Raw genomic sequence first — 576716 nt, 5'->3', positions numbered from 1 at the left:
ATACCTATGCTCCAATATTTACGTAATTTTCAAGAATCCTTGTCTTGTTAAGTTGCTTTAGGTTTCCAGATTCTTACTTTGACCATCTAAGACTAAAGCTTCCCAAGCCAGATTCAATACCCAATGTAGGTTGAATGTGTAAGCAAAAATAACCAAAACAAAAACAGACCTCAACCGATCAGCAAGCTTTTTATTAAGCAGTGCTGGAATGGCACATTTTCAGAGGAGAAAATAGCAACTGGTTATAAGAGCGTTCTGTTTTTATAGGCTTTGAAGAGAGTTAATCATAACATTGTTTAGTGTGACTTAATCATTAGAGACTTACATGCTGGGTCAATCAGGAAACTAGTTGTACAGGTTCAAAGTCTAAATCAGGAAAATAGCTGTAGAAGCTGGAAATCCATTATTACTAGGATGAAAGTCCAGAGCCCAGAGCCCATTGTTTGCCTTCTTTCTTCCTGGGGGTTATTATTTCATGTCCTTGGCAGTGAGAGATGGTGAGAGGTTATTTTGGTCTTTTCACTAAGGGTTTTAATGTAAACTAAGACCTAAAACATAGAGCCACAGTATAGTTTTACTTAATGAAGGGATCATGCTCCAGAATGTAGATACTGTCTAATATCAGAAGGAACAGGTTCACTTTTCACTTAATGACCAGTGTTAGTTCCACAGTCAAATAAACACGTAATGTCATATAGTTGATACTTTTAGCAGCCTACCAGTGAAAGGGAGGCTAGCCTCAACACATGGTTGGGAACAGGAGTAGATAGAATACTGACCTCAATAGTGGCTGACAAATAGGGAACAATCCACCAAAAGATTATGGCAATTCAAGTTCCTTTCCAGGAAGACAGAAATTCAGATGAAGCAATCCAAAATGAGAGAGAAGATCATGGGAGCCCTCTTTGGCAAAGGGAACAACGGGAGCTTCATTTGAGGGTCAGACTGTCCAAGAGAATCTATCTAAAAGTAAGAGGAGGAGCTAGCCCAATTCCTTAGATATGAGACGAAATGTCATGAAGCTGGCAAGCAGGCTTCATCTTGCTGGAGGGAGTACATGATGAGCTGAAAATCATTCAGCCACGTGAACATGTGACTGTGCACCAGCATTATTCAAGGAAACATGAAAGTGTTGCCCAGAGAGTTGTGAGAAGAGCCTGGGAACAGAAGAAACATGGTACACAAAGGTACTTTGTTCCTTATTCCAAAAAATAGATGGTATCACTCACAGCTAGCTCGATGCTCAACACAAACAGCTAAGACAGGCCAGGCCAGGGCAGAGACTCACATTTAGCCACATATGACTCATTTGTGCATTGGGTGCATCTTATACTTGTTTTGGTTGTTGTATAATTATGAGAAGGAAATACTTGACTCTGTAATCACATTCTAGAACCTGGAATATTAGACTGCATACTTTAGGTTGACTTATGAGTCTCTTTGGATGCTATTTGGCTCTTCATGTTGGAAAAGAACATTTGAAACCTACAAAGTAAAATGAGGCATAACTCACTATCTTCTAAATATACTAAAAAGGAAAATCATAACATAATTGAGGTCTTCCTTACCAGTGTTAAGCCAGCATGAAGCTATTTGGTAGTTCAAACTAGAAAGAAAAGTGTGTTTGCTTTCATCCAAAGATATCATTCCAACCCTACTATCGTTCCAGAAATATAAGGAAATGTAAGTTGTAGGACTGAATTTTTAAAAACATGTTAAAATTCCTATATCTAAATGAATGTTTTCTTCTCTAAAGCAGCTATTTTGGGACACTCTATAAATAAATTTCATAAAGCTACCTGTATTGATGATGTCAATAATTTCCACCCCATTCACAACATTTCTCTGAAAACCTGTCATTTATAGCCTGGAAAAGTGCAAACCTATTTGCTGTGTAGCTTCACTTGGGTCACTGGTTCTAAGGATCTCAAATGCAAAAGTCTGGCTGGAGTGAGATGAGGCAAAACAAATAAGCTGCTTACTGGGGAACCCAGGCTGTGACATGGAAAGTTGGACAAAGCCAGTTAGGAATGCATACAACTTAGTCACAGTCAATCAAAACCATTTCTTGACAATTTAAAAGGTGACTTTATCTAGATTTGGACCATAAGCTCTTGTGACTGACTTAAAACATTTTGCTATCATAGAACCCAAAAATAGCAAAGAACAATTCTATTAGAAGGAGGGGGAAAAAAGTCTATGAAGTCTTATTCTCATCTCTCAAAATTGTATAGATTTTGCATTATAACATGTTTATTTGTTATAAAATCACTAATTTCAATTTCTTATCTTTTCCCCAAGATTTGCAAGTAAAAGGAGTAGTATCCCCATCCCCAGGAAAACTTAGCCTGTGACCTTTGCATACCTTCTCACCATATGTACTGTCCAGAAAAATTGAAACTTGGGGCAATATTGAAAGTGGAGGTGTAGGGAGAATGGAGAAAATGGGAGGAAGATAGGGAACAATATCACACAATGAAATGATAGTTTCATATTGTAAGACTGGGCCATATAGCCATCACTTTCTGAGATATTCCAGAGGTATGTTGAAATTACCTAAGCCCAAATTACAAGGGAAAGTGTGTCTATCTTTGACCTTTGTTTCTTTCATATTTTTTGTCTGCTATAGGTGGAAGAAAGAGAATAAGGCCACCAATATTGTCAATTTCAGAAAAAAAATACACTTTACTGATCAAAAATCTCAAAGCTTGCTGTTTATATCAAGTCAAATCAATCAACAGTGCCTTACACTCCTATTCATTCTGGGAAGGCTAGCCTAGAAATAAAAGCAACTGAGATAAAACCTATAATGCAAAAGGAAAAAAACTAATCCTAGAGGGAAGGTCATGTCAAGATAAAAAGAAAATCCTAATGATCCTGGCTCTTAGGGGAGAAGGAAACCTCTCAAAGAAGATCAGCCCTTCTGAGGTCAGAATTCTCTTCCCATTTTTCCCTCTAATCTAGTTGGAATGCCTCTTGGGATCTGTTAATTTTGAAATTCCCCAAAGGAATTTTGGGCCTTCAAGTCCCCAGAATAAACCAAATCCTTTGGAAGATTTCCTGATTTTTTAAGGGCATCTTAAAATTCATTTTAGATATATATGGCAATAGAGTGTATTTTGACATATTATACATACATGGCATATAACTTCCCATTCTTGTGGTTGTTCATGATGTGAAGTGACACTGGTCATGTATTCATATATGAACATAGGAAAGCTATGTTCAATTCATTCTACTGTCTTTTCTATTCCCATTCACCCTCCCTTCCCTTCATTCCCCTTGTCTAATCCAAAGGACTTCTGTTCTACATTCCCCTACTCCTTATTCGGACTTTGAGTTTTGGGGACTGGCTTATTTCACTTACCAAGATAGTCTTCATGGTACTAGGAAATGCCATAATTTCATTCTTCTTTAAGGCTGAGTTATATTCTAATGTGTATATATATATCACATTTTCTTTATCCATTCATCTGTTGAAGGGCATCTAGGTTGGTTCCATAGCTTAGCTATTGTGGTTGAGCTGCTGTAAACACTGATGTAGCTGCATCACTGTAGTATGCTCATGTTAAGTCCTTTGGGTATAAACCAAGAAGTGGGCTAACTGGGTCAAATGGTGGTTCCATTTCAAGTTTCCTGAGGAATCTCTATACTGCTTTCCAGAATGGTTGCATTCCCACCAGCAATATATGAGTGAACCCTTTTCCCACATCCTCATCAACATTTATTGTTGCTTATATTCTTGATAATTGCCATTCTGACTAAAGTGAGATGAAATCTGTGTCATTTTAATTTGCATTTCTCTGATTGCTAAAGATGCTTAACATTTTTCATATATTTGTTGACAAATCAGACTTCTTCCTCTGTGAAGTACCTGTTCAGCTAGCATTCCTAATTTTAACAAACAAACTTACTGTATGATATTTCTTATAATGTATTTAGAGAACTTACAAGGTAGAGTTCTAAATACCACACTTGCATGTATGCAGATTGGATTTCTACCTCAACTGTTTTCACAGAAATGTAAGAGAAGGAAAAAGATTATCAGGATCATCCCCCATGGGATTTTCAAAGTGCCATGCTATGAGACCCAAATGCAATGAGTGATACTTGATAGCATCCAGGCATTAAAATAAAAACCATAAAGAATATTTTAGGAATGATTAAGAAAATTTGAATATGAACTATAAATTAGAAAATATAACTATATAAATGTTAAATTTCTTGAGTGTGAAAATGGTATTTTAGTAATGTAGGATAATATCATTTGTAGGTAATACATGCTTAATTATGAGAGGGTATTAAGTTTTCATCTTGTCTGCAATTTGCATTTAAACAATTTTGTTTGTAATTTTTGTTGAAATAAAAATATTTCTGAATGCTCAGGCATTTTGATACTTTAAAAGAAACTGGAATCTGATCAAGAGCAACAGAATATCAGCACAGAAATTTGAGTGAACTATTTAAATAGTTAAAGAGGAAAGCCTTTGCACTAATATTTTGGAAAGATGGTAGAGAGAACAGGATGGAGAGAGAGAAGTCTTGGGAAAATCTCAATAGGACTATTTATGAAAGTCTTAAAATCTACCTTTGGACTTTGATTCTGAAGTATCTAAATTACTCAGGAAAATTGGGCAAGAAGAAGAGACAAAACTCAGTGATTTTTACATTTATGTTCAAAGGAAAAGAGAGTTCAAAGGGGTCTCTGAGACCTTCTTCACAGTGACTAAGAAAGCTGGCCCAAAGTGAAAATAGAAAAGTGTAGTCTCCCCAAATGACCCAGTTCCATTTTTGTTACATTAGCTCCAAATACTTGTGGTTCTTTTATTTATTTTACAGGAAGAAGTGTTTACCTGAAAAGCTTGATGAACATATACCAGGGAGATCATGATGCTGTTCAGATACACAGCAGTATGCCATATGTCACCCCAGATCCTATTTTCTCCCTATTTCTTTCACTCATGTTGAATTATAATAATTACCATGTTATTGTAAACCCACCATGTCAAGCACAGTGCTAGGCGTCTCGTATGCTGTCTATCTTACCAACAATCCAGTAACTATCCCATGAAGTTGGAATTTCTATCCCACATTTTATAGATGAGGAGACAGAAGTTCAGATGAAGCAGTGTGGCTAAGTGTACCCTAGTAAGTGCCAGGTTAGATTCAACCTTAGTCTGTGTCTGCTCACTGAACGCACTGCCTCCGGTGTGACTAGTTAGACTCTCCTACATCCTGGCTGCTCTGGCTCTCAGAAAACAAGTCACTAATTCTGATGAATTCCATTTCATCCCTGGCATTCCCTCCCTTGCCCTATGCCACAGCTGTTCACAGACTATCATTAACAGCACCCTAGAGAAGCTCCCAACTTCTCAGATTTGAGCATTCAGGAAGTTTGAGGGACCCCCATGTCCTCCTCATGCAGGTCAATTCTGTCCTGAGAGGACACAGGCAGCCTCAAGAGTCTGTATCTCAGCATGGGCTGCCCTCTTCCAGAAGACTTTCTCACATCTGCTTCAATTAATCTTCTCCACATAATCATATCTGATACGGTTTTCTGCTCTTTCAATAAAGGAAACTTAATCAATGGTGATTATAATTCTCTAATTAGTTTCTTAATGACATTTTAACAGAACAGTATAACCCTGGGCATACTTCTCAATAGTTAGAGATATTTTCCCCAATAAGCTCTAAATGCCTTATTTGCCCTCATATGTCCCTGAAGGATATTTTTAATGTTAATTGAGTCATCATATAAAGTTAATCTGCATTTTCCACTCATCCTAAATTTCATTAATGTCTTACCTCCTTTTAGCATACGTTTCTTTGCCAACTTCACACACCTGATTAGTTTCAATCATTTATCTCTGAATATTTAACACTACCTCTGTCACTTTGCAGTACTTAGTTTGCTTTTTTTAAATATTATTGACATATTCATGCATGGTCATTGAATGGATCAATTTTCAGTTAGAGTCTTGGAGTTAATTGTATTAGACATGCTTGAGAAACATGCTCAATTCCTGACATTTTCTTTGGATGTTTTCATTACTTGCAACTTCTGCTGGTGGGCTTGAGTGGCTGTTTTGCACAGAGCCTTGTCTTTGGTTATCTATACTTGGATCAAAAATGGACACTTCAACCAGTAAAAACCAAACCACAAACCCATCTGTGGCAGACCAGTTATGAGGGGCAAAACTAATAGGCTTATTAAGGAAGTTAGTAAAGAGAATAAGAATGGTGAAAACAGAGAAGTAAAACTTATAGACCTTGTCATCACAATATCAAAAAGAGGACACCATCACTTCCATGATTTCAAGATGCTTGGTTCTACTTTTAATAGATGGATATATTGTGAGTTTCTTCTGGTCTTTTGATTGCTGCTCCATTTCTGCTCTTACAGATAAGAAAAGTGACTGTCATCTGTACCAGGGATAGAGTATAATAATAGGACTAGGTAGCAAGGATAGAACTAAAGCTGTTCTAAGAATCTGGATATGGTCACAGCCAGATCAATCTGGCTGTAAGGAAAGAAATGTTTTCAGTTTAACCTCAAAAACTGAAACAGAGACTGGGGTTCAAGGAATCAGCATGAATATGAAGAAACAAGTATGTAAAGAAGGGAACAGGTGATGATATATAATGGGGATGGGGGTGGGGGGTAAGAGAAGAGTGAAGGAACTTTGGATTGTGTAGAGGGAAATGAGAGGTGGGAGGGACAGGGATATGAAAGACGGTGGAATGAGACAGACATCATTACCCTATGTACACGTATGATTACATGAATGGTGTGAATCTACAAGGTGCACAACCATAGAAATGAAAAGTTGTACCCATTTATGTACAATGAATCAAAATGCAGTCTCTAAAAAGTTTTTTTTTAATTTTTAAAAGAAGGAAACAGAGTTATGCCAAGAAATACCGGTTAGCAAGAGTTGGGCCCCAGAACAAAAGTTTAAAAAGCACAAAAACACTGAAAAATTCTGTTAGCAGGTGGAAAGCGCAGCAAGGAAGGACTGGCAAAGGGAAGTTATAATGGAAGAAGATGTTTCAGGAAGCTAAATAATTGGTGAAATTCTCTTAAAAATAAGGTAGTATCCATTAAGTTAGGAGAACACAGCTGGAGTGGCAAGATCAGGCCAAAGGTCACAGGTAGGAGTGGTAGTAATGCCTGATAGATATTAGATGGAATTGGAATGAGGAGCCAGGTTGATCTTGAAAGTGTCTGACTTCTTGCTAAACATTATACCTGTGTGATTCAGACCCCAGACGTAACAGGTCATTTGGTCACTGGCAATGAAGTTGGAGTAGAAGGAGTGCAGCTCAAGACAAAATAAAAAACTCAGTCCTTATTCTGGAAGTAAATATTTGTTTCATAGATAATCAGTTGAGCAGGTGAGGTACAGCAGGAAAACACTGGCAATGGCTGTGGTCAGGGGCCAGATGTGTACTGGAATCTTCTAGCGGTCTCTGTGGTGCATGCTAGTTATCAATGGGAAATAACTGGCCAAGTCAAGGCAAGATCCTTTAGCACCAGACAATAGTCAGGGAAGAAGAGGAGAGTTCTATCTGAGGATCACCCATCAGGGTTAATGTTGCAGGGACAGGTGGACCAGTATCATGAACATGAACCACACATGAAAATAGGAAGACGGTAGCATGGTTGACTCAGAGCTTACATGGGAGCCAAGTCTGCTGTCCGTCTGAAGAAATGCATGCCCCCTAGGCTTCCAAGCAGCTGGTTCCCTATTCCCATCTTCTAAGTCTGCTGCAGATAGAAAATACTTGGTTCCCAAGTCAGCTGTGATATCCACCATCCAATCCTGTTCCCACTTCTTCATGTGATTCATATTCAGGCAACAGGCTGGGTTGTTCCAGCAACATTAACTCTGATGGGTTGTCCTGCTTCTAACTACTAGGATGGAGTCGCACTCTGTCCAGACATTTCAGCAGAGAGAAAAGACCTTCCTCTAGACACAGGCAGTTAAGATAAAGCCTCCTACCAGTTTTGACTCACAGACTAGGTTTGTTATGAACCCGCAAGTTAGGGCCATCAGAGTTGGACTTCAAGGAGGTGGAGAAGTTAGAGATGGGGAATGTGGGCAGCACATCACAGCAACTCACTGCCTGTTCACCTCCCCTTACACAGCAGACTAGAAGGTGAGGGTCAGGGGATGAAGTCTGGGAAAAAATTATAGGAGCTGGAAACTTCCTTGTTTACAAATGACAGGCTAATAAGTAGAAAGAACCATAAATTCACTGCACAGTCTTCTCTGAGGTAAACTGTAGCCAACCTGTTTTCTTCAATGATCTTCATGCTGAAGGATAGCCTACTTCTCAAAGCATAAAACACACTACAAGTTCCAGCACTGACATTCCATTTTCCCAGAAGCAGTTCTGACCACCTCTCAGATTTTTAAATGCAAATTAACTCAGATGGATTGAAGATATGCAGTTATTTATGGTAAATGCAAATTGCCCTATTCTTTTCCTATCTAGTAAAGAAGATTGGTCCCTCAGTCTTTCTGTACTTTGTCCTTTTCAATTAACATCAATTTCCTCCATGAAATGATACCTGTAGTCTCTGGCTCAAACTCCTCACCCATATCTCGGACTACCTTGCATTTAGTCTTTCAGATTAGGTTGTATATCCTACAAAGGGAAGCTGTCCTGGGCTCTTTGGAAAAGAGGAAGTATCTTCCTGATCTTCTGATCTCTTCTAGTTTCAAACTGCACACACACACACACACTCCACCACCACCACCATCTCTTTAGAAACCACTCCACCACCACCACCATCTCTTTAGAAACATCCAGTGAGGAATTATCTCTCCTGTACTTCCTCACTATACATTGGTATTCATACTATTGAGTAAGATCTTTTCCTGGATGAAATATTTTATGAGTAGTGACTAAATAGTGACAATGTTATTTATCTTCTTACAGAAATGTGGCATCTTAATATTCCTGTAATGAAGTTCACTCTTGTTAAAGGCTGACAATTGTTTGCATCCATGGTTTCTAAAATGTCCACTGGGGATCCAACATGGCGAACTAGAGAGAGGCTGCATTCCTTGTCACTCCGTAACTCCGGTTTCAAGCAGAGGATATCTGTTACTTGGTGAGGCAGTTTTGCTGCTTATCGATCCACTGCTGTTTAACCCATTTGTCTGCTGTGCTGTGATCATCTGCAGTCTGCCAGCATATCAACACATTTTTTGAGTGCAGATTGCTCACTGTCAGGCTCCTATCATTTGCCATTTGCCTGCCTCTCGCCTGTCCATCGCCTGCTTTACACCTATCCATCACCCAACGCACGAAGTTCACCTTCCAATCGTCCGACAAGAGTCAGCAAACTGATCGCCAACCGCCAGTGGAGCACCAGCTGCCTGCTGTTGCCTGGAAGTTCACTGTTACAGTACCTGCAGGTTTGATTACACGTGGCTGCCGCCATTTTGAGACAATAGCCAGGCCTGGTAGAACCCCTGGCCGGACAGACTGAGCCCCATCTCCAGGATCCCTCAGCCTGACCGATCACTCCCTGACTCTGAGATCTTCACATCGACTGACTACTCCCTGCCGCCAGGACCCCCAGACCAACTGACTGCGCCCTATCACCGGGAACCCAGACCAACTGATTGCAACCGGCCTCCAGGATCCCACAACCACACCAAACACACCCAACCTCCAGGACCCCTGCCTGACCAACCGCATCCCACCTCCAGGACCTCCTGCTGACCACAGCCACACCCTGAGCTGCAGCTCCCCATTTGCCAACACATTTCAAAGCCAGAGCAGCCATCTTGGATAATCCTGAAAGTCCTAGCTCCCATCTTTAGGTGGGGAAAAACCCATCCTGAGATGCCTGCTGAAGGCTTGAAGCTCATTGTCAGGTACCTCTCATGCATCAGGCTACGGAACTCTGGGAGGTTTCATTACTATGTGACTGTTATACAGTAGATTTTCTTTTTTCTCCTTATTGAAAAAATTTAAGTTTTTATTTCTTTACTTTTCTTGCTCTCTTTTCCTTTTGTTTACCTGTTCCCTCAGAGTCTCTTTCTCCCTTTTTTGCATGCTAACATCCAATTTCTTTTGATTACACTCTCACCCTTTCTATTATCTAGAACTTCTGTATATTCTTTTCTTATCCCATTAACAGCCACATTCTACATCCCTCTGCATCCTCTTTGTCCTCCATTTGAAACTGCAGACTTTATTGCAAATTTGTTTGTTTTACTGAAGATAATATTTGAACTCATTCTGTTTATTATGACAATTTTGTTATTGTTCTCATAGGGGCTATTTGGTCTAGGATTGCATAGTGTCTGAATTGGGCACTGCTAATATTGATCTTCCCTTAAAGAAAGGGTTTTGGAAACTTATAGGGCCACTATAAGCATATAGGGGAAATCTGTAATACCCCAGATCTGCACTGCTAGAGGGGAAGATACATGAACAACATGAAAAAGCAAGGGAAGAAAATGATCCAAACAAATCTAGATTCTATATTAATAGAATCCAATGGCAGTATGTTAGAAGAAATGTCAGAAAAGGACTTCAGATTATACGTGATTAGATGATTCGCGAAGCAAAGGATGAGATAAGAGAGCAAATGCAGGCAATGAATGATAATACCAATAAGCTGAAAGAGCAACTGCAGGAAGCAAAAGATCATTTCAACAAAGAGATAAAGATTCTCAAAAAAAAAAAGAAAAAGAAAAAGAAAAAAAAAAACAAATGGAAATCCTTGAAATGAAGGAAACAATAAACCAAATAAAATGTCCACTGTGACTTTTCTCCCAACCTGACACACAATATCCATCCCATCTATTCTGCAGCTACCAAGAAAGTTAGAAAAAGTAAACTCTCCCCTCTCATTCCAGGTTTTGTTTATTAATTATATTTATTTTAACTGGTACATAAAAACTTTAAAATTATATATCTCAATGGGGTACCATGTGATATTTCAATTTGTGGATATATTGTATAGCATTTAAATCAGGTTAAGCATATCTATCTCTTCAAATATTTATCATTTCCTTATGGTAAAACTTTCAAAATCCTTTCCTCCAGCATTTGAAATTCATATCATCCATCATCACCCTATTGTACAAATAGCACACCAAACCTTTACTCCTACATAACTATAACTTACTACTCACTGATCCACCTTTCCCTACCCTCCTCCCACCCCTCTCCAGCCTCTGGTAACCACCATTATACTGTCAACTTTCATAAGATTAAATTTTTTATATACCACATATGAATGAGGTCATATAGTGCTTGTCTATCTATCCCTGGCTTACTTTACTTAATGATCTCCAGTTCATTCATATTGACACACAACAGGATTTAATTCTATTGTGTGACCAAATATTATTCCATTGTGTACATGTACCATGTTTTCTTTATCCATTCACTAGGTGGTCAATGGACACATTCCATTTCTTCATTTTTTGGCTATTGTGAATAGTTCTGCAATGAACTGGGAGTGTAAATGTCTCTCCAACTCACCAATTTCATTTCCTTTGAATATATAGCCAGCAGTGAAGTAGTTCGTTTTTAATATGGTAGTTCTAAAAATAGAAACCTCTCTACTTTTTGAGAAAACCTCAAAAAGAGGTTTTTGAGAAACCTCTCTACTGTTTTCCATAATGACTGTACTAATTTATATTCCCTCCAGAGCATGAAAATATTCACTTTTGGCCACATCCTGGCCAGCAGTTGTTATCTATGGCACAAGGTGTCACACTCCATAGTGAAGAAGAAGTCTCAAAAGTGTAGTGCATAGGGACCTGTGAACCTTGTCCATGGGGAAGAGATTACAAAGAATAATGACATTAGTCTGCTTCTTTAGGGTTTTAAGGAAAACAATAGCATTAATACTAGTAGTCAGTGTCTATTTATCAATAGGAAAGAGGTGAGAAAAAGAATACAAGACAATCTGTGCTTCTTACTGCTTCCAATAAAGAGAAAAATAGGGTAAGAAAAGTTCATGCTAATATGCAATAAAATTATATTCTATAAATAAATTATAAAGATAAATCTAAACAAGGACAATCTGAGGCAACCATCTTGTCACATAATTTTTTTCCAAATTTGAAAAAAAAAAAAAAATGCCCTGACTACCGGATTATTTTCCTAGGAAGTAATTTCAACTATACCCATAGGAAAAAAAAAATCAGAAAAAAAGAGAATTACAAACAATTTGTGAGATTAAGAGCAAGATTGTAGGGATGTTATAATTGTCCATGGGACGATGAGAAATAAAGTGACCTGACAAAAGAACCAATATAAGAAAGAGTAGGTATCTCTATCAATCACTAATTTTATAGAATTAGCCTCTTAACTTTGTGTTCCTGTCATCCTCATCTCTGTCCCCTAACATAACAAGAGATTTACCCTTATTTTTAATCTGAGAAATAAGTTCCTTCGTAATTGTGTGACTCTCAAAAGTTCCTATTCAGTCCGTGGACATCTATGACAGAAGCACAAGTAATGAAGACTCTAAATGAATTCCACCAAATCACAGGCTGAGCCAAAGAGGTCAATGCCTACCACCTCTTAGGCTAGCTCCATAGTAACTGCCAAACATGTAGCGGTTTTGACTAAACCTACAAGTCAACTTATCAGAGCAATCTGACTCAGCTGCCTCATTTTGGTGGGAGTTCAGTGGCACCTACACTCACTCCATAGGCGGTGAAGTCACTTAAATCACACTTCTTGAGACTTTAGAGCCATTCTCACTTCATGAGATGGAGAGATGGGGCTACTCCTCATCACAAAGCTCAGGGTAGCTGAATGATCAAATTAATTCAAATTAGTTCAGATACTGAATACAAAAGACTGCCTGAAGCACTAGGCAAAAAAAAAAAAAAAAAAAAAAAAGTTCTGAAATGGAAACACATTGAGTCACAAAGAGGATTTTAATGTGCTACTGCTGCAATCTTATTTAACAACTTCATTAGAGAACCATAAACAAGAATAAAAACTGAAGCTATGAAATTTGTAGAAGAAAAGGTAAATTTGAATTCACTAAATTTAAACAAAAGTGTATAATGAGAGAAATTTTGGAAAGATCCAGAATCAAGCAATAAAATTAAACAGGGTACTATATAAACATCTGACTGAGAGGAAACAAACTTTCAATACAGTCACATCAAGAACCAATGATAAATTTGCAACAGAATACAATGGTTCCCTCACCCAGTATTGTCTTGGGTTCCTGAGGGGGACATAGCCTATTTTTGCCCAGTTTTAGTAAAAGAGCCATTTATTCATGAGAATATGACAACTTCTTCCTGTCTGTCTGCACCTGTGCTTGCCTGTTTCTTCTTGTTTACTGCCAACCAGCTGGCTTCAGCCACCACTACCCATAGCCTGGAGACAGGGTCCTTTCAGACTAGCTCTCTCAACCTTGGGAGGAAATCAGTGGCAGCTCTGACTTTAAACTTGAGATGGGTTTATATTCTTGTGCTTTCCTTGAAGGGAGTCCTAAGAATATGTTCTGTTTGCTTTTCTTACCCTGTTCTAAGAGAATGGCAATTTTTTCTAAAAAGGAAAATAATACTTGAGACTACAGTGCTTTAAAATAAAGAAAGGTAGTTTTAATCATGGAATTAAAGTAGAATTTCAAATGCTACATACACAGATTCATGAGATTAATACATTTATACAAAGGAGACAATCGACTGTCTTAGAAACTTCCCACAGATTGTCTTCCTTGCCTAAGCAGAAGCCTGCTGCCATTCTCCAAAGCAGATGGTGAGCAATTGATAAGGTGGAAAAATAAAGTTTTGCCCCATTTGTCTTTCTACATTGGTCTATTAGAACCTGTATATCAGCAGTTATGACTATCTACATTCTGTGCAAAACTCACTACTCAAAAGAATCCCCCATCTCTATCACCAACCAAACTGTAATGTGCTTCTTAACAAGATTAGCAGAAGAACTGTGAGGGAAAAAGATGAGAGATGGAAGATTTGGGAGCCTGTAACCCCGGCCTCCAGAGGGACCTCACTGAAAAACTTTGTACCTCAGGAGGAGGATCACAAGACCCAAGTCTCCAGAGGAGGCACCCAGAGGAGCACAGGACTAAATTAAAGGAGATGAGAAACTACTATTGGCAAGTTGATCTCCCCTCCAGCTGTGTTGGAAAGTCCACAGCACCCAGATTCCCCCAGCTTCCTAAGAGTCAACCTTGTCTTCTAGTTATTCTCAATCATAGAAGATACTAAGTTCAAGAATTAAAGAAGAGTTTATTTCTTGTCATGGTCCATGTGCCTAGGCTAACTTAGCTGAAAAATGCTTTTGTTAGTCACTACTCCATTCTATAATTCCAAATAATTTAATTATCACTTCCCAGTTTCCCCCAAAGTACACACATTCTCAAAGGCTATGTAGTATCTTAACTACCTTTAATTTATTTCCATTTTCAATTCCTTACTCTTCTTCTCAATAGGCAATTACTTCCAAGACCATTCAGACAAAGGGAAGATCACCTTACAGTTCACTTGTGCCATTTTGGTGCACTCTATGAGGTCTTTCCAGGCTAGGGACACTTACAGACCCTCTGCCTCTGATCTGAAATTCCTGTTTCATCCTCTTGTTATTTTGTTTTCCTAATCTTCTGACTTTTATCCTTCTCTGGGCTTCTATAACCAATGAGTCTTTGACCTTCAACCAGATCCACATTCCTATGATTATCCACTACTCTATCTTTTCATTAAGTCTATAGACCATTCTGCCAATGACAGAGCCACGGTTTGGTATAGCACCAAGACTGCCCCAAATTGCAATGGCAGAAAGGTCCCCAAAAAGTCAGATACTCTCCCTGGCAGTGAGATATTTACATTATCCATGTGAAAGGTGAGAATCATCTTAGGCAAACACATATACATATACAAAGACACACAAAAGAGGGTCTAAATGCAGTATGGGCACTATATTGAATGTGTGTCATGCCCTGTCAGTCTAGACAGACCTCAGAGCTGTTTACATTGTTATGTATAGTTTATACATTTGTGTTTCTGTGTACCAAGTTAAACAGGACAGGAAGAGAAGGATAAACTAATTTCACCCTGGATTTTCTAATTCTTTCTACTTCCACTTTATTTTCTGGGTGACTACTGTCATAAGGAACTTAATAGACATGTTGTCTTAGCTCTTTGGGCAGCGGTAACAAACTACAGACTGAGTAGCTAGCTTATCATTCACCACTCTAGGCTGGCAAGTCCAAGATGGAGGTGCTGGAAGATTCTGTGTCTGGTGAGGACTTTCTTTCTGCTTCATAGATGTTCATTCTCTCGCTGCAGCTTCTCATGTGGGAAGGAATCAGGGAGCTCTCTCAAGTCCTTTTTTTAACAAGGGCACTTAATCTCATTCATGAGGGCAGAGCCTAATCAGCTCCCATAAGCCATACCTCCAAATGCCATCACCTTGCAGTTAGGATTCAACATGAATTTTGAGGAGCTACAAAAGTTGAGACCACAGCAAATGTCTAGCCCTTACTAAGTACCTGATACTGTATGGCATGGTGGGAGATCCAAAAATGTGTAAAACATGACATTTAACATTAAGAAGATCATTTTCTATTGGAAAAATAATACAAAATAAAAATTTTCTGTCTCTTGGCTTTTACGGCAAGCAAATATTGGATTCTTATTTCAATGAAAAAGTAGAGGTACATGGACAAATGTAAAAAAATAATGGTAGCTTATAGGCTATCAAAGGAAGGTCAACAGAAAGCAGGAGGAGGACCAAAATTCCTTGCCTCAACCTATGAGAAATACTGTAGTTTGACTGCAGGTGGGACCAAACTCCCAAGTTCCCAGGCTCCTTGGTATTGTCAATTTTTACAGGAAAAAAATCAGATCAGTTCCTTTATGGTTTTAGCATTTGATTTCCTCTCAAAATCCAAACAACAGCATATTAGTGTTAAGGGAGAGGGAAAGTAGGCATTAAAACAATTACTGGGACAACAGACTAGCACAACTGTCATTTGAAACAGCAAAGCACACTGAAAATTGTTGCTTTAAACTGTGACAGCATAAACTAAAGCATGAAAAAAAAAGTAAATGCTCCTATTTTTCAGTGATAACATGATATTTTATTTTGCACTGGTGCACACAATTTCTCATCAATAACAGTCTGGAGATATTTATAGCAGAAAAAGCCATGAATCCCTCACTTCTATCATTTCTGCCTTTTATCCTCTTTATGGCCACAGCTTTTGGCTCTGTGTAAGATGGGTCGATAGTGCTATCTCAAAGTTCTGATAGAGTTTTGCCAAGTTTCATGTTCTTGGGGTCAACTCAATTAACACAGCCAGGGACACAAGGCAGATTTTATAACTGGTCCAGATGCTCTGGCCTCATTGAGGAAGGGTCAACTCACATTTATGTTCACCAAAAGTAGATGACTCTGTCCCAAGAACCCTAAGGAGCCAAATCTGCCTTCTCTACCAGCCCACCACAGTATCTCTAATCCCCATCATTAGAGTGACCCATTTTGATTAGTTACACTGCACTTCCAGCATAGTACCTAAAAGAGGTGACACATTTCATCACTCAGATTGGCTTCATAAGTTTACCAGATAGGAGAGGTAGTCAGCCAGGAAAACCCTGATGAAAAGGGACACAGATCTCTCAGGCTGACCTAGTCATAGTATAAGTTCCTTATCTTACTTGTAATTCAATTTCCTTACCTATAAAGAAGAACTTCAAAAGAATTACAGATTTGAAAGCATCTCAAAATGCTTTAAAACTTAACCTGATTAAAAACTAGCAAACCATTAAACTAACAAGCTTCTATTTTTCTTCTCTACTTCAGTTTTCACTTCTTTTTTAATTTATATTTTTCATTGGCGCATTATAATTATACATAATAATGGAATTCATTACATTCTTGTACATACACACAATACAATAATATAACTTTGTCAATTTTTTTTTAATCCCTATATACTACATCATGTTTTCAAACTTTAGGATACATCAGAATCACTTGAAGAGTTTTTTAAAGACAGGTACCTGGGCCTTATGTCCAAAGTACAGTCCAAGAGTCTACATTTCTAACAAGTTCCCAGGAGAATCTGATGCTGCTAATGGGGGTCGCCATCTGAGAACCACCACTCTAAAATATAAGAATGAATTTTCTAGGCCATACTTCACATTATAGCATGGTATAATGAACAATTAATTATTCCAATCATCTGCAACACATCTTAATTCTTACAAAATAAATCTATACTTGCTCATTATCAAAACCCAGAATAATTCATCAGCAGCTCTGGAATTTTTTTAAAAAATCTTCTTTAAGCAACAATTACTCCAAAATCTCACAGTTTAATTTACAATCCTTTGAATTATCCTGCCATTCAGATAGAAGAATTATATAATAATGAGATAGTTTTCAAAACATGTTCATTATTTATTCATATATTCATACATTCCTTCAAGAAAACTTTTTGAACACCTGCTTTGTTCCAAATATGGTAGAGGCCAGGAAAAACTCAAATCTGTTTGTCAAGAAACTTTCAGGCTAATATGAAAAGACAATTGTAATAAAAATAGATATAATGGCTAACATTTGTTTAAATATTAAAGTGTGTAAAAATGCTTTTATATTGTATCGTCTTTGATTCTCTCTGGATATTTGTAAGATACTATGGCTGTCTTTTTAGAAAGTTAGGAACCTGCAGTTCCGAGATAATAAATGACAAGTCCATTGTCATTCCACTGGCAAGTGGTTGGGCCAAGGTGCAACCCAGGCCTTACAATGCCAACACACACGCTCTTTGCAAAGCTCTGCGCTGTGGTTCTCATCCTGCATGGTATATAGAGAGATGTCAAATAACTGAAGATGAAGAGGGCCAGGAGTTAGAGAGCCTGAGGGAGAAATCAAAGCCAATGATCATGAGAATTGATGAAAGAAAGTCACCTTAGCCAGGAAAAAAAAATAAGTTGCAACACTGTTCTCCAAAGTGGGCATGATCAATTCTTATATAAAGTCAGTTGTTATAAATTTCCTATATTGGGCTGGGGATGTAGCCTAGTGGTAGAGACTTTGCCTAGCACGCATAAGGCTCTGGATTCAATCCCCAGTACTGCAAAATAAATAAATAAATAAATAAAGTCTATATTTCAATCTTTTTTTTTTTTTTTAATCCTGCCAGGCATAGTGCAGCACACCTATATTCCAGCTACTTAGAAAGCTGAGGCAGGAAGCCTGGCACAGTGGCCCATGATTGTAATCCCAGTGGCTTGGGAGGCTGAGGTAGGAGGATCATGATTTCAAAATCAACCTCAGCAAAAGAGAGGTGCCAAGCAACTCAGTGAGACCCTGTCTCTAATAAAATACAAAATAAGGCTGAGGATGTGACTCCGTGGTTGAGTGCCTCTGAGTTCAATTCCAGCTACCAAAAAAAAAGAAGTCTGATGCAGGAGGATTGCAAGTTTGAGCCTTGCCTAGACAGCTTAGGGAGCTCCTTTCTCAAAATAAAAAATAAAAGGGCTGGGATATAGTTCAATGGCAGAGCACTACTGGGTTCAAATACCAATAATATAAAGTTTTTTAAAAGTCATATATTTTAGTCCAAAATATTCATTTAACTGCCTCACCAACCTTTTTTTTCAAGTCAATTTTATTGTTTTCAGCATAGTAGGACACAGTATGAATCTACAATCACAGGGGGATTCTGTAAAAAGAAATGTGTTTTCCTATACAATATAAAAGTATATTTAATAGTGCAATTCCCTCCTTCTCTGGTCTTCTTTTCTATGACAAGAATTATTTCACCTAGTTTTTCCTAGGAATGCATTATCTAATTTCCCTAGAAAAGATAACTAATGTTGTCTTTAAGTGACCCCATACCACCCTGTGTTTTGTTGCAAGGCAAGGTCTCCCTGGAGTTCCTAAAAATAATGAGCTAGAATCTTCCTTATGTACCAAACAGAACAAAAATGAGTGTCCTTCTGATGCTGAAGACTCTGTAAGCTTAGGAGGAAGCCTGAGGAAAAAGGCCACTCAGCTGGTTTCATGCTGCTTGAGTAACTTTCCAGAAACAGGAGACTCGTTCTACTCAGGGGATCAGGACCTAGAAGTCCAAGGTTTTTCAAACCTGTGAGGTAGAGTAACCATCTCCTATCAATACCCATGCCCTATTTAAATCCAAAGGTTATAGGATAGTGCAATACCAGAGATGAATGCCTCAGAGATAAGAAATTACGTATTACCCAATAACAAATGAACCAAACAAATAAAACTGACTACTATTGTAAACTCCATTTCATAGCTGAGTAAAATGATTTAGAGAGATTGTTACATGTTTAAATCTTTAATTTAGGAGTGACCTGCAGACTAGAGAGGCTTCAGGTAAGGAGAAGAGGAAGAATGTATGACGAAGTTCAATGATTTTATATGCTACACTCTAAAATATTCCATACCCAAGTGTAAAAAGCAACAACCAAAAAACAACAACCAAAAACTAGAATAACTAAAACTGCTTTCTTTGTGAACATACTTAGTAAAGTCACTTGAATTTATTTAGTATTGATTATACCTTAAAATCAAGTAAGGATTCTCAGAATCTGCTTTCACTGCCCTCTGCCAGCTCATCATCAGATGGATCCTATAGTAAAATGCAGACTTCAAGGAATCAGAAATTAGTAAGTAAAGAGCAAATGTCAATTGTCTTTAGGTCCTTCTTTTTCTTGACATTCTAAAGAATGAAAAGATTTTTTAAAACTTTGTTCTGTTGTTGAATTTGGAATTGTCATCATTCAATAAATTGAAATATTTACAACCTTTATAGAACTACTAAAGATGTTTTCTCATTAAAAGAACATGGTTAAGAACATGTCAGGTATGAAAACAACATTCAACCCAAATTTAAAAGTGTGTGCACCAAAGTAGAAATAGCTGGATTCATCAGTTTTATTTTTATAAAGAACTACCTTGTATTAAGCATGGTTGACTTCTCAGCTCTGTAAAGCAAAGTTGCAACTGAGATCTTTTTAAAAATATATCTGTTCTGTTGTTCATTAGGTAAATATCATTGCCAACACTTATCAGACTCAAACACCAATATTAATTTCTTTCATATCTCCTGTGAGTTAGGAATTTGGGAGTTAAATGGCTGAGTGGCTCTACCCAGGGATTCTGCAGGAGGCTACTATCAGATGGTGTCTGGGACCGGGGTCCTCTGACACATGCCCGGGGCTGGGAAGAGTTGAGCAGAGTCTGGTAGAAACAGACTTCTCAGCATCTCTGTGACTATTTTTGGTCCTTCTTTTGGTCTCTCCACAATGGCAACTTCAAGGTAGCCAGGATTCTTACACAGCAGCTCAGGGATCCGAAGTTTTGTGTCCAAAGAGGGAATCATGGAGAAGCCAAATCACATTCTATAAGCAAACTTCAGAAGTCACAGAGAGACAGGAGGTTTCAAGATGGCGGCCTAGAGGGTGGCTGCATTTCATGTTGCTCCAGGACTCAGGATTAAAAAGAGGAGATATTGAGACACTTGGGACCAACTCAAAGCAGCCGGGTGACTCTCACCCGTTGGGAAGGCGTCCTGGATGGGACGGTGGTCCCGGAACGCAGGAAACTTTGTGAAGAAGAGCTGCCGGCGAGACACCCCTCCCCCCGCTGGAGCGGTGAACTCGGACAACTGGGAGCGCCGTAAAGGAGGCCGCTCAGCACAGCGCTGGGACTCGGAGCAACCACTAGGGCTCCGGTGGCTGCCCAGGGGAGGAGTGGCGAGGAGAGCTGTGTGGACTCAGGACACCGGGGCCTGCCCTGAGGAGGAGGAGGAGGAACGTGGCCGCTTGGATTCGGAGTGACTACACCAGAGCTACAGGCGGTTGCCAGAGGAGGGGCTGCGTGGCGAGCTGTTTGGACTCAGACCACTTCTGAACACCGGGGCCTGCCTGGAGGAGGAAGAGGAGGAGCGCGGCGGGTTGTTTGGACTCGCAGTGACTACATTAGCGCTCCAGGCGGCTGCTCAGAGGAGAAGGCGAGTGGTGAGTTGTTTGGACTTAAAGTGACAGCTCCTGAACACAGGGGGGCTGCCTGGAGGAGAAGCGTGGTGGCTCGCTTGGTCTTGAGTGGCCGCACCAGAGCTCTGGGCAGTTGCCCAGAGGACCCGTGCAGCAGATCACGTGGATTCAGAGCCATTCAGAGCAACCGCTCCTGAACACCCGGGGGGTTATCTGGAGAAGGAGGAGGAACGGGAGGGTCACTTCAACTCGGAGTGATTGATTGCCCAGGGCTACGGGTGGTTGGTGGGAGGTGGAGGCACGCAGTGAGTTTCTTGGACTCCTAGTGACCGCACTGGAATACTGGGCGGCTGTCTGGAGGAAGAGGCGTGTGGCGGGTCTCTGGGACTCAGAGCGATTATACGGGGCCCCAGGTGGCTGCTCAGAGGAGGGGCCGCATAGCCAGGCGATTAGGTGCAGAGCAGGGTCCCAGGATCTAGGAGGCTTCTTGGTGGAAGAGCCACACAGAGACAGGCTTAGGGTGGAGCGAAGGTTCCAGGCCTGCGGGCAGATTCTCTGAGGAGGGGCAGCCTAAGGAGATTCATCTGCGAAGGGTGAGGCTCCCAGGCCCAGGAGGTAGGGCCGGGCCCCTGGGAACTTTGCAGAGGAAGGCAGCCCAGCCCAGGCGGTAGCTGTAAATTGAGGGGAACCTCTAGGAGGGAACTGACCAGCAAGCCCTCCCCACCGGGTGAGTCTTCCCTGCCGGGTGAGGTTTCCCCACAAGGACGGTAAAACCAGAGATTCAGGCCCAAACAGGCCTTGCCTCAGCCCGCAGCCTAGGTCCCCTTTGGATGACCATTGGTCAACAAGTGGAGGCACCTCTGCCCACTAGCAGGGATTATACCCCACCTGAAGGCCACCACTCCTAGAGAGGCAGCTTCCTTGTGCAGTACCACATTATCAACTTCCTCCAAGATTTCAGGCTACTGAAGGCTAAGGGGGGATATATATAGAAATCTTCAGGGACATTGTAAGTCAATAGAGGAAATCTGCAATATCTCAGAGGTCCACTGATACCTGAACAATATGAGAAAACAAGGAAAGAAAATGCTACACACAAATCTAGATGTTACATCAATAAAACCCAATGACAGCATGACAGAAGAAATGACAGAAAAGGAGTTCAGAATGTACATAATTAAAATGATCAGAGAAGCAAATGATGAGATGAAAGAGCAAATGCACGCACTGAATGATGAGATGAAAGAGCAAATGCACGCACTGAATGATGAGATGAAAGAGCAAATGCAAGCATTGAATGATCGCACCAATCGACAATTAAAAGAGCAAATACAGGAAGCAAAAGATCATTTCAATAAAGAGTTAGAGATATTGAAAGAAAAAAACAAACAGAAATCCTTGACATGAAGGAAACAATAAACCAAATTAAGAACTCCATGGAAAGCATATCCAATACGATAGAACACCTGCAAGACAGAACCTCAGACATTGAAGACAAAATATTTAACCTTGAAAACAAAGTTGAACAAACAGAGAAGATGGTAAGAAATCATGAACAGAATCTACAAGAACTATGGGATATCATGAAAAGGCCAAATTTAAGAATTATTGGGATTGAGGAAGGCTTAGAGAAACAAGCCAAAGGAATGAACAATTTATTCAATGAAATAATATCAGAAAATTTCCCAAATCTGAAGAATGAAATGGAAAATCAAGTTCAAGAGGCTTGTAGGACTCCAAATACACAAAATTACAACAGACCCACACCAAGGTACATTATTATGAAAATACCTAACATTCAAAATAAAGACAGAATTTTAAAGGCTGTGAGAGAAAAGAACCAAATTACATTCAGGGGGAAACCAATACGCATATCAGCAGATTTTTCAATCCAGACCCTAAAAGCCAGAAGGGCCTGGAACAACATTTTTCAAGCCCTGAAAGAAAATGGATGCCAACCAAGAATCTTATACCCAGCAAAACTTACCTTCAAATTTGACGATGAAATAAAATCCTTCCATGATAAACAAAAGCTAAAAGAATTTACAAAAAGAAAGCCAGCATTACAGAACATTCTCAGCAAAATATTCCATGAGGAAGAGATGAAAAACAAAGAAGCAAATCAGCAAAGGGAGGAATTATCCTAAAGGAATTGTCAAATAAAGGAGGAAACAAGTTGTGTCAAACAAATAAATAAATAAAATTTTAAAAATGAACCAAATGACCGGGAAACCAAATCATTTCTCTATAATAACCCTGAATGTTAATGGCCTGAATTCATCAATCAAAAGACATAGACTGGCAGACTGGATTAAAAAGAAAGATCTAACAATATGTTGCCTGCAAGAGACTCACCTCATAGAAAAAGATACCCATAGACTAAAGGTGAAAGGATGGGGAAAAACATACCATGCACATGGACTCAGCAAAAAAGCTGGAGTATCCATCCTCATTTCCGATAATGTGGACTTCAAGCCAAAGTTAGTCAGAAGGGATAAAGAAGGTCATTTCATACTACTTAAGGGAAGCATAAATCAGCAAGATATAACAATCATAAACATCTATGCCCCAAACAGTGGCTCATCCATGTATGTCAAACAAATCCTTCTCAATTTCAGAAACCAAATAGACCATAACACAATAATACTAGGTGATTTTAACACGCCTCTCTCACCACTGGACAGATCTTCCAGACAAAAATTGAACAAAGAAACCATAGATCTCAATAACACAATCAATAAATTAGACTTAACGGACATTTATAGAATATACCATCCAACCAAGAGCGAATACATTTTCTTCTCAGCAGCAAATGGATCCTTCTCTAAAATAGACCATATATTATGCCACAAAGCTAATGTTAGCAAATACAAGAAGATAGAGACACTACCATGTATTCTATCAGATCATAATGGATTGAAGTTAGAAATAAATGAAAGAGTAAAACACAGAAACTATTCCAACATCTGGAGATTAAGCAATATGCTATTATATGATGAATGGATAACAAAAGATATTAGGAAAGAAATTTAAAAATTCTTAGAGGTAAATGAGAACAAAGAAACATCATATCAAAATCTCTGGGACACTATGAAAGCAGTACTTAGAGGGAAATTTATTTCATGGAGCGCATTCAATAAAAGAAGTAAAACTCAACAAATAAACGACCTAACACTACAGCTCAAAGCCCTAGAAAAAGAAGAACAGCACCAAAAGTAGTAGAAGACAGGAAATAGTTAAACTCAGAGCGGAAATCAATGAAATTGAAACAAAAGAAACAATACAAAAAATTGACAAAATTAATAGTTGGTTCTTCGAAAAAATAAACAAAATTGATAAACCTTTAGCCACACTAATAAAGAGAAGACGAGAGAAAACCCAAATCACTAAAATTCGGAATGAACAAGGAAATATCACAACAGACAGGATTGAAATACAAAACATAATTAGAAGCTATTTTGAAAATCTATACTCCAACAAAATAGAAAATTTTGAAGGCATCAACAGGTTTCTAGAGACATATGAATTGCCTAAACTGAACGAGGAGGACATAAACAATTTAAATAGACCAATTTCAAGTACTGAAATAGAAGAAGTCATCAAAAGCCTACCAACAAAGAAAAGTCTGGGACCAGATGGATTCTCAGCCGAGTTCTACAAAACCTTTAAAGAAGAGCTCATTCCAATACTTCTCAAAGTATTCCATAAAATAGAAGAGGAGGGAACCCTCCCAAACTCATTCTATGAAGCCAATATCACCCTGATACCTAAACCAGACAGAGACTCATCAAGGAAAGAAAATTTCAGACCAATATCCTTAATGAACATTGACACAAAAATTCTCAACAAAATTTTAGCAAATCACATACAAAAACATATTAAAAAGATAGTGCACCATGATCAAGTGGGTTTCATCCCAGGGATGCAAGGTTAGTTCAACATCAGGAAATCAATAAATGTAATTCACCATATTAATAGACTTAAAGTCAAGAATCACATGATTATTTCAATAGATGCAGAAAAAGCATTTGATAAAATACAGCACCCCTTCATGCTCAAAACACTAGAAAAAATAGGGATAGTGGGAACATTCCTTAACATTGTAAAGGCAATTTATGCTAAGCCCATGGCTAATATCATTCTAAATGGTGAAAAACTGAAAGCATTCTCCCTAAAAACTGGAACAAGGCAGGGATGCCCTCTTTCACCACTTCTATTCAACATCATTCTTGAGACTCTGGCCAGAGCAATTAGACAGACCAAAGAAATTAAAGTGATACGAATTGGAAAAGAAGAACTCAAACTATCCCTGTTCGCTGATAACATGATTATATATTTAGAGGAACCTGGAAATTCCACCAGAAAACTCTTAGAACTCATAAGTGAATTCAGTAAAGTAGCAGGTTACAAGATCAATGCCCATAAATCCAACGCATTTTTATACATAAGTGATGAATCTTCAGAAAGAGAAATTAGGAAAACTACCCCATTCACAATAGCCTCGAAAAAAATGAAATACTTGGGAATCAATCTCACAAAAGAGGTGAAAGACCTCTACAATGAGAACTATACAACACTAAAGAAAGAAATTAAAGAACACCTTAGAAGATGGAAAGATCTTCCATGTTCTTGGATAGGAAGAATTAATATTGTCAAAATGGCCATACTACCTAAAGTGCTATACAAATTCAATGCAATTCCAATTAAAATCCCAATGATGTACCTTACAGAAATAGAGCAAGCAATTATGAAATTCATCTGGAAGAATAAGAAACCCAGAATTGCTAAAGCAATCCTTAGCAGGAAGAGTGAAACAGGGGGTATTGCAATACCAGATCTTCAACTCTACTACAAAGCAATAGTAACAAAAACGGCATGGTATTGGTACCAAAATAGAAAGGTAGATCAATGGTACAGAATAGAGGACACGGACACAAACCCAAATAAATACAATTTTCTCATACTAGACAAAGGGGCCAAAAATATGCAATGGAGAAAAGATAGCCTCTTCAACAAATGGTGCTGGGAGAATTGGAAATCCATATGCAACAGAATGAAACTAAACCCATATCTCTCACCATGCACGAAACTAAACTCAAAATGGATTAAGGACTTCGGAATCAGACCAGAGACCCTGCAGATTATAGAAGAAAAAGTAGGTCCAAATCTTCACCTTGTTGGTCTAGGATCAGACTTCCTTAACAGGACTCCCATAGCACAAGAAATAAAAGCTAGAATCAACCACTGGGATAGATTCAAACTAAAAAGCTTTCTCTCAGCAAAGGAAACTATCAGCAATGCGAAGAAAGAGCCTACAGAGTGGGAGAATATCTTTGCCAATCATACTTCAGATAGAGCACTAATCTCCAGAATCTATAAAGAACTCAAAAAACTCTACTCCAAGAATTCAAATAATCCAGTCGACAAATGGGCTAAGGAAATGAATAGACACTTCACAGAAGAAGATCTACAAGCAATCAACAAACATATGGAAAAATGTTCAACATCTCTAGTAATAAGAGAAATGCAAATCAAAACCACCCTAAGATTCCATCTCACCCCAATTAGAATGGCGATTATCAAGAATACGAGCAACAACAGGTGTTGGCGAGGATGTGGGGAGAAAGGTACACTCATACATTGCTGGTGGGGCTGCAAATTAGTGCAGCCACTCTGGAAAGCAGTGTGGAGATTCCTTAGAAAACTTGGAATGGACCCTCCATTTGACCCAGCTATCCCACTCCTTGGCCTATACCCAAAGGACTTAAAATCAGCATACTACAGAGACACAGCCACATCAATGTTCATAGCTGCTCAATTCACAATAGCCAGACTGTGGAACCAACCTAGATGCCCTTCAATTGATGAGTGGATAAAGAAACTGTGGTATATATATACAATGGAATATTACTCAGCCATAAAGAATGATAAAATTATGGCATTTGCAGGCAAATGGATGAAATTGGAGAATATCATGCTAAGTGAGATAAGCCAATCTCAAAAAGCCAAAGGAGGAATGATATCGCTAATAAGTGGAACATGACACATAATGGGGGGGGAGGGAAGGGTTAGTGTTAGGGTTAGAGTTAGGGTTAGGGAGGGGGGCAAGTATGGAGGAAGGAAGTACTGTATAGAGGGTAAAGAGGGGTGGGAGGGGTGGGGGAAAGGGAAAAAATAACAGAATGAATCAAACAACATTACTCTATGTAAATTTATGATTACACAAATGGTATGCCTTTACGCCATGTACAAACAGAGAAACAACATGTATCCCATTTGTTTACAATAAAAAAAAAAGAAGTCACAGAGAAACTTCCTCCACATTGTAATGATTAAATATGCAAAAACTAATTGCCCAAGGTGAAGGGGTAGGAACATAAAGCCCAAATTCTCAAAAAAGTTGTGTTAACATCACTTTGAAAAAAATAAAAAGTAAGATTTTTCCATCTTCAGAAAATACAATACACCACCTAATGATTTTTGTAACTTTGAATGGACTTGGTTGAAGTTTACAAATCAAATCATTTCCACAGTCTAATTTAGAGAGTTAAACTTGGTCTGCACATCTAACTGTGGAAGCTCTCAGCTTCTGATACACAGCTTCATTCAGAGCATTTCCTTGGCAAGTGTCTATTATCTATGTTCTAGGGGAAAAGGAACTAAGTCACATCTGGGTTCTCTCTAGTTCTTCTCTAATATTAACATGTTGTGTGAATAATTTTGACTCTCCATGTTTTTAACTAATCTGTAAAATGAAGACCATACTAGCTTCAGGCATACAAGAGGATAACTAAAATGATAGAACTATATTCTATCTGTCTCTGATCCCATCTGGAGAATTTCAGAAATTCCAACCCTATTCAAATTATTCTTAACAATATCTGGAAAGTTCTGGGAGCATGATTGGCATTGGCTGTACCAGTTCCTTCTCTACAAATCTTGAACGTGATTTATCAGGATGATGCTACTTTGCTCAAATAACAACACTACTGGCATCTCCATTCATGAAGGAACATAGCCTCGGGTCCCTGTGACTTAGCCTTGGGACTGAGATAAAGAGAAATTGTATAAGCAAATTCCATCCTGTTTTCAAAATCCTTTAACAGCAGCTTTCCCTCCAATGGAGCTCTTGTGTATTGATACCTCTTCCTTCCATTAAGCTCTTCACTCTTCCTTGAGACTAGAAATGCAGCTAGTCTGCCTCACAGGCTGTTGACACATGGACAAACTCTCTCAATCCCCAGATTAATTTCACCTCTCAGGCCAATTCCAGCTCATCACATATACCTAGGTTATTAGAGTGACCTAGGGGAGTCCCTACAGTCAGGAAGAGTGCCTTGATCATTAACCTTGTCTGCTAAAAGTACATGAGGAAGCACCTAGAAACAAGAAATCTCAGTATTATTAAGAGATGAGCATGAGTCAACACTTTCATTTACTTTAAAATAAGACAGTACAAAGAGTGTTACATAAGCTTTGTGAGTTAAACTTAAATCATGACAGATAATGCCTTGTCACTGATATTCTTCTTAGGGTACTGAGCTCTCAGGAGTTGATTCATGTGGTACTGGGAGCTATTTCCCAAATTTTCAAATGTGTTATGGAAATAGCTACAGTAAGGATTCACAGGTAAACTAAAATCATTTTCTTTTTGACCTTTATATTATTTCAGTGAGGTAACACTAATTTTATATTATTTATTAAAAATTGCTATTGGCAATTATACATGTTTTTGAAGAATTAAAAGCAGTGAAACTTTCTTAATAATTATAATTTATTTTATGTATAATATCATCGTATATAGGGTGTGTATAAGATTAAACTATACTACAAAGGGCTGGGTGGTGGTAAGAATGGTAAGAATTACTGATGGGAATCAAAAACGATATTATCAGCAAGATTCTGAACAGTTGCCCTGGAGATTAGAATTACAGATTGTCTTTATTACTACTTACATCTATAAGACCAATATTTAAAGACCATTATTATACTAATAAAAAATCGCATTGCAATAAATAAATACTTTGGTATCTTACAATGGATTACCTCTTAAGAAATCTGTTTGGTTTTGATTTCACTGGGGGGGGGAAATAATAGAAAAAAGTTTGTTCAAAGATATTCAGCTTACTTTGGGCACTTGAATTTTTAGATGATATATTTTCATGGACTGTGGTTGAATCCATTTGTATCCTGTACAGGGGAGGGTATTCATGGAAAGGGATTCATCTGATGTTACTTGCTGCCTTGCCAAGTGACCTTTCTTTTGTCATTAAACTATATATGACTCTGCTAACAAAACCCAACAAGATATGTTCAGATGAGAGCCCACACTTATGCCTTGGAAGACTTACAACTATTTCTTCACCCCAGTTATGCTCTAGTTAGCTTGTTCTCTGGTCCAAACTGAGCACAGTACACACTCTGGTGGAAATGGCACTTGCTGCCTTGGTATACACTGGCTTTAAACTTCCATTTCATCACGGGGCTGCCTTTTATTTGTTAGCCTATTAGTGCTCCCTGATTTGAAGTTCCAGATGTTGTCATGTTCCTTGAGAAGCCACTATAAAACAACTACAAAGCTAGAGCTCTCTTTATATAATCTCATGTCAAAATAGGTAATTAAGCAATCTTTTGAATCACAAGACCCACATAGCCATGTATAATAGAGAACTTGCCTTTGGTTTGGAAGAGGTATGGAAATTTCTTCCTCATAAAAAACTTCTCACTGAAAAAGAGGAAAAAAATAGTTTGTTCTGAAGGACTATGCTAAATTGTGTGAGCAATTTGGAGGTCATAAAGTTTTGACATCAGGATTCACCAGAGACTCCTTGCTGTGTCTTATGGGGGTAGTAGTTGGGGATGACTGGTTATGGTAATATTTGTTTCTTAGTGATACAAACTTGAAATACCAGCAGCTTAGTTAGTGTACTTCTCTCTTGTATTAAGCAAAGAAATAAGATAAGCAGAAAGGACTTTGGATGATGTTACATAAAAATTAGAAACCTGGGTCCTTCTCTTCTGTTGTTTTTCCTTCTGCAATATATGGCTTCTACCTCATGGTCTAAGATGACTGCTTGAATTACAACTATCGGGTCCCCAGTTTAGCCAACAAGAAGAAGAAAGTGACAGATGAGCCTCTTCTTTTTAAAAATACTTATGGGAAAACATATGAATGACATGTTTGCCTCTCTGCTATCACCAGAGTTTAGTCACATGATCTTACCTGAAATACATTGGGGGAAATAAAATCTTTATTCTTTACATACACAGACAAAATCTTAGCTGTGTTCCCAGCTAAGAAATGAAATTTCTATTATTAAGGAATGACAGAAATTCAGTATTAAAAGTCTCAGGAAATGAGAAGGAGGCAGGGTATAAAAAATGGTGGAATGAGACAGACATCACTACCCTATGTACATGTATGATTACAGGAATGGTATGAATCTACATCGTGCACAACCATAGAAATGAAACGATGTACCCCATTTGTGTACAATGAATTAAAATGCAGTCTAACTAATTTAAAAATTATTTTTTTTTAAAAGAGTCTCAGCTACAAGGACTATGTGCTAGGTAACTTTAAGGAGCTGAAAGTACTCAACAGTTAGGAATGTTTAAATGAGTGAAGAAGGACAAAGGTATGTCATTACCTGGTTTGGTCGTTTAAAACCTGAAATCTGAGCTGCTTCTCTGTGATTTGACCATGGCTCTCCTAGATTCTCAAATAGTCTTTTGAAGTTACAAGGCCAATGGAAATGAGGTATACATTCTGAGGTAGCTGCTGTCCTGTTGTGACCTTCCTTGCTTTTAGATTTTTCTGTATTTCTATAAAACCTCTTCTGTTGATCATCCAAATATGCTACACTCTTGGCTCTACTGATAGAAGTTACTCTTTTTTTTTTTTTAATTAGAGCTTTATATTTCTACATAATAGTTTGGGTTCATCCAAACAAAAGTGTGCATTCATGGAACTTAAATTCAGTTCATGATTCCCTCTTATCCCTCCTCCTTTTTCTTCCTTTCAATTGTCTATTTATTTATATCTGATTGGTTCATTCCACCTATGTATAGAGGTGAAGTTCCCTGTGGTACATTTATATATGCACGTAACATGATTTTTTAAAGAATTCATTCTGCATTGCCTCCCCTTACCTATCCCTCCACTCTGCCCCTTGATCTCCTTCTTCTACATTACTGATCTTCCCTTTAACTTTATGATACCCTATCATTTCCTCCACCTTTACTTTATTTTACTCTAGTATAAGCTGCTCTTAATGATTCTTCAAACCATATATTACATTCACATAAATAATATAAGATCAGTAGAATCAAACAGATAGGCTAGAGACAAGTCTTAGGATATGTTAAAATTTAGATAAAGGTGCATCATAAATTCATGAACGAAGGAGAATTTACTAAATTATTTCATATTCAACATAACAAAAATAAATGAGAGAAAATGGGAAAGCTCAACCCTACTGTTATGGTTTGGATATGCGGTGTACCCCAAAAGCTGATGTGTAAGACTGCAAAAATGCAAGAATCAATTATGGAATCCACCAATTAGGACTGAGTGGATTAACTGGGTGGTAACTAAGTAGGGCGCAGCTGGAGGAAGTAGTTTACTGGGAGTGTGCCTTTGGGGCTTATTTTTTGTCTCTGGCGAGTGTAGCTCTCTGCTCTGCTTTCTGGCTCTCACGAACTATGCAGCTTCCTTCCACTATGTCCTTCTTTGTGATGTTCTGCCTTACCTAAGGCCTAGAGTTGTAGAGATGGTCAACCATGGACTGAACCTCTGAAACCATTAGCCTACCTAGTGCTATACACCTAAATAAATACTAGTTGGATTAAAATGTTAAATAACACCATAAGCAAACTAGGAGAAAATATCATCTGTAATCTACTTTAAACTAATATAGCACAGTGTTACATAAAGTATGCAAGTTAAACTTAAACCACAACCTAAGGTCTTGATACCATTTGAAATAATCAGGAGTCTAATAACTTCCAGGACTGGGCAGGTGGCAAGGTCTTCAAATATCGACATCTAAATCTGCACTAGAGGGTTTTGCTAGTACCACAAGAAACCTTAAAATTAAATTAAATTAAAAGTTAGTGATGTTTAAGATAAATGTTTAGCTAGGAAATTTATACAGACACCTCTGTCCTTCACCAATGAGGTCTAGAACCAAATATGATCCATTTCTCTCTATCTCCTCATGTGCATATTTTTAACGATTCCTATAAGTTTTGGTCAGTTTTATTGCTGCTGTGACTAAAAGATCTGATCAGAAAAATAGAAGAGGAGGAAAGGTTTATTTAGGGGCTCAGAGTTTTAGAGATCTCCGTCCATAGAAGGCCAGCTCCATTCCTCCAAGTTTGGAGGTGAGGCTGAACATCATAACGGAAGAGGGTGACAGAGAGAAGCAGCTCACATCATGATCAGAAAGCACAGAGAGTTCGCCACTTGCTAGATACAAATATGTACCCCAAAGCCACACACTAATTCCAACCTCATCCAGCCACACCCTACAACTTCAGTAACTACTCAGTAATTCTGACAGGGATTAATTCACTGATTGGGTCAAGACTCTCACAACCCAATCATTTCTCCTCTGAACCCAATCATTTCTCCTCTGAACCTTCTTGCTTTGTCTCATGTAAGCTTTGGGGGAACACCTCACATCCAAACCATAATACTGTATATAATTAGTGTTTCCCATTTTCAACTACCCACCTTTCATATCTACCAAAAGGATTACACACATCAGAGTCCCTAAGATCTAAGGACACAAACCCGTTAAGCTACCCAGTGCTTCCTTTACAGCTTTACAGTTGTAGTGTAAAACCTGATGTCTTTAAGAACCCTAGAGCACTCACACCCTGTTCCTCTTCCTACCTGGTAAGGAATGAATGTAGGATTACCGAACATTGTCTTGTTTCCCTTTTCTGTTTTCAAATAGGGGATAAGTATATGTTTGGCATTAGGTGTTATTCTCTGATGAATTTAGGGTAACTTTCTTCTCAAAATGCTGTTGAAATATATTAAAGAAGCTAAGTGAATGCAAATATACCCATGTGCTTGAATCAGAAAAATGCAGTGCTTCCCGAATTATTCTACGGATCAAAATCCTAACAGGATTCTTTCAGAAACTGGTAAAATGATCCTAAAGTTCATGTTAAATTTAAGGGATCCAGAATAGCCAAAACAATATTGAAAATGAACAAACTTGGAAGGTTCATATTTCCCAATTTCAAAACTTAACTACAAAGCTACAATAATCAAAATAGGGTGGTATTGGCATAAGAATTACCATATATATCAATGGAATAGAATTGAGAGTCTAGAAACAAATTATTGCAGTTATAGTCAATTGATTTTCAATGAGGGTGCCAAAATGATTTTCTGGGGAAAGAGTACTCCTAATAAATAATGCTGAGACAACTCCATATAGAAATGTACATTTCCATATCCATACGGGAAAAATGAAGTTAGACCCCCACCTCATACCATAAGCAAACATGAACATGGTTTAAAGACCCAAATTTAAAAGTCAAAACAATCAGAAGAAAATATGGGTATAAATCTTCATGATCTTTCAATGATGGAATAGTTTCTTAGATATAACATCAAAAGAACAAGTAACCAACCTAGGTGCCCTTCAACAGATGAATGGATAAAGAAAGTGTGGCATATATACACAATGGAATATTACTGAGCCATAGAAAGAATGACTTTATGACATTTGCCAAAAAATGTATGGATCTGAAGACTATTATGCTAAGTGAAATAAGTCAATCCCAAAATATCAAAGGTCAAATGTTCTCACTGATATGTGGATGCTAACAAAAACAAGAGTGGGAGGGGAAGAATAGAAGTTCAGTAGATTAGACAAAGGGGAATGAAGGGAAGGGAGGGGGAATAGAATAGGAGAGACAGTGGAATGAATCTGACTTAACTTTTGTATGTATATATATAAATATACCACAGTGAATCTCCACAACATGTACAACCACAGAATGGGAATAATTAGAATAAAACATACTCCATGTTTGTATAAATATGTCAAAATATACTCTACTATCATGTATAAAAATAATTTTTTAAAAAAAGATACAATCTAGTGAATTTTGACAGTTTTAGTCACCAAGGACCAAATCTTCACAATCAGATACAGAATATATCTTCCACCCACCAAGATTCCTGAGGTCCCTTTCAGTCAATTCTACCTTCAGTCCTTATCCCAGATAGCATCATAGGTAATTTTTTACAATGAATATAAAAGGGATACAGTTTGTAATCTTTTGTGCTTTGCTTCTTTCAGCATGATAATTTTCAGATTCATCTAAGTTGTTGCATTTCCAGTGTTTTGTTACTTTTTATTCCTGAATAGTATTCCATTATATAACTGTACGACCTTTATTTTATCGATTTTGCTACTGATGGAAGCTTCAGCAGTTTCCAGTTTGGGACCATTGTCGATAAAGTTTGTCATGAACATTCCAAAAAAAAAGCACAAATAAAAAAAGAAAAAAATAGATGAAATTGATCTAAATTTCAAAGTTTGTTTTCAAAGGATCCCATCAAGCAAGTTAAAACACAACGTGTAGAATGGAAGAAAGAATTTGCAAATCATATATTTGATGGGCAAACCTTGAAAATATTATGCTAAGTGCAAGAAATCAATCACAAAAGAACACACAGTATATGATTCCATTTATAAGTAGTATACACAATAGGCAAATCTATATAGAAAGTAGGTTAGTGGTTGCCTAAGGCTGGTGCGGGGGTGGGAGGAGAGGAGAAAGCAATTGGAAAATGAGAATAACTGCTAATGGGTATAATATTGCTTTTGAAGGAAATAAAAATCTTCCAAATTTGACTATGGTATTGTTTGCACAATTCTATAAATATGCTAAAAACCAATAAATTGTACACTTTAAATAGGTTAATTGGATGGTATGTGAATTATGCCTCATAAAAGCTACTATAAAAATTAAGAATACATTGTTAGACATCCCCAAAAATAAAATAAAATGACACGAATTTTAGTCCATTTTACAAGTAAATAAAATTGCATATCATTGCTATTTAAATTAAATTAGAAGAAACAAAGATGCACACATGCAAGTCAACAGGCTAACTTGAAAGAAACACCCCTGGTCTCAAACTGGGTTCCATCCTGTGTCCATTCATCTGACGGTGGATTTTGTTTCCTGAGCCTGGGTTAGCTGATGCTGCTGACAGAATATTGCAGTATTTTCCTCAGAATGAATGAGTCACGCAAGGTCCTTATCAGAACACCTAAAAAGGAGATAAAAGTAGGGGTTTTACCAAGTATACAGGGAATATATTTTAGTGTTTTGTGCGTATGGATGGAGGGCAGGGGAACAGGAGAGTAGGATCATAAGTGTCAGTATGCAGTTCAAGAAACTGATTTCATTTTAACAATTCACGTGATAGCAGTGTTTCAGAGCAAGAGGCATATTTCCTATATTTCTCTAATTGACAGAGAATTCTATTTTGCCAAGGTAATGGACAATTGTGAACAGTCGACTGGCCAACAAGTCAAATATGGAACAAGACTACTGATAAGTACAGTGCAGGAGAGAAGTTCTTTCTCTATTAAGCTGTTAATAAAGTGACAATTTTTACTACATAGGAAACCCATTTACAATAGTTAGCTTGACTTGGCTTGTGATGACTACTTCCAAAATAATATCTTTGGGTGTTCTAAAAATTTACAATTCTCAAGCACCATTACCTCTAAGTTCTTATCATTTTTAATTAAACTATACACCAAATAAAGAAAGGTCTTCGTTTTTCCCCTTTCTGTGCTTGCCATGGGATCTCAGAGAAAAGCAGGTACCCTTCTAAGCTTCAGTCTTCCCATGGCCAGCCTGAGGAATTAAACTAAATGATTACTAAGCTCTGTACCAGTTCCATTAATTCATAAATACATTCGTTCAGTGATCATTTCTGACGACTGGCCCACTTAAGCTCCTGGGCAGAAAGTTAGAACAGATGGGGAAACATAAGACTAAATACAAGCCAGATTAAAGGGCAGAGTCTGGTCTCTAGAAGTCGATGATGTAGCATATGAAGCATCATGAAAGAGTTGTAGCCAGGGTTGGGAAAATAAAGAGCATGCATTGATCCGTTCTACTAAGGACTTTCAAAGATTTAATGAAGAAAAGTGCAGTCAAGCCTGTGATTCAGGAAGAGGTGGATTTTCAAAATAGAGGAAAGATCAGTAGAGTAGACAAGGGGATTGAGAAGGAGTAAGGACTGGAAAAAAGAAAGAGCAGGGGAATGGATCTGACTGAACTTGGATATGTGCATGCACGGATGTGACACAGTGGGTCCCAGCATTGGTGTATCCACAGGACGCTAATTTTTAAAAAAAGTAAACTGTAAATGGATTGAAGAGGTATCGGTGGGGTGGAGGGAAGGGAGTGGGGGTTGGGGAAGTGCCTGGAGCTGAATTGAAGTGGGTCGTGTTCCATGCTTTTGTGATTATGTCAGGACATATCCTGGTATTGTATATAACTAAAAAGAATTTTAAAAAGAAGATTAGGTGGGATTTTGACAGACAGAAATGGAATTAGGAAGAAATGGTTATTAAGCAAATGAAGATAATCAATGAGTATATATAACAAAATAATGTATTTCCCTCCTGATCAATTCTGACCTTTTTCTGGAAATTTGAATTCATGCAACTATTTTAATGTTTACCGATGGAGCATAGATATCTTTCTGTTAATTATCTATTTATTTTTCCCTCTTAAGTCCATCATGGGTGAGACGTACAGCTGCCAATAGCTCTTGTAGTCAATGACTTGAGAAAGTGAAGAGGGAGAAAAGGAGTTGCACCCATTTTGTGTTAATTTCAGCACATGTTTCTCAAAAAGGGAACAAAAAATAAGGAAGAAGAAGAAGGATGCCACTATAGAATACAAATACATACTACATTATATTATGGGTAAACAATGAGTAGAATTCCATGGATTTATTTCTGTATGTGTAGTTGTAAAACCAAGACAGATGCATTTTAAATAAAAGCTTATTAAAGGACTCTATATAGGTACACACATATAATAGGTGCTATTTTAAGCCCTATTAATGTATTAACTCATTTAGTCCTCCCCACAATGTGACTACCATTATCCCCATTTTATTGATGAGAGAATTAACACAATAGAATTAAGTAATTTTCCCAAAGTTACCACCAGTAAACAGCAAAGCCAGTTTTCAAGTCCATAGTGTTTGGACCTAGATATTCTCTTAATCCCTCTCCACCTGACTGCCACTATTTCCCTAATTAACAAAGACAGATGCAGAGTTCTGCACCTGTTCTACCACATGTCTAAAATCAGTATCAAGCAAACCAAAGGATGAGATATCCTCATAATAGCTACTTCTTCTGAGATTCAATATCCCAGGTGCAAATAATCAAAAGGTATATTTACATACCATGAAACCTCAATAAAAGTCTAGGGAACAAGCTGCCTATATAAATTAGATAAAACCTGAAGTTTATAGAGTCATTTAAGAATTTATAAACCCAAAGATGTTAGTTAACGATAGCAATGGGACTGAGACAAATGAGACGGTAATTTAAAACATACCCCAGGGAGATTAAATTATGAAAACTGAAAGCCAGCATTTTGAAAAATATGTATACACACATATTTATCTATTTATATACAAATATATACATATATATATATAGTGAGAGAAGAATTTTAAAGTCTGAGACTATTAAATAAATACAGCTCTCAAAAATTAAATTGGTACTGAAATCTAAGTAAAATAATATGGACAATCAGAAAGTAATAAAAGAAAAATATCTAAAGTGCCTGAAAATTGTCACTGGTTGTGGAATCTTCCAAGTATTCAGCAATTGACGTGAAACTCATAGGAATAGCTAATACAGAGCTGGGGTTGTGGCTCAGTGGTAGAGTGATTGCCTGACAAGTATGAGACTCTGGGTTCAATCCTCAGCAACACACGTAAATAAATAAATAAAACAAAGGTATTGTGTCCCTCTACAACTAAAAAAAGTATACATAAAAGAATAGCTAGTACACTGGACACTATCAGAAGTAATAACATTCTCTACCATTATAAAGTCAGAAGAGTGGGTAAGAATGCTTACTAATTCACTCAAATCATCTGTAAAAACAAAACCGAAAGATTAACAATATTTAGAGGACTAAAATTTTATATGAAAATATATTATAAAGATATAATTGCAATCCAATGATTTCATGACTGTGTGAAAATTATTTTTCTGGTAAATAATGATCAGTGTTAATTCGAATAGCATCCTCAAGGTAAAGAGTTCCAATTTCCACTACTAAAGCTTCTTTAGGTAAAAAAAAAAATTATTATTATAGTAATAATTATGTATATACTTACAAGCATGGTAATTCCAAAAGTTGTTTCAGAACTTTTAGAAAACTGATTGACCATAATATCATTATAAATCATCATTTAATCTGAAATTATGAGACAAACTAGTAACAATGAAAGTTAACATTAAAAAGTGATCTGAAGATAGAAAAAAAATCACCTATATTACACAATAAAAAGAGAAGATAGATGCTCTAAATAAAGTGGACATTTGACGCACTTTTAAAACAGATCGAGGCTGATCCTTAAATATAATGGTGGAAACTGAGAGTGGAGTCTTATAAACCTAAATCAAATCTCTACATTCTCTGCCACAACTCATATGCTTTTCAGCTAGTTACTTAAAACTCCAAATTTCACTTTAGCCATCTATAAGAAGGAGATAATAACATGCTGAAGTAAATTGAATGTAGCTATCAAGGACTTCCCACAGTGCCTGGTACATAGTAGTGCGAAGCCAATATTAGTTGTCTTCCTTTCATACTGTATAACGTTCTCTTCTCTGGAAAATATTTTAAATGGCAAAAGCTATAGCCTTTGAAGAGCTTGTAGCTTTGTTAGAGTGGTAAAACATATACTCAGGGAACAGCTAAAGAATATAAGCGCCATACATTAAACGTGAAGACTACAAATACTAAGTGCTCTCAAAAAAAAGCAGAAATCAAAGAACCGCATAAACTGTGGTCACCTGTAGTACTTCAAGAAGGAGACTGAACCTAATCTAATGCACATGTTCAATTGGAGAAGTGAGTGGGAAGAATGAGCCCTGTCTAAGCCAATTGGAGCAAAATGATCTGAGAACTGGCCCTCTATCTTCATCGCACAGGGAGGTGCCCATTCAGCCAACCCAAAACTTAGCATAGGGGGCAGCAGTGCCAGGCACCATTTCCTTGTCAGAGTTCATTTCCTTCAGAGAACTTTCATCTCATCTCGGTCAGATACCAAATCCTCTTTTCCCACATATTTGCCCACCAGGGTCCTCCCACTCTCCAAAATGATTTTCTGCCCTAATGAGATGTATAAACAAAAAACATCAAAATTGTTTTTTCTGAACCAAGAGGTTAAGGATGTATCAGAATCCCTGGGACAGCAGGGCATGTGGAGAGGATCTGGTATAGGTGGTTCTGATGGCCTATAAGCCATATGAGGACACCTGTCATTATTATGTACCATTCTAAAGAAATCAATAAGAGTCAAACACTTGTAAGACAACAATGGAAATCAGACATCAGACATATGAACAGATTTGAGAAGTAAGACAAAAGAGCAGTATCTAGTAATGTATGTTCACCACAGGCAACTGTGTGTGATATTTGCTAATTGATACACACACCCAGAATAATGAAAACTTATTGAGAACTTTTCCACAGAGCATGGCCTAAATGGCTGAAATTACCAGGTTTCTCTTTCAACATGGGGGGGGGAAAAAAAAAGTGCATTCAATCCATTCCCTTCCCAAACCTGGGTTATAGATGAAAACAGACCTTTCCAAATCATGGCTTCCATTACACAAAGAATAGTTTTATGTATAACATGAAAGTATTTTTGGGTTTGTCTCTGAAATTCAGCCACAGTTACATACAGGTTATCAGAAAAAGTATGTAAAACTGCTAATCACAGCATGTGTTTACAAAATAAGAGTTCCCTCCCCTGCCGGCCACTGTGCCAAGATGAAAGGGAGATGCTATATGTGGCTCACATTTATTGGTATGCATACCAAGTGTAAAGTTTCAGTGCTAAAATGAATGCAAATTGCCCTGAGCATTTTTTAGCCCAAATACACATGCAAAAATATGGTAATAGATGTGCTTTCTTTCATATCTAAACATATTGCTGCTGACCCTGAATTAGTAGGGCACATATTTGAAGTCAGTTTCCTCTATGGTAGGGAAAGATTTGCAGGCTGCCTATTACCAATAGCACAGATCAGAACAAAACAAATCAACCAAAGCAGAAATGGAGCCTCTGCCTCTGATTTATCAGAGCTTTCATTGGTACTTAGGGGTTACAGAGATTCTCTACCAACTCCTTGACCCCTGCCCTCAACTTCATTCTATTGCCACTCCGAGTCAGGGAAATAAGAGCAATAACATTGCCCTTGGAGAGTTCAGCTTGAATATAAACACATAGTTGCACTGAGCAGGGAGATGCTGGGTTACTTTTGTGATAGCATGGCCTCTAGGTCTGCCAGACTTGGGAATGTTCTCAGGCATTGTTTTATAGTGCAGCTCTCCTGTACACTACACAAAGACGTACAAACACACACTACATCCACCCTCTAAGCAAACTCTTGACTTATCCAGACCCATTCTAGGCTGAGGTTAGGATTGTTGTTATAGAAAAGGGAGAATTCAAAGGAAGAACCAGGAATGGAAGACCAAAGAAGGAAAGATTTCCACTTGCTAGAGCAATTCCCAGGGTCTCACCCTGTCCTTCTTGTGGAAAATCTGGGTAATAAATTAAAATATTGTAATCCTCCTCCCCTTTTAAATAAGAAGCAGGAGAAAAAGAGTCAGATCTTTGGAAATGGGCAAATGTCGGACTGGAGGAAGGGTTTGAGGTTTCATGGGACAGTCTCTGGGGAAATGGAAGAATAGTAAATAACTAGGAAAACAAGAGGGTTTTGGAAAAGTGTTTTCTGAGTTTGCTTGGGTCACATTTCCTGTTCTGAGAGAGATGCAGGAAAAGAAGGGAAATCACTCTCAAATTACTTCTTGTATCAGACAGCAAGGTTATTAAAGATGACTATGTGCATAGAATTAGCCATCCAAGGCCAAGAAAATTTTTATAACTAAAAGTTGATAAAATGTACAAAAAAGTAACATAGAAAGACTACTTTTTGATGTAGAATTAATAAAAGGTAGAACCAAAATAAAATGTGGGACTGATCAGTCAGGAACCATAGAAGAATTCTCTGTAACCACCGTTTGCAGAGCTCTATCGGGAATGTCCAAGAGAAGGGAGTCCTGGCCCAAAGACTGCCCTTCTAGTTTGTGGGGCAGGTAGCCTTTTGGCAGCCTAATAATTTATTACAGTCTGATTCATTTGTATTTAAATCCTGTAAGTAACCCCCTGCTTCCGGTTCCATGCTTACCATGTGTATTTTCTATGCTGCCTTGTAGTCTCCATTGCTCCAGCCGTATAGTATTAATTAGGACTCTTCCTGTCAAAAGAAACAAAAGTATTTAAAACAAAAGTATTTAAAGACTAAGAGAGCATACTTAAAATAATAGCTAGAATAAAAAAAATACTGATAACCCAAAATGCAACAAAGATGAAGCAATTACTATCACTAGAAATTTTACTGGTGGGAATCACTAGCATATTACTAGTGAGAATGTGCAACGACGCAGCCAGTCTAAAAAAAAGTTTGAAAATTTCTTTTCAAATTATGTTACATGCATGTATGAATATGCCAAAATGACAACCACTCTTCTCTATACTTAATATGTGTCAATAAAGAAAAACTCAAGAAAAAAATGTGAATTGAAATTTTAAAACTACTAAAAATGAAGTTATGATATGACCAAGCAACTTCTTAGGCATCTAGTCAAGAGAAATGAAAACTTCTGTTCATACAGAAGTTTGTACACAAATATTCATAGCAGTTTATTTGTAATAGCCCTAAATTGGAAATTATCCAAATGCCCTTCAATGACAGAGTGGTTAAATAAATTGTGATGCATGTATATATGAACTACCACTCAAAATATAAAGAATGAATTATATATGCAAAAATTTAGATAAGTCTTAAGGTAATTACACTGAGTGGAAAAAAATGCATTCTCAAGTGGTTATATACCATATGATTCCATTTATTTAACACTTTTGATTTATAAAATTATAGTGATAGACAAGAGATTAGTGGTTGTGAAGAATTAAAGATGAAGGGTCTGGGTGGGGTTGTGGACAATGAGTAAATGAAGCAGCCCTGCAAGGGTAGTACAGCAGTGTATCTTGACTGTAGTGGCAGTTATATAAAATTACCCACGTAATAAAAGTGAAGAAAACTTCACGCACACATGTGAGCACATATATACTTGTAGTAAGTGCATAACAAAATCTGAATGAGTTGTTGGAATATATGTATCAGTTACCTGGTTTTCATATGGTTCAATAGTTACACAAAATGTTAACATCACTGGAGGCTGAGTGAAAGGTACCTGGAATGCTTTCATTCATTTGTTGTGAATCTATAGCTATTTTAAAAGACAGTTTTAAAAATTACCAGATAAACACTTAGGTTAAAAATCAGAGTCACATCCACATGATCACAATTATGAGGAGTATAGTCTACCTGTATTTTCTGCAGAAAGAAAGAATCTAAGAGCATGATGAAACTACTAACAAATGGAAGATAATTGTCATCTCTTCTGAATATAAAACAGAATATTTCAATAATCATAATTATCAGTCTATGAGCCATAATAATAAATACCTTTGATATTGCTTATACAGAATATATGAAGCATTTTCACATATACCATCTGATTTGTATGTCATAACACCACTGCAAGGTAAATTTTATTATCTCATTTTGTAAGTGAGGAAACTAAGGCTAAAAAATTAGGTGGTTCACCTATAGACATAAAACTCTGAAACAAACATAAACAGGACTCAAAACTATACTTTATTTCCAGTTCAGACTTTTTATACCATGCCACTCTGTCTGTTGGTAAAATTATTATTTTATTTAGTTGTTCAAGAAATAGCTGACTGAATACCAATATGTGCCAGGAATTATTTTAAATATGAGTATAAATCAGGTCAAGATAATAGGAAAAAAAAACCCTACTGTCTCATATATTTTGATCATTAATGGGAGATTGTGGTAAGGGGGAGAGAGGCAATATTTTTAAATTAGTTTGTAATGTCTCAGGGAAAGGGAAGTGTTGTCAAAACTGAATCTTAGAGGAAAGAATGTGATAAGAAATCCTATTTCAGAATAAGTTCTCTTGGATGAGGTTGACATTCGAGCAGAGACCTGAATCTGAGGGCTCAAGCTATGCAGACATTAGGGGCAAGAAAATTCCATGAAATGCTTGGAAACCTGCTTTTTAACATCAGTAGCTCTCCTTGCAGGAACATTATTGGCAACCTTGCCTCCCATTAACTTGATAATCAACTCTAGACACAAAGAAAACGCTTTTTGTTTAAATAAATAAGATTCTCATAAAGGAAGGCAAAGATTAAAATGGTGTTATTGACAAAAGAAAAGCAAGACAACAAAAAGTTGCTGGGTTTTCCACATCACATTCACATAGCTGTTCAATACACATGAATTTCTTTGTGGGACAGCATTAAAAAGTTTGGCTTCTTATTTCTTTTTTTTTTAAAGAAAATCTCACAAATCATTCATAGACTCAGAGCTATCAGGCAATATTACCTGGATCTTTTGTATGAGATACTAGAGATCTTTATTATTCAATTATTTGGAGAAACAAAATGAGAAAGAACTATAGTAACTTTGGGAAATACATAAAAATAATTATTTGAGAAAGCACATGAAAAATAGTCAAGAGACATCGAAGTCTTGGTTTTCTTAAATGTATAAATTTCTTTTATGATGTATGACTCATGTCACTGCTGAAATCCACCATAATTTTTATCACTTGTTGAGCTCTTACCGTGGGGCAGGCCATATGCTAAGTACTTTAGGGGCCTCTGGCAAAATCCTCTAACAGTATTTGAAGTAATTATGATTGTAGATCTCATTCTGCTGAAAAGAAGAGACAAAAGTAATCTACCCAAGATAAGTGGTAAATGGCATAGCCAAGATTTCAACTCACTGCAAGCCAGGGTACTTAAAGGACTTACTAGACTAACTCCCTACCAGATTCCATAGTAGTTGGCCCAGGCTCTCTAGTGAGGTTCTAACAACCAAAGATTGTTACAAGCAACATGAGATTTGACAATCATGCACAATCCATTTCCTGCAACTAAAGAAACCTCAAAATTCAAGGATAATTGTCTGGATAGCTCAAGCAGTTCAGCGAGTTCAATGTATGTGAATTAGAAAGAGAGATTAAGGGTCAATCTTTGATTCATAAAAAGCACAGCCCTTCCTTCTTTCTTGACTGAATGCTGTGTGACCAAACACTATGACCTTCACCATGCCTAACATGATGCCTGTGACATAGTCAGCACTTATCTGCTGATGAGAAAAAGGAGGGAGGACAAAAGCTCCTATAGAGAGAACAAAGCCTACAGAGGATGAGTCTTAAATCCCTTATGTGCAAACACATCACCCAGTGTGGAAGTGGCAGAGGGCATCCAGAGGTCCTCCAGCAAAGCTCAGAGGCAGGAATGAGCACCAGCAGGTAATCCCTGACTTTTGAGAGATTCACTAGACCAGTCATGGAATAGCTTTTGCAGCTCCCTGCTTCCCTATCAATGTATGGCCTGACAGGCTCCTGGGAAATGTTCTGACATTATCATCTGTTAATTATTGTCTTTCCCCCAAAGAGAAATATTTTTCTGACAAGTTAAAAACCTCTCTCTGCAATAAAAAAATGCCTTCAGCCTTTCCAAGCCATCACTATAATTTGAAGACTATCTTCTAGAAAGATGCGACAGCAAAGTCTCACAATTGTTTGCCAAACCCTTATCTGCCCATCAAGAGAAGCTGCCATTATTGTTATTACTTAATGCTCAAAGCAGGCTCTAAGTGTAACCCTGGGCAACCATGCATTTTCTCCTGTCCTGGGTTCCTGGTTTGATAAAAAAACAATTCAAGGAAACAAATCCCAGAAGAGACAGGGTCTTGTGTGTGTGTCTATATGGGTATGTCTACACCCGAACTTTTTCCTCCACCTCACATTTTATGAAAAGAATGGCAGGTTTGGTATAAAGTTGGCAAAGTCATATTATCAGGTACTTGAACAATAGTTTTAGATGGCAGTGAATGATGAATGATGATAAAGATTCCAGAGAAGAAACAAAGAGGAGAAAAATCAGTGAGGGTGGTGAGTAAGAGCAAAGGGAAAATATATGGTCTGGAGATGATGAACTTCAAAGAGGATTAATAGAAAATGAACATCTTAAAAAAATAAGCAATCCTCATGAAAAAGAAATCAAACATAAATAACATCTGCATGCAATGAGTGAAATCTAAGAGGCTCCTGAAATTAAAAAAAAAAAAAATTAAGATACTTTTGAGACATTTAGGAGATAATTTCAAAGTATTTCACAATGTTACTAAAGCAAAGAAAACTTTAGATTCAAAATCCAACATAATTCTTTGTGCAGGAAAAAAAATGGGAAAATGCTTTTGGAATTATCCTTAGTGTTATTGTCTGTTTTGCTCTTAGAAATTACTTTTCATAAATAAATAAGGGAGAAAAAGTAAGATAGAAGAAAGGAGAGATAACAGGGAGAGGGAAGAAGGAAGGGAAAGGGGAGGCGGGGAAATGGGGATTGAAATCAAATTTCTTGCATTATTTTGTCAAAATGTATAATTACAATTATACATTTTGTATATGTATAATTACAATGTTCTAAAAAATGAAAAGGATTTTTATTGACATCATAAAGCTTTGCTTTATGCACACCTAATTGAACTCCAAAATTTATTTTAAATAGCAATCCATGCTAATTTTGAAGTTCAGAGAAAATGCCATCCTGAATTTCATTTCGTACTTAGCTACCCAAACTGACATTGAATAAATTTATTAGGGCTCTAAAAAATAATCCCTTTTTAGCCAGTTGCAGTGGCACACACCTATAATCCCAGCAATTTGGGAAGCTGAGATAGGAGATTACCAATTCAAGGTCAGCCTCAGCCACTTAGCAAGACCCTCGGCAACTTAGTGAGACACTGTCTCAAAATAAATTTAAATAAATAAATAGGGCTGGGGATGTAATTCAGTGGTAAAGCACCCCTGAATTAGATCTCCAGTACCAAAAGAAAAGAAACCAGCAGAGCAACTGTTGGCCTACCATGCTCACCCAAGTCTGCCCAAAGCATAGTTCAGCCTAGAGCTAATGTCAGGTGCTTTCACTTGGGGATGGATTTGGAAAAGTGGACTGGAGATCAAATTGAGAATGAGGGATAAATAGAGATCTTCATGACTAGATACACCATAAAAATCACCAAGACAAGTCCAGGAGAAATTATACAGTGTTTGGTTCCCATACAAGAAGCCATGGTCCTCTCAGCTAAATCTATAAAGAATGATTATAACACATCAAATTTTTAAAAATAATTCTATGATTCATAGTGATAAGAGAGAGAAGGAAGTAGTGGGGGGGGGGGAATTAAAGAAAAAATTACTGACATGGAGGAACTGTGCCAATACCCCATGGTCTCTAACCAGGTTGGATCAGAGGGTAGAACTGAGCCTGCAGGGAAAAGGAAATAGGGCACATCTATGTGGAGAAGGAGACGGTGAGAGCAGGGATCCTTAAAAGACCTGAAGCACTGGGGAAGCAGCATCTTCCTATGCTGCCCCTCATCCTTTGATTCTGTCATTACTGTCAGGTACTAAATGTTCTGGTTATCTGCAAGTAGGGGTAGCTGAAAGGAAGGGGTCTTTGCCTCCTTTTATTTCTCAAGTACTTAAAAGGATTTATAAGGATGACTCCCTTCAAAAACAATATTGAACAAAAATAAATTTTAAAAATCTCTACAGTGAACTCATTTCAGGAGACACCATTACCTGAGAGCTGGAAAAAGGAAACATTTCCTATAGAGTCCTATGTATAGTCCTAATTACCACAGTGTTAATGTTGCACACATAAACATCATTAAAGTCAGCAGGAGGGAGACTTCCTCAGGAGCCTCACCAACGAGGGAAGACCAGTAGCAAATATTTTATTTTCCACTGAGGTTGGTATTAAAGGCACACTTGGTCTGTGCCAGAATGAGATTTCTACAGAGTAGATAAGCAACATATAAGATATGTGTAAGACCAAGGCAAAGACCTTACCAGCCTGCAATGATACTGATATGTATGTGATATCATAAGTACTGTCTTAAATGATGGGTTCTGGTTAGTGGCTATTAATTGGACACCTCTATTCTTTCCCAAGCATGTATTCAGTTCTGGACATAGCCTCTGTCCTTGAGAAGCTCCCACTCTTTGTCACAAGTTCTTTTTTATTTCTAAATGTCCCCTTACAGGAAGCAACCTGAGCAAATGAACACTACTGACTGTAAGGCCCCCAAAAAGGAAATGTTTCTGGGTAAGAAAGTGCTTGTGTGATGAAATACATGAGGGTCTAAGTAAGTGCTAAGAAAGTCTGTGTAAGTAAAGGGCAAGTTTCAACAAGTTTGTGTGTAACTAAGTTGGTTATATGTATGTGAGACAGCTAAAACTATTGAAGGTTTTTCCTAAGGTGAAATATTAACGTTCTGATATAAACCAAAGTTTAATCTATATAGTAGAATGACATGGTAAAATGACAAGGATTTGAAACACTAATTTACTCTTAACTTTGTGTCTATTAAGTTTTATTCTTTAGAACAATTAGTCTTAAAAATTGGGGTGTATACAATTATGGTTAAACAACTATTACAGAGTATTGTACTTTGTTACAGAGCCTACATTTCTCTTTAAAAACTCAATTTGGTAAGATAAAAGTGTCAAAGTATTTGTGAAATGGTCACTAGTTGTATATTAAATGTGTTCATATTTTTCAGGACCACAAGTTTTTAAAGCAAGAAATTTATTAAGCTCTGCTATCCTCCAGATTAAACTTGTCAGTAATGGTAATCTTAAACTTATAAAGAGTAAATTTTATTGGGGATTTATTTCTATCATTTAATGTTCTATTATAGGACCTGCTATCAATAGGGTATGTGTAAAATTTGTTACTTTTTACACTGGGATAAAGAATTTCAAATGTAAATGTATTTCTAAACATTAGAGTCTGATTTGTTTAAAGGTTAATATTGTGAAATATGAAAGAAACATGAAAACATTTTGCCATTTAATCACAAAAGGAAAGTTAAAAGCTCTCTCAGTGCAGGCCATTTAGCTCATCTCGTAGAGTTCCTGACTCTCAAGCGGAAGGCCTGGGTTCAAGTCCCAGCACTCTCGGATTGTGGAAATAACAAAAGCTCTTTCAGCCTTTCTTTGATTCATGTTTTAGATACTATGTTAAATTGTGTTAATTATAAAGTTTATATAGCCTCAGGAAACAGTATATGTAAACTACTTAATGATATTTAAGGAAGAAGCAAAGATCAACATCAGAATTAGAACACTTAAGATCTGTAAAGAGCCACGCCTTACCTGAGATAAGGCTCTGCCTCCCACCTCACTGTGTGTAGAATAGCTCCAAAATAAGCCAGACTTCAGCTTATTTAAAGTTATAGTCAAAAGATTGGTTCTTGTTGTAAAAGTACTGTGATCTCAAATAGGGGATAGAATGTAGTTCTCAATCGAATTTCAAGATAGCTATTATACAAGCTGAATATATTTTTACTCTTGCTAATTTCATTTTGTAAAACTGTTACCTGTTAATGTTTTGCAGAAGTAGCTGCTCCAAGAACAAACAACCTAGGTAACTTGTGATAATAAGCCATCACCTATAGAATAGATAGTGGTAACTTCCAGTACTAATGCAGACTCCAGTTAGATAAAAGGGTAAAAAACTGTAAAGTTATGGACATTAAAGTTAAAGCCCATTACTCTTAATTTATGACTGGTGAGACTGGCTTGCTGGATAATTAAGATCAAACTTAGAAATTGGAGTTAAATACAGAGGTCAAGAAAAGTCCATATTTGGGTCTTGCCCTCAACGTTAGCCTGAACCCAGGGAATAAGAGAACTTCTCTAAGGAGCGTTGCAACTCTGGGTCACACAACCTCCTGATCAAGGAGATTGTTGAGACTAGAGGATGAAAAATTATCCAGTGCATCTGCTGCAGAGGAGGGTCATGGAAAAGGGGAAACATCCCTTGATGTTTCTAAAGGAAGTCACCTCATCAAGAGACCCTGCCTAATCAAAGTCACTGGTGGAGCTAAGGAGCCGCTCTTAAGTTCTGTACGAGTGACCCCTGTGGGAACTCAGCTGACTCTTTAACAAGACAGGAACCAGGTCAATTTGACCAACTTGATCATAGATACCCAGCAAAACAGTTAAAACCAAAATATAGCCATTCTTGGGCATTTAAAGGAAATAATAATTAAATGTAACTTAAGATGTACACTTGTATTAGCCCACTAGAATAAAGGCTGGAAGCTACAAATGAAAGAAAGATTCTTCAGCAAATGTGCCTGATAACTATCAAGAGAAACTGCCAGAATCAGAAGTTTTTAGTCAGTTTAAGACCTTCCTAAGCTACACAGGTAGACTTAATCTATGTTTGCTAGTATGATTATCTATTCCTAAGTAACAGAAGTATAGAGATCTCTAGTAAACACAGGTTATACCAATAAAGGGATATTTTACAAAATCAGATGACATTAAGTAGCTTAACTATATTTTCTGGGGACATCTATGACAATGTTAAAGTCCCCAAATAAAGGCCTTGTTCTCTCCAGCCTTTGCTAGGCCTAGTTATGGGAACAATTTCTCAGTTCTTCCACCTCCTGGTGAGAGATTAACTTCTGCCATTTTCATGATACTCAGTGGCATGTTTCAGATGCTGCAACATTTACTTTGTGCTAATCTCATTTCAGTACTCATGTCTTTTTGTTCTTCTATCATAGAAGCAGCCGCCCCCAGATGACTTTACAAACTGCTCTTCCCCAACCAGGCTTCTTCCTGGGACCCCTTGATTGACCCGATTTTTAGAAAAGGAACTCCAAGCTGCTTGCCCCACGCCACCCACTTCCAGCTCGAGGAAGCTAGAGCGGTCATCGACCTCCTTCCCCAGCAGCATGGAGTTCCTGAGATTAGAGGGGGGAATGAAGCCAGAATTGGGAACAGGTAGTTAGTGTAGAAATAGGGGATCGGGTCAAATCGAGGAAATGGCCATAAAATCATCTGCCTCTGGAAGTTGGAGACTGCCCCTGGAAGAATGGAATGTCAAGGATCTCCGGAGCCCATTGATTACCAAATTTACCTGCCTTTATCAAGGACTGTTTATCAAGGACTGCAAACAAGGGGCTGCTAATTGGTGGCCCGCCCCCTGGGCTCTTGCCTGCCTGAAATCACCTAGTCACCTTCATCAGGGAAAGAGTAAGTGCTGTACAGGTACTAATGCTCAGGCAACAATACCAGTCCCTCTGCCAAGGAAATAGCTTTGGAGAAGAGTATATAGAGACAGAAGTTCTATGATTAGAACTTACCAGAAAAGAAAATGGGGAAATGAAAGAATGGACATTTTTTTAAGCTGTCTGTTTTACCTCAACTCCCTAAGGTTTCCCTCCCAGTAATGGGAACAAAGCCCTTAAAGCTGTTCTCTGTTCCCAAACAGAGAGTAAAAGAGTAAATTGAGCCTGATAGCCAGATAGTGCTCAAACAGTAGGATTACCAGAAACTATTGACCAGAATCTACAGCCTGTTGTAAAACATTGTGAAACATGTTGTCAGCAAACCCAGACCCCCTTTGAAATTTCCTGGCAGCTTTGTTCCCCCTTTTCCCCCTTTCATGTGTGACCCCTCCCGATGTGTGGTTTCTGCCTTTATAAACCTACAAGATTTTCTGCTAGGGACTCGACTCCTGGAGTTGGGTCCCAGCGCGCTGGAATAAACACCTCTTGCGGTTTGCATCAAGTGACGCCTCCTGCGGTTGATTGGGGTTGCCATCCATCCATGGGACAGAGTTGGGGTTTCCTTTTTGGGGGGCCTTACACTGACTAGCATGGATTAATGCTCAATAGCCCTACACACACACACACTTATATTTTTTTTAAATCACAGGCCCTCGTTTTCTCCAACATATAATACATACATATAATCCAGCTCCTCCAATCTCTAGGCAAGATGTATAAACTTGATTTTCCTTGCCTGTGGTTGTGAAAAGACACTTGTGATTTCTTAGGGACTGAGCTGAGCACAGTTTGCTTCACTTGGAGATTCCTCTCCCATACACCCTGTTTCTATTCTGTGCTGTGTTCATGTGAAAACATTCTCCTCATGATTTTTAGTACTCACCATATTCTCACAAATCCTTTGAGGTTAAATTATTTTCTAATTATTGGAAAAACATAGATGTTCAAGTTCAAAAATTCACCCTTCTAGAATGTTCCTTCTACTCTCTTCCACACAGAAAATTTCCCCTAATCCTTCACAGCAAGAGAATTCCTACTCTCCACCAGGCATGGTGACACATGCAACTCAGGAGGCTGAGGGAGGATGGCAAGTCTGAGGCCAAACTTAGCAATTTAGCAAGGCCCTAAGCAACTAAATGAGACCCTGTTTCAAACTAAAAATGGGCTAGGGATGTGTTCAGTGGTTAAGTGCTCCTGGGTTCAATCCCTGGTACACCCCACCCTCACACACACAAAATGACAACAACCACTCAAAATTCCCAGTCTCCTACCATTTTGCTAGCTAGCCCCTTTCTTGGCTCCTGAGGTTGTAAACTTTATATGTCAAATTGAATGAGCCACAGAGCATCCAAATATTTAGTAAAGTAGTATTTGAGATATGTCTGTGAGGATGTTTCTGAATGAAATATACATTCAAATTGGTATCAGATGCCCTCCCAATTGGGGCGGACCTCATCCAACCCACTGAGGATCTGAATGGGTCAAAAGAGTGAACAAGAGAGAATTTTCTCTGTCTAAAGGTCTTCAAATTGACCCATTGATCTCCTGCCTTTGGACACAGATTAGAACTCATATCATCAGCTCTCTTGGTTCTTAGGTCATTGGACTGCAGATCTTGGGACTTACCTTCAGTAATCACATGAGCCAACTGCTCCTTAAAACAAAAATGAGTGTGCATGTATATATTGTGTGTATAAATAATTAGATAGGCATAAATACATGTATGTGTGTACATATGTGTATATACATACGCATTTTTCAGATTGATAGAGATAGGTAGGTAGATAGATTGATACCCTATTGGTTGTTTCTCTAGAAAATTCTAATTTATAAAACCCTTCCCTTTCCCTTTTTCTCTCCCCATTGTCCCTCCTTGTTTCTTAGAGCAAAAGAACAATAGAAATCATCCCCACTTTCTCAAGCAAGGCTTAACCATCTGTTTCTGCTGCTCGGGCTCCTTCTATGCCTACCTACCCTCTATCTCCAAGGAGTGTGTCAGGTGTTTTCCCAGCACAAGCAGTTCCTTCACACTTCCTTTCCTCCAAGGAATTCTGCTGTCAGTTGTTGAGAATACTATTTTCACTGTTGAACACATAGAAGGATAAACAGTGAGGTTTTCTCTTTGAGGGAAATGTGGTGAGCCTGCTTCCTCCAGCGGCAGTTCTAACCTGAGCTACCCCTCCTCCAGCTTCTGAGACCGCTCAGCAAACCTGAGAAACCTAGGTAGATCATCAAGTTAGTCTTCTGCCAGAGCAGAGAACAGGTCCTTAGGGGGTTGAGGCACAGAAATAAAGACTGGACAAACATCTGGAAAAAAACAGGTGCCTATGAAGTGAGATAGGGACAGGGCTATCAGGGGAAGCCGGGGGAGCAGAAAACTTCAAGGAACCCTAGGCGAAGTATAGGAAAGGAAAAAAGACCCCAACATTCGCCTGCTGCTGGTCCCCATGCCTGGTGCCGGGCAGAGTAAGTTAAAGGTCTGATCTTTTTAGTCCTCAGACATTACTATTGTGAGACCAAACAGCACTGTCAATCATAGACCTCTCACAAAGCAATTCAGACTACAATGCAAGACGTCTCTGTACATAATAGAAAATGTGGTTGGTAAAATATGTTAAGGTATTTCTTTAATATTTATGTTTTTGTATCCTATTCTACAATCAAAAAATAATTAGGGTGCAAATGGAGTGAAATGGTATGTTAAAGAAAGTCAAAATAGTCTTGGATTTACTGGAGGATTTACTGGAGTTTTGGAGGATTTTGTTTTTATTTTTGTTTTCGTATTTTCCTTCTCCCATTTTTCATAGCATAAGACGGATAAATCTCCTTAATGGATCCTCCCTCCTCAGAGTTCATTGAATCTGAACTATACACTACATTACCATATCAGACTCTTGTTAAAATCTCACATAACTCTACAAACTTCTGGAGGCAGTCTATAGTAGAGGAGGCAACACAGTGAAATGGCTTGGAGAATAGATTTAGGAAACCAAATGCTCGACTTTGATTTCAAGCTTTAACTTACAAGTTATATGACCTTGGACAAGTTACCTATATATATATGTATCTCATCTATACAATAAAGGTAAAAATAATAGCTACCCTGAAAGATTTTATTGATTAAATGAGTTCATGTTAATAAAGTGCTGAAATCAATGTTCAAATAACAGAAAATGGAACATTCATGTTTATGTGCAAGGCATTACATTGATTAGTTAATGGATGATCTTTGTGTTCATGTAGCTATGGCCTGATGGCTTCCAGAGGTCTACAGATAACTATAGGAAGAGCTCTTTCACCAGGACAGTTATTACCTAGAGAGTGGCCCCTTAATGAAGGGAACCAAAACCCACAGAAATTAATACAGTTTTTTAAAGTAAATTTTGGCCTAGATTTAATCTTTTAAAAATAAAAAAAAAGTTTTTATTTTATCTTATATTTAACAAAATACAGGCATTAATTGCAACAAATAAATAACGTAGAACTTTTATGTATAATTTTTTTCTGCCAAATTTACACTATATGACACCTTCACTTCCTATTTAAATTGTTGTAACATTACCATGAAGAGTATCTCCTTTATAAAAGATTTTGCCTGTTTCATCAGTTTTCCTGATGCTTAGATATGCAAATTATTTTCCTTTGATGTTCATGTCATCATTTAGTTCATTCTTCCCATTCTTTTTAATCTTATCAATACTTTTGTGAACAATTCTGGCATTTCCTGGGCATCACAATCTCCCGTACTTTTTTGTGAATTTTGCAATTTCACAGCAATCTATTCACATAATATCAAAATTGTATTATTCTATGTTTACAATATCCAAAGACCAGAGAGAAAAATGTCAAAGATATTGTGGTGATTTATCACTTGTGATAAATGGGGAGAGATGTTAGGGAAATTGAGGTTAATAATGTAAGTTGTTAGCTAATTAGTGATTATGTTCACATTTTGTTATTTTTGTTTCCTCTCATAACTCATAACTTCAGAGATTAATGAGATGATTAATAATCATGTTTTTCATATTAATAATAAATTTAACAGGGAAAAAATCAATGTAATAATCAAATTATATACCACATTCTGTAGGAGTTTGCAAGAGAAGCAGTTTTTTCTGCTTGGAAGAACTGAGCCTGCCTCATGAAAAAACCAATGCGTTTGAGCTAAGACTTACAGTTGAGTTAGGATTTCCACAAGGCAAAGACATTCTCAAATTAATAAAGGCAGAAAAGTCCATGGTGCTTCCAGGAAATAGTGAACAATAGCATAAGGATTGTGAGAGGGTTGGACACATGGATTTGTGATGCACATGAGAGGTTAAGAAATTACATGACCAAAGGAAAAAAATGACTTGAGGGGTTGGGGCTGTAGCTCAGTGACACAGTGCTTGCCTACTATGTGTGAGGCACTGGGTTCAGTCCTTGGCACTACATAAAAATAAATAAAATAAAGGCATTCTGTCCATCTACAACTACAAAAAAAATTTTTTTAAAGAGACTTGGGTTGCAATGTGAAGATTGAAGTAGAAAGATAAGTGACTAGAGACAAGAAGTGGGGAATTATTTTAATATCCTATCATGCCTGACCATGGCCTCCCGAAGAATCCTGTCCTTTCTTTGTTCTTCATTCTTCGACTTGCTCCCCCTCACTCTTTCCCTCTTTATTTCCTTCCCACGCCCATTGTCCCACCTTACTTGTGTATGTATATATATCTGAGTCTTTTAATTCTAACTGTTCACAACACAGGGAGTGGTAGAAAAAAGGAAGAGAGATCACTAATGTGCTCTGGACCATTATTTGCAGGGAGAGGGAAGCAAAGTTTTCAAGGGACTTTTATATACCCAACTGTATGCTGGCACTTCTTTTTTCACTAAATTTTTAAAAAGTCTATAAGTTAGAGACTCTTGGCTTCACTTTCTAAACTGAGGCTTAGTTGGTGAGATAGGACTTCACATTCAGCTCCATTTGACACTACCCACCCATACTTAGACTCAGTGAAGAAAGGATGGGTAAAACAAGGCCTCTATTTTGAGAACAATGGTTTGAAAAAGAAATTTAGACATCAAAAGATACAACATGATATTCTAAGTCACAAGGTACTTCCTAGTTATTTCATTGTTGCTGTTGATTTTTTTTTTTTTTTTTTTTTTTTTTTTTTTTTTTTTTTTTTTTTGCTCAGAGCCACATGGTGGGAGATTGGTCTGGGTCTGGTGAATGAACTCCTTCCATGAATTTCTCAAGAATTCACATCTGAAGTCCAAATATCAATGGTATTCCTTGATTCCTCACTTATCTCAGGCTTACACTATTTTTATACTTACCTGATTTCCTTAACAAATGAAACATCCTGAATTGGGTTGTCAGAGTCAAAATTTTGGAGGGAAATGAGAATAAGAGAAGGAAATGCATTATATTTTGAATATTATCACAGACCTGACACCAGATTAAGCACTAGAAAAAGAATAGTTGTTCTTTCTTTCTTTGTGGCACTTATGTTTTAGGGAAAAACACAAATCTTAAGAAATACAGTAACAAATGATAGTGGGAAGATTTCAGGAGAGGTCAGTATACATGGTAGCGAGATAGGAGGCTATAATAGAGAGAATATCCACACCATCCAGCCTCTCCTTCCAGAAACATCCTCCCCACAGACCTACACATTATAGGAACTGCTTTTGCAACCACCCACATATTTGGTCTACAAATCAAGTGAAGAAGTAGGTCAAGGAGAATTAGGCCATCCACCATATTGAGAATTAAGATAATTCCAGTCTGTGTCATGTAATTTATTGAGTGATCACTATGTGGATGACCTCAAATAAGAAATCAAAATTAAACTAGTCAATTTCATAAGCCCTAAGTCTGATATTTCAGTGGTATGCCAAAAGATTGACAAATAATAGGAATAGAAAAAACTACCCTTGTGGTACTTCCTAAAGGGGAAAGAAAAGTATTCTGCCTTATGGACATGAAAAAAAATGGCAGAGAAGCAAGGAAATTGTAGAGTGTTCAAGAATTCATCTCCATTAGGAAATTTAGACACAACACCAAGTGAACATTAGAATTTGTTTCCATTTAGAGAAAAAAAGCAAGGTATCCCACATTGCTAATGGAAAGAAGTGTGTTCTGGCTCCTGGTGAGCAGGGAACATTCCTAGCATCAGTACTATCGCTTGAAATTGGAAATTGAACTTGTTATTCACCATAGTGTTTCTCCTAGATTAAAAAGGAGACTGAAGCCAGGGGACGGTGGCGCACGCCTGTAATCCCAGCAGCTGAGGAGGCTGAGACAGAGGATCGAGAATTGAAAGCCAGTCTTAGAAAAAGCAAGCTGCTAAGCAACTCAGTGTGACCTTGTCTCTAAATAAAATACTAAATAGTGCTAGGGATGTGGTTCAGTTGTTGAGTGACCCTGAGTTCAATTCCCAGTAACCACCCCCCACAAAAAAGGAGGCTGAACCTACCTACTCTATCTGTCTAGCCCCCATGGTGGCCTTGTCTCCTCCTTTTGTTCCCTTTCTTTGTCCAGAGCCCTGGTCTCATCTTCACTGTTCCTGGGACACATCAGACAGGCTCCTGCCTTTCTTGCTTGCTGTTTCCTCTGCCAGAAATTATTCTCCCATAACTATCCATAAGGTTTTTATGTCACTTTTGTTAAGTCTTTGTGCAAACATCACCTTCTCCAGGGTGGCCTCCCCTGGTCACATTATATAAATTACAACCCTCCCCCAACATTTCCTACCCTTACTGTCCTTCTTAGCTCTTGGTCAGTATCTTCTGTGCTGTTTACTTTGCTCATATCTACTCTCTGCTAAAAATAGGCTTCTTAAAGGCAGGTTTTTTGCCTGTTGTATCCACTGCTGTAGCCTCAGGAACTAGAACAAGTTTGGCACATTATATGCATTCAATAAATTTTTGTTTAGTGAGTGAATAGATAATATAGACACCTACAGCTAGAAAAATCTTAATGGAAGTACTTCCAGCCTGATCTAAAACTGTCCAGAAACAGCGGTTCAAGAACTCCAAATATTTCCTTGAAAAAGGACTATCAACCTCCTCCTTGTTCCTCAAACACCAGGAAGTACTTCTTTTGAAACCTGCCTGGGATGTCAATATGATTATGTCCAATTCACACCACATAACAAAGCCATTATAAGGAAGAGTGCTTGTATGAACACATGTATATTTTGCCCAAGTAGGTCAAAGTAAAACTATACCTCACAGCCCTCGAATTATGACTGTAATGAAATACAAGCTACCCAACTAGTCCAACTCTCTTAAGACTCCTTGAGTTCCAGATAACAGAGTTGTCATTTTTTATGAGTAATTGCAGACAGAAAAATCATATTTACAGTGAAGCATTAAATTGGCCATAAAGCATACTATCAGTACTGCCCAGTAAAATAAGACTATGCAATTTATGATGAGACAGACTTTCATCAACAATGATGGCCATTATTCTAAACATTTTATTTACACTGTTAAGAGCAAGCATCTTAAGGGAAAACATAAATATATTTGACTTTAGGTCACTGTTATGAAATAGTCATTGTTCATGGGAGGTTACTGCTTCATCCATGACTAGATTAGTAATCAAAGCATGAGTCTACAAGGATCCTACACTTAAAGAATATACCCAATCATACCTCCAGTTTATCTGTACTACCTATAGACAGATAAACTCTCTTTTATCTTTCCTCCGGGTTAATGTAAGAGAGGAAAATATAATCGATCTTCCAGGTATTTCCAAAATAACTGCTCAGCATTTTGGTTTGTGTCACAAATTCCATTAATAGAGACAAATTCTTTCTTTCACAATCAAGAATAAGGATTTTCAGAAAATATCCTTGAGAAAAGTGATTTAAATTTAAATTTAAGTAAGTGATGATTGATATCAGATCAACTTCTTAGAACATGTTTTGATAATGAAGAGTATAAAGAAGAAGTCTCCATTCTTCTTACTGTCACTGTCTTTTAATGTCTGGTTTCTGTGATTGTTATTGTTAGTCAAATAAAAATGTAAAAATGCAGGTTTTTTGTTTTTTGTTTTTTGTTTTGCTGAGAGAGAGAGAAACTATTGTGAACTTTTTTTGTGTGTGATCCTAGCTGTTAGTGGAAATAGAATGATAGAAAATACAAGGATAAAATCAAATAAGATAATGCATGAATAAGTACTTTGTAAAGTATAAACAGATGCCTCCTTTCTCCTTCAGCACCCAACCAGCATCCTGTTCTTGATGCTTTCTACAGATATAAAAATCTTTGCAACTGTTTAGATAAAATTGGGAAGAGGAAAAAATAACAATAGGAATTGGGGTAGGGAAGCAAAAAGGACAAGTATAGATTATATAGTTTAGGCAAGTTCAGGATTATTGCAGAAATTCAAATGACTGAGGGAAGAGGCAGGCACCAAGAACAGCACCTAAAGCTAACAATACCTAAATTGGTTTATTATGTTCCCTCCCCACAATGTTCATACAGGAGGGAAAAAGTGTAATTTTATAAGCATCAAAACTAAAACAAATGCACACTGACCTTATAAAATAAGATTCTCAATTTCATCCTTTTTTCCTATAAAATTTACTTTTTTGCTTTGAAAGCTTCTTCATGGTAGATTTACCCTTCCCAGGCAATTTCACTTCCTTTCTTGAATTGGCTGCAGGCTTCTTTGAGGGGTTACCACTAGGTTTCTTGATGACTGAGGGTGAGGGTCTGGCTTTCTTGGCAGGAGTTTTGGCTTTAGGAGGGGCTTTCTTGGGCAGGGGCCTAGCTTTTCCCCTCTGGGCAGCTAGAACTTTAGGTGCAGGCTTGGACCCTCTCTGCTTCACAGATACAGCTTTCCCTGGGGACTTGGCTGGGGTTTTCTTCTGCAACCTTCTCGTAGGAGGTGGCTCTTCATCCTCAGAGTCGTCTTCTGATGATTCATCTTCATCCTCATCCTCGTCTTTAGAATCATCTGGCTCTTTCTTTGGAAACAGAACTCCTGGGCTTGGGTAATATGGAAAACAGAGTTGGAACGTGCCACTGAATCCTTTAACAGAGATCTGCTCCATCCACCCATTCTTTTCACATTTCTGTAGAGTTTTCTTCAGTAAATGCATCTGATAGTTAGAATTGGTCCCTGCTGGAAGAAGAAAGGAGGCAGTGTAGCACCGACTTCATTGTAAAGCCTCCTACTTGGAGATGTCAACTATGGTTATAAAAATTAATTATTTATACAGATCACTCCACTAACCCTTTCTCTCCAACTATAAACACAGAGACAACATAGCTTTGGAAATAAGCCCAAGAGTGTGAACTCATTAGAATCTGAAAATACACGATTTCTTTGGGCCACTTCTCACATTGATCGATTTCTAGGTGTTTTCCACTGGCCCAGAGAGCATTGCATTCTCTTTTAACAACAAGCACAAGTTCTCTGTACCACTTAGTTTTTGACTAAAGGAGAAGTATAGGAATATATTGAATTTAATTTCTGATGTCACCTGTTACCAAAAATTGAAATATATAAAATCTTGATCAAATGTTAAAATATATTTTTGAATATTTGGAGCATAAGTTGTCACTTCCTGTTAGCCTTTTTTATAAGGAAGCGTTGGAGAATTACAGCATTGCAAATGTAGAAATGTTAAGTGGAAAAACATACAATTTCCTCAAATAAACTAGGTTCTAGATTCATCTGTGGGTATTTTCCCCCTCCTTTCTTTCCATAGCACTTTTGATATCAAGCAAGTGGCTTCCTTTTTGAGATATTTTTTAAAAAGAGACTGTTACAGTACCTGCAGGTTTAATTACACGTGGCTGCCGCCATTTTGAGACATCAGCCAGGCCCGGTAGGATCCCTGGCCGGACTGACTGAGCCTCGTCTCCAGGATATCTCAGCCCAACCGATCACTCCCTGCCTCTGGGGCCCTCACATCGACTGACTGCTCCCTGCCGCCAGGACCCCCAGACCAACTGACTGCGCCCTTTCACTGGGACCCCAGACCAACTGATTGCACCTGGCCTCCAGGACCCCACAACCACACCAAACACACCCAATCTCCAGGACCCCTGCCTGACCAACCACATCCCGTCTCCAGGACCTCCTGCTGACCACGTCCATCCCTGAGCTGCAGCTCCCCATTTGCCAACACATTTTGAAGCCAGAGTGGCCATCTTGGATAATCCTGGAAGCCATAGCTCTGATCTTTAGGTGGAGCAAATTCCATCCTGAGATGCCTGCTGGAGGCTTAAAGCTCATTGTCAGGTACCTCCCATGCATCAGGCTACTGAACATTGGAACGTTTCGTTGCTATATGACTGTTATACAGTAGATTTTCTTTTTTCTCCTTATTGAAAAAATTTAAGTTTTTATTTCTTTACTTTTCTTGCTCTCTTTTCCTTTTGTTTACCTGTTCCCTCAGAGTCTCTTTCTCCCTTTTTTGCATGCTAACATCCAATTTCTTTTGATTGCACTCTCACCCTTTCTATTATCTAGAACATTTGTATATTCTTTTCTTATCCCATTAACAGACACATTCTACATCCCTCTGCATCCTCTTTGTCCTCCATTTGAAACTGCAGACCTTATTGCAAATCTGTTTGTTTTATTGAAGATAATATTTAAACTCATTTTGTTTATCATGACAATCTTGTTATTGTCCTCATAGGGGCTATTTGGTCTAGGATTGCATACTGTCTGAATTGGGCACTTCTAATATTGATCTCCCCTTAAAGAAAGGGTTTTGGAAACCTATAGGGCCACTATAAGCCTATAGGGGGAAATCTGTAATACCCCAGATCTGCACTGCTCGTGGGGAAGATACATGAACAACATGAAAAAACAAGGGAAGAAAATGATCCAAACAAATCTAGATTTTATATTAATAAAATCCAATGGCAGTATGTTAGAAGAATGTCAGAAAAGGACTTCAGATTATACATGATTAAGATGATTTGCGAAGCAAGGATGAGATAAGAGAGCAAATGCAGGCAATGAATGATAATACCAAGAAGCTGAAAGAGCACCTGCAGGAAGCAAAAGATCATTTCAACAAACAGATATATATTCTCAAAAAAAGAACCAAACGGAAATCCTTGTAATGAAGGAGACGATAAACCAAATGAAAAACTCAATGGAAATCATCACCAGAAGACTAGACCACTTGGAAGACAGAACCTCAGACAATGAAGACAAAATATTTAATCTTGAAAATAAAGTCACCCAAACAGAGAAGATGGTAAGAAATCATGAACAGAATTTCCAAGAACTATGGGACATCATGAAAAGACCAAATTTAAGAATTAGTGGGATTGAGGAAGGCACAGAGATACAAACAAAGGAATGAACAACTATTCAATGAAAGAATATCAGAAAATTTCCCAAACCTGAAGAATGAAATGGAAAATCAAATACAAGAGGCTTACAGAACACCAAACGCACAAAATCACAACAGATCCACACCAAGGCACATTATAATGAAAATGCCTAACATTCAAAATAAAGACAGGATTTTGAAGGCCGCGAGAGAAAAGCATCAGATTACATATAGGGGGAGACCAATACAGATAACAGTCGACTTCTCAACCCAGACTCTAAAAGCTAGAAGGGCCTGGAACAACATATTTCAAGCTCTGAAAGAACATAGTTGCCAATCAAGAATCCTATACCCAGCAAAACTAACCTTCAGATTTGAAGATGAAATAAAATCCTCTATGATAAACAAAAAGTAAAAGAATTTACAAATAGAAAGCCTGCACTACAGAATGTTCTTGACAAAATATTCCATGAGGAGGAAATGAAAAACAACAATGTAGGTCAGCAAGGGAGGAACTACCTTGAGAAAAACCACTCAAAGGAGAAACCAAGCCAACTTAAAAACCAAAAATAAGCCAAATGCCTGGGAATACAAATCATATCTCAATAATAACCCTGAATGTTAATGGCCTAAACTCATCAATCAAAAGACATAGACTGGCAGAATGGATTAAAAAGAAAGACCCAACAATATGCTGCCTGCAAGAGACTCATCTCATAGACAAAGACATCCACAGACTAAAGGTGAAAGGATGGGAAAAAACCTACCACACACATGGACTCAGAAAAAAAGGAGGGGTTTCCATCCTTATATCAGATAAAGTGGGCTTCAAGCCAAAGTTAGTCAGAAGGGATAAAGAAGGACATTTCATACTGTTTAAGGGAACCATAAATCAGGAAGACATAGCGATAGTAAATATTTATGCCCCAAACAATGGTGCATCCCTATACATCAAACAAATCCTTCTCAATTTCAGGAATCACATAGGCCACAACAACTCCAACCATCAATGAGCGGATTCACTTTCTTCTCAGCAGCACATGGAACCTTCTCGAAAATAGAGCGTATGTTATGCCACAAAGCAGCCTTTAGGAAATGCAAAAACATAGAGATACTGCCTTGTGTCCTATCAGATCATAATGGACTGAGAGTAGAAATCAATGACAAAATAAAAAAGAGAAATTACTCCAACACCTGGAGACTAAATAATATGCTATTGAATGAAACAGATAACAAAAAACATCAGGGAGGAGATTAAAAAATTCTTAGAGGTCAATGAGAACAACGATACAACATATCAAAATCTCTGGGACACTATGAAAGCGGTACTAAGAGGAAAATTCATTGCATGGAGCGCATTCCAGAAAAGAATGAAAAGTCAACAACTAAATGACCTATCATTACAGCTCAAAGCCCTAGAAAAAGAAGAACAGAATAACAGCAAATGTAGTAGAAGACAGGAAATAATTAAAATCAGAGCTGAAATCAATGAAATTGAAACAAAAGAAACTATTCAAAAAATTGACAAAACAAAAAGTTGGTTCTTTGAGAAAGTAAACAAAATAGAAAAACCCTTAGCCACACCAACAAAGAGAAAGAGAGAGAAGGCTCAAATTACTAAAATTCATGATGCAAAAGGAAATATCACGACAGACACCACTGAGATACAGAACATAATGAGAAGCTACTTTGAAAATCTGTATTCCAACAAAATAGAAACTACTGAAGACATTGACAAATTTCTAGAGACATATGCTCCTCCCAAACTGAACCAGGAGGACATACACAATTTAAACAGATCAATATCAAGCAATGAAATAGAAGAAGCCATTAAAAATCTACCATCCAAGAAAAGCCCAGGACCAGATGGATTCTCAACCAAGTTCTACGAGACCTTCAAAGAAGAACTCATTCCAATACTTCTCAAAGTATTCCAGCAAATAGAAAAGAAGGGTACCCTACCAAACTCATTCTATGAAGCTAATATCACCCTCATAACCCAAACCAGGAAAAGACACATCAAGGAAAGAAAATTTTAGACCAATATCCTTGATGAATATAGATGTAAAGATCCTTAACAAAATATTGGCAAACCATATCCAAAAACATATTAAGAAAATTGTTCACCCTGATCAAGTGGGGTTCATCCCTGGAATGCAAGGATGATTCAACATTCGTAAATCAATAAAGATAATCCATCATGTCAATAGACTTAAGGATAAGAATCATATGGTTATTTCAAATAATGCAGAAAAAGCATTTGACAAAATACAACACCCCTTCATGCTCAAAACACTAGAAAAAATAGGGATAGTAGGAACATACCTGAAGCAACCTCATTCTTCATGGAGAAAACTGAAAGCATTCCCATTAAAAACGGGTACAAGACAGGGATGTCCTCTTTCACCACTTCTATTCAACATTGTCCTCGAAACTCTAGCCAGAGCAATTAGGCAGACCAAAGAAATTAAAGGGATACGAATAGGAAAAGAGGAACTTAAGCTGTCACTATTTGCGGATGACATGATTCTACATTTAGAGGATCCAAAAACCTCCTCCAGAAAACTTCTAGACCTCATCAATGAATTCAGCAAAATAGCAGGCTATAAAATCAACACACATAAATCTAAAGCATTTTTATATGCAAGCAACGAAACAGCTGAAAGGGAAATGAGGAAAACAACCCCATTTGCAATAGCCTCAAAAAACAAAAATAAAATACTTGGGAATCAATCTCACAAAAGAGGTAAAAGATCTCTACAATGAAAACTACAAAACATTTAAGAAAGAAATTAGGGAAGACCTTGGAAGATGGAAAGATCTCCCATGTTCTTGGATAGGCAGAATTAATATTGTCAAAATGGCCATACTACCAAAAGTGCCATACATATTCAATGCAATTCCAATTAAAATCCCAATGACGTACCTTACAAAATAGAGCAAGCAATCATGAAATTCATCTGGAAGAATAAGAAACCCAGAATAGCTAAAGCAATCCTTAGCAGGAAGAATGAAACAGGGGGTATCGCAATACCAGATCTTCAACTATACTACAAAGCAATAGTAACAAAAACAGCATGGTATTGGCACCAAAATAGACAGGTAGATCAATGGTACAGAATAGAGGACATAGACACAAACCCAAATAAATGCAATTTTCTCATACTAGACAAAGGGGCCAAAAATACGCAATGGAGAAAAGATAGCCTCTTCAACAAATGGTGCTGGGAAAACTGGATATCCACATGCAGCAGAATGAAACTAAACCTCTATCTCGCACCCTGCACAAAACTCAACTCAAAATGGATCAAGGACCTTGGAATCAGACTAGAGATCCTGCATCTTATAGAAGAAAAAGTAGGTCCAGATCTTCAACATGTTGGCTTAGGATCAGACTTCCTTAACAGGACTCCCATAGCACAAGAAATAAAAGCAAGAATCAATAACTGGGATAGATTCAAACTAAATAGCTTTCTCTCAGCAAAGGAAACTATCAGCAATGCGAAGAGAGAGCCTACAGAGTGGGAGAATATCTTTGCCACTCATACTTCAGATAGAGCACTAATTTGCAGAATACACAAAGAACTCAAAAAAGTCTGCACCAAGAATACAAATAACCCAATCAACCAATGGGCTAAGGATATGAACAGACACTTCACAGAAGAAGTTCTACAAGCAATCAACAAACATATGAAAAAAATGTTCACCATCTTTAGTAATAAGAGAAATGCAAATCCAAACTATGCTAAGATTCCATCTCACCCCAATTAGAATGGTGATTATCAAGAATACAAGCAACAACAGGTGTTGGCGAGGATGTGAGGAAAAAAGTACACTCCTACATTGCTGGTGGGGCTGTAAATTAGTGTAGCCACTCTGGAAAGCAGTGTGGTGATTCCTTAGAAAACTTGGAATGGACCTACCATTTGACCCAGCTATCCCACTCCTCGGCCTATACCCAAAGACTTAAAATCAGCATACTACAGAGATACAGCCACAGCAATGTTCATAGCTGCTCAATTCACAATAGCCAGATTGTGGAACCAACTTAGATGCCATTCAATTGATGAATGGATAAAGAAACTGTGATATATATATATACACACACACACACAATGGAATATTACTCAGCTATAAAGAATAATAAAATTATGGCATTTGCAGGCAAATGGATGAAATTGGAGAATATCATGTTAAGTGAGATAAGCCAATCTCAAAAATCCAAAAGAGGAATGATCTCACTGATAAATGGATGATGACACATAATGGGGGGGGGGGCAAATGGTATGCTGTTACTCCATGTACAAACAGAAACAACATGTATCCCATTTGTTTACAATAAAAATAAATTAACAATAAAAAGAAAAGAAAAGAAAGCATATGAAGCCCTATTACCTAACCCTTTTTTACTTGTATTTGTTTTAGTGTTGTGAAGTTGTGTTAAATAGCACTAGCTTTCTACTTGAGAAATACCAATTTCTGATTATCATTTATCTTCCCTGGGGCACTTGACATTTTAATTGTCTTAAACTTTTTGGTGTTTATCTTCTGGCCCCTTGAGAGCTGACCAGAAGCAAAAGGTGTTTGTTTTATATTCATTCCACTTGCATTGTCTCCTGGGATCCCTTCTGCAGCTTAAGTATGACTGGGAAATGGACTTGAGAAGATTAGCTTGAAACAGATCAGTATCATGTGTGATCCCATCATGCATTCATTGGAATTTGTGTTGCATGTAAGGCAATCTTTCCTGTTGTAAATCTTCCTTTTTTTATGTACATATATTTTGAAAAATATGAATAAATATGAAATTTTTTAAAAAGTATAAACAGATGTGTAAAGAAGTAATATTTTAAACTTAAAAGGAAGACTTGGCAAAGTTAAAGAGAAACTTCATTTACTTCACTTATTCTTTTAATTATTATTGTCATAAAAACCCAACATGAGAGCAATAACAGTTTTTAAGTGTATAATACAGTATTCTCTATAAGCCAACTCTTGTATGGCAGAGCCCTAGAATTTGTTTACCCTGCATGATTGAAATTTTTTACCAACTGATTAGCACTCCCTGTCTCCGCCCCCAACTCCTGGCAATAATATTCTATTCTTAGCTTCTGTGAATTTAACTATTTTAGATACTTCTTACAAGTAGAAGAATGCAGCACTACAAGTGCTTCTGTGACTGGCTTATTTCACTTAGCATAATGTCAATAAGTTACATCCATGTTTTCCCATATTGCAAAATCTGAATATTCCACTGTATGGATATACCATATTTTTTCTAATTCATTAATCTGTCAATAGACATTTAGGTTGTTTAAACTCCTTAGCTATTGTGAATAGCACTACAATGAACAGGGGTATGCTAATATCTCTTTGAGATACTGACTTCAGTTCTTTTGGATAAATGCCCAGAAGTAATTCTGCTGGATCATAAAGTGGTTCCAATTTTAATTTTTTGAGGAACCTGCATATTTTTCTCCTTTTATCAGCTGCATAATTGTGGATTCCCACGAACAGTGTACAAGCATTTCAGTGTCTCCACATCCTTAAAATCACTATCTTGTTTTTGTTTTGGGTGAAGTGATAATTTCACCATGGTTTTTGTTTGCATTTTGCAGATCAGTGATCTTGAGCATTTTTTCATATTCCTATTGGCCAATTTCTTTTTTCTCTTCTTTGGAGAAATACATAGTTTTAGTTCATTTTTAAATCGGGTTGTTAGGGTTTTTTCCTAGTGAGTTGTGGGAGTTCCTTACATAATTTAGATATTAAATTATCAGATATATGATTTACAAACATTTCCTCTTATCCCAATGGATGCTTTTTCCATTCTATTGTTACCTGTGCTGTGCAGAGGCTTTTAATTTGATGTGCTCCTATTTGTCTATTTTTGCTTTTCTTGCCTATGTTTTTGGTATCATATTCAAGAAATCATTGCCACTGGGTGCAGTGGCGCACCCCTGTAATCCCAGTGGTTCGGGAGGCTGAGACAGGAGGATTGTGAGCTCAAAACTAGCCTCAGCAATGGTGAGGTGCTAAGCAACTCAGTGAGACCCTGTCTCTAAATAAAATACAAAATAGGGATGGGGATATGGCTCAGTGGTTAAGTGCCCCTGAGTTCAATCCCTGGTACCAAAAAAAAAAAAAAAAAAAAAAAAAAGAAAGAAAGAAAAGAAAAAGAAATCATTGCCATGATCAATATCATGAATATTTTCCCATGGCTTCTTCTAGGAATTTTATACTTTTATATTTTATGTGCATAATCCATTTTGAGTTGATTTTTGTGCATAGAATAAGGGACCAATTTCTCTCTTCTGCATGTAGGTATCCAGTTTTCCCAAAAGCATTTGTTAAAGAAACCATCCTTCTTATTATATGTTCCTGGCACCCTCGTCAAAGGATGAGTTGACTTATATAAGTGGAGCCCACTCTGTTCCATTGGTTAATTTGTCTTTCTTCATGCCAATATCATACTGTTTTAATTATTGTAAATTTGTAATATATTTAATAAATTTTTTAAATTAGGAAGTATGATGCTTCCAGCTTTGTTATCTTGTCCAAGATTGTTTTGGGCTATTTGAATTCTTTTGTGGTTCCATGTGAATTATTGGGTTTTTTCTATTCCTGTAAAAATTGCCTTTGGAATTGTGATAGGGGTTACACGGAATCTGTAGATTACTTTAGATAGTTGGAGTATTTTAATTGTAATAAATCTTCTACAAAAACTGAAGTCTTTCTATTCACTTATATCATGTTGACTTTCATCAAAGTTTTGTGGTTTTCTAAAAGTCTCACTTCCACAGTGGGTTCTTTTTTTTTTTTTTTTTTTGGTGGGGGGAGGTACCAGGGATTGAAACCAGGGACACTTAATCACTGAGCCACATCCCTGCCCTTTTTGTGTTTTATTTTGAGACAGAATCTTGCTAAGTTGCTTAGAACCTCAATAAGTTGCTGAGGCTGGCTTTGAACTTGCAATTCTCCTGCCTCAGCCTCCTGAGTCACTGGGATTACAGGTATGCACCTACCACACGTGCCTCCATGGTTTATTCTCAAGTATTTTTCTTTTTTGAAGTTACTGGGATTTTTTCTGAATTTCTTTTCAAGTTTGCTATTAAAAAGTTTATTATTAAGAAAGGCAAATGTTATTTATATGTTGATTTTGTAGCCTGCAACTTTATTGGATTCATGTTTTATTTCTAGCAGGTTTTTTGATGGTGTTTCTAGGGTTTTCTACATATAAAACATTTCATCTACAAATAGAGACAATTTTACTTCTTCCTTTCCTTTTGAATGCCTTGTATGTCCTCTTCCTAAATGTTCTGCTTGGACTTCCAGTTCTATCTTGAAGAGAAGCTATGAGAGTGAGCATCCTTGCCTTGTTCTGGTCTCAGAGGAAAAGCTTTTAGTTTGTCACCACTGAGCCACTGAGCATGATGTTACCTGTGGGCTTTTCATATTTGGGGCTTTGTTATGTCAAGGTACTTTTCTTTTATTCCTAGTTTGTTGAGCATTTTTATTATGAAAAGATGTTGAATTTTATCAAATGCTTTTTCTTCAATTATTGAGAAGCTCTTGTGATTTTTATCCTTCATTCTGCTTATGTGATTTATCACATTAATTGATTTGAGTTCATTGAACCACCTTTGTTTCCAATAAATTAATGCCACCTGACAATGTTGTATGATTCTTTGAATGTTCTATTAAATTTTTTGTGCTACTCTTTCATTGAGGATTTTTTTCCACTAGTTTTCATCAGGGATATTGACCTAGAGTTTTCTTGTGATGTCTTTGGTCTTGGTACCAGGGTAATATTGGCTTCATAAAATGAGTTTGGAAGTGTTCCTCCTCTTGATTTTCTGGGAAGAATTTGAGAAGGATTGGAATTAATTCTACTTTGAATGTTTGGTAGAATATGCCAATAAAGCCATCTGGTACTGAGCTTTTCTTTTTCAGGGAGGTTTTTGTTACTGATTCAATCTCATTAGTAGTTATAAGTCTGTTTAGACTTCATATTTCTTCATAATTCATTCTTGGTAGGTTGTATGTTTCTGGGAATTTATTCATTTCTCATAGGTTATCCATTTTTTTGGATTCAGAACTGTTCATAGTAGTCTTTTATGATCCTTTGAATTTTTTTTATATTTTTAGTTATAGATGGACACAATACCTTTATTTTGTTTATTTTTATGTGGTGCTGAGAATGGAACCCAGTGCCTCACACGTGCCAGGCAAGCACTCTACCATTGAGCAACAACCCCAACAACCCCAGCCCAATCCTTTGTATTTCTGTGACATTGTTTATAATGTGTTCTCTTGAATTTCTGATTTTATTTAAACTTCTCTTTTTCTTAGTTGGTCTGGAAAAAGATTTGTCAATCTCATCTTTTCAAAACACCAACTCAATTTTATTGGGTTTTTTGCTGTTATTATCTTGTTTCATTTATTTCATTTATTTCCCATCTTTATTAATTACTTTCTTCTGCTAACTTTGCATTTACTTTTTTTCTGGTTCCTTGAAACAAAGTTAGATTGTTTATTTTGAATCTTTCTTTTTTAATGTAAGTACTTATCTCCATAGAATTCCTTCTTAGTATTGCTTTTGCAGCATACCACAAACTATGGCATATATATTTTCATTTAATTAAAATAAAAATTAAATATTTTTAATATTTGTTATTTTGATATTTTCTTTGACCCATTTTTTTCTTCAAAAGTGTAGGACTGAAAATATAAAACTACTAGGAGAAAACATAAGGGAAATACTTCAAGTCATTGATGTAGGCAAAGGTATGTTGGGTAAGACTCCAAAAACACAAGCAACAAAAATAAAAACAGATAAATGGCATTATATCAAACTAAGAAGCTTCTGCACAGCAAAGGATACCAACAACACAGTAAAGAGACAACCTATAGGATTAGTAAAAATAATTTCAAACTATGAATAAAGAAAATGACATATACATACATAATGGAATGTCATTCAGAAATTAAAAAGAATTAAATTCTTGAAATAGTGGCAATGTGGATGGAACTGGAAGATGTCATGTTAAGTGAAAAGCCAGGCACAGAAACACAGAAAGACGAATACTACACAATCCCAGTCATGTGAAATAATGTTAAAAAATCAATCTCAGGAAGATGGCGGACTAGAGGGTGGCTGCGTTTCGTGTTGCTCCAGGACTCAGGACTCAAGAAGAGGAGATATAGAGAGCCTTGGGACCAACTCAAAGCAGCCGGGCGAGAATCTCCCACTGGGCAGGCGTCCCGGACGGGGCAGGAGTCCTGGACGGGGCGGTAGCCCCAAAAGCAGGGATCTTTGCAAAGTAGAACGGCCGGCGAGGCGCCCCTCCCCCCGCCGGAGCAGTGATCGCAGACAGCAGGGAGCATTGAAGAGGGGGCTGCCCAGAGGAGAAGGAGAAATACGGGCTCGGCACGTCGCTTGGAATTGGATCAGCTGCGCCAGGGCTCTGGGCGGCTATCCGGTGGAACAGCGTGGTGAGTGGTTTGGTCCCAGAGCATCCGCTCCTGAACATAGGGGGGTTGTCTGGAGAAGGAGGAGGAGCGCGGCGGGGTGCTTGGGCTCGAAGTGACTGCACCAGGGCTACGGGAGGCAGTCGGGACAAGAAGGTGCACAGTGAGTTCTTGGGACTCGTGACGCACCAGATCTCTGGGTGACTGCCTGGTGGAGAAAGTGGTGCGTGGTGGGTCACTTGGTCTTAGAGCGACCGCACGGAACAACAGGTGGCTGCCGGAGGAAAAGGCGTGTGGCGGGTCACTGGGACTCGGAGCGATTGTAAGGGGCTCCAGGTGGCTGCTCAGAGGAGGGGCCGCATAGCCAGGCGAAAACTGCAGAGCAGGGTCCTAGACGGCTTCTTGGTGGAAGGGCCCCACAGACAAACTGAGGGGCGGAGCGAAGGCTCCAGGACTGCAGGCAGCTTCTCTGAGGAGAGGCAGCCGAAGGAGATTCGTTTGTGAAGGGTGAGGCTTCCAGGCCCAGGAGGTAGGTCCGGGTCCCTGGGATCATTGCAGAAGAAGGCTGCCCAGCCCAGGCGGTAGTTGTGAATTGAACGGAACCTCTGGGAGGAAAACCGACCAGCGAGACCTCCCCACCGGGTGACTCCTCCCTGTTGGGTGAGGTTCTCCCAAAAGGACCATAAAATCAGAGACACAGGCCCAAACTGGTCTTGCATCAGCCCACAACCTACTTCCCTTCTGGATGACCATTCATCAGCAAGTGAAGGTACCTCTGCCCACTAGCAGGGAATATACCCCACCAGAAGGCCACCACCCCTAGGGAGTCAGCTCCCTTGTGGAGCACTGCATTATCAACTTCCTCCAAGATTTCAGGCTACTGAAGACTAAGAGGGGATATAATAGAAATCTTCAGGGATATTATAAGACAATAGAGGAAATCTGCAATATCACAGCGGTCAACTGATACCTGAACAATATGAGAAAACAAGGAAAGAAAATGCTGCAAACAAATCTAGATGTTACATCAATGAAACCCAACGACAGCATGGCAGAAGAAATGACAGAAAGGGAGTTCAGAATGTATATAATTAAAATGCTCAGGGAAGCAAATGATGAGATGCAAGAGCAAATGCAGGCACTGAATGATCGCACCAATCGACAGTTAAAAGAGCAAATACAGGAAGCAAAAGATCACTTCAATAAAGAGTTAGAGATATTGAAAAAAAAACAAACAGAAATCCTTGAAATGAAGGAAACAATAAACCAAATTAAGAACTCCATAGAAAGCATAACCAATAGAATAGAACACCTGGAAGACAGAACATCAGACAGACATTGAAGATAAAATATTTAACCTTGAAAACAAAGTTGAACAAACAGAGAAGATGGTAAGAAATCATGAACAGAATCTCCAAGAACTATGGGATATCATGAAGAGGCCAAATTTGAGAATTATTGGAATTGAGGAAGGCTTAGAGAAACAGACCAAAGGAATGAACAATCTATTCAATGAAATACTATCAGAAAATTTCCCAAATCTGAAGAATGAAATGGAAGATCAAGTACAAGAGGCTTATAGGACTCCAAATATACAAAATTACAACAGACCCACACCAAGGCACATTATAATGAAAATGCCCAACATACAAAATAGAGACAGAATTTTAAAGGCCGCAAGAGAGAGGAATCAAATTACATTCAGGGGGAAACCAATACGGATATCAGCAGATTTTTCAATCCAGACCCTAAAAGCTAGAAGGGCCTGGAACAACATTTTTCAAGCCCTGAAAGAAAATGGATGCCAACCAAGAATCTTATACCCAGCAAAACTTACCTTCAAATTTGATGATGAAATAAAATCCTTCCATGATAAACAAAAGCTAAAAGAATTTACAAAAAGAAAGCCAGCATTACAGAACATTCTCAGCAAAATATTCCATGAGGAAGAGATGAAAAACAAAGAAACAAATCAGCAATGGGAGGAACCATCCTAAAGGAATTGTCAAATAAAGGAAGAACCAAGTCGTCTCAAAATAAATAAATAAATAAAATGAACCAAATGACCGGGAATACTAATCATATCTGAATAATAACCCTGAATATTAATGGCCTGAACTCATCAATCAAAAGACATAGACTGGCAGATTGGATCAAAAAGAAAGATCCAACAATATGTTGCCTGCAAGAGACTCACCTCGTAGAAAGAGATACACATAGACTAAAGGTGAAAGGATGGGGGAAAACATATCATGCACATGGACTCAGCAAAAAAGCTGGGGTATCCATCCTCATTACAGATAAGGTGGACTTCAAGTCAAAACTAGTCAAAAGGGATAAAGAAGGACATTACATACTGCTTAAGGGAACCATAAATCAGCAAGACATAACAATCATAAACATCTATGCCCCAAACAGTGGCTCATCCATGTATGTCAAACAAATCCTTCTCAATTTCAGAAACCAAATAGACCATAACACAATAATACTAGGTGATTTTAACACGCCTCTCTCACCACTGGACAGATCTTCCAAACAAAAATTGAACAAAGAAACCATAGATCTCAATAACACAATCAATAATTTAGACTTAACGGACATTTATAGAATATACCATCCAACCAAGAGCGAATACACTTTCTTCTCAGCAGCACATGGATCCTTCTCTAAAATAGAGCATATATTATGCCACAAAGCTAATGTAAGCAAATACAAGAAGATAGAGACACTACCTTGTATTCTATCAGATCATAATGGTTTGAGTTAGAAATAAATGAAAGAGTAAAAAACAGAAGCTACTCCAACACCTGGAGATTAAACAATATGCTATTACATGATGAATGGATAACAGAAGATATTAGGAAGGAAATTAAAAAATTCCTAGAGGTAAATGAGAACAAAGAAACATCATATCAAAATCTTTGGGACACTATGAAAGCAGTACTTAGAGGAAAATTTATTTCATGGCGCGCATTCAATAAAAGAAGTAAAAATCAACAAATAAACAACCTAACACTTCAGCTCAAAGCCCTAGAAAAAGAAGAACACACCAACACCAAAAGTAGTAGAAGACAGGAAATAGTTAAACTCAGAGCTGAAATCAACGAAATCGAAACAAAAGAAACTATACAAAAAATTGACAAAATAAATAGTTGGTTCTTTGAAAAAATAAACAAAATTGATAAACCCTTAGCCACTCTAACAAAGAGAAGACGAGAGAAAACCCAAATCACCAAAATTCGGAATGAACAAGGAAATATCACAACAGACACGATTGAAATACAAAACATTATTAGAAGCTATTTTGAAAATCTATATTCTAACCAAATAGAAAATTTCGAAGACATCAACAGGTTTCTAGAGACATATGAATTGCCTAAATTGAACGAGGAGGACATACAAAATTTAAATAGATCAATTTCAAGTAATGAAGTAGAAGAGTCATCAAAAGCCTACCAACAAAGAAAAGTCCAGGACCAGATGGGTTCTCAGCCGAGTTCTACAAAATCTTTAAAGAAGAGCTCATTCCAATACTTCTCAAAGTATTCCATGAAATAGAAGAGGAGGGTACCCTCCCAAACTCATTCTATGAAACCAATATTACCCTGATACCCAAGCCAGACAGAGATAAATCGAGGAAAGAAAATTTCAGACCGATATCATTAATGAACAATAAAATTTTAGCAAATTGCATACAAAAATATATTAAAAAGATAGTGCACCACGATCAAGTGGGTTTTATCCCAGGGATGCAAGGTTGGTTCAACATCCGGAAATCAATAAATGTAATTCACCATATCAATAGACTTAAAGTCAAGAACCACATGATTATTTCAATAGATGCAGAAAAAGCATTTGATAAAATACAACACCCCTTCATGCTCAAAACACTAGAAAAAATAGGGATAGTGGGAACATTCCTTAACATTGTAAAGGTCATCTATGCTAAGCCCATGGCTAATATCATTCCAAACGGTGAAAAACTGAAAGCATTCCCCCTAAAAACTGGAACAAGACAGGGATGCCCTCTTTCACCACTCCTATTCAATATCGTTCTTGAGACTCTAGCCAGAGCAATTAGACAGACCAAGGAAATTAAAGGAATACGAATAGGAAAAGAAGAACTCAAACTATCCCTATTTGCGGATGATATGATTATATACTTAGAGGAACCAGGAAATTCCACCAGAAAACTGTTAGAACTCATAAGTGAATTCAGTAAAGTGGCAGGTTACAAGATCAATGCTCATAAATCCAATGCATTTTTATACATAAGTGAGGAATCCTCAGAAAGAGAAATTATGAAAACCACCCCATTCACCATAGCATCGAAAAAAATAAAATACTTCGGAATCAATCTCACAAAAGAGGTGAAAGACCTCTACAATGAGAACTACAGAACACTAAAGAAAGAAATCGAAGAAAACCTTAGAAGATGGAAAGATCTCCCATGTTCTTGGATAGGCCGAATTAATATTGTCAAAATGGCCATACTACCAAAAGTGCTATACAGATTCAATGCAATCCCAATTAAAATCCCAATGACGTACCTTACAGAAATAGAGCAAGCAATCATGAAATTCATCTGGAAGAATAAGAAACCCAGAATAGCTAAAGCAATCCTTCGCAGGAAAAATGAAGCAGGGGGTATCGCAATACCCGAACTTCAACTTTATTACAAAGCAATAGTAACAAAGACGGCATGGTACTGGTACCAAAATAGACAGGTAGATCAATGGTACAGAATAGAGGACACGGACACAAACCCAAATAAATACAACTTTCTAATACTAGACAAAGGCGCCAAAAATATGCAATGGAGAAAATATAGCCTCTTCAACAAATGGTGCTGGGAGAATTGGAAATCCATATGCAACAGAATGAAACTAAACCCATATCTCTCACCCTGCACAAAACTCAACTCAAAATGGATTAAGGACCTTGGAATCAGACCAGAGACTCTGCAGATTATAGAAGAAAAAGTAGGTCCCGATCTTCAACATGTCGGCCTAGGACCAGACTTCCTCAACAGGACTCCCATAGCACAAGAAATAAAAGCAAGAATCAATAACTGGGATAGATTCAAACTAAAAAGCTTTCTCTCAGCAAAGGAAACTATCAGTAATGTGAAGAAAGAGCCTACAGAGTGGGAGAATATCTTTGCCAATCATACTTCAGATAGAGCACTAATCTCCAGAATCTATAAAGAACTCAAAAAACTCTACACCAAGAATACAAATAATCCAATCGACAAATGGGCTAAGGAAATGAACAGACACTTCACAGAAGAAGATGTACAAGCAATCAATAAACATAGGAAAAAATGTTCAACATCTCTAGTAATAAGAGAAATGCAAATCAAAACCACCCTAAGATTCCATCTCACCCCAATTAGAATGGCGATTATCAAAAATACAAGCAACAGGTGTTGGCGAGGATGTGGGGAGAAAGGTACACTCATACATTGCTGGTGGGGCTGCAAATTAGTGCAGCCACTCTGGAAAGCAGTGTGGAGATTCCTTAGAAAACTTGGAATGGACCCTCCATTTGACCCAGCTATCCCACTCCTTGGCCTATACCCAAAGGATCTAAAATCAGCATACTACAGAGATACAGCCACATCAATGTTCATAGCTGCTCAATTCACAATAGCCAGACTAGTGAACCAACCTAGATGCCCTTCAATTGACGAGTGGATAAAGAAACCGTGGTATATATACACAATGGAATATTACTCAGCCATAAAGAATGACAAAATTATGGCATTTGCAGGCAAATGGATGAAACTGGAGAATATCATGCTAAGTGAGATAAGCCAGTCTCAAAAAGACAAGGGACGAATGATATCGCTAATAAGTGGAGGATGACACATAATGGGGGGGAGGGAAGGGTTAGTGTTAGGGTTAGAGTTAGGGTTAGGGAGGGGGGCAAGTATGGAGGAAGAAAGTACTGTATAGAGGGTAAAGAGGGATGGGAGGGGTGGGGGGAAGGGGAAAAAATAACAGAATGAATCAAACAACATTATTGTATGTGGATTTATGATTACACAAATGGTATGCCTTTGCGCCATGTACAAACAGAGAAACAACATGTATCCCATTTGTTTACAATAAAATAAAAAAAAAAACAATTAAAAAAAATCAATCTCAGGAAAAGATAGTAGAGGGTAGCAGAAAGAAGAAATGGAAAGAAGTAGATAATAAATACAAAATATAATTAAATATGAGGAATTCATTCTGGTATCCATCTGTAGCCCAATAAGAGAACTATTGTCTGCAACAAATTATGATATATTTTAAAATACCTATAAGAGTCCAAAGGTTCCCAACAGAAATGAAAAATATATAAGGACATGGGAATGCTAATTATCCTGATTTTATCATTATACATTGCATACATGAATCAAATTATCATCTTACATCTGATAAATATGTGCAAAATTATATAATAATTAAAAAACTAAAGTAAAAATTTTTTAAAAGTGTATTGTTTAATTCCAAATATTTATAAATTTTCAGATTTCCTTCCAGTGATTTCTAGTTTAATTCCAAATATTTATAAATTTTCCAGTTTTCCTTCCAGTATTGATTTCTGGTTTCATTCTATCATCTTTGGAAAAGATACTTGGAATGATTTTAGTCTTCTTAAATTCATAAAGATTTGTTTTGTGACCCAGATTGTGATCTATTGGAGAATACTGCCTGTGTTCAAAAAGAACGTGAATTCTGCTATCAAATAAAATGTTCTGCGTATGTTTGTTAGGTTTATTTGATGTACAATGTTGTTCTTCTGTTTCCTCAATGATTTTCTATCTTCCTGTTCTATCCATTATTAAATGAAGTTCTAAAGTTCCTTCCTATTATTATTGTTTTATGTGTTTAGGTGCTCTAACTTTGGGTGGATAAATGTTTATATATTTATCATTTTATTATGATATTCCTTGGCTCCTATAACAGTGTTAAGTCTATTGTGTCTGATGCAAGGGCTGCCACCCTTACTCTCTTCTGACTACCATTTCCATGGAATACCTTTTTTTATCCTTGCACTTTCATCCAATATGTGACCTTAAATCTAAACTGAACTCTCTGTAGACAGCATATAGTTGAATCTTATCCATTCACTCCATGTCTTTTGACTGAGGATTTAACCCATTTGCATTTAATGTGATCATTGATGAGTAAAAACTTACTTACTACTTAGTTGTTTTCTGTCTGTTTTGCCATTCTTTTTTCACTCTTCCCCTTTTACTGTTCTCCCTGTGAACTTTTTGAATTTATTGCTTTGATTCCATTCTTTCTTTTTTTTTTAATCTTCTTTAGGTATTTTATTTTAGATATGATGAGGCATGCATTAAATGTAACTAAAGCAGTGTTTTTGAATCTGATAACAACTTCATTTGCGTACAAAAATTCTATACTTTTGTCTCTCTTCCAATACACATTATTGATGTCATTATTTGCATCTGTTTATATTGTGTATCTATTAGTAAATTTTAGTTTTAGTTATTTTAATACATTTGTCTTTTTAAAGTTTCTTTTAGTTGTAGATAGGCACAATACCTTTATTTTATTTGTTTATTTTTATATGGTGCTGAGGATCAAACTCAGTGCCTCACATGTGCTAGGCAAAGCACTCTACCACTGAGATACAACCCCAGCCCAATACATTTGTCTTTTTTTTTTTTTTAATTGAACCCAGGGCTTTGTGGTTAACAGGCAAGCACTCTTTGAACTGAGCTATATCTCCAGCCCTACATTTGTCTTTTATTCTAGCATTAATAAGGATAAATCCACCACTGTGATAGTAATACCATATTCTGTATTTGTCTATGTACTTACCTCTAACAATGTGCTTAATACTTTCTTACACTATCATGTTGCTGTTTAGTATCCTTTTATTTCCCATTGAGGAATTTCCTGTACCATTTCTTGCAAGGAAGTTCTAGAGGTAATGAAATTCATTTTTGTGTATCTTGGAAATTCTTTATCACTCCTTCATTTTTGAAGGGTTTGTCAGATATAGTATTACTGGTTAGCAGGTTTTTTTCCTTCAGTACTTTGAATACACCATTTCCTTCTATCCTGCAAAAAATTCTGTAAAGTCCACTGATAGTATTATGAAGGTTACCTTGAAGTTATTTCTCCCCACTTCTTTCAAAATTTTCTTTTAATTTCTGATGAAATTTTTGCATAGGTTTTAGTGTGAGTTTCTTTGGGAGTTTTTCAGACTCCTAGATCTGTATGCTTATTCCCTTCCCAGAGGTGGGAAGTTTCAGCCATTATTTCTTTGAATAAGTTTTCTGTTCTTTTATATCTTTTTCTAGAACTCTCATAATGCATATATTTGTCTACTTGCAGGTGTTCCATAAGTCCCTTAATCTCAGTTCATTCTTTTTTCTTCTTTTTTTCTTTTTGGTTCTCTGCCTAAATAACATCCAATGACTTGGGTTTTATTTCATTGTTTGCTTCTTATTATTCATCTGGTTCATAGTTGAAAACTTCTAGTGAATTTTCATTTCAATTATTATATTCTTCAATTCCATGTTTTGTTTAATATCTTGTAATAATTTTATCTCTTTATTGAAATGCTTTACTTTGTTCATGAATTTTTCTCCTGAGCTTTGCCAGCATCTTTATGATGACTATTTTGAATTTTCTGTCAGATAAATAATTTATCTCCATTTATTGGTTTTTGTTTCCAGAAATGTATCTTGTTCCTTTGTGTGGGGCATACTTTCCAGATTCTTAGTGTTGGTGTCTGCATATTAGACAAAGCAATCCCCTCTTCCAGTCTTCAGTGACTAGTCTTATCCTGGGTAGAACCCTCACTAATCATTCTGGTCAGAGATGCTAAGTGCTTCTCAAGTGTTTATACTAGGTCAGCCCACTTTCATTGTCCTTAGGAGCCCCCAAGATTCTAAAGTAAGCCAAGTCACCTCAGTGCTCCAAAATAAGTGAGACTGAGCCAGTTCCACGGACAGTCCCCAGAGAAATTGGATCAGTAGACACTCTGCCCAACTCCTTCTCTTCCTGGGGATAAGTTGGGATCTGGGAGGTTTTGCCAGTTAACTTTGTCTTGAGCCAGGGGGAGAAGTTATGATGACTAATTATATGGTAGATCAAAGCACTATCTTTGTCCTTACTGGCTTTCAACTAAGGACTAGAGGCCCCTTAGCACTCCAAGACAAGAAAGACTGAATCTACTCCTTTGGTCAGACCCTGGAAAAGCTGGCGTATTTGGCATGTGGTCCAGTGTTTTCCCTCCTTGGGAAGAGATTGGAGCTAGGTATTGTCACCTGTTCTTTCTGAACTGAGCTGGGAAAAGGAGCATGTCCAGTATTCTCACTCCAGTTCAAGTTTCTGCTACTTCCTGTAAGTTTCTGCTGCTTGCCAGGCCCTGTCACCACTACCAGACAGGCAGGACAGAAGCCAGTCCCTCAGGTAACACCTAGAACAGTTGGGGAACACTAGCTATGTGGTCCAACTCCTTCACTTCTCAGGGAGACAGTGACAACTGGGTTTTCCTTCTCAATTACATGGAGCTGTGCCTGCAGGAGGGATTATGGGGAGGGAATGTCTTTGCTTTCCTATTAATTCTAACTTAGCTTGTTTTGCATTTGCCCGGTGTACAACTTCTTTCAACTGTTTTCTAGATTTTCAAAAATGGAATTGATCTGCATGTAGTTGTTAAATTGATGTGTCTCTAGTGGGAAGGAGAGTCCAGGACTTCATATCCCACCATCTTGTTGCTGTCATGCTCACTTATTCTTAAATATAAGATTGTTCCTTTCTCTTAGTGCCTTGAAACTCTACTTGCTGTTTGGTGAGTATGCTTTCTGAAATAATAAAATTAGACATAATTTCAACGTTGCCAGCTCTTAAGATTCCATTTCTCAAAAATATGTATGCACAAGATAAACACATATGAGAAGAACCATGTTCTTCAAAACGTACATTGTCTAAAACTAATGACTACATCTATCCCTAAATAATTTCTGTGTTCCAGTGTGAAGATGCAGGAAGACTAGCATGCAGATCTGGGTTCCACCCTTATCCCCATAAGGTTAGTCTAAGCAAATTCTTGTCCTTCTGTGGCATCAGTGTTTTATTCATAAAGGAAAAGTTTTGTTTTATCAGAGAAAAAAAAATAATCACCACTCTTTTGGAATAGAAAACTATGAGACTTACCTACTAGCCATGTAAATGAGATTTTTTAAATTTTGCTTTTCAAAAACTTGCTTCATTTTAAATTTTTAAGGCACTCTTAGAAACAAAACAATATAACAAACCAGAGCATTTGAAATGAAAATAAGTATGTACTCATTTATGTGTCTAAATGATTTATTCAGACCATAAAAGGGTAAAACTTTAAGGGTTAATACTTCATTAATTCTTACTAGGAGACCATGACACCAAACAAAAAAGTAATTACAATAAGATAATCATAGGTAGAATGAAATAAACCAGGTTCGTTAACTTTCAATTGGTGACAACAAAATCCACTAGACATGCAATGACTTTCAAGAGGGGTTGAGGAATGAAAGTGCAATTTTGAGGCACTAGGGGAAGATAGAGCATAGAAACTACTGAGAAAGAGCAGCAGAAGAGGAGAAGTGGCAAAAAGGAAGAAAAGCATTTCATGGTACCCCTGAGCCATTGGTTTGATAGAAACCTATGAGTCCCTGCAGAAACAAATTGCATCTCTAACCACTGCTGCCTGCATATTGTCCTGGAAAACCAAACCTAGAGGACCTGAAGGATGTCTACAAGGGGAGTATTGCTTTCAGGCTCAGTGTTGTGGGAAGGGCTGAATGTTGTCCTCCTCCTCAACCTCTCCTCATTAGGATGTTATTTTTCTTGGCTGTAGAGACACTATTAGGCCTAAAGCAGCTTCAGAAAATCATAAGCAGTTAATGAAAATTTAAATCCACTGAAAAAAAAAAAAAACCAATGGAGAAAGAACAAACTAAGATCTAGAATAGGTAAATTCCACTGAAGACATAGGAGAACTTTCATTTTAAAATAAATAAGAACACTCAAAAAGATAATTTAGAACACAAAGACATTCTAAATGTTAAAATTATGATATTTTAGGGCTGGAGTTGTGGCTCAGTGGTAGAACACTTGCCTAGAATGTGTGAGGCACTGGGTTCAAACCTCAGCAACACATAAAAATAAATAAATAGAGGTAGTGTGTCCATCTCCAACTAAAAAAAATTTTTAATTATGATATTTTAATTTTTAAAGTAATTAGACATAAAGAGGATATTCACTAATGAGAAACTGAAGGCCAGAATGTTTTCTCTGATAAGTGCATGACAATATATAATGAGGGAGGGTGATGGGGGAAGAGAAGAATGAAGGAACTTTGGATGGTGTAGAGGAAAGTGGGGTGGGAGGGGTGGGGGATGGAAAGATAGTAGAGTGAAATAGACAGTATTATCCTATGTACATGTATGATTACATGAATGGTGTGAATCTACATTGTGTACAACCATAGAAATGAAAAGGTGTACCCCATTTGTGTACAATGAATCAAAATATGTCTGTAAAAAAGATTTTAATAAAAAAATTAGTACTCTGGAAGACAAAGTGAAAAATAAATCTCTGAAAATAATAAAATATATAAATTATGAAGAAAGATGCAATATAGTGGAAAGATACATGGAAAAAAAAAAGATCCAGAAGGAAAAAGGAAAGTAGATGAGAAAGTAATAATTTTTAAAAAATAAATAAATAAAAATTCTGCAAGCCACAGGTCTCTTAGAACCTGGGGAACCTAATGATTGAGGCCGTGCTGTTGCCTCCCAGTTTTGAGGAGGTGCTTTAGTATGGAGTCCACCTCCAGTTAGGATGGAGTAAGCACACCCCATTCCCTCTCTCCCACTGAGTACAACTAAAACCCTTGGACAAGAAGCATAAAGGGACTAAGTCAAGGCTCTGAAGAGTAAATAAGAGCAAGCATATTTTGGAGAAAAATCCAACACAAAGAATAACTGAGCAGATTTTACTAGCTTCCCACCCCCATGCCTCCAGCAATCAAACTCCTATAACAATACAAAGAATCTGGGCGAAAAATGCTCCCAAAGAAACTCTTCAAGGACAGCAAAGGGGTTAAGGAAAGTCCCTACAAGATTGAGGCTCTAGGAGGAATCTGATTTTCCCATTACCTTTTTACTGTCTGTGACGGTCAATTTTTTTCTGTAGACTTGCCTAGGCTAAGGGATGCTCAGTTAGATGCTAAAAATTTATTTTCAGGTGTGTTTATGAAGCTATTTCTGGAAGAAATTAGCATTTCAATCAGTAGCTCAGTAAAGAACTGCCCTAACCATTATGGGTGAGCATCATCCAATCCACTGAGTGTCCACAGAAAGACAATAAAAAGATGGAGGAAAGGCAGATTTTCTCTCTTCTTGAGCAGAGACACGCCTCTTCTCTTGCCCTCAAACATCAGAACTCCTGGTTCTGGGATTTTTAGACTCCACAAGTTAGGAGGACAGCTCCTCTGGTTCACTAGACTTTGAACTGGGACTCAATTACACCACCAGCTTTCCCAGTTCTCCAGCTGTAGATAGCGTACCAGGGACCTTACAGTCCCCATAATCACATAAGCCAATTCCCATAATAAATCCTTTCTCATATAATCGTGTATCTTATTTGTTCTGTTTCTCTGGACAATCTGATAATTCAGACAAAAGAATACTATAAAACATTGAAAACTGAATGAATTAGAACTACATGTTGATATGAACCAACATCTCAAAATCAATGTTAAACTACAATAACTGCAGAATGATATGTATAGTACAAGACCATGTCCATGACATCCTAAAACATCCAAGACAATTTTATATTTTGATTACATAAATATATGCATAGAAGTTAAAAACATCAACTTCAGGATGGTGATTACCTCTGAAAGAGGTAGGAGAACGTGGTTGATGATATATCAAGAACTTCATTTGAAGGTACATTGATTTATTTTTAAGGTAGGTGGCAGTCATGTGGTTGTTAAATAATTATTTCCTACATTTTTTCAGTATACAAAGTGACACCAATTTCACTTATAAATTTTGATGCAAAAAATTCTAAATAGGAGCGGGGATTGTGGCTCAGTGGTAGAGTACTTGCCTAGCATGTGTGAGACACTGGGTTCAATTCTCAGCACCACATATAAATAAATGAATAAAATAAAGATATATCAACATTGGAAAAGTATTCTAAATAAAATATTATCAAGCCCATGAATATATAAAAGGAATAATAAAACATGAAAATAGTTTTATTATATTCATCAGTATAATTCAAAATATTATGAACACAGTCTCCCTTGAAATTGTTCTTTTTCTCCCCTTACCTTTTGTATTTCCAGCCCTCCCTTTAGAGGAGATAGCCCCTCTATCTTCTTCAGGGCCAGCTTTAAACCTGATTCCTTCCTTCCAACAATCACCCCCTGAATATGAGTACTTGGGCAGTGAGCAGCCAGGACATTTGATTGTAGTAACAACAGCAACATGTAGCTGTGCATTAAAATAAAAATGAGCCACAACCAAGGAGGATTCATTACAGTAATCTGAAGTTGAATCAAGAGCAGGAAACCTAGTAACATAATTCTTTACATCTGCATGATTATATGTTGAAAGGTATTTGATGATATTCAAAGACTAAATAAGATAGAATAACAACTTAAATATATTTCTTTAAAAAAGCTGTTTACTCCTTCAAAAAATTGTTTTGAAATATATATTTACCAAATCCCAAGATGTTAAAAACACAATGTTAAAGAATGAATCAAGTATAACCTCATTGCCACTCTTTTCAACAGTGTTGGTTATTTAAGGCTAAAACAAGAAGACCAAAACTGAAGTAATTTATACAAGAAAGGAAAAAAATAAATGTACATCTATTACAGATGGCACTATAAATGCTATACACGAAAGCACTTCTTATAAACTACTATAATTTTAACAGTTTGATCAGTTAGCCGAATATAAGCTACATAATTAAACAGAAATCTGTAGATTTATTCTATACTAACAGTAACCACTTAAAATTTTAATGCAGTTGATGACAGGCTCAGTCTCTCCTATTCTCAAGCCCTATCTGTAGAGTTGGAGGATGAGACCCCACATTCTCAGGGTTCTCTCTGACATACTTCCTGAGAACAGAATGATGAAACAGGTACAAACAACTGACCAAGGGTTTACAAGATTCTGTTAGCCCTGTGACCCAGAATATAATGGTCAATCACCACCAGGAACAGCTAACCACAGGTAGGGCCTAGGTAGTCTAAGATTTCACAATCAGATCATTGCCCTCAGCCAGCTAGTTATACAGCTTTTAGAATCTTTTTTTTACAAGATTCTGTTAGCCCTGTGACCCAGAATATAATGGTCAATCACCACCAGGAACAGCTAACCACAGGTAGGGCCTAGGTAGTCTAAGATTTCACAATCAGATCATTGCCCTCAGCCAGCTAGCTATACAGCTTTTAGGATCACTGTGAAGGATTATAAAAGCAAAAAATTTCCTGAAATCATTGAGAAATTTATGAAACAGGAGAATAATGAGAAAGGTATTTGCTTTTCTAGATATTAAAACTTAATTCAACTTTTAGAATATACACTTTTAGAATATACACTGGCTAAAATGGTAAATTTCATGTTATGTGTTTTGTTCACAATAAAAAAAAATTTAATATTGTATGTGTCTCTTAGAAATTGTAAGGCAATTTGGGACAGTTGATTTAGAGATCTGCTTTCTCACCTAAAAGATTTACCAAGTAGATGATCCTAAGTTGATATGCTAGCTCCATAACACCCTGAGGAGAGTACAGGACAAAAAGGGACTTCCTCAGCTGTATGTCCCCACTTTAAAGAACTCTATATGTCCTACCCAACAATTTCCATGTGCATTTCATTGACTAAATCTTCGTCATTTGTCTATATCTATCTGAATTGAGATGAAAGAAAATATTTTTATACCTGAGCTCACTGCTAGCCCAGGTAAAACTGGGATTCTGTTGGTAAAAAAAAACAAAAAAAAGGGAACACAAGATGTTGGGTAGGCAACTAGAAATCTGCTTGCTAGTACAAGGTAACAAATATAGCATGGTATTAGCTAGCAACAGAGAAATGGCTGGGTTCAACAGCGAAGGAGTTTTGAAAGATATGTAAGTATATATGGGAAGAAAAGTACAATAAGATATCATATGTCAGTTCAATGGGAAAAGATGTTTTATTTAATATATAAACAGTGTTTCCATAATTACCTCTCAATCTGGAGGAAGAAAAGTTAAATATCCAACTTACAAAACATAAAAATAAATTACTAACAGATTTGAGTTTTAAATGTAAAAATAAACATGAAGAAAATTTAAAAATAAATAACTTCAGGGGGGAAGAACCTCACCAGTCAGAACAGGGAATTTGAGTTCCATGCAATTTGACCACATGAAAATGAAAAGTTTACATGACAAATGAGGCCATAGTCAAACTCCAAAGGTAAGCAATAGATTTGAGAAAAATATCTGTGCACCTGTGAGAACCAAAGGGTTAGTAGTACTCCTAACATACCCAAAGTCCTACAAATAATTTTTAAATCCCAAATAATTCCATATAAAAATAAGCAAAGGATTAAAAACAGGCAATTCATAGATGAGAAAGTCCAAGTAACCAATAAATACATTATAAAAGAAATCCTAACCAAAACTGCATATCAGGAAAATGAAAATTAAAGAGATGACATACATCTTCTATCCCTCCCCCCATATCAAACCTAATTAGAGAGTGGAAAACCATTTAGTATTGTTGAGGCAAGGGCATCCTAAAAATAGTTGGTGGAATGAAAATCTTGTGTCTTTTGGAAAATAACATAGAAAAATCAATCAAAATTTAGCATACATAAACCATTTGACCAAGTATGCCACTTTTGGAAATCTACATGTTAAAAGATAACACACAGCAATAATAGTGTGGTTCATCATGCCAAAAATTGGAAATAATGTGAATGTTAATTGGGAAATTATTAAATAAAATCCATTACTTCCATATTTCATAATACCATGAAAAATATGTATTGGATTGAAAAATAAGTCAGGGTAAGATATAAACTATTGTCATTGTGGTTAAAAACAGTAAGGAAGAAAAAAATCATCCCACTTTCTTTTGGTGTATTTTTAGTTTGTTCTTATTGGTTATGCATTTATATACACTATATAAATAGACTGTATTTTGACATATTATGCATATAAGGAATCTAACTTCCCATTCTTCTGATTGCAATGATGTAGGTTGTACATTCACATACACACATAGGAAAGTAATGTCCAGTTCGTTTTACTTTCTTTCCTGTTCTCATTCTCCTTCCCTTCCCTTCATTCCTCTTTGTTTAATTCAAAATACTTCTAATCTTCTCTGCTCCCGCCTCCTTATTGTGATGTAGCATTTGTATATCAGAGAAAACATTTTACCTTTGGTTCTTTTGGATTGGTTTATTTCACTTAGCATGAGAGTATCCGGTTCCATGCATTTACTGGTAAATAACATAATCTCGTTTCTCTTTATGGCTGAGTAGTACAAATGTGTAAGTGTACTACATTTTCTTTTTTTAAGGCGCTACTCCAATATCCCACATACAAATTCTGGATCCTTCTGAAGCAAAAGACAAAGGATTTATTCTGGCCAGGGCTGGGGGAAGCAGAAGGCAAACAATTCTGCCATCTCTGACACCCACCTGGGGGTCAATTGATGCTTAAAAGCTGAAAAACTACAAGGAAAGGGGGAGAGAGGGTGGCAGTTACAACCACAGGTTACATAAACAGAATTAATCAGTACATGCTCAGAGGGGCAAACTTATATTCTACAAGTTCAGGATATTGTGGTCAGGTTGTGAGTGGGGGAAGGTAGAGGTGTTAGCTGCTATGCAAGTGGGCTCACAAAGAGAAGAGAGACTGATTTTTATACAGGGTGAAATGTCTGAACAAAATGGAGTTAACTTAGCTCAGTCTTTAAATCAGTCATAACACTTCATCCATTCATCTGTTGAAGGGCAACTAGGTGAATTCCATAGTTTAGCTATTGTGAATTTAGCTACTGAGCTGCTACAAATATTGATTTGGCAGTGTCACCATAGTATGCTGATATAAGTCCTTTGGGTGTGAACCGAGGAGTAGAATAACTGGGTCAAATTGTGATTCCATTTCAAGTTTTCTGAGGAATCTCCATACTGCTTTCCACAGTGGTTGCACCAATTTGCAGTCCTACCATCAATGTCTGAGTGTACCTTTTCCCCACATCCTTGCCAGCATTTATTGTTACTTGTAACTTCCCATTCTTCTGATTGCACATGATGTAGAATTACATTGGTTGTATATTCATATAAACACATAGGAAAGTAATTGCCATTCTAGTTGGAGTGAGATGGAATCTCAGTGTAGTTTTAATTTGCATTTCTCTAATTGCTAGAGATGTTGAACATTTTTTCATAGATTTATTGACCGATCATATTTCTTCTGTGAAGTGCCTGTTCAGTTCCTTAGCCTGTTTTTTGATTGGGTTCTTTGATGGTGGTGGTGGTGTTTTTTTGGCTTTTTGTTTTTTGGTTTGGGGTGGGTGGTGCTTTTTGAGTTCTTTATATATCCTGGAGATTAATGCTCTGTCTGAGAAGCAAGTGGCAAAGATTTTTCCCATTCTGTAGCCTCTTTCTTCACATTCTTGATTGTTTCCTTTGCTGTGAAGAAGTTTCTTAGTTTGATTCTGTTCCATTTGTTGATTTTTGATTTTCCTTCTTTTGCTTTAGGGGTCTTGTTAAGGAAGTCAGTTCCTAAGCTGACATGAGGTAGATTTGGGTCTACTTTTTCTTCAATTAGGCACAGGGTCTCTATTCTGGGTCTCTTATTTTCCCAAATGAATTTCATGACTGCTTTTTCTATTTCTATGAAGAATACCATTGGGATTTTAATAGGAATTGCAATAAATGTATATAGCACTTTTGGTCGTATGGCCATTTTGACAATGTTACTTCTGCCTATCCAAGAATATGGAAGATCCTTCCATCTTCTAAGGTCTTCTTCAACTTAATTCTTTAGTGTTCTGTAGTTTTCATTGTAGAATCTTTGACCTCTTTTGTTAGATTGATTCCAATTTTTTTTTAAGCTATCATGAAAGGAGTAGTTTTCTTAATTTCTCTTTCAGTTGATTCATCACTGATGTATAGGATCACAATTAATTTCTGGGTGTTAATTTTATATCCTGCTACTTTGCTGAATTCATTTATGAACTCTAGAAGTTTTGTGGTGGAATTTTTTGGGTCTTCTAAGTATAGAAACATGTCATCTGTGAATAGTAATAGTTTGAGTTCTTTTCCTATTTGTATCCCTTTAATTTCTTTCTTCTGTCTAATTGGTCTGGCTAGAATTTCAAGGACAATGTTATGAAGTGATGAAAGAGGGCATCCTTGTCTTGTTCCAGTTTTTAGAAGGAATGCTTTCCATTTTTCTCCATTTAGAATGATGTTGACCTTAGAGTTAGCATATATAGTTTTTATAATGTTTTACTGAACATGGTGAATGTCGAGGAAGGACCACAGATCACACTGCAGTTAATGCTTCAAAGTAGTGCATCTAGAGATGAGAAACAAGCAGAATTTACTTATGTATACATATTTGAATTGTTTTTACTTCCCTCAATGAGCATATGTTACTTTTGACTTGATTCGAAAATTCTCATTAAGAACTTTACATGAGACATGTGTTCCTAAGCCATCATCTTTCAGCTTATATAAGAAACAGTGATTCTTTATGTTCAGCATCACAAAAATGTTATTATTACTTACGATTAACTTAAAAATTATTATGCTCAGCTGGAGACAACTGTTTAATATGTACCCTTTCTATAGCAGGTACTGTGCTCAAGACTTAACAGTAAACAAGATGTAGTCCTTTTTCTTTCCCTTCAGGAGTTTACAGCCTCGTGAAGAACATAAGCAGTGCTGTGGCAGGGATCAGAATAGAGGCATGCACTGCATACACATTTCAGTCAATGACAGACTACATATACGATGGTGGTCCCACAAGATTAAAATGGAGCTGAATTCTTATTCAGCTAAGAATTCCTATTGCTTAGTATTTTCATTGCACCTTATATACATTTAGATCCACAAATATTTTTGTGTTACAATTGTGTACAATATTCAGTGCAGTAACATGCTGTACAGGTTTGTAGCCTAGGAGCAATGGGCTACACTGTATACCCTAGGCTATACCATCTGTGTTTGTGTAGGTACATGCTATGGTGTCCACAGAAGGAGAAAGGTACCTAAGAATGCATTTCTTGGAATAAATCCTCCATTGTTAAGCCATGAAGGACTGGAGGAGGAGATAGGAGAACAGTCAAGAAACATCTAACCTGAAACTCAAAAATATAGAGAAGATAAGCAAATGAATGGCGATATATTGCAGGGAAGTGTCCTCTGGGAGCAGGGGTCAGCATGTGCAAACTACTGGCGGTTACAAAACATAGCCCAATTGGTCAGTCACAGTGTGGTTGGGAGCATGGAATGTGCTGGAAGAAATGCTAAGTTAAGATTGGAAAGTAATCCGGACTTTGGAAAACTTGTTAAAGATTTTAGACCTTTATCCTAAGGGTGGAATAAAACTTCAAAGAATCTTAAACACAGTAGTGATATAGTCATATTTTTCCTTTCGAAAATTGCCTTGACAACAGTTTTTGGATGGATTAGAGGGATCAAGCCTGAGAACAAAAATTCATTCAAAAGAAGACGGTACCATAACAAGAGAGTACCAGTAAGGACAGAAAATGATTGATGGAGATAGAGTTGGGAAATGATTTAATCATTGGTTTGGTGTGAAAAGGAATGGATAAACCATCCGCTGAGATGAAGCATATGGAGGATATTTTCAAGAGGAGATAGCATGTTCCATTTTGGATGTGGTAGATTTGATTGGTTTATGAAACATTTAAATAAAAATGTCTATAACTCAGGAAGGAAAACTGGACTAGAACTTCAGATTTGGAAACATTCAGTATGCAAATACATAGAAGTAATATTTCCCAAGAAAGATGTATAAAGTACCAGGGTTGGAGGATGAGGTCAGAAAACTCAAAAAAAATAAATAAATAACTCTAAGAGACACCTGGCAGAAAGAGACCTAAAAGACAGGAGGAAGAGAGTGCCAGTGAAAAAAAATGAGGAAAACCTGGAAACATTGCATTTCCCAGTGCAATGCTCTGTGAAAACCAGAGAAGGGTTCCAGTGTTGAATGTTTCCAAGAGAACACGCTAAATAAGGATTGAATAGGGTTCACTGGATTTAGCAAGAAGTTGACCAGTCACTCTGCAGGAGCAGGTTAGTGGAGCTGTAGAGGGAATCAAGCTGCCCTGAGAGGAGTGAAACTGGAGGGAAACCCAGACGCAGGAGGAAACCTGTAAGAGGTGAGGTGTATTTGTAGTGTGCTGGTAGATCCAGTTTGATGGTTCCTTTTATGTGTGAGGAAATCAAGACACGGAAAAATAATTAAAAATATTCACCTCTGAAGAAGCTATAATCGCAGATACTCAGGAAACTGAGACAGGAGGGTCTGAGTTCCAGCCTAGCCTGGGCAGCACAGTGAAAACCTAGCTCAAAAAATAAATGAATAAATAAATGAAATGAAAAGTTCATAACAACTGAAACTTGAATTTTGGTGTTTTCTCTAGGTTTTTAGACTTTGGGGGAGAGCACCAATAAGTCAGTCAAGGTTACTTATTAAGTATATATTTTTTAAAATACATGCTTTTCTTTCTTTCAAAGAGTTCGAATTCTAAGGTAGTTGAGAAGGCAAAATGATGAATACTCAAAAGTAACAGAAGCAGGTCTACAAATTTTGCACAGAGAAGATTACAAAATACTAAACAGCCATGGAAATGAAATGAAGACACTCGGGATTCAGTAACAGCTGGGTGAATGTGTTACCTGCAATCAAGGAAGAATGTCTACAATGAAAACTAATAGTTGTAAAAACAACATGGTGTTTCCTTTCCTTAAAGGCTTTGGGGGGCAATTTCCTGAGGTGCCAGCAGGAGGGGATAATATTACAAAAGAGTCAGATGGAATAGTGGCTTCATCAGCGGCAACGAGAATGACATGAACAGACACGTCACGACCCTCCTCACCTGTTCTTCAGGAAAAAAAAAAAATAGGTTTTCTCTTCCTTGAAATATAAAACACAGTAACTGAGTTGAAATGAATAATTATGAATGTGTTTGGTTTTTTCTCATCTTGATTTTTGAAATGCAATTGCGTAGTTTTTATAATTAGTAAAACAAAAAAGCAAGGTAGAAATACAATGAGGCACACCTCACCCCATCACATTGTACTTCTAGGGATTAGGTAATAATTAAAATACATATAAGGTAAAATTTCATCATGCTGGTATTTCTCATCTGTGGGGTTAGAATTGTTCATAGATAACAGATATATTCCATTTACAAATTCATTGAATACTTAACTCATATTTGGCAAACAACAAAAAGAATTTTCTATTTCAATTGCTGAAACACTGAGTACCATCTATACACTCAAAGCTATTCTGTTTGGTGTTGGATTATGCAAACAACTTGCTTGTATTTTAAAAAAAGTTCTTCTTTGATTTGAACTTTGGAAAAGCATAGAACAAAATTCTTTTTTTTATTGTAAACAAATGGGATACATTTTGATTCTCTGTACATGGAGTAAAGGCATACCATTCATGTAATCATAAATTTACACAGGGCAATGTTGTTTAATTCATTCTGCCATTTTTCCCCCTTCCCCCTACCCCACCCACCCCTCTTTTCCCTCAGTACAGTCCTTCCTTCCTCCATTCTTACCCCTCTCCCTAACCCTAACCCTAAACCTAACCCTAACCCTAACACTAACCCCTCCCACCCCCCATTATACGTCATCATCCGCTTATCAGCGAGATCATTCGTCCTTTGGTTTTTTGAGATTGGCTTATCTCACTTAGCATGATATTCTCCAATTTCATCCATTTGCCTGCAAATGCCATAATTTTATCATTCTTTATGGCGGAGTAATATTCCATTGTATAAACCATATGCAACAGAATGAAATTAAACCCCTATCTCTCACCCTGCACAAAACTCAACTCAAAATGCATCAAGGACCTCAGAATCAGACCAGAGACCCTGCATCTTATAGAAGAAAAAGTAGGTCCAAATCTTCAATATGTCGGCTTAGGATCAGACTTCCTTAACAGGACTTCCATAGCACAAGAAATAAAAGCAAGAATCATCAACTGGGATAGATTCAAACTAAAAAGCTTTCTCTCAGCAAAGGAAACTCTCAGTAATGTGAAGAGAGAGCCTACAGAGTGGGAGAAAATCTTTGCCACTCATACTACAGATAGAGCGCTAATTTTCAGAATATATAAAGAACTCAAAAAACTCTACACCAAGAATACAAATAGTCCAATCAACAAATGGGCTAAGGAAATGAACAGACACTTCACAGAAGAAGATGTACAAGCAATCAACAGATATATGTAAAAATGTTCAACATCTCTAGTAATAAGAGAAATGCAAATCAAACTACCCTAAGAACAAAATTCTTTAGTGGGATTTGTTTAACAGAAATTGTTGTATCTTGCCTTCCTTAAATAGTCCTCATGCTATGAGTATAAGCATATACTTTAAATATTAGGTATAACTACAATTGGTTTTATACAAGTTTGGAAACCTGATTTAAAATTTATTTATTTTCGTTTGTTGCATGGTTGAATGGGTGGATGTATGGAAGTTGGAGGTAGATATTTTCTGAAATCAGCCTCTGGGTTTACAGGGATATTTGGGAATTTGGGATGAGTCAATTTTGTAGAGCTGCCTTCATTGAATGATATAAAGATGTTGCCTGAAATTATTTTATATGCGAAAAATAACACACCAGCAAATTCATCTGAAAAACAATCTCATCCCCAAAAGAGAACATTTTTTAGTTAAAAAAAAAAAAAGTACTCACAATTTTTGTTTTGTTTTGTTTTTATTTTTTGTGTGTGTGTTTTTGTTTTGTTTTGTTTTGCTGATGCTGGATATTGAACCCAGGGATACTTTACCACTGAGTTCATTCTCAGTCCTTTTTATTTTTTATTTTAAGACAGGGTCTCAGTTGCCTAGGCTGACCTTGAACTTGTGATCCTCCTACCTCAGCCTTCCACATCACTGGGATTACAGGTGTGCACCACCACACCCAGCTACTGATAAATATTTTGAAGTTTAGATTGCTTTGGGAAACTAATTTCATTTTTAGGACACAGCAATCACCTCCTGGATAATATTTCTAAACCTAGTTTTCTTGAGAATTACTTTTTTCTATTGTTATAGACCCCAAAACTTTTCACTGGGTGTCCACCCTCAGAAAGTAGTTCTAGGGAAAAATTAAGAGACAAAACATTTTATTCAACTTTATGACCTATTAGAGAAATAAAAAGTTTTTTGAAACTAAATCTTTTCCTTAAAAAAAAAAAAAAAAAGTAATTCCAACTGTGAAAAGGTTCAGTGGTGGAAAGTCTGGTTATCTTGTCTCTTGAAGTCTTTTGTAGAACAGCTTGTCCGATATGGTGTCCAGCTTCAAAAGGTTTGTGACCATACTGTATAGAAAGCCCATATTCTAGGCAGTGGAGGAAAAAAATTGCTTGGGCATTGTGCAAACTTCTCTGTCTAAAACGGGAGCACAGACTAATCTCTGGGCCAGCTGTTGTTCAGCCTTGCTTGATCACACACAGCAATTATGTGGAATTGGGGTAATGAGGCTGCTGCCAACCAACTGGTGGACATTTTATTACATTTAGTTTTCAAAGAAGGTGGAATTTTTATACCAGAGCAAATTAGAGAATGTGGCTTTATTTTTGTCTATTTAAGAAATTATTTTGGCCTTTTAGCCTCCTGTGATTTTTATTCTTAACTGTCTACTTTATAAGCACTGCTCCAGAAATGGTACTTGTGCTTTGTACTGTCGATAGGATGTTTCAACTTTGAAACATTTATGAAAATAGATTCAGACCCAAGACGTGATGTTAGGCTGAGGCCGACTTACTGTCAAAGATAGGTTGAAAATAAGCCATCTTCAACTCTGCAATTTTACCATTTACTTTTCACTCTTTGGCATCTGTCAGTGACTGTCTTCTTCCTGAGGCAGAGGAGTAAAATTCCTTTTAATCCCCTGGTATTCAGTATCATCACCACTGTGGTGTTTGGTTTCTATTTGTCATCTGAAGATAATTCTCTGGTATTTTTGCCCCACCATTTAGCTAAAACATTGGCACTTACACACTGAGTAGATGAAGCCATTTCCTCCAAAATTCAGAAAAACATCATTTTTGTTTGATTTCATCAGATGAATGTTTTGAGCTATGTATTTTGAGGATATTACCACAAAACCATTTTCTAAACCACCTTCTGTTCTGTTTAAATGTGCTTTCAGTGTTATATTCTGTGGAAGCTTAAGATCCCTTGAGGGGAGAGAATAATCAAAGCAGTCTAATTCTATACCATTTGATCAAGGGATTAATTACTTGTATTTAAAATTCTAGATAATTGAATGGAAAGGAAAACTTGCAGCCATTTAGAAGTCAGCTGGCAGGGAAACCACAGATGGGGGATTTGGGGAGTATCAAGAGGTTTCTTGAGTAGAAACAGCTGCAATGCCTTTTAAACAGCAGAACCAAATAATACCGGGAATGTCTCTATGCCATGAGATATCATTTCTGCATTCTGAAATATATTCCATGGCTTGAATATTTGTGTATAGCCACACAGTAGAAACTTACACGAATGGAGCATTAGAAACGACAGTATGAACTATAATAGTAATTTTTTTTAAAACTAAATGTTTTTTAACTGATACATAAAAATTGTACATATTAAAGGATACCTTGTGATGCTTTGACACATGTATACATTGTGCAATGTTTAAATCAGGTTAAACATATCCATCTCCTCAATCATTTATCATTTCTGATTTCAAAATCTTTTCTTCTGACTGTTTGATATATACAGTACATTATTGTCACCTATAGTCACCCTATCTGTGCAAAAGCACAGGGAACTTCTTGCTCCTAAGTGCAACTTAGTACCTATTGCACACATTCCCACTCAGCCAGGCCTCTGCTCACCACCGGTCTTCTCTCCACGACCATGAGGTCAGCTTTTCTAGATTCCAAATAAAAGTGAGATTATGTGGTACTTGACTTTCAGCACCTGACTTATTTCAGTTAACAAAACGACTTCCAGATCAATCTACATCCCAAATGAGAGGATTGCATTTTTCTTATGGCTGGATAGTATTGCCTATTTATGTGGCGCACATGTGTTACACATATATGCCCTACCTATGTGGTACATATCTACATTTTCTTAGTCCTGTAATAGTAATTTCTAAGCCTATACCAAGGATTTGTCAGGCACTATTGTAAACACATATATTTAAAGTGTATATACATAAGTATACATATGTATATTCCATATACATATATACATATATATAAGTTCATTTAATTCCCACTCATAAAATAATTGCTATTGTTATCTTGATTTCTTTCTTTTTTAAATTTGAGGTTGGATGTATTTGCAGAAAAATAAATTTAAATAAGTGACTACAAGACATAGAACAGTTCCTTAGGCTCCTTCCTAGAGACATTCCCGTTCCTGAACCATCTTCAGACATAACCATTGTTCTGATTTCTATCACCAGACTTTGGTTTATCGTTTTTACAGATTCATATAAATAGAACCGTATATCATGTTTTCTTTTGTATCTGTCTCCTTTTACTCAAATTAATTTTTAAGACTAAAATTATATGAATATACCACAATTTGTTTTCCCGTTTTCCTCTTGATGGTTGTGTTATTTCCAGTTTTGAGCTGTCACAAGTTAAACTCATGCCAATATTCTTGCTCAAATATTTTTGTGGGTATATGATTTTATTTCTCTTGATCTAGGATTAAAAACATTCTATCATTGTTCAGGTGTTTGTTTTCTATTCTAGGAAACTAAAACATTTTCCCAAAATGGTCGTGTCATTTAACATTCGCACCAACGATGTGTGAGAATTCTAGTTGCTTCATATCTTCATATCTTCATTGACATTTGGTTTTGTCAGTATTTTAAAATTAATTCATTCTAGAGGGTTTGTAGTGGCATATCACTTCTGTTTTAATTTATATTTCCCTTATGAACAGTGATATTGAGTGTACGTTGATTTGCTTACTGACCATTTGGAGTATTCTTCCATTTGGAAATGTCTGTTAAAGTTCCTTTGTCTATTTATAATTGAGACTGTTGGTTTTATCATTATTATTATTAAATGATGACAATTATTTCTATATTATGGATATAAGTTCTTTGTCAGAATATGTAATGTGAATATTTCCTTCTTAAATGTGGCTCAGATAATCATCACCTTAATGGAATATTTAATGAGTGAAAGTTTTTAATTTTGATAGGGTCCAATTAACCATTTTTTAAATTTTATTTGTTGTTTTTAGATATACATGACAGTAGAGTATATTTTGACATATTATACATACATGGAATACAACCCATTCCAATAAGGTTTCTATTCTTGTTGTCATACATGATGTGGAATTACACTGGTCATGAATTCATGTATGAGCATAGGAAAGTTATGTCTGATTCATCCTGTTTTCTTTCCTATTCCCATCCCCACTCCTTTCCCTCATTCCTCTCTGTCTAATCAAATGAACTTCCATTCTTCCTCTCCGCACCCTCTGTTGTGGGTTAGCATCCACATATCAGACAGAACATTCCACCTTTGGTGTTTTGGGATTAGCTTATTTCACCTAGCATGATATTTTCCAGTTCCATTCATTTACTGGAAAATGCCATAATTTCATTCTTCTTTATGACTGAGTAATATTCCACTGTGTATATATGCCACATTCTCTTTATCCATTCATCTGTTGAAGGGCACCTAAATTGATTCCATGGCCAGGCTATTATGAATTGAGCTACTATAACCATTGATGTGGCTGCATCATTGTACTGTGCTGATTTAAGTCCTTTGGGTATAAACTGAGGAGTGGGATCATTACTTCAAATAGTGGTTTCATTCCAAGTTTTCTGAGGAGTCTCCATAGTGCTTTTCACAGTGTTTGCAACAATTTGCAGTCCCATCATGTATGAGTGTACCTTTTTCCCCACATCCTTGCCAAATTTATTATTAATTGTATTCTTCATAATTGCCATTCTGACTGGAATGAGATGGAATTTCAGTGTAGTTTTAATTTGCACTTTTCTAATTGCTTGAAATGTTGAACATTTTTTGTATATTTGTTAACCAATCATATTTTTTCTTCTGTGAAGTGTCTGTTCAGTTTCTTTACCTATCTATTGATTGATTAACTATTCATTTTTCTTGATGAATGTTTTCAGTATCCTATATAATAAAACTTTGCCTATACCAAAATGATAAGGATATCCTCCTATATTTTGTTTTTTTATAGATTTCACATTTATGTTTTGGATTATGATTAATTGCAACTTATTTTTTTCTTTACTGTGTAGGGTGTCCAGTCAGTGTCAATATTCTTTTCTTATCTACGTAGACATTCAATTGTTCTCGCATCATTCAGGAAAGGAAGAGCTTTCTTTCCTCCATTGAATTGTTTTCATGCCTTTGTCAAAAATAAACTCACAATTTAACTGAGGTGTAAGTCTCCTGGATTTTCTACTCTGTTATTTTAATCTATTTGTATATCTTTATTCTATGATAGTATTATTTTTCTTTAAGGAATTTTAATGATGTAGTTTCACTGTCTTCTGATTTGAATTGTTTTGAGGAGAAGTAGAGCTCATTCTTTTTGTTGTTTTCCAATATGTAACTTTTGCTATAACTTTCTTCAAGTTCTCCCCATTATCTTTGATTTTCAGCATTTTCTATGAGATATGCCTAAGTGGGATTTCCTTATGTTTATCCCACTTGGGATTTATTAAAGTTCTCCTGGATCTGAGGGTTGCTACTTTCCGTCAAATTTGGAGAATTTTAATCATTATTTTAAAGTTTTCTCAGCCTCTATGTCTCTCCTTCTTCTAGGACTCAAATTCCATGTACGTTAGACCACCTAGTTTTTTTTTCCTGTAGGTCTCTTTTCACTTTTTGTCATTTCTTTTGATGTCTTCTGTACTTTAGTTTGAATAGTTTCTATAAAGTTTCCTTATCCTTTCATCTATAATGTCTGGCATATCATTAAAAGTACATTTGGAGAAATTTGGAATTCCCATTTCAAATTTTTCTTTTAGTAAGGGCCATTTGGTTTACTCTATATCTTTTATTTCTCTGATAGATTTCCTATGTATTCTTTCATAGGTACATATTTTCTTTTAAATCATCAAATTTTAATTGCTGTTTTCAAGTCCTGGTATATGAACTTAAAAATATGTGTCATCTCTAGATCTCTTTCACTTGTATCCTTGATGTCACGTATCCTGTTAAAAGGTCTACAAATGAACTTTAGGCATTTTAGTGTTGTCCATTTTGTCAGTCACTTACCCTGGTCTTGTCTAATGCACATAGACTAAAATTATAATATTAAATCTTTTGGCAATCAATTCCCCCACAAACATTAAATTAATTCAAATTCTAGAACATAAAGAACCTTGGAGATACTTTCTAAACTATTTCTAGACTCAGAAAAATTTCTAGTTGCATGATGCACAATACCACTTAATATCCTTTTAATGAAACAACACAAGTAAAACAGGATGTTTCTTCTGTCAAAGGGAATTTAGATGTTAGTTTCATCTTACATTTTTAGATTCTGTGAACTCAGATTTTTGTTGCTAAATTGAAAGTTGTTTCCTTGCTTTACTAGTTATAAATCCATAACTTGAAGACTTGTCTCAGAAGCTACCCTTAGGAAGCAGAAAAAAAACTTCCACACAGTCTTTAAGATATATGCTAAACCCAAGGCCAGCATAATTCTAAACAGAGAAAAATTGAAAGTATTCCCTCTAAAAACTGGAACAAGACAATAATGCCCTCTTTGACCACCTTTATTCGGCATCGTTCTTGAAACTCCAGTCAGAGCAATTAGACAGAAGAAAGAAAGGGATACAAATAGGTAAAGAAGAACTCAAACTATCACTATTTTCTAATGACATATTTCTACATTTAGAACACCCAAAAAATTCCACCAGAAAACTTCAAGAACTAATAAATGAATTCAACACAGATGCAGGATATAAAATCAACACTCATAAATCAAATGTATTCCTACACATCTGTGATGAATCCACTGAAAGGAAAATAAGGAAAACTACCCCATTCACTATTTAGCCTCCAAAAAAAAAAAAAAATACTTGGAAATCAATCTAACAAAAGAGGTGAAAGACCTCTACAATGAAAACTACAGAACACTAAAGGAAGAAATTGAAGAACTTAGAAGATGAAAAGACCTCCCATACTCCTGGAGAGGCAGAATTAATATGGTCAAAATGATCATACTACCAAAAGCATCATATAGATTTATTGCAATTCCTATTAAACTCCCAATGACATTCTTCATATAAATAGAAAAAGCAGTCATGAAATTTATTTGGGAAAATAAGAGATCCAGAATAGCCAAAGCAATTCTTAGCAAGAAAAGTGAAAAGGAGCCATCATAATACCAGACTTTAAACTATACTACAGAACCATAGTAATAAAATAGTATAGTATTGTCACTAAAATAGACATGTAAACCAACAGTACAGAATAGAAAACACAGAGACAAACTTGCACAAATACAATTATCTCATACTAGAGAAACATTGACTGGAGAAAAGAGCCTATTCAACAAATGGCACTGGGAAAAATGGAAAGCCACATGTAACGAAATGAAATTACACATCTATCTCTCACCCTGCATGAAACTCAACTCTAAGTGGATCAAAGACTTAGGCACTAGAACAGAGACTCTGCGCCTAAGAAAAAGTAGACCCAAATCTGTACCATGTTGGCCTAGGATCCGACTTCCTGAACAAGACCCCTAAAGTGTAAGAAGTTTAATCAAGAATCAATCAGTGGGATGAATTCAAACTAAAAGGCTTCTTCTCAGCAAAAGAAACAATCAATAATGTAAATAGAGAACCTATTGAGTGGGAGAAAATCTTTACCACATGCACCTCAGATAAAGCACTAATCTCTTAGGATATATAAAGAACACCAAAAAAGCAAATAACCCAATCTATAAATGGGCTAAGTAACTGAATAGACACTTCCCAGAAGAAGAAATACAATTGATTGACAAATACATTAAAAAAATGTTCAACATCTCTAGCAATTAGAGAATTACAAATCAAAACTACTCCAAGATGTCATCTCACTCCAGTCAGAATGGCAATCATCAAAAATACAGGCAAAAATAAATGCTGGCAAGGATGTGGAGAAAAGGGAACACTCATACATTGCTGGTGGGACTGCAAATTTCCACTATGGAAAGAAGTATGGGGACTCCTTAGCAAACCTGGAATGAAATCACCATTTGCCCCAGCTATCCCACTCCTCAGTTTATACCCAAAAGACTTAAGATCAGCATACTACGGTGACACAGCCATGGCAATGTTTATAGCTGCTCAATTCACAATAGCTAAGCTATGAAAGCAACCTAGATGCCCTTCAACAGATGAATGGATAAAGAAAATGTGAGATACACATACACACACACAATGTAAAATTACTCAGCTTTAAAGAAGATTGAAATTATGGCATTTGCCAGTAAACAGATGGAATTGGAGAATATCATGCTAAGTGAAATAAGCCAAACCCAACAAAACAAAAGGTGGAATGTTTTCTCTGATATGCAGATGCTAATTTCCAATAAGGGGTGGGACTAGGGAAGAATAGAGTTAGTATAGATTAGGTAGACAGGAGTGAAGAGAGGGGAGGGAATACGAGGATAGGAAGGATAGTAGACTCAAAGAGACATTATTACTTTATGTACCCATATGACTATATAACTAATGTGATTCTACAACATGTACAGTCATAAAAATGAGAAATTATACCCCATTTATGTGTGATATATCAAAGTGTATTCAACTGTCATGTATAACTAATTAGAACAAAAGAAATTTTTTAAAAAAAGATAACCCAAGGTAATGCACATTATATCAGTCCTTGCCTAAAGAGAAAAAACTCTGGTGTAATTCCAACTAGGAACACATACTATTCCTAACCTTAATGAGAATGATTGTAGAAAAATTATGACAATAATCTCACAAAGAACACAAATTTTATTGTGTTGAATAATGTTTATGACATATATTACAGACAAGATATTTTGCTCACTTACTTTATTCATTACTTTATGTGAAGAGAGGAAATACATAATGCTTTAATGCTAAATAGTGAAAAACTTGGTCCAAAGTATAAACATAAAACAGAAAATTGATTCAGTCTTTTTTTTTTTTTTTATTCTTATACAGGAAATATTTATTTATTTTTTTTAATTTTTTTATCTTTTTTTATTGTAACAAATGGGATACATGCTGTTTCTCTGTACATGGCGTAAAGGCATACCATTTGTGTAATCATAAATTTACATACAGTAATGTTGTTTGATTCATTCTGTTATTTTTTCCCTTCCCCCCACCCTTCCCACCCCTCTTTACCCTCTATACAGTACTTTCTTCCTCCATACTTGCCCCTCCCTAACCCTAACTCTAACCCTAACATTAACCCTTCCCTCCCCCCCTTTATGTGTCATCCTCCACTTATTAGCGATATCATTCGTCCTTTGGCTTTTTGAGATTGGCTTATCTCACTTAGCATGATATTCTCCAATTTCATCCATTTGCCTGCAAATGCCATAATTTTGTCATTCTTTATGGCTGAGTAATATTCCATTATGTATATATACCACAGTTTCTTTATCCACTCATCAATTGAAGGGCATCTAGGTTGGTTTCACAGTCTGGCTATTGTGAATTGAGCAGCTATGAACATTGATGTGGCTGTATCTCTGTAGTATGCTGATTTTAAGTCCTTTGGGTATAGGCCAAGGAGTGGGATAGCTGGGTCAAATGGAGGGTCCATTCCAAGTTTTCTAAGGAATCTCCACACTGCTTTCCAGAGTGGCTGCACTAATTTGCAGCCCCACCAGCAATGTATGAGTGTACCTTTCTCCCCACATCCTTGCCAACACCTGTTGCTTGTATTTTTGATAATCGCCATTCTAATTGGGGTGAGATGGAATCTTAGGGTGGTTTTGATTTGCATTTCTCTTATTACTAGAGATGTTGAACATTTTTTCATATGTTTATTGATTGCTTGTACATCTTCTTCTGTGAAGTGTCTGTTCATTTCCTTAGCCCATTTGACGATTGGATTATTTGTATTCTTGGTGTAGAGTTTTTTGAGTTCTTTATAGATTCTGGAGATTAGTGCTCTATCTGAAGTATGATTGGCAAAGATATTCTCCCACTCTGTAGGCTCTTTCTTCACATTACTGATAGTTTCCTTTGCTGAGAGAAAGCTTTTTAGTTTGAATCTATCCCAGTTATTGATTCTTGCTTTTATTTCTTGTGCTATGGGAGTCCTGTTGAGGAAGTCTGGTCCTAGGCCGACATGTTGAAGATCGGGACCTACTTTTTCTTCTATAATCTGCAGAGTCTCTGGTCTGATTCCAACGTCCTTAATCCATTTTGAGTTGAGTTTTGTGCAGGGTGAGAGATATGGGTTTAGTTTCATTCTGTTGCATATGGATTTCCAATTCTCCCAGCACCATTTGTTGAAGAGGCTATCTTTTCTCCATTGCATATTTTTGGCACCTTTGCCTAGTATTAGAAAGTTGTATTTATTTGGGTTTGTGTCCGTGTCCTCTATTCTGTACCATTGATCTACCTGTCTATTTTGGTACCAGTACCATGCCGTCTTTGTTACTATTGCTTTGTAATAAAGTTGAAGTTCGGGTATTGCGATACCCCCTGCTTCATTTTTTCTGCGAAGGATTGCTTTAGCTATTCTGGGTTTCTTATTCTTTCGGATGAATTTCATGATTGCTTGCTCTATTTCTGTAAGGTACGTCATTGGGATTTTAATTGGGATTGCATTGAATCTGTATAGCACTTTTGGTAGTATGGCCATTTTGACAATATTAATTCGGCCTATCCAAGAACATGGAAGATCTTTCCATCTTCTAAGGTGTTCTTTTATATCCCTGTTTTTTAAGCTTGTTAAATTGAAGTCATGGAAACTTCTCCCCTCTCCTCTCCTGCTCCTATAGGTGTTCATCATATGACATTATGGTATTATGTGATAACATTCCCTATTGACTAAATTTACTCAGGAAGGAGAAAGAACTCTGTATGAGCTTTGGCAGGCCTGATAGGACCATGAAATGAACAGAGGTTCAGTCAGTTTCCAAGTCACTATAAGAAGATTTTAAGTTAACAAGTTCAACTAGTGATAATTTCTCTTCATTGAACACTCTTGGAAAATGTTTTAAAATTGATTTGCTGGGATCATTGCTTAATTCTCCAAAACAGGAGAAAAAAGAAATCACAGAAAATGGGTGATGAATTCTGGGTTCCAGAGGGGTTTGATTTCATTGGAAACAGATTCACTGTCTTAACAAAGAATTCCCATAAACAAATATATCAATAAAGTCTACCTGAATATTAGTCCCTTGCCTCTAATACATCTTTCTACAAATATCCTCAACATGGTTCTATACCCAGTTGTCCCAGTCCTTACTTTCACACTGTGAAGCACAGCATCACCAGATTCAAACACTGAGGCACCAAGCTCTGAGGCCTGTGATTTCTATTTATATAGGATCATTAGATTCTAGCTGATCATGTGGTTAACCTCCCAGGTGAGAGAATATCATTGTGACTGCATTGTCTTATTACACAAACTAGATCATTCTAGAGTGAAGGGCTAATCCTCTGTCCTTGGAGCTAGGAGCCCAGTGTAATTTGTGGTGAAAATATTTTCAGTTGAATAAGTGAAAAACATGTGACATGATTCAGGGGACATTGATTCAACATAGCTGTGCCCCAGTTGGTTGTGCAAGATGGGGAGACAAAGGCCCTCAGGGCTGGTTTGCTTCTCTGTACACTGAGGGCATTTTCCTACAAGCTCTCAAAGTCCTTTTTTTCCTTTAGTGGCTTCTCTATTCTTCCATGGAACTTGGTCTCTCATAGACATTTGAGAAGCAGATGGACAGTAGGTCAGTGTGTAAAGATGTGACTGCTCAGCCTAGTACTGCCCAACTGCCTGGGGACACTGTGCAAACCTGGTTTCTTCTTTCTAGAGCACTTTATAAACAATAATCACAGAATAGTTAAGTTGGGAGTTATGACATGACTCAATTATCAGGAAAGAATTTGCTGGAAAGAACCATGACCCCTGAATTAGATTGCATCTAAAAGGGTATGTGGTTGAAAACTAAGTATGCAGTGACCAGGAACCTGGTTTTGAAGTATGTGGACTTGACCACATTTGGGGTAGGATATCTTCCTGGCCTCCTGGCTGAGGGAAATTGGGACATCCCTCACCTTTCTCTCATAGTGCAATGGAGATTGAAGGAGTGTCTGGATAACTGCATTTGGCAGAAGAGCACAGGGATCTTGTGTTCTTGTGTAACCCAGTAGCTCCATTTCTCCAAGCTGAGTCTGGAGACCCTGCCTCAGATGAATGATTTTGAATAGTGCACATATGACTGGTAATTAATTGAGTTCTATGGGATTTTGAAGTCATTGTTATTTGGGGCAAATGATACTCAATTTTATTGAATTTGCCTTAATGTACCAAGGTTCTAAATACGTTTTTGTAAGTGTAGAAGGCAAGGTGACCTAAGAAAAATAAGCAAACAAACAAACAAAAAAAAAAAAACTCAAGTGCAAAAATTAAAAAGACAATGCAATGTGGAAACAAATGTGTGGAAACAATTAGATGATATGAGCAGACAGAAAGTTTTCCAAACTCAGCCTCAAACTGACAGGTGCGGGGCCTCTGTGAGGTGATATCAGGGAGTCTTCATCCTTTCTGATTCCCCTCTTCCTTCTCAAGGTCTATGATAATTTTTTATACCTCAGGGAGACTATTAGTGAACTGTTAGACCAAGAATGATTTAAAACACACCTTTGGAGACTGGATTTGTCTTTATGTTCTGGCTCTACCACTTTCAAGACCAGTGGCCTTGGGAAGGAATTTTAATATCCTCTGAGTCCTGATTTTCTCAACTGTGAAGTGGGGATGTCCTGACACCTGGGTTCTTCAACAGTGCCATGAGCTGATATAGTCTTCCCAGGTCAATGTTGTAGTCAGCTACTCCCCTGAAGATCAGAGGGGAGTGTAGAAAGCAGTGGCAGAGAATGGGATAGCAGTGACTGAGATTGGGGGGTCTCCGATGACCTCCTGAATGTGGCATTCCTGGTGACTTGGAATATTTCTGTACAAGGGCACAGGACGCCAGACTGCTGCACTGGCAATGCCCTGCCTGTGGAGGCTCTGTGTAAGAGTCCTATCAACTCTAATCTTGATCTCAGGCTTATAGATCCTGGGAAGGAAGAAATTTTTATGCTAGAAAACCATAACATTTCACCAGTTTCACTCCTCCTGTGTGTGCCCACTTTAGAATAACTTTTAACAATAGACTTTCATGAAAGCTACACAAAGCTCCTAACATTAAACTTTGCATCTGTGGATTGCAACTGTGGAAAAGCTACTCAGATGTCCTAGTTTCTGGACTTACCTGAAAACAGAGAATAATGATTTCCTAGTCATTAACCTGATAATGAGGCATATATATATAAGGATTGCTGGTATAAATTTTACATCTTCATCAGAGAGCAGAGCTCCACTTTATCCCAGTGTAATCTTCAAAATCTGTGTGAATCTTGATTTCCTAATTCCCTTTTGTCCCTTACTTGACCTGAAATTTGTCCACACTGATCAAAGGAGGGGAATATGCTCAGAATGTTTTTATCTGTCTCCAGTGTCTGTTTTTTTCCTCTTCCAGAAGTACCTCCTGATTTTTCCTGGGATACTTCCTCTGCATTTCACCAGATGTTGGGTGAGGTGGTAAGACGAGCAATCTTCCAGCTGGGTGCAGTGGCACATGACTTTAATCCCAGTGGCTCGGGAAACTGAGGCAGGCAATCACAAGTTCTATGGCAATCTCAGCAATGATGAGGCACTATGCAATCAGTGAGATCCTGCCCTGCTGAGGATAATCATTAAGAATGTTATCTCATGTTGAATACAGTGAAAGGATATTCAAAAGTGCATAGCTGAATATCGTCAAGGATCTCAAAGTCTAGCTACGTGCCAGCTCGGGTGCGCGGCGCGGGCGTCTAGGACGGGCTGCCTCAGTTGCATGACAACTAGCGTGACTGGGGCCAGGGGAGCTCCGCGGTTCCGAGACCGCAGGATTGCGGTAGCAGTTCGGCTCCCGCAGGAGCGGCTCAGGACGTGGCCCGGTGGCGCTCTGGCTCAGGCGGCAGGGCTGATTCAGTCTTTAGGGGAAAGGAATTAAATCTTTAAGTATGAATAAATAAAAGAGGTATGTTCTAAAGGGGTCTGTTTCCTCATAGCCCTCTTCTCTGGGAACTGTCTGTTGAAATCTGTACCTTATAACCACAACTGTACAGCTAATTAAATTAAAGGTATGCATTGAACTGAAAGCATGCAGTGCTTTTCCCAACTAGTAATCAATCATGTTTTCTACCCTGAATTTAAGCTTAGAGTCACTGGTATGGCAGGAGTGAGGGGCATGAAATGTACAATTCAATGTACATGTAAGAGGCCTAAAATATTTGTAACTGCATCCACCAAATAAGTATGTGGTCTGTGGTGAGATGCAGGAAGATGGAGCAAGCACTTACAAATGAGCAAAAAAGAGAAGACCAAACGCTCCATAAAAGGTGGACAAGAAAACCTTCATCTCTGGTTTTTGGTTCCTAATTTCATAAGCCCAAAGGTATTTCCATTTTTATACTCTTGACTGCCTGTTGAATTCTTAAAATGAATCTCCCTTCCCTGGAACTAGCTTGAAGAACTCCCTTGCAATAAATATTTCCTAAGATGCATATAACTACCTAATTCTTGTTGTCCTTTAACCAAAACACAAAACTAAAAAAAAAAAAAAAAAAAAAAAAAAAAAAAAAAAAAAAAAAAAAGCCAAACAAATCCTCAGAACAAACTGACCTAAATCTTAAGTAATATTATCCAACATAACTGATCATGAGCAAGACATGAGCAGGTATTTTGCATTGCTTCACTGATTAGGAAACAGGGACCAACAAATATATGAAAAAATGTTCAACATCTTTAGCAATTAGGAAAATGCAAATCAAAATTAGACTAAGATTGCATCTCACTCCAATTAGAATAGCATCCATCAAGAATACAAACAATAACAAATGCTGGAAAGGATGTGAGGGAAAAGGAACATGTTTACACAGTTTGTGGTATTGCAGATTAATACAGTCACTATGAAAATCAGTATAGATTAGAACCACCATATGACTCAGTTATAACACTCCTCTGTTTTTGTCCTAAAGAATTAAAGTCAGCGTGCTATACATGCATACCCATTTTTATAGCAGCACAGTTCACAATAACCAAATTATGAGACCATCCTAGGTGCCTGCCAATGGATGAATGGATAAATAAAATGTGGCAATATGTACACAATGGAGTTTTATTTGAGCCATAAAGAAAAATGAAATTATGTCATTTGAAGAAAAATTGATAGAACCTGTGAACATTATGTTAAGCAAAATAAGCCAAACTCAAAAGTCAAGGATCATGTTTTCTTGTACATGTGGAAGCTAGAGAGGAAATAAGAAAAAGGAAGGTGGGCGGGGAGGTGAGTCATGCAAAGCCAAGAAAGATCAGTAAGTAGAGGAAATGGCCCAGGAGGAGGGAGGAGGGAAGGGAAAGGGAAAATACTGGGATAGGATACTGACTAAATTATTTTACTATATCATGCACACGTATGAATCTGTAACAACTATCATGCATATAATGCACCAGTAAAAAATATGAAAAAAAAAAAAAAAAGGAAATTGAACCCGGAGTCTGGTAATATGAAGTAGCTATTGGTACTTAAAAATCTGCATACCAAATCAAACTCAGTAAACTAAAATAAAGGGGAATCTGCTGTTTGGTTCTTGAGTAGCACATTAATTAACTTTTCTTTATGTTGGGCCAAGAGTTAATATTAAAATAACAATGGCTCTGTTTTGCTGTCTTGTAGTCCTAGTGTGAAAAGTATATAATCTTCACTAAGGGGGACTACTACGTTTACTCTTGTGACTTCATTAGGCCTAGATATTGTCAAATGTTAATGTACAAAAAGAGAATTTGAAGTAATTTATTTTTGTTTCCTTATTGCATTTCCAAGCACTGGATATAAGGAGTGTTAATTGGTTATTTGCACCTACAAGACCTCCCCTAGGACTACCACATCAACTGATTCTAAATCTATTATCTTAACTGTTCACTCAGCACTTTGAAGTATTCCAGCCACTGTCTCATGTAGCATCTCATTCTGTCTTCAGTAGGAGAGGGAGAAAGCATTATCCCTATTTGCAGAGCAAGAGATAAAGGTCAGAATAAAGCAGTGAACTGTTATCTATCAACTGCAGTAATGAATTACCACAGTGTTTGTGGTCAAAGAATGTATTATATTGCATTTGTGCAGGCCACAAGTCCAACATGGTCTCACCAGGCTAAAATTAAACTGTTGGCAAGGCTGTGTTCCCTTTGGGAGGGTCAAAGGCAAAACTTGTTTTCTTACTCACCCAGAGTGTCAGGAGTGACTTGTCCAACTATGATCCTCATTTTCTTGCTAACTGTCATCAGAGGAATTATACCTGGCTCCTAGAAGCCAATCTCACTCCTTGGCTAATGATCCCTTCCTCCTTGTTCAAAGCCAGCAATAGGATTTATCCTATCACAATCTAAATCCCTCCTCCTTCTTCTACCCTCTCATCTCTATAACCACAGTTAGGAAACATTTTCTGCTTTTAAGGGCCCATGTTATTAGACTGGACCCATCTGGATAATAGGGACTACTCTCCTCATCTCAATGCCTTTAACCTTAATCACAACTCCAAATTCCCTTCTGCCGTGTAATATAACATAGTCACAGATTCTGGGGATTAGGGCATGGACTTTTTTGGAGGAACCATTATTCTGACTACTACATTGAATAAAGGCTAATTCAGTTCTCCACATTTTCCTTCCAGGGCCCAAAATTACAAGAGTTAGAAAAGATTATAAAGTAAGATTTTTAAATCTCCTCTTCAATACCACTCAAATAACTAAGAATATGGTAACATTTTTTTAAGTATCCTATGAATTTGGAAACCAGAAAAATCAACCTAAATATCTCTTGAGGTCTTCTGTCATGTTAGCAAAATGAAAAATATAATTATAATTTTTTTTTCCAAGCCATACTCCAATTTAGTGTTTAAAATAATAAAACTCATAGTACTTAATTTCACTGTTTTAACCAAAATAAAACTGTTTTCTTGTCTCTGCATCCTAATTGCTGCACCTAATATTTTTATTTTTCCCACTGCATTCTCTAAATATACATATCTATCAAAATAGTTTAGACATTGAATGTACAGACCCTTTATTTTTCAAAAAGAAACTCATTTTTTTAAAGCTAACCTGCCTAAGTAGAGTTTTACTGTCACTTCTGGAGTAGATTCTCTCTGGTATGCATATGAAAATCTTCATACATTGTGCCCGTGCTCATATGTCTATGCAAACAGCTCTTTTCTTTATTTCCTTACCCCTAATATTCCAATCTTGTTCCTTCCAGGCCCCTGCCAGCCAATCCGTTTGCCATTTTCTGTATATCTCACCTTCGGTTTCTCTTTCTTCATGGAGATGATGATGTTCACTAACTGAAAATCAACCCTTTGGGAATGTTTGTCCTGGGCCATCCCTGAATGCAACTATAGCTCAGAATCAGTCAGTTTTTTACTTACACCACCATAACAAGTCAACTGATCCCTGAACCAAGGCTCTGTTTTTGCTTGTTTGTTTGTAGTTTGTTAGTTTTTAACTCCTCAGTGCACAGGCCTTAGGGAATGTCCATCCTAAGTCATAGGTTTGACTTAAGGGATAAGCACCTGAGCAATTTAGATAATAGTGGGAGTCCACCACTTCTGCATTCAGCTTGATTATGCCTCTTGACTTGTTCAAGACTCTCAAAAGTACCGCTTTCATGTTAAAATGACTCTTAATAGATTGATTCTGGGCTGGACTAATTTTGTGATTAGGAGGGCTTGACAATCTCCCAAGGGAGATGGGCCACTTTGACCACACGGTCACTCGATGTCCCCATGCTGAGCTGCTCAGTCTTGCCTCTAACTCAGGAGCATTCTGAGTGTCCTAGAAATGGTATACAGTTCTTCACAGAAGATTGAAGGGCCTCATGTCAGAATTCTAGGGTTCTGCCTTGCCACTCTCCTATTGGGTTTTTTCCTAGTGGCATCTTTTTCTATCCCATGTATTTCTACATGTGACCTAAGTGGCAGAACTGCTTATACTGTATCTTGGACCTGTACACAATATTTGCTTGCTCTGAATCTTACTCAAAACCAGCAGATATTTACCTTACCCAACAGTTATAGCAGTACTCGCAAGTGTTTCTTCAAAACACCAAAGAAGACTACCAAATAGTTTTTCTTCTCTCTTAATGATAGGAGGCATAACGTACAACATCATGCTCTGTGCTTGTTTTTTTTTTTTCTGTCTCTTCAAACATTTCTCATTTCTTTAATGATGAACTTTTTTTTTGTTTTTTTTAACTACAAACTTATTTAATATTATAAGTGAATTTTAAAACAATGTTGGAAGACAAAATTTACAATCAAAAGCATTATAAACTGTATAAATTCATACCGTCATACATATTTGCGTACATATCTAACAAGAAAAGTTATCCATAATCTAATTAAATAATGGTGAAAGTTTTGAACATCTTTTCCTTTACTTTGAAATATACAATACATAATTGTTATCTATAGTCAATTTGCTGTGCAATAGACCCTGAGTTCCTTCACTTGCAGCACTAGAAGATTCTATATTTACATTACTTTATTACTTATAAGACATTCACTGATTTTTTTTCCTTCCATCAACAAGTTTAAATTTACCCTCAAAAATACATGACATTGCTAATGCTTTGCATTGATTCTAAATTTGGTTTTCTATGTTCTTTTTAAATGTCTTCTGCTTTTGACAATGGTGTTCAGTAACCAGATAATTCAACTTGAACAATATTATCAAGTCCAAGATACAGCATTTGCATATGAGTGGATGTCTTTGCATGCTTCAACTCACTGGACCTCTAACATTGCCACTAATGTGACAACTCCCTGAATTTTTGTAGGATTTATCTCCCACCTTCTGTGTACAAAAGTTTACCAGTGCATTCTGAGGATGTCCAGCTTATTTTTTATCAGGTCTGTTTAACATAGTTCCAACAATATATTTGAAGAAAGTATTGTTCAAAAGAACTACCAACCTCTCCAGTCCCCTTCAAATTATGTTGTGCAGCCTGTGAAAGAGTTAATATTGACCTGGAGACAAACTTAACAAATCACTTATTCTTCCTTGGTATGGAAAGAATGCATTCACAAGATAAGTAGTTACAAACTATGGATTAGAGAAGAAAAGAATGTACACTGTTTCATTATTCAACCCCTTGTTGGTTAGCTGTTAGTACTTCACCACAATATGTCATAACCCAAGCAAGTTTTCAGACCATTAAATTAAATAGAGATATGATGGAGACCACCATTCCTGCATCTTTTAAGTTTGGGGTATGGGACTAATTTCTCATTTTTCCTAGGGTACATTATAATTTCACTTACTGAATTCATAGTGATAGGAAGAGGACAACTTTGAGGATTCTACTTGGTCTTTTCTGCTAGACTTTATTTGAGACCATATCTATTTCCAGAAGAAATCGAACATAGGAAGTGTAGGTTTGGCCTCACTCATGTAACTGTGGAGACTCATTAAACAAGAAATGCCCAATAGAAATATAATGTGAGCCACCCATCTAAAATAAACAGGTAATTGTTTTCTATATATTTTATTCAACCCTAAAATAGGTAAAATATTGTCATGGCAACCTATAATCAATATTTTTAAATGATTAATGAAACATTTTACATTCTTCTTAGTAAGTCTTCAAGTTGATGTATATTATAAGTTTTAGCACATCTCAGTTCAGACTAGCCAAAGACTCAGTAGCCATATGTGGCTAACACAATTAGACAACACAATGTAGGGTGCAAATTGCACTGCAGAATGTCCCACTTTTAGTCAAGGATGCTTCAGCACTTCCATATCATTCAGTCAGAGTCTACTCTTAGAGAGGAAGTTGGGTGTGAAACTTTCAAGACATCTCTAGGAGAGCAGCTCTTACCAGTCAAAGCTGATTATTTTTTTATATGTCTAATTTTTATTCTGAAATGTGCATGCCTCTCTCATAGACAACATAATAAAGAGCATGATACCCTGGGAGAAAGACTAGATTTAAAAACAGGCTAATAAACTCCACTGCTTCTATCCAGGCACTTAATACTTCATAGCCTCAATGTCATTATCTATAAAAAGAGGAATGTGTCTCAAAGAAATGCTGTAAAGATTGGGCTTTACAATGTCAATAAGCCACTATCAACAGCACTTTCCGCTATTAGGAAGTAAATGCATTCGGCTGGAGAAGGGATCCGAGTGGAAACCCCACAGCATCTGCTGTGCTAAGTTAGCTTAATCACTTCTGTTGCATACATCCACAAACTTTTATGTGTAACAGAACAGCTGAAATGTGACTTTATCTCATACCCTTATTTTTAAGAAGGTTTCCTAAAGCTATTCCCTAAAGCAGCACTGAGCTCTTGATTATGGGACTCTCAAAACCTGATCCCAGAATCAGCAACATCAGCAATATCTAGAAACCTGTTAGAAATACAAATGTTAAAGAAAATGTGGTATATATACATGATGGAATATTACTCAACCATAAAGAAGAATGAAATTATGTCATTTTCTGGTAAATGAATGGAACTGGAGACTATCAGGTTAAGGGAAATAAACCAATCCCAAAAAACCAAAGGCTGAATGTTTTCTCTGATTTGTGGATGCTAACCCAAAACAAGGGAGACTGGGGAGGGCAATAATAGAAATACATTGAATTATACAAAGGGAAACAAAAGGAAGGGAGTGGGAGAGGAATAGGAAAGGCAGCAGAATTAATTGGTCATAACTTTCCTAGCCTTGTATTATACGCAAGCAGGGTAACTCCACATCATTTATAACCACAAGAGTGGGATCTTAAGTAGAATAAGTTATACTCTGTGTATGTATTATCTGCCAAAATTCATTCTACTGTCATGTATAACTTTTAAAAATTTTTAAAAAGAAATACAAATGTGTAAACTCTGGGGTTTGGGCTTGGCAGTTCCTGCAATAACCAGTTTCCAAGTGATTCTGATGTACAGACAAGATGGAGAACCAGTGAATTAAATGCATGTCCCTTGGGAAGGCAATCTCAACCCTAGCACAGCAATGGGAAACTCATTAAATACCTATATCCCTGACCCCTTTAAAGAAGACAGACCAGCTACCTATACCTACAACCCTAATACTATGTGCACTTTCCATGAGAGACTGAGAAGGTGGGGGAAAGGGCTTCATATCTGATGCATTTGTAATTAAGATGGTGCGACTTACCACCTTTGTATAGTAGAATGCTTGAGGCTAGTGTTCTATTTTCTGAGTTTATGAAACAGGAAAGGATTCTGAATTTTTACCTGATGTATTTCTGCGGAAAAGTGCAGTCCAGTATGACACCTGCTGGTGCAACAGACCTAACATAATGTGACAGAGAAATAGAAATGACAGCCAGAGCCAGGCCTAATCCTCTGCCAACCTGCCCTAGATTTACTAAAATTCACGGCCAGGTAGATCTGGGAAATTTGCAAAGTGCTGACTGACTAGTTTTCCTCCCTGAGGTTGAAAGTCTCCCAGGAAAGTCACAAAGAATCACCTAGTAGTGATCACGAGATAAAATTAGCTCAGTTAAAGAGCAAACACATAAAACTATCAATACAGAACCAAGGAACTCCAATTACACAGAAATCTGTCCCTATTTTCAAATAAAGAACATTTTATTTCGCCAGAATTTAAAGATTAATGATTAGAACATTACTTGTTTATAATGAACAGGGCAGAATCATGGCAGAATGTTTAGATATTGAACTTAATTTATGTAATGTCAATTTCTATTTCCACAGTTGTCACCTATTACTATTTTGCTCCAATTTCAATCCATTGTGAAACTGTACAAAAGCTGTTGCAAACGTGTACAGCTATTTTTACTCTCAATGTTTGCAAAAATGTTAAATAATCAATGAAATATTAAAATGCACTTTTCTATATACAACAGCTCTGTTATTCATCATTTTGACCCTATTCAGTCAGGAGGTGGAGGGGAATAGGAAAGACAGTAGGATTGATTGGTGGTAACGTTCCTAGCCTTGTATTTGTATACATGACCAGAGTAACTCCATATCATGTACAACCACGAGAGTGGAATCCTAAATAGAATAAATTATACTCTATGTACCTTAGCTTGTTATGCAATTTTTCAAACATTCTAAAATGTATAACATTGAAAAGTTGGGAAGCAGACAGATGTATATTGGAGAAAGAGAGGAAAGAGAGAGGATTTTAGATATTGGCTATATTTCTGGGTTATAATCATGACCATTGCCTATGATTGTTCTGTTCATGTGTGGTGGTACCCATTAGTAGGCAATGCATGAAGATAGATCTGAATCCCATTACCTTAATTTGCCAGTTGCACCGCCCTAAGCAAGAGAGTTTTACTTTCTAGGTGCCTCAGTTTCCTTCTCTGTGAAATAGGATTAAGACAATTTCCCACTGGGAAATTGACTTACAATGGGAAGAAAGGGAAATGGATTCAGGGCAGGCAAAATTGAGATGATTGCATACATAATATCTGTCTTCAGATATTTTAACATTTAACAAATTAAAATAAACCCAGCTTATTTTGTAAAATCTCAATGACAAAACAGGAATTAATGTGTAGAAGTTACTGGGTAGCATTCCTGATCAATGCTAGGATGAATATCATAACCATTCAAATGGCCAATTATAAATAGGCTGTATCAGAAAGTAAAGATATCCTATCTTGAAGTTTACAGGGTCAGGTGGCCACTTGCCAGTGTATAACAGAGGATTTCTTTAATTATGCAGGAAGTACTAGATGAAACCTAAGGCCCTTTCCAAATGTGATACATAGATAAACAGTCCAGCAGAAAATCATCTGTTGCTATTGTTCCTTTAAAGTTACTGATATCTCTGAAAGGCCTCTGTCTGGCATATAAGGAGAATTGGTATGAATTTCTGACCAGCTCTTCAGTTGTTATGGTAACCAGAGAAAGGGACATAGCAGAACAGATTGGCTAGTGATTAGAGAGTTCTTAAATAGCGATTGCTGCAAATGAGGAGAAAGCTGATAGCATGTAATAACAGTATCAGAAGATCAGTGGTTCTGACCCATCACTTTAAGAGGAAACATCAGGATGGGATATATAAACACAAAATATGACTGAAATTTCAAATATAAATGCCTACCTAAACAAAAGGAGGGAAAATGCAAAGTACTATGAATAGGTATTAGTGCAAGATTATGGTTCAGGTTGTTAAAGGAAGTTGCTTTGAATCAATAAACATGATTTTTTAAACATACTGATTCACAAACAGCATCTTTAATTTCCAATAAAATATGTATTTAAATGAGTTGAATATATTCTCAGGAATGATTCAGAAATGCAAATATGATGTCCTGGAAGATACTGTATGAATGGAAGTTTACTCCCTCCCATCCATACAATCACCTATCCAGCTGGCGATTGGGCAGTCTAGCTTAGCCAAGCACAGATATTGACCAAGATAAAACACGACTAAATCTAATCAATTGTCTAAATGGGTCAATGGACCTAGGTCTATAAATTTTAGGGGAGAAAAATAAAATAATGTGTTCTCTCCATTTTTTTATCTTATTTACCTCTCTTTGCATTTTTTCTTATCCCAATATTAATTATATATTTTTGTATTCTGATGAAAATGTCACACAACTTCTTGAAATGTCCTCCTATACTTCATGATAGGTAGCAGGGAGGCAAGTGTGCTAGACATGAGATGTGAAGAACAAGGGGTTGATTCTATAGACAAGAGCAAGGCCACAGGAAGGGAGAGGGAAATTAGGGGTGAACTGAGGGGAGGGGTCCCAAGACTGAGTGACAGGAAGACCATGCCCAGCTACAGTTAGAACTGAGGGTTCTATCTAGAGACAGCATACCCATTTAGTCAAACCTGTCCCCTAGGCAAGCAGCTTGTGCAGTTAGCTGCAATGTCTGAAGGTAACTTTTGGCCAATTACGATACTGTTGTAATAATCATTAGAATTGTGGTTTTGACTCACACAGCCCCACCTTTGTGGGCTTTCCCAGGCAAAGCTAGGACAGTTCAGAACCTTTACCCAGAAATAGACAACACCACCTATCAATCATGTCAGCCAATTTTGTGGTTCAGGGACAGAAAAGAAACTAAACTCAAAGCAAATCAGGACATACAAACAAAATGAACTCAAACACCAGGGCTCTCCTCTCTCTTGCGACAGCCAACTCCCTATTCTTGGAGTGGACTTTTGTTTCATTAAATAAACCTGTTGCACTTGCTTACTATATCTGCTTGTGTCTCCTGACTGAAATCCAGAGTTTCTCCTATTCAGGACCATCAGATCTCACATCTTAGGAGTGTACTTTCACTTCTTGTACACACATACACTACTTCTGTGACTCCACAGAAATCTTTTCTTTGAGAACATAAGAACTGAGGAAGCCTCTACTCACTAATACTTTGGTGTAGATCATTTTCAGTGGAACTTCTTCCAGATCCTATTATTCAACTCGTACAAGAAAATTTCTGTTTATATGTAATGTTTTTTCACAGATCTCTGATATTAGCCTGTTCTCTGTCTACTCAGGAGATGTTTCATTCCTCTTCTCACACACAGCTGGAGAGCAGACTGGTGAGTGCCTCTTTCAAATGATCTCCCAGGTTCTTGAAGTCTCTTTGTTCACCTTTGCTCTCCTGAAGCAGCAATTTATCTCTATTTCCTGGAGCTGTGTTACTCTGAACCTCAACTTCAAAAAAGACTCTCCTGTCTCAAAGCATTATAATTTTTAGTATCATACTCCTTACATTCAGCACCACAGATTCTTGACCACTTTTCTTTCTAATTCTGGTCCAGGCACATTCTTATGGAAATATCCTTGATAGGAGTAGTAACTTGGTGTTACAGTTTGGATGTGAGGTGTCCCCCACATTAGGATACGATGCAAAAAGATTCAGAGAAGAAATGGTTGGGTTGTTAGAGTCTTAATCCAATCAGAGAATTAATCCCCTGATAGGGATTAGCTGAGTGATAACTGAAGATGAGTAGGGTGGCTGGAGGAGGTGGGCATTGGGGTGCGACTTTGGGTATATATTTGTATCTGGCAAGTGGAGAGCATATGTGAGCTGCTTCCCTCTGCCACACTCTTCTGCCATATTGTTCCTGCCTCACCTGGAGCCCTGAGGAAAGAAGCCGGCTGTCTGTGGATGGAGATCACTGAAACCGTGAACCCCCAAAAAAACTGTTCCTCCTCTGATTGTTTTGGTCAGGTCTTTTACTCATAGCAGCAAAATAGCTAATCAAAATATTGTTGAAGAGGAATAGTATTTTAAGGTTGAGGATAGGCCAGGAAGGCAAGCAATTCAGCACCTTTGGAGTAGAGAGACAGCTGCCTAATTATCTTCGTGAGAGATCCTGGGCCTCTGGGTCCAGAAATGGACAATAGTAGTAATAGGAACAGTATTCCAATTTACTTCCTTTTTTTTTTTTTTTTTTTTTTTTGGTGGGGGTTATACCAGGGATTGAACTCAGGGGCACTTGACCACTGAGCCACATTCCCAGCCCTATTTTGTACTTTATTTAGAGACAGGGTCTCACTGAGTTGCTTAGTACCTTGCTGTTAGCAAGGCTGGCTTTGAACTCCAGATCTTTCTGCCTCAGCCTCCCAAGTCACTGGGATTACAGACATGCGCCACCATGCCCCACTCCAATTTACTTTTTTAGATGTATTCTGTTTCATAAATCAGAGCCTAGACATGCCATGAAAAGAACTCTTGACATTATATTGTTCATTGGTCTTCATTTTTAGAGGCAATGTAAATATACCCTTCCTCTTGTTTCTTTTAATGGAAAGTTAGGAGAAATGGAGAAGGACTGTAATTGGGAAGAAAAGTATCTTATCTTCTCAAAGGGTCTTTAAATTTTAATCCTTTTTCTCAAGCACAGGCAATTTTTCTAAATTTGGTGTCATTCACAGACCTGATTATTATATACAGAGATTATAGTTTCCAAAGATGACAAAAAAAATCTCATATGCTCTTCTACAACTTGACCTTGATATTTCCTCATCAAGAAATGGAGGAGTCAATTTCTCCAACCCTTTGAATTTGGGCCAGATGTGTATTCCTTGACCAATAAAGCACAGTAGAGTGACTCTGTTATGACACTGGCACTTTCCCTTCCTTTTATCTATTTTTTTTAATTAAAAATCATAAATTTACATAGGGCAATGTTGTTTGATTCATTCTGTTATTATTTTTTTCCCTTTCCCCCACACCCCTCCCACCCCTCTTTTCCCTCTATACAGTCCTTCCTTCCTCCATTCTTACCACCCTCCTTATCCCTAACCCTAAACCTAACCCTAACCCTAATGCTAACCCCTCCTACCACCCATTATATGTCCTCATCCGCTTATCAGCGAGATCATTCGTCCTTTAGTTTTTTGAGATTGGCTTATCTCACTTAGCATGATATTCTCCAATTTCATCCATTTGCCTGCAAATGCCATAATTTTATCATTCTTCATGGCAGAATAATATTCCATTGTATATATATATTCCACAGTTTCTTTATCCATTCATCAACTGAAGGGCATCCAGGTTGGTTCCACAATCTGGATATGGGGAATTGAGCAGCTATGAACATTGATGTGGCTATATCTCTGTAGTATGCTGATTTTAAGTCCTTTGGGTATAGGCCAAGAGTGGGATAGCTGGGTCAAATGGTGGTTCCATTCCAAGCTTTCTGAGGAATCTCCATACTGCTTTCCAGAGTGGCTGCACTAATTCGCAACCCCACCAGAAATGTATGAGTATACCCTTTTACCCACCCCTCGCCAACACCTATTGTTGCTTGTGTTCTTGATAATCGCCATTCTAATTGGGGTGAGATGAAATCTTAGGGTAGTTTTGATTTGCATTTCTCTTATTACTAGAGATGTTGAACATTTTTTCATATATCTGTTGATTGCTTGTACATCTTCTTCTGTGAAGTGTCTGTTCATTTCCTTAGCCCATTTGTTGATTGGATTATTTTTATTCTTGGTGTAGAGTTTACTGAGTTCTTTACAGATTCTGGAAATTAGCGCTCTATCTGAAGTATGAGTGGCAAAGATATTCTCCCACTCTGTAGGCTCTCTCTTCAGGTTGCTGATAGTTTCCTTTGCTGAGAGAAAGCTTTTTAGTTTCAATCTATCCCAGTGGTTGATTCTAGCTTTTATTTCTTGTGCTATGGGAGTCCTGTTAAGGAAGTCTGCTCCTAAGCCAACAAGTTGAAGGCTTGGACCTACTTTTTCTTCTATAAGATGCAGGGTCTCTGGTCTGATTCCGAGGTCCTTGATCCATTTTAAGTTGAGTTTTGTGCAGGGTGAGAGATAGGGGTTTAATTTCATTCTATTGCATATGGTTTTCCAGTTTTCCCAGCACAATTTGTTGAAGAGGCTATCTTGTGTCCATTGCATATGTTTGGCCCCTTTGTCTAGTATGAGAAAATTGTATTTATTTGGGTTTGTGTCCATGTCCTCTATTCTGTACCATTGATCTATCTGTCTATTTTGGTACCAATACCATGCCGTTTTTGTTAACTATAGCTTTGTAATAGAGTTGAAGATCTGGTATTGCGATACCCCCTGCTTTGCTCTTTCTACTCAGGATTGCTTTAGCTATTCAGGGTTTCTTATTCTTCCAGATGAATTTCATAATTGCTTGCTCTTTTTCTGTAAGGAACATCATTGGGATTTTATTTGGAATTGCATTGAATCTGTATACTACTTTTGGTAGTATGGCCATTTTGACAATATTAATTCTGCCTATCCAAGAACATGGAAGATCTTTCCATCTTCTAAGGTTTTCTTCAATTTCTTTCTTTAGTGTTCTCTAGTTCTCATTGTAGAGGTCTTTCACCTCTTTTGTGAGATTGATTCCCAAGTATTTTATTTTTTTTGATGCTATTGTGAATGGGGTAGTTTTCCTAATTTCTCTTTCTGAAGATTCATCACTTATGTATAAAAATGTGTTGGATTTAAGAGCATTGATCTGGTAACCTGCTACTTTACTGAATTCACTTATGAGTTCTAAGAGTTTTCTGGTGGAATTTCCAGGTTCCTCTAAATATATAATCATGTCATCAGCGAACAGGGATAGTTTGAGTTCTTCTTTTCCAATTCGTATCCCTTTAATTTCTTTGGTTTGTCTAATTGCTCTGGCCAGAGTCTCAAGAACAATGTTGAACAGAAGTGATGAAAGAGGGCATTCCTGTCTTGTTCCAGTTTTTATGGGGGAATGCTTTCAGTTTTTCACCATTTAGAATGATATTGGCCATGGGCTTAGCATAGATGGCCTTTACAATGTTAAGGAATGTTCCCACTACCCCAATTTTCTCTAGTGTTTTGAGCATGAAGGGGTGCTGTATTTTATCAAATGCTTTTTCTGCATCTATTGAAATAATCATGTGATTCTTAACTTTTAGTCTGTTGATATGGTGAATGACATTTATTGATTTACTGATGTTGAACCAACCTTGCATCCCTGGGATAAAACCCACTTGATCGTGGTGCACTATCTTTTTAATATATTTTTGTATGCGATTTGCTAAAATTTTGTTGAGAATTTTTGCGTCAATGTTCATTAAGGATATTGGTCTGAAATTTTCTTTCCTCGATATGTGTCTGTCTGATTTAGGTATCAGGGTGATATTGGCTTCATAGAATGAGTTTGGGAGGGTTCCCTCCTCTTCTATTTCATGGAATACTTTGAGAAGTATTGGAATGAGCTCTTCTTTGAAGGTTTTGTAGAACTCGGCAGAGAACCCATCTGGTCCTGAACTTTTCTTTGTTGGTAGGCTTTTGATGACCTCTTCTATTTCATTGCTTGAAATTGATTTATTTAAGTTGTGTATGTCCTCCTCGTTCAGTTGAGGTAATTCATATGTCTCTAGAAACTTGTTGATGTCTTCGAGGTTTTCTGTTTTGTTGGAGTATAGATTTTCAAAATAGCTTCTAATTATGTTCTGTATTTCACTTGTGTCTGTTGTGATATTTCCTTGTTCATTCCGAATTTCAGTAATTTGAGTTTTCTCCCTCTTTCTCTTTGTTAGTGTGGCTAAGGGTTTATCAATTTTGTTTACTTTTTCAAAGAACCAACTATTTATTTTGTTAATTTTTCCAATTGTTTCTTTTGTTTCAATTTCATTGATTTCGGCTCTGATTTTAACTATTTCCTGTCTTCTACTACTTTTGGTGTTGGTCTGCTTTTCTTTTTCTAGAGCTTTGAGCTGTAGTGTTAACTCATTTGTTGATTTCTACTTCTTTTGTTGAATGTGCCCCATGAAATAAATCTTCCTCTAAGTACTGCTTTCATAGTGTCCCAGAGATTTTGATATGATGTGTCTTTGTTCTCGTTTACTTCTAAAAAATTTTTTATTTCCATCCTGATGTCTTCTGTTATCCATTCATCATATAATAGTGTATTATTTAATCTCCAGGTATTGGAGAAGTTTCTGTTTTTTATTCTGTCATTTATTTCTAATTTCAATCCATTATGATCTGATAGAGTACAGGTAGTATCTCTATCTTCTTGTATTTGCTAACAGTAGCTTTGTGGCATAAAACATGGTCTATTTTAGAGAAGGATCCATGTGCTGCTGAGAAGAAAGTGTATTCGTTCTTTGTTGGATGGTATATTCTATATAAGTCGGTTAAGTCTAAATTGTTGATTGTGTTATTGAGATCTATGGTTTCTTTATTCAATTTTTGTTTGGACGATCTATCCAGTGGTGAGAGAGGTGTGTTAAAATCGCCTAGTATTATTGTGTTGTGGTCTATTTGATTTCTGGAATTGAGAAGGATTTGTTTGACGTACATGGATGAGCCAATGTTCCGGGCATAGATATTTATGATTGTTATGTCTTGCTGATTTATGCTTCCCTTAAGCAGTATGTAATGTCCTTCTAATCCCTTCTGAGTAGTTTTGGCTTGAAGTCCACATTATCTGAAATGAGGATGGATACTTCAGCTTTTTTGCTGTGTCCATGTGCATGGTATGTTTTTTCCCATCCTTTCACCTTTAGTCTATGGGTATCTCTTTCTATGAGATGAGTCTCTTGCAGGCAGCATATTGTTGGATTTTTCTTTTGAATCCAATCTGCCAGTCTATGTCTTTTGATTGATGAATTCAGGCCATTAACATTCAGGGTTATTATTGTGATATGATTTGTATTCCCAGTCATTTGACTCATTTTTGTTTTTTGACATGATTTGGTTTCCCCTTTATTTGGCTATTCCTTTAGGCTAGTTCCTCCCGTTGCTGATTTGCATCGTTGTTTTTCATCTCTTCCTCATGGAATATTTTGCTGAGAATGTTCTGCAATGCTGGCTTTCTTTTTGTAAATCCCTTTAGCTTTTGTTTATCACGGAAGGATCTTATTTCATAGTCAAATCTGAAAGTAAGTTTAGCTGGGTATAAGATTCTTGGTTGGCATCCATTTTCTTTCAGGGCTTGTTAAATGTTGTTCCAGGCCCTTCTAGCTTTTAGGGTCTGGATTGAAAAATCTGCTGATATTCTTATTGGTTTCCCCCTGAATGTAATTTGATTCTTTTCTCTTGCGGCCTTTAATATTCTGTCTTTATTTTGTATGTTAGGTATTTTCATAATAATGTGCCTTGGTGTGAGTCTGTTGTAATTTTGTATATTTGGTGTCCTATAAGCCTCTTGTACTTGGTTTTCCATTTCATTCTTCAGATTTGGGAAATTTTCTGGTATTATTTCATTGAGTAGATTGTTCATTCCTTTGGTTTGTTTCTCTAAGCCTTCCTCAATCCCAATAATTTTTAAATTTGGACTTTTCATGATATCCCATCATTCTTGTAGATTCTGTTCATGATTTCTTACCATCTTTTCTGTTTGGTCAACTTTGTTTTCAAGATTAAATATTTTGTCTTCAATATCTGAGGTTCTGTCTTCCAGGTGTTCTATCCTATTGGTTATGCTTTCTATGGAGTTTTTAACTTGGTTTATTGTTTCCTTCATTTCAAGGATTTCTGTTTGGTTTTTTTTTTCAGTATCTCTTTATTGAAATGATCTCTTGCTTCCCGTATTTGGTCTTTTAACTGTTGATTGGTGTGATCATTTAATGCCTGCATTTCCTCTTTCATCTCCTCGTTTGCTTCCCTGATTGTTTTAATTATGTACCCTCTGCACTCCCTTTCTGACATATCTTCTGCTGTGCTGTCATTGAGTTTTATTGATATAGTATCTAGGTTTGTTTGGGACATTTTCTTCCCTTGTTTTCTCATATTGGTCAGATGTCAGTGGTACTCTGTGATATTGCAGATTTCCTCTATTGGCTTATAGTGTCCCTGTAGATTTCCAGTGTATCACCTCCCAGCCTTCAGTAGCCTGAAGTCTTGGAGTAACTTGATAATGCAGTACTTCTAAAGAAAGCTGTCCCTAGCCCGCTACTGGTTCCAGGGCTTGGAGCTGGCTCTGTGTGGAAAGGCTCTCACTGGGGGGGCCTGCTCCAAGAAGCTGGCTATGTGGGAGGAGCCCACCACTGGAGTGTGCAGGGCTGCCTGGAGAAGACTCTAGCTGCCCTGCCCTACTCTAATAAGCCGCCCAAATTCGGGACTGTCCCCCGGGCCGAGCTTCACCGGGTGGGGGCGACTCACCCCGTGGTTCTATTTTAATCCGAGTTTCTCAATGCCTCCCCTTCTTGAATCCTGGGTTCTGGAGTGACTGGAGATGCAGTCACCCTCTAGTCCGGTCTTGGATCGCCCTATTGAAAAAGCCTGTGGGCCGGAGGGGGGCAGGGCCGCCTGGAGAGGTCTCTGGCTCTCCTGCTCTGGTCCCAGAGGCTGCTTATGGGTCCAAGGTCTCCGCTGGCTTGGGGACTTGTGGCTGGCTCTATGTAGAAATGCTCTCCCTGGGTGGTCTGCTCCAAGAAGCTAGCCTGAAAAGGCATTTCCCACCAGAGGGAGCCGGGCTGCTTGGGGAAGTCCCTGGCTGCCCTGTCCTGGTCTCTGAAGCAGCGTGTGGGCGGGCCGAAGCTCGAAGCACGCTGGATCAGGGACTTGGAGCTGGTTGTGTGCAGAAAGGCTCTCACTGGGGGACCTGCTCCGAGAAGCTGGAGTATCTGGCCCTGTGGGAGGAGCCCACCACCGGAGTGCTCAGGGCTGCCTGGGGGAGACTCTAGCTGCCCTGCCCTACTCTAATAAGCTGCCGGAATCCAGGCCTGTTGCCCAGGCTGAGCTTCACCAGTGGGGAAGACTCACCCCGTGGTTCTATTTTAGTCCCAGTTTCTCAATGCCTCCCCTTCTTGAATCCTGGGTTCTAGAGCGACTGGAGATGCAGTCACCCTCTATTCCGCCATCTTGGATCGTCTTTCCCTTCCTTTTAACTGGAGAGTTTTCTCTTGGGATACTGACTCTGAGAACCTAGATGTCACCCTACAAAAACGCAAGTTACCAGAAGAGTCAACGTATAGGTGTCCCAAGGCAAAAGCCCCAGTTGAGCTTTCAGAGTATAGATAGAATTGACCATTGACCATGGGAGTGAATATAAAATATTCAGCCCAGTAAAACTTTCAGATCACTCATGCCCCCAGAGTCATGTGACTCCAATTATAAAAAAGACCAAAGTAAGAACAACCCAGTTGAGCTCAGTCAACCCACAAAACCACAAAAGAACATAATTTTGTTTTCAGCCACTAAGGTTTGAGGTAATTTGTTAAACAAGAGGTAAGAAGAATACTATGAAATATAAAACCAGATCCTGTGATACTAACTTCAAGGCATTTCAATGGTAACTTGGGAAAACATACAAGAAAGTCCAAATAACTTTAAGAGTAAAGGTAAATTGAGTTCATAATACTGGTCCAAATAGTTCATATATAAAAGTGTGTGTGTGTGTGTGTGTGTTGACAAATGGGTCAATTCCCTGAGGCTATTGTAATGAATTACTACAAACCTGGTGGTTTCAAACAATAGAAATTTATTGTCTCACAGTTCTGTAGTCCATAAGTCTGAAGTTGAGATGTGCATTAACAGGGCCATGCTTCCTCCAAAGTTTATAAGGAAGCTCCTTGCCTCCTTGCCTCTTCCAGATTCTGGTGACTATCTGAATTTTTTTACTTCCTTGACCTGTGGCTTCACCACTCTGATCTCTGCTTCAGTCTTTGTGTTGCCTTCTCTTCTCTATGTCTTCTCCTCTCCCTCTTTTTCTCTCCCTCTCCCACCTGCCCCCCACCCACAGAATCCAGATTACTTCCTCATCTCAAGATCCTTCACTCACACACATCTGCAAAGACCCTGTTTCCAAGTAAGGTGACATCCTTAGCTCCAGAGATTTGACATAGATGTTTTTTGTGGGGAGAGGTGCATATTTTTGCCTTCCACAATTGGTGTGAGAAAAGGAGCAGGCAAATGGAGACCCTGTCATCCCAAGACAGAAGAGGTAAATAAAGCTGATCATTATAAAGTAAGTAGGTCAGTACACTACAGAGAATTTAAAAACAGATGGCATTTTGTATTACAGGGTGAGTTCTTTCCATTGGATTAATGATCAAGTTTGAGATACTCTTTGGCTACATATGAACATGAGAGATATGTAGGTTGAATGAGTATTTGCAAATGAATTCTAATCAAGTTCAATTAAGGATTGCATGTATATTGATTGGGTTAACTTTGTCTAACAATGAAGGGTGACAATTACACTGTTTGGAATTCTCTGGCAAATTGCTTATACTGACTACATGTTAATTTTCAGCCATTTTCTGGCTTTATCAACCTCATACAATTACCATAAATATATTGCATATTTCCTTCACTTGAATTTTGAATTTTTTCTCTGCATTGTTTCAGTACTATCTAGTATGAAAAGAAATCAAAACTTCTTTACTCACCTTACAGTATCTAAAGGAGAAGATTCACAGCTCAAAATCTCTCACTAAGAAGTGTAAGAACTAGTCTAGTGAGACACCAACTAAATATGCCAATAGTATTGGCAGGTGGTGTGATGTCTGCTGGAAAATATACTGAGACATCCAAGTCAGTTAATTTTGGCAATTGTATTGCTATCAGATATTTATGACTTATAGATTCAGTCACCATTGATTTAAATCATACAATATCTGAGCCAAGAATAAACAGATAATGAACTCCCTCTGCTGAGGCATCCATAAAATCTATTAATACTTCCACTGGTCAAAAGTGTTGCATTTAAAATTCTAACATTTAAATTTTCTCTCCTTCCTTCACATGTTCTCTCTTTCTCTCTCTCTCTCTCTCACACACACACACACACACACACGCACGCACACATGCTTACAGAGAGAGAGAGAGTAGCTATAGTCTTTTTTTTTTTTAATGCACCACAGAAAGTAAGACATGTCAGAATTTAGAAAATCCTGCCCTTATCTAGACTTGGAGAAAAAGGAAAAATATAAATATAGACAATATTTCTTATACTACTGCCATGGACTAAATATTTGTGCCCCTCCTCCAAAAAAATATTCTTTTAAAATGCTAAAGTCCAGTTTGATGGTATTTGGAGGCAAGATCTCTGGGACATGATTAGGTTCTGAGTAGAACTAGTGCCCTTATAAGAAAAGTCAAGAGAGCTTGCTCTCTGCTCTGCTTTCTGCCATTTGAGGACATAATGAGAAGATAGCTCTGCAAACCAGAAAAAGTATACTCCTCAGAATTCAATTCACCATGGCCTTGAACTTGGACTTCCCAATCACTGAAACTGTGAGAAATAAATTTCTGTTATTTAAACCACCCAGTCTACGGTAATCTGTTACAACTGTTAGAGCAGACACCTAAGATAACTATAGTCTTCCACTAATCCATAAATCTGATTATTGAGAAACGTATTCTGAGTCAAAACTAAACACTTAAGAAGATACTAAAATGATGGGGATAGGAATAGGAAAGACAGTAGAATGAATCAGATATAACTTTCCTATATTCATATATGAATATATGACCAATGAAACTCCAAATCATGTACCACCACAAGAATGGGATCCTAATTAGAATAAGTTACACTCCATGTATGTATAATATGTCAAAATACACTCTACTGTCATATATATCTAAAATTAATTTTTTAATTTTTTAAAAAATACTAAAGACATAAAACAACCGCCCACCTGTATTAGAGCAAATTCAGTGAGATTGCTGACACCTGTAGACATTTGTAATGCACAGGGTCCAAGTTTTACATGTGTCACACATTCATTGAATAATTCGAACAAGAAAGGTTGATGTTCCACCAACTGCTCCTTACAAACAAGGTCTATGAGATCTACCTTTCATATTTACTTAAGACACTGGAAGTATATTCTCATATTAATAGGGACAATTCAGCTTTAGGTATTTAAAAAAAATTATCGGTCAAAATCAAACCAACTACATATGGTCTCTAATTTCAGATATACTAAAAAACTTACAGGAACTTAAGATGTCAGTCTCACCTAACAGTTATTTACAATCCTGAGAGGGGTGTTTTGGAACTTCTTTGGATTGGTACAATTCTAGGAAAACCTGTATTAGTTTGCCAGCATTGCTATAACAAAATTCCACAGACTGGGTGGGATAAACAACAGAAATTTATTTTCTCACAATTTGGGAGGCTTAAGTCCAAGATCAAGGTGGTGACACACTTGATTTCTTTCATCTTTGGCTTACAGATGACTGCATTTTCCACCATGTCATCACATGGACTTTTCTCTGTGGAAATGCATCCCTGAGTCTCTGCAGCTTTTCTTAAAAGGACACAAAGCCTGTTGGATTAGAGCCCCACCCTTATGACCCCATTTAACTTTTATTTCCTCTCTAAATGCCCTATCTCCACATGTACTCATGTTTTGAGAGGACATAATTTAGTTCATAACTCCTTCTTTTATCTTATTCTTAGTGAGGAAAAGAAATTTTCACGTCACCACCAAGTGGGTACAAGAAATAAGGGTCTCAGTTCCAGTTTGGCCAACTCTTGGCAATCCATAGTTCCTGTTTACTCCTTACCATTTTCTTTAGAATCTTTGTGTCTATTTCCTACTCAGGAGATTTTCACTGAAATTCAGAGAGAACGAGAAAACCTAATCTAACATTCAGTTTCTAGAATTCTCTCTTTCCCTTGAGATCTTGATTCTGCAAGTGAATTCACTCTCTCCTTCCCCTGGATTTCAATGGCATTTGGTTTGTGCCTCATGCCCAATACTTACAATTCTGTCATTTGAGAAAAGACTCTTCTACTTGGTCCTGGCTTTCTTGTAAGCAGGGACCACACTTTCTGCAGCTCTGTGTATCTCCCACAAGTAGCTCACACAGCACCCAACTGTAGTGGCCAGGAAAGCTATATCTAATTAACTGAAGGTTTGAGAGAAAAGAAGCCATAAAGCTAGTGACTGGGAATTGAGGTCAGGAAGCACCCTGTAGCTGACAAAGGAAAGAGATGTCATGCTCTTTAATTCTTTGCCCTTAAAAATTTTTTGTCAGTAATAATTTCTGTGACCTACGGAAACTGTCACCAAGAAATAAAAATTGTTCTTTCATTCTATCTCAAGGCTTTCCTTGGAACATGTCCAAGCCAGTTGCCATTGTTAACTTCTCTGGTTTGCCAACAGCCTCAGCAAGGAAGGCAAAAGAGAGGGCGCCAGCATCAATACCCTCTTTCCTGTTGTCTGCCCCAGGGACTCCTCCAGCAACAAAGACTTTACTTTTAGATTTGGACCATGAAAATCCCAGCCCCTCCCTACCCCTGAGTGAGCACAGCTTCAACATACAATATGTCACTTTTGTAAAATGTGCAATAAGCAAATCAAATTTGAGGTAAGTACTATGTCATTCCCATTTTATAAGTAAGAAAAGAAAGTGGTAACTAGGATTAGTTAGATACTAAATAATGATGTATACAAATGTGAAAGCGAAGCAGGTTATTGAGAGACTGGGTTAACGATTTCCATCATAACATCAATTTGTTGCTTCTGCATAGTCAGTACTTCACTGCCCCATGGTGATGCTTTGCACTAGTTCCATTGAAGTTCTAAATCATCTTTTAACTCCCAATCTTTCAGATCAATTAAAGCCATAAATACCAGCGCTTATGTACTATCGTATATGTATGCCTTTCTCTTTGCAGGCCTGTATCTGTTTTTATTTTATTTTTGCTTTTGGTGCCGGTGTTTGAATCCAGAGACTTAAGCACATATTCTACCACTGACCTACACCTCCAGCCCTTCTACCTATTTTTTTTTTTTTTTTTCGGTGCTGGGGATTGAACCCAGGACCTTGTGCTTACAAGGCAAGCACTCTACCAATTGAGCTGTATCTCCAGCCCCTACCTATTTTTAAATAAGGATGAGCCAGGCATGGTGGCACATGCCTATAATCCCAGCAGCTTGGGAGGCTGAGGCAGGAGGATCCAAGTTCAAAGTCAGCCTCAGCAATGGCAATAGGCACTAAGCAACTCAGTGAGACCCTATCTCTAAATAAAACACAAAATAGAGCTGGGGATGTGGCTCAGTGGTTGAGTGACCCTGCGTTCAATCCCCAGTAACCAAAAATAAAAAAAAGATTGAATACCACTTTATGGTTCCTTGATCTAGTCATGGGGTAAAATATTGGGTTACGTAAAATGCCATGGTAAGTCCACTACCTGTCTCCGTTTCCAGCATTGTCCTTGGAATTGATACTCTGGGCATTTGAATGCTCTTGGGTCACAACTTGCAGACTACCTCTGGATGGCATGTCTTCCTTTGGGGTCTTTTGTTATTATGTGAAATAGCAATTGGTAACTTACATAAAATGACAAGGAAAAAGTTAACTGTCTTCTGAATTACCCTGTGAAATAACTAAAACCTGAAAGTGTAAAGAAGGGTAGGCTAAATCCATTTAATATGAAGTAATGAAAAGAAAACTGCTGTCAGCATCTTCACTTAATTTTTCAAACTCCTACAAATGAAATAAATGCACTGTCACTTCCAGTTTTGTAATAATGAATTTCCATTAGTTACTGAGGAAAGAAAAAGGACTTCTCTGCATATTCCTTAACTGAAAGCACTTATGGATCAAGCTTGAAAACTTTTCTTCCTTAATTGTTTAAAAGTCAAGCACATTTAGCCTAAAAAGAAAGAAAGAAAAAAAAAAAAAAGAAGAACATAATAGCAGTCAGCAAAAGACCTAAGTTTTGTCTGGTTTCATGAAGGAAAGGCTATTTTGAGGATGACCTCAAAAAGGAGAATGATTCCAGAGGAAAGACTGCATTATTCTTCTATTTTATGTGCAGAAAGTATCACAAAATATTCTCATGTCAAAAGGCAACCAGTGAGTATGCAAATAGAAAAAGAATTATTTTAATGATCAACAAATACATGAAAAATGTTTTCAACACCTCTAGCAATTAAAGAAAATTGAGATTCCATCTCATTCCAGTCAGAATAGCAATTATCAAGAATACAAGTAAAAATAAATGTTGACCAGGATGTGGAGAAAAAGGTATACTCATAATTGCTGGTGGGAATGTAAATTGGTACAACCACTCTGGAAAGCAGTGTGGAGATTCCTCAGAAGACTTAGGACCCAGTTATCCCACTTCTCAGTATATACCCAAAGGACTTAAAATCAGCATACTACAATAACTCAGCCACATCAATATTTATAGCAGCTCAACTCACAATTGCAAAGCTAAGGAACAAACCTATTTGCGGGTAAATGGATGGATCTGGAGACTGAAATAAACCAATCCCCCAAAAAAACAAAGGTCAAATGTTCTTTTTGATATGCAGATACTACACAATGGGGAGGGGGATAATAGAAGTTCAGTGGATTAGCAAAAGGGGAATGAAGGGAAAGGGAGGGGATAAAAATAGGTAAGACAGTGGAATGAATCTGACATAACTTTCCTGTGTTCACGTATGAATACACAGCCAGTGAAATTACACATTGTGTACAACCGCAAGAATGGGATTCTAATTTGAGTAAGTTGTATACGTATAAAGTGTCAAAATATACTCTACTGTCATGTATATCCACAAAGAACAAATAAAAATAAACTAAAAGAAAAAGAATTACTACAGAGATTTATTGGGCCATTTCTTAATTTCAAAATCATTTTACTTTTTCTATCCTTTGGTAATTGTTACCATTTAAAACTATTTCATACTCTTGAAACTTATCATTCTAGATTAATGTTCTCTTTTATGCCTAAAAATTTTTGTCCAAATTGTTCGTTTATTGAATCATTTGGGCTTTATAATTCATTTTAGGTTTTAAAGAATAAAAATCATAATACCGAAAGGCCAATACCAAAGTACTCATTATATCTCAATTATATGAAGAAATAATTTTCTTTTTTCTTCTTTTTTTTATTTATTTGTACGTTTATTTATTTTTGGTACTGAAGATTTAACCCAGGAGTGCTCAACCACAGAGCCGCATCCCCCAGCCCTTTTTGTTTTTTCCTTTTGAGACAGGGCCACGCTACATTGCTGAGGGCCTCGCTGAGTCGCTGAGGCTGGTCTTGAGCTTGCACTCCTCCTCAGTTGCTGGGATGAAAGTTTTATTTTTTATTAACATACATATATTAATGAGATTCAGTGTGATATTTTTCTACATGCACACACTGTGCGCTGACCAAATCCAAATTACTTTATCACTGCTCCTTCCATGTACTCTTCCCAATCTCTATTAATCACTATTCTACTTTCAGGTCACCTTTTTTTAGCTCCCATATGAGAGAGAACAGGTAGTACTTGTCTTTTTTGATTCTGATTATTTCACTTCACATACTGTCCTCAGTTCCATCTATTTTGCTGAAAAATGACATGATATTGTTTTTGATATTTTCTTCCCCATTCATCTGTTGATGGACACCTAGGTTGATTACATATCTTAGTTATTGTGAATAGTGCCACAATAAACATGGGCATGCAGGTATTTCTTTGGTATGATGACTTCATTTCCTTTGAATATATACCCAGAAGTGGGACAGCTGGATCATAATGTGATAGGTCTATTTTGAGTTTTTGATGAAATTCCATTTGTCTTCCATAGTGGCTGAACTAACTTGCATTTCCTTTTTCTCACCAATATTTGTTCTTTTCTCCTTTGTTTTGTCTTATTTTTGATAATGGTCATTATAACTGGGGTGAAATGCTGTCTCACTGTGGTTTTGATTTGCACTTCCTCTGATGGCTAATGATATTGAACATTTTTTCATATATTTGTTGGTCATTTGTGTTTCTTCTTTTGAGAAATGCCAGTTCAGTTTATTTACCCATCTAATTGGATTACTTATATTTTAAGGTTTTAATCCTCTGTCAGATGAATAGTTGGCCAATATTTTCTTCCACTCTGTAGGTTGTCTCTTCCTTCTATTTCCTATGCTCTGAAGAAGGTTTTTAGTTTGATGTAATCCCTATTTGTCACTTTTTGTTTTGGTGCCCATGTATTTGTCTCCTATCCAGAAAGCCATTGCCTGAACCAATGTCTTGAAATGTTTCTCCTATGTTCTCTTCTAGTGGTTTCAGAGTTTTAGGTCTTACATTTAGGTCTTTGACCCATTTTGAGTTTATATTTGTACAGAATGAGAGAAGGGAGTCAAGTTTCACTCTTATACATGTGGATATCTGGTTTTCCCAGCACCATTTGTTGAAGGGGCTGTCCTTTCCCCAGATGTATATTTTTGGCACTTTTGTAAAGAACCAGTTGACTATAGATGCATGGAATTATTTCTGGGATTTCTATTCTGTTCCATTGGTTTGAGCATCTGTTTTTATGCCAGTAACTCACTGTTTTGGTTACTAAGGTCCTGTAGTATGTTGTGAGATCAGGTATCTGCCTCTAGATTTGTTCTTTTTGCTCAAGATTCCTTTGGCTATTTGGGATATTTTGTGCTTCCATATGAATGTTAAGCGAGTTTTTTTTTTTTTTTTTTTAAATTCTGTGAGGAAGATCCTTGGCATATTCATGAGGATTATATTGAATCTTAAAATCATTTGGGGCAAATGATATAAACACTTTAATCATTAATTCTGCCAGTTTGTACCTCCTTTTCTTGTGTCTTCTATAGTTTCTTTCATCAGTGTTTTATAACTTCCAGTTTAGAGGACTTTTACTTTCTTGGTTGAATTTATTAAAATAATTTGTTTTGCTTTGTTTTTTGTAGCTATCATGAATAGAATGACCTTCATGATTTCTTTCTCAGAAAATTTGTTATTAAAATTGTTATGGTTTGAGTCAGGAATATCCATCAAAGGAATGTGTTGGAAGACTTGGTCCCTGCTGCGAGGTATTTGGGGTGAGGCCTTTGGAAGGTGATTGGATTGTGATTTCATGAGTGGATTAATCCATGTATGGATTTATAACTTAACATGTTACCTGGGTGATGAAGATGTTAGGAAGTAGGGGCCTAGTTGAAAGAAGTAAGTCACTGGGGGAGTATCCTTAAAAAGTAGATTTTTGTCTGTGGCCCTTTCTACCCCCACTTTTCTCTCCTGGCTATCATAAAGTAAACAGCTTTGCTCCACCATTTGCTCCCTACCATGATGTTCTGCCTCAACACAGGCCCAGAAAAAATGGAACTGAGTGACCATGGTCTGAAACCTCTGAAGCTGCAAATCAAAATTAATATTTCCTCCTTTAAGTTGATTTTCTCAGGTATTTTTGTCACAGTGATAGAAAGCTGACTAACACCAGTGTCTAAAAAGGCTACTTATTTTTGTATGTTGAGTTTGTATGTCACAGTTTTACTGAGTTCATCTATCAGTTTTAATTTTTCTTTGGTAGAGTATTTAGATTTTTCTACATATAAAAACAGGGATAATTTGACTTCCTCTATTCCTATTTGCCTGCCTTTTATTTATTTCTCTTGCTAAAAGTTATAGCACTATATTGAATATAAGCAGTGTGAGTGGATACCCTTATCTTATTTCTGATCTTAGAGGAAATGTTTTCAGCTTTTACCCATTCAGTATGGTGTTGGCTGTGGGTTTGTCATAGACAGTCTTTATTATATTGAGGTATAAAATCCTTCTATGTCTAATTTGTTCAGGGCTTTCATGAAGGGATGTTGAATTTTATCCAATACTTTTCCTGCCTCTTGCTATGATTATATTCTTTCCTTTTATTCTGTTGCTGTTATATATTACTTTTATCAATTTGCATACTTTGTAACTATGGTGAATGGTCTTTTTAATGTGCTATGCAACTCAATTTGCTGGCATTTTTTGAGTTTTTCAATGTGTGTTCATCAGGGATATTGGTCTGTAGTTTTCATTTTTGTTGTGCCCTTGTGAACTTTTAGTTACAATGAATGCTGACCACAACAAATGAGTTTAGAAGGGTTCCCTCCCTCTCAATTCTTTGAAATTGTTTGAGAAGAATTGGCATTAGTTCTTCTTTAAAAGTTTAGTAAAATTCAGTAGTGAAGCCATCTGGTCCTGAATTTTTTCTTGTTAGGAGACATTTTATTACTGATTCACTCTCATTACTTCTTACTAATCTTCTCAAAACTTTTATGTCCTCACATTTCAATTTTGGTAGGTTATAGGGGTCCAGAAATTTATCCACTTCTAGTATTTCCAAATTGTTGAAGTTTATCATGATAATCCCTAATGAACCTTTGTATTTCTTTGGTATCAGTTTTAATGTCTCATTTTTCATCTCTAATTTTAATTATTTGGGTCTTTTCCCTTTTTTCCTTGATTAACTGGCAAAAGGTGTGTTGATTTTATCTTTTCAAAAAAATCAATTCTTTGTTTCATTGACCTTTTGTAAGTTTTGCTAGTTGATATTTTATTTCTGCTTTGATCATTAGTTTTTTCCTTCTAATTTGGGATTCAGTTTGTTCTTGCTTTCTTAGATTTTTGAGATCATCATTAGATTGTTTAAAACTCTTGTTTTTTAATGTAGGCATGTTTTAAGGCTTATTGGTAGAGACAAACATCTCAGTACTGCTTTTACTGCATCCTGTAAGTTTTGGTATGCTATTTCTATTTTCATTTATTTTGATAAATCTTTAAATTTATCTTTTGTCTTTTCCAGTGACTCATTGTTCATTCAAAACTATAATGTTCATTTTCTGCTTATTTTTATAATTTCTAAAGTCTTTTTCATTGTTGACTTCTAGTTTTATTCCATTGTGCTCAGAAAAGATACTACATATGATTTCAATTGTTCTGAATTTGTTAAGACTTCTTTTGTGGCCTACTATATAGTTTGTTCTAAAGAAAGTTCCATGTGCTAAGGAATGGAATTTCTATAGCTGTTGGAAAAAATGTTCCAAATGCCTGTTGAGTCCATTTTATCTTTCATATAGTTTAACTCTGGTGTTCCTTTTTTAATATTTTGTTTGGATGATCAATCCAATGATGAAAGAGGACCATTAACATCCTGTTATTATATTGGAGGCTGTTTTTCCCTTTAGTTCCAATAGTGTTTATTTTATAAATTTGGATGCTCCAACATTGGGTGCATATAATTGTACAATTATATCTTCATGTTGATTTGATTGCTTGATCATTTTATAGTGATCTTCTTTGTTTCTTCTTACTATTTTTGCCCTAATATCTGTTTTTTTCAGATATAAGTAAGCTATTTTTACTTGATTTAGGCTTCCATTTGCTGGGAATATTTTTTTCCATTCTTTCACTTTTAGTCTATGTGCATCTTTACTAGTGAAGTGAGTTTCTTGGTTACAGTGCTTTGTTGAGTATTATTTTATTTAATCCATTCAGTCAGTCTGTATCTGTTAATTGGAGATTTCAGTCTGCTTAAATTCAAGGTCATTTCTGGGTAAGATCTTACCCTTATCATTTGGTTGATTTTATTTTAAGTGTTTTGGATATTCTTTGTTCTTCTTTTTTCTCTTTACCTTATCTTTGTGGTTTGATGTAGCATTCAATTCTTTTCTCTATTGTGTATGTGCTCTTCTAGTTGGATTTATACTTTCACATCCTTTTGTGATGATAGTTTTCTTCTTTCCACTTCTTTATGTAGGATTTCCTTAAGCATTTTTTAAGGTGGAATTGGTGGTCATGAATTCCCTCAGTTTTATTTATTCTCTATGTTAGGAGGATAGCCTTGCTGGACATAGCATTCTTGACTGAAGTTGCTTTATTTCAGGACTGGAAATATATCATTCCAATCATTCCTTGCCTGTAGGAGTTCTTCTAAAAAAAAAAAAACAAAACTGTAGTTAGTATAATAACATTTAATATGACTAAACATTTTTTTCTTTTGCAGATTGTAGAATTCTGTTTATTGCATTTTGACTGTTTGATTGCAATATGCCATGGTGAAGATCTTTTACGGCCACTTATATTTGGATCCTAAAGGTCTCCTACACATGGATATTCATATCTTTCCCAAGGTTGAAGAAGTTTTCACTATTAATTTTATCAAATAAATTTCCTATCTTTTTACCTTTTCTCTCTTCTTCAGATTCTCTTAAAATGTGGATATTTGTTTATCCCAAAAGTCTTGAATGCTCTCTTCATTCATTCTTTTTTTGTTTTGTTTTTCTGTTTTGTTTTGTTTTGTTTTGTTTTTCGATATTTCAAAAGGCTTGTTTTCAAGTTCAAGCTCAGATATTATTTCATTTAGCTCTCAACTTCCAAGATTTCTGTTTGGTTATTTTTCAAAATTTCTATCCCTTTGCTGAATTTCTCACTTATATCTTGTATTCTTCTTGATTTCATTTAACCATTTATCTGTATTCTATTTGATCTCATTGCCTTTGTATAATTATTCTAAATTCTTTATCAGGCATTTCATCCACACCAATTTCTTTGTGATCTATTGCTAGCAAGTTGTCATGTTCTTCTGGAGGTATCATGTTGCCTTGTGATTTTCATGTTTCTTGTGCTTCTACATTGAGATTTGCACGTCTGGTAGATCAGTTATCTTGACTACTTTTATAAGGTATTCTTCTTAATAGGTAGCTTTCTTCTGAAGATGGGTCCTAGGGTATCTGGTTGTTATGCAATGTTGATTTTGTTACTATCTGGGTACCATAGAATAGTCTCTTTATTTCTTCCTTGATGGTGATTAATGACAGAGCACAGTGCATACTGGAGTAGACTTGAAGAGATCCACTGCCTGTGCAAGTGTGGTAATACTCTACTGGCTCAGGAAAGTATGGTACAGATAGCAGTAAATGTGGGGTGTTTACTGAGTGACTACCGCAATGGGAGTGGTGGCTCCAATCAGGTGGATTTCCTCAGACACTGTTGATGCTAGCTCTGCTACTAACAAGCAGTTCTGGTACTGGTAATCCAAGCAGTGGTAAGATGTCTGGAGCACTTCTTCTCTAGGCAGGCAGTGGTACAGTCCTAGATACTACATGGAAAGGGGCAATGGCGGGAACCACAGCACACCCTCCATGACACTGACACCCAGCATCAGTTGTGGTGTAGGGGCAGGGCAGAAGATAACGCAGGTGTGGATAAAGCAGGAACCAGGGTGTTCTACTCTGCTGCATTTGTAGTTATGCATGCCTTGAAGTGGGGCAGCAGTTCAAACCAAGTCTTTTCTCGTAACCCCTTCAGCTAAAGTGAGCACACACATGGGAATGGAGTGGAATCTGGAGCCACAGCAACATTCTTTTCATCTCCTTGGAACAAGAAAATAGTTGTAGCTACAGAGTTTCTCAAAACCACTCCTCAGTGCATCTCCAAAGGCAAGGAAGCAGCTCAAATAAAGGCTTCTCTCCCAGACCTGTTAGTAGATGGTGCCTAAGCATGATGCAGGAGTAAGGTTAGCAGGAACTACATGGGTACCTGCCTTCAGTCCTGGAACTAGCACAAGATCATATGCCATTTTCCACATCCTTGATCTCAGAAGACAGGCACCCTGAACTCCTGGTTCTCCAGACCAGTTCCCTCCAGTTCTCTGTATCACAATACCTGTCCCTTATAGTACACAACACCTAGTAGACTTTTGTCACAGTTACTCTGCTGGGTTGAGTTTTCAAGGCAGTTATGCCCCAATTCAGTGCAGTGGAATGTCTGTGAGTTTTCTGAAATGGCAATAATCAGGGTTTTCTGATCCCTACAGAAGCTCAAAACCAGGAGATATTTTACTTCTCAAAATGGCTCTTAGCTTCAGCAGCTTGGAGGTTCACTGGTAGATATTGTGAGATCCTTTTGCAAAGCAACAGTACCTTGAAGATTTCAGGTTGCTTGTCTAACTGGGCAGCAAGCCCCAGAGTACTGTGAAACTTTCTGGTAGCTAGACTTGCTGGCATCTGTGCTAATAGTTTGCTGGAGCTCTCCCTTTCACTCTTACCCTTCAAAAGGGAGTTACGGGCTTCCTCCAGCTGGGAAGCCAGGGTAGTAGTTGCCAGGCTGTGTGTTTATCTTTCTATATGTCATCCCATGACTCAGGCTCCAGTCTCTCTCACTGGCTTTCAGTGTTCTCCTATGATCACTCACCTCAGAATGTTGCTGTACACCTGCTACTTAGTTCCTTGTAGTGGAGGAGGTGAATGCTGAATGTGAAGGCAGTGACAGAGAATGGGAGAGTATTGACTGAGATTGGGGGTCTCTGATGACCTCATGTTTCTCTACAAGGGCACAGGATGCTCAGTTGCTGTGGCAATGCCCTGCATAAGGAGGCTCTGTGCAAGAGTCCTATCAGCTCTGACCTCAATCTCAGGCACATACATAGCTCCTAGAAATAGAGGAATTCTTATGCTAGACAACCACAATGCTTCACCAGTTCCATTTCTGTTCCTGCCAGATTAACAGTAACTTTTAACAATGGGCTTTCTTGAGAGCTACACAAAGCTCCTAACATTGCACTTTGCAACTGTGGATTGCGACTGTGGAAACGCTATTTCTAACTTTCCTGAATACAAAGAATAATGCTTGCATAGTCTTTAACCTCATAATAAGATATATACAAATAAAGATTGCTGGCTTAACTCTTTAGATCTGCATCTCCATCACAGAGCAGAGTTCCACCTGATCCCAGCTTAATCGTCAAAAATCTGTGTTTGTGAGTCCTTACTTTTCTAATCCTCCTTTGCCCCTTGCTGGAACTGTGAGTTTGGCTGTGCTGGTCCTGGCAGCTGGGGACCTCTATTCAGCCATCTTGAATCCCTCTGAACAAACAATTCTAACAATTTCTAACAATTCATGTTAAGTCGAATCCATTTCCAAAAAGAAAGACATAAGACACCAAAGAGGAAGACAATCTAACACGTAATCTAACATGAATAAACCATTCAGATATTTAATAGATTTTTAGAAGGAAATAAATATACCCCACACCAAGAATAAGCTTTGCATTTGTATTTCACAAGATCCAGTCCTTCATTCAATGAAAAATTATTGATTCCCTTTAAAACAGGGTTTCATTATGTAGCTATGAAGCTATATGATTTTTAAAAAAATACATTGTATTTTATTTACTATCTCAGTACATTATAGTGATGGGAAACCAATTTAAACTAGTCAGTGTAAAAAATATACTGGTTACCATACTAGGAAAAGCATGCAAGTTTAAGATAACTTCAGATATTTGATACTATACAGATTGTTCTCTCTGTATCTGTTGATTTTCTCTTTAGGTTGATTTTATTTTTACACAGGTTCTACCATTACCTCTGTTGCATGGTCACTACTTTTCCAACTAGAAATCTTAGTGGGAAAGGAGTAATTTTCCCACAGTTCCAGCTGAAGTCCCAGAGCTGGTATTCATCAGCTTTGATTAACTCAATCTGTATCATGTGACCATCCCTGAATCAATCACTGTGAACTGAGAGAGACAATATGCTGAATTTTCAAATGTATAACTGACCCTGGAATCAAGAAACCAAGATAGAATAAGGCCTTATTCAAATAACCAGGACTGAAATTGTGGACCAATGGTTCACTAGTTAAAAAGAAGAAATGAATATGTACAATGAAATATTACACTTACCCTCCATATTTACACTCAAGAAACGGCAGATTATAATAAAACAAATATGTAAACAAGTACTCCCTCTCTCTTTTTCTTTCTCATATGACAGGTGTGACATTAAATGTTTAACTTGCTTTCTGGAAAGTAAAAAATCCTGATTTGTGGTGTTTCAACTTTCCATGGTGTAAGTACTCACAAAATAGCTGATTTCAGTCTAGCACTGTGGTGTCCCTGAATGAAAAATCAGGAATAGATGCACTACACATCGAGCTATTATGAATCAGTATAATTATCTGTAGTACATACTATAATAATGAAAGATAAGGTGGGAGTAGTTACTTCCATTTGAGGTGCTCAGAAGTGGTGTATGATCTGGTGTTTAAAGGATAGATAGAATATTTGCAAATTGTTTTATGCATAGTAGAATAAAAAAGTAAACAGAGGCAGATCAAAGAATCAGAGTTAGAAAAATGAGAGCTATTTTAGGTATAAAATTAAGCCCCATCAGGGTAGTTTGACATGGAGGAGGGTGGTTATAGTGGTGAAGAAGATTTCTTTATTCTTAGGATCTCATAGATAAAAGAATTTAGAATTCTAGTCTAATGCTCTATTTCCCCCAAAAAATTTTGTTTTACTCTTTCAACTTCTCTAATGTTAGACCTAATCTGTGTGTAACTATGAACAATGGCCATTTCGATTTTTTAAAACAAATAATCCTATTGCCTTGGATGAATTAGGAGAAATAGCTAGAAGGTACGCCAATGGAAACATCAAAGAAGTTTATGTAAATAAGTAACACAGACCTCCAGTTTCATTACAACATGAATGTGTTATCCACAGTCTAGTTGTGCCAGGGCAGCAGGATTGGTTCAGACAGGCCAAAGAAAGTGCCCAAAGACAGCATGGGAGACATATGGTTTACGGGAAAGCTTTCAAGAGATCAGTGACTGCTCCAAGAGTTCAGTGATGAGAGGCTGACAGAGAGCACCTGTCACTCATGGTGCTTTGCCAAGTAGTGTCTCCTCTCCCTCAGTGTTTTGTCCAGTGGAGGCTGGGCAACTGACACTTATCCTTTTCACAGGGCTCCCACTATCCACATCTGGTCTCACTGAAAGGAGTTTTATATCTTAGACTGTACAAGCAATGACATCATCAACATTAGCTTGCTTAGTTTTCTTAGAACAACCAGTACCACAGGGAGAAATGTTCTGGTGTACATGCAAGCAAGTAGCTTTCCTCAGATAACATTATCCTGCCCTGGTTCCCAGTGTGTATAGAGAAGTCTGTGGCCTGCAAGATAATGGGTATCTGGACTTTCCAGCTCATTGTTCCCCTAACTTGGCTAGGTTTGGGGGAACAAAAGGGGACATTCAGGGACATGGTGTTTTCCTGTCCCCTTTTTCTTTAGGGACTATGCAATGGAAAAGTTGAACAAACAAAATCAAACTTTTCCTGGGCACATCAGAGATCCAGGATTACAAGGTCAACTACAAGCCAAAATCTAGGGACAAAGAGATGAACCCAAAATGCCACCACAAACATCTACTCACCTAGAGAAGAAGCTACTGGCATCATAAACAGGTTGGAACACTTTAACGATTAATTTTGATGACTTTCTGGGAGCTGAATATAGACAGAGTCAGAAACTGCTCGAGGTCATAGTGTTTAAGCAGATCCACACTTTTATGGTTTACTTTTGTAAGGTAATACACTCAACAGATTCTCACAGTAAAGATCTGAGAAAGATATGCACTTGGGGAGGGAAAGAGTAGCAAAATGTGGAAAGGGCCCAGAGTGTTGTCCATAACAAAGGAAAAGGTACTAGAGCCTTTTCCCGACTGAGGGAAGAACATTCCTTCCCTTCCTGCCCCTGTAGCCTTCCTGTCTCATCCAATGGGAGAAATAAAATCTATAATATAGAAAAATAATTGAGAAGGTCACAGATGAGACACAGGCCCACTAATTATATTACAGGTTGCTTTCCTCTTCCCCATCTCTTACTACCACATCAAAAGGGCTCCCCAATATAACAACAGATTATTACCACAGAAGAGCTGCAGAACAGACATTTTCTCAGGAAAAGTACACAAAGTCAAGAAGGAGACAATATGAGAACACCAGAGGAATTTGAAGATCCTAAAACCTGTAGCAACAGCAAATGTTAAACACAGCCTACTTCCTAGCCAGATTGTCATAAACCCTCATAGTAAAGGCCTGTTTACCTCAGCTCCTATTCCCTACAGGAACTTCAATCTTTCAACAAAAGGTACATGGCATGCTAGAAAGCAGGGGAGAAGCACAATCTGAAGAGATAAAGCAAACATGGAAATCCAGCTCAGATAGGAGATGTGGAATGATGAGAAAGGGAACTTAATGACTCCGAGGTACATGTTAAGGGTTCTACTGGAAAAACTAGACAATCTGCAAGAACAGATGAGTAATGTAAGTAAATAGGCAAAAACTCTTAAAATCAAAAGGAAATGATAGAAATTAAAATTATCGTAATAGCAGTGAAGAAGACCTTTGATAGGATGGGTAGACCAGATAAGACCAGGAAAAGAATCAGTGAGCTCAAAGATTAATCAAGAGGTAACACACTCAAGCCTAGGTATCAGTAATGCATAGTTCAACTCTTATTGAAAGAGTTAACCCCTAGGCAGGTACTAAAAGTGCAAAATTCAAGACTTAGAGGGGTGGGGTGGGGCTACTTCCCCATCTAAATAACTGTTAACATGCCTTCAAACCTTCCAAATTTTGTCGGGGAGGGTGTTTGGTTTCATTTATTTGTTTGTTTATTTTTGGTCTCAGAGAAGGCCATCTAGAAAAACTTACAAGCAATCCATCAAAATCACCAATTCACTCTGACTCACTCCTTTTAATGACCCTAGAATAAACTATTTGCATTATGATACTAAATTCTTTTCCCAGAAAGCGTTTCTGGCTACCATTTTTGCATGTGGAAGTATTATATCAAACTGGGCATGCTCAGGAATGTGCCTACCTCTACACGTGATGATGAGTCTTTCCTATATAATCAAATTTCTCCAAAAAAAAGTCCCTGCTGCTTTCTTTGTCCAATGGGAACAGTACCTTGAGTTCTCTGGAGTTCTCCTTACTTACTGTAAGTAATAAAACTTTCTTCTTTAGACTTGCTTGTCCCTTTGGGCTTTGTACTTGCCAAGGGGTGAACTCACAGCATTGGGTTTCTCTATCTCTCTTTTTTTTTTTAACCTGTTCTTTTTTGATATATATGACAGTTGAGTGTATTTTGATATATTATACATATATAGAGTATAATTTATTCTAATTAAGAACCCATTCTTTCAATTAAGAAACATCTCTTCAGTACCAAGTACTTTCAGGGACCATTACCACTTCTAATAAAAAGTGATAGTGGGGTGAAATAAGCAAAGTCAAATTTGGCACTTTGTCTTTTGCTATTGTACTCCATCAGTGTCTTCATACTTCTTCATATTATGTAGCATAATTTCTGGGACTTATATTACATATTTATAATTTTATTTATTACACAAATAAAGTTAAATTGTTTTATTATCTCTTGTGGAGTATATTTGCATTACAAGTTTTATCTAATTTTGGATGTAAGCCTTTGGGGATGTAAGGAAGAACAAACTCCAGGGAGGAGGTGGACATTGAGAGGGCTTCTTGTTAACCCTGGAATCACATCTCTGCCCCACTCACATGGCAGCCCCGCTGGGAACAGTTAGGTACATTGCTTTCCATGTGTGTGAGAACAGAGCTAAGAGAACAGCAGTGTTAGGAAGTTGAGCAGTAGGAAGCTGAGGGACAAGGGGCAGCCAGGGCTCTTGCAGTTTAGGGACAACCTCATTAAGTTATTACATCCAAGGACAGGAAGAACCTGAAGAGAGTTTCAGGAAGATCATTAGGTAAAGCCAGGGGTGAGAAAATCAAGTCCTGTGTGAAAAGGTTATATAAATTTGGTGGATCTGCTGAGAAGAGAAATGGTAATAAGGATTTTAACATCAATAAGTAAAAAGAAAACAGCAACCAGCTGATTCTTTTCCAGAGGACAGGATTCTGAAGGCAGCTTTAGAGCATAATAGGATTGATTGATCAAGGTTTGCTACATGTTTAAATGAGCTATCTGAAGGATGGTAGAAAATAGGGGATTCTTATCAACTATGGATGTTCATCATTTCTGAATGCCTAAGGAGGTACTTAAACCAGATCCCACACATCAATGAGATTTGACCTCGCTGACATTCTGCTAACAGTATGGTTTTATTGTCATTGTTTTTCTTTTCACATCAAGAAATTCACTGGCAAATAATTTGTTCAACTGTCAAATGCAAACAGAGTGAAACCTGTGTCTGAAATCATTTACTACTGAAACATTTTCAGTAAGAAGCCAATCTGTCTTATATCCTATCCAAAGAGTGCTTGATTATTGACAGGTCAAAAATATTACAGTGTAATAGGTTCTTATATATAAAGTAATCTCAGTATGCAACTGGAGGTCAATGCCACAGTGATCCTGCTCAGAACCATCCTACGGATGCAAATGGACTCACTACTAGAAAGTACAACCAAGCACTTTGGAAAGAGAAAATGGTTCTGATCAACAGACTCACTTTCTTGACAAGTTTGAACTATAATATCTCATTTAGTTTGTTCAGAGGATCACTAGACATACATCCAGTAATTCTTGAGAGTTACTGTATTTTCTTATTCTAATAAAATGGAATATTATAGACTTCCTCAGGTTTCATTCAATGGCTTAATTTTATAAAAATTTGTTTTTTTCTTTCTGTCAATTTTCTAAAATTGTTGAAATTGGAGAACATATTTTAGTTTACTAAAATTTCCAAGAATTTTTTCAAATTTAATATTTTATTTTTCTATCCTATCCCCACAATAAAAAATTATTGACTTCAAATCAATATCTATCTTGTAAATACATCTCTCAAAGCTCTTAGCCTGTTTTTTGTTTGTTTGTTTTTGTTATAATTATTCTGTCATAATAATTGTAAATATTAAAGGGTTCCACTGCAGTATTTCCATAATTGCTTATATCTGTGCTGTGATCATATCCACCTTCCTGACTCTTCTTCCTTCCTATCTACTCAATTACATCTCCCCTTCATTCCATCTTTTTTATTTGCTTTAATAAAGGAGAAAAATTATGTGATATTTATCTGTGTCTAATTTCACTGAACATTAGAACTTCCAGTTCTTTCCATTTTCCAAACTGACATGATTTTGTTCTTGTTTATTGTACCCAGATTTTACAAATCACAAATTCTGAAAAAGTAGAAAATTTTAGAAGTTTTAGAAATCAATTAGAGTTAGTTCAAAAAAAATCTATTAAACTCTATCCTTCCACTCTAAAGAGAATAACATATCAAAGAAACAGTAAAGAAAAAAGGGTCTCATGACCCTCAAAATAAAGCAAACAATAGGAATAGGAATATTCATAAGCAGAACAGAGAGTATTGATGGGAAAAGAAGATGATAAGGATGATGTTCAAATCAGAAGTTGCAGAAATGATCCAGGAGAACTAATTGAATGGTTGCTCTCCATTGCTGTGGGTGAATATATAGTGGAAAGTAAAGGAGATTAACAGTTATATCTGGTTTTATTGATCATCCTCTTAAAGACAATCTTAAAGAGGTACCCAAATATTCAATGTCCATAATAAACTTGTTATGCTTCAGTAGTACATAAGGATTGAGATACACATTTCCCTTATTTAATAGTGTACATCTTACAGGTATAAGTAATAGAGCCAATATATTCGGTTACTAGACATGGACTTAAAACCTACACTCACCCAGAATAAAATAAAACATGCATGTTTATTATAAATTATTCTGATTCCTGTTTTGAAAATATGCATGACAAAAAATAATAACAAGGAAAGGTTGGAAAAACATGACAAAAATAACTACATAATCTAGTTCTTCCAAGAGCTACACTGAACAACATGAAATAATAAAAAAATACATATAGTGGATGGAATCATTAGTTTCCATACTAAACCTGCCGCCCTGGGCCCCAGTATCCCCAAACCCATTATCAGAGGATTGTTGTTCGGCTAGGAATCCATAAAGGAACTTCAAGTTTAAAAATCCGCAACCCCAGACCCTGTTATTCTAAAATAACTAACATTTGTGCAGTTTGCAATTATTCCTTCCAACAATCCTGTGAGGTTAAGAACTGTCTTCTTTGATTTATTAGTGAGAAAACACAACTGAGTTAGATAAGATTGAGGAAGCTGATCAAGATCCAGGAGTTCTTAAGGGCAGAGATGAGATTCAAATTCAAATTCACTGAGGAAAAATCCCATGTTCACACTGCATCGTTCACTGCCCTAGGCATCTCTTCATAATATAGGGAACTAATCTGAAGCCCCCTGGTGACCCCTGTAATGCAGAATGGAGGTTTGCAAGGCCTTCAGCATCAGCAGATGTTTGAGCCTTTAACTTTACAAAGAGCCTATACACTTCCGGAAAGGAACTCAATCAACACAACTCTTTGATTACCAAATTTGCTAAACCTCCCCAAGTGGTGTGGTAATAAACAGAGGTGCTGTCCCAACTTCTACTTGAAGTTAATTCCTTTGTGTAGCTCTGGATTCCATCCCTATCTGCTCTTTCCAGAACCTTACTGCCAGTCATCACTATCCTGTATACACCTTCCTCCTTTCCCCATCCTTATCAGTTTCTGCACTCCTCATTCCAGCAACTCCCCTACCTTTCACATTCTCATGTCTTAAGACTCTTAACAAATCTTAACAAATCTTTCTCTTTCTACTTCCTCACTTTTATCTCACCACTCATTACAAAGTGTCTTTCATCCCTACTAATCCAGCAAAACCTGACTCATCAAGATCACCTTTGAATGATGACTCCCAGTTTTTATGTTCATCCCTGATTTCCCTGTGAGTTTGACCGCCTCTCTTGACATTGTCTCAAATTTCTGATGTCCATAACCTTTCTCCCCAAAACCGATCTTCCGCTACCCACCATCTAAGAGACTGAACACACTAGTTATGCAAACAAGTTTTGGGGTCACCCTTAACACTTCCTTCTCTCTCACCACCCCCCATCCAGCCATCAACAAGCCCTAAAACTCTTGTAAATTCATCCCTTCTCTGTTTCCACTACCACCAAGAGAAGTCCCAGCTACCATCATCTGTTCCCTAAATTACCCCCAAATTTCCTAACTGGTTACCTAACATCTGCTCTTGGAAACCTCTGAGAGCACTCCAAGTAATTGTCTTAAAATGAAAATCTTATTACATTCTCATTTTTCTTTATATAAATTCATATTTTCATAAGCATCTGTGTTGTTCATATCAAATTGACATCTAGGTTGTAAACAAGTGATATTAACTTTATCACAGCTCTAAAATTGTGAGAAATTAGTAATGGGTGGGGGGTATGGTTGGGGGACAAAGGATGGGTAGCAGTGACTCAAAAAATGAAGCATTAAAATTGAGACTAAAAACTCACATCTTCAGAAAGCATCCATTTCTCTGACAGTGAAAAAAGACATGGGAATTGATTTTTTTATGTTTATGGTTTAAACGTGCCTTTAATTTGTCCCCTTTATTTAACAAGAAGTCTTTGTTATTTTCTAGGACTTCCCTCAGTGTTCCCTTATTATTTTCCCTTTGGCCCACATATGACTGCCCTTTTCAAACTCACATACTCTTGAGGATATCTGATGATGAGGGTGAAATTTAATCTTTTTGTGAAGGTTCCTACAGATTACAAGTAACAAAATCTTAGCTCAACCTAGGTTATACAGAATAGAACAATTTATTGAAAGGATAGTAAGATAGCTCTCAGAAATGAAGCAAGAGCTGAAGGACCCAGAGAAGTAAGAACTAGGTGACTGGAACCAGAGACACAAGCTCCTGCAGTTCTCTCCTCCTTCCTCTCCTCCCTGGGATCCTCTGTGCAGCTTCATTCTTTCATGCTGCAGAACTTTTTCTATACTATGGGAAGACTACTATGGGAAGACTATAAGCAAAAGTGGTTTTTTCCTCCAGTGCTAAATTAATAACCTTCCAGGAATGGACCCATAGTGGCCCTCGTTGGGACATGTGTCATACCCTTGACCAAGTACTTCAGCAAAAGGGACACAGTATTATCATCAACCTAATCTAGGTTGTGGTTGAGGTATCCAAACAGGAAGTGCCTTGGTTGGTGGCTTCCTGGTTATGCTGGCAGAAAAGTCAAAGAAAAGGGATATTTTCCCAAGCAAACAAAACAATGTGCCCATTATTATTCTACTTACTATTACAGGGTAACAAACCAACCTAAATTTAGTGGTATAAAATTGCCATTACATTTTCTTGACCCAAACTTAGCACATGTGGTATATTTCTAGAAGAATATACTAGAAACTAATACCAGAACATTTTTTAAAATTATATATCTTGGGGTTGGGGTTGTAGCTCAGTGTTGGGGTGTTCATCTAGCATTTGTGAGGCCCTGGGTTCTATCCTTAGCACCACATAAAGATAAATAATAAAATGAAGGTATCGTGTTCATCTACAACTACAAAAAATATATATAAAAATAAAATAAAATTATATACCTCTTAATATGAAAGCAATATTAATAAAGATGGTGGGTAGTAATATACATACAGCTATATTATATGTGTATTCGTATATATGTATATGTATAGTTTGATGTCTCCACTGACAGCCAAAGTTTTATCTTTAAATCAGAACTGCAAAAGTTATCTTGCTGCTATTGATAAAAATAATAAAAACAAGAGGAGGAAAACACTGAGAAAATTGATGGCTACCTAGGAGGTGTTGACAAAATATGGTGACCACAAGGACAGTGCAGGCCAACTGCACATTCATTACATTGACATGTTCAACAAATAAGGTCAGATAGTCAAGAACTAATGGTAGCACTGAGACCAAGGGTCGTAAAATGTCTTCTCCATTATTAAATTTCATTTGGTGTTCTGTTTTCCCAAATTGCTTTTGTGTTGCTTGCTATGACCTTCCTATTACTATTTTGGGAATGCTAAATATTCAAGCATTTCTAAAGAATTATTTTCTGATCAACAGAATGGAGGAAACTTTAATCAGGTACTCGTAAGACCATGATTTTCTTTATAGTTTACAAAATAATCTTAAAAAATTGATCATCCTAGCAAAAGAAAAATTCCAACCCACCTTTTAATAACCTAATATGAAGAATTGTATATTTGACTGCTTAAAGACTCACTTCCTGTTCACTAGTATTTTATTGATATTAATCAGATGAAGTCATTTATGTCCTATAATAATATAATAGCACACTGTCACTAAGTTTTTTTCCTTTTGAAAAGCACATCTTAACCTTTATTCTTTACTGCTCAGCATATTTCATACCTTAATAAAACCACAAACGTTGTTCTGATATTTTATTTTTACCATTGCTTGGTACTATTTCCTTCACAAGAAATGCATTGGGACAATGGAAAGTGAACTGGCCCAAATAAGAGCTGCCTGTTATTCAGTTCTTGACTTAGACATCTACTAGCTATATGCCCTAAGGTAGAGATTAGCACTATGTCAGTGGTTTCCAAGTTGGCTGCACCTTTCAATCACTTGAGGAGTTTGTATAAGTCCCATTGACAAGGTCATATTCATGTCAATTAAATGAGAAAATCTCAGAATGAGAATCAACTTGAACCAATATTTGGGAAACATTGGGGCCACTTTACAATTTGATCTCTGAGGTTCTTTTAACTAGAATTCTGTGATTCTGTGGCTTATCACAAGAGGTAAAGCATTTGATTTTAAAAACATTCAATGAGAAGGAAGTAGGGACTTATGTGATAAATTAAAATGTGTTTAGAAACTGAAATAAACAGAAGGCTTCACATGAGACTGAAGAACAGGATGAAGTCTCTTAATAAGTAAATCACTAGAGTAGATTTTTTTACCTACATCCAACCCCGGCCACAATACACTGAGAACAGATACTTCATGAACAAAGTCACACTGTAGATGATGGTCGTCTAATAGAAGAGAAATGGATCATAGTATGTAAACTCTATGTGCAACTATATAAGGAGGAAATCTGTGAGACTCCATTGTTTTATTCTCTTCTCACCATTAGCCCCTGTAATTCTCTCCTCTCCTCTCTTCTCTTCCCACAGAAGTCATGAAAGATGGTTATCCAGGGTTTACATAGACAATACCTCTGTTTGTGGCTATTATGTTCAGGACTTTGTCTCTTTAATCGATAGAGGTAAGAGACTGGTTATTTAGTCTTGCTTAGGATAATCAGGGAACTATTTTATATATCTGTAGGGTGGAACAAGAAATAGTAATAGTGTTAAGAGGGCTTAATTAAAAAGCATAACAAACTCCTTCTGATATAGGTTGGTAGGACACATAATATTGTTGGGAGCACAGTACACATACCTTCATATATATTTTGGCAGATGGGTCAATAGACCACCATAATGAATTAAGCTATGCATTCTCCTAAGTTCTGACTGAGGATTAATACTTTGCAATCATGTGACCTTTCCCTATGAAGACAATCCCAGGAATGTGGATTCACTCATGGTGGATGTTCTCATAAAATTCTTGGAAAGTATAATTGGGCCCAAGAAGAGTTTTCTAGTATAACCCATCTCAAAGCAGGATATAGCTGAAATAACTTAGCTAGTATTACTTTTAGAATACTTACCAATTTGCTTTATATTGTGGATTTCAAGATGGCAATTTCAATTTAATTACAAGTGAGATGTAACAGCAAAATAAAGATTTTTAACTAAAAAAAAAAAAAAACAAATAAATAGACTGAATATATTCACATAAGTTTTCCTTCTCCAGAAGGAAGAGCCCAATGATGCTACCATGGAAAATGAGTCTCATGATGCTAATATAGAACAAAATTGTTCGTTCAATTTGGGAGCTAATAAGAAGAGAAAGTTCTAGATGTGTAGAAAAAGGAATTTCTCAGGTAAGAACAGATAGGAGAGACGTGTCTTTTTTTCTAGTCTAGGGTGCAGGTTCTCTGACAGGAGGAGCACAGAAGGCAGCATCTGCTCCTGAGAATGAACATAGAGATAGAGGTTTCTGTCCTCTCTGTCCTCCTGCCAGAGGACTCATCCACTGTGTCTGTTTTTTTTTTTTTTTTTTCCCATCCCGCTGTGCTGGGGATTTGAATCGTAGTCTTTCCACCTGCAAAGCAAGCGCCTACAAGATGGGCTCACTGTGTCTTTTTTTTTTTTTTTTTTTTTTATTCACTGTGTCTTAATTATAAGTCTTCCAGTACGAATAAACATAAAGAACTCAAGGAACCCCTTTCTAAGTTTTGCCACATCAGGAAGGATAAAAAATGTTGAGATAGAAGTTAAGACTTCTTCTCAAGATAATATAAGAATTTAAGGAATCTGAAAATTCCAAATAACATTAATAGATTAATTGCAATAATTCATCATAAAATTATTATAAAAATTAATTTAATTTATTAAAATCAGAATTGATAATAATAAGTATCAACTAACACTTTTGAGCAGTGCCAGATTGTTTTAAATACTTTATGTACTTAGATTCTCCTCTTTAAGCCCCACTTAACAAGTATAAGTGTTATTGTTTTTCCCATTTTTCAGGTACACGAACTAGGACTCCAAGAGATTTGTTAACTTATCCAAAAACACACCTGGCAAGTGATGCAGACAATGAGGAGGACAAGAAAATGTTAAGAAAATAAAGGAAGAAGAAAATCTGAGCAATCAGGTATCAGCTTTGGTTTTTATGACAGGTGGCAAATGAAGATTTTATGGAATAGAAGTATTATCACTCATGACCATAAAATAATAATATCTAGCAAACAAAAGAAATGAGGACTCCTGTTGCTAACAAATAGTGGTCATTTATTGACATCTTCTATTATGTACATAGCTATGTACATATGCACATACCTTTAGTTACCCACAGTCCTCTGACAAAGAGAATATGAAGGAAATTTAGTTCAGAGTTACTGAGAAATCATTGAGAATATGCTGAGCCTCATTCCTCTTTTGAGTCTCCATAGAGATATTTTACTCCCATGGAAACAAACTGGAAATCTTCTCTAGGGATTATGAAGCCCTTGTGGTTTGAGGCATTGATGGACTTCAATCTAGTCTTCCAGCTAAAGATTGGTATTTTAGAAGAAAATATAATCTACGGGTAAGTTACTGACTACATACATAAGTGATATCAAAGAATGGGGTTTGAATCCGTAGAACATAGTTTAAGGTTCTTTAATGATGGATTGTTAGAAACATGATTTATCAAGGAATATATGTGTCAAATGACTTGATCTGACCAAAAATGTTTAAAGTTGAAAGAAAAGATTCCTATTATGAAACGTGAAAACATTTGGCTTATCCAATCTTGGAATATTCAGCAACTAGTGGGGAAAAGTTGCTTTTTCATATAGAAAATCCGTCCTAGAATTTCTTGAATCTCAGAATTTATAGATTAACAAAATGAAAAAGAAAGTGTTATGCTCTCTTTCAAGAATTAAATCTTAGGATTCAACATAGAGACACCACTGGTTAGAAAGCATCCACTTAAGTCAAAAGCATAAGCAGGAAATGCTGATATGCATAGCCCAAATGTATCCAGGAAATCAGGAAGAAACACAGAGGAAAAAGCAGTCATGATCTAATCAATCTTGATGTAGTTGTTGTGTTAGAGGTGTATAATTATCATTCTGTATGCTACAAATGAAATGAATATTAATAGATATACAACCATATAGACATTATAAAATCCTAATAGCAGTGTTCCAACAAATAAATTTGGAAGCAAATAAGTCTTAAAATTGCAATTTTGGCATTCAGTTCTGTGTAGAGCTATTAATTTTGCTAGGAAATCCAAAATTTTAATTATTCAATTGCTAAGCAATATTTGTTGGTATATTTCTGAAAATATGAATATTCATAATTAGAACCATATCTTTGTAAATGCCATAAACTTAATGTTTCTTATTCATTAATCCACATTTTTAGGTGTCTATAATAATGAACAAACAGTACAAAGATATACTTTAAAAATAATTGTGATTTTAAAAATTTGTAAGAATTCTGAAATATTTTTCTCAAATATTGAAAACAAATATCTATGTAAATTTGAAAACACTAGTGCAAAAGATCTAGAATGGCAGTAAAAGTAATATTGAATGTCACAAGTGCACTACCATGTAGCATGTAATAACTCACTTCTATGGCTTGTTTCTATTTGAACAGGTGGCCCATTTTATTTGTATAATGGTCTTTATTAGGGGCTTAATAAATGGTTTCATTCAGGCATGATAATCTGTTCCCATAGTCCTACTACTCAGGAGGCTGAGACAGGAGGATCACTTGAGTCCCAGAGTTTGAGACCAGCCTGGGAAACATAGCAAGACCATCTCAAGCAGGTGCATTGGTGCACACCTATAATCCTAGCAGCTTGGGAGGCCGAGGCAGAAGGATCGTGAGTTCAAAGCCAACCTCAGCAAAAGTGAGGTGCTAAGCAACTCAGTGAGACCCTGTCTCTAAATAAAATACAAAATAGGGCTGGGAATGTGGCTCAGTGGTCCAGTGTCCCTGAATTCAATCCCCAGTATGACACCACCACCCCCCCGCCAAAAAAAAAGACTGTCTCAAAAACAAAAGCACTTTTTAAAATGACTTCAGTTTATAGAATATATGTCAATTCTCACATTCAGTTGGAATTTAATCAAAACATAACTATAAATTTTTATCATCACATAATTTGTGGATTGTTCTTATGTTTAGAATATGATATACATTGTACAATTGAAATGATCTTATTAGAAAGGGGGCAAAATTTTTTAAATGTTCTCACTCCAAAGAAAGGATAAAGATGGGCTATTATTTTCAAAAGACATGTGTTAAGATTTGGTCTTCAGCCTGTGATGCTATTGAAAAACGACTAGACCTTTAGGAGGTGGAGCCAAGTAAGAGAAAGTTAGGTCACTGGGGGAGATTCCTTCACAGGGATAATAGAACTCCAGTCCCTTCCTCTCTCACTTTTTGCTTTCCAGCTGCCATGAGGTTAGCAACTTTGTTCTACCATGCATTCCTCACCGTGATGTTCTGCCTCCCCAGTGACCCAAAAGCACAGACTAAAACCTTTGAATATGGACTGAAATACTTCAAACTGTGAGTCAAAGTAAATCTTTCTTTTAAGTTGTTTATCTCAAGTACATTGTTATAGTAGCAGAAAGCTGACTAGCACAGTGAGATCAGATATGTTAATTAGCCTAATTTTATCATTATAGAATGTATACATATATCAAAAATCATTATACTTCATAAATATATAATTACTATTTGTTCATTTAAAAATGAACTATAATTTTTAATTATAAAGGGATTTAAAAGCATTTTTATCAGAAGATCATACACTTGACAGAAAAACAATAAACTCCTAAGTACAAACATAATAAAAGACATTTTTGGAAAACCAACAGAATAAACACAAACCAAATGTTGTGGGAGCACCCAACTGATATGGAAATAAATTCTATCTTTGGGAGTTTATAAAAATGATACAAAGATAGAATAAAATAATTGCCTTCATTTGGAAATTCCTTCAAAGTTCCTCATGTCTTAAAGGACAATATATTGTAATGATAAATTCTTGTTAAATAAAAAAGTGAAATAATTGAATTTTGTGTGTGTGTTTTTCTGAGAATTGAACCCAGAACCCCACATATCCTAGGAAAGGGCTCTACCACTGAGTACATCCTCAGTTCTTTTATTTTATTTTATTTTTCTCAACCTGCCAAGAAGCTGGAATTGTAGGTATTTAACAAAAAGTTTAGGAGCTTTTGCACTGAGCTCCTAAACTTTTTATATATATTTTTTAAAAACTAAATTCAGTCATTAGAACTTTGCTATACTAACTCCTATTTTTCTAACTCAAGAGGAAACATTCTAGGAAATGGATCTATACTATCCTTTAAGTTTAGATACTTTAAAACTCTTTAGATATAATTAACATACAATAAGTTACACTTATATATTGTATAAATAATCATGTTCTGTATGAATCAAAACAGTTTTGCTGCTTCTTTTGATTTTTCTTACATCATACTTCTGGAAATTCTGGTACAATGCTAAATGAAAGTAAAGAGAAAATATCCTCGTCATTTCTAATCTTAGAGGGAAAACATTCAATAATTTATTATTATATATGAGATAAGCTGCATTTTTCATAGATGTCCTTTATTATGTTGAGGAAGTCCCTTCAGTTCTAGCTTGCTGAATGTTTTTATGAAGAATGGATATTGGACTTTGTCAAATATATTTTCTTGGTCTATTGAGATGATCGCTATTTTTTCTTTTTTGGTTTGTTATTATAGTGAATTACATTGACTTTAGAATTTAAAAATAAGCCTGTATTCCTAGGATAAACCCCACTTGGAGTTAATATGTTGTTGAATTCAAGTAACTAAAATTCCGTTCTGAATTTTTCAACTGTATTAATAAGAGATATTGGTCTGGGGTTTTATTTTTTGTAGTACCTCTAATTTGGGTCTGAGGATAAAGCTGATGTCATAGATGGCATGAGATATAAATGTTTAGTATAAATCATTAATGAGGCCATTCAGACCTATGTTTTTGTTGTTGATGTTGTTCTAATGTTTTTAAATACAGATTCCACTCCTTTAATAAACATTAAAGGTTATTAGGTTATAGGTTATTAGGGCTATATATGTGTATTTGTGTGTACACTTTGTGTCCAGTTCACCAGTTCATTGTGTCAAATTTATTAACACAAAATTGTTTATAACTTTCCTTTAACATCCTTTTTATACCTATAGAAACTAGTGGTATAATTTCCTTATTCCAGATATTAGTAGCTTCTGTCTTATCTCTTATTTTGTCTGTCTGATCAGTCTGGCTACAAATTTATCAATTTTAATTTTTCATAAAGGAATCAGCTTCTAGTTTCATTGGATTTTCAATACTGTTTTGCTGTTTTCTATTTCATCAATCTCTGCTGTAATCTATTATTTCTCTTCCTTGGTTTAATTTGCTCTCATTTTTATGCCTTAAGGTAGTAGGTGAGATCATTAACTTGAGAACTTTCTTTTCTAATATAGGATTTATTAGTGCTATAAACTTTTTCCTAGTAGTATACCATTTTCATAGTTAGTAGCATACCATGAATCTGTTATGTTGTGCGGGGGCGCCTGGCTCTCCTTGCAGTGCTTGAGAGAGTTCCACTTGAAGGATGATTGCAGAGATTCATCCTAAAAGGATTGCATGCCAGATGTATGCCTCCCTAGCTTGGATGTTATTCTGTGGAGTTTTCCTAATAATATATTACTCACTTCAGTCTGGGGATCTTGCTAGAGGTGATGGGAATAATTCTACAAATTTCCAGAAAAACATCATGGAGACAAAACACATGTAGAAACTCTGTGATGTTAACCTCACTACAGAAGAATGTTTTTATTATGTTAAAAATCAAACACTGCATTTACTGGCACAGCCAGAACCTGTTGGGGCACAGAAACTTATAGATAACAATGTTTCCCCAAGTTCTAAGCACAAAGCACCTCCCACAGTAGCTACCAGATATGGACCAGCTTATTTTATCAATGGCAAGCCCTGGTACCCCCCTAAAGGCAAGCCCTTAGAGAAGGTAGATATAGATCTCCCCCTGTCTTCTACAGGGTGGTTTAATCCAGATGATGGTTGTGTTTATGTGTGGTGGTAAGGTAAAAGAATAAGGTTTCATAACATTCCTTCCTTCCTACAAAGAATAGGTCACCCCTATAATAAACATTGGTACACAATGCCCTGTTCTGGGAAAAAGAGCTACATAAGACAATGTAATTTATTCAGTAAAAAAACTTGGCCACGAGAACCACTGCGACCGCTGCCCTCCTGTAGTCCTTAACTCAGCAATTTAGATATTAACCAGATGGACCTAGTAGAGATGGTCACATGACATTATTTGTCTATCGCTTTACCACAAAAATAATAAGAATAGTCTTAGTTCATACAGAGTTTAGATATTAAGGAAATAAACATTGTATTAACTCATTGACATAGTTAGATATTCTTAAAACAATTGTGATTAGGTAAGGATAATCTGTAAGGTTACTGTTTTCTCATAATCTTTCGGTAAAAACAATTTCTGCCTATTCTTTGGAAACTTCTTTGATTTTATTAATCATAAGCCTATCATCAAACCCTGAAGAAAAATGTATATAAACCCAGCCTTCCCCAGAATAAAGTGGGATTGATTGCACCAGAACTAGAGTCTGTGTCTTTCATTCTCCATCTATCGCCTACGCTGTCTCCCCGCGCCCCGTTTACCTGAGTGGAATCCATGGACTCCTCCTAGGGCTGGACCCCGGCAATGTTGTGTTTTCATATTCATTCAATTCAAAATGCTTTCAAATTTCTGATTTGATTTATTTTTGACTCATAGACAATTTAGAGGTATTTTTAGTTTCCAAGTAGGTTGGTCATTTTTTCCAGAGATTTTTTTTTTTGTGTTGATTTGTAATTTAATCCTATTTTGGGGGGAAAACCCATAATTGATATGACATGAATTATTTTTAATTTGTTGAGACTTTTTTATGAATCAGATTAGGGTGCATCTCAGTAAGTATTTTATGCACTTAAAAGAGGATGTATTTTTCTGTTTGGGAAAATGCTCTCTCATGTCATTTAGGTCAAGTTGGTGAATACTGTTGCTCAAATCTTACATAACTTTACTGGTTTTGTCTCCTCATCTTACTTGTCATGAAGAGAAGTAAGAAATGTCTACAACTGGGGCTGGGGATATAGCTTAGTTGGTAGAGGGCTTGCCTGGCATGTACAAGGCCCTGGGTTCAATCCCCAGCACTACCACCAGAAAAAAACAAGAAAGAAAGAAATGTCTATGATTATGCATTACTATTTGTCACTGCAGTTCTTCAGTTTTTGCTTTATATATTTTAAACACATACTGTTAGTTACATGAATATTCAGAATTGTCCTATGCTTTCTTCATTAACTGACCCCTTAATCATTTTGAAATAATCATTGTTATTCCTGGTAATAGTCTGTGATCTGAAATATGCTTTTTCTAAAAATGCTGTAGAAAACCAGCTTTCATTTTATTAGTTTTCTATAATATGTGTTTTATTATTCCCTTACTTTCTATCCTATTTGTTTTTGTATATTAAAGCACATTTCTCATAGTTATCATATGTGTGACTATAGTATGGTAATTTCTGCCTTTCAAATGCAGTATTTATACCATTTATATTTAATATGATTATTGATGTAATTAGATTTAAATTTATTCTCTTGCTGTATGTTTTTACTTGTCCCATCTGGTCTTTGTTTTCCTTTCTCTATTTTTCTGCCTATTTTTGTATTATTGAGTTTATTTCATGATTCTATTTTATTTCTCTTGCAAGCTTTTTTCTTTCTTGCTTCTTTCTTTCCTTTTTTCTTGTTTTTTTTTTTTTTTTTTTTCTTCCTTTCTTGTAGTACTGGTAGAACCCCTTGCGGGTAGAACTACATCCTCAGCCCTTTATATTTTTTGTTTTGATTAAATTGAGAACCTTACTCAAGCTAGGCAAGGGCTCTACTCATTGAGCTGCATCCTCAGCTTTTTTGTTTTGTTTTGTTTTGTTTTGAGGCAGGATCTTGCTAAGTTGCCAAGGTCGACCTCAAACTTGCAATCCTCCTGCCTCAGCGTCACAAGTTGTTGAGATTACAGGCATGTACCACTGATCCCATTTAGCTTTGGTTTACTCTGGTTACTTTTTAAATTGTCTCTTTATTATTGGCTCTAAACAATTTATGATATTTTTTGGTTTAGTTTCTTCATAAGTTTTGTGCTTGGAACTTATTGACTTTCTTGGATCGGTGACTGTGATTCTTTGTCTTATTATTTAAGTACATGAGAGCTTATACTGCACATATTTAACTGGCTATAGTCTGCTTTCAATTGCTATTATTATATTTCATATAAACTATAAGAATGTTACAGTAGTATACTTCCATTTCTTCCTCCTTGCTCTTTGTACTATTTTGTTGCTTTCATTTAGATGTGCTATGAATCTACATGTTAATATTTTGCTATGTCACTTATATTTTTTAAATTTTTAATATTAAGAAAAACAAATGTAGTTACCAATTGTTAAAGCCTTCATTTGTTATGTACATCTAAATTTCTATCTGTTATCATTCTTTTGCTGGATTCTTTTTATGTGTAAAAAAAAAAATAAAGGAACTTGCAAAAAACCTGACTTGAAGTCAGTAGTGCATTCTAATACTTAGGATTATCACAAATGAAGTAGATTATCTTTCAAGGTAGTATATATGATAATATCTCACAAACTAAAAATATTATGGCAAAACTGAAAAACAATTCCTTGAAGATTTTGTGGTAGAAATTAATTTTATTACTTCAAACATCTTGATATTGTTAGATTACTTTTAGATTCTTTGACATCAGAGAATAAATTTTTCATAGCCATAGAAATGAGCTAGAGTTTAAAATAGTTGAAGATAAAAAATATAAATTAGACAAACTCTCACCCTACAATGTAAATCATGTTGTAAATATACTTTCAGCACTTCAAGTTATAGTAAAATTCATAGTTAAAAATTGGTAAGCTTCTATTTCCTTCACAAAATATTAATCCTCTATTCAATAGGAAGAGATGTATAGTCTTTTGAAGTATAAGCCTTTGAATTTAGTTGTTGCAGTGTCATCTGAAGAAATGTTATGCATAGCAACATGGTAGGATTATGAGCCCAAATTATACTTAAAACCAATCTTTAAGTAGGGATGAGGTCTCATTTTCCAAAGGTACTGGGGCCCTCAGAATAGATCTTTCTAGCTAGTTTTCATCATTTGTAACAAATATATGTAAGTACCACTAAAGTGTAAGATTTAGGAATAAAATATTTGGGGAATTGTTTCATTCATAGAAATGGATACAGGGAGGATCTACATATGTAGGTGATTATTCTTTAACTCCCTACTGTGTCATCCATGGTCTTGATAGGAAGCAGAAGGCATGCCCCAAAGCATTAAAGAGAATTAGGTGAAGGTCTTATTTATAGAAAAGTGTGCAGTGTGATTATTATAGCCTAAAGCTGTTACCACCTTTAGGCTTGAAGGGGCAATGAAATGATCAGAGATGGCAAGAGCTGGACTCACAGAAAATGTGCCAGAATCATGGAGTTGTGTCCACAGAGTAATGCAGGACTGCCAGAATCATGCTGCTTATCACAGAGGGAGAGATGGAATACATATCTTAGACTCTTTTTCCTTCCACCCTCTGATCATCAGCCAATGCTTACAACACACAACTAAAAACCATAAGACAGGAAACACAGATAATGGTCTCTGGAAGTCAGCCTCGCAGGATATGATACCAAAAAGAGAATGAATTCAGGGATAGTATAATAGTAACCAGAGAAGAATTAAAACACTAGGATCTCAGAGAAGGAACCAACCAACAGTTGGTGACAGTTGCCTGTGCTGGCTCATTAAGTATGCACAATGCTTCATACCCACACACTCAGTTACAAGTTACCCTCTCATACCCGTCACATTTCATAGCATGTCATTACCTGAAATTATTGTACTTGTTTATTTGTTATCACCTATCATCTGTCCATTAGAATGGAGCAAGGGACTTTGTCTATCTCACTTGCTGCTGTGTCTCCAGCACTCAAAACAATTCCTGGCACATAGGTAGTATTCCATAGAGATTTCTTTAAAGATTGTTTGCCTGAGTACAAGTTTGAATCTGAATTTCTTGGAATAGGGAGGCTTTAAAGTACTTTCTTATGTGGAAAATAATTTAATGTCTAGGTAACTGCTTGCCAAAAAAAATAGCTAATGGGAGTAATATTTAAACTGGATTAGAACAAAACATACAAAGGACCAAATTCCTGGGCTAGTGTTTGCCTAGAAACAGGCATGGGGTTAAGCCAAGGAAAATCACTGCTATGATTCTTAATAAAAAGATTCCACCAACACCAGGGAGCCACACAGTTAATCTCCCAAATGTATTTTCATCCCAAACTAGCATGAGGAGCCAGAAAACCTCAACATGAATAAACTTCCAACCAGCCCTTTGATGTGAGTCTTGCCAAAGAGCAGTGGTGAAGAATGAAGTCTGACAGCTCTTCAGATAGAATCTGCTTTGGCCAACTGAAATAATGTCAAATGAAATAAAAGCCCAGGCAGCTATTTTATAATCCCAAAAGGAATAAAGAACACTTTTCCTCTTTTATTTGAAGGTTCCTAAACATTAAATAGCATAAGAAATTATACAGTTTTAATTTATTCAACATAAAAGTGGCCCAAATGACAAACTCATCCCCGTGTTTAGCATAAATGGTATTTATTCACTGAATATTTATTGAGCACTTACTATGTGCCAGTAACTGTGTCACCAAGCATATAAAAATGAGTAAAGTTAATCCCTGACCTCTAGGATATGACAGTCACAGGGCAGAAAGGATATGGGAGTTAGTTTCATGACAAGGGCTGTTACAAAGATATAAACAAGGTATTATGGGAACACAGAAGAAGGAACCATAGGCCTTGCTCAGAGACATCAAGAAGAGCTTCTCAGATGAGATGATATTTACAGTGTCTTAAAGAATGTATAGAAGCTTTTCAGTTGAACCTGAGGATGGGGAATGGGGAAGACAAGGCAAGCATTCAATAACACTGCTGGTATTTGCACTTGTGTTCATAATTCTGTGGATGATAGCAGCTATTTTAGTTGTAAACTCAGGAGGAAAGACAGAGATGGAATTAATCTAAAGGATACAGTCATTCCATGTAAACTATAGTTCAAGTAGATAAAAGTAGTCATCACATATCACAGGGCAAAATGGGCCAGTAAAGTTAGAACCAAGTTCATATTGCAAGTCATAATTCAATTTTAGTCACAACTTTTGCCATATTGAATTAATGGTCTTAATTTGATCTTACCCAGTTTTATGATCTAAATACCATCTATAAGATATGTCACCCAAAATTTCATCACTATCCTAGATTTCTCTTCTGATCACTTCTTTGGTGTTTGTTCAATATACATCTCAAAGTAAATATTCCAAAATAAAAACTGTTGTTCTCCTATCTTCCAACCTGCCCTTCCCACAGACTTCTCCATCTCAATAAATGGGAACTCCAGCTGTCCAGGTTGGCCAACCAATCTTCCTTTAGCCCTCTTTTTTATGCTTCTCATTCAATTCATTGCAAATCTTTTGCCCTCAAAATATACCCAGAACTCAACTATTCTAGTTCCATTCTACCATGCTGATTCAAGTCACAACTATTCCTTGCCTCCTACGAAGTCTCTGCTGTCCCTTGCCACCCTACAATTTATTATTTGTGCAATCCTCAAAGAAATCTATTTAAATATGTCATCTATGCAAAACTCTCTAATAGCTTCCAATCTGATAGAGGTGTATATATCTATGTGTGTGTGTATCAGATTGCCTTGTAAGTTTCTGTGCGATTTTTTCCTTCTCCCCTTCCACATTTAGTCTCTGACCTATGTCCCACTGTCCCTCTTAGCTATAATTTGGATCTGAAATGACCCCTAAAGTCCCATGCATTAAAGACTTGGTTGCCAGACTGTGATGCTATTGAGAAGTGGTGGAAACTTTAGGAGGTGGGGCCTAATAAAAGGAAGTTAGGATGCTGAGGATGTGCACTTAAAGTGGTACCAGGACCCCGACCCCTTTCCCTTTCTCTCTTTGATTCCCAGTCACCATAAGGTGGGCAGCTTCCTCCACTCCATGTTCCTGCTATGATAAATTGCTCAGCCACAGGTCCAAAAGCAACAGGGTCAAGTAACCATGAACTGAAACTTCTCAAACTATGAGCCCAAATAAACCTGTCCTCCTTATAAGTTGATTTGTCTCAGGTATTTGGTACAATGACAAAAAGCTGACTAACACTCTCAGTCACTCTGCTTCAGTGCTTCAGCCACTCTGGCCTCCTTGATGTTCTTTTCTCAAGCATACTAAAAAGCCATCTGCCTTCACTGTTGTCATTGCTGTTTCCTTCTTGCCCTTTAAGTCTTTAGAAGATCTTCCTGAATCTTATCTAAAATTTAAATGCTTCTCTGGCTGCCTATTTCCATTACACACTTTATTTTTCCTAAAACCCCTGATTTTTCACATTTTCTTATGTATTTCTTGTCTGTTTCTTTCTATTTCAAAAGGGAGCATGCCTGTAATTCCAGTGGCTGGGGAGGCTGGGGCAGGAGGAGCACAAGTTCAAAGTCAGCCTCAGCAACTTAGCAAGGCCCGAAGCAACTTAGTGAGATTCTATCTCAAATTTTTAAAAAAGGTGGAGGAGGGTACCTGAGGAGGTGGCTCCGTAATAAAGCACCTCTGGGTTCAATTCCTGGTACCCAAAAAAAGAAGACGGCACAGATTTTTGTCTGTTGCCCTCACTGCTTTGTCTGCAGGGCCTAGTATCTCTGGCACACAGAATCTGCTCAGTACATAGTTTTTTTTTTTTTTTTTTAAACACAGTTTTTCTTTACATTCTAACATCTGGAAAGGTATACCATTGTAGTGTATTTACAAAACTCATTAAACAAATATTCGTTGAACATTTAAGCCAGAAGGGGGCAGCAAAGTTCCAGCAGCCATCATGCTAGGCCAAGGATTCAGAGGGGCAGCTAAGGGAAGATTAGGGCAATCAAGTTGAGTGAGTCTGAACTGAAAGAAGTGAGGCCAGAGAGCCCTTGAGGACTACAGAACCAGGACTGCCTTGAGACCAGAAGCAGAGAGGAGAAAGTGACAAGGTTTGTCCCAGGAGCCAGAGACCCACAGGAGGGATTCACAAAATGAACAGGTGGGTTGTCAGGGAACCTAATCAGATGCCAGAGAATTTGGCAAATTACCTCCATTAGTCACGGCTACCCGTTGATCTCCTTCTCAGATAACAAGACTATTTATCATTGTAGTCAGAATCTGGGAGTCAAAATGTACCTACCTTTAAGACAGGTAGGGAATTATGTAGGTCCCAATAAGTGGTTCCTCTTCCCTGAAAGCCATGTGTCTTTTAATCATTGAAATGTTCCACATCTCAAAATTGTTAAGTGAAAATAAAGTGACTAGTGTTTAGGTCGAGGTTGTTGCAGAATGAAAACAAATATCGGTACCTTTGAATCATCAAGACTAGTTCAAATAATTTTGTTATTCATTCAGATTTTGTCATTTACTCCCTAAGAAATCATCATTCCCTAAATTAAAATATTAATATAAATTTAAAAATATAACAATTACACCATAGTTTTTTCAACCCTGTTTTTTATTTCTCTAAGCTACTTCCCAGGTTCCTTTTTCCTCATGTTCCAAGTATCTGTCTTGCTGTTCTTATGTGATTTAGAGCTGCTCTGTTTACGATGGTAGTCATTGGCCATATGTGGTTCCTGGGCATTGCAGATGTTGGCTAGTATATGTGACAGGATTTGAATTTTAAATTTGATTTAATTTTAATAATTTACATTTAAAAGTTCATACCTGAGTCAGTTACTGGAAAACTTAAATATTTGGGGGAAAACTTAAAAATTTTAGAAAAAACTTGGGTACAAGAATGTACTTTCAACTTAATTATGAAATATTATATATATATATCTCCAATGAAAAATTAACATCTGAATTGGGATATTCTTTAAGAGTTCAAAACAGTGGATATTGAAGACTTGGTATATGGGAAGAATATAAATATCTTATTAATAATGTTTATATTGATTATATGCTCAAATTGTAAGATTTGGGATAATTGGTTAGAACAAATTATATTATACAATTAATTTTGGGGGGTGGTACCAGGGATTGATTTCAGGGGCACTTGACCACTGAGCAACTTCCCTAGCACTATTTTGTGTTTTATTTAGAGACAGGATCTCACTGAGTTGCTTAGTGCCTTGCTTTTGCTGAGACTGACTTTGAACTCATGATCCCCCTAATTCAGCCACCTGAGCCACTAGGATTACAGGTGTGTACCACTGCACTCTGCATACAATTAATTTTAAATTTTAACTTTTTAATGTGACTGGATAGAAAATTTAGGACTACGCAAATCTTACATATCATTTCTATTGTACCATTCTGGCCCACAGCCTTAATATCCAAACTGTGGTCTGTGCATCAGCAGGATAAGGGTCACCCGGAAATTTCTTAGAGATGACTAAGAATCTACATTTTTAATGTAGGTGATTTGTTTACCTATTACAGTTTGAGATGCAATCGAAACTGCAACCAATAATCATGACTTACCCATTCTCTGTATCTCTAGCACAACAGTAGTAATTAATTTTAAAACAATTTTTCAGTTTCTCATTACACACTTGCCACCACCCTACAATGACTAGCTTTCTTGACCCTGACCAAGCTATTTGCTCAACAGCGTTGGTCTAAAGAAATGCCTGCCACTGTCTCAGGCTTTTCTTCCCCTTTAGATATCCATAACCTAGTCCTGATTGCCTTTCCTCCACATATGACAATCATAGACTCATAGAATGCCAGAACTAGACAGTGGCTCTCTTAGCCTCGTTTTCCTAGAAGCAGAGCCTGAAATGGATATATATTCAAGTGGATTTATTCTAGGAGTGATCTCAGAAAAAGATGAGTGTAGGAGTCAAAATAGTTTAAGGAGAACAATGCACTAAGCAAAGATATGGGCTCTTTTGGAGACCAGCTTTATCCTCATTCTGCAGGGGTCATTTGGAGCCCAATTTCACTAGTGTTGTTCACACCTAAAGACCTTAAGACAGGGTGGCTCCTTGATACCTTCACACTAGTCAGTTGTTATTTGAAGCTGGAGGCCAATGCACAGCCTACATGCAAGGTGGCTTCCTGTCAGCTGAGAGAAGCTCTCTGTAGAAGAGGGAAGTTGTGAGCTATTAACAACAAACTCAGCAGCTGAATGAAGGATACACCTGCCGCTAAAGGGAATTGGGTGAGCATAATAGCATCAACTATAGTCAAACCCACTGCACCTCCTATATTCACTTTCTTTTTATGTGAAGTTTATTCCATCCAAATATAGCTTCTCCCAGGTTCTAACTGAACACAACATCTAGAAAATCTTACAAAATGAGGATTAGTGAATAAAACAGTCTCAGCTGCTGTTTGGGCTTGAGGCTATGCAGATGCTTCAAATGAGGCAAGTAACTTACAGACCAATGTCTACCTTCCTCAGAATCTGTCCCACTTCCCATCTTGGCCACCTGAAAATCAAATATCAGCCTATTCTGACTAGAATAGCACTGGGTGTTCTAAACAGGGGAAGGGAACTGTGTGTCAGAATTGTTGCAGGTCATAAATGACATATACTAATCAAAACTGAGAGTTGTCATGAGAATGGCCTAACTCCAGAAACTCATCCTTACAACAGCACCCTAAAACCACTTCCCAGACTCATGCAATGTTAGGTATCAAAGATGCATGTCTTATTTCATTTCCCTGGAGGCACTACATGAGACAGGCAGTCTTGTCAAGTGATTTCTTGTGAGTGCTCTGAGAAGCAAGGGAGAGAGGAGAACAGGATAATGCTGGGAGAAAAAAAACCTCCTCCAGAATATAGCCTCCACTAATGACTCACATTAATTGATACCATAGGGAAGTTCTGGAAGTCAAATAGCAACACAGAATTGTTCTCACCTTGAGACAAGGGGCTTAGCCTTTTGTGTCATATGACAATCAGTCTCCTCTGCCCTGGACTGGGGAATGGGAAATGGAGTGTATGTGCTTAGCCTTCCAGGAAGGTGGAGGATCCTGTTTTGCTGATGGTTCTCCTCTAGAGAAGAGGGCAGATGTCAACTCGGGCTGCCATTACTGACAACAGTTTAGGGATGAGAACACCTGTAAATACAGGGAACTGGGTAGGCACCAACAGCATGTATTACAAGGCCTTAAAGATTATCTAACTCAGTAAATTTTAAACTATTTTTCCCTTTTGTATTATTTCTTTGAACAGTCATTCAAAATTGTGAACTCTCTCCATATAAAAGTAGACGTGCATACGAATTTTTGCATATAATCAAAGGAGGTTGACAGATTAGTTAAGACCCAAATAATTTATGAGATTTGTCCAAAGTATATATGGTAAGTTGGAACAGAATGAGATGGTCAGACAACCCAAAGTTTTAAACACCAAAATTTTGGGTGAAATTTTTCATGATATTTTATGTGCACATGAGGTATTGAAGCAACAAGATTTCTCTGAGAGCTCCCAGTTGCATAAGTTCACAGATATATTAAAGTCATAGCCAGATTATTCTCTTTTCTCTATCAAATATACATATGTGTGTGTTTGTGTGCATATACACACATACATACATATATTAATTCATTTATTGTTTTAGTCAGTGTTTTTTACTGCTGTAACTAGACAACCTGACAAGAACAACTTTAGAGGAGGAAAAGATTATTTGAGGGCTCATGGTTTCAGAGGTCTCAATCCGTAATCATTCTTTGGGGCTTAAGGTAAGGCCAAACATCATGGTGGAAGAGGGTGGTGGAGGGAAGCAGTTCACATGATGATCCAAAAGCAGAGAAGGAGACTCCACTCACCAAATACAAAATATATACCCCAAAGGCATGCCCCAGTACCCACCTCCTCCAGCCACACCCTACCTACCTACAGTTACCACTCAGTTAATCCCTTCAATGGATTGATTCACTGATTGGGTTAAGACTCTCATAACTTGATAATTTCTCCTCTAAAACTTCTTGCATCGTCTTGCACATGAGCTTTAGGGGGAGATTTCACATCCAAACCATAATTTTTATTTTTTTATTTATTTGTTTGTTTGATTTTGGCCAGGTGTGGTAGCATGTACTTGACTTGAGATGCTGAGGCAGGAGAATCTTAAATTGGAATTTAGCAAGACCTTTCTCAAAATAATTTTTTTTTAAAAAAGGCCGGGGATGTGGCTCAGTGGTAGAGTGCTCCTTAAATTTTTTAAGTTAAAAAATTTTAACTTTAATACTACTGCTTACAATTTTAAAATAACCATGAAGTTACATTTAGAAGGAAGGTGTTATGCTACTGAGATTAGATGAAAGAATAAACATTAAAATCTAATTAGGGGCTGGTATTATAGCTCAGTGGTAGAGTATTTGCTTAGTATGCTTACCACACTGGGTTTGATTCTCAGCACCACATATAAATAAGTAAATGGTTCATTGACAGAAAAAAAAAAAAAAAAAAAAAAAAATTTTAAATTAAAAAATCTAATCAGGGCTTGGAAATGCCATTTTTTTTTTTTTTTAAACTAATGGTACAAACTTTAAGATTTTTTGCTTTTTTTCTTAGGGGTCTCTAAAGTATGAATTAAAGTTCACAAGTTTAGAATCTTTTTTTTTTTTTTTTTTTTGGGGGGGTGTTGCTGGGGATTTGAACCCAGGGCCTTGTGCTTGTGAGGCAAGCCCTCCACCAACTGAGCTATATCCCCAGCCCCTAGAATGTTTTAAGAATGCCTAAAAGTTTAAATCCCTGTGTTCTCATTATTAGTGCTCTCTGTAATATAATAATGTAGGTACTGACATAAGACAAGGAGGCTTTGGGTTTTAGAAAGTTGTTCAGATTTTACTCTGTGTTGATTATTTTTGTAATGAAAGGATACTGACTAGTCTTTTTAAATGGGCTTTGGGTGTTAACTTTATGTTTGGAAATCAGTAGGGAAAGACAGAAAGAAAACAATATAATTTAAAAATATCATTATCTTCACTGACAACTGAGTCCTCTGGCATCTAATCTGATATTTGACCCCAAGCTTCTAATTTGACATTTGACCTCAAAGTAAACAACTAAGTTAGTTTTTTGTCTCTGTGACCAAAATACCTGACAAGAACAACATAAAGGAGGACAATTTTATTTTGTTTCATGGTTTTAGAGGTTAAATTCATGGTTGGCCCACTCCATTGCTCTGGGCCCGAACTGAGGCAGAACATCATGGCAAAAGGGTGTGGCAGAAGAGCACTGATCAGCTCATGGCAGCCAGGAAGCAGAGAAGAGGGAAGGGACCCCAGAGAAGAAACACCCCTAGGGACCCACCTCCTCCAGCCACACCCCACCTGCCTACCAGCACCTAAGTAGTCATTCAAATTAGGATAGACTAATTAAGTTACAGCTCTTGCAATCTAATCATTTCACCTCTCAATATTCCTACATTAACACAGGAGTTTTGAGGGGACATCTCATATCCAAACCATAATAACAACTATCCATTTTTAACAGACATTGTGGAGTTGGGAATGGTATCAGCAGTACTTTGAGAATGATGATTCGAGGTCCAGGAAAAATTGCTTTAGTTCTGGCATAATAAGCTTTGATTATCTAAAAATAACACATAGTCAGGAAGCACACATAATATCAAATACCAAATTAGAAACTTTAAGTGCCCAAAGGGCTCAATTGTTGGTAAAGATAATCCTATTTTAAAATAATATGCACACATACTTGCATAGTGATTTTGCATACATATTATTATACAATTTCCTTCTATTATTTTCTGTATCCTTATATTAGACCTGACCCTGAGGTCATTTAAAGTCCTTTGATTTTGCTAGTTTATGACAGAGGTTCTGTTTTCTCTAGTGCATTATAGAAATGACCTCAAACAACATCCTATCCTGCTGAGGATGCTCTTGGAAAACTGATCTTCACATTATTTGCAACAAATACATAGGAACTTGTTTTGGTTGTTTTCCACCAGTTACCTCCTCTTGATAAGTCTGGAACAAAGACTAGTTTTCACACCTGGAGGAATCCTTACTGTACACAGTGACATCACCTACAGCTAAAATCTCCATGGGAGATACCCACAAGCTCTCTTTGGGTATATGGGAAGCTGTTGCTCCATCAAGGTGGACTCTTATGTTAGTTCCTATTTTCCCTCTCTCCTTTGCCACTAGAGAAAATCTATGTTCCCTAATTGTGCTTATTTTTTTTCTGTGAGTCACAATATCATTCCATGATGACCCTCATGCATAAAAATCAAGTTATTCTACCTTAACGTTGAGCTAAAATTAAGGAGTTAAAGAATAAGATACCATTTGTTGACAGGGTATATGGTAATGCTTGGTAAATACAATCATTATATTTTAGTTTACCTTCCATTTAGTAAATGTATTAACTTAAATCATTTAATTTCCCTTTTCAAAATTACATTTTTTATGCTTACACACCAGATATAGACCACATTGAACACTAATTTATCAGTCTGGTTTTGATAATTTTCTTTTGTCTCCAATTCCTATTATGTTTGCTTCCTTTTGGCAAAATTCTCTATATGATTTCTTTTAACTCCTTGTCTCTTTGTTCTCCTTGAGTCCTCCTTGGTTCTTTCTCAATTGCAATGCTAATGCAGAAATGTAAAGTTTCTGTCATAGGGGAACATCATAACATGCCCAGGATTTATAAGGGAATATCTCCTTTGTAGCCTGTGCCTTAAGCTATGAGAACTACTGTAAAAAATTGATTTGAAAACCAGAAAGTCTTTATCAGTCAGGTTCCTAAGAAGCTGAATTTTAATTCTGAAGTCATTTAGGAATCAAAACTCAAGCTCTACAGAATTATTTAGAACTACTTTATTTGATAAAAGGCCTTCAAATGAAAGAACAAAACCAATAATTAAATAATTAAGCATTCTATCATACTAAAAATTTGCTTACTTTTAACATAAAACAATTGCTCACGAAATGTGAGCATATTTTATTTTTCAGAGTATTGGTTTATAATTCTAGATTTAATAAATTCTTAAAGATGATGATGACAAAGATGATAAACCAGATGTTAATAATGAGTCATTCATAATTATTAGATACTTTTTGGTAAACGGCACTCTCCTGGTTCAAAACAGGCACATGAGGGCTATAGGTCTCTTCTCACAAGTTTTAATAGTAGAAGGAATATTATAGCGAAGGTCAGATTCATACCAAAATCTACCACCTTTATCCATAGAGAGAAAAAATAGGTGGGAAAAAATATTGACTAACCTATGCTGTAAATTCAATAACATCTGTGTTCTTTGTTCTTTGAAGCACTTTATAAGAAATATTTATTTAAGGCAGATGAAACAATATTCTAGTTTCAGGATTCTGCCAACCTTCTTATAATTCGAGACAACAGACACCAACAATGTCTAGACGTGGAACCTGATGGAGTGTTTAGGCCTAGGGCATGCTACTCTCAAGAGCACAGCCTTCTGGAATTGTTAGGTTCTCATTACCTATTCATGCAGAGAACTGTGCAGTGCCTTTTGCCAATCTGCATAGTTTGAACACCAGTGCTAACACCAGTGAAGAATTGTTGCTAACATTCATATACTAATTGTCAAATCCTTCAGTGTTGATCAGTAGCTAGTCATTCTAGATGATATTTCTAACTAAACACTTCTGGGATATAGATTACTTATTAATTATTTCAACTATTAACCAACTGTCCTAGGATATAGATAAAAAGTAATTGCTAAGGTTCACGTGTTCCCCAACTTTCATATGTTGGAAACTTAATCTCCAGTCATGTGTTAATGATATTTGAAAAGTGGTATCTATGAAAGGTAAATAGGTCCAAAGGCTCAGCCCTTGTGACTAGATTAACCCATTCATGGATTAGTGGTTTATTGCAGGAGTGGCTTTGTTATAAAATCAAGTTCTCTCTGGCATGCTTGTTCTGTCTCATGATGTGATTATGCCCCTTTACTCTGTCATGACCAACACCAGAACGCCCTCACCAGATGCTGAGTATATGCCAGCACAATGCTCTTGGACCTACCAGCTTTCAGAATCATTAACTACATAAACTTCATCTTTATGAATTATCCAATCTGTGGTATTCAGTTATAGCAACAGAAAACACACTAAAACATATAAATATACATAATTAATATACTATTTCTCTCCTTGCAGATTAATAGCTCTTACTTAGTTACTGAATTGCTCTTCACTTACCCTTTTCTCATACTTGGTTGTTATGAAATTAAATATCTTCAAGACAGAACATGTCTACTCATAGCTTCTAAAACTAATTCCTCTTCTCCACCTCTCTTGATTTACCAGCTTTCTTATCCCATTCCCTACTCCTACCTAATCTTTGAATGTTTTAGGAAATAGCTTCTCTGGAAACCAAATTTTATGTACACCTCTATACTATTCTCTTCCCAGGCGCGGCACTGCGATGCTGAGAAAATGACTTGATTTTTCTTCTATTTGGAAGGAATAAGAAAATGTAAATATTGCAGAGTAGAAGTATTTCTTGTGATTTACAGTCTCCCACTCTCCTAGGAGAACAGGCCCTGCCCAACACCTGGAGAGTTCTTTGTTGGTGAACAATATAAGGTGTGAAAGTTTCAAATAGAAACTAGAAAAACACTATATTGCTCTACAGAAAGAAAATAAAGATAGAAAAGATTGGAAGACCATAGGAAGAATGGGCTAGGAACACAACTAGAGATGCTGGGATGAGGCCTATGAGAGGGAGGGCAGAAAGAGAAATACAGTGATATGTGGCCAGAAGTAAAGACTTGAGAAGAGACAACAATTTTTGAAAACCTTATATCGTGTGAGAGGCAATGTGATTATTCTTGGATACTAAAACTACAAAGATAGCAATATGCTTGATGTAGTTGATGTCTTTTGGAAATAGAGAAAAGGGCTAAATGAGGAGAAAAAGGATAGCTGACCTCTGGGTTGGTATGTACATGCATCCAGCTCTGAGTGGGAAGGTGAGACTTGAAACATGGTGTAGGAAAATGGAGGAGATGGAGCCATATCTGTATATGCTAAGGGTTGTGCAGCTCGCTCTTCCTGCTAACTTCATACTATGTACGAGAGCAGGCACGTAACATACAATAGCAGGAGCTACCTAGTTTCACTCTTTTGCAGGAGTTACCTAGTTTTGCCAAAGAGCAATGAGAACACGCAGTTGGTACAAAATCTTCTTCCTTAAGTCATTTTGAAAGTAAGCATTTAAAGCATTTGGTGCCTTAAAAAATGTGTTATTTCTTTGTTTTCCCCTACATTTTCAGCTCTCAAATTTCATCTTACAGTTCTGTCACAATAAAAGTGCACAGAAGAAATAAGAAAGACATATATACCAATATAAAGTAAAGAAGGCACAAAAAGGGTGGCCAAAAACATGAAATGTCCTAACAGCCCAGAGAATAGTTACAACTTGGAAAGTTCTGTTTCAAATCCCATGGGTACCTACTTATTACTCAAGACTTCCAAACCCAACTCTTGATTAGAGTTTATTACTGTCTACCAATTGAGATAAATACATGGGAAGCATGTTATCGAATTTCAGAGAGCACAGATGTAGTAGCTACCAGTGAAACTGGTAGGTAGCTAATACTCCAAATAATAGAATTTATATTTTCAAATATTGACAGATTGTATAAAATACAAAACACTATGATTGTTACTAGCTAATTAGATTGTCAGTTAAGTAAAAACCTGTCTTTGAACTCCAGACCTACATTACCATCAGCTTATTTAAACTCATTTGGATATCTTCTTTGAATACTTGATCTTCCTTTCTAAAACATAGTTCTTTCAGTGTCATTGTGTACTTTGAGTGTTAATACCATCTAGTCAATTATGCAAACCAGAAACAGCATAGACATCACAGGCACCAATTTCCCTTTATCTTCTATTTCTGTTCTTAGGTCTCTCAAATATGAGACTTACTCCTGTTACTCCTTTCTGCCAACACCCAAACATTTTCTCTACTACTATAGTAGCCACCTAGTTGGTGTTCTTGGATCTATTCTTAACTCTAACTTATTCTCCACATAAGCCTGACAGAATCCACCCAGTTGCTTAAACAACTCAATTGATTCTTACTACTTTAGGGATAGAAAACAAAATATTTAGCATAGCCAGTGAAGACCTGCATGATCTAACCCTTTCTTACCTTGCCAATCTCATGTTATATTACAAACTCACTTTTGTCTGTGAATGAATCCTAGGGACTTCTTTTTACTTTATTGAACTTATGATTTGTGATACAAATCCAGGATCTTTGCACAGACTTTTTTAAAAAATATTTTTTACTTGTAGGTGGACATAATACCTTTATTTTGTTTTTATGTGGTGCTGAGGATTGAACCCAGGGTCTCACGTGTGCTAGGCAAGCACACTACCTCTGAGCCACAACCCCAGCCCCATTGCATAGATTTCTCTGTAACACTTTTTTAAAAGACTCTCTCATTTGACCAAACTGCCCATACAACTTTTCAGGTACATCTTAACCATTATTTCCTCAAGGAGCCTCCCCTAGTCAAATCTTCCAAGTGCATTCTCTCCTACTACCTTGTACCTTGCTTATGCTGCTCCTATGACTTTAATTTTACTTTTATTTGTGTGATTATTTGCCTCCTACCTTACACTGAAATCTTCATTTGGGTAGAAAATATTCTTGTTTTATTTACCACTGGATTTCCAAAATCTAGCACAATTTTTGACATAAAGTAGTTGTCTATTAAACATTTAATGACAAAAGGATAAATGTTAATGGGGATTAATGTAAAATGTCATTTTGCTCCCAGCTCTTAGCAATTCAGAAGAATTGAATTTGAGTTGATAATAAGCCTGTATGTACAAAGATGATACCTGTTATGAGAAAGCTTCTGGAGTCTTTGATTATGTTAATGGATATGCAGGTAATGGTCAAGGGAGGTGAACATTCCTTTGTACTTTGCATTGCCAAACTGTCTGCAGCAATGTAGCTTAGTACTTGCTGCTCCTGGACTGTTCACGCCTCCATGTTTCCACATGGCTTATCCCTACTTGGTATTGGTGATGGATGCAATTTTGCTGATGATCCCAAACACCAAAGCTTCAAACCCTGACTGAACAGATTTTTTTCAGACTTAATATGGTACCCCTCCATTTTTTTTGCATTGTTTATTTCCTTCACTGTCACAGTCCATTCCAATCCATTCATCGTTCATATCTTCACGTGGTCATTTTAGAGAATTTTTTTCCCTTAAGCCTTGGATCTAGAAATATAATTAGATAGTAATATAATTTGTTTTCAAAATAAAAATGATAATAATAACACACTAGGGTCTTGGCCCTTTAAGAAGCTAAAATTGAACACATGAACAGTCTTCAGTCTATAGATGCTGGCTGGATAAGTTAGAGTTAAATTTCTGTGCATACTTCTTTCTAGAGTTCCTTCCTGCACTAAAATTCTACGATTCTGTTATTTTACAAATAAGGAAACTAGGGTTCATGCAGGGTAAGTGATTTGTCCCAAACGGCACAGGTAGTTAGTGAGAGAATTAGTCTGAGGTTGTTGGTCAGGGTAGATTCATTGTCCATATTCCCTAGATATCACTGTTAAATAGATAAATGTTCAATTTCATGGATGCAACATATCCAGAACTTTGCCATGCAAGAGGTACTCTGTCAAATCCACTCTCAGACCCTAACTTTTTTTTTTTTTTTTTAATAATTACTAATATAGATTTCTTTTCTTACTGAGGAGCTAACAGTGAAGTTAGCAAGTGAAACTATTGGAATGAAAACGTGATTTTTTTAAAATAGCCACTCATAAGATTAAAGAATTTGGGCAGAGAGCTATGTGAAACAATATGCACCACTGTAAATGCTATTTTGGTAAATTTGTAAATTTCATTCTCATGATGCCCAAGATTATAAGCTTTAAATATTAGGGCACACTGCAGGTTTAGTCTTCTGCAGTGAAAGCAATACCTTACCTGGGAGATTCAGACTTCACCGCTGCCAGAGAGTAAGCTAGAAAGAGAAGTATCACAATATTTGATGGTATTTGCTCAGATATATGTGCTTTGGAAAGACAGCACATATAAATCACATTGTGTTGTTTTGTTTTCCTCTCCCCTCCCTTTTTCTGATTTTCTGATAAAACAATTCCTTCTACAAGCCAGTATCTTTTAATTCTGAAACTAACCAACCAACATTTGGAAAGAAGCCCATAACATTTTAAGATGAAAGGGATATGTGACCTGTTTGAAACTAGCAATATTCTCAGCATTAGATAAATGAACTGGTTGTACAAGATTGCTTTGAATTACTAACTTAGTAAGCACATATCTAAATTTAGAGATAGCAGACTCAGACTAATCTTTGGGAAATTATCTGAGAAAAACTACTTAAGTAAAAAGTTTGTGCTAAAAATTTATAGCCTTAGCCAGACCTGGTGGTATATGTTAGGTGGGAATTTAGGCGACTGTAGGGGGCAGAGCAGAACAGCTGAGACAAAGGCCAGCCCGCCAAATGGTGACCAATCAAGTGGGCTAGAAAATTCCACTGACACTTAACATCTATCTGTCACTGAGCAGGAACCCCTACCATTCCGGCCTATAAAAACCCTGGGCAGCCTGGGCCACACGAAATTTTCTCCTGGTCCCTACTTGAGCTGTACCCCAGGGGTCTGGGAATTTCGCCTGAGAGCCAAATTCCAATAAAGATTGCTTCAGTCACTTTCTGTCCGATTTTATTTGGCCACTAACCCTGCCCCTGAACTCACAGTACACACCTATACTCCAGCTACTTGGGAGGCTGAAGCAGGAGGATCATAAATTCAAGGCCAGCCTCAGCAACTTGGTGAGACCCTGTCTCAAAAAAAAAAATTGAAAACAGTTGGGGATGTAGCTCAGTATTAGCACCCTTGCCTATCATGTGCAAGCCCTGGCTTAATCCCCAGTATTGCCAGATAAAGAAAAAAATGTATGTCCTTTAAAAGTATATTAGCTAACTAATATTAATTCAACCTAATAATTATTATAGTAAAATAATCATCATATTATAATAATCAATAGTTGTTAATAGAAAATAACATTTAAAAATGATTTTGTTGCTTAAAAACCACTTTCACATACTGTGCCCATTTAATCATAGCAACTGATTAAAACATACCATTAAGATCAACAATTTTTATAGCTAAGGAAACTTAGGGTCAAAGTTATGTAATTTACCCAAAATTGTGTGACTGGAAAATCATGAATCTCAAGTCTTGTTTGGTAGTTTTACAGTATAATGATTTTCTTTTTTTTTTTTTTTTTCCATGTTATGTCTTAAGGATTGAAGAATGATGATTCCTGGTAAAAATTTCATAATTTTAGAATTTTATTAATACTAATATCAATTATTATTAAAACATTATATTAATTATATATAATTATACTACATGATTGTTTTACATATAATACATTAATAAACTTCTTATTTACTGTCATTAGAATATTTTGAATAGAATTTTATTTGTTCCAGTAGTAATGAAATAAAAATTTGCACATTTTGGTTTACTGCAAATACAACATCAGAACTTTTCTTCTTTTTCCGATGTTATGTGACTTCAGTTCAATTTGGCATATGTCCACTTAGTTTTACACTTACTGAAAAGAGTAAGAAGGAATAAACTACCTGCCTCCTGTGGATCACACCATTGTACTTTCTCTGTTTCTCTTGTTGGGCTGCTGAATACTTTAAGAAAGTCTTAAAGCCTACATACAAATTTCTGTCATTGTTTAAACCTCTCTGATGTTTAGTAATCTTTTACTTTGAGCTTGGCTGACTACACATATACTCGGCATGTTTTATTTTTGCCTGCCCAAATATCCATTTGTTTGTTCTGATAATAGAACCCCATTATTACTTTGGGGAGCTATACCTTTCTCGCTTTCAACTTATATGATCTAAGTACACACACACACACACACACACACACACACACACACACACACACACGCAGTTTTATAGATGAGCAAACAATACTCATCTGGGCGACTTACTAGTTCTCTCCCTCCAGGGCAGTGAGCATGTGATCCAAGTCAGATTCAGTTCCAGAACTTTACTGGCAATATTGAGAAAGAGACATTCTTTCTTCACTGGATGTGCTAGACTGGTTGAACTTAAGCCTGTGGCTAAGTGGCCAATTTGGCCATTACATTGACTAAAGAAGAAGCTGTCTAAAAAAGAAGCTGACAAAGAAAAATATGGTCAAAGATACAAAATGTACTTGTATTATTTAAGCACCTAGATCCAAATATTTCTGAAACTATCATAGACATACTCCTATAAATTAATAATATTTTCCCTGGGTTTCTATCACTTACTGAAATGGTCCCAAGTAATGCACTACTCTAAATAAGTGTTTTAAAGGTTGTCATTACTACCCAGTAATAACTGATATTTATTGAGTGCTTACTATATGCCAGATATAATTTTCAGCACTTTCTTGGATAAAATCATTAACATTTCACAGTAACCCTATTAATCCTACTATGATTTTCTATTTACAGATGAAAAAACTGAGGCATAGAGAGAGGAAGAAACTTGCTGTAAGGTCATACGCTTGTAAATGGTAGAGCTGGGATTCAAGCAAAGGCACTCTGGCCCTAGAGACCTTATACTGCTGTATGCTGCCTCAGGAGTGAGCAATTCCTGGGGCCTTTTCTCTTTCTCATTAGCCTCTTAGATACATTAGACACTATTTGTTCTTCAAACTCACAGAAAGTTTTGCGTTCCAATCATTCTAACAGGAATGTTTTTAGCCTTTCTTTTTCCCTACCTTCTAAATCTAGAATTTTCCTAAAGACTCTCTACTCTTTCCCTTGATAATCTCATCATTTCAAATATTACCTCTGTACAGACGGTACTGAGGGAAACAAAAATATTTTCCCCCAAAATGTAACAGTGGTCCACTTTACATTTTGAATATAGCCCTGAGGCTTATTTTTTAAAAGGACATGTGTTCCTTTTCCTCTTCTCCCTCTCCCCCTCCCTAACCTGGAGTCGGGGAACAAGATGATCCTGAGTTATCTGTGCTCCACAGGGAGAAGATATCTGCCTGGGGGTCTAGGAAGTGAGTATCTCCCCAATTAACAAGTGAATGTTAACACACCATCAGGGTGCCCTGGGACCCCCTGTGAGGGCACACCTGGAATGTAGCCTCTGAAGAGCTCCTTTAAAAGCCCCCTTTTCCTCCTGATGGGCAGAATCACAGCCTTTGGGACAGGAGTCCCCTGTGTTTCTCCTTTGCTAGCAAAGCAATAAAACTTATTTTTCCTTTTCTCAAAACCGTGTCCTCCTTAATAAAAAGTATTGTTGAATCGAAGACAATCGTAAGGGTGGAACTCCTCATCCGCTCTCCACAATCAGGACTGAGATTCCTTTCTAACCCCCTAAAAACAGGATGCAGATTCTTCTTTACAATGCCTATTTATCAGCTCAGAGATGGCAGCATCAGAGGAATCTGCCAGCAGACTTTCTTCCCATAGATTTACCTTTCCATTCTTTTGCCACCTTTTAAGTCTGGGACTGCTTTTCCCATGTTGATACCGCCGTTTACCGGTGACTAGTTCTGCTCCTTCTAATGTTGAAGATTGAACACTAGAGAAGCACGCCAATGCAAGCATATTAAGCAGGTTTTATCTAAAGGTAATAATGCAGACTTCTCCCAAGAGGAAGAAGGGGGCTATGGCTGATGTTCTAAAGTTCCCAGAAGTGAGCGCACCCTACATCTTTTATAGGTTAAAGTCTCTTTTGTTCTCCAGTTCTCTCCCCACTTATCTCTCCTTCCTGCCTATGTGACTAGGCCTGGTTTTGCATTAAGTGAGAAGCCATGGGCAGGGGGAGGGCCAAGGTGATTCAGGCAGATAAGGGCTCAGGGGGTATTAATTAGCAGCTCCGAGCTTGCAGTCCTTGATAAAGGCAGGTAAATTTGGTAATCAATGAGCTCCGGAGATCCTTGACATTCCATTCTTCCTGGAACAATCTCCAACTTCCAGAGGCAGATGGCTTCATGGCTTCATTTCCTCAATTTGACCTGATCCCCTATTTCTACACTAACTACCTGTCCTTAATTCTGGCTTCAAAGTCACTTCTTTAAAATATATTGTTCTTTATTGAATGCAGATTACTGACTCAGGAGGTTGAGGCAGGAGGATCCTAAGTTTGAGGCCAGCTGCGGCAATTTAGCAAGACCCTGTATCAAAAGAAAAAACCAAAAAGGTTTGGGATAGAGTTAAGTGGTAGAGCACCACTGCCTTCAATCCCCAGTACCACAAAACAATGACAAAGAAAACCCACACTTAAGCCAATGCCCTTGAATTGCTTTTCTCCTTTGTGATGTGCACTGCACCCATTAATGATCTTGCTTCTTTCTTCTCTTGTTAATCTATTTTTTGTTGTATTGTATTGTATTCACATCAATTCTATTAAATCAAACTTTTTATTTTGAATTGCTTGCTCTCCCCAAATCACCTAAATGTCCTGTTGAGGCCTCAGATGGCAGGAATTGTGGCATAAAACAGTGTTTATAGAAAATATATTTTTTATATTATTTAGTTCTGTCTGGCTTTAAGAAGCCTTTTTTCTTGTCATTATTCCCTAAAAAAAAAAAAAAAAAAAAAAAAAAAAACAGAACAAATGACAACTAATAATAACAACAATTCACATTGCATTTACATTGCATTAGGCACTGTAAATAATCTAGAGATTATTTAAAGTATATAGGAGGATGCATGTAGAGTATATGCAGACACAACACAATTTTATTTAAGGGACTTGAGCACCCACAGATTTTGAGGTCTGAGAAGGGTCCTGGAACTAATCCCTTATAGATATGGATGACAGCTATACAAAGATTGTTGACATGAATGCTTTGCAATGATAAGACTTTAGATAGGCATTATGTCTGATGAGACGAGTGATAATGTTAATAAATATTTAGATAATAATTTCCTAGTAGGTAAACAAAAAGGTACTTATTTTGAATATTATCATAAAGTTGAGTTCAGGCCTGTCTAATAAAAAGTGAAATATTTCCCCTGAAATACTGAAAATTAGACTTTTCATTTGTGACTTTATTAAGATGTTTATTGAAAACAAAACAAAACAAATACCTGTGTTTCTGCACTTCAGTTTGTAAACTGACCAGAGAAGCTGCTTTAGTTCATTAGTTCACTAGATAAGTACCAATTAACTCCTCTCCAGGGCTAGTTCTCAAACTTGACCATTAACTGGAGTCCCTTTGTAACAAGGGCTCCTTTAAAATTGAAAAACTTAAAAAGACCTAACCATTATCCTAATTCATTTCGTTCATCTAACTTGTTCTTTTAAGTTATTTCTCTGTTCCAGCTTCCTATAGGCAATCAGCTCAAGCGAAGAATGGAAGCTGAAAGGAAACTGCCCCCCTCCCTCAGCTGGGGCCCCAAGCCCTGGCACCAGGAGGACACAAACAGAACCTGCAAAACCTGATTTGCAAACCCCACAGGGCCTGAGCAGACAGCAAATGCATATGCATGTCTCTTGGCTCTCCACTTTCTTTCTTCCCCTATAGAATCTTGAAACTGTTGTCAGTACAGAAAAGGATAAATTTCCAGATTAGCTGTCTTCCTTGTTTTGGCCAAACCAAGAGTGAATTCATTGGCATTTTCACAAGAACTCCATATAATTCCTGTATGTTTCCAAAATTAAAATCCAAGATTGAAAACAATTGTTCAGAGGATACAGTTTCTAGGGTTGCTAGATAAATACGGCACAAATTTTAATTTTAATTTCTAACAACCAAGTATTTTTTAGTATAAGTATGTTTACTCTAAAATTATGTTCCCTTTTTATCAAACCACCAGCACAGTGCTAGTGTTACTAGAATCAAATGCCCACAATGTCTATCTCTTGGAAGTCAAAGTGGTGAAAGGAATCAGGCTTCAGCCAAAGTCAACCCTGAAGAAGATAGAAGGGTTTGTTCCCAAATCCCTATCTTAAAGGGTTTCAGAGTGCAAAGGACTTTTTTTTTTTTTTTTTAATTGTTTGTTCTATTTAGTTAAACATGACAGCAGAATGTATTTTGATTCATTGTACACAAATGGAGTACAACTTCTCATTTCTCTGGTTGTACACCATGTAGAGTCACACCATTCTCAGACATGTACATGGGGTAATGATGTTTGTCTCATTCCACTGTCTTTCCCTACTCCCCCACCTGCTCCCACCCAGCAAAGGTCTTTTATAGGAGAAAAAGGGACACAGTGAAATGGAAGGCTAAGAGTTAGGCAGGTCTTTATCATCCAGGTGTGTGTCCCTGTTCCTCTTGAGTGGGGAACACCACTGTGGGCTTCTTTTAAAATTAAAAAAAAAAAAAGGATTAGGAAGGGCAGAAGGAAAAAGGGAGGGGAGGAATGAGCAAAGGGCAGTCTCAAATGAGCATCTGTGATATTGGAATAGAAATGGGGCTTGCACATGCCCTGTTAAGCTCTGTACCTACTAAGCCATATATCCCTAGCCCCCCAAATTCAATTTTAACTGGGCATTTTGTGTTTTTATTTGCCACACTTGTCAACATATCACTTATCTGACTATTCTGTGACTTCATAGGAAATAAAAGTTTCAATTATATTCCTTAATCAGAAAGCATCAAGACTTTTTGTCTTGCCCCTCTTCTTTCAGGCCTGTTTGTGAGAAACCTTATACCTCTAGAGGTTCTTTTTTTCTATCTTTCTTTTCTAAAGAAAGCACTGTGAGATGGCTGATCTTTCCCTCTAGAAGTTGATCATACCCTCCCTCCTGTTTTCCATGAGGTTGCTTCCATCAGTGGAAAGTAAAGTCCCTTTCAGGCTTCAAATCTCTCTGACATCTCCTTCTGTCTCATCTTTCTGATACCAGCTGGAAAATGTTTTCTGCTTTTAAAGGCACATGTGATTGGATTGGGCCTACTAGATAATCCTAGATAATCTTCCTATTTGGGTTCTTAACCTTGATTAAATCAGCAAAGTCTCTTTCACTTTATGATGTAACATAAAGGTTTCAGGTTCCAGGACTTTAATTTTGGAGGGGTGCTCTGCCTGCCACAATTATCTTCAGTGTAATTTATACTACTTTCCCCATCAGAACCATCTCCCACCCGTTACTTTGTTATAGTAGAATGCATCCTCCAACTGGATTCCTGAGAAAGGAGGCATGAAAAGAATACTTAAAACTTTACATATTTGAAAAAGTCTTCTTTTTTTTTAACCTCATACTTCACCAATTTCAAGATTGGAAATCATTTTATCTCAGAATGTCTTTTTTAAATTTGTTTCTTTTCAGAAGTTCAATGTTGATTGCTGAATCTTCATAAATGAACTATTTTCTCTCTCTCTCTCTCTCCCTCTCTGAAAGCAGTTCAGGACATTTTGGCCCATATTATTTGATATTTCACAAAATACACTTTGGTTTGGTTATTTTTTAGCCGTTGGATGGAAAACTTATGTGATATTGTCCTTCAGTTCTGAGACCTATTGCCCAGGTTTTCTTTGATACTTCTTTGCTTTGTTTGCTTTATTAGCTGTTAGATATTCAAACTTGATTTGCCTAATTGCCCTGGCTAGAACCTACAGTATGATATTGAATGGCAGTGCAAGAACTGACCCCCTTATATTATTCCTAGTTGTAGTTGAAAATGTTCATTCTTTCATGATTAAGTATGATGTTAACTATGGGTTTTCATAGACGCCTTTTATTAGGTACTGGAAGTTACTCTGCCAAGTTTAAGTGTGTGTGTGTTATCATGAAAGGTGTTGGTTTTTGTCAAATGCTTTTCTGCATCTGTTGAGAAAATCATGTAGTTTTTGTCCTTTAATCTATTAAAATGGAATGTTATGTTGATAAATTTTGTGTGTTACACCAACCTTGCATTCCTAAAATAAATCCCACTTGGTCATGTTGCATAATCTTTTTTCTATGTTGATGGATTTGGTGTGTTGAGGAATTTTGCTTTAATATTCATAAGGTATATTGATCTGTAGTTTTTTTTTTTTTTTTTTTTTTGGTGATGTCTTTGTTATCCTTTTCATTGTTTTATTGGGGGTCGGGGGATCATCCCATACAGTCCCAGTCTTGGGAAAGACTCCAAATAAAGCCACCTCAGGCCAATGAAAATTTCTTTTATCTAGCAGAGAGAGAAAGCTATATAATCCTTTGGGGGTTCCCTTGTAGCTTTACTCCCCATTCCTCAAGCCAAATAATAAAACTTTTTTTTTTCATATTCTAAATCTCATTTATAGTGTTTTGATCATCTATTTCCATTGCACTGCATCAAGTTTTATGACTCTCTGGCAAGTCAACATTTACGCCAAGCGGCACTCACTCCTTGAACAGGCACTTTTGACTCCAGTCACCAACTCACTTCACAATTGTAATTTGCCAGGAGTGGAGTCAGGTATCTTCGGTGATTATTCTCGGTTATGCTTGGGTGCAGCCTTAGGCACAAGAAGGTAAGCTACGTATGTAGTGATATCAGAAGCTAAGACTAAACCCAGATAGTGTGCCACTTTTGGATCTTGGGTATGGGGATGGGTGGCTGGGAGGCCGGCTCAGCCGGGAATGGACCCAGCAGGTGGGCCTGGAGCTCGGAACTCCCCTAAGCTGGCTGAAGACACAGGAGACGGCGCAGACTTTCCTTCTCCGGTAAGGCGGTGAGGAAAGGGGAACTTTCCCACGGTTCCGCTTGGCCCAGCGCGGCCCGCGCCTCTCGTGGGTCCAGGCAGAGTCAGGGCCCGGCGCCGCCCACGCAGGGCTTGGGTGGGAACCCGCAGAGGTGGGGTGAACCGGGCAGGCGGCCCAGGGGCGCGGAGTCCGAGGCCGCGGGGTCGAGCTGCCTGCACAGCCCGCGCGCTTTCCGCGGGGTTTGGCTCCTGTCGCTTCCCGTCTCCCCGAACCGGCATCGCCGCCGCCCGAGCTGCCGCGGCCGCCACCGGGAGTCAAGCCGGACTGCGGGCGAGCCTGAGGGGGCGCGGAGCCGGAGGCTCCGGGAAGAGGACGCAGGTAAGGGCCGGTGTCTGGGAGCCGGGCGGGGCGCGGCGGCAGCGCCTCCCGAGGGGCTCGGCCTCGGCGCTGCCCGGCGGCTCGGGCCCCCAGGCTGGCCCAGGTGAGGACGCGCCGAAGGACTGGGCTGGGACGGGTCGGGGCTGGCCCGGCCTCGCGCCCCGACCTCGCGCCCCGACCTCAGGTGGCGCGGCGCGGTTTAACTTTCACACCTGAGGCGTCGAGGCGGCCTCCGGCGCGCCCCGCCTGCAGGCTGGAATTACATGGGGTCTGAAACCCGAGCCCTGGCGGCGGGGTGCCGGGGGCGTGGTGAGGAGGCCCGGAGGGTAGGGTAGTGAGAGCGGGCTGCGTGGAGCGCCCTTCAGGTCCGAGCTGAGGAGCGTCCTGCCTAAGGTCAGAGCTCTTTGGAGAGCCGGCATCCACCCCTCCAGGTCCGGTGCCCTGTGCTCAGATCCACTTTCTTTTGTGTGGTCCATTTCAGTATTGGTGTTTCAGCTGCTTTTGTTGCAGCCTTGGGTCCAGAGTGTGCAGACTTTCTGCTGGGCAGCAGTCTTAAGGAAGCCCTGACAGCATCGGGACGGAGGTGGAAGAGGGGCCCTTTGGGGGATAATGCCGTCCTAACGCGTGGATATAACCGTGTTCTTTCCTAGATACTACTCAGTATTTTTGTAGCATCTAATAGTTTTAAGTGCATTCATGAGAGCATTTATTAGTTAACTTCAAAGGAGCATTGTGTAGGCAGGTTACTTATTACCCCATTTTATAGACCAGACAGCTGGGGCACCCAGGTAGAAAAGTGATTATATCAAAACTAAGGAGGAAGCTGTGATTGGCACTTGTCTGACTGAGAGTTGTCCTTAGTCCAGTGGCTTTCTCAGCCTCAAGCAAAATTTAACCCTCAAAAAGTGTCAGTCAGGTACCCATTCTATTCAAGTTTACTCATTAATTATTAAAATTTTTCTTTAAAAAATGGAGTTGAATGTTTTCAGACTCCTGCCATAGTAGCGCTAAAGTGATACTTAATAGATCAGAATCATTTTCAGTTATTGAATAGTATCACTAGAGTTGAAATAGGGAGTAAAACTCCTTTATTTCTTTTGTTAAATCTTTTATTTCCTGAATAAATATAGAGCCACTGGAAGCCCAAAGATTCTTGATGGCAATCACAGCGGAGATACTAAATATTCATAAATAAGTAGAATGGAAGAAATGAGCTGCTAAGTATCTCTGAATATTAAGCAAGTTCACTTTTCTCATAAAGAATTGAACATATAGGAGAATAGTCATTTTAGTTATTTTAGTGAAAATTAAATTGTACAGTAATTGCATGCATATTATGCTGTTGTGCTTTTTTATTCCCCTAGAGATATTAGCAATTTACCAGTTTCCCTAGGGTTTGCACTTAAATAGTTTTGCCAATGGATCTTTTATAGTCCCATTTTTCTTCCACTCTTACACTTTTATGTATTTAGCTTTTCATGGTAAAGAGTCTTATTCTAAAATTAAAAGTTTTTTTTTTTTTTTTGTAAAATACAGTTACACTTATGAGTGTATTTGAAGACAGACCCCAGTCTCTTTAATAAGTAATTTTCATACATCAAACAGGAATTCTTCCAGGCAAGTATGCAGTGAATTAATAATCATTTTAATAGACCACCGTACTATTTTATGACACACCTACCTGAATAATAGTAGCAGTTTGTACATATATATGCCTTTTTATCAAAGAGCTAAAATTTTTCACTTTAATTTTGCTAACTACCCTACCACAAATTTTAGGGGACAGTGTGCTTAGACTTTGTTGTTGCCTCATGGAATAAACAGTTATTTTTCCCTTATATCACTTCTACTTGGCCATCTGAAAAATGAATGATACCTATCTTTTCCTTCATAGGGATATGTGGAGAATTAATGTCTAGAAAATAGTTTGAACTCCATGGAAGAAAGCTGCTTTGTGTCTTCAAAGTGTGACCATATAGTCATGAAATGCTTTACCTCCCTAAATATGTCATTTATGTTTTTAAAGAGATGGTCATTCTGGGGACTGGGGCTGTGACTCATTGATAGTGCACTTGCCTACACGTTTGAGGTGCTGGGTTCAATCCTCATCACCACATAAAATAAATAAATAAAATAATGGTATTGTGTCTATCTATAACTAGGAGAGAGAGAGACAGACATTTCAAGTAGTTACCATAGGAAGCTAAAAACCTACTCCAGTAGTCATAATTATTTTGAATCTTTTGAAAATACAAATCAATTTACAAGCAACTTGAAAACATTGTAATTACTTTTATAAGCACTTGTTTGTATTTTTTTTTTTAAATTAAAGAACTATATAACTTCGAGCTAAGCTTTTGCTAAGCTTGGCAGAGTGATTCTGCATGGTTGCCAAACTTAGTTCTATCTTTAAAATTCTACCACTATTAAGGATATTTAAAAGATTATCATGACAACTGAAGGCAATTTCAAAAGGGCAGTTTAAAATTAGTTTAGAATGATAACATTTTTAAAATGTGTTTGTAACTTTCCCATGGAACTACTCTGAAAAGGGTACTATTTATTTGTATGCTGAAGTTCTATGCCTATGTGTAGTTGACATGTTAGACATTTTGAAACGAATAATTTGTATTCTAATCTATCAGTTATCACTTTTTATCCTTTTTTTTTTTTTTTTTTTTTTTTGTACTGGTCATATTGAATCCAGGGATACTTTACCACTGAACTACATCCCCAAGTTTTTAAAGTTAAAACTAATTTTTTTTTTTTTTTTTGAGACCTGGTATTGCTATGTTGTTGAGTGTCTTGCTAACTTTCCTAGGCTGGCCTTAAACTTGCCATTCCCTGTCTCAGCCTCTGAAGTCACTGGGATTACAAGCATGTACCACCATTCCTAGCCTCACATTTATTTTTTAATAATTAGATATTTCACATATTTGTAACATAGAATACATTAAGTAAATCACCTATCTTACTGGTACAGTATTAGGTTGGTAGTATGTTTGTACAGAAGTTTGAACTTCACATAAATGCAAGTATAAATCTTTGTAATAATTTTGAGTCATAAAATTTGGTTCTATATTATATGTTTTGAGTGTAATACAGCTGAGGCCTCATCAATTTATGGAATTGTCATTTCAAAACATAATTATTAACAAGCTGTGTATGCAACAGATTTTCCTGATCACACCATTGTAAAAAGACAAAATTTCAATAAATATAGTTTAAAGATTTAATTCACTCTTATTAGTGATTCTAGAAATCAGTCAGCCTCTCATTCTATAAAACACAATGAGTTTTTCTCTGGCATGGCAGAAGAGTAGGTTTTTAAAGGTGAGAAGAAGGAAACAATAATTTTTAAAAGTCAATCACCTTATTTTTCTTGTAAGAGTTAAGGTAGAGGGGACTTCCTTATCATGCCAACTCAGGTTGATGGGACTCTTTTGTATTTATTGCTATACATCTCTGTTTTCAGGCAAAACTGATCTGTTTGGGTTTTACCTACTTCTAGAAATTTTTCTTTTGATTATGTGGCACTTAGCCTAACTGTCTTCATTTTGGTTTGATCTGTCGAGGCCTTGTTCAGCAACTCAGTCCAAAGCAGTGGTGCCTATAAATTGTATTTAATACCACTTACCAGAGACACTAGTTTTCTTTATTCATTTTTGTACCTAAAAAACAACATATTTTGCATATATATCGTTTTTGTCTATTTTTGGTACTACAACAAAATACCTGAGACTGAATAATTTATAAAGAATAAGAATTCATTACTTCTAGTTCTGGAGACTGGAAAGTTCGTGATAAAGGTGTTGGCAGGTTTAATGTCTGGTAAGAGCCCTGGTTTCTGCTTCCCAGATGAATAGTGTATCCTCACATAGAAGGGTATAAAAGAACCTAAACTAGTTACCTCTAGCCTTTTTAGAAAATACTCATCTCTTCATGAAGTGAGAACACTTGTGATAATCACTTCCCCAAAGTCTTCACTCTTCAGTATCACCACAATGAAAATGATGCTTCTCCCACAGAACAGAAATAAGAGAAAGTGTGGTGGTAAATATTTTCTAGTCACATAAATGGTTTGCCTCCTGGGTAGTCTCCCCCACCATCTCATCCCATTCATCAAATATGCTTCTTTGCCATGTTTGGAGGTGAAGTAAGGCCCAGAGAGGGGGTGTGGATATATGTTTTACATATAATGTCAATTTTTTTCTCAATCTAGAAATTTAATACTACATTTGTAAAATGTTCTCAAAATTTTCCCTCATCACAACAGCCCATAAAATTGTCTACATTAAAATGTTTTGTTTTGGACTAAGTATGCAATACAGTACACAAAAATAGAATCATATTAATCAAAAGGATCCTTACTTTTATAAACATTAGCCATATTAATTACCAAGGTAACTTACTTTCTTGATTTTAGAAAATTTTTGAGAAATGAATGATTGAATCCCTTTAAAAAGCTAGCTGAGGAAACTGGAGCTGTTTTGTTGTTGTTGTTATTGTTTTTTTTGTTTGTTTGTTTTTTGGTCTTGACAAAATTTCTCTGTAACAAGCAGAAATATTAGGGAATATTCTTTTAGTATTAGAACCACCCTCCTGTTCTATAATCCCTTTACTTGATTAGTTCACTAATAGACCATTAACACTGATGTTAAAAGCAGCTTCAAAACATTCTTCATAAATTACATGATACTAATTCTGAATGAGAGTTGCATGGCCTATTCAGAAACCTGTGGGAAAAATATTATCTGAGGCGCCAAAACTGATATATGGATACCAATTTAAGACAGTTTTAAATGGATAATACAGACATTTGGGTCAACAATATGGGTAAATTGGGGACTGTGCTTTCAATGGACATTGAAATTAAAACTAAAGTATATCTTTTTAACCAAATTCTGCTCAAATTTTTGGTTTTGAGATAGAATCTATTGTTTCCCAAACCATTTGTCTTCTGGGAAATACATAGCTGAACCTCTTGGACTTAGAACTCATGAAATTGTAGTCAGAGATAAAGCTTCCCCTGCTGAAGTCAAGAATTATACTTATTGCTAACCAAGCAACCATCTAAGTGTTTTGGTTTATTTTCCTTTCTCAAAATACCCTTTCTTCTCTACTCTACCTGACTAGTGTTATCTGAATCATCTTTATCTTTTGCAACCTCGCTGAAAGTACCATGTCTCCACAAAGCCTTCCCTATCTCCCTACTTCTAGTTTTCAATTTACCCAGTAGTTCTATTTGTATTTACTTTATGTGATCTTGATTATTTCATTTATTTTGAACTTGTTCTCTACACACATTTTCCCCACGAAAACCACAAATCATGCCCCCTCATATTTCCTCCCTGTATCACATACAGCCTAGAATGGTAGATATATCAGCTGTACTTATCAGCTTATACAGTTAGATCTACAGAAGAAATTTGGTACTCAGATTATCATGTATGAAGTGTAATTTATACTTCAAAATTATTTCAGTCTGTTCAGATAGAAAACTAGATGGCATGCTCAAGTGAGGTACTTGAGATGAGTTTAATTTAAAAAGGTCTATATAGATGAAAATAAACCAACAGTGGATGGTGAAGCCCCTGAGTCTAGAAATCATGGGAACAATTTTATCTCTAGGCCTGAAGGGGCAAGAGATGGGAATCCTTATTGAAACCCAGAAAAGGTAGCTCTGTGTAGAACATTGCCTCCCTAGAATTCTGGCCTGTGTTCTGGCAGTTTTGCTTTCTTCTGATTTACTGCAGGTGTTTCCCACTGGCAAATCGAATTTGGAACCTGAAGGCAAATGTGTTAGTCAACTTTTCATGACTGTGACCAAAATACCTGAGAAAAATAACTTAGAGGAGGAAATGTTTATTTTCTTTCATGGTTCAGAAGTTTAGCCTATGGTTGGCAAGTCCATTGCTCTAAACCCATGATGGGGCTGCACATTCCTGGAGAAAGGGCATGATGGAGGGAAGCTGCTCTGGACATGGCAGCCAGGAAGCAGGGATGGGAGGTACTCTGAAGATGCACCTTTCCAGGACATGCTCCAAGTGACCCACCTCAAGTGACCTCCAGCTACATCCCACCTGCCTACACTTACTATTCAGTCCATTCAAACTAAAACAGACTGATTAGGTAAAAGTTTTCACAATCCAAATATTTCATCTTCTCATTCATTCCTGCATTAAAACAGGAGCTTTGGTAGTGGTATAGGGGAGGGACACCACATATCCAAACCATAACAGCAAGGGAGCCCTATTATTGCCTTCCAAAACTCAGTCTCCTGGAAATTAGGGCAAGGTAGAAGATCTGGACAGTATTTTCAGCCAAGAAAAAAATAATATCCAGCACTGTTATCACATCATCCAGAATGTGTGTTGATTATAGTTATGTAAACTTTTTGGTGCTCTTTTTATTTTGTAAAAGGTAAGCCTGTTTTTTTCCTCTAGCATAATTTCATTACTAACATCCAAGAACACTTTATTTTATGACTGATTCTTGTCATATGAACTGCAACTACTATCCCCATTTTTTTGTGACAGTAGCTGGTACAGTATTATTAAATGTTTTCTCAGAGATTTTTTTTTTTTTCCCACCTATCACTTGTACTGTTTATTGGTAGGCTACATAGAACTTAGAATGAGCCACATGGACCCTAACAAAACTATCCCTTTGGTATTCCAACTACATGATTTGTCTGAATCATTCGGAGTTGCTCACTTTTCTCTTTGTGCCATTTTTATAGTCTTGGTGTGTGCTGTCTCAATGCAGAATTCTAATTCAAGCAGGCTTAGGATAAATTCTGAGCATCTGGACTTTCTTTTAAAAACTTTCAGGTGTTGCAGTGTACAATGAAAACTCCTTACACAGGTAGTTATTTTGAACAGGGTGTTCTGGTGGCAACTCCTTACCTTCACTGTATCTGTTATTCTTTAGCATTTCAGAATTAAATGGAAATCTAAGGCTGCTTTATTACTCTTTTTTGCCTTTATTTTATTTATTTATTAATTTTTTATTTCTGTGGTACTGAGGATGGAATCCAGTGCCTCACCACCCGGTAGGCAAGTGCTCTACCCATGAGCTATGACTTCAGCCCCTGCTTTATTACTCTTGAAAGCAAAATAAATATTTTATATTTTTCACATGAACAAATGCCTTAGTTAAACAACAAATGTCGGAGAACGTTGGATTATCTTCTGCAAAGCCACAAAAAGATATACAACATAGTTTCTATATTTCCAATAGGATAAATTTTAAGTTTTTAAAATAAATTATAAACTATTTCAAATATATGTACAGCGTGATATACTAAATACTCATATCTGCCGCTTAGCTTTAAAATCATTAACATTTTACAATTTATTCTGACTTTTTAAGAGAAAAAGATCAAGTGAAAGTCCCCTCAGGTCCCTTCTTCCCATGCATGTTTTTATATTTTTACTACATATGCATGTATCACTGAACAAAATATGACATTGTTTCACATACTTTAAAATGTTGATAACTGTTGCTATACTGTATTCAAGCTTTAGGTGTATGTTTCTGCATCTTTTTTTACTTGCTCAAAATAATTTCAGGTATTTTATAGATACTCATGACTTTATTAATTTTTATTGCTGTATTTATTACATTTTATGGATGAACAAAAATAACCTATCAAACATATTGATGCCCATTTTCATTGTTTCCAGTTCTTTGCTATTACTGCAAAGTTGCTAAAATGAACATTCCTATATGATACATTGTTTCCTTATGTTCCTACACACCTAGAAGTAGAACCGCAAATCCCTTCTCTTAACAAATCTGTACAAACTGTTTTATAAAATACTCAGGCTTAGTTATAACCTTTCAGTGTGAAGTATTATCTTGTTTTAATTTTCATTTTCTTGATTTCTGGAGAGGGTCAGTGCCTTTCATGTGTTTGTTGGCCATTGCATTTTCATATCCTTTATTCATTTTCTTGTTGGATATTTGTGTATTAAAACAATTTATGTTGCAGGATTAATTGCACATCTTAACCATTTGCTCATATGCACAAATTTCTTCCAGTTTTTGAGTGATCTCTTAGTTTTGTCTCTTCTTATACTGAAGTTAAAAATATTATGAATGTTTCAGTTTATCAATCATTCTGTTTTTTGAAACAGTTTTATGACCCAGCATGCAGTCACAACCTTGGTCTTCCCTAGGTTTGCAGTTTTCTACCTTTCAAAACTTCTTTCTAGATAAAGTAGAGCATAAATGAGTAAGTAAAGAAATAAAAATGCCACCTACTTTCTCTTGGGAATACATAAAGTTATTAATTTTTAAAAATATATATATAAGTCTCTCAGTTACCAATTTAAAACAAAAAAAAAATCTCCCAGTTCAAACCTGGCTTTTAACTAGTATAGTCTTTTCTCATTTTTAATTAAATTCTTATACAGATGTAGAATAAAATGAAAACTCATCATTATATTTGTAAAGTGTTTTATGAGTAATATAAAAATATATACTTATATATAAAATATATATTTATGTAATTGTGTCTTAGAAGATATATGTATCTTCTGAATAGATATACACAAATATATGCATAAATATATACACATATGTAGATATACATTACATATACATTTATCTTCTGAATATATATATATGAATATATATATTCTGAATATATATATATATTCTGAATATATATATGAATATATATATGAATATATATATATGAATATATATGAATATATATGAATATTCTGAATATATATATATATATGAATATATATATATATTCATTGGTGAATTTATATATTCAGAAGGAAATGATCTTAATTAAGAAGCAGATGGCCCTAGGTTGAAAGGAATTTCTCTGTATCAGTGCATCTGCATAGCCCATCCTTTCCTTGTGATGCAGACTACTTGATAAATATTGGCTAAGAGGCTTAATTCAGTCACTGTAGTCAGTTCCCTCATGCATAGGACCTCTACCAACCAGCAAATTGGATAGACATTCCTTTCTACCTCTCAGATAACTACTCTGTAAGGCAGGAACTGGTGGATTATCTTTTACTTCCTGTAAGTCCAGAAAATTCCAGGATGCCACTAGCAGTAGGGGCATTTGTGGTGTGTACTGCAGACCATCTGGAGACCTGAGTGATGATACATGAACAATTACAATTAGCTTTTTATCATGTGTTATATCAGTTTCTCTCTCAGGGAAACAGGTAGGCAATAAATGAAGTACAAGATGCCGCTCTGAAGAATAAAGAAGAGAGAGAAAATCAGGTCATGATGACCTGTTAGGGGAAGTAGACTAAAGCCTCTCTATCTAAGCAGGTCTTGACATCATAGTTCTAACCAGGTGGACAGAAAAGTGACATGGGTAATTTCCTCAACCTGTCCAGCAGCAAGTCTGGGTAGATCTCCCTGTGATTAAACTTGTATAGGAAGAAAAAGAAGTAAGGGGATGTCAAATGAAACTTCTGTAATGCTGTAGAACAAAGGAAGATTTATTATTGAAAGGAATTATAATATTACATTAATTTCATAACCTGATTTGTAGTAGTTTCATGAATAATTCATGTCTGCTTCAGAGTTTCTGCAAATAATGGAGTATTTAACCACTCCATTGCTTTTTTTCTGGTGGACATTTTGGGGTTCCTTATAAGATTTTATGTGAGGGAAGTACAATTTCTTCTTTGTTAAAGAATGTGATTTTCAAAAAAGTGACTTTAAAGAAATTTCACAGAATAATTTTTATGAGGGGATCTTCACCAATCACCTTAAAAAGTTTTATTGTAAAACTTTGGGTGTTAGATTTACAGAGTCATGACTAACTGTTCACAATGTAGAAAACTTTAATGTCTAGAAACATTTAAAGAAGGCAAGCTGAGCCCTACGTACTTCAGTGATCTCTGAGGGCTTCACTTAATGAGAAGACAGAAGAAACAACCAGTACAGATGACATGTTTTATATGTAAGCCAAATTTTTATCTTTCAGTAACCATCTAATGATATTTACTGAGTTTCAGGGAGATCTATGCTAAAGGACTCTTTAGAGTAGCTATTTGCAGAGGCAGTTTCTGGCAAACAGTGAGAAATTTATAAAAACAAAGAAAAAATGACAGAATATTGTATATGTCTTGATATGGATTTCAAAAGAAAAGAGGAAAAGTACAGAAAAGCAAAACAAAGGTTAAAAGTGAAAAAGGCCACCACTATTCATATGATAAGATAGCATTGTATGCAGTTTTGTGAACTCTGAATTTATTGGACACTTTTATTTTTAGAATGGCTAAAGGAGAGTACTTCTGCTATTATATGAAAGCTGATCAAGGCTGAATATAGATCATGAAGTTTCACCTTGGAACTATTTGCTGCTTCCATATTCTGCTTTTCTTATTGTGGCCAGCTAGAATACCAGCAGGTAGGGGAGAACAGACAATGATGTTGGTCACCTCCTCTATTCCATTGAGTGACTTAAGAAACAGTGCTTCCCATGCCAACTTAGAACTCTGTCAGAACTTCAACCCACCTCACCCCTCTCATTCTTGGAAATCTCAAGACTCCAGAATGTAATAACATTCTCCTCAAAAAATGTTGGGGATAATTCAAGAAGTTCATTAATCTTTGTAAGCCTCAGTTTTTTCATTTATAAAATGGAGTTAGCAATCTCTACCTCATAGGAATGTCCTGATGATTAAAGAAGCTAATGCCAACTAATAAGTACTGTACTCAAAAATAGTAGTTTGTTTAAATAATAATATCAACCTCTTGGCTTCATGTTTATATGTGGAGATTTTACTTTAAAAATATGGAAGGTTCACTGCTAGTTAAAAAAGGGGAAAAGTTTGTATTTTTTCATGGATAGTTTAATAAGAAGAATTATAAATAATTTTAATACATCCAGTAACATCTAGTCATTAAAACATTTGATGTCATGAAACCCAGACTCTGTTTTGTAATGGTATCTCTGAAAAGTCAGTCTCTGATAGCTTATGAGACTAATGAGAAAAACATCATTTGGTGGTGTTTACTCAAACAAATATCTTGGTGATGCCAATAATTTGTGCCCTGATTTTAAGCAGGTAAGATAGCATGCCTTTTTTTTTTTTTTCCTTTGCCTTGCTTATTCACCCATTCACTCTGCTGATAATTGTCCAGCACTATACTAGCTAGCACTATAGTACCATCAGTCTTCTGCATCTGTGGGTTCTGTTCCCACAGATTCAATCAACCTTGCTTTACAAGTATTGGAGAAAAAAAATTGTGTCTCTACTGAACATATCCAAACTTTTTTCTTGTCATTATTCCCTGAACACTATAGTATGATGACTATTTATAATAGGATTTACATTGTTGCAGTATTATAAGTAAACTACAGATTAAAAAATATAGGAGGATATGTGTATATTATATGCAAATATGATGATATGTTATGTAAGGGACTTGAACATCTGAGTATTTTGGTGCCTGCTGGAGGCCCTGGAACCAATCTCCTGTGGATTCGAGATTATCAAGGAATAAAATTGTTAAGGAGTTTGCAATTCAGCAAAAAAAAGCAGATGTGAAAGAAGTAATGAATAGTGTGATGAATGTTCTGAAAGAAAACTAAAAAAGACCTCTGGAAGGAAATAAGAGGTTAAGGTTACCCAGGTTAAGGAAGACCCCCCCCCCCGCCCCCCCCCCCACACACACACATACCACCACTGGAAAGGGGCATCTAAACTGAGACCCAGAGGATATAGCTGTACTCCCTAGAGGCTAGAGACAAGCTTTCCAGAGATCCATGCAGGAGGTGGGAGCTGGTGGGATGAAGGAAGTGAAAGAAGTCTGGATTGTTGAATTGTAGAATAGATTGGGGCAGATCATGGGCAACTGCCTAGTCAGCAGAGGACAGTAAGCTCCTGAAGGGAGCAGGGGAAAATATGATCTATTTTACATTTTCAAGGTTTGTACCTTCAGTGTAGGGAATAAAATGCTTCAAATTTTCATAAAGTAATACCTTGATGACCAGACCCACAATTTCTGACCTATAATTTTTGAAGTCTCATATTTGCTTATTGTTTATAATATATATAATAGAAATTTTGTAACAGAAATTCTCCTATATTTTACCTTTTTGAAAAAGCTGAGAAGGAAGTACTTATCCTTTAAAAAAAAAAAAAAAGTCTCATACTACACTTATGGTATAGATGAGTTCATATCCAAAATTATAAAATCCATGAGGAAATGATTGAGTGTGATGAATGACACAACTGAGAAGAAATTTATATCCTTAGAAAATTTATGTGAACTTCTCTGTCTGTACTTACAATTTTATAAATTGGATCCATTTGCATGTCTTTAGCAAGCTATCCCATATTTAAATCCCCTGATCAGATATTTCAAACTTTAATACATCTAAAAACTAAACTCTTGATCTGCCCCTTCTGTTCTACCCACAGCTTTCTCTGTATCAGTCAATGGCTATTCCATCCTTTCAGTTGGTTCATGATTAAAAAAAAAAAAAAAAAAAAAAAAAAAAAATAGTGCCCTCTTTTGACTTCTTTTAGATTCCACATCCCCTTGATCTAGAAATCCTGTTTGATATACCTTTTATATATATCCAGAATTTGACTGATATTTACCACCTTCACTACTATCACCCTGTTCAAAGCCTTGTCTTGGTTGTTTTTCTGCAGCAATGATTTTCCATTGTAGTGGAGTGTGTCTGATGAAATAGTTTTCATTACCATTTTATTCAGCATTTTATTTGAAAAAAATCTAGTAATCCATTTGGGAAGTGTTACCATATTCCATTTTCCTTTCTAATATTAAGTAATAATGAGTAAGTGAAGGGTTGACTAGGGAGGGGCCAGAATCTTTAAAAGCACACAGTAACTAGGACAAGCATTTTGATTACACCAGAATTATATGACAATATAAACCATAATTTAATCTCTGAATTGGACCTTTTCCTTATGTAATTCAGCTTGATGTACTTCCATTTGACTCATAGTTGAATTTAAATGAAATGGAGAAAGTGGTTTATACCTGATATGCTTGAGATTCCTTTCAGTGCCCAAAGAAAGAATGGTAGCTGTAGTTACCTCTAATTCAATTCAGCAACATGTATAGTCACATACAAGGCATCCTGTGGTATTGCAAGGGATCATAAAGACTTGAGATACTCCCTTTTCTGGGAGTATACAAGTAGAGGAAGAAATAGATATACATTGGTTTGGTACATAGTGGCTCAATGACATGAGTACTAAAGGAAGCTTAGATAACAGATGAACTCAAAGGTAAAGACCATTGAGGAAAAACAGAACAAACAGTAAAAGTGCTAGGAGCTTTAAGCTCTCTTTTGGGGAGGTTGGTAGGATAAATGAGTAAACTGGACCAAGTCTCTTGTTTCATAGTCATTGCTTTTTGTATTGGGAGATACCTGTCTCTTTTTTATCTCTATTATTTAGCAATATTTTGAGAGCCAAAAATCTTTTTGCCATACCTAGCATAACTGCTCTATATTCAAAAAGAATCACTCTGTGTAATTATTCCTTTGCCCTGAAGAAAAAAACATTTTGAAGCCAAGTCATTGTGCTTATTTCTGCTATTATCTGATCTGCATCTTTTCTGATTCTGCATCTTCTTTTGACACATCAAAAACAATATATCCATGTAATAAAAGTAAGACAGTACTTATTAGCCTTTGTTTAAAATCATGTTTCCTATTGTATTATTTCACTTCAATAATATTAATAATATTTACTTAAACAAATTTCACTTAAATATGTTTTAGCCCTTATGTTCCCTTCAAAGCAGTCAACTTGAGAAGTAGTTGTGGAAAAAAAGGCTTCTTTTGGCCCCAGGCTCAAGTCTTCTCTTAGATGTTTCCCTTTGATTGCCCTGACAGTTTTCTCCTACTCTTTTCTACCCAACTGTCTTAGAACCTTCCTTATCCACTTATGTGCTTTCACAATACATATCTATATTGTTCTTTGCATTCACTGACAAAATAGTAGTTGCTTAGAAAATTTACTGGCTGAATCAATATTTGTAAACTTAAAACACAATTTAAACTAAACTGGAAAGGTGGGGTTGTGGCTCAGTGATAGAGCCCTTGCCTAGCACATGTGAGGCACTGGGTTCAATCCTTAGCATCACATAAAAATGAAATAAAATAAAGTCATTGTGTCCATCTATAACTAAAAACATTTTTAAAAAATTAACTGGAAAAAAATCACCTGATTTGATTTTCCTTATTCTCTAGTCTTATGTGTTTGGTCTAATCAGAAATATTATTGACATCTTTATTAAAGTGATATTTAGATGTGTCCTAGATGCTTAAGAATTTCCAAAAATAGCGAGGCATGGTGGGTGCATTCCTGTTGTCTCAGCTACTTTGGAGGCTGAAGTGGGAGTATTTAAGAAGTGGTACTCATTCCAGGGGCTCAGGAGTCTGAGGGAGGATTTTAAGTTCACACCCAGCCTCAGTAACTTAAGTATCTGATGATTACTACAATGTCAGAGTCATTTATTAATTTTTCTTTTCTGGGTATCAGTTGCATAATGCCTAAGAACTTATCAATACCAGGGAAGGTGGACATAGAAGTAAGAATGGTGAGAGGTATCTAGATGGGGATAAAGTAGTTCTGATATTGAATTTTTTTTAATCTACAAAAAATTGGGTACTTTAAAGAACAATGATTATGAATGTGAACACCAAAATATGTGAACCTATTTAAACATCGAAGTAGACTTTATCATTTTCAAACTCAGAACTATATAACTGCAACTATTATTGAAGGTTGAGGTCTTTGTAATTCATAACTTATTTTTAGGGTTAGTAAATTAGAGACTTCCAATGTGATTTTACTTATGGCAGCTGCTAAGACTAGTATTATAGAACTTAAATTTTGGAAATAACCTAATACAATCTCCTATTTGTACACAAAGTATCTTATATCCTTGACAAAGATTGAAAGCTAATATAAAAGGAACCCTGGATTACAAGCTAGCTTTCCCTAAATAATACATGTACTAGAAATATCTATTGAACTTAGGAAGGCACGTAAATTCCACAGGAATCTAGTTTTAACTCTAAAAATCTATTTTCGTTTCTACTTAACATAAGATTACTTTTTTTGTCCTGATGCATTATTAAATAATTCAAAAACAAATCTATGAGATTGTCATTTTTAAAACTCAGTCATTTATATCTGCTTCACAGAACCCTGATTGCAAAGTTGTTAGTACTTGCTTGGATTTGGGTGCTTTTTATTTCAGTTCTTCTGTGTTCACAATAGATATCAGGAGGATTCAACATTAGCAAGGGATACTGACATATTGTCAATTTTGCAAAATAATCAATGTCTGTGCAGCTCATTCCCAGCAGTTATGTATGATCTTATGTCCATGTGAACAGTCACTGGTTCCTAAGTCCACTTCTACAAAGCAGTTATGGATTACTTCAGAGGTTCCTGTGTACTATATAATAATAAGATTTCTCTTACATTAAGAAAATGCTATTTGCCGATGTTTACAAAAGGATATTTCTTCTCATTTCATGGAGACAACTTACTGAAGCACTTCCAGTAATACAACCTCTGCGTGACTGAATATGCCACAGTCTAATGCCTACAATATATAATGGTGCTTATAAGTAAAAAAAAAAAGTAGATACACAATTTTAATTTAAGATGGTATGGGCAGTCTAAAAGAAAAAAAGAATGAAGCTGGACACAGTGGTGTGCATAATGACTCAAGAGGGTGAGGCAGGAGGATCACAAATTCAAAGCCAGCTTGAGGAACTTAGTGAGACATTGTCTCAAAAATAAAAAAGGTAGTGGGGAATGTAGCTCAGTGGTGGAGTGCTTGCCTGGCACATGTAAGACCCTGGGTTTAATCCCCTGCACTGAAAAAGAAAAAGAAAAACACCAAAATTTAGAAATAACATTGCTCTGAGATGGTCTGAATTGGCCAAATCATTTAAGCATTTTATTTTCCATAAGATATGCATTGCTTTTTTCATACATTTACTACTTTCATCTCAGTTGGCTTTTTATCTTATCCCAATTTTAAAGAAATATACTGATAAGTGATGAGGGAATTCCAAATTCTTTGGTCATTTCATTTCATGTTTTGATTTTTTTTTTTTTTTGGTCATTTTTCACAGGTGACTTTTACCTTTTGAGAAATTCCAAATTTAATATTTTTATCTTTTCTGACCTGACTTTATTTTTTACACTAAGTTTAACAGAAAAGACACACGACAAAACTCTAATAATATTATAATTGAGAGGACTGGTGTGGGTTCTGCATGTACCATTATGGATTGAATTGTGCGCGCGCACACACACACACACAAATCCATATGTTAAAGTCCTAACACCCAATGTTATTGTATTTGAAGATAAAGCCTTTAAAGGGATAATTAAAGTTAAATTGAGTTTTTAAAAATGGACTATTATCCAGCAGGACTAGCATCATAATAATAAGATGATAATGTGCCAGAAGTACAGATGTACAAGGAAAAGCCATGTGCGGTCTCACCCAACAAGAAGGCAGCCAATTCCAGGGCAGGAGGAGATACCTCATCAGAAATAAATCCTGTCAGTAGCTTGATCTTGAACTTTCATACTTCAGACTGTGAGAATTTTTTTTTTTTTTTTAAATAATCATCTCAGTCTGTGGTTTTGGGTTATTGCAGCCTGAGCACAATAAAACAGATTTTGGTACTGTGAACTGGGATTCTGCTGTAACAAGGTACATAAAAATGTGGAAATGTCTTTAGAATTAACTGAAGTGTGGAGGCTGGAAGAATTTTGACATGTTTGTTAAGAAAAAATTTAGATTGCTTTGAGGGAATGTTTTGGTAGAAATAAGGATGTTAAAGGTGATTCTGGTCAAGTCTTCAGATGAAATGAAGAATGTGCTATGGAAATTTGGAAAAAAGACAGTACTTGTTATAAACTGCCAAAATATTTGGCAGAATGGTGTTCTAGTGTTTTGTGTAAGGTAGAACTTGTGAGTAATGACCTTGGATTGTTAGCAGGTTCTTTTTGTTGTTTTTGTTTGTTTGTGTATGTGGTACAGATTGAACCCAGGGGTACTCTACCACTGAGCTACATCCCCAGACTTTTTTATTTTTTATTTCAGATAGGGTCTCACTATGTTTCCCAGGCTGGATTCAAACTTGTGATCCTGCTTTGGCCTCCTGAGTTGCTAGAATTATAGGTGTATGCCACTAGTCCCAACTTTAGCAGACAATTCTAAGCCAAGTGTTGAAGTTATGACATGATTTCTTTCACTGTGCATGGTGAAATGTGAGAAGATGAAGATGAATTGTAGAAGGAATTAAACAGAAAATAATTCAAAATTAGGATTTAGAAAATTCTCTGTAAAATATTGGAAAACTTGTTCTGTAAAGAACACAGTGTGTGGTTGGGCAATCCCTCCAAGAAGAGATGACACATAGTTTAATCAGCCTTATCAGCAGAAACCAGGAATAGAGATGATATTATACTAACAGAGCTACTAATCAGTTTGGATTAAAGAGGACACATGAAACAAAATAAAGAAAGGCTTTCAGACTTCTGAGGTTCTACAGAATAGGACAGTAGACCTATCTAGCTGCAAACATGTCATATCCTTCAAGAAAAGGAAAGAACAATCCTGAGGATGATTCAGAGATTGGCAGAACTACCACTGCTTCCACAGGCTCAGAGGGCTGTCTCCTCAGTTTCAGTGTGGGTCCACCTCCTCATTTTCAGGAGACCAGTTTGCATCTATCTGTGACCATACCACAAAGCAGCTGCCTGGAGCTAAGAAATCTGGGCTGCCATCCTAGTATGTGCAGATGCAAGGCTGTCACAGTGTGCTCATAGGGCAGAGCATTATTGAGCCTTAAGATCTTATGAAATTTTCCTTGCTGGATTTTGGACTTGCCTAAGATGTGTCACCCCTTTATTCTTTTTGATTCCTTCCTTCCTTCCTTCTTTCCTTTTTGGAATAGGCTATATAATGCATGTATAACTTGTATTTTAGAAGCACTTGACTAGTATGTTTTTCAGAGTTTTATAGCTAGAGAGGAATTTTGCCTCAGAATTAATCATACCGCAAGTCTCACTCATACCTAATTTAGATATTTAGATGAGACTTTGGGCTTGGAGTTGATGCTGGCGTAGGTTAAGACTTATGGGGCTATTGGGATGTGGTGAATGTTTTTGTACGTGAAAAGGACATGAATTTTGGAGACCAGAGGAAAGAATGTGATTGATTACCCTCCCTCTTTCATATGTTGCCGTCCTAACCCTCAATTCGACTGTATTTGGAGATAGACCCTTAAGGAGGTAATTAAGGTTAAATGGGGTCAAAAGGAGAGGTTTTAATATGATAGGACTCCTGTTATAAGAAGAAAAATAAACATTAGAAGTTTACATGCACAGAGAAAAAAAAGACTGTGTGAGGAAACGGTGGAAATGTGACTGTCTACAAGAGAGGCCTCACCAGAAAACAGCCTTGCTGACATTTTGATTTTGGACTTTCAGCCTTCAGAACTGTGAGAAAAAAAATATATCTCTAATGTTTAAACCACCTAGTTTGTGGTGTTCCATTAATATTGCAGCCCAACCAGACTAGTACAGATACTATACTTGGCAAGATAGAAAATTTCTTACATTTAGAAAACCAATGTTGATATCAAAATTTCAAAGGAAGCTATTTTGAATTATTTAAGTATCCAAAATAAAAGTAACTTCCCCTTTTTTGTTCATAATAGTAATAACTTTGAGCACATGATGCAATCATTACACAATTAAATAATTAGATTTCTAAGTTTCTAAGACTATTTTTAGAAGTTTCAGGATAACAGAAAAATTGAGCATAAAAATCTCCCATTTTTACTCTGTACAGAAAGTACAGAACCCTCCCTCAGCCCCTGTAGAATTTCTGTTATTAACATTTTGTATTAGTGTGATACCCTTGTTATATTTGATGAATGATTATTGAGTCATTATTATGAACCAAAGTTCATATTTTACTTTAGGATTTACTTTGTGTTGTAAAAGTTCTTTGGGCTTTGACAAATGTACAATGTCATGTATCCATCATTACAGTGTTTTACAGTATAGTTTCATTGATTAAACATTCTCCCATCTTCTACAAATCAGATGTTAATATAAAAAAGTAATGCAATACTAGGAGGGACTAATTTGGAATTTCTTTCTTTACTATTTTACTAGAACATTTATAATACTTCACAAGTTTTTTTTTTTTTTTGACTGTGTACATGTTCTTTATTTGACACTCCTAAAGATAATTTTAAATCTGTTAAACTTACTTTACTTACTTTAGACCATTTTTAGTTGAGTTACATGTGGAAATAAACCCTGAATAAAATTCTAAACCATTTTATAGATATCATTTTGCCACTAACCAATGACGTACTTTTAATTAGTTTTACTCATTCTTTCCCACTCTAGAATTTTTATTATATGATCCTGTGAAAGAAATTATCCATGACTCCACTTTTTTTTCACCAGAGCTTAAGCCTCAATAAAGCAAAAAAAAGTGGTCCCTTTCTATTTCTTTTTTTAAAAGAAATGCAGAAATTCGTAACATTTGCTCCACAAAGAACTGCCACTGTTAAATTTTTTATATTCACTTTAAAAAAAAATTTTGATGCATTGTATTTACACATAATCGTGGGATACATTGTAATACATTTGTACATGCACATAACATAATTTGGTCAGTTTCATTCCCAAGATCCTCCTCTATGTTCATTCCTTTTTTTTTTTTTTTCTTTTTTTTATTGTAAACAAATGGGATACATTTTGTTTCTCTGTACATGGAGTAAAGGCATACCATTTGTGTAATCATAAATTTACATAGGGTAATGTTATTTGATTCATTCTGTTATTTTTTCCCTTCCCCCCACCCCTCCCACCCCTCTTTTCTCTCTATACAGTCCTTCCTCCATTCTTGCCCCCCTCCCTAACCCTAACTCCAACCCTAACATTAACCCCTCCCACCTCCCATTATGTGACATCATCCGCTTATCAGCGATATCATTCGTCCTTTGGTTTTTTGAGATTGGCTTATCTCACTTAGCATGATATTCTCCAATTTCATCCATTTGATACTTCACAAGTTTTATGTGTAAAATAAAAAAATATCTTCTGTTATCTTCATTAAAAATATGTCAGGTTCTAATGGGTTTTTTATTCAAATTGAGTTTTAGGAAATTGTTCTATATTTTTACTAACTCTTTTTTCATATAGATGGCTTGTAAATATTTTTTCCCATTATGTAATTTTTAAAATATTACTGTAAGGATTGTTTGCTGTGCAGAACTTTTTAATTTAATGTATTCTGGCATGTCTATTTTTGTTTGTTTTTACTTGGGAGTTTAGTGTTGAATCCAAAAATTCCTTGCCAAAATTAATGTTCAGAAGGAATTTTTCCAGTTTTCTTCTATGAGTTTTATAGTTTCAGGTCTTATATTTAAATGTTTTATCCATTCAAGTTGATTTTTGTATGTGGCGTAAGATAGGGGTCCAATTTCATTCTTTTGCATATTGGTATCCAATTTTCTCCAGCACCATTTATTGAAGAGGCAGTCCTTTCCCTGTTGTATGTTCTTGACACTTTTGTTGAGATCAGTTGACTGTATATATCTGACTGAATTTCTGGTTAGGAAAAAAATCCAAGCTTATTAAAAATGGGTATGTGTCTTGAATAGACATTTTTCCAAAGAAGATATACAAATAGCCGTCGGGTATGAAAGGTTCTTGACATCACTCATCATCAAGGAAATGCAGATTAAAACCATAATGGGGATAATCTCATACCTGTTAGGAAAAACAAACAAAAAATGATGAGTAACGTTAAGAGTATGGAGAAATAAGAACCTTTCTATGCTGTTGGTGGTAATGTGGAATGGGCAGCTATGAAAAACAGTGTGGAGATTCCTTGAAAACAGTATCTTATCTTGGTCCATTGCCATTTGTTCAGGATTAAAGTCTTCTTTAGCATTCAACCAATTCTCTCGGGGTGAAATGGACTGGGATTATTCATCTGTATAAACTAATCTCTGTCATATACTGCATCACTTTTATAACAAGAGCAGCCTGGACACGTTTACATATGTCCTCATTCTCCAGTTCTTTTCTTGATGATAGGTAAGTAATCTTCATATGGGCAGGGATAGGAAAATACATAGGTATTCCATTTCCCATCAGAAGTACTTAACTTCCACCTATAATAAAACACAGATATTTTATACGGTCGAGTTGTCTTCACAGATATTTGTCCGTATTGAATTCTTTATCCACTGGTCACAGAGGCAAGCATGAGACTGCATTATTGGAAGGGGAAGAGGGAGAGGAGGAGTGACCTACTTTAAAGTTACTATAAACTTTTAAGTCACTTATGGTGGTCCATGCCTGTAATCCTAGTCTCTGGAGAGGCTAAGGCAGGAAGATCAAGAGTTCAAAGCCAGCCTCTGCAACTTAGCAAGGCCCTAAGCAATTTAGCAAAACCTTGTCTCTAAATAAAGTATTCAAAAAGGGCTGGGGATATGTCTCAGTAGATCAGCACCCCTGGGTTCAATCCCGGAACCATAAAAGAAAAAAATATATTTTAAAGTAAAATTTTCTTTATTTTTGTGCTTTTACCTTTTCTTCTTCCTCTTTCCTCTCTTTTTCCCCCTCCTCCTTACCCTCCTCCACAGAGGACCTTTCCCATGCTAGGCAAGCAATCTACTACTGAGTTACACCCCAGCACCTGACGTAATTTTCATATTGAACTGTATATATGTATGTGTGTGTGTGTGTGTATGTACACATATATATATAGAAAAATAAGCAGATCATAAATATATGGCACAATGAATTTTCAGTGAACACACCCATATAACCATAACCCAGAACAAAAAACTAATAGTATGTTAGAAATTAGGGTATTTCTAACTGGGTACTGTTGCACACACCTGTAATCCCAGCTACTCCAGTGGCTGAGAATTAGGGTATTTCTAGTACCACAGAATCTTATCATATTTACTTTTTAATTTAACATTGTTTGCTGGCAGATTTCTAGGAGCAGGACAATTTCTTCCTCAGCTAAGGAGATCCACATAGGAATGTTTTCTTTGATTTTAATTAATTAATTAATTAATTAATTTATTTATTTTTGCCGTGCTGGGGATCGAACCCAGGGCCTTGTGCTTGCAACGCAACACTCTGCCGACTGAGCTATCTCCCCAGCCCCTCTTTGATTTTATTTTTACCATATAATCTAGTAGGAGATTACATTAAGGGTGGGTGTCTTTTGGCTGATTAGTGATACTGAAAGTATTGAATGTAAGCCCCAAAGTTGAATTTAAGCATTTTATACCATGCATATTTTTAATGTAGGAAAATAACGTAATTGAAATAAAAATCATCATAATGATCAAATGGTTATTAATTATCTTCTATGTAGTAAGGGAAAAATAAATTCTACATCAAAAGGGTGTGTGTGTGTGTGTGGTTTGTGCATGTGCACGCTCAGTATTATGTAAGTATCGTTTATCCATTTTCTCACCAGTGCCTCAGCATGGGGGAACAGACTTGTTAACCATTATGATTTATAACAAGATGGAAGCATCAGCAGCTAAAGAAAGAAAAATGGTGTCATGTTATAACAGGCTCTTAGTTTGTTTTCCATTGAATAACCTTTCCAGTCCTTATACCTCTTACTTACTTTTCTTCTATTACATTAGCTAGGAGTTCTGACACAATTAGATAATAGGGCAGAAATACTAAGCATCATTGTTTCTTCCTGATTTTCATGGAATGCTTTCAGAGTTTCACCATTCAGTATTACAGTTGCTAGAGTTTTTGATAAACTCCCTCTTTATCAGGTTAAGAACATTTCCTTCTTTTCTAGAGTATTTAAATGTTCTTGTGTTTTACTCACGATTAAGTGTAGAATATTACCATTGCATCTTTAAGGATGAGCATGAGTTTTTATAGTGTGTGAATATATTAAATAGATTTCTTTTCCATTTTTGAATCATCTTTGAATTCCTGAATATCATTTTCTTGTTCAAAATGCACTATTATTTTAATTCATTGATAGAGTCTGATGGCTAATATATTATTTAAGATTTTAGCATCTATGTTGATAAACAGGTCTATAATTTTTTATATTCCCTTGTCTGGTTTTATATTTGCTTGTCAAGTTATATGTTTTTATGTATTTGCTATGTCAAAGTCATATTCACTTTATAAAATTATTTCAGGAGCAGTTAATTCTTGGCAAAATTTTCCATTATACCATTTGTGCCCATATGTCTTCCCATTTTGGGCAGGAGTGTGAAGAAATTATTTGAGTTGTATTTTAGTTTTTTAAATTGTTTTGGTTTAGTTGGGTGCATTGGTGCATGCCTGTAATCCCAGTGATTGAGGAAGCTGAGGCAGGAAGATCACAAATTTGAGGCCAGCCTCAGCAATTTAGTGAGACCCTATCTCAAAATCAAAAAACTGATGTAGCTCGGTTTTAAAGCATCCCTGGGTTCAACCACCAGTACCAAAAAATTTGTTTTTTTAATTTATGTTTTCTAACTTTAGGTTAATTTTAATAAATTATAATTTTCTCCACTTCATCTTAAGTCCATGAATGAAAATAAAAACAACAAAGATTGAGGATCCAGGAGTATGGAGTTATACCCATGCCAAATGCTGGTATTTTACTGTCAAGAGTTGCAAAGAGTGAAAGGTACAAAGGAATGCAGCTTCTTATGGAGATTGTAAGTCCATGGCTTAGTGTTATAAAAAATTTCAACTTAGTCTATTATAAATATGTTTCTTCAGATGGATCATCTGTCCTTAAATATTTTAAAGGATGTTATTTAGCAATAAGACTTGCATAGGTAACACTTTTTTGCAATAAGTAACTGTTCTCAAAATGTGGTTTGTGGATCCTGGTATTTCCAAGACACTTTCAAAAATCAGGACTATTCTTGTGGTAATACCAGGATAATATTTGTCTTTTTCATTGTGGTGACATTTTCACTAATAATATTAAAACAGTAATGGGAGAAGCTGCTGGTTCCCTTAGCTAAATCAAGAGAGTGGCAATTAACTACACTACTAATCATTTTATTCTTTAGTGCTATACACATTCAGTTAAGAAATTGTTGAAACAGGAGTTTTTCAAGATGGCGGCCTAGAGGGTGGCTGCATTACGTGTTGCTCCAGAACTCAGGATTCAAGAGAGGAGATATTGAGACGCTTGGGACCAACTCAAAGTAGCCGGGTGACTCTCACCCCCTGGGGGGGCATCCCGGATGGGACGGGGGTCCGGAACGCAGGAAACTTTGTGAAGTAGAACTGCCGGCGAGACGCCCCTCCCCCCGCTGGAGCGCCATAGAGGAGGCCGCTGGGCACAGCGCTGGGACTCGGAGCAGCCACTGGGGCTCCGGCGGCTGCCCGGGGGAGGAGTGGCGGGGAGAACTGTGTGGACTCAGGACACCGGGGCCTGCCCTGAGGAGGAGGAGAGGAGCGTGGCCACTTGGATTCGGAGAGACTGCGCCAGAGCTGCAGGCGGTTGCCAGAGGAGAAGCCGCGCGGCGAGCTGTTTGGAATCAGAACGACGCTTCTGAACCCCGGGGCCTGCCCTGAGGACAAGGAGGAAGAGGAGCGGCCGCTTGGATTCGGGTGACTATACGGGAACTACAGGCGGTTGCCAGAGAAGGGGCTGCGTGGCGAGCTGTTTGGACCCTGACCACTTCTGAACCCCGGGGCCTGCCCGGAGGAGTAGGAGAAGGAGGAGAAGGAGCGCGGCGGGTCCTTTGGACTCGCAGTGACTGCATTAGCGCTCCAGGCGGCTGCTCAGAGGAGAAGGCGAGTGGTGAGTTGTTTGGTCTTAAAGTGACAGCTCCTGAACACAGGGGGGCTGCCTGGAGGAGAAGCGTGGTGGGACGCTTGGTCTTGAGGGACCACACCAGAGCTCCGGGCGGTTGCCCAGAGGACCCGTGCAGCGGGTCACGTGGATTCAGAGCCACTCAGAGGGACTGCTCCTGAACACCCAGGGGGTTATCTGGAGAAGGAGGAGGAACGGGCAGGGTCACTTCGACTCGGAGTGATTGATTGCCCCGGGCTACGGGTGGTTGGTGGGAGGAGGAGGCACGAAGTGAGTTTCTTGGACTCCTAGTGACCGCACCGGCATACTGGGCGGCTGTCTGGAGGAAGAGGCCAGTGGCGGGTCTCTGGGACTCAGAGCGATTGTTCGGGGCCACAGGTGGCTGCTCAGAGGAGGGGCCACGCAGCCAGGCGATTAGGTGCAGAACAGGGTCCCAGGATCTAGGAGGCTTCTGGGTGGAAGAGCCGCACAGAGACAGGCTTAGGGCGGAGCGAAGGTTCCAGGCCTATGGGCAAATTCTCTGAGGAGGGGCAGCCTAAGGAGATTCATCTGCGAAGGGTGAGGCTCCCAGGCCCAGGAGGTAGGGCCGGGCCCCTGGAAACTTTGCAGAGGAAGGCAGCCCAGCCCAGGCAGTAGCTGTAAATTGAGGGGAACCTCTAGGAGGAAACTGACCAGCGAGACCTCCCCACCGGGTGAGTCTTCCCTGCTGGGTGAGGTTTCCCACAAGGACGGTAAAACCAGAGGCTCAGGCCCAAACAGGCCTTGCCTCAGCCCACAGCCTAGGTCCCCTTTGGATGACCATTGGTCAACAAGTGGAGGCACCTCTGCCCACTAGCAGGGAATATACCCCACCTGAAGGCCACCACTCCTAGAGAGGCAGCTTCCTTGTGCAGCACCGCATTATCAACCTCCTCCAAGACTTCAGCCTACTGAAGGCTAAGAGGGGATATATATAGAAATCTTCAGGGTCATTGTAAATCAACAGAGGAAATCTGCAATATCTCAGCGGTCCACTGATATCTGAACAACATGAGAAAACAAGGAAAGAAAATGCTGCAAACAAATCTAGATGTTACATCAATAAAACCCAATGACAGCATGGCAGAAGAAATGACAGAAAAGGAGTTCAGAATGTACATAATTAAAATGATCAGAGAAGCAAACGAGGAGATGAAAGAGCAAATGCAAGCATTGAATGATGAGATGAAAGAGCAAATGCAAGCATTGATTGATCGCACCAATCGACAGTTAAAAGAGCAAATACAGGAAGCAAAAGATCATTTCAATAAAGAGTTAGAGATATTGAAAAAAAACCAAACAGAAATCCTTGACAGGAAGGAAACAATAAACCAAATTAAGAACTCCATAGAAAGCATATCCAATAGGATAGAACACCTGGAAGACAGAACCTCAGACATTGAAGACAAAATATTTAACCTTGAAAACAAAGCTGAACAAACAGAGAAGATGGTAAGAAATCATGAACAGAATCTACAAGAACTATGGGATATCATGAAAAGGCCAAATTTAAGAATTATTGGGATTGAGGAAGGCCTAGAGAAACAAGCCAAAGGAATGAACAACCTATTCAATGAAATAATATCAGAAAATTTCCCAAATCTGAAGAATGAAATGGAAAATCAAGTTCAAGAGGCTTACAGGACTCCAAATACACAAAATTACAACAGACCCACACCAAGGCACATTATAATGAAAATACCTAACATACAAAATAAAGACAGAATTTTAAAGGCTGTGAGAGAAAAGAACCAAATTACATTCAGGGGGAAACCAATACGCATATCAGCAGATTTTTCAATCCAGACCCTAAAAGCTAGAAGGTCCTGGAACAACATTTTTCAAGCCCTGAAAGAAAATGGATGCCAACCAAGAATCTTATACCCAGCAAAACTTACCTTCAAATTTGACGATGAAATCAAATCCTTCCATGATAAACAAAAGCTAAAAGAATTTACAAAAAGAAAGCCAGCATTACAGAACATTCTCAACAAAATATTCCATGAGGAAGAGATGAAAAACAAAGAAGCAAATCAGCAAAGGGAGGAATTATCCTAAAGGAATTGTCAAATAAAGGAGGAAACAAGTTGTGTCAAACAAATAAATAAACAAAATTTAAAAAATGAACCAAATGACCGGGAAACCAAATCATTTCTCTATAATAACCCTGAACGTTAATGGCCTGAATTCATCAATCAAAAGACATAGACTGGCAGACTGGATTAAAAAGAAAGATCCAACAATATGTTGCCTGCAAGAGACTCACCTCATAGAAAAAGATACCCATAGATTAAAGGTGAAAGGATGGGGAAAAACATACCATGCACATGGACTCAGCAAAAAAGCTGGAGTATCCATCCTCATTTCCGATAATGTGGACTTCAAGCCAAAGTTAGTCAGAAGGGATAAAGAAGGTCATTTCATACTGCTTAAGGGAAGCATAAATCAGCAAGATATAACAATCATAAACATCTATGCCCCAAACAGTGGCTCATCTATGTATGTCAAACAAATCCTTCTCAATTTCAGAAACCAAATAGACCACAACACAATAATACTAGGTGATTTTAACACGCCGCTCTCACCACTGGACAGATCTTCCAGACAAAAATTGAGCAAAGAAACCATAGATCTCAACAACACAATCAATAATTTAGACTTAACGGACATTTATAGAATATTCCATCCAACCAAGAGTGAATACACTTTCTTCTCAGCAGCACATGGATCCTTCTCTAAAATAGACCATATATTATGCCACAAAGCTAATGTTAGCAAATACAAGAAGATAGAGACACTAGCATGTATTCTATCAGATCATAATGGATTGAAGTTAGAAATAAATGAAAGAGTAAAACACAGAAACTATTCCAACATCTGGAGATTAAACAATATGCTATTATATGATGAATGGATAACAGAAGATATTAGGAAGGAAATTAAAAAATTCTTAGAGGTAAATGAGAACAAAGAAACATCATATCAAAACCTCTGGGACACTATGAAAGCAGTACTTAGAGGGAAATTTATTTCATGGAGCGCATTTAATAAAAGAAGTAAAACTCAACAAATAAACAACCTAACACTACAGCTCAAAGCCTTAGAAAAAGAAGAACAGAACAGCACCAAAAGTAGTAGAAGACAGGAAATTGTTAAACTCAGAGCTGAAATCAATGAAATTGAAACAAAAGAAACAATACAAAAAATTGACAAAATAAATAGTTGGTTCTTCGAAAAAATAAACAAAATTGATAAACCTTTAGCCACACTAACAAAGAGAAGACGAGAGAAAACCCAAATCACTAAAATTCGGAATGAACAAGGAAATATCACTACAGACAGGATGGAGATACAAAACATAATTAGAAGCTATTTTGAAAATCTATACTCCAACAAAATAGAAAATTTCGAAGACATCAACAGGTTTCTAGAGACATATGAATTGCCTAAACTGAATGAGGAGGACATAAACAATTTAAATAGACCAATTTCAAGTACTGAAATAGAAGAAGTCATCAAAAGCCTACCAACAAAGAAAAGTCCGGGACCAGATGGGTTCTCAGCCGAGTTCTACAAAACCTTTAAGGAAGAGCTCATTCCAATACTTCTCAAAGTATTCCATAAAATAGAAGAGGAGGGAACCCTCCCAAACTCATTCTATGAAGCCAATATCACACTGATACCTAAACCAGACAGAGACTCATCAAGGAAAGAAAATTTCAGACCAATATCCTTAATGAACATTGACGCAAAAATTCTCAACAAAATTTTGCAAATCGCATACAAAAACATATTAAAAAGATAGTGCACCATGATCAAGTGGGTTTCATCCCAGGGATGCAAGGTTGGTTCAACATCAGGAAATCAATAAACGTAATTCACCATATTAATAGACTTAAAGTCAAGAATCACATGATTATTTCAATAGATGCAGAAAAAGCATTTGATAAAATACAGCACCCCTTCATGCTCAAAACACTAGAAAAAATAGGGATAATGGGAACATTCCTTAATATTGTAAAGGCCATTTATGCTAAGCCCATGGCTAATATCATTCTAAATGGTGAAAAACTGAAAGCATTCCCCCTAAAAACTGGAACAAGGCAGGGATGCCCTCTTTCACCACTTCTATTCAACATCGTTCTTGAGACTCTGGCCAGAGCAATTAGACAAACCAAAGAAATTAAAGGGATACGAATTGGAAAAGAAGAACTCAAACTATCCCTGTTCGCTGATGACATGATTATATATTTAGAGGAACCTGGAAATTCCACCAGAAAACTCTTAGAACTCATAAGTGATTTCAGTAAAGTAGCAGGTTACAAGATCAATGCCCATAAATCCAACGCATTTTTATACATAAGTGATGAATCTTCAGAAAGAGAAATTAGGAAAACTACCCCATTCACAATAGCCTCGAAAAAAATAAAATACTTGGGAATCAATCTCACAAAAGAGGTGAAAGACCTCTACAATGAGAACTATACAACACTAAAGAAAGAAATTAAAGAACACCTTAGAAGATGGAAAGATCTTCCATGTTCTTGGATAGGAAGAATTAATATTGTCAAAATGGCCATACTACCTAAAGTGCTATACAGTTTCAATGCAATTCAAATTAAAATCCCAATGACGTACCTTACAGAAATAGAGCAGGCAATTATGAAATTCATCTGGAAGAATAAGAAACCCAGAATAGCTAAAGCAATCCTTAGCAGGAAGAGTGAAACAGGGGGTATTGCAATACCAGATCTTCAACTCTACTACAAAGCAATAGTAACAAAAACGGCATGGTATTGGTACCAAAATAGAAAGGTAGATCAATGGTACAGAATAGAGGACACGGACACAAACCCAAATAAATACAATTTTCTCATACTAGACAAAGGGGCCAAAAATATGCAATGGAGAAAAGATAGCCTCTTCAACAAATGGTGCTGGGAGAATTGGAAATCCATATGCAACAGAATGAAACTAAACCCATATCTCTCACCATGCACGAAACTAAACTCAAAATGGATTAAAGACCTCGGAATCAGACCAGAGACCCTGCAGATTATAGAAGAAAAAGTAGGTCCAAATCTTCATCTTGTTGGTCTAGGACCAGACTTCCTTAACAGGACTCCCATAGCACAAGAAATAAAAGCTAGAATCAACCACTGGGATAGATTCAAACTAAAAAGCTTTCTCTCAGCAAAGGAAACTATCAGCAATGCGAAGAAAGAGCCTACAGAGTGGGAGAATATCTTTGCCAATCATACTTCAGATAGAGCACTAATCTCCAGAATCTATAAAGAACTCAAAAAACTCTACTCCAAGAATTCAAACAGTCCAGTCAACAAATGGGCTAAGGAAATGAATAGACACTTCACAGAAGAAGATCTACAAGCAATCAACAAACATATGGAAAAATGTTCAACATCTCTAGTAATAAGAGAAATGCAAATCAAAACCACCCTAAGGTTCCATCTCACCCCAATTAGAATGGCGATTATCAAGAATACGAGCAACAACAGGTGTTGGCGAGGATGTGGGGAGAAAGGTACACTCATACACTGCTGGTGGGGCTGCAAATTAGTGCAGCCGCTATGGAAAGCAGTGTGGAGATTCCTTAGAAAACTTGGAATGGAACCACCATTTGACCCAGCTATCCCACTCCTTGGCCTATACCCAAAGGACTTAAAATCTGCATACTACAGAAATACAGCCACATCAATGTTCATAGCTGCTCAATTCACAATAGCCAGACTGTGGAACCAACCTAGATGCCCTTCAATTGATGAGTGGATAAAGAAACTGTGGTATATATATACTATGGAATATTGCTCAGCCATAAAGAATGATAAAATTATGACATTTGCAGGCAAATGGATGAAATTGGAGAATATCATGCTAAGTGAGATAAGCCAATCTCAAAAAGCCAAAGGACGAATGATATCGCTAATAAGTGGAGGTTGACACATAATGGGGGGGAGGGAAGGGTTAGAGTTAGGGTTAGGGAGAGGGGCAAGTATGGAGGAAGGAACTACTGTATAGAGGGTAAAGAGGGGTGGGAGGGGTGGGGGGAAGGGAAAAAAATAACAGAATGAATCAAACAACATTGCTCTATGTAAATTTATGATTACACAAATGGTATGCCTTTACGCCATGTACAAACAGAGAAACAACATGTATCCCATTTGTTTACAATAAAAAAATAAAAAAAAAAAAAAAAAAAGAAATTGTTGAAACAACATTTATTGAAACAAATATTATAGATTTTGTTAAATCTTACTTCTTCAATATATGTCTTTTAGTGTTTTTTTTTTTTTTAATGGCAGGAACATATAAAGTACCTCTACAATATGCCAAAGGCTGATGAGTCTTGAGGAAAAGCCCTGTTCAGTTGTTTCAGTTGAGAGCTGAAGTACTGTGGCAACTTTCTGTTGCAAGTCATTTTTACTTGAAAGATTGACAAATGATAGTATTCCTACATGGATATTTCATAGTACTTTTACAAGTGATAAAATTTGAATTTTAAATGAAAATTAGATTGGTTCAACATCTGGAAATCAATAAATGTAATTCACCATATCAATAGACTTAAAGTCAAGAATCACATGATTATTGCAATAAATGCAGAAAAAGCATTTGATAAAATACAGCATCCCTTCATGCTCAAAACACTAGAAAAAATTGGAGTAGTGGGAACATTCCTTAACATTGTAAAGGCCATCTATGCCAAGCCCATGGCCAATATCATTCTAAATGGTGAAAAACTGAAAGCATTCCCCCTAAAAACTGGAACAAGCCAGGGATGCCCTCTTCCACCACTTCTATTCAACATTGTCCTCGAAACTCTGGCCAGAGCAATTAGACAAACCAAAGAAATTAAAGGGATACGAATAGGAAAAGAAGAACTCAAACTATCCCTATTTGCTGATGACATGATTATATATTTAGGAGAACCGGGAAATTCCACCAGAAAACTTTTAGAACTCATAAGTGAATTCAGTAAAGCAGCAGGATGTAAGATCAATGCTCATAAATCTAATGCATTTTTATACATAAGTGATGAATCTTCAGAAAGAGAAGTTAGAAAAACTACCCCATTCACAATAGCCTTGGAAAAAATAAAGTACTTGGGAATCAATCTCACAAAAGAGGTGAAAGACCTCTATAATGAGAACTACAGAACACTAAAGAAAGAAATTTTAAAAACCTTAGAGGATGGAAAGATCTCCCATGTTCTTGGATAGGCAGAACTAATATTGTCAAAATGGCCATATTACCAAAAGTGCTATACAGATTCAGTGCAATTCCAGTTAAAATCCCAATGACATACTTCACAGAAATAGAGCAAGCAATCGTGAAATTCATCTGGAAGAACAAGCAACCCAGAATAGCTAAAGCAATCCTTAGGAAGAGTGAAGCAGGGGGTATCGCAATACCAGAACTTTACCTACGCTACAAAGCAATAGTAACAAAAACGGCATGGTATTGGTACCAAAACAGACAGATAGATGAATGGTACAGAATAGAGGACATGGACACAAACCCAAATAAATGCAATTTTCTCATACTAGACAAAGGTGCCAAAAATATGCAATGGAGAAAAGATAGCCTCTTCAACAAATGGTGCTGGGAAAACTGGATATCCATATGCAGCAGAATGAAACTAAACCTCTGTCTCTCACTCTGCACAAAACTCAACTCAAAATGGATCAAGGACCTTGGAATCAGACTAGAGACCCTGCATCTTATAGAAGAAAAAGTAGGTCCAAATCTTCAACATGTCGGCTTAGGATCAGACTTCCTTAAGGACTCCCAAAGCACAAGAAATAAAAACAAGGATCAATAACTGGGATAGATGCAAACTAAAAAGCTTTCTCTTCACCAAGGAGACTATCAGCAACGTGAAGAGAGAGCCTACAGAATGGGAGAAAATCTTTGCCACTCATACTTCAGATAGAGCACTAATTTCCACAATCTATAAAGAACTCAAAAAACTCTACACCAAGAATACTAATAATCCAATCAACAAATGGGCTAAGGAAATGAACAGACACTTCACAGAAGAAGATCTATGAGCAATCAACAGACATGAAAAACATGTTCAACTTCTCTAGTAATAAGAGAAATGCAAATCAAAACTACCCTAAGGTTCCATCTCACCCCAATTAGAATGGTGATTATCAAGAATACTAGCAACAGTAGGTGTTGGCGAGGATGTGGGGAAAAAGGTACACTCATACTTTGCTGGTGGGTTGCAGATTAGTGCAGCCCCTCTGGAAAGCAATGTGGAGATTCCTTAGAAAACTTGGAATGGAACCACCATTTGACCCAGCTATCCCACTCCTTGGCCTGTACCCAAAGGACTTAAAATCAGCATACTACAGAGATACAGCCACATCAATGTTCATAGCTGCTCAATTCACAATAGCCAGATTGTGGAACCAACTTAGATGCCAACTTCAATTGATGACTGGATAAAGAAAGTGTGGTACATATACACAATGGAATATTACTCAGCCATGAAGAATAATAAAATTATGGCATTTGCAAGCAAATGGGTGAAATTGGAGAATATCATGTTAAGTGAGACAAGCCAATCTCAGAAAAACCAAAGGGCGAATGATCTTGCTGATAATTGGATGATGACACATAATGGGGGGTAGGAGGGGGCCAAGAATGAAGAATGGAGGAAAGAGGGACTGTATAGAGGGAAAAGAGGGGTGAGAGGGGTGGGAGGAAGGAAAAAAACAACAGAATGAATCAAACACCATTACCCTATGTAAATGTATGATTATACAAAGGGTATGCTTCTACTTCATGTACAGAGAAACAAGATGTATCCCATTTGTTTACAATATAAATAAATTATAAAAGAAAATTAATGTTTTGGGAACCTTGTATTCACCACTTTGACCTTGGCTATTGTTCAATAATTAAAGAACTTTTCTGAGGTTGGTAGTAATATTTACAAATGTGATTTTTTTTCTAATCTTCCCCAGATTTTTTATTGGTGCTTTGTAAGTGTATATAATGGGAAGTTTTGTTGTTACATATTCATAAATGGACACAATTTAACAATATAATCTGGCCAGTTAATTTTCCAGTATTTTCTATTTTCTCTTTTTTTCTTTCCCCTGGTCTCTTTTCTTTATTCCGAAGGTATCATGAGATTCACTAACCCTACCTTGCTTTTCCTTTTTCCTCTCTAGCTTCCACATATGAGAGAAAACATGTGACTCTAGACTTTGAGAGTTTGACTTATTTCACTTAACAAAATGTTCTCAAGTTCTATCCATTTTCTGCAAATAGCATAATTTCATTCTTTTTTATTGCTTGGAGTCATTGTGTATATACACCACATTTTCTTTAACCATTCATCCATTGACACTCCTAAACTGCTCCCATAGTTTGACTATTGTGAATTGTTCTGCTATATACATGGGCATGCATGTATTGTTATATAGTATGCTAGTTTTAATTCTCTAGGATAAGTGCCAAGGAATGACATAGTTGAGCCATATGGCGGTTCCATCCCTAGTCTTATGAGGATACTATATACTGATTTCCATAGTGGTTATACTAATTAACAATCCCACCAACAGTATAAAAGTGTTCCTTTTCCACCACTTTCTCTCCAGCGTTTATTATTGTTTGTATTCTCAATGGGTGCCATTCTAGTTAGTGAGATGAAATCTCAGTGTAGTTTTGAGTTTCCTTTCTCTAATTGCTAAGGATGTTCAACATTTTTTCATCTATTTTTTGGCCTTTTGTATTTTTTTTTTTTCTTTTGAGAAGTATCTTTAGTTCATTTGCCCACTTATTAATTGGGGAATTTAGCTTTTTTTTAATGTGTGTTTTTTGAGTTCTTTGTATATTCTGAATCTTAATCCTCTGTCAGAAGAGTGGCTAGCAAAGATTTTTTTTTCCATTTGGTACACTCTTGCTTCATATTCTTAATTGTTTCCTAGGTTTTGCAGAAGTCTTTAAATTTGATACCATTCTAGTTATTCCTTCTTGGTATTTCCTGAACCTTAGGGGTCCTATTGAGAAAGTCATTACCTGCACCTGTGTTAACCCTACATTTTCTTCCAGGATTTGCATGATCTAATTTCTAGGTCTTTGATCCATTTTAAGTTGGCTTTTGTTCAGGGCAAGAATCTGATCTCTTTCTTCTATATATGGATAACCTGTTTTCCCAGTACCATTTGTTAAAAAGATTATCATTTTGTCAGTGTATTTTTTTGGCATCTTTGTCAAGGTTCATATGATTTTATCTGTGTGTTTTTGTCTCTGTGTCTTTTCTGTTTCAATGGGCCATGTATCTGATTTTATTCCAGCACCATGCTCTTTTTGTAGTATAATTTGAAGTCAGGTATTATGACTCTAGTATTGCTTTTTTGGCTGTTCTGGGTTTTTTATTCTTCCAGATGAAATTTGGGATTGTCTTTTCTACTTTTGTGAAGAATGTCATTGGTATTTTGAAGGGGATTGTATTGAATGCGTATATTACTTTTAGTAATATGGCCATTTTGACTATTATTCTGCCTATCCATGAACATGGAAGGTTTTTCCATCCTTTTGTATCTTCATAAATTTTCTTCAGTGTTCTGTAGTTTTTATTGTATACATCCTTCATTACCTTGGTTAGATTTATTCCTAGGTATTTTATTTTATATGAGGCTATTGTGAATGGGATTGTCTCCTAATTTCTTTCTCAGCAGATTCATTATTGGTGTATTGGAAAGCTATTGATTTTCGTGTATTGATTTTGTAACCTGCTACTTTGCCTAATGTGTACATCTCTTGGATTGGATTTCTCTTCCACTCTTTTAAGTGTGAGACTTTCTAGGGCACAATATTCTCTTGCCACAGTGTTCAGGGCTATCAGGTTTTTGTGAATTTTTCAATATATTTCCAAGTTGGGTTTGTAGTATAGTTCTCCTGCTAGTTCTTTGGTGTTGATAAATGTATTTTGATACAGTGTATGTTGTGTCAGAGCTTGAGGAATTCTGCTTTTCCTGTAGGTCTCGAAAGAGTGGGATTCATCTAGTAGATCTGGCAGTTATATTGAATACAGTAGGTTGTGTGGGGTTTACCTTCCATTGCTCTTCTTAACAGCTCTGTAATGCTCAAGTGGTATGAGGGTGATCTAGATTAAGACCCCTCCTAGTTGTGGTATTCATAGCTTTTGTATTAATTGTTTTTGCTGTAGGAGTGGATGCCCATTAGTGGGACCTTAAAGACCCCTCTTAACCTTTCCTTCTTGAGACCTTGTCATTATTTTGGGGTTTGTCTTTTCTATTATTTGTATTAATTATTGCTGAAGTTTAAGTGTGGTTAATTTGTGTCTGGAGCAAGGTCTGGAGCAAGTCATGTAGAGACTCAGCAGTGGTCTCTACCCAGTGAACTTACAGTATCCCAGTAGATTTCCAGCTCCTTACTGAGAAGCAGTATTTGCAGTGATTGAATCCTGAGTCATGGAGCAACTGGAAGTGCATCCTTCCTCTAATCTGCCATCTTAAATCTCATTTTTCTTCAAAATTATACTAATGGCATGTTTTAGTGTTTGAGAGATATATCTCAGCAAAACATGGTTTTCCAAACTCTCAGTACATACAGGAAATGAAATGCCAGAAAGTAACAGGAACATCGGGATTGGTAGGTAGGGAAGTACAGTATGAGGAAATATATATGCAAGCAAGATTAAGAAAATTAAATGGTTATTTGCAGATCACTTGGTTAAAGTATGGAACATGTGATAAAGAAGGTCAGGTTTTTCATGATAAAGACTATGACATAGGTAGGAAGAGCTCACCTCTAAGGATTGAGGTGGGGGCTATCTTAGAAAAATAACTTGTATCCAGCTTGATGATCAGTACTGCAATAAGAGATGAGTCAAAAGATCTGGGAGGATTGCACACTAGGGTGCCTGAATTTCTTAGGCCTTTTCATTCTGTATGTTCTGTTGTAGTTGTATGAACATGAATATCAGTCTCACTGTTTGTTATCCTCATCTGTTGACTAAAAAGCCAGAGGTCCTGCAAATAGGTTCAAGTATGTCTGAGCATTGTGTGGCATCTCAAATGTGTTCAGTAATAAGTTCATTTTTATATTGTATTGTTTTCCAAGATTACCTTGTTTTTGCTACTTCTCTGTTTTCTTCAATAGTTCTTTTGTTCCTGATTAAACTCATCATATCATTGAAACCATGTGGCATATGCTATCTAAACTTTGTTAAATCCTGTATATCACAGAGTTAAAAAAATAGTTTCAGTTGTTTTCTTGTGTAGTTCCCTCTCTTCCTTAGACCAATACTATTGTCTAAGGTGCTGAGTAGGGGATGGATTTCAGTTTGCAGTCCACAAACATGCTGTTCAAAGACTGCCATTTTGTTAATAGGTTGGATTACCGTGTTTGACTTCTTCTTTCAGCATAAATTCTCTGACAGAGCTATTTCAGTCCTCATAGAAGTAGATCACTATTGGATAGCATCCAATTCTTCTTTCTTGCTTAAATATGTATAAAGACAGCTCTATGCCTTTTTCAGTAGTCTTCTCTTGTCTTCTGCCAAAGGTTTCCTGTTTTTTTCATCTCAGTAATTGGCCAGACATAATTAACATTTGGTATTGGAAAGTTAATGCCTAGTAATTAACAATTAATATTACCATATCTTGTTCATTTGACTGTAGTAAACATTTGTAGTGGGTCTTTTTTGGTTCCAGGTATCATGTTTGATAGAATATTGAATGAACAGATCATGTCACTTTTTAGGAACTCACAACTGAATTGATAATACAGGCATACAGAGGGAAATATGACACAGCGTGACTAGTGCTACTGTGGAGGTGCGTGCAAAGTGTTCAGGGAACAAAGGAAAAAGTAAATTGGATTTTCCTGGGAAGTAATTGCAAAAGAACAATTTGACCTCAGTCTTAAAGGATGAGAACTATTGGTTAACAGAAATTCAGGGGAAAGGAAAATGATAAGAAGAGAGACCAACAAACTTGAAGATAAAAAAGCAGAAAAGGTTATTTTTTGGGAATTATGCAAAGATTTACATGTTAAATATTCTTGGAGGTGCACCAAGTCTCAAGAATCAGACTTTAAAGGCTGCAGTGGGTTTTTTAAAATTTTTGTTTTCCAAAGAAGAAATGCTAAATACCAAATTATCTTTATTCTCTTCAGAAAATATTATAATGTTATTTTATGAAGAGGTAATAAAAAATCATGCAATCACAAAAGCAGGAAAAAAGTAAGAGGATTATATACATACGTTAGGAGAATTAATTGGTAAAATTTTTATGACTTTATAATTTTGAATTTGTAATATATTTATAGCTTTTTAAACATTTTAAGATAATTTTAGATTCAAGTATTAATTGTGAACTATAGATTTATAGACAGTTCCTGTATACCTTTCATTTTTTTCTTCATTTGAATTGCCCCAGTTATATGCATTTACTTGCGTGTGTATTTCATTCTCTGTAATGTATTGATAAATGTGACCTTTGTCACAATCAGATATGGAACAGTTGTATCACAAGGATCCCTCCTACTTTTTTTTTTTGGCATAGTAAGGAGCTTAGATTGTATTCAGCATGTAGTCATTAGATCACCTTTAACAGAATCACCTAGTGTGCTTCTTAAATATGCATATTTCTGAGTCTTACCTTAGAAACATTGAATTAGAATCTCTTGGATTGTGTCCCAGTCACTTGCATTTAAATAAACTCACCAGGAGCTTCTTGTACTCTATCTTTGAGGTAGTGACATTGACCTGAGATCTCAGTGATGAGAAAGGAGCTCATAATACAAGGACCTGGGACAAGTAGGTCTTAAATAGAGCTGCCTACCTGGTATATAATGCAACCCATATCTGTAAAGCCACATTAAAAAAGCAAAAAGAAGCAGGTGAAATTAATTTTATAATTTATTTTGCTAGAATATTAAATGTTATTTCAAAATGTATTTAATATAAAAATTATTGTGCTATTTTGCATTCTTTTTCTTCAGAATCCAGTGTATGTTTTATACTTACTATACATTCTTATTTAAGATTAGCTATATTTCAGGCATTCATTATTCACATCTGGCTAGTGGTCACCTATAGATTTGTATAAATCTGTACTGAATGACTAGCCAGTTCAAAACCCTGAAAGAGATTCATGCAGAGATGTGCATTTGGTATTTGGAAGTGGACCATATTGATCTATATCTTTGGAACAATATCAAAACTAGAAATATAGATTTAAAAATCATTGACATGGCTGGGTCTGGTTGTATACACAATCAAAAAATATAGATTTAAAAATCATTGACATGGCTGAGTCTGCCTGTAATCCCAGCAGCTCAGGAGGCTGAGGCAGGAGGAGTTCAAAGCCAGCCTCAGCAACTTAGCGAGTCTCTAAGCAACTCGGCAAGACCCTGTCTCTAAATAAAATATAAAAAGGACTGTGGATGTGGCTCAGTGGTTAAGTACTCCTGGTTTTAATCCCTGGTATCACCACCCCTCCCCCCCCAAAAAAAAAACATTGATATGGAAGAGGTGTCAGACAGAGTGTAGTTTTCAGTAAAGATATAATGGAATCACCTATAGGTTTTTTTTTTTTTTTTTTTTTTTTTTTCCTCTTTTTCCTTATACATAGTTGTACATAAGAGAGCATGGAAGAATCTCAGGGGCCAGGTATCTTGATGTTGGGGGAGCTAGGCAGATATGAAGTTTTTCATAGTGAATTCTGACATGATAGATCACTCCTTTCAGTCTCCTTTTTGGCTGAGAACCACTGGTTAAAAGGGAACTGAGGATAAAAGAGGCTAAGAAGGATGAAAGAAAAATAAAGGAGGAATGCTTAAGAAGTTAAGTAAAGGGAGAAGGTGCTTTAATGACCACAGGAGAAGAGGGCAGGATATTTGCAGGTTAAAATTTTTGATAAACATTGAGATTGTAATTTAAATAGAGAGGTCAACTGGGCTAATATGGGTTCTGAAATTGGGTCAATGAAGACAGAACTGCAGCTTAGCTGCTGGAAGATCAAAGCTAAATTGACTACAAGAGGGACTTGTTGTGCCCTCCCAGCCAGAGATTCTTAAATTCTTTAAACTTGGTTATGGGTTATGTTCCTTCACAGTCCTGGTAGCTATTGTATTTTAATTAACTGTGTATATCACTTCCATCTTTGTCCTAACCACACTATAGATTTACTTATGGAGGTTTTTGTTGTTTGTTTTTAAAGTGCTTATTCCTACCCACTTTCCTATCTCAAAATAAATCAAAATTTCTAGGAGTAGGATCTAGATATCACTATTTTTTAAAGTTTCTGAAGAGATTCTGGTGTTCTAGGGTACTTATACATAGTATAGTGAACACCTCTAAGGCACAAGGTTTAATCATCTTTATTTTTCCTGAGTTTGACTCATTGTCCAGCATATAGTCAGCTTTCAGTAAATGTATAAAGAAAAATGAAAGGGTAAACAAATGAGGAAATTTGACCAGCGAAATAGTTGGGCCCTGATGGGTACCCTCATAAATTAACAATGCTACCTACCTATTGCCTTGAATAATTACCAGGTAAGTTATTAAATACACTACACCTATTTTGAAATTCTTATATAGTAGTGTGCAACTATTAACTCAGTTGGTCTAAATGAAAGTACTGATATAAGATTTCAGGTATAAAACTAGATCAAAAAATGGTGAAGCTATTCTGAATCTTATTGTTTGACTTTATACATCACCAGATGTATTAAACTCTTCCACTGAGTACAATATAAACGAGAAGTTATTAAGGAGCAAGGATTTTTTAACATCAATTTAAATTTAGTACTTCCAGTTTTCACAGAATTAACTAAATATTTTTATATTTAAATTCAATGCTGTAGCTATTCAAAACACCTTGTTTACTAGAATATTTATAGTTCTTTGTCATGACTCTTTTAAAACAACTAAAGCAACATTTTGAAGGGACTCCTCAACAGTTGCTTTTCACTAGTTTCAGTGAGAGGTGAATGGAAAGCAACATGCATGAAATATTCTACAAAAAGAAAAGGTGGTAATGACTAATATCTGTCATCATCATTATAATTAAATGGCATTTGTAATCTCAGACATAGTTTATAGAGTATCCCTAGCCTAAGACCTGGTAACTGGTAGGTATCTCTTTCATCTTACCAAACCTGGTGCTGGAGTTGCCCCCAAAGTGGTAGCAGAACCAGATGTGGTGATCCCAGTGACTTGAGAGGTTGAAAGTTTGAGGCCAGTCCCAGCAACTTAGACACTGTCTCAAAATAAAAAATAAAAAGCGCTGGGGATATACCTCTGTGGTAAAGTATTCCTGGTTCAATCCACAGCACCAAAACAAAATAAAACAACAACAACAAAAAAATGTGGTGGCAGAGGAGTTCTCCGAGGGATGAGTATCCAGAGATAGGGCCAGTTGAGATTCTAAAGAAAAACACTGAACTCCAGGGTGATAGGTCTAAGATATTTATAAGAGAACTTATTAACTACTGTAGCTTGTCCTCACAGTGGACAATGACAGAAAAGGGATAGTTTACCTAGGTATGTCCACAACAAGGGGTCAAAGTATGGAGTTTATTTTAGGGTTTAAGGAATTTTTACTCAGAGCCAGTTTCTTTCAGTATGTTTCAACACCTTTATCAGTGCTTGGAAGTATTCAGAGCCCTTGCTTAGGTTCAAGCCTACTGGGAAAAATCTGTTACAAAGCAATCAAGGTGCTCAGTGAGTTTTTGCTCAGGACACAGAAAGTGAAAGAAACTGGGGGACTCTATAGCCCTTCAATAAATGATAGTTGTTTTTATTGTACTTGTAACCATTGCTGTATTATTCGAAGAGCAAGTTGATGTGACACAGTTTAACATTCTAAAATTGTTTTAATGTCCCTACAGATGAAAAAAAGTGACGAATTGATAACTAAAAATCATAATCAAGAAGAAATAAGTATTCTTCGTTGTTGGAAATGTAGAAAATGTATAGCAAATTCTGGTTGCTTCATGAATTATCTTGAAAATCAAGAGATTAAGGTGAGTATTGCTGACTTTGGTCTTTGAACATTTTTCTAGTATAGGAATGTTGTGAGCATAGCATGAAACATATTCTTACCTCTCCATACTTGACTTAACTTTTACCTGTTTTTTTTCTGACCCAGTGAAAGCATTCCAGAGTCTTATTCAAAGGCGGGCTAGGTTGTGGCTCAGTGGTATAGTGCTTGCCTAGCATGTGTAAGGGACAGGGTTCAATTCTCAGCACCACATTAAAAAAAGAATAAATAAATAAAATAAAGATATTGTGTCCACCTATAACTAATAAAAATATTTTTTAAAAAGGCAAAAGACATCCTTTATATTCCATAGTTACAAATAGTTTTAGCATTAGCTACTAATGTTACATGCCCTTGAAATTCCTTGACCTTCTCTTAGAGTAATAGAGGCAATACTAAATAGGTACAAACTAGGAAGTAATTTGTGGACTTTATGGGGAATTCTAAATTCAAAAGAGCATGACTGGTATCACCTATCATATTTTCTTGCTTGCTTTAAGAGACACACTCAATTTTTTTGTCTTCTTATTGTTTGTTTTGTTTTTTTTGTCTCAGCCATACTTGAACATGATTATTTCTTCTCTACTTTAACAGATTAACCAACCTGAACTCTGAGAAGAATAGATAACTGACCATAGTTACTGTATGCCACATGCTTTTTAAAAACAGAACATTTTTTTATTGGACTAAAAACCCCCAAATTTTCATCTTATGTTAACTTATCTCTTTGGTGCTGTGACAAAATACCTAAGAAAATCATCTTAAAAGAGGAAAGATTTATTTGGGCTCATGATTTTAGAGGTTTTAGACCTTGGTTACCTGTCTCCATTGCTTAGGGCCTGAAGCAAGGCATAACATCATGGTGGAAGAACATGGTGGAAAAAAGCTGCTCACATCATGGTAGTTGGGAAACAAAGAGGGAGAGAGAGCAAAGGCCAGGGACAAGATATATTCTTCAAAGGCATACCCTCAGGGAATACTTCCACCAACTTGGCTCCACTTCCTAATAACCCATTTAGCAATTAACTTATTAATAGGTTGATCCACTGATTATATTAGCACTCTTACAGTCCAATCATTTCCCAGCAGCACTGCCTCTGAACATTGCTGCATTGGGGATGAAGGCTTCAAGACATGAAGCTGGGCTGGGGTTGTGACTCAGTGGTAGAGCGCTTGCCTAGCATGTGTGGGGCACTGCGTTCAATTTTCAGCACCACATAAAAATAAATAAATAAATAAATGTCCATTGACAACTAAAAAAATATTAAAAAAGAAAAAGACATGAAGCTGTGGGGGCTACTTCATATCCAAACCATAACACATGCTAAGATTTTTTTATTGGATATAATTTACATAGAGCAAAAAATTGTGCACAGCTTGCTGAATTTCATCAGTCTGATATGAATCAGATCAAGATATAAGCATTTCCATAACCCCATAAATTTGTCTTGCCCTTTTCCAGGCAATACTCCCTCTTACAAGATAGCTATTATGCTTATATCTAACACCATAGACTTGTTTTGCCTATTCTTGCCCTTCATTCAAATAGAATAATATAGTATGCGTCCTTTGTGTCTGACTTATTTTCAACATAATGTTCCAGAGATTCATTTATGTGTTGAGTGTATCAGTAATTTGCTGACTAGTCTACCATTTATGAGTATATCACAATTAACATTTTTTCTGCCAATGGCCATTTGTGCTCATTCCAGTTTTAGATTATATGGACTTATTCCAGTTTTAGGCTCTAAAATTCTCACAGATGTCTTTCTGTGGTTATAGTTTGTTATTTCTTTTTGATACGTATATGAATTTGGGGTCACAGTGTAGATGTATTATTTGTTTTAGAAATTGATAATAGCTTTCCAGTGTGAACACTCATTCCAGTAGCAGTGTATGAGAATTCCAGTTGCTTTATATCCTTGTCAACACTTGGTATTTTCAGTCTTTATAAGTGTAACCATTCTGATAAGAGGAATAGTGGCATACAACTATAGTTTTAATTTGCATTTCCCTGATTACTAATGAGGTACTTCTTATGTGCTTATTGGTTAAGCACTGTTTTATATGCTGTACTTATATATAATTTATTCCCTATAGTAGCTCTTAGAGGAAGATAATATATCATTTCCACATGACAGATAAGGAAACTGAGACACAGAAAGCTAGATAATTTGCCCAGATCACACTGCTACTAGGTAATACATCTGCAATGGGACTGGGCATTGAGGCTTAAGGTCCAGTCCCCTTAACCTCAACACAATTTTTGTTGCCTTTGGCCTTCCATAAGTATATCATGGAATTTCATATCCTCTCCATAGAGTGGCTGGTCCTATTTACTTGAAGAATTCTTATTCATTCATTAAACAAGTATTTAATGAGCAATAGCAGTTCAAGCACTGCTTTAGGATGGGTAGTAAAAGAGGGTAATACAGAATAAAAAACATAATCCAGTCCTGTAGGAGCTTTACACTTTAGCAGAAAATAGGCCAACCTAGTATAACCTAATTTGTTGAGTACTGTAGCAGGAATGCAAACAAACTTTGCTTGGACTAGTCACAGAATGCATCCCAAAAGATGAAATATGTGAACATACACACACATACATACTTACACACATATGCAAATTCATGTGCATATATGTTTTACAGCTTTTAAAATTTAATTCATAAAATTAAAAATTTAATTTGTAAAATTTACTTTGATAAAATCTATCCATTGTAGAAATATAATTCAATGATTTTTACCTGTGCAACTATCACAACAATACATTTTAGAAACATTTTCATTACCCTAAAAAATTTCCTTAGTACCCATTTGTTCTGTTCTTGTCCCTAGACAACCACGGTTTTGATGTCTTTATAGATTTGTACATACAATTTTATATTATAAAATGTATGTAAACTATTTAAACTATCTTATGAAAGTATTTATACAAATTATATATATATATAATAAAATGTATATAAAAACAGAAAGTCAAAGTAGTAATTCATTGTCATGGTTAAGTCTGGAGAAGCAATAGTATATAATCAGAGAAGGACTAAGGTGGCCTTCTAAAATAATGTTTGTTTTCTTTTCCTAATTTTTTTTTGTGGTGCTGGCCTAATGCCTTAATGCATGCCAGGCTACATCCAGAGTCCCTGTGTTGTATTTCTTAATCAGGGTAGTGGGTATGTTGGTGTTTGCTTTCCCTTAAGTCCTTCTTTAAATTATAAAAATGTGTTTTACATTTTGTAAGCATATATATTATAAAAATATGAAAGATAAACATAAAAAGATGTATTCTAATTATAGAAAATCATAGAATAAATTTTTGCAATCTAAAAGTAAGTTTGTCAGAAGTTATACTGAAAAGATACTAAATTAGTGACCTAAATATTTACATTTATTATCTACTAACCTATACAATTAAATACATAAAATAAGGGTTTTATTTCTGAATTTTCTATAAATGAAATCACACTGTGGGTAGATGTTCTTCTGGAACTTACTATTAACTCAGTATCACCATGTTGAAATGTGTCTTTAGTTTATTTTCACATTTGTATAGTATTCCAGGATATTATATATGTTACTTTATAATTCATTCTACTATTCGTAGATATTTGAGATATTTGAGTTATCTAGTTGTTTTGTGCTTAAAACCAGTGCTACTCTGAGCTTTCTAGTACATACCATGGCACACATGGCAGGACTATATTACTAGAAGTGGAGTTGTGGCATCATAGGCCATGTGCATGTTGAGCTTTACCAGGTCATATGTGGAAATTGAGCTATAAAGGTATCTGGGACATTTGAGCTTCAACTTTCCAACCCCTGGCATGCAGTAAGGCATGAGACAGGGGATTTCGAATGGAATTTTGGGTAATCTACAATGTTACAATGTCCATAGAGAGAAAAGGGGACTTCTACTCTGTCTTTAGGCCTGAGTTACACAAAGTGTGGGCAAGAAGCAAAAGCAAAAGCAAAATCACAGCAAAATTCCTAAAAAAATTTAAAAATAAAATGATAGAAATTATCTCCATTTGTTCCATCAGTGATGGTGCCCTCAGTTTTAGTTTTGTTTTAGTTCGGACTTGTCAAGTTAATGTGGCCTGTAAAACATTCAGATATGTTAGAAATATGAAATAAGAGTAGATCTGGGAGTCTTCAGCATGTAAGAAGTGAGGGAAGCTGTGAAAGTAGATGAGATCACCAAGCAGTATGTGAATGGACTGAGAGAGAAGGCCTAGGAACATTTGTAGGATAGACAGAAAAATAGAACATCACAAAGAAGGAAAAGAGCAGTGAACAAAACACAGAATGAAGTTTCATGGAAGTCAAGGGATGAACATCTTCCAGAAACAAGGATTGGTTATTAGTGTTGAATGTCATTGGGAGATCTAGAAGATGATACACTGCCTTCAGTGTGGACTCTAGACGATGCCAGTCTGCGAAATGTTCCCCCTATGTTAATGCAGAGGTGGCATACAAACTGTATAGCCATGCAAAAAGACCATGAATGAGAGTTAAAAGTGGGCATTGGTTTTAGAAAAAGAGATCACTGGTCAAAGCTTATTGTAGTTGTAAGAATTGTAGGGGCAAGAACCAAATTCCAGTGGGATGAGGAAACTAAGAACTGAGGAATAGTCCAACACTTACTGTAAAGCACTATAATTATTGGGTTATGACTCTTGAAATGATTTACTTCATCAGGCTATGAAGTGCTTCATCCTTATAAGAACCATTGCTAATGCATTGGTTGCCATGAATATAATCAAAGAATATTGAATTGATTATGAAATTAATATACCTCCTTTACTGTTTTTTTAGGTATTTGCTTATTTTCTCTTTGGCTTTATTATTCTGGTAGTAGTTTTTCTTCATTGGCTATGATCTCAAAGTAAATTTTTTTTTTTTTTTTTGGGTGCTGGGGATCGAACCCAGGGCCTCATGCTTACAAGGCAAGCACTCTACCAACTGAGCTACCTTCCCAGCCCCTCAAAGTAAATATTTTATTGCTATTACATTTTTAATATTCTGTGTTTATCAGTTTCATAGTTAGTCTTATGACATGCTATGGGCTGATTTGTATGCCCCTACAAATGCATATGTTGAAGCAGCAGTACAGTTGTATTTGGAGATACGGTTTTTAGGAAGTAATTAAGGTTAAATGAGTCATAAAGATAAGGCTATAATCCAATAATACCGTGGCCCTATAAGAAGTAGAGTGAGATCATGTGAGGACATAATGAGAAAGTAGCTATCTATAAGATACAAAGAACCTGAATATGCCAGTGCTCTGATTGCAGAGTTAGCCTCTAGAAGAGTGAAAAAATAAATTTCTACTGTTCAAGTTCTTCGGTCTATGGAATTTTATTTTGGCAGCCTGAGCAAACTACACCACCACCATGTGTTCCATTATAGGCACAGAAAATTCAGAGAGAGCAAAAGAGAAATTATCTGTCCTTGTATTTTCAGTTTACATATAGTTTAATATTAATATTATATTATTATATTAACATAAGTAAACCTCCATTAATAATTGATAATTAATATCACATTAATATTTAATATTAAATTTCAGATTTGATATTTAAATTTTAATATTTATAATATTGACTAATCATATAATTATATCTGCTCTTCACATAAATGTTAGATATTGGTCAATTATATAAATTATTAACTGTATAAATGGCATAAAGAAAAGCTTAGGGAGCCATAAGACTGGAATATAGACAGGATGCTGGGTCTAGCTGTGAGGGGAAGGTTTTTCTGAAAAAGTGACTTGTGTGGAGATAGAATAGTTAAGTGAGGGCAGTACAGGAAGTAAATCATTCCAAGCTTTAAGACAAGCATGTTCAAAGTTCCTGTGATAGATTCATAGAACTAAAGGAGATTGCTGTGATTGGGGTTCAGAGATCAAAAGGAATCTGGCAATATATGAGGCTAGAAAGATGGATATTAGATCATTTGTGGTCATATAAATCCAATAAAGAACTTTGTTCTTTATTCTAAGAGCTGAGAACATGAAGAATAAATTAGAAAGGTGAAAGAGTGGATGCAAGGATCCTGTGTATTCTTTTTTTTTTTTTTTTTTTAATCTAAGAGTCTGTAATTTATTTTATTTATTTTTTTATTGTTTGTTCTATTTAGTTATACATGATAGCAGAATGCATTTTGATTCATTGTACACAAATGGGGCACAACTTTTCATTTCTTTGGATGTACACAAGGTAGAGTCACATTATTCATGATATCATACATGTACATAGGGTAAGGATGTTTGTCTCATTCCACCATCTTTCCTTCCCCCCTCTCCGCTCCCCTCATTTCCCTCTACACAATCCAACATTCCTCCATTTTTCACTTACCTCCCCCCCAACCCCCACCCCCTGTTATGTATCAGCATCCACCTATCAGAGAAAACATTTGGTCTTTGTTTTTTGGGGATTGACTTATTTACTCATAAGTGAGGATTGATTTCTTTCTTTCCTAAATTCATTCTGAGCTTTTGATTTAAAAAAAAATTTTACCCTTGAAGTAACTTCTCGGAGAACAAATAGAAAAATCAGGTAGTTCAATAGAATTTTAGTTTCTTTACACTTTAAAGATTTAATTAAAAATAATTAATTAACACCACCAGACACAGTGATACATGCTTTTAATCCCAGCAACTCAGAAAAGCCGAGGTAAAAAAAATTTGCAAATTTAAGGCTAGTCTGGGCAACTTAGTGAGACCCTGTCTGAAAAAGGCCTAGGATGTGGCTCAATATAAAGCACCCTGAGTTTAATCCCTCAATACCAAAAAAAAAAAAAAAAAAAAAAAAAAAAAATTGCTAAACTGAATGACATTCTTGTTATATAAGATTTTTCCCTGTGGTATATGTAGCTGTAGTAGTTAAATAATATAGTTGGCTCACTTTTAATGAATTAGCTAAGGAAATATTATTGTTTTCTTGGAAATTCCAAGTGTTAAATATCTTTTAAAATGTTATTGTTTTAATCAACTTTTTCATCACTGTGACCAAATACACCTTATATTCCTATAAGGAAAGTTTATTTTGGCTCATGGTTTGAAAGGTTCAGTTCATGATCAGCTGACTTCATAGCTCTGGGCCTGAGGTGAGGCAGGATATCATGGAAGAAGGGCATGGCAGAAAAAGGCAGCTCAGGATACAGCAATCAGGAAGCAGAGAGAGCTCTTCTCACTAGAGACAAAGCATAAAACCCAAAGTCACGCCACCAGTGACCTACTTCCTCCAGGCACACCCTACCTACAGTTACCATCCAGTTAATCCATCGTGGATTGATGTACTTAATTGCAGTTCTCATAATCTGAAAACTTCACCTCTGAACCTTCTTGCTTTGTGTCACATGAGCTTTTAAAGCATAAGTTATTATTGCTTCAACCTTTTAACCTGTCTCATTTAAAATCTTAAAGATCACATAATGATAAAAAACAAAGCATCAAATTTATATTTTTAAAATTAATATTCTGATTTTACTCAGCAACTGAAGATATTCCCTACCCTTAAAGAAAAAGTGATATAGTTATACATTAGCACCCCCTGCTGCTTGAACAAATTATTTCGTTTACAAACATTTTGGCAGCATTTTCCGGGCAGCATCATGTGAATTGGCTATTACTTTCTTTCTCCTCTTTTCCCCACATAATAAATTTGAGATGTGAAAATCTATTAATTTTTTTTAACTCCTCGTGACATATTCCAAAGTTCATTTAAATTTTGCCACTACTTTAAACACTTTCAATTTCTCAAATTAGGTTGTTTCCAGTTTCATCATTCATCTTAAAACATTTTCATTAAGGGCTGGGGTTGTAGCTCAGTGGTAGAGTGCTTGCCTAGCTTGTGTGAGGCACTGGGTTCAATCCTCAGCACCACATGGAAACAACTAAATAAAATAAAGAATATTTGGAGCATGATATTCCCTTTAAAAAATATTTCCATTTAAACTTGGTTTCGGTATTGGGTATAGCTCAGTTGTAGCAGTTGCCTAGTATGTACAAGGCAGTGGATTCAATCCTCAACACCACATTTGTGTGATTTTTTAAAAATTAAGTGACTTAAGACTTATAAACTGTATTTATAATGGTTACCATGTGTCATTTTACCTGAAAAATTATATTGGAAGTAAATATCACAAGTATAATACATACTTTTTTTCTAAGAAGGTGTATATGTAAATATTGATGAAGTACTATAAGTTTCATTTATAATTGAGGCCTCCGTGTTTACCCTGTTTTTTCTTTTCGCCCACTGTATCTCAATTTTCAGAAAAGGAAACAGAATACTATATATTCAACCCAGCCTTTTATGCTTCTCTTATCTCTATCAATTGCTGAAACTGATTTCTCTCCTTTTAAATCTTATTTATTTTTGGGGGGATGGAAGGGCATTTGACTTTTAACTGTTCAGAGAACATTGGGGTTCTCTCTCTATGTTAATAGTTCTCAAATGAAGGTCAGGTCAGGATGTCAAGTATAGCTGTGGGATTTTTTTTTTTTTTTCTTGAACTATCTTTCCCAGCTCAAGTAAATGCATTATTTTTGTTTAATTTACAAATAAATTATGCCTCAGTTTTAGAGTTTTTTTTTAACCTTAGGGAAAAATAGCCGTATCATGCCTTAAGACATACTAAGGCCAGAGATATAAGAAAGTTTTTTGCTCTAAAAACTATATTTATTTGGTATAGGAGGTAACAATGGAAACTTATTGGGTGAGATCATGAATTCTGAAGCCAGACTAATTGAGTGAAAATCTTTGCTGTGTTTCTTACTTTGTGATCTTGAAAAGTTATCTAAAAGTTGAATTTCTTTTGTATCAATGCCCCTATTTGTAAGATAGAAAAAAATGTTAAGGCATTGCATGGGGCATAGTTAAGACAATATAAAAACTTGTTATTTAGCAAAAAATCAAAAGAAGTATTGTCAAACTTTCCATGTCTACAACTGTGACTATAATGTTTATTCACATAGGAATGTTTATGAAGCATTTCAAGAATTTATGGTATATAGTGGCTTCTTACTGTTTTGATCAATGTTATATGATTAAATATTGTGTTAGCTTTTCATCACTGTGACAAAATACTTGAACAAATCAACTTAGAGGAAAGATATTTTGGTTCATAGTTTCAGTTCATGGTCATCTAGCTTCACTGCTGTGTGCCTTTGATGACTATCATACATAGCACAGGGAGAGTGGTGGCACAGAACTGCTCATCTAATGACTGCTGAGAAGCAAGCAGAGGGCCAGGAGGTAGGAGGGAGAGGAAGAAAGAGGCCAGGAAGATATACTACTCTTCAAGAACATGTCCCCAGTGACCTTCTTCCTCCAACTAGACCCCATCTTCTACAGTTTCTACCCCACCCAGTAATGCCATCAAATCATGAATCCATCAATGGATTAATCTACTGAAGAAGTTAGATCCCTCATGAACCAATCACTTCCCAAAAGCCCCACTTTGAAACTTTTTTTACTGGGGACCAAGCCTTCTATACATGAGTTTTTGGGGGATAGTCCAGATCCAAACCATAATAAATATCATTATCAACTTACATGATTAAATAATTAAATGTGCATAGTAAAATAATACATATAAGGTATCCATCATAGCCCCTGGCATATTAATAAGGTTCTTTACTTGCTTTGTATTGTTAACACTGTCTCTAGTCATCTCTCAATAAATATTGTTAGGTTGACTACCATTAACTTATTTTCCCATTACTATCTATTCTTTTTGCCAATGTGGAAATTTTTCTTTTCTTTGTTCCCTCCTTTGCTTTTCATTCTTCCTGCTCATATTTAGCCATTCTTGAAAAGCCAGAAAAAATTCTGGACCTAATAATGAAGAGATGGCTTTATATGTCAATTCCAGTTTGTATTATCTATAAGAGCCCTTTTAAGAATTTATTAGAGTTGTACTAATTTGTATAACTGTCACCTTGTAATGGAAGGAGTCAATATATAATATGGATGTTTCACAAGATTAATTCTATTCTTCACAAACTTTATCCATATATTCATTTGTTTCTCAGACAACCTATTGAGGTAAAGCTACACTGTTTATTTTTATTGAGTCACTTCCAATAAGTTTTCCAAGGTTCTTTAAAATATAGATTTGTATAACCCATTTGAATTTTTAAAAATATTTTTAGTTGTAGATGGACACAGTACCTTTATTTTATTTATTTATTTCTATCTGGTGCTGAGGATTAAATTCAGTGCCTCACATGTGCTAGGCAAGTGCTCTACCACCAAGCTGCAACCCCAGATCCCATTGAATTTTTTTTTTTTTTTTTTTTTTCCCAGTCCTGGGGATCGAACCCAGGGCCTTGTGCTTGCAAGGCAAGCACTCTACCAACTAAGCTGTATCCCCAGCCCCCCATTGAATTTTTAATTAGGGATCTTGGCTCATGTAGAACCAAATTGTTGAAAATTCATATTTTTAAATAAAAAATTCTAACAATATAAAAAGTAAAAACAGGCATACTGTTACCAATGCACATTTTGATAGTCTTTAATAGTTAGAAAACAGTACTTTAAAAACAAAAGGATTAAGGAAGACAAAGATTACAGTGAAGAATTTAAAAAATTGTATACAGAATAGGCATCCAGCATTTGTTAAATGCTTATCATATTTCAGGTACTGTCTTAAGAGATGAGGGTAAAAAGAGGGCTAAATGCATGCTCCATGAAGCTTACCAACTAATGGGGTTTGCACCCGGGAATGAAACAAAAAAGGCCTCTACTATTAAGTTATTTTCAGGAGATAAAATAATTATTCTCAGCATGAAAATCTGAGTCATATGTTATAAAAATAACCAAAACAATTATGTTTTAATTGTTAGGGTATGTAGAAAGTTAAATTACAGTCATTCCTTAGTATCTGTCGGGGACTGGTTGAAGATCCCCTACAGACACCAAAATCTGTAGATGCTTAGGTCCCTTACTTTAAAAATGATATATTTTCATGTAACTTACGTATATCCTCCTGTATACTTTAAGTCATCTCTAGATTACTTATAATACCTATTAAAATTTAAATACTATGAAAGTAGTTATCAGGTTGTATTGTTTAGGCATAATGACAAGAAAAAATGTTTATATGTGTTCATTACAGATAGTTGTTTTTCCTGATTACTGATAGTTTTTTCTTCATCTGTAGTAGGATAAATCTATGAATGTGGAACTCACAGATGCAGAGAATAATGTATTTGGAAAATAATTTTTCTCCCTGAAAGAATGTATTGGTAACCATAATAATCCTAAAAATAGTAACATGAAATATAGTGAAAGTATTCAAAATCTGGAGCAACATGAAGCATTTAGAAAAAATATTTAAATATGACACATAATATAATATATAAAATATATAGAAATATAATTTAATATATAAATATATAATTTAATACATTGTTATATAATTTAATGTTAGAAATATATAGTATAAATATATAAAATCTATTTAAATATATTTTTAAATTAGATGGCTGCAGATTCTTCCATCTTTTGCCTATGTACTCTACCTTTCTCAAACTATTTGATAAAGTAGATTGGAGTTAGGATCTTCAGTTTAGTGTTTTTTCTAAGTTACCCAAATATAATTTATGAGTACCAGAGATAGGCTGGTAATGATTGAACTGTCATTGCAGATTAATCAGTACTAGAATTTAATATTTTAGAAAAAGCAGATGGTAAAAGCACAGAAAATCAAACTTAAAGATGTCTCAAGGTTCTTAACTTTTTATGAGAATCATAAGTAGTTTATATAGAGTGCAGTCACTCTGGGTGTGTATTGAGTATAAACTTTTACTAAGTGTCTCTGGGGACTACATTTTGGGACACACTGTTCTAAGATGGTGCTTTACAGAGCTTGTGATCTTGATCTGGATGACTTTTCTTTAGTGCTAATCAAAGGAGTCTTGCCAGAATATTGCTGCTCATATGAAACTCTGTAGAAATCGGCATCCACAGATGTCTTAGAATAAAGTTCAGAGCCCTAGAATTACCAGGGACTAAACAATGCAAGGTTTCTCCCTGTAAGGGGCAAGCCCAGTAACATCTCTAAACATTTGTATTATGTTGTAGATTTAAGGAAAAGGATCCAAGGGAGTTTCCTTGTTTTCATGTTATTTTCTTACTGCGGAATGAGCACATGGAGACCTATTGTAGCTTGAAGTTCTTCTTTTCTTGATAAAATTGAAAGATACATTTTCTTGAGATATTTGAAAGAGGTTAGAGGGCTTTCTGACCAGAATAATTTCAGCTTATGACTGGAGTCTGGTGATGGAAGGACAGGGTACTCCTCTAGAGTACCCATGTGAACTTGCCACCTGTCAGCTATCAACTGAATTGTCTCCCTTAGGCTCCAATTTTCTATTTTGTCAGACTGGGTTAGTAATATTAACTACCTCATGAGGTTATGGTGACCAAATCAGGAAATACATCTAAAACAATCACAACCACTGCTGGCAAAAAAAACAAAAAAACAAAAAAACTTGCTTTTCCATTTCGTTCCACAGCTCACATTGGTCCTTGGCTCCAGTTTCATTACTTTGTAGTTTCCCCCCTCTTTATTAGTCTAATGCTCAGTTACTTGGAAACTTTTTAATTTTATCCATCATTTTTTTCAAATTAAAAGGAACTTTTAAAATCTAAAACCTCTAGTTTAGGTCAAGTCATTAGTGGGTATACTTTTCAAAAGATCTGTTATTCTGTCATGTGCTTATCTATGAATAGACCTGTACTGATGTGCACTACCTCCTATCCAGTTTAAAGTACAGTTTTGATTAAAATATTACTTAGAGATCCAGCTTAAAGTGCAATTTTGATAAAATTCCCCAAAGAACTAAAATTCTGCGAATATTAGGAAAAAATAAACAATTTTTAAAAAGTCTGTTTATTATTTAATTTAATCTGGATAATTAATATTGTACCATGATTCTCCAAGGTGAGTATACAGAAATGAGATGATCCTTTGCTAACATAATTATTCGTTGTACATGTGAAGTAGTCAGTTTACTTTTTGCTAATGGAGGAGGAGAGAACAAAATTTTATGATTATTCCAGTTTTTCTTAACCAGCTTTCATTAAGTATATTTTTACCTATTATTTTTGATTTTGATAAGTTTTATTGGAGTACAGTTTACATATAACAAAATACGCATTGTAATGAGTTTTGACCAATGTATATATAATTATATAACCTTCATCTTTATAAGCTTATAGCCTTCTGCGTTTCAACTGCACTTTTTTCTTTTCAAATCATTATTCTGTTTATTCCTTTTTTTCTAATTTATTTTTATTGTAAACAAATGGTACATCTTGTTTCTCTGTACATGAAGTAGAAGCATACCCTTTGTATAATCATACATTTACATAGGGTAATGGTGTTTGATTCATTCTGTTGTTTTTTCCTTCCTCCCACCCCTCTCACCCCTCTTTTCCCTCTATACAGTCCCTCTTTCCTCCATTCTTGCATTCTTGTCCCCCTCCCACCCCCCATTATGTGTCATCATCCAATTATCAGCAAGATCATTCCCCTTTGGTTTTTTGAGATTGGCTTGTCTCACTTAACATGATATTCTCCAATTTCACCCATTTGCTTGCAAATGCCATAATTTTATTATTCTTCATGGCTGAGTAATATTCCATTGTGTATATATACCACAGTTTCTTTATCCAGTCATCAATTGAAGGGCATCTAAGTTGGTTCCACAATCTGGCTATTGTGAATTGAGCAGCTATGAACATTGATGTGGCTGTATCTCTGTAGTATGCTGATTTTAAGTCCTTTGGGTACAGGCCAAGGAGTGGGATAGCTGGGTCAAATGGTGGTTCCATTCCAAGTTTTCTAAGGAATCTCCACATTGCTTTCCAGAGGGGCTGCACTAATCTGCAACCCCACCAGCAAAGTATGAGTGTACCTTTTTTCCCACATCCTCGCCAACACCTACTGTTGCTAGTATTCTTGATAATCACCATTCTAATTAGGGTGAGATGGACTCTTAGGGTAGTTTTGATTTGCATTTCTCCTATTACTAGAGAAGTTGAACATGTTTTTCATATGTCTGTTGATTGCTCATAGATCTTCTTCTGTGAAGTGTCTGTTCATTTCCTTAGCCCATTTGTTGATTGGATTATTAGTATTCTTGGTGTAGAGTTTTTTGAGTTCTTTATAGATTGTGGAAATTAGTGCTCTATCTGAAGTATGAGTGGCAAAGATTTTCTCCCATTCTGTAGGCTCTCTCTTCACGTTGCTGATAGTCTCCTTGGTGGAGAGAAAGCTTTTTAGTTTGCATCTATCCCAGTTATTGATCCTTGTTTTTATTTCTTGTGCTTTGGGAGTCCTTAAGGAAGTCTGATCCTAAGCCGACATGTTGAAGATTTGGACCTACTTTTTCTTCTATAAGATGCAGGGTCTCTAGTCTGATTCCAAGGTCCTTGATCCATTTTGAGTTGAGTTTTGTGCAGGGTGAGAGACAGAGGTTTAGTTTCATTCTGCTGCATATGGATATCCAGTTTTCCCAGCACCATTTGTTGAAGAGGCTATCTTTTCTCCATTGCATATTTTTGGCACCTTTGTCTAGTATGAGAAAATTGCATTTATTTGGGTTTGTGTCCATGTCCTCTATTCTGTACCATTCATCTATCTGTCTGTTTTGGTACCAATATCATGCCGTTTTTGTTACTATTGCTTTGTAGCGTAGGTAAAGTTCTGGTATTGCGATACCCCCTGCTTCACTCTTCCTAAGGATTGCTTTAGCTATTCTGGGTTGCTTGTTCTTCCAGATGAATTTCACGATTGCTTGCTCTATTTCTGTGAAGTATGTCATTGGGATTTTAACTGGAATTGCACTGAATCTGTATAGCACTTTTGGTAATATGGCCCTTTTGACAATATTAGTTCTGCCTATCCAAGAACATGGGAGATCTTTCCATCCTCTAAGGTTTTTAAAATTTCTTTCTTTAGTGTTCTGTAGTTCTCATTGTAGAGGTCTTTCACCTCTTTTGTTAGATTGATTCCCAAGTACTTTATTTTTTCCAAGGCTATTGTGAATGGGGTAGTTTTTCTAACTTCTCTTTCTGAAGATTCGTCACTTATGTATAAAAATGCATTAGATTTATGAGCATTGATCTTACATCCTGCTGCTTTACTGAATTCACTTATGAGTTCTAAAAGTTTTCTGGTGGAATTTCCCGGTTCCCCTAAATATATAATCATGTCATCAGCAAATAGGGATAGTTTGAGTTCTTCTTTTCCTATTCGTATCCCTTTAATTTCTTTGGTTTGTCTAATTGCTCTGGCCAGAGTTTCGAGGACAATGTTGAATAGAAGTGGTGGAAGAGGGCATCCCTGGCTTGTTCCAGTTTTTAGGGGGAATGCTTTCAGTTTTTCACCATTTAGAATGATATTGGCCATGGGCTTGGCATAGATGGCCTTTACAATGTTAAGGAATGTTCCCACTACTCCAATTTTTTCTAGTGTTTTGAGCATGAAGGGATGCTGTATTTTATCAAATGCTTTTTCTGCATCTATTGCAATAATCATGTGATTCTTGACTTTAAGTCTATTGATATGGTGAATTACATTTATTGATTTCCAGGTGTTGTACCAACCTTGCATCCCTGGGATAAAACCCACTTGATCATGGTGCACTATCTTTTTATATATTTTTGTATGCGATTTCCTAAAATTTTGTTGAGAATTTTTGCGTCAATGTTCATTAAGGATATTGGTCTGAAATTTTCTTTCCTCGATATGTGTCTGTCTGATTTAGGTATCAGGGAGATATTGGCTTCATAGAATGAGTTTGGGAGGGTTCCCTCCTCTTCTACTTCATGGAATACTTTGAGAAGTATTGGAATGAGCTCTTTTTTAAAGGTTTTGTAGAACTCGGCTGAGAATCCATCTAGTCCCAGACTTTTCTTTGTTGGTAGGGTTTTGATGACTTCTTCTATTTCATTACTTGAAATTGATCTATTTAAATTGTGTATGTCCTCCTTCTGGTTCAGTTTAGGTAATTCATATGTCTCTAGAAACCCATTGATGTCTTCGTGATTTTCTATTTTGGTGGAGTATAGATTTTCACAATAGCTTCTAATTATGTTTTGTATTTCACTCGTGTCTGTTGTGATATTTCCTTGTTCTTTCTGAATTTTAGTAATTTGAGTTTTCTCTCTCCTTCTCTTTGTTAGTGTGTCTAAGGGTTTATCAATTTTGTTTATTTTTTCAAAGAACCAACTATTTATTTTGTCAATTATTTTATTGTTTCCTTTTTTAAAATTTCATTGATTTCAGCTCTGATTTTAACTGTTTTCTATCTTCTACTACTTTTGGTGTTGATCTGTTCTTCTTTTTCTAGGGCTTTGAGCTGTAGTGTTAGGTCATTTATTTGTTGATTTTTTTCTTCTTTTATTGAGTGTGCTCCATGAAATAAATTTTCCTCTAAGTACTGCTTTCATAGTGTCTCAGAGATTTGATCTGATGTATCTTTGTTCTCATTTACCTCTAAGAATTTTTTTATTTCCCCCCGATGTCTTCTGTTACCCATTCATAGTTCAATAGCGTATTATTTAATCTCAGGTATTAGAGTAGTTTCTGTTTTTTATTCTGTCATTCATTTCTAATTTCAATCCATTATGATCTGATAGAGTACAAGGTAGTATCTCTATCTTCTTGTATTTGCTAACAGTAGCTTTGTGGCATAATACATGGTCTATTTTAGAGAAGAATCCATGTGTTGCTGAGAAGAAAGTTTATTTGCTCTTTGTTGGATGGTATGTTCTATAAATGTCTGGTAAGTCTAAATTATTGATTGTGTTATTAAGATCTATGGTTTCTTTGTTCAATTTTTGTTTGGAAGATCTGCTCAGTTGGGAGAGAGGTGTGTTAAAGTCACCTAGTATTTTTGTGTTGTGGTCTATTTAGTTCCTGGAATTGAGAAGGATTTGTTTGACATACATGGATGAGCCACTGTTTGGGGCATAGATATTTATGATATGTCTTGCTGATTTGTGCTTCCCTTAAGCAGTATGAAATGTCCTTCTTTATGCCTTCTGACTAGTTTTGGCTTGAAGTCCACATTATGTGATATGAGGATGGATACTCCGGCTTTTTTGCTGAGTCTATGTGTATGGTATATTTTTTCCCATCCTTTCACCTTTAGTCTGTGGGTATCTCTTTCTGTGAGATGAGTCTCTTCAGGCAGCATATTTTTGGATTTTTCTTTTTAATCCAATCTGCCAATGTATGTCTTTGTATTGATGAATTCAGGCCATTAACATTCAGGGTTATTATGCGATATGATTTGTATTCCTGGTTATTTGGCTCAGTTTTGTTTTTTAACATGATTTGGTTTCTCCTTTATTTGGCTGTTCCTTTAGGGTAGTTCTTCCCTTTGCTGATTTACTTCGTTGTTTTTCATCTCTTCCTCATGGAATATTTTGCTGAGAATGTTCTTTAGTGCCGGCTTTCTTTTTGTAAATTCTTTTAGCTTTTGTTTATCATGGAAGGATTGGAAGGATTTTATTTCATCATCAAATCTGAATGTAAGTTTTGCTGGGTATAAGATTCTTGGTTGGCATCGATTTTGTTTCAGAGCTTGTAAAATGTTGTTCCAGGCCCTTCTAGCTTTTAGGGTCTCGGTTGAAAAATCTGCTGATATCCGTATTGCTTTCCCCCTGAACGTCATTTGATTTTTTTGTGTCACAGCCTTTAAGATTCTATTTTTATTTTGTAAGTTGTGTATTTTTATTATAATGTGCCTTGGTGTGGGTCTGTTATAATTTTGCATATTTGGAGTCCTATAAGCCTCTTGTACTTGATTTTCCATTTCATTCTTCAGAGTTGGGAAATTTTCTGATATTATTTCATTGAATAGATTGTTCATTCCTTTGGTTTGTTACTGTGAGCCTTCCTCAATCCCAATAATTCTTAAATTTGGCCTTTTCATGATATCCCATAATTCTTGTAGATTTTGTTCATGATTTCTTACCATCTTTTCTGTTTGGTCAAGTTTATTTTCAAGATTAAATATTTTCTCTTCAAGTCTGAGGTTCTATATTCCATGTGCTCTATCCTGTTGGTCATGTTTTCTGTGGGGTTTTTAATTTGGCTTATTGTTTCCTTCATTTCAAAGAGTTCTGTTTGTTTTTTTTCAGTGTTTCTCTTTATTGAAATGATCTTTTGCTTCCCACATTTGCTCTTTTAACTGTTGATTGGTGTGATCATTCAAAGCCTGCATTTGCTCTTTTATCTCATCATTTGCTTCTCTCATCATTTTAATTATGTACACTCTGAACTCCCTTTCTGACATTTCTTCTGCCATGCTGTCATTGGGTTTTATTGATGTAGCATCTAGGTTTGTTTGGGACATTTTCTTCCCCTGTTTTCTCATATTGCTCAGGTATCTACCCCTCTAGTATGAAACTCTGAGATATTGAAGATTTCCTCTTTTGACTAATGTTGTCCCTATAGATTTCTAATAATTCACCTCCTAGCCTTCAGTAGCCTGAAGTCTTGGAGGAACTTGATAATGCAGTGTTCCACAAGGAAGCAGTCCTGCTAGGGGTGGTGGCCTTCAGGTGGGGTATATTCCCTGCTAGTGGGCAGAGGCACCTCCACTTATTGACCAATGGTCAGTCAAAAGGGGGACTAGACTGCAAGCTGGGGCATGGCTGGTCTGGGCCTGTGTCTCTGGTTCTACTGTCCTGGTGGGAAAGCCTCGCCTGGTGGGGAAGACTCACCCAATGGGGAGTCTCGCTGGGCAACTCTCCTCCGAGAAGTTTCCTTAGGTGCAGAACTACCACCTGGGCTGGGCAGCCCTCCTCTGAGATGTTCCCTGGGGTCCGGATTCCCCGCCTAGGCTGTGGAGCCTAGCCCTGCGTGGAAGCCTCTTGCTGGGCGGCCCCTCCTCCGAGAAGCTTTCTGCGGTCAGGTCCTGCCACCAGGTCGTGGGACCCTCACTCTGCGCTGAGACGTCTCGCTGGGTGACTCCTCTTCTGAGAAGCTCTCACTTTCTTTTAAGCAAACAACATTAGACACATTTTATTGGCAGTAACAAATCTACTTCATTCTCATTTGTTGCTGTGGTACTGTTTTCAGTGAGAGCAGTTTGGTCCTCAGCAGCTCATCTCTAAACTTCACTACAGGTATTCTCCATTTCTTCTAGGCATTTCTAGCCACCCTAGCTTGTTACCCTATTTCTTTCTGATCCATGTACTACTCTTGCCTAGAGACAGACAAACTTCAGGTGAATTCCTAATAGTTTCCCCAGGACCCCCATTTGCTTCTAGTTACTACCACTGTGGCATATAGCATTTTTTGTGATTTTTCATCTATTGTGTACTTGAATATACTGTGCTAGGGCTTTTGTTTTTGTTTTTGTTTGTCCCCTCATTAATCTCTTAGAAGTTCCTCCCAATTTCTGGTCCATTGGAAGTTGCCCATTTATATTTTCTACTTCAGCTTTAGTTCCTTTTTTTAAAAAAATACATTTTCTATAGAGTCTGGCCTAAGAGGATCTACCAGAACTTCTTGCTCATATCCAAGTGTGACTTGGTATGCATTGATCAGGTATTAGCACTGATAATTTTTCATCGTATATGAAATATTATTGTGTACTATATTCAAAATAATGAAATATGGGTCAACATGTTACAATAGCTGAAGTCCCCTTTCCCTTTTAATTTATATTACGATTTGGGGGTGGGGCTAAAGGAATTTAGATTAAGATACCTTCTTTATAAATATTACCAAAATGTAAATAAATCACACTGAAACTTTTTGTCTATATCTGGTCCCCTTTTAGCAAGTAAAAGTAATGATGGAAGAGAAAAATAGCTTAGGAGGGACCAGCCTGGGAAATTAAACCTAGAAGTTTTAGATGATCTTGGCTCCAAGTCATAGCCTAAGATAGATTATTCAGTGAAGGATTCTTAAAATCAGCCCTGCTCCTTTTATATCACTGTGAACACAGACTTAAAAGGTATCTCCAGAAATGTCCCTGTTGTTTGTTATTTTGTTTTACTGATTATAGTACATCTGCTTGGGATCTGAGAAGGTATTGTGCTTTTGTAACTTGTAGAGCTATTCATCGTAGAATCTGATTCTTAAAAATACAATGTGGAGGGGGCCTGGGGATCTAGCTCCGTTGGTAGAGTGCTTGCCTAGCAAGTACAAGGCCCAGGGTTCAATCCCCAGGACCCTTTTTCTTTGCGTATTCCTCTCAACAACACTTTCATGTCATTTCATAAAGTGAAACTTTGTCATCCCAGCATGGACCTTAACAATTAATGTAGCAGTAATTTACAGGTGGAGAAACTGGGACCCAGAGAGGTAAATTAGCTGATATAAGGTGACATACATACATACATAGCAATCTTGAATCAGGTTTTGAACCCACGGCTGCTTTCCCACTGAGCCACATCCCCAGCCCTTTTTTTATTTTTATCTAGAGGCAGGATCTTGCTAAATTGCTCAGAGCCTTGCTAACTTACTGACACTGGCTTTGAACTTGGAATCCTCCTGCTTTAGCCTCCTGAGCAGCTGGGATTACAGGTGTGTACCACCTGCCCCAGCATTGCCCAGCACTTTTCTGACATGTTGGGAAGCCATTTTGTCTCAATTATATACCATTTACTCTAAAAATCTACTTTAGAAAGTCAAACACCTCTCTCTTTACATCTTTGTTGGTCTTGTACAGCTGAAGTTTAGTCTGGACTTTTTGGGCTACCTATACAATTGTTCCTACAGGGGAGGGAAATTATTTTTTCTCTCCCAATCTAGGTTCCTGGCCAAAGCTATTGTAACAGAAGACATGAAGAACTGAAGGAATAAATGGGTATTTTTATGTTTATGTTAGAGGGAAGACTACAGAGTCATGGAGAAATAGATTAGGGCAAAGAGATATGATCTAATGGTAACAAATTAGGGAAAGAGCATGACCTGTTTGTTTATATTCTTCTCTGGATCCTTCATGTTCAATGATAAGGATGTTTCTTTCCCTCTTATATAGGAAGGTACTTCTCAATTGAGAGTTGGTAAGACCTACTGCAGAGGAGGTCAGAAAATCCTTAAGTTGTTTACCACTTCAGGGGAAATGGGGAGGAGGAAACAGAGAAATCTTTTTGCTTCTGCTGTATGTTACGGTGGCATGTTTGGGGGTAGTATGTCCTGAACCCTATCATTCCTCTCCCCTAATCCTCCCAAATGCTTGTTGAGCATCCTGATAGAGAATATAACATCTTTATTATGTCAGTAGTAGAAACAAAATAGAATCAGAGATTGAAGGCTGGAGGAAAGGTACCATGAGTTGTATTATTTTATTTCACCCACAGGGAAAAACATTAAGATACTAGATTTGTCCATTCCATAATTTATGACCGAATTTTAAATTTTATTTGATGAATTCAATAAAATGGAGGGGGTTTTGATTTTGTCTTAAATTATTTCCTGAAAAAATATTTTTTTTCTCTTTGTAGATTTATTTCTGATGATGGGAGCAAAAGGAGGAGGACAGTATATATCTGTTCTCTAACTGAAGTTGAATTTATACTTTTGAATTTTATTTAAATATGAAATTTGTGAAATAAATTCCAAACTGGTAATTACTAATATTGTTCATTTTTATACAACAGGATAGACATGATTCAGTTGATGCTCCAAGTATTTGCCATGTGTGGCACATGAATATAGAAGCCCTTCCAGAATGGATAAACTGCCTAATACAAAAAGTAAGTTTCTTAGTTTCTGAATAAAACCTTCAGAATATTATTGTCATACTTTTAGAACTGTTTTTCTTAGCTGCATTGTTTTAAGACATGTGAAATGTTGTATTACTCTTTTCTTTATTTTGAAAATTCTTTTTAGATATACATGACAGTAAAATGTATTTTGACATATTATACATACATGGAGTATAGCTTATTCTAATTAGGATCCCATTCTTGTGGTTGTACATGATGTGGAGTTTCACTGGTTGTCTATTAATATATGAATATAGGAAAGTTATGTCTGATTCATTGCACTGTCTTTCCTACTTCTATCCCCCCTCCCTTCTCTTCATTCTCCTTTGTCTAATCTATTGGACTTCTATTCTTCCCCTCCCCCACCCCTTTGTGGTACCATCTGTATATCAGAGAGAACATTCAACCTTTGTTTGTTGGGGATAAATTTATTTCATTTAGCATCATAGTCTCCAGATCCATCCATTTACCAACAAAAGTCATAGTCATTCTTTTTTGTGCCTGAATAATATTCCATTTTCTTATATATCCTACAATTTCTTTATCTGTTCATTTGTTGAAAGGTGTGGAAGGGCACTTATGTTTGTTCCATATTTCACTTATGGTTCTCCTCATTATTATTGGAGTGCTCCAGGTGCTTCTCTGTTTTGGACTTTACCCTTGATATTTCCCCTTCTTTGAATGTTCTCACAAATACTCAGAAAAACTGCGCGGTTTGTTCCCACATTTCCATAGTTCTTTATTTTCAATGAGAAATTGTTTAGCCAACCTGTCAGTTTACAGTTATCCCTTCCCCTCATTACCCTTCTTCACATCGCCGTTCTCCTTTGTCTGCTTTATGTACCTACCTACATTTTATGGACTCATGCACACTATAAGTTATATAAATATATTGAAGTGTATATGTAACATGTGTAATCCTATATATACATATATACACATTTGCCCATACACATATAGAATATTTAGCTTGTTAATTGCCTAACCTATCCCATTAGAGTATAAGCTCCATGAAGTCAGGGATTTTTACATTTTGGTCATTGCTACATCCTAAGCACCTAAAATAGAACCTGTTAAATGAATGAAATATCTTGTGTGTATCATTTATGTATTTATACACATGCATATATACATATGTATAAAATAAGCTGGATAATTAATGACTCTTAAAAATGGTATAATCAAAATAAAAATGCTGGATTTTAAAGAATCCTTAATAAAATATTATGATCAACTACTCACCTTGTGAATAGCATGCTAATTTTTCACAATGTAAAATACCTGTCTTAGTAAAGCATAAGTAATATGATTTTTGGAAAAATACAATTGCATTTTTCCATTGAGAAGTTTACTTTTTTGTTGTTGTTAAAAAAAAAAAAAATAACATTTGGTAGACATCTCTTGAATCTTCTTAGCATTGTAATGATTTCATGGGAGAATGCCAGTGTAAGCGGCATTGTAAGTGTCCTGAACTTTACAAAATATATTAGGACACTACAGATGTTCCACTATCTTTGTTGAAATGATCATTTTAACCCAGTTTATTATTAATTTCTAAACTGAGTATAGAAAATGCATTTTCTAAAATAAGCAATCAGTATCTTTTGGTTGAACGTAAAAAGCCAGGAAAAGCTTTATTCTGTTGGTTGGGTAAAATTCCCTCCCCTGGTGCTTAGTATGCAAGAAGTGTATCAAAACAGACACTTTTCTGTGAGATTTTACTTGCAAATTAAGCTCTGTAGACTGATTTGCTTCCTGGTTCCATAGAATATTTTTCTTTTCATTAGTTCACACTGTATCCATATTCAACCTATTGTTTAAGAGACTCTCTTTTGGGATTCTTAGATGTATTGTTTGGATGGGCATGATTTGCAATATGTTATCATTCTAGAACTTTGTAGCTGCTTATCTCTATTTATTGGAAGGCTTGTTTCCATTTGCTGTTCTGTCTACTAATCAGAAAAGAGAAAGCTAGCCTTTTCTGTAGCATAGAAAACTTTCATGTGGTTGACTTTTTTCTTTCTTTAAAAAAAAAAAAAAACAAACTTACGTTCTCTTCAGTTACTTTACAATGAAAGCATTGTTTTTATTTTCTTTTATTACCTGTAGGCCCAGTGGACAGTTGGAAAACTGAATTGCCCTTTCTGTGGGGCCCGTTTAGGGGGCTTTAATTTTGTCAGCACTCCAAAATGTTCCTGTGGCCAGCTTGCAGCTGTACATCTCTCCAAGAGCCGGACTGATTATCAACCAACAGAGGCAGGCAGACTAATGAGACCATCGCTGAAATACTTGTCACATCCTAGAGTTCAGTCAGGTTGTGACAAGGAAACTCTGCTGACAGGTGGTGGCTCCAAAAACAGAAATCACAGGCTTTTAAACATGGCCCAAAATAATAATGGCCTTGGAAGATTAACAGAAGCACTCTGCCTGGAGGTGCGACCAACATATTTTGAGATGAAGAATGAAAAATTGCTCTTCAAAACATCAGATCCAAAATACCAGCTTTTTGTTCCCCAGCTTATGTCTGGCAGGTGCACTTCAAGAGCTGTTCATAGAAAATCACATAGTTTGGATCTGAACATCAATGAGAAGCTGACTTTATTACCCACTTTATATGAAATACGTAGTAAGACTACTGCCTATCCCAGGCTAAATGAAACACGGCCTGTTGCCCTTGCAGGCTTGCCTTTACAGTCCAATAAAAATAGCTGTTCTTTTCAGAATCCATCCAGTTTTGATCCTGATATGCTGCTGCAAAGATTTTCAGTGACTCCCCGTGAGACCCAGACACAAAGAGGAGGAGAATTTCAGTGTGGTCTAGAAGCTTCTTCAGTGTATTCTGATCACACTAACACTAACAACCTGTCTTTCCTGATGGACCTGCCCTCAGCCAGCAGGAGCATGCTGGAGGCCTCAGACCAAGAAGAACACCTTTCCCCTCTGGATTTCCTGCGCTCAGCCAGTTTTTCACTGGGCACCATTAATCAGAGGCTGAATAAGAGAGAAAGGAGCAAATTGAGGAACCTAAGAAGGAAACAACGAAGGCATGAAAGATGGCTACAGAAGCAGGTAATTTTTAAAATAAGAGTCTACTAAAAATCCTGAATTTCCAAGTATTGGAATTTGGGGAGTAAAGCTAACTTTGAATATTTGTATTACAAACACTGAGTTTTTATTTATTTTTGTAGATGGACAGAATACTTTTATTTTATTTATTTTTATGTGGTGCTGCTGAGGATCGAACCCAGTGCCTCACATGTGCTAGGGAAGTGCTCTGCCACTGAGCTATAGCCCCAGCCCACAAAAACTGAGTTTTAATTTTTGAAATGACATTTCTCTGTTGGTATACTTAATAATTATGTAGCCCTATTATAATTGAAATGTAAATCATGTTTCTGTGTTTTACCTATGTTTAGGAAAAGCTGCTTCTGTGCACTTTTTCCCAGTTCTAGCTAATATTTTAAAGGAGGATTAATTTCATTATATTGAAACTGAATTGTTAATCACAAACATTTTAAATTTATTATGTGTTAGGATTGTTTTGCAATAATTCTATTTCAGGTTAAGTTGAAAGAAATTTTCCCTAAATCCAAATTAGGTAATGAATTTATTTACTTTTCATCACATCATTTAAATTTTCTAAAAACCTTAATTATGTGCTCACTTGATCCATATATGATTAATTGTGCTAACTGGTGAACATTATCTAAATGTTATCTAAATGGTAATTTTCCTTACTATCATTTTGTAGGATAGTTTGCTTCTCTGTGATTTGAACTTCTTGTGTGCCCCATAATAATATGCTCCAGGGTGAGGTTTGTAAAAGGACTGCACAATAATAAATGTTAGGTGCTGTGAAAACCATTTAAAGCCAATTAATGAGGTGCTATGAAAATTTAGAGGTTTGATAACTGATATATTTCTCTATGAACTTTTATTGTAAATTGCCTGTATTATTTGCTCAGTAGTATGGTTATTAGTTCTAATTAATTAATCTGTTAAATATTAACACTGTCCACAGAACCAAAGTATAGAAAGCTACAACTTCATATAATAGTTCATTCTTTTAAAGACAGTTAAGTGAGCCCAGTATGGCTTGTTATGCTAGTCACAGACTCAATAAAAGTCCAATGAGTGCTTCAACCAGATTAGGTGATTTTTTTCATCTTTCAGTTACATAATATAATTATAATTATAGATAATTATTTTTGGACTGGTTGCTAATAAGAACATTGGTTTATTAGCAAATGATGATATGATATCAAAATATACTTAATAGAATGTAAAAAATTAATATATTTATCATTATTATAATATACTTCATAGCATAATTTACTGAAGCTGCAAGATGCAAAATGTTTATTGAGAAATTTGACTTATGCTTAGATAAATTGGAGATGATCCTATGTTAAGTTTTTATTCAGAAAGAATACTTTAAAAACAATGTGAAAATCTCTGAAATAATTTTCTAGCAAATAGAAATTTAAAAGAAGTATGAAGATTATATTTACTTCATTCTGTTAATAAATATTTGCAATTCTTTGTAAGTGTTTAGTTTTGGGGGTAGGCACTTCTGAAAACATCAGTGATATTATTAATCATTTTCCAGCATAGAAATGCTCTATTTTAATACAGTTTAGAGCAAAACAAGGGCAAAGTTTGTTTTTTGTGTTTGTTTTTATATAGATGAAGTTACTTTTTTTTTCATCGACACACATATATTTGACCGATTTGCTTATCTAATTAATCAGAATTAGTGAATATTAGACCTGTGACAAGGACAGTGTAGGGAACAGCACAGCAGAATTCTAGTAGGTTTGATTGGTTGCACAAGAGCTACAAGCAAACAAATGCCCAATGTCTCTGGAGCAGAAAATTTAAAAGGGTAGAGCAACACAGAAATTTTGTGAGTTGGCAATATAAATATACTCCATTGTTAAAGCCAGAAAAAAATTTTTTAAAGTCAATCATGTTAATTCAAGCAAAAATACAAATTCTAGCAGATTAATATCTGGTATAAATTAATGGCACACTTATTTAGCTCATTACATGTTTAATAAGGATTAACTCTGTAAACATTCACCAAATGCTCATTTTGTATACCATGCTTTTGGGTAATGACTTTGGTCCAGATACTGTCCTTTTTTATATGAGGAAGGTAAACATAAAAGATATAAAAGCACTAGTTACTATTGTTAATATTTTCTTAAAATGTTTTATATGTTTTTTATTTGAAGTGAAATTTTCCACATTTATGGGGTACCATGTGATGTTTTGATACATGTATACATTGTATAATATTTAAATAAGGGTAAGCATGTCTGTCTTTAGTTATTTATGATGAAAGCATTCAAAATCCCTCTTCTGAACTGGGAATATAGATCAGTGATAGAATGTTTGCCTAGCATGTGTGAGGTCCTGGGTTTAATCCTGACTAATATACACACACAGACCAAAAATAAAAAGGATTCAAAATTCCTCTTCTGCCTTTTTTGAAATATATAGTACATTATCATTATCTATTGCCATCCTATTGTGCAATAGAACACTGAACTTATTTCTCTGGTTAGTACCCATTAGTCAACTTTTATCACTCCCCTCTTTCCCTTCCCAGCCTCCAGTTAAAACTCTTCTACTCTCAACTTCTGAGATCAGTTTTTTTTTGTGTGTGTGTGTGTGTGTGTGTGTGTTTAGTACTTTATTTTATTTTAAATTTATTTTTATTGTAAGCAAATGGGATACATGTTGTTTCTGTTTGTACATGGAGTAACAGCATACCATTTGCGTAATCATACATTTACATAGGGTAATGATGTTTGATTCGTTCTGTTATTTTTTCCTTCCCCCCACCCCTCCCACCCCTCTTTTCTCTCTATACAGTCCCTCCTTCCTCTATTCTTGCCCCCCACCCCCCATTATGTGTCATCATCTGCTTATCAGCAAGACTGAGATCAGTTTTTAATATTCTGTATATAAGTGGAATCATATGGTATTTTCTTTCTCTACCTGACTATTTCACTTAATATAATGACTGCTAGTTTCATCCCTGTTGTCCTACATGACAGAATTTTATCCTTTTGTTGATTCAATAATATTCCATCACGTATATTTTTACATGACATTTTCTTTATTCATTCATCTGTTGATGGACACTCAGCTTGTTTCCATTTTGGCTATTGTGAATAGTGCCTTAATAAATGTGGAAGTACAGATGTCTCTTCAACACACTGGTTCTATCTCCTTTGGATATAGACCAATTAGTGAGATTGCTGGATAGTATGGTGGTTCTATTTTTAAGTTTCTGAGAAATCTCCATACTGTTTTCCATAATGACTACTAATTTATATTTTCATTAGTGGTATGTAAGGGTTCCCTTTTCTCCATTTCCTTGCCAACACTTATCTTTTGTTTGTTTGATAATAGCCATTCTAGTAGATGTCTTACTGTTGTTTTGATTTGCTTTTCCCTAATGATTAGGGATGCTGAATGCTGTTTTCATATACCTGTTTGCCATGTGTTTGTCTTCTTTTGAGGAATGTCTGTTTAAATTGATTGCCAGGGTTTTTAAATGGGTTATTTATTTATTTTTGCAATTGAGCTTTTGGAGTTCCTTATATATTCTGTATATTGACCCCTTGTTAGATGTATGGTTTGCAAATACTTTCTTCCATTCTGTAGGTCCTCCCTTTATTCTGTTTCTTTATTCTTTTTTTTTTTTTTTTTTTCTTTGCAGATGCTTTCTAGTTTGATGTAATTCTACTTTTGCTTTTGTTTTCTGTGCTTTTGGGGTCTTAACCAAAACACATTTGCCCATTCGAATGTTCTGAAATATTTACCCCATCTTTTCTTCTAGTAGTTTCTATGTTTTAGTCTTACTTTAAAAGTCTTTAATTTCTTTTTAGTTTATTATTGTATATGGTAAGAAAGAGGGGTCTAGTTTCATTCTTCTTCATATGGATATCCAATTTTTCTAGCACCATTTATTGGAGGGACTGATCTTTCCTCAGTGTATGTTTTTAGCATGTTTATTGAATATTAGTTGGGTGTAGATGCATGGATATACTTCTTGACCTTGTTCTTTTGTACATTTATCTATGTGTCTGTTTTTATACCAATACCAATCTGTTTTGATTACTATAACTTTATAGTATATTTTGAAGTCAGGTAGCATAATGCCTCCCATTTTGTTCTTTTTGCTAAAGATTGCTTTGTTATTTTATTTTTTGTGGTTCTATACACATTTTAGGATTTTCTTTTTCTGTGAAGAAAGTCATTGGTACTTTGATAGGGATTGCATTGTGTTTGTGTGATAGGGACATTTTAATAATGTTTATCCTTCCAATTCATGAACATAGGATGTCTTTCTGTTGTGTGTGTGTTCTTCAGTTTTTTAAATCAGTGTCTCGTAGTTTTTATTGAAGAGATCTTATTTACATATTTTTAAAATTTTTAATTGACAAGGAAATCTGTATTTCTGACTATCATTTGACATTTTTAATGTATTATTTTTTAAGTTGGAAATCTTTCAGTGGCATATACCATGATATAAAGTGTTCATTTCACTACAAAATCATTTAAACATTTAAAGCTTAGAAATAGGAATGAGATTGATGTTGAAGCAGAAACTATAGCCAGTTTTGTTTTTCTTCAGCAAAAGTTAACTGAGCATCAATTTTGGGGAAAGACATAGTGCTGAGCTGTATTTAAACCACAAAACTTCTTTTATATCCAGCATAGTTCTTCTTTTCATAATTACCATATGGTAAAATTTATTCCAAGTATACAGCTGTAGGTTTATATAAAGATAATCCCAATGGGGATACAGAACTGTGCATCATCCCCAGAACTACTTTGTGTTAATCACCTTTAAAATCATACCTTCATTTATCCTTAATCCCTGAAAACAATTGCTCTGTTCTCTGTTACTATAGTTTTGTCAAACTGATAGTTATAAAATAACATAATGTTATCATAGAACCGTATAGTAATTTTGAGATTGACTTCATTTACTAAGCAAAATTCATGCAAGTTTTTGCATATGTCTACAGTTTGTTCTTTTTCATTGCTCATTAGTATTGCATTGTATGAATGAACCACAATTTTTTATTATTCAGCTATAGAAGGACAGGTAGGTTGTTCAGGTTTTGACAATTACGAAAAGAGACATTATAAACATTTATGGGCATATTTTTTTGTGAACCTAATTTTTTATTTTTCTAGGGTAAATTCTCAGGAGTGGGATTACTGGATCATATGGTAAGTGTCTATTTAAATATATAAAAAAAACTCTCAAATTGTTTTCCAGAATGGTTATTTTCTTTCTAAACAGTTTTGAAAGTTCTTTATATATTTTGGATACAAGTTCCGCATTGGATATATGATTTGTAAATATTTCTTCTCAATCTATAGCTTGTGTTTCATTCTCTTAACAGTTTTTTTCCTGCATAGCAAACATGTTTAATTTTGATTATGTCCACTTTTTCAAAAAATTGTTTAATAGATCATGTTTCTAAAAGCATGTCATATTGAAGAACTCTGCCTTACCCTAGGTTATAGATTTTCTCCTATGGTTTTCTTCTAAAAGTTTTATAATGTTATGTTTTACATTGAAAATTGTGTACCTTGTATTGATTTTTTTAAATAAAGCGTGAAGTTTAAGTCAAATCCTGTTGTTTTGCACAGAGGTCCAAAGTTTCAAATACATTTTGTTGAAAACTGTGTCCTTTCTCTATTGAAATACTTTTGCAGTTTTGTCAAAAATTAATTGGATATTTATCTGTGGATCTAGTTTTGAATCTTTTGTTCAGTTCATCTTCATTTCTGCTCTTTTACCATTAGCTCTTTTTCTTGTTGGAGTTTTATAGTAAATCATAAAATAGGATACTGTGAATTCTCTAACTTTTTATTGTCATTTTTCAAAATTGTTTTATCTATTGTAGTTTTGATTTTCCATATAAAATTTAGAATTAACCTGTTTGTGTTTACAAAAATTCTATTGGGATTTTGATTGGAACCATGTTAAATCTATAGATACTTGGAAGGAATTGAAAACTTTACTATGCTAATTTTTCCAAACTATAAACATGGAGTATCTTTCCTTTTATTTAGGTCTTTGATTTCTCATTAGTGTTTTGCAGATTTGACATTCAAAACATGTATGTTTATTTAGATTTCTACCTAAGTATTTTTTCTTTTGGGGGAGAAGTTATTGTTGTTTTGAACATCTTTACTTAAAATCTTACATTGTTAGTGTTTAAAAGTACTATTTTCATTTTGATTTTGTATCTTGTGGTGTTGGCAGTACAAATCATTGATATCTTTTGTCATTTTATCCCTATGTATTTATGTTTTCAATATAATTGATTTTTGTATGATCTTACGTGCTTACAATCGTTACTGTCATCTACTAGTAATACTACTAATAGTTTTTTTTTGTAGTTGTCACTGAATTTTCTACTGAGATGGTCATTTTATCTGCAAATAAAACAGTCTTCCTTTTTAATCTGGATATTTTTCTTTTTCTGCTTCTTATATTGCATGGGTTAGCAGAAAAGCATTGTATGATGATAGTGGTAGCATTTTTATTGAGGAATTTTCCATTTATTTCTAATTTGTTGAATTTTATCAAATGCTTTTTCTGCATTAGTTGATATGATCATGTGTTTTAAATGTTTAGTATCAACTGATTATCAGTTATTGAACCAATCCTGTAGATCCACAGTAAACCTCACTTTGTTATGTTGTATTATTCTTCCTATTGCTGGATACTACTGGATATGATTTGATAATAGTTTCTGAGATTTCTTCTTTCTCTTTTTTTCTTTTTTCTTTCCTTCCTTTCTTCTTTCCTTCCTTCCTCTCTCTCTCTCTCTTTCTTCTTTCTGCCTCTGCTCATGAAGAATATTGGCCTGAAATTTTCTTTTGTTCTTCTATTATTGTCTCTTTTTGGTATTAGAGTAGCATTTAATGCTAGCCTATTAATGTCTCTCCTCTTCTGTTTTCTGGAAAATATTGTAGAGAATTAATATTATTTTTACTTAAATATTTAGTAGTAAAACTTCCTGGACCTAGAGATTTCTTTGTTGGAAGGCATTTAACTATAAATTCATTTTTTTAATATTTATAGGACAATTCAGGTTATATTGGTAGCAAATTGTTTTCAAGGAATTAGATCTAATTGACAAGATTATGTTTGTGGCACCGATATAGTATTTCTTATTTATCCTTTTAATGTCTTTTGGGTCTGTAATAATAAGCCCTTTTCAGTCTTGTAATAGCAATCTATGCCCCACCCTTTTACCTCTTTCATCTAGTTTGATATTTATCAGTTTAATTGATCTTTTCAAAGAAACAGCTCTAGGTTTTTTTTTTTTTTTTTTTTTTTGGGTTTTAATATTTTTTTATTGTAAACAGATGGGATACATGTTGTTTCTCTGTTTGTACATGGAGTAAGGTGTACCATTTGTGTAGTCAAATTTACATAGGGTAATGTTGTTTGATTCATTCTGTTATTTTTTCCCTTCCCCCCACCCCTTCCACCCCTCTTTTCCTTCTATACAGTCCTTCCTCCATTCTTGCCCCTGTCCCTAACCCTAACTCCAACCCTAACACTAACCCCTCCCACCCCCCATTAGGTGTCATCATCCACTTATCAGCGAGATCATTTTTCCTTTGGTTTTTTGAGATTGGCTTATCTCACTTAGCATGATATTCTCTAGTTTCATCCATTTGCCTGCAAATGCCATAATTTTCTCTTGCAGCAACATATTGTTGGATCTTTCTTTTTAATCCAATCTGCCAGTCTATGTCTTGGTTGATGAGTTCAGGCCATTAACATTCAGGGTTATTATTGAGATATGATTTGTATTCCCGCTCATTTGGTTCATTTTTTCAATTTTATTTATTTATTTATTTTGACACGACTTGGTTCCTCCTTTATTTAACAATTCCTTAAGGTAATTCCTCCCTTTGCTGATTTGCTTCTTTGTTTTTCATCTCTTCCTCATGGAATATTTTGCTGAGAATGTTCTTAATGCTGGCTTTTTTTTTGTAAATTCTTTTAGCTTTTGTTTATCATGGAAGGATTTTATTTCATCGTCAAATTTGAAGGTAAGTTTTGCTGGGTATAAGATTCTTGGTTGGCATCCATTTTCTTTCAGGGCTTGAAAAATGTTGTTCCAGGCCCTTCTAGCTTTTAGGGTCTGGATTGAAAAATCTGCTGCTATCCGTATTGGTTTCCCCCTGAATATAATTTGGTTCTTTTCTCTCACAGCCTTTAAAATTCTGTCTTTATTTTGTATGTTAGGTATTTTCATTATAATGTGCCTTGGTGTGGGTCTGTTGTAATTTTGTGTATTTGGAGTCCTATAAGCCTCTAGAACTTGATTTTCCATTTCATTTTTCAGAGTTGGGAAATTTTCTGATATTATTTCATTGAATAGATTGTTCATTCCTTTGGTTTGTTACTGTGAGCCTTCCTCAATCCAAATAATCCTTAAATTTGGCCTTTTCATGATATCCCATAGTTCTTGGAGATTCTGTTCATGATTTCTTACCATCTTCTCTGTTTGGTCAACTTTGTTTTCAAGGTTAAATATTTTGTCTTCGATATCTGAGGTTCTGTGTTCCAGATGTTCTATCCTATTGGTTGTGCTTGCTATGGAGTTCTTAATTTGGTTTATTGTTTTCTTCATTTCAAGGATTTCTGTTTGTTTTTTTTTTCAACATTCCTAACTCTTTATTTTTGCTTCCTGTATTTGCTCTTTTAACTGTCGATTGGTGTGATCATTCAATGCCTGCATTTGCTCTTTCATCTCATCATTCAATGCCTGCATTTGCTCTTTCATCTCATCGTTTGCTTCCCTTATCATTTTAATTGTGTACATTCTGAACTCCCTTTCTGTCATTTCTTCTGCCATGGTGTCATTGGGTTTTATTGATGTAACATCTAGATTTGTTTGGGGCATTTTTCTTCCCTTGTTTTCTCATATTGTTCAGGTATCAGTGGACCGCTGAGATATTGCAGATTTCCTCTATTGACTTATAATGTCCCTGAAGATTTCTAGTATGTCTCCTCTTAGCCTTCAGTAGCCTGAAGTCTTGGAGGAAGTTGATAATGTGGTGCTCCACAAGGAAGCTGCCTTTCTAGGGGTAGTGGCCTTCAGGTGGGGTATATTCCCTGCTAGTGGGCAGAGGTGCCTCCCCTTGTTGACCAGTGATCATCCAAAGGGGAAAAAGGCTGCGGGCTGAGGCAAGGCCTGTTTGGGCCTGTGTCTCTGGTTTTACCCTCCTTATGGGAAAACCTCACCCAGCAGGGAAGACTCACCCGGTGGGGAGGTCTCACCAGTCAGTTCCCCTCCTAGAGGTTCCCCTCAATCCACAACTACTGCCTGGGCTGGGCTGCCTTCCTCTGCAAGGTTCCTAGGGGCCCGGACCTACCTCCTGGGCCTGGGAGCCTCACCCTTCGCAGATGAGTCTCCTTAGGCTGCCTCTCCTCAGAGAATCTGCCCGCAGTCCTGGAACCTTTGCTCCACCCCTCAGCTTGTCTCTGTGCGACTCTTCCACCAAGAAGCCTCCTAGGTCCTGGGACCCTGCTCTGCACCTAATCGCCTGGCTATGCGGCCCCTCCTCTGAGCAGCCACCTGGAGCCCTGTACAGTCACTCCGAGTCCCGGTGACCCACCGCACTCCTCTTCCTCCAGGCAGCCACCCGGTGTTCCAGTGCGTTCGCTAGGAGTTCAAGCAACTCACTGTGCACCCCCTCCTCCCAACAACTGCCCATAGCCCTGGGGTAGTCACTCCGAGTCCAAGTGACCTGTCGCGCTCCTCCTCCTCCTCTGGGCAGCCCCCTGGGTGTTCAGGAGCAGTCGCTCTGAATCCAAGCGGCCCGCCGCACACCTCCTCCTCCGGGCAGCCGCCTGGAGCTCTGGTATGGCCACTCGGAGACCAAGCGACCCACGCGCTTCTCCTCCTCCTCCAGGCAGCCCCCTGGGTGTTCAGGAGCGGTCGTTCTGAGTCCAAACAGCTCGCCGTGCAGCTCCTCCTCTGGACAGCTGCCCGTAGCCCTGATGCGTTCACTCCGAGTCCAAGCGACCCGACACGCTTCTCCTCCTCCTCCGGGCAGTCCCCCGGTGTTCAGAGTGGTCACTCTGAGTCCAAACAGCTCGCTGCGCAGCTCCTCCTCTGGACAGCTGCGCAGAGCCCCAGGGGGTTGCTCCAAGTTCAAGCGCTGTGCTTAGCGGCCTCCTCTACGATGCTCCCAGTTGTCTGAGTTCACTGCTCCAGTGGGGGGAGGTGTGTCTTGTTGGGCAACTCTATTTCACAAAGTTCCCTGTGTTCTCTGTGATGCCTCCCCAACGGGAGAGACTTACCCGGTGGCTTTGAGTTGTTCCCAAGTCTCTCAATATCTCCTCTAATTGAATCCTGAGTCCTGGAGCAACATGAAATGCAGCCACCCTCTAGTCCACCATCTTGAAACACCCCAGTTATGGTCTTGATTTCATCAATTCCACCCTCCTCAGCAATGGCCGGATCCTCAGCTGAAGAGGCCGCAGCGCCAGCCTCCAAATCCATGTCGCAGTTGAACAGAGCCTGGCTGGGCTCTGTACCGCTGCCGTTCAGCGCTGCCATCTTATATCCGAGAGCCCGCCGAGAGCCTGCCGCTGGGCGGGGAGGTGGAGGGTGGGAAGAGGCGGGGGTGGAGGCGCAGGGGGTCATGGAAGGGGCAGCCAGGCAGCACCACTGGCTGGAGGGCTCAGCTCTAGGTTTTAATTGTTTTTATTTATCATTTTACTGTTTCTAAGTCATTCATGGCTGCTCTTTATTATTTACTTTCTTTTGTTTTGAAGTTTTTCTTTTCTAAGTTGCTAAATGATAGAAACTAGTGTTGTTGGTTTGAGATCCTTTTTTCTCACCTAAGCATCTAATGCTATAAATATCATTTTAATTACTTTATCTTGGTTTTATTTTTAATTCAGTTCAAATTACTTTCTAATTTTCTTTGTGATTTCCTTGGCCCACCTACTTTGCCTAAGTTGTTAGTATAAATATTAAAAAGCTAAACTATCAGCAGTTTGAGGAAATCAAGCAAAGCCTTAATCCTTAGGCAAAATATTTTCTTTTCTACATTGAGAGAAATTAAAGGTGCCACTTGTATGGTAGCATAATATTTCTAAATAATTCTATTTAAACAGTATTTCCTTCTATTATGCTTGTATTCTTAACATGGGCCTATTTAATATGAATAAAAGAAAATATCTCTTTAAAGACTATAGGAAGCAATTGTGAAAAGTGCCTTATGTTTCTTTGAAATATTGTACATGAAAATTATAAATAACTGATCATACACATATAATAGTTTCTAATAAATCATTGAATCCCTATAATAATTGTAATACTTTTTTAGAGAAATAAATGAGTCAAGGCAACTTGTATTATCAATAGGATATGATTTAGACTGGGGAGAATAGAAGTCAGTAAATCATATTCAAGACCATTTTAATCAGGTTTATCTATAAAAGATACATATCTTCCACAAAGACACTGAGTTTCATTTTTATAGATTTGGACATAGGAATCATTTCAAACTTTTCTCAGTTTTTAAAAGAGGTCATTTAGTCTTTTATCACTCAATTCATCGTATTCAAATCACATATAAATTGTACTAGGTATATATTTGATTATTTGGGCCTCATAATTAAAATAGTCAAATATTGCGCAGTTATTTCCTATTCATTTTCCTTCACCTCAAACAGACAGTTAATGGTTTACTGAAGTAAACAGCTTCAGTAATGAAAATGTGACAGTTCTAATTAGATAATACAGATTTTTGATGGTTTCATTAAAGACAAATATAATCTTGAAATAGTTTTTTGGAAAACTGCAATTAATAAATTGGAAGAACATCATGACCTTCATCACGTGTTGAGACCGTCTACATTTGTTACTTACTGTACTTTGTAACTAATTATTATTTCAGTGTATGTTTGTGGGTATCCTCATTTATGAATGCAGGAATATTTAGAGATTGCTCTTTAGGTTGATACTGTTAATTTGCTTCAACTTTTCAGGAAGTCACCATCTAGTGTATAGATACCAATAAAGTATAAATTTATTTAATACATAAATGTCTTAATTTTGCCTTCCTGCTATTTCAAGTCATTTCAAAATGAATGGATGAATTGGTGTGGAGTAAAGTTACATAGAATCGATGCCTTTAATTACATTGATCTAAATCTTCTAATGCTTAGCATAGTGCCATCTGTAATAATACTCAAATTTTAAAAATAATTTAAAAAATATTTTGGGGCTGGGGAGATAGCTCAGTTGGTAGAGTGCCTTGCAAGCATGAGGCCCTGGGTTCAATCCCCAGCACCGCCAAAAAAAATTAAAAAATTTGAATGGTTTTAGGTTGATAGAAATGTTTTGAAGATAATGCAAAAAGTTACCATATGCCCCACACATACTCTCCCCTACATTAATTAATATCAAACATTAATAGGGTTCATTTGTCACAACTAATGAGCCAATATTGATATGTTATTATAATTTATTATTAATTATTCAGATTTTCTTAGGTTTTACCTAATGTTGTCTTTTTGTTTGATTCAGGATCTCATTCAGGATATCATGTTACGTTTAAGTTGTCATGTCCCTTTAGTTTTTTCTTGACTTTTACAATTTTTCAGACTTTTCTTGTTTTTGATGATCTTAACAGTTTTGAGACATACTGGTATTTTATAGAATGCCCCTTACCTGGGATTTGTCGGAGGATTTTTCTCTATTTAGATTGGGGTAATTGTTTGTGTCATTGGTTCCCCACACCATCCCACATTTGGTGTTTTGCCAAGAGGATCAGCATATAGTCACACAGTTGTGTTTTATTGAAGGATATAGACTATTATCAGCTAAAGGAAAAAGTACATGGGGCAAAATCTGCAGAAAAGCAAGCACAAGATTTCACAAGTCCTCTCCCTGTGGAGTCACAAAGAAATGTGCTTAAGTACTCCAGCAATAAATTGGTATTTCACCTGTGTGAAATACCAGGAAGTTCATAGATTTAGCACCTGAGGTTTTTATTGACGGCTGGTTCTGTAGGCCCTTCTGCCTAGCTAATACAAAAATTCAGATTCTTGAAAGGAAAATAGGTATTCAGTATAAACTGCATTGAACCTCTCTTATCATTTAGGACGGTGGCAACCCTCCCCAAATTTAAGGTCCTGAATTAAGGGCTAACCTGATAAGTGCAGAAAGGCCTGCTATATTAACTCCTCTCTGAATATAGAATTTTGGGAGGAAGACCACTGAGATAAAATGCGGTTGTCATTATATTTCAAGAACTCATACTTCAACATGACTTAGCACTGTTGATGTTAACTCAGAAATGTTTTATAACCGGAAAAATGCTAATTAGTTTCCTATTGCTGCAGTAACAAATTACCATAAACATAGTAACTAAAACAACATATTTTATCATATTATAGTTGGGAGGTCACAAGTCTGAAAATGGACTGTTCAGAACTAAAATTGAGGTGTTGGCAGGGCTGTGTTCCTTCTGGAGGCTGTAGGGTAGAATCTGTTCCTTGCTTTTTCCAACTTCTAAACTCTGTCCTCATTCCTTGGCTTGTGACCTCCTTTTAGCCATGGCATTACTCTTACTCCAACTCCTGATTTCTTTTGTCAAATCTTCTTTCTGACATTTAAGGACCTTTATCATGACATTGGACCCACCTGGATAATCCAAAGTAATCTCCTGATTTGAGGCCCTTTATTTAACCCTGACTGTCAAGTTCCATTGGCCATTGTAAGGTAACATTATTACAGGTTCCAAGAATTAGGATGTAGACATCTAAGCAATGGTAGCTAGAGTCATGATTCTGTTTACCTCACCTTATTATATGCCAGATATTTTTCTGAGTGCTTTATTTTATTTAATCCTGACACTATTTTATGAGATAACTTCTGCTATTATCTCCATCTTATAAATGGAGAAATTGAGGCCCAGAGAGGTTGAATAATTTGAATAATGTGATAACACATCTAGGTCCCAAGGTTTATGCTCTTAACCATTAATCTGATCCCTCTTAAGAAATTTCTTTCCCCATTTCATTATTCTTTGATGTTTCAGAAAACATATTCTGCCATGTACCTTTATTCTTTTTCACCCTTTCATTTAACTAATTCTCATTTGGTAGTTTACTCTTTGTTAGAAACTGTGCATAGTGTTGAGGATACCTCAGTGAATGAAATAGTCTTCCCTTCACACACCTTTGAATTAAGGAGGATGACACATATGAATTTCAGTGATCATTTTCTTGTGCATTTGCATAAATGTGATATTTCAGAGAATTTTGACTGATGTTTACTTAATATTGGATTACTTTGACCAAGACCTTGGGGTGTAACTGAGAGTTTTATAGCAGTCACAAAAGATTAAGATTGTTTGGGAGAGGAGAGAGAGAAAACATACAGAAATGGGAAAACTGATTACAGAGAAGGAGAGGGAAATGGTCAGCTTAGAAAGAATTATGATGCAGTGGTTAGAAATTCATGTTTGATTTTGAGGATGCTGTGTAGCTTCTGGAGAGTTCTGAGAAGAAACAAGCCCAGAACACAGTTGGAGGTCAGTAAACAAATAAATGATGGAGTCAGTGCTTCAGGCATGGTGAATGATTTAAGAGCAAAGCCTAAAAGTAGTTCTTAAACCTGATTGCAAGTAGAAATCCCCTTAGGAGCTTTAAAAAAATCCAGTTCTCTGAGCCATATGAGATTATGCTGTAGTTAGTCTAGGTTGTGTGTATGTATGTATATACACATATAGCAAATATACACATACAGCAATACACAATTTATACATATACACATACAATAGAGATAGTATGACATTTTTGTTTGTTCTATTTAGTTATACATGACAGCAGACTGCAATTTGATTCATTGTACACAAATGGAGTACAACTTTTCATGTCTGGTTGTACATAATGTAGAGTTGTACCATTCATGTAATCATACATGTACCTAGGGTAATATTTGTCTCATTCCACCATCTTTCCTTCCCTCCACCCCCTTCCCTTCCCTCATTTCCTTCTATACAATCCAACATTCCTCCATTCTCCCCTAACCCTCCTCTCCCCCTTTATGTGTCAGCATCCACTTATCAGAGAACACTTTTAGCCTTTGGTTTTTTGGAATTGGCTTATTTCACTTAGCATGATATTCTCCAGCTCCATCCACTTACCTGCAAATGCCAGAATTTTATTCTTCTTTATGGTTGAGTAATATTCCATTGTGTATATATACCACAGTTTCTTTATTTATTCATCTATTGAAGGGCATCTAGGTTGGTTCCACAATCTAGCTATTGTGAGTTGAGCTGCTATAAAAATTGATGTGGCTGCATCACTGTAGTATGCTGATTTTAAATTCTTTGGGTCTAAACCAAGGAGTACAGCTGGGTCAAATGATGGTTCCATTCCAAGTTTTCTAAAGAATCTCCATACTGCTTTCCAGAGTGGCTGCACCAATTTGCAATCCCACCAGCAATGCATGAGTGTACCTTTTTTCCCACACCTATTATTGCTTGTATTCTTTTTTTATTTTGTTTTAAATTTTTTTTATTGTAAACAAATGGGATACATGTTGTTTCTCTGTATATGGAGTAAAGGCATACCATTTGTGAAATCATACATTTACATAGGGTAATGTTGGTTGATTCATTCTGGTATTTTTCCCTTCCCCCCATCCCTCCCACCCCTCTTTTCCCTCTATACTGCTTGTATTCTTGATGATAACCATTCTGATTGGAGTGAGATGTAATATTAGAGTAGTTTTGATTTGCATTTTTCTAATTAGAGATGTTGAACCCTTTTCATAAATTTGTTGAGTGAATGTATGTCTTATTATGTGAAGTTCTGCTCAGTTCCTTAACCCATTTATTGATTATTTGTATTTTTTGTCATAAGTTTTTTGAGTTCTTTATATATCCTAGAGATTAATGTTTATCTGAGGTACATGTGGTAAAGAATTTCTCTCTGTAGGCTCTCTCTTCACATTATTGATTGTTTCCTTTGCTGAGAAAAAACTTTTTAGTTTGAATCCATTCTTGCTTTTATTTCTTGTGCTTTGGGAGTCTTATTAAGGAAGTCTGGTCCTACGCCAGCATGATGAAGATTTAGGCCTACTTGTTTTATTTGGTGCAGAGTCTCTGGTCTAATTCCTAGGTCCTTGATCCACTTTGAGTTGAGTTTTGTGCAGGGTAAGAGACGGGTTTAATTTCATTTTGCTGCATATGGATTTCCAGTTTTCCCAGCACCATTTGTTGAAGAGGCTATCTTTTCTACAATTATGTTTCTGGTGCCTTTTTCTAGTATGAGATAACTATTTATGTGGGTTTGTCTCTGTGTCTTCTATATTGTACCATTGTTCTGCCTGTATACTTTGGTGCCAATACCATGCCATTTTTGTTACTATTGCTCTGTAGTATAGTTTAACGTCCAATATTGTGATACCTCCTGCTTTGCTCTTCCTGCTAAGGATTGTTTTGGCTATTCTGGGTCTCTTATTCTTCCAAATGAATTTCATGACTACTTTCAGTATTTTTATGAGGCACATCATTGGAATTTTAATCGAAATTGCATTGAATCTGTATAGTGCTTTTGGTGGTATGGCCATTTTGACTTTTAATTATGCCTACCTAACAACATGGGAATCTTTCCATCTTCTAAGGTTTTCTTTTATTTCTTTCTTTAGTGTTCTGTAGTTTTCTGTAGTTATAGAGGTCTTTTACCTCTTTTGTTAGATTGATTCTCAAGCACTTTATCTTTTTGAGGCTAGTGTGAATGGGGTAGTTTTTCTCATTTCTCTTTAAGAGAATTCATCACTTATGAATAGAAATGCATTAGATTTATGAATGTTGATTTTATATCTTGCTACTTTGTTGAATTCATTTATTAGTCCTAGAAGCTATCTGGTGGGTTTTTTTTTTTTTTTTTTTTTTTTGATCTTCTAAATATAGAATCATGTTGTCAGCAAATAGTGATAGTTCGAGTTCTTTTCCTATTCCTATCCCCTTTCATTTCTTTGGTCTGTCTAATTGCTGTGGCTAGAGTTTCAAGGACAGTGTTGAACATAAGTGGTGAAAAGAGGGCATCCCTGTTGTATTCCAGTTTTTAGAGGGAATGCTTTCAGTTTTTCTCCATTTAGAATGATGTTGGCCTTGGGCTTAGCATAGATAGCCTTTACAATGTTGAGGTATGTTCCTAATATCCCTATTTTTTCAAATGTATTGAGCATGAAGGGGTGCTGTATTTTATCAAATGCTTTTTCTGTATCTATTAAAATAATCATATGATTCTTAACTTTAAGTCTATTGATGTGATGAATTATGTTTATTAATTTCTATATGTTGAACCAACCTTGCATCCCTGGGATCCAACTTGATCATGGTGCACTAATATGTTTTTGTATGTGATTTACCAGAATTTTGTTAAGAATTTTTGCATCAGTGTTCATCAGGGATATTTGTCTAAAGTTTTCTTTCCTTGATGTGTCTTTGTCTGATTTTGGTATCAGGGTGATAATAGCTCCTAGAATGAGTTTGGGAGGTTTCCCTTCTCTTCTATTTTGTAAAATACTTTAAGGTGTATTAGTATTAGTTCTTCTTTGAAGGTCCTGTAGAACTCAGCTAAGGATCCATCTGGTCCTGGGCTTTTCTTGATTGGTAGACTTTTGATGACATCTTCTATTTCATTGCTTAAAATTGATCTGTTTAAGTTGTGTATGTCCTCCTGATTCAGTTTGGGTAAATCACATGTCTCTACAAATTTGTCGACATCTTCAAGATTTTCTATTTTGTTGGATTATTGATTTTCAAAATAGCTTTTAATTATATTTTGTATTTCAGTAGTATCTGTTATGATTTTTCCTTTCTCATCACAAATTTTAGTAATTTGAGTTTTCTCTCTCCTTTTTGTTAGTGTGATTAAGAGTTTATCAATTTTGTCTGTTTTTTCAAAGAATGAACTTTCTGTTATGTCACTTTTTTCAATTTTCTTTTGTTTCAGTTTCATTGATTTCAACCCAGATTTCAATTATTTCCTGTCTTCTACTACTTTTGATGTTGATCTGTTCTTTTTTCTTGAACTTTGAGATATAATGTTAGGTCTTTTATTTGTTGACTTTTTATTCTTTTAATGAATGAGCTCTATGCAATGAACTTTCCTCTTAGTACTGCTTTCATCGTGTCTCAGAGATTTTGATATGTTGTATCCATGTTCTTATTTACCTCTAAGAATTGTTTTATATCCTCCCTGATGTCTTCTGCTATCCATGCATCATCATTCAGTAGGGTATTATTTAGTCTCTAGGTGTTGGAGTAGTTCCTATTTTTTTATTTTATCATTGATTTCTAATTTCATTCCATTATGATCTAATAGGATGCAAGGTAATATCTCTATTTTTTTGTATATGCTAAGAGTTGCTTTGTAGTATAACATATGGTCTATTTTAGAGAAGGATGCATATACTGATGAGAAAAAAGTATATTTGCTTGTTGGTGGATGAAATATTCTATATATGTCTGTTAAGTCTAAATTATTGATTGTATTATTGAGTTCTGTGGTTTCTTTTTTCATTTTTGTTTGGAAGATTCATCTAGTGTTGGGAGATGTGTGTTAAAGTTACCCAGTATTATTGTTATGGTCTGATTGATTCCTGAAATTGAGAAGGATTCGTTTGACATACGTAGATGCTCCATTGTTTGGGGCATACATATTTATGATTGTTATGTCTTGCTGCTTTGTGGTTCCCTTAAGCAGTATGAAATGTCCTTCCTATCTCTTCTGATTAACTTTGTCTTTAAGTTCACTTTGTCTGACGTGGGGATGGAAACCCCTGCTCTTTTTCCTAGTCCGTGTGTGTAATGTTTTTTTCCCCATCCTTTCATCTTCATTCTGTGGATGTCTTTTCCTATGAGATGAGTCTTTTGATGGCAGCATATTGCTGGTTCTTTTTTTTTTTTTTTTTTTTTTTAATCCAATCTGCCAGTCTATGTCTTTCGATTGGTAAGTTTAGGTCATTAACATTCAGGGTTATTATTGAGACATGTTTTATATTTCTGGACATTTTGGTTTATTTTTGGTTTCTGAGTTGACTTGATTTCTCCTTCGATTGGCTTTTCCTTTAGTGTAGTTCCTCCCTTTGCTGACTTTCATTGTTGTTTTTCATTTCTCCTCATGGAATATTTTACTGAGAATGTTTTGCAGTGCAGGGGTTCTATTTGTAAATTCTTTTAACTTTGGTTATTATGGAAGGATTTTATTTCATCATTAAATCTGAAAGTTAGTTTTGCTGGGTATAAGATTTTTGGTTGGCATCCATGTTCTTTCAGAGCTTGAAATATGTTGTTCTAGGCCCTCCTAGTTTTTAGGATATGGGCTGAGAAATCTGATATCTGTATTGGTTTCCCCCCATATATAATCTGATACTTTTCTCTCATGACTTTTAAAATTCTATCTTTTTTTTAGTTTGTTAGGCATCTTCATTATAATGTGCCTTGGTGTAAATTTATTGTAATTTTGTACTTTTGGTGTCCTCTAAGCTTCCTTTATTTGATTTTCCATTTCATTTTTCAGGTTTGGGAAATTTTCTGGTATTTCATTGAATAGATTGTTTATTCCTTTGGTTGTATTTCTGAGACTTTCTCAATTCCAGTAATTCTTAAATTTGGTCTTTTCATGTTATCCCTTAATTCTTGAAGTTCTGTTCATGATTTCTTATCATCTTCTCTGTGTGGTCTACTTTATTTTCAAGATTAAATATTTTGTCTTATCTCAGGTCTGTCTTCCAAGTGATCTAGTCTGTTGGTGATTCTTTCTATTGAGTTTTTAATTTGTTTTATTGTTTCCTTCATTTTAAGGATTTTTTTTTTTTCAGAATCTCTCTTTATTGAAGTGATCTTTTGTTGCCTGCATTTGGTTTCTTATATCATCCTTTATTTTGTGGATCATTTTAATTATGTACATTCTGAACTCTTTTTCTGACATTTCTTCTGCTGTGCTGTCAATACAGTCTATTAATATAGACTTTATTTGGGGCACTTTATTCCCTTGTTTTTTTTCATGTTGTTCATGTATCTTCCCTCTAGCAGGGCAGATCCAAGGTATTACAGTTTCCATCCTATAGGTTTATAGTTTTCCTGCAGGTTTGCAATACTTCACTTTTAAGGGGGATATCAATATTAACCACCCAATGCAAGCAATATGCAGCCTTAAACCTGATAGCCCCTATTAAGATATTAATAGTATTGTTGTAAGAAGCAGAGATGATGAGTTTGACTATTATCTATAGCATAAACAATAGGTTTGCAGTGAGGTCTACAATTTCTTTTCTTTTTTTTTTTTTTTTTTTTTTAAATAAGGGAATTTATTAAGCAAACAGTGTCTCCCTGCAGGGTAAGAGAGAAAATGAGAGGAAAAGAGAAAGGAAAAGAAAGGGTGCGTTCTAGAGAGAGTGGAAAGCCAGGAGGATAGAGAAAAATGAGTAGGACAGACAGAAGAATGGAAAAAGATCAAGGTCTACAATTTCTAATGGTAGACAGAGAGGATGGGGGAGGGGTATAGGATGCAATGTTAATGAAGTAAGAAGTGAGAATATAGAGGTACTAGATCATAGGAAGAGTGAAAGTGGCATTAAAAGAAGTTGGTTTTAGCATGAGAAAAGGGAGAAAGTGACTGAGGAAACATAAATAAGAGGAAAATAGAGAAAGTGAGAAAAATAAAATAAATCTACAACAATATACTATTCAGTCCTCCCATTCTTCAGTAGCCTGATGCATGAAAGGTACTTGATTTCAAAGATGATGGGGATGTGAGAGCCAGAAATGAAAAAAGAAAAAAGAAAAAACTAATGGAGAAAATTTAAAAAAAAAAAAAAGGCTTGAAGGAAAATTGAACAATTGTTTCCGTTGGAATTCAGTATCTTCTCTGACTCCCTTCTCTCCTGATAGTTGGGGTTGTCTGGTGTTTGCTGGCAACTCCACCCTCAGGATGATGACAGTTACTAAGGTGGGAGGATTAGACTTGGAGATGGACTCCTGGAGGCAGGACTGCATCCTAGGACTCTCCTTTAGGGTCCACTCATGTGACACAGGAGCCTGGTCTTAGCCAGTTTCCTCACTTGTGGGCCCTATAATTTCTGGTCTATAATTTAGTGTCTGAATTTTTTTCTTCCTGTCCTTGTTCTTTCGATGTCATAATCAGGAACCTCTCCCCTGAAGGACCTGAGGGCTGAGTACCAGTACCTGTGCACCTATTTTGGACAGTTGTTCTGTATTGGTCAAATCAGCACCAGGTGTTGAAAGCTGTGTGCCAGCCACGTAGCTCCAGGCACTGGACCGGTTGGTGACCAGGGGTGGTTGGGAGACTGCAGATTGAGGAGCCAGAGGGCCCTGTTGGTTGTCAAACCAGTGGGACCAGGTGCTTGGTAGAGTCGTGGACCGTCCTGATGTTGGGTTTCAAAAAGTGCTCCCAAGTTGTTTCTGGGATTCTGGTGGGTGCCAGGCTGATTTCCTGGATGAGCTGGGATCAAGATACTCTCACACTGTTTTCCCACCTACCAACCCCTTGCAAGGCTCCCTCTTGCTTTTGCAATATGGTGGCTATTAGCACACCTGACAAGGATACCTTAGATGCAACCAAGTGCAGGCCCTTGATGATCATCTTTCAGGCCCTGGCTGATATCCCTGGATGTAAGTGGCCACATCCCAAGTTGGTGGCAGCAGCAGTGACTAATCTGTAGGTAACTTGATAATGAGCTTCTAGTCTCTTGCAGGTGTCCCAGGATGGAAGCTGCCCCAATTAAAGATGGTGGTAACATCCACCATCTTGGGGGATAATCCAAGATGGTGGCAGAAGTGTCCCAACATGTTGGTAGATGGGGAGCCACAGCTTGGCAGCGGCACTCTGAGGTGCACTGGTATCTGTGTGGGACTTGGGCTAGTACTGGACATCCTCTTAGTGCTTCGGCCAGCACTGGAGATAGTATGAATATTTATGTCCAAGTAACATTTTATATATTCAGATAACTTTCCTTAGCATGGAATTGAGAGAATGAGAATTTTAATTAGGAGCAACAGAAGGGAGAAGGTCTGGCGGTAAGTGATGATAGCGAGTGAGCTTTGATGAGCTTTACTGTATTTTAGGTCCAATATGAAGTATTTTACTGATATTACCTGATTTACATGAGATATTAGGTCACTAAAACATACAGAAGCTTTGAGAAGGGCAAGCTTTGTGAGAGGAGAGGCATTGTGATTTCCTGAGTCCCTGGGGTGGAATGGGAGAACAACAAAGAAACACAATATCTTCCCCATGTGCTGTGGTTTGAACGTGTTGCCTTCAAACTTCAGCTGTTCCTAATGAGATATTTTTAAGAAGTGGGGTGATTAGGCCAGGAGGGCTCCTTCCTCCTTTATGGGAATAAGGTCTTTATAAAAAGACTTCTTGCAACATTTGACTTGCTTTCCCCTTGACCTTCCACCATCTGCTATGTGAAGCAACAGAAGGAAGGCCTTATCAGACTAAATGCCGGTGTCTTGCTCTTGTACTTCCCAGCCTCCAGAACTGTGAGAAAAATGAATTTTTATTCTTTATAAGTAACAGTTTCAGATATTCTGGTAGAGTAGCACAAATGGACTAAGACACCAAGTTTTGTGTAAGGATAACTTGTTTGGGAATTGGAAAAATATCAGAATTGTCAGTGAGCTAATCCCAGAATGATACAGAAAGCTGAAACTTATCCTTATAGGACAGATCTTAGTGCTAGCTGTGTTTGATGAGCAGAACTAGGTGATAACTTCAGCACTTTTGACCTTGTGTGCACCAAGAAGACTGTTTTCTTGTTTTATTCAAAATCTCCACATTTAGCTTCATTTACAAATCAAACAAGTAAAAAAAAATTTCTTTTTCTCCCTCATTGCTGTTTCTGTTCTTGTATATTTTTTAAACCATTTACTTACTGACAAGCACCTCCTCTTCCTGTTCAAATCTCCTTAAAGTCCCACCTATTGTTTTCACACATGGCAGTCTGACAATATCAGCTTCTGAAAGAATGGACATTTTTTTAAGCTGTCTGAGGTCACCCTCCCAGTTATCTTAACTCCCTAAGGTCACCCTCCCAGTCATCTCAACTCCCTAAGGTCACCCTCCCAGGAATGGGAACAAAGCCCTTAAAGCTGTTCCAAGAAACAGCCCCAAACAGAGAATAAAAGGGTAAATTGAGCCAGATAGCCAGATAGTGATCAAACAGAATGATTACCAGAAACTATTGACCAGAATCTACGCCCTATTGTAAAACATTGTGAAACATGTTGTATGTTATCAGCAAACCCAGACCCCCCTTTGAAATTCCCTTTCATGTGCGACCCCTCCCGATGTGTGGTTTCTGCCTTTATAAACCTACAAGATTTTCTGCAGGGGACTCGACTCCTTGAGTTGGGTCCCAGCGCGCTGGAATAAACACCTCTTGCGGTTTGCATCAAGTGACACCTCCTGCGGTTGATTGGGGTTGCCGTCCATCCATGGGACAGAGTTGGGGTTTCCTTTTTGGGGGCCTTACACTTCCATGTGCCCCCAAAATGGGTAGTGCCTGGAATCCTGTATTTTTAAAAAAAATTTTTAAATTTTTTTTAGTTGTAGATGGGCAGAATGCCTTTATTTGTTTATTTTTAATGTGGTGCTAAAGATTGAATCCAGTGCCTCATGCATGCTAGGCAAGTGCTCTGCCACTGAGCTACATTTAGCCTCAGCCCCAAATCCTGTGTTTGATGTGATCAACTGTAATTGGTATTGCCTGGGCTTCCTTTTGCAAACTAATATTTTAAAGTTAATTTTCAATTTTAGAAGCAATATGACAGACAATGTGGCAGTGTTACAGACTCTGCAGAAAACTGAAAAAATATCTTAAAATCAACCATTTAAATGCCAATTTTAAGAGAGAGTGATTACTTATTAAGGAGAAAAGGAATGTGATCTGGGGTGCTATATGGAAAGCTACAGTACTGACATGTTTTATTTCTTAAACTGGGCAATGTTATCACAGATGTTATTGTCCCATTTTGTATGTCTCTAGTAGGTAATAAAACATTGAAGAATCAGTTATAAATTATACCACTCTAATAACATCATGCATGACCTTTTTATCCATTACTTTGCCACAGAATCTTAGATGGTTCACTATTGTTCTCCTTTGCATAAAGCTAGAGGGGAAATATAAATAATATAGGCAAGTATTTTACCTAAGAAATTTAACTTTTAAATAATGTTTTTCTAATGTGCCATCAGAATAAAAAATGAATATTTAATAAAGTGTGAACACAGATTTCCACTAAACAATGATTATGTGTGCTAAGCTAAAAGTGCTAATCATAATCAGCTCTTAAATTCTGTGCTTTTATGATCTGCGAAGTGCTTGTTTGTAAAGGTTAAACGAATCATCTTATATTCCAACACCAGAGGGCACCAAATTTCCTCTAGGACCAAAATAATCACAACCATTTCTTTCCATCAGAGAAATTCATATACAGGGGTAGAATATAGAATGGTGTATTTTGAGTTTCTTGACAGATTACAAAAGAGATTCTGTGCCTTGTGAGAAGAAGTTTACCGAATTATAGTAAGGCTTGCTCTTCCTTCCATCAGCTAAGAATCCGTTAGCACTTTTGCTACACTGTTTCTCAGGGATATTTGTTTTGTGTTTGTTTTGAGAAAATGAAACAGCTCCCTTGGTTAATACTTGAGATAACATTTTTATGGGTCTGTAAATATGTTATTCATTCTGTTTTTAAGTTTCAAGTGTCATGTGTAACTTTCTAGAAATAGACATGTTCCTGAAATTCAGGATAAAATCAGTGACAAGTATTGTTTCATTGTAGAGTACTGAGAGTGTAATGGTGTAGTCAGTAAGTCACAGAGAACCACTCATACATTGATGTTTAGCAGAGCTTATTAACTTGCATTTGATAAACCATTCTTCCTCCTTTCTTGAATAAAAGGCTGGTTAGATCAGTCACCAGTATACCAGTCAATGATTTCTTTTCATTTACTATACTTTTTTGTCCAATTAAACATTCAAAGATATTTTTACATTGTACATTAAATTATTTCTGATTGTTGGATCTCCCTTTTATTTCCAGCCACAACAATTTGTAATCTTTTTAGATTACACTAGCACATACAAATGAGGCAACTTCTACTGTAAAGCAGCAGCATAATCTAGTAGGACAAATATCAAGTGTATGTTTTAAGAAAACGAAGGTCCTAGCTTCCTCTGTATGTGTAGATGGTGTACTTGTTTCCTGATGCTGCTGTAACAAATTTAATTGCTTAAAACATTAATTTATTCTGACTGTGGAGGTCAGCAATGGGCTCAAAATTGGTATCACTGGGTTAAAATCAGGTTTATTTAGGCTGCATTCCTTTCCTGGAGGCTTTGGGGAGAATCTGTTTTCTTGCCTTTTCTACATTCTAGAGTTGGTCCACCCTTCACCCTTCCATCTTCACAGCCAGCAATTGTTGCTGGAGTCTTCCTCATGACACCATTTTCAGGTTCTGACTCTTCTACCTACCTCTTCCTTATTCAAGGACCCTGTGATTACATTAGACCCACCCAATTAATCCATGAAAATCTCTTCAAGGTCAGCTAATTATCAACCTTGTTTCTGTCTTAAATCTTAATTCCCCACTCCCATTGAACATGATCACAGGTTTCATTTATTAGGATATGAGCATTTTGGGGGAGGGCATTATTCTGCTTACCACAGATGATTTTGTTAGCATCTTTGAATCAGGCCAGCATTGAAATAGAAGAGGTAACTATCTATGGGTCTTAATGACTTCTAGAAAAATGTTTTTTTTTTTGTTGTTGTTGTTTTTTTTCATTACTCACAGTCTTGCAGTGGTTAAGTTTGAATGGGGGAGCTGGATCAGGAAAAGTGAGAGGCAGGGACATTGTTTGAAAAGCTTTATTGGGCCCCGAACAGAAAAATCCCATGAAAGCCAAAGCTGCTTAGGTAAAAGGTATGGCCACGATTAACCTACCTTTCAGTGTTGCCTGGAGTGAAGTCAGAGTGAAGACGCTTTAGACAATAAACCACTTCTTATTGGTACATAAATAACTCCTAAGTAAACAAGAATGTACTGAGACCTTCAGACTAGTAGGGTCCATTTCATTCCATAGAAATGATAACAGCCATAGACCAGAATTATATTAATGGTAAGGATGATAGCTTTCACCTGTGCTGCCTGTATGTTTCATTCTTTGTACTTGTTTATGAGCCAAGTATCCTAAAAGTCCAGTTTTCCTTGTATTCTTTGAGTCAACTAAGAGCAGTAGGAAAGATACTGTTTCTTCTCAGATGTTATAAAGTTCATGAGAAATAGATACCATACATTTGCCTGAGTTTGATAACAGTTGAGTCCTCATTCAGTTATAGTCATTAGTTTTATAGGTCCTAAAGTCATATGCTAAGTATAGAGACTATAATTTTGAGTTATCCTTTAATCAGTAATAGTTTGGAGGGGAATAGTGTATATTGTAATATGTTCAAGAGTTTCTGCTTACTCAGGATTGAATTGCCGAATTCTAGTCTACCAGCAGACTCTGGAGCATTTTTTATAGTTCCTTACCTTCATGCAGTACCATAATCTATCCTAGATTAGATGAATATGTTCATTATTTGAGTTAAATCTAAAGAGGAAAGAAAATAAAATATGTCTCAGCTACCAAGAGAACAAAAGCCTTTACAACTGAAGGAATACCTCATTTTATTGCACTTTGCTCTATTGCACTTTATAGATACTACATCTTTATGTGTTAAAGGGTTTGTGGTTGCCCTGCATGTGTAAGTCTGTCTGTGTCATGTTATCCAACCATGGACCTGCTTGTGTCTCTGTCATATTTTGGTAATTCTTGCAATATGTCAAGAGTTTTTCATTATCATTATGTCTGTTATTGTGATCTGTGCTCTTTGCTATTACTGTCATAATTCTTTGGGGATATCATAAACTATGTCCATATAAAACAGTGAACTTAATAATTAGTGTGTTCTGACTTCTCTACTGACCATTCCCCCATCACTCTCCCTGTCCTTGGACTTCTGTATTTCCCGAGACACAAACATACTGAAATTAGGTCTATTGGGAACCCTACAATGGCCTCTAACTATTCAGGTGAAGGGAAGAGTTGTACATCTCTCACTGTAAATCAAAAGCTAGAAATGATCAAGCCTAGGGAGCATATTTAAAGCTTAGGCCAAAAACTAGACCTGTCTTGGTGTTGATTTATTCTTTTTCTAGGGCTTTGAGATGTAAAGTTAGGTCATTTATTTTTTGCCTTTTTATTCTTTTAATGAATGAACTCAGTGCAATGAACTTTCCTCTTAGCACTGCCTTCATAGCATCCCAGAGATTTTTATATGTTGTATCAGTGTTCTCATTTACCTCTAAGAATTTTATTACCTTCTTCCTGATATCTTCTGCTGTCTATTGTTCATTCAATAGCATATTATTTAGTCTCCAGGTATTGGAGTAGCTTCTATTTTTTAATTTTATCATTATTTCTAATTTCATTTCATTATGATCTATAGAATGCAGAGTAGTATATCTCTTGTTTTGTATTTGCAAAGAGTTGCTTTGTGACATAACATGAACATTTTAGAGAAGGATCCATGTGCAACTGAGAAGAAGGTTATTTGCTTGTTGATGGATGAAATATTCTATGTATGTCTGTTAAGTCTAAATTATTGATTGTATTATTGAGTTCTGTAGTTTCTTTGTTCAGTTTCTGTTTGGAAAATCCAATGGTGAGAGAGGTATGTTAAAGTCACCCATTATTACTGTGTTTTGGTCTATTTGATTCTTGAAATTGAGAAGAGTTTATTTGATGTATGTAGATGCTCCATTGTTTGGGGCATATATATTTATGATTGTTATATCTTGTTGATGTGTGATTCCTTTAAGCAGTATGAAATGGTCTTCTTTATCCCTTCTGACTAACTTTGGTTTGAAGTCCACTTTATGTGATATGAAGATAGAAACCCCTGCTTTTTTACTGAGTCCATGTGTGTGGTATATTTTTTCCCAACCTTTCACCTTTAGTCTGTGGATGTCTTTTCCTATGAGATGAGTCTCTTGAAGGCAGCATATTGTTGGGTCTTTTTCTTTAATCCAATTTGCCAGTATATGTCTTTTTTTTCTTCTTTTTTAAATTTTTTTTTTATTTTACAGACTGCATTTTGATTCATTGTACACAAATGGGGTATAACTTCATTTCTATGGTTGTACACAATGTAGATTCATACCATTCATGTAATCATACATGTACATAGGGTAATACTGCCTGTCTCATCCTACTATATTACCTTCCCGCACCCCCATCCACTCCATTTTCCTTTACACCATCCAAAGTTCCTTCATTCTTCTCTTTTCCCCTGCCACCAACCCCCTCCTTACATATCGTCATCTACTTATCAGAGAAAATGTTTGGCCTTTGGTTTTTTTGGGCTTGGCCTAGTTCACTTAGCATGATATTCTCTAATTCCATCCATTTACCAGCAAATGCCATAATTTAATCTTTTTTATGGCTGAATAATAGTGCATTGTGTATATATACCACAGTTGTCAATGTCCATAGCTGCTCAATTCGTAATAGCTAGATTGTGGAACCAACTGAGTCTATGTCTTTTGATTAATGAGTTTAGGCCATTAACATTCAGGGTTATTATTGAGACATGATTTGTACTACCCATCATTTTGGTTTATTTTTGTTTTTTGACTTGACTTGGTTTCTTCTTTGATTGGCCTTTCCTTTAGTGTAGTTCCTCCCTTTGCTAACTTTGATTGTTGTTTTTCATCTGCTCCTCATGGAGTACTGAACTGAGAAGGTTCTGTAGTGCAGGGTTTCTATTTGTAAAATCTTTTAACTTTTGTTTATCATGGAAGGTTTTTATTTCATCTTCAAATCTGAAGCTTAATTTTGCTTTACATAAGATTCTTGGTTGGCGTACATTTTCTTTCAGAGAGCTTTGTATATGTTGTTCCCCATTTAGGATTTTCATAACCAGAGAATTTCACAGCCTAGCTTCAAATGACTGACTGATTCTACAATGCACCTCGTGAGTTTAGGTTGACCGTTCCAAAAATGCTAGGGCCCTTAAGAATTATACTATGTTCACTCTGCCTGTGGTCTAAAATTGGAACAATAAAGCCTAGATGACAACACATCTGTTTATAGCTTGATTTTTGAAATATTTTAAACCCACTGTGGAGACTTACTTAGAAAAAAATATATTCCTTTCAAAATATTACTGCTCTTTAACAGTGTGTCTGGTCACAAGAGCTTAAGCTCTGATGGAGCTATATAGAAAAAATTGTGTTGTTTTCATGCCTGCTACTACTACATCCTTTCTGTAGCCCATGGATCAGGGAGTAATTTGACTTTCATATCTTCTTTAAGAAATGTGTTTTGTAAGACTATAACTGCCATAGTAGTGATTTCTGTGATGGATCTTGGAAAAGTAAATTGAAAACTTTCCTAAAAGGATTTGCCATTCTATATTCCATTAAGAACATTCCATGATTCATGGGAGGATATAAAGAAAATCAACATTAATAGGAGTTTGAAAGAAGTTAATTTCAACCCTCATAGATGACCTTGAAGCCATCAGGATGAAATTGGACGAAGTAATGTCAGGTGTAGTAGAGAAATAGCAAGAGAATGAGACTTAGAAGTAAAGCCTGAAGGTGTAAATGAATTAGTGAAATCTCATGATAAGACTTTAATGGATAAGGAGTTGCATCTTATGGATGAGCAAGAAGGTCATTTTTTTGTCATGGAATCTACTTCCACTGTGTACTGACAGCAAAGAATTTAGTCTTATCACATAAACTTAGTTGATAAAGCAGTGGCAGGGTTTGAGAGGATTGACTCAATTATGTAAGGAATTGCATGGCATCACATGCTACTGAGAAATCTTTTGAGAAAGAAATGTCAATAGATGTGGAAAACTTGTTTTCTTTTTTTAAGAAATGACTACAGCCAACCATACCTTCAGTAACCACTACCCTGATCAGTTAGCAGGCATCAACATTGAGGCAAGATCCTCCATCAGCAAAAAGATTATGATTTACTGAAGGCTCACATGATCATAAGCATTAGCATTAAGTATTTTTTAATTAAGGTGTTGTGATATTAGGATGTATATTTTTTGGTTTTTATCTATGGTTCCTGCCTCATAACTTTCATGGTCATTATTTCTTAAATGAGCTTGTCTTTTATATGCCTTTTGTTCTTGGTTCCTGAAGCAGCTTTGAAACAGTTTCAGAGAAGTAAAGGTAAAAGGTAGTCCTTTGATATTGTTATGGTTTGGATGTGAGATGTCCCCCAAAAGCTCATGTGTGAGACAACACAAGAACATTTACAGGTGGAATGATTGGATTATGACAGCCTTAACCCAATCCGTGAATTAATCCCCTAATAGGGATTAACTGAGTGTTAACTGTAGGCAAGTAGGGTGTGGCTGAAGCACTTGGGTCCCTGGGGGTATGCCTTTGGGATAAATATTTTATCTTTGTTGAGCAGATCTCTCTCCCAACTTCCTGGGTGCCATGCCCCCAGTTGCTTTCCTCTGCCACACTATTCTGCCATGATGTTCTGCCTCACCTCAAACCCAGAGGAATGGAGCTGGCTTACTATGGACTGGGAACTCTGAAAGTATGAGCTCCCAAATAAACTTTTCCTCCTCTAAAACAGTTCTTGCAGGTCTTTTGGTCACAGCAACGAAAAAAGCTGACTAAAACAGCTTTTAGCACATTAGACCTCAGAAAGCAAAGTCTTTCTCTGACCTTCTCCTACCCTGTTTTCATATAATTTTTTTTTCTCTCCAAGGCAGGCCATAGAAACTAGAATTTTGCTTAACTAAGGCAGGTCATATAAAATAAAAATATGCAAGTACCGATGTACTGTCTCTGTCTTGGAGCTTACCATAAATAAATTTTCTGACCTGTCTTACCTGATAGTATATTCTCCATTTTAGAAGTGGTCCTGCTTGTACCTAGGAGAAAGGAATTCTGTACAGAGGCTAAGAAGAATCTGAACAGATATCCCTTGCTTGGTTTCCCCATTCAGTCCATTAGCATTATATCATTACCCTTTTTGTCCAATTGCATTTTGACACAGTTTTCTAATCTTTAATCACACTTATGCCATAAAGTCTCTTTAAAAATAATGAAAAAGATTTTGGGGAGCTTCTGGACAGATGATAAATGGAGACTTATAGGAAGGTGAAAGAGAACTCACCTACATGCTGGAAGGGTGGTGCATTCTGGCTTTGTTGGCATAGAAGTGCCATTGCTGAGGGCTTTTCAGACCTCGCCCTATGTATCTATTATTATTATTATTTATTATTATTATCTATTATTGTTTATTTGAATGCTTAAAATATCCTTTATAATATACCAGCAAACACTGTTTTCCTGCATTCTGTGAGCTATTGTAGCAAATTAATCTAACCCCTGCAATAGAGGTCAGAAGATTCAGAGGCCTGGACTTTGTAAGTGGCATCTGAAGTGGGTGGGACCGAGTTCTCAATCTGTGGGATCTGACACTATTTCTAGGTAGATAGTGTGAGAATTTAATTTGAGAATGCCCAAGTGGTATTCATTGCAGAATTGCTTGCTTCCTTCCTGGTGGAAGAAATACTTAAACAATTTGAGATCACAGAAGTGATCTGTGTTGTGATGATATACAAAGAGAAACTGAGGTGAGTTTGTTTTTCCTTAATATCCTCAGAGGTGGATATGTTGTTTTTTCAGACATAATGCTGTTGTGCATATAATAGACTATAGTTAAGCAAAATTTTATATGCAGTAAGAAACCAAAACAAAATTCATTTGACTAGCTTTATTGTTGTTTTTATTGTGGTAGTCTGAAACCAAACTGGCAGTCTCCAAGGTGTTCCTATATTCTGGGTATGTAAGGTCAAAGAGCAGTATTTATTTTAGCATCCTTAAAATTGTATGAGAATGTTCCTTTATAAGATTCATCTGTTAGGATATTTTGCTTTTCAATGATAGATTTTTATCAAAGTTTAGAGTTACATACTTGAGAAGTAAAAAATCTTTGTGCATGCTTATATGCTGCTTGATATGCCCCTAATAGGTAATTGTTGTCATACTGAATGCCTGAGATTTCCTGTCTGTTGGATGGTAATAAATACTGAGAATGTAATGGCTTCCTCTTCGTAAGCATCCCAGAGGCAAGAGGTTTATATTTGTAGCCCTTGTTTTCCTTTTTTTGTACAGGGGATTGAACCTAGGGCACCTCTGAGCTATATCCCCAGCCCTTTTTTTTTTTATTTTGAGACAAGGTCTCGCTATGTTGCTGAGGCTGGCTTTGAACTTGGGACCCTCCTGTCTCAGACTCCCAAGCTGCTGGGATTACAGGCATGTGCCACTGTGCCTGACTATTTCTAGCCTTTTGATATAACTTGACCTCTGAAACATGTTTAAGGAAGATATGGGGATTTTATCCTGTTTGAATTGGTTTATTCATGCCTTAAATAATCTCAAATGCTTATCTGTACAGCAGCTGCATCAGAATCATCAAGGGGACTTTTTATAACATACCCAGTGATTGTGCTGTTATAAGTCTGGGACGAACACTAAACAATTTTTGAAAGCACCGGAGTTGTTTCTAATGTGCATCCAGGATTATTAACTTTGAGAAGTTCTAAAGTCAATTGGATTTAAAGCTTAAGAGATCATTTAGTCCTTGATATTAATAGACTATATCAGCCAAAGGTTATAAGATAAAAAAAAAAATTTTATGATAGCATTTTTATAAAGCACATACACTGAAATAACCCAACATCCAACTTCAGAAGGGTTTCATAAGTGGTCCAAACTCAGATATATTTTGTTGCTACTAAAGTGTTGTATTGCTGAGGTTACATATGAAAGTCACATATGTACATATATGTGTATATATATGCATGAATACATTATATATGTGAATACAGTGAAATAAAAGTGAACAAGAAAATCACTGATGGCATGAAACCAAATGATAACATGTATAGTCATAAAATTATGGGCAAAAGAGTGATTTTAAATTATTCTTGGTACTTTTTACTAAATTTCTCACCTTATAGTGTATGTAGGCACACATTTAATAAAGAAATAAAATAGGTCCTATAGGATTTAGCAGAAAGAGTTCTATGGATGATTTTATAAGAACAAGATTAAGAGAAGAAAAAATTTAAACATAGTATATTGGATTAGTAGGATATTTTAGTTTGTGTTTTTCTAAATGTTCCCTGATAAGATCAAAATTGATGAATGAAACTTAATAAACTTAAGTGGTATGCTATACTTAAAAATTGACTTGAGCTAGTTCTTTTACTCTGGAGTCAAAGAATGTCAATAATAATAATGATGATGATAAATGTTATCCTTTGAAAAACAGTGTCCCCCAAAGGCTCATGTGTTGAAGCCCTGGTTCCCAGTGTGGCACTATTGGGAGGTGGTGTAAACTTGAGTAGGTAGGGCTTAGTTGGAGAAAATAGGTCACTGGGGTGTGTCCTGGAAAGTTTGTATCTTGTTCTCATCACTTTCTACTCTCTCACTCTTGGTCTTTGCTTCCTGGATGCCTAGAGGAGAGCAATCTCCCTTGCTCTTACCACCATGATATTCTGCCTTGCCTTAGGTCCAAAGCAATGTATCTTTAGTCTTTACCTTGGAATAAAACCTCTGAAACTGTGAAAAATAAATCTTTATTCCTTTAAGTTCATTTTCTTAGGTATATTGTCATAGAGATGGGAATCTAATTAATACAGTGAACAATAATAGCAAATGCTAGCCCAAATTTCTCACTAACAGAATTGGGAACAAGTAAAACTGATGTTGTTTTAAATACATAAGTTTTGGTTTAACATATACTAATAGATAACTAATGTGGTAGTCTTCATGGATACAGTATATATTAAAGTAATAGTTTTTTCCTACTATGTTTTCCATTTACGGGGTTGTTCATATTTCAAGACTCAGTTCAGATATTAAACTCTGATCAATTTACACAAATTAGCTATTTCCTTTTCTCCTTTTAAGTACCCTTGATTATAACATGTAACATATTGTAAAATTTGTGTTGAGCCTCACAGGCTCAGGGCCTTTCATCTTAACATTTAATAGACCCATCTACAAAATAAGTAGTAAATAATCATTTGTTGGGTGGGATACAAAGTAGTTTCTAATCCTCTTTTCCTTCTCTCTTTCAAAACTGAGTTCCAGGATTTTGTTAAAGATCACTCTGAATCTTAAATCCTCAAGTAATAAAAATAACAATTCAGAACAAGTTGAAGGTATGTGTGTTGGGGTATGGGGCAGAATCTTCTCAAATGGAATTATTTACTCTTGTTGATCCAAAAAAATCACACATAATAAAGTTTTTTATTTCAAAGCTAGTACTAAAGATAAGAAAAATTTTAATGAACTATAAAAGAATAATTTTGTTAAATATGTTTCCCCAAGAATGTAAAAAAAAAAAAAAAAAAAAAGATGAGTTCCTAGTGCTAATACTGCAAAGGTTACTTGTGCTACTTTTTAAAAATATTTTTATTTGTTCTAATTCTTTTTACATGATAGTAGAATGTATTCATACATTTTGATATACATAAATGGAGTGTACTTTCTCATTTTTCTGATTGTACATATTGTAGGATTACATTGTTCATGCAGTCATGTATGTACATGAGGTACTACTGTCTGTTTTACTCTATTTTCCTACCCCCATGCCCCTTCCCCTTCCCCTCCCTTCACTTCCCTCTACCTAATATAAAGTAACTCTATTCTTCCCTACCTGACCCTTATTGTGAATTAGCATCTGCATATCAGAGAAAACATTTGGTCTTTGGTTTTTTGGGATTGACTTATTTCACTTAGCATGATATTCTCCAGCTCCATCCATTTACCTGCAAATGCCAGAATTTCATTCTTCTTTAAAACTGAGTAATATTCCATCATACGTATACACATTTTCTTTATCCATTCATCTGTTCAAGGGCATCTAGGTTGGTTCCATATTTAGCAATTGTGAGTCGGGCTGCTATAAACATTGATGTGGCTGTATCACTATAATATTTTGATTTTAAGTCCTTTGGGTATAAACTGAGGTGTGGGTCAAATGGCGGTTCCATTCCAAGTTTTCTGAGGAATCTCCATACTACACTAATTATATATATATATATATATATATATATATATATATATATCATTGTAAAATTATATATTGAACTACATATAAATATATATATGTAATTGTTTTACTAAGTCCCACATCCTAAATTATGAACCTGCTGTTTATTAGTGGTGTGATTAAAGACAGAAAAGTGCAAGACCTTTTACATACATTATTTCTTTTTTTTTAATTTAATTTTATTTTTTTTTATTGTAAACAAATGGGATACATGTTGTTTCTCTGTTTGTACATGGCGTAAAGGCATACCATTTGTGTAATCATAAATTTACATAGAGTAATGTTGTTTGATTCATTCTGTTATTTTTTCCCTTCCCCCCACCCCTCCCACCCCTCTTTACCCTCTATACAGTACTTCCTTCCTCCATACTTGCCCCCCTCCCTAACCCTAACTCTAACCCTAACACTAACCCTTCCCTCCCCCCCATTATGTGTCATGTTCCACTTATTAGCGATATCATTCGTCCTTTGGCTTTTTGAGATTGGCTTATCTCACTTAGCATGATATTCTCCAATTTCATCCATTTGCCTGCAAATGCCATAATTTTATCATTCTTTATGGCTGAGTAATATTCCATTGTATATATATACCACAGTTTCTTTATCCACTCATCAATTGAAGGGCATCTAGGTTGGTTCCACAGTCTGGCTATTGTGAATTGAGCAGCTATGAACATTGATGTGGCTGTATCTCTGTAGTATGCTGATTTTAAGTCCTTTGGGTATAGGCCAAGGAGTGGGATAGCTGGGTCAAATGGAGGGTCCATTCCAAGTTTTCTAAGGAATCTCCACACTGCTTTCCAGAGTGGCTGCACTAATTTGCAGCCCCACCAGCAATGTATGAGTGTACCTTTCTCCCCACATCCTCGCCAACACCTGTTGTTGCTCGTATTCTTGATAATCGCCATTCTAATTGGGGTGAGATGGAATCTTAGGGTGGTTTTGATTTGCATTTCTCTTATTACTAGAGATGTTGAACATTTTTCCATATGTTTGTTGATTGCTTGTAGATCTTCTTCTGTGAAGTGTCTATTCATTTCCGTAGCCCATTTGTCGACTGGATTATTTGAATTCTTGGAGTAGAGTTTTTTGAGTTCTTTATAGATTCTGGAGATTAGTGCTCTATCTGAAGAATGATTGGCAAAGATATTCTCCCACTCTGTAGGCTCTTTCTTCGCATTGCTGATAGTTTCCTTTGCTGAGATAAAGCTTTTTCGTTTGAATCTATCCCAGTTATTGATTCTTGCTTTTATTTCTTGTGCTATGGGAGTCTTGTTAAGGAAGTCTGGTCCTAAGCCGACATGTTGAAGATCTGGACCTATTTTTTCTTCTATCATCTGCAGGGTCTCTGGTCTGATTCCGAGGTCCTTAATCCATTTTGAGTTTAGTTTCGTGCATGGTGAGAGATATGGGTTTAGTTTCATTCTGTTGCATATGGATTTCCAATTCTCCCAGCACCATTTGTTGAAGAGGCTATCTTTTCTCCATTGCATATTTTTGGCACCTTCGTCTAGTATGAGAAAATTGTATTTATTTGGGTTTGTGTCCGTGTCCTCTATTCTGTACCATTGATCTATCTGTCTATTTTGGTACCAATAACATGCTGTTTTTGTTACTATTGCTTTGTAGTAGAGTTGAAGATCTGGTATTGCAATACCCCCTGTTTCACTCTTCTTGCTAAGGATTGCTTTAGCTATTTTAGGTTTCTTATTATTCCAGATGAATTTCATAATTGCTTGCTCTATTTCTGTAAGGTACATCATTGGGATTTTAATTGGAATTGGATTGAATTTGTATAGCACTTTAGGTAGTATGGCCATTTTGACAATATTAATTCTTCCTACCCAAGAACATGGAAGATCTTTCCATCTTCTAAGGTGTTCTTTAATTTCTTTCTTTAGTGTTGTATAGTTCTCATTGTAGAGGTCTTTCACCTCTTTTGTGAGATTGATTCCCAAGTATTTTATTTTTTTCGAGGCTATTTTGAATGGGGTAGTTTTCCTAATTTCTCTTTCTGAAGATTCATAACTTATGTATAAAAATGCGTTGGATTTATGGGCATTGATCTTGTAACCTGCTACTTTACTGAATTCACTTATGAGTTCTAAGAGTTTTCTGGTGGAATTTCCAGGTTCCTCTAAATATGTAATCATGTCATCAGCGAACAGGGATAGTTTGAGTTCTTCTTTTCCAATTCGTATCCCTTTAATTTCTTTGGTTTGTCTATTTGCTCTGGCCAGAGTCTCGAGAACGATGTTGAATAGAAGTGGTGAAAGAGGGCATCCCTGCCTTGTTCCAGTTTTTAGGGGGAATGCTTTCAGTTTTTCACCATTTAGAATGATATTAGCCATGGGCTTAGCATAAATGGCCTTTACAATGTTAAGGAATGTTCCCACTATCCCTATTTTTTCTAGTGTTTTGAGCATGAAGGGGTGCTGTATTTTATCAAATGCTTTTTCTGCATCTGTTGGAATAATCATGTGATTCTTGACTTTAAGTCTATTAATGTGGTGAATTACGTTTATTGATTTCCTGATGTTGAACCAACCTTGCATCCCTGGGATGAAACCCACTGGATCATGGTGCACTATCTTTTTAATATGTTTTTGTATGCGATTTGCTAAAATTTTGTTGAGAATTTTTGCGTTGATGTTCATTAAGGATATTGGTCTGAAATTTTCTTTCCTTGATGAGTCTCTGTCTGGTTTAGGTATCAGGGTGATATTGGCTTCATAGAATGAGTTTGGGAGGGTTCCCTCCTCTTCTATTTTATGGAATACTTTGAGAAGTATTGGAATGAGCTCTTCTTTAAAGGTTTTGTAGAACTCGGCTGAGATCCCATCTGGTCCCGGACTTTTCTTTGTTGGTAGGCTTTTGATGACTTCTTCTATTTCAGTACTTGAAATTGGTCTATTTAAATTGTGTATGTCCTCCTCGTTCAGTTTAGGCAATTCATATGTCTCTAGAAACCTGTTGATGTCTTCGAAATTTTCTATTTTGTTGGAGTATAGATTTTCAAAATAGCTTCTAATTATGTTTTGTATTTCAATCCTGTCTGTTGTGATATTTCCTTGTTCATTCCGAATTTTAGTGATTTGGGTTTTCTCTCGTCTTCTCTTTGTTAGCGTGGCTAAAGGTTTATCAATTTCGTTTATTTTTTCAAAGAACCAACTATTTATTTTGTCAATTTTTTGTATTGTTTCTTTTGTTTCAATTTCATTGATTTCAGCTCTGAGTTTAACTATTTCCTGTCTTCTTCTACTTTTGGTGCTGTTCTGTTCTTCTTTTTCTAGGGCTTTGAGCTGTAGTGTTAGGTCGTTTATTTGTTGAGTTTTACTTCTTTTATTAAATGCGCTCCATGAAATAAATTTCCCTCTAAGTACTGCTTTCATATTGTCCCAGAGATTTTGATATGATGTTTCTTTGTTCTCATTTACCTCTAAGAATTTTTTAATTTCCTTCCTAATATCTTCTGTTATCCATTCATCATATAATAGCATATTGTTTAATCTCCAGATGTTGGAATAGTTTCTCTGTTTTACTCTTTCATTTATTTCTAACTTCAATCCATTATGATCTGATAGAATACATGCTAGTGTCTCTATCTTCTTGTATTTGCTAACATTAGCTTTGTGGCATAATATATGGTCTATTTTCGAGAAGGATCCATGTGCTGCTGAGAAGAAAGTGTATTCGCTCTTGGTTGGATGGTATATTCTATAAATGTCCATTAATTCCTAAATTATTGATTGTGTTATTGAGATCTATGGTTTCTTTGTTCAATTTTTGTCTGGAAGATCTGTCCAGTGGTGAGAGAGGCGTGTTAAAATCACCTAGTATTATTGTGTTGTGGTCTATTTGGTTTCTGGACTTGAGAAGGATTTGTTTGACGTACATGGATGAGCCAATGTTCGGGGCATAGATATTTATGATTGTTATATCTTGCTGATTTATGCTTCCCTTAAGCAGTATGAAATGTCCTTCTTTATCCCTTCTGACTGATTTAGGTTTGAAGTCCACTTTATCTGAGGATGGAGACCCCTGCTTTTTGACTGGGTCCATGTGCATGGTATGTTTTTCCCCATCCTTTCATCTTTAGTCTATGGGTATCTTTTTCTCTGAGGTGAGTCTCTTGTAGGCAACATATTGTTGGATCCTTCTTTTTAATCCAATCTGCCAGTCTATGTCTTTTGATTGATGAATTCAGGCCATTAACATTCAGGGTTATTATTGAGATATGATTTGGTTTCCCGGTCATATGGTTCATTTTTTAAATTTTATTTATTTATTTATTTGACACTACTTGGTTCTTCCTTTATTTGACCATTCCTTTAGGATAATTCCTCCCTTTGCTGATTTGCTTCTTTGTTTTTCATCTCTTCCTCATGAAGTATTTTGCTGAGAATGTTCTGTAATGCTGGCTTTCTTTTTGTAAATTCTTTTAGCTTTTGTTTATCATGGAAGGATTTTATTTCATCGTCAAATTTGAAGGTAAGTTTTGCTGGGTATAAGATTCTTGGTTGGCATCCATTTTCTTTCAGGGCTTGAAAAATGTTGTTCCAGGCCCTTCTAGCTTTTAGGGTCTGGATTGAAAAATCTGCTGATATCCGTATTGGTTTCTCCCTGAATGTAATTTGGTTCTTTTCTCTCACAGCCTTTAAAATTCTGTCTTTATTTTGTATGTTAGGTATTTTCATTATAATGTGCCTTGGTGTGGGTCTGTTGTAATTTTGTGTATTTGGAGTCCTATAAGCCTCTTGAACTTGATTTTCCATTTCATTCTTCAGATTTGGAAAATTTTCTGATATTATTTCATTGAATAAATTGTTCATTCCTTTGGCTTGTTTCTCTAGGCCTTCCTCCATCCCAATAATTCTTACATTTGGCCTTTTCATGATATCCCATAGTTCTTGTAGATTCTGTTCATGATTTCTTACCATCTTCTCTGTTTGTTCAACTTTGTTTTCAAGGTTAAATATTTTGTCTTCAATGGCTGAGGTTCTGTCTTCCAGGTGTTCTATCCTATTGGATATGCTTTCTATGGAGTTCTTAATTTGGTTTATTGTTTCCTTCCTGTCAAGGATTTCTGTTTGGTTTTTTTTCAATATCTCTAACTCTTTATTGAAATGATCTTTTGCCTCCTGTATTTGCTCTTTTAACTGTTGATTGGTGCGATCAATCAATGCTTGCATTTGCTCTTTCATCTCATCATTCAGTGCGTGCATTTGCTCTTTCATCTCATCGTTTGCTTCTCTGATCATTTTAATTATGTAAATTCTGAACTCCTTTTCTGTCATTTCTTCTGCCATGCTGTCATTGGGTTTTATTGATGTAACATCTAGATTTGTTTGCAGCATTTTCTTTCCTTGTTTTCTCATATTGTTCAGGTATCAGTGTACCGCTGAGATATTGCAGATTTCCTCTATTGACTTACAATGTCCCTGAAGATTTCTATATATATATCCCCCCTTAGCCTTCAGTAGGCTGAAGTCTTGGAGGAAGTTGATAATGCGGTGCTCCACAAGGAAGCTGCCTCTCTAGGAGTGGTGGCCTTCAGGTGGGGTATAATCCCTGCTAGTGGGCAGAGGTGCCTCCACTTGTTGACCAGTGGTCATCCAAAGGGGACCTAGGCTGCGGGCTGAGGCAAGGCCTGTTTGGGCCTGAGTCTCTGGTTTTACTGTCCTTGTGGGGAAACCTCACCCAGCAGGGAAGACTCACCCGGTGGGGAGGTCTCGCTGGTCAGTTCCCTCCTAGAGGTTCCCCTCAATTTACAGCTACCGCCTGGGCTGGGCTGCCTTCCTCTGCAAGGTTCCCAGGGGCCCGGCCCTACCTCCTGGGCCTGGGAGCCTCACCCTTTGCAGATGAATCTCCTTAGGCTGCCCTTCCTCAGAGAATCTGCCCGCAGGCCTGGAACCTTCGCTCTGCCCTAAGCCTATCTCTGTGCGGCTCTTCCACCAAGACGCCTCCTAGATCTTGGGACCCTGCTCTGCACCTAATCGCTTGGCTATGCGGCTCCTCCTCTGAGCAGCCACCTGGGGCCCCGTACAATCGCTCTGAGTCCCAGAGACCCGCCACACGCCTCTTCCTCTAGACAGCCGCCCAGTATTCCGGTGCGGTCACTAGGAGTCCACAAAACTCACTGCGTGCCTCCACCTCCCACCAACCACCCATAGCCCTGGGCAATCAATCACTCCGAGTCGACGTGACCCTCCCCGTTCCTCCTCCTTCTCCAGATAACCCCCCGGGTGTTCAGGATCGGTTGCTCTGAGTGGCTCTGAATCCACGTGACCCGCTGCACGGGTCCTCTGGGCAACCGCCCGGAGCTCTGGTGCGGCCACTCAAGACCAAGCGACCCACCACACTTCTCCTCCAGGCAGCCCCCCTGTGTTCAGGAGCTGTCACTTTAAGTCCAAACAACTCACCACTCGCCTTCTCCTCTGAGCAGCCGCCTGGAGCGCTAATGCAGTCACTGCAAGTCCAAACGACCCGCCGCGCTCCTCCTCCTCCTCCTCCTAGTCCTCTGGGCAGGCCCCGGTGTTCAGAAGTGGTCTGAGTCCGAATAGCTCGCCACGCAGCCCCTCCTCTGGCAACCGCCCGTAGCTCTGGTGCAGTCACTCTGAATCCAAGCGGCCGCGCTCCTCTTCTCGTCCTCAGGGCAGGCCCCGGCGTTCAGAAGCGGTCGCTTAGAGTCCAAACTGCTCGCCGCGCGGCTTCTCCTCTGGCAGCCGCCTGTAGCTCTGGTGCAGTCACTCCGAATCCAAGCGGCCGCGTTCCTCCTCCTCCTCCTCCTCAGGGCAGGCCCCGGTGTTCTGAGTCCACACAGCTGTCCTCGCCACTCCTCCCCTGGGCAGCCGCCAGAGCCCCAGTGGTTGCTCCGAGTCCCAGCGCTGTGCCGAGCGGCCTCCTTTTCGGCGCTCCCAGTTGTCCAAGTTTACTGCTCCAGCGGGGGGAGGGGTGTCTCGCCGGCAGCTCTACTTCACAAACTTCCCTGTGTTCCGGGACCACTGTCCCATCCGGGATGCCTTCCCAACGGGTGAGAGTCACCCGGCTGCTTTGAGTTGGTCCCAAGTGTCTCAATATCTCCTCTTTTGAATCCTGAGTCCTGGAGCAACATGCAATGCAGCCACCCTCTAGGCCACCATCTTGAATCCCCTACATACATTATTTCTAACTTGTAAAATAACTATCATATAGTGATGCTTATTTTATAGATGAGAAAACTAAGACCTTGCGAGATAAACTACTCTAATCCAAGCCATGGTAGGAAGTCAAGTGGTAGTTTTGACATGCAAAGAAACATTTTTTAATATTTCAAAATCATGTAGCTAATACTATGTTGCACTTGAATAATATTTTAACTTTGACATATTCAAAAGATTATTGTTGAGTCATGATCTACAAATGAGCTTTCTGAAGCAGTGAAGACCTTTTGATCATAAATTAAAAGTGTATAAATGATTTTCATCTGTAAATACATTATCATGTCCTTTTTAATCCAGTCACCACTCTGCTCACATAAAAATTGATGCTTACCAATGCAACTCTTTAGATTAGTGCCAATCTGCCTCATTTAGCGAAATCTGTCTTCCATCTATGTATTGCTTGTATGTGTCTTCTTTTGAGTCTGTCTCATGGAAGATGCTTATGTGTTGTTGCTTTGTTTTTCTTTACAAGGTTACTCTTTCATTTACATTTCTTTATATATGGATCAGTGCATAAATGTTAAGAGTTTCTGAATGTCTTCCCACATGTTTCTAATGTTCTAATTTTGTAAAATGTTTACTTTTTAGGTATTGTGTAAATCATAATTTGTATTGTTCAGTTTTCATCAAGCATGTTTTTTTATTACTGCTAAGGAAGCAAATATTGAAAAGCAAGTACTATTAAATTTTTACTTTAAAATAAAATTTCTTTAGTATATCTCTGACTTTTATTAAGATATGAACAAACTTTTTAAGGGTTTTTTTCATTTATTATCATTATCTCAGGACTGAATCTATTCTTTCTGAAACGTGGCTATAGAAAGACTGTTAAAACTTCAAGGTGGCTTCAGATATTAAAGGTCATATTTAGATAACAGAATGATATAAGTTGTTTATTACTGTTAAACTGACAAAGAGTACTTCTGCTCAATGAAATAAAAATATTCAGTGATGTTGTATAATATTAAACCTGACTCAGAAAGATAAAATCTGCATAAAAATTAAATGAAGCTTGTAAGTACTATTAAGAGACAGTTAATTATTATGGAGTTAAAGATACACACACACACACACACATATTAATATGTATGTGTCTCTGTACATAAGCTATTTTTATGCAAAAGAGTATTTTCCATGAGTTGTATTTAGTAATACTTGAAATTTGAACTATTGTCCACCCCTGAGCTTTATAAAGAAAAATCAGCTTCATTGTGGTTTTTAAAGTGCAACTTTATTCTATGTAGCTGTTAACTTAGTTATAAATTTGAAACAGTTATATATCTTTTGATAGTTCCAGAGGACCAAAATTAACAAATACCTTTGTCCTTCACATTTATGGAATTTAATAGTCTAGATTTAAAACACACTTGATGAAAAGTGCTTCCAAATCCTAATTAGAATAAATTATACTCCATGTATGTATAATATGTCAAAATACACTCTACTGTCATTTATATCTAAAAAGAACAAAAGAAGAAAGGTACATCCAAGGAGTAGGTTGGCATACCTCAATATCACACTGTTGCTGGGATATCACACCAAGCAGGGAACAGAAGAATCGGTTTGGAATTGCCAGGCTGTATAGACCATCTCTTTGGTAGGTAATACTAAGTTGAAGGCCAGCTATAGGCCAAGCCATTATGTGCTCATTGTGAAAAAGATCTAGAAAGAAAATAATAAAATGGTTAAGGAGGGTGGATAGTAGTAATGAGGAATGTGTGGGCTAATAAACCTGGTTGCTCAATGGTTAGGCAGGTTAGGGTCAGGGAAGGAACCAGAGACGTATAAGAGGGACCCTGGTTTTTAGTATTCCATATTCTGAGAATATTGTGGAGAACAATGTGCCAAAGGAGCATATTAGGGAATCTGGCCATATGGTAGTGGGAGAGGAACAGATTACGGCCCTATTATAGTTGGAGCGTATGTGAGGACCCAGTATGTTGATCTCATTCACTTTTTGCTGCAAAGTCATAAAATGTCATTGCTCTGACCTTGGGGTGTGAATGTGGTAGTACATTCTGTGTGTAGAAGACTGGCAAAAATGAAAGGGATAGTCTTATTTGCCTTGAGAATGCATGGTCACTCTCAGAGTTTTTTATTTTTAATTTTTGTTGCTTTTTAATATAAAGCTTTCCAAACTCTTTTAACACACTAAACTTATTTCTTGACTCCCTTATGTGTCATAAGCCACAGTTCAAGGAACACTCTTCAGAAGCTGTTGATGGATTGTCAGTGTCTCTTCAATTTGGCACCCCCAACTCATGTCTGTGCTCAAAATTAGTCAGTTTGTAGGTATTAAAAGGCATTTGGTTTGTATGCTGCTGGCACATTTATCCCAGCATTGTATAGTGCTTTTGAGTAGAATCATCACAAAGAGCTAGGCAGAGAAAAATGGATAGTTCTGGTGAGGAATTCAGTTGAACTCAATGCAGATTTGTTGATCAAGCCCTTGCCAGTGTCAAGCACTTTGCTAGATTGTATGTGGGAATTAATTATGTATGACCTTTTTAATTACAAAATCTAGACTCATGAAGGAAGGCAATTGTAAAGCAGAATTTAAATGAAGTGTAATAGTGAACATCTTATCAGATGCAGTAAGGGTACAAAAGAGGAAGTAATCAGTTCCATCTGCTAAGAACTTAAAATGTTACAGGAGACCTAATGTTTGAACTGCCTAATAAGATGTAGATATTTTCCTGGAAGGTAAATAGGTTGTTGCTGCTTGGATAAAGTAGGGAAGAGCAATCCAGGTAGTGAAAGTAATGTGAGGAAAAATAGAGCAGCATGAATAGTCTGGTTCTTTCTGGGAACTTCACATAGTTCAATATGAGTAGACTAAAGAGTAAGAAAGAGGTGTGGGGGTGGGGAGGACAACTCAATGTCAGATTTGTAGGCTATGCTGAAGAGATTTTTAGGCAACAGGGAGGCACATTGTAGAGATAGACAGTTGTCTGGAGACCAGGAAACCAGAAAGTAGAATATCAGAGTAATCTGGTGAGAGTTTTAAATAATATAATATCTAAAGGGAAAAAAGGAAACCTAAGAGGAATGGCAGAGGAGCTATACCCAGGTAGAATTTAAGCAATGTCCTAACAAAGACACTTTTTTCAAACCTGAATTATCTAAAGTATACTAATTAAATTTACTAGGAAATGGAAGTAGTTGGTCATCCTTTCTAGAATTGTTTGAGCCACAGGTTATTCTAATTTTAAATTAGTTCAATATTATTTACTAATCATCTGTTTACACCTTCTGGTTTATTCCTAGAAAAATTTGAGGCATACAAATAGAAATATGCTCTTGATGCCATCCTTTTCCTGTACTATCATTCTTTCATCAAAAATTGACATGCCTTTTAGCTGGCCCTCTCCAGTTTTTGGCCACAGAGGTTAGCATTTCCCAAATAAGGGATCCTGATATTCTTCTGTTTTGTTTTCTTTTCATTTTTTCTTTGACCTTTATGTCCTTTTAAACAGTTTTTATTTTGCTAAGAACACTTAACATGAGATCTGTTCTCTTAAAATTTTAAGTGTACAATACATTATTGACTTAAAAGTACAACATTGTACAGTGAAACTTTAGAGCTTATTCATCTTACGTAACTGAAAATTTATAGGCATAAAATAGATTAGTATCACCACATTTTCCTCTCCTCCAAGCTCCTAGAAATTACCATTCCATTCTGATTCCTTGAATTTAATTTCATATATGTGGAATCATGCTGTATTTGACGGGCTTATTTCATTTTAGCATAATGTCCTTAAGGTTTATACACTTGTTGTATATAGCAAAATTTTCTTCTTAAAAGCTGTGTGATATTCTATCTGTATACCAACTTCTCTTTATCCATTCATCTATTGATGGAGATTTCTGTTATTTCCATAATTGGCTAATGTGAATGGTGCTGCAGTGAACATAGTAATGTTAATATCACTGTGAGATCCTGATTTTAATTCTTTCAAAAATATAAACACCTAGAAGTAGGATATTGTAAGTCCTATGTTTAAGATTTTGAAGGCCTCTGTATTGCTTTCTTATTCTTTTTATTTATCTTTTAATTTTTTACACACGGCATTTTGATTCATTGTACACAAATGGGGTACATCGTTTCATTTCTATAATTGTACACGATGTAGATTCATACCATTCGTGTAATCATACATGTAAATAGGGTCATTATGTCTGTCTCATTCCACCATTTTTAAACCCCCCCCTCATTTCCTTCTACACAATCTAAAATTCCCCATTCTTCTCTCCCTCCCCTCCACCCCCATTATATATCATTCTCCACTTATCAGGGAAAACATTCAACCTTTGGTTTTTTTGGGCTTGGCTTATTTCACTTAGCATGATATTCTCCAATTCCATCCATTTATTTGCAAATGCTATAATATTATTATTCTTTACGACTGAATAATATCCCACAGCGTATATATACCACAGTTTCTTTATCCATTCATCTGTTGAAGAGCATCTAGTTTGGTTCCACAATCTAGCTATTGTGAACTGACCTGCTATAAACATTAATGTGGCTGTGTTACTGTAGTTTGCAAATTTTAAGTCATTTGGGTATAAACCAAAGACTGGGAAAACTGGGTCAAAAGGTGGGTCCATTCCAAGTTTTCTGAGGATTCTCCACAGTGCTTTCCAGAGTGGCTGCACCAATTTGCAACTCCACCAGCAATGTAAAAGTGTGCCTTTTTCCCCACATCCACGCCAAAATCTTTTATTGTTTGTGTTCTTGATAATATAGCCATTCTAATTGGAGTAAGATGAAATCTTAGCATTGTTTTAATTTGCTTTTCTCTAATTACTAGAGATATTGAACACTTTTTCATATATTTATTAATTGCCTGTATGTCTTCTTTTGTAAAGTGTCTGTCCAGTTCCTTGGCCCATTTATTGGTTGGGTTCTTGTATTTTTGGTGTAAAGTTTTGTAAGTTCTTTATAAATTTTGGAGATAAGTGCTCTATCTGAAGTGTGTGTGGAAAAGATTTTCTCCCACTCTGTAGGCTCTCTCTTCACATTCTTGATTGTATCCTTTGCTGAGAAAAATCTTTTTTGTTTGAGTCCATCCCATTGATTGACTCTTGCTTTGATTTCTTGTGCTTTGGGAGTCTTGTTGAGGAAGTTTGATCCTACGCCAACTTGATGAAGATTCGGGCCTACTTTGTCTTCTATTAGGTGCAGGGTCTCTGGTCTAATTCTTATGTCCTTGATCCATTTTGAGTCGAGTTTTGTGCAGGATGAGAGATAGAGATTTAATTTCATTTTACTGCATATGGATTTTCAGTTTTGCCAGTACCATTTGTTGAAGAGGCTATCTTTTCTCCATTGTATGTTTTTGACTTCTTTGTCTAGTATGAGGTGAGTATATTTATGTGGTTTTGTCTTTGTGTCTTCTCTTCTGTACCATTAGTCTGCCTGTCTATTTTGGTGCCAATACCATGCTGTTTTTGTTACTATTGCTCTGTGTAGTATAATGTCTGGTATTGTGATACCTCCTGTTTCACTTTTTCTACTTAGGATTGTTTTGGCTATTCGAGGTCTCTTGTTCTTCCAGAGAATTCATGATTGCTTTCTCTATTTCTATGAGGAATGTCATTGGGATTTTAATTGGAATTGCATTGAATCTGTATAGCACTTTTGGTAGAATGACCATCTTGACAGTGTTTATTCTGCCTATCCAAGAACATGGGAGATCTTTCCATCTCCGAAGGTTTTCTTCAATTTCTTTCTTTAATGTTCTGGTAGTTTTCATTGTAGAGGTCTTTCACCTCTTTTGTTAGATTAATTCTGAAGTATTTTATTTTTTTTTTTTTGAGGCTACTGTGAATGGAGTAGTTTTCCTAATTTCTCTTTCAGAGGATTCATCATTTATGAATAGAAATGCATTAGATGTACGCGTATTGATTTTATATCCTGCTACTTTGCTGAATTCATTTATTAGTTCTAGAAGTTTTGTAGTGGAGTTTTTTTTTGGATCTTTAAATAGAGGATCATGTCATCAGCAAATAGTGACAGCTTTAGTTCTTCTTTTCCTATTTGTATCCCTTTAATTTCTTTGGTCTGTCTAATTGCTCTGGCAAGTGTTTCAAGGACCATGTTGAATAGAAGTGAAAGAGGGCATCCCTGTCTTGTTCCAGTTTTTAGAGGGAATGCTTTCAGTTTTTCTCTATTAAGAATGATGTTGGCTGTGGGCTTAGCATAGATAGCCTTTATAATGTTGAGGTATGTTCCTACTATTCCTATTTTTTCTAGTGTTTTAAACATGAAGGGGTGCTGTATTTTATCAAACACTTTCTCAGCATCTATTGAAATAATCATTTGATTCTTAACTTGAAGCCTTTTGATGTGATGAAGTACATTTATTGATTTCTGGATGTTGAACTGACCTTGCATCCCTGGGATAAGCCCCACTTGCATGCTGCACTATCTTTAATATATTTTTGTATGCGATTTGCCGGTATTTTGTTAAGGATTTTTGCATCTATGTTCATCAGGGATATTAGTTTAAAGTTTTCTTTCACTGATGTGTCTTTGGTTTTGGTATACGAGTGATACTGGCCTCATAGAATGAATTTGGAAGGGTTCACTCCTTTTCTATTTCCTGGAATACTTTGAGGAATATTGGTATCAGTTCTTCTTTAAAGGTCTTCTGGAATTCAGCTGAGAATCTATCTGGTCTTGGGCTTTTCTGGGTTGGTAGGCTTTTTATGGCATCTTCTATTTTGGTACTTGAAATTGATCTGTTTAGGTTGTGTATACATTCCTGATTCAGTTTGGGAAGATCATCTGTCTCTAAAAATTTGTCAGTGTCTTTGATATTTTCTATTTTGTTGGAGTATAGATTTTCAAAGTAGCTTCTAATTATGTTATGTATTTCAATGGTGTCTGTCGTTATCTTTCCTTTTTCATCACAAATTCTAGTAATTTGAGTTTTCTCTCTTCTTCTTTTCATTATTATGGCTAGGGGTTTATCATTTTTGTTTACTTTTTCAAAGAACCAACTTTTTGTTTTGTCAATTTTTTGAATTGTTTCTCGTTTCAATTTCATTGATTTCAACTCTGATTTTAATTATTTCCTGTCTTCTCCTATTTTTAGTGTTGATCTGTTCTTCTTTTTCTAGGGCTTTGAGATGTAATGTTAGGTAATTTAGTTGTTGACTTTTTATTTTTTTAATGTATGAGCTCAATGCAATGAACTTTCCTCTTAGTACTGCTTTCAGAGTGTTCCGGAGGTTTTGATGTTGTGTCATTGTTCTCATGTATCTCTAAGAATATTTTTATTTCTTCCCTGATGTCTTCTGTTATCATTGCATCATTCAATAGCATATTATTTAGTCTCCAGGTGTAGGAGTAGTGTTTGTTTGTTATTTTATTGTTGATTTCTAATTGCATTCCTTTATGTTTGATAGGATACAGGGTAGGATCTCTATTTTTTTGTATTTACTAATGGCTTTTTTGTGGCATAGCATATAGTCTATTTTGGAAAAGGATCCATGAGCTGCTGAGAAGAAAGTATGTTTGCTCGATGATGTGTGAAATACTCCGTAAATATCCATTAGGTCTATATCATTGATTGTATTATTTAGTTCTCTAGTTTCTTTGTTCAGTTTTTGTTTTGGAGGATCTATGCAGTGGTGAGAGCGGTGTGTTGAAGTCCCCCACTATTAGTGTGTTTTGGTCTATTTGATTCTTAAAATTGAGAAGGATTTGTTTGATACACATAGATGCTCCATTGTTTGGGGCATAAATATTTAAAAGTGTTATATCTTGCTGTTTTATGCTTCCCTTAAGCAGTATGAAATGTCCTTCTTTATCCCTTCTGACCAACTTTGGTTTGAAGTCCACTTTATCTGATATGAGGATGGAGACCCCTGCTTTTTTAATGTGTTCATGTGCTTGGTATGTTTTTCCCCATCCTTTCACCTTTTGTCTGTGGATGTCTTTTTCTATGAGATGAGTCACTTGAAGGCAGCATATTGTTGGATCCTTCTTTTTAATCCATTCTGCCAGTCTATGTCTTTTGATTGATGAGTTTAGGCCAATGACATTCAGGGTTATTATTGTGATATGATTTGTATTCCTGGTCATTTTGACTTAATTTTGTTTTTTAACTTGACTTGGCTTTCTCCTTTGATTGGCTTTTCCTTTAGGGTAGTTCCTCCCTTTGCTGACTTGTATTGTTGATTTTCACTTTCTCCTCATGAAATATTTTGCTGAGAATGTTCTGTGGGGCAGGCTTTCTATTTGTAAATTCTTTTAACTTTTGTTTATCGTGGAAAGATTTTATTTCATCATCAAATCTGTAGGTTAGTTTTGCTGGGTATAGGATTCTTTGTTGGCATCCGTGTTCTTTCAGATCTTGAAATATATTGTTCCAGGCCCTTCTTGCTTTTAGAGTCTGGGCTGAGAAATCTGTTGATATCCCTATCGGTTTCCCCTTATATGTAAAATGATGCTTTTCTCTCTCAGCTTTTAAAATCCTCTTTATTTTGTATGTGAGGTATTTTCTTTATAATGTGTCTTGGTGTGGATCTGTTGTAATTTTGTGCACCTGGTGTTCTGTAAGCCTCTTATATTTGATTTTCCATTTCATTTTTAGTTTGGGAAATTTTCTGATATTATTTCATTGAATAGGTTGTTCATGCCTTTGGTTTGTGTCTCTGTGCCTTCCTCAATCCCAATAATTCTTAAATTCGGTCCTTTCATGATATCCCATAATTCTTGGAGGTTCCATTCATGACTTCTTAACATCTTCTCAGTTTGTTCAACTTTATTTTCAGTATTAAATATTTTGTCTTTCATTGTCTGAGATTCTGTCTTCCACAAGATCTATTATGTTGGTGATGATTTCTATTGAGTTTTTAATTTGGTTTATCATTTCTTTCATTTCAAGTATTTGTTTTTGTTTTTGTTTTCAGAATCTCTCTTTATTGAAGTATTCGTTTGCTTCCTGCATTTGCTCTTTTAAGTATTTACTGGAATGGTCATGCATTGCCTGCATTTGCTCTCTTATCTCGTCTTTCGCTTCACAGATCATTAAAGTATGCAGATTTTAAACTCTTTTTCTGTCACTTCTACTGCAGTGCTGTCATTTGATTCTATCACAGTAGCATCTTGGTTTGTTAGGGACACTTTCTTTCCCTGGGTTTTTTTTTTCATATTTTTTCTATATATTCCCCTCTAGCAGTGAAGATTAGAGATACTGAAGTTCCCTCCTTGCAGGCTTATTATGATCCTGCAGTTTTCCACTAACTCTCCTTTGAAGGGGAGATCAATACCAGTAGCACTCAATACAGAGAAAATGCAGCTCTGAACCAGATAGCCCCTATAAAGTGTTTAACATTATTATAATGAATAGGATCAGTTTGATTACTATTTACAGTATTTCTAGTTGTGAACAAGCGGATAGTAAAGGGTGTAGGATGTACGTGGGTAAATAGAGGTACCTGTCAAAGGGCCTCCAGTCTCCTGGAGGTCTCTCAGGAAGAGAGCCACCCTTCCAATGATGATGGCCACGCCCTCAGGAATAATTCAAAATGCCTGCACCAGCCTCCAAAGAAGCTGGGAAGCCCCAGAAAGGGTGTGCTGAGTCAGCATGGAGGCAGGCACAGTGTCCCTCAGCAGTAGGGGGGCAGGCAGGCAGTTGGCTCAGCTACTGGCCTCTGTCCTCGGTGTGGGGGCGGGCTCAGTGCTGTTCTCCCTGTACTGCTTTCTATAGAAGCTATGTCATTTTGCTTTCCCTCTGACAATGTGCAAGGGTTCCATTTCCTCCACGTCATCACTAACACTAGTCTTTTTAGTTTTTTGGTAATAGCCATGCCAATAGCCATGAGATAAAATCTCATTGTGGTTTTCATTTACATTTCCTTGATAATTACTGACATTGAGCATCCTTTTGGTACTTGTTAGTCTTTTTATTTTTCTACGGAGAAATGTCTCTTTAGTACTGTTTAATTGGTTTACTCATTTTTCACTGTTGAGTTGTAGGAGTTTTTAATATACTTTGGCAATCACCCCCTTATCAGGTATATGGTTTGCAAATATTTTCTCCTAATCTGTAGGTTGTGCCTTTTCTCAATGTTGACTCTTTCACTTGTTCTGGAGAAGTTTTTTAGTTTGATAAATTCCAGTTACTTGTTTCTGTTTTTATTACCTGTGCTTTTACTGTTACATTCATCAAATCATTATCAAGGAGACCCTGATGTTCCAATTATTCAAATTAGTCTTTTTCCCCCATTCTTGGCTAGTTGAAATTTTTAAAGTTTTGGAGATTAATTTTACAATGAGGATTAGTACTTTACAGGGATTTTATTTGTTTGATTTTGTTTTTGGAAAGCTCACCATTACTACTTCTATCAAACATAATTTTTTTTTTAAGGAAAGTGAGTATAATTTTGACCCATGTAGTATAATTCTCCCAACAGCATCCCAGTTGTAGAGTCTTTTTAATTGTATACCTTATGACTTGTTACTCAAAGTGGAGTTCATAGATAAGTGTCATCAACATTATTTAACAACTTGTTAAAAGTATACTATCTTGGGTTCCCTTCTGACTATGGAATCAGAATCTGCACCTTAATACATTCTCCAGGTGATTTCTATGTTCTTTAATACTTGAGAATCATTACTTTTGTTCCCTGGTGTTACAACTTTATTGATAACTTTCTTTGTTCTTGATAGTAATTGCTTAGTTTTGCTGTATATTACATTTTCCTGTGAGTAAATACTGCCCTTTCTTTGCAAAGTTTGGTTTTTTTCTTTTTAATGTGTCTGATTCGAAGCAAGAATGGAGTAGTCTATAGTATGAGGCAATTGTCTTTTAAAATATTTTTCCTCAGTTGAGTTAAAAGCTGTTGTATTGATTATGGCATTTTAGAGCTATCTGAATTATTAATTTGGCTTCATTTGGCAAATAGAGTATTTTTAAATTAGTGATCTTATAAATATGGTGCTCCGTCATACATCTGGTATCTTGCTCTTAAAGATGTGCTAATACTAATGAATATTATATAAAGTACCTGCCCGGATATGAATAAGTAACTATAATCTTAATAATCTTATAATCTTATAAGTAACTATAATCTTAATCTTCATTTGAAAATGCTTACGTTTAAATTCCTCATTTTTTAAAAATTCCTCATTTTAAGTAGAGCAAATCTGCATTTCAAATGAGAAACATGATAAAAGTTCCACTTAGATTATAATTGTGGACTATAATACAATATATTCTTAAATATTACCTTTTCAAATCTTAGATGAAATGGTTATGGTACAGCTCATCCATATACAGGTATCCTTCAATATTGAAATCTGTAAACTAAAAAGATTTGAATGCACTTTCGGAAATACATATTTCCTCTGTGTATTCTTGCTCCTCACTATCTACTCAGGAACCAAGTAGATTTGAGTAGAAGGAGATACTTGTATTCTTTTCCATATTAATTTTCAGCACAATAAATACACATAGAACTATATAATATTTAGCAACATTTCCAAGTTTACTTTCTACAGAATGTTAATCAGTTTTTTCATAGTATGATGAATATAGAAGTACTCAACACTCTTATTTTTTGAGACTTAAAATACACATCAGAATAACAAAGGCTCTGGTGGATCCTCTATGAAGTAAAACTCATAATTTTTGCTTTATCCAGCATTTCTAACAAATTATATGATAAGTACCATGAGGCCATATGCTTTAATAATAATCAGGACACACTGTATTTATGATAGAAACTCTAAGAGCCTTAACTAGTATGAATTTCAGATTCCTCATTTCTAAACTGAGTTAACAGAGTCAAACATATTAACATGTACTGGAATACCTGATAGTCATCAGTTTTAACTTCACAGAAGAAACGTTATGACAAAGCTACTTTAGAACTTTTAACCAGTGATTATTCCTAAAAGTGATGTGTATTATATCTTTCCTCAATATTTTGCCTTCTCTGATGGTATTATTTATTCACTCACCCCTTCATTCACTCTGCTGAACTACAGAGTGGCCTACTACTGGCCTCTTCTCCATTTCTTGAGTACCCTAAGCACTTATTGTTCCTTCTGCCCTCAGTGCTCTGTCCAGATATCTGCATGAGTCACCTCATTCACATCTCTACTCAAATGTTACTTCCTTAAAGAGACATTACTGGACGACCTTGTCTAAAACAGTGACCTGCCTACACTCACATACATTCTCTGTTTCCTTATTTATTTAGTTTTCATAGTCCTTAATGCTAACTAATAAATATATGTTTATTTTATTATTTCTCTATCCCCACTAGATTGTAAACTTCACAAGAAAAAATAAAAAAAGGGTTTTTGGGTTGTGATTAATACTCTACAAATAGGAGTTTTGTAAAAATGAATGATATTTTATAAATAGATATAAATTAGATTTCTATTTGTGCTTCTTTCCATTGTGGTTTTTTTTTTTTAACATATACATAGTTTTGAACCTATATCAAATCAATTGTGGCAGATGTTGTATTGAGGCAGATACCATTTGCTAACTTAACACTTCTTTGCAGCATCATTCTATCTTGCTTGCCTCTACTATAGAGGACCTGCCCCCACAAAAGACAAATAAGCCTTAAATTTTTACTCACTTTATCTCTCTCCCCTTATAGCTATAACTGGCTGTATGGCATCATTCAGGTCAATGAGAAATTAGATATATCTCAGGCCCTTTTGGGAAAGTTTTTCCTTGTATGCAAAAGGAACAAATGTTCTTGGTTGGCTCTTCTTCCTGTCTTAAACAACACAATGCCTAAATCTATGCTAGCCATCTTGCAGCCTATGAGTTCAGAATTCTTTTAGTGCATGAGAAAATAAATCTCCACTTGTTTAGGCATCAAGTAGTCAATAATTCCATTTATTGCATTTGAAAGCTTAACGCACAACTCAGAGCTTGGCACACGGAAGAAATTTCTTTTCTATTGTAGTAACTATTATATTAATTATGCCTTTGAATGTTAAAACAGTAAGAAGTAGTCACATTCTAGTTTTTTAACAACCCAAGCAACCTAATGAATTTCTAATTAACTTTTCATTTTAATTACCATTTTAATTTTTAGTGCTTTTTATTTTTTGCTTGATTGTTTTGTTCTTATTGATGATGGTATTTTTAATTCTCTGCAATAACAATATTCTTAAAAGCAAAAACTTTTGTTAATTATAACATTATGGTTATATGTAGTATTTGGATTCATACTGACAAAATCACACATGCATGGAATTTGATTTCAGTCTCTCCTTCTATTCCACTGTTCTTCCCTATATATTTAAAAGCAAAAGCTTTTGATTTATAAGAACTGAGATTTTTGAGAGAAGAAAAATTGGGAGAATGAAATACAAAGATTAAACCCTGAAGAAGTTAGATGAGAACTTTATGCCAAAAGCAATGGAAAAGACCTGTTGGTTGATGTAGAAACTCATTTTCCTTGCATTTAGAGGACAGATAAGAATAATCTTTATATAGAGTAAATAGATCAATTCCACATCTCCCTTTACCTTGAGATTTGGAAGAAAAAAGCCAAATCTATGAGTAATGGCATAGTGGGTCCTTCTGAAAAAGATCCCATACCTTTGTCACTCTGGGCATTGATATTAAGAATGGAACAGAGTAGAAGAATAATAGAACATTCAGAAAGGTCAATGAGAATTGTTGAAAGCAGAACTCTGTCTCTTCTGAATCTGGGATACTCTTCATATCTTGCCCTTGGACATCCAGAACTCTGCATTCTATGGCTTTTAGACTCTGAGACTTGTGTAAGTAGCTTTTGGACTTTCAGCCTCATACTGATGGTTCCATCATCAGCTTCCTTGGTTCTACGACTTTTGGACTTGAACTGAGCCAGACTGCCAGCTACCATGTTTCTCTGCCTTGCATATGACCTATTGTGGGATTACTCAGTCTCTATAATTGATGAGAGTAAGAAAGAAAATACAGTTAAACAATAGGATGGTTAGATACTAATGAATTTCCCTTCACATCTCCCTCATTCCATCATAAGAAGTAATTTTAAGTATACTAATAAGAGACAATTTAAACATGAATTAGGGTAATTTGCTTTACCTTATTACAAAGCAAAAGAGGAGAACAGTTTGGAAATTGCTAAAGCAAAGGCTCAAACATTAAGCACATGAATTACAAAGATTAAGTTTGCTTATATCATGTAACGAGTTCAGTTTCAAAGGAACTTAAATTTATGTCATTGACAGTCCAGGGTTCATTATGTATGTATATAGAAAAAGATCACTTTAAATAAAGATGTTAGAAGAGAAATTGAGCAAGATTGCGGAGTAGAATACCCCAGTAATCTTCATCTCCCCCACAGAAACATCATTTTTTACAACTACCCTCACACAAAATTACCTTCACAAGAGCTAAAGAAATTAGGTGAGCAATCACACTACTTGATAGTAGCACAATAAAAAGAAAAGATTCATTGAAGATACAAAGGATCATTTTACATTACCTGTATTATTGCATATTTTCAAATAACTTGTCTTTGAGTTCAGATTCTTCCTTCTTTATTAATTCTGCGGTCAATGCTTGCTTTCTGTTATATCTGTGCCCACCCTCCCCCAGCTCTAGGCAGCATAGCATGGAGAGACAGAACATTTGCTTTCAGGAAACAGAAGAAAGTGAGTATAACACATTACATTAGATCTCTGGACACTGGACCTATTGGGGTGATACCAAGAGCTAGTCAGATATCCATGGCTGTATATTCCAGACTGGTACCCACAGAGCCTCTAGACCCTGCTGGTGCAGGTGGGAGCATACAACTGTAGTTATAACAGACTCAATCTCGAGCCAACACCCTGCCCCCGAGGCCAACTTAATTGATCTTGGCTCTGGACTCCCCTCAGTAATCCCAGTACTATGTAGGCCATGTCTTAACTTGGTTTTTGTCCCAACCTAGTGCTACACCTACCACAGGGCTTTCCCAGAAGATGTTAGTGTGTGAAGACTGGGATAAATGCAAGCCATTTCAAAAGTGCAGATCACATTTATTTTAACCTCAAATAGCCTGTTATATTTGGAAGATGTTCAGATAGTTATGATGTCAGCTTCATGGTAACTGTGAAGCAACAACCTATGGTAGATACACAAAAAATAATAGGGATCAAAATATACCACTAGGAATAATGAGTAACAAAGGAAGATACCTAGAGAAGAAGAAAGGGACAAGGGATCTATGAAACTGCTAGACGGCCATATTGTTTTTAATCAATAATTGCCTTATGTAAATGGGTTAAGTGGGTTAAATGAGTTAAATTTTCCATCAAAAGATATTGAGTAGAAGAATGGATTAAAAAAAAAAACTGTTGCTTACAGGAGACTCACTTCACATGTAAAGATAAACATAGGCTGAAAGTAAAAAGATGGAAATGATATTTCATGAAAAGGGAAACCAAAAGAGAATAGGAATAGCTATACTTAATATCAGATCTAAAATACACTTTAAGTCAAAAACTAAAAAAAGACAAAGTCATTATATAATGACAAAGGGGTCTATTCAGCAAGAGAATATAATAATGATAAATATATATACATCCATCATCAGAGCACCTAAATATATAGGGCAAGTATGAATAGATCTGAATAGAGAGGTGGACTATAATACAAGAACAGCAGGAAGTTTCAACACTCCACATTCAGAATGAAATTCAATAAGGAAACATTAGGAGGTTTGCAAGATTGCAGAAATAGAGGGGGTCACTTTCCTGGCTGCTCCATGGAGTGAAACCAAGAAAGCAGATGGGAAGCTTCTCAGCAAGTGGTGAACAACAAAAAGCAGGGCAGCTTTACTGGAATTTGAAACTGGACATTCAAAGCAGACTGGGGACTCAGGGGGTTGGATATAATAAAATAAGGAAGAGGCACAGCCTCTGCTGTGGCTGGTTGGGAAACACCAGCCAGAGTGGTCCCTCCATGAGCATAGTAGAGGGATAAGGGAATTAAAGGAACTTACATTTTGGAGGTCCAAGGCATGTCTTGGTACACAGCATATAGAGATCAAGGACATGACCCAGCAAACCTGAAAGACATGCTGCACAATATCCATGTGCAGGGAAAGAAGCCATCGTATTTCCAGGTGATATGTGGAGGACAAAGGAAGGAATAATTTTGCATCTGTTGCACTGGGGCCAGCAACTGACGGGGCTGATTCCTGACAAACCTGAGTTTCACCCAAAATATAGGTCAAATAAACACATACTGCATGACATAGCATGTGCTTAAGTGACCATTAGAAAATCAGATGAGGAGAGAAGTTTAAACAGGGACAACTGGTCATGGAAACCCCCTCTACCAGCTCTACCCCTTCTACCAGCTCTACCCCTTCCTTCCAGTCTGGCAGCTTGCAGTACTGTCTGGGAGAGACTCAACTGGAGGGGAATGCAGAAGGGCGGGACAGGAGAGATTGGAGACTGAACCCAAGACTAGCAAAAATGGGGTCTGAAGGTAACGTAGGGGACTAAGAATTGGGTCCCTCACCACACAAGTGAAACCCAGGGGAGATCCCTAGGATACAGTCTTCCAGTGTGGACCAGGAAATACTGGGCACTGAGGTGCGCTGATTTAAAATCTCCAGACCAATTATCATTCAGTGAAGAGCCTGGAGCCCACCTAAGCCTAAACACTGCCTCCAGGAATTCCACCTACGGGATTACTTCTCTCATTCCAGCAGTCCAGAGGCTGGAGCATCACACTCCAGATGACCCCACTGAAAACTGCTAAGAAGAGAAACAGAATCTTTTGAACTCCAAGGGAAAGAATTCTTTGACTTTTCATCAAGATCTTTTTTAAACTTAAATTCTTTTTCTGTTTAATTGTGACCTTAATGGTACATGGACATTTGTATATATTCATATTTGTTTTTTTCCTAATTTCTAGCAGTTTTGAAGCCAGTTATTTTTCATTGATTACTATTTTTGTGAACTAAGCTGTTTGAATAGTATATTTTAATTTTTTGGTATTCTTTAGAAATCAATCACCTAAAGATATATGGAACACCTCCCCCACATGTCAATTATTTCAAAATTAAATGGCACACTTATAAATATCTCAAAGGTCAGGGAAGAAAGTACAAGGAAGTAAATAAAAAAGTGCTTTGAACTGAGTGGTTATAAAAGCTTAATATTTATTATATATATATATTTTTTCCCTCCAGTTTCCCTTGATTCTCCCTTTTCTTCTGCTAACAGCTAATCTCTATTATTCTCCAGTGACATTTTTCATGGAAATAGATAAAATATGGAACCACAGAAGACTCCATATAACTAAAGCAATCATGAGCAAAGGAACAAAGCTAGAGGCTTGATATTACCTGACTTCAAATATACTATAGCAACGGATTGTACTGCCATCAAAACAGACACATAAATCAATGTGATAAAATAGCCCTGAAATCTATGCATTTATAATTATAACTGATTTTCAGCACAGGTACCAAGAACATACAGTGCAGAAAGGACAATTTTTCCATAAATAGTGTTGGGAAAACTGGATATCCATTTGCAGAAGAATGAAATTAGACTTTTATATGACATCATATACCAAAATAAACTCAAAATGAATTAAAGTCCTAAATATAGAACCTGAAAGTATGAAAATGCTGAAAGAAAATGTGGGAGAAAACACAAAAAATATTGCATGAATTTTCGAATACAGCCTTCCCCAAAAGCATACAGCAAAAGCAAAAGCAAACAGATAGAATTACATCAAACTAAAGAACTTTCTGCACCACAAGGAAACAGTTCACAAACTGAACAGACATTCTTCATAATGGGAGGAAATATTTGCAGACTATACTTCTGATAAGGAGTTCATATCCAAAATATATAAGAAACTTTCACAAGTAAATATTAAAGTATAAGTAACCCAGTTTAAAAATGGGCAAAATGAACATTTCTCAAAGACACACAAATGGCCAACAGGCACATGAAAAAATGTTCAATGTTACTATCAGGGAGATACAAATTAAACCATGGAAATATAGAATGGCTGTTATTAAATACATGAAAAATATTAAATGTTGGTGAGGATGTGGACGAAAGGAAACCCTTACATATTGCTGGTGGGAATTAATTTACACAGCTATTATAATAGTGTTCAGGTTCCTTGAAAAATTAAAAATAGAAATACAATATGATCCAGCAATCCCCCTACTGGGTATATATCCAAGGGAAATGAAATAATATTCACACTCATCAAGATAGGGAATCACTCTAAATATTCATCGGTAGATGAATGGATAAATAAAATAGGTTGCATATACACAGTGAAATACTGTTCAGCCATAAAAGAAGGAAATCCTAGTATTTGCAACAATGTGGATGAGACTTGATGTTATTAGGGTAATTGAAATAAGCCAGGAAGAGAAAGGCAAATATTGCATGATTTCAATCATGTGTAATCCAAAAAGGTTGATCTCATAGAGAATAGAATGGTTACTTGAAGCTGGGTTGTTTTGGGAGACTGATGTAGAGTATATGTTTGACAAAGGATACAGAATTTAGGAGAATTAAGTTTAAGAGATCCATTGTACTATGTTGTGACTATAGTTAATAATATGCTATATTATTTAAAAATGCTGAGTTCTCAAGAATTCTCACCACAAAAATGATAACTGTGAATCAATGCAACCATTAATTAACTACATTTAGTCATTAAATATATTAAATATATAGACTTTTTAAAAAGTAGGACCTGGGGAGGTTACTTTTTATAGAAAAGCAGTCTATTGCAGTGACCACTATTGAATTAGGTATAGAAATGAATGGGCATGAGGACATATGCCTACAGTTGATTAGTCCTAATGATGGAAAACTTGCAAGTTTTCTGTGCCTCAAAGATGACAAAGACATATCTGAGAAGAGGATGGTGGCTCTAAAGGGGCTTCATAATATAGTTAACTGATGGGCATGGTAGCTAGAGGACTTGTGAGTACACAGACTTTGTTTAGCACTAGCTCCTGGGGTATATTAATGATTACAATGAAGAGCAAGTTCTCAGCAGAGCCAATACTGACAGAAGTCATATAAGAACCTACTCAGTCCTCCCCACTTCACCCACACACACCCCTCAGATGACCTCATTCATAAATGTTCTGTACCTCCCCAAGGCCTCTGAGGAATCAGGATGGGAGAAGGAAAAGGATGAGATTCAAAGAATTCTCAAACTGACTCCCACAAAGAAACTGAGCTTTAAACTGGAAGAGAATATTTTACCTTGAAGGTTGCCCTTTAGTCTACAGAGAGGAAAAGAGAGCTAAAGAGGCAAGTTAGATTCACTTGTTGAGAGATCATTATATTTTTCCACATCCAAGTTTGATAACTTTGAAATTCATACTTGTTAGATTATAAACTCTTATGAAATTATAAACATTCTATAAGTTTTTCCTTAATGCCCAAAATACATGATAGAGTTTATATCTTCTATAGAATATTTTATGAGAAATAGGTTAACTCAGCTTTTCATTTCTATGTCACATCATTTATATCCCTTTTGTCATTTAACCATCACAATTAATGTAGAATTATCTGTGAACTAGAATTCTAATACCTCTTTTTCTTCAAAGACCAAAAATAAATAAATAGATTAATTTAACACTTGACATTCTCACAGCTATCTCTTCTAGTTTAGAAGAAATGAGTTAAGATTAAAATCATATTCCCTAGGTTTTAATATTATATTACCAAAATATTATTAAGGTAACTTTTTAGACTAGGAAAATAATATCTGATTGGAGACCCTAGATCTACATTTTTTACCTTATTTTGTCTGTGAGCCTGGTAAAGTCAGTGGGGTGCTGGGTGTTTTATGCATAAGTAAAAACTGAAGATCTATAAGAGCTTAGGGTAAATAATGTAATTAGTACTAGAATAGCTTTCACATTTCTCTCAAGTCTTTATCCTGAAAGTGCTTTTAATAAGTGGAGTGCCCTTATAACTTCTGTATTCTTATAGCATAAAAGTAGGAAAAAATCCTGCATTAAAATAAGGTAGGTATATTATTCTTTTAAACAAACCTGATATGTCAGAATCTGAATTTATATTATGGCTGAAATAAAGATTAATTATTATTTCCAAGTAGTTGTCATAAGCATTCTTGAAATAGCAAATTCCTATGATCTGACAAAAATATACATTTTTATGTCAACCAAATATAGTTGATTGTAGCTTCAAAATGATGTCCTGAATCCATTTGTTTTTCTTGATCATCTTCTATTTATCAAGTCACCGTTAGTCACTTGCCTATACCACTGCACTAGCTCAATTTATTTTCTTATTGTTTTTTCCCCATCACATTCCACTCCCCACTTCAATCCCATAGTAACCAGGATAGTTTTAAAGCAGTAAATTATATCAGTTTATCCCCTCTATCTAAATGTCATTGGAACACAATCCCAAGGAAGTCTTTCAAAATCAGATGGACCTTAACTCAGGCTGCAAGGGTGCTTGACATCATCACAGAAAGGAATTTTAGGGTCAGTGTGAGGCACAGATTAATTTTATTGAGAGAAAGAAACATACTCAAAGTGTGGGTGTATTTATTCATGTAAAATTTATCATGAATATGATCTAAGATGGTATTTTTCTTTCTACTTTATATTGGAGTTATGACATGTTGATCATTACTGGGACAGTATGAATTTTCTTTTTGTTTTTGATGCATTCTGCTTTGTGAATTTAAACAGTACTATTTTGGTGTACCCATGAATAAGAGCTATCAGTTGATTTAATAGTGCTGTTTGTGATCAATCAGCACTATTAATGTGAAAGCAATCTTTAACTCTGGACTTTAAACCATGGCCACTTATGTTTTGTCCCAAATGCTCCTTTCTACCTATCCTTCTGCCTTGTATCCTACCTCAAATATATCCTATGACTTTCCATTGCCATGTAAAGTATGTGTCATAGAATAATAAAAAATTCCTTAATATGTCTCGAAACTGTAATTATCTGCGCAGTAACCTTTGCTATCTGTCTCCTTGAACATTTTGCACCATTCTTCACTAGCTTATTTAATTCTGAGTATTCTATCCCTCTCACTATTTCCTAGTTATATTCAAATGTAAATTCTACCTTTAGTCCTTTGGCTCTGCTCCTCTCCCAATCTCTGCATAGGTAACTTTTTAAGTTTTACTTTATTTTTTTGGTCCAGGAATCGAACTTGGGGCACTTGACCACTGATCTACATCCCCAGTCTAATTTTGTATTTTATGTAGAGACAGGGTCTCACTGAGTTGCTTAACGCCTCGCTTTTGCTGAGACTGGCTTTGAACTTGTGATCCTCCTGTCTCAGCCTCCTGAGCCACTGGCATTACAGGCATGCGCGATCGTGCCCCATAACTTTCTTGATTTTAATCAAATGCTGTCTTCTGAGACTTTTTGATTCCTCATTAGCTTTCGCCTATCCCTATTTTATTGTTTTTCATAGTGCTTATCTTGAAATTATCCTAGAAGGTAAGGTGCACAGGAGTTTTTCCTGTAACTCTAGTACTTAGAACCATGCCTGGTCTGTGGGGGTTCTCTCTGCCACGTCTTGCGTGGAGGAGGAAAGAGTTAACTGCTGGAGGAGGATGTCGGTGATTAATCTATTACCCCAAAAAACTTATCTACTCAATGAACACACTAGAGCCAATACTCTTTTTATGAGAGAGGAGGTGTGATGGGTCTGACCTTACCAGTTCTGGCCTCTTCCAACAACATGGAGTCGCCCAACTCTCCTTTATTTATAATATACAAGTAAAGGGGGCAAGGACTGGGAGGAGCTTCTTCTGTGATGAACAGGATAGGGTGGAGTTAGGGGAGCCATCCTCTTAGGGGGAAAATTTCAGAAGGAGACAAGGAACCAATCCCACGCAGTGCCACCTGCTTCCCAGCAGTTCCTAGAAGCCAGGCCTCTGCCTCACATGGCTCAACCTAGTCTCATTTGGCTAAATAAGGATGGCTTACCACACTGGTCCATTAAAGTGCCTGGTTTAATAAATACTGGTTGACTGAGTAAGTTGTATTGACTGTGAGTTTTATTCATATACCTATATATGAATAAAAAGAAAAATTTATGTAAATGACTTCATATAAATTAAATCATTTCAAAAGCAGTAAGCAAAAACAAATGTTCATTTTTGAAGTGTTATTTATCTACTTTATAAATCTCAATATGCTATAAATTAGTTATCAAATGGTTAGTAATCTAAGAGGTCAAGCACTTTAGCCTAGCAACTGAGAACCTGGACTCTAAAATCAGACCAATTCTGTTGAGTCCTGGCTCTTTCAGTTACTAGTTGTCAGTTAATTCAGTGCCTCGGGTATCTATGTCTTGATCTGTAAATTAGAGATGGTAGTGTCCCCCACCAGGGTTATTTAGGAATTAAATGAGATTACACTTTTTAATTTTAGGATAGTTCCTTATCTATAGTAGCATTTGATAAATTCAAGTGATTATTATCAAAGTTAAAATTATTTTTATATTGAATTTATCCTTATTTCTAGGGGTGGGCCTTCTATTCCCAGAACCTCACATGTGGTTAATGATTATACTAATATTACCCTATGGGTAAAGTTGGATTATTGGGTATTCTGAGCTTGAAAACTAGGCCCAAATGCTACAACTTAATGGTATATATTTGTAAATGTTGTTCAGTTATATAAAAGGTTGAAAAATCAAGATTAAGAAGGCAAGTTGTTTTTAAGTTTAAAGAGACCAAGTACCGTAGAGAACCAGACCTTTCAAGATCACCTATCCATTTTCAAGGAAGTTGCTATTTAAGAAGAGATATTGGAATGATGATGAGTAAGGCCTGATGACAAGATGAAGATGAAAGAAAATTATGGAAGTGATGTGTCATCTAATAATACCTTCTCCTTAGAGACTGGCAGAACCATATTGGTGCCCTGTTTCTGGTAACATATGGATCTTCATACAAGAATTGTTAACAATTTACTTAAGTGCCAAAATGTATTTTATGCCTTGGGGAAATCAGAAAACCTCTGGCATTTTGCAATATGCTTTTTATAATGTGTTTTGTTAAAAAGGCATTTAGGAGAGTTGAGCTGGAGAAAATGAATTTTTAAATTGGTTTATCAAATTGACTTTTGAAATGACAGTATTAAAGCAATGTATAGTAAAATTACAGGGACATTCTCTTAAGATTATCACTTCTTTTTATGTAATCTTTTCATATGGATATTGTATACTCCAATGGACTTTTATAGAGTATGGCAAGCTTAAAGCAACTTGCATAAATTGAAGTAACTAAGAAAATGTAAAGAACAGGACTGTGGTATATTTCAGTGCTTAGCATGTGCTGGGCCCTTGACCCCCAGGACCTCCTGCTCCCCACTGTGTGCAGATAGGTAAGTAAATAGATATCTGTGTATGTATAAATGCATATGTATACACATGCATATATAAATACATATGTATATCTGTGTGTATAGAGAGAGAGAGGGAAAAAGAACAACAGTAAAGAAAACTTTAATTTGTATATTTTTCTCTAGCCATTAATAATTAAATGTAATTTCACGAATTTAAAGTTCATATAGGAGACCCTTAGAAAGTCATTTGATCAACATATCTGAACCATTTAAAATTATATCTAAATTCTTAATCTTTAGGAAAGGAGGACCCACAATCTCAAAAGTCAGCTCCAAAATGTACCTTTCTACATTTTTCCTATAATTCATGTTCTCTGAATTTCTAGAGAAAGATCACAATTTTTTTAAACTGTTTTCTGAAAATATCTTTCCCATATTAATAAGCTATAAGGTGAATTATGGATCTTTAATTTTTTAAATATCCTTAAACCTTATTCATCTAAAAAGCAAAAGAGTATTGAGTATTTTATGTAATTCGGCATTTTCTGAACACTTACTATGTATAAGTTACTCTTGTGGTTTAGATATATCCTCTGAGATGAATTAACTGTATGGTTACCTATAGGCAAGTAGGACCTGGCTGTAATTAGTAGGTCACCTGGGGTGTGCTTTGGGGGTTTATATTTTGTCTTTGGTGAGTGGAGTTCTCTCTTCTTTCTGGTTTTGATGTCCTGAGCTACCTTCCTCCACCACACCCTTCTATGATGTCCTGCATCACCTTGAGTCCAGAGCTATAGACTCAGACAACCATGAATTTAATCTCTGAAACCTCTAAGTTTTTCCATCTCTAAGTTGTTCTTTTCAGGTATATTGATCACTGTGAACAAGGGTTTGGGAGAAAATAAGAAAATAATACTTGGGAGCTCACAGTCTGATAGCTGAGATGTGAGTAAAGGCAGTAGTGATATCACAATTTGGCCTTGGAGAAAAAGTAGGGATAGAAGGAATGTACCTTAATATTTTAGAAGCTATTCATGACATACCCAAGGCCACTATCATTCTAAATAAAGGAAATTTGAAAGCATTCCTTTTAAAAACAGGAATAAGACAAGGATGCCCTGTTTCACTTCTGTTCAACATAGTCCTGGAAACTATAGCCAGAGCAATTAGGCAAAAGAAAGAAATTAAAGAGATACAAATAGAAAAAGAAGAGCTCAAACTATCTGCTGACAATGTGATCCTATATTTAGAAGACCCAAAACGCTCCATGGGAAATCTTCTAGAACTTACAAATGAATTCAGCAAAGGAGCAGGATACAAAATTAACATCCAGAAATGAATTGTATTCCTGTACTTCAATGACTAATCAGCTAAAAGAGAAATTAGAAAAAACATTCCATTCACAATAGCCTCAAAAAAAAAATTGGGGGGGAATCAATCTAACAAAAGAGGTGAAGGACCTCTATAGTGAAGACTACAGAACACTGAAGAAAGAAATAGAGGAAGAACTTAGAAGATGGAAAGACTTCCCATGTTCTTTGATAGGCAGAATTAATATTGTCAAAACAGCCATACTACAAAAAGTGCTATACAAATTTAATGCAATTCCTATTAAAATTCCAGTGATGTTCTTCTTAGAAATAGAAAAAGCAGTCATGAAATTCATCTGGAAAAACAAGAGGCCCAGAATAACCAAAGCAATCATTTGCAAGAAAAGTGAAACAGGAGGCATCTCAATACCAGACCTTAAATTATACTCCAAAGCCATAGTAACAAAATTGGCATGGTATAGGCCCCCAAACAAATATGAAGACTAATGGTGCAGAATAGAAGACACAGAGACAAACCCACCTAAATACAGTTTTCTCATACTTGACAAAGGCACCAAAGACATATATTGGAGAAAAGATAGTCTCTTAAATAAATGATGCTGGGAAAACTGGAAATCTATATGTAGCAACATGAAATTAAATCCCTATCTCTCACCCTAATCAAAGAACTAGGCATTAGACCAGAGACCCTATGCCTACTAGAAGAAAAAGTAGGGCCAAATCTCCATCATGTTGAATTAGGAACTGACTTCATCAACAAGACTTCTAAAGCTCAAGAATTAAAATCAAGAAAAAATAAATGGGATGATATCAAACTAAAAAGCTTTTTCACAGCAAAGGAAACAAGAATGTGAAGAGAGAGTCTACAAAATGGGAAAAAACATTTGCCACCTGCACCTCATATGGAGCATTAATCTCCAGGATATATAAAGAACTCAAAAAAACTTAATACTGAGACAAACAAAAGCCAAATAACCCAATTAATAAATGGACAAATGAACTGAACAGGTACTTCTCAGAAGAAGAAATACAAATGGTCAACAAATAACGTGAAAATGTGTTCAACATTTCTAGTGATTAGAGAAATGCAGATTAAAACTACACTGAGGCAGGCTGGGGATATAGCTCAGTTGGTAGAGTGCTTGCCTAGCATGCACAAGGTCTTGGATTCAATTCCCAGCATCACCAAAAACAAAGCAAAACAAAACAAAACTACACTGAGATTTCATCTTACTCCATTCAGAATAGTAAGTATCAAGAATACAAGTAACAATAAATGTTGGTGTGGATGTGGGGAAAAAAGGTACTCTTAAATATTGCTGGTGGGACTACAAATTGGTGCACACACTCTGGAAGGCAATGTGGAGATTCCTCAAAAAACTAGGAATGGAACCACCATTTAACCCAGCTATTCCACTCCTTAGTTTACATCCAAAAGATTTAAAATGAGGGGCTGGGGAGATAGCTCAGTCGGTAGAGTGCTTGCCTTGCAAGCATGAGGCTCTGGGTTCAATCCTCAGCACCACCAAAAAAAAAAAAAAGATTTAAAATGAGCATGCTACAGTAACACAGCCACATCAATGTTTATAGAAGCTCAATACACAATAGCTAAGCTATGGTTTCAACCTACGTGCCCTTCGATAGGGCACGAATGGGTAAAGAAAATGTGGTATATATACCCAATGAAATATTTTTCAGACATAAAGAATGACTTTATGACATTTGCAAGTACGGTGGACCTTGAGTTTATGATGCTAGGTGAAATAAAGTCAGTCCCCCCAAAACCAAAGGTCGAATGTTTTTGCTGATATGTGGAAGCTAACTCACAATAAGCAGGGTGAAGGGAAGAGTAGAACTTCAGTAGATTAGACAAAGGGGAATGAAGGGAGGGGAGCAGGGATAGGAAAAGGAAAGACAGTGGAATGAACCCAAAATAATTTTCCTGTGTACTTAATGTGAATACACCTTTATGAATCCCATCATCATCTACATCTATATGAATGCAGTACTGACTAGAATAAGATATATTCAATACTTCTATAATTATATAAAATGAGTACAACAGTCATGTACAATTAAGAGGAACCAATTTAGAAAAAAACAATTTGGTCAATAGTATCAAAGAAGGATATTGGAGGAACAGCAAATTCTACAGGAGAAAAAGGGTCAGAAGGAATTTTTCTCATGGGAATCCTAGCATGAAATATTTTGGGGGCAGTCAAGAGTTGACTAAGCAGGTGAGGCAGAAAAGAATAGCTCCAGCAAGAGTACCTTCCTGTGAAGAGTATGTAAAAAAAAAAAAAAAAAAAAAAAAAAAAGTATAGTAAGGCAACCCAGATTGAAAAGAACTGACCTATGCCAAAGGGACTTAAAATGAAAATAAATGTTCTATGCCAAAGGGACTTAAGGACTTGATCCTGAAGAGAAATTGAAGGGCCCCACTTAAGGTGCTGAAAATAAGGAAGAAATCTGATTCTTGGGAATTATGCTGACCTCATAAGTGTATTAGAAAACAAATTGGATGAAACTTTTTAAATTCCTGAGGGATTGGGGAGACAAAAACCCAATAGAGAAGTCTTTTATGGTGGATGCAGATGTCGATCAGAAAAAAAAACTATGTAAAAGATCTTAGAAACAGCGATGATGGAGATTTGACATTAGTGAGGAGGTGGTTCCTAATTAGATTGGTGAATTGCCTGAGGAAGGCAAATGCCTGTATCACCATAAGTGATCTGAAAGCAGGACAGAGAGATAGGGGCAACATTGCAAAGGTCAAGTGTAGGAAAGGGCAAAAAGGAATTAAAATCACCTTTTATAGGTATTATCTACCAGAAGGAAATCCTGAGGTTTACTTGGGGTTAATTGAGATTTGAAAATAGACAAGATTCTACCCAGGGAAAAGGCATATGAATGAGGCAGGTGAGTGACTTCTCTGATATGAGCATTCACCAAGGGAAAGCAAGTAAGTTTGGCAGTGAGAAAAAGGCAAGGGGGATAACGTAAAGAAATCTTGACAGTCATAAGCCCAAAGTTGCTTAATCAAAGAGTAGAAAAACCGTTGTTTTACCTTATTATTTATTTGAGTCATGGCAGCAAGAAGATTATAGCAGAAATGAAATTTTACCTTAGATAATACACCACTGGATTGTGTTGTGTTCTGGATTTTTGTGTTCTTATATAAGAGAATTTCAAGCAAAAGAAGAAAGGAGAAAAAATACTCTCAAGGGAAAGAGGAGTCCCTCTTAGAGGGGAGAGTTACAGTTCTTTTCTTCGTGGCCCAGCTTTTATTGAGATAGGAGGAAGATTGTTAGACGATCCTACCCAAATATTACCTCTGGGCTCTGAATTGACAGACTACATAAGATAACAATCCTGTTCATCTTGGCCCTTAGTGACAGGTCTTAATTGGGACTGGTTTTACAGAATTCATGTAGGTAGACGGCGATCTTAATCATCCAGCTTTCCTAGGTCTGGGAATCCTGGTCTGTGTTGTTTATATGGGTTCTTGCCTGAGATATTTTAGCAATTAGGCCCTTTTGAGCAAATATATACTTGCCATTTGATTCTTTTTTTTTAAGTCATTTTTATTGTAAGCAAATGGGATATATCTTGTTTCTCAGTCTGTACATGAAGTAGAGGCATACCATTTGTGTAATCATACATTTATGTAGGTAATAGTTTTTGATTCATTCTGTTATTTTTTTCTTCCCCCCACCCCTCCCACCCCTCTTATCCCTCTATACAGTCCCTTCTTCCTCCATTCTTGCCCCTCCCCCCCTTTATGTATCAACATCCGCTTATCAGCAAGATCATTCGTCCTTTAGTTTTTTGAGATTGGCTTATCTCACTTAGCATGATATTCTCCAATTTCATCCATTTGACTGCAATGACATAATTTTATTATTTTTATGACTGAGTAATATTCCATTATATATCACAGTTTCTTTATCCATTCATCCATTGAAGGGCATCTAGGTTGGTTCCACAATCTGGCTATTGTGAATTTAGCAGCTATGAACATTGTTGTGGCTGTATCTCTGTAGTATGCTGATTTTAAGTCCTTTGGGAATTGGCCAAGGAGTGGGATAGCTGGGTCAAATAGTGATTCCTTTCCAAGTTTTCTAAGGAATCTCCACAGTGCTTTCCAGAATGGCTGCACTAATTTGCAGCCCCACCAGCAATGTATGAGTGTACCTTTCTCCCCACATCCTCGCCAACACCTATTGTTGCTCTTGATAATCACCATTCTAATTGGGGTGAGATGGAACCTTAGGGTAGTTTTGATTTGCATTTCTCTTATTACTAAAGATGTTGAACATTTTTTCATATATCTGTTGATTGCTTGTACATCTTCTTCTGTGAAGTGTCTGTTCATTTCCTTAGCCCATTTGTTGATTGGGTTATTTGTATTCTTGGTGTAGAGTTTTTTGAGTTCTTTATAGATTCTGGAAATTAGCGCTCTGAGTGGCAAAGATTTTCTCCCACTCTGTAGGCTCTCTCTTTGCATTGCTGATAGTTTCCTTTGCTGAGAGAAATCTTTTTAGTTTTAATCTATTCCAGTTATTGATTCTTGTTTTTATTTCTTGTGCTATGGGAGTCCTGTTTAGAAGTCTCATCCTAAGCCGACATGTTGAAGATTTGGACCTACTTTTTCTTCTATAAGATGCAGGGTGTCTGGTCTGATTTCAAGGTCCTTGATCCATTTTGAGTTGAGTTTTGTGCAGGGTGAGTGATAGGGGTTTAGTTTCATTCTGTTGCATATGGATTTCCAGTTTTCCCAGCACCATTTGTTGAAGAGGCTATCTTTTCTCCATTGAATATTTTTGGCCCCTTTGTCTAGTATGAGAAAATTGTATTTATTTGGGTTTGTGTCCGTGTCCTCTATTCTGTATCATTGATCAACCTATTTTGGTGCCAATACTGTGCTATTTTTGTTACTATGCAAGAATTCTATACAAAATCTTAGCAAATCGCATACAAAAATATATTTAAAAGATAGTGCACCACGATCAAGTGGGGTTTATCCCAGGGATGCAAGGTTGGTTCAACATCCGGAAATCAATAAATGTCATTCACCATATCAACAGATTTAAAGTCAAGAATCACATGATTATTGCGATAGATGCAGAAAAAGCATTTGATAAAATACAGTATCCCTTCATGCTGAAAACACTAGAAAAAATAGGGGTAGTGGGAACATTCCTTAACATTGTAAAGGCCATCTATGCCAAGCCCATGGCCAATATCATTCTAAATAGTGAAAAACTGAAAGCATTCCCCCTAAAAACTGGAACAAGCCAGGGATGTCCTTTTTCACCACGTCTATTCAACATTGTCCTCGAAACTCTGGCCAGAGCAATTAGACAGACCAAAGAAATTAAAGGGATACAAATAGGAAAAGAATAACTCAAACTACCCCTATTTGTTGATGACATGATTGTATATTTAGAGGAACCTGGAAATTCCACTAGAAAACTTTTAGAACTCGTAAGTGAATTCAGTAAAGTAGCAGGATATAAGATCAGTGCTCATAAATCCAATGTATTTTTATACATAAGTGATGAATCCTCAGAAAGAGAAATTAGGAAAACTACCCCATTCACGATAGCATCGAAAAAAATAAAATGCTTGGGAATCAATCTAACAAAAGAGGTGAAAGACCTCTACAATGAGAACTACAGAACACTAAAGAAAGAAATTAAAGAAAACCTTAAAAGATGGAAAGATCTCCCATGTTCTTGGATGGGCAGAATTAATATTGTCAAAATGGACATACTACCAAAAGTGGTATACAGATTCAATGTAATTCCAATTAAAATACCACTGACGTACTTTACAGGAATAGAGCAAGCAATCATGAAATTCATCTGGAAGAATAAGAAACCCAGATTAGCTAAAGCAATCCTTAGCAGGAATAGTGAATCAGGAGGTATCGCAATACCAGATCTTCAACTATACTACAAAGCCCTTTGATTCCTAACTTCTGTCTTCTTGTTGTAAAAGGAATAGTTTTTAGGGCTGAGGCAAGGATTCTGAAATAACTATCTTGTCAGACTTTAGGGTGTCACTGAGAAAGAGATGTTGATTAACTAATTTCTTCTGTACTAAGAATTATCTTAAATTCCTGACACTGCCCATGTCTAACTGCTACCTAATATTAGCACTTGGGAGGTTGAGGTGGGTGGTCACTTGAACCCAGTAGTCCTCAGAAAATAACCAACCCATCATTTTTATTCATTGTTGACCCTGTTTTATCATATGGACTTGCCTGTTTCCCCTCGCTGATGGCTACTTCTTTCTTTTTAATTTTATTTTAGTTATAGATGGACAACATGCTTTATTTGTTTATTTTTGCATGTGGTGCTAAGGATTGAACATGGTACCTCACATGTGGTAGGCAAGAGCTCTGCCACTGAGCCCCAGCCCCAGCCCGTGAACTACTTCTAGGGGAGTAGTTCAATATATTGTTACAGAGCAAAGGCTTTGGAATCAGATCAGTTTAAGATTGAATCCTGGTCCACAAATAACTGGGTGTATGACTAGGTCAGGTTTATGTAACATCTCATCTCTGAGCTTCAGTTTCCTCATAGTAAAATGTGATGGGTGTAAGGTATATATTCAATTCTTTTAGCACAATGATTTCCATGTAGCAAGCATTGTTGTTTGTATCACTGTATATGTCTTCCCTCATGATCAAATTATTTAGATTGGTTTAGTCTCCTCTGTATTACTGTATTATGGGTTGAGTTTAATTCAGTAGTCATGCTCATTCTGAATGCATACTGAATGCAAATAAGTATTCTAAAGTTCCAAACAGGAAAGAACACAAAGTAGATATATTTAATTGATATCATACAGATTTATTTAAGCACATGTATGAAATAGCAGATTTAACCGTTTTGAATTTCTAGTTGTTCTAAGATCAAAAATCATTTCAGAGATCTCTTAGCATACCATATTTCTGACCACAACAGCAACCTTGGGCAGAAGTCACTTTGTTTGTCAATTGTGTTCTTCTACAGACCTCTTATACCAGTATTTTTTGTTAATTTGGTTTTAGAATATTTTTAATATATTCTGTGAGATAATAGAATGTTTCCCCTTCCCCCTAAAATAAGCCTCATAATCAGACACAACAAACCCATTGATGTCCCTGTCCCTTCAGTCCTGTTGCTGAAAATATTATGATCTGATTGAATATTTTGTAAATATATGGTATAAGTACCAATTTCTTTTTAATCTCTTATAGGTGAATACTATATAGAAATAAACAAAGACCATCCAAATGAGAACAAACAAAGTTAATTTATTCTGAATTTGCTGTGGCTAGGGAGTCAGCCATCATCTCTAGTGTTTGGCAGACCCTTAAAGGTAGGTAGATAGATGGGAAATCATTACAGTGGAAAAAAGGAAAGGTTGCAGGTATGTCTTGATTGAAATCTGTTGCTATGGGGAAACTCTAGGAGGGCTAACTAGAAACAGAGCAGCCTATGTGATTGATCACAAGGGTGTATATCCGCCTGTTGTAGGTTGACCCTAAGTTGGAAGTGGGAACAAAAGATAGAAAAACTGTCTGTTTTTAGTCAAGTCATGACCATTGGGGGGGCAGTTGTTATAGGAATTATTGTTTGACTTCCTAGGCTGGTTGCTACAGGCTGTGGTCAGAGTTCTATTTTTATATGTAGTCTGGTCATTGTCTACTTATATGTTTGATCTCAGTTATTATTCCCTTCCAGTCATGAAAGTACTACAGACTTATGCCACAGCAACATAACTAAAGAAAAGAAATCATCTTAAGTCATGAATTATGTTAATAAATTCTTGATATTTTATACTAGAAATTGTACTTTTAAATGTATTTTAGAATCAACTAATGTAATAAAATATAAATTAGCAAAGTATATATTCCATCATTGATATTGAAAAAGATACTTCTGTTTTTCCTGTTTTATAGATGAGGGAACCCAAACAGTTAAGTCATTTGTCCCAGGTTGTTCAACCAGTGATAGAACAAACCTGTGAACACAGGAAGCTTGGCTCTGGAACCTAAACTGAGGTGAAAGAAAGTTAAAATGAAAATAGAAGTAGAGTTGTTGCATAAGGCATCATGTGTAGTTAAAGCAACTTGAGAATCTTTTTCCCCTTGTTCTGGGGATGGAACCCAGGACCTTTCACCTGCTAGGCAGCTTAAGCTCTCTACCACAGAGCTAGGTCCCCAGCCCAACTTGCGACCCTTACTGACTAGAAAACAAAGCTATATTATTCTTGACCTTGGCCAATATTATTCCTGTTTCCAAGAACATGTCTTGAGAATTCGATTTGCCATTTTATTATTATACTTACCAAATGATTTTCTATGTTTAGGTTACCTTTGGCATATTTTACATCTGAAGTAGTATTCCTCCATTATCTTCCTTACTAAGTGGTAACTTACTAAAGGAATACAAATTATTTTAATCAAATAAGTAGGAAAAGGGAAAAATAATATATGTATCTTAAACACTCAATATGAAGTTGTTGAATTATTTACTCTTTAAGATTATTGTCTTCCCTTTGTTACATACATTGATAAGTAAAAGCAGGAGAATGACAGAACCATCAATTATAAGTGTCAGCTGTGTAGGGGGTACTGTTCTGGATGCTGTAAATATTCCCATTTACCTGTACGTTATTCTTCTCATGTTTAAAAATTGAACAGCCAGAATTAACACCTCTCCCTCACCCTTTGAAACCTGTTACGGGGAAATTGATCATTCCCATTACCCATCACAAAGTCCAAACAACCAGTAAACATGAATTCAAAATATATTGTTTACTAGGAACAGATCTTTAAATCATGAACATAGCCTCAATTGTTTCATATTGAAAAGTAGGAAAATATATAGGCAGTATTAGTTTTCAGAAACAGTGATATTGATGAATGAGAAACATGCACTTTTAAGAGACCTTTCCATGAATTGCAGAGGATTTTTATTTTCTAGCTTTCATGCAGAAAGTTTACTTTAGCCTTCATTTAAGAATTAAAGCCGAAAAATGGCGACCAGGCCTGCTGTTGCAGCATCAGGCCGGTGGCTGGATGGTATTTGCAAATGGTATTATAATGCTGCAGGATTCAATAAACTAGGGTTAATGCGAGATGATACAATATATGAGGATGAAGATGTAAAAGAAGCCATAAGAAGGCTTCCCGAGAACCTTTATAATGACAGGATGTTCCGCATTAAGAGAGCCCTGATCCTGACCACGAGGCCACAGATCTTGCCTAAAGAGCAGTGGACAAAATACGAGGAGGATAAATTCTATCTTGAACTGTATCTCAAAGAGGTTATTTGGGAAAGAAAAGAAAGAGAAGAATGGGAAAGAAGTAATCATGTAATTGAAATCTGTGGATATAATTGTCCTCATAGATTTCTATGAAGTTGGTTAAACTTGAAACATACAATTTAAAAAATTATTTCGTCTGCATATATATTACTTTAAATAAATGTCTATCAATAAAAAAAAAAGAATTAAAGTCTTTAAAAGGAGTCCTCTAACATTTTTGTGAGCACCAAATACTTCTTTATTTTTCTTCTAATGCTCTCTAGGTTCTCCAAAGGTATCTTCATGGTATACAAAGATGTCTGTGCCCAACAAAAAAACCAGCAAAATATGTGCCTCTGGAGAGGCAGCTAATTCAAAAATCCACATACAAAATTCAATAGTTTTCCTATATTCTAATAATTAATCTGCTGAGAAAGAAAGAAATAATCACTTTCACAATGGCAGAAAAAAAAAAAAAAAAAAATCCTAGGCATAAATCAAGGCAATGAAAACACCTCTATAGTGAAAACTATAGAACACTGAAGAAGGAAATTGAAGACACAAGAAGATGGAAGACTTTCCATGTTCATGGATAAGCAAAATTAATATTATTAAAATAGCCATACTGTCAAAAGCAATATACAGAATCGATACAATCCCCACCAAAATATCAATGACATTCTTCATACAACTAGAAAAAAATAGTCCTAAAATGTATTTGAAAGAATACCCAGAACAGTCCAAGCAATTCTAAGACAATTAAAGGAATGCTGGAGGCATCACAATACCTGACTTCAAATTGTACTGCAGAGCTGTGGTATGAATTGCATGCTAGTGGCATAAAAACAGACACATAGACCAGGGGTATACACAATAGAAGACTCAAAATTAGTAGAAGGAAGGAAATAGTTAAGATTAGAGATGAAAGTAAGATTTAATACAAAGAATCAATGAAATGAAGAGCTTGTTCTTTGAAAATATAAATAAGATTGATAAAATCCTTAGCCAACCTAACCAAAAGTAAAAAAGACTCAGATTATTCAAATTAGATGTGAAAAAGAGAAATCACTACAAATATCAGAGAAATCCAGAGGAACACTAGGGACTATTTTGAAAACTTGTGCTCCAATAAATTAGAAAACAGAAGAAATAATCACATTTCTAGACACATATGACCTGCCAAAAAGGAATTGAGAACGTAGTTCACCTAAACAGACCATTAACTAGCAATGAGATGGAAGCAGTAATAAAAAACCTCCCCCGCCCAAAAAAAAATTCCAGGATCAAATAGATTCTCAGCTAAATTGTACAGACCTTTAAAGAAGATCTAATGCCAGTTTTCCTCAAATTATTCCATGAAATAAAAAGGGAGGGAACACTTCCAAATTCTTTATATAAAGCCAGTATTATCCTCATACTAAAACCAAATAAGAACACATCAAGGACAGACCAATATCTCTGATCAACTTAGATGCAAAAATTCCTAATAAAATATTAGCAAATTATATTCAACAACATACTAAGATTGTACATCATGACCAAGTTTGTTTTATACCTGGGATGCAAGGATGGTTTAATCTATGCAAATCACTTTATAAATATAATTCACCACATAAGTAGAATAAAATAAAATTTAAAAATCACAGTCATCTCAATAGATGCAAAGAAAGCCTTCAACAAAATTCAGCACCCATTAATGATAAAACTATGGATAGAAGAAACCTATGTTAACATCATAAAGGCTGTATATGAAAAACCCAAAGCCAACATCACAGTGAATATAGAAAACTAAAAGCATTTCCTTTAAAATCTGAACAAGATAAGGGTGTCCTCTCACACCACCCTTATTTAATTCAGTACTAGAAGTTTTAGCTAGAGCCATTTGTCAAGGAAAGGAAATAAAAGGATAAAAATAGGAAATAGTCAAATTATCACTGTTTGCAAATGACATGATCCTATACTTAGAAGATCCAAAATGCTCCACCATAAAAATGCTTGAGTTAATAAACAAATTTAGTAAAGTAGCGGTTTACAATATCAATACACAAAAATTGATTGCTTTCCCATCCATAAATAATGAATCTGCTGAGAAAGAAGTCAGGAAAACAATTCCATTCGTAATAGCCTAAAAATAATGCCTAAGAATAAACCTAACCAAGAAGGTGAAAGACCTCTACAGTGAAAATTATAGAACATTAAATAAAGAAATTGAAGAAGACACAAGGAGATGGAATACCTCTCACATTCATGATAAACAATTAATATTGTTAAAATTACCATATTACCAAAAGCAATGTACAAGTCCAATGCAGTTCCCTTAAATATACTAATGACATTCTTTGCAGAACTAGAAAAGCAGTCCAAATATTCATTTGGAAGAATAAAGTATCCAGAATAGCCAAAACAATTCTAAGCTAAAAACGCAAAGCTGGAGACATCCTAATACCTGACTTCAAATTATGTACTAAAGAGGATTAGTAACAAAAAATTCATGGTACTGGCGTAAAAACACTCATAGACCAGTGGTACAGAATAGAAGACACAGAGACAAACCCACACACATGCAGTCATCTGATCTTTGACAACGATGTAAAAAACATACACTGGAGAAAAGGCAGCCTTTTTAACAAACAGTGCTGGGAAAACTCGTTAGCCATATATAGAAGAAGACTAGATCCTTGTCTCTCACCTTGCACAAAAATCAACTGAAAATGGATCAAAGACCTAGGAATTAGACCAGAAACTATGCAACTCCTTGAAGAAAATATAGGGTCAACTCTCCAATATATAGGCTCAGGCAACAACTTTCTCAATAGGACCCCTAAAGCTCAGGAAATAATGCCAAGAGTTATTAAGTGGGATGGCATCAAGTTAAAAGGCTTCTGCACAGCAAAGGAAATCATTTAAAATGTGAATAGAGAGCCTACAGAATGGGAAAAAAACCATTTCTAGCTACTTTTCTGAGAGAAGATAAAGATCCAGTATAAAGAGCTCAAAAAAACTTGAACACCAAAAATGAAAGAAAAAGGATAGAAACCCAAATAACCCAATTAATAAGTGGGCAAATGAACTAAACAGACACTTGTCAAAAGAAGAAATACAAATGGCCAACAAGTATATGAAAAACATTGAACATTGTTAGCAATTAGGGAAATGAAAATAAAAACTACACTGAGATTTTATGTCATTCCAGTTAGAATGACAGTCATCAAGAATATAAACAATAATTGGGGCTGGAGAGATAGCTCAGTTGGTAGAGTGCTTGCCTCGCAAGCACAAGGCACTGGGTTCAATCCCCAGCACCACACACACACACACATACACACACACACACACACACACACACACACACAAAGAAAAAAAGAAGAAAAAAATTAACGCTGGAAAGGATATGGTTAAGAAGGAACATTTACATTTTTGGGATTGTAAATTAGTAAAACTGCAATGGAAATCAGTAGGGAGATTCCTCAGAACACTAGGAATGGGCCAGCTATACCATTCCTTAGCATTTATTCAAAAGAATTAAAATCAGCATACTATATCAAAACATGCATACCCATGTTATGCAGCATAATTCACAACAGCCAACCTATGGAACCAGCCTAGATGTCTGTTAACAGATGAATGAATAAAGAAAATGTGATGTATCTATATACATTAGGGTTTTATTCAGTTATGAAGAATGAAGTTATGTAATTTTCAGGAAAATTGATGGATCTTGAGAACATTATGTTAAACAAACTAAGTCAAACTCAGAAAATCAAGGGTCATTTGTCTCTGAGATAAAGAGGAAAAAGGAAAAGAAGATAGTGGGGAATCTCATGAAAATCAAAGTGAGATCAGTGGAATAGAGGAAAGGACCAGGGTGAGGAATGAAATGAGAGGAAGAAGAAATGGGAATGATATTAGCCAAATTATATTGTTTAATAGTACACTTGTACAAATATGTAACAACAAATCCCACCATTATGTACAACTATAATGCCCTAATAAAAAATATAGGGGCAAAACAAAATTCAAAAACTGAAAATGAACTTAATTTTCTTTTCATAATTCATTGGATCTCAGAATTTGCCATGATCTGAATGTCTTTGGCAGCAAAACCTGACTTAAGCTAGTGGAAAGCTGTATATTGATCTCATTTTTTTAAAAACTTGATATGCATTTTCATATTTTTCCTAAATAGTTGTTAAAATGTTAAATTCTACACTACTATTCTAGATTGTGTTGAGGTGTTACAGTATTCCACTTCTCCAGCTGTCTAAAAATTTTTAAATTCTGAATTCTGATACACTACTCACCCTAAGAGCCTATTTAAAAGATTATGAACTATAGCAAATAAATGTTTGCCTAAACATGTGTTCTTGACCATTTTGTGCCGTTGTTCTCTTTGGTAGACTGGTAAGCCTATTAGCACTTATTTCTAAAAAGGTTTTAAAAGCATAAAATAAAACACAATGATAAGGAAGTAATTACATGAAAAATGGATCGAAACATTAAAATTTATTATAGATAATATAGGTAGTATATAATATATTATTGCTATAGTATGTGCTCATTTTGTGTGTGTGTGTGTGTTTAATTTATTTTTATTGTAAACAAATGGGATACATATTGATTCTCTGTATATACATGGAGTAAAGGCGTACCATTTGTGTAATCATACATTTACATAGGGTAATGTTGTTTGATTCATTCTGTTATTTTTTTTCCTACCCTCCCACCCTTCCCATGCCTCTTTTCCCTCTATACACTCCCTCCTTTCTCCATTCTTGCCCCCCCCATTATGTGTCATCAACCGCTTATCAGTGAGATCATTCGTCCTTCAGTTTTTTGAGATTGGCTTATCTCACTTAGCATGATATTCTCCAGTTTCATCCATTTGCCTGAAAATGACATGATTTTATTATTCTTTATGACTGAGTAATATTACATTGTATAAATATACCACAGATTCTTTATCCATTCATCAATTGAAGGGTATCTAGGTTGGTTCCACAGTCTGGCTATTGTGAATTGAGCAGCTATGAACATTGATGTGGCTGCATCTCTGTAGTATGCTGATTTTAAGTCCTTTGGGTATAGGCCAAGGAGTGGGATAGCTGGGTCAAATGTGGTTCCATTCCAAGCTTTCTGAGGAATCTCGACACTGCTTTCCAGAGTGGCTGCACTAATTTGTATGTATGAGTGTATCTTTTTCCCCACATCCTCGCCAACACCTATTGTTGCTAGTATTCTTGAAAATCACCATTCTAATTGGGGTGAGATGGAACCTTAGGGTAGATTTGATTTGCATTTCTCTTATTACTAGAGAAGTTGAACATGTTTTTCATATGTCTGTTGATTGCTCATAGATCTTCTGTGAAGTGTCTGTTCATTTCTTTAGCCCATTTGTTGATTGGATTATTTATATTCTTGGTGTAGAGTTTTTTGAGCTCTTTATAGATTGTGGAAATTAGTGGTCTATCTGAAGTATGAGTGGCAAAGATTTTCTCCCACTCTGTAGGCTCTCTCTTCACGTTGCTGATAGTTTCCTTTGCTGAGAGAAAGCTTTTTAGTTTGAATCTATCCTAGTTGTTGATTCTTGCTTTTATTTCTTGTGCTATGGGAGTCCTGTTAAGGAAGTCTGATCCTGGGCCAACATGTTGAAGATTTGGACCTACTTTTTCTTCTATAATATGAAGCGTCCCTGGTCTGATTCCGAGGTTCTTGATCCACTGCGAGTTGAGTTTTGTGCAGGGTGAGAGATAGGGGTTTAGTTTCATTCTGTTGCCAATGGATTTTCAGTTTTCCCAGCACCATTTGTTGAAGAGGCTATCTTTTCTCCATTGCATATTTTTGGCCCCTTTGTCTAGTATGAGAAAATTGTATTTATTTGGGTTTGTGTCTGTGCCCTCTATTATGTACCATTGATCTACCTGTATTTTTTGGTACCAATACCATGCCATTTTTGTTACTATTGCTTTGTAGTATAGTTGAAGATCTGGTATTGTGATACCCCCTGCTTCACTCTTCCTGCTAAGGATTTTTTTAGCTATTCTGGGTTTCTTATGCTTGCAGATGAATTTCATGGTTTTTTGTTCTATTTCTGTAAGGTACGTTTTTGGGATTTTAACTGGAATTGCACTGAATCTGTATAGCACTTTGGGTAGTATGGCCATTTTGACAATATTAATTCTGCCTATCCAAAAACATGGAAGATTTTTCCATCTTCTAAAGTTTTTTTTTTTAAATTTCTTTCTTTAGTGCTGTGTAATTCTCATTGTAGAGATCTTTCACCTCTTTTGATAGATTGATTCCCAAGCATTTTATTTTTTTCGATGCTATTCTGAATGGGGTAGTTTTCCTAATTTCTCTTTCTGAGGATTCATCACTTATGTATAAAAATGCATTGGATTTATGAGCATTGATCTTGTATCCTGCTACTTTACTGAATTCACTTATGAGTTCTAAAAGTTTTCTAGTGGAATTTCCAGGTTCATCTAAATATATAATCATGTCATCAACAAATAGGGGTAGTTTGAGTTATTCTTTTCCTATTTGTATCCCTTTAATTTCTTTGGTCTGTCTAATTGCTCTGGCTAGAGTTTCGAGGACAATGTTGAATAGAAGTGGTGAAAAAGGATATCCCTGACTTGTTCCAGTTTTTAGGGTGAATTCTTTCAGTTTTTCACCATTTAGAATGATATTGGCCATGGGCTTGGCATAGATGGCCTTTACAATGTTAAGGAATGTTCCCACTACCCCTATTTTTTCTAGTGTTTTCAGCATGAAGGGATGCTGTATTTTATCAAATGCTTTTTCTGCATCTATTGCAATAATCATGTGATTCTTGACTTTAAGTCTGTTGATATGATGAACTACATTTATTGATTTCCGGATGTTAAACCAACCTTGCATCCCTGGGATAAACCCCTCTTGATCGTGGTGCACTATCTTTTAAATATATTTTTGTATGTGATTTGCTGAAATTTTGTTGAGAATTTTTGCGTCAACGTTCATTAGGGATATTGGTCTGAAATTTTCTTTCCTCGATGTGTCTCTGTCTGGTTTAGGTATCAGGGTGATATTGGCTTCATAGAATGAGTTCTATTTCATAGAATACTTTGAGGAGTATTGGAATGAGCTCTTTTTTAAAGGTTTTGTAGAACTCGGCTGAGAATCCATTTGGTCCCGGACTTTTCTTTGTTGGTCGGCTTTTGATGACCTCTTCTATTTCATTACCTGAAATTGATCTATTTAAGTTGTATATGTCCTCCTGGTTCAGTTTAGGTAATTCATATGTCTCTGGAAACCTGTTGATGTCTTCGAGATTTTCTATTTTGTTGGAGTATAGATTTTCAAAATAGCTTCTAATTATGTTTTGTATTTCACTCGTGTATGTTGTGATATTTCCTTGTCCATTCTGAATTTTAGTAATTTGAGTTTTCTCTCTTCTTCTGTTTGTTAGTGTAGCTAAGGGTTTATCAATTTTGTTTATTTTTTCGAAGAAACAAGTATTTATTTTGTTAATTTTTTCTATTGTTTCTTTCGTTTTAATTTCATTGATTTCAGATTGATTTTAACTATTTCCTGTCTTCTACTACTTTTGGCGTTGATCTTTTCTTCCTTTTCTAGGGCTTTAAGCTGTATTGATCAGTCGTTTATTTGTTGATTTTTACTTCTTTTATTGAATATGCTCCATGAAATAAATCTTCCTCTAAGTACTGCTTTCATAGTGTCCCAGAGATTTTGATATGATGTCTTTGTTCTCGTTTACTTCTAAGAATTTTTTTATTTCCCTCTTGATGTCTTCTGTTATCCAGTCATCATATAATAGCGTATTATTTAATCTCCAGGTGTTGGAGTATTTTCTGTTTTGTATTCTGTCATTTATTTCTAATTTCAATCCATTATGTTCTGATAGAACACAAGGTAGATTATCTATCTTCTTGTATTTGCTAACATTAGCTTTATGGCATAAAATATGGTGTATTTTAGAGAATGATCCATGTGTTGCTGAGAAGAAGGTATATTTGCTCTTTGTTGGATGGTATTTTCTATATGTGTCTGTTAAGTCTAAATTATTTATTGTGTTATTGAGATCTATGGTTTCTTTATTCAGTTTTTGTTTGGAAGATCTATCCAGCGGTGATAGAGGTGTGTTAAAATCACCTACTATTATTGTGTGTGGTCTATTTGATTTCTGGAATTGAGAAGGATTTGTTTGACGTACATGGATGAGCCAATGTTTGGGGCATAGATATTTATGATTGTTATGTCTTGCTGATTTATGCTTCCCTTAAGCAGTATGTAATGTCCTTCTTTATCCCTTCTGAGTAGTTTTGGCTTGAAGTCCACATTATCTGAAATAAGGATGGATACTCCAGGGTTCTTGCTGTGTCCATGTGAATGGTCTGTTTTTTCCCATCCTTTCACCTTTAGTGTGTGTGTGTGTGTCTTTCTATGAGATGAGTCTCTTGCAGGCAGCATATTGTTGGATTTTCTTTTGAATCCAATCTGCCAGTTTATGTATGTTTTGATTGATGAATTCAGGCCGTTAACATTCAGGGTTATTATTGTGATATGATTTGTATTCCCAGTCATTTGAATCATTTTTGTTTTTTGACATGATTTGGTTTCTCCTTTATTTGGCTATTCCTTTACACTAGTTCTTCCTTTTGCAGATTTGCTTCATTGTTTTTCATCTCTTCCTCATGGAATATTTTGCTGAGAATGTTCTGTAGTGCCGGGTTTCATTTCGTAAATTCCTTTAGCTTTTGTTTATCATGGAAGGATCTTATTTCATTGTCAAATCTGAAAGTAAGTTTTGCTGGGCACAAGATTCTTGGTTGGCATCCATTTTCTTTCAGGGCTTAAAAATGTTGTTCCAGGCCCTTCTAGCTTTTAGGGACTGGATTGAAAAATGTGCTGATATCCTTATTGGTTTCCCCCTGAATGTAATTTGATTCTTTTCTCTTGCGGCCTTTAAAATTCTATCTTTATTTTGTATGTTATGTATTTTCATGATAATGTGCCTTGGTGTAGGTCTGTTGTAATTTTGTATATTTGGAGTCCTATAAGCCTCTTGTACTTGGTTTTCCATTTCATTCTTCAGATTTGGGAAATTTTCTGAAATTATTTCATTGAATAGATTGTTCATTCCTTTTGTTTGTTTCTCTAAGCCTTCCTCAATCCCAATAATTCTTAAATTTGGCCTTCTCATGATATCCCATAATTCTTGTAGATTCTGTTCATGATTTCTTACCATTTTCTCTGTTTGGTCAACTTTGTTTTCAAGGTTAAATATTTTGTCTTCAATGTCTGACGGTTCTGTATTCCAGGTGTTCTATCCTATTTGTTATGCTTTCTATGGAGTTTTTAACTTGGTTTATTGTTTCCTTCATTTTAAGGATTTCTGTTTGTTTGTTTGTTTGTTTTTCAGTATCTCTAACTCTTTATTGAAATGATTCTTGCTTCCCGTATTTGCTCTTTTAACTGTTGATTGGTGTGATCATTTAATGCCTGCATTTGCTTTTTCATCTCCTCGTTTGCTTCCTTTATTGTTTTAATTATGTATGTTCTGTGAACTCCCTTTCTGACATTTCTTCTGCTGTGCTGTCATTTGGTTTTATTGATATAGTATCTAGGTTTCTTTGGGACATTTTCTTCCCTTGTTTTCTCATATTGGTCAGATGTCAGTGGGCCTCTGAGATATTGCAGATTTCCTCTATTGGCTTATAGTGTCCCTATAGATTCCCAGTATATCACCTCCCAGCCTTCAGTAGCCTGAAGTCTTGGAGGAATTCGATAATGCAATGCTTCCAAAGAAAGCTGCCCCTAGCCCGCTAATGGTTCAAGGCTTGGAGCTAGCTCTGTCCAGAAAGGCTCTCACTGGGGCCCCTGCTTGGAGAAGCTGGCCGTGAAAGGAGCCTGCCACTGAAGGGAGCAGGGCTGCTTGGGGAAGTTCCTGGCTGCCCTGTCCTGGTCTCTGAAGCTGCCTGCGGGCACGAGCTCTCCGCTGGCTCCGGGACTTGGAGCTGGTTTTGTGCAGAAAGTCTCTTACTAGGGGGCCTGCTCTGAGAATCTGGCCGTGTGGTAGGAGCCCACTGCCAGAGGGAGCTGGGCTACCTTGGAAAGACTCTAGCTGCCCTGCCCTGCTCTGAGAAGCAGCCCCTATCCGGGCCTGCCCCCCAGGCTGAGCTTCACCCAGTGGGGGAGACTCACCCCGTGGCTCTATTTTAGTCCGAGTCTCTCAATGCCTCCCATTCTTGAATCCTGGGTTCTGGAGTGACAGTAGATGCAGTCACCCTCTAGTCTGCCATCTTGGATCACCCCGTGGAAAGAGCCTCGAGTCTTTAATTTTTTTAAAAGAAATTTTTAGTTGTAGATGAACAGAATATCTTTATTTTATTTATTTATTTTAATGTGGTTCTGAGGATCAAACCATGTGCCTCATACATGTGAGGCAAACTCTCTACTACTGAATCTTTAATTTTTAAAATAAAAATATCTCTTATGCACGAAAAAGAAGAACAGAGTGTAAGCTCAAGGGTGAGGGCTAAACAGGAACAAAAGCGTCCAAAGCAACCTTTATTGGAATTTGGCTCTAGGCGAAATTGCCAGCCTTCTGGGTACAGGTGAAGGTGGAGAGCCGGAGAAAATCGCATGTGGCTGGGGCTGCCCAGGGTCTTTACAGGCCAGAAAAGGTAGGGGAAAGTTGAGGGTTTAGTGTCCCCCTGTGGCTGGCTGAGGACTCCTCCGTTGATTGATGGTGGGTTGCAAGATGCTGCTAAGGTTTATCTGCCTGCATCTGATTGGTTGTTCTTTGCCCCCCGGGGACTGCATGAAGTCCCCAGATCTCCATGCTTGCAGTGGGTTGCTGTTTGTTTTGGTCTGTCCCATGCAGCTGCTCAAATCCTGACCTAACACACTGCAAAAGTAAGGTTTTGAAAATTCAGCTTCTAGGAACCATGTGATTAATTTCAAACCAACCAATGCATTCTAATTTCCTTCTAAGCAAAATTTGCTGTTGCTTTTGCTCATTTCTTTACATCACTGTAGTCAAAAAGTTGGCCCAGCCCCTTGTCATTTTATATTTGGACTATAGCAAAAGCCTCAGCGTGCTGCATTTAGTCCCTTTTAACTTCTGTCAATTATGTGCAGTTACCAGCTCTTCCTTAAACATTCTTACTCAAACACTTCTTTCAATTACAGGAACCTTTCCCAGAAACCTACACTGATTCATAACAACATAAAATTTTCTATTGGGGAACTGCCAACTCACATTTTATCTATTATTACTTTCTCTAATATTTCTACTATATGATCGATACCTGTATGCAGATTGCCACTGCCCACGTCCACAGTCTTACTCTACCATTCTTCCCCATTTTCCTCCCCCAGTACTAGGGATTGAACCCAGGGCCTCTCCCTTTTGCTCATGCCATTGTTGTCTCTGTTGTGTTCTTTCTGTTCCTTTTTTAGTAGCCTCATCCATCACTTCCTTTGAGGAATGATTTCAAACAGACTACCCAATGACAAATTGTCAAATTAACTCTATCCTACTGTAGTCATTTTTTAAAACATGTTTTTACTGTTTTTTTATGCTTTCTTCATCTATATAGCCCCCATTGAAAATTATCACACCTCTGTGTCATAATTTTAAAGAGGAAATGTGTGATGGTTTTGTTCTTTCTAAAATTTCCCTTGTGATGGGATGTCATTGGTAGCAGCAGCCCACATGCAGTAATTTAAGATACTTCTGTGTTTTCATGTGTATCAGAGAGCTCTGCAGTCTCTTCTTTACTCTTTCTGTGTGCCCAGGTAAAAACCTGAAAATTTGTTTGCCTGTTTTTTAGTAGAAGTAGAAATAATTCTCAAAATACCATACTGAAAACCTTGATATGTTTGAGACAAGTTGCTCTTCAAATAAACCACTGTCCAGCTAAGGTGTGAAACATCAGAGTAAATCACATGTGTCTTTGGAAATTTTGATTAGTACCACAGTTGTTCACCTCTGCCTTTATTTTCAAACTTCAAGTTAAGTTTTGAAAAAGGACTGAGTTTTCCAATGAAACACTAGAGGTTTTGGTATGTATAGGAAGTGTTGACCTACTTATAAACGTTTTGTTTGGAACTTAAAGTTAGCCATCCATTTTTAGTTATTACAGACATTTGCTACACCAAACAATGCAGGCCTTCATTTTCTGGCTAAAATCCATGTGTAAGTAAATCCTACGTATTACAATCTTTTGCTAAGTTACCTCTTCTCTCCCACTTCTTCCCAGTACAACCATACAAACAAAAATAAGAAGTAAATCTACTTTTCAAAGGAGGATTATAAAGAATTAGTGTATTTCACAGTGATTTATGAGAAGATCTCTTTCTAATAAATGGGTAAAACCACTGTAATTGTATTTTTAGAGAGGAGTGTTGTTATTGATAACCAGCCCTGCCCAAGTAGGGCAAAATTAAATAGTGGGCTTCAGTGGTACCAAATTTTACACTGTCAAAACAAGGTTCATCTAGATTCTTCTCTTTTCAGTTAGACAATAAATAACTGGGCTGGGAAAAGGGATCTTAATTGAGTAATGTCACTGTTCACTTTCCTCTGTAGCCATCTAACCAGTAATCATACTATTGCAAAGCATATTCTTCTGGATCAGATTTGCTAAATATGCCCATAACCTTAAAGGAGTCATTTAATGTGGTCTTGTGTCAGGGTGTTTATACATGTGGTATCATTTGATTTCTTGCAGCTTTTATGAGGTAGGTAGTATTATTCCCCCAAACAGATTTAGATTAAATAATTTAAGATCAAAAAAGAATTTAAATTTTTTGTTTCTACAACTTTCTTGTAATTTACTTGTTAGCTATTTGTCTGCTTCTTCCAATTAAGTTTTGAGTTACTAAGAAACGGATATAATTTCAACTTCCTTTGCTCATACTAAAAATTTATCTGAAGGAAAATTCAGATACTTTTGATGAAAATAAAGAAATGCTTGAGTTATGACCACAAGATAACTCTGATGGCATTTTTGTTTACTTCTTGCCATTGAGATATCAGCTTATAGTCTTATAACTACTTCTGAATTCTTTAAATATAATTCTTATCCATTAATGCTACTAATGCTAAAAGAGACAAAGCAGGGTTGGGCAATAAAACACTTAATTTGAAAGAATGAGATATTTCATGTGGATCAAATCATCAATCTGTACCTTTGAACTAAGTGAATTAGTGCTTATAGATATTACAAAAAACCACTACTGGCTTTGAACCCGGATTATTGTATTAAATTATTTTTTCTTAAATCACAATGGTTAAGCTGTATGAATATTCATTTTAACTATGCTGAACCCTCCTTTTAATGTTGAATAGATGATACAATATATGTAGATGTTGATTTTTGAATATTAAACACAATACACATTATCACTTTTCATTTTATTTATACTTTTATTTTTGTGACCAAAATTTGAAAAGTAATTATGTTATTGCATCAGTTACTAATGTTATTCAGTCATTCATTTAATAAATAATTTAAGTGCTTATGTGCATAAGGCCTGTGCTAGGAAACAAAGATGACAAAAGATGAACATAATTGTTGACCTTGTAGAAGTTATAATTTAGTGAAGGAGACACATGAATCAACAGAAAATTGCATTGTAATAAATTCTAGGAAGAAGATATTCACAGTGTTATAAAAGTTTGGAATACTAAGTTAAGAATTTACACTTTCACAACTGAACTTTTAGGGATTCAGTGTCAGGATTTTTCATTTTTTTTCAGAAGCTACTCAATAGGAATAAATCACAGAGTTTTAGGACTATTAAAAGAGACTCATTCTACTCTCCTTCTTAACCCTATACCCCCTCCCCTCCCTTCACACCCCTCTGCCTAATCCGGAAGTACCTCTGTTCTTCCCTAGCCAAACCCCTATTGTGAATTAGCATCTGCATATCAGAGAAAACATTTGGCCTTTGGTTTTTTGATCTTCTCCAGCTCCATCCATTTACCTGCAAATGCAATGATTTCATTCTTCTTTAAGGCTGGGTAATATTCCATTGTGTATATATACCACATTTTCTTTATCCATTCATCTGTTGAAGGGCATCTAGGAAAATTTAGAATATTATATACTGCATCATTCTTGAAAGATTGAAGTAAATATATATGTGAATTTATTTTTTATTGATTTCCATCAAACTAGAATAATGTATGTGTCTAATGTTCTTTTTTATATAACTCTCAATATTAGGAATAGAATATCTCCTGAACTTGAAGAATTATTTTGGAAAACTGGATTGTTCTACTTTCTGCCTGTTACAATTACTTACCAAAAAAAATCTTGCTTATTCCTGGAGAGGAGATTAAAACTGGGACACCACATAGAGGATACAATAGAGGGAATACCACATGACTTTGCTCAGTCACATGTTGCTGAGTATCCTAGAATCTTAATTTGTCTCAAGATTATTCCTACTTGCTTAGAAGTTCAGTTTGATAAAAGAAAAACAAAAACTAAGCTATTAGTTGACAATCTAAAGCAGCAGTTATTATTTTGTTGTATTCTCACTGTAACTCTAATAAAGGAGGATTTCACACATTTTTCAGGAATATCTCCAGGTTTTTGCATAGTTCCCAACTCCCTTACTATAACTCCCTCATCAAGAAAAATCGGAATACGAGTAGATTTAAATATGTAAAAATAATAGACTAAAAATAAGGAATTTAAAAAGTCAAATAATTTGTAAACCTTGGTGACTATTAAAAATATATTACTGTAATCCATTCAACAAATGTTGAGTGGCCACTACATAAGTGGAAATGTATTAGGCATGGAGCTTTGAGACCAATGAGAGTGGACACATTAATCATGCTGTCATATACAAATAGGTAAAAGTCAAACTGTGATTGAGCACTGTGAAAGAGAAGCACATGTTGCTATGAGAATATAAATAGGGGACGTATTTTAGATTGAGGAATCAAGTAAGTCTTGAAAAATTGTCTTGTTTGTCAAGATATAATAGAATAGTAGGAGTTAACTAGGGAGAGTTATGAGGATCAACTTTTTAGATAAACAGACCACACATGTCCTAGTCTGTTTCCTAAGGGAAAATGGCATAATTAAGGAAGTAAAAGAATGATATGTTGGAGTTTAGAGGGCAATGGTATAGGTGGTGTGAGGAGAAGTTGGTGAGGTTGGGGTGGTAGAAAAACCATGGTACAAATGTTGATTTTAGCCTGAGGGCAGTAGAAGGTGGTGGAGACTTTTAAATCACAGAGTGGCATTATAAAAAATAACAGTTTGAAAAACATATTTTGGCAGGTATGCAAAAATAATTAGAATGGTGCAAGAAGGGAGTTAAGGACCAGTTAGCAGCTCATTTATATAATTCAGGTGAGAGAGAAAGTGGTGATTGTAAAGACATAACAACAGAAATGGACTCAAAAAATTCAGGGACTAAAATGAGCAGTGTTTACTGATGAATTTGGAAGATATATCAGGAATGACACCGAGGGCAATAGCTTGTGGAGCTGGATAGATTTAATAAATTAAAGAGAATTGGAAGTATCTCAGTTATGGAGAGAAATAATGAACTCAGTATGGGCATATTGAATTAAGGTGCCTTTAAGACACCACAATAAAACTGTCTTCAGTATATAATTTTAGAGGTCAAAAAGAGGGATCATGGGTCTGGGAGTATACCTCAGTAGAAAGCACATGCCTACCCATGCCTACCATGCACAGGCCCTGAGTTTGATACCCAGCATTCCCCGCCTACCTCCTGCCACACCTCACCACACCCACACACTGAGAGAGAGAGAGAGAGAGAGAGAGAGACAGAGGCAGAGACAGAGAGAGAGAATGTCCTATCAGTACCAGAGCCCTAAATCCGAAGATCATCTGTTCACAGGTTCTAATAGAAACTGTATAGGTCCATGACCTGAGGAAATTACAGATTGAGAAGAAAGGTGTGGGGAACGGCAGCTTAAAGCCAAGCATTAAGGGACTTCAACTTTATGGGAAGATAGAGGAAAATGTGCTTGGGGAATAAGCAGAAAGGTAGAGAAAAGAGATATTTTATCATGAAGACAAAGAGATGTTACACATATTTAGGCATTTAAAAATGTTTCAGAAGGGACCTATCAATAGGGAATGCCACCAAGAGATCAAGAAAGGTTAAGATTGAAAATTATCTGTTGGGTCTACTAACACCAGGAAAAGAGTTAAAGAATGTTTGCAAAAGGAAGAAAATTGAAAGTATGGAGGGTTCTTTTAAGAAGTTTGTGACAGGAAGGAGGAAGAGGGAGATAGCTGGGAGAAGAAAAGACAAGACTAGGAATCCTATTTTGTTTTCTGTTTTGTTTGAGAAGTCATTAGAGAGAGAGAGAGAGAAACTATAGATCTAGGAAGAATTTGAAAGAAGTGGGAATGGTTTCATAAGAGTTCATATCAGAGAGACAGTGAATTAATAGGGGGTCAGAGAAACATTAGAATCTTCCCATAGATTGACACTAGAGTTATGAACTTCCAATCTATAAGAGTACAATACAGTTTATTGGAAAAATATGCAGAAAAAGATTTTCAGAGAAGCCATGATTTTAGTTCTGAATTAAGAGATTTTATAAAAATCTTTATAGTCCTATATCATGCTTAGGAGATTAAAAGAAACTCCTATCTGTCTCTCTAAGCTAAGAATTTTAAGGTCATTTTTTCCATGTTTTCTTTATTTTCCAATTTACCAATCCTGTCATCTTTAACTTTACTTTTCATATTTAAAGTCTGTGTTCAGGTATTTAATCAACTCCACTTTCGTCTTTTTTCTCTTATATTCTTTTCTTGCCTGATTGACTATATTCCTCTTTTAAATTCTCATTTAACCATCTGTTTTAAATTTATATATATATATTTCTGTTATATGTAGTTCTTCAAAAGTGAATTCTATTCAGACATCTTATACTTTTTCATTGGCAGTTTGTTTTCTGGCATACTTCAAAACTTTTAATTATTAACTTAAAGATAAGTTAACTTATCTTTAGTGGAAGTTGTTTCTGTGTGAATCTTAGAAGCTCTGAACTGAGTCAATCCATGAGGACCAGTTTTGTGTTTGACTCACCGACTTATTTTAATATTGTTTTTTTCTGTTCAGAATTTCCAAGTCTCTTTAGCAGTGCCAAGCCAGCTTCACACTCCTGAGTAGTGTAGGGCTGGAGGCTGGCATTCTTTTGTTGACTGCTATTCTATCTTTTATTCAAAGTAACCAGCTATTATGCCATCTTCCTGAGTCAACAACAACCTTACTAGCTTGGAACTATACATGGATCTTAGAGTTTTGACTCCCAACCTATTTCTGCAACATTATATCACATTTTTAAATCGTTCATCTAGCATTTTTATTTAATTATCACTAGCGGGTGACTTCCTGCATTGACTTGGTTCTCTATATTGATTAAAGGGGGTTTTTTTTGCTATATAAAAAATTTTCTGTTTCTTAAAATATATATATTTTGATGATTGATATGGAAGGCTAGCATATGTTAGAAATCCCAAACTGTCAACGTTGGAATATGTATTTATGCAAATTTGAAACTATATTCTGAAACTAGAAATACAAATTCTTATGACACAACAATGACATTTATGATAATTTACATTTAAGAACTAGAAATTAAAAGGATTCTGTAATATATACATTTGTATATTTAAAATAACTTCCATATGCCATTTTGTAATCATCGTTATTTTGGGGTAACTTTAATATCTAAGCTTTTTCTGTGATAGTATGAACTTTGTGTCAGGCATATGAAAAATGCAATAGAAAATGACTTAGAGAAAAGTAGATGTAGTTCAAGTTTATGTGAATAGGATAAATAATAAAATGAAAAAAAGAGGAAAGAATTTGAGAATGAATTATAGTCCACAATGTTAAATGTTTAGGAATTGTATTTTTTCCTTATTTTAAAATAAAAATGATTCATATTTAATACAGTGGACATAATGGATATTTGTTGAATTCTTTTAACTTCTGTTTGAGCTCTTTTTTATTGGGGACTAGCAACTAAATCTTGTTACAGGGTTTTCTTCTCTCCTATTCCCATAGATCTGTTTTCTTAATTTCTAGGGCATTTTCAAGTGTCAGGATTTTGGAATGGGGTGAATATTTGGCCTGGCTGATGCCTATTGAGCTGTCAGACTTTCTCCATAGACTGTATTCAGGAGATGGCAGCATGGGCTTCCCTTACTGACAAAGCTCTAAACTTAATGAAATGTTCTATCCTCACCATCATCCTCCCACCTGCTCTAGGCAAATGAATGTTTTGGAATATTTTCCCAAAGATACACCAGCATCTTGTCCCTACCCCAGAACATTTTTATCTAGTATACGTTGAGCATGAGCAGATGGGGATAGGAGGAGCAGTAAAAATCTATATCTATCATTTGTGCTAGGCTTTTGAAAATCACATACCAAAAATTTAGTTATTTAATTTCTTTGTTATCTACATACTGTTGTGTTATTCTTTCCTTTAAGTAGTAAAACATTATCTACTTTTGCCTGAATGGAGAAGTAGGATAATGAATAAACAAAAAATACATTGGTTAATATATTAATGTTTTTCTGCTATAAATAAAAAAAATAAAGGGGAAATTAATAGGGCAGAAAAAGAGGACCTCAAAATTTAATACAGAAGAGAAGACCAACAGACCTTTTTACCATTTGTGAATAATGTGTGACTTGCCATGATTTAGGAATAGTTGTACTTAGTGGATCTGGAACCAGCTTACAGGTGTAAGGATTTTTGGAGGTCGAAAAATAACTTGTTATGGAGTAGTGTTCTTTCTCAGTGGAAATCCCAATGGGACTTTTTATCTGCCTGAAAGTGAGAAATTGAGATCTTTGACTTCTTTTTTAAAATCTTCAAAAGAAATAGGGTAATGTAAATTAAAATAAAACTGTGAACTCAGGAGATATGATTAAGACTTAAAAGAAAAAAATCAAAATTGCTCATTATAAAACCTATGTATCCTCATTTGCTGAAGTGAAAATTAGATTCTGCTGATTTTGCTTTCAAAATATCTTAAATTCCCAATGCAACCACTCTAGTTCAGGTTCTCAATATCTTTTTCTGCCACTTAGCACTCACGTTCTTCAAAATGTCTCTCTGTTTTTTTCTCCTTTTTTAAAAGAATTAGTTGATAAGTATTACTCACTAGATATTTTCATTACAGCCTTCTACCAGCATTTTTTTCTATGGAGTGGATTTTATCTCCCCGATGTTCATATGTTTAAGCTCCAAACCCCAGTGTTACTATTTGTAGGTAAGATGTGTAGAAGTTAAAAGTTCAGTGAGGGTAGGATCCAAGTTCATTAGGTTTGGTGGCTTTGTAAGATGAGACGAGGGCAATCTTGTCTCTTTCTCTTTCACGCCCCTTGCATGCACATATGAACACAGAAAGTGACCATCTGCCTATCAGGAAGAGAGCCCTTACCAGAGTCTGACCATACTGTCATCTTGATCTGACTTACAATATCCACAACTGTGTGAAATACATTTCTGTTGTTTAAACCACCCAGTCTATGCTATCTTGTTATGGCAGCCTGATCAAATAAGAATAATTCCCAAGGTCTGCAATAATGCTTAACTTCTCAATAAATATTTGTGGAAATTAGCATGGCTCTTGGGTACATGATGAGACTCCTCAGACTGACAAGTAATGGCCTCTTCTGTAGGCTTTGTAGATCACAGTATCAAATGATCATGGCAAACAAATGAACATGGCAGTGTTCCAGTGAAATTATATTTACAAAACAGGTGGCAGACTGGATTTGGAACACAGGTTACAGTTTGCCAACCCCTGGCCACTAGCCACTGACTCATCTTAGCTCTCCAAGAACTGACTCATCTTTTCCCTCCACTTCTATAGAAAAGTGCTCATCCACACACTTCATGTTTTTCCTTTTGTCTCAAGTTTCTTCTCCATTTCTCGCCTTCTTTCCAACTTCTATTTATTCCTCCAGGTTCAGAAATTAAGGAAGAATAAATAAAACACAGTTCATGCCTATGTCTTATAAATGTAATAGAAGAGAACATGTGTAATAAACATAATGCACTGTAGATGTGCAAAAAGAATAGTAGAGTCATTAAGGATGAGTGGAATGTTTTTCCAAAGAGTAGAGTAGTAAAAGGAGAGTGATCAGAAATGAAAAGGTGAAAGATGGAATACTATAAGGAATAAGACAAGAGAGAGCAGGAGAAGTAACACCAAGAGAGCAGGGAAGGGAAAAGCCAGCAAAAAGAAAAGAAAAGATGAAATATAAAAAATAGATATGCAATAATTGTATGTGTACAAAATATATGTGTGTATATAGGTTAAAAGTAAGGGAAAATAGGTCAGTATATATTAAATTATATGATATATTGGTAAGGGTGAAAAGTAGCAGCAGAATTTTGTTATATTTTGTACGAGTCAGAAAAAGGCATGAAAGATTCACCAGTGTTGCCTCAAGGATGGTTCCCTCTGGGAAGGTAGGATGGAGATGGTTAATGTGATTTTGCTGGAAGTAACAAGAGACATGATTGACAGGAACTTGGCAAGTCAATGTTTATTTTTCTCATCTAATAAGTCTGAGATAGTGTCTGTCTAGGATAGTCAAGGATACAGACTCTACCTTCATGTCTACTTTCCTTCTGTTCTCATGCCTCATGTTGCAAGGTGGCTGACACAGATTCTGATGTCAGAACAGGTCATGTTCAAGGATGGGAAAGGAATAGTGTCAAGAATTTCTTCCCTTTCATCAGGAAATTGAATTCTCTCTCAGGGACTTCCAGTGTAGTTTTCCTTTGGTCTTATTAACCAACAATGGGCCAACCTTAACTGTAGGAAAGCCTAACTAATTATTTAGACTTTCTGGGTCCTGAAATGGAGAATGGTTCTATAAAGGAGGAGATGATTACGAAAGGTATTAGGTTAATCAACCAATAGTATCTGCAACGGTTTTCTTTGCCATTGCAAAGAAATTTATGATGTGTTGTTTCATTTGTTGCCATAATTACTTGACTTTTGTAGTTAGAAAATAAAGTTCCAATATCAATAGTGCTATCAGCTAACCAGCTGACCTCTCAGCCTTAAAATGTGAGATTTCTGAGCATCAGTGTCACCTGCAAAAAAAGAAAAGAAAAGAAAAAAAGGAGGAGATGGTTACTGTGCCTACACTTTTAACATAGTGAATTCATCCACCAGTTGATGACTTGTGAACTGATTTATCTGACTTGTAAATTCTTTATCTGAGGCTAAATGGAAGTTTCTCTGGATTAGGAGAAAAGGGTAAAAGTTTCCCTTCCCTCTAACAGACATAGATAGCAATGTGTTCCAGATTCCACTTTGAAAGATTTGCAGTGATCTTGAGTACAGATTGTACATATTGCGAAAGAGGAGGAGCTGTGGTATCCAGACAAGAGACTTTAAGGGCTGACCTGAGGGAGTTATAATGCTAAGAGAGAAAGGTAGTAAAATATAGGAGCTTTTAAATGAGTGGAATTTATTTATGGGTTGATAGCTGATGATATGAGAAGTGAGGATAAAGGAAAATATAAAACAGTTGCTCACTTTCTTTCTTTGGTGTGTAATAGTTGGATTGTGGTTGACAGTCACTAAGATTTTAGGTGATGTTCAAGTTTAAAGGAAAAGTTAATTTACCTTTGAACATGTTATGCTTTTCTGTGTGGCAAAATCCACAAAGAAGTAACTGTCTGATGGACTAATTGTTTAAGGAGTTCAGGAAAGTGATCTGGGCCAAGCTAGAGATTACTGAGTCGTTTGCATAAGTGGTAGTGATTGAAACCATGGAATCAAAGATAAGATTTTCAAGAACAACACATTGTTGGAAGAGGTCTAAGGTTGAATACCAACATTTAATGGCTGGCCAAAGGAAGAAGAGACAGAAAACACAGTGTGAAATTATGAAGATTTATATTAGGGATATCCATGAGTTGAACAATCTTAAGATTGGCCAATAATGTTAAATCCTGCAGAATTATCAAGAATTATTAATGAGAACTAAAAATAGTCCATTATATGGCAATTGGATCAGAGATATTTGGCTAGAGTAATTTTATTTTAATAATGGGTAGTGGGAAAGAATAGACAGAAATGAGTCAGAGCTTGAATGATGGAAAGGAAATGATTGTGCCTAGATGGAAATACAGCATTCAAGGAAAGGTTTTTCTTTTTTATCCCCCAGTAGTTTGGTTGTTTTTAAGAAAGAGATTTACATATGGTGTATCTTCTTATTAAGAAAAGTACATGTCAAGAAAGATAATCCTAATTTTAAAAAAATTATTTAAATATTATGTTTATACATGGGAGAATACTAGGAAGATGGTGGCTGGGAGGTATTGTACATGGTTTGTGGTTATTTAAACTCCTAGTGGTTTTGTTGCTTTGTAGATTTTAGCAGTCTGTGTTATGTTATGACATTTAAAAGGTTGGTTTTTAAGTCCTTTGGGTATAAACCAAGGAGTTGGATGACTGGGTCAAATGGTGGTTCCATTTCAGATTTTCTGAGGAATCTCCATAGTGCTTTCCATAATGGTTGCACCAGTTTGATTCTCACCAACAATGTGTGAGTGTACCTTTTTCCCCACATTCTCGACAACATTTATTGGTACTTGTATTCTTGATAATTGCCATTCTGATCGGAGTGGGATAAAACCTTAGTAGTTTTGATCTGCATTTCTCTAATTGCTACAGATGTTGAACATGTTTTCATATATTTGTTGATCAATTGTGTGTGTGTGTGTGTGTGTGTGTGTGTGTAATGGAATATTACTCAACTTTAAAGAAGAATGAAATTCTGGCATTTGCTGGTAAATGGATGGACTTAGAGAATATCATGCTAAGTGAAATAAGCCAAACCCAAAAACCCAAAGGCTAACTGTTTTCTCTGATATGCAGAAGCTAATCCACATTAGGGGGTGGAGATAGGGAAGAATAGAGTTACTTTATATAAGGTAGAAGGGAGTAATGGGAGGGGATGGGGTATGGGGAAGGAATGACGGTAAAGTGAAACAGACATTATTACCTCATGTACATGTATGACTGCATGACCAATGTGATCCTGCAATATGTATAATCAGAAAAATGTGAGATACACTGTATTTATGTATGATCTATCAAAATGTATAAATGCACTCTACTTTCATGTACAACTAAAAATAAAATTTTTTAAAAAATCCCGCTAATTTGTATGCTAAGGATAGCCTGTAGAGAAAATGGAGGGAAGAAAGAATGTGAGTAATAGGTAGAAGCAGGGAGTCCTGTTAGGAGGCTCTTACAGTGATCTAGCAATAGGTGATTGTGCCTTGGGCCAGAATTATGAATTTAGGTTGTATATAGAAAAAGGTGATAGAGAAAAAATATGTCATTGAAAACTTAGTACTAATTTCATGGATTTATTATGGAGAAGTGGTTTAGAGTTTAAGCTTTGAAGTCAGAGCTGTGGTTTAGATAAGGTATTTTGATCTTATCCTTAATCAATCAATTTGGGTCTCAATTTCCCAATCTGTAAAATAGAGATTGTCAGTCTGCTTGGGTGGCTATAATAAAATATCATACACTAAGTCGGTTTAAATAACTGGTATTTATTTCTCATAGTTGAGGAGACTGGGAAGTTTAAGCTCAAGGTACCAACAGATAGGTCTTGAAGAGGTCTGACTTATAGACAACTGCCTTTTCACTATTTGCTCACATGATCTTTCCTTGATATATTTCTGTGGAGACTAAGAGGGATATCTTTCTTCCTCTTCTTATAAGGACACTAATCCCATCATACATACCTACCTTCGTAACCTAACATAAACCTAATTACCTCCCAGAGGCCTCACTTCCAGGTATCATCACATTGGGGCTTACAACTTTAACTTAAGACTTTTGAGGAAACATTTAGCCCATAACAGGAATAATAGTAGTTTTCATGAAAATGAAACTTGATACTATACATAAAATCATTTAACACTATGCCTAATACATAGTAGGTACTAAATAAATGTTATTATACAGTAACTGCTTGTTCTTTTGGCTAAGTGACAAATTTATCATATTTCCTGCACTTTAAAGATACCACAAATTGATACCATCAATCTAAGCATTAAAGCCTTTGGGGATAGGGGAGCGGAAGGAAGATTTTCAGATGAAAGACACATATCTGGTGCTATGGTTTGAAAGTGGTGTCATCTCCAAAATTTATGTTGAAGCTTAATCCTCATTGTGATGTTACATTAAGAGATTAACTATTTTAGGAGTGATTTTACAGTATGAGGGATCTTCCTTCATGAAGTAATACCTTTTTAAAAAGGCTTTAGAGAGTTTGCCCCTCTTGCCTGTCTACTTTCTACCATGTGAGGATGTAACACCTAAGTACTATCTTAGAAGCAGAGGGAAGTTCTCACCAGACACCAAGACTGCACCTTGATCTTGGATCTGCCACCTCTAGATCTGTAAGAAATTAATTCCTCTTCTTTATAAATTACCCCATAGTATTTTGATAAAGCAGGACAAAAGACTAAGACATCTGGTTAAAATTATTTTCCAGTTTCAACAATGGTAAAATTCTGGGAGAAACTGAATCATGAAAATGTAGTTAGACTTTTTTGCTTTGGAATTCTATTTGGTGTAAATGTAGGTAATTTAAATCATTGCCTGTACCAGCCTTGCTCCGCATTTTAACTATGAGGTGCTTAATCTCTGTTAGAGGAGGGGTGAGAAATGATTCTACCAGGTATGATCCATGCCATCAGGCACATGGAATCCCTGAAATGCCATAATAGTCATCACTGCCATGGAACCTTTGTTGCCACTCATCTGGCCTTTGAACATTGATACCAGCCTAGAATGAATTAAAACCATTTGTCCCTGGCTATTGATTTGGATAACCAGCCATTCTCAGGGGATAATTGAACAAATGAGATTACTTTCCACTTGCTGAATGAAGTATTATACTTCATCTTCCATGGAATCCCCAGGAGACAAAAGAATATATGTTTGAGTAATTTTTATTAATGTTCAAAATGTTTTATTATTTACTAAGATGATAGGTGGGAAATCTCTCATTGCTTTACAATCTTTACTTCTTTTTTTTCTTCCATAGCTTTATTGAGGTAAAATTGAAGTACAATAAAATGCACATATTTGAAGTATGCAATTTGAAGTATGCAGCCAATACAATTAGTATAAAAAGAATTTCTTTTTTTGAATTTGAAATCATGCAGACTGTGTTTCCTGCATGATTAATTACATTAGAAATCAATCTCCTTAAGATATATGGAACCCCATCCCCACATGTCAAGTGTTTCAAAATTAAATAGCACACTTACAAATATCTCAAAGGTCAGGGAAGAAAGTACAAGAGAAGTAAATAAAAAGTGCTTTGAATTAAGTAGTTATAAAAGCTTAAAATATCAGGATCTCTGGCATGAAACAGTACTCAGATGAACAAATAAAACTTAAGGTACTTGTATCAGAAAGAAGTTACAACTACAAATTATTTTCAAACTATGTAGTATGAAGGGAAAGTAAGAGTAGGAGCAGAAGTATATGAAACAGAAGAAATAATACAGCTAAAATTTGATAAAAATAAAACAAGTCTAATCAAGAAAAAAGCAAGAAATTAATATCAGTGGAAAGGAAGTAATCAAAATAACCCTACTGACGCTAAAAATATATGAAGGTCATATTACAACTGTATTCAAACATGTGATAGCTTACATAACATGGTCTCCATTAGAGAAGGATCCGTGTGCTGCTGAGAAGAAAGTGTATTCAGTCATTGATGGATAAAATGTTCTATATATGTCTGTTAAATCTAAATTATCAATTGTATTTTTTACTTCTGTAGTTTATTTAGTTTTTGTTTGGAGGATCTATTCAGAGTGGTGACAGAGGCATGTTAAAGTTATCCAGGATTATTGTGTTGTGGTCTATTTGATTCTCAAAATTGAGAAGGGTTTGTTTGATGTATATAGATGCTCCGTTGTTTGGGACATAAATATTTAAAATTGCTATGTCTTGTTGATGTGTAATTCCCTTAAGCAGTATGAAATGGCCTTCTTTGTCTCTTCTGATTAACTTTGGCTTAATGTCTACTTTATCTGATATGAGAAAAGAAACTCCTGCTTGTTTATGAGATCCATAGGAGTGATAGGTTTTTTCCCATCCTTTTACCTTCAGTCATGGATGTCTCTGCCTATGAGGTGAGTCTCTTGGAGAAAGCATATTGTTGAGTCTTGTTTTTAATCCAGTCTGTCTTTTGATTGATGAGTTTAAGCCATTAATGTTCAAGGTGATTATTGAGATATGGTTTGTGTTCCTGGTCATTTGGGTTTATTTCTAGTTTTTAATTTGAATTCGTTTCTCCTTTGGCTTCATTTCTTATACTGTCCTTTACTTCACAGATCAGTTTAACTATGTACATTCTAAACTCTTTCTCTGACATTTCTTCCATTGTATTGTAGATAGATTCTGTAATTGGAGTATCTTGGGCAATTTGTTCCCTTGATTTCTCATGTTGTTTTTTTGTCTCCCCATCTAACAGTGTGGATCTGAGGCAGTACAGTTTCTACCCTGTGGCCTTATAGTATTCCTGAAGGTTTCCAGTACCTTGTTGTTTAGGGGGAGACAAATAAGAACAATAACTGATGCAAACAATATACAGCATTAAACCAAATAGTTCCTACAATGATGTCTACAGTGATATTTGTCACAACAAACAGAAATGATATGATGGGTTATTGCCTACAATAAAAACAGCAAGTTTGCAAAGGGGTTTATAATTACAAAAGGTGGACAAAGACAGTACAGAAATATATAGTATGTGATGATTATGAGAGAGGAGGAGAGAAGAGGAAGTATAAAATTAAAGAAGAGTGAAAGAGAGAATAATAGAGATTAGCTGTTAGCAGAAGAAAAGGGAGAATCAAGGGACACAGGAGAAATATATATGTGTGTGTGTGTGTGTATACACACACACACACATAAAAGAATACGAAGAAACTAACATATACTAATCAAACATCATAGTTCACAAAAAAGTAATCCATGAAAAATAACTGGATTCAAAAATGCTAGAAATTAGAAAAAAAAAAAAGTGAATATATTGAAATGTCCATGTACCATTAAGGTCATAATTAAACAGAAAAAAAAGAATTTAAGAAAAAAAAAAGATCTTGATGAAAAGTCAAAGAATTCTTTCCTTTGGAGTTAAAAAGATTCTCAGTTTCTCCTCTCAGCAGTTTTATATGGGGTCATCTGGAGTGTGATGCTCTAGCCTCTGGACTGCTGGAATGAGAGAAGTAATCCCATAGGTGGAATTCCTGAGGCAGGATTTAGTCTTAGGTGGGCTCCAGGCTCTTCACTGAATGATAATTGGTTTGGAGATTTTAAATCAGCGCACCTCCAGCACCCAGTACTTCCTGGTCCACACTGGAAGACTATCCCAGGGATCTCCCCTGGGTCCCACTTGTGTGGTGGGGGACCCAATTATTAGTCCCCTAAGTCATCCTAGGACCCCATGTCTCCTGATCTCTAGTTAGTCTTCAATCTTTCCATCCCCACCCTCTGAATTCCTGGCCAGAGGTGTCTCTGCCAGCCTGTCCTAAGCAGCCTGATTGGAGGGGGAGGGGTAGAGCCGGTGGGTTTCCATGACCAGTTGTTCCCTGTATAAACCTCTCTCCATGTTTGATTTTCTCCTGGTTGCTTAAGCACATTCTGTGTTGTGCAGTGTGTTTTTACCGGGCCTGTATTTCAGGCCGAACTCAGGTTTGCCAGGAGTCAGCCCCCTTAGCTGCTGTTCCCCACATAGCAGCTGCAAAATATTTCCTTCCTTTGTCTTCCACAAACCACCTGATGATAATGGCAGTGATACCCCATACGTGGTATTGTGCAGCATGTCTTTCAGGTTTGCCGGGCCACGTCCTTGATCTCTATACACTCCATACCCAGACATGCCTTGGGCCTTCCCAAAATGTGAGTTCCTTTAATTCTCTATCCTCTACTGTGTTCATGGAGGGACCACTGTGGTTGGTGCTTCCCATGCAACCACAACAGTGGCTTATTATATCCAACCTTCTGGGTCCCTGATATGCTTTGAATGTCCAGTTTTAAATTCTAGTGAAATTTCCCCACTTTTTTTGTTCATCCACCTTGCTGAGAAGCTGCCTGCATTCTTGGTTTCACTCCATAGAGCTGCCAGGAAAGTGACCTCCTCTATTCCGCCATCTTGAAAAATCTTGAGTAATTTTTTAACATTATGAATAATACCTATCAAGTTTTGTTTAAACATTTTATTTTTCAAGTAATTTCATTTGAACATCGTAAAATGGAAAAGCCAATTCATAGAACAGATAGATAGTAACCTAGTCCACTTTTATTCTGATATCATAAAACACATTCAGTATTTTTTAAGTGATACTATTATTGCCATGATAATGTTTTCTGTAGGGCTATGTAAGTTTTATTTAATGCCCTTTTTCCTTCAAAACTTAGACATTTAGAAGATTTTGATATCAAGACATTATAGGTATAAATTTTGGAAATTTTTATAATATCTATTCATGTAATTTCTAGTTCCCACAAAGTATGATACATAACCTCTATGTTTTAAACAGGCAGTCCAATTAAAGGTAGTTAAAATTTCCATTCCATTGCAATGAATAATTGGAGATGGAAATAAGGGAGTTGTAAGTGCATAATTCCTCCTGTACATACTCATTAATTAGAGAAATGTTTTATATCTGTATAATGTGGAACATTTCTAAACAAAAGGAAACTGGTAACAAATTTTGCAAGACAAGCTCACAAACAGAAACAGCTAGAAAATTACTCATTTTCATCAAATTCTATAAAATAGTAAAATAAATATAAATGTGCTGTTAATTGTTTTTTAAAATGTTGAATTATCTTCATAAACATAATTTTATATGAATTAACAACCAGACCATTAAGTCATTAGGTATAAGAACTTGTGAGTTGCTTAAATGTCATTTTGTTCTTCTTCAATATTTTGCAAATGAAGGTAGTTGGTGAAGTAACTTAACATCAAGACATAGTTATTAATGACAAGATTATTAAGAAATTCTGTAATGCATAAAGTTTTCAACAATGACATATAGCCTCAAAAATGTGTTTTTTAGCAATACGATGTCATTTTGATTAGCAAGTATGTATTTAGGAAGGCATCACTTCTTGAGGTCCTGATAACCAGAATTGTGGAGAACCCTACAGATCCCAGGCTAAAGGCAGTAGAGCCACTGCTCTATGATATGAGCTATACAAAGACTAGTTTTCCAAACAGATAACACACAGTAGCCAGAAAACATGAAGATTAAACCTGTATAATTCATGAACTCATAGGCTATACAAACCTGAGCCTTTACTTCCAATATACTAACCATAAATTAAAAAACAGGGTATTCATCAGATTAGAGAAAGATACGAATAGTTACAGAATGGTCAAAAGGCAAAAAGCCCAAGAAACAGAATGAGAACTGAAAAATTCAGGTTTGAATCACTCCTCAATTATTAAATCTTTTCACTTTCTTATGTGGCACATTGAATCATTCAAATTATCAAATTGCTGACAATGTTCATCTTTCCCATTTAAGCTGTATTTGACTTATTCATTCAGTAACCATCAACTCCTGTTATGTGCAAAGCACTCTCTTCTACAGGCTTAAAGATAATACAGAAGAAAACCTCACCCACTTCTCAGTGTACAACCCAGTAAAGGGACTTATTACATATCTGAGAAGCTAAGTGTGAATTTCACAAACCATACAGCAAAGAGTCATGGGGTTTCTGAAGGAGGATCAGGGGTGGCAAGGAAAGTTACAGAGTTCTGAAAACATAGGACCTGTGACTTACGGAGCCAATCACCTGTAGAAGAATAATAAAGGAAGCACTGGAAATGGAAATTAGGGCAAGAAAATAGAAAGCCTCAAAGGCTAATCTAAAAAATGTCTAGATTTATTTTTATATTAGTAAATCTAATAATTGAAAATCAGGTTCTACAGTCATAAGAAGGGAAACCTAGTGCAAATAGTGTGGTAGTTATTAGTGGCTTACTAAATTCCTCTACTTTGGGTAATTTTTTACAATGAGCTCATATCTAGTCAACTTCTAGAATATTTAGTTAACCAACTGTGTCAAATGGAGGATTCTCTATTGTTTCTGAGTTATCAAAGAACACAGATGTTCTCTGGTGAGTTTGCCTACCTGTCAGTATCTACAATTAACTTAGTGTCTATAATAACATGATAAAAATATTAATACCTTGAAAACTACATATCCTTATTCAGAATAACCAGAAAAATATGATTTAAACTGCCTAGCAAATTTGGGGGCGGGGGTCGCACACAGTCAGGGTACTTCTTTTTTTTTTTTTAATTTATTTTTATTGTAAACAAATGGGATACATATTATTTCTGTTTGTACATGGAGTAACAGCATACCATTTGCATATTCATAAATTTATATAGAGTAATGATGTTTAATTCATTCCCTTATTTTTTTCCTTCCCCCCTACCCTTCCCACCTCTCTTTTCCCTCCATACAGTCCCTCCTTCCTCCATTCTTGTCCCACTCGACCCCCCATTAAGTGTTATCATCCGCTTATCAGTGAGATCATTCCTCTTTTGGATTTTTGAGATTGGCTTATCTCACTTAACATGATATTCTCCAATTTCATCCATTTCACTCCAAATGCCATAATTTTATTATTCTTTATAGCTGAGTAATATTCCATTGTATATATATACCACAGTTTCTTTATCCATTCATCAATGGAAGGGCATCTAGGTTGGTTCCATAGTCTGGCTATTGTGAATTGAGCCACTATGAACATTGATGTGGCTGTATCTCTGTAGTGTGCTGATCTTAATTCCTTTGGGTATAGGAGTGGGATAGCTGGGTCAAATGGTAGGTCCATTCCAAGTTTTCTAAGGAATCTCCACACTGCTTTCCAGAGTGGCTGCACTAATTTGCAGTCCCACCAGCAATGTATGAGTGTACCTTTTTCCCCACATCCTCTCCAACACCTATTGTTGCTTGTGTTCTTGATAATCGCCATTCTAATTGGGGTGAGATGGAATCTTAGTATAGTTTTGATTTGCATTTCTCTTATTACTAGAGATGTTGAACATTTTTTCATATATCTGTTGATTGCTTGTACATCTTCTTCTGTGAAGTGTCTGTTCATTTGTTTAGCCCATTTGTTGATTGGGTTATTTGTATTCTTAGTGTAGAGTTTTTTGAGTTCTTTATATATTTTGGAAATTAGTGCTCTATCTTAAGTATGAGAGGCAAAGATATTCTCCCACTCTGTAGGCTCTCTCTTCGCATTGCTGATAGTTTCCTTTGCTGAGAGAAAGCTATTTAGTTTGAATCTATCCCAGTTATTGATTCTTGCTTTTATTTCTTGTGCTATGGGAGTCCTGTTAAGGAAGTCTGATCCTAAGCCAAAAAGGTGAAGATTTGGACCTACTTTTTCTTCTATAAGATGCAGGGTCTCTGGTCTGATTTCAAGGTCCTTGATCCATTGTGAGTTGAGTTTTGTGCAGGGTGAGAGATAAGGGTTTAGTTTCATTCTGTTGCATATGGTTTTCCAGTTTTCCCAGCACCATTTGTTGAAGAGGCTATCTTATCTCCATTGCAGATTTTGGCACCTTTGTCTAGTATTAGAAAACTGTATTTATTTGGGTTTGTGTCCATGTCCTCTATTCTGTACCATTGACCTACCTGTCTGTTTTGGTGCCAATACCATGCTGTTTTTGTTACTATTGCTTTGTAGTATAGTTGAAGTTCTGGTATTGCGATACCCCCTGTTTCATTCTTCCTGCTGAGGATTGCTTTTCCTATTCTGGGTTTCTTATTCTTCCAGATGAATTTCATGATTGCTTGCTCTATTTCTGTGAGGTACATCATTGGGATTTTGATTAGAATTGCATTGAATCTGTATAGCACTTTTGGTAGTATGGCCATTTTGACAATATTAATTCTGCCTATCCAAGAACATGGGAGATCTTTCCATCTTCTAAGGTCTTCCTTAATTTCTTTCTTCAGTGTTTTGTAGTTTTCATTGTAGAGATCTTTTACCTCTTTGGTTAGATTGATACCCAAATATTTTATTTTTTTTGAGGCTATTGCAAATGGAGTTGTTTTCCTCATTTCCATTTCAGCTGTTTCATCGCTTGCATATAAAAATGCTGTAGATTTATGTGTGTTGATTTTATAGCCTGATATTTTGCTGAATTCATTGATGAGGTCTAGTTGTTTTCTGGAGAAGGTTTTTGGATCCTCTAAATATAGAATCATGTCATCCGCAAATAGTGACAGCTTAAGTTCCTCTTTTCCTATTTGTATCCCTTTAATTTCTTTAGTCTGCCTAATTGCTCTGGCTAGAGTTTCGAGGACAATGTTGAATAGAAGTGGTGAAAGAGGACATCCATGTCTTGTTCCCGTTTTTAAAGGGAATGGTTTCAGTTTTTCTCCATTAAGAATGATGTTGGCCATGGGCTTAGCATAAATAGCCTTTACAATGTTCAGGTATGTTCCTACTATCCCTATTTTTTCTAGTGTTTTCAGCATGAAGGGGTGTTGTATATTGTCAAATGCTTTTTCTGCATCAATTGAAATAACCATATGATTCTTATCCTTAAGTCTATTGACATGATGGATTATGTTTATTGATTTATGGATGTTAAACCATCCTTGCATTCCAGGAATGAACCCCACTTGATCGTGGTGCACAATTTTCTTAATATGTTTTGCCAATATTTTGTTAAGGATCTTAGCATCTACATTCATCAAGGATATTGGTCTAAAATTTTCTTTCCTTGATGTGTCTTTTCCTGGTTTGGGTACGAGGGTGATATTAGCTTCATAGAATGAGTTCGGATGGGTACCCTCCTTTTCTATTTCCTGGAATACTTTGAGAAGTATTGGAATGAGTTCTTCTTTGAAGGTCTTGTAGAACTCGGCTGAGAATCCGTCTGGTCCTGGGCTTTTCTTGGATGGTAGATTTTTAATGGCTTCTTCTATTTCATTGCTTGATATTGATCTGTTTAAATCCTGTATGTCCTCCTGGTTCAGTTTGGGATGAGCATATGTCTCTAGAAATTCGTCAATGTCTTCAGTACTTTCTATTTTGTCGGAATACAGATTTTCAAAGTAGCTTCTCATTATGTTCTGTATCTCAGTGGTGTCTGTTGTGATATTTCCTTTTGCATCATGTATTTTAGTAATTTGAGTCTTCTCTCTCCTTCTCTTTGTTAGTGTGGCTAAGGGTTTATCTATTTTGTTTACTTTCTCAAAGAACCAACTTTTTGTTTTGTCAATTTTTTGAATAGTTTCATTTGTTTCAATTTCATTGATTTCAGCTCTGATTTTAATTATTTCCTGTCTTCTACTACTTTTGCTGTTATTCTGTTCTTCTTTTTCTAGGACTTTGAGCTGTAATGTTAGGTCATTTAGTTGTTGACTTCTCATTCTTTTCTGGAATGCGCTCCATGCAATGAATTTTCCTCTTAATACCGCTTTCATAGTGTCCCAGAGATTTTGATATGTTGTATCATCATTCTCATTGACCTCTAAGATTTTTTAAATCTCCTCCCTGATGTTTTTTGTTATCCATGTTTCATTCAATAACATATTATTTAGTCTCCAAGTGTTGGAGTAATTTCCTTTTTTACTTTGTCATTGATTTTTACTCTCAGTCCATTATGATCTGATAGAACACAAGGCAGTATCTCTATTTTTTTGCATTTCCTAAGGGCTGCTTTGTGGCATAACATTTGGTCTATTTTCGAGAAGGTTCCATGTGCTGCTGAGAAGAAAGTGTATCCACTCGTTGATGGATGGAATATTCTATATATGTCTATTAAGTCTAGGTTATTGTGTTATTGAGTTCGATGGTTTCTTTGGTTGGATTTTGTTTGGAAGATCTATCTAGTGGTGACAGCGGTGCATTAAAGTTGCCCAGAATTATTGTGTTGTGGTCTATGTGATTCTTGAAATTGAGAAGGATTTGTTTGATGTATAGGGATGCACCATTGTTTGGGGCATAAATATTTACTATCATTATGTCTTCCTGATTTATGGTTCCCTTAAGCAGTATGAAATGTCCTTCTTTATCCCTTCTGACTAACTTTGGCTTGAAGTCCACTTTATCTGATATAAGGATGGAAACCCCCGCTTTTTTACTGAGTCCATGTGCGTGGTAGGTTTTTTCCCATCCTTTCACCTTTAGTCTGTGGTTGTCTTTTTCTATGAGATGAGTCTCTGCAGGCAGCATATTGTTGGGTCTTTCTTTTTAATCCATTCTGCCAGTCTATGTCTTTTGATTGATGAGTTTAGGCCATTAACGTTCAGGGTTATTATTGAGAAATGATTTGTATTCCCAGGCATTTGGCTTATTTTTGGTTTTTAAGTTGGCTTGGTTTCTCCTTTGAGTGGTTTTTCTCTAAGGTAGTTCTTCCCTTTGCTGACCTACATTGTTGTTTTTCATTTCCTCCTCATGGAATATTTTGTTAAGAACATTCTGTAGTACAGGCTTTCTATTTGTAAATTCTTTTAACTTTTGTTTATCATGGAAGGATTTTATTTCATCTTCAAATCTGAAGGTTAGTTTTGCTGGGTATAGGATTCTTGGTTGGCAACCATGTTCTTTCAGAGCTTGAAATATGTTGGTCCACTCCCTTCTAGCTTTTAGAGTCTGGGTTGAGAAGTCGGCTGCTATCCATATTGGTCTCCCCCTATATGTAATCTGATGCTTTTCTCTCGTGGCCTTCAAAATCCTATCTTTATTTTGAATATTAGGCATTTTCATTATAATGTGCCTTGGTGTGGATCTGTTGTGATTCTGTGCATTTGGTGTTCTGTAAGCCTCTTGTATTTGATTTTCCATTTCATTCTTCAGGTTTGGGAAATTTTCTGATATTATTTCATTGAATAGGTTGTTCATTCCTTTGGTTTGTATCTCTGTGCCTTCCTCAATCCCAATAATTCTTAAATTTGGTCTTTTCATGATGTCCCATAGTTCTTGGAGATTCTGTTCATGATTTCTTACCATCTTCTCTGTTTGGGCCACTTTATTTTCGAGATTAAATATTTTGTCTTCATTGTCTGAGGTTCTGTCTTCCATGTGGTCTAGTCTGTTGGCGATGCTTTCCATTGAGTTTTTTATTTGGTTTATTGTTTCCTTCATTTCAAGGATTTCCATTTGGTTTTTTTTTTTTTTTGAGAATCTCTATCTCTTTGTTGAAATGATTTTTTGCTTCCTGCAGGTGCTCTTTCAGCTTCTTGGTATTATCATTCATTGCCTGCATTTGCTCTCTTATCACATCCTTTTTTTCACGAATCATCTTAATCATGTATAATCTGAAGTCTTTTTCTGACATTTCTTCTAACATACTGTACTATATTACTATAGAATCTAGATTTGTTTGGATCATTTTCTTCCCTTGTTTTTTCATGTTGTTCATGTATCTTCCCCTCTAGTGCTGCAGATCTGGGGTATTGCAGATTTCCCCCTATAGGCTTATAGTGGCCCTATAGGTGTCCAAAGCCCTTTCTTTAAAGGGAGATCAATATTAGCAGTACTCAAATCAGACACTATGCAATCCTAGACCAAATAGCCCCTATGGGGACAATAACATCATGTAAATAAGGGAGAAAGCGACTCTGAGGGAACTGGTAAACAGAAGGAAAAGAAAGCAAGAAACATAAAGAAATAAAAACATATATTTTTTTAAAAAAAAGGAGAAAAAAGAAAATGTACTGTATAATAGTCATATACTAATGAAACCTCCCAGTGTTCAGTAGCCTGATGTATAAGAGGTACCTGACAATGAGCTTCAAGCCTCCAGCAGGTGTCTCAAGATGGGATTTGCCCCACCTGAAGATCGGCGGCTTCCAGGATTATCCAAGATGGCTGCTCTGGCTTCCAAATGTGTTGGCAAATGGGGAGCTGCACCTCAGGGGTGGACGTGATCAGCTGGAGGTCCTGGAGACAGGATGCAGTTGGTCCGGCAGTGGTCCTGGAGGTTGGGTGTGTTTGGTGAGGTTGTGGGATCCAGGAGGCCGGGTGCAATCAGTTGGTCTGGGTTCCCCATGATAGGGCACAGTCAGTTGGTCTGGGGGTCCTGGCGGCAGGGAGCAGTCAGTTGATGTGAGGGTCCCAGAGGCAGGGAGGTTGGGCTGAGGGATCCTGGAGACCGGACTCAGTCAGTCCGGCCAGGGGTCCTACAGGGCCTGGCTGTTGTCTCAAAATGGCAGCAGCCACGTGTAATCAAACCTGCTGGTACTGTAACAGTGAACTTCCAGGCAGCAGCAGGCAGCTGGTGCTCCACTGGCGGTCTGCAGTCAATCTTCTGGCAGCTGTCAGACGATCGAGAGGTGAACCTTGAGCGTTGGGTGATGGATAGGGGTAAGGAAGGCGATCGACAGGCGAGAGGCAGGCAAATGGCGAATGATAAACGCCTGACAGTGAGCAATCTGCACTCAAAAAAGGCGTCGATATGCTGGTAGATTGCAGGTGATCACAGCAGACAAATGGGGTAAAGAGCAGGGGATCGATAAGCAGCAAAAACTGCCTCACCGAGAAACCCAGGGTACTTCTTGAATGCTCCTGGGCAAACAGGGGGGTAACTTTCTCACACTTACTTTTTTTTTTTTCAAACCAACCACAACTTTGGATGTTTATGTCATTATTTTATAAGCTCACAGTTTCTATTGACTCTTTTTAAATTTTTAAATTTTATTTGTTCTAATTAGTTGTACATGACAGTAGAATGCATTTATACATTTTGCTAGATCATACATAAATACAGTGTAACTTCTCATTTTTCTGATTATACATATTGCAGGATCACATTGGTCATGCAGTCATACATGTACATGAGGTAATAATGTCTGTTTCACTCTACCGTCATTCCTTCCCCCATATCCCTTCTTCTCCTTTTACTCCCCTCTACCTAATATAAAGTAACTCTTTTCTTCGCTATCTCCACCCCCTATTGTGAATTAGCTTTGAAATATCAGAGATGACATTTGGCCTTTGTTTTTTGGGTTTGGCTCATTTCACTTAGCATGATATTCTGTATCTCTGTCCATTTACCAGTAAATGCCAGAATTTCATTCGTCTTTAAAGCTGAGTAATATTCCATCAGATATATATACCACATTTTCTCTATCCATTCATCTGTTGAAGGGCATGTAGGTTGGTTCCATAGGTTAGCTATTGCGAATTGAGCTGCTATAAACATTATGTGGCTGTGTCATTCCACCAAAGATGCTGTCTTCGCCTGAGGTCTTCCCTGGGGAGCAGGGCACAGCTCCCCTGAGGATGCTGCCACAGATGCCCGGAGCTGTATTCTCCAGGCCCAGGCACCCCAGATGCCTCCTTCTCACTGAACTTTTTCTCATTCCAGGTGCAAGATGATTCTAGGTCCTGTTCAGGTGTTCTGAGATTACACTCTGAATCTTTATGTTTTCCAAATGTTTTTTGTTTGTTTTGTGCTTTTCTTTTAACTTTAAGTTATAACTTAAGTATAGTTAATATGATAGTACTTCACCAAATAAACTTTATCAAATGAATCAAAGTAAAAGTTAGCATCTACACCGAGAAGCACACAATTATTTATACTGGATGTGCTTCCTTTCTGGGAAACAAATTCATAATCAGGACAAAGTCTTCAGGATGACAGGAAGTGCTAAATCTAGACCATCAATGAACATAATAAGGTGGAGAAGATAAAGTTATACTTTTATGCAGATATAATTGTAGGTTTTAGAAGCCAACTTTCTCAGGAAACTCAGTGTTTTGTTTTGAATAAGCATATTGTGTAATCTACTTTTGCCTCAAACATTTTATTGCTATTTATATTAACTTGAAATGACAGAAAAAGACTTGGTGGAAATTCTCTTTACATCCCGTTAAAACCTACTCCCTGCTGGGTGCTGTGGTGCACACCTGTAATTCCATCTACTTGGGAGACTGAGGTAGACAGATCACGACTTCAGGGTCAGCCTGAGCACCTTAGTGAGGCCCTTTTTCAAAATAAAAAATAAAAAGTGTTGGGAATGTAGCTCAGTAGTAAAGTGCTCTGGGTTTGATTCCCAGTACTTAAAAAAAAAAAAAAATACCCCCTGCTTTTTCTTTCTTTCTCATGAGAATATTATTCTGATTATATCATTCACCCATTATTTTTCAGAAATTTTGTCATTAAGCAAATTAGAAAGTAGGTATAATTTTAGAAATCATATGAACACTGGATCTTAATGTTATATTTAAATTGTAATTTAGTGGGCTATGAAATTTACAACCCTCCCCTAATGCCAACCAAACTATTGAATACATGAAATAGATTTCTAAATTTAATACAAGTGTTTCCTTGTTGGTATAAACTTTTCTGTTGAGCTAAAGCCTATGCCAATCATACCTTCATTGTTGTAATCATACTATCCTCTTCATGGTGAAATTTCTGGATATTTTGATTGCAACAGCAGAAATTTATCCACAGATGCTGAAGTCAAAAAGAACCAGAAAACTTAGTTTGGGTTAGAGGTATTCTTGTCCTTAGCCTGTTGGGCAAACGGTGTATGTGTGTGTTTTACCTGTAATAGAAAAATCATAGCATATTATATTGATGTAGCAACTTTAGATCATAAAACATTTTTACATATTATGTGGGGTTCTAATAGCCATGAGAATATTGCAAAGTAGATTAGAAAAAAAACATCATCACTTACTTACATTCAGGAAAGATGGAACTTAAGTAGATCAAGTGACTTGCTTATTGTTTTCTACCCTCAGAGACAGTTAATTTGATATGTGGCTATTTGGGTAGAGAGGCAGGAGATGCTGCTTTAATTTAGGCAGGGCCTTCCAGAAAGGACTCTTAAAGGTAATGATATTTGAGATGAGACCTAAAGGGTGAGAAATCAGCGAGCCATTCATAGAAACAGAGGAAGAGTATTTGAGACAGAAGAAATAACAGGTACAAAGTTATATGGAATACTTATAAAGATAAAAGACAAGTACTCTGAATAACTAATAAGTGCTAATATTAAGCAAACCATAGCAAATCTAAAATTGCATTATACAACCATGATATATATTATTTATTGTGGTGGGTATTTCTTAATGTACCACAGTTCATGAGAATATAGAATCTTAAATTTAAATGCCTTATAATTGCATGTATTTTAAATTAAAAGAAAAAATGACAGAGCATCAAAATATTCACATAGCTGAGCACTGGTGGCACATGCCTGTAATAGCAGCAGCCCTGGAGGCTGAGGCAACAGGATTGCAAATTCATAGCCAGTCTCAGCAAAGTAGTGAGGCACTAAGCAACTTAGTGAGACCCTGTCTCAAAGTAAAAATACAAGGCTCAGTGGTTAAGTGCCCCTGGGTTCAATGCCCAGTACCAAAAATACATATATATTATTTTTCATGGTATTTTTTCTGGGAAATGGGGGCTAGGTGCTTTATTAGTCATCTACTTACTATGACTTTCTACATTTTCTGCACTTTAGTGTCAACTTCATTTCAAAGAAAGTTCTCAAACATCTTTTGCTAGAAACAGCATTATTCCACATACTAATATTCAGTTAAATGTGTGTACTGAGTTTTTTTTTTTGAAAGGTGATATGTAGTAGAAAGTTGAAGTAAAATATTGCTACTAAATAATTATCAGTGCATTCTTTGAACTTTATAATACAAATATATTTTTAAATGTGTATTTGTAACTATGTGTGCATGCTGCATGGACCTGTGTACTTAGACATAACCTAGAGGAATTGAGAAAAAAAAAAAAACTTCAAAGATTATAGACTTCTCTCTTCTAACCAGTTGCCAGTTTTGATTTTAGTTTTGGTTTTTTAACCAGTGACTTTGTCTTTTTCTATGCTTCAGACAGAGAAGAAAAAATTATCTGAGAGGATGGAGTCAATTACTACATACTAAATGCATTTAAATCTATTTACATATTAAGATAAATAATAAAATTTCTATGGAAACCATGTGTTTTATTTTTGTTTTTAAATGATTGTTAATATAATTTTTTTAAATTAGAATTTTTCACGAGGATTTGTTGATTTTTTTTTTACTTTTATTTTTTGATTCACTATACACAAATGGGGTCCAGCTTTTCATTTCTCTGTACACAATGTACAGTCACACTGTTTGTGTAATCATACATGTACCTAGGGTAATGATGTTTGTCTCATTCCATTATCTTTCCTTCCCTCCACTTCCCCACCCCTCCACACAATCCAACATTCCTCCATTCATTATGTATCATCATCCACTTATCAGAGAAAAATTCGGCCTTTGGTTTTTTGGAATTGGCTTATTTCACTTAGCATGATAGTCTCCAACTACATCCACTTACCTGCAAATGCCATAATTTTATTCTTCTTTTGGTTGAATAATATTCCATTGTGTGTATACACCACAGTGTTTTTTATACATTCATCTATTGAAGGGCATCAACGTTGGTTCCACAATCTAGCTATTGTGAATTGAGCTGCTATGAACATTGATGTGGCTTCATCACTGTAGTATGCTGATTTTAAGTCATTTGGGTATAAACAGAGGAGTGTGATAACTGGATCAAATAGTGGGTCCATTCTATGTTTTCTGAGGAATCTCCATGCTACTTTCCAGAGTGGCTACACCAATTTGCAACTCCACTAGCAATGTATGAGTGTGCCTTTTTCTCCATATCCATGCCAACACTTATTGCTTGTATTCTTGATAAAGAACTTAAAAAATTTATACCAAAAATACAAAGAACCCAATCAATAAATGGGCTAAGGAACTGGGCAGACATTTCACAGAAGAATATAAACAAGCAATCAACAAATATATGAAAAAGTATTCAACATCTCTAGTAATTAGAGAAATGCAGATCAAAACCACCCTATGATTTCATCTCACTCCAGTTAGAACGGCTGTTATCTAGAATGTTATTTTTAAAACTTTTAAAAAGTTAAAGACCAGTTAACCAATACTTTCAATCTATATCCTTTCCTACTTCCCATTAAAGGAATTGCCAAAATTTTCACCTTTTGACTTTCTAAATAAAAAAAATTTCTTCTCATATAAAATATATATCTTGTTTTTTCTGCATAATTTTACAAAAAAAAAACATGTTAATTGTGCTGTCATAGTTCGTTTCTGATAAATCATTCCATGTATGAATGTGTTACCTTTTCATTTATATTTTTCTTTTGGTATAAATTTTGCCTATCATGAAATACAGAAATCTTAGATGTTCATTCAATGAATTGTAGCACACGTACATGCCTATGTAACCTAGTTCCCATCAAGACATAAAGTATTACCCTCACTTCAGAACATTTATTTTCCTTCCCATTGTTTTTGTTCCATCTCTTATAAGCAACCATTATTCTGATCTTTTAAACTGTAAATTAATCTGACTTACAGAATTTTACAGAAATAGAATGTATTCCTTTCATTAAGTGTTATGTTTTTGATATTTATCCATAATGGTGGGTATACACATAACTTCTTTTCATGGTTGAATAGTAGTTCATTATGTAACTATGCCACTGTATATTTATTTGTGCTTCTAAAAATTCTAGTCTCAACTGTCTGTAGGCCTGTGGCCACTTGTTCTAGAAACTTCCTTGGAATACCTTTCAGGTGGGCTCTGTATAACTACTCCTCTAGAAATTAAAGTAACAGCACTCACCTCCCAGGGCTTCTCTTTTGCCACTGAAGTGTGAGGTGCCGTGAGACCCACCCACTTGGTTCTCAGTATGTAATGAGGTATTAATGCTCTGTGAGGAAATCTTGAACCAATAACAGATAAACACCTAGAGATAGGTTGTTCTCCCTTCATCCCTCAACACACTGTAGGTCATACATTACATTGGTACATAGTAGTTCATAGGCCCTTCCAGACTGTACTTGATACCATTTAAAGGCCTACTCCAAAATCCACATCCTCATGTTCCTCTTCCTTTTTCCACCCATAAATCCCCCAATAAAGTAGTATCAGATAAAATTTTGCCTCTGCCTCTACTTCCTGGGGATCCCCAACTAACACATCATATATGTAGACATTACTTACCTGAAGTATTCCTCTAGGGTCTTGCCAGGTATTTGGTTTTGTTTTGTTTTCTTTTTGCTTCCTGGGAATGGGACTCAGGGCCTCACACATGCTTGGCAAGTGCTTTCATATTTACTGTGCATCTTCTGTGTGCCAAGTGTTCTTCTAAATTATAGGAATATACTGGTTAAATATGGTATTCAAGGTTTTTGATTCATGGGCAAAAGTTTCATAGAAATTATAGCAGGGCTATTAGTAACCATTTCTAGTTACTTCTCTTCCCTTGCTTCCATTGCTTGACTCTTCCTGAAATACGACCACTTCTAGAACTATGAATATTGGTGTATTTGTAGTAGATTTAGAATGAAATACCTTTACTCCTAATATGACCACAAGCTATTTAAGACAGCTATAGAGAGAATGTGGAGGGCACTTACATTCAGACAGGTCAGTTTCTAAAATAGGGCAACTGACATATCAGAACTGGCCTCCTATTATTCATTGTTGTTACTTGTGACCTGTTGGGTTGCTTAAAGAAGTAGACAACAGGGAGTGGAAAATAGTTTTAGTTCAAAATACCGTATAGTATATGGGTAAGTTGGAGGTGTCTTTTTAAATAATTTTTTGGGGGTGTACTGGGGATCGAACTCTGGGTCACTCAACCACTGAACCATATCCCCAGACCTATTTTGTGTTTTATTTAGAGACAGAGTCTTGCAGAGTTGCTTAGCACCTAGCCTTTGCTGAGGCTGGCTTTGAACTCACAGATCCTACTACCTCAGTCTACCAAGCCACTGGAATTACAGAAATGTGCTACCATGCCCAGCTTTTTAAAACAATTTTATGGTACATTATAATTATACCTAATAGTGGGATTCATACATGCACATAACTTGATCAATCTCATATTCACTACTTTCCTTTTTTCTTCCTTTCTTCTTCTCCCTGATACACTTGCTCTACTCTACTCATCTATTTTTTAGTATTATTAGTAGCAATAGTAGAAGTTATAGTAGAGCATTATAATATATATATATATACACATACATGTGTGTGTGTGTGTGTGTGTGTATATATATATATATATATATACATATGTATACATATACATATATTTGATCCCTTGTGGTATATTTGCACATGGACATAGCATGATTTGGTAGATTTAATTCCATAATACTTCTGCATGCCCTTTCCTTCCTTTAATCTATTGGTTTCTATTTTCATAAAATCCCTTTTTTACTTTTTTCTACCCCTCTCTCTACCTTTCACATATGACAGAAAACATTCAGCCATTAACTTTCAGTGACTTATTTCTGTTAACATGATGTTCTCCATTTCCATCCTTTTATCAGCAGATGACACAACTTAATTTGTCTTTGTGACTGAGTATACAACATTTTATTTATGCAGTCATCTAGGCTGGTTCTATAACTTTGCTATGTAAATTGCATGCTATAAATATTGGTGTGTATTTATCACTATAAGATGTTAACTTTAGTTCTTTTGGATAAATACCAGGAGTGGGGAATAGCTGGGTCATATCATGGCTACATTCCTACTCTTTTGCAGAATCCCAAACTACTTTTTAAAGTGGTTATACTAATTAGTCCCACCAACAATGTATGATTGTACCTTTTCCTCCACATTCTTGACAACAATTATCATTATTTGTATTTTTGGGGGGATGGGTACCGGGGATTGAACCCAGGGGCACTCAATCACTGAGCCATATCCCAATCCCTTTTTTATATGTATTTTATTTAGAGTCAGACTCTCAGTGAGTTGCTTAGGGGCTCACTGCTGAGGTTGACTTTGAATTTATAATCCTCCTGCCTCAGCTTCCCAAGCCACTGGAATTGCACATGTGCCACTGCACCTGTTGTTAGTATTCTTGATGATTGTTATTGTAACTGAAGTGAGATAAAATCTCAGAATAGTTTTGATTAGCATTTCACTGATTGCTAAGGATGTTGAACATGTTTTTATCTTTCTTGGCCATTTGTATTTCTTTTTTTTTTTTTTTTTTGAGAAATGTCTGTTTAGATCATTTGCCCATTTATTGATTAGTTGGGTTCATGTGTGTGTGTGTGTGTGTGTGTTAACATTTTTGAGTTCTTTTTGTATTCTGGATATTAATCCCTTGTCAGAAAAGTATCTGGCAAACACATTCTCCCATTCGGTAGGCTCTCTCTTCATGCTCTTGTTTCCTTTGCTATGCAGAAGATTTTTAATTTGATGCCATCCCACTTACTGTTTCCAGGTTTTATTTCATGAGCTTTTGGGGTGCCTTTGCCAATATATTGGAGTGTTGACCCTGTGTTTTTTTTTTCTAGCAGTTGCAAAATTTCTGTTCTATTTTTTACATCTTTGATTCACTTTGATTTGACATGTGTGCAGGGTAAGACATAGGGATGAGTTTCATTTTTCTATATATGAATATCCACATTTCTCAATATTATTTGTTAAAAAGTTGTATCTTTTCTCCATCATATGTTTTTGGTACTTTTGTCAGGGCTCAAATAACTGTATCTGTGTGCATTTGTCTTTGTGTCTTCTACTTTATGCCAATGATTTCATGTCTGTTTTTATGGCAATACTCAGCTTTTTCTTATTACTAATAGCTCTCTAGTATAATTTGAGATCTGGTATTTTGATATGACACTTTCACTCTTGTTGCTTAGGACTGCTTTGGCTCTTGTACATCTCTTATTCTTTTATATAAATTTTAGGCTGTTTTATATTTTCTCATTCAGTGAAGAATGTCATTGGTATTTTGATGGAGGACTACATTGAATCTGTATGACACCTTGGCAATATGGACATTTTGACAGTGTTAATTATGGTGATCCAAAACCGTGGGAGGTCTTTTCATCTTCTTCAGTTCTTTCATTATTCAGTAGTTTTTGTTGTAAAGGTCTTTTACTTCCTTAATTAGATTTATCCCCAGGTATTTGATTTTATATTGTTTTTGTTTGAGACTTTTATTAATGGAATTGTTTCCCTAATTTCCTTTTCAGTATATTCATTGTTTGAGTATAGGAAAGCTATTAATTTTTGCATGTTAATCTTATATCCTGCTACTTTGCTGAATTTGTTTATCAGCTTTGGAAGTCTTCCAGTAACATTTTATGTGGTGCTGAAGATTGAACCCAGTGTGTTTCACATGCTAGGCAAGTGCTCTACCACTGAAATACAACTGTAGTCCCCTTGCCTTATTCTTGATTTTACAGGAAATGCTTTCAGTTTCTCTCCATTCCACATGATATTGACTTTGGTTTTGTCATATATAGTATTTGTTATGTTGAGGTAAGTTCTTTCTATTCTGAGTTCATTCAGTGTTTTAAACATGAATGGGTGCTGTATTTTGTCAAAGGCCTTTTCTGCATTTATTTAGATTTTCACATGATTTTTGTCTTTAAGTCTAGTTATATGATAAATAGCATTTATTGAATTTCATGTGTTGAACCAATCTTGCATCCCTGGATAAATTCAACTTGATCATGATGTACAATCTTCTTCATGTGTTTTAAAGTATGAATTGATAATATTTTATTAAGCCTTTTTGCATCTTTATTCCTCATGGATATTAGTTTGTAGATCTTTTCCTTGATGTGTCTTTATCTGTTTTTGGTATCAGGGGGATACTGGCTTTACAGAATGAATGTGGCTTTGTTCCCTCCCTTTATATTTCATAGAATAATTTGACGAGGATTGGCAGTAATTCTCCTTTAAAGGCCTGGTAGAATTCAGCTGAGAATCCATCTGGTCCTGGACTTTTCTTTGTTTAAAGACTTTTTTTTTTTTTTTTATTACTGCTTCTATTTCATCACAGTTAATTTTCTGTTTAGATTTCCTACATTCTCTTTATTTATTTTTGGCAAGTTATATGTGTCTAGAAACATACCCATTTCTTCTGGGTTTTCCAATGTATTGGAATATACATTTTTGAAAGACCCTAATGATCCTCTGGATATCTGTGATATCCAGACTCCCTTTTTATCTTGAATTTTAAAAATTTGTTCTAATTAGTTATACATGACAATACAAAGCAGTTTGACACATCATACATAAATGGAGTGTAACTTCTTATCTTCTGGAGTATAATTTCCCATTCATGGTATCGGATTACACTGGTTGTGTATGTACATATGGTCATAATGCCCAATTCATTCTATTATGTTTCCTACCCCCATACCCCCTCCCCTCCCTTTATCTCTAATTTGTTGATCTGGGTCTTCTCTCTCTGTTTCTTTTGGTTAGTTAAGGGTTTCTCAATCTTATCTTTTCAAAGAACTAACGCTTTCTTATATTTATCCTTTGTATTGCTTTTTATTCCCGGTTCATTAATTTTGGCTGTAATCTTATTTTCTGTCTTCTTCTTGTTTTGGAATTAATTTGTGCATTCTTTTCCAGGGCTTTCAGATATGCACTAGATTGTTTATTTTAGTTCTTTCTTTTTTTTTTTTTTTTTTTTTCCTTAATGTAGGCACTTAATGCTGTAAGTTTTTCTCTTAAAACTGCCTTTATAGTGCCCTAGAGATTTTGGCCTATTGTATCTCTATTCCTGTTTTAGGAATGTTTATATTTCTCCTTTGGTTTTTTTCCATGATCCACTCCTCATTCAAAAGTATTGTTCCATCTCAATGTGTTTGTGTTTCCTGTATAATTTCATACTGATTTTTAATTTTATTCTATTATGATCTAATATAAGATATAAGGTATTATATCAATTTTTGTGTGTGTGTTTGCTAAGACTTGCTTTGTGACTTATAATATGGTCTGTTTTGAAGAAGTTTCCATGAGCTACTTGGAAGAAATGGAATTCAGCTATTGTTAGATTATATATTCTATATATGCCTGTTAGGTTCATTTTTTTATAGATGTTATTTAGGTCAGAAGTGTCTTTTTGATTTTGTAGCTGAGTGACCACTCTGTCAGTGAGCAGGGTATGTTGAAATCATTATGCATTATTGTTTTGAGTTCTGTTTAGACTTAATACCAAAAATGTCTGTTATATAATTAGGTGCACTGATGTTTGGGATATTAATATTTATCATTGTGTCTTCTTGTTGGATTTTTTTCTTTACCACTTTACTGGTGGCCTTCCTTGTCTTTTCTGATTAATTTTTGCATGGAATCTGCTTTGTCAAATATGAGTTAGCTACTCCTGCTTGTGTTTGGACTCCATTTGCATGGAATATCTTTTTCCATCCTATTACTTTCAGTCTGTGGGTATTTTGCCTATAGATGAATCTTTTGTAAATAGAATACAGTTGGACCTTATTTTATAATCCACTCTGTCTTTTAATTGGAGAGTTGAATTCATTTACATTCAGATTTATTATCTTGCCATTGGATTTGTTTCAAATATTTAAAAATATTCAGTTTAGTCTTAATTTTCATTTGCCTAACTACTGTTCTAGTGAGGATCATCCATTTGGGAGTTCTAGGCTTTTAAGTTCTTACACATGTAGTATTGCTTTAAATATTTTTTGTAGTGCTGGCTTAGTAGTCTAAATTTTTTTAGTTTATCTTCATCTTGGAATCTTCTGATTTCTTCTTCACTTCTGAATGATAGTTTACTGGATACAGAAATCTTGGTTGGTAATTCTTTTGTTTAGAGTTTGAATTATTTCATCTCAATTCTCTTCAGAGTCTCAAGTTCATTCTTTTTAGAGTCTGAACTGAGAAGTCAGAATTAAGGCTTATTGGATTACCTCTACATGTGACCTGATGTTTTTCTCTTGAAGCTTTTAAAATTATATTTTTAATCTCTGTCTATGTTAAGCATCTTGATTCTGATATGTCTTAGAGAAGTTCGTTTATGATATTGTCTGTTTGGGGTTGTGTATGCATCCTGTATATGGATATCTTTTTCATTCCTAAGCTTTGGAAATTTTTATCTACCATTTCACTACAAATTTTTTTATGCCATTATCCTGTATCTTCATCTCTTCTTCAATTTCAGTGATTTTTATAAGTGTGGTCTCAATGTTGTCCCAGAGTTCTTATATATTCTGATCATGATCTTTCATGCGTTTATTTTTCTTCACTGGTTTTGAGTGTTCTAGTTTATATACCCTGTCTTGGAGGTTTAAAGTTGTGCTTTCTGCATAATCAAATCTGCTGGTGATATTTTAACTGATGTTTTTATTTGATTTATTGTGTCTTTCATTTCTAAGAGTTCAAATTGGTTCATCTCAGAATCTCTATTTCTTTATTGAAATGGTATATTTCTCCCTTAATTCATTACTTAACCCTTCTTGTAGCTCATTAATCATTTTAATAATCAATTTTTATATTCTTCCTATGCAATTTTATTCCCTTTAATATCTGTGAGTTCCTTTGTTGGGGCATTGTAAACTTTGCAGGGAATCTTATTTACCTGTTTTCTCATGTTTTTAGAGAGGTATGACACTTGGGCACCTGTTGAGATGGATTTCTCTTCCTCTTTTATATGAGAATATTTTTGCTGTAATCCTGTGCTGTCAGTATTTCCTAGCTTCAATACAAAGGCACAGCATGTTCTCAGTATTCAGTCTCCAGTGATTCTTTGGAAGGACAGATTACTCTGTTTACCACTGCAAATCTGCTGATTTAATTCCCTCTTGGAGAGCTCAATACTGTGGATTCCTATGAGCTGCCATCTTGCTCACCCAATATATCTGGGGTATATTTTTAAAGATGCTCAAATAGCATTTATATTTTTAGGTAGTTGTTGCAAATCTTATTGACTCACAACTACAATTACAGCCAAGTGCTAAACAAGATGTTCTAAATCAGGTCCATGCTCAAACTTCAAAGTCTTTGTTATCCCCCCTAAATGTTCATGAAAAATAGCATATATAAAAAGTATGTGAATTTTTCTGGGGAGAGGAGTCATAGCTTTCATTACAAGATCCTGGAGAGAAAAAACAAGCAAAAGAAAAGGAAAATGATTAAGAGTTAATGAGTTAAAGGTGCTATTGTGCATGTAATGTTTTTGCAATTGGTGGTCTCCTGTCCCAGGTATAGTTGGAGCTATAAACTTCCTCCTAAGACCTGTGCTGTCTACTTAGACAACAGGAGATACCATTTTCTGTACTTCTCTTGGAAAGATTATATATGGGAAAGGGTTTTCCACTGTATGTGAAATTCTCACATCTCATCTGTTTGGTGTTTCAGTAGGCAAAGTATGACTTGTCTAATCATATCTCATAAACTTTAGAAAGATAAAATATCTGTATTATACTATGAAAAGATGTAGCCAGACATTATGAAGATAGTAACATGTATGTAAAATAAATATTATAAAAGCAGATTCTAGTCAATATCTACTAGTTAGAAATAATAAATTGCAACAAAAAAAGGAAAGAAAAAGTGAGAGAAAGAGAATACTCTTTCATTGAATTATACAGCTATTCTAAATAATGAAATACTTCATTATGCAATATCAAAAATATTTTTTAATATCACTCTCTTCAGAAAAGTCTCTAAGTATTAGGAACCCAAAAACAAATAAAAGTTTTCTAAAATTCTGGTTTTAGCTAATTCAGCTCATCTCAATAACAAAGATACTTTTTCAAAATAATCATTATGCTTTGGGATGCAGCAGAAAATTTTTATGTGCATCTTCTATTTTTGTCATACTCTATTTTTAAAAAATGTAGATTTAAGAGTGAAAACAATGTAATTAGTATTTTCCTGAATTCATCAAAACTATTCCTTATGGACACTTGCTTTTTTCCCCCTGAAAGTGCATGGTAGTAAAGAATATGATAACTTAGTTGTTTTTCCACTGCTTTGATTTGCACTAAGGCCCTAGCAATTTAACTCACTATTGTACTACATCATCAGTACAACTGTCAATACAATGAAGAGGGAAAATGACATCTTAGTGTTGTTATCCAAATATTTTTGTCCTCCTGAATCCCCTAAAGGATTTGGAGCACACATTTAAAATCATTTTCCTAAAGGATTCTTTATACTTGCTAAGCATTTCTCCCCTATCTTTTAATTTTGTTCCAGAGGAATGTGACTTAATAAACTTACACAGAAATATTATAGTGAGGTGCCCCTTCCTGAAAGTGTTTCTCTTGTAAGAGGCCTAGAATGGACAGTTATGGCAAGTGTTATATTCATTCATGCATGCATATTTTGTTCAGAACATACTCTAAAACACTCTAATATTTAGGGTTTACAATAGTGACCTTTTTGTGAAATTGTCTCTGCCTCCCTCAAAGTGCAAAAAAGTGGTGACATAGCTATATCCAAGGTTACCTCTTTATTGTTAAATTAGAAATAAAAATATATAAATCTGACATACTTAATTCTCAACCCAACATAATCTTTAAAATATGAAATGTATATGTATTAGTGGTGGAGAAGACAATTTGAATTACTTAGACTTTATTTCTTTGGACTATTTTATATCCCAAGAGAATATTATTAAAGTCTATTAATTTTGTACTGAAATATATATGCATACACAAACATACTATGTAATAGGTGCACATTTTAATTTATTTTAATTGTATTCACCTCATTCTTGGAGATAACTTTAAATGAAAGCAGAATTTTATATTTTTATTTGATAGTTTTAAAGAAAGAATTACATTAAAAGGGACATTTTTAAGTGTATTCACTGCTAGTAAACAAATCAGCAGTCATTTCTAGAAGGTAGAATGTAATCAGATTTGCACTTTTTCTGAAGATGAAGCAAACTAATTTATCTTTCCTTGAAGATCCAAGGAAAAAGCTGCTATAGAACTGAGAGTAGTTTTTGTTAGAGACCTGTAGTAATTTTCAGACAAAAAACTGATTAGGAGAAACCTTAAATTAAAGCACTTTGCTATGTGAAAAAAGCAGTTCTGAAAAGGTTATATATTGTGTGACTTCAACTGTATAACGATCTGGAAAAGAAAAACTAATATTTGACAGCCATTGAGGAGGAGGATGAGAGGGATAAATAAGTGGAACACAAGATTTTTAGGGCAGTGAAACTATTCTAAAGGATATTATAATGGAGTAGATGACATTATATATTTTTCAAAACCCACAGAATTCTACAACACAAAGATTGAACCTTATGAACTTCAGTTACTGTGTGTCAATATTGGTTCATCAGTTGTGATAAATGCACCACACTAATGCAAGATATTAATAATAGGCAAAACTCTATTTTGGGGGGCTATGTGGAAATTTCCTGTAGTTTTGGCATAAATTTCTGTAAAACTAAATCTGTTCTCAAAATAAAAAATCTAGCTGTATAAAAGTCAACCAATAATCCCAACCACATTTTGGACAATAAAAATAGTTTCATTAAAAGTCAAAAATAAGAGTCCAAGCTGCTGAAATGCAATCGCTGTGTAGTCCTAAACTGGAAAAGATGGTTACTGTAAAAGACATCTTTAGGAAAATTGGCAAATTTTTATGTACTAGAGATAATACTGTGTTAATGTTTAATTCCCTGATTCTGATACTGTGCTGTAGTCTGAATCAACAGCATCAGCATAACCTTGTATGTGCATTACAAATGCAAATGCAAATTTTCACAGCCCACCCCAGGTACTGAATCTGGAACTCTGAGGGTAGACCCAACACTATGTGGTTTAACAAACTTTCCAGGTGATTTTGACAGGTGGTAAAGTTTTAGAGGCACAATATGAACATTGTAATAATTGATTACTAGGTTACCTTTTGAATAGTTGTGCTATTGGTCCTGCCATTCATCTTCTCACAAAATGAAAAATTTTCTGTGACATTTACCCCTGGATAATACTTTCAATGCTTCCTAAATCAACTCAAGGATATGCTGGATTATGGGGTTGGTGGAAGAAGCAAAGCAGAATCTGGAAATAAACTTATGATTGATATGGAAAACATTTCTCGTGGGTGACATAAAATAAGTTCTTCACCCCATAGGAAAACAGTCTATATTTTAGTCATACTGTGGATTCTCACCTTGTATGCCTACTATCCACTCAGGTACCCGAAACATGCATATTTGTTGACATATTTCAACCATTTAGACATAGTTTGTAGTCAGTAGTGATCTCCGAAGAAACAGACATACATGACTGAGGAAATCTGTGTCAGCCACCTTTATTAGTAAACCTAAATTTTGAACTATAAAAAAGTTAAGTATTATCAAACTTCTGAGGAACATCAACCAGTAATGTAAAGGATAAATAGAAAAACTGATCTAAAGGGAAACATACCTTGAAGACAAAAGTAATAGTATAAAAAGTTCTAATTATTATCCAAGATTTCAAGAGGATATTTATCTGGAGTGATTGAATAATGTATTATTTTTAAAAAAGCAATTAAAGTATAAAAAAGAACTTGTGAAAATTAAAAACATGATTTATAAAATTAAAACACAGTACCATGGTATATGACAGATGGGGCAAAATATAAGCCTCAAAAACAAGCTTTCTGAAGAAGTGGATTTTATGTTTTCTTCATTACTTATTCACCAACATGTGAAATGGTATCCAGTCTGTACTTATCACTCAGTGAATATCTGCTGAATCAAAGAATGAATGATTTTGTGTCTATATACCATGAAAATTAAATAGGAACAGAGGGAATAGATAATATATATCTAATGAAATTCTTCAAATCCAAGGATAACGTTGTAAAGACTTTGAGGAGAAACAAAAATAGGATTGATGCCAGACTTTTTATATGCAGTCCTGAATATACACATTACTGAACAATGGATCAGTATCTTTAAAGTTCTAAGTGAAATTTTTTTTTCTTTCTTTTTTTTTTTTTTTTTTTTTTTGTGCAGGGGACTGGGGATTGAACCCAGGGGCACTTAACCACTAAGCCATCCCCCCAGCCCTTTTTTTTAAATGTTTTATTTAGAGACAGGGTCTCACTGAGTTGCTTAGGGCCTCCTAAGTTGCGGAGGCTGGCTTAGAATTTGCAATCCTCCTACCTCAGCCTTCCAAATAGCTGGGATTACAGATGTGTACCACCGCCCCAGGTGATTGAGTGAAATTTTTTTTAGTGTAGAATTGTTTTCTTTCATGGTACAGCATATTAAACTCAGGGGATCTCTACCACTGAGCTATAAGCCTAGCCCCTTTTTTCCCTGTCATTTCTATTTTGAGACAGCCTCACTAAGTTGCCTAGACTAGCCTTGAACTCACTGTCCTCCTGCCTCAGGCTCCTGAGTAACTGAGTTTATAGGTGTACGCCACTGTACCTGGCTCAATCTAGAAATGTATATACTTGGATAGAATTCAAATGTGAAGAACAAGAGAACTTCAAACATGTAAAAGTAGTCTCTATTAAAATTTGCTGCCCACGTGAATATCCTGGAACAAGAGTTTCAAGGACAAACTAGAGTAAAACATAAGAGGAAAGGACCATATGGGATATTAAAAAGCAGTATTAAATAAGCAGAAGGATAAAACATTTAAAACTAACATAGATTAATTCAGTTTTAGGAAAAATATTGCTAAAGTACAGGCATAAGACTGTCTTTGTACTTGGGGTTGAGAAGAAAATTCATTTTGTGTTGTTTCAAAGGGGAGATGATGAACACTGAACTTGAACTCTTAAAGCTGAAAGTCATCTTTAGAAGAATAGGATATAGTAACAGCTGCAGAAATTCCTACAGTACTTTTTATATTCTGGACTCTGTTCTGAATCCCTTTTAGACATTGACTGTTTTAATTCTTACCATTCTATGAGCTAGCCAGTGTTAGTATAGCCACCTTCCAAATGAGGAAAGTAACCCAAGCAGTTCAGCAACTTACATGATATCACACAGGCATTAGTGGCAGAGCACAGACGGATTAACCCAGCAATCTGCTCTTAATCTGCTGTAGTGTTGCTTTTGGAGTGGGGGAAATGAAGGAATAAGGCCAAACAACAGTAATCACATGTATTATAATGAGTTAAAAGTCACTGTTACTTTGTTGTCCTTTTTGTTAATACTCAGTAGATTAAATTTCATACTAATTTTTACTAATTTTAAAGTTTAATTGCTTATGGTATTTATTACTTTGTTATTCTTGAGAAAAGAGCTGAAGAGATCGTGTTTGGTTGACTTTTGTAGCATAATATCCATGGGGCCATAAATGGTCAAGCAGCTGAGCACCCATTACATTCATTTGTTGAATAATGATAATGATGTGTTACTATTTCTAACTTCCCTCTAGATTCTCTCTAAATGTACTTCCATCTTTTAACCTACATCATTATCAAAAAGCATTTAATGAACATTCATTATTTGCCAGTATTATTCAAAGTAATACATATTAGTACTTTACTTTGAACAATAATGGCAAATAATGTTCATGGGAGATATATTGCAGGACTCCCAGTGAATGCTTAAAACTATGAATAATACCAAAATCTATATATACTGTTGGTTCCTGTATCATATAACTTATGATGAAGTTTAATTTATAAATTAGGCACAATAAGAGATTAACAACAGTAACTAATAATAAAATAGAACATTATAATAATATACAATAATAAAAGTTATGTGAATGTGGTCTCTCACTCTTAAATATTGTACTGTTACTCTTGTGATTATCTGAGATGACATGAAGCCTCTGTGCAGAGGCAAAGTAAGGTGAATGACAACACCATTGTGACTGGTATTAGGCTAATGTGTAAGCACTGCAGTATCATGGCTGTTAATCTGATAACTGAGAGCTAATAAGTGACCAACAGGTAGTTAGTGTACACAGCATGGATATTCCGGACAAAGGACAAAGGAAGGATAGTTTGAGCTGGCATGAGATTTTATCACACTACTCAAAATGGTATGCAGTTGAAAATTTACAAATTATTTCTGGAATTTTCTACTTAGTATTTTCAGAATATATGTGATCTTGAATAACTGAAACCACGAATGAGGAGAGACTACTACATGTTAACTCACTTAAAAATGTGGTAGTGAAGAACGTTTTTTGAGATCTCAACTTTTGGGGTTGAAATTCCAACTTCACCACCAGTAGTTACATCTAGTGACATTTTTATCTCTTTGTATCCTTTTATCTAAAACCTGATGACAATGAATAGTACCTCATAGGGTTTTCAAATTTAAGAAATGATTTAATATGTACAGTCAGCCCTTTATATCCTTGTGTTCTGATCCACAGATCCAATCAGTCACAGATTCAAAATATTTGAAAAAATTCCATCTGAACTGAGTATGTAGACATACTTAGTTACATACATGACATACATTTTTCTTGTCATCATACCCTAAAACAATACAGTGTAACAACTATTTACATAGCATTTACATTATATTTGGTTTTGTGAGTAATCTAGAGATAATTTAAAGTATATAGGAGGATGTACATAGGAAGGGAATATTACACCTCTTTCTATAAGAGACTTGAACATCTGTAGATTTGTGTATCCACAGACAAGTCCTGCAATTGATACTTCAAAGATACCAAGGAACCACTATACAACTTTCATCATCTTATTTCAAAAACCCAAAGTATTTGTTTAGAAAATACAAGATAAATATTTGATTTTCTGGTCCTTTTAACAGTACTGTTGTAAGGACAAGCATGTTATGCCATGTACGTATTCCTTTGGTTTATGAATGGGTATTTATTTTAAAGCTATTTTATTCATTCTGTTTTCTTATAATATCCATTTGTTTTTGGATCTAGTCACAAGAACTACACAGAGGAAATTTATTCTCTCTCACACACAAATACTTGAACATGCTTATCTTAACTTCTCTTAATGTTTTACTTAATACATATCCTTAGTCTTTAATGCAAGCTTCACATGAAGGAACTCATGTTGCCCAGCCTTCAATGTTTCTATAGATGATTCTAGTTTGTTTTTCAAAGTGGCTCTAAAGTCTGTGTCACTCAAAATATTGTACAATCATCACATAATGACAGGCATATAAACCCACACTACTCTGCAGTTCAAGTTTCATTTGCCTTTTAAGTAAACATATAACTTATTAAACTTCTAGGCAGTCAAAATCTTCAAATCTTCTTTACATAAAACTTTTTTTTTTTTTTTTTTTTTTTTTTTTTTTTGTGGTACTGGGGATCAAACTCAGGGCCTTGTGCTTGCAAAGCAAGCACTCTACCAGCTGAGCTATCTCCCCAGCCCTACATAAAACTTCTTTAAGCTAAGGTTTCATTCATCTCCTATATGTGCAGTCTGATATGAGGGGTTTATATTTATCCCTGACAAATTCCATCTTAATTTTAGCCCAGGGACCTATTCAGACTTTGTCAAAAATCTTGACTCTTGTCAGTTGCTTTAGCCTAGTTTATATCTTTATATATTATTTGTTAATATCATTCCTTGTTCCAAAAAGGATTTTGATTGTTAGTAACCAGCAAACTATCGTATTTCCTCACCACATTCTGGTTAGGATTTTTGGAATGTCTATCAATCAAGATTAAAATGTTGAGGAGATAAGAGTGAGTTCATAGGCAGACCCATAAAAAATTTTCATTAAAAAAGTTAATGTTGATCCATTAATGAGTGAATTTAAAAAAAAAAATGTACAACTATCAGACAGCAAATTTATTTTACAAACCTATATCCCTCCAACACAGGGAATAAAACACCAGTGAAAGTCTACTTTTGAGATTTCTTTTTTTGTTCTTCTGAATAAGAACAATTTATCATTGTTTTGTTTTGTTTTGTTTTTACCAGAAATGTACAATTTTCCTGATTAATAAAAACCTTTTGAGTCTCTTAAAATCTAATCCATTAAAACACATTGATCCTAATTGTCTTTTTATGTATTTCTATTTTGTTGATTGATTCATTTATTTCAAATAATTTCTACTTTATTTTCTTATTTCAAACTTCTACCTTTAAGTTTATATTCAAAATACTGTCAATATTTAAAAAGCAAAATATTTATTTTTAAAGTATATTTTAGTGGAATTTTGTATGTGTAAGATAGAAAATCCTTCATATAAATAAAACTCAAATATTTGTGTCACAGTTTGGAATATTATGAGTTTTCTCACTTTATACTTTTTTTTAATGACATGGATTTTTTTTTCAAGGTTAATTAGTTCAAGTCTCAAAGCACAATCCTGAGGCTCTAATAGGAACATAATAAACTGGCACTATGAAATAAAATTTAGGTAAGTAAGCAAGTAGGTTCTAAGGCTACTAGGATCCCCAGTTCAATACCAATGCACGCACAACTTTCATTTATCAAGTGTCTTTTATGTTCAGGAAGAAACAGTCTTATGTCAACAATGAGCAAAAATTACTAATCCAATTGCCTTTCCATTAGGTTTTTCTTTATCATTGTTCAAATTATAGCTATAAGCTTTCTGTTGATGATGGACATTTATTTCATATCTTCTCTGTTTGAAGTTTGTATACACTGCACTGTATTTCACAGAATGCTTATTATCTGAATGAAAATATCCTAAAGGTCCACAAGAATACATAAGAACATTTAATAGAGGCATCTTCAACAGGATACAAATTAACATAATACTGAACACTGAACCAAAGAGAATTCTGAAAATGAGAGTATACATAATCAGGATCAAATGAGTGATAACTTCAATTTTAGAATAATTAATACACATATATATTGGGGGGATAAATAAAAATAGGCAAATAAAGATAATAAGAGCTTATAAAGGGGAAAAACTTAAAAGCTATAAAGAAAAATGGAGTTATAAAGCAAAAAAAAAAAAAGCAGGGACAAGTAACAGTGACAGAGGACAACTTGAGAAATAATTTTACATCAAACAACCAGTGAAATCATCTTTGGAAACTTGATATGTAAGCTAAGATTTTAAGGTCTCAGTAATATTAGCTATGTATAGAAAAGGATATGTTGGTGAATTTTTTTATAATAAATTAAAATTTAAAATTCAGTTGCTTTAGAAAAACACCTATTTTCACTCAAGAGTTTTCTGGGTTGGCAACTTGAGTTAGGCCCAGCTGTGATGAATTGTCTCATGTCTCCTGGTGTTATCTGGTCTCACTTATACATTTGTAATAAGCTAACAATCTTGACTCCATTCACATGTCTGATGGTTGGCTTGTTGTCAGCAGTCACTATGGCAGTAACTGGACCAAGTGTCACTTATCTAGCAAGGCAGCCTAGCTTTGTTCACATGGTATTGGCCTCAAGGTTATCAGGAAGAGCAACAGAAGGTCATCACCAATTCATAAGCTGTTTAATGATTAATTGGTCAAAGCAAGTCACACATAAGAACTAAAATTTGGAAGGTAGGAAAATGTTCTGCCCTTATGGAGGAAATGAATAGGGATGCTCATGGAACAAAGAGGGATTTTTTCTAGTTTGTAATCTATTTTATGGAGAATGATTTTTTTTCAGGAGAAAAGGATCATGTCTCAAGGTCCTAAGGCAAGAAAGTGGTGTGTTTGTTAGTGTTAGAATACCAGCAGTGATTGAGAGTAGCTCTGTATGATAGATGAAAAAGTACGCTGGATCATTCAGAGTGCTATAGATCATTGTAAGAAGTCTAAAGTGACCCTTATCTACTTAGGAAATGCTGCTGAGAGATTGAGGAAAGTAGGTCAGGAAAGTATCCTGGATTCAGCTACACCAGAGATTAGTTAGTGCACAAAAGCCAGACTTTTGTTCTAAACAATTTTAGCAGAGTATTAGGAATAAAAAACAGACTACAGTAGGTTGAAGAATGGATAAATAGGAAATGAAGAAGCAGAAATCATGTATAATCAAGACTTGCAAAGCTTTGCTGTGGAAGGGAGCAGGAATATAGCATGAACTGAGAAGGGTTTTTTGGTTTTGTTTTGTTTTACATGTTTGTTTTGATATGAAAGATATTAGAACATGATATCAAAATGTATAAACACTTTCTGTCATATACAACAAATTTGAACAAATTAAAAAATAGACTAGCCAATAAAAAGTAGTAAAGGCAGAGAGAAAATATTGACTCAAATAGAGGTAGACTTCTACCATAACATTTTTAATCTTTTGTTAATAAATGGAGAAATATACTAGACTTATGTACTGTGTATTATAAAGATTTCTAACACTTCCTAAGTTTATTTGTAGATTCAATATAGTTCCAATAAAAATTTGAACTTTTAAAAAAAGTCCAACAAGATAATTCTACGTTTTATATACTCATGAAAAGGCCAGGGATAGTCAAGGCACTCTTGAAAAGTAAGGATAAGATGAAAGAAATTCTTCAACCAAAGAGTGAGGCTTACTAAATTATGACATAGAAAAGACAGTAAACTAACAGAACTGGATGAAAATCTCAAAAGCACACCCAACCTTATTTGGCCTCTTACTGACAAAGTGACACTATAGAGCAATACAAGAAAGGAAAGTCTTTGCAATAAATAGGCCAGGTCAATTAATAGCTATATTATAAAGAAGAAAAGTGAAGTTTATCTATAAGGCACACCATACATAAAAATCAATTTTAGGTATATTATAGGGCTATGAAATGTTGTGAAATGCAAAATAATGCTATCTTAGCATTTAAAGATTTAAGAATTCTTCAGTAAAACACAGCAAGCAGTAACTATGAAGGAAAAAAATGAGATTAAATAGATTACTTTAAAATGAAGAACTTGGTATCATCAAAGGACACCAAGAAAAGAGTGAAAAAGCAAACCAGTGAAAAGGAAAACAATTCTGCACATGTAATCAGTAACAACAAAAAACTAGATTAAATAAGAATGCCTGTATGTCTATAAGACAAACCAGACAGTCCAATTAAAAATAAACTTACTAACAACCCAAATGTATCCTTCATAAAAGAAAATACCAACTGTAGGGCTTTCAGACCAGTCAGTGTACAGAGGAGTGATGTCCCTGAGTGAGCAAACTCCTTGGACAGTAAACACCCACTGTTTGAATGGCTTAGAAACACTCTGCAACTTCTCTGTCCTTGAGGCCTGGAGACATTATCTTATTATAAAAACATTTGGTACTAGTGGACTCTGAGAAGCAAGCAAGTTATATGTTCTGCACATGTGTAAAGCTAACTGCACTATGTAACCTAATGTAACTTGATATAACCCTGGAATAGATAATAAAACTGAACTGACTACCCCACGGGGGCCACTTCTTGCTGTACGCCATACTATGTGCTTGCCTCTTTATTGTTCTCCCCTAACCTTTATAGCTGGACCCTAATTAACCTTTACAGCCAACAGTTGACAGAAAGAAAATCTAAGGGGGAGCAAAACCATGGGGATAAATCAAATAATAGTTTATCGAGTAGTGTTATGACAGCACAATGGACCAAGATACTTGTCACTATCACACAAATACCACAAATTAGGTAATTTTTAAGAAGAGAAATTTATTTTTCACATTCTTAAAGGCTACAAAGTCTAAGATCAAGGTCCTAGCAAGGTCAATGTGTGGTGAGGGCCCAGTCTTTGTTCATAATAATGGCACCTTGAATGTCTTTTCCTTGAAAGGAATGAACACTATGTAGTCACATGGCAGAAAAACAGAAAAGCAAGGGATGCATACTGTTCCCTTTGGCCCTTATGTAGATTGCTAATCCCATTATGAGGATTCTGCACTCATGACTTAATCACTTCCTAAAAACCTCATCTCTTAATACTGTTGCACTAGGAGTTTAAGTTTCAACATAAATTTTGGAGGAGACAAACATTGAAGCCATAGCAGAAGGATTTTCTGTATTCTCATCGGTTTTTTACCTCATTTACATAAGCTTTATATTTCGTGTAACTTATAAATATTTTTTAAGTCCAAGGTCCACTCAAATATTAATCATTGATTTCCCAATCAAAGTAAGGAGAAAATAAATATACCCTGCAAACTCCTTGTTTTAGTTGACTTTTTTGCTGCTGTAACCAAAAGACATGACAAGAACAATTAGAGGAGGCAAAGTTTAAGATTGAGTTTCAGAGGTCTTAATACATAGATGGCCAGCTGCATGGTTCTGAGCCCAGACATGGCAGAAAGGTATGGAGGAGGAAAGCAGCTTGGGACATGAAACCAGAAAGTAGAGAGAGAGCCTCCCCTCACGGTGGATAAAGTAGATACCCCAAAGGCAAGCCTTCAATGATCTGCTCCCTCCAACTACCCCTTACCTGCCTGCAGTCACTACCCACTTAATCCATTCAAGTGGATTAACACAATGATTAGGTTGACGCTCTCAAAACCCAATCATTTCACCTCTGAACTTCCTTACATCATCTCACATGGGAGGTTTTGGGGGACACCTCATATCTAAACCATAACACTCCTATTATGCCTCAGTGGACTGAGGCCAGGCTAATTTGAGGAAAATGTTCTTAAGGCTTTAACAAAAACTACAGAACCTATGGTGAAAAGGGAGAAGGGATAGAGGAGAGTGGGAGGAAAATGGCTGTGGTTAATGTTTATTAAATATATACTATGTGCCAGACATTATGCTAAATTCTTTTAAGTGGATTGCCTCATTTAATTCTCTCAGCAATTTCACAGATGTGGAAATTATGTGGTTAAGTAATAGGAATTCTCCTGCCAGATCTTGTGCTACTAATTTCTGAGCCACCTCTTAACTATTCATTTGGGAGATGGGAGGGGTTCATCATATTTCCTAGCTACAAAACTAATCCCATAATTACCCCAAGTTTACTGGCCATGTCTACCTCTTGACATTCCCTCAGCTTTGGCTCTTTTTTGGCTTTGATGTACAAGAAGATGCAAAGGATAGGATAGAACATTCTCCATGAGTAGTATGAGAATGAAGTAAGGTATCCTCCCTGCCTCACTTTCCATCATGGGTGGATGCCCATATTAAGGCTCTGAGACCTTGTGAAAATAAGCTTTTTTTTTTTTTCATGGTGGAAGCATGTAGAGGGAGACTCTCTAATCCTGAGACTGATATACCTAATGCTTGCTTAAATGGTTAAAAAGAAATACAAATATACCTTACGTGTTTAGGTATACTTTAGCATTATACTAGAATATAATTAGGCTTATTTTCAGTTTCTTCCCACCTTGAAATGTAGCATTCCTATCACTTTGAATATGTCTCAAAAAGAGATATTTTTTGCTTCTTATAAATATATTAACAAAAAATAAAGATAGTCTCTCTCAAGAAAACCTGTCTTAAACTGAACTCAAACTTTTTTCTTATGTTTTGCAGACTTTGAATAATGAGATGAGTACAGATGATGACAATGAATATTCAGAAGAAAAGGACAGCTACATCTGTGCAGTATGTCTGGATGTTTACTTCAACCCTTACATGTGTTACCCTTGCCACCACATCTTCTGTGAGCCCTGCTTACGAACTCTGGCCAAAGACAATCCTGCAAGCACTCCCTGCCCATTATGTCGGACAATTATTTCAAGAGTGTTTTTCCAAACAGGTAACTCTTCTGTTTCAGTAACATGATTATTAGTTCTTCTAACTTCCTTTTTTGTTCTTCTAAAGCATTTTATAAATTATAAAAAATTATTACAGCACATATCATATACATTTGTTGCTGTCTAGTTCATAAAACAAGGCTTATACCCAACTCACAGAACAGCGTGAGAATCAGATGAGAATAGATCATCTGCGTAATGTCCTAAGTCCACACTCAGATTCTAAAACATTTTAACTAGTTGTTATTGGGTCTTTAAAATAAGAACATCTCCAATGTCAAAGAAATTTCATTTGAAAAACACTGTTGACTGATTATTTATGCCTCATATCTGCCTTCTGCTACTGTTGATTCTGTGGCCTCCATTATTTCCTCTAGAGTCACAGAGAATAAATCTGTAAATATCTGAGGACAATTATTAAACCTTTAACCAAAACAACAGATCTTCTCAGCCTTCCTAATGTTAGGGTCTTTCTTCTTAAAAAGCAAAATATTGGAACAACAATTTGTTTACCTAATTATCATTTGAAGATAGACTATAATACAGTATTTCAAACATATTAATGAACAGAGAAAAACTAATGACTATGGAACACAGAGAACTATGGTAAAATGATAGAATACACTACTGTGTGCTAAATATTAGGGGGTGAATTTTCTATCAGATTTTCACTTCAGCCAAAAAGGAGCCTAATGGGTATCAAAGTATTACTAGACTAATAGTAAAACTAAAAAGAATAAATGGTATATTTTTTCTTTCCTGAAAGAAATTCCGGGCCCCACCTATTCAAAGGAGAATCAAATTATTTTAAAGTTAAACTTTGGGTACCCTTACTCAGCTGCATCCAAGTTTGCAAACCTGCTTTAGAGGCCTAATAATCAAACCATGAAGGGGAATTAAAGATACACATCTCTCATCTACCTATGCGTATAGACTGCTGCACAAAATCAATGCACCAACTTTAGGCAGATCTAGAAACAAAATAATTGTGCCAAGCACAGTGACTTTACCCACTTAGAGCAGTGGGTCAGGACACTAGGCTTTCATCATTTACTCCTCTTATGGAGAAGGCCAAGCAAAGGGTGAAGAAAGGAAACAAACTCTTCCATGTAAAGGCAGAAGTTTACTGGAAGTTCCTCTTCTCTGGTCTGTGGCTGAAATTTTAGTTTCTTTTCTAATACCAGGTCTCTAGCAGGGTGCTTTGGGTTTAACAAAAGAGAAAAACCAGTTATAACTCTCAGTGTTATCTCAGGACAGCTATAAAAGAGAACATTTACTAAACACTTGTTTTGATTGGAAGCAGCTGGGTGGTGTTTAGACTTAGTGTCCCTATTGAAACAGATCTTGTGTCTGCCTTCTAGAATCTGGTTTAACACTGGCAGGGATCATAAATATTTTTCTCTTTAGGTCTTAAAATAGTAATGACTAAAGTCTCTCTTGGTTACTTATTGAAACAACAATTTCATATTTTCCTTTATTTTCAAAATAGTACTTCTAAAATAAGTCATATTAGAAATACTTAGTCTTTGCCAGTGAAGACTGTGTTCGGTTGTGTACTATCATTTAGAGACTAATAACAATGTTAACAGGAATATCATACTTAATTATTTACACCCTACCTCAGAAGAATTTGAGATGATGTATAAAATACATTCATTAAAATAGCAAGACAAAAGAATCGTGAATTGGAAGGGAATATAAAGACAAGGTGAGCATAGGTGGGCATGTACACAAGCTATGTGGCATTACATCTAACTATAATTAGATGAAATGTTTGGCATAAAATGCTCAGACTACCTAAGAAAAATAAAAATGGGTTCACAATTAATTAATTTTCATGCTTCCATTAAAAGAAAATACTAGTTCCTCAAGTTCCTTTTCCTGCTATTTTAGTTTTGGAATTATGTAATTTCTCTAGGGCATATTGAGAGATGGAGTAGGCAGTGTCCTCAAAAACATCCTCAGAGCAAATGCAGTCTGACATTGTTTCTTATGATATTCTTTGATAAAAGCTAATGACATATCTTAGTATAAATTAGGGAAACAACATTAGTAGTAGCCAAAAAATATGGTCCAGTTTTCTTGTAAAATGAACTTTTAAAATTATATAAGTAAATTATAAGCTCAAAGTCACCCATATTTCTACTCTTTAAAGACAGCATTAATGAGTTCCCTTCCAAAACATTTTGTTTGTATATTTACAGTTTTGTTGTTTCCAAAAAAGCACACATTATACCTACGATCTTTAATTTGCTTCATTTAAAGCTCTATGATTATATCATGTTCTTGTTTCTCCTTTATGGATTTATTTACTGATATTTGTGGACAAATATTTGATTTCACCTCAGAGTATTTCCTTGAGATAAATTTTAAGAAGTGGAAATGGTAGGTAAATTAAGGCTATTTATTGCAAAATTATACTCCTGAATTATTTTAAGAAGCAGTACATAAGGGCTTGTTGTCTTTATAGTCTTGGCCATCCCAGTTTTCCTTTTTACATCCCTGACCACAAATAATTTTAAATATTTGGTATCAACTTTTGTCATACACGGAAAATAATTTTCTCTTTTTGCCATTTGCATTTTAATTTTGTTTCAGATACTTCATGACTGTGCAGAACTTCTATATTTTTATGTACTCCCATGTAGTGACCTTGTCTTTATTATTTCCCATTTCAAAGTTAAGTATTAAACCTTTACCTCTAATTATTTTAGGTGGCATTTTGTCTTATTCCCTCACATATATCTCTAGTCTATTTGTTGTGGTGCATGGTTTGCTTACAAGAATCAACTGCTTCTGCTGGGTGCTGTGGCACATGTCTGTATCCCAGCAACTAGGGAGACTGAGACAGCGGGATCTCAAGTTTAAAGCCAGCCTCAGCAAAGGTAAGGCGCTAAGCAACTTAGTGAGACCCTGTCTCTAAATAAAATATAAAACAGGGCTGAGGATGTGGCTCAGTGGTTGAGTGCCCCTGAGTTCAATCCCCAGAACCCACCCCCCAAAAAAAGGAAGAAAGTACTTTCTGAGAAGCTGGAGTTGTAGCTCAGTGGTAGAGCACTTACCTAGTACATGTGAAGCACTGGGTTTGATCCTCAGCACCACATAAAAAAATAAATAAATAAATAAAATAAAGGTATTGTATCCATCTACAACTTAAAAATTATATTAAAGAAAGAATAAAGTACTTTTTTTCCATTCCTTAAGCCTATATCCAAGCAAGATCCATTAAACAATCCATTCTTTTTATGAGAGTAAATTGTGTTTAGAAAGCATACTAACTATGAATAAATTGTGTTTCTTGGCAACCATTCTTTCAATTCATCTTTCTCTCTTGTCCTATACCATTACGGCACTCATAATTATTCTAGCATTATGTTTTAATAACTCACAAGTGAATTAAACTTAATTTTAAGAGGATCATTGACATTTTAATGGATATTTTAATAATATTGAGTGATTATTTCTCAAAAAAGTTCTATAATTTCCTTCCTACCAACAGTGCACGTCTCTTTTCCTCTTTATGCCTATATATTTGTTGCTTGATATACTAAATGTTTAATTTTGACTGCTTTTATTGATATTTGGGGAAACTTAGTCTTCTAGTCTTGAATTCTTCTGTTACCTACCACCTTACTGAACCTGAGAGTTATTTACTGAATGATGAGTGATCTCAACTACCATTCCAATTGTGTGCAAACCAGGGTATAGTTATTGTCAACGGTTACTGTCATTCTTGATAGGAACTCAAGATTTTGTCAATGTATAAGGGGTTCATTATAACATAATTCTACTATAGTAACTCAATGAATAGAAATACAATGAAATTAATCCCAGATTTCTTTCAGTGTTCTTTAGCAAAATAATGATTTAAACCTGATTTATAATATTTACTAGTTATGTAATCTTGCTTAAATGTATACCAATAAAGTAGTTAATGCTGTTAAATTTGAGAAGTTGAAGTGGGATAAGATTTGTAGAGGAAAGGATAGAGGTATGAATATCTGGTTTTTAAATGGAGGTCAGGATATACTATTGAAAGTTCATAGAAAAAAGAATCAAATTTATAGTAGGTACTGATGTTTGCTAATTTGTATCCACAACTTCCTTCTTTCTTCCTAACTTAACCTTGAATATTCACCTCTTCCAACATAGACCAGGTGGCTCCTGATAGCAAACCCCATTCTACTCCTTGGTAATCTGTCCTCTTTGCCAGTAATTGGTACACAAATGGAATGTGCCCAGTTTGGGCCAGTCAGATGAGAAAAAAGTTTGGTTTTATGTTTAGGACATGTAATGGAAAAGCCATTCTTTGGACATGGACAAAAAAATGTGTAAGAGGTAACAGACTTGCTGAAAGATATCTTATGAGCAAGCGTAGAACAGCCTTAGTATGAAGCCTTTATTTTTGATGACAGAATGGAGGAAAGACATGAATATGGAATCTTGGTTACATTGTTGAAGAACTGAGTCAGATAAGTCTGGAGCTCAACCTAGCTGTGAATCTCCTGTTATATAAAATATTAAATTTACTTATTGGTGCAGTTTGGGTAAATTTCTTGTTTCAACTAAGAGCAACTTAACTGATAAAAGCATACTTAATTATACAGATAATCATAAAAAAACTAGAAGCAATGATAAAATTCACAAAAATTTGGCAGGAATGAAGGGAAGATGAAGTTTAAAAAAACTTCAATCTTCTTAGAAGGAAGTCAGTAAAATTTAAAGTTGAAAAGTCAAGAACTACCGAAGTATATTCTGGAATGGTGATATGAGAAGTCAATATAGCCCCACACCCCACCAACATAACCATTTAGCTGATAAAAGTGAATTTTTAAAAAATCAGTATCTGGAGAGTAACCTAAAAACATACAGCAAATGGAGAAGGATTTATTCAAAAATATCTACTAAAAGCTACCACTGTTAAGTACAAATAGCCTGGAGCATTTGAGACAGGAATGACTTTCAAACCCCTTACTGCCAATTCAATGTAACAGAAACTCTACAGTAGGTGGGTATATCTAGAAAGATGGGGCTCCCTCCATTCAATCTCCCATCTCTAGTCTATAGTATTTAGGACTCCAGTTTCACCCTAGGAGAAATAGACCACTGACATACTTCATCCTTCTAGCTTCATGTTGTAGAAGATCTATTGCAGATAGGCTCAGAAAACAGGATTGGAGCTCCTTTCTCCACCTCTCCCCCACGTACAGGTGGAAATGCCACTTTAGGCACAGCAATCTAAGTATTTTGAGCCCTAATCTTCACCCCAATTTGCTCACAGATAAAGATTCCAAGCCAGGAGAGCCAAGCCAAGCCAAAAAAACATCAGGAGCTACCATTCCTGTTTATGTCTCTTTCATAGAACAGGGTTGTCACTCTGGAAGAAACTCACCACTTTCCCTGTTCCCAGCACCAGTAAAGTGAGGGTAGAGGGTGGTCAGACAAAAAGAACAGAGAACTCTGCAGCTCTAATAGGACTGACTGTGAGAAAGTTCATACCAAAGTATACTGTTGAAAACAATAGATTTCTTAGTGGTAAACATTGAGAGGTTGATACTTACATAATTCTAGTCAGATAAAGCAAAACAGTTCAAAACTAGAACTTTAAAAGATAATTGGGGAAAGAAACCATGAAGAATAGCCTTCCTCGGGTGGAGTGAGCCTCAAAGGTTGGCAACACATAAACAAACCATAATACAAACAAGCATTGTGAGGAGTGGGGTCATCCAAGTGAAAAGGAGGAGTCCCTCAACCAAGGAAATCATAGTTGTCTTGGGAGGTAATTCAATTCCTTGAATTGACTTTGATTGTAGTCTTCATACCATGCTTGTCATTTCTTCCAATGTGAACTATTCTGGAGGATCCTCTTGTAAGCATTCTTACTCAGACCCAAAGTCCATGTGGAATGACCCCAGCTCATAGTTACATAGAAGATGAAAGTGTTTCAAGTGTTGCTAGGGGAGCCACAGGATCAGTAAAACGAATATACTCCTTGTGAAATCATGCTTTTCATCCCCTTTTCCTTTCACAATGCACCCAAACCTTAGCAAAGAAGATTCCCATCCTTATTCCATTATTTTTTTTCTCTTCAGCCTTCCTTTCCATTTTGACCATGTCCCTACCCTCCAGCTTCATCACTTTTGGGACTTGCCAATGAGCAGATATACTGAGGAACTCTCCATTGATAAAAGGAAAAGGAAACAGTTAATTTTCTACCTTTTCTGTAAAAATCCCAAACAAACTAAGGATATTATATTTAAACTTACCTGGAATTTTAAGCATTAAATAGGCCTGTGGTTTTTATCAGGCTATTTTGACTATCACAGTAACTGGAGGATGCTACTGGCATTTAGTCAACAGGGCAGGGATGCATAGTTTTCTTTGTAATGCTGAACAAATAAAGAGTAAGGTGAGTTAGGATGCTGGGGCAATGCTTACTTTGTACCTCTGCAAGAAGGTCAAGGAAGTCACATTTGCATTGCCCCTGAAGTCCTAAAAATACCTTTGAGATGTTTGGTGGATTTTCATCTCAAAATAACAAAGTAGGTTCTATGCCAGATACATTAACACTAAAGGAAGCATCTAAGATGTTCTTGACACTGCATCCTAACTCACCTTACTCTTTATTTGTTCAACATTACGAAGAAAACTATGTTACATTATATACCTTAGAAAATAGTAAAATCAGCACATTAAGGGATGAGTGAGAAGAGTCTACTCGAAAAGTTCTGAAGATCACTTCACAAGATATTAAACCAAAAGCTATGTTCTGACAATTTAGCATCCGGTGGTAAAGATTGTTTCTTTTATAAGTCTCCCTTTTTACATAGCTGGGACTCAAATGCATTTTACTACTCATTATTTTCTGGAACCAAATAATGCCTATGAACAAGCATATACAGCACCTACTGAAATGTGGGAGAATTGGATACTCAGGCTAAGGACCCCTTCTAAATTTATAATTCAAACCTCTTGGAAAATTAACCTTGTTGTTATTAATATTATTATAATGTTACAAATTTCCTTTTCATGTCTGATCATGTTTTTGTACTTTGCTTCTCTGGAAAAAAGTGAAAAATTATGTATTAAACAACATAGAATCAAGAAAGTAATTGCAAAAAATGCTTTTATAATAATGAAAAATAATTTGAATTGTGTAAACAAGACATTTAATAATCTGAACGAGATGCCTGGACACATATCTCCAGCCTCTTAAATTAGAACATAATACTATTGGGTTCACTTAAATGACTTATGTCTTATATTCATAATAATCTTAGCATATTCCCCTTCTGAATAAGACTCTTAAGTCATCCTGAATTAACATTATCAGACCACTTATTGTCTAACTTTGGGATTGCCTTTTTATTAGTTTAAAAATAAAGTTAACAACATTTAAACATAAAGCTGAAATCAAAGTTGTACACTTTATTGGTACAATCTATAGCTCAAAATTATTATAATACATATGCAGTTGTCCCTTCATTATTGTTGGATATAATACCATGAAAGTTTATGGAATCACACCCTGTAATAATGTGCATTCTGTTTGTATGTAATGGGTAATTGGCTTTTACACTCAGCCACATCAAGAAGACTAGAATTCTTTTATCCTCACAATCATATACTTTTTTAATGATAGTATCACACAAAGATGTTGCTGTTTCCACTGCTACTGCCACCACATTTAACAAAGTGTTATCATTTGAATAGACTTAGAGTTTTCCAAGATATTCACTTGGGTTTTTTTTTTTTTTATCTTTTTCTAGCATATTCAACAACATTATTTATTATATCTAATAAGATCACATATATTAATAAGATGCATAAACTCCCTAATAGGTAACTTTTGCTGATAAGAGGCTACAGATGTTTTGCATCACCTTTTATACTGCCTCCAGATTTTTCTTAGTGTTTTTTCAATTATTTTAGGGAATGTTGTGTTGAATATTCTATTTGTTGCTAAAACCTATGTTTCCAATCTCAAATGCCACTGAAATGGAGCAACACAAAGCTATGGAAAGAAAAAAACCCTATTATACAGGAATAAGATAAGGCTTAAAATATTTAAATAAATTCAGATAATTTTAGAACAGAAAAGGAATTAAGATCATTTCATCAGTGGCTATCAAATCTAGCTATGCATCAGAATCACTTAAGGAGCTCATTAGAAAGCATACAGTCCTATATCACATGCAGAGCAATTCTGCTTCAATTTGGGTGAAGTCTTCAAATTTTTCTTTTTACAAAGTACCTTAGGTGCATAGCCAGGTGTTTTGGAATCACCAATGTAATGAAATGCCTTACACACAGGAATTACATTTAATTCATCTCTGTAATTCTAGGTAGATCAGAAAAGTGCCAGGTACATAGCAGGTACAAAATAAATGTTTGCAGAAGACAGGGCAGAATGTGGGTTAAAAAAAAAAAGTTCCATGATTTGTGGAAGGTACCATACTTGAAAAGCATTAGAACCCAGTTCTGAATTGGCTCAGCGGTAGTGGGATAAGAACTTCAGATCCTTTCTTTTCCAAAGGTCATTCATTCATATCAAATATAGTAAATAAATCATCCAAAATTATCAATCTCATAAGAGTATATTATGGGCATACAGGTATATATAAAGGTACTATTCCCATCTCATAAATTTTAATAATTTCTCTGATCATAGTTTTCTTACATATTATAAAGATATTTCTTAACCTTTTCCAGCTCTAGTGTTTTAATATGTGGGTTTGCTAAATAATTTAAAGATACATTGTATAATTCCTTGAAGCAGGAAACAATGTCATAGACATCATTGCTTTTTCTATCGGCTCCCTACAAAAAGTTTGTGGCACTTAAAAAGTATAGGTTTTGGATGATTCTTCTAATGTCCTTTTGAACTATTGTACTAGAATTTGATTACATTTATAAATAAGTTTTCAGTATAAGAGAATATTTGTGCAATGGCATTCTCTGGTTATTATAGCAACATTTTAGGACCTTACTACAAGATTCCCAGGAGGAGAAGGAGGGAAAGCAGAACAAGGGGGCAGAGGAAGGGAAAGAAGAGAAATAACAATCCTTCAGTTGCAAACTATTCACCTTGCTTTATATTCTCACATGAAATCTTTATCGACTCCCACAATGGACTCATTTCTAAGTCAGTTTTCCCAATAGTTAATTGTTAACACAATACAATTTATCTCGTGGGGGTTTTGATTTCTCAAAAGATTCCCCAACTTATAGTCATCAATGCTTAAGGGTGAGTGCTGTAAGATCATTGTTGTAAATGAATCATTTGGTAATTCCCTTCATTCTCTTCATCAGTGTAAAAGGCACTTGTGACTACTTTTAGCCAGGTGATAGTACCAGGATCCTTTTGAATACAGGGACTCTTTGTGGGCAGTGAGCAGAGTAGACTTGAATAAAAGATCTGTGTGTTGCTGCATGAAACCATTCAACCTGAAATGATTTAACTTCTACAAATATGCAAGATTTAAAAAAATGTAGTAACCTTACAATCCAATCATACATAGTAAGTGTAGAGACTATTAAAGTACATTTGCAAATGTATTTTTTGTTTGTTCTCTTTAAATATACATGACAGAAGAGTATATTTTAACATACTATACATACATGAATTATAACTTATTCTAATTAGGATCCCAGTTTTGTGGTGGCACAGGATGTGGAGTTTCGCTGATGGAATATACATATATGAACATAGGAAAGTTCTGTCTTATTCATTACACTCTCCTATTCCCCCTCCCTTCCTTTCATTCACCTTTTTCTAATCTACTGAACTTCTGTTCTTTCCCTCACTCCCCACCTTGTTTTTTGTTACCATCCACATATCAGAGAGAACATTTGACCTTTAGTTTTAGGGAATCAGTGTATTACTTTTAAAAAATTTTTAAATTTGTTCTAATTAGTTGTACATGACAGTAAAATGCATTTATACATGTTGATAGATCATATATAAATGGAGTATGATCTCATTTTTCTCATACATATTGTAGGATCACATCAGTCATGCAGTCATATATGTACATGAGGTAATAATGTCTGTTTTATTCTATCATCTCTTACCCCATTCCTCTTTCCCTCCCTTCACTTTCCTCTACCTAATCTAAAGTAACTATTCTGTATCTCCCTCTCTCTTATTGGGAACTAGCATCAGCATATCAAGAGAAAACATTCAGCCTTTGTTTTTTTGTTTGTCTTATTTCACTTAGCATGATATTCTCCAACTCTATCCATTTACCAGCAATTGCCAGAATTTTATTCTTCTTGAAAGCTGAGTAATATTCCATTTATTTATTTATATATATATTTCATATATTTCTTTATCCATTCAGCTGTTGAAGGACATCTAGGTTGGTTACATAGATTAGCTATTGTGATTTGAGCTGCTAAAAATATTGATGTGGCTCTGTCACTGTAATATACTGATTTTAAGTCCTTTGGATATAAATCGAGGAGTGGGATAGCTGGGTCAAATGGTGGTTCCATTCCAAGTTTTCTGAGGACTCTCCATACTGCTTTCCATAATGGTTGCACCAATTTGCATTCCTGCCAACTATGTATGAGTGTACCTTTTTCCCCACATCCTCACCAACATTTATGGTTGCTTGTGCTCTTGATAATTGTCATTCTGATTGGAGTGAGGTGAAATCTTAGAGTAGTTCTGATTTGCATTTCTCTAATTGCTAGAGATGTTGAATATTTTTTCATATATTGAAAAATATTTGTTAATTGATTTTATATCTTCTGATGTAAAGTATCTGTTCAGTTCCTTAGCCCATTTATTGATTTGGTTATTTGTTTTTTGGGTGTTAAGTTTTTTGAGTTCTTTACTTATTCTAAAAATTAATGCTTTATCTGAGGTGCATATGGTAAATATATTCTCCCAATCTATAGGCTCTCTCTTCACATTATTGATTGTTTCTTTTGCTGAAAAGAAGCTTTTCAATTTGAGTCCAACTCATTTATTGATTCTTGATTTAACTTCTTACACTTTAGGGGCCTTGTTAAGGAAGTCAGGTCCTAGGCTGGCATAATGAAGATTTGGGCCTACTTTTTCTTCTAGTAGTCACAGGGTCTCTGTTCTAGTGCCCAAGTCCTTGATCCACAGTGAGTTGAGTTTCATGCAAGGGTAAAGATAAAGGTTTAATTTCATTTTGTTACATGTGACTTTCCATTTTTCCCAGCACCATTTGTTGAATAAGCTATATTTTCTCCACTGAATGTTCTTGGCACCTTGGTCTAGTATGTCTGTATTTATGTGGGTTTGTCTCTGTGTTTTGTATTCTGTACCATTGGTCTACATGTCTGTTTTGGTGTCAATATCATGCTGTTTTTATTACTATAGCTCTGCAGTATAGTTTGAGGTTTGGTATTGTGATGCATCCTGCTTCACTTTTCTTCCTAAGATTTACTTTGGCTATTCTGGGTCACTTATTTTTCCAAATGAATTTCTGATTGCTTTTTCTAGTTCTGTGACAAATGTCATTGGGATTTTAATAGGAATTGCATTAAATTTGTATAACACTTTTGGTAGTATGGCCATTTTGACAATATTAATACTGCCTATCCAAGAGCATGGGAGGTCTTTCAGTCTTCTAAGGTCTTCGAATTCAATTTCTTTGTTTAGTGTTCTGTAGTTTTCATTGTAGAGGTTTTTCACCTCTTTTGTTAGATTGATTCCCAAAAAAATTTTTTGAGACAATTGTGAATGGGATAGTATTCTTTATTTCTCTTTCAGTGGATGCATCACCGGTGTGTAGGAATGCATTTGATTTATGGGTATTGATTTTATGTCCCGCTACTTTACTGAATTCACTTATTACTTCTAGAAGTTTTTTGGTGGAATTTTTTTGATCTTCGAAATATAGAATCATATTATCGGCAAATAGTGATCATTTACCTATTTGTATCCCTTTAATTTCTTTGGTCTGTCTAATTGCTCTGGCTAGAGTTTCAAGGACAGTATTCCCTGGTGAAAGAGGGCATCCTTGTTCCAGTTTTTAGAGGGAATGCTTTCAGTTTTTCCCCATTTAGAATTATATTGGTCTTGGATTTAGCATATATGACTTTTGCAATGTTGAGTTATGTTCCTACTATTCCTAGTTTTTCTAGTATCTTGAACATGAAGGGGTGCTGTACTCTGTCAAATGCCTTTTTTTGCATCTATTGAGATGATCATATGATTCTTGTTTTTAACTCTATTGATATAAAATGTTTATTGATTTCCGTATGTTGAACCAACCCTGCATCCCTGGGATGAACCCCACTTGATCATGGTGCACTTTTTAATATGTTTTTGTATGTGATTTGCCAGAATTTTATTGCAAATATTTTCTTCTATGTTCATCAAGGATATTGGTCTAAAGTTTTCTTTCCTTGACGTGTCTTTGTCTGGTTTTGGTATCAGGGTGATACTAGCCTCATAGAATGAGTTTGGGAGGGTTCCCTCCTTTGCTACTTCATGGAATAATTTGAGGAATATTGGTGTTGATTCTTCTTTGAAGTTCTTATAGAACTTGGCTGAGAATCCATCTGGTCCTGAGCTTTTCTTAATTGTTAAGACTTTAATGTCATTTTCTACTTCATTACTTGAAATTGTTCTGTTTAAATCATGTATGACCTCCTGATTCAGTTTATGTAGGTCATATGTCTCTAGAAATTTGCCAATGTCTTCAATATTTTCTGTTTTATTGGAGTATAAATTTTCACAATAGTTTCTTATTATGTCTTTCACTTGTGTCTGTTGTGATATTTCCTTTTTCATCATGTAGTTTAATAATTTGAATTTTCTTTTTCTCTTCTTCAGTGTGGTTAGGGGTTTATCAGTTTTGATTTTTTTTTTCCAAAGAACTAACTTTTTGTTAAATTGTAAATTTTTTCAATTGTTTCTTTTGTTTTCATTTCATTGATTTCAGCTCTGATTTTAATTATTTCCTGTCTTCTGTTTTTGGTGTTGATTTTTCTTTTTCTATAGCTTTCAGTTATAATAGTAGGTCATTTATTTGTTGGCTTTTTATTCTTTTAATAAATGAGATCAATGCAATGAACTTTTCTCTTAGTACTACCTTCATAGTGTCCCAGAGATTTTGGTATGTTGTATCAGTATTCTCATTTACCTCTAAGTATTTTTTCATTTCATCCTTCATTTCTTATGCTGTCCATTCATCATTCAATAGTGCATTATTTAGTCTCCATGTGTTAGAGTAACATATTTTTATTACATCATTGATTTCTAATTTCAGTTCATTATGATCCAATAGAAAACAGGATTTCATCTCCTTTTTTTTTTTTGCATTTACTAAGAGTTTCTTAGTGGCATAAGGTATGGTCTATTTTAGAGAAGGATTTATTTACTGTGGAGAAAAAAGTGTATTTGCTTGTTGATGGTTGAAATATTCTATATATGTCTGTTAAGTCTAAATTATTGATTCTATTATTTAGTTCTATTGTTTCTTTATTTAGTTTTTGTTTACGAGATCTGTCAAGTAGTAAGAGAGATGTGTTGAAGTCACCCAGTGCTATTATGTTGTGGTCTATTTGATTCTTGAAATTGAGAAAGGTTTGTTTGATGTACATAGATGCTCCATTGTGTGGGGCATAAATATTTACAATGGTTATGTCTTGCCACTTTATAATTTCCTTCTGCAGAATGAAATGACCTTATTTGTCCCTTCTGACTCAGTTTGGCTTTATCTGATAGAGGAAGGAAAACCCTGCTTGTTTATGGAATCCATATGACTGATATGTTTTTTTCCATCCTTTCACCTTTAGTCTTTCGATGTCTTTGCCTATGAGGTGAGTCTCTTGGAGACAGCTTATTGTTGAGTCTTGTTTTTTAATCTAATCTGGAAGTCTGTTTCTTTTGATTGATGAGCTTAGGCCATTAATAATCAACGGTATTACTGAGCTATGGCTTGTATTCCTGGTCTTTTTAGTTTATTTCTGGCTTTTACTTTGATTTAGTTTCTATTTTGACTATTCCTTTATTGTAGATCCTCCCTTTGCTGGTTTTCACTTCATCCTCATGGAATATTCTGTTGATAATGTTCTGTCATGCAGGCTTTCTAAATGTGAATTCTTTTGTTTATCATGGAAGATTTTTATTTCATCTTCAAATCTGAAAGTTAAATTTGCTGGATATAAAATTCTTGGTTGGCATCCATTTTCTTATAGAGTTTGAAATATGTTGTTTCATGACCTCCTTACGGGTCTGGATTGAGAGATCAGTTGAAACCTTAATTGGTTTTCCACTGTACCTATTTTGCTCCCCCCCCCCACGACCTTTCTAATTTTATCCTTATTCTGTATTTTAGTCATTTTCATTATAATGTGTCTTGGTGTGGGTCTGCTCTAGTTTTGTACATTTGGGGTCCTGTAAGTCTCCTGTATTTGATTTTCCATTTCATTCTTTAGGTTTGGGAAGTTTCTGATACTATGTCATTGAAAAGAATGTGCATTCCTTTGGGTGTATCTCTGCTCCTTCTTCTATTCTGATAACTTTTAAATTTTGTCTTTTCTTGGAAGTTCTGTTCATGAATTCTTACCATCTTCTCTGCATAGTCAACTTTGTTTTCAATATTAAATATTTTGTCTTCCCTCTCTGAGGTTCTGTCTTCCAATTGGTCTAGTCTCTTGGTGATGAATTTATAATTTGACTTACTGATTCCTACATTTCAGGGATTTCTGCTTGGTTTTTGTTTTTAATCACAATTTCTAACTCTTTATTGATGTAATCTTGCAATTCTTGTATTTTCTCTTTGATTTCACTCTTTATACCATTCTTTACTTTACAAATCAGTTTAACAATGTACATTCTAAACTCCTTCTTGGACATTTCTTCTATTGTGTTGTCAGTTGCTTCTCTTATTGGGGAATTTTGGTTTGTTTGTGGCATTTTGTTCCCTTGTTGTTGTTGTTGTTGTTTTTTTTTTTTTTCATGTTGCTTGTGTGGTTTCCCATCTAGTTGTATGGATCTGTGGCAATACAGATTCTACCCTGTAGACCTATATTGTCACTGAAGATTTCCAGGATCCTGCCTTTAAGAGGGAGACCAATATCAATAGCACCCAGTGCAAACAATATACATTCTTAAATATAACAGCTTCCACAAAGGTGACCACTGCCCTCTTGCTATAAACAGCAATGATTAGTTCAATCACTGTCCAAAATAAAAACAGAAAATTTGCCTAACAAATTAACAACCTCAAATAGTGGACCAAAAAAAAAAAAAAAAAAAAAAAGAACAAAAATAGTGCAGGACATATTGTTCATGAGGGAAAAAGAGAGAGACCAGAAGCCAAAATCCACAGGATGAGTGAAAGAGGAACCAACAGAGTTTGGCTGTTTGGTGGAGAAAAGGTAGAAAGGAAATCTAGGAAGGCAGACAAGCAAGAGGAAGAATACATATAAAGAGGAAAAAAATTAAAAATATAAGGATATATAGCAGAACTGCAAAACACCATACATATACCACTGTCTTCAATAAACTGATGCACAAAAAACACCTTGCTCCAAATATGGTGGAGAGAGATCCCAGAGAAGAGAAAAAAAATCAAAATAAAGTAAAAATCTTGGTGGAAAATTGAACAACTGTCTGCCAGCATCCACAAGCTTCTCAGCCCTCTCTCTCTCTGACTTCCCACAAGACTGCATGACCCAGATAGGCCCTGGTAGAACCAGGCACTATCTCACCAATCTTGGCCTCACATGTCCTTGGTTCCTCCACATTGCATTCCCAAGATCTCAGGGCACTGGAATTTGGAGAGAGACCACCAGGGATGAGTAATGCTGAGATACAGTAAATAGATGGCGCCAACCCACACTCCCAGGATGAAGACCCTAGTTGTAGCTAAACCCATTGGCACCCTGACACTAAACCTCCAATGTCCTGGCCGGTGTCCAAAGAGGTGGCTGTGCCCCAAGATGGCAGTGGCAGCAAATCCACTGGCAACCCAAACAAACACCAGACCCTGGACTGTCTCAAAATGGATGTGGCTGCATGCAAACAAACCAGGAGTCTCCCTGGCAGCGAACCTCTGGGAAGTGGTAGAAGCAGTAGTAGCAGGGGTTGGTGGCAGAAGGCAGGGGGTCAGCAGCAGCTATAGTCATCAGTGGCAGTGGGGTGACTGAGGTAGCAGTGGTGGCGGCAGCAGCTGTGTAGATGGCAGCTGGGCATCCAAGACAGCATCAAGGGCAGCAGACCTGCGGGTGACAGGGACTGCAACAGTATCAACAGCAGCAGCAGTGTCCGGAGAAAAGACCTCTGGGCACCTGCAGAAGTGGCGTCAGAGGCAGCTGTGCCCCAAGTGAAAACCTCTGGGTGATAGCAGCGGTTTCTGTGACAGCAACACCGGGGAAAAGATCTCTGGGCATCCAGGGTAGTGTGAGCAGCAGCAGCACCCAGAGAATATACCTCAGGGCATCTGAAGCAGCGACCTCCAGTGTATTTCTCTTAGCATTATAGTTCCAGACCCATCCATTTACCAGCACAAGTCATAAAGTCATTCTTTTTTTTGGCTAATAACCCACTTTATACATATATATATATAATATATATATATATATATATATATACACACACACACATTTTTTTTTTCCATTCATTTCTTGAACGGCCCCTTGGTTGGTTCCATACTGATCTACTGTGAGTTAAACTACTATAAATATTGATGTGGTCGCATCACTGTAGTATGCTGATTTTTACTCCTTTGGATATATACCAAGGAGTGTTGTCAGTGGGCAAATAATGTACCATTCCTAGTTTTTTGAGGCACCTTCATACTGCTTTCCAGAGTTATTTGATCAATTTGTAGTCCAACCAGCAATATATGAGTGTACCCCTTTCACCACATCCTCACCAACATTTATTGTTACTTGTATTATTGACTGTTGCCATTCTGACCAGAGTGAGATGAAATCTGTGTCATTTTAATTTGCATTTCTCTAATTTCTACAGGTATTGAACATTTTTTCATATATTGAACATTTGTATTTCTTCTGTGAAGTACCTGTTCAGTTCCTTTGCCCATTTGTTTGGATTATTTGTTTTTTTGGTGTTAAGTTTTTTGAGTTCACTATAAATCCTGGAGATTAATGCTCCATGTGAAGTGCAGGTGGCCAAGATTTTCTCCCATTCTGTAGGTTCTCTGTTCATGTTCAAAGAAGTGCTTTAGTTTCATGCCATTCCATTTATTGACTATTGATTTTAACTTTTGTGCTTCATGAATCTTGTTAATGAAGTCAGTTACTGAGTGTGTTTGAGTGATGGGCCTACATTTTTTTCTAGTAGGCACAGGGTTTCTGTTCTAATGCCTAGGTCCTTGATCCACTTTGAATTTTGTGCAGGGTATGAAATAGGGGTTAAATTTCATTCCATAAGAGATGGATTTCCCATTTTCCCAGCACCATTTGTTGAAGAGGCTGTCTCTTCTCCAATATATGTTTATGGTGCCATTATCAAGTACGAGGTAACTATTCATGTGGGTTTGTCCCTGTGTCTTCTATTCTGTTCCACAGGTCTTCTTGACTATTTTGGTGCCAATACCATGCCAATTCTGTTACTAAACTCTGTAGTATAAATTAAGGTCTGGTATTGTGATGCCTTCTGCTTCACTTTTCTTGCAAAGGATGCTTTGGCTATTCTGGGCCTCTTGTTTTTCCAAATGAATTTCATGATTGCTTTTTTCTATTTCTAAGAAGAACATCATTGGAATTTTAATAGGAATTACATTAAATCTGTATAGCACTTTTAGTAGTATGGCTATTTTGATAGTATTAATTCTGCCTATCCAAGAACATGGGAGGTCTTTCCATCTTCTAAGGTTTTCCTCTATTTCTTTCTTCAGTGTTCTGTAGTTATAATTGTAGAGGTCCTTCACTTCTTTGGTTACATTGATTCCCAAGAATTTTATTTTTTGAAGCTATTGTGAATGGAATGTTTCTTTTAATTTCTCTTTCCGTTGATTAGTCATTGGAGTACAGGAATTCAATTTATTTCTGGGTATTAATTTTGTGTCCTGCTAGTTTGCTGAATTTATTTGTAAGTTCTGGGAAGATTTCCAGTGGAGTTTTTTTGGGTCTTCTAAATATAGGATCACATCATCAGGAAACAGATAGTTTGAACAACATGGGTGATCTTTCCATCTTCTAAGGTCTTCCTTCTTTAGTGTTCTATAGTTTTCATTGTAGTCTTTCACCTCTTTCATTAGATTAATTCACAAGGATTTTTGTTTGTTTGTTTGATTTGTTTTTTGAGACTATTGTGAATGAGATAGTTTTCCTAATTTCTCTTTCTGCTGATTCATCATTGTTGTATAGGAACACAGTTGATTTCAGGGTGTTCAATTTTGTATCCTGCTACATTGCTGAATTGAATTTATGAGTTCTAGAAGATTTCTGTTGGGGTTTTTTGGGTCTTTTCAATATAGGATCATGTTGTCATCAAATTGGGTTAGTTTGAGCTCTTTTCCTATTTGTATCTGTTTAGTTGCTTTCTTCTAATTTCTCTGGCTACAGTTTCCAGGACTGTTGGATAGTAGTGGTGAAAGAGGGTATCCCTGTCTCATTCCAGTTTTTAGAGGGAATCCTTTCCATTTTTCTGATTTAGAATAATGTTGGCTTTGAGTTCATCATATATAGTTTATATAATGTTGAGGGTTCCTGCTATTCCTAGATTTTCTAGTGTTTTGAACATGAATGGATGCTGTATTTTGTCAAATGTTTTTTCTCCATCTGTTGAGATAATCATGTGATTCTTGTCTTTAACACTATGTGGTGAATTACATTTATTGATTTCAGTATATTGAACCAACCTTGCATCCCTGGGATGAAATCCACTAGATCACTTTGCACTCTCTTTTAAATATGTTTTTGTATGCAATTTGCCAGGATTTTAAGAATTTTTGCATCTATGTTCATCAAGGATATTAGTCTGATATTTTGTTTCCTTGATGTGTCTTTGTCTAGTTTTGATATCAGGGTGATACTACTTCATAGAATGAGTTTGAAAGGGTTCCCTCCTTTTCTATTTCATGGAATAATTTGAGGAGGACAGTATTAATTTTTCTTTGATGGTCTAGGGGAACTCACCTGAAAATCCATCTGGTCTTAGGCTTTTCTTTGTTGGTAGGCTTTTGATGGAATCTTCAGTTTCATTGCTTGAAACTGATCTGTTCATATTTTCTGTGTCCTCCTGATTCAATTTGGGTAGGTCATATGTCTAGAAATTTGATGTCTTCAAGATTTTCTATTTCATTGGAGTATAAATTTTCAAAATAGTTTCTGATTATTGTCTGTATTTCAGTAGTATCCTTGGTGCTATTTCTTTTTCATTACAAATTTCAATAATTTGAGTTTTTTACTCTTTCTCTTCATTAGTTTGGCTAACAGTTTATCAATTTTATTATTTATTCAAAGAATCAACTTTTTATTTTATTAGTTTTTTTTTGTTTTGTTTTGTTTATTTCTATTTCATTGATTTTGGCTCTGGTTTTAATGATTTCCTGTCATCTACTGCTTTGGGGGTTGATTTGCTGTTCTTGCTTTATGCTTGAGATGTAATGTTAGCCATTTATTTGGTAACTTTCTATTCTTTTAATTAATGAGCTCATTGCAATTAACTTTCCTCTTAGAATTGCCTTCATAGTGTCCCAGAGATTTAGGTGTATTGCTATTCTCATTTACCTCTAAGTATTTTTTATTTCACCCCTGATTTCTGCTATTTGTCATTCTGTATCATATTATTTAGTCTCCAAGTGTTAGTGTAACTTCGGGTTTTTATTTTATTGTTCATTTCTAATTTCATTCCATTATGATCTGATAGAAGGAAAGGTATTGTCTCTATTTTTTTTGTGTGTTTGCTAAGAGTTACTTTTAAGCCTAAGATATGGTCTGTTTTAGAGAAGGATTCTTGTGTTGCTAAAAAGAAAGTGTATTTAGACATTGATGGATGAAATATTCTTTATGTATCTGTTAATTCTAAAATATTAATTGTAGTTTTTACTTCAGTAGCTTCTTTATTTAGTTTTTATTTGGTGGATCTATCTAGTAATGAGAGAGATGTGTAACTGTCATCCAGTATTATTGTGTTGTGGTCTATTTGATTCTTGAAATTGAGAAGGGTTTGTTTGATGTATGTAGAAGCTCCATTGTTTGGGGCATAAACATTTACAATTGTTGTATCTTATTGATGTATAATTCCCTTAAGCAGAGTGAAATGAACTTCTTGGTCCCTTCTGATTAACTTTGGCCTGAAGTCCATGTTATCTCATATGAGGATAGAAACCTCTGCTTGTTTACAAGAGCCATGTAAATGATATGTTCTTTTCCCCATCTTGTTACTTTCAGTCTGTGGATGTTTTTGCCTATGAGGTTGGAGATAGCATATTGTTGGTTCTCGTTTTTTAATCCAATCTGCCATTTTTTGTCTTTTGATTGAAGAGTTTAGCCCATTTACATTCAGTGCTATTATTGAGATATGATTTTTTTATTCCCTATGATTTTAATTTATTTCTGGTTTTTAATTGGAATTAGTTTCTCCTTTGATTGAGCATTGTTCCAGTGCAGTACTTCCCTTTGATGGTTTCATTTTTATTTTTCATTTCTTCATGAAATATTTTATTCATTTTATGTTTTGTAGTCTAAACTTTCTAGTTGTGAATTCTTTTAATTATTGTTTATCATGGAAGGTTTTTATTTCATCATCAATTCTAGAGCTTAATTTTTCTGGGTATTGTATTCTTGGCTGGCATTGATTTTCTTTTAGAGCTTTGTATATATTATTCCAAGACCACTTAGCTTTGAGGGTCTGGGTTGAGAAATCAACACGATCAAGATTGGTTTCTCCTAAAGTGACCTGTCTTTTTGTCTAGCAGGCTTTAAAATTCCATCCTTATTCAGTATGTTAGGCATTTTCATAGTAATGTGACTTGTTGTGGGTCTGTTGTAATTTTATATATTTGGGGTCCTGTAAACCTCTTGTATTTGATTTTTCTATTTCATTTTTAAGATTTGGGAAAATTTCTGATGTTATTTCATTGAAAAATTGTGCATTGCTTTGGTTTGTATCTACAAGCCTTCATTTATCTCAATAAATCTTACATTTTTTCTTTTCATGTTATCCCATAGTTTTTGGAAGTTCTGCTTATGGTCTTTTAATATCTTTCTCCATGGTCAACTTTACTTCAAGATTATATATATTTTTATTTATTGCCTGAAACCGTTTCATGTGACCTTATCTTCTGGTGATGCTTTCCATTGAATTTTTAATTTGGATTTTTGATTTCTTCTTTTCTAGGATTTCCACTTGACTATTTTTTCAGAATCTGTATCTCTTTATTGAAGTGATTTTTCACTTCCTGTATTTTCTCTCTGAAAAAAATACTTACTTTTTTTTTCCTTACTTCATCCTTTACCTCACAGATCAGTTTAATGATGAACTTCCTAAACTCTTTCTCTGACATTTGTTCCACTGGGGTGTCAGTGGATTCTGTTATTGAAGTATTTTGATTTCAGGGTGGTTTGTTCCCTTGCTTTCTCATGTTATTTGTGTGTCTACCCATCTACCAGTATAGGTATAGATCTGAGGCAGTAGTTTATAGTGTCCCTAAAATTTTCTATTTGGGAGAGACAAATAATAACAACAACAAGTATAAATAATATACAGCATTTACACAAGTAGTTCCTTCTATGACATCTACAATTTTAATTGTCACAATGAACAGAAATCATGTGATCAGTTATTGCTCGCTATAAAAACAGTTTACAAAAGGGTTTATAACTTGAAGTGGTGAACAGGGTTAAAACAGAAGTAATGTTAGATGGTGATGGTTATTTGAGAGGAGGAGAGTATATAGAAGTAAAATATTAAAGGAAGAGTGAATGAGAAATCAATACAGATTGACTGTTAATAGAGAAAGAGAATCAAGGAAACAGATAAGTGAGAGAAAAATTTTAAAAAAAATATATATATATAAAATAATACAAAACAAACCCAAAATATATTAATCAAACATCCTAGCCCTCAAAAGACTTGAATCATGGATGATAACTGCTTTTAAAGAATGCTAGAATGAAAAAAAAGGGAGACAAACATATATGTGTGTATGTGCGCACGTGTCTACAAACCATTCTGCTCACAAACAAAAGAAGAAAGTTCATGATGAAAGTTAAATAATTGTTTCTATTAAGAGTTCAAAAAATTATTGGCTTCCCTTCTCAGCAGTGTTATGTGGGGTGAGCTGGAATATGATGTCTGCTCCACCCCCAGGGTGAGGTCAATGGAATGTGAGAGCAAATCCTAGAGACAGAGTTCCTAGAGGTGGGATTTAGGTCTAGGTAGGCTGCAGGTTTTTCGTTAATTGATGATTGGTCTGAAGAATTTAATTCAGTGTGCTTCCAGGGTCCAGCAGTCTCCTGTTTGTGTTGGGTGACCCTGGGTTCTACTTGTCCAGCAAAGGAGCCAATCCTTTGTCCCTTTTATCACCTGCACACTCTGAGTTTCTGTCTTTCAAGTACAATCTTCAACCTCAATCACTCCCACCTCCTCCCTTTCAAATTCCAGGACCAATGCATCCCTCCCAGTCAGTCCTGTTAGTTGCTGAATTGAATGCAGAGGGGAGTCATTTAAACCCCTGTCTGCATCCGACCCTCTCCTGGACACTCTCTGTGTCATGTGATATGAGTTCACCAGGCCCAGGTTTGCCAAGACACAGCCCACACAGTCACCCAGCCCCATGACGTGGCTGCAAAATGATTCCTTTCCCTGTCTGTGGGCAGCTTTCCCACACAAGGATAGTGTGTAGCATTCCTTTTAGGTTAGTCCCACAGGCAGTGTCTTTGATCTCAGATCTCTCCATACCCAAACATGCCATAGGCCTCCTAAAAACGTGGGTTCCTTTAATTCCTTCCACTTTGCTCTCAAGGGGACCACCCCATCTGGTGCCACTTGGGGATTTGTTCCCTATTTTATTATATTCAGCCTCCTGAGTCCCCAGTCTGCTTTGACTGGGAAGTAATACTTCCCAGTAAAGCCCCCTTTTTATTTATTTATTTTTTTTCACACACCTTGCTGAGAAGCTGCCTATATGCTTTCTTGGTTTCATACCACTGAGCAGCCAGAAAAGTGAACTCCTCTATTCCACCATCTTCCCAGAATACCCAAGTACTTTTTTCCCCACCTTATATATGCCTGAATTATTCATTCATGGGTGTAGGCTCATCAAGGTATTTGAAGTTTCATCTTAGAACATAACCTCACTTGCTTAGAGTAGTTCATTTTTTATATCGTTCCTGTTGTTGAATGTAAACTCTGTGAATTAGTTTTCTCTTTGAATTTCTTAAGAATTAATCTAAGGTAGTGATTGGGAAAAATAGAGAAAATGTAATGCTGAAGTGCCAAGCTTGAGGAGGTGTGTCAGGAGATAACTATGGGATGAAAGTAAGAGGGGTTGACTGATGAAAAGCCTAATTTACTCTCAGGTCAGTTACCAACTCTGCACTGACCTAAGAACATTATTGAATGGTGTGACACTGATCTTGACTTTCTTTCTTTGGCTTTTATTCAGAGACTCCACTGAAGAGTAGATTATGTGTAGTCTCTGAGTGATCTGTGTATACTTCAGATGAATACCCTTTTAAAATCACTAGCAAAACCTCTGACAGGTTGAGAATTTATTTTTAAATTTTTATAACTTTCCAATCTGCAACATTAGACTCAGTAAGATGCTCAGTACTTCACATATAGAATAGAATAGATTGTGAAGTAAAAAGTTCTTCTTAAAATGTTTTTTTGTTTTTACTCACTCCCAAGCCCTGATTTCATTCTAGCTATTCTATTGCTACACCTATTACAAATGACTTCCCTTTTATCATCCACCTGCTTATTTACATATTTTAGTCTGTAGTTTTCTAAAAAGGAGGGCAGGGATTATGTTTACTTATCATTGTATCCTGCATACCTGGCATAGTACCTCATGTCAAAGCTACTCAGTAAACATGTTCCTTGTATATAGGTATATCCAAGTTTCTTTATATGTGACTTCGGGTGAGTTATATTTGTTTAAAATTTTAAAAATCTTTTTGAATTTTTTTCTGAATCTACTTTTGCCTTCATAGATTTAAAGAGATTTGATTTATTATCAAAATAACTGTAGCAGTAATCTATCATGTTCTTTCCATTTTACTCCAATTAATATTTAAGATACTATTTTCTTTTGCTTTACTCTAGAACTGAACAATGCTACAAAAACATTCTTTACTAAAGAATATTTGAAAATTAAACAAAGCTTTCAGAAATCCAGCTCTGCAAAATGGCCTCTACCAAGCTGCAGAAAAGCTTTCCATCTTTTTGGAGGTAAGGAAACTAATACCTAACCCCTCCCCTCAAAAAAAATTCTGGTAACTTCGTCGATTTGTTCTTATACCTAATTTCTTCCTGTCTTAGAAATGTTAGTTGACATACATTTCTGTATTAATCTAATTTATGTAATGATTTTGCCAAGTATCTCCTTACTAAAATCTACAAATATACATATAAAGAAAATGAAGTCTACCCATTGAAAGAAAATTTGAGATAAACCAGGATTAAATTGACTTTCTTGGGGAGAATAACAAGGGGAGGACAATGGAGAAAGGTTGATCAGTAGGTTCTAAGTTACAGTTAGATTAAAGTAAGCAGTTCAGTTATGCTATTACTCACACTATAATATACTGTATATTCAAAAAGCTAGAAGAAAAGATTTTGCATGTTTTCACAATAAAGAAATGATAAATGTTTGAGGAGACAGATATATCTAACCTGATTTAAACATTATAAAATATATGCATGTATCAAAAACATAACATCATATCTCATTAATATGTATACCAGTTAAAAATTCATAAAAATAAATTGACCCATCAGTAGTTAATATATAGATGATAAACAGGTATCCCAAAAGTATCAGATTTGACAAAAATTGTATTTGACAAAAGCACTAGCACTCTTAAAAATTTTTATTAATTCAGTTATCATAAGGTAAATTTATTTAGTTTTAATATCTTATAGTTGTAGGACAAGTAGAAAGTGACAGAGCCTTGATATAGAGGGTGTCACAGAACTGTATAATGGTCTGGGAATACAAGTGTCTAGGTTCAGGTCCAAGTAGCTATATGATTTCAGGGATGTCATGAAACTTCTGTTGCTTGTCCTCAGACCTGTAAAGTGTAAATAATTTTATCTGCCCCACTTAATTAATATACTAGTTGTAATGAGTGAATGAACTAATGAGAAAGCACACTGTAATTTGTAATTAATTGTACTATGTAAATATATAAAATTATCAAAATAAGGATAAGGCAGTGTCTTATGCCTCTTTGAGCTTAAAGAATGTGTTACTGTATGACCTTACCACATGGATATAAAATATAAAGTCATATTTTATAAATCCATGGTTTTTAAGAGCATGAACTATTGTGCAGTTTTAGTATTTACAACTTACGGTATTATGGAACCTGATAAGGAAAGTCCAGATAGGGGACTCATGATCTTCAGAAACAGGAGAACTTCTACATAAGAAAACAACAAGATGATACGGTGATGACAAAGACCCAAAGCAGATACATGCAGAGCCTGTATGGTGGAGGCAAAAAATAAATTGATACACTAAATCTCTTATGTTTGAAGGAAATAATTTAAGGACCACTATAACTTTGCACAGTGGTTTGAATGAATAAAGTAGTTTAAGGACACTCTCTAAGCACATAACTCCTTACAATGTGGTTAGTAACTAAAATGTTAGGTAGGATTTGGTATAAATAGGTTTAAAACATAGCCCAAAATATAATAGAAAATCAAATATCAGCCTTACATAAAGAATTCATACCAAAAGGAGAATATTTGCAATTTGGTTTTTGTTCTTTAAGAGGTTTCTTTGTATCCTGTCTTCTGCAGTATATTCAGTTTTTTAAAATACAATAATCCCACACTTTGTCTTTTTCTATTCTGAAGTAATACTGAAGCAACAATTCAAACAATTGCTCCTTTGTGATTTTTGTCTTATTTGTCCTTTGTGGATTAGAAGAGTGCTATAGAACTTGATTTTATAATACATTTTTATGGCGAAGTTCAAAGTAACTTTATTACATCATTCAATTTAAGAAGTATTTTAGTATCACGAGCTCAGCTAAACTGGGCAAGAGCTGAACTGTCAGGTAGCCAAGTAAAGCAACAAGTCAAAAAGGATAGAATTAAGCTTTAAATCACCTACTACAATGGCATAAGCAGGAGTGTAAACCTAGAGGAAATGCCTATTCCCCTTTTCCATTTTCTCCATGGAATAGTACACTGATCCAGGGTCAGGTAGAGCAGAGCAGACATGGGGATTGACTCACTATACAGAAACTAAATCTCCAACAGTTTTATGAATCCTGGAGTCAGAGGGAGAGTAATATGGAGGAAGTGCCACTAGTGGGGGGAAAAAACTGGGTATGGAGTCACAGTGGAGAAAAGTACCCTCAAGGTATCCTCTTCTAATTCCCCCAAAGAGGCCATAGCAGAGGCAACTGAAAAAGACCTCTGCCCAAGGTCTCAGATAAAAGAACCTAGGAATGAAGATGCTGTGAAAGAGCATTCACTGGCTTGGCCACTCCTTGTGGAAACTGTAAATGCTGCTTGTGCACCAAGTCTGGCATGAGAAGGGCAGCTTTCTGCTGTGAGGCCTATCAGTTACATTCTTTGTCGTTGTCTGTGGGTGGGCCTACAAAATCCATCTGGATTGGGAACCAGATCTCTCAATTACCAGTATTATTGAAGCACCTTCTATACTTCTTTGTTTACCTCTTGCCTCCCATCAAATTTATTATTTATAAGCTTATTTATCATTTCTTTATACATACACATATATGCTTAATCAGCATTATTTATTTTTGCTTCTTTTGAAATTTTGCAGTGGTAACAAATGTACATATTCCACATATGCTTTGTCACTCGGCATTAGGTTTCTCAAATCTATTCATTTCAGTAAATAGAGCCACATTCATTTATTTTTTATTGCTATACTGCAGTCAATTCTATGAATATACTAAAATTTATCCATTCTCCTGTGAATGAATTGTCTGACCTTTTCATTATTGTAAACAATGCTGTTTTAAACATTTTCATATCTCCTGGAATGTAAGAGTTCCTATGGAATAAATGCCAATAGAAACTTGCCAGGTCATAGAAAAAGTACATCATTAAACTGATTACCTAAACCAAACTATTTCCCTAAATGACTATACTGATTTGACAGTAGCTTTCTCTATCATATTTCATCTTTTCAATCTTTTAGATTTTGCAAGTCTGATAGCTATAAAACAATATCACAGTGGGTTTTTTTTTTTTTTTTAAAAGTCATGTAATTGAAAATATGAATGTATAAAGAGGACATCATCTCAAATCACTGGGAAAAAGAAGTAGTCAATAAATGTTATAGAGATAAGTAAAATAATATCCCTGCCTTACCTCATATACCATGATAAATTCCATATGTACCAAAGATATTTGTTTTAAATAACACAACCATTAAATAATGAGAAATTATTGCAGTTTTTTTCCTTACAAATCTGGATGGAGTTAGCAAGCACTATCTAACCTTTCATGATTCAAAATCCCTAAGTCATTAATGATTTCACTGGTACTTTTTGTTACATAAAAATCAATTTTTTATGGAAAGAAGCATCATAAACAAACTTTTATAAAAGACAACTAAGGGAGATATTTACAGCTCATATCACAAAAGAACTATCCTCCCTGACATGTAAATTGACAAAATCATAACCCTTTCAAACATAGAAAAAGGAAATAAAATTTGCTATTAATAAACAACAAGATAGTTAACTTCACTCATTAAAGAAGAGAAATGTAAATTAAAACTATGGCTGAAAGACTGTTTTCTCTCTCTCCACTGGCAAAAATCCAAAGTTAGCTAACATACTCTATTGTTAGGACTCTGGAAGGGAAAGCATTTTATCATGCATTCTGAGAGACATGTGTTAAAGTCACCCAGAATTATTGTGTTGTGGGTCTATTTGATTCCTAGAATTGGGAAGGATATGTTTGATGTACATGAATGCACCATTTTGGGGGGCATAAATTTTACGATTGTTATGTCTTCCTGAGTTATGGTTCCCTTAAGCAGTATGAAATGTCCTTCTTTATCCCTTCTGACTAACTTTGGCTTGAAGTTCACTTTATCTGATATAAGGATGGAAACCCCTGCTTTTTTACTGATTCTGTGTGCCTGATATGTTTTTTTTCCATCCTTTCACCTTTAGTCTGTGGATGTCTTTTCCAATGAGATGAGTCTCTTGAAGGCAGCATATTGTTGGATCTTTCTTTTTAATCTAATCTGCTAGTCTATGTCTTTTGATTGATGAGTTTAGGCCATTAACATTCAGGGTAATTATTGAGATATGATTTGTATTCCCAGTCATTTTGGCTTATTTTTGTGTTTTAGTTTGACTTGGTTTCTCCTTTGATAGGCTTTTCTTTTAGGGGAGTTCTTCCCTTTGCTGACCTACAGTGTTGTTTCTCATTTCCTCACGGAATATTTTGCTGAGAATGTTCTTTAGTGCAGGCTTTCTTTTTGTAAATTCTTTTAACTTTTGTTTATCATGGAAGGTTTTTATTGCATCTCCAAATCTGAAGGTAAGTTTTGCTGGGTATAAGATTCTTGCTTGGCAACCATGTTCTTCAGAGCTCGAAATATGTTGTTCTAGGCCCTTCTAACTTTTAGGGTCTGGGCTGAGAAATCTGCTGATACCATATTTGTTTCCCCCTATATGTAATCTGATGCTTTTCTCTTTCAGCCTTTAAAATTCTATCTTTAGTTTTGGATGTTGGGCATTTTCATTATAATGTGCCTTGCTGTGGATCTATTGTAATTTTGTGCATTTGGTGTTCTGTAAGCCTCTTGTAGTTGATTTTCTATTTCATTCTTCAGGTTTGGGAATTTTTCTGGTATTATTTCATTGAATAGGTTGTTCATTCTTTTGGTTTGTATCTCCGCCTTCCTCAATCCCGATAATTCTAAAATTTGGTCTTTTCATACTGTCCCATAGTTCTTGGAGGTTTCATTCATGATTTCTTACCATCTTCTCTGTTTGGTCAACTTTATTTTCAAGATTATATATTTTGTCGGGTTGGGGCTGCAGCTCAGCAATGGAGTGCTTGCCTTGTGTGTGCAAGGCACTGGGTTTGATCGTCAGCACCCATAAAAATAAATAAATATTTTTTAAAAATTCTGTCTTCATTGTCTGAGGTTCTGTCTTCCAAGTGATCTAGTCTGTTGGTGATGCTTTCCATCAAATTTTTTATTTGGTTTATTGTTTCCTTCATTTCAAGGATTTCTGTTTGGGTTTTTTTCCCCCCAAATCTCTCTTTGTTGAAATGATCTTTTGTTTCCTGTAATTACTCTTTCAACTGTATATTGAAGTGATTGTTCATTGCCTGCATTTGCTCTCTTATCTCATTTTTTGCTTCATGAATCATTTTAATTAAGTATATTCTGAACTCCTTTTCTGACATTTCTTCTACCATGCTGTCATTGGATTCTATTAATATAGAATCTTGGTTTGTTTGGAATATTTTCTTCCCTTGTTTTTTCATGTTGTTCATGTATCTTCCCCTCTAGCAGTGCAGATCTGGGGTACTGCAGTTTCCCCACTATAGGTTTATAATGACCCTCCAGATTTCTAAAACCTCTTCTTTAAGGGGGAGACCAATATTAGCAGCACCCTGTACAGACAATATGCAGCCCTAAACCAAATAGCCCTTGTGAAGATGTTAACAATATTGTCATAATAAACACAGGATGAGTTCAATTATTATCTACAGTATAACAAATAGATTTGCAATGAGGTCTACAGTTTCTAATGGTGGACAAAGAGGATGGGGAGGGGTGTAGGATGTAATGTTAATGGGATAAGAAAAGAATATATAGAAGTACTAGATCGTAGGAAGAGTGAAAGCAGAATCAAAAGAAGTTGGTTGTTAGCATGAGAAAAGGAAGAAAAAGACTCTAAAGAACAGGTAAACAAAAGAAAAATATATCTAGAAAAATAAAGAAATAAAAACTTAAAAGTTTTCAAAAAGGAGGAAAAAATCTACACTATAACAGTCATACACTATTCAAACCTCCCAATCTTCAGAAGTCTGATTCATGAGAGGTACCTGATAATGAGCTTCCAGTCTCCAGCAGGTGTCTCAGGATGGAATTGGCCCCACTTAAAGATGGCAGCTTCTGCTTCCAGGATAATCTATGATGGCTGCCCTGGCTTCCAAACATGTTGGCAAATGGGGAGCTACAGCATGGGGCATGGGCACTGAGTCCATGTGGTGTGTGGTTGGTTGGGCCGGGGGTGGGTCCTACAGGTCCTGGCTGTTCCAAAATGGCGGCAGCCACTTGTAACCAAACCTGCAGTTACTGTGACAGTGGACTAGTAGTCAGCTGAAAATCTGCTGGCGATCTGTGGGCAGTCTGCAGGCTACCAGCAAACAATAGGCAGGTGTACCTTGGGTGGTGGGCAATGGGTAGTTAAAAGGCAGGTGATGGGCAGACAAGAGGCAGGCAAACAAACAGGCAAATGGCAGACGATAGGCAGCAGTCAGTGAGCAATCTACACTCAAAAAGTAGTCGATATGCTGGTAGACTGCAGGTGATCAAGGTGGACAAATGGGGTAAAAAATGGGATAGATAAGCAGCAAAGACTGCCTCACAGAGAAACAGATTTTCCCTGCTTGAAACCCAAGTTATGGAGTGACAAGGAATGCAGTCTCCCTCTAGTCCACCATCTTGGATCACAGTGGGGTTTTACTTTCCATTACTGTGATTATTAATGTGATTGAACCTGACTTTATCTAAGTTTTTAGCCATCTAGTTTCTTCACCTTTTAAATATCTGTTAACAAATTTTATACTTTTCTGTGACATTTTTGTTAAGTTTTAAGAGTCTTAAAATATTTATCTGGTGATTACTTTTTCTGTTAATTATATGAATGGCCACTCTCTTCTTTGTTTGAAGTCTTTTTATTTCATTATGTCTTTTAATGTATTATAGTTTTTCATTTTCTTCATTTTTATAGTTTGTACTGTTTAAAAAAATTTCTATTCTCAGGGTCACAAAGATAATTTCCTATATATTTTTCAAATAGTTTTAAAGGTCTTTGGAATTGACATGTTATATTGTTTTACAAACTTATTTTATTGCTATGTGGCATGTAGATATCCAATTTCTTTGAGGGTTTTTTGCTATTTAATTTTTTTCTACCACCATTTATTAATCATTTCTCCACTGATGTATGGTGCCAATCTATCATATTTAAATTCTCATGTGCTCTATATCTGAGGTCTTCATTTGGTTCCATTAGTGTATTTGCCTAATGTTATATCAAATATCAAACCTTTGTAAGTTTTTAAATCTTCCCTCCAGCTTGTTTTGTTTCATAAGTATTGTAGCTATTTTGGGACACTTTGCTATGTTATTTGTCTACCATGTTCTACATTGTAAGAAATTCTTAACTTTGATGTAACTGAATCAAATTCTTGCTTTACAATTTGTTTTAAAATTTCATTTTAAAAAGTTCTTCACCACTCCCAGACCACACAGGTTTTCACTCAGATTTTTTTCTATGTTTACATTATGGTTTTACCTTACACATATAGGTCTTTGTCTAGAGTCTGCCCTTATACTGTGTTACAAAAGGTTCACATCTTTTTTCAAGTAAAAGCCCATTTTCCCAAATAGTTATTATACAGTATTGTTACATTTGTAAAATTATTTACTATTGTCTTATAGAAATATAGTTTAATGTGGGATTATGATCACATATTTAACAACCATACTAAATTATCTAATTAAGTTTAATATTTAAATGGTCTTAGGTGCTTTCAGGGAGTATAATCATATAAATAAATACAGTTTAATATCTTTGTTAAGCTGTGTTTAAACTGAACAATTAAACATCTAATGCATATATGCTTTTTTTTTCTTTTATCTTGATGAACTTTTTGACCTAGGATTTCTGTTTTATTTTGAACAAAATTAGTAATAGTAGCAGCCGTAATTTTAAATGGAATGCTTTTAATATTTACCATTCAGTATAATTATTTTTCCTGTGTTTGGGGTAGATACCCTGTATTAGGTTTTAAGAAAGTCCTCATCTATTCCTAATTTACTAATTTTTTCTTGAATGACATTTTAGATTAGTGAATTTTTTTTAGCATTGCTCGAATGCTGCATATGACTTGACTTCCACACTGTATTAATGCACTGAAATTATATTACTGCATTCGAATTGATTTTCTTATGTTGAACTCCTGTTCTATTTCTGAGATAAACTCAGCTTGGTCATTTATATTCACTGCTAGATTTGGTTTCTAGTATTTTGTTTCAGAATTTTACATTTTTATTTATGAATAAAAGTGTATCTTTTTATACTATCTTTGTTTTAAATAGAAATGTGTCTTTTCTATTTTCAATTTTGTTGGGATGTTTTTATATATTTAATATATTTTACTCTCTTCTTCAGCTATTATTACACTCTCTTTGTATTATTATTTTTTTACATATGCCCTATTTTTTTCCCTCCCCCCACCCCACTGCCATCCCTGCCCTGGTCTTGCTATTTATTCATTGATTTTATTTCCTTTTAAATTATCATTTTTTAAAATTGACTATTAATATCTTCATGTTTCTATTTTATTAGTTTCTCTTCTTAATCAAATGCTTACCTTTACTTTCTGGATTTATTATTGTTCTTTTTGTACCATATTAAGATAATTTTCTAATTCCTTAACTTTTATCCTGTTTACCATCTTCATTATTTAACACTATTAACATTTCCTCCCATCACATATTTTTGTTAGTCTTCATTTCTAATTTTTCTTGTCATATTAAATTACACAATGATTGGGCCATCATGATTCAAAATAATGTAATTATACAAAATCAGGATCATACTGGAAAATTAGGGTCTGTGAGTTATCATAGTTAGACACACTACTCAGCAAACCATGCCATCTATACTATGTTAATAGGTTACCTAAGAAATTTATTTTTCAGTTCAGTTTTTTACAGTTGGTAGGAAGAAGTAAGGTGGGAAAGGGGATCTCTAAAAAAAGAAAAAAAAAAATTCCAGTAAATTACTTTGGCTCCACAATTTTATCCATACACACACACACACACACACACACACATACACACACACACACACAAATTGAATGTAGATTTCCTAACCAGTAAAACTCACATAAAACTCTTCCTGAACTCACCCACAAAACTAGCTCACACTTAACTGTAATAGTCCTATTCCTTTTCATCCTGTGAAGTACTGTCTTGATACACTAATGAGAAAGCAGACATGTTTTAATTCTATTCGTCTTAAAGATACATATTTCATTATTTATATATAAAATGAGTAATATGAAAAGGAATTAAAAATATTCTGAAAAAATGTGAGCTCGCATTATCCATCTTAGACTGTGTTAGTCTTAGTTTGTGCCCCTGAGTATCTACTATTTCTGTGCATTACATCCTGTTTATCACTAACCAATTGTCGTGGTTTCCAGTCCTGCCCTATTAACTTATGCCCTAAGAAACCATATGTGTGTGTGTGTATAATGTACTATGTCATTATGTACAGAATTATGTGTGTGGGTTTGTGTGACATACACAGAAACATATACAAAACAAACTAGCTGAGAGGTTTTATTAAAATCTTTTTGCCAGAAAGGGGGGAAAAAAAAAAAAGATGAATTCCACATTGTTGATTTCTATTTTTTTCTAAATTCAGCTCAAAGAAATCAAAAGAAAATCAGGAATTAAAAATTCATGTCCTAGTTTTTCTGGCTGTTAACAAAAACATGCAGCTGAAATGCAGGTGTCTGAGATATATTTATGACAAGCCCGTCCATTTCTCAGGAAAGCCAAGGGGAATTGTTTTATTTGGTCATTAGTTTTTCTGAAAGTGTTAGATTGGTTTTGCAAGTTTAAACATGTTCAGTATAAATAAAAAAAATATCTACATGGAAGAGAGTGCTAGATTCCAATAGAAAACAAAGCAGCACATACTCAAAAAATAGGAGTTTGATTGTAGACCAGAAATATGCCTCCTCAGAAAGTTAGAGGTAAGTTGGAGAATTTTAAAATGTGCTGTAAACTTGGTGCTGCCTGTTAGCAGGAGGTATATTAGCCTTTACATTTTCTCTGAAACTGCAACAATTTTTTCACATAAGTTTTTGAAAATGCCTATGAATTCTGAAGTGTCTTTTTCTTTCTTTTATTGTGGCAGAATCAGGTTATTTTTGCTGAGATTTACTTAAGGAGTTTGAAATTTATTTCAGAAGCAAACACTGTAACAAGTTCTGCATTGTCTTAGCTACTTTTTAAAAAAAAATCATTATATGCTATTCCACTAAAATGTGAATCATTGATTCTGACAGAAAGAATGCATGTGTAACTTCCCCTGCCACTTTAAGAACAACCTCAACAATCACATTCAAAGACAGACTTCTACACTTCTTATTAGAAGCAGTGACAGGGAGTTTACCACCATAAAAAGTAAGCTTATCCATCTTAACAAATAGACAAGTTTCTGTGTTGAATTGAAATGTCTTCTCACAATGTTCTTTTATTGGTTCAAGTCTATTTTAATATAATCTTTCTCTACTGACTATACTTCACATATGCAGAAACATAATAGCACCCCCACAAGTCTTTAATCTGCACACTAAATCCACATTCCCTCAGCTGTTCCCAGTGGATTCAAAGAACCTTATGGCTGGTTTCAGAGATACAAAACAGGCTAGAAATTACGTCCTCTGGGTACTGATAAACTGAGGATGTAATGCCTGGAAATAGATACTTCGAGGTAAAGAACTGTGATTGACACTGTCATCAGTGAAACAAGCACCTGATAAGGGTTGTAAAGCTCACATTTATTTGGGTTTCCATTTCTTTTCACATTACCCAGTGTTATTTTGGTTTTGGGTCACTGAATTCATGATCTGTCTAAGGCTAACTGAACTATTGTTCAGTTGAGCAGTGGACTCAAAGTATCTTAATTTGCTTCTATATTAAGCTTATACAAATGAATTATAATGCAAATTATAATGCAAATTATAATTCTCAAATATCACCACTTCATAAATATTAGTTATTTTTAAAATTACTAGCAGTATTTTATTCTCAATCCTCCTCTTTCATTTCTTCTTCCTCCCTCTTCCACTCACACATACGCACACACACACACACACACACACAGTCCATTCTCTTCATTGTTTCATATATGTAGAATTTGATTAATTCCATATGAAGTTGGATGTCATAGGAAATGCTGCCTTGTAAAACACTTTCATATATAACATAAATGCACACATGTGTACATGCATATCAACCCACTGACCCCAGGACCTCTGAGATTAACACAGAAAACAAATTCTCCTTGTGAGAAAGGATAATCCTGACCTTAGCCCTGAGTTCACTATTTTAATGCTTTGTCCCAGTCCTAATGCTTTCTCTCATGATCCTGCAGAATTAGATGACAACAAGTTTAAAAGTTCAAATATGTGATAAGGTGACTGATGTTGTTCACTGGATTATTGAACCTTTTGATGACTAGAAGCTACAAAGGAAGTGAAGGAGCTCACCATAGCCAGACTCACTGAATCATTGATACATAATAAATGTATTGTTTAATTCTTCAAAAATCTTCACAAATGTTCACGCATTCTAAATTTTGACTACTGTGTGACTGCCTTGTAGCAGGCATCGTGGAAAACTGTGGTCAGACTTGGGCTAAAACATGAAGATAGAGGAGGTGGGTATTAAGTGCCTTACATGATATGATAGAAAACCTACTCTGTTTCTGGGAGCACTTGTAGTGACTTCATCTTATTCTATAATCATGGTGAGTAGAGTACCCTTGTGAGTGACAGTGGATACTCAGCCCTAGCCCATAGAAATAGGCCATGCAAAGGTACAGTAAGGGTGAAGCTGGGTCTGTGCAGTGGCTGCAGGTTATTCTTCTTGTCCTTAACCTTTTATCTCAAATGATCAGAAAATGTTTACGAAAAGCTATAGAGGGCTTCTTCTGTCCTGTAGCCTTGTTAAATATTTGAGAAACAGTGGCAAAAATGAGTTCAGGGCTGTTCTCTCCTACTTCAGCACTGGAAAAGTAGCTGTCTCATTTGATCAAAAGCAATAGAAATGGCATTGCCAGACGAGAAGACCAGAGTAAAGGGATACATGGGACCAGATTCTGAGCATAACAGAAAATAACCACAGAACCCTGAGGAGTAGGAGGGACAGTTATAAAGTTTATTGCTCCTGTCAACAGCACTGGAGATTTCTACTTCAGAGTAGTATGTAGTAAATCATGTAATGTCAAGCCATAATTCTCTATGGCAATATCTGAGAGAATATGATAAATTACCAAAAGTCATATTTATAAATAAATCAGAGAACTGTGAAGTTAAAGACCAGATGAATTAAAATTCCAGTATGGTAAGAGCCCCGTGTGAAAAGAAATATTCCCAGCTGTTTGTCTCACTGGGCATATTTTCTGAGTCTTAGAATTATCTGAGGATCAGTTCTATCATAGGTAGAAAACTCTATAGCGGGAAGAAAAATAACCAGAGGTTTTGATAACCATGTGGACTGACATTCAGATTGGAAACGAAGTCTAACCATACGGCCACCATGGCCGTATGAGTTATGGCAGTAACAAGACCAAGTTGATGGCTCACAAGGGCAGAATGAAGTCTTTCCAGGCTCATAGTTTAAGAATCAAACTGTTCTTAAATGAGGGACCTGTAACAAATTCACAGTAAAAGTCCACCTTAAGACAATCGTATTTTAAAGCCATGGAGGATGGAAGGCTAGTGAACAACATCCATCTTTGAAAAATAGAACTTTCATATTAGAGGAGCTAGAGCTCTGCTGAACTGTTAACCAGACAACCCAGAAGACCATGTTCAAGTAGAAGTCAAGACCTGAAAAAAAAATGCAAATGACAATAAAATGGAAAAACATTACAAGTTTCCAAGTGTCCCCCCTAGTGAACTCCATAATGCTTTGGAGATAAAGTTCCATTAAAGGAATGAGGCTGCAATAAGGACAATAGAGAACATGCCTAAGGCATTTGAACTCGAAGATTGACTAAGTCTAATGAAAGCTGTGTCCCCCAAACCTTATTCATTATTGGATCAAGGTAATAAGCCTTCTTACCCTGACAAAAGAAAGGAACTTTATGTAGAAGGAAATAAGAGGGAGCGGGGTATGAAAAAATGGTGGAATGAGACAGACATCATTACCCTATGTACATTTATGATTACAGGAATGATATGAATCTCCATCGTGTACAACCGTAGAAATGAAATGATGTACCCTATTTGTGTATAATGAATCAAAGTGCAGTCTGTAAAAAAAATTTAAAAATAAGTAAATAATTTTAAAAATAGACTCAACCCTCTCTGGAGAGAAATAATACCAACTTAAATCTCACAGACCCTTTATACAGTAAAATTTAAGACATGCAAAAAATTAGGAAAATGTGACTAACAATCAAGAGATAAAGGACAAAATATAAATAGATCCCTAGGATATCTAGATGTTGGAATTATCAAATGGTGGAATTATCAAATGTGGCTTTAAAGTAACTATTAGGGGAAAAATTCTTCCTTTCTGCTGGAACCACCATCTTCCAGTAATTTGCTAAAATGAATAACACAAAGAGAAGGAGGAAAGGCCACAAATTATGTTCTCCAGGCCTTTTAGAAAACATGGAATTGGGGCTGGGGTTGTAGTTTAGTGATAGAGTGCTTGCCTGACACATGTGAGATGCTGGGTTCAATCCTCAGCACCACGTAAAAGTCAATAAATAAAATAAAGGTATTATGTCCGTCTACAACTAAAAAAAAATTTAAAGAAAACATGGAGTTGTTCCTTTAGCCACATACATGGGAATCTACCACAAAGGTGATACTTCCAACATCAAGGGAATGCATACTGTTCAAAAAGGAATGCCTCACCAGTGTCACCATGACAAAACTGGAAGTGTACACAGTGTTACCCTGCATGCTGTTGTCATTGATGTAAGCAAAGAAGGGCAAGATTCTTGCTAAAAGAATAAATGTACCTACTGAGCAAATTATGTACTTGATAATAACCAAGATAGCTTCCTGAAATACAGGAAGAAAAATAATAATTAAAAAAAAAAAGCCAAAATAATGGCCCTGGATTCTACTGAAGCATCAGTGTGCTCCATTCAGAAAAACAGCAAGAACTAGTGGAAAGGAATCTGAGATGTTTATTCCCTATGAATTCTATCATAAGAGATATAAAAAATAAAACCTACTTGACTATAAAAATATTTTTCTTCATTGAGAAGAAGTGTGGTCTTCTCCTTCTGCAAAGAAATATTTAAAGCAAATTTTTCAAAAAAAGTCAGTGAAAATAAAGAAAAATATGAACACAATACATAAAAGAGACATAAAATGTCAATTAAAATGGAAGCTATGACAAAGACATTCTGGAACTACGAAGTACAATATCTGCATTAAGAATGTATTAGGTAGACTTCATAGCAGATTGTGTGGAATGCAGTCTGTTGAATATGTACAATTGAAGTCCTTGAAAGGGAATAGAAAGAAGGAAGAATAAAATAAAAAATGAAAAGATTGTTGTCAAGAATTATCCAAAACTGATGAAGAACATCATCATCTATTGATAAATTTCAGCATGACCTAATTAGGATGATTAGAAAGAAACCATATCTAGAGATATCACAAACTACTGAAACCCAAAGATAAAGGAGAAATCTTAAAAACATACAGGGAAAAAAATAATGTTACTTTCAAGGAAATAAGCAAGGATAACTGGTCTCTGAACAGAATTGGAAGATTGGAAGTCAGTGGAATAACATCTTTAATATGCTGAATAAAAAAAATCTAGTAACCTACAATTCCTTTAGAAACAAAGATGATGAAAAAAAAAAAAAAAGTCATGTTCAGGCATCCAATGGGTGAAGGAAAATGATCTCAACAAGGAAGAACACCAGAAAGGGTGATTACATGAGTAAATGTGAATAAATGTTATCTATTTAAATCAACAGTAGTGGCTGGGGTTGTGCCTCAGTGGTTGAGCACTTGCCTAGCATGCGTGAGGCACTGGGTTCAGTCCTCAGCATCACATAAAAATAAACAAATAAAGGCATTGTGTTCATTTACAACTAAAAAAAAATTTTAAAATAAATCAACAGTAATCATATCTTCTGAATTTGAACATAGAAAATGAAATGTAAGACAGTAATAGCAAAAACAGTGAAGGTAGTAAATGAAGTTAAACTTGAAAGGGTCTCATATCATTTGGTAAAAGTACTAATTTAATATATACCAACATAAATTATAATTGTATATGTAATCCCTGGAGTCATTGTGAGAAGAAAAATGAAGGAACATATAATTTAAGAATTACTAGATATTCTAGTTCTCCAGACTTCCTCTTAAAATCTCATACCTTCAGGCTAATCATAGGGGAAACAAATTCCAAGTGAAGTACATTCTACAATATATGCGAACTATTAAAAACATGGAAAGGGCTGGGGTCATGGCTCAATGGCAGAGCACTTGCCTAGCACATGTGAGGCACTGAGATCAATTCTCAGCACCACATATAAATAAATAAAATAAAGGTCCATTGCCAACTTTAAAAAAATGGAAAGTCTTGAGAACCTGTCATAGCTAGGAGAGGTAAGGGAACATGATAACTAAATATAATGTAGCATCTTAGATAGAAACATGGAACAGAAAAAGGACATTAGATAAAAACCAGCAAACTCCAAATAAGGACTTTGATTAATAATAACTTATCAGTGTACTAATTGTAGCATGTGTTGTACTAACAAAAGATGTCAGTAATGAAGAAAATGGAACATGGACTATATAAAATCTCCCTTTACTATATAACATTTTTGTAAATCTAAAACTATTCTAAAATAAACAAAACCAATGTGGAGAAAATAGAATTAAAATACCTAACTAATCTATAGGAAGGTAATAAGAGAATAATAACAAAGATGAAATACATGAAACAAATGTGAATATTCAGATTGAAAGAGACTGGCAGATGGATTAAGAAAGAACCAACTAATATATTTTTTATAAGAGGCAACGTTTAAATACAAAGGCATAGAAAGGTTGAAAAAGTTGAAAGTAAAAATATAGAGTACCATGTAAATACTAACCAAGCAGGTATTGCTCAGTTAATATAAAAAATTAGACTTTATACAGGGACTACTAGAAATAAAAAGAAACACTTGGAGGTAATAAAAGGAACAATTCAACAAGAAAACATAAAACCATAAATGTGCATGCTTCTTAAAAACATTTTCAAAGCCCAGGACCAGATGGAGTCTCAGCTGAATTCTACCAGACCTTTAAAGAAGAACTAATACCAGTCTTCCTCAAACTATTCTACAAAACAGAAAAGGTGGGAACTCTTCCAAACACAATCTAAGAAGCTAGTATCACCCTGACACTAAAACCAGAAAAAGACATACCAAGGAAAGAAAACTTCAGACCAATATCCTCATTCAAAAATTCTTAATAAAATGCCAGCAAATCACATACAAAGACATATTTAAAAGATAGTGCAACATGATCAAATGGATTTCATCCCAAGGATGCAAGGTTGGTTTAACATATGGAAATCAATAAATGTAATTCATCACATAAATAGTTAAACACAAGAATCACATGGTTATCTCAATAGATGCAGAAAAAGCATTTGACAAAATATGGCATCTGTTCATGTTTAAAACACTAGCAAAAATAGAGATAGCAGGAACATACCTCAACATTGTAAAATGATACACAATGATCCCAAAGCCAACATCATTCCTAAATCGAGAAAAAAAAAAGATTCCCTCTAAAAACAGGAAGACAGGGATGCCTACTTTCATCACTTCTATTCAACATAGTTCTTGAAATTCTAGCCAAAGCAATTAGGCAAAAGAAAGAAAGGGATATAAATAGGAAAAGAAGAGCTCAAACTACCTCTGTTTTCTGATGACATGATTCTATATTTAGAAGAACCAAAAAAACTCCACCAGAAAACTTCCAGAACTTATAAATGAATTCAACCAAGTAGCAAGTGGCTCTGCCCAGTCTTTTTTGCCTCTCACTTATTTCTTGTACTGAAGCACAGTGGGTGCCCTGGTACTTCCTCTCTGAAACCCAAAAGTGACCGTCTGTGGCCAATTCACTTCCCATTGGCGTAAGTTATTATAGATTCAGTGACAGAAATTATACATTCTTCTGAGTTCTTTATCCATGCAGCTGGATTAATTGAATAAGTGGCCAATGATTCAGTGTGTAGACTTAGTTCTACCTCTTACTCTGGATGTAGATCCTAAGATGTAGAATATGGAGGAAACAAGGAACCCTCATTCTTCAGACCAGTTTACCACAAGTCTTGTATTTTTGGGACTGTCAATGATTGCCTGTATTGAAAAGCAGTGTTTGTTTCTCATTTGGCTAGTGAGCTATCCATTAAAATACAGATTATAGTTTTCAAGGTATAGTTTATAGCTCCCTTAATGGGCTTCTAGCCTGCATCATCATAGTGGATTATCCACAAGTTCCCCTACCTCCTTTTCATGTGAGGAAAGCAGTGAGAGCTTTGAAGTCTGGGTACCACACTGCCCAGCTCCGGGAAGCATCTGTGTTTTTCTTTAGATCAATATAAGTACACATAATAGTTGTGTTCATTTTGACAAAATCATACATGCAAGGAATCTGATTTAAATTCACATTTCTCATTCTTTTCCTCCCCTTCTTCCTCCCTCTATTTGCCCTTCTCTAGGATCACTCCTTTATTTATTTGTTTGTTTATTTTTAATTGGTACTTTCCACATATACATTAAAGTGAAATTTCCTTTGGTACATTTACGTATGCATATAAGATGATTTTATTAAATGCATTCCATATTCCCTCCCCCTTTCCCATCTTTCCTCCCTCCTTCTTGTTCTCCTCCTATGCCACTGATTTTCCCCATATATTTATGATGTCAATCCCAGCACCCCTGACACACACACCACCATCACCTTCTTTCTCTTACTTTGCTCTAGCTAAGGAAGATCTTGGACACTGGGGTATATGAAGTGTGTTCTCTGGTATTCAGAAATATCCATATATTGTACTATGTGAGTCCTTTTTCTTGATAAATATGACTTGTGCATATTTTATTAGGTTGATCCTCAGCCTCCCCACAGGGAAAGATTACTATCCTCCATAGGGATCTTTCTTAGCCTCCATGCATAAGTTTATCACAAAGCAATACAATAACCTCAAATTTTATATAAGGAAAAAATCAAGCAATAGGGAGCTACACATTAAATAAAATGAATTTAAAATAAGTTTTTTAATAGGTTGAAGCGATACAGTCTATAATTTCTTCTAAGCAATTTTTTAGTGATGTTACCCTCAGCATTCAGATATAAATGCTTTGAAAACAGATTTCTCTTTAAAGGCTGGGTCACTTCCTACCAATAACATAACACCTGTCATAACACATACGAAAAGGTATGCATTATACACAATTCGTTTTCCTGCATATATGTTGAAGATTGGGAGGCTGGGGTTGTAGCTCAGTGGTAGAACACTTGCTTAGCACATGTGAGGCACTGGGTTGATCCTCAGCAGCACATAAAAATTAATTAATTAATTAATTAATTAATTAAAGGTATTGTGTTCATCTACAACTAAAAAAATTAAGAAAAGAGATTGGGCAGTCATTTGATATTGCTCATATTACTAGCCAAAATCCATTATGAATCATAGGCCATTCTGAACATGTACAAATTTTATAAATTTATTTTAGAACCCCAAATCCTGAAGTCATAGAAGGAATTTTTGTTCTACTTTTTAGTAAGGGTATGATTATATTCGCACAGTTAAAGTATTTTTCAAAATGATACCTAATAACCAATTTCTAAGATATTGACAGTTTGCAATTGTTCCTTAGGGGAAGTAAAATGTAAGCTACTCAAATTCATTTCAATCATTCAAGTGAATATTTAGCTTGATGATATTAATAAAGAAGTGAAGAACTTCCAGAAGAGAGAACCACCAGCAATCATAATTTTAATCCTGAATCTCAGAAACTGGGCTCCCCAAAATGGAACAACTACAAAATAAAACCACTGTTGAGAAACAGTTTTACATCTCATCTTGGAAAATCCCAAAGCCCTCAGTTAACTTTAACAGATGAAAAGAATATATTTAAATAAATATTTATTATAAATTTTAAATAAATATGTATTATAAATAAATTTTAATAAATATTTAATAGTAAATAGATAAATATTTGCATTTATTTATTGGATGAGGGAACAAAGGAGCTAAGATTTTGTTTTGTTTTTTGAAGCAAAATAATTCTGGGTATTAGCTTCCATTCTTTTACAGTTGTGACCTTAAATGCATTCCAATGCCTTGGATATATCCCAGACAAATTAATTTGGAATCTCTGCAGATGAATCCCAAACATTAATATTATTTAAAACTCCCTGGGTAATTTCAGTGTGCAGCCAGATTATCAAGATTAATATACACTGTTCTAGAAGCTGATAGGACTTGTGAACATAAGGCAAAAAAGAATGGTACACTCAAAATGGAAAGGTACCTTGAAAGATCCTTTTAATTATTCTCTGACTTCTAGGCCATGATATAACTGAATTATTATGAAAAATGAAATTTATCCAAAGAATTGCAATGCTATAAATAAAAGATGAACAGTTGTTTGTTTTATACCAAACACAGTTAACTCAGGCATAATACACTGACAGTTAATAGTGCATGGCAATTGTCCATTCATTTTAGCAAATATAATGTTGATTGAAGCTACAGTACAAATTGAAGAAATCTGCAAGTAATTGCACAAATTAGAATTTAGTCAATATGCTGAAAGCAACACTATTCCGGGGAAAATGTCACGGGATTTGAGAGCCCACAATTATTCACAGTATTTCAATATTGTATCTAAGACATTAAATTTGCTTGTCTTTCCATCCATAAAATACATTTTGAAATCTGCAAAGAAAGAAAGAAAAAGAAAGTGGCTAAAATGTAATATCAAGGTAATTCTTGAAGAGGAAAAGAAGTTCCAAAATGAAAAGCAACAATATATGAAGAAGAAGAGAGGGATGGTCCCAACTTCTTTCCTCTTTGGAACTTTGGGAACATGAGGAATATGTTAATGATTTCAAGATAAGCTTGAAAGTTTACATCCTTTCCTGCCAGCTAGTGGAGCTACTACATGATTTACCCTAGCACAGCTGTAGTTTCATCTTTCATTTTTACATACTTGATGCATTTTACATACATGATTTTTAAGCCATGGTTTTTATGGCTTAAAACAAAGGAATATAAAATGAGATATATACTCATAAATCTCAACAGCTATTACAGTATTAGCCCATTAAAATTAATAGGATAATATGGAAACATTTTAGTATTTGTATATTTGTAATTTGCTACTGAAATTTGCAAATAACCAGTTTAAAACTTGGAGTCTTTACCTTCACTAATATAAAGCCTGTGTTATAATTAACCAAAGCAGCTTAAGATTTCAGTAACTCAAACCGAGTGTTGGTTACAAAAATCTTCATAACTATACTGGAAATTAAGTGATTTTTATTAGCAGAATATTTCTCTGTGTACATGTTTTAACTTTTCTAAAATTTAATTATAATGTTTTATTAATAAATATTAGTTTTGAAAAGACTAATATTATTTTGCCAGTATAATTAAAGTATCACTAGTACTATTATATTATCAATTAAGATATAAATTCTTATGATTTCCCATGTGTGCTGATGTGTTATAGGTAGATTGAGTATAATAATGCAAGGTTACATATAAATACTATATTTTATATTATAATCTGTAAATGTTTATTTTCTGTTGTTTTTTTCCTTCAATCCTACATCTAAATATCCTTTTCTCCTAACATAGCAAAGAGAGAACATTAATATATACCATAGAGGCTGGTTTTCTTTTGATACTTTTTTTCTAATATGAGAAAAAGGCCATCAGATAATTTCTCAAAATATTCCAATGAGAATTTAAGAGAGAATTTAAATGACTTGAAACTTTGAGTTCACTCTGAAATAGGCATAATACTTTTGTTTTTTGATTCTACATTCTTTTTTATGGTATGTCCTAAGCATTTTCATGTATGTGTGTGTATGTGCATGAGTATCAAATAGGTTAATAAGTCACTTTTAAAATTTATATAAAAACTGGTAGATCTCTAACGAGGTTTTCAAGCTGAATTTGATACTATGATTTCCTGTTAAATGGGCCTTGACTATTAGGGACACTAGTAGAATCGTAAAAGATAAGACATAGCTGAAGCAATGATACTTTTTTTTAACCTTTAAAATGGAAAATAATCTCTCAAGCATATAAAAAAGATTTTTCCTAAATTGAATTGTCATTAAATTAGTGGAATCTGACTTTTCTAAACAACATTGCCTATTAGGATAATATCAAAAGTACTTAACAACTAGTAATGTAAAAACCCTAAATAAGTAAAAAATTCTAATTCACTAAACTATTTATAAAACTAATTTCTAAGTGATAACAATTCATTTTAATATATAAATTATTATACAATTTTTGTTTAATATGTATATTACTATTTAAATGATGCTTTGCCTGCATCCAAATAAGACTTATCTAAATAAGATTTGACAGACTTATCCAAATAAGATTTAGTTATTATTTTTTGTATTTGTTCCAATTAGTTATACATGACACAAGAATGCATTTTGACTCATTGTACACAAATGGAGCACAACTTTTCATTTCTCTGGTTATACACAATGCAGAGTCACACCATTCGTGCAATCTTACATGTAAACATAGGGTAATAATGTATGCTTCATTCTATCTTTCCCATCCCTATGCACCCTCCCCTCTACTCCCTCCCCTCTGCCCAACCTAAAGTTCCTCTATTCTTGCCTTGGTCCCACCCCCACCCCATTATGGATCAGCATCCACATATCAGAGAAAACATTCGGCCTTTGATTTTGGGAATTGGCTTATTTCACTTAGCATGATATTCTCTAACTACATCCATTTACCTGCAAATGCCATAATTTCATCCTTCTTTAAGGCTGAGTAATATTCCATTGTGTATATATACCACGGTTTCTTTATCCGTTCATCTACTGAAGGGCACCTAGGTTGGTTCCACAGTTTAGCTATTGTGAATTGAGTTACTATGAACATTGATGTGGCTGCATCACTGTAATATACTGATTTTAAATACTTTGGGTAGAGACTGAGGAGTGGGATAGCTGGCTCAAATGATGGTTCCATTCTAAGTTTTCTAAGGAATCTCCATACTGTTTTCCGTAATGGCTGCACCAATTTCCAGTCCCACGAGCAGTATATGAGTGTTCCTTTTTCCCCACATTCTCACCAACACTTATTGTTGCATGTATTCTTGATAATTGTCATTCTGACTGGAGTGAGATGAAATCTTAGCGTAGTTTTGATTTCCATTTCTCTAATAGCTAGAGATGTTGAACATTTTTTCATGTATTTGTTGATTGATTGTATATCTTCTGTGAAGTATCTGCCCAGTCCCTTAGCCATTTGTTGATTGGGGTTGTTGTTTTGTATTAAGTTTTTTGAGTTCTTTATATATCCTGGAGATTAATGCTCTATCTGATGTGTGTGTGGTAAAGATTTCTCCCATTCTCTAGCCTCTCTCATCATGTTACTGATTGTTTCCTTTACTGAGAAGAAGCTTTTGAGTTTGAATCAATCACATTTATTGATTTTTGATTTTATTTCCTGTGTTTTAGGAGTCTTATAAAGGAAGTCATGTCCTAGGCTGACACAATGAAGATTTGGGCCTACTTTTTCTTCTGTTAGGCACAGGGTCTCTTGTCTAATTCCAAGGTCTTTGATCCACTTTGAGTTGAGGTTTGTACAAGGTGAGAGATAAGAATTTAATTTCATTTTGCTGTATATGGATTTCCAGTTCTCCCAGCACCAATTCTTAAAGAGTCTATCTTTTCTCTAATGTACATCTTTGGTGACTTTGTCTAGTATGAGATAACTGTATTTATGTGGGTTTGTCTCTGTGTCTTCTATTCTGTATCATTGGTCTCCATGTTCATTGTGGTACCAATACCATGCCATTTTTATTACTATAGCTCTGTGATATAGTTAAAGATATGGTATTGTGATACCTTCGTCTTCACTCTTCTTACTAAGTATTGTTTTGGCTATAGTGGATCTCCTATTTTTCCAAATGAATTTCATGATTGCTTTTTTCTATTTCTTTGAGGAATGTCATTGGGATTTTAATTGGAATTGCATTAAATCTGTATAACCCTTTTGATAGTATGGCCATTTTGACAATATTAATTCTGCCTATCCAAGAACATGGGAGACTGTTCCATCTTCTAAGTTCTTCTTCAATTTCTTTTAGTGTTCTATAGTTTTGATTATAAAGGTTTTTCACCTTTTTCATTAGATTGATTCCCAAGGTGTTTTTTTGGGATTTTTTTTTAGGCTAGTGTGAATGGGGTAGTTTTCCTCATTTCTCTTTCAGAGGATTCATCACTGATGTATAGAAGTGCATTTGATTTATGGGTATTGGTATTATATCCTGCTAATTTGCTGAATTAATTTATGAGTTCTAAAAGTTTTCTGGTGGAATATTTTGGGTCCCCTAAATATAGAATCATGTCATCAGCAAAGAGTGACATTTAGAGTTCTTCTTTTCCTATTTGTATTCCTTTAATTTCTTTAGTTTGGTTATTGCTCTCACTAGAGTGTCAAGGACTATGTTGAATAGAAGTGGCAACAGAGGGCATCCTTGTCTTGTTTCAGTTTTTAGAGGGAATACTTTCAATTTTTCTCCATTTAGAATGCTGTTGGCCTTGGGTTTAGCATATATAGCTTTTACAATGTTGAGGTATATTCCTACTATGCCTAGTTTTCCTAGTGTTTCGATTATGAAGGGTGCTATATTTTATCAGATGCTTTTTCTGCATCTATTGAGATGATCATATGATTCTTATTTCTAAGTCTATTGATGTGATGAATTATGTTTATTGATTTCTGTATGTTGAACCAACCTTGCATCCCAGGGATGAACCTCACTTGATCATGGTGCTCTTCTTGTTAATATGTTTTTGAATGCAATTGGCCAGAATTTTATTAAGAATTTTTGTGTCTGTTTATCAAGGATATTGGTCTGAAGTTTTCTTTCTTTGATGTGTGTTTGCCTGGTTTTGGTATTAAGGTGATACTAGCCTCATAGAATGAGTTCAGAAGGGTTCCCTCCTTTTTTATTTCATAGAACGATTGAAGGTGTATTGTTATTAATTCTTCTTTGAAGGTCTTATAGAACTCAGCTGAGAATCCTTTCTGGTCCTGGGCTTGTATTTGTTGGTAGGCTTTTGATGGTGTCTTCTGTTTCATTGCTTAAAGTTGATCTGTTTAAATTGTGTATGTCCTCCTGATTCAGTTTGGATAAATCATATGTCTCCAGAAATTTGTTGATGTCTTCAAGATTTTCTATTTTATTGGAGTATAAATTTTCAAAATAGTTTCTAATTATCTTCTGTATTTCAGTAGTGTCGTTCATCATATTTCCTTTTTCATGATGAATTTTAGTAATTGAATTTTCCTCTCCTTTTCATTAGGGTGGGTAAGGGTTCATCAATTTTATTTTATTTTTTTTTCAAAGAACCAGCTTTTGTCAATTTTTTCAATCATTTCTTTTGTTTCAGTTTCATAGATTTCAGTCCAGATTTCAATTATTTCCTGTCTTCTACTACTTTTGATGTTGATCTGTTCTTCTTTTTCTAGGGCTTTGAGATATAATGTTTGGTCACTTATTTGTTCACTTTTCTAAATTTTAATGAATGAGCTCAATGCTATGAACTTTCCTCTTAGCACTGCCTTCATAGTGTCCCAGAGATTTTGATATGTTGTATTGGTGTTCTCATTTACCTCTAAGAATTTTTTTTATCTCCTCCCTGATGTCTTCTGCTATCTAGTACACATTCAGTAGCATATTATTTAGTCTGGTGTTGGAGTAGTTTCTATTTTTTTTTTTTTTTTTATTGTATTGTCATTAGAGAAGGATCCATGTACTGCTAAGAAGAAAGTGTATTCACTCATTGATGGATGAAATATTCTATATATATCTGTTAAGTCTAAATTATTGATTGTACTATTGAGTTCTATAGTTTCTTTGCTTAGTTTTTGTGAGATCTAGCCAATGGTGAGAGAGGTATGTTAAAGTCACCCAATTGTGTGTTATTGTGTTCTCTTTGATTCTTGAAATTCAGAAGGTTTTGTCTGATGTACATAAAGGCTCCATTGTTTGAGACATAAATTTTTATGATTGTTATATCTTGTTGATGTATGGTTCCCTTAAGCAGTATGAAATGTCCTTCTTTATCCCTTCTGACTAACTTTGGCTTGAAGTTCACTTTATCTGATATGAGGATGGAAACCCCTGCATATTTATGCAGTCCAAGTGAGATATGTTTTTTTCCCATCCTATCACCTTCAGTCTGTGGATGACTTTCCCTATAAGATGAGTCTCTTGAAGGCAGCATATTGTTTTGTCTTTTTTTAAATCCAATCTGCCAGTCTATGTCTTTTGTGATGAGTTTAGGCCATTAACATTCAGGCTATTATTGAAATATGGTTTGTATTCCATACATTTGCTTTATTTTTGGTTTTTAATTTGATTTGGTATCTCCTTTGATTGGCTTTTCCTTTAGTGTAGTTCCTCCCTTTGCTGATTTTCATTGTTGTTTTTCATTTCCTCCTTATGGAATATTTTGCTGAGAATGTTCTCTAGTGCAGACTTTCTATTTGTAAGTTCTTTTTTGTTTATCATGGAAGATTTTTATTTCATCATCAAATCTGAAGCTTAATTTTGCTGGACATAAGATTCTTGGTTGACATCCATTTTCTTTTAGATCATGGTATATGTTGTTCCAGGACCTCTTAGCTTTGAGGTTCTGGGTTGAGAAATCTGCAGTCTGAATCAGTTTCCCCCTATATGTAACCTGAAACTTTTCTTTTGCAGTCTTCAAAATTCTATCCTTACTGTATGCTAGGCATTTTCATTATAATATGTCTTGGTGTAGATCTGTTGTAATTTTGTATGTTTGGTATCCTGTAAGCCTCTTGTATTTGTTTTTCCAATTCATTATTCTGGTCTGTGAAATTTTCTGATATTATTTCATTGAAAAGATTGTTTATTCCTTTTGTTTGTAACTCGGTGACTTCCTCTATTCTGATAAATCTTAATTTGGTCTTTTCATGTTATCCCATAATTCTTGGAGATTCTCTTCAGGTTGTTTACTATCTTCACTGTGTAGTCAACTTTATTTTCAAGATCTTATATTTTGTCTTTATTGCCTGAAATTCTGTCTTCCAAGTGATCTAATCTGTTGGTGATGCTTTCTATTGAATTTTTAATTTGGTTTATTGTTTCCTTCATTTCAAGGATTTGTTCATTTTTTTCAGAATCTCCATCTCTTTCTTAATCTTTTGCTTCCTGTATTTACTACTTATCTCTTCATTGAAGTGATCTTTTGTTGCCTGTATTTGCTCTCTTATATCATCCTTTACTTTGCAGATCATTTTAACTATGTGCCTTCTGAACTCCTTCTCTGACAGTTCTTCTGTGCTATCAATAGATTCTATTATTGTAGTATCTTGGTTTGTTTGGGGCACTTTCTTCCCTTTTTTTCATGTTGTTCATATGTCTTCTCCTATAGCAGTGCAGATCTAAGGTATTACAGTTTCTACCCTATAAACTTATAGTGTCTCTGCAGGTTTCAAATACCTTTACCTTTAAGGGGGAGATCAATATTAACAGCATCCAATGCAATCCATATGCAACCTTAACTCAAATAGCTGCTATTTAGATGATTACAGTTTTGTTGCAATAAAAAGAAATGATGTGTTTGATTATTATCTACAATAATCAAACAAACCAGCAGGGCCACGTGATCCAATGGATGTCAGATTGGGCAGGGAGTTGGGGACTGGGCCGGTGTTGGGTCCCAGCAAGTGCCACCTGAGTGGGCCCTGGGAACCCAATGGATACTGGGCTGGTTGCCTGGGCGAGCTTGCATAAAGATGCCTTCACAACCTCTTCCAATCTACTGACCCCTTGCGACCTCTCTCCTGTCTCTGCAGCAAAATGGTGGCTATTAGCACACCTAGCAGGGTGATATCAGGTATAACCAAGCCTACAGGGACCTTCCAGGCCCTGGCTGTTGTCCCTAGATGGAAGCAGCCATGTCTCAAGTTGGTGACTTTGGCAGCGATAAACCTGTAGGTACCTTGATGTTGGGCTTTCAGGCCCCTGTCAGTGTCCCAAGATGGAAGCTTCCCCAATTAAAGATGGTGATGACAGCAGCTGAAGATGGCCGTGGAGGTCTAGTTATTATTTTAACAGTGCATGGATTATTTTCTTCTTAATTCCTTAGTTTTAAAAATATGTCAAAAAACCCTGACCCCTCCGGTGTTTCTAAAATGATATTTATTGATCATTTTTAACCCCACAATGCTGAACATTACTATGCCTGACCAGAAGCCTCTGTATATTTCCAAATGTCTGCATACCATCACTTGAGAATAAGTGAGGTTACAAAGAAGTTAAAGCATTAATAGGATTCCTCATTGTTAATGTCAAAGGATTTTAAATACCTTTAAGTAAACATATTTATCCACAGATAATAGATATAATGATTTTTACAAATGTCTTCTCAAAAACAAATTTGAAATATTTTTGTATAAAATGTCAGGCTACTGAGAGAAAAATGTTAAATTGTCTTATAGATTTGAAAGTTATACTACTGTCATAGATAAATAAACAGCAAACAACTTAGCTCTGTCACTTACTTATATATGACCCATGACATACCATCAAAACTCATTGACTAGGTCTTCTTTCTTGAGTTTTTTAATCTGTAAAATAGGAGAGCATATCTATGCTGAATGACTTACTGATAATTAAAAGGATTCAACACAGTTTGTTTCTGTTTTATAACATAAATGAGGGTTTTTTTTGCATAATTTCCTGACAAGAGAGACTTATAATATTTTATAAATTAGTTTAGATTTAAAAGCTAAATCATGAGGCTAAGATTACTATTAAGATTTTACCAGTGTGGGCTGGGGTTGTGGCTCAGTGGTGGAGTGCTTGCCTATTTAATTTCCTTTTTCATGTTTATTATGGGCCCACTCTGGCAGCAACAGAAATAAATAAAAGCAAATTATGCTTAGTCTAATGCATATCTCTGTAGTCAAATAGAAATAGAATTATATAAGCCAGAATTCATGTGTAGAAATTGAGAAAAAGGAACAAAAGCTATAAAAACATAAGCAGTTCTGCAATATGGACAAATCTTGAAAACATTATGTTAAGAGAAATAAGCCAGACACAAATGCACAATTATCCTATGATCGCACTTAGGTGAGGGTATCTAGAATAGGCAAATTCAGAGTCAGAAAGATTAGAGAATGCCAGGGTCTCAGGAAAGAGGGGAATGGGGAGTCATTGTTAATGCCTGTTGTTTTTGTTTAGGTAATTTTTGGAAATATACAGTAATGATGGTTGTGCAATCTTGTGAATGTAATTAATGCCACTGATTGAATGGTATACTTACATGGTTAAAATGTGAAGCTTTTATATATATGTAACCCAACAAAAGATTTTTTTTAAACATTGTACTTCTCACCTGATTATAGAATCAAAACATTTTTAAATATGATAATTTAGCTTTTATATAAACTATAAATTATATTGAAGTTTAAGTGAGTAATCTAGAGCTAAATGTAATCTGCTATAAATCTTAAATTTTTCAGTATAAAAGGGTAATTTTTGCAGGGTTAATACATTTGACTCCAGGGGCCTAAAGACATAGAAGATGAAAATGACATTTAAAATCTATTTGCTAACTTTTCAACTCTATTAGCACAGCAACTCTATACCTATTTGTGACTATAAATATATCACTCCACCCCTGCTAAGACCTACTTATGTCAATCAACTTTTGACACAACAAAATTCTTATGTAATATGAAGAATACAGAAGGGTAAAATACTGTGCTTTTTACCTTTTGTCTGTCCCAGCACAAATGAATACGAGGCTGTGTCTCCTTTTTAATACTGGTTTCAGGGCTCCCAGAATTAAGCTGTAAAGAATTTTTTTCCCTCTATTATATCTTTCACATTTTTTTCATAATGATATTCAATTTCTGTTAAAAATACATTGCAGAGGCTTGATTTAGGACATTCTCCAAAACTATGCTAGTTACTTCTATTATTTTAAAGTCTATACTTATATGTAAGCATTCATCTATCCACCCAACAAATATGTTCAGTATCCCCTGAAGGCACAGGGCAAGTTGCAGAAATAGCAAAAAATTAGCAAAATAACTTGTTGACAGTCTGTCTCTGAGAAGATAAATTTGTTCCATATGCATAGAAAAAAAATCATAGACTTATTTTCCTAAAATATGAGAGAAAAATCTTTCTGAGGTCAAATTTTTTCACAAAATAAATTTTAAGAAGAAACAGAAGTAACTTTTGGGTTCTGGAATGCTAGTAATTTTTTATGTCTTTTCTAAACTGATAGCAACTTGGAGATTTTCTTAACAGACTTTTCTTTTCTTGTTCTTTGATTTCATTACAATTAGTTTTTCCAAAGGGTTTTTTTTCTGTCATGTAAGAAACCAATCAGATTCAACTTCATTTTTTGTCACCCTTTACTTGAGTAGATTTATAAGTTACTTTATTATTTTCAATCAAAATTTATAGTAACATTGAAAATTTTTCCCTGACCTGATTTGTGCTCTGCTCCATATAATCCTAAACTTTTGAGACTCAAAAATGACAGAGCACCCTCTGTCTAGTGCATTGCTGGTTGTTGTGGTAGAAGAAGGACCCCTGCAGCATCTTAAATGGATAAATGTTTCTACCCATGAACAACACACATTGTTCATTAGACAGTCATTTTCACTGGTCATGCCTAATTAAGGAGCAGGGAAATACAAATAAACCACATACTCAGACTAGAGTATTTGTGAAGATTCTGAAGTATATCAAACCTATGAAATTTTTAGTTTAATTCATTTGAAAAAATTGAATATACAAGATAATTTTGTATAAAATTACCAAAAATGACTCACGAACTAGAATACATGAGCAAACCCAACAACCCTTAAAGATATCAACTGGTATTAAAATCTGCCCCTGTGCTTGAAAAGACTGTATAATATGGGCCCAAATGGTTTTACAGAGCTAGGGATTAACTCAGAGGTAAAGCACTAGCCTAGCATTTGTGAGCTCTGGGTTGAATCCCAAGTACCACCCCACCCCCACCATGCCAAAAAAAGAAAAAAAGAAAAAAAAGCACCAAATCATTTTTTCAGGTTAAATTTTTCCAAACCTCCAAGGATTCTATTTCTATGCAAACTATTTCAGACTATAGATACCATAAATTACTAATGTCAAAAACTGCTAAATGTCAGAAATTTACCCCATTTGCAAATAATTCAGCCAGTTTCATGTGTACTGGCTGAAAACACAAGACTCCTGTGCCAGAGATAAAGTAATTTTTATCACACAGCATTAGCCAGACTAGCAACATTTGTGATAGATAGAGCCCCATTTCCCACAGGGTATCAAAAATAGGACTAGATTATATCTATACATGCAGTGGGTGAGTTACATTAGAGAACTCTGAGCTTATGAAACTCAAATCTTTTATAATAGGCATTAAATGTACTATCTTCCAAAACTATGAACAAACCTGTCCTCTGTTCTGAAGGAAGACCCTTTGTTTTCTATAAAATTTGCTATACATATACCTTCAAAAAGATAGTCTAGGACAAAGGCAGTTAGTACCTCTCCTTGTAAGATGTGTGGACACATACACATATCCATGGGGAATTGTCACCTAATAGCTTAACATGTTTAATGAAGCCAATAAAATCATAATATACAAAGCATGCAAAAATAGCATAAAACAATAATTTGGGCTAATCTGCCTTTTACACATACATAAAATACCATGTAGAATATTAACAGACTGAGTCTATCAGTGTAGATGACAGTATGTTCATATGGAATTTATCTTAGGATTGAAGGAATGATGAAATATGAGAAAATATTTTAATAGACTTTTAAAAATTATTCAATATTAGAAAATTCTAGTTGAATTCATCATATTTACAAATTAAAGAAGAAAACCATATGAACATCTTGATAGAAATTACTTTGACTTAATAATGAGTATGTTGGATACTGGCATTCGAATCAAAATCTTTACATTTCTTGAAAAGTATAATTTTCACTGCAATATTTTTCCCAATAGAATATATGTCAGAAAAAAAAAAGGCATGGCATAAATAAATTAAATATGAGGTATGTGCCTTTTTTGTGCTCTTAACTTTAAAGAGGATAGTTTAAACAGACTGAAAATATTAGGCACTATTTAAACCTGGTCTTAATACCAAATAATTATCAACTTATCACAAATAGTAGCTTATGTGAAGTCTATAGAAGTAAATTCCTTGTACAAAACTTCTCACTTCACTAACTCCAGTCTACATCATTTTCTGGAATGACATGTTTCTAAATATTAAAATATATATAATGACATCATAATGTTTTTAGGTATACTGTCTCCTAGATCATGTTTGTTTGTTTTTTTATTTTCTTGGGGGTTTTTTGTGTGTTTGGCTTTTTGTTTTGAGGATTGAACTCAGAGGCAATCAACCACTGAGCCATATCCCCAGTCCTATTTTATATTTTATTTAGAGACGGGGTTTCACCGAGTTCCTTAGTGCCTCGCTTTTGCTAAGGCTGGCTTTGAACTCCTGATCCTCCTGCCTTGGCCTCCCCAGCCACTGGGATTACAGGCCTGTGCCACCATGCTGGGCTAGACCATGCATTTTAAATAGGGGTAAAATTTGGTTCTTGGGGGACCAAAGAAAAAAAACAACCTTAGACATTACAGTGGTTTGTAGTCCTCAGAAATCCAAGCCTACCAAGCAAAATTCTTTCCTTTATTATTTATTCCTTTTATTAAGAAGAAATTAAGTTTAATTTAAATTAAATTTATTTAAATTAAAATAATTCAAAATAAATTAAATCTAGCTAAATTTATCTTCTTAACCATGAGCCACATCCATACCCCTTTTTATTTTTTTATTTTGAGATAGGGTCTCACTAAGTGACTTACAGCCTCCCTAAGTTGCTGAGGCTGGCCTCAAACTTGTGATCCTCCTGCCTCAACCTCCTCAGTTACTGGGATTAGTCATGTACCACCACACCTGGCTAGACTGAACTCTTTTAAAAAAATACCATGTCTTAAAATATCTTTTAAGTCTTCATTCACTGAAATATTTAATAAATTCTGTAGTTTCAATATATGATATTCTGATATCTCTATTTAAAGTTAACAACTTAAAAAATCAACTCATATTTAAAGGAAACAATTATGTACCTCTTTGTACAAAGAATAAATATCTTACCAATTCAGAAAAGATAGCCATAGCATGAAAAGCAAGTATCAGCAGGAAAAGGTAACTTTCTTCTTATAATAAAACTACAGGTAACAATAGTAATTATAGTAAAATAATGAAAATCTAACATTTATTAAACATTCACTATGTATTTGACATGTATTAATTCATTTTATCCTTATAACAGCCCAATGAATTCAATATTTTCATTATCATTTTGTAATGGAACCTGCAATTAATCACTGTGGTTGGTTGGTATTCTGATAATTTTTCTAATATTACAGTTGATCTGATTCCCAAGATATAACAGTATTTGTGATGTGGTTTTCTTTCAGTCTGACTTTGACTTAGAAATGACTAACATTCCATGCAATTTACAGCTTTTGAAATCCCAAAACATATTATAAATACCTATTTGTTCCCTCTTCATTTAAAAAAAATAAAAGAAATTAATTAGCCAATGATCATTATCCACTTCACTATAAAAACTTCTTTGCTGGGCTGGGGTGTGGCTCATTGTGGAGCTCTTGCCTGGCATGCACAAGACCCTGGTTTCTAGTCCCCACAACTGCTGCATGCCCCCCTCCAAGAAAAATAAATATAAAAACTTCTGTTGCCTAATCCAGAATGACACAACATTGCCTTCTGGCCTCACATCTGGGAATTTTCTATTCCAGTATCATTCTCCTCTCTCCCTCCTTCCACCAAGAAAGGAAATTAGCACTAACAAGGACACTTTTACCCTGAAATTAGTTGACAGGATGAGAATAATGGAGCTGTCCTGGGGAAACCAGCATGTGTATCATCCTGCTTACAATGTTTCATCTTTTGTATCTTATCTACTCTCAGCTCTACTGTTTTCTGTAACTATACAATTCATATTATTATTCCTATGATCAAAATAGCTGAGATTTTGAATCTGAAGAAGCTAAAGCCTATAAATAATCCCTGTACACAGAAAAAAATCATATATTTTATAATAATTTCCAATAATAATGTTATTTGAGCTCTAGCCTATATTTGTGAAGAAGCTTTTGAAAAGGTATATAAACTACTTTGAGAATATTTGTGTTGACACATTAGAGTAACATTTAAATGTGAGGAAAAACTCTCCTCACATCTCCTTTCCCCTTCCCTCTTCAAATATTGACTGTAGTTTTGAAAACAGTAGTTAGATACAAAATACAAATTCTGTCAGGATTGAAATTCCCTTAACCGGTGCTCTCCCAAATAGAATATCCAAGATTGGGTGCAAGGTGTTTCATTGAAATGTGGAAATTTAACATTAAAATTTTTGTGTATATAAATAGAAAAATATAAGTTTCTGTAATATTTACTGAAGTCTGATACTAACATTCTTACATGTCACCTTGGTATGTAATGTTAGCTGAGGAGAAACTGGAAATTCAACAACACAGAAGGACTAACTTCACTAGTTTGCTTATTTTCCACATGTTGCAATACACTGAACTTTATAAATGCCCACTTAAGTGGATTATATTATCTAGTTATAGCTATGTTGCCAGCATAATAGGATTAGTCAGAATCATGTAAAGAAATCAGCTTGAAGACAATACAAATAATGCCAGCCAACAAAGGCAAAAACGTGAAAACAAAGGTAATTTGGCTTTTTTGTAAGCTATAAACATTAGTAATTAAAAATTAAATCAATGCAAAGACTTTGACAAAATTCATAACCCATTTTTGATTTAAAAAACAATACTGAAAAAACTAGGTATAGAAGGAACCTACCTCAACATCATAAAGGGTATATGCAAAAAACCCAAAGCCAACCTTAGAGTAAATGGGGAAAAACTGAACATATCTTTCAAAATCTGTAACAAGACAAGGAGGTCCACTCTTACCACTCCCCTTTAATATGATGCTAGAAATTTTAGCCAAAGCAATTAGGGAAAAGGGATAAAAATAGGAAAGAAAGAAGTCAAAATTATCACTGTTTATAGATGATATGATCCTATACTTAAAGATCCAAAAAAATTCCACCAAAAGATTACTAGAGCTAATAAATTCAGCTAAATAGTAGGTTAAAAAAAATCAACCACAAAACTCAGTAGCTTCCCCATATACCACCAGTGAATCTTCTGAGAAAGAAATCGGGCAATAGTCCCATATATAATATTATTTAAAAAAAATTAAAAAAAAAAAACCTAGTAATTAAATCAAGGCAGTGAAAAGCCCCTACAATGAAAATTATAGAACATTAAAGAAGGAAATTGAAGACAACACAAAAAAACGGAAAGCCTTCCTATGTTCATGGATAGGCAGAATTAATACTGTTACAATGGCCAGACTACCAAAAACAATATACAGATTCAATGAAATACCTCAAAATATCAATGACATTCTTCACAGAACTGGAAAAAAATCTTAAAATTCATTTAGAAGAATAAAATGCCCAGCATAGCCAAAGCAATTCTAATTTAAAAAAAAAAAAAAAATGCTAGAGGAATCACAATACCTGACTTCAAACTATACTACAGAGCTTTACTAACAAAAACTACTTGGTAGTGGCATATAGCTCAGTGGTAAAGAATAGAAGACACAGAAACAAACTCACACAGATACAGTCATCTGGTCCTTGACAAAGGTGCCAAAAACATACATTGAAAAAAAAGAAAGCCTTTTTATTAAATGGTGCTGGGAAAACTGGTTATCTCTAACTAGAAGAATGAAACTAGATCCCTATCTCTGACCCTGCACCAAAGTCAACTCAAAATGGATCAAAGACCTCAGAGTTAGACCAGAAACTAGGCAATTCACAGAAGAAAATGTAGGATCAACACTTCAGCATCTAAGCACAGACAACAACTTTCTCAGTAGGACCCTTAAAAGTCAGTAAAAAATGCCAGGAGTTAAAAAATAGGATGGCATCAAATTTAAAAGCTTCTGCACAGTAAAAGAAACAAGAATGTGAAGCAAGAACCAGGAGAATGTAAGAAAATCTTTGCCAGCTCCTCTTTTGACAGAGGATTAATATCTAGAATATAAAAAGAACTCCAAAAACTTATCACCAAAAAAAACCCCTATTAACAAATAGGCAAATGAATTAGACAATTCTCAAAAGAAGAAATACAAATAACCAACAAATATATGAAAAAATGTTCATTATCTCCACCAAACAGGGAAATGCAAATCAAAAGTACACTTGAGATTTCATCTCTCTCCAGTCAGAATGCCAGTCATCAAGAATGCAAACAATAATAAATGCTGGAGAGGCTGTGGAGAAAAAGGAACACTTTTATACTCTTGGTGGGATTGTAAATTAGTACAACCACTGTGGAAATCAGTATGGAGCTTCCTCAGAAGACTAGAAATGGAACCCCCATATGATCCATCTATACTACTCCTTGGTATTTATCCTAAAAATTAAAGTCATCATACTAGAGTGATACATGCATACCCATGTTTATAGCAGCACAATTCACAATAACCAAACTATGAAATCAGCCTAGTGTCCACCAAAGCATGAATGGATAAAGAAAATGTGGTATATACACAGTGGAGTTTTATTCAGCCATAAAGAAAAATTATATTGGCCAAATTACATTGTTATATCGTGTGTGTGAATATATAACAACAAATTCCACTATTGTGTACTACTATAATACACCAATTTTAAAAATGTGGAAAAAATTAAGAAATCAAATATGCTAGAAGTCAGGCAAAACCAATTAGAAATGATCAAAAACCTATTTGAAATTGATGATGTATTCTAAACTCACTTATTTTTATCTCATCCTTTCATGTTTTAAATATACATAATACAAATGAGTATAATAAAGTTAAACATATAAGCAACAAAATAGGAATGTTCTTGATTAAGGAAGTTAGACTTTTTATCCATACTGATGCCCACGTGAGTCTGAGTAAGCTACCTGATGTAGAGCATAACATTTAACATTAGTCAATTGTTAAAATGAAAGAAACAGAATTACCTTCAAGCTAAAGCCTCACAGAACCTTTACCACCAGAGTTGCTAGGATATACCAGAATTACTTTTTTTTCTGTTCAGTTTATTGTATTATCTCATTCTTATACTAATAAACACAGAAATTTTTAAAAGTAGGCAGTAAATAAGAAAAAAAAAGGGGGGGGGGGGTGTTGGTCAGCTTTTTCACTGCTGTGACTTAAGGACCCAATCAGAACAATTGTAGAGGAGGAAGAGTTTATTTGGGGGCTCACAGTTTCAGAGGTCTCATTCCATGGACAGCAGGCTCCATTCCTCAGGTCTAGAGGTAAGACTGAACATCATGGCAGAACAGTGTGGCCAAGGGAAGCAGCTAACATGATGATCAGGAAGCAGAGAGAGAGGACTTCACTTGCCAGATACAAATATATACCTCAAAGCCATGCCCCCAATTCCTACCTCCTCCAGCCACACCCTCACACTTCAGGTACCACTCAGTTAATCCCTATTAGGGGATTAACTAACTGATTGGTTCAAGACTCTCACAACCCAATCATTTCTTCTCTGAACCTTCTTGCATTGTCTCACATGTGAGCTTTTGGGGGACACCTCACATCCAAACCATAACAAACAGTTAGTGATCAGGTTATTACACAAGAGTGGGGATCCCAAATAGAGAAAGTTATACACTGCATGTATATTCTGCCAAAATACATTCTACTGTCATGTATAACAAACATTTTTTTTAAATGCAGCCTAATAATAATAATACTAATGATCAGGCAGTCCCTAGAAAATTAAATTTTGTCTTTTGAATGCCTTAGATATTATATACTGGTCAAATAACAAAAACAGCTTACCATTGAGCAAGTGTATAGTCAAGCTCTAAATAATTAAAATCTAAATATACAGAGGAAAAAAGTTCAACATGTCACAAGATATAACATTTCTCAGAAATTTAAGAAAGGACTGTACGTTTGATATTTGCATTTTATGTAATAACTAATCTCCTACATAGATGCAGAGATGAAAATTAAAGCTAAATTTCTTTGGAGTGCCATACAGTGTACATTTATGCAATACTAAAACAAAATAAAGACATTTTTCTCATAGAACTTTGCTCAAAAAATCAGACTGATGTTCTCAAGGCATAAGAACACAGGTTAAGTTGATGATTGGAAGTTAGTTATCACAGCAGTTGTAATAACTGAAATTCATAATGTTTTCAAGTGAAAATAATAACATTTTACACACAAAGTTTTGACATGCTCAGATGGTATAGATGAGAAATGTGAGACTAAAGGTATGAATAACTTGGTCCAAGTAAGTAACAACTCAAATAGTCTGCTGTTCCTTCCCTTAATACCCTGATCTGGAAGAGACTTCGGATAATTGCTTGTCCTTAAAAAAAAACTGCTGGGAACACAACATATCACTCATTGAAATCAAGATATGCTTTGTTCATCATACTATGTTCATAGTGCAGCTTCCTTTCTGAGCACTTATCTGAATTAAATGAGGCTTAAAATACTTTGTTCATAATCTAGGTTTCCACAGACGCACAGCTCCAGTTACAAGAAGGCAGTTCCCACATGGTGCACACAGGATGGATTACCTGCACTTTGAGGACGACAGCCGTGGATGGTGGTTTGATATGGATATGGTGATCATCTATATTTATTCAGTAAACTGGGTCATTGGATTCATTGTTTTCTGCTTTCTTTGCTATTTTTTCTTTCCGTTTTAGGAATTGTCATACCTTACTTCAGTGGAACAATCATAAATGTTGTAAACAATAATTGCTGAAACATTTTAAAATGTGCTTTGAAGTTTTTATAATGTTGCATTATATAAATTGTTGGTGTTTATAGAAAGCTTGAAAATAATGGATTTATTTATTAATGTTTTTCATGTAGCAAACTTCTATCTAGCACTAAGCAACAATGCACTGTTAATTTCATAGTTCATGGTTTTAGGATTTGATGGTCTAATTTTACAATATTGCTTATATTATTTTGATTGTAAAGACTGAGTTTTCCCCTGACTTAAAAACAGTAAAAATACAAAATGAAATGATAATCTGGGTAGATAGTATCTTTATTGACAAGATATTTAATCAGTGACTACTTATTCTTAGCCAAATGATATGCATCAAAGATAAACCATATTCTCTGGGAACTAATCTAACAGGGTATATTCCAGTTTGGTTTCCAAATAGCTCTACTTATGCCCCCTTCTGTTACCAAAAAAACTGACTATACTTTGTATGGACCTAATAATAGCTTCAATATGACATTTTTAATTATTATAAGCAACAGATTAGTAAACACAAGCAAACTATGAAAATAACCCCACCAATAGATAGTTTGAAAGCCATATTAACACTTCCAATTTCAGGATCAATCACATAAAGAAACAAAAAATATAACTGACTTTTAGTAATCTAAAAGAGCAATGCACGTCCAAAATGTAATTAATTTAGTGATTTATATAGGAGATTGTCAAATATATTGTAAATGTGCAATAAACACTGGTTTTTAAATTTTTTTATTGTAATTGATTTAATGTCTTGAATAAAGAATTGTTGGAAATAGGCTTATGAATTTATAGAAAAAACATCATTTATTTGTATTACAGTAATCTTTATAATTAATTTTTCATTATTATAAGAAAAAAATCTGAATTATTCCACTATGGGAAGGATTTGGACAGATATACCAACTTTACAAATTAAAAAAGTAAAACAAGAGGGCACTCAAGTTTATTCATTTATTCAGGTAGTTTTTGAGAAACCAAGGATAAAATTTTTGATTATGAACTACTAATCCAACATTCCTGTGGTATGGCATCATTTATCTAATTGTTAAATAAGCATATTTTATACAAAACAGATGAATCTTCATGGCACTACAATACTACCACCATTCAGAAAAATAAAATAAAAAGGGGACAGATTGGACTTCACCAGGTAAGTCTAAGAAAAGTCAAAATTTGGCCAAATTATTAATGACTGTATTTGAATAAAAGCACTTGACTGATGGTATGTGATGTTCAAAGAAATACAGGAATGTGGATGAGTGGAAAGGATCTTTATTCTAACTTTTATTCTAATACTATTCTTACTATGTCTAAAACATCTGTGAAAGAAAATAATATAAATTAGAAATCATCAAGTGTAGAAAGCAGACAACTGAATACAATTTAGAAGCACAGATAAATCTTTACAAATGGATATTTTAAAATGGATTTAAAAATTACAACAAAATATGAACAACATTTTAAGAACTTTAAAATATATTGCAGTGATTTCCCAGGCAAACTCCATAGAGTTTATTTAAAACCCATAATTCAAACTTCTTCCTGTTTTTAAGTTAAAAAAAAAAAATTTTTTCCTATTTTCTTGATTACTCATTGGCCTTCAAATCTTTATGCTGACTCTATTCAAATACAACAAATATGAGATGATACATCTAATAAAACCACATCAAGAAATAAAAAATAAAACATACTATGTCATTTCTCCTTACCTTTATTTCTAACTATTTATTATAATCGCAAAAATCAAGAGACCTCATTATCACCCTGGGTTATGTGACTAAAATTTGCTTAACATTTCTTTACTTATTTCCCTTACTTGTAGAACTATGCATAACAAAACAGACATTGGCAGGATTCTCTCAGGTTCAAATTCAGTTTGCAAAATTAGGGAACAAATAAAAAAGTTCTTTAAGAAAAGGTTTTTTGCAAAGACTAGTCAAAACTTACCAATTGTTTGATGCTGGGCAGGTTATTTAACCCCTGTGATTTTCTGTTTCTTCATTTCTAAAAATGAAAATACTATTTAGTTAAGGATATCTTAGTGAAAGCAAGCACACATAAATATGTATCTTTTTCCTCCTGTTATTAAAAACTAACTTTTAAAAGGTCTTTGTTCTAGATCTAAACCTAGAACTCCATCAGTACAAACCACCTGTTTGTACTGTGAGGACATCTTAATTCATAAATGCCATAATTTCTATAAGTCAAACTATTCTGATTACTATTTTTACTGCTCTTGTCCATTATGGTAAAATGCCCATTTTATCTTTACAATTGAGTGCCACCATTTGACCCCTTATTCCCAAAATCCCATTATCTCAATTGTATATAGGGATCTAGTTTTTATGGTGGAAATGTCACATAAAGAATTTAGAAAGTTTGAGGAGATTCAAGATGGCAGATTAGAGGAAGGCCACATTTCCAGTTGCTCCACGGCTCTGAATTCAAGCAGCAGGAGTACTACTTCTCAGGAAGGTGGGTGATAGGGAATTTGCTGAAATTCAATATTGAATAGTTGGGAGCCTCTTATAGACTCAAATTCGGTGCACTGAACAATGAACAAGAAAGAGTACATTGGAGCAAAGCTGGTTGTGGCAGTGGCAGCAGAGCTGTCTCATCTCAGGAGGCAATAACAAAGAAACACAAGTCAACTTTGACATGGAAAAACCTGTAGAACAGAAAACTGCTTGAATTTTGCTGATTCAGAGATGGCACAGTGAACTGGTGTTTTAAAAGTGCTCTGAAATGACAAGCAGGGAGTCATCTTGAGAAGGCCATGATGCAACTTGGGGAACCCAAGGGAACATAGCAAATATTGCCATACTCTCCTGGCAAGATCCTACCACATGGCCTAGGGTGTGCTGAGCAGAACTTGAGCGAAACAGGCATAGAGAAGATTGTATCGAGGAGGATTCAAACGAAGAGATATGGAGAGGAGTACAGTTCACTTTCCCTTTCAGTCTGGCGGCTCATTTTACCAGCTGAAGAAAGAGAGGGAACTGAACAGGCAGACATGATTATTCTTAGGCCTTAAGCCTGGAAAGGCCATATTCATAGGCAGTGGGATGTATGAGACCTGTGGTGAATTGGCTTCTCTGTCCCACAAGTATAATTCTCTGAACTCTCCTAAGAACCAGACTCCCTGGCCTCAGGGTTTGTCAATCTAGTCTCTCCAGAGCAGATACCACCCAAAAAATGTCTCTAATGCCTGACTAGAGCTAAGTTCCAATCCCAGGAACTCCCCACATAGAACTCTGCATTCACCCAACCTGGAAGTACATCAATCTGGTCTGCCTGTCCAGACAAAACTCCACAAAGTACTTCCCATTCCATGTTACCTTATACTGGTGAGAAGGGAAGTTGAAAGCTATTTCAACCAGCTTCACTTTTTAGACCACTCTAGCTGGCAGCTCTTGAGCAACACAAAAAGAGAAAGACATTTAACCCCAGACTTTTTGCATTCTCTCACACTCCCCATCTTCTCCTACCCCACTCCCACCTGTCTCAGTTGGGCATTGGCAGTCACCATCCACCCTGACAGCTTTGACCACCTCAGTGGTCCTCCTCCTTCATGTATGTGTTCTTGCCATGCTAATTAGTTCATGGTATGTATACATATATATGGCTTCTTCCTCATTTTTGCATTTTTCATGATTATTATTTTCCTTGTCTTTTGACGGTTAGGGTTTTTTATTTGTTGGGGTTTTTCTGTTTGATAGTTTCTCTTGTTTCTCTTCTTCCTCTAACAGCCAAATTCTCGTCTCTCTCTCTCCCATTACTTAATTTTTCTAATTTATTTTTTCTTTTCTTATTTATAACCATCATTTGCTACATCTCTTCTGCTTTCTCTATGTTCACATTCTGAATGTTCTAAACTTTCTTCTGCCTTCCTATTACTTTCCTTTAAATTAACTGTATTTTTACCATCTTTTAGAATTATTTGGTTTATACAACTCTTGCCTTCCCCATTCATGTTCTTTCAGTTATTAGAACTGTGAATGACATAGTTGACAACTGCTATTAATGCCAGGCTAGTTGATGGCTATTTATTATTTTTACTGTTAGCAATTGCTGACTGTACTATTCCTGTTTTTCTAGTACGTAGTGTTACAAATGTTGTTACAAGCATGGGTGTTTATTTTAATGTTGTACATTGTTTGCTTCTATTGTTGCTATTGTCTGTTTCTCCGTTTTCTGTGAGATGCTCTGAATACTAGTACGCTGCAAGTTCACAGGGTGAAGTCTCTGTGGCTGAGTTAAAACCAGCCCCGAGGCAGTACAATGTACTCCACACACAAATTAACCATGCACAAACTACAGTAGTACTTTAATGCAAAGAATAAGAGAGATAAGATGTAGAATTCGAAAGAATGATTATAAAGATGATCGATGAATTCTAAGAGAATAGAGAAAAACACCTGAATGAATCAAGGAAGTCAGTACTGGATATGAATGAGAAATTCAATAAGAACCAAACAGAGATCCTGGAAATGAAAGACATAATAAGTCAAATAAATATTTAGTTGAAAGTCTCTCAAAAGAGTACATCATGCTAAAGACAGAATCTAAGAGATGGAAGACAAAGTGGCAAGCTTTGAACATTACAATAAAGAAAAGTGAGTAACCATGACAGGAATATATGAGAAGTCTGGGACAACATTAATTCCAAATTGAATAATCATTAGAATTAAAGACAGTTGTGAGATGTAGGCTAATGGCATAGATAAGCTCTTCATGAAAATAATAATAGAAAATTTTCCAAACCTTAAGATAGACAACAAGATACAGGATGTTTTCAGAACTCCAAATAGACAAGATCAAAAAAGAACCTCACCACAACACACTATAATTAAAATGCCCAATAGAGAACAGGGATAGAATTTTTTAAAGTCTTAAAAGAAAAACATCAGGTTAGGTCAGAATTGCCCCCTAAATTACTTCTGATTTCTTAGCACATAGTCTAAAATCAGGAAGGATTGGAATGATGTATTTCAAGCCCTGAAAGAAAATGTCAGCCAAGATCACCATATCCAGCAAAGCTATCTTTCTGAATCAAAGAAAATAAAAACCTTCCAAGATAAAAGAAACTAAAAAAATTCATGACATCTAACCTGGCACTATGGAAAATACTGAAAGACATACTACAAAGAAAAAATTAAAAACCTAGGAGCTTCCTCAAATGGACAAATCTCATTGAACAGTGGTAGCTAAGCAGATGATAAGCAGGATCAAGTGAACATTAGAAATAAACCATAATGGCAGGAATTAAAAACATTTTTGTAGAACAACACTGAACGTAAATGGTCTCAACTCTCCAATTAAAAGACATAGGTTGGCGAAATGGATTAAAACCTAAAACCTGACTCTGCTGTTTTCAAGAGAATAACCTCACAGGAAAAGACAACAGGTTGAAGGTGAAAGCATGGAAATTGATATACCATGCAAATGGAGCCTGAAATTAAGCAGGAGTAACTACTGTTATATCCAATAAAACAGACTTCAAGTCAAAATTAACCAGAAGAGACAAAGAAGGTCACTTCATACTGGTAAAGGGAACAATCCAACAAGACAATAAAAAATAATGAATATCTATGCCCTAAACATTAGTGCACCTAATTACAAAAAACAGACACTACTTGAATTAAAAACTCATGTAGACCCCAGAATGATAATACTGGGTGATTTCAACACAATTCTTTCACCAGTAGTAGGTTGTCTAGACATAAACTCAATAAAGACTACTCAGACCTAAAAAATATTAGAAATTTAATTAATTAATTAACAGTTGAATATACTTTTTGCTCAGCTGCTGAGTAGCTTCTCCAAGAGACCAAATTTTAGGCCACAGAGCAACTCTTAACAAATACAAAGACACTGATGTAATTCCTTGCATCTTATCCAATCATAATGGAATAAAATCAGAATTAGAAAAAAAAAAGTAAAACTACTGAAACTAACCATGTGAAGACCAGACGATTCATTTTTGAATCATGGATGGCTATTAAAAGAAACCAGGGAGAAATTTAAAAATTCTTAGAATCAAAGGGTATAGTGATACAACATAACAGAACTTTTGGGACACTAGGAAGGCAGTTCTAAGAGGAAAATTTATAATCTACATAATAAAATCAAAATGACCCCAAATAAACAACCTAATGATGCATCTCAAAGCCCTTGAAAAGCAAGAACAAATCAAAACCAATAGAAGGAAGGAAATAGTAAAGATCACAGCCAAAGTCAATGAAATAAAGAATAAAAACACACTACAAATGATCAATTAAATGAAAAGTTGGTTCTTTAAAAAGATAAACAAGATTGAGAAACCTTTAGCCACACTAACCAAAAGAGATAGAGAAGGCACAAATCACCAGAATTAGAGATGAAAAGGAGTTATCACCAGACACTTCTGAAATTCAGAAGATTAGGTACTATTTTAAAAACTTATACTCCAATAAGTTGAAAAGCCTAGAAGATATGGATACATTTCAACATGCACACAACCTGCCAAAATTGAACCAAGAGGATGTAGAAAACTGAACCAAATCCATAACTAGCAATGAGATAGAAGCAGTAATAAAGTGCCTTCCAACAACAACAAAAACAAAAAATCCCAGGACCAGATTGATGCGGTAATGGTTAATTTTAATTGTAAACTTGATTGGATTAATAGCTGCCAATGATTAAGAAGCTTCTGGGTGTGTCAGTGAGGGCATGTCTAGGAATGACTGGAATGTGGGACTATGAACCGAAGTGAAGACACTTCCTAGGCATGGGCAGCACCACCCAAAAGGATGGTGGTTTGGATGGAATAAAAGTTGGAAGAAAAGAAAGCAGATGCAGATACAAGCTCGACTCTTCTTGAACAGGTTCTTGATTGCTGCTTCCATTGTCTGAGGATATCAGACTCTCACTTCTTTTCTCTTCCAAAGCAGACTCTGCCAGTGATTCTCCAGGCAGTTTTCAGAAGCCTTGGTCTCGGACTAGGGTAGCACTGTTGATCTTTCTTGTTCTGGGGCTTCTGTGTCTTGGATCGTGTAGTTGCTGGTTCTTCCAGCTCTCCAGTTGCAGACGGCCATTGTGAACTATCCAGCTTCTGGTCCTATAAGCCAATTTAATAAATCCCCTTTTTATAATCATACTTCCTGTTGATTCTGTTCCTCTAGAGAACCCTAATATAAATGCTCAGCTGAATTCTACCAGATCTTTAAAGAACTGATGCCAGTGCTCCTCAAATTATTACATTAAATAGGAAGAAAGGAAACAATTCTAAATTCATTCCATGAAGCCAGTATCACTCTGATACCAAAATCAGATAAGGATACATCAAGAAAAGAAAACTACAGACCGATATCCCTGATGAACTTAGATGCAAAAATCCTTAATATTAGCAAATCATATCAATAACCCATTAAGGAGATTCTACAGCATGACTAATTTTTTTTTTAATCTCAGGGATGCAAGGATGGTTTAACATATGCAAATCAATAAATGTAATTCACCAAATAGTCATTTTTTTTATACAAGTAAAGAAAGCCTTTGACAAAATTTAGCACCCATTCATGGTAAAAACACTGAATAAAATAAACTAGGAATAGAAGGAACCTACCTCAAGATCATAAAGGTTATATATTAATAAACCAAAACCAATATCCTAGTAAATGGAGGAAAAATGGAAGCATTTCCTTTAAAAAGTCAAACAAGACAAGGATGTCCACTATCATCACTCCTGTTCAATGTAGTTCCTGAAAATGTAGCTAGAGTAATCAGGCAAGGGAAAGAAAGGAATGCAAATAAAAAGAGAGAAAGTCAAATTATCTGTTTGCTGGATCTGGGGCTACTGCTGAGTGGCAGAGCGCTTGCCTAGCATATGTGAGGCACTGGGCTTGACCCTTAGCACCACATAAAAATAAACAAAATAAAGGCATGTTGTAAATGAAATAAAGATGTAGCTGTTCATCTACAACTATAAAAATTTTTTAAATTAGGTTTGCTGATAACATCCTATATTAGAAGACACTAAAAATTTCTAGATTTGATAAATTCAGCAAGTAGCAGGAGAGATCAACAAACAAATTTTTTCCTGTATTCTAATAATGAACTACTGAGAAAGAAATGAAGAAAAATTCCATTCACATAAAATTCCATTCACTCTGGTCTCAAAATAACAACAAAGTGAAGTAAATCTAACCAAGGAGGTGACATCTACAATGAAAACAATAGAACACTGAAGAAAGAAACTGATGACTACAAAAAGATGGAAAGATCTGCCGTATTCATGGATTGGTAGAATTAACAGAATCACCAAGCAATTCTAAGCCAAAAAAGCAATGACAGAGGCATCACAATTCACAATACCTGCCTTCAAATTATACTATAGAACTATAGTAACAAAAACTACACAGTATTGGCATAAAAACAGACACATAGACCAATGGTACAGAATAGAAGATACAAATGAACACAGATACATTCACCTGATCCTTGATAAAGGTGCCAAAAACATACTTTGAAGATGATGACTTTTTAAATAAATGGTGCTGGGAAAACAGGTTATCCACATGTAGAATGAAACTAGATCTTTATCACTAATCCTACACAGAAGACAACTCAAAATGACTCAATGACCTAGAACTTAGACCAGAAACTAGGCAATTCATAGAACAAAATGTAGAGTTAACACTCCAGTAAAAGACACAGGCAAGGACTTTCTCAATAGGACCCCAAAGCTCAGGGAATATTGCCAAGAGTTATAAGTGGGATAGCATCATATTAAAAAGGCTTTTGCACAGGAAAAGAAATAAGAATGTGAAGAGAGAACCTATAGAATGGGAGACATCTTTGCTACTCTTCTAACAGAGATTAATATCCAGAATATATAAAGAACTTCAACACCAAAATAAAATAATCCAATTAACAGATAGTCAAATGATTTTAAGTACAAAGACTAACAGCTGTTGTAGAACCAGAAAGAAGAGCCAATAACCCAATTCAAGTGGAAGGCTGAAAAGTTAGTGTTGAACCAGAAACAGGTGATGGTCCAGTTCAAAGGAAATCAGGTAGGAGATTTCTTAGTCATCTTTGTGTTTTAGTTAGGCCTTCAACTGATGAATGAGACCCACCTATATTATGGAGGGAAATCTACTTTACTCATTCACATTTAAATAGGAAGCTCACCCATAAACACCCTCACAGAAACACCCAGGATGTTTAACCACCACACTTCCTCAAACAGAGGTGAAAGGACTGCTTCTGTTGGCAAAGACAATTTCATTAGGGTGGTTGAGAACCTCAACTTTATCATTAGCTACCCATATTTCCCCACTCCTGTTTGTAGGAATCTGTTGCTTCCCAATCAGTGACCAAACTAACAAGAGTGGTTAAGAATTCAGTTTGCCATTTACAGGAGAAGACTCTAGCTTTTATTTTCAGGAACCCCAGCCTTATAGTTACTGCTTCAAGGTCAGATAAAGATGTTTTTAGATCATTAGCAAGGAATTTAAAGCCCTGAGCTCATCTTTTTCTTTGCTTTATTTCCTTGGGTAGGTTACAAGTAATCAACAAACTCTGTTTGGCTCCTTATTTTGTCTAAAATATTTTCAAGCAGCTTGTACTTAGGTATCCTGAGTCTTACCTTCTATAGGCGCTCACAAGATCCAAAGGTGATAATTGGAGCAAATGTCTCAGCCCATCATGTGTGGACTACAAGAGTCTTTTTCTCTACTGGATATACTTATTAGTGCTTTTAAATCTTAACAGATTAGAGAACCAATTCCAGAAAATGAACCAATTCAGAAAACTCATCCTTAAAATCTGTTCCTCTTGAACCACTTCTGGGGTAAAAATCTTTCTCAGGGTCCAACCAGATAGGCAGAACTAACAGGAGATATCTGTGTATATACATATATGTGTGTACACATATATATAATAAAGTGGCTTACAGTTTGGGGACTGGTTAAGTAAATCCAGAATCCACAGCCAGACAGCAGAATGGAAAGATCACAAGGCTAGAGCCTTAGAGAAAGGCTAACACCATTGTCTGCAGAAGTTTATTTTGTAGACTCTCAATTGACTAAGTCAATCAGGCCCAGCCAGGTAAATCTCACAGGTTAGGGACTTCAATTACACCTGCAAAATTTCTTCACATTAGCAGGTAGATTAACAAATAATCAGAGGAAGGTGCAGGTGTACTCCAGAACAGCCATTTACCTTCCATCCTCCCATTCTTATGAGAGAATGTCTCTGAAAATCTCCTTATCCAGAAACATACTGAAAAAGGAATTACAGAGAATGAAGTTTCACCTAGCCAAAATGATTTACTACAGAGGTATCGTACATTTGAGTATTTGCCCTACTGCTAACAATATAGCCCAAATTTAATGGCTTAAAATTTTTTTGTAATTTCTCAAACTTCTGTGGCTCAGAATCTGTTTTAGTCAGCTTTTTTGCTGCTGTGACTAAAAGACCTGACCAGAACAATTATAGAAGAGGAACAGTTTATTTGGGGCCTCATGGTTTCAGGGATCTCCATTCACAGACAGCCAGCTTCATTCCTCAGGCCTCCAGGTGAGGCAGAACAACATGGTGGAAGAGTGTGGCAGAGGATAGAAGCTCAAATGATGATCAGAGAGCAGAGAGAGATCTCCACTTGTCAGATACAAATATATACTTCTAAGCCACACCCTTAATGCCCATCTCCTCCAGCCATGCCCTACCAGCCTTCAGTTACCACTCAGTTAATCCCTATTAGGAGATTAATTCACTGATAGGGTTAAGACTCTCACAACCCAATCATTTCTGCTCTGAACCTTCTTGCATTGTCTCATACATATGCTTTTCGGGGACACATCACATCCAAACCACAACAGAATCTGACAGGGCTCAGCTGGATTATTCTTCTCTTCCACTGGACATCAACAAAATTCACTTGGTAGTATTCAACTGGCAGATAGAAGGCCTGGGAGATCTAAGACAGTCTCACCCACATGACTGAGGCTTAGGTAGTGATAGATGAGAAACTGGACTCAGCTGAAACACTCAAATGGAGCACCTAACCAATGGCCTGTCTAGCATGGTAGTCTTGAATAGTCAGATATCTTCTTTGGTGGCTCAGGACTCAAAGGGAGCATCCATGTAACCCAAGCAGAAGTTGCAGTTTCTTATGACCAGCCTCAGAAATCCTGTACTGGTATTTCTGCTGCTTTATATCAATCAAGAGAATCTCCAAGAGCAGTCCACATTCAAGGAAAGGGGAATGAGATTCTCAACGGCAGTAGCAAAGACTTGGTGGTCATTTTTTAATGTATCACTCTAAGAAATCACTGTGTAGTGGTATAAGAAGTATGATAATCATCCTTGGTAACAAGTGTCATAAAACTGAATAATGTCTCATCTGTGTAGTCAATTACCTATTGCTGCAGTCTGTTTGGGTCCCTGCAAAACTCAGACATTGACACCTAATCCCTAGTATGTTAGCATGACAAGGTAGGGACTTTGGAAGGTGATTAGGTTTCGAAAGCAGAATTCTCATGAATGGTATTAATCCATCTGTTAAAAGAGATCCAAAGGAGTTTGTTTGCCTCTTCCACCAACTAAGGACACAGAAAAAGGCAGGTAAGAAAGTTTGTGTATACTACAAACGAGAAGAGAAACAAGCTCTCAATATGTACCAAATCAGCAGGCACCTTGATCTTGAACTTCTTAACCTCTAAAACTGTAAGAAATAAATTTGTTTGTTACCTAATCTAAGATAGTTTGTTATAGCAGTCCAAAAAGCAGGGAATACCTATGTCAATAAAGGTTGTATCAGGGATCTTAATACTTAATGATGTCATTTTAGACTTTAACATATATGTGAATCACAATGCAGATCTGATTAAGTCTAGGACAAGGCCTGAGATTATGTATTTTTAAAAAGCTCTTGCATTCTATCAATGTTGCTGGTCTAAGAAAACACAATAATCTCCATCGCCAGCCAAAACCTTTCTGTAAAGTTATAGATCAAAAATATTTTAGTGGTGCATCCCTGTACATCAAACAAATCCTTCTCAATTTCAGGAATCACATAGACCACAACACAATAATTCTGGGTGACATTAATGCATCGCTGTCACCACTAGATAGATCTTCCAAACAAAATCCAACCAAAGAAACCATGAAACTCAATAACACAATCAATAACCTACACTTAATAGACATATATAGAATATTCCATCCATCAATGAGCGGATTCCCTTTCTTCTCAGCAGCACATGGAACCTTCTCAAAAATAGACCATATGTTATGCCACAAAGCAGCCCTTAGGAAATGCAAAAAAAATAGAGATATTGCCTTGTGTTCCATCAGATCATAATGGACTAAGAGTAGAAATCAATGACAAAATAAAAAAGAGAAATTACTCCAACACCTGGAGACTAACTAATATGCTATTGAATGAAACATGGATAACAAAAAACATCAGGGAGGAGATAAAAAAAATTCTTAGAGGTCAATGAGAACGACGATACATTTCAAAATCTCTGGGACACTATGACAGCGGTATTAAGAGGAAAATTCATTGCATGGAGCACATTCCAGAAAAGAATGAGAAGTCAACAACTAAACGACCTAACATTGCAGCTCAAAGCCCTAGAAAAAGAAGAACAGAATAACAGCAAAAGTAGTAGAAGACAGGAAATAATTAAAATCAGAGCCGAAATCAATGAAATTGAAACAAAAGAAACTATTCAAAAATTGACAAAACAAAAAGTTGGTTCTTTGAGAAAGTAAACAAAGTAGACAAACCCTTAGCCACACTAACAAAGAGAAGGAGAGAAGACTCAAATTAATAAAATACATGATGCAAAAGGAAATATCATGACAGATACCACTGAGATACAGAATATAATGAGAAGCTACTTTGAAAATCTGTATTCCAACAAAATAGAAACTACCGAAGACATTGACGAATTTCTAGAGACATATGCTCCTCCCAAACTGAACCAGGAGGACATACACGATTTAAACAGATCAATATCAAGCAATGAAATAGAAGAAGCCATTAAAAATCTACCATCCAAGAAAAGCCCAGGACCAGACAGATTCTCAGCCGAGTTCTACAAGACCTTCAAAGAAGAACTCATTCCAATACTTCTCAAAGTATTCCAGGAAATAGAAAAGGAGGGTACCCTTCCGAACTCATTCTATGAAGCTAATATCACCCTCATACCCAAACCAGGAAAAGACACGTCAAGGAAAGAAAATTTTAGACTAATATCCTTGATGAATATAGATGCAAAGATCCTTAACAAAATATTGGCAAACCGTATCCAAAAACATATTAAGAAAATTGTACATCACGTGGGGTTCATCCCTGGAATGCAAGGATGGTTCAACATTCGTAAATCAATAAACATAATCCATCATGTCAACAGACTTAAGGTTAAGAATCATATGGTTATTTCAATTGACACAGAAAAAGCATTTGACAAAATACAACACCCCTTCATGCTCAAAACACTAGAAAAAATAGGGATAGTAGGAACATACCTGAACATTGTAAAGGCTATTTATGCTAAGCCCATGGCCAACATCATTCTTAATGGAGAAAAACTGAAACCATTCCCTTTAAAAATGGGAACAAGCCAGGGATGACCTCTTTCACCACTTCTATTCAACATTGTCCTCAAAACTCTAGCCAGATCAATTAGGCAGACCAAAGAAATTAAAGGGATACGAATAGGAAAAGAGGAACTTAAGTTGTCACTATTTGCAGATGACATGATTCTATATTCAGAGGATCCAAGAAACTCTTCCAGAAAACTTCTAGACCTCATCAATGAATTCAGCAAAATAGCAGGCTATAAAATCAACACGCATAAATCTAAAGCATTTTTATATCCAGGCGACAAAGCAGCTGAAAGGGAAATGAGGAAAACAACCACATTTGCAACAGCCTCAAAAAAAAAAAAAAAAAAAAATACTTGGGAATCAATCTAATCAAAGAGGTAAAAGATATTTGCAATGAAAACTACAAAACATTGAAGAAAGAAATTAAGGAAGACCTTAGAAGATGGAAAGATCTCCCATGTTCTTGGGTAGGAAGAATTAATATTGTCAAAATGGCCATACTACCAAAAGTGCTATACAGATTGAATGCAATTCCAATTAAAATCCCAATGATGTACCTTACAGAAATAGAACAAGCAATCATGAAATTCATCTGGAAGAATAAGAAACCCAGAATAGGAAAAGCAATCCTTAGCAGGAAGAATGAAACAGGGGGTATCGCAATATCAGAACTTCAACTATACTACAAAGCAATATAACAAAAATGGCATGGTACTGGTACCAAAATAGACCGGTAGATCAATGGTACAGAATAGAGGACATGGACACAAACCCAAATAAATACAATTTTCTCATACTAGACAAAGGGGCCAAAAATATGCAATGGAGAAAAGATAGCCTCTTCAACAAATGGTGCTGGGAAAACTGGAAATCCATTGGCAACAGAATGAAACAAACCCTTATCTCTCACCCTGCACAAAAGTCAACTCAAAATGGATCAAGGACCTTGAAATCAGACCAGAGATCCTGCAGATTATAGAAGAAAAAGTAGGTCCAAATCTTCACCTTGTTGGCTTAGGATCAGACTTCCTTAACAGGACTCCCATAGCACAAGAAATAAAAGCAAGAATCAATAACTATGATAGATTCAAACTAAAAAGCTTTCTCTCAGCAAAAGAAACTATCAGCAATGCGAAGAAAGAGCCTACAGAGTGGGAGAAAATCTTTGCCACTCATACTTCAGATAGACCACTAATTTCCACAATATGTAAAGAACTCAAAAAACTCTACACCAAGAATACAGATAACCCAATCATCAAATGGGCTAAGGATATGAACAGACACTTCACAGAAGATCTACAAGCAATCAACAAACATATGAAAAAATGTTCACCATCTTTAGTAATAAGAGAAATGCAAATCAAAACCACCCTAAGATTCCATCTCACCCCAATTAGAATGGTGATTATCAAGAATACAAGCAACAATAGGTGTTGGCGAGGATGTGGGGGGAAAAGGTACACTCATGCATTGCTGGTGGGGCTGCAAATTAGTGCAGTCACTCTGGAAAGCAGTGTGGAGATTCCTTAGAAAACTTGGAATGGACCTACCATTTGACCCAGCTATCCCACTCCTTGGCCTATACCCAAAGGACTTAAAATCAGCATACTACAGAGATACAGCCACATCAATGTTCATAGCTGCTCAATTCAAAATAGCCAGACTATGGAACCAACCTAGATGCCCTTTAATTGATGAATGGATAAATAAACTGTGGTATATATATACAATGGAATATTACTGAGCTATAAAGAATAATAAAATTATGGCATTTGCAGGCAAATGGATGAAATTGGAGAATATCATGCTAAGTGAGATAAGCCAATCTCAAAAATCCAAAAGACCAATGATCTCACTGATAAGCGGATGATGACACACAATGGGGGTGGGAGGGCGGAAAAAATGGAGGAAGGAGAGAATGTATAGAGGGGTGGGGGGGAAGGAAAAAAATAACGGAATGAATCAAACATCATTACTCTATGTAAATGTATCAATATGCAAATGGCATGCTGTTACTCCATGTACAGACAGAAACAACATGTATCCCATTTGTTTACAATAAAAATAAATTTAAAAAATATTTTAGCTATGTGGGCCATATACAGCATGTATCACATTTTTAAATCCACCTTATTATATTTAAAATAACTTTTTTATACTTTAAAAAAATTCAATTCACTGGCTGGATCTGACCCAGAGGTCAAAGTTTGCCAACTACAGATCTGTTACTGGTTCTCAAATGGGGTTGCATAGAATCACCTGAGTAGTTCTTAAAAATACTAATGGCTACTATTATTTGATTCCATAATATTTAGTTCTGCCCCCAAATATTCTCACTTAATTGGTATAGGAATTCTTAAAAACTTCCTATGTTAATTCTAATATACTAAAGTTTGAGAACTAATGATCTCTACCACCCCTATTTCCACCCATTTTTATATTTTTTCAACATTAAATCTTTTTCAGTACTTTTAACTGGATTAACACATATCTTCTTCATTGCCATAAAAAAGACAATATAATTAAAGAATAATAATCAAAAATTAGAAGTTTTCATCAACTGGGAGCAGCAGCACCCCTGCTCCCAATAGGAAGCCTAATTCCAACAGATAGCTTGGGTCAGTGAAATAAAAATTAAACTTGACACTGAATTGAGGACTGATAGAAAGTGCTGTAAGACTAAATTTACATTTCTCTAATTGCTAGAGATGTTGAACATTTTTTCATATACTTGACCATTCATATTTCTTCTGTGAAGTGCCTTTTTAATTCCTTGAAATACAAATTAAACCTACCCTGAGATTCTATCTCATTCCAGTCAGAATGGCAGTTATTAAGAATGTAAGTAACAAATTTTGGCAAGGATGTGGGGAGAGTTCACTCAACATTGCTGGTGGGACTGCAAATTGATGCAATCTCTATGGAAAGCAGTATGGCTATTCCTCAGAAAACTTGGAATGGAAACACCATTTGAGCCAGTTATCTCACTCCAGCTTGTACCCAAAGAATTTAAAATCAGCATCTATGTTTTTAGCAGCTGAAGTCACAATAGCAAAGCTATGGTACTATCCTAGGTGCCCTGCAACAGATGAAAAGATGAAGACACATACACACTGGAATATTACTCATCCATAAAGAATGAAATTAGGACATTTGCCAGTAAATAGATGAATACGGAGACTATGATGCTAAGTGAAAAATAAGCCAAATGTTGGCCCCAAAACCAAAGGCCAAATGTTCTCTCTGATAGATAGATACTAAAATGCAATGTGGTGGGGTGCAGAAGTCATTGAACTGGACAAAAGAAACTGAAGGGTAGGGAAAGGAGATGGGAATAGGAAAGACAGAATGAATCGGACGTAACTTTCCGATGTTCATATATAAATACATGACCAGTGTTACTCCACATCATGTACAACCACAAGGGTGGGATCATAAATAGAATAAGTTATACTTCATGTATGTATAATATGTCAAAACACACTCTGTCATGTATATCTTAAAAGAACAACAGAAGAAAAACCACTATGATATATATAGAATATCTCAGAAGTAAATGAAATATTACTACAGTGAGGAAAGAAGGATCTATGGATGGAAATGAACCTCTTTCTCTGAATACTTTTTTGCAATTTTTCCATTTTATGCCAGCACAGCATATATAATAACTTCCAGAAATAAAATGAAAAAGAAAGTTAAAAAAAAGTGCTGGAAGAAAAACAGTAAAACATGGAAAACTTCAGGAAATAGAGTAATAACTTCTTCGGCTATGAAAAGTACAAACTACTGCAGATCTTGTCAATTCAAGATAATTAGAGGAAAACTTTAAGAGGCCTCAGTAAAGTTCTGCTTTAAGGATTAAAGATATATGATAAGTATGCCATTACAAATGGTTTCAGAAGCTTGCATAAAATATTCTCTTAGATGTTTTAAACTATCAAACATTTTATACTATATAGTTATACTGTAAAGGATTTCCAAAGAAAGTTATAAATTCTCAGCTTTCTCTGAATATGAATTAAAACTGACTTTTGAAAGCACCATAATTGCTAGTTTCCTGAGCAAGTAGCTTTAAATTCCTACTTTGATTAGCACAATCTGAAGAGCCACTTTATACTTGTCATCTTTCCCAAGCAAAATTATTTAATCTGTAACATGTATGTATTCAGAAATAATACAAGAAATTACTAAAGTTAATATTGTTATAACATAGTCAATGAATAGCCCATTTTAAAAGATATACTATCTTTTTATTGTTACCAATGCTCATTTCACTTTTCATCTGTGTTAGTGCCATAAAGGGTTTTAACCTTGGTTACCTTTCTATCTATTCAGAAACTTTTATAATAAATAATACTGCAAAAAGTAAAACTCAATAACACATCCATACAAAGTCCCCTCATGCATTCAATGACTAAAAACAATATGCATTCAGTAAGTATCTGATTAATGAATGAATGTGCACTTTATAAATATGGACATTTATAAAGCATCTAAAAATGCTCAAGTTTTTTGTTGTTGTTTTGTTTTTCATTACTAGGGACTGAACCCAGAACCTCATGTATGCTAGGCAACTTTGCAAGCACTGGACTACTGAGCCACATCCCCAGAAATCAATTTGAGTTTTGACCATGACTAAACCCCACTTAAATGACTACCACATATCCTAAGAACTTCAGAACAAAGTCTTTCTGATTTCCTCATGATTCTAATTTTAAAATATAGTTCAGAAATCCACTGGGTATCATATCAAATGAAATTCAAAATTACTGTTGGAAACAGTAGACAATAAAAAGTAGACTCCTGTCTACTTTCTATTATCAGGGATTCATCAGAGATAATGAGGAGTATGTATGTATTTCAGCATATTCATTTCTGCATATGATTAATAAACTAAAAATAAAAGGGAATTAAATGAAAACTGAATCACCAGAGTTCCTTCTACCAGATAAACCCATTTATGTTAACTATGCTAATGTATTTACTACATGATCACTATTATTCACAACTTAACACACTAATTCAGCATGTCTTTGACCTTCTACAAATTAGAAAAAGGTACAGATAGCCTCCCTAAAATAAAAATGTCCCTTTTCCCTAATTACTATATGCATAGCTCTTAACTAAAAAAAGGCAGGAAGACTTACTTTAAAAATTATGAACTTAAAACTATCAGAGATAAGGTTTATTTAGAAAAGACCATAATTTTATCAATTAACCAATTTCTCATTTTTAATTTGGTCCAATCTGGTTTTAAATAATTATGAAGTAAAATTTTTCATTATGGCTTACTGTTACATCTTTCCTTCTCATTGCTTCCTCGTAGCAAAGATTGCTTTAATTGAAATAATAATATAAGTAAACTACATTAGAAAAAGTTTGTCTATTTATTTATTTTTATTGTAAACAAATGGGATACATTTTGAGTCTCTATTTGTGCATGGAGGAAAGGCATACCATTTGTGTAATCATACATTTACATAGGGTAATGTTGTTTGATTCATCATTATTTTTCTCCCTACCCTCTGACCCCTCCCAACCCTCCCACCCCTCTTTTCCCTCTATACAGTCCCTACTTCCTCCATTCTTGACCCCTCCCCCCCATAAGGTGTCATCATCCACTTATCAGCGAGATCATTTTTCCTTTGGTTTTATGAGATTGGCTTATCTCACTTAACATGATATTCTCCAGTTTCATCCATTTGCCTCCAAACACAATAATCTTATTATTCTTTATGGCAGAGTAATATTCCACTAGATAAATATACCACAGTTTCTTTATCCATTCATCAATTGAAGGGCATCTAGGTTGGTTCCACATGCTGGCTACTGTGAATTGAGCAGCTATGAACATTGATGTGGCTGCATCTTTGTAGTATTCTGCTTTTAAGTCCTTTGGGTATAGGCCAAGGAGTGGAATAGCTGGGTCAAATTGTTCCATTCCAAGGTTTCTGAGGAATCTCCACACTGCTTTCCAGAGTGACTGCACTAATTTGCAACCCCACCAGCAATGTATGAGTGTACCTTTTTCCCCACATCCTCGCCAACACCTATTGTTGCTAGTATTCTTGATAATCACCATTCTAATTCGGGTGAGATGGAATCTAGGGTAGTTTTGATTTGCATTTCCCTTATTACTAGAGATGTTGAACATTTTTTCATATGTCTGTTGATTGCTCGTAGATCTTCTGTGAAGTGTCTGTTCACATCCCTAGCCCATTTATTAATTGGATTATTTGTATTCTTGGTGTAGAGTTTTTTGAGTTCTTTATATATTGTGGAAATTAGTGGTCTATCTGAAGTATGAGTGGCAAAGATTTTCTCCCACTCTGTAGGCTCTCTCTTTGCATTGCTGATAGTTTCCTTTGCTGAGAGAAAGCTTTTTAGTTTGAATCTATCATAGTTATTGATTCTTGCTTTTATTTCTTGTGCTATGGGAGTCCTGTTAAGGAAGTCTGATCCTAAGCCAACAAGGTGAAGATTTGGACCTACTTTTTCCTCTATAATCTGCAGGATCTCTGGTCTGATTTCAAGGTCCTTGATCCATTTTGAGTTGACTTTTGTGCAGGGTGAGAGATAAGGGTTTGTTTCATTCTGTTGCCAATGGATTTCCAGTTTTCCCAGCACCATTTGTTGAAGAGGCTATCTTTTCTCCATTGCATATTTTTGGCCCCTTTGTCTAGTATGAGAAAATTGTATTTATTTGGGTTTGTGTCCATGTCCTCTATTCTGTACCATTGATCTACCTGTCTATTTTGGTACCAGTACCATGCCATTTTTGTTACTATTGCTTTGTAGTAGAGTTGAAGATCTGGTATTGCGATACCCCCTGTTTCATTCTTCCTGCTGAGGATTGCTTTCCTATTCTGGGTTTCTTATTCTTCCAGATGAATTTCATGATTGCTTGTTCTATTTCTATAAGGTACGTCATTGGGCTTTTAATTGGAATTGCATTCAATCTGTATAGCACTTTTGGTAAGTATGACCATTTTGACAATATAAGTTCTGTCTATCCAAGAATGTGGGAGATCTTTCCATCTTCTAAGGTTTTCTTTAATTTCTTTCTTTAGTGTCCTGTAGTTCTCATTATAGAGGTCTCTCACATCTTTTGTTAGATTGATTCCCAAGTATTTTATTTTCTTTGAGGCTATTGTGAATGGGGTAGTTTTCCTAAATTCTCTTTCTGAAGATTCATCACTTATGTATAAAAATGCATTGGATTTATGAGCATTGATCTTATATCCTGCTACTTTACTGAATTCACTTTTGAGTTCTAAAAGTTTTCTGGTGGAATTTCCCAGTTCCTCTAAATATATAATCATGTCATCAGCAAAGAGTGATAGTTTTGAGTTTTTCTTTTCCTATTCGTATCCCTTTAATTTCCTTGGTCTGTCTAATTGCTCTGGATAGAGTTTCAAGGACAATGTTGAATAGAAGTGGTGAAAGATGGCATCCCTGCTTTGTTCCAGTTTTTAGGGGGAATGCTTTCAGCTTTTCACCATTTAGAATGATATTGGCCATTGGCTTGGCATAGTTGGCCTTTACAATGTTAAGGAATGTTCCTATTATCCCTATTTTTTCTAGTGTTTTGAGCATGAAGGGGTGCTGTATTTTATCAAATGATTTTTCTGCATCTATCGAAATAATCATGTGATTCTTGACTTTAAGTCTGTTGATACGATGAATTACATTTATTGGTTTCCAGATGTTGAATCAACCTTGCATCCCTGGGATAAAACCCACTTGATCATGGTGCGCTATCTTTTTAACATATTTTTGTATGCGATTTGCTAAAATTTTGTTGAGAATTTTTGCGTCGATATTCATTAAGGATATTGGTCTGAAATTTTCTTTCCTCGATGTGTCTCTGTCTGGATTAGGTATGAGGGTGATATTGGCTTCATAGAATGAGTTTGGGAGAGTTCCCTCCTCTTCTATATCATGGAATACTTTGAGGAGTATTGGAATGAGTTCTTCTTTAAAGGTTTTGTAGAACTCGGCTGAGAACCCATCTGGTCCTGGACTTTTCTTTGTTGGTAGGCTTTTGATGACTTCTTCTATTTCATTACTTGAAATTGATCTATTTAAATTGTGTATGTCCTCCTGGTTCAGTTTAGGTAATTCATGTGTCTATAGAAACCTGTGATGTCTTCAAGATTTTCTGATTTGTTGAAGTATAGATTTTCAAAATAGCTTCTAATTATGTTTTGTATTTCACTCGTGTCTGTCGTGATACATCCCTGTTCATTCCGAAATTTAGTAATTTGAGTTTTCTCTCTTCTTCTCTTTGTTAGTGTGGCTAAGGGTTTATCAATTTTGTTTATTTTTTCAAAGAAACAACTATTTATTTTGTTAATTTTTTCTATTGTTTCTTTCATTTCAATTTCATTGATTTCAGATCTTATTTTAACTATTTCCTGTCTTCTACTACTTTTGGTGTTGTTCTGTTCTTCTTTTTCTAGAGCTTTAAGCGGTAGTGTTACGTCATTTGTTGATTTTTACTTCTTTTATGGAATGCACTCCGTGAAATAAATCTTCCTGTAAGTACTGCTTTCATCTCTGTGTCCCAAAGATTTTGATATGATGTGTCTTTGTTCTCATTTACTTCTAAGAATTTTTTTATTTACCTCTTGATGTCTTCTGTTATCCATTCATCATATAATAGCGTATTATTTAATCTCCAGGTGTTGGAGTAGTTTCTGTTTTTTATTCTGTCATTTATTTCTAATTTCAATCCATTATGATCTGATAGAACACAAGGTAGTATCTCTATCTTCTTGTATTTGCTAACATAGCTTTATGGCATAAAATATGGTCTATTTTAGAGAATGATCCATGTGCTGCTGAGAAGAAGGTATATTTGCTCTTTGTTGGATGGTATTTTCTATATATGTCTGTTAAGTCTAAATTATTTATTGTGTTATTGAGATATATGGTTTCTTTGTTCAATTTTTGTTTGGAAGATCTATCCAGTGGTGAGAGAGGTGTGTTAAAATTGCCTAGTATTATTGTGTTGTGGTCTATTTGATTTCTGGAATTGAAAAGGATTTGTTTGACCTACATGGATGACCCAATGTTTTGGGCATAGATATTAATGATTGTTATGTCTTGCTGATTTATGCTTCCCTTAAGCAGTATGTAATGTCCTTCTTTATCCCTTCTAACTTTGGCTAGAAGTCCACATTATCTGAAATGAGGATGGATACTCCAGGGTTTTTGCTGTGTCCATGTGCATGGTAGGTTTTTTTCCCATCCTTTCACCTTTAGTCTGTGGGTATCTCTTTCTGCAAGATGAGTCTCTTACAGGCAGCATATTGTTGGATTTTCTTTTGAATCCAATCTGCCAGTCTATGTGTTTTGATTGATGAATTCAGGCCATTAACATTCAGGGTTATTATTGAGATATGATATGTATTTCAAGTCATTTGGCTCATTTTTGTGTTTTGACACGACTTGGTTTCTCCTTTAGTTGGCTATTCCCTTAGGCTAGTTCTTTCCTTTGCTGATTTGCATCATTGTTTTTCATCTCCTCATCATGGAATATTTTGCTGAGAATGTTCTGTAATGCTGGCTTTCTTTTTGTAAATTCTTTTAGTTTTTGTTTATCATGGAAGGATTTTATTTCATCATCAAATCTGAAGGTAAGTTTTGCTGGGTATAAGATTCTTGGTTGGCATCCATTTTCTTTCAGGGCTTAAAAATGTTGTTCCAGGCCCTTCTAGCTTTTAGGGTCTGGATTGAAAAATGTGCTGATACCCGTATTGGTTTCCCCCTGAATGTAATTTGTTTCTTTTCTCTCACAGCCTTTAAAATTCTGTATTTTGTATGTTAGGTATTTTCATTATAATGTGCCTTGGTGTGGGTCTGTTGTAATTTTGTGTATTTGGAGTTCTATAAGCCTCTTGTATTTGATTTTCCATTTCATTCTTCAGATTTGGGAAATTTTCTGATATTATTTCATTGAATAGGTTGTTCATTCCTTTGGTTTGTTTCTCTGTGACCTCCTCTATCCCAATAATTCTTAAATTTGGCCTTTTCATGATATCCCAAAATTCTTGTAGATTCTGTTCATGATTTCTTACCATTTTCTCTGTTAGGTCAACTTTGTTTTCAAGAATAAATATTTTTTCTTCAATGTCTGAGGTTCTGTATTCCAGGTGTTCTATCCTATTGGTTATGCTTTCTATGGAGTTTTTAATTTGGTTTATTGTTTCCTTCATTTCAAGGATTTGTTTGGTTTTTTTTTTTTTTCAGTATCTCTCTTTATTGAGATGATCTTTTGCTTCCCATATTTGCTCTTTTAACTGTTGATTGGTGTGATCATTTAATGCCTGCATTTGCTCTTTCATCTCATCCTTCAATGCCTGCATTTGATCTTTCATCTCCTCATTTGCTTCTCTGATTGTTTTAATTATGTATATTTGAACTCTCTTTCTGACATTTCTTCTGTCATGCTGTCATTAGGTTTTACTGATATAGCATCTAGGTTTGTTTGGGACATTTTCTTCCCTTGTTTTCTCATAATGGTCAGATATCAGTGGGACTCTGAGATATTGCAGATTTCCTCTATTGGCTTATAGTGTCCCTGTAGATATCCAGCATATCATAACCTTCAGTAGACTGAAGTCTTGGAGGAACTTGATAATGCAGTGCTTCAGAAGAAAGCTGTCCCTGTCCCCCTGCTGGGTGCAGGATTGGGGGATGGGTGTGCTCAGAAAGCCTCTCACTAGGTGGGCCTACTCTGAGAAGCCTGCTGTGGACTGGGCCTGCCACCGGATGGAGCCAGGCTGCCCAGGAAAGCCTCTGGCCCCCCTGCCCTGGTCTGAGGACTGGACCGGGGCCCACCACTTGGGGCTGGTTGCCCACGCAAAGCCTCTCACTGGGCGGGTCTGCTCAGAGAAGCTGGCCATGGAACGGACCTGCCACCAGATGGTGCCGGGCTGCTGGTGAAAACCTCTGCCACCCTGCCCTGCTCCAAGAAGCTGTCCACTGTCCCAGCTTGCTTCCGGGCCGAGTTTCAACCGGTGGGAGCGACTCACCCAGCATCTCCGAGTTCTTCCGAGTCTCTCAATACCTCCCCTTCTTGAATCCTGAGTTCTGGAGCACCAGGAGATGCAGTCACCCTCTGGTCCACCATCTTGAAACTTACTGTTGTCTATTTCTTTAAGATGAACAACTCAGGACTTCTAAAAATATTTATTATCCCACTGCCACTATACTTTATAACTTCATTAGTTACCACGATTAGTAATAATCGGTGTTACCTTATGTTTTTACAATCTGGATTAAATGAGTCATAATAGCAAAATAAAGTGGTCCTAAACTAAAAGTGGAAGGAAAAGGATACTATTTTAGAAAAAAAATAAGCAAAGCAAGATTAAGAGAAAAAAGATAATATAAATAAATACTGTAAAAAGGTGAACATGGAAGTAATTTAATCTGGAAACAGCATGTAATATACTTAAATCTCAAACTTTTTCACAAGTGTACATATATTGTTTCCTGCATAACTACAGAAAAGTCAAAAGTTACATGACTTGGTAAGAATCAAATAAAACGAACATTTAGAGCAATATTTCTTGAATTAACATCAATTCTAGAATATAAAAGAATCAATTACATTACTATGCTAATTACATAATAATGCTAAAATTACATGTTAATTGGTCACATTCACTTTGGTATTGACTAAAACAACACATCACCCATATTATATTTCAATCAGAATCAGAATTCTCAGATGTATTATCAGTAACAGTGGGAAAAGTTCTTAAGCCTTGTTTTCTTGCAGTTCTAAGTTAGTGCAAATGTTTTTTCATGTCCTGAGAAATATGGCAAATTCGTCCTTCAATGCCACATGCTGCAATTATTGATTATGGTTTATTTGACTCTTCCTCAAAAGCTGTAAGTATAGTAAGACCAGTTTAAATGCATAATGACCACAAAAATACTTAAAAGTTATATAAAAAATTTTATTTAACCTAAATTTCTCTGAATACTCATTCTTTACAATCAACTGTATAACCATGAATAAAATTTCATCATGTACTAAATGTATACATAATCAAAAGGATGTTATTCATTTTTATATAAAAGAGTACACAAAAAAATGATAAATGTTTGAAAAGACATATTATGTTTACCTCGATCTGAACATTACACCATGTATGGAAACATACAAGACACTCCATAAATATGTAAAATCATTTTGTTAATTTTTTAAAAGAGCTTTCAAAGTATTACTATATGTGTTCTACAGAGGATTATCAGTGTAATGTATACTTTATTTAAATGCAAAGATGTATTTGATTATACATTTTATAATGTGATATTTTTAATTTTATCTTCATATTTCATGCTTCAAAGAAACCAAATGGAAACAAAGTGTGGTTATTACCAAGAATGGTCATTAAAAACTTTATTTTCTTGCATTAAAAAATAAAATGATGCATTTTACTTTCAGAACTATGAAAATAACTTTCAGAAACTGGGTACATTTAGTAAGACAATTATTTTATCAATTAACCAATTATAAAAACCCATTATGAGTTTAGCCCACTCTTGTCTTGAATTACTGTTAACTGACATTTTTAAAAGAATAAAATCTCTAAAGCAAATCAATAAAATAAATCTATATGCCAACACACAGTGCTTATCAGGTAGGAAAAAAAATAAGATACTGTACAAAATGCCAATCTCACTAATATAAGTGAGAAGAAGAAAAAAGCAGTTAAGATTGTAAAAGCAGAATTTGAAAAATATACAAATTTTCACTTATTTGTGCTTTATAGCTTTGAATTTTTGTTTATGCCTTTCTGATAACTCTTTATACTTCCCTCAGAGCTAGCTTTTTACCTTGGCAAATAAAGCTCAGGTTTATTTTATTCATATTTCCCAAAACATACTAAAGTTAGAAAGCCAAACACTGTTTTCCAATGCCCAGGAGGTAACAAAAAATTACTCAAAAAATAAGTACTTCTAATAAAATAAATCTGTATTATTACCTGTTAGTGATGGTGATTTGTTTGTAGTAGTAATCAAACTCATTTGATGACCTGAAAGGCACTTCTTCCCTGCAAACTTTTTATTGACTCCAAGTGATTCATGACTACTGTAGAAAGTACTTGTGCAGTTTCTGTGTCAAACATTCGAGGACAACTTTTAAGCATACTATAACCATCCTTCCCCTGAAATTCAAAACATTTTAATTTTTAGTCGAAAATATGAATAAATGAACCATTTTAAATTAACTGTTGGGACTAAAATGAATATCATACACATATACCAAAACACATATTTCCCTTTTGGTAAACTAATACTCTAAATTCCTGACTCACTTCTTCCTGACTCACTACTAGGATATAGACATGATCCCCCTGAACTTGTCCTTAGCTCTGTTGCCTAGCAGCCTCAAGAGAATGGGCCACGTACAATAAATATCTAAATGTAGCTGTGAAACAGCCTCCCATCAACTGGGAGGTATGCTGAGACTTGGATTACTGAAACCATTTGAAACCTATCAAATCACTAGTAATACAGAATCTGTATTTCTAACAAGCTTCTTGCCATCACCTTCACTGTTCCAGACTCAAATATGGAAGAACCCAGTAAATCGAAGTCCTTATAAATTAGTCATCAAAGTTTTATTCCACATGACTAAATATGTCATAAACAAAACATATAATTGTGTCAGATGTGTTTATCATTAAATTTAAAGTTCAACAACCTATTATGGCATTTTTTTATTTAGGCACTTTCAGCTATATTTGTCAATAATTTAGAGAATAAGCATGAATTTCAGATGTTCTGTATTTTTAAATCTGATAATAAAAACAATGAAATCATACCTACATATAATAAAATAAATTTCATTAATACAATGGAAAATATTTATTTGAATTACAGAGGGTCTGAAATCATCAAAAGAAAATTGATTTATATGCATGAAAATTAATATATGTAGTAATAAGATAATGCATTTATTTAAAACCTTTTCGAAAGAAATTAATCTCACATTTGCAATATATTCCTTAGTAGGAAGGAGGTAATTTTTTTTTTCCTATAAGTATTGTCCTTGAACTTTTACAGTATCTCTTATGATCCTCTGGTTCTGCATGTGGGATCAAATCCAAACTGTATTCCAGCAACTTGAGGAAATCTGAAATTTAAAAATATATTCTTGGAATTCTGTAAAAGACATACTAAGTGAGAGAAATCATTAACATTTAAGTGAGCACATTTTGTGCTGCTAAAACTGCCAATGTGTATTTAAGTTAGAGATTATACAATTGGGAAGAACTTGCCAAATGTATAAGATTAAAAAAAAAATGGGGGGCGGGGATGATAGAATTTTCTATAGCAATTCTAGCTTCTTCTATTTAAAAAGAATGTCAAGAATTTATTCTGACTCAGGGGATAACAGAGTGGATTTAGGCAGCAACCTATAACTCTATAGCTCAGAAATAAAGCAGTGAAAGAAAGCTGACCAGACAAGTGGGTGACAACACTCAATACTGGAACACTTGAGACTTGGAGGGACTTGAAATTTGAGACTGGAGGGACTTGAAATTTGGTTACTGGAATAGAAAATGAAGAAATAATTCCTTGTTTCTGCCCCTTGACCACAGTGAGGTTAGAGAGAGGGGGAACAAAGAGAGAAAAAGGGAGAGGAAAATCCCATAGGCTTACTTCTTTAACAACAGAAAGAAAAGCAAACCGTTAAAGCAACAGTACAGGTGCAACAGAGACAGTGAAGGAGTTCACAAAGTTCAATCCAAATTGTGGGCAGAAAGTTATGCTAGGCAGGGAAGCCATTCTGTAGAGTCCACAGCAAGTCGACCTCCCTATAAGAAATTAAGTTAATATAGTTTCCTCCACACCTACAGAGAATAACAAATAAAATCACACAGAATGCCTCTGAAATAGATTGTCTCAGTAATCCATCTAGAAGGAACTTGTAGAGAGATCCCCGTAGGCTGATGATTACTGAAACTCCCTCCCCCTCACCAAAGATAAGGGGAGTAAGATGGAGCCTTACTTACGAATCACTGCTAACTCCAACCCAGCCTCATGGAAGCTCAGGTGAAGATGGACCAACTGACAATTAAAATCTCAGTAATCTGCAGCAGCCAGGGTTGAAGATTCTGTGCCAAAAATCACGAACAGAAAGCCTTTAGTCACAGGCCCCAGAGTTGCAGGCAACTACTGAGTCCTTAGATAAGGTCATAACAAACAAGTCTCAGCAGAGAGGAGTCAGCATTCAACATTCCACAGCAGTTAGCATGACAGCCCTGAGCCCTGCACCCAAGAGAAACAGACAGCAGATACAGCATCCTTTAAGAACACTCTTGACTAATAAGCATCAGCTGGCAAGAAAATCATAGCAACCCAGCAAGCAGTTCTTGTACCCCAGCACCTCTAGGAGAGTCTCAGAGTTGCCACTTCAATTCTCATTCAGATATATGGACCTGCAGAGGGTAAGATAACCTGAGTGATAACCCCAAGCACCCAGGGAAGAACCTCAGGGTCTTGGCTGAGAAATCAGCAGAAAGTCTAACTGGTTTATCCATAAATGTGACCTGTCATTTTTCTCTTGTGGTTATAAAAATTCTATCCTTCCTCTTTACATTATGAATTTTAATTACAATGTATCTTAGAAGGATCTTTTAATCTTGTCTATTTGGAGTTCTAAATGCCTCTTGTATTTGAATTTCCATCTCATTCCTAAGGTTTGGTAAATTTTCTGATATTTCATTGAAAGGGCTGTGCATTTCTTTGGTTTGCATTTTAATGCCTTTTTCTACACCTATGATTCTTAGATTTGGTCTCAATGTTATTCCAGATTTTTTTAGCATTCTGGTCATGGTCTGTTAACACCTTTCCTTATTGACAACTTTATTTTCAGGATTATATACTTTGTATTCAAGACCTAAGCCTCTCTTCTATGTGGTATGATCTAGTGGTGATGTTTTCAACTTCATTTTTAATTTGATTTATTTATTCTTTCATTTCCAGGATACCTGTTTGGATCTTTTTCAGAATTTAGCCCTCTATTGAAATGATCTTTTACTTCCTGTATTTTTTTAGTTCATTCCTTACATCTTCTTTCAGTTCACTGAACATTTTTCACTAGAACTTCTTAATTCTTTATCTGACCTTTCCTCCACTGTGGTGTCAATGGATCAGTTGTTGAAGTGTTGTGTAATATCTGAGGTGGATAATTCCCCTGCTTTTTCATATTGTTTGTATGTCTACCCATCTGCTGGAATCATGATCTTTTCTACTTTTATGCAAAGAACTATTTAGTGAGCTTCTTTCTCTTAAGTGCTACAGGCTGGGCAAATATTCAAGTATTAATAACTCCTACTCCATGTGTATTCTTTGCTATGCCCACAATCCAACACCACTTTAAGATACTAAACCCTATTAACTGCAATTACTTCAAAGGAAAGCCATAAGCCAATAACCCTTAGGGAAATTAAACTTACTGAAATGTTCTCCAGAGTTCCTCTAATCCAAGTCTAAAACTGCAATAATGTATTTGAATAGATTGAGAAACTATTACAGATATTATTATACTATGTATAGTTGAAAGGGGGATAAAGAAAAATGGGCAAAGAAAAAGAAAGGAAATACAGAAAAAATAATACAAACTAGGATAAAAAGAAGAAAAAATAGTGGTGGGGGATTTGAGGTAGGAGCAGGTAATAGGGGAGGGAAAACAGAGACTAAAAAGAGCAAAAGCTAATATAGGAAGAATGATTCCAGTTAATGCTTACAACATTAGAAGAAATATCAATCTTATTGAGATCTACAATACTGAATAATAATGGAACACTTATCAATACAATATGAAAAATAATATTTTTTTGTTAGACCAAAACTGACAAGAGTTATTTATGATACTCCATGCCAAGATGGGGAGACTCTTATTAAGTCTTCCTGATTTGGACTGCATCAGGATTTGGAACCTTTAGAAAATGTCCACAAAATTCAGCACCCATTCATATTAAAAATGCTAGAGACACTAGGGATAGAAGGAACTTACTCAACATTATAAAGGCTCTATGCAGCAACCCAAAGCTAATATCATATTGAATGAAAAAAAAATCAAAAACATTTCCTCTCAATTCCAGAACAAGGCAAGGGTGTCCACTCTCCCCACTCCTATTCAGTATAGTTCCTGAAACTCTAGACAGAGATATCAGGCAAAAGAAGACAATTAAAAGGATACAAATAGGAAAAAATAAATTGAATTATCTGTTTCCTGATGACATAATCTTATATCTAGAAGAACAAAAAATCTCCACAAGATTTTTAGAGCTGATAAACAAATTCAGTAAAGTAGCAGGATAGAAGATTATCATATAAAATCAATAGTCTTCCTATACTCCAATAATGAATCTGCTGAAAAAAAAAATCTGGGAAAGTATCCTGTTCATGAGAACTGCAATAATAATAATAATAATAATAATAAGAAGAAGAAGAAGAAGAAGAAGAAGAAGAAGAAGAAGAAAAAGATGACGATGATGATATTTGGGAATAAATCTACCCAAGGAGGTGAAAGACCTCTACAGTGAACACTGTAGACACTGAAGAAAGAATCTGAAGACCTTACAAGATAAAGAAAGATCTCCCATGTTCCTGGATGGGTAGAATTACTATTGTCAATGGCCATATTACCAAAAAGATCATAGACTAAATATAATCCCCACCAACATTCTTCATAGAACTAGAAAAGGCAGACCTATATTCATTTGGAAAAATAAAAGCCTCAGAATAGTCAAAGCAATCCTGTGCAAGGAGAGTGATGATGGAGGTATCACAATACCTGATCTCAAATTATACTACAGAGCTATAGTAACAAAAACAGACTTGAAAACCAATGGAATAAAAGAGAAAACACAAACGCACATACATAAGGTCACTGAATATTCGACAAAAGTGTCCAAAACATGGTGGAGAAAAGATAAGCAAGAATGTTAAATGGAAAAACTGTTTATCCATATGTAAAAGAATCTAACTAGATCCCTACCCTTCACTCTGTACAAAAATCAAATCAACTCAATGGAACAAAGACCTAGGAACTATACCAGAAAATTTACAATTGCTAGAAAACATAGGATCAAACACTACAACACAGTGGTGTAGGCACTGACTTCCATAAGTCCTAAAACTCAAGAAATAAAACTAAGAAAAAATAAATGGGATGGGACCAAATGAAAAGCTTCTACATAGCAAAGAAAATGTGGCGAAGCAGCCTACAGAAAGAAAGAAAATCTTTGGCAGCTACTCCTCTGAAGTTATTAAATCTAGAATATAGAACTCAAAAAATTTAATACCAAAAGAACAAATAACTCAATAAATGGGCAAAAGATCAAAACAGAAATTTCTTAAAAGGAGGAATACAAATGGCCAACAAATAAATGAAAAATGTACAACATTCCTACCAACAAGGAAAAATAAATCAAAGCTACATTGAGATTTTATCTCATACCAGTTAGAATGGCTATAATCAAGAATACAAATAATAAATGCTGGTAAGTGTAGGCCCCTTCTCCTGGCTCAGAGTCTAGGGCCCCATACTCTTTTTCTGTGTTCTGTGAAGAGGATGTTCTTCTGTGGTCTGTAAGACAGTTCTTACATGATCTGTGAAACTGTCATCTTCTGTGTTCACATAGTTGTTTTTTACTTTCTGTTACCAACAAATAATCTGCCAAGAAATAGGCTAGCAACTGCTTACTCAAGGCTTAACCTTTAAGATGTATGGCAAGCTTAACTACAAGCATATAAAAGACAGTGTTATATTCAGTAAAGACAAAGCAGCTTCCTCTGTGACAAGTGCTCCATTTCTCCCAAATAAAACTGTTCTCCTCAGATCTCGGACTGTAGACTGAGTCCTTCCCGTGATTGTGGTGTTCAGGCCTCCATCTGGGTTGTGGTGGTGAGCTGGTATACCAGGCCTTCCTCTGGCATTGTGGTCCATGCAACAATTGGTGCCCAACATGGGGCATTTTCCCGAGGATTGGAGGTAAGGACCTGGGTTCAAGGAAACTCCCTGGCCAGGGTGGTGATTCAGCAGATCGCACTGGGCCCATTCAACAACAGCTGGTAATTCAGCAACATAGAAAACAGCCCTGATAAGATGGAGCCTGATTTAAAGAACCTTAAGACAATTTTAACATCTCAGGGTCTTCAGATAAATCATGATGACTGTTTCAATTTTTATGAGTTTTAAAGGATAACTCCTGGTTCCCTAAAGAGAAGTTGTTTGCTGAACTTTGGGAACGAGTGCTCCAGAATAGTAATCAAAATGCCCATGATAAGGGAGGACTAATGCCAAAGGATCAAGCTATTTATTTGGCCATCCTATCAGCCCTAGATTCAGAACAAGACAGCAAAGATAATCTGGAGATAAACAAGAAAAGAGAAAAAATACCTGACCCTATTATGCTTTTGCATGAGAATCCAGAGGACTAACTTCTCCCTGGCATCCCATGAGGCCCCCAACCAGGCCCCCTGAATGTTCATGATACTTTACAAAAATAATTAATGGCCGTATCATATTTTTCCAAGATTTTTGTGTTTGATAAAATTCCATGGTTTTTTGAGCTCATCACATTAATTTTTGGTCCGTCCTATTTTTATTAAACTGGAGTTTTTGAACATCTGTTACAGTGCAATGGAAATTTACTTACAGAAGCTATACGGCCTTTACCTTTGTGTTATGTGTAGATCATGTTGTCTGATGACATGTTGTCTATTTATATATGTGCATCCAAATATCATGTACATGGTGTCAAAATTAATATATAATGAGCGCTCATGAATTAAAATGTAAAAAAAATGATTCCAAATATCTTTTATTCACATGGTTCAAAAATGTTTAATTTAAATTGGGTAAACTAATAAGAATAAAATGTCTTTAAAAATTAACTCACAGGTCTCCAAATGGGTCTAATAAAATGTTGATGTCTATAAAATGTCTAATCAATTGTTTCTAGAACTTTTCCTCAACAGGGAGATGACACATATGCTGCTCAATACACTTAATACTTTAGTTTTTACAGTAAAATGAGTAAATTAGATTTAACATACATGCAATTACATAAATGTGTTTGATACAAAAGACATCTGATTAATTTACAAAATTAAAATGCTAACTTTTAATTAAAAAACCAAGTAATCTTAACTTCTTAAATTCCACGGGATGATATACTAAAACATTGTTTGTGTTTTTATAAATTGGTAAACAGGTGTTATTCTATATATGAGGGGTTCAAAAGGTTTCAACTGGGTTTTGCTTAAGAGAACTATAAATAACAAAACGTCATCTTATTAAAATGGAGTAATTTATCAAAAAAATCAAAAAAATTCATAAAGGTTGTTTCAAATGTGAACAAAAAGGGATCAACAGATAGAAAAGAGAAAAAATGTAAGGTTCTAGGTACAAAAATATATTTGGTAGAAGGCAGAAGAAAACATTTCTGGGTAAAGAGGTGCTTATGTGATGAAGTACATGAGGATCTAAGTAAGTCTATAAGTAAAGGAAAAATTTCAACAAGTCTGTGTGTAACTAAATTGGTTATATGTATGTGAGACAATCAGTTAGAGCTATCTGAGTTTTCTTCCCTAGAGTCAAATACTAACATGCTGATGTAAACAAAAGTTTTAATTCATATGTTAGACTGTTAAAAATGTCTTAATGCTAATTTACACTTAGTACTGTCTTTTAAGATTGTTTCTTTAGAACAATTGGTTTTAACAAAAATTAGGGTTTATACAATTACAGTTAAGCAACAAATGTTAAAACATTCTACTATGTCAGGGTCTAAACTTTTTCTTTAGAAACTAAATTCGGCTTATATAAGAACATCAATGTAATAGTATTATTATATGTTGGATATGTTCATAATTCCAAGGTATAAGGCTGTTAAAGCAGAGAATTTGTCATGTTGCTCTTACCCAAATTAATCTTATCTATGATGATACTTTTAAAGCTTATAATAGCAAAATTTTATCAGAGATTTATTCATATCATTTAATGTGCTAAAACAGAACCTATTATCAATGGGATATATGAAAAAAATTTTATGTTGCTTCATGCCCTGAGGTAAAAGAAAGTTTTAAATGCAAAGGTACTTTCTAAGATGAGAGCCTAATCTGTATAAAGATCAAGAGTAAAGATATTTTACCACAAAAAGGGGATGTTAATAGCTCTCTCAGCCTCTCCTTGATTTGTTTTAGATGTAAAAGGAAATGTATTTCTAAAGATGAATAAAAATATTATAGTATGTTAGCTAATAGTCATGCATATTCAGGAAACAATATATGTAAACTTTAAAAAATGACATTTAAAAAAAAGGCAAAAATCGGCTTCAGAACTAGAACATTTTACTTAAGATTTGTGAAGACCCCACCTTACTACAAGTTAGAGTGGCTCAAAAAATAAGCCAAACTTTAGCTCATTTAAAGTTATATTCAAAGATTGTTTTTTTGTTATACATTACTGTGATCCCAAACAGGAGATATAATGTGCTAGCTGTCTTAAATTTTGGTTGAGCTATTCATTATATTTGAATTAGGAGAAGCTCAATGTTACAAATGTATGACTAAATATAAAAACATGATATTTAACAAAAGTTAGCCATGGCACAAAAAAATTGTTTTTAAATCATGCAGACTTGGTTACAATTTTAAATAACTTTGAGCTTTAAAAATCTCATTTTTAGTGTGTTTTAAACTAAGTTATTGTTCTCTACTTTTATAAATGACTTTTACATGGTAAAAATGTTGCTTAAACTTTGCTTTTAAGATTGCTCTAATAATCTCAGCTACATTGTAAACCGATCCTACACAGTGTCTTAAATATTTAAGGTTGTTAATGTTATTAACTATCTATAAATGTTGAGGACTGTGGCACTTACATTCAGATCTACTCTTTAGTTTTCTTTTGATAAAACAATGCTCAATTTTGATTTTGTATGGTATGATTTCAGATCTATATTTTTACTGTTGCTAATTCTTGTTACTGATGTTCTTTTTAACCCCATTAGGCAAGCCATGGATGGTTTGCTTAAGGAGGGGGGAAGAAGGGGAAATAAAACACAAACATAATTATTTCAAAAAATTTTATTTAAATTAGAAATTAGGATCCCTCTTTGCCATTAATTTACAGGAATAAGAAAAAGAGCAGATGCCACTGAGAAATCCATCACCTGAAGGTCTGAGGCCAAACACCCACTCAGACTGAACCTGTCTATTAAACTCAATAGGGAACCAAGGAGTCCAGTGGTCATGATGTCACCCTGTTATGTTAGGAGTAATAATATTAATTGCCTTACTATTTTCTGTAGGCCTGAATACAATGGCCCCGAATTACTGGAATTGGGTATAAAAGATTGCTTTAGCCTTATATTATTTAAGTGTGATAAACCTGTTAGGGGTAATTTGTTGTTTTTTATGATGATTAATGTCTTATTAAGTACTAAAAATATAGGTCACAGTTCCTTTTAGCGTTATGCTGCATTAAACCATCTGAAGAGTCGCCTCAACACAAGCTTTTCAGCAGACAAAAGAAGCCTTACAATGGACTCGAACTGCCATTTTGCTCCAACATCAACAAACGGACTTATTAAACTTATTGAGAAAATTATCATCCTAAAGAGGACTTATTGATTAAAAGAGTTGCCATCCTTGAGAAAATGTTAGAAATTGTAATGTTCAATTTCCTATCAATCACGTGTTGCCCCTTACGTTCTTAATTCATCTTTTAAGTAGATTGCTAGTGAATAAGGTTCAGCATTTGTTTTCTGTTGTTAAATTTGGTGTTAAATTTGGTCATAGTTAGCCTATTCCTGTTAGATGTTTGGATTCTTTGGAAAGTTTTATGTGTAAAATTTTTTCTAAGTTACAAAATTCAAATCACAAAATTATAATGTTAACAAGGATCATCCAGAATATGGAGCATAAGGAGTGGGGAGATGTGGGCCCCTTCTCCTGGCTCAGGGCCCCATACTCCTTTCCTGTGTTCTGTGAAGAGGATGTTCTTCTGTGGTCTGTAAGACAGTTCTTACATGGTCTGTGAAACTGTCTGTCACCTTCTGGGTTCACATGGTTGTTTTTTTACTTTCTGTTACCAACATATAACCTGCTAAGAAATAGGCTAGTAACTGCTTACTCAAAGCTTAATCTTTAAGACATATGGCAAGCTTAACTACAAGCATATAAAAGACAATGTTATATGCAGTAAAGACAAAGCAGCTTCCTCTGTGACAAGTGCTCCATTTCTCCCAAATAAAGATGTTCTCCTCAGTTCTCGGAGTGTAGACTGAGTCCTTTCTGTGACTGTGGTGTATAGGCCTCCATCTGGGTTGTGGTGGTGAGCCAATGTACCAAACCTTCCTCTGGTGTTGCAGTCCATGCAACCAGTTAAGGATGTGGGGTAAAAAGATACACTCAAATTGTTGGTGAGACTGCAAATGAATACAACCACTTTGAAAAGCAGTATAGAAATTCCACAAAAGACTAGGAATGGAACCACCATATGATGAACTATCATATTCCTTGGTACTTATCCAAAAAAAATAAAAATCAGATACTACCATGATACAGGCACATAAATATTTATAGAAGCACAATTCACAATAACCAAGTTATAGAATCAGCCCAGGTGCCTTTCAATACGGGAATAAAGAACCTATATATGTATACATACACAACAGAGTTTTACTCAGCAATAAAGAAGAATAAAATTATGCTATTTGCTGGTAAATGGATGGAGCTGGAGAACATCATGCTAAGTGATATAAGCTATACTGAGAAAGTCAAGGGTTAAATATTTTCTGTCATATGTGGAATCTAGAGCCAAATAAGGAAAATATGGTGAGGTGGAGAATCCCATGAAAACAGAAGGGAGATCAGTGGAATAGAAAAAGGGAATTGAGTAGGAGGAAGGGAACTGGAAAAAGGAGGAACTGCAGAATGAAATTGACCACATTATGCTATATACATGTATGAACATACCAAGTGAATTCACCTTTGTTGAGGGCTGTCTTGGACAAGATGGCGCCTGGCAGTGAGCCAAAGGGCACTGGCTACCAAACTAAGGAAGTACCCAAAAAGGTTGCTTGCTTACTAGTTCCTTTGAGACTTATGATGTGTTAACGCCAAGCTCTAGGATTGGCTCTCTAATATCATGCCGCGCGTGGACAGCTCGGGATTCATGTAGTGCTATGCTAACATTCCTCTACATGCTCTCCTGCGTGAAAGAAAGCTTTGCTATAATTGGCTGATAAGCTAGGAGCCTGGGGGAGGAGAGAGGGAGAGGGTAGGAGAAGGGAGATAGTGGCAGAAGAAAGGAGGCAGAAAAACAGGGAGGACACAATAAATCTCGTCAACTAAAGATTGGTGGTGTCTCCTTTCTCTGCGCTGGTTCTGCTGGACGGAACACACTTTTATGTGTATCTATAAAGCACTAAATAAAAAACAGTAAATAAACAGAAGGAAGGCCAGTAGAGTAGAGGGAGCAAAGGAGGAAGAAGTGGGGAAGGGAAAGAAAAGTACTAGAGATTGAAATGGAGCAAATTATATTCCATGCATATATGATTATGTCAAAACGAATGCCACTGATATGTGTAACTGCAATATAGTAATAAAAACATATCTTTTAAAAAAGCATTCTATTTTCCAATAACTCTACACTATTCTGAGACCACTGTTGTCTCGACTTCCTTCCTCAAGTTACTAAAGGTATACAGTGATAGAGCAGACAGCATATTAAAACTTAAAACTATTGGCCCATTTATTAATTGAGTTCATTGTAAATGTAAGAAATATCTGGCTGTACTTACTATTACTACTTCGACATTAAGAAATGTCTAGAAAAATTTTTACTAAATTGACAGATCCTTACTAGGATAGTGTGGGAAAAGCAGAATGTGTTTACTCCTTTGCAGAGTTTGCTTTCTACATTCATAAACTTAGTCTTGTATGACATTCTTCAAGGACTATTCATATTGGTTCCAATGCCTGCTCTCTTTTCTATTCCTGCCGTACCTGTCCATTCCCCTTGAGGTTTCAAATTAGAAGGATCTGGCCTGTTTTGGTACCAATTTGCAGCAGGTATTAGGCAATCATTATTATTTTATTCATAAAAAACAAATTAATAAACTGAATATTCAGTATTACAGTATTACCTAACTGGTACTGATTAGATACAACTATCCTAATAATTAAAAGTGTTCTTCCTTCTGAGCTTTATCACATAGTAAGTGATAAATACAGCTTTAAGACTAAGATAAATTCACATAGCTAGATAATATAAAGAAATTTAAAGATATAAAGAAATTTAAAAATATTACTGCTTGTTTTAATCTTTAAAAACAACAAAAATTAAATTACCCACAATGTCTGGCTTCCATTATGTATCTAGATCACTAATATAATACCTAACCTCCCAGCATACACCACACAAGTCCTGATTACACACAATGAGAAAAAGTACGCCTATTTTCCACTGTAAGTGATACAGTGGCAGAAAACATAACTGACCTAACATGTAGGGGCATGGGGGAAATATTTTTATTTGAGCTGTCACCATGCTTTTTGGATTTTTAGCCTCCAAACGGTTGTGTTAAATATTCAACATTTTTTCTTTATAAGTTACCCAGTCTTCGGTGTTTTATTATAGTAACAGAAAATGAACAAATTGTGTAGCTAGTAGAAAACAAAAAGGGTTAAAGCAAGTGCTCTGGAAACTGCCAAAATTCTCATTACATTTTATGTAGAAGCCAATTATGGAGTTATTCTTCATGATCAAACTGGCAAAAATTAAAGTAACTAACAATATCAAATGAGAAAATGTGAAACTCATACACTGAAGAAGAGTTAATTTTTATGTGCACCATGGAGGACAATTCTGTAGGTCTGAATATGTACATGCCCAGTAATTTAATTTCCAGGTGTAGGTCCTAGAAAAAGTTAGCACATCTACACAGAACAATATTGTGTGTGAGTGTGACATACTACAGCATTGCTGCTTGAAAGGGAAAAATTGAAAATTGTTCCTATGCCCACAATTAGGTAAATGGATAAATGAACTGTATTATGCTTGCAACAGAGTAAGTCTCAAAAAATACAAGAAATATATCAGCCCAAAGCATTTTACTAAAAAATACCAACTGCTTAAGATTGACACACTTCTACAATTTTAATGAGAACACTTCACATTTCATATTATACAGTCAATATTTCTCCATATTAGAAAAAGATAATGCAAAAAGCTATAAACTATTATGCTTCATGAATATTAGATACTTACATAAAATCTTTAACAAATATTATAATTCAGTACTATATAAAAATAAATATATACCGTTACCAGTGCAGTTTATTCCACGGATGTAAAACTGATTCAATATTTGAAAAATCAACTAATATTATCTAGCAAATTAACAGCTTCAGAAGCAAAGCTACATGATTCTATGAATTCATGCATAAAAAAAATCTGAAAAAATTTAACAGTCATAATTTTAAAAACTCAGAATACTGGGAATGCATGAGAATTTGCTCAACTTGACAAAGGACATCTGCAAGAAATGTATAGCTAGCATCATATTTAAGGATGAAAGTATGAGTATTTTTCCTCCCTAAAATCAGGACAAAGATATCTGCTCACACCAACTCTACTGAATATAGTGCTAGTCATCTAAGCCAGTGCAATAAGACAAGAAAAGTCTGTAAATGAAGAAATTTTTGCATATTTGCAAAATTTTAATGACACATGGTTAGCAAAGATTATCTGAAGGAGCATACAAATATGCTCCTAGAACTGGTAAGGTTGCAAGGTATAAGATCATCATTCAAAATTCAATGATATTTCTATATATCGATAGGCAGACTGAAACCAAAATTAAAATATAAACTCTTTACAACAGTGCATAACAATGAAATTCTCAGGTGTAACCCTAACAAAATATGTACAGGACTTGTATGCTGAAAACTACAAAATACAATCAAAGAAAAACTAAATAAAATGTAGACATACCACAATTGTGGACTGGAAGATTCATGACAGTGAAGATGTCAATTCTCCCTAAACTGATACAGGATTAACATAATTTCTATTAAAAATCTCAGCAATACATTTTGTTGCTGTAGATAATTCATTCTACAATTAATATGGAAAGGTGAATGAATTAAAATCATTAAAACAATTTTGAGAAAAAATAAAATGGTGTTAAGACTTATATAATAGGGGTTTATCAAGATGGCGAACTAGAGGGTGGCTGCATTTCATGTTGCTCCAGGACTCAGGATTCAAAAGAGGAGATACTGAGAGACTTGGGACCAACTCAAAGCAGCCGGGTGAGTCTCTCCCGTTGGGGAGGGATCCCGGATGGGGCGATAGTTCCGGAACACAGGGAACTTTGTGAAGTAGAGCTGCCCAGTGAGACACCCTCCCCCTGCTGGAGCAGTGAACTCGACAACTGGGAGCATCCTAGAGGAGGCTGCTCAGCACAGCACTGGGACTAGGAGCAACCACTGGGGCTCCAGGCAGCTGCCCAGAGGAGGAGCAGTGAGGAGAGCTGTCTGGACTCAGAGTGACCACTCCTGAACACCGGGACTGCCCGGAGGAGGAGGAGGAGGAGGAGCTCAGCCACTTGGACTCGGAGCGACTGCACCAGAGCTGCAGGCAGTTGCCAGAGGAGGAGCTGCGCGGTGAGCTGTTTGGACTCAAAGCCACCACTCCTGAACACCAGGGCCTGCCCTGAGGAGGAGGAGGAGGAACATGGCGGGTCACTTGGACTTGGAGTGACTGTGCCAGAGCTACAAGTGGTTCCCAGAGGGGGAGCTGTGCAGTGAGCTGTTTGGACTCAGAGCGATCCCTTCTGAACACCAGGTACCGGCCCGGAGGAGGAGGAGAAGCGCAGCGGGTTCCTTGGACTTGAGTGACTGCATTAGAGCTCCAGGAGGCTGCTCAGAGGAGGAGGCGAGTGGTGAGTTGTTTGGACTCAAAGCGACCGCTCCTGAACACTAGGGGGCTGCCTGGAGAAGGAGCGCGGCGGGTCGCTTGGTCTCGAGCAGCCACACCAGAGCTCCGGGCGGCTGCCCAGAGGAGGCGTGCAGCAGGTCACTTGGACTCACAGCGACTCAGAGCAGCGACCGCTCCTGAATACCTGGGGGGCTGCCTGGAGGAGAAGGAGGAACGGGGCGGGTCACTTGGACTCAAAGTGACTGCCCAGGGCTACGGGCGGTTGGCGGGGGGAGGAGGCAAGCAGTGAGTTGCTTGGTCTCCTAGTAACCGCTCCAGAACACAAGGCGGCTGTCCGGAGGAAGAGGCGTGCGGCGGGTCGCTGGGTCTCGGAGGGATGGTACACAGCTCCAGGTGGCTGCTCAGAGGAGGGGCCACATAGCCAGGCGATTAGGTGCAGAGCAGGGTCCCAGGAACTAGGAGGCTTCTTGGTGGAAGAGCCACACAGAGACACGCTTAGGGGCGGAGCAAAGGTTCCAGGACTGCGGGCAGATTCTCTGAGGAAAGGCAGTCTAAGGAGACTCGTCTGCGAAGGGTGAGGCTCCCAGGCCCTGGAGGTAGGTCTGGGCCCCTGGGAACGTTGCAGAGGAAGGCAGCCCAGCCCAGGCAGTAGCTGTAGATTGACGGGAACCTCTAGGAGGGAAGCTGACCAGCGAGACCCCCCCATCGGGTGAGTCTTCCCTGCCTGGTGAGGTTATCCCACAAGGATGGTAAAACCAGAGACACAGGCCCAAACAGACCTTGCCTCAGCCCACAGCCTAGTTCCCCTTTTGATGACCATTGGTCAACAGGTGGAGGCACCTCTGCCCACTAACAGGGAATATACCCCATCTGAAGGCCACCACCCTTAGAGAGGCAGCTTCCTTGTGGAGCACTGCACTATCAACTTCCTCCAAGACTTCAGCCTACTGAAGATTAAGAGGGGATATACTAGAAATTTTCAGGGACACTGTAAGTCAATAGAGGAAATCTGCAATATTTCAGCGGTCCACTGATACCTGAACAATATGAGAAAACAAGGTAAGAAAATGCCCCAAACAAATCTAGATGTTACATCAATAAAACTCAATGACAGCATGGCAGAAGGAATGACAGAAAAGGAGTTCAGAATGTACATAATTAAAATGATCAGGGAAGCAAATGATGAGATAAAAGAGCAAATGCAGGCACTGAATGATGAGATGAAAGAGCAAATGCAGGCATTGAATGATCACACCAATCAACAGTTAAAAGAGCAAATACAGGAAGCAAAAGATCATTTCAATAAAGAGTTAGAGATATTGAAAAAAAACCAAACAGAAATCCTTGAAATGAAGGAAACAATAAACCAAATTAAGAACTCCAGAGAAAGCATATCGAGTAGGATAGAATGCCTGGGATACAGAACCTCAGACATTGAAGACAAAATATTTAACCTTGAAAACAAAGATGGACAAACAGAGAAGATGGTAAGAAATCATGAACAGAATCTACAAGAACTATGGGATATCATGAAAAGGCCAAATTTAAGAATTATTGGGATTGAGGAAGGCCTAGAGAAACAAGCCAAAGGAATGAAGAATTTATTCAATGAAATAATATCAGAAAATTTCCCAAATCTGAAGAATGAAATGGAAAATCAAGTTCAAGAGGCTTATAAGACTCCAAATACACAAAATTACAACAGACACACACCAAGGCACATTATAATGAAAATACCTAACATACAAAATAAAGACCGAAGTTTAAAGGCTGTGAGAGAAAAGAATCAATTTACATTCAGGGGGAAACCAATACGGGTATCAGCAGATTTTTCAATCCAGACCCTAAAAGCTAGAAGGGCCTGGAACAACATTTTTCAAGCCCTGAAAGAAAATGGATGCCAACCAAGAATCTTATACCCAGCAAAACTTACCTTCAGATTTGATGATGAAATAAAATCATTCCATGATAAACAAAAGCTAAAGGAATTTACAAAAAGAAAGCCAGCATTACAGAACATTCTCAGCAAAATATTCCATGAGGAAGAGATGAAAAACAAAGATGCAAATCAGCAAAGGGAGGAATTATCCTAAGGAAATTGTCAAATAAAGGAGGAACCAAGTCATGTCAAATAAATAAATAAAATAAAATAAATGAACCAAATGAGCAGGAATACAAATCATATCTCAATAATAACCCTGAATGTTTATGGCCTGAATTCATCAATCACAAGACACAGACTGGAAGATTGGATTAAAAAGAAAGATCCAACATATGTTGCCTGCAAGAGACTCACCTCATACAAAAAGATACCTATAGACAAAAGGTGAAAGGATGGGGAAAAACATACCATGCACATGGACTCAGCAAAAAAGCTGGAGTATCCATCCTCATTTCAGATAATGTGGACTTCAAGTCAAAGTTAGTCAGAAGGGATAAAGAAGGACATTTCATACTGCTTAAGGGAACCATAAATCAGCAAGATATAACAATAATAAACACCTATGCCCCAAACAGTGGCTCATCCATGTATGTCAAACAAATCCTTCTCAATTTCAGAAACCAAATAGACCATAACACAATAATACTAGGTGATTTTAACACACCTCTCTCACCAGTGGAAAGATCCTCCAAACAAAAATTGAACAAAGAAACTATAGATCTCAATAATTTAGACTTAACAGACATTTATAGAGTATAGCATCCAACCAAGAGCGAATACACTTTCTTCTCAGCAGCACATGGTCCTTCTCTAAAACAGACCATATATTATGCCACAAAGCTAATGTTAGCAAATACAAGAAGATAGAGACACTACCTTGTATTCTATCAGATCATAATGGATTGAAGTTAGAAATAAATGAAAGAGTAAAAAACAGAAACTACTCCAACACCTAGAGATTAAACAATATGCTCTTATATGATGAATGGATAACAGAAGATATTAGGAAGGAAATTTAAAAATTCTTAGAGGTAAATGAGAACAAAGAAAATAATATCAAAATCTCTGGGACACTATGAAAGCAGTACTTAGAGGAAAATTTATTTCGTGGAGCCCATTTAATAAAAACAGTAAAACTCAACAAATAAACGACCTAACACTACGGCTCAAAGCCCTAGAAAAAGAAGAACACACCAGCACCAAAAGTAGTAGAAGACAGGAAATAGTTAAAATCAGAGCTGAAATCAATGAAATTGAAACAAAAGAAACAATACAAAAAATTGACAAAATAAATAGTTGGTTCTTCGAAAAAATAAACAAAATTGATAAACCTTTAGCTACACTAACAAAGAGAAGACGAGAGAAAACCCAAATCACTAAAATTTGGAATGAACAAGGAAATATCACAACAGACATGATTGAAATACAAAACGTAATTAGAAGCTATTTTGAAAATCTATACTCCCAACAAAATAGAAAATTTCGAAGACTTCAACAGGTTTCTAGAGACATATGAATTGCCTAAACTGAACGAGGAGAACATACACAATTTAAATAGATCGATTTCAAGTAATGAAACAGAAGAAGTCATCAAAAGCCTACCAACAAAGAAAAGTACAGGACCAGATGGGTTCTCAGCCGAGTTCTACACAACCTTTAAAGAAGAACTCATTCCAATACTTCTCAAAGTATTCCATAAAATAGCAGAGGAGGGAACCCTCCCAAACTCATTCTATGAAGCCAATATCACACTGATACCTAAACCAGACAGAGACACATCGAGGAAAAAAAACTTCAGACCAATATCCTTAATGAACATCGACGCAAAAATTCTCAATAAAATTTTAGCAAATCTCATACAAAAACATATTAAAAAGATAGTGCACCATGATCAAGTGGGCTTCATCCCAGGGATGCAAGGTTGGTTCAACATCTGGAAATCAATAAATGTAATTCACCATATCAATAGACTTAAAGTCAAGAATCACATGATTATTTCAATAGATGCAGAAAAAGCATTTGATAAAATACAGCACCCCTTCATGCTCAAAACACTAGAAAAAATAGGGATAGTGGGAACATTCCTTAACATTGTAAAGGCCATCTATGCTAAGCCCATGGCTAATATCATTCGAAATGGTGAAAAACTGAAAGCATTCCCCCCAAAAAACTGGAACAAGGCAGGGATGCCCTCTTTCACCAGTTCTATTCAATATTGTCCTTGAAACTCTAGCCAGAGCAATTAGACAGACCAAAGAAATTAAAGGGATACGAATAGGAAAAGAAGAACTCAAACTATCCCTATTTGCTGATGATATGATTATATACTTAGAGGAACCAGAAACTTCCACCAGAAAACTTTTAGAACTCATAAGTGAATTCAGTAAAGTAGCGGGATATAAGATCAATGCACATAAATCTAATGCATTTTTATACATAAGTGATGAATCTTTGGAAAGAATAATTAGGAAAACTACCCCATTCACAATAGCCTCGAAAAAAATAAAATACTTGGGAATCAATCTCACAAAAGAGGTGAAAGACCTCTACAATGAGAACTACAGAACACTAAAGAAAGAAATTAAAGAAAACCTTAGAAGATGGAGAGATCTTCCATGTTCATGGATAGGAAGAATTAATATTGTCAAAATGGCCATACTACCTAAAGTGCTATACAGATTCAATGCAATTCCAATTAAAATCCCAATGATGTACCTTACAGAAATAGAGCAAGCAATTTTGAAATTCATCTGGAAGAATAAGAAACCCAGAATAGCTAAAGCAATCCTTAACAGGAGGAGTGAAGCAGGGGGTATCGCAATACCAGATCTTCAACTCTACTACAAAGCAACGGTAACAAAAATGGCATGGTACTGGTACCAAAATAGACAGGTAGATCAATGGTACAGAATAGAGGACATGGACACAAACCCAAATAAATACAATTTTCTCACACTAGACAAAGGGGCCAAAAATATGCAATGGAGAAAAGATAGCCTCCTCAACAAATGGTGCTGGGAGAATTGGAAATCATTGTGCAAAAGAATGAAACTAAACCCATATCTCTCACCATGCATGAAACTAAACTCAAAATGGATTAAGGACCTCAGAATCAGACCAAATACCCTGCATCTTATAAAAGAAAAAGTAGGTCCAGATCTTCAACATGTCGTCTTAGGACCAGACTTCCTCAACAGGACTCCCATAGCACAAGAAATAAAAGCAAGAATCAATAACTGGGATAGATTCAAACTAAAAAGCTTTCTCTCAGCAAAGGAAACTATCAGCAATGCGAAGAAAGAGCCTACAGAGTGGGCAAAATCTTTGCCACTCATACTTCAGATAGAGCACTAATCTCCAGAATCTATAAAGAACTCAAAAAACTCTAAACCAAGAATACAAATAATCCAATTGGCAAATGGGCTAAGAAAATGAATAGACACTTCACAGAAGAAGATCTACAAGCAATCAACAAACATATGGAAAAATGTTCAACATCTCTAGTAATAAGAGAAATGCAAATCAAAACCACCCTAAGATTCCATCTCACTCCAATTAAAATGGCAATTATCAAGAATACAAGAAACAACAGGTGTTGGAGCGGATGTGGGGAGAAAGGTACACTCATACATTGCTGGTGGGGCTGCAAATTAGTGCAGCCACTCTGGAAAAGCAGTGTGGAGATTCCTTAGAAAACTTGGAATGGAACCACCATTTGACCCAGCTATTCCACTCCTTGGTCTATACCCAAAGGACTTAAAATCAGCATACTACAGAGATACAGCCACATCAATGTTCATAGCTGCTCAATTCACCATAGCCAGATTGTGGAACTAACCTAGATGTCCTTCAATTGATAAATGGATAAAGAAACTGTGGTATATATACAATGGAATAGTATTCAGCCATAAAGAATGATAAAATTATGGCATTTGCAGGCAAATGGATGAAACTGGAGAATATCATGCTAAGTGAGATAAGCCAATCTCAAAAAACCAAAGGACGAATGATATCGCTAATAAGTGGATGATGACGACACATAATGGGGGGAGGGAGGGTTAGTGTTAGGGCTAGAGTTAGGGTTAGGGAGGGGGGCAAGAATGAAGGAAGGAACGACTGTATAGAGGGAAAAGAGGGGTGGGAGGGATGGGGGGAAGGGGAAAAAAACAGAATGAATCAAACAACATTACCCTATGTAAATTTATGATTACACAAATGGTATGCCTTTACACCATGTACAAACAGAGAAATAACATGTATCCCATTTGTTTACAATAAAAAAAGACATTTAATATATATCAAGTCTATGTGGTGTTGACAGAGAACACATTGATCAATGGACATAAATACAGAACACAAAAATAGGACCGCATAATCACTAATTTTCTGCAACAGTACACAAGTAACTCAAGAAAAGACAGTAAATGACACCAGAAAAATAAGTTATCCACAGGCAAAAACAAACAAAAAATACAACTCAATAGAACTATCACACCTTATAAAATGTTTAACATTTTAAATGAATCACAGATTTAAACCTAACACATAATATTATAAAACTTCTAGAAGAAAACGTAGGAGAATATCTTCAGAACAAAGGTTTGGTGAAGAGTTCACAGACATGAACCAAAAGTAAAATGTATTAAAAAAATCAATTAATTGAACTTTATCAAAAACCTACTAAGAGACCATGGACGGGCGCCATCACTGATTAGTTGCAGTCTTGGAGCGAGCTGGCGGGTGAGTCAGGCCATCTGCATCTCAGAAGTAACCAGTGGGCACCCAACCTTCCTGCCTTGCAGAGCTAGGTCGCGGGCAGCCAACCCGCCCAACCACCAGGCTGAAGACAGACACCATCACTGAGTGACCCGCCCAACCACCACACCGAGGTCTGTCACCATCTCTGAGCAAACCAGCAGACAAGCCAGCCTGCCTGCATCATGGAGCTAGCCAGAGGCTTCTTTATAGGCTGGTGCAGGCATTTTGAATTATTCCTGAGGGCGTGGTCATCATCATTTGAAGGGCAGCTCCCTTCCTGAGACACCTACAGGAAGCTAGAGGACCTGTGACAAGACCCAGGAGTCAAGAAGAGGAGGTATTGAGAGACTCAGGACCAATTCAGAGCCACTGGGTGAGTCTCTCCCGCTGGTCGGGCTCCCTGGATGGGAGTCCCGAAATGAAGGGCACTTAGTGGAGTAGAGTGGCCCAGTAAGACTCCCCTGCTGGAGCCGAGAACTCAGTCTACCGGGAGCATTGCAGAGGAGGGCCATACAGTGAGAGGTTTCGACACAAAGTGAGGGTCTGAGGCCCAGGTAGTAGCTACGGTCCCCAGTGAACCTAGCAGAGGAGGGTCGCTCAGCGAGGAAGTCCCTCAGAGGGCTGGGCTCCCCAGGCCAGGCGGTAGGCCAGGACCCCTGGGAACATCACAGAGGAGGACTTCCCAGTCCAGGTGGTAGTTCTAAACCGAAGGGAACTTCTCAGAAGAGAGCTGCCAGGCAAAACTTCCCCACCAGGAAATATACCCCATCCTGAAGGCCACCACCCCTAGAGGGGCAGCTTCCTTGTGGAGCACTGCATCATCAAGTTCCTCCAAGACTTCAGGCTACTGAAGGCTAAGAGGTGAGTTATTGGAAATCAACAGAGACAATATTAGTCAATAGAGGAAATCTGCAATATCCCAGAGGTTCACTACTAGACAGGTAGATACCGGAGCAATATGAGAAAACAAGGGAAGAAAATGTCCCAAAAAAATCTAGATGGTATAGCAATAAAATCCAATGACAGCATGGCATAAAATGTCAGAAAGAGAGTTCAAATATACATAATTAAAACAATCAGGGAAGCAAATGAGATCAAAGAGCAAATGCAGGTATTGAATGATGAGATGAAAGAGCAAATGCAGGCACTGAATAATCGTACCAATCAACAGTTAAAAGAGCAAATACAAGAGGCAAAAGATCATTTCAATAAAGAGTTTTAGAGATATTTTAAAAAAAACATACAAATCTTTGAAATGAAGGAAAAAATAAACCAAATTAAAAACTCCACAGAAAACATAACCAATAGGATAGAACACCTGGAATACAGAACCTCAGACATCGAAGACAAAATATTTAATCTTGAAAACAAAGTTGACCAAACAGAGAAGATGGTAAGAGATCATGAACAGAATCTACAAGAATTTGGGGATATCATGAAAAGGCCAAGTTTAAGAATTATTGGGATTGAGGAAGGCTCAGAGAAACAAACTAAAGGAATGAACAATCTATTCAATGAAATAATATCAGAAAATTTCCCAAATCTGAAGAATGAAATGGAAAATCAAGTACAAGAGGCTTATAGGACTCCAAATACACAAAATTACAACAGACCCACACCAAGGCACATTATAATGAAAATAGCTAACATACAAAATAAAGACAAGTTTAAAGGCTGTGAGAGAAAAGAACCAAATTACATTCAGGGGGAAACCAATACGGATATCACAGATTTTTCAATTCCAGACTCTAAAAGCTAGAAGGGCCTGGAACAACATTTTTAAGCCCTGAAAGAAAATGGATGCCAACCAAGAATCTTACACCCAGCAAAACTTACCTTCAGATTTGATGATGAAATAAAATCATTCCATGATAAACAAAAGCTAAAGGAATTTACAAAAAGAAAGCCAGCATTATAGAACATTCTCAGCAAACTATTCCATGAGGAAGAGATGAAAAACAACAATGCAAATCAGCAAAGGGAGGAACTACCATAAAGGAACACCCAAATAAAGGAGAAATCAAGTCGTGTCAAAAAAAAAAAAAAATGAGCCATGACCGGGAATATAAATCATATCTCAATAATAATAAACCCTGAATGTTAATGTCCTGAATTCATCAATCAAAACACACAGACTGGCGGATTGGATTAAAAAGAAAGATGCAACAATTTGCTGTCTGCAAGAGACTCATCTCACAGAAAGTGATACACACAGACTAAAGGAGAAAGGATGGGAAAAAACATACCATGCACATGGACATAGTAAAAAAGGTCAAAGTATCCATCCTCATATCACATAATGTGGAATTCAAGCCAAATTTAGTTAGAAAGGATAAAGAAGGACATTTCATACTGCTTAAGGGAAACATAAAAAAGCAAAACATAACAATCATAAATCTATGCCCCAAAGAGTTGCTCATCCATATACATCAAACAAAACCTTCTCAATTCCAGAAATCAAATAGACCACAACACAATAATACTAGGCAATTTCGACACACCTCTCACACCACTGGACAGATCCTCCAAACAAAAATTGAAGAAAGAAACCATAGATCTTAATAAAACAAATAATAATTTAGACTTAACCAACATTTATAGAATATACCATCCAACAAAGAGCGAATACACTTTCTGCTCAGCAGCACATGGATCCTTCTCTAAAATAGACCATATTTTATGCCACAAAGCTAATGTTAGCAAGTACAAGAAGACAGAGATACTACCTTGTGTTCTATCAGATCACAGTGGATTGAAATTAGAGATAAATGACAGAATAAAAAACAGAAACTACTCCAACACCTAGAGAATAAATAACATGCTATTGTAAGATGAATGGATAACAGAAGACATCAAGAAGGAAATTTAAAAAATTCTTAGAGGTAAATGAGAACAAAGAAACATCATATCAAAATCTCTGGGACACTATGAAAGCAGTTCTTAGAGGAAAATTTATTTCATGGAGTGCATTCAATAAAAGAAGAAAAAAATCAACAAATAAACGACCTAACACTACAGCTCAAAGCCCTAGAAAAAGAAAAGAGCAACACCAAAAATAGTAGAAGACAGGAAATAGTTAAAATCAGAGCTGAAATCAATGAAACTGAAACAATCAAAAAAATTGACAAAATAAATAGTTGGTTCTTTGAAGAAATAAACAAAATTGATAAACCCTTAGTCACACTAACAAAGAGAAAGAGAGAAAACCCAAATTTCTAAAATTCGGAATGAACAAGGAAATAGCGCAACAACAAGAGTGAATTACAAAACATAATTAGAAGCTATTTTGAAAATGTATACTCCAAAAAAATAGAAGAATCTCAAAGACATCAACAGGTTTCTAGAGACATATGAATTACCTAAACTGAACCAGGAGGACATACACAATTTAAATAGATCAATTTCAAGTAATGAAACAGAAGAAGTCATCAAAAGCCTACCAACAAAGAAAAGTACAGGACCAGATGGATTCTCAGCCGAGTTCTATAAAACCTTTAAAGAAGAGCTCATTCCAATACTTCCCAAAGTATTTCATGAAATAGAAGAGGAGGGAACCCTCCCAAACTCATTCTATGAAGCTAATATCACCCTGATACCTAAACCAGACAGACACATATAGGAAAGAAAATTTCAGACCAATATCCTTAATGAACATCGATGCAAAAATTCTCAACAATATCTTAGCAAATCACATACAAAAATATATTAAAAAGATAGTACACCACGATCAAGTGGGTTTTATCCTAGGGATGCAAGGTTGGTTAAACATCCGGAAATCAATAAATGTAATTCACCATATCAACAGATTTAAAGTCAAGAATCACATGATTATTGCAATAGATACAGAAAAAGCATTCGATAAAATACAGCACCCCTTCATGCTCAAAACACTAGAAAAAATAGGGATAGTAGGAACATTCCTCAATATTGTAAAGGCCATCTATGCTAAGCACATGGCCAATATCATTCGAAATGGTGAAAAACTGAAAGCATTCCCCTTAAAAAACCAGAACAAAGCAGGGATGCCCTCTTTCACCACTTCTATTCAACATTGTCCTTGAAATTCTAGCCATAGCAATTAGACAGACCAAGGAAATTAAAGGGATATGAATAGGAAAAGAAAAACTCAAACTATCCCTATTTGCTGATGACATGATTATATATTTAGAGGAACCGGGAAATTCCACCAGAAAACTTTTAGAACTCAAAAGTGAATTCAGTAAAGTAGCAGTATATAAGATCAATGCTTATAAACCTAATGCATTTTTATACATAAGTGATGAATCTTCAGAAAGAGAATTTAGGAAAGCTACCCCATTCACAATAACCTCGAAAATAAAATAAAATACTTGGGAATCAATCTCACAAAAGAGGGAAAGACCTCTACAATGAGAACCACAGAACAGTAAAGAAAGAAATTAAAGAAAACCTTAGAAGATGGAAAGATCTCCCATATTCTTGGATAGACAGAACTTATATTGTCAAAATGGTCATACTACCAAAAGTGCTATACAGATTCAATGCAATTCTAATTAAAATCCCAATTATATACTTCACAAGAATAGAGCAAGCAATCAAGAAATTCATCTGGAAGAATAAGAAACCCAAAATATCTAAAGCAATCCTTAGCAGGAAGAATGAAACAGTGGGCATCGCAATACCAGAACTTCACCTACACTACAAAGCAATAGTAACAAAAACGGCATGATATTGGCACCAAAACAGACAGGTATATGAATGGTACAGAATAGAGGACAGGGACACAAACCCAAATAAATACAATTTTCTCATACTAGACAAAAGGGCCAAAATATGCAATAGAGAAAAGATAGCCTCTTCAACAAATGGTGCTGGGAAAACTGGAAATCCATATGCAACAGAATGAAACTAAATCCCTATCTCTCACCCTGCACAGAAGTCATCTCAAAATGGATAAAGGACCTGGGAATCAGACCAGAGACCCTGCATCTTATAGAAGAAAAAGTAGGTCCAAATCTTCAACATGTCGGCTTAGGATCAGACTTCCTTAACAGGACTCCCATTGCACAAGAAATAAAAGCAAGAATCAATAACTCGGATAGATTCAAACTAAAAAGCTTTCTCTCAGCAAAGGAAACTATCAGTAATGTGAAGAGTGAACCTACAGAGTGGGAGAAAATCTTTGCCACTCATACTTCAGATAGAGCATTAATTTCCAGAATATATAAAGAACTCAAAAAACTCTACACCAAGAATACAAATAATCCAATCAAGAAATGGGCTAAGGATATGAACAGACACTTCACAGAAGATCTATAAGCAATCAACAGACATATGAAAAAATGTCAACATCTCTAGTAATAAGGGAAATGCAAATCAAAACCACCCTAGATTCCATCTCACCCCAATTAGAATGGTGATTATCAAGAATACTAGCAACAATAGGTGTTGGTGAGGATGTGGGGAAAAAGGTTCACTCATACATTGCTGGTAGGGCTGCAAATTAGTGCAGCCACTCTGGAAAGCAGTGTGGAGATTCCTCAGAAAGCTTGGAATGGAACCACCATTTGACCCAGCTATCCCACTCCTTGGCCTATACCCAAAGGACTTAAAATCAGCATACTACAGAGAAACAGCCACAATAATGTTCATAGCTGCTCAATTCACAATAGCCAGCATGTGGAACCAACCTAGATGCCCTTCAATTGATGAATGGATAAAGAAACTGATATATATATATATATATATGTATATATGAATATTAGTCATAAAGAATAATAAAATTATGGCATTTGGAGTGAAATGGATGAAATTGGAGACTATCATGCTAAGTGAGATAAGCCAATCTCAAAAAACCAAAGGACAAATGATCTCGCTGATAAGTGGATGATGACACATAATGGGGGGTGGGAGGGAGGCAAGAATGGAGATAGGCGTGACTGTATAAAGGGAAAAGAGGGATGGGAGGGTGGGGGGAGAAAAAAATAACAGAATGAGTCAAAAACAATTACCCTAGGTAAATGTATGATTACATATATGGTATGCCTCTACTTCATGTATAAACAGAGAAACAAGATGTATCCCATTTGTTTAAATAAAAATAAATTGAAAAAAAAAACTCACTAGGAAAAACCCTATTAGGGAGATGAAAATACAAACTACAGACTGGAAGAAAATATTAACAAGCCACATAAGCTCGCAAACAACTCTCATCGAGAATGTATGAAGAAACTTTACCTGCAATCCCAGCAGCTCAGGAGGCTGGGGCACTAGGATCATGAGTTCAAAGCCAGCCTCAGCAAATTAGCAAGGCCCTAACAACTCAATGAGACCCTGTCTCAAAATAAAAATATATATTAAAAAAGGGATGGGGATGTGGCTCAGTGGTTAAGCATACCTGGGTTCAATCCCTGGTACAAATAAAAAAAAAATAATAGTTAACCCTTAGCTGGAAAAATATGGCTTTTCATAATAACAGACCCAGAGTCAAAATTACTGAGTATTTTCCTGCCAATATATATTATTAATTAGGACTAAATATAAAAGTTTATGTACACAGAATTTTCATGATTATTTATGATAACCTAAGACACTCTTGTGCCCGAACCTGGCTTGATTTTGGCATTTGTGTCAGTTTCTCCATCCCAACCTAACTAATGCCAACAGACAGAATAATGCAAGTTAAGGCCACCTCCAAGCAAATAAAAGCATGTCAACAATTTCAGATCAGCTTTCACTGATAAGGGTCTAGAAATCACTTCTCTGTGGATGACATATTATCTCTTTGTTATTACTGCACACTTCTGAATACCATTTTTTAAATCTTTTAATGCTTCTTAGCTCATTTTTTTTCCAAATTTTTATTGGTGCATTATAGTTATACATAATAGTTGGATTCTCTTAATCCTACCAAACTAGCATCTTAATATTTGGCTAACACCCACTTGACCAAGGTAAAATCTGAGCTACTGGATAGAGTTTTTCAATTTTTTTTTTAAGTTTTGACTCAAAAAAAAAAAAAAATCCCTTATATTCCTACAGGACCTCCACACTTAGCCATTGTTCCAGAAAAATAGGCCAAAATATTAATTTGCCTCCTCCTAATTGTTGGCATCAGATCTGCTATTATTCTCCCTCCCCCACACCATTTTATAATCCAGATTGTCAGTCTGTGAACATCCCAGCCAGCTATTGGTCCACTTGTCAGCCTGTGAACATTCTCAGCAGCCATTGGTCCACTCATTAGCCTGTGAACATTCTTGGCAGTCACTGGTCCAGATTGTCAGCCTGTGAACATTCTCATCAGTCATTGGTCTGTTATTAGCCTGCGAACTACTTAAGAATAGCTCCCTTGCCGTTTTCTCTCTCTCTCCTCCCTTTCATGCTCTCTCCTCCTGGCTTTCACTCTCTCAATCACATGCACATGCACATGCACTCTCTCTTTTTTCTCTCATTTTTTCTCTCTCACCCTGCAGGGAGACACTGCCTGTTTGCTTAATAAAATCTCTTGTGTGAGTTTTCGCATCTGAAGTGGTTTCTGGGTGCTTTCGCTAATTCCATGCAATCCTATAAAATCAGTTACCAGTCTAAGAAATGCCTTACTATATGAAAGATACTATTTTTGGTACAGTAGATAATTTAAAAAGCAAATGACATAGAATAAATTTATACCAGTGGAACTCCAAAAGAAAGAACTGCCTCAGAACCAGAATATATGCAAATCTCATAAAATCTATTTCTACTCATCTCCAAAACTTCCCTAGAGAAAATAACACTGGAAAGGAGGGCATAAGATAAGGAGCTATAAGGTCAAATAATTTAAGTACAGGTTGAAAGAAAGCCAACAATCTAAATAAAGTTTAGAGGCTAGGCTCTAAACTAGGCTCAGTTAAAAACCATGATTGAAGCCAGGCACGCCTCTAATCCCAGAGCTTGGGAGGCTGAGACAGGGATCACAAATTCAAAGCCAGCCTCGGCAAAAGTGAGCCTCAGCTAAACCAACTCAGTGAGACCCTGCCTCTAAATAAAATACAAAAAAAAAAAAAAAAATAGAAAATAAAAAAAATAAAAAAATAAAAAATATATATGGCTGGGGATGTGGCTCAGTAGTTGGGTGCTCCTGAGTTAAATCCCTGGTACCCACCCCTGCCCCCCCAAAACAAATCATGTTTTAAATCCCTTTGTGGATGGATACATGCCTCCACTTAATATCAAGAGATTACTTAGAAAAATAGTGATAGTAGCTATGTAGTCTTCTTAACTGCACTAAATGTGGAAAATAAGCATTTCTACTTTTGAAAAAGATGCTTACAGAGCTTCCTAAGCACTTCACCTAAACTATACACAGAGAAACCATTTATAGTACAAGTTTTTGTGTTTATTCACCATATTAGCAACACAGTGTTAATGTTGATGTTAAAACATAACTGATTCAATAACTCAATGTAAAAACCAATTTTCTTTCTATATATTAGCAATGAATAGTAAAAAATAAAATTAAGAAAACAATTCCATTTACAAAAGATCTAAAAATAAAATACTTAGGAATAAATGTAATAAAAGAAGTATAAGAATTATAATATGAAAACTACAGAACACTGTACAAAGAAATTAAAAGAACTAAACAATTGTTAAAACATTCTGCACTGCTGAATTGAAAGATTTAACATTGTTAAGATGACAATACTCTCCAAATTGGGCTACAGATTCAACTTTATTCATATCAAAAGCCCATTTGCCTTTTTTTTCCCAGAAGTTGACAACCATTTTCTAAAATTCATTTTAAGAATACAAGGAACCAAAAACAGTCAAAATAATCCTGAAAGAACAGTGTTGAAGGATTCATAGTTTCTGATTTTAAAACTTACTATAAAGATAATCAAGATACTGTGGTATCACCTATAAAGACAGACATGATAGATCAATAGAACCCAATGAAAAGCCAGAAATAAACCCTGACACATACAGTAAACTCTTGTAACAGGAGTAATAAGACAATACCGTGGGGAAAAACAGACTTTTCAACAAACAACCTCAAACAACTGCATATCTACATGTAAAAGAAAAAAGTTGGACCGCCATTTTACACCATATGCAAAAATCAACCCAAAATGGATCAAAGACCCAAAGGAAAGAGCTAAAATTATAGAAGTCTTGGAAGAAACAGGTATAAATTTCTGTGATCTTGGATTAGGCAATGGTTTCATAAAATAGCAATAAAAGACAAGTAACAAAAGAAAAATAACTATTTCTCAAAAATTAAAAAAAAAACTTTTGTGCTCTAGTTTACAAATCACATCTGAGAAGATATTTTTGTCTAAAAGATAAAAAGAACTCTTATATAACTCAATAGCAAAATCCAACAACCCACTTTTGAAAGGGCAAAATATAAAAATAGACGTTCTCAAAAGAAGATATACAAATGGCCAATACACACATGAAAAGATCCTCAACATCAATAGCCATCAGAGAAATGCAAATCTAAATAAAATGAGATACCATTTCTCTAGGATTGCTATTATCAAAAAGGTAACAAAGTACTGGCAAGGAAATGGAGAAAATAAAACTTCATACAATGCTAGAGAATGTAAAATGATGTAGCCACTTTGGAAAACAATCTCAGTTTCTCAAAAAAATTGGACTAACCATATGATCAAGAAATTCTATTCCTAAGTATATACCCAAAAAACATGAAAATATGTCTAAACACTTGTGCATCAACTGTCATTCATAATAGCCAAAAAGTAGAAACAATCCAAATGTTTGTCAACTGATGAATAGATGCATTTGTTATTATCATACAATGGAATGTTACTCAGCAACAAAAAGAAATAAAGTTCTGATACATGCTGTAGCACGGATAAACCCTGAAAACATACTAACAGCAAGAAGTCAGTAAAATAGCCATGTATTATATAATTCCATTTATATGAAATGTACAGAAAGGAAACTTACAGAGATAGTAAAGTAGAAAGGTATTTGCCTGGTACAGGGAGGTTTGAGTGAGTGAAGCTTTGAGGGTGATGAAACACTCTAAAATTGTGAAAATAATTGTACAACTCCGTGAATTACTAAAACTATTCAAGTATACATTTTATTTTTTGGTAGTAATAGGGATTGAACTCAAGGGCCTCACAGATGCTAGGCCAGGGCACTACCACTGAGGTACACACCCAGTGTAAAATTTAAATTTTAAATTTTAAAAATGTTAAATCATATTGAAACTGTGTTTTCAGTTTCATTCTATAAAAAATAATGAGTTTGTCACTTAGTAAAAATGTTTACACATACCTTCCATCAAGAGCTGGGTTCTTGTACACCCCATTTTCAAGTGCTTCAAGCAACTGTGAACCTGTTACTCTAACAACTAAAACTGGGTCCACTATGGGAAGAACAGCCAAAAGATCATACAAAGTGAAATTCCCTGCTGGATGTATTCAATCAGATCTGAGTGTACCTATAGTAATTTGAAGGAAAAAAGTAATATGCATCTTGATTTATTTCCTTCCATAAAAATATCACCTTGATGACTTATGTTCAAAAGTTCAGTGTTATATACCACACTGACAAAAGTTCCTAATTATTTTTCCAATTCCTTCACATGTTTACTTCTATCTTAATCATGTCATTATGTCTAGCATATTCATTTTTTAAAGATTCAATTTCATGATAGCTACCACTTCCTCCTAAATTACAGAATATGACAATTGAAAAGCCACTACCTCACTTCCTGCTTTCAGATAGGACCATGCCTAAGAAATTCCAAAGCAAAGACCATCTATTTTTAAAGATCTCCACCACTGACAACAACAAAAACTTTGTTAATAATTTTAAAGTTAAACAAATTTTTCTCTTATGAAATATTTCCACAAGTTAACCTTGTTTATTCATATGTAAGATTAAGATACTCATATTTTCAGTGGAGTTGGCATTAAAAGAAATTTATAGCTAGGAAGTTAAATGATGTTACATTCTAAATTTCTGAAGTCATCCACCCAATAGTAACTGTGAGTATACAGTGTCTGGATTATAGTATATGGATCAAGGCTTGTTTCAAAGAAGTTGTAGAAATTTTCTACAGATTCTTATATATCTCTTAACACAAGATAGGCCAACTTCAAATTAACAATGCACAAAAATGGTTAGGTTAGGGACAGGTTCCCCATTCACCCTACAAGATTTCCCTCACCATTTCCTCTTATTGCTCAGGTAGGAAGGGAAAAGTAATAAAGAACAAAAACTTAGATGAAAGATTTCAGTCCACTGCTTCTCATATCAGCAAGGCTTGATAGCACACCAAGTTTGAGAGATAATGATGAGGACACATTTCATCAAATCTCATTAAAAATTCAAAAATTTAAAAATTGACACTTTGATTTTCAAATAGAATACATAACACTAAATGCTGTACCTGAACATAACTTGATCTCATCAAGTTAATGGAATGAATTTTGAAATAGGACTTTGTATGTATCAAAAAGGTCTGTTATTATACATTTAAAAAATATAATTTTAGTCATTTTGTGTTTATTTTTTAAATTAAATAATGAAATCACCTGAATTAGTAGTGCTACATCAGCACGAGTAGCTTCTAACATTGCATTAGTTACCAAATTCCCAAGATTGCTTTCAGATCTTCTCACAGTAATTTCACGACCATCTAATTCCATGTCAATGGGGCAAAGAACTTCTTCTAACATATATTAAAAGAAGAAAAAAAATGTCTAAAATAAACATTTCTCAGTTTTTAAATTAATTTTTCTCCACTCAATCATTTCTTTACCTCCAAAATCAGATAATCTATGTATAAATTCTTCCTCTCCAAATATAGTACTAAACAGATGTCAAAATAATACATATTCCAACAATAATTTATTTTTCAAAGCCATTTAAAGAGTCAGGTTATCGTAAATTTTAAGAGGTACCACCTACACATTAGAGAAACAGAAAACTGCTATAAAAAAGCAGTTCCTGACACCAAGATCATCCAAAATAAAGTCATCCATTAATACTCCAACCGGAATCAGAATAGAGAGCTCTATTCCCACAGAACCAATTCAGGTACTAAAGGTTACTTGAAACAACGCATTCAAAGACATAAACACAACCTGGTTTATATTTCCCATCAGTTCTTACAAATGTAACACACCACATACACCTCTAAGGAACTACGGTTTGTCCAATATGTATAGGGTACTTGAAAAAAGACAAAGACTTTCAAATGCCTATAGAAGTTTAACTCTTAAGTTTGAGGTATTCAAGAAGAAAGAAGGGAGAAAAGAATGTTTTTCATTATAAGCTGATGTAAAAGTCACCTGTAATTTTGTTAACCCAGTGCTTCTTTGAGTAGTAATCCCCTCACTAAAGAATAAATTCTTGCAAAATTTAAGTACAGAAAAATGATTTCATAGTGACAGTTAAATAAGTCTAAATACTGAAGTCAATCTAAATTCTTGTTACTTATAAAACCAAAATAAAATGTAAGTGGAATATGAAAGTCAAAATCTAATACAGCAAAAACATTTAAGTAGTGGAAGAAAGTGCCATCTGCAGTATTGGTTATTTACAAATTACATACTATTATGTTTCATTACTATCCAATCAATGTTCATGTGATCAGTCTGTACCTAAATAATATCATCAGTTCATATACCTGTATGTTTTGGGTAAAATCTCTTACTATTGCTTTAATATATGAATCTTCTTCCATGTAACTCAAAATGTCCACTTTCTCAAATACATATTGAAAACATGTACTAAAGAGTCTTACATTTATTTTTGTCAAGGTTTTAAAATTAGATTCACTTTTGACAATCCAAGTTTCATTCACCTTCCTGATTCCATAATCATGGTCATGGCCTCCTAGAATCAAATTGACCCCCTCTGCTTATTGGGGAAGCCTGGTATCATTTCCCCACTTCATATGAGTCACTGCAATAACAAGATCTGCTCCTTCTTCTCTAAGTTCTATTGCTATTTCATTAGCAACTTCAACATAATCTTTATAGTTTACATTCGACTTATTAACAGTAGCCAGGGTATCTAGCCAATCTTCTTCAACTAATCCCATCAACCCAATTTTTATATTGTTCCACTGAAAGATTTTTTTCACTGCACCATGTCCAAAAGGTTCAGAAGTAAATCTGTCATAGACATTACTGAGAAACCATGTAAACTGCATTTGTTTCATGTAGTCTTTCAAAATATCCACTCCAAAATCAAACTCATGGTTTCCTATTAAAAAAACGAAATGTTTTCTGTTATTTCATTTTCATGTTTAATTACTGTAGTTCTCCGAATGATAGAATTTTCAACACTTGCAAGACTATGTGTTAAGAGCAAGCATTTTATCACACACTCTTAATTACTCCAACTTCCATTTACAAATGAAAGTTTTAGAGGCGTTCATTGTACAGAAATATTTTGTAATTCAGATAGCATTGTATTACCAAAATTCTTTTTTAATTTTTATTTGTTCTTTTTAGTTATACATGACAGTAAAATCTATCTTGATATATCTATACAAACATGGAATATATCTTATTCTAATTAGGATTCCAGTCTTGTGGAGGTATGTGTTGAGATTCACTGTGGTGTATTCATACATGTACATAAGAAAGTTATGTCAGATTCATTTCAATGTTTTTCCTATTTCTATTAGGAAGGAAGGAAAAGAAACCTTATAATATAGGGGAAATACAATGATATAATTACTCCTAGGTTAATAACATATAAATTTGAAGTTTATTTTTAGTGAGTGTAGGTACACTTACCTACTTCAAAAAGGTATCTTTAATTCCAACTAAAATGAATTTATTATTAAAAAAATCCATCACACTGTGAAAAATAAAGTAAAAAATTCTTCATGTAGCTCTACTACATTTCCTGAAAGAGCTGTGCTCCTTATGAGGCTAAATAAGTGGTAATTTTGAAAATAAAAATCAGTGATTTTTTTTAGTTCACCAATGTATATTACTACTAAGACTACTTCTCTCATCATTTCTTGGGAAAAGTCTTTGTTGGGGTCTTTATGGGTAGTGATAAGCAGGCTGAGCATCCCTAACCTAAAGATATAAAATTCTCCCGGATCTTAAATATCTTGAGCACTAACATGATGCCATAGGATTTTGGAGACAGAAAACAAATAGGATTTAAGGTCAGAAATCTGGATGGGAACACTAAGGATAATCACAGAACTGACCTCATGTGACTGACCTCATTTGACCTCAAAACATAGTAGAAAAATACTATATAAAATTATCTTCAGTCTATGTGTTTAAGGTATATATGAAAAAAATTAATTTAATGCTTAAATATCTCATTATGTATGTGCCAAAATTCCAAAATAAAAAAAAAATTCTGAAATTCAACACACTTCTGGTACCATTATTTTAGATAAAAACACTCAACCTGTAATAATTAAATAACCACTTACAATTCCCTATAATAACACTTTTGGTATTCACAAATTTTATGAAGATGTAACAGTGGAACTAACAAGAAATTATGACTAGGTGAAAGGATACAATGTTAATAAAAAAAGTCAATCACTCTCTTATGTTGCAGCTATGAAAAACTAGATTTTAAAATTAAAAATAATACCATTTAAATTAGCACCCCACAAAAGGAAATACTTAGATATAAATCTAATAAAATATGTATACAGTCTTCATGAGGAAAGAAATCAGAGAAAGAAATAAATAGAGATATACTGAACATCCACGTATAGACTCAATATTGCCAACATATTAGTTCCCAAATTGACCAATGGATTCAATAAGACTCTAATCAAAATCCCAATCGAAAGAAATTATTTTGTGGATATCAGCAAACTTATTCTAAAGTTCATATGGAGCATGAAAAGACACAGAATAGCCAACACAATACTGAAGAAGACTGATACAACTTGACTTCAAGACTTACTAAATGGGGCTGGGGTTGTAGCTCAGAGGTAGAGCATTTGCCTAGCATTTGTGAGGCACTGGGTTCGATCCTCAGCACCACATAAAAATAAAATAAATAAAATAAAGGTAATGTGTCCACCTACAACTAAAAAAAAAAAAAAAAGACTTATTACATGCAGTATTCAAGACAAGGTAATTGGTGAAAAAACAGACAAATGGATCAATACAACGAATAAAAGCCCTAAAAAAGATTCATATAAATACAGTAGATGGATCCTCAAGAAAGGAACAAAGACAGCAGAACAGAGAAGACAGTCTTTTCAACAAATGGTGCTAAAACTGAACATTCACCTGCAAAATTGAGTCTAGAACAGATCCTTAACTATGATTAATAAAAATGGAATGCAGAAAGTATAAAGCTTTTAAAATTAACACAGGGGTAACCTAGATGACCATGACTCTTTAGACATAAAATTAAAGACAAAACAGACTGAAAAGCTGGACTTCATTAAAATAAACATTTCTCTTCTGAAATACAACCCAAATATTAGGGGAAAAAATATCTGTGAAAGACATCTGAAAAAGGTTTGCTAGCCAAAACATATAAAGACCTCTTAGATCTCATCAATAAGAAAAGAAACAACCTAAATAAAATTGAGCCAAAGTCTTTGACAGGTCAGAAAACATATGATAAGATGCAATATATCATATGTGATCATAGAAATACAAATTATGACAGTCTTACTACACAACTATGAGCATAATCAAAATCCAGAACACTAATAGCACCAAATTCTGACAAAGATGTGGAGCAAAAGTAATTCAGTCATTGCTGTTGGGAATGCAAAATGATATAGCCATTTCTAAAGATAGTTTTGCAGGGTTTTTTTTTCCAAACTAAACATGTTTTCACCATATAACCCAGCAATCATACCCTATACTTAATCAAAATAGTTAAAAATTTATATCTACATAAACACTTGAAAAACAGCTATTTTATAACTGTCAAAACAGAACCATTAAGATGTTCTGCATGTATACAGAACTCAGAAAACTTAACAAAAAATAATCCAAACAAAAATGGGAAAATGATCATTCTCAAAAGAAGTAGTACAAATAGCCAAAATAAATATAATGAAATTTATAAATAAATATATGAAAAAACTACACTAAGATTCCATCTCACCCCAGTTAGAATGGTTATTATCAAAACAACAAAAAATAAATGCTGACAAGGATGTGGAGAAAAAGGAACTCTTATAAACTATTGGCTGTTGCTCCCTGTCGGGCAACAAGGTCCACTGTACCTCCTCAGGGCCCTCCTGAGGAGAATACGGGCCGAGAAGGATGATGAGTGCCGGCAGCAAAGGAAACACACCAGAGCCGGGAGGTCTGTCAGCACAGGATGGCGCAGCAGGAATCTCATTTATTGAGGAATTCGCACAGCTTTTATGTAGGGCGGAGGCTAGGTGGGAACCAATCAGCTTAAAGGTCAGCAAGGCGTGGGAGGTTCACGCAGGTGAGAGTCCCCTAGGACTTTGAGCTGATCACGTTTGCGGAACTATTGTTAACCAATCCCTGATGGTGGTCCAATTTATTGTCCTTAACTATTGAAACTGCCTTTGAGGCCTTGATCTTGCTCATTCGCCAGGAAGTAAGGAGTCAGCCTGAGTTAGTTAACGTGTCATTAATCCCAACAATTGGCAGAAACATAAATTAGTATAGTCACTGAAAAGAGTACAAAGATTCCCTTACAAGCTAATAATAGGGGCTGGAGTTGTGGCTCAGTCTTAGAGCGCTTTCCTGGCATGTGTGAGGCCCTGGGTTCAATCCTCAGCACCACATATAAATAAATAAATTAATTAAATAAATAAAAAGATCCAATGACAACTAAAAAAAAAAAAAAAAACCTAAAAATAAACCTAACATAGGATCTAGCTATACTACACCTGGGCCTATATCTGAATGAAACAAAGTCAGCATACAAAAGAAATATCTACACATACCTGTGCAATAATCCTGTTTATTAACAGACTACCCGTAATAGCCAAGATATGGGATCAACCCATATGCCCATCAATGGATGAATGAATAAAGATAATATCGTACATATACACAATGGAGTATTACTTGGCAATAAATAAAAAGGAAATCCTGTCATATGCAGGAAAATGAATGGAATAGGAGAATAACACGTGAAGTAAAATGACACAGGAAAAAAGTACGCTGGGGAGGGGAAGTCTTCAAGAGGGAGGAAAGAAGAGGGAGTAAGAGAGGGTGGAAGGGAGAACAGACATAAACAATGCATAATATATGCATGTGTATAAAAGACACAGGGAAACCCATTAATTCATACAATTAATGTGTTAATTATAATAAAAAGAGGATGTCCTTTAGTAGGTGAAAGAGTAAATAAAGCATCCAGACAATGGATTATTAAATCATCAAAACATTAAAATATATGGGAGTTGGGTGTGATGGCCCATGCCTGTAATCCCAGCAATTTGCGAGGCTGAGGCAGGCAAATCGCAAGTTCAAAGCCAACCTCAGCAACTTAGCAAAGCTCTAAGCAACTTAGCAAGACCTTGTCTCAAAATAAAAGGTGAAAGGGCTGGGTACTTAGCTCAATGATGAAATATTCCTGGATTCAATCCCCAATACAAAAAAAAAAAAAAAAAACCCAAGAGAGAGAGCGAGAGAGAGCAAAACAGGAAACTTAAATGCATATTACTAAGCAAAAGATGCCTATCTAGAATGGTTACATACTGTACAGTTCCAACTATATGTCACTCTAGAAAATGCAAAACTACAGAGAAGGGGAAAATATTGGTGATTAACATGGGTTAGAGGGGAAGGAAGGATGAATTCGGCAGAACACAGAAAATTTTCAAGGCAGCAGAACTATTTTATGATATTATAAAGGTATATACATGTCATTATAAATCTGTCCAATCTCATAGAATATATAGCACTAAGAATAAGCCCTAATGTAAACTATGGATTCTGGGTGATAAAGCTATGTCAATGTAGGTTCATCAACTATAACAAATATACCATTCTGATTAAGGATGGTGATAACTGAAGAAATTATACATATACAGGGCAGGGGATAAATGGTAAAACTCTTCTCAATTTTGCTGTGAACCTAAGACTGCTCTAAAAAATAAAGTCTATTTTTTAAAAAAACAAGACATTGAGTAAAAATAGGTAATGTCTAGCAGTTTGCTATAAATATCACGATTTCATTTATTATGAGTACCCTCACTTAGAAGATAGTTAAGATAGTGGCATGTAATATCCCCATTCTTACTTAAGCCATAAATATTGAAACTGCATTGAACCATTTAAGACTGTATAACATAATTCTGAACGATTTTTATTGTATTTAACCATATTATATTAATATAAATTGATACTGAACTATATAAGACTGTAATTTATGAAGCAACCTGGGGTAGTCTCATGTCCTTAAAAACAATGAAGACCATGCAAATGGATATCATCATTCATATACTCAAGAACTACTACTGAGCAACTCCTGCATGCCAGACTACTCTTGGTGTTAAAAATACAGCAAATATAAAGCAGAAAAAAGTTTCTACTCTCATTGAATGAGGGGGACAAAGAATAACTAAGTAAAATATTAGAAGCCAATAATAATTTTAAAAGTAAAACAAGAAAGGAAGATAGAATTCAAAAGAAAAGGGTGTAATTTGAAATAGGGTCCTCAAAGGTGGTCACACTGAGTCCACAATTAAGCAAGAAAATCCAGCCATGTAAATACATGAGAGAAAGAGTTTACTAGAGAGAGGGAATAGCAAAAACACAGACTTCAAGTTGAGAATACACCAGTAGTGACTGAGAAATAGAAAGAAGACTGACAGCACCAGCAAAGTGAGTGAGTGACAAGGCAATATTATATGAATCCAAAAAGTAATGGAATCCTAGATAATAAGGTCTGATTATCCAATGAAGACTTGGTTTTACTTTGAATAACTTCAGGAGACACTAGAGTTTTTTAATAGAAAAAGGACATTATCTGACATTTCAAAATGTCAGATGGTGGATGGTATGGTGAGATTATCTATGGGAAGGCAAAAGCAGAATCTGGGAAACTATTTTCTAGTAATAATCCAGAGAACTATAAGCAAGATGCTTAAAGCAGGTTGATATAGGGGAAATGACAGAGTGATTAGATTCTGAAGTCAGAAATATGATGAGAACACATCATAAGAGAGTAAATACACAGAAGAGGAAATGATAACTGATTCCAATAGGGAATCAATATCCAGACTACATAAAGAACCCAAAAAACATAACAACAAAAACCAAATAACCCAATCAATAAATGGCAAATGATCAAAACAAACATTTCTTAAAAGAAGTAAAACAAATATATGAAAAAATGTTCAACATCCCTGGCACTCTGAAAAATGCAAATCAAAACTACACTGAGATTCCACCTCACTCTAGTTAGAATGGCATCAAGAATATAAATAATAAATCCTGGTGAAGATATTGGTGGGACTCTGAATTAGTACAATCACATTGAAAAGCAGTATGGAGATTCCCCAAAAGACAAGGAATGAAAACACCACATAGCTCAACTATCACACTCCTTGGTATTCATCCAAAAGAACTAAAAGCATACTATAGTGGTACATATATACCAATGTTTATAGTAGCACAATTCACAATATCCAATTTATGGAACCAGCCTAGGTATCTCTCAACAGATGAAAATGTGTTATACATTCAACGTAGCTTTACTTATACATAAAGAACAAAACTGTGTTATTTGCTGGTAAATGGATGGAACTGGAGAACATCATACTAAGTAAAATAAACCAAACTCTAAAAGTCAACAGTCAAATGTTTTCTCTCATATGTGGAAGCTAGAGAGAAAAAAAAAAGGATAAATAAAAAAGGTATCTCATGAAAACAGAAGGGGTCCAACAGCATAGAGGAGAGGCATCCCAAGAGAGGAAAGAGTAGAGGGCATGGTGAAGCACTAGGGAACAAAATCTACCAAATTATTCTACATCTATGTATAAATATACCACAATGAATCCTGCTTTTGTATATAATTATAATACACGAATTTTAAAAAATAATAAGAGAAGGAAGACCGGTAGGGTACAGGAACAGTGTTAGGGGAGGGAGGAAGGGAGATAAAGCTTCTGAAGAGGTGCTGAAGAATGAGATTAATCAAAATATATCTTGTTCAGGTACAAAAATGGCATAATTCATTCCTCTATTTTGTATAATTATATTGCACCAATAAAAAATTTTAAAGTCATACAAATAAAAAACTATAAACAGTTTCTCAAATTCTGGGGGCACACATTAAAAATATTGTTAGTTAACTGTTTGCTGTTCCAACCAACAATTCTGTTTCATTTGATTTATATCAAATACAACTAGATATCCTGAATAATTCCCATACAGTACCTTATAACTTTTCCTAATACATTCACAATATAATGTAACACATAAAATAGGATGTACAGTCCTTAATAATATATTTACAATACATTTTAATGAGGTGATTATGCTAGAAATAGCAGATTCCTTCATATTTACTCTCTACCTTTTATTATCCTGCTCTGAGTTCAGGTAGTCCAGCTTCTATGGACTTCATTAGCTGGCACATCTTTATCTGCTAGTTTCCTATTAGATTAAATGAATGGAAGGCACAGACAGAAATTTAAGAACTGATTAGGAAAGTGAAGAGGGTCAAAGTATAAATTCTCTAGATTTTGTCCTCCCTTTTCTTTCATTGTGGACTAGCTGTTAACAGTCTACTGAAGGTTATGTAATCTACCAGCTGACCTTTCCACAGGATTCCTCCCTTCCCCTTTTAGCCTTAGATATGCCTCTCTATGCTATACTCCATACTATCACTAACATAAACACAATGTAAGCAACGTATGTTAATTTTAAGCTTTCTAGCAGCCACATTTGAAAAAGAAATAGGTAAAAGTAATTTTATATGAATTTATTTAACATAATATCCCAAAATATTATCATTTTAGCATGTGATCAATACAAAAAATGATTAGATATATTTTCCATTCTTCTGTTTTCAGTCTTAAAAACACAGTGCATATATTAAACTTACAGTACACCTCAGTTTGAACTAGCCACACTTAGGGAAATATCACAAAATGTTAACATAAAATGATGGCATTATGAGTGATTATTTTCCATATCTTAGTACTTTTTTATACTCTCAAAATAGAACTGAGTTCATTAAAAATAATTTAAAATATCAAAACAAACTACATATAATACTTAGCAAAACTGATAAGCTGAATATAACCAACTGAGATTTTTCTCACCTTCTTAGAATAGAAACCACCTGAAACTCTATAAAAAGAATACTGAAAACAAACAAATATAGATTTGTTACAAACAATTCAAATAAACTGAAAATAACATCACTTATGGAAAATCTGTACATTCTTCAGAAAGGGGAGTCAAACAAACACTATACGGCTCATGCTATGCTGCTAACACAATGGTTTTCAACAATCATAGTTCCCGTCTTTCACAATACAGGTAATTAGAAGAAAGTCAGAACTTAACGATCAGATTCAAAGTATGAACTAAAATTATTATCAAATATATACTGGATTTAAACATGGAACATTCTAGATTCTGACTTAAGTCATACGATAGAGTTCCAGAAATATCCCTCAATCTGTGGTAGACAAAACAAAGAACAGTTAACTATTACAATCAATTATGCCTTTTTTCTGTGATTCCTTATCCTCTCTGACACCCAAAGAAACAAGACATTCCAAACTCAAGAGTTTGGAAAGGATGTCATGAGTGAAAGGATTCTATGCAACCATTTGTTAACTACTTGGCTTTGTCATTCTACTTGTCTTACAATGAACATTCCCTAATACCCATCTAAAACGTTCAATGTCCTTTCATTTCCTAGATAGACCTCTCCAAACTCCCAGTTTTATTATAAATACAAAAAAAATTAGAGGACTAGGGTTGTGGCACAGTGGTAGAGAGCTTGTCTAGCATATGTGAGGCACTGGGTTTGAGTCTTAGCACAGTGTATATATAATATATATAATAAAGATCCAGTGACAGCCAAAAAAATATTAAAAAAAAAAAATTACAGGGGCTGGGGAGATAGCTCAGAAGGTAGAGTGCTTGCCTTGTAAGCACAAGGCCCTGGGTTCGATCCCCAGCACCGCCAAAAAAAAAAAAAAAATTACAAACAATCTGAGTCTCTAAGAATAAATTTGTTGAACAATGAAACAACATCCATTGAATGAAATACAATACACCCATTGATGTTACAAAAAAATATTTCATGCATAACAATGTGAATGTGCTTAATACTACCAAAGTGGTTAAAATGGTAAATTTTGTTGTATTTCACCATAATAAAACAGACTATTTCATAACACAGAAAAATGTTCATAATGTATGTTTTCTTCTTAAAGTAAAAATATTATAGTGTGATGAACCAATGAGAACAAATGCTCAAATTAGGTGGAAATCAATGAACTCATTGATTCATTGTAAAAAAATCTAGAAAAGCTTACTAAATGAAAAAGAATCTCTTATACCTTCCAAATATAACCACTATTAACTACTATGCATTCCCAAAATGGGATGGAGGTTAGATATATATATCCCTATAAATCTCTGTCTTTACCTAAATTCCCTAATTATTTCAACAAAGACAAATAATGTCCAAACTATTACCTTTTTGTCAAAATCTAACAAATTTCACCAATATAACCTTTCAGCTCCTTACCTGTTATCTGTCCATTTAAAAAAAAATGTACTGAATGCTTACTATGTACCTGGCAAATACCATTTTCTTTATATACATTACCTTGTTTAATCCTCACAATACTGTTAGGCTAGGCACCATTATTTTCCTTATTTTACATATGATAAAATGGAAGCTTTGAGAGATTACTCACTTTTTTTTTTTTTTTAAATCACTTAACTGGAGGATAGTGGAACCAGGATTCAAACCCAGGCCCAGCTAACTCAAAGCTCATGATCTTAACTACTCTGATAACAATTTTCACTTTTGTACAGGCACACTTAAAAATATTACCACATAGTCAAACCCAGGTTTGACTACAAATTTTCAGATTTACTGAACAATCCTGATAATTGGCTCTGTCTTTGTGTTTATAAATTGTAACAGGGTTATTTAATTCCTAGTCTATAGAATATTCTAGAAGCAGCATGTACACTAATTTCAAGTAAGAGTAAAAAAAAAATCTTATAAATACTTACCAAAAACTGCAAAATATACTCCCAATTCATTTAATATAAGCATCATATGCTTTCCTTTTGTTATTGTACTTAAAACTGAAGGATTTAAGCAGTCACCACTAAAAATCAAGAGTGGATTCAAGAAATCAAATATTTTCACAGCTGTTGCAAATCTAAAAAAAAAGTTATATGCTATAATTTCATGCCTTTCTCATAAAGAAACAAAGCATCTTAAACAGCAAAATGATCTTCCTTAAAATTAAAACTAAAATATGAAAACATATAAAACTTTTAATTAGATTACTTCTTATAATCAACAAACCTCACCTCTTAGCATACTTGCATTCTGAAAAGTTAAAAAACAAATTCCTTAAATAATTTTCCATTTAAACATGAAATGTATTATACCACAAAAGATAGCATTAAATTATGTGAAATGGATTAAAAGAAGACACTTTAAAGTACATAGCAAAACAAACTGTGCTAAACATACAAATCCTTAAATATAAATTAAGTCCCCTGGGGACCAGATGAAAGGAGGTTTATCTGACGTCTAACTAAATTTTTTAAATTAAATTTATTGCATCGAGTTTGATGTAAGAGAATGCCTCTTTAAAGCCTTATAATCTAATGTTCCAAGGGTAAACAAATTTCTCAAGACTAATTACTGTATACTTCCTTCATCCAATGCATCCCTTTGCTTTCACTGAAATCTGAACGTCCCCTGAGGACTGCAGTTATTAAGCCAGCCCTCTCTAGTGGCTACTACCCATTCTCTGATTTCCACAATAAATAGAATAGGGAGTGAGGAGAGTAGAGAGAAAAGAGGCATTCCCAAACTAATTTTAGGCTGGACAAAGTTTCCCTTCTAAGCCTCAATGTTATCTAAATCTACCGCTTGCCATGCCAGCAAGTCCTGATATCCAATAAGAACACTCACTTCAAGAACTGACCTTAGATTTTGAAAAATCTATGCACGATTCTGATCTGTTGTTTTATGTACTGAAAACCAAAATTTACCTCCCTATATTTATGTAGTTTCTACCTTCCTTTTTCTCCACTTTCTGACATCCTTTTTATGACTTTTAACACCTTGTAGAGGCTCTTCTATTTCAATGACTATCTCCAATCCACTCCAGCAACTCACTGTTGTGGCCCCAATTGCAATTTAAAAAATCCTTTTAAAGATTTACCTGATTCCTACATGTCTTTCCAGCTTTCCCCCCTCTTTCAAAATGTCCTCTAGCCACAGGAATTGTAGTAAAGTTCTCTCAAACTTTTATTTCATACATACTATTTCTTCAAAACCAGAATTCTTTCCCAACCAAATACAGGAAAGTATCCCTTCTTCCCTCAGACTTAATTTAAGGTTTGCAAGCTTTGGGAATTCTCTCTGGCATATCCCAAGTGCCAGCTTCATTTTTCTTGCACTTACTTATTTTTGAAAAAGGTTACTTGAACACAAATATTGCAATACCATGACTGTTTATCTGAGAATTAAGATGGCAACTGAACAATCAACAGGTAGGCAGCACATAAAGCATGGATATGCTGGACAAAGGGATGATTCAACCCGTGGGTGGGATGAAGCAGAACATTAAGAGATTTCTTCATGATACACAGAATGGATGCAATTTAAAAATATGAATAATTTATTCCTGGACACTTCTACTTAATACTTTCAGACCACTGCTGAGTACGTAATTGGAACCATGGAAAGCTAAATCATGCTTGGGCAGGGGTGGGGAGACTAGCATACATTCCTCTGTTAAAAAATGTATTCACTCACCTGGTCTCAACTGTAGTCTATATTTTATGATTTCCAAATCAAAATCTCAGGCCAGTCACCAGGTATTATGCTACAAAAAATATAAGGAATGCTACCTAAATTTAAGACTAAACAACCTACAAAAGGATCAAGTAGGACTTCTGGTCTCGAGTAGGAATTTTGGCAGATTACATTACCATTTTGACAAACAAATAAAAGTTTTTAGGACATCAAAGAACTAAGGAAGTAGAAAGAATTAAATGACCTGAAATTCCATAAAGTTGAAAACCTCTCAGAGGTAAGCAATCCATCACTGACTGTTTTGGGGATATCTGTCAATTATGGATGAATGAGATTATGAGTATAAAAGATGCAGAAGCCTTAAACAGAAAACAAAGTCTAATATACACAACATACAAATAGTTAGAATTCAAAGAGGGGAAGAAAAAGAGTCTGTAATCAGAAGTAATATTTGAAGAGCTATGATCAGTAATTCTCCAAGATTGATTAAAAAAGAACCCACCCACATGTTCGAGAACCTCAGTGAGGCAAAGAAAAGATAAATACAAAGAAAAAACTACCTTGGCACATCATAATCAACCTGCTAAGAAAACAAAGATAAAAAACTTAAAGTAGAGCAGGGTTAGTTGGGTGATTGTGGTGATGGTATGCAACATTACTGATAGCTGGCATTACAACATAAACTCTGGAGGCCAGAAGACTAGAAAAAGTCTTAGGAAAAAAAAAAGATACCTGCTAATCTAAACTCTATGATCAACAAGAAATGATTAAAAATGAAAGTGAAACATGGTCATTTATAGACAAAAAGAAAATTTATTTCCATTGAATCTGTATTTCCAGAAATATTACGGAAAATTATTCAAGTTGAAAAAATGATTCCAGGTAAATGCAACTGAACTATACATAGAAATGAAGAGCACTGGAAAAAGGAAATATGTAATTTTTTTTTTTGGTACTAAGGCTTGAACACAGAGACAGAGACACTTAACTACTGAGCTATATCCCCAACCCTTCCTATTTATTATTTTGAGAAAGGATCTCTCTAAATTGCTTAGGGTCTCTCTAAGTTGCTGAGGCTGTACTCAAACTTGCGATCCTCCTACTTCAGCCCCCTGGGTCACTGGGATTATAGATGTGCACCACTATGACTGGCTATAACTTTATAATTGAGTATTTAAATGAAAAAAATTAATAATGTCATGTATGAATGACACTTAGAGGTAAATTATATAACAATGAGAACACAAAGGCTAGGAAGAAAGTAAAGTATTGTAAGTTTCATACACTATTCAGGAAGTAACAGAAGACTAACTTGAGTTAGATTATAACAAATGAAGGATATATACATTTACATGTAAAGGGACTAAATACTCCCATTAAGTAAGAGATAAAAAGATTAAGCAAAAAAAAAAAAAAAAAACCCTACTATAATCTACTTGCAAAAGATGTATTTTAATTCAACTCAAAGTGGATCAAGGAGTGTGGCATAGACCAGAGACCCTGCACATAATGGAAGGAAGAACAGGCCCAACTCTCTATCATATCAGCTCAGGAACAGACTTCCTCAATAAGACTCCTAAAGCACAAGAAGTAAAACCAAGAATCAATAAATGGGATGGCATCAAACTAAAAAGCTTCTTCACAGCAAAGGAAACAATCACAAATATGAACAGAGAGCCTACAGAATGGGAGAAAGTCTTAATCACATGCACCTCAGATACAGCATTAATCTCCAGGATATATAAAGAACTCAAAAAACTTAACACCAAAACAACAAATAACTCGATCAAGAAATGGGCTAAGGAACAGAACTGACACTTCACAGAAGAAATATGAATGGTCAAAAAATACATGAAAAAATGTTCAACATCTCTAGCAATTAAATAAATGCAAATTAAAACTATACTGAGATCTCACTCTAGTCAGAATGGCAATTACAGAGAATACAAGGAACAATAAATGTTGGTGAGAATGTGGGAAAAAGGTTCACTCATACATTGCTGGTAGGGCTGCAAACCGGTACAACCACTCTAGAAAGCAGTATGGAGATTCCTCCGAAAATATGGAATGGAACCACTATTTGACCTTGCTTTATATCCAAAGGACTTAAAATCAGCATACTACAGTGACACAGCCACATCAATGTTTACAGCAGCTCAATTCACAATAGCCAAGGTCTGGAACCAACCCAGGTGCCCTTCAACAGATGAATGGATAAAGAAAATATTGTATATTGTATATACATATAATGGAATACTACTCAGCTAAAAAGGAGAATGAAGATTATGCCATTTGCCAGTACATGGATGGAACTGGAGACTATCACATTAAGTGAAAGAAGCCAGTCCCAAAAAAAACAAAGGTCAAATGTTCTCTCTGATACAGGAGGGTAACCCATAACAAAGGAGGGTAGGTAGGGGAAATATAGAAGTTCATTGGATTAGACTAGGGGGGGGATGAAGGAAAGGAAGGGGGGATGAGAAAAGGAAAGACAGTAGAATGAATCAGACATAACTTTCTTATGCTCATATGAATTCACGACCATTGTAACTCCACATCACGTACAACAATGGGATCAAATTTTAATGGGTTGCACACCATGCATGTATACGTCAAAATGCACCCTATTGTCATGTATATCTAAAACCAACAAATTTAAAAAAAGAATAAAGGAATGTGAATGTAAAAGTCAGGAAAAGTAAAACCATGTGCAGTAAAAAAGAGATGCATTTGAAATATAAAGATACCAAAAGTTGAAAAAATGGTAAAGAATATAATATATAAACACTAATAAAAAGAAAACTGCTGTAGCTATATTAAAATAAGAAAAAGAACTTAAGAAATATCACTACTACTATAGATTCAAAAGGTATACTACTTTTTTGTTATTAAAGTGTTGACACAAAAGAAAAACGTAAAATACTTTAGTAGGCAACCAAGAACACTATCTCAAGAAGGATAAAACAAAAGCTGACAAAGATGATAGGAAAAAATGAAGAAATTCATTATCTTGTCAATTAAAAAATACTTTTCTCAGTACTGGATAGAATAAGCAAACAAAAAACCTGATAAACATACAAAATATTTGAAAAACATGATTAACCAATTTGACAAAATTGACATAAAGAAGACTATATCCAATAACACAATGTGCCAGTTTCAGGGAATATGAATTTAAAAAAAAACATATGCTGGATCATTAAACAAATATCCAAGATCTATAATGTACAGTATTCTCTCTTACCATAATGAAATTTAAAAAGCTCTCAATAATAAAAGTAGAAAAACTATATGTTTAGAAATTAGGCAACAAAAATCTAAAGTTATAGATCAAATTTAAAAATCTCACTGGAATTTGGAAATGAATAATAACGAAAATACAACACCTTACAGCTTGTGAAATAGAGCGAATGCAGTACTTAGATAGTAACTTATAGTATGACATGTATATACTAGAAAAGCAGAAAAAATTGTAAATAGTAATCAAATTTAAACCTCAAGGAAAGTTAGAAAACAAATACCAAATTAAGCTGAAATAAAGTATAAAGAAAAAATTGAAAAAAAAAATAAAACAAAAAAGTCAAGCTAGAATTTCATTCATTGAAAAAATTCATAAAATACACCCTAGCAAAACTGAGAAAAAAATTATTAATAACAAAAATTTTTAAAAAATCAATATAGATTCTCCAATTTTTAAGAAGATAAAAGATAAAAATACCCCTGGGGGGGGGGTACTAGGATATGGCTCAGTGATAGAGCATCTATCTGGCATGCATGAGGCCCTGATTCTATACCAGCATCTCTCTCTCTCTCTCTCACACACACATACACACACACACACATACACACAACCCTCCTGTCAATTACTTTGAAAACTCACACAAAACAAATTCTTTGAAAAATATAACAAAACTGACACAAAAGATATAAAAATCTGAATTTTCCTGTCTCTTTTAAAGAAACTGACACCTTAATTTAGAATTTTTCATCAACAAAACTTCTCTAGTCCTGTTTCTTCATTGGAGAATTCTTCCAAACATTTTTAAGAGGAAAAAAGACTACTCTTATACAAATTCTTCCAGAGAAGAGAAAAGCAGTAAGATTTTTCCAACTTATTTTATAGGGTCAACATCATCTTGATACCAAAATCTGAAAGATATGGAATTTTAAGACAATATCCCTTACAAATACAGTCACATAATTCTTAAAATGTTAGTAAATTGAATTCAGTAATATGTAAAAAAAGTAAAACATCATAACCAAGAAGGGTTTATTCCAAGAATGCAAGAATAGTTGAATATTAAAAAATAAGTATTATATTAAGGATAAAAATCATGATTTTCCTGCACCTATCTAAAAAAGATCCAAAAAGTTATCAAATTTCAAAATCTATTCATGACAAAAAATTATCATCAAACTAGGAATATGTTTTAGGCAGAAAACCTTTTTTGTTAGGAATTGACTACATAAATTTCAACATAAAATTTATATAAAAGTAAAAAGGTCCTAGAATAGAGAAGCAGATACTGAAGAACAAGTAAACTGAAATACATCTGCTGAGCATCAAGACATACGATAAAGCTATGGTAATTAAGATAGTATAGTATCATCTTAGACTAATGGAAGAGAACAAAGTAGACACACACTACAAAAGAACTTCTGTAATTCAGTGTGGGCAAGGACAGCTTTTTTAAATAAAAAAAAGATAAATATACTAATAGTGCAACTATAGATATATGAATGTAATTGTAAAAAATATATGATGCAAGGGCTAGGGCTCAGTGGTAGAGCACTTGCCTTGAATGTGCCAGGCACTGGGTTTGATCCTCAGTACCACATAAAAAATAAATAAAGATATCATGTCCATCTACAACTAAAAAATATTTTTAAAAAAATATGAGGGGCTGGGGCTTGGCTCAGTGGTAGAGCACTTGCCAGAAACGTGAGGCACTGGGTTCGATCCTCAGCACCACATAAAAATAAATAAATAAAATAAAGGTGCTGTGCCCATCTACAACTAAAAAGATTTTTTTTAAAAGTACATGATACAAAAGCAAATGTTGACCCCCTAACTCAACCACATATAAATATAACTTCGAGTTGAATCACAGATCTAATCTTAAAACCTAAACAATAAACCATTTAGAAGAAATCACAGAACATCACCTTCATAACTTTAAAGCAAAGACTTCTTAAGAAGGTCAGAGAAAAACACAAATCACAATTCATAACTTTAAAGCAAAGACTTCTTAAGAAGTTCAGAGGAAAACACAAATCACAAAAGAATATATTGATAAATTTAACTTAGTGTAAATTAAGAACCATTAGAAAAGTAAAAAGACAAATACTAACTACAGAATATATATTTAAAGCATGTTCAACAATGGAGTCATATTCAAAATATAATAACAATTCCAACAAGTTGATTTTTAAAAGACAGGCGACTGTATTTTTAAAAATTGGTTTTTTTTAAACCTTAACTTTAAGAACTAATGCAACTAGCCAATAAATGTAAGAAAAAACGCTCAATATCATCACTTAACAAGAAATGCAAATTAAGCCCACATGGTATATTACTATACACCTACAACAATGGTAAAATTAAGCAGATGATACTAACTGGCAAAAATACAGAGCAATTAAAACTCTGGTGCATTTCTGATGGACACATAAATTGGTAAAACTATTTTGGGAAGATGTCTGGCAGTATCTACTAAAACTATACATATGTCTGTATGTGACATTAAAATTCTACTTCTGGGCGTATGCCCAACAGAAATGAATGCTTCTGTCCACCAAGAATATTATACAAGAATGTTGATAGTAGTGATTTCATAAAAGAAAATGTTAAGAAAACAATCCAAATGGCCTTCAACATTATAACAGATAAATAAATTGTGGTATATTCACACATTGGAATACACAACAATAAAAGGAACAAATTACTGATACATACAATATGAATCTCAATGCTAAGCAAAAGCAACCAAATGATTATATGCTATACCATCTAAAGGCATAGAGAAAAGAGTAGTGACTGGAAAGGCATGAAGAAATCATGTACTATGCTAGAGATACTTTTTATCTATGTGATTACATTAGTTAAAATTAAGTAAGTTCTATACTTAAGAACTTGTATTCTTCAGTATAGTTAATACCTCCCTTTTTTTAAAATTTATTTTTATTGTAAACAAAAACAGGATAGATGCTGTTTCCGTTTGTACATATTGTTTTTGTTTGTACATGGAGTAACAGCATACCATTTGCATATCCATAAATTTACATAGAGTAATGATGTTTGATTCATTCTGTTATTTTTTTCCTTCCCCCCACCCCTCCCACCCCTCTTTCCCTCTATACAGTCCCTCCTTCCTCTCTTCTTGCCCCCCTCCCACCCCCCATTATGTGTCATCATCCGCTTATCAGCGAGATCATTCGTCCTTTTTTTTTTTGAGATTGGCTTACCTCACTTAGCATGATATTCTCCAGTTTCATCCATTTGCCTGCAAATGACATAATTTTATTATTCTTTAAAGCTGAGTAATATTCCATTGTATATATATACCACAGTTTCTTTATCCATTCATCAATTCTAATTGGGGTGAGATGGAATCTTAGGGTGGTTTTGATTTGCATTTCTCTTATTACTAGAGATGTTGAACATTTTTTCATATGGCTGTTGATTGCTTGTAGATCTTCTTCTGTGAAGTGTCTGTTCATTTCTTTAGCCCATTTGTTGATTGGGTTATTTGTATTCTTGATGTAGAGTTTTTTGAGTTCTTTATATATTTTGGAAATTGTGCTCTATCTGAAGTATGAGTGACAAAGATTTTCTCACACTCTGTAGGTTCTCTTTTCACATTGCTGATAGTTTCCTTTGCTGAGAGAAAGCTTTTTAGTTTGAATCTATCCCAGTTATTGATTCTTGCTTTTATTTCTTGTGCTATAGGAGTCCTGTTAAGGAAGTCTGATCATAAGCCGACATGTTGAAGATTTGGACCTACTTTTTCTTCTATAAGATGCAGGGTGTCTGGTCTGATTCTGAGGTCCATGGTCCATTTTGAGATGACTTTTGTGCAGGGTGAGAGATAGGGGTTTAGTTTCATTCTGTTGCATATGGATTTCCAGTTTTCCCAGCATCATTTGTTGAAGAGGCTATCTTTTCTCCATTGCATATTTTTGGCCCCTTTGTCTAGTATGAGAAAATTGTATTTATTTGGGTTTGTGCCCGTGTCCTCTATTCTGTACCATTGATCTACCTATTTTGGTGCCAATTTCATGCCGTTTTTGTTACCATTGCTTTGTAGTGTAGGTGAAGTTCTGGTATTGCGATAACCCCTGTTTCATTCTTCCTGCTAAGGACTGCTTTAGCTATTCTGGGTTTCTTATTCTTCCAGATGAATTTCATAATTACTTGCTCTATTTCTGTAAAGTACATCATTGGGATTTTAATTGGAATTGCATTGAATCTGTATAGCACTTTTGGTAGTATGGCCGTTTTGACAATATTAGTTCTGCCTATCCAAGAACATGGGAGATCTTTCCATCTTCTAAGGTCTTCCTCAATTTCTTTCTTCAATGTTTTATAGTTTTTATTGTAGAGATCTTTTACCTCTTTTGTGAGACTGATTCCCAAGTATTTTTTTTTTTTGAGGCTATTGCAAATGGAGTTGTTTTCCTCATTTCCCTTTCAGATGTTTCACTGCTTGCATATAAAAATGCTTTAGATATATGCATGTTGATTTTATAGCCTGCTATTTTGCCAAATACATTGATGAGGTCTAGAAGTTTTCTGGAGGAGTTTTCTGGATCCTCTAAATATAGAATCATGTCATCAGCAATTAGTGACAGCTTAAGTTCCTCTTTTCCTATTTGTATCCCTTTAATTTCTTTAGTCTCTCTAATTGCTGTGGCTAGAGTTTCAAGGACAGTGTTGAATAGAAGTGGTGAAAGAGGACATCCCTGGCTTGTTCCAGTTTTTAGGGCGAATGCTTTCAGTTTTTCACCATTAAGAATGATGTTGGCCATGGGCTTAGCATAAATGACCTTTTCAATGTTCAGGTATGTTCCTACTATCCCTATTTTTTCTAGTGTTTTGAGCATGAAGGGGTGTTGTATTTTGTCGAACACTTTTTCTGCGTCAATTGAAATAACCATATGATTCTTAACCTTAAGTCTATTGACATGATGGATTATGTTTATTGATTTACGGATGTTAAACCATCCTTGCATTCCAGGGATGAACCCCACTTGATCGTGGTACATGATTTTCTTAATATGTTTTTGGATATGGTTTGCCAATATTTTGTTAAGGATCTTTGCATCTATATTCATCAAGGATATTGGTCTAAAATTTTCTTTCCTTGATGTGTCTTTTCCTGGTTTGGGTATGAGGGTGATATTAGCTTCATAGAATGAGTTTGGTAGGGTACCCTCCTTTTCTATTTGCTGGAATACTTTGAGAAGTATTGGAATAAATTCTTCTTTGAAGGTCTTGTAGAACTCGGCTGAGAATCTGTCTGGTCCTGGGCTTTTCTTGGATGGTAGGTTTTTAATGGCTTCTTCTATTTCATTGCTTGATATTGATCTGTTTAAATTGTGTGTGTCCTCCTGATTCAGTTTGGAAGGAGCATGTCTTCAGAAATTTGTCAATGTGTACAGTGGTTTCTATTTTGTTGGAATACAGATTTTAGAAGTAGCTTCTCATTATGTATCTCAGTGGTGTCTGTCATGATATTTCCTTTTTCATCATGAATTTTAGTAATTTGAGTTTTCTCTCTCCTCTTTGTTAGTGTGGCTAAGGGTTTGTCTATTTTGTTTACTTTTTCAAAGAACCAACTTTTTGTTTTGTCAATTTTTTTAATTGTTTCTTTTGTTTCAATTTCATTGATTTCAGCTCTGATTTTAATTATTTCCTATCTTCTACTACTTTTGTTGTTATTCTGTTCTTCTTTTTCTAGGGCTTTGAGCTGCAATGTTAGGTCATTTAGTTGTTGACTTTTCATTCTTTTCTGGAATGCTCTCCGTGCAATGAATTTTCCTCTTACTACCACTTTCATAGTGTCCCATAGATTTTGATATATTGTATTGTCATTCTCATTGACCTCTAAGAATTTTTTTTATCTCCTCCCTGATGTTTTCTGTTATCCATGTTTCATTCAGTAGCATAATATTTAGTCTCCAGGTGTTGGAATAATTTCGGTTTTTTATTTTGTCATTGATTTCTACTCTCAGTCCATTTTGATCTGATAGAACACAAGGCAGTATCTCTATTTTTTTGCATTTCTTAAGGGCTGCTTTGTGGCATAACATATGGTCTATTTTCGAGAAGATTCCATGTGCTGCTGAGATGAAAGGGAATCCGCTCATTGATGGATGGAATATTCTAGATATGTCTACTAAGTCTAGGTTATTGATTGTGTTATTGAGTTCTATGGTTTCTTTTGTTGGTTTTTGTTTGGAAGATCCATCTAGTGGTGACAGCGGTGCATTAAAGTCACCCTGAATTATTGTGTTGTGGTCTATTTGATTCCTGAAATTGAGGAGGATGTGTTTGATGTACAGGGATGCACCATTGTTTGGGGCATAAATATTTACTATCATTATGTCTTCCTGATTTATGGTTCCCTTAAGCAGTATGAAATGTCCTTCTTTATCCCTTCTAACTTTGGCTTGAAGTCCACTTTATCTGATATATGGATGGAAACCCCTGCATTTTTACTGAGTCCATGTGCGTGGTAGGTTTTTTCCCATCCTTTCACCTTTAGTCTGTGGATGCCTTTTTCTATGAGATGAGTCTCTTGCAGGCAGCATACTGTTGGGTCTTTCTTTTTAATCCATTCTGCCAGTCTATGTCTTTTGATTGATGAGTTTAGGCCATTAACATTCAGGGTTATTATTGAGATATGATTTGTATTCCCAGTCATTTGGGCTTATTTTTGGTTTTTAACTTAGCTTGGTTTCTCCTTTGAGTGGCTTTTCTCTAAGGTAGTTCCTCCCTTTGCTGACCTCCATTGTTGTTTTTCATTTCCTCCTCATGGAATATTTTGTTGAGAACATTCTGTAGTGCAGGCTTTCTATTTGTAAATTCTTCTAGTTTTTGTTTATCATGGAAGGATTTTATTTCATCTTCAAATCTGAAGGTTAGTTTTGCTGGGTATAGGATTCTTGATTGGCAACCATGTTCTTTCAGAGCTTGAAGTATGTTGTTCCAGGCCCTTCTAGCTTTTAGAGTCTGGGTTGAGAAGTCTGTGCTATCCGTATTGGTTTCCCCCATCTGTAATCTGATGCTTTTCTCTCATGGCCTTCAAAATCCTATCTTTATTTTGAATGTTAGGCATTTTCATTATATTATGCCTTGGTGTGGATCTGTTGTGATTTTGTGCGTTTGGTGTTCTGTAAGCCTCTTGTATTTGATTTTCCATTTCATTCTTCAGGTTTGGGAAATTTTTTGATATTCTTTCATTGAATAGTTGTTCATTCCTTTGTCTGTATCTCTGTGCCTTCCTCAATCCCACTAATTCTTAAATTTGGTCTTTTCATGGTGTCCCATAGTCTTGGAGATTCTGTTCATGATTTCTTACCATCTTCTCTGTTTGGGCAACTTTATTTTCAATATTAAATAATTTGTCTTAATTGTCTGAGGTTCTATCTTCCAAGTGGTCTAGTCTTTTGGTGATGCTTTCCATTGAGTTTTTTATTTGGTTTATTGTTTCCTTCATTTCAAGGATTTCCATTTTTTTTTTTTTTTGAGAATCTCTATCTCTTTGTTGAAATGACCTTTTGCTTCCTGCAGTTGCTCTTTCAAATGCAAATGCTTATTGGTATTATCATTCATTGCCTGCATTTGCACTCTTATCTCATCCTTTACTTCGCGAATCATCTTAATCATATATAATCCGAAGTCCTTTTCTAACATTTCTTCTACTATACTGTCATTGGATTCTATTAATATAGAATCTAGATTTGTTTGGATCATTTTCTTCCCTTGTTTTTTTCATGTTGTTCATGTATCCTCCCCACGAGCAGTGCAGATCTGGGGTATTACAGATTTCCCCGTATAGGCTTATAGTGGCCCTATAGGTTTCCAAAACCCTTTCTTTAAGGGGAGATCAATATTAGCAGTGCCCAAATCAGACACTATGCAATCCTAGACCAAATAGCCCCTATGAGGACGATAACAAAATTGTCATAATAAACAGAATGAGTTCAAATATTATCTTCAGTATAACAAACAGATTTGCAATAATGTCTGCAGTTTCTAATTGAGGATAAAGAGGATGCAAAGGGATATAGGATGTAGCTGTTAATGGGTAAGAAAAGAATACACAGAAGTTCTAGATAACAGAAAGGGTGAGACTGTAATCAAAGAAATTGGTTTTAGCACGCAAAAAGGGAGAAAGAGACTCTAAGGGAACAGGTAAACAAAAGGAAAAGAGAGCCAAAAAAAGTAAAGAAATAAAAACTTAAAATTGTTCAATAAGGAGAAGAAAGAAAACCTACACTACAACAGTCATACCGTATTCAAACCTCCCAGTCTTCAGTAGCCTGATGCATGAGAGGTACCTGACAATGAGCTTCAAGTCTCCAGTAGGCATCTCAGGATGGGATTTGCCCACCTAAAGATGGGAGCTACAGCTTCCATGATTATCCAAGATGGCTGCTCTGGCTTCCAAATGTATTGACAAATGGGGAGCTGCAGCTCGGGGTGTGGATATGGTTGGCTGCAGGTCCTGGAGACGAGGTGCAGTTGGTCAGCAAGGGTCCTGGAGGTCAGGTGTGTTTGCTGTGGTTGCGGGATCCTGGAGGCCGGTGCAATCAGTTGGTCTAGGGGTCCTGGCAGCAGGAAGCAGTCAGTCAATGTGAGGGCCCCAGAGGCAGGGCATGATTGGTCAGGCTGAGGAATCCTGGAGATGGTGCTCAGTCAGTCCGGCCAGGGGTTCTACGGGGCCTGGCTGTTGTCTCAAAATGGCAACAGCCATGTGTAACCAAACCTGCAGGTACCGTGACAGAGAACTTCCAGGCAACTGCAGGCAGCTGGCGCTTCACTGGCAGTCTGCGGTCAGTCTGCTGGCAGCTGTCGGACAATAGGGAGGTGAACCTCGGGTGGTGGGTGATGGGTAGGTGAAAGGCAGGTGATGGACAGGCAAGAGGCAGGCAAATGGTGGATGATAGGCGCCTGACAGTGAGCAATCTGCACTCAAAAAAGGCGTCGATATGCTGGCAGACTGCAGGTGATCACAGTAGACAAATGGGGTAAACAGCAGGGGATTGATAAGCAGCAAAAACTGCCTCACCAAGAAACAGATATCCTCTGCTGGAAACCGGAGTTACAGAGCAACAAGGAACGCAGCCTCCCTCTAGTCCGCCATCTTGGATCTCCCCACCTCCCTTTTTATAAATTGGAAAAACAACTGAAAATAATACATATGCACTATGCAAGGCAGTAAAGAAAAAATTTTGAGTACAAAAATTGAGCAATACCAGAATCCAGATGAACTTAAGGACAGCTGTATTTAAGATGGAAAGTAAATGTCATTGGATTTGGTCCAAATCTTAGGCATCAGATAAGTAAAAAAGAGTAAAAGTCTGAACAAGATTACAGAATTTAAAAATACAAGCCATATGTGATGATTAGTGTTAGTGTTTCAGCGAATATGGAAAAGATCAGCAGTTCCTAAGGTATTTCTTCAGACCAGAAGCATCAGAATCACTTGGAAACAATAGAAATTCAAATTCTTGTGCCCCCTTCTCAGATGCTGGGATCAGGCACAGAAATGTGTGTTTTAACACGCCCTCTTGGCAACTCTAGTGCATGCAAAATTTGTGAACCAACATTACAAAATGAAGTAGAAAAAGAAAAAAAAATCTATAGAAATAGGTCATAACTACGGTTTTACTCTTTGGAAAGGCCATGTAAATTATTTGGGATAAGGTCAATATATTAAACAAGAGATCAAAGTTATAAGAGGTGTTCTGGAGAAAAGCTGATGATTTTGATTTTCAACACAGAATGTATTATTCAAGGAAACATCAAAGTGGGTTTTCTCAACATGCACACAAAAATATAGGACTGAAAAAGAGGTTGGGGTTAGATTATAAATCTAGGAACAGAATGTATGAAGTTGTTAATGCCAGAGTTTACAAACTGCTATACATTACTAGATTTTAGGGAAACAAAGTTGAATAGAAATAGACCCTGCCACTGCAAACTTTACAACCTAAATTAGAAGTTCTCAAATTTTTCAGTCAAGACCCCTTTACATACTTAAAAAAAGTTAAGAGACCCAAAAATCTTTTTATATGGGTGGTAGCTGCAGTTATTGACCATATCAAAAACTAAAACTCAGAAATATATATATACCTATTAATTTATTTAAATATCAATAAACCCAGTACATGTACTTTTATAATGAATACATTTTCAAACACATACACGAAAAGAGGAAACTTCTCCAAACTTCCAGGGACAGCTGGAGTTTCATATCTATTGCTGCATTCAATCTACAGAAATGGGTTGCTTTGGTTGAAGCATATGAAGAAACCTGGTCTCACAAAAGTAACTAGAAAAGTATTTCAATAAACTTTCCATATAACTGTAGGTATTTTTCTTTGATACTACACCAAAACTTAGTAAAACAGTTTATTAACAATTGGTTTCAATGAGGTGGTATCTCAAACCACATATAAATAAACTTTTCAATCTCAATACACCCATAAAAAAATGAGAGTTGAACAAGGCAAATAACATCTATTAAGACTACTATGAAAATAGTTTTTGCTATGAGGTTCACATTAAAGGATCTCATAGAGATCTGTAAGGCTCCCTGGACTATGTTTTGAGAACTGCCTATTTATATTTGCAATATAGGTGATAGCTCAAACCTCCCAAGCGAACAAGCACATGCTCTAAATAGTACATATTTTGTCTAATTACTCCCTACTCATCCTATAACCCACCCTCAAGAGAAACATTCCCAAACTAAGGAGGTGCCCTATTATGCATTATCACTGCACTTAATTATGTGACCATTTTACTTTTATTTATGAGGGTTTCTTTTTTATCTGCCTAATTCTAGTATGTTCCACGATGGCTAGGATTATGGTAACTGTGTCCAGTTTTGTCCATAGCTATATATATCCAGCTATTGGGGGCTATGCCATGCAGACTACGCCAAGATGGCGCCTGGCAGCCAGCCAGAGCTTGTTTTGATCACATCAGTGGTGAGGAGGTTGATTAACATAAGCACACCCAGGTGATTTATCATTGGCCGTCTTCAATTAAGTCCACGCACACAAAGTGTGCACAGGTGTTCCCGAGTGCTCCTGATCATGCCTGCTCGTTTTGACCTTTACCGTGATTGGACAGCTAGGTCCTCGCCTAATCTTCGCATAATTGGTGTCAGCCTTACCCTTCACCTCCTGGAAGGGATATAAGCCGGCTCTGCTCAAGCGCCGGTGTTCCCAGGTTTCATGAATCTTCAATAAACCGTTCTGAATTCAAGAACCTCGCTCTCATTTGTCTCCCGCGCCAAATTAACTCCGCTGGAAGGCGTCATCCAGCATCTCTCCCTCTCCATAAGGTCCATTTGCAATACAGCAAAGATTTTTTAATTTATACCATTCCTTTATACCTTTTAGTTTATACCATTCCTCTACCCATAACTACCAGTGGATTTCCAGTTTATTTAAGGTAACCAATATTGTCAATATGACTATACATCTATGATGCAATTTCTGCTACCTCTCTGATCTCATCTTCTACTAACATCCCCTTTGCTTTCTCAGCTCCAGCCAGTTGCCTTCTGATGGTCATGAAACCCTCTAAGCACATTTCCACCTCAGAATTTTTTTTTTTTTTATTGTAAACAAATGGGATACATGTTGTTTCTCTGTTTGTACATGGCGTAAAGGCATACCATTTGTGTAATCATAAATTTACATAGAGTAATGTTGTTTGATTCATTCTGTTTTTTTCCCTTCCCCCCACCCCTCCCACCCCTCTTTACCCTCTATACAGTACTTCCTTCCTCCATACTTGCCCCCCTCCCTAACCCTAACTCTAACCCTTCCCTCCCCCCCATTATGTGTCATCCTCCACTTATCAGCGATATCATTCGTCCCTTGGCTTTTTGAGATTGGCTTATCTCACTTAGCATGATATTCTCCAATTCCATCCATTTGCCTGCAAATGCCATAATTTTATCATTCTTTATGGCTGAGTAATATTCCATTGTATATATATACCACAGTTTCTTTATCCACTCATCAATTGAAGGGCATCTAGGTTGGTTCCACAGTCTGGCTATGGTGAATTGAGCAGCTATGAACATTGATGTGGCTGTATCTCTGTAGTATGCTGATTTTAAGTCCTTTGGGTATAGGCCAAGGAGTGGGATAGCTGGGTCAAATGGTGGTTCCATTCCAAGTTTTCTAAGGAATCTCCACACTGCTTTCCAGAGTGGCTGCACTAATTTGCAGCCCCACCAGCAATGTATGAGTGTACCTTTCTCCCCACATCCTCGCCAACACCTGTTGTTGCTCGTATTCTTGATAATCGCCATTCTAATTGGGGTGAGATGGAATCTTAGGGTGGTTTTGATTTGCATTTCTCTTATTACTAGAGATGTTGAACATTTTTCCATATGTTTGTTGATTGCTTGTAGATCTTCTTCTGTGAAGTGTCTATTCATTTCCTTCGCCCATTTGTTGACTGAACTATTTGAATTCTTGGAGTAGAGTTTTTTGAGTTCTTTATAGATTCTGGAGATTAGTGCTCTATCTGAAGTATGATTGGCAAAGATATTCTCCCACTCTGTAGGCTCTTTCTTCGCATTGCTGATAGTTTCCTTTGCTGAGAGAAAGCTTTTGAGTTTGAATCTATCCCAGTGGTTGATTCTAGCTTTTATTTCTTGTGCTATGGGAGTCCTGTTAAGGAAGTCTGGTCCTAGACCAACAAGGTGAAGATTTGGACCTACTTTTTCTTCTATAATCTGCAGGGTCTCTGGTCTGATTCCGAGGTCCTTAATCCATTTTGAGTTTAGTTTCGTGCATGGTGAGAGATATGGGTTTAGTTTCATTCTGTTGCATATGGATTTCCAATTCTCCCAGCACCATTTGTTGAAGAGGCTATCTTTTCTCCATTGCATATTTTTGGCCCCTTTGTCTAGTATGAGAAAATTGTATTTATTTGGGTTTGTGTCCGTGTCCTCTATCACCTCAGAATTTTTGCTCTTGCAATTTCTTCAACCTCGAACACTCCTCGTACACAACCAAATGTCTCATAGTACCTCATTTTACTCACATTTCACCTCAAATAACACCCAAACAGTGAAGTCTCATCTAATTAATATTTTTTAAAATAGTAGCCACCCCCAACCTCAACTTTCATACTTCCCATTCTGCTTACCCTGTATTATATTCCTCCATATAATTTATTACCATCTGATACAATACATGATTTCTTTTTTATTGTCTTACTTCCCACTAAAACACAAGCACTTATGAGAGCTGGATTTTTTTTCTCTTCTGTTTCCTGCTATATCCCCACTGTCTAAAACATTCCCTAACATTGTATACAGTGCAGTTTATGTGAGTTATATTAATAACTCACATATGTCAGGTGCTCCATACCTGGTAAATGGCATGTTTTCAATGAATATGCATTGAATCAAATAAATATTAAATAAATCTCTACTTCAGTAAACAGAGATGTGAGCACTGGGGCTGAAGACTAAACTTCAGGATACACAAACATTCAAGGAAGAGAAGTAATGACATCTTTTTAATCTTATAACCAAAGTTAAAATGGTCCAGAGATACCATCAATCTAAATACACAGATTCTTTTTGCAATTTTTTAGAGTGAAAAGGCACCCAGACAAACCACTCCAACGTGGGAACTCACGCAAGAGCTTTTATTAGGCAAATGAACAGTGTCTGCCCTGAAGAGAGAGACAGTGTACTAAGAGAGAGTATGGCAGGGGAGCTTTGCTTAAGTAGTTGAATTTCCTGGGCTAAGGACTATGTGGCCAATTGCTGAGCAGTTAAAATTTGAGGGCTAGGGATTAAGCCAATGGCTGCCAAGCACAGGCTGAGGAGCAGACCATTGGCTGGCTAGGATCACAGACTGACAGTTGGGGATGCTGTCATCCCCCTTGTCTTCCCCCACAGGTGTGTCCTGCAACCAACTGCCCAGGAAAGAGCCCCATAAGGTAGTAGGGTGTGCTGGTCATAGGCAGCCCAAAGCCCAAGACGAAGGTCAGATTGTAGGGCAAACCCAGCTCCCACCTGCTGCCTGCCCCCATGAGCCGACACCCAGTGGGTTCACAAGGACAGAGCCCTGCGTCAGCACCTGGGACCTGCTGCAATGCGTCCACCCACCAGGCAGCCCACAAGCACAATTATGAACAGAATATTCCCAGAAATGCCAACCACATAAGAATGTTCACTCAGTGAGTTCAGATTTCTTTTTATCATCAGAATAGTCCAGAAATCAGATGAGTACTTTCATTTGTTCCTTCAAAGGCAGTCACTAATGTGTTCTATTTACTAGTATCTCAATATGGTCTCTGAATTTCATACCTCTGACAATGCAAAGATACTGCTGTCTCAGATCTCTTCACCTTCACCAAAGACACTAAAACCATCTCCTTAATATGGTGAATATGTATATGAATAATAGGCTTAAATAAAAAGCATGGAATGAAATAAAATAAATAAAACTACTAAGAGCTTGTACTGAACTACACCACACATACAAAGAATGCATTTTCCAAATCCAATTCTGCTGTCTGACATACATTGTGTTTAATCCCTCAAAAGTCAACCCATGGCTTTTCCTTGGGCTTCCACAAAAATTGAAAGGTAACCTATTAAAAACTAATAACTTTCATGAACCTGTATTTATTAAAGGTTAAATTATGTTCCCTTAAATTATGTTGAAGTCCTAATCCCCAGTATGTATGAGTGTAGTGTGACTTCATTTGCAAACAGGTTCTTTGCAGATGTAATTAAGGTAAGATGAGATGATTAGGGTAGACCCTAATTCAATGACTAGTGTCCTTACAAGACAAGAGAAATTTGGGCACAGGGACATAGAGGGAGAATATCATGTGAAAACAGACCAGAGATTAGAGTAATATATTTGTAATCCAAGGAATACCAAGGATTCCTGGCCTTCACCAGAAGGTAGGTGAAAGCATGGAATAGATTCTCCTTCAGAGCCCTTAAAGGAACCAACTCTACCATGATTTCAGATTTCTAGCATCCAAAGCAGTGAAATAAAAAAGACTTCTATTATTGAAAGCCACCCATTCTGTAGTACTTTGTTACATCAATCCTAGGAAACTAAAGAAATACTGATATAAATAAATGACTGAATAAGTAAAAAATACAGAAAACACAAATCTTCCATTAAGAAGTACTACAAATAATTTGATAACTCCCCATTCCTTAAATATGAGCTGCACACAGTCACTTCTTTCATGTACAGCATGGAGATTGTGAGGGCAAAGACTGACTCTGAAGTGGAGAAACCTCACAAAGATCAATACTGACAAAACTGTCAACACTGACAATCATAAATCATGTTGGTAATATGTACCCCTGGAAAAAAATGATGAAAATGTGACTTTACTTCTATGGTCTTCCCATTAAAAACAACAATAACAACAATAAACCACAAACCTGGTCTAATCTTTTAAGAAAAAATATCAGACAAATCTCAAATTAAGAAACTAAAAAGCTTTCTCTCAGCAAAGGAAACTATCAGTAATGTGAAGAAAGAGCCTACAGAGTGGGAGAATATCTTTGCCAATCATACTTCAGATAGAGCGCTAATCTCCAGAATCTATAAAGAACTCAAAAAACTCTACACCAAGAATACAAATAATCCAATCAACAAATGGCTAAGGAAATGAACAGACACTTCACAGAAGAAGATGTACAAGCAATCAATAAACATATGGAAAAATGTTCAACATCTCTAGTAATAAGAGAAATGCAAATCAAAACCACCCTAAGATTCCATCTCACCCCAATTAGAATGGCGATTATCAAAAATACAAGCAACAGGTGTTGGCGAGGATGTGGGGAGAAAGGTACACTCATACATTGCTGGTGGGGCTGCAAATTAGTGCAGCCACTCTGGAAAGCAGTGTGGAGATTCCTTAGAAAACTTGGAATGGACCCTCCATTTGACCCAGCTATCCCACTCCTTGGCCTATACCCAAAGGATCTAAAATCAGCATACTACAGAGATACAGCCACATCAATGTTCATAGCTGCTCAATTCACAATAGCCAGACTATGGAACCAACCTAGATGCCCTTCAATTGATGAGTGGATAAAGAAACTGTGGTATATATACACAATGGAATATTACTCAGCCATAAAGAATGACAAAATTATGGCATTTGCAGGCAAATGGATGGAATTGGAGAATATCATGCTAAGTGAGATAAGCCAATCTCAAAAAGCCAAGGGACGAATGATATCGCTAATAAGTGGAGGATGACACATAAAGGGGGGGAGGGAAGGGTTAATGTTAGGGTTAGAGTTAGGGTTAGGGAGGGGGGCAAGTATGGAGGAAGAAAGTACTGTATAGAGGGTAAAGAGGGGTGGGAGGGGTTGGGGGAAGGGAAAAAATAACAGAATGAATCAAACAACATTACTGTATGTGGATTTATGATTACACAAATGGTATGCCTTTGCGCCATGTACAAACAGAGAGGCAACATGTATCCCATTTGTTTGCAATAAAATAAAAAAATAAAAAAAAAGAATATACTATAAAGTGCATCATCAGTATTCCTCAAAATTGTCAAGGTTATTATAAACAAAGGGGGTCTAGTAAAACTGCCATAGCCTAAAAGAGCCCAAGGAGTCAGGAACAACAAATATAATGTGGTATCCTGGATGGGATCCTAAAACACAAAAAGGACATCATAAAAATTACAGATATCAAATAAAGTACGGATGCTAGTAACAATTATAAAGTTATTGTAACAAATATGTTGTACTTATGTAAAATGTAAGTAATGGGGAATAGGCAAACTCTTGTATCATCTTCGTAATTTTTGTGTAAATCTAAAATAGCTTAAAACATTTATTAAAAATAAATGATCAAGAATAAATAGAATTCAATTCATTTATACCACAACCACCACCAACATAGATTAAATTACAGTCACTATTCAGAACCATACTATCGGTTAAACTTTACCAGCACACTCCATCCTCCTCCATTAAAAAGTATTTATTTAGTACCCACTTTGTACCAGACGCTAAAGTGGATGCTGAGAAAAACATGATAATAAAAACAAAGTTCCTGCTGAGTAGTTCACATTCTGATATTAATCCATAAATCTTAAAGACCAGGGTAGATGTAGTTTCTTACCTGATCCTCAGAATGTTTCCAATTACACAACCTATTGTGACTTGGAATAGACAATCTTGACTGAAAACACAGGCAGACTGTAAGCACCAGTGAAAGAAGAAACTAGCCTACCTCTATGAAGGGATACTGAGTAGCCCTCAAAATGGCTTATACAAGTGAACTTCTCCATAGAGAAGATGTTGAATTTAAAGAATAGGATTTTCTACCCAAGACACAGAAGAGCCACACATGTGCAAAATAAGTTGGGGGGTGGGGATTAAAATAGTGGAAAGAGAAATACTACTATTCGCTTCTGCCTACATAATCAATAATCATCTCAAATTAACATTTCCAACACCAATTCTCTACGAACTAGCTAGTCCTTCAGAAATAGTTTAATACTCTTGCTACTCAATATTAAACAACAGAACAATGGTAGATCCCTCCCATTCCTTCTTCCTAACCTCTGATGCTTCCCTTTCTGTGTATATACACGTACCTATATACATTCTTTCACAAGTCATTGACTAGTCATGTCTTGTTTATTGTATTTTCTGTCTCCCAAATTGATTTGTTCCTTTTGTTCTTACTGCCCAATCTTATAATTATATTCACACAAAGAGCCCCAGTGATTTCTCCTCTTAATAGATATTCTAATCTTTTATATCCAAAACTCCCCTTATTATTTCCAAAATACCTCTTGGATCATGTTACTAACACTTCTGATCATCTGCAAAAACCAAGACTAGTTCTCCAACTATTTACCAAACATTCGACATTTTCTATGACCCAAGTTTTATGTTCCACCACTCCTTTACATCAGTGCCACACTGCCATACCTTAGCACCCATTTTATTTCCCCATTCCCCAATATTTTCCATCTTTGAATCACTGTGAGGAATTCCTAATTGTTCTCAGCTAATTCACATCCTACCAGTCTTTAAATTCCTGTCAAACGCCTTCCTGTCTTGCTCACTCTAGGGCCACCAGTCTGTAGCTGTCTTGGCAAAAGAGGAAGGAAAGATGTGTTTAAAAAATGTAGGTCCCTCCCAAGTAGCAGATATCTCACTGAGAACTGACAATTCTATAATACAGACAAGGGGTAAAATTAAAAACTGGCACTTATTAATTGCTTAGAACAGGCTAAACACTGTGATAGCTGCTTTCCATACTGTGATAGCTGCTTTCCATAAATTACCTCAATGAGTCTTGAAGAGAAATAAAACAATTCTCTCCCTACAAATGATGAAATAGGTTCAATAAGTCCTTCTCCAAGATCAAATAGTGGAAAAGTTGGGTCAGAAACCAGGTTTGGATTAAACAAGGGCATTTCCCACAGTGCACATTTCAAGAAATGGTTTTCATCCCCCTGGTGGCACGTGCAGATACTAATCCCAGAGTCTTTCACCTTAGCCCTGCCACTACCCGCCACTACCACCCCCTTTACTAACTAGAGCAAGCAGGGAGCTGAAGCCCATGCAAGAGGTCTTTGTCAGAGAAGCCCCGCCAGCTTCTAGACATTCTTGGCCAGTTTCAGAGGCCACCCCCGCCCCGCAACGCCCCTCCAGAATCTGGTGGGGAAGATGGCAGCCACACCTGTAGGCGCTTCCTACAGGCTCCTCGGGCCTCGGGTCTCCAACGTTGAAACGAAGGATGGTCAAGTCACAGGGGCCGATGTCTCCTGGGGAAGAAAACAGCTCTGAGGAGTGAGGCGGGGCCACTACGGGAGCCTCCCCCGTGGCCTCCACTCCCCAGGGGAGTGAACCACACCAGCTCTCTCAGCCTCCTCGGCCCCTAGCCAGAAGGCCCGGGTGTCCCGCGCGTGGGCAGCACGTGGCGTGCGGTAGTGTGCCCGTGGCGAGGCGCAGCGTGGCGAGGCTCGGCGCAGGCGTGGCCTGGCGTGGCCGTGCGCGGTGCGTGGGGCGCGGCGCGCCTGCGGCCTTTGCGCCGTCCACACCTGGCCTTGCACCACCGAAGTGCTGTCCTGTGGCTCCCGAGCAGTTGAGGACCTGACGGAAACTTTCTTTTTCAGGATGCAGCAAAGGGGATTCACACCAGCAGAACTCATGGATCTGGGAGTGTAGTCTCAGTTCATTTCTTTAAAATTTTGTACTCTAAACATTTTTAACTCTGATTCCTATAAAGATTCTTCCCTCCTGACAGGGACATAGGAGGCTATGCTTCAAATAAAACCTTTAAGTAAAACCTTTTCTCACCCAAATCCATAGTTCTTCCTGTGTCTCTGGAGTGTGTCCTTCGTTTTATACATTAAGTTAAAATAATTAAATATCTTTATACCAGGCACTTGTGCATGGCACTCATTATAAAACAAACTAGACCTGCCTTTAGGGAGACCATTCAAGATTATATCATCTCATTCTTTGCTATAACCCTGAGGTCCCTTTTCTGCCTCTACCATAATCCCAATGACCTTTCCTTATGTCACTTTTACTCAAAAATCCATGCAGTTCACGACTTTTCTATTTACCTCATGATTCTTCATGAATCTATGACCTCTAATATTATGACTCTGAAATACAGTTTTCTGTTGTGGTATGGGCTCTAACATGGCTTGTGAGAATAGAACAAGTAAAAAATTAATGCTTCAGTTGAATTACATTTTATACTTCTTATTCTGGACTCATGGAATCCATCCAATTAATAATATACCACAGAGTGCTGCAACCCCTTGAAATATTGCCAGTTAGTCATTTGCTCAATTGAACTTTGATTAAATGGACACATCTAGAAGAATAGAAGGTGCCAAATTTGATAAAATAAGAAAAACTTGAACAATTAAGTGAAATTCAACTGAAATCATGGTGATACTTTCTCCTTCCCAAATGCCAAGAATGTTTAGCCAGTGAATTATACAAAGTTTTCAGTCTAATTTGTGAAATTAGTGTAATCAAGATTCCAAAACCAGGACTGGGGATGTAGCTCAGTGGCAGAGCACTTACCTAGCATGTGTGAAGCACTGGGTTCTATCCTTAGCACTACATAAAAATAAAGACATGCTCTCCATCTATGACTACAAAAATTTTTTTAAAAAGATTCTAAAACCAGATCACAGAAAGATGAACTTATAAACTCATTTTACTTATAACTGTGGGTATAAAATTTCTTTTATAAAAATAAGTAAATCCAATAGTACATTTGAAAATGACATTGTTTAGCATTTATCCCAAGAATGTTAATGGCTTAACAGGAAAATCTATTCATGTAATATGCCATATTGATATATTGAAATAGAAAACTAAATGATTATGGCAAATGATGCAAAGAGTCTTTGATAAAATTAAGTATTAAAAATTCATAAAAATTAAAGAAAATGACTGTTTTAGCTTGGTAAGCCAACAATGAAATTCTTTTTTTTTTTTTTTATTGTAAACAAATAGGATACATGTTGTTTCTCTGTTTGTACATGGCGTAAAAGCATACCATTTGTGTAATCATAAATTTACATAGAGTAATGTTGTTTGATTCATTCTGTTATTTTTTCCCTTCCCCCCACCCCTCCCACCCCTCTTTACCCTCTATACAGTACTTCCTTCCTCCATACTTGCCCCCCTCCCTAACCCTAACTCTAACCCTAACACTAACCCTTCCCTCCCCCCCATTATGTGTCATCCTTCACTTATTAGCGATATCATTCGTCCTTTTGCTTTTTGAGATTGGCTTATCTCACTTAGCATGATATTCTCCAATTCCATCCATTTGCCTACAAATGCCATAATTTTGTCATTCTTTATGGCTGAGTAATATTGCATTGTATATATATACCACAGTTTCTTTATCCACTCATCAATTGAAGGGCATCTAGGTTGGTTCCACAGTCTGGCTATGGTGAATTGAGCAGCTATGAACATTGATGTGGCTGTATCTCTGTAGTATGCTGATTTTAAGTCCTTTGGGTATAGGCCAAGGAGTGGGATAGCCGGGTCAAATGGCGGGTCCATTCCAAGTTTTCTAAGGAATCTCCACACTGCTTTCCAGAGTGGCTGCACTAATTTGCAGCCCCACCAGCAATGTATGAGTGTACCTTTCTCCCCACATCCTCGCCAACACCTGTTGTTGCTCGTATTCTTGATAATCGCCATTCTAATTGGGGTGAGATGGAATCTTAGGGTGGTTTTGATTTGCATTTCTCTTATTACTAGAGATGTTGAACATTTTTCCATATGTTTGTTGATTGCTTGTAGATCTTCTTCTGTGAAGTGTCTATTCATTTCCTTAGCCCATTTGTCAACTGGATTATTTGAATTCTTGGAGTAGAGTTTTTTGAGTTCTTTATAGATTCTGGAGATTAGTGCTCTATCTGAAGTATGATTGGCAAAGATATTCTCCCACTCTGTAGGCTCTTTCTTCGCATTGCTGATAGTTTCCTTTGCTGAGAGAAAGCTTTTGAGTTTGAATCTATCCCAGTGGTTGATTCTAGCTTTTATTTCTTGTGCTATGGGAGTCCTGTTAAGGAAGTCTGATCCTAGACCAACAAGGTGAAGATTTGGACCTACTTTTTCTTCTATAATCTGCAGGGTCTCTGGTCTGATTCCGAGGTCCTTAATCCATTTTGAGTTCAGTTTCGTGCATGGTGAGAGATATGGGTTTAGTTTCATTCTGTTGCATATGGATTTCCAATTCTCCCAGCACCATTTGTTGAAGAGGCTATCTTTTCTCCGTTGCATATTTTTGGCACCTTTGTCTAGTATGAGAAAATTGTATTTATTTGGGTTTGTGTCCGTGTCCTCTATTCTATACCATTGATCTACCTTTCTATTTTGGTACCAATACCATGCCGTTTTTGTTACTATTGCTTTGTAGTAGAGTTGAAGATCTGGTATTGCAATACCCCCTGTTTCACTCTTCCTGCTAAGTATTGCTTTAGCTATTCTGGGTTTCTTATTCTTCCAGATGAATTTCATAATTGCTTGCTCTATTTCTGTAAGGTACGTCATTGGGATTTTAATTGGAATTGCATTGAATTTGTATAGCACTTTAGGTAGTATGGCCATTTTGACAATATTAATTCTTCTATCCAAGAACATGGAACATCTTTCCATCTTCTAAGGTGTTCTTTAATTTCTTTCTTTAGTGTTGTATAGTTCTCATTGTAGAGGTCTTTCACCTCTTTTGTGAGATTGATTCCCAAGTATTTTATTTTTTTTCGAGGCTATTGTGAATGGGGTAGTTTTCCTAATTTCTCTTTCTGAAGATTCATCACTTATGTATAAAAATGCGTTGGATTTATGGGCATTGATCTTGTAACCTGCTACTTTACTGAATTCACTTATGAGTTCTAAGAGTTTTCTGGTGGAATTTCCAGGTCCCTCTAAATATATAATCATGTCATCAGCGAAAAGGGATAGTTTGAGTTCTTCTTTCCCAATTCGTATCCCTTTAATTTCTTTGGTTTGTCTAATTGCTCTGGCCAGAGTCTCAAGAACGATGTTGAATAGAAGTGGTGAAAGAGGGCATCCCTGCCTTATTCCAGTTTTTAGGGGGAATGCTTTCAGTTTTTCACCATTTCGAATGATATTAGCCATGGGCTTAGCATCAATGGCCTTCACAATGTTAAGTAATGTTCCCACTATCCCTATTTTTTCTAGTGTTTTGAGCATGAAGGGGTGCTGTATTTTATCAAATGCTTTTTCTGCATCTATTGAAATAATCATGTGATTCTTGACTTTAAGTCCATTAATATGGTGAATTACGTTTATTGATTTCCTGATGTTGAACCAACCTTGCATCCCTGGGATGAAGCCCACTTGATCATGGTGCACTATCTTTTTAATATGTTTTTGTATGCGATTTGCTAAAATTTTGTTGAGAATTTTTGCATCGATGTTCATTAAGGATATTGGTCTGAAATTTTCTTTCCTTGATGAGTCTCTGTCTGGTTTAGGTATGAGGGTGATATTGGCTTCATAGAATGAGTTTGGGAGGGTTCCCTCCTCTTCTATTTTATGGAATACTTTGAGAAGTATTGGAATGAGCTCTTCTTTAAAGGTTTTGTAGAACTCGGCTGAGAACCCATCTGGTCCCGGACTTTTCTTTGTTGGTAGGCTTTTGATGACTTCTTCTATTTCAGTACTTGAAATTGGTCTATTTAAATTGTTTATGTCCTCCTCGTTCAGTTTAGGCAATTCATATGTCACTAGAAACCTGTTGATGCCGTCAAAATTTTCTATTTTGTTGGAGTATAGATTTTCAAAATAGCTTCTAATTATGTTTTGTATTTCAATCCTGTCTGTTGTGATATTTCCTTGTTCATTCCGAATTTTAGTGATTTCGGTTTTCTCTCGTCTTCTCTTTGTTAGTGTGGCTAAAGGTTTATCGATTTTGTTTATTTTTTCGAAGAACCAACTATTTATTTTGTCAATTTTTTGTATTGTTTCTTTTGTTTCAATTTCATTGATTTCAGCTCTGAGTTTAACTATTTCCTGTCTTCTACTACTTTTGGTGCTGTTCTGTTCTTCTTTTTCTAGGGCTTTGAGCCGTAGTGTTAGGTCGTTTATTTGTTGAGTTTTACTTCTTTTATTAAATGCGCTCCATGAAATAAATTTCCCTCTAAGTACTGCTTTCATAGTGTGCCAGAGATTTTGATATGATGTTTCTTTGTTCTCATTTACCTCTAAGAATTTTTTAATTTCCTTCCTAATATCTTTTGTTATCCATTCATCATATAATAGCATATTGTTTAATCTCCAGATGTTGGAATAGTTTCTGTGTTTTACTCTTTCATTTATTTCTAACTTCAATCCATTATGATCTGATAGAATACATGGTAGTGTCTCTATCTTCTTGTATTTGGTAACATTAGCTTTGTGGCATAATATATGGTCTATTTTAGATAAGGATCCATGTGGTGCTGAGAAGAAAGTGTATTCGCTCTTGGTTGGATGGTATATTCTATAAATGTCCGTTAAGTCTAAATTATTGATTGTGTTATTGAGATCTATGGTTTCTTTGTTCAATTTTTGTCTGGAAGATCTGTCCAGTGGTGAGAGAGGCGTGTTAAAATCACCTAGTATTATTGTGTTATGGTCTATTTGGTTTCTGAAATTGAGAAGGATTTGTTTGACATACATGGATGAACCACTGTTTGGGGCATAGATGTTTATGATTGTTATATCTTGCTGATTTATGCTTCCCTTAAGCAGTATGAAATGACCTTCTTTATCCCTTCTGACTAACTTTGGCTTGAAGTCCACATTATCGGAAATGAGGATGGATACTCCAGCTTTTTTGCTGAGTCTATGTGCATGGTATGTTTTTCCCCATCCTTTCACCTTTAGTCTATGGGTATGTTTTTGTATGAGGTGAGTCTCTTGCAGGCAACATATTGTTGGATCTTTCTTTTTAATCCAATCTGCCAGTCTATGTCTTTTGATTGATGAATTCAGGCCATTAACATTCAGGGTTATTATAGAGATGTGATTTGGTTTCCCGGTCATTTGGTTCATTTTTTAAATTTTATTTATTTATTTGTTTGACACAACTTGTTTCCTCCTTTATTTGACAATTCCTTTAGGGTAATTCCTCCCTTTGCTGATTTGCTTCTTTGTTTTTCATCTCTTCCTCATGGAATATTTTGCTGAGAATGTTCTGTAATGCTGGCTTTCTTTTTGTAAATTCTTTTAGCTTTTGTTTATCATGGAAGGATTTTATTTCATCGTCAAATTTGAAGGTAAGTTTTGCTGTGTATAAGATTCTTGGTTGGCATCCATTTTCTTTCAGGGCTTGAAAAATGTTGTTCCAGGCCCTTCTAGCTTTTAGGGTGTGGATTGAAAAATCTGCTGATATCTGTATTGGTTTCCCCCTGAATGTAATTTGGTTCTTTTCTCTCACAGCCTTTAAAATTCTGTCTTTATTTTGTATGTTCGGTATTTTCACTATAATGTGCCTTGGTGTGGGTCTGTTGTAATTTTGTGTATTTGGAGTCCTATAAGCCTCTTGAACTTGATTTTCCATTTCATTCTTCAGATTTGGGAAATTTTCTGATATTATTTCATTGAATAAATTGTTCATTCCTTTGGCTTGTTTCTCTAGGCCTTCCTCAATCCCAATAATTCTTAAATTTGGCCTTTTCATGGTATCCCATAGTTCTTGTAGATTCTGTTCATGATTTCTTACCATCTTCTCTGTTTGTTCAACTTTGTTTTCAAGGTTAAATATTTTGTCTTCAATGTCTGAGGTTCTGTCTTCCAGGTGTTCTATCCTATTGGATATGCTTTCTATGGAGTTCTTAATTTGGTTTATTGTTTCCTTCATGTCAAGGATTTCTGTTTGGTTTTTTTTCAATATCTCTAACTCTTTATTGAAATGATCTTTTGCTTCCTGTATTTGCTCTTTTAACTGTCGATTGGTGCGATCAATCAATGCTTGCATTTGCTCTTTCATCTCATCATTCAGTGCGTGCATTTGCTCTTTCATCTCATCATTTGCTTCTCTGATCATTTTAATTATGTACATTCTGAACTCCTTTTCTGTCATTTCTTCTGCCATGCTGTCACTGGGTTTTATTGATGTAACATCTAGATTTGTTTGCAGCATTTTCTTTCCTTGTTTTCTCATATTGTTCAGGTATCAGAGGACCACTGAGATATTGCAGATTTCCTCTATTGACTTACAATGTCCCTGAAGATTTCTATATATATCCCCCCTTAGCCTTCAGTAGGCTGAAGTCTTGGAGGAAGTTGATAATGCGGTGCTCCACAAGGAAGCTGCCTCTCTAGGAGTGGTGGCCTTCAGGTGGGGTATAATCCCTGCTAGTGGGCAGAGGTGCCTCCACTTGTTGACCAATGGTCATCCAAAGGGGACCTAGGCTGTGGGCTGAGGCAAGGCCTGTTTGGGCCTGAGTCTCTGGTTTTACCGTCCTTGTGGGGAAACCTCACCCAGCAGGGAAGACTCGCCCGGTGGGGAGGTCTCGCTGGTCAGTTCCCTCCTAGAGGTTCCCCTCAATTTACAGCTACCGCCTGGGTTGGGCTGCCTTCCTCTGCAAAGTTCCCAGGGGCCCGGCCCTACCTCCTGGGTCTGGGAGTCTCACCCTTTGCAGATGACTCTCCTTAGGCTGCCCTTCCTCAGAGAATCTGCCCGCAGGCCTGGAACCTTCGCTCCGCCCTAAGCCTGTCTCTGTGCGACTCTTCCACCAAGAAGCCTCCTAGATCCTGGGACCCTGCTCTGCACCTAATCACCTGGCTATGCGGCCCCTCCTCTGAGCAGCCACCTGGGGCCCTGTACAATCGCTCTGAATCCCAGAGACCGGCCACACGCCTCTTCCTCCAGACAGCCGCCCAGTATTCCGGTGGGTTCACTAGGAGTCCAAGAAACTCACTGCCTGCCTCCTCCTCCACCAACCACCCGTAGCCCTGGGCAATCAATCACTCCGAGTCGAAGTGACCCTCCCCGTTCCTCCTCCTTCTCCAGATAACCCCCCGGGTGTTCAGGAGCGGTCGCTCTGAGTGGCTCTGAATCCACGTGACCCACAGCACGGGTCCTCTGGGCAACCGCCCGGAGCTCTGGTGCGGCCACTCAAGACCAAGCGTCCCACCACACTTCTCCTCCAGGCAGCCCCCCTGTGTTCAGGAGCTGTCACTTTAAGTCCAAAGAACTCACCACTCGCCTTCTCCTCTGAGCAGCCGCCTGGAGCGCTAATGCAGTCACTGCGAGTCCAAACGACCCGCCGTGCTCCTCCTCCTCCTCCTCCTACTCCTCTGGGCAGACCCCGGGGTTCAGAAGTGGTCTGAGTCCAAACAGCTCGCCACGCAGCCCCTTCTCTGGCAACCGCCTGTAGCTCTGGTGTAGTCACCTCGAATCCAAGCGGCCGTGCTCCTCTTCCTCCTCCTCGTCCTCAGGGCAGGCCCCGGGGTTCAGAAGCGTCGTTCTGAGTCCAAACAGCTCGCCGCGCAGCTTCTCCTCTGGCAACCTCCTGTATCTCTGGTGCAGTCACTCCGAATCCAAGTGGCCACGCTCCTCCTCCTCCTCCTCAGGGCAGGCCCCGGTGTCCTGAGTCCACACAGCTCTCCTTGCCACTCCTCCCCTGGGCAGCCGCCGGAGCCCCAGTGGTTGCTCCGAGTCCCAGCGCCGTGCCGAGCGGCCTCCCCAACAATGAAATTCTTTAAGCATATTCCCCATAGGACTGGGAATAAGACAAGACTGACCCCAATCACCTTAACATATTACTGGACATCCTGGAAAACAGTATAAGAAAAAGAAAAGGTGAAAGGGGAGAAAGATACAAGGGGACAACCATGTAATATTCCAAACTAAGTGAATAAATGATGAAAATCACCAGGTTGCCTCAATAGACACAGAAAAAGCATTTGATAAAATCCCATGGCCTTTCAAGATTAAACACTCAACATATGAGAAATGAACTTCCTAGCTGACAGAGGGGCATATTCATAAGTTACAACTGTATTGAAAACAAGGCAAGACTGTCTACTCACATCATTCCTATCCAGCATTAAACTGGATGTTCCCAGTTTGTGAGGTAAAAAAGTAAAAAGACATCCAAACTAAAATATAAAGGAGGAGGAGGAAAACTTCATTTGCGCGTGACTTATTCTGTATGTAGAAAATTCTAAGATACACCAATACTAAAATTAAAAGGACTAAAGACCAGGTGGATTCTCAGCTGAGTTCTACCAGAACTTCAAAGAACCAATATCAATCCTTCTCAAATTATTCCATGAAATAGAAAGGGAGGGAACTCTCCCAAATACATTCTACAAAGTCAGTATCATCCTGATACCAATACCAGACAAAGACACATCAGGGAAAGAAAACTTCAGACCAATGTCCTTGATGAACATACATGCAAAAATTCTTAATAAAATATTGGCAAAGTACATGCAAAAGCACATTTAAAAAGATAATGCACCATGATCAAGTGAGTTTCATCCCCAGAATGCAAGGTTGGTCCAACACATGGAAATCAATAATTGTAATTCACCATGTAAACAGATTCAAAGGCAAGGATCACATGATTATCTTAATAGATGCAGAAAAGCATTTGACACACCCATTCATGTTTAAAACACTGGAAAAACTAGGGCTAGAAGGAACTTACCTCAACATTTCATAGGCTGAATATGGCAAAGCCCAGGTCAAAATCATTCTAAATGGAAAAAAACTGAAAGCATTCCCTCTAGAAACTGGAACAAGACAGGGATGCCCACTCCTATTCAACATAGCCCTTGAAACTCTAGTCAGAGCAATTAGGGAAGGGAAGGAAATTAAAGGGATACAAAAAGGAAAAGAAGAGCTCAAATTATGTTTGCCAACAATTTGATCCTATATTTAGAAGACCCAAAACACTCCACCAGAAGACTTCTATAACTCAAAAATGAATTCCTCAAAGCAGCAGGATACAAAGTCAACACTCATAAATCAAACACATTCCTATAAACCAATGATTAATCTGCTGAAAATGAAATTAGGGGAACTATCCCATTCACAATAGCATCTATAATAAAATACCTGGGAATCTGACTAACAAAAGAGATGAAGGACTTCTATAATGAAAAATATAGAATATTAAAGAAAGAAATTGAAGAAGACCTTAGAAGATGAAAAGACCTCCCATGTTCATACGCAGAATTAATATTGCAAAAATGTTCATACTACCAAAAGTGCTATATAGATTCAATGCAATTCCCATCAAAATTCCAATTATGTTCTTCACATAAATAGAAAACGAAGTCATGACATTCATTTGGAAAAATAAGAGACCCAGAATAGCCAAAACAATTCTTGGTGAGAAAAGCAAAGCAGGAGGCATCACAATACCAGACTTCAAATTATACTACAGAGCTATAATAAAAACAGCTTGGTAGAGTCATGAAGACCAATGGAATAGAATAGAAGACACAGAGACAAACCTAGATAAATAGTTACCTCATACTAGACAAAGATGCAAAAAACATACATTGGAGAAAAGATAGCCTCTTCAACAAATAGTTCTGGGAAACCTGGAAATCTATGCATAGTAGAATGAAATTCTACTATCACCCTGCACAAAACTTAATTCAAAGTGGATCGAAGAGCTAGGAATTAGACCAGAAACCCTGCACATGCTAGAAGAAGATGTTGGTCAAACACTGACATTTTTGTCAGGGAGGTCTACAAAGGAGAATGAAGGGAAGGGAGGAGGGATGACCTAGGGAAAGACAGTGGAATGAATTTGACCTCACTTTCTTGTGTGCATATACGAATACACCACAGTGAATCTCACCATCATGTACATCCAAAAGATAACAATTTTAAAAACTACTGAAAGTAAAGAGCAGAAAGATCAGTGGAGTAGAGGGAAGGGAATGAGGGGTGGAGGAAAGGGATAGGAAGGGGAAGTACTGGGGACTGAACTGGAACAAATTATATTTCATGCTTCTACAATTATGTCAAAATAAATTGTCATGTAAAAACATTTGTTTGAGTGGGGTAAACTGAAATGCTCTCTCCTCAAAATATTTTTGTAAATCTAAAACTGTTTTCAAATTAACTGTCTATTTTTAAAGTTAAAATTTAACTAATAAAGGCATTCAGCAAAGTCATGAGATACAAGATCAATTTTAAAAAATCACTAATTTTTGTATTACCAATGACCTATCTGATAAAGAAATTAAGAAAATTCTACTCACAACAACAACAAAAGAACAAAATACTTAGTAATAAATTTAAAAGAAGTGGCTGCCTTGTACTCCAAAAATTATAAAACATTGCTAAGAAAAATTAGAGAAGTTTTAAATGGAGAGATATTTTATATTCATGGATTTGAGCACTCGGTATTAGAGTGTCAGTTCTCGCCAAATTGATCTATAAATTTAATACAATCCCTATCAAAATTCCCACAGTCTTTCGTACAGAAATCAAAAAGCTGATTCTAAAATTTATGTGGGATAGGAAAGGACTAGAATTGTCAAAAAATATTGACCAAGTTCATTTAGTTTATTGAACATATTTTCTTAAATTGTATGAAAATATTTATAATAATTGCTTTTAAGTCCTGGTCTCTGCTAAATCAACATCTGAGCTCAGTTGACCAGTTTTCATTGACCCTTATTTTTTCTGAGTATGGGTCACTTATACTGTTTCTTTGTATGTTGAATAATATTTGATTGGAAACTAGACATTATATAATAATATGTTTTGGTGTCTTGGAGTTCTGTTTATCTGGGCATTGTTCTTCTTTTTTTTCTTTCTTTTTTTTTTTTTTTGACAGCTGTCAAGGATTTATTTTTTTTTTTCTTCAGAACATTGCTTTTGTTTGTTTGTTTTACTGGATACTCTACTTGCTTGGATTCAGATTGTGAACATTGTCTTCCCTGTGTTAGGCAACTTCTAATCTTATGATTTGTAGTTATTGCCAGATTACTTAGCCTGGCTACTGGTGATACCCAGTGCCTGTGTGAAATAACAGTCATCCAAGGATTTGGACAGCTCTCATATTTGAGAGCTTATCCTAGACTTTCCCGGTTTCTAGGGATTCCATTCCCCTGCTCCACAATTTTAAGATACTTTGGCTCAGTTCTTTGATGCTTCAAGTCCTTAATTTTCAGCTTTATCTACCTAAGCTTCATGCTATTGGGAGAATGCATTCAGTTAAGAGAGAGAGAAAGAAAAAAAAAAAAAAACAGACAGTAAACTTACAGCTCTCACTCTTTACCTTTCTCTATACTTTTCACATCTCTGCCTGATTTTTGCTGTCTACCTTGGAATTTACTCCACATGTGAGTAGTTTAGAAATATAGGCAGGGTTTATACTCAGATTTTGGGTCTTGATCTTTTGTTTTTATCCCATTAAGAATTTTCTCGAGTTCGCATCCTCCACTGGCCTGGGTCCATGGGCACTTCTTATTTCAGCCATACTTCAACCATGTACATTACTGCTATCCTACAGTGAATATGTGAGCAGAGGTTTCAAAAATTCCTGGCTCTGCACCCACCAAATCCACAAGTTCTGGGAAATTGGGAACTGTATTTCGAGGTGAATGGGGGATAGTGTCTGATGAACTGACACTGGCCAAGCACCTGTTTAAAACGAACTGTGCCCGAAGCAAAGAATGGCGCCCTACAGAAATAAAGATTGAATAAAGGAGGCCGCTCGGCACAGCGCTGGGACTCGGAGCAACCACTGGGGCTCCGGCGGCTGCCCAGGGGAGGAGTGGCGAGGAGAGCTATGTGGACTCAGGACACCGGGGCCTGCCCTGAGGAGGAGGAGGAGGAGCGTGGCCACTTGGATTCGGAGTGACTGCACCAGAGATACAGGCGGTTGCCAGAGGAGAAGCTGCGCGGCGAGCTGTTTGGACTCAGAACGACGCTTCTGAACCCCGGGGCTGGCCCTGAGGACGAGGAGGAGGAGGAGCGGGGCCACTTGGATTCGGAGTGACTACACCAGAGCTACTGGCGGTTGCCAGAGGAGAAGCCGCGCGGCGAGCTGTTTGGACTCAGACCACTTCTGAACCCCGGGGCCTGCCCGGAGGAGTAGGAGGAGGAGGAGAAGGAGCGCGGCGGGTCGTTTGGACTCGCAGTGACTGCATTAGCGCTCCAGGCGGCTGCTCAGAGGAGAAGGCGAGTGGTGAGTTCTTTGGACTTAAAGTGACAGCTCCTGAACACAGGGGAGCTGCCTGGAGGAGAAGTGTGGTGGGACGCTTGGTCTTGAGTGGCCGCACCAGAGCTCCGGGCGGTTGCCCAGAGGACCCATGCTGCGGGTCACGTGGATTCAGAGCCACTCAGAGCGACCGCTCCTGAACACCCGGGGGGTTATCTGGAGAAGGAGGAGGAACGGGGAGGGTCACTTCAACTCGGAGTGATTGATTGCCCAGGGCTCTGGGTGGTTGGTGGGAGGTGGAGGCGCGCAGTGAGTTTCTTGGACTCCTAGTGACCGCACCGGAATGATGGGCGGCTGTCTGGAGGAAGAGGCGTGTGGCGGGTCTCTGGGTCTCAGAGCGATTGTACGGGGCCCCAGGTGGCTGCTCAGAGGAGGGGCCGCATAGCCAGGTGATTAGGTGCAGAGCAGGGTCCCAGGATCTAGGAGTCTTCTGGGTGGAAGAGCCGCACAGAGACAGGCTTAGGGCGGAGCGAAGGTTCCAGGCCTGCGGGCAGATTCTCTGAGGAGGGGCAACCTAAGGAGATTCATCTGTGAAGGGTGAGGCTCCCAGGCCCAGGAGGTAGGGCCGGGCCCCTGGGAACTTTGCAGAGGAAGGCAGCCCAGCCCAGGCGGTAGCTGTAAATTGAGGGGAACCTCTAGGAGGGAACTGACCAGCGAGACCTCCCCACCGGGCGAGTCTTCCCTGCTGGGTGAGGTTTCCCCACAAGGACGGTAAAACCAGAGACTCAGGCCCAAACAGGCCTTGCCTCAGCCCACAGCCTAGGTCCCCTTTGGATGACCATTGGTCAACAAGTGGAGGCACCTCTGCCCACTAGCAGGGATTATACCCCACCTGAAGGCCACCACTCCTAGAGAGGCAGCTTCCTTGTGGAGCACCGCATTATCAACTTCCTCCAAGACTTCAGCCTACTGAAGGCTAAGGGGGGATATATATAGAAATCTTCAGGGACATTGTAAGTCAATAGAGGAAATCTGCAATATCTCAGTGGTACACTGATACCTGAACAATATGAGAAAACAAGGAAAGAAAATGCTGCAAACAAATCTAGATGTTACATCAATAAAACCCAATGACAGCATGGCAGAAGAAATGACAGAAAAGGAGTTCAGAATGTACATAATTAAAATGATCAGAGAAGCAAATGATGAGATGAAAGAGCAAATGCAAGCATTGAATGATCGCACCAATCAACAGTTAAAAGAGCAAATACAGGAAGCAAAAGATCATTTCAATAAAGAGTTAGAGATATTGAAAAAAAAACCAAACAGAAATCCTTGACATGAAGGAAACAATAAACCAAATTAAGAACTCCATAGAAAGCATATCCAATAGGATAGAACACCTGGAAGACAGAACCTCAGACATTGAAGACAAAATATTTAACCTTGAAAACAAAGTTGAACAAACAGAGAAGATGGTAAGAAATCATGAACAGAATCTACAAGAACTATGGGATACCATGAAAAGGCCAAATTTAAGAATTATTGGGATTGAGGAAGGCCTAGAGAAACAAGCCAAAGGAAAGAACAATTTATTCAATGAAATAATATCAGAAAATTTCCCAAATCTGAAGAATGAAATGGAAAATCAAGTTCAAGAGGCTTATAGGACTCCAAATATACAGAATTACAACAGACCCACACCAAGGCACATTATAATGAAAATACCGAACATACAAAATAAAGACAGAATTTTAAAGGCTGTGAGAGAAAAGAACCAAATTACATTCAGGGGGAAACCAATACGGATATCAGCAGACTTTTCAATCCAGACCCTAAAAGCTAGAAGGGCCTGGAACAACATTTTTCAAGCCCTGAAAGAAAATGGATGCCAACCAAGAATCTTATACACAGCAAAACTTACCTTCATATTTGACGATGAAATAAAATCCTTCCATGATAAACAAAAGCTAAAAGAATTTACAAAAAGAAAGCCAGCATTACAGAACATTCTCAGCAAAATATTCCATGAGGAAGAGATGAAAAACAAAGAAGCAAATCAGCAAAGGGAGGAATTACCCTAAAGGAATTGTCAAATAAAGGAGGAAACAAGTTGTGTCAAACAAATAAATAAATAAAATTTAAAAAATGAACCAAATGACCGGGAAACCGAATCATATCTCTATAATAACCCTGTTAATGGCCTGAATTCATCAATCAAAAGACATAGACTGGCAGATTGGATTAAAAAGAAAGATCCAACACTATGTTGCCTGCAAGAGACTCACCTCATACAAAAAGATACCTATAGACAAAAGGTGAAAGGATGGGGAAAAACATACCATGCGCATGGACTCAGCAAAAAAGCTGGAGTATCCATCCTCATTTCTGATAATGTGGACTTCAAGCCAAAGTTAGTCAGAAGGGATAAAGAAGGTCATTTCATACTGCTTAAGGGAAGCATAAATCAGCAAGATATAACAATCATAAACATCTATGCCGCAAACAGTGGCTCATCCATGTATGTCAAACAAATCCTTCTCAATTTCAGAAACCAAATAGACCATAACACAATAATACTAGGTGATTTTAACACGCCTCTCTCACCACTGGACAGATCTTCCAGACAAAAATTGAACAAAGAAACCATAGATCTCAATAACACAATCAATAATTTAGACTTAACGGACATTTATAGAATATACCATCCAACCAAGAGCGAGTACACTTTCTTCTCAGCACCACATGGATCCTTATCTAAAATAGACCATATATTATGCCACAAAGCTAATGTTACCAAATAAAAGAAGATAGAGACACTACCATGTATTCTATCAGATCATAATGGATTGAAGTTAGAAATAAATGAAAGAGTAAAACACAGAAACTATTCCAACATCTGGAGATTAAACAATATGCTATTATATGATGAATGGATAACAGAAGATATTAGGAAGGAAATTAAAAAATTCTTAGAGGTAAATGAGAACAAAGAAACATCATATCAAAATCTCTGGCACACTATGAAAGCAGTACTTAGAGGGAAATTTATTTCATGGAGCGCATTTAGTAAAAGAAGTAAAACTCAACAAATAAACGACCTAACACTACAGCTCAAAGCCCTAGAAAAAGAAGAACAGAACAGCACCAAAAGTAGTAGAAGACAGGAAATAGTTAAACTCAGAGCTGAAATCAATGAAATTGAAACAAAAGAAACAATACAAAAAATTGACAAAATAAATAGTTGGTTCTTCGAAAAAATAAACAAAATCGATAAACCTTTAGCCACACTAACAAAGAGAAGACGAGAGAAAACCCAAATCACTAAAATTCGGAATGAACAAGGAAATATCACAACAGACAGGATTGAAATACAAAACATAATTAGAAGCTATTTTGAAAATCTATACTCCAACAAAATAGAAAATTTTGACGGCATCAACAGGTTTCTAGTGACATATGAATTGCCTAAACTGAACGAGGAGGACATACACAATTTAAATAGACCAATTTCAAGTACTGAAATAGAAGAAGTCATCAAAAGCCTACCAACAAAGAAAAGTCCGGGACCAGATGGGTTCTCAGCCGAGTTCTACAAAACCTTTAAAGAAGAGCTCATTCCAATACTTCTCAAAGTATTCCATAAAATAGAAGAGGAGGGAACCCTCCCAAAGTCATTCTATGAAGCCAATATCACACTGATACCTAAACCAGACAGAGACTCATCAAGGAAAGAAAATTTCAGACCAATATCCTTAATGAACATTGACGCAAATATTCTCAACAAAATTTTAGCAAATCGCATACAAAAACATATTAAAAAGATAGTGCACCATGATCAAGTGGGCTTCATCCCAGGGATGCAAGGTTGGTTCAACATCAGGAAATCAATAAACGTAATTCACCATATTAATAGACTTAAGGTCAAGAATCACATGATTATTTCAATAGATGCAGAAAAAGCATTTGATAAAATACAGCATCCCTTCATGCTCAAAACACTAGAAGAAATAGGGATAGTGGGAACATTCCTTAACATTGTAAAGGCCATTGATGCTAAGCCCATGGCTAATATCATTCGAAATGGTGAAAAACTGAAAGCATTCCCCCTAAAAACTGGAACAAGGCAGGGATGCCCTCTTTCACCACTTCTATTCAACATCGTTCTTGAGACTCTGGCCAGAGCAATTAGACAAACCAAAGAGATTAAAGGGATTCAAATTGGGAAAGAAGAACTCAAACTATCCCTGTTCGCTGATGACATGATTATATATTTAGAGGAACCTGGAAATTCCACCAGAAAACTCTTAGAACTCATAAGTGAATTCAGTAAAGTAGCAGGTTACAAGATCAATGCCCATAAATCCAACGCATTTTTATACATAAGTGATGAATCTTCAGAAAGAGAAATTAGGAAAACTACCCCATTCACAATAGCCTCGAAAAAAATAAAATACTTGGGAATCAATCTCACAAAAGAGGTGAAAGACCTCTACAATGAGAACTATACAACACTAAAGAAAGAAATTAAAGAACACCTTAGAAGATGGAAAGATGTTCCATGTTCTTGGATAGAAGAATTAATATTGTCAAAATGGCCATACTACCTAAAGTGCTATACAAATTCAATGCAATTCCAATTAAAATCCCAATGACGTACCTTACAGAAATAGAGCAAGCAATTATGAAATTCATCTGGAAGAATAAGAAACCCAGAATAGCTAAAGCAATACTTAGCAGGAAGAGTGAAACAGGGGGTATTGCAATACCAGATCTTCAACTCTACTACAAAGCAATAGTAACAAAAACGGCATGGTATTGGTACCAAAATAGACAGGTAGATCAATGGTACAGAATAGAGGACACGGACACAAACCCAAATAAATACAATTTTCTCATACTAGACAAAGGGGCCAAAAATATGCAATGGAGAAAAGATAGCCTCTTCAACAAATGGTGCTGGGAGAATTGGAAATCCATATACAACAGAATGAAACTAAACCCATATCTCTCACCATGCACGAAACTAAACTCAAAATGGATTAAGGACCTCGGAATCAGACCAGAGACCCTGCAGATTATAGAAGAAAAAGTAGGTCCAAATCTTCACCTTGTTAGTCTAGGATCAGACTTCCTTAACAGGACTCCCATAGCACAAGAAATAAAAGCTAGAATCAACCACTGGGATAGATTCAAACTCAAAAGCTTTCTCTCAGCAAAGGAAACTATCAGCAATGCGAAGAAAGAGCCTACAGAGTGGGAGAATATCTTTGCCAATCATACTTCAGATAGAGCACTAGTCTCCAGAATCTATAAAGAACTCAAAAAACTGTACTCCAAGAATTCAAATAATCCAGTCAACAAATGGGCTAAGGAAATGAATAGACACTTCACAGAGGAAGATCTACAAGCAATCAACAAACATATGGAAAATGTTCAACATCTCTAGTAATAAGAGAAATGCAAATCAAAACCACCCTAAGATTCCATCTCACCCCAATTAGAATGGCGATTATCAAGAATACGAGCAACAACAGGTGTTGGCGAGGATGTGGGGAGAAAGGTACACTCATACATTGCTGGTGGGGCTGCAAATTAGTGCAGCCACTCTGGAAAGCAGTGTGGAGATTCCTTAGAAAACTCGGAATGGACCCTCCATTTGACCCAGCTATCCCACTCCTTGGCCTATACCCAAAGGACTTAAAATCAGCATACTACAGAGATACAGCCACATCAATGTTCATAGCTGCTCAATTCACAATAGCCAGACTGTGGAACCAACCTAGATGCCCTTCAATTGATGAGTGGATAAAGAAACCGTGGTATATATATATACAATGGAATATTACTCAGCCATAAAGAATGATAAAATTATGGCATTTGCAGGCAAATGGATGAAATTGGAGAATATCATGCTAAGTGAGATAAGCCAATCTCAAAAAGCCAAGGGATGAATGATATCGCTAATAAGTGGAGGATGACACATAATGGGGGGGAGGGAAGGGTTAGTGTTAGGGTTAGAGTTAGGGTTAGGGAGGGGGGCAAGTATGGAGGAAGGAAGCACTGTATAGAGGGTAAAGAGGGGTGGGAGTGGTGGGGGGAAAGGAAAAAATAACAGAATGAATCAAACAACATTACTCTATGTAAATTTATGATTACACAAATGGTATGCCTTTACGCCATGTACAAACAGAGAAACAACATGTATCCCATTTGTTTACAATAAAAAATAAAAAATAAAAAAAAATAAAAAAACAAAAGAATTTTCTCCTTAAATTTCTGAGTACTTTTCAAGCTCTGAAATCTTATCTGGCACCTCACATTGATAAGACCCTGGTTCACATCTCTAGTTTTCTAACTCACTGTCATTGGGGTTAGGAGGAACCATTAGGTCAAGCCCTTCTCAGACCAGTCTACAACTATGCAATTCTTACCCTTCTTATTGCAGTTTTTGGAGAAAAATTTCCCCCTGGTTTCTATTCAGAAGTTTTCCATTTAATTTACTACATTTTAAAATATCCAGTTATAATTACTATCTGTTTTATTATTCACGGAACTATTTCAGCCCAGTCACTTATTAGAAGATTACCCTCCTCCTCTTTAAATAGTTCCATGCTTGGAAAGTGTTTTAAATTCCATTAGTGATCCCATTTAAAGGCATTAACTTATATTTCTTAAGTTAAGAGTAAGAAATATATCTAAATTCTCTATTTGGGACCTATATCATAAGAGTAGAGGATGGTCAATGGGAGCAGTCTGAGTGGGTCCAGGAAATTTAAATGATATAAAGAATTGAAAAATGAGCATAAAACCAACTTAAAAGTGGTCAGTTTTTCATTATTACCGTGCACCAGCAATTCTAAGCAACATCAGTGGTTAACCACTACTTCCCTCTTTTGGTATGCCATTATTGTAGCACATGTTAATTCCATTCCCTCTTGTCCCCTGATTTTCTGTTTTTCATAACAATGTCTGAGATTTGAGGTCTAGATTATCATTGTGTTGCTTTATTTATATCATATAACTTCATTTTCAAGATAAGTTAAAAACCAGGTGTACCACTCTTGCTCACCTCTAGCTTTGTCTGGGCTGTTTTCAATGCTCACACCCATTTTTTTTCTTGTTCTTTTTAGTTATACATAACATTAGAATTCATTTTGACAAAATTATAAAAGCATGAAATATAATTTGTTCTAATTCAGTTCCCAGTATTTCCCCCTTCTCTTCCCTCCCCACTCCCCCTTTCCTTCACTCTACTCATCTGCTCTTTCTGCTACTTACTTATAGATTTTTAAAAAATTAATGTCTTGTGGATATACATGATGATGAGATTCACTGTAGTATATTCATATACATACATAGGAAACTTAGGTCATATTCATTCCTATGTTCTTTCATTCTCCCTTTCCTCCGTCCTTCTTTTCATTTCTTTTCATCAATTCCACTAATCTTTCTTTTGCTTTTTTATATCCCCCCCCCCCTTATTTTGGATTTGCTTCCACATATCAGAGAAAACATTCAACCTTTGACTTTTTGAGACAGTTATTTCACTTAGGATGATAGTTTCCACTTCATCCATTTACTAGCAAATGCCATAATGTCGTTATTCATTATGACTGAGTAATATTCCATTGTATATCTATGCCACATTTTCTTTAGCCATTCATCTGTTAATGGGCACCTGTATTTGTTTCATAGCTTGGCCATTGTGAATTGTGCTGCGATAAACACTGATTCACATCCATTCTTTTTACATTCATAGTCCTTTTATTAATGGAGTCTAGGACTTAAGATCTAGACGATGATAATGATGATGATGATGAATATGATGATGATTTTTACTGCTAGGGATTTAACCCAGGGCCTTAAGACTTTTAGGTTCTGTACCTCTAAGCTATATCTCCAGCATTAGTTCTGTTGTGTTATATTTACACCACATATTGGCTCTTTCAAGACTATATAACTTGGATAGGCAGAATTAATATTGTCAAAATGGCCATACTACCAAAAGTGCTATACAGATTGAATGCAATTCCAATTAAAATCCCAATGACGTACCTTACAGAAATAGAAAAAGCAATCATGAAATTCATCTGGAAGAATAAGAAACCCAGAATAGCTAAAGCAATCCTTAGTAGGAAGAGTGAAGCAGGGGTTATCACAATACCAGAACTGCACTTATACTACAAAGCAATAGTAACAAAAACGGCATGGTATTGGTACCAAAATAGACAGGTAGATCAATGGTACAGAACAGAGGACATGGACACAAACCCAAATAAATATAATTTTCTCATACTAGACAAAGGGGCCAAAAATATGCAATGGAGAAAAGATAGCCTCTTCAACAAATGGTGCTGGGAAAACTGGAAATCCATATGCAACAGAATGAAACTAAACCCCTATCTCTCACCCTGCACAAAAGTCAACTCAAAATGGACCATAGGCCTCAGAATCAGACCAGAGACCCTGCATCTTATAGAAGAAAGAGTAGGTCCAAATCTTCAACATGTCGGCTTAGGATCAGACTTCCTTAACAGGACTCCCATAGCACGAGAAATAAAAGCAAGAATCAATAACTGGGATAGTTTCAAACTAAAAAGCTTTCTCTCAGCAAAGGAAACTATCAGTAATGTGAAGAGAGAGCCTACAGAGTGGGAGAATATCTTTGCCACTCATACTTCAGATAGACCACTAATTTCCAGAATCTATAAAGAACTCAAAAAACTCTACACCAAGAATACAAATTATCCAATCAACAAATGGGCTAAGGAAATGGACAGACACTTCACAGAAGATCTACAAGCAATCAACAGACATATGAAAAAATGTTCAACATCTCTAGTAATAAGGGAAATGCAAATGAAAACTACCCTAGATTCCATCTCACCCCAATTAGAATGGTGATTATCAAGAATACTAGCAACAATAGGTGTTGGCGAGGATGTGGGGAAAAAGTTACACTCATACATTGCTGGTGGGGCTGCAAATTAGTGCAGCCACTCTGGAAAGCAATGTGGAGATTCCTCAGAAAGCTTGGAATGGAACCACCATTTGACCCAGCTATCCCACTCCTTGGCCTATACCCAAAGGATTTAAAATCAGCATACTACAGAGATACAGCCACATCAATGTTCATAGCTGCTCAATTCAGAATAGCCAGATTGTGGAACCAACCTAGATGTCCTTCAATTGATGAATGGATAAAGAAACTGTGGCATGTATATACAATGGAATATTACTCCACCATAAAGAATAATAAAATTATGGCATTTGCAGGCAAATTGATGAAATTTGAGAATATCATGCTAAGTGAGATAAGCCAATCTCAAAAAACCAAAGGACAAATGATCTTGCTGATAAGCAGATGATGACACATTAATGGAGGGTGGGAGGGGGGCAAGAATGGAGGAAGGAGGGACTATATAGAGGGAAAAGAGGGGTGGGAGAGGTGGGGGGAGGAAAAAATAACAGAATGAATCAAACACTATTACCCTATGTAGATGTATGATTACACAAATGATATGCCGTTACTCCATGTACAAACAGAAACAACATTTATCACATTGGTTTACAATAAAAATAAATTTTAAAAAAAACTAAATATAGTGAAAATAACGGTCTATGCTTAGAGAAGTGCAGGGTGTTAACCCCAGTACATGCTGGGCTTTGTAAACCTAGTTCAGTGGAATGAGATTCTCAGAACAAAATGTAAACTGATGTCTGGAATATGTAAATACACTTAACACATCTATTGCTTAGCTAAAAGCATTCTTATGAGGATCTATTACTCAGCTGTAAAAAAGTAAATGACTGACTTAAGTATATGGTTAGATGGTTGTTCTCAGATTTACTGACTCTGAAGTAGCTAGCTCACTGACTTGAATGCCCTTTATTCACTGGTCATATTTTGTCAAATATTACTTGCTTCATGCTGAAAGGATTGTCATGACAAAATGTATGTATTTGAAAAATATAGTTAGGAAATCCCTACTAAATTCCCAGAGTAACTGGAAAAAAAAAAACTAGTCTTTAATATGTGACCATGAATTGGCTTATATGTAAACATAATGAAGAAACATATCAATAAAAAGGTGTATGGACAGTGAAAAAAAAAGGACTATATAACTCAGTGTTATTTTGGAATTTATCTATTTTCCCTACATTTGCACTTGATCTTCTTTCTTTATCCTAATATTTTGAAAAATTTTGCCAGCATGTATGTGAGTGTAGATCTCTTTTCATTTATTTTTACCTGCAATACAATGACTTTTTCCAGTGTACTGTATACAGAGATGAGAGCTTTGAGTGAGTGATATAAAAAAGCTACTCCCATTTTGGAGGAAGAATAAAAACTAGAAGGGATTTACTTCTAATTACTCCAAGCATTTACATGGAATGGGAGTTTAACTTTCCCCAAGGGAATCTGATAACAGAGAGGACTTTATATGTTTACATTTTAATTTGCAGGATATTCCTGTTATTAATTTTATATTATTTGTATTCTATCTTTTTTTCTGGTGATATTCTTTTATCTTTGAGGTCAGTTGAACAATACAGATGACAATATATTAAAGATGGAAAGTTGAATTGGAGGTGGATTCTTGGCCTTGTATTTAAGTAAGAAGACTACATTTCTTGGGTATTATATTGGTTTTGATCATTTTAGAAATTTTGGGAACAGTTCTTTTTTTTTTTTTTTTTGCGGTGCTGGGAATTGAACCCAGGGCCTTGTGCTTGCAGGGCAAGCACTCTACCAACTGAGCTATATCTCCAGCCTGGGAACAGTTCTTAATAGGAAGGAATAGTGACAAAAACAGAATGCAACATATAAAGATATGGACAGGAATTCTTGATAATCTTTCAATCGATCTCTCTAAAAAAACACAATTATGTCTTTGATAAACAAGTGGACTATTTTAAGCCCATTAGTTAAGAGAATAAAGTTCTTTTTAATTTCTAGATGAGAACTTTAGTCAAAAAGAAAAAGAAAAAACAATGTTCTCTATTCCTTCATGTACACATACTCTTCATACTGCCCTCAGGAAAATCACTGCTGCCGTTGCCCAGAAATAGGAACATGTAATTGGCCATTTCCATTTCCATTTGGTAATAATTAATGCACCTGATTAAAAAGATTAAACACAGGAATGTGGACACTTCTCTCATTCCTTATTTAACCAAGTGACTAGAATACTAAAAAAGACTGTGCCAACTCAACCTACCTTTACTTTTTCTCTCTTATTGTATATGTATGATATTATAAAATTTCTCAATTTCTCTGGAATAAAATATTAATTTCACTAAAAAAAAGAGAAATGCAAAATAAAATGTGATGACCAGTTTTTCTTATTATACATTTAAAAAAAAAAGAAAAATTATTATTTGTGCATGAAAAGCAAAAAAATCAAAATAGGAAAATGATTTACTGCAAATATAGAAAAATTATAATCTTCTACTATAAACAGAACTTAACCAATTTTTTAAATCATTAAGATAATTGAACTACCATATAAACAGGAAAAGACAATGAAAAGAAAACATACACAATATACACCAGTGGATCAGAAACATGAAAAATGAAGGTCATCTTCACTAGTAATGAATAAAATGCCAAGTAAAATAGGGTGAAAATTCTTAGTTTTTAGGTTCATCAGTTGTAGCCAATATACCGTTCTGGTGGGAGAGTTGATAATGGGGAAAATTATACATATGGACACAATGGATATTTGGAAAATCTCTGTATCTTCTCTTTAATTTTTCTGTAAATCTGCTGTACTTAAAAATTTGTATTGTCAAAATAGTATTGGGGAGGCAAAACTCTACCTCCAACCTCCTAGGCTACTGGCTAGCCCTGAAAATCAAAGATAGAATGGCAGAAGAAATGCATGCAAAATGTACTTAATATAGTTTTTGTGTAACACGGGAGCCCTCATAAGGACATGAAGATGCAAAGAGTGGTGAGTCAATCATTTATATACTGAATTGCGTGGAGAGCACTTGGCTGTGAAATGTGATAGGCAAAGGAGATCAGGCTAAATCAAGAGTTTAACAAGTTTTATTTGTACAGATATCTGTCTTCAACCTTTCATCGAGGAGGATAAGAATGTTATTTTCCTTTTGGTATAGAGAGGACTTCTTTCACATGGAAATTTCATCTCCTTCTCTTAAGAAACAAAATGAAAATCAGCATGATCTTGCACCTGCTGTTTTTTCAAGTGCCTTTAATTCAAGAGAGTTGATATGCCAAAGCAGCATATTGTGGGACAGCATATTCTTAACTCCCTCATGAGCCAAGATAAATTAAAATGATATATTAAGTGATTGTTAGGGTTAATGAGTTGAAAACTAACAAATCTGATGCTTCCAGTTTAATTAATTTGATACAGCTTGGAGATCAATTGGGGAATATTACAAGTTTTTGAACATCCATATGTTTTTAAAGGTAGGTTCTATTTTAAAAATGCTTCCTGTGGACATACTCTAAAATGAAAACAAAGACCTATATTACTAGGTTACAGTAGAAATGGTTTGAAAACTCCTGAAACAACTGTAAAATAAATTATTATTGTCAACCATGAAAGAGAATATTACACAGTCAATAAAATGACTTTCTAAACAATTTTAAATGATAAGCAGAAATGCAAGATTGAGTGAAAAGCAAGATTATAAAACTGCACACATATAATACATGTTAAGTTTATTAACATTTCTATGGTTTTTAAGACCATAGACCATTTCTAAGATTTTTAAAATCATAGAAAAAATTAAAAGAAAATATACCAATATACTGCCTCATTGCTTCTGGATGTTAAGATTATGATGGCTATTTTCTTTTTATTCTGTTTTCTTCTAATTTGTTAACTATGAGCATGTCTTTTCTTTTACCTTTAAAAATTTATTTGTAGATTATGCAAATGTATACATAGAATAATTCTTTCCCAATTCTTATTCTTCTTATAATGTCATAGTAGGTAAGTATATCTAATACAATGCAAGTAGTTATGGCAGGCAACCCTTGTAATTTTATAGATAATGTTTTCAGTATTTCAACACTGTAGATGAGGTTTACTCTAAGATTTTGTAGTTATTGTTTATACCATTCAGTAATTTTTCTTCTATTTCCTAGGTTGTTCAGAGTGTTTAAATTGAATTGCTACAGACTTTTGTCAAGATTTTATCTGGTAAACTATCATATGATTTTTCTTCTTTAAGTTGATAATATGAAAAATTATAGATTGTTTTTTCATATTAAATTAACCTTTTATACAAGGAATAAACCCAAATCGGTAATGTTATATTAGTATTTTTACATACAGATTTTGATTGCTAACATTTTGTTTAGGATCTTTGTGTTTGTTTTTATATATTTATATATATATATTTTTTTTTTTTTTTTTTTTGGGGGGGGTGCTGGGGATCGAACCCAGGGCCTTGTGCTTGCAAGGCAAGCACTCTACCGACTGAGCTATCTCCCCTGCCCCTGTGTGTATATTAATGAGTGAAAGTAACCTTTAATTTTCTTTCCTGTACTATCCTTGTCAAAATTATGCTAGTGTTATAAGTTAAGTCAGGACTATTTCCTCTGTATATTTTGGAATAGTTTGTGTAAGGTTGGAATTATTTTTTGCTTCACTATTTGGTAAAACTTGCCTTATTTTTTTATTGTAATTTCTGTTTTGTAGTTAAGAAATGAAATTTTTATTTTTCTAGAGTTTTGAAAATTGTTGAGAATTGCTTTATGGCCAGGATTGGGGCTAACTGTCCTAAATATACACATTTTATAGTTGTAGAACCGGAGCATATGTCAATTTATTGTCCCTCAGATTTTCATTGTTAAATTTTTAACAATTTTGTCTATAATTATTGAAAATTATGTGGTGAAATATCATATTATAATTGTGGATTTATTTCTCCTTTTAATTAAGTCAGTTTTTGCTTCCCTGTATTTTGAGATTTTGTTATTAGATAGCATCCTATGCAATACAAAAATC

At 35.9% G+C, this 576716-nt stretch overlaps 2 protein-coding genes and 1 pseudogene across 5 annotated transcripts; 2 read left to right on the top strand and 1 right to left on the bottom strand.

The window, feature by feature from the left end:
* Positions 1 to 185985: 185985 nt before the first annotated feature.
* On the top strand, positions 185986 to 456222 carry RNF180 (ring finger protein 180). Of its 3 annotated transcripts, none has more exons than XM_079144872.1 (8): positions 185986 to 186043; positions 228378 to 228512; positions 250177 to 250272; positions 252394 to 253353; positions 258505 to 258540; positions 391976 to 392201; positions 416435 to 416560; positions 454293 to 456222. In XM_079144872.1, the coding sequence occupies exons 1-8, from the start codon at positions 186014 to 186016 to the stop codon at positions 454490 to 454492; spliced, it is 1809 nt and encodes a 602-aa protein (XP_079000998.1). In that variant the 5' UTR covers positions 185986 to 186013; the 3' UTR covers positions 454493 to 456222. The 3 variants fall into 3 exon arrangements, with proteins under 3 accessions (XP_079000998.1, XP_079001000.1, XP_079000999.1); XM_079144874.1 differs by lacking the exon at positions 185986 to 186043 and adding an exon at positions 186314 to 186593; XM_079144873.1 differs by lacking the exon at positions 185986 to 186043 and adding an exon at positions 196878 to 196995.
* LOC306663776 (cytochrome b-c1 complex subunit 7-like) lies at positions 329473 to 329974 on the top strand. Its single transcript, XM_079144332.1, has one exon. The coding sequence runs from the start codon at positions 329495 to 329497 to the stop codon at positions 329876 to 329878; it is 384 nt and encodes a 127-aa protein (XP_079000458.1). The 5' UTR covers positions 329473 to 329494; the 3' UTR covers positions 329879 to 329974.
* A 23663-nt stretch (positions 456223 to 479885) lies between the features above and the next one.
* LOC306664353 (mannosylglucosyl-3-phosphoglycerate phosphatase-like) lies at positions 479886 to 550239 on the bottom strand (annotated as a pseudogene). The gene is made up of 9 exons: positions 549942 to 550239; positions 549768 to 549852; positions 526028 to 526179; positions 515494 to 516074; positions 514397 to 514543; positions 513132 to 513297; positions 482183 to 482326; positions 481173 to 481355; positions 479886 to 480070 (listed from the first exon to the last, which is right to left on the bottom strand). The product of its transcript is annotated as a mannosylglucosyl-3-phosphoglycerate phosphatase-like (transcript).
* Between the last annotated feature and the right edge of the window lie 26477 nt (positions 550240 to 576716).

This window comes from Sciurus vulgaris (assembly GCF_902686455.1).
Source record: "Sciurus vulgaris genome assembly, chromosome: 6".
NCBI classification, from domain to species: domain Eukaryota; kingdom Metazoa; phylum Chordata; class Mammalia; order Rodentia; family Sciuridae; genus Sciurus; species Sciurus vulgaris.
Note: the sequence above shows the minus strand (reverse complement) of the source record. Positions and strands in the feature narration are given on the sequence as shown.

What these genes read in the sequence shown, in the direction of transcription:
- RNF180 (XM_079144872.1), top strand. Translation starts at nt 186,014, where the DNA reads ATGCTTGGGTGCAGCCTTAGGCACAAGAAG. An exon ending in TGGGATTACTGGATCATATG is followed by an intron (nt 258,541 to 391,975) that starts GTAAGTGTCTAT and finishes TATGTTTTGCAG; the next exon opens with ACTTTGAATAATGAGATGAG. An exon ending in AAGAGTGTTTTTCCAAACAG is followed by an intron (nt 392,202 to 416,434) that starts GTAACTCTTCTG and finishes GCTTTACTCTAG; the next exon opens with AACTGAACAATGCTACAAAA.
- LOC306663776 (XM_079144332.1), top strand. Translation starts at nt 329,495, where the DNA reads ATGGCGACCAGGCCTGCTGTTGCAGCATCAGGCCGGTGGCTGGATGGT.